The 576716-nt window shown below is 37.4% G+C and overlaps 7 protein-coding genes and 1 non-coding gene across 24 annotated transcripts; 5 read left to right on the top strand and 3 right to left on the bottom strand.

The window, feature by feature from the left end:
* The first annotated feature begins 198861 nt into the window (after positions 1–198861).
* SEL1L (SEL1L adaptor subunit of SYVN1 ubiquitin ligase) lies at positions 198862–227322 on the top strand. Of its 2 annotated transcripts, none has more exons than XM_085225441.1 (21): positions 198862–199024; positions 203736–203773; positions 204139–204361; positions 207017–207184; positions 207791–207896; positions 208997–209159; positions 210212–210265; positions 210354–210413; positions 210899–210980; positions 211277–211431; positions 212112–212168; positions 213014–213082; positions 214188–214265; positions 214984–215046; positions 216246–216333; positions 216585–216733; positions 217308–217473; positions 218199–218270; positions 219296–219468; positions 222267–222395; positions 223358–227322. In XM_085225441.1, the coding sequence occupies exons 1-21, from the start codon at positions 198952–198954 to the stop codon at positions 223562–223564; spliced, it is 2373 nt and encodes a 790-aa protein (XP_085081567.1). In that variant the 5' UTR covers positions 198862–198951; the 3' UTR covers positions 223565–227322. The 2 variants fall into 2 exon arrangements, with proteins under 2 accessions (XP_085081567.1, XP_085081566.1); XM_085225440.1 differs by having other exon boundaries at positions 198863–199024; positions 218196–218270.
* LOC146544330 (uncharacterized) lies at positions 218265–233614 on the bottom strand. Its single transcript, XM_085225446.1, has 2 exons — positions 233094–233614; positions 218265–218445 (listed from the first exon to the last, which is right to left on the bottom strand). Exons 1-2 carry the CDS (start codon positions 233456–233458, stop codon positions 218415–218417), a joined length of 396 nt encoding a protein of 131 aa, XP_085081572.1. The 5' UTR covers positions 233459–233614; the 3' UTR covers positions 218265–218414.
* STON2 (stonin 2) lies at positions 232856–303199 on the top strand. 2 transcript variants are annotated; one of them, XM_085225439.1, is made up of 7 exons: positions 232856–233024; positions 248127–248339; positions 248830–249084; positions 255122–255319; positions 290692–292527; positions 297344–297546; positions 298616–303199. In XM_085225439.1, the coding sequence occupies exons 2-7, from the start codon at positions 248252–248254 to the stop codon at positions 298697–298699; spliced, it is 2664 nt and encodes an 887-aa protein (XP_085081565.1). In that variant the 5' UTR covers positions 232856–233024; positions 248127–248251; the 3' UTR covers positions 298700–303199. The 2 variants fall into 2 exon arrangements, with proteins under 2 accessions (XP_085081565.1, XP_010710095.1); XM_010711793.4 differs by lacking the exon at positions 232856–233024 and adding an exon at positions 237488–237622.
* On the bottom strand, positions 295345–318288 carry LOC146544329 (uncharacterized). 6 transcript variants are annotated; one of them, XR_014883683.1, is made up of 5 exons: positions 318005–318237; positions 302357–304423; positions 297933–299147; positions 297280–297484; positions 295345–295547 (listed from the first exon to the last, which is right to left on the bottom strand). XR_014883683.1 is itself a non-coding variant. In XM_085225443.1 (2 exons), exons 1-2 carry the CDS (start codon positions 317928–317930, stop codon positions 317174–317176), a joined length of 681 nt encoding a protein of 226 aa, XP_085081569.1. In that variant the 5' UTR covers positions 317931–318288; the 3' UTR covers positions 311061–317173. The 6 variants fall into 6 exon arrangements, 2 of the variants coding, with proteins under 2 accessions (XP_085081569.1, XP_085081570.1); XR_014883682.1 differs by having other exon boundaries at positions 295348–295547; positions 297933–303529; positions 304014–304423; positions 318005–318231; XR_014883680.1 differs by having other exon boundaries at positions 295346–295547; positions 297933–304423; positions 318005–318236.
* Positions 317043–342702, top strand: GTF2A1 (general transcription factor IIA subunit 1). The gene is made up of 9 exons (XM_085225442.1): positions 317043–317190; positions 323677–323778; positions 324832–325039; positions 327483–327547; positions 329531–329606; positions 332869–333002; positions 333873–334193; positions 336606–336695; positions 338127–342702. The coding sequence occupies exons 1-9, from the start codon at positions 317161–317163 to the stop codon at positions 338232–338234; spliced, it is 1134 nt and encodes a 377-aa protein (XP_085081568.1). The 5' UTR covers positions 317043–317160; the 3' UTR covers positions 338235–342702.
* Positions 342703–348360: 5658 nt separating this feature from the next.
* TSHR (thyroid stimulating hormone receptor) lies at positions 348361–400391 on the bottom strand. The gene is made up of 10 exons (XM_003206650.5): positions 400075–400391; positions 386651–386722; positions 382589–382663; positions 373273–373347; positions 372897–372971; positions 369563–369640; positions 368965–369033; positions 360968–361045; positions 355110–355298; positions 348361–353264 (listed from the first exon to the last, which is right to left on the bottom strand). The coding sequence occupies exons 1-10, from the start codon at positions 400236–400238 to the stop codon at positions 351854–351856; spliced, it is 2286 nt and encodes a 761-aa protein (XP_003206698.1). The 5' UTR covers positions 400239–400391; the 3' UTR covers positions 348361–351853.
* A 6625-nt stretch (positions 400392–407016) lies between these two features.
* On the top strand, positions 407017–511181 carry CEP128 (centrosomal protein 128). 10 transcript variants are annotated; one of them, XM_085225434.1, is made up of 25 exons: positions 407017–407153; positions 411725–411888; positions 413591–413677; positions 415987–416113; positions 417038–417159; positions 417939–418030; positions 418729–418801; positions 422795–422911; positions 432109–432195; positions 433703–433777; positions 434408–434540; positions 436130–436290; positions 444273–444623; positions 445249–445899; positions 450581–450745; positions 453614–453790; positions 455127–455186; positions 457227–457419; positions 474262–474311; positions 479572–479595; positions 488906–488983; positions 492636–492749; positions 495960–496083; positions 496861–496927; positions 501460–511181. In XM_085225434.1, exons 2-24 carry the CDS (start codon positions 411739–411741, stop codon positions 496896–496898), a joined length of 3249 nt encoding a protein of 1082 aa, XP_085081560.1. In that variant the 5' UTR covers positions 407017–407153; positions 411725–411738; the 3' UTR covers positions 496899–496927; positions 501460–511181. The 10 variants fall into 10 exon arrangements, with proteins under 10 accessions (XP_085081560.1, XP_085081558.1, XP_085081554.1 ...); XM_085225431.1 differs by lacking the exon at positions 496861–496927 and adding an exon at positions 407698–407954 and having other exon boundaries at positions 407082–407153; XM_085225430.1 differs by lacking the exon at positions 496861–496927 and adding an exon at positions 407698–407954 and having other exon boundaries at positions 407143–407228.
* On the top strand, positions 441189–441259 carry TRNAG-CCC (transfer RNA glycine (anticodon CCC)). The gene has a single exon. It is a non-coding gene; the product is annotated as a tRNA-Gly (tRNA).
* Positions 511182–576716: the final 65535 nt, after the last annotated feature.

Here is a 576716-nt window from a genome sequence, read left to right as displayed (position 1 = left end):
TGTATACTGTTTATTTACAGACAAACTTGAGGTCTCTAAATAGCGCACTCGTAATCATTTTTCATTACTTTTCCCAAACCTCCCTTCAACTCTCAGAGCTAAACCTTTGCTAGAAACATACTCTTTAAAACTCCTGTATTTCCTTAACATGAGAAAACCAGCCCCATTTCAGCTTTCAAAGGAAGCTGAACTGGCATACCTGCTAATCATTAGTATTTTTCAATTACACCTGATCTTCTCTTGTTCTTAAAGAGCCTTAGCTACATCTAGTCTATTTAGAAAATAAAAAATAAAACAGCAATAAGTTTATTAGTGTAGCTAATAATGGCTACGAGGGAGATGTTAGTTAAAAATCTCAAAGAAAGTGGCTTTTATAAGTCTGCAAAGGATGCTATGTGGTTCAAGTATTATAGCTGCTGCTTTCTTATCCTGTTTGTCACTGGGAATTAAAAGCCTTATCAACACAAATGTAAGGAATTTAATAACAGGGATTTCAAAAGTGAGCATAAAAAAAGCAAAGGCTTATATGATGTGTGCCCAAATGTTCCCAGTTCTCAATATGTTAAACCTGCTGGCCTCACTCTCTGTCTTCCAAAGGATGTAAATTCTGAGTCAAATTGTAGAAATTCTTCTCTTGTCCAAGATACATTAAATTATCCACAGTGATTCTTAGAGGAAAAAACGATATTTCTGCTTTGCCAGCATCTGGAGAGCAGCCCGCTTGGCAAGACTGAAGAACAGTCTTTCTAATTGCATGTTCAAATACTTTAACACTGCCATTCCATATGGATTAATCATTTGGTTCAGAGCAAACTGCAAAAATACTCCACAATAAAGGCGTTGGAAAGAACACCCTTTAACAATGTCAGGATACTGAAGCTAAAAATGCCTTAAGTTTGAAAGCCTCTGGTGCTAAAAATCTTTCAGACCCAGACAGGTTGAGTTCAAACAAAAAGAAACAAATACATTGCAAAACTGAGCCAGTGATTTAATAAACTACGTGTGCTTACACTGATTATCTGAATAGACCGAGCAGTTCCAATACACATAATGTTATGCACTCAAGTATTCATACAAATAATTCATAGCCGCAAAACCTTTTAAAGCTTTTTCATTACAAGGGCATCCTGGGACAACTCCTAAGAGGGGAACGCAAGTGCAAGGCACTTTACTTTGCCAAGTACTGCAGAATTGTCATAGGAAATCAGGAGTTGTATAGCTTAAATATCCCTCAGCACACCCTGAACTCTGATTAGTAGGAAATGAATGGCAGCAGTGGAGCTACTCAGTTTAATTATCAGTTTTGCTGCATTTCTAATAAGCTCTTAAAGTGTAATTTTGGAAGAGGAAGCTTTGTCCTCTGTAGGGAAAGGTGACAGAAAAGAGCAAAATTCTGGTTTGTCAAGCCTGGACATTTCTCTAGAAGTTAACTTTGCAGTAAATTGATAGGAGGGCAGCAGAGCAGTATTTATGTAAATGCTAATGCATTTTACTACTAGTATTTTACACTTTTCTGAGGATGCAAACCATTTCCACATTGAATCACATCTCTGCCAATCCCAAGCCCCCTACTGAGGCTGGGGTATCAATAGTATGGATATCTATGATTCCATCTATGTCTATTAGGAAATAAGATCATCAATTAATTTCAGGCAGCCACTATGGTAACTGTTTTCAGCCAATGACTGTGTTGTAAAGATTGCAGCTTGACTTCACTACCAAATTAATGCTTCATTAAGTTACAGGAACCATTCAGTCACCATTTTAAATATGCATATGTAATTAGATTTGCTGTAGCAACAGGAACTAGGATTTTGTTTTCTCTCAGCTCTAGCTACCCTTCCCTCCGGCTCTACTTTATCACTGTGCAAGCAAGAAAAGGCACTAAAAGCCTTTCCTCTGACCAAAAGAATGTCTTGGGAAGATGTATCTGAGGACACAAACCAGTTAATGAATCCTGATACGGACTAATTTCTGAAAGATATTTGCAAAAGTAATTCCCTCGTAAAATTGGTAATTTATTAAAAAGAATCCTAGGATTCCATGACCAAAGACGAGGTCAGGTAGCTGGATCTTTCCAGTACACATCTGTTTTCCTTGTCTTATTTGAACATAGGAGATCAAAAAGCTGTTAAATTAATGTTTTGTGTTTGTTATTCAAATCCAAGTGCAACCAGGGCATGGGAGAAAGGGGAAGAGAGTAACTAAGTCTTAAAAATCTCCCCTTTGTTTTTCTCATTCCCTGCCTTGATTTCATAAAACTCAACATCCCATGAAGTACAGTTCTGAGATGGCAGCCCTGGTGTTAAGAAGGTACTGTTTACATTGATATATATGCTTCTCAAAAGAGATCACATTACAACTAGAGAATAAAGTCACTAGAATAAGTAAAACCAATGCATAACATTCACTAACTAACCTTTTTGTAGGCACTTGCCTCCTTTCATGGAAGAACTTTATTCAGTGTAACTGTGCAAGACAAGCTGCACCAGGTCGTTCTTGAGGTCTTACCATAAGTGGCATTTTTGGATGAAAGACTTAGCCATGCTGCAGAATTCTGATAAACTGAGTTTGTGTGTAAGTTACACTAAATATATTTCCTCATTTATGGGAGTAATTTCCCATATAATTAGAATTGAGTAGGGAGAGCAATTGCAACTCAGAAAAAAATGCTGAGATTACAAAATATTTTGTCTTCCAAAATATGTAATTTTGGTAACTTCAAATGACCCTTCTTTGTACTTCACAATAATTATACATTTAAATTTACAAATGGAATAAGCATTTAGAAAGTAAAATAAAAACCTTTTCATTTGAAAACACTATATAGGGTATACTCAAATTTTCTCTTATCTATTTCTAGAAACAAAGGAACAAGAACAGGCAATTTCCTCTTTTTAAATCTCAAATAATTGCCATTTTAAGACTGCCTTCATTCTTCAAGGGACAGGACAGAAGCAGAGACAGATAGCTGAAGAGTTCAAACTATCTCTAAAAAAAAAAAATTTCAAAGTTTGTCTTGGTAGATATTACATATCTCACTTGCTTTTGCACTGGAAGGCAAAGAGCATATAGAGATGTCTCTTTCCTTCCTTTAGCTCACTGCCATTTTGAGGTCAATATCAGATAAAGGGAGTTGCTACGGGATCAGCCTATCCAGTCTGTATCCTATATCTTTGTAGCCCTGAGGAGCTACATGACTACTTTCTCATTGTTCTTCTCTTCTATGTGGTGCAATGGAAGGAATGCATCTGATTCTGCCTCCCGGTGGGATTTAGTAGTCTGATGTCTCCAGTCTGTCAACAGTAGCAAGAGAGCTATATTAAAGACTCTTGGTGAAGAGGACTTGTTGTCTACGGAAAACATTTTTTTCATTTTATATACAAATCAATATTATAATTATCTTGTCTTATCATTCTGCCTTAAAAAAAAAAAAAAAAAAAAACACACACAAAAAAAAAGCGAATCAGATTTTTGGGTGCTTCCCCAAATTAAAGCTCCAAATCATCCAAGCTTCATCTTTAGCTAACTTCATTCTTTCACAACACTTTAGTATTATTTTGTGTTCTAAAGTTGCAGGAAGCCAAAGCATTGTGATGCTTTGATGTTTCTAAAGGCTTTGAAGTCCTTGTTTCCTATTTCTGCTGTCTTCCCTTCACTCTATACTCACAGCCAAACTATCTCTTGTACAGTTCCTTTTGAAATACAGCACAGGCACTCACTGACAGCTTATCTTACCAGGAACAGAAAGGGACAGAGAACCAGGGCAGAGGAGAAAGTGAAAATTAACTAGTTATTTTTCAGCTTGTTCTGAGCTTGCAGTATTCTATCATTTGCAAAAATAAAGCTGCATAGTTAAAATCAAAATCTGCCTACTACTTTTCTCCTGTTTTATAATCTTAGATTGGTTTGGACCAGAAGGAACGTTAAAAGATCATCTAGTCCAAACCTCCTGCCACTGGCAGGGACTAAATCATGTTGTTCAAGTTCCCATCCAACCTGACTTTGAATGCTTTCAGACATGGGGCTTCCAAAATTTCTATGTTCCACTGAATTAACACTGTCATTGTAGAATATTCCTTTCCTTATACTCAATCCAAATCTACTCAGTTTCAATTTAGAACTATTGCCCTTTGTCCTATCCAGACCCAGGAATACAGTCTTTCTCCATCTTTATTATAAGGTCCCTTAACATATTGAAAGGCTGTAATGAGGTCTCCCCAGAGTCTCCTCCAGGCTGAATAAGCTCAGCTCCCTCAGACTGTTTTTGTAGGAGAAATGCTTCAGCTTTCTGATCATCTTCATGGCCTTCTCTGGACCTGCTCCAACAGCTCTACATCATTCCTCTGCTAGGGGCCCTGGGCCTTGACAAAGTACTCCAGACAGCGCTTCACAAGGGCGGAGCGAAGGGGAATAATCACCTCCTTTGCCATGCTTGCTATGCTTCTTTTTATGCAGAACATTCCTACTTATGCAGCAATCATATACCTCATCTCAGAATTTTGAAGTATTATAGATGAACCACTTAAAAATCTAAACTAGGCTGTGAAATAACAGTTGAGAGCAGCACTAGAAAAAACAAAGTGACTGAATAACTTGGGAATCAGAAATTAAGAGAAGCTTAGTGAAATATGAAGATGAAAAACTATATTTACACTGTACTTTTTTGCATTAATTTGTTCTAGAAGATATTGACTAGTAGTTCAGATACGTATCTTAATTTTCTGTATTCTGAGGTCCAGTCATTCTTCTGAATGATCCAAAAAGAGGACAGTGGCATTCAAACTATTCTTCCTTTTTAATACCTATGTAAATCCAGGCATTACATTCAAAGCCCTGGGTAATGAGTCTGGTCAAGCTACAGAGCAGCCATCTCAAAAATCATATCCTATTTGACATGAAGGCAGTTTGTAACTGTTCACTGTTTACATTAAGCACATCTGAGAATGTCCACCAAAGCCAAAGATTAAAGTGATGCCTACTTCATGAAGTCACATTACACTTGGTGTTAATCTGCTCATTTCTCTCCTGACTACAGCACTTTTAGGCATGAAAAGGACAATATCAAATGCCTGAGGAACTGATAAGAAAAATATGTCTTGAATTTAAAGACTTCTTAAATTAAATGTCTGCAAAATATGATTTTTGAGATTGGAAGTTTTATATTATCTTTCATCTTGATGCCTCAGTCCTCTACTAGACATTCACACTTGCAAAATACTATTTATTATCCACTCTGTTGTGGATAAGGAAAAGATTTTATAAGGATGACAGCACTATGCTAGTAAATAGGAGAAGGACTAGAAGCAGTTATTCTGTCTTTGTTTAAAACCACTTCTGCCCCTGCAGCTGATTAATGTACTTCTCAGGTTAGCTGGAAGCAAGAAATGCATTCACCTGAACTGCAAATTAATCAGCACCACAACACAGTTCTCTACGCTACATAGATTAATTATGCTACATAATTAATGTAGATTTAATCTATCTGATTGATTTGGGTAGGATAGCAGTACTGAAATGTTCTGCTTTACAAAATTTAGGAACGTTCTACAGTCACTTAAATTGTCAAAAGATTCCACAGGATTCTTTCTCTTGAGGAAATTCTTCAATAATAATAATTAAAAAACCTGTGTGTCCTCACTGTGGTATTTTAAAACAGTATTTCAGTGGTCTTATTTAGGAGTTATCATCACAACTGATTAGCTTAAAAAAATAGTATGAGATACATACTATAAGAAAGGGCTTTCTGCTGTTGATCAAGCTATTCACTCTAACTCACTGTAAGTTTAATTTTATTTCAGATTGTTCCACAGAGAATATTTTTTTTCAATAAAAGCAACAAGAAATCTTTACATCTTCTTTTGTTGTTCCTTATTTGTTGTTTTTTGTTTGTTTTTTTATTTTGAACGGACATGCAGGCTTCTGTACAACACCTCATCTCAGGTACACCAAAACATTTATGCATTTTCTACATAAAATGTGGGTCCCCTACTGAACGAGATGGGTGCCTTTGTAACAGGGCATGCTGAGAAGACAGAGATTCCAAATGCCTTCTTTGTTTCAGTCTTTAATGCCCAGACTAGCCTCCCAGACCCTGGAGGTAAGAGAGTCTGGGTAGAGGAAGACTTCCCATTGGTTAAGGAAGATCTGGGCAGAGAGCATCTAGGCAAAAACCAATATGCACAAACCCATGGGCCTTGAAGGGATCCACCAACATGTGCAGAGAGAACTGGCAGAGGTGACTGCTGAACCACTCTCTATTATCCTTGAAATGTCCTGGCAAATGGAAGAGATGCCTGAAGACTGGAGGATAGCCAGTGTCACTCCAGTCCTCAAGAAGGGCAAGAAAGAGGATCCAGGAAACTACAGGCCAGTCAGACTCACTAGAACGGTGATGGAACAACTTATTCTGGGTACCCTCTCCAAGCAACTGGAAGAGAAGGTTCTCAACAGTAGTTAACATGGATTCACTGAGGGAAAATCATGCTTGACTAACCTGACAGAATTCTGTTCTGTCATCACTGGCTGAGTAGATATGGGGAGAATAGGGGATGTTGTGTGCCTTGACTTCAGCAATACATTTGACACAACATCCTTGTCATGAAACTTAAAAAGTGCTGGGTTCAGTCTTGTTCAACATTATCATCAGTGACCCGAATGAAGGGATAGAGTGCACCCTCAGCAAGTTTTCGGATGATACCAAGCTGGAAGGATTAGCTGACATGCTTGATAGTTGCACTACCACTCAACAAGATCTGGACAGAATGATGAATTGGGAAGGAAGGAACAAGCTGATGAGGTTTAGCAAGAGCAAGTGTAGAGTCCAGTACTGGGGAAGAATAACCACATGCATCAGTACAGGTTAGGGGATGATGGGCTGGAGATGAGCTCTGTGGAAAAGGGCCTGGGGGTCCTGGTGGACACGAGTCAGCAGTGTGCCCTTGTGGCCAAGAAAGCCAATGGTATCCTGGAATGCATTAAAAAGATTGAGGCCAATCAGCAGAGGGCAGTAATCTTCCCTCTACTCTGGGCTGGTGAGGCCACATTTGGACTACTGTGTCCAGTTCTGGGCTCCCCAGTTCGAAAAAAAGACAGGGATCTCCTAGAAGGAGTCCAGCAGTGGGCCACAAAGATGATGAAGGGCCTGGAGCATCTCCTGTACAAAAAAAGGCTGAATAGCCTGGGTCATCTCAGCCTGAGGAAAAGAAGACTGAGAGGGGATCTGATCAATGATTATAAATATCTAAAGAGAGGTGGGAGGCAAATGGATGAGACCAGGCTCTTCTCAGGGGTGTGTAGTGATAGGACAACAAGTAATGGCCTAAAACTTGAATGTAGGAAGTTTCATACTAACATATGGAAGAACTTCTTTATGGTAAGTGTGACAGAGCACTGGAACAGGTTGCCCAGAGAAGATGTGGAGTCTCCTTCGACAGAGACATTCAAGATCTGGATGGACACCTACCAGCACAACCTATTGCAGGGTACCTGTTTTAGCAGGGGGGAGGGTGGACTCTATGATCTCTTGAGGTCCGTCCCTTTTAATTCCCATGATTTTGTGATAAAATAAACTGACTTTAATATTAATTTTAGTTTCTCCTGCCATTAAATTAGTGTTTTTTCAGCCAGCACATCAAAATTAGTGCTGATTTTTTACTAAGGACTCTCCATTTGACCAGTCAGCAGTCTACAGTCTGCTCATTAATAAATTACAAGAAGGACTAAGATGAAAGGAAGGAAATGCAAATTGTGCTAGGGTCTTTGTTTAAATAAGATTTGCAATAGTGATTTTCTGACTAATATAAGCAAGACTATAAACAATCAAACAAAAAAGAACGGAGAGTTAAAAATCAGCAAAATAATGACCTGAATCTAAACTCCATTCAACTCTTAAGTAAGTCTGCCTGTAAAAAACGCTACATACTAAAAGGAATAGAAAAAATCCTTTTCTAGAGCTGCATGGTAGCTCTCACACCTTTTACTTGTTCTCCTTCCAGTCTAATTCCTGCTCTGTACTTCACTTTTTGACAGATGAGCCAAAGTTCTAGGTTAACAATCAAGAATTTATCACCTTTACAGATAGTTCCATTCTTGTCTCTTATATGCAAGAAATCTACAACTACCTTGTTAGTACTGAGTAGACCAGTAGTCATTTGTGGGTTCACAATGACAGTTCAGTTCCTCCTGTTTCAGGAAGCCAATTTCTGAAATTCTGCATTCTCTCTAACAGGGACTCGGGAAACACAAACCTTTTTTGATTAAATAAATAGTTATGCTGATGTACTTGCATTTGAATGTATATATTTAGGTGTACACATTCTCTCCAACTGTCTCTTAAGAAAATTCTTTCAGTAAAAAAGGAAATTTAGGATACCAGACACTTTCAAGAGAAATGAAAATTTGTAACTTCTTTGTTCAGACCTTTTTCAGTCTCTGCTGAGAAAGTGTCTTCCTATACCCTATACTTCTGAGTAATGAAAGAACCTTCATAACATTTCCTAAGCTACATTGTGAAGGTAGCAAACTGCAACAAATTTCACAAAATAGCTGAAAATGAGCCCCTAATCACTTGGAAATGTATTTTCCCATAGTAGACTCTCTATTTGCAATCATTGGGTAGTGACAGTTGTGGCAGCTGGAATGAAAAAAACAAGAATGCAGGAAAGAAAAGAATATGTATGCAGAAGTTTTTTTATTATAGATCAAGCAGTCAACAGCTTCCTTCTCTGCTGTTTTAGTGAAATCACATCAAGAGTATGGCATTTAGTTTTGGATTTCTTAGTAACACAAAAGAACTGAAAGAACAAAGGGAACCTAGGAAAAGATGAAAACAGATGAAGAGAGCAATTTAAAGACAAAGAATTGATGAATGGACTAATATCAGCATTAAAATTCTTGGAGCTACTTAATTATGTATCAGTCACAGGCAAAAATGCCTCAAAGAATATGCTGACTTGAACTCCTTTTCCCCCACTTCTGACTTGACAAGCAAATCATGATTTTGTTGAATTAATTTGCTATTCAAACTTATTTGCCAGATAAATTTAGTGGCTCATCTACAAGTACTTAGCACTTAGCTGTAAGGATTTGCTATTTGAAAATGCAGCTGTGCTGTTCACATTTGATAGGCTACAGAAAACACTTGGTGTGCATTTGTTCCCAAGAGGATGCATGTAACATCTTCACTGACAAACTGCCCGCTAAAATATTTTTGGAAAACATACACAAAAGGGACAAAAAGAGCCACAGAACATTTTTTTCAGAAACGCAAAGTACGTTTTCAAGGAATGATTCTATTTCCTAGACTCATCTTCAAGAAAAAAACATCTTTTAGGTCAGAGGATGTCAGATAGCCATCACAGTGAATAAAGGGATCTGAATTCTGACCTGCTAATAGAAGAAATATCCATATGGCTGCAATGAAAAGCATAACAGGTACTGATTATAGAGTTATCAGCCATATGGTAGCCCAAGTCAAAAGAAGACAGCATATGTAAAACAATAATAAGCATTAAATGTATAGAAATAAAAAGTGAAACTAAGCAAAGGAAAACTAAATGAAATAGCAGGAATAATTTACAAATCAGCTGTATAATAGGAAATACAATGGCATAAGCATTTTGAAGAAAAAAGGCAAAAGTGCCATCACTTCAGAAACTAAGACTGGAAAAGTATATGCAAAGATGTACTCCCATTTTTATCACTGTGAGAGAGACGACAAAATAATTCTGTTCCAAATTCGCATTCAGGTATGCAGATAAAATGATATTTACAGGTTTTGCTTCATCTCCACCCTTATTACTAAAAGAGAGGAATCTGCATGCAGGGAATACATCTAAAAGACTTGCTCCTCATTTCCATTTAGAATATTTGTTTAAATACTGCTTTGACCAATGGCTGTATTTGGTGTTGGGTAATACACTTAGAATTACTCCCCAAAATTGTGTCTGTGAAGCACAAGTTGAAAAAAAAATATCTGCTTCAATTTGTTGCCTGCTTGTTTTATTTTCTCCTTCAGGATAACTAAGAAAGGACATCATCAACTACAATGCTATGTTATGGAAAGTATAGCAGTAACAGCGAGGTGGCGCAATCCTAGGCTGCAACAACTGAGGACAAGCCCAAACACAGTATCTGCAGACATGGAAACAAAGGAAAAATACTTCTTACCTTTGAAAGACCACAAGTAGACAAAGATCTCCAGCAAAATACCCTTGCCTCCCATGCCAACCCTTAAAGGAGGTCTGGTGCATGCACCTGAGCTCCTCTGGGTTGGCCCTGCCTTCCCACCAGGTGCTCAATCACTGTTTCAGACCATGACTTAGCATTTTTGCTGCAGCAACAAAGGCAAAGAAGAACTGGAATATTTACAACAGAATAGTAGAGAAAATAAGGTTGGGTATTACTCATTTCATCATGTAAAAAAAGATTATTTTTTATAATTGTCCAGGAATGTGGAACTCTATTTGGTGCTTAGGTACCGTGCTGATGAACTGTTTCAAATATTTTGCTTGACTAAATAAATACATTGTTAAGTAGCTCAGATCTAAATTATAATTTATTACAGCTAAATGAGATGTGTTGTTTCTTTCTTAATTGTTTGTTGTAAAACCTTGGGAAAGATCTCTTGTTTTCCCTAATGTTGACTTCACTGCAATCCTGAAATCCATAACTCTGCAAGAGGAAATGATGGACAAGGAGCTGTGAGATATGGTTTAGTGCTTGTGATAGCAATGGTAATGGGAGGACGGTTGGACTGGATGACCTTGCAGGTCGTTTCCAACCTTACGATTCTATGATTCTATGAGTGATTATGCCCACATATAACAAATGAATTTTTGTGAGATGTTTACCTCATGCAAAATAAATAGTATCTTTTTTCTATGTATGTGCTTTCTTTTTAAACTCTCCCTAATTTATATTTCTCCATTATCAAGGTATTTGTAGCTATCTTGCTGTATGATGGTATATATGTGACAGTGTCTCTATGCTGCCCAGTGCTAAATACAGAACTGTGTAATATGGAGAAAAAAAAAAAAAAAAAAAAAAAAGCTTCTCACTTATGTTTAGGTTCAGAATTAATCAAGGGAATTTCTGCTTCTGATTTTGCAAACTACATAACTGAATTGTATAACCAAAAAAAACACACATTTAAGGGAAATTAATGTTCCAACCTCTTTAGACTCATACTTATCAGAATTTGTTGATGTAAAGATCCACAGGTACTAATTAGGGGTTTTAGTGAGTGGCTATCCAAAAGGAAAGGAGTTGAGCGTATCAGTGTATGTTCCACTTCAACAATATCCTCAGCAGATTGTTGATAAACTGCAATCTACCTCTGCTTTTAACATTTTTATCAGACAAGTGTCTCTACTCATACCAAAGGGGAATAAATCACTGTTGCACAATCCTACCTCTGTAAGTAAGGTGGAGTTTAATTTAGTAATACAGTAGCATACTGTTTATCACTGGGTTTTTTTGGTGTTTTTGTTTGTTTCTTTGTTTTTTGTGAAAGCTACAGAAAGAGAGTAAAAGTGCTGTTATATATTGAAGTCATAGTTCTTATGGAAGTTAAATATTTACATTTTCTAAGCAGAAGTGAAATTGATGTAGACGTACTCTTTTTGCATGTATAGATTGGAAGATAAATTAAAAGCACATATTCAAAATATTCTAAATGAGTGTGAGTGTCTCAGGCTTTACAATACTCCACTTACAAGCTTAGTTGAGTCATGAAGGTTCTATGCCTACAGGAATCAGCAACTTCATTCAGAAGTAGAACTTAATTGCAATTTTTCCTTTATGAGGGAAATCATTAATCTTTGCCAAATCACTATCTCCAGAGATAATTAACAGTGATCTTATAGGAGAACCAACTAACAAAGTAAGAACTTGAAAAATAATATGAAGAATAAATGTGGTTTACCTTCCAGCTCAGGGACACACATCCCCAGAGAAAGCAAGGTTCTATGGACTTAAGGAAAGGCAGGTGAAGCAATAGGGAATTATTTTGATCCAACAAACCATCAAGAATTGGTGATTCTAAAATCACCTGTGATGTTAGAGTCAATATTTAATCTTGATATAAAGTATACTCCAGGTTGTATTAATTAGACCATAATAGGATTCTGTTCCATTAGACAATAATTCAGTTTGACAATAAAACTTTTCACAAATGACTGAGTAACTAACCTGTCCTAAACCTGAAGAAATATGAATTTGCCCAGTTACAGAAGAAAATTAAAGTCCTAACATAAGAAGCTAATGCTTATGATAAATCTATTGACTTTAGCTTTCACTTCAATTACTTTCCTCTTTTACTCATCCCTAAAATATGTACAAAAAATATTGAAAATGTTTTGCAGGAAGATTGTGAAGATAGAAGAGTACAGCAGATTTAACATAGTTTATATTCTCTCTGAGGTCCTGGCAACTGAAGGTTTTTTATCAAGCTGCAGAAAATAACCATAACTCTATCACTCTGTGTAATCCTCTTTTACAGCATTTATAAGAATCTAGTAATATGTCATATTGATTCATGCTGTAAGCCCATAAATAATCAAGTAAAACAAAAAACTGTAAGTGAATCAGAACCAAGCAAATTAAAATCAATACTTATCAATATCACAACAGGTTAGGCAACTCATTTCTGAGAGTAGATGGGAAGACCTGGCTTCAAAACTTTCTCAACGCCCTGTTTCTTATAATAGTATTTTAGTATTTACTATAGTTTCAACTCAAGAAAATATCAAATTTGTAGTTTGACAGATTCTGGTGCTTGAGATTATTCATATGTGCAAGTTCTTTAAACTGGGGCTTACTGATTTGTTGACCAGCTAATTGTTCTGATGAACTATGTGAGACGTTTATTCCCAGACAGGATAAATACTTTTATCCTGGTACTTTTGGATCAAACATTTGTATTAAAAATTTTTTTCTAAATTTTATGTGTGTGATGCCACAGTACCTTCATACCAGTCAGCTAAATCTCTCAGGTACTCACAGAAAGCTATGTAAGAAGCACATAAGCAAGAGAAAAGTGAGTGTGTTTGAAATATGAGTAAATATTGGCAGAAATATCTTGCAGTATTTTGCTTTTATTTATACAGGGGAAAAATATGTAGTCAAGGGGAAAGATTGGTCTGAGGCATCACAAGAGAAAAGAAAATATAAAGTGCTGCAGAGCTACACTGATGGACAAGAAACAGAACATCCTGACCAAATAAGCCCAATGGTCAAAAGGGAGATGCATATTTATATTGAACACGTAAAGCTAGATAGAACAGACAGCAAATCTAAAAACCTAGGAGACCAGTGCTGAAAAAGTTCAGCTGATGGTAATCTTTAGAAGTGGCCTTGAAAGACACTGAATTTGCAAATTTGCAGTTGACCTGAATAACTTTTCACGTCCAGCCTCTCCCATTTTTAAGTATCCCCTCTCTATCTATCTGCCAAATTGCTTTGTTTTACTCCTAGAATTAGATTACCTACATCAGCAGGTAATAAGTATATAGTTAAGAGTTCAATTAGTGTCAACATTGAGATATATAAGGTCAGTAATGATAAAAAGCAGCTAATTATATGAATATGGAATTAGGATGGGAACTAATATCTTCAATAGGATTTAAGAGAGAATAGTAGAAAGGCTGGAAGGAAGCTGAAGGGGCTTCCTTGTCATGGTCACTATTAAACTTCCAATGAAAGGAAACTGTTTTCCCACTCACAAAATTATGTAAGAAATTTTCATCTGAACTTCTAATTTTATATTTATGATGACATCAGGATCCTCAAAATTCTCTCTCTGATGCAACCCAAGATTTGCTGAGCTGAAACAATTTCAGACATCCGCTAACGTTCGGATTATTTACTTAGATCATGTCCATCAACACCCCAACTCTGCATACGTTTAATTCCACTAACCTTTTGTAATTTGGGCTAGAATAGTCAAATTGTGGTACAGATTCAGCTGAGAAAATTTAGTTTGATATCAAGTCTGACTTGATGAAATGAAAGGTTTTTTTTCCAGTCCCTAATATTCAGGAGAAAAAACATCAGAGACTTAAAAGGGACTGTACACTTAATGCTTTGCAATGTCAGATAACCACAGGACAAAATCATTCCTCTAGCTGTTGATAGGATGTAAAATACATATTACTCCACCATCATCAATGTTCCAGAGCTAACAGCCAACATGAAAACTGTGTTGTACAAAGTACACAAACCATTGTCTCCACAGAACAACTTGTTCATTCTAAACATTGCAGACTTTTCTTGGGAAAAGTGCACAATGCACAACTAATCTAAAGATAATCCCTACCCATCAAGACCATTCCTTCAATAAATCATAATCCAAAAACCTTACCATGTACTACCTTACTCTGCGACATGTTTAGAAATTATTCCTGAAACTATAAACTGCTCTGGAAGAAGATCTTAAGTTGAATATCTTTTTTGTCCTCTTTAAATAAAGCTTTCTTTTTGAAACTGCACAGAAACTAATGTCTGTACACCCACTCGTGCTGTATAGAATCAGGCTATGCCTAAGTAGCAAATGCAACACCTTGCAATGCATTTCTCACACCCACAACAAAGTATGTTCACCTCGCCCCCATCTCAAAGCTCTCCCACAGTGTAACACTCTTTATTCAGTGCAGTACACGTCATCACAGAAGCTCTCTGATGGTAACAACTGCTTATATAGCAGAGTAAACTTTTCTCTGTGCAATCACTAAGTCAGAAATACCCACTTAACAGGAGGAAAACATTCCTTCAAGTTAGTCATTTCATCTCACCTTTCAGCCTAGATCTACCAAAAAACCTACAAAACTCTCTCAAAAGAAAAGACTGGCAACAAAAATTTACAATTACTGGTGCTTGTACACCATGTCTTTAAATCATGGTTTTAAACTCCGTACCTTGGTCGATTTCCAAAGGCAACTGTACATAGCGACAAGGTGAGCAGTTCAATCCCCATAATGGAATGTCACAGTGTAAAAATCTCTCAACAGAAATGTAGAGAGCTTCAAGGAAGACAAACAAAACTCCTCAGATTAAACTTCTGCTTTCTTTAACTTTTACTAGGTTCGTTGATTAAAGGCAAATAAATTTATCTATATGGATTTTTCCACAACACTTCTTTAGCACCGTAAGATATTGTAATGTTCTGTTTTCTAAGTCTCACTTTCAGAAGTAAACTTAACATTGTAACAAATTTAAGAAAAAAACATCCCAGGAAAGTTGGATTTGCCTTTAATACCTCTGAGAAAAAGAAATGCAAAAATACCCTTTGTGGAGACAACAGACAAACATGAAGAACCTCAACCAAAGCTCATTGATCAAGAATAATAAAGGGATTTTTTCTCTATTTGGAAGACAAAGCATTATATTCTTCATTTTCATTTCTTTCGCATTTTTTCAGGTGATATAGTCATTGATACAGTCACTGATATAGTTACCTCAGCATCGTTCTTTCTTTTTTTTTTAAAGAAAGTACAGTGTGGAAGATGTTCCTCAGAGGTACACAATAGAGACATTTGTTTCAGAGACATTCAGACTCCAGCTGTACAGCACACTATCATAATATATCCTTTGCATAGTATACAACTCAGGCAGGCTAGAATTCAGACTAGTAAGCTGCAATAAATGTTTTGTAGTAAAACTTCTAGAGAAGGAGATGGATAGCACTGTTGAGTGAGAAAGAAGTGACTAAAAAGCCACACTCATTCCATCAATAAGGAAGGTCACACAGGGGAGTTAAGCTGTGTCTCACCAGTGGTCTACCTACTTCAGTATCCTGTTTTGAGAAAAAGCCCACATTTACTACATCAAGAGAATGAAAAGCTATTGACTGAGTCCATCACTGTATGACAGAAAATTCTTTTTTGATCTGTACAAACAACACTCTTACAGATCTTGCCGTTCTCAGCATGAATGGAGGGCAAAGTTCAAAATATTTCAGGAGTCCCCTGTTCAGACTTAATGACATTGCTCTCTTTTATGCTTTCTGTTCTTATCATTTTTCAGATATCTATAAGCTCATTATATGAGGCATTGTAGCAAATGACGACAGTTCTTACTGAAAAAAAGTAGAAACTTTTAGCAATCAGAAATTTCTACAGGTTAGTTGATGTTCTCTGCTTTTAGCTATATTGCTCTTGGCATGCAAGTTAGCACACTCTAAAGTGCAAGCTTGCTCTTGTCAACATACAGAACTAGAGTGCTAATCATTAATAACTCATTTTTAGATAATATTGACAACTGCTTTGCTTTATTATCAATGCCATCTGCCCAGCTCCCCAACTTTTCCTTACTAATCATCCTAAGCTTGCACTGTGAATGTTTCACAGGCTGCAACAAGCAGAATGGAAATAACAGCTTGAGCTTCTTGAGAAATATCACCAGCCAACTCAGGGAGCCCAGAAGAGAAGGAATAATATGATTGTAGAATCCCACTGAGTTTTCAACATGTCAGCATTATGAATGACATACTGCCAGATGCTACTTCCTTGTAGTGATCACTTCCACTGTTATGAGAAACCAATGTAATACATGCAAAACAATGAACTGGTCTTACTCTATTTCAAGCAGCACTAAAGCCTCAGTAAGACTGATTAGCAGATAACAGTACCTGTGGCATATTAACACACAACAAGAAGCTGGGCTGACTGAAGGCTGAAGTGAACAAATGTTATTTAAAAAGTAGCTCTCAGCCATCTGATATGAAGACTTTCCATTTGTGAATTTTCAAGGTGTTTGCATTTCAATACAGCACTGATAATGAGAAAAACAATTGTCCTCACTAATTGAACTGCATTCCTGTGAACAAGCGAAAAAATTCAGTTGTCAAACAAAAATTTAGACTTGAGATTTGTTCTGTGTTAGTGTTTTTGGAAGAAGTGAAAACCAGGAAGATTTTCAAAATGAAAATTAAAAATATGGCTTTTTAAAGTACATGCACCTTTGATTTTTCAATAATTCTATATACAATAGACTTGGAAAAATCCTAAATGTCTACTGTTTCCTCTGGAGGAAAAAAACCCCAAACAATTACCTTGTTCCTAAATGAATTTGATCACTTGCAATTTTTAATTCAGGGGAACTGAAAACGATAAACTGTGATTTCTTCACATGAGCTCATCTGAATGCAAAAATTCAAATGCAAATTCTGTCCAAAGCAGAAAGGTCTGGAACAGATTGCAGAAAGTCTTCTGAATGTCAGTTGAAAAGAAGCTGACAGCAGCAGACAATGACATCTTCAGGAAATAATAAAGGGAAAGGAGAAATTTAGGTTGCTTGTTAAGAGTACTCGTCAGGAAAAGAAGGGAGTGCTTCATGGCCAAAGAAGATAAAGTTCTAACAATAAAGGAAGAGACCAGGAGCTCAGAAAGCTTGTCTGCTTTTCCCAAACACATCACTGATTTAAGACAGTATCATCACAAAACTTGCCTCTATTGTATTTCTAGACAATTATAGGTTCAGCAACCTCACTTCTACCATTAAAGAGATACAATTCAGCATAAGGCATACTTCAGAAGGATGATTAGAGGCTGTCACTTCAAGGCAAGCATTTTGCAGACCTTTGGTGTCCAGGCTGAAAACAATGATCTAGGACAGGAATTACTGCAAGTTCAATCTTTGCAATTATGTCACACAGATGACTGACCAGGGCTGATAACATTCTAGCAAATCCACCATGGAATTTTTTTTTTAGTGTGAATAGTGGAGGTTTGCAACAGTGGTATTCAGTTCTTACTGAGCAACCAAGCCTTCTATTTAGTTATTGTTCACTATGCTTCCTTAGCACACTTCACCCTTGACTGTACCCATTAACAGTGTGCAGAAAATAAGCCAATCAGAATAACTCTGACTGCTGAGGTATCACAGAATGAACCTCAAAAGAAGCAGGACCTGTTGGAGGGATATAATGCTTTGGAAACTGGATTTTGTGTCTCCACCCTTCTGTAATAAGACAGAATCCTGCAAAATCAATGTCTGCTTCATGTTACCCAGACTCTGTAGCCCAGAATAGGAGACGTAATGAAAAAAGAACACACAACAAGAAGCTGGGCTGACAAGAGCTAACACTGTAACAAGGCACAAAGCACGCTCAGGAGCTACTTCTCTCTGACCCTCATTTAGGACTCTGCATGAAACTGCAGATGCGTGCTAACAGTGTGAGATCTGACAGGTCTTCTTTGAAAACAGAAGAAAAGACGGGCTCTTTTTTTGTTTGGTCATTACTCAGTCTGTCTGTAAAACACTGCTTCTCTAGATCATGTTTTCAATACCACACACAAAGTCATCGATAGATCTTGTTAGTTTTTATAGGTTAAGAAGGGGGAATATTTGATTTTATCTCTCAATTCTCAATCTCCTTTTGCCATTCAGAGAACTAAGAAAATTAAAAGCCAGCTCAGTCTCTCCAGCAACTAGAAGCATGAAATATATAATTAATTGATGATTTTTTATAATGCTGAAAACACGAATAAGAATCTTTTTTTAAATAGAATTATAATTACAATATTTATTTACATGCTAACGATCAGGTAGAAATCTTTAGGAATGGTCTTTTTTATTGTTATCATTGCTTTGGTGTATTTTAAATAAAATGAGCTTTATTTATAAATTCTAGTAGCCTCTGACATGCATATTTACATTTTTACTTTACATTTCCACTAAGCAATCCCTCTATCCCTCTATTACATGACATTTGCAGTCCCGAGTATAATGATTATTTCCTCCCTTTAGGCACACTTTTAATTTAAAAAAGAAAGGCTTTAGCAATACTATACAAATCTTTAAACATATACCAAGGCATCTTAAATCATACTGGACGACATATGTAGAAAAGGAAGTGTTGACTACATCTTTATCTGGTCTAGCCCAAATGATGGCTTAAGGATATGTTTACTGCGCTTGGAATTTGCAAAGCACAGAGACTGACATAAAGTCCAAAACCAGATGTCAAATAGAACAACAAGCTGAACTGCAAAGATGGAAAAGTGGTATTTTTTTATTCTCATTTTAATAAAAAACCTAAAGCTTTTTAACATGATCAAACATTTATCTCTGAAACAGCAACTGAAAACACAGCCAGCTTTTGCCGAAGGATATCTGAAGAGGTCAGTGAAAGTCAGATTGCCTTGGTTAACAAAATACAAACCAGATATTGACTGAATCATCACCTCCAAGTCATTACAAGGAATCTTTTCCCTGTCTACAGAAAGGCTTTTAAATGTAAAGAAAAGCTGAATGTAGGCAAATTGACCTTGCATCAATACGCAATAGATCTGACATGTATAGACCTGACCCACTCCAGGGAAGCCCCCAAACCTGACATTTTTGTCTATAGAGTCTTGGAGGCAACTTAAACTTCGGCAGTGTTCAGAGTACTTAGAAACTCCTCCTATCCTTGTAGCTGCTTATGCTGAGGACTCTTCTAGGAAAGTACTCAGTACCATCTGGCCTGCTGGCTATTAGCCATCCGCTATGAGAGCAGATGGACTAGACGGAAGCTGCTCATCAAGACAGAGTCCTGGAGCTTATGTGTATAACAGCTAAGTGCACCCTCAAGCGGCATGCCCTCAGAGTTTGTTCTGGCTTTCTCCAGAGACAGCCCTGACAGTACATCCAGCAACAAATTCAGTAACAAATTACATGGATGGTCGATCGATATGAGCGTATGTTTCGCCTTGGGGCCAGGAAAGTGTCGATGCAAAGACTCAGACTGCAAATAAGTCACAGAAAATTCCTTAGTTCACCCAGCAGTTCTGCTAGATTCTTGCTAGAATCTCCTTGACTGTTTCACGTAAGTGAATGAAAAGAATATAATGGTAAAGGACAGATCTGGAAAAAACACCAAACAGGGATCTGTCCAAAGCAGGATCAACTCATGATTTCAATTATTAAAATTTCACAATTACTATTCCACTGCTTCATTTTCCTTAACTTTTAAAAATAGAAAGGCTCTCAGAAAATTAAATTTCTTATTATTTTTAATTTTCCCAAGTGAATTTTATCTCAGATTATAACCTTTTTTCAAGTGACTGAACAGGACTGGAAAAAGTAAATATACTCCACATCTAAGAACACTCAGTGGATCTTCTGAGGGACAAAGTGAATATCTGAAAGTCACAGTATTTTTTCTACCTCAGCTTTGATTTCTGTGGAATTTGATTTTGATTTCTGTGGAATTCTTCTGATTAGAACCATGCAACCACTTTACGCTGTACAAAACACTGTAGCAAACAACAATGCTAATACCTTTCTGTTTGCCTTCATTAGCTAGAGCACCTCTGATTTGCAACTCATATTATGATGTGGTTTGAAATTCCTTATCTATAAAAGGTTTTAGGATCATCTTTCCTCTAGTCTATGCTACCAATGCATCAAAAAATTGCCAATTAAAAAAAAAACCTGAGCAGAAATGCTCATATTCTCCATTGTCAAGATTCCATATTGTCAAGGTCGGTGTGGAAAATAAAAAAATAAAAAAGAGAGGCTAAAAGGACAGGATGCATGTTAAGTTATCAACTTACATGTTTTGGTATTTAAATCTTATATAACAACATATTTTTCTGACATATATATGTGCCTAAACACATACACCCAAGCTTTTAAGCTGTTTTTAATACAAAGACTTACAACTAGCGATGTCCACAATACTAAGCCGATTAAAATCTAAGAAACAATGAATGGCAAGCTTTGGTTTCTCTTTATTCTTTGGAAATGATAGAAGCCAATGTCACCTAAGGTTGAAAGCATCTGTTTTTTTCTCTCTCTTTTTTTTTTTTTTTTTTAACTTGCAAGTCAGCAAAATGTTTAAAAAAGGCTATTAGCACAGAGTAGTACATCTACGTAATAGGATTTCACTCACATTAACGAACACCACCTGATGTTTCAGTGGTGAATCCCCTACATCGTTTCTTGATCCTGACCTAATTCCACCCACTACCTGTGAATCTTGATGAATCTCTTACATTCATCTAATTGAAAATCAGTCTTGTCTGACTTCTCATTACTTATATACCAACCCTACCAATGCAACTCCACCTTGTAACAGTTCTATTACTAGTTTCAAAGGCAGTTAATTGCTGTCCATCACAAATCTGATATCACTGATGATTTTAAAGACTACAAAAAATGTGTAGTAAATGGTCTGATCTTCCAGCTACTCCCTTTATTCATTTTAAAGGCTGTAACAACTGAAATTTGATATATCATAATGCATCATCACTGAATATCCACCTCTCCCATGTGCTGGAGGAAAAGCACTCTTCAGAAGAGTTGTAATAACAAAATGTGTATCTGTGTCTCAGAGAGTCTAGTTCAGTCTGAGATAGTAGCTTATGCTATTAGAAAGATCCCTTGCTTTTCCTCATTAGCAATAGTAGTAAAATGTTCTGGAGGATTACGTTATGAAATATAATATTTAATGCAATACGTAGCACAACGCAGTTAGAGCTGACCAGTAGCTGAGGCAGCACACATTTCATTCCCATTACCTTCTTACAACTTCATCCTCCAGAGGCTACTATAACAGAGCAGTGAACTGACTAAAACAGAGATACGCATGCAGTCCCAATTCATATTCAAGTTTATGTTTAGCAGCTGGCATTGCTCAAGACTAGTTCTATATCAGCTGATACTCATATAAGAATAGTGGGTTCTAGTTATAATCTGACATAATGATGGGGACACTACTGCATACTGTGTCCTACTAACTACACTCATCTTTGCTAATGTTAGATTACTGCCTGATGGTAAAATAATGGACACTGCTGAGGCTGGATGCATTTAAGCAGGAAACTAGGAATATGTAACTCCAGGTATCAAGCATTTGCCTATCCAATATGTATCCACTTAGAGAAGTTGATCAATTCTCTGTGCTAAGACTTCAATCCAAAAAAATTTATGCATTTTGTGAAAGTAAATCCATCTCAAGTGAAAAAAAAAAAATACATCTTTATTGTGGAAATTTTAACAGAAAATACATAGAAAGATGAAAAAATGATTACATATTTCCATGCCAAAATTTTCCACTTATTTCCATTGGCATAATGTCCTTATTGGTCAGGATGCCAAATCTACTATAATCAGCAGATTTAAGGGCTCTCAGCATAAGTCTGGATCCTAATTGCTGCAAATTTAGTTAATGCAAAAGGGGGACCGGCAAGCATCAGGATTTGGGCCTTTGCCCCAGAAGAGCAGCACAAATAAAATCCATATTCATTAGATGGTTGACAGGAGAATACTGAGCACTGGACTGTACAGCAGAATGTCTGCAAATTTGATGAATTGAAAAAAAAAAAATAATAATAATGAGCTTAAGGTTCAAAAGGTTTCCTTTAATGTGCATGAAGTATTTGCATGAAATACACGTAACTACACAGATTTGCTATTTAGCAATAATGGGTCATGTCAGAGCTGAGTATCTCTTGATCTCCTATTGAGTTGACAGCATGCAGCATGAACCAGTCTTCTGCTGACATGAAATGAGTGTTAGCAGATTTACCCTTAATGAGCTCATCACACTGAAGTACCAGTTAAAGGGAGCAGGTCACATATTATGTTTGTTTAGTTGCCCTGATGTGTCTTGCTTGTTAATTCAGTGTGCAGATGTAGTGTTCTGGATAGGAAGCATCCTAATCCACTGTGCCTGATCAACCTCTGCACTGACACTTAGAAACTTTATCTTCGCTAGAACTAGGGTAAATCTATACAACTCCAGGGTCTGCAGTTGAATAGATTTGATCTGTGCCAGTTTGGGATATGGCCCTGCACATCCGCACTTCCTCCTCTCACTATCATTTCTGACCTCTTTTTATATTGAAAAAGTGCTAAGCTAAGCAAAGTTCTGGGCATGGGGGCAGTTTCTAGCCCTGTTATAATGGTATTTCCAAATCATGTTACTGTTTATGCATTTCCCCTTCTGCTACATGTTTGTATGTGACAGAAGTCACATCTGTGTAATCCTTATGGATCCAATGACGTTTAGAGCATAACAGGAAAAGCAGGAATAACTAGGAATAATATCATGCACTGATAGTACAAAAATCTGCTGAAAGATGCATATTATGTTCTTTTCAAGGTATTTGAGAAAACTGGGATCAGCCAGTGGGCATTACCACATCACATAATAGCATGCACACCACGCTATAGCAGATATTAAGATACAGGGAATCTTTATTTCCTTCGTCACAGGATGAATTCATGCTTACCTTTTGCTATAACATCTTCCGCACTGCAGAACATACTTTATGTGAATGTAAGTGACTTCCTAGACAAGAAAGCTCTTTAAGATCCGACAAGGAAGATCTTCAGGATCCTGAGGCTCTGCCACGTCTTCATATTCCATTGTATGGAAATTAGCTTGACTGTTTTCTCCATGACAATTAATCCTCTTTTGGAAAATACTTGAGATTTCATCTGAAGTCTTAATCTCTTTCTCCTGTATGTGAAGACAGTGTTCAGTACCATAATAAAAGACATAGGGTAAAAAAATAAATATTATATAAACCTTGTCTATACATACCATTAACATTTTTCCAAATTTATCTTCTCTGCTGTTATTCTTCTAACATCAAGATCACCTTAAATACTCCATCTTGGATTTCACAGAAGAAGCAGAATGTGATATAGCTGTATGAACATTTCACAGCAAATGTTATTTTCACTGAAATTCATTTAGGGTTATATCCTATATATTTCAAGGCAATGCATCATTTGGAAGTGTTTTAGTAAGGCATATAGATCACACAGTAGAATCTCCTCTTCTTAAAAATAATCTCAAGCTGTGACTTTGATGGTGAAGACAACTAAAAGGGCTCCTATTACTGTCTTCAGTTTTGTTCACAGAGCCGTTTGGGAAATCACATTATAAATCAATTATTTGAAATAATTCAGCTAAAAGATAACCCTTTCTCTTTTACATTAAGAGCAACTGAATCCTGAACACACAGATGTAACCATACTAACAGTTGAGCTGGTATAAAGAAAGGGTAACATAGTGCTGCATGAGAATACTAACAATCAATACATCAAAAGCTTCTTAAGCAATATTTACTTACTTAGTGTTTGAAGACTTTTTTCTTTTAACACCAAACTTACTTGAAAACTAGTTCAATTGATGACTAGTTTTTTTGAATTCAAAGTATATTCTGCCAAATAAGCTGCTTCCCTAGAGTTTGTCACTTGAGATTCTGAAAGGATATAGTGATTTTGCATCATCTTTAGACTAAATTATATTCCACAACCAGCAATTACTTGCAAAGCAGGTAAAACACAAGAAACATTTACAAAGTAATGGCGTCAAAGCTTGCTTCCTTCTGAAAGCAAGGAAGTGAAGACAAATGAATTGGACTTACTGATAAATGATAAACTTCACCCTAACAAAAAAAGCATCTGACTTATGGAAAAAGAGGCAACAGTCATCTAAGACACTTGCAGAACAGGTTATGTTGGCTACACAGGTTTCCACAAGACAGAGTTCAGTAATACTAAGAATAGACCAACAGGAATGCCAGCATCATGCAAGCTCTTAAGATAAAGGGTGTTAACACTCTCATCTGGAAGCACATATTGTACATAAAAGCTGTTTTGAGTATAAGGTTGTTGGGTTGGTTGTTTTGTTTGTTTGTTTTTGAGATGAGAAAGTTCTACAGGCAATATTACTTACCAACTCTCTTCTCTGTTTCAAATAAGATGGCTGGATCCAAGGCACCCCCTTGCAGTCTTCACTTTAGACATTGAAAGAGAATTCATTACTCACTTCCAGACACTTCATCATGGCTATCTCTACAATTGCTTACCTCCTCTCTTGCCCCAGAGTTAATTGGTTTGGCACTTGAAAGGTATCGCTCTTTTGCAGCTATCAGTATGCTCCCTTGTACCGTTGCTTCAAACACCGCAGAATAAGTCCACTACCTCACCTCTTCCCACCTGTCTTAGCTGTGTTTATATTTTTGTTTAATTTCAAGGACTGAATAAAAGCAAAAAAAAAAAAAAAAAAAAAAAAAAAAAAAAAAAAAGAAAGAAAAAGAAGCATCCACTGTTTCTTTCTCTCTTTCACTTAGCAGAAAGTACAAATATGGAGGTTAAGTATGTGTTTTAACAAATAACACTGACAAAATTCTAGGGATTTGTTCTGTTCTTACCCATACACAAACAAAAAGGAATTTGGCTAGAGTAGAGTAAAAACTGAGAATTAAATTCTGTTTCATTCACTGAGTTCCAATAGTTCAATTTATTCCGAGCTACTACTCAACAGTACAAGAGTACAGGACTTTGGATCCAAGCAAAAATGACAGAACTGGTTCACAGTGCAGGAAGTTCTGCTGAGATCCATGAGAAATGAACTCTAGGGAAGTACTAGATAGTATCTTGTCATTTATTTCATGAATTTAGCCACCCCGAATTGCCTCAGAATACATAGCTTTTGATGTAATTCTTTAAGGTAACAACCCTTAGAAGTATTTTTTCAAACATATCTTCCTTAGCTTCTGCATACTTGTTACCTAAATCAATATCCAAGTAATTAATCCTACAATCAAAGCCTTAGGCCTTCTTACTGTCTTTTATCTGTAAATTCATCTCCCAGTCCTCTCCTTTCTCTAATTGCTCCAAAGGTCTCCAGGGAGACATCATCCAACTTCTTTCAATGCCCTTAACTTCTACTAAAACTGAGTTAGTTGTAAAGTTATGCTGTTTCTCTTTACTAACTCAGTAATTAGCCCTATTCAGAATATGCCATCCTTTCTTCTCCTTTATTTCTTGTTTTTGGCAGCTCCTGTATTCTGCTTAAGCTCTTGATGCTTTCCAGGATTGTCTGTTATTCTATATGAATACGGTGTATATCTTCAAACTAGATAACCTCTTACTTCTACAGTTTTGTGCTACATTCATCAAGAATTTGTTTGGAATATCTCTACCTTGTACTTCAAAATCTAAGGGTATTGAATACAACCTTGAAAACTGACCACAAGAACCTAAAAACAAAAAGCAAATCTGTATAAGAGATGATCCAGACTAGGATTCAGAAGATCTGAGATTACTTCAGTGTTGTGACTGATTTTGTCCAACATCTTCATCAGCTACCTGGATGAAGAGGAAGAATGCACCCTCAGCAAATTTGCTGATGATACAAAGCTGGGAGGAGTGGCTGACACATCCGAAGGCTGTGCTGCCACTCAGTGAGACCTGGGCATGCTGGAAAATTGGGCAGAGAGGAACCTGATGAGGTTCAACAAGGTAAAGTACAGAATCCTACACCTATGGAGGAATAACCACTCCCTAATCACATCAATACAGGTGAGGGGCTGACCTGCTGGAGAGGAGCTCTATGGAGAAGGACTTTGGTGACCTGGTAGAAAAAAGGTTGACCAGGAGCCAGCAATGTGCTTTTGTGGCCGAGAAGGCCAATAGTATCCTGGAGTGCAATAAAAGGAGTGTGGCCCGTAGGTCAAGGGAGGTTATCCTCCCCCTCTACTCTGCCCTGGTGAGGCCATCTGGTAATACTGTGCCCAGTTTTAGGCTGCTCAGTTCAAGACAGAGATCTTCTAGAGACAGTCCAGCGGAGAATCATAAATATGATTAGGGGCCTGAAGCATTTCCGTTACAAGGAGAGGTTGAGAGTCTGGGACTGTTCAGCCTAGAAAAGACAGAGAGAGAAGACGTTCAGCCTAGAAAAGACTGAGAGAAGACCTTATCAATGCTTATTAATATGTAATGAACAGGATTCAAGTGAATGGTGCCAGGTTCTTTTCAACAGTGTCCAGCAACAGAACAAGTTACAATGGGCACAAAGAGGAACATAGGAATTTCCATATAAGCATAAGAAAAACTTCTTCACTTTGAAGGTAACAGAACACTGAAAAAAACTTGCCCAGAGAGATTGGGCAAGGAGAGTGGAGTCTCCTCTGGAGATATTTAAAACTTGCCTGTATGCTTTCATGTGCAACCTACTCTAGGGAACCTGCTTTAGCAGGGGAGTTGGACTAGATGATTGCCAGGGGTCCCTTCCAGTCCTTGTGATTCTGTGATTAACCGTTGAGAGAGTAATTTACTATAGGCACAAAATGCTTAGTGACTGTTACAATGTACATGCAAGTAACAGTAATTAAAGTTGTGCAAAGTCTTTGAACAAATGCCTTATGTTCTTCACAAATTTCAGTAAGAAAAAAAAATTACCTTTGCCTTTTAATATCTTCAGTACAAATTTAAAGCCTTTAATTTTAAGAAACCTTTTTGTTATGAAGATTCCTCACCTGTGTGTCAACAGAAGAACAAGGAAAACAGTTTCTAAGAAAATTTCTACAGTACTGGCATTATGCATTCCTAAAATGCTTTCAATTTACCTTACAAATAAAATGAATCTACAAAATTATAGATTTTATAATGTTCTTAGCTGACATCGGTCAACTGCTTAGGTTTTTTGCAGTCACTCTATGGCATACCTTAGTTTTCCTTAGATTTGTGCTGTGCATTGTTTGAATTTATTAAACATCCTTAGAGCTGCGCTGATGCCAAAAGGACCAGTTATAGAAGTATAAACACAAACAAATGCAGGCTGCTCTGGACAAGTCCTGGGGATCTTACCAGAACAGCAACACAGCAGGAGACACTAGTGATCTGTTGGAGATAATCATCAGTATTCAAAAGAAATAAAACCAGAGCCTCTTCAGCCATTTCCTGGTAGAGGAAACAGAAACTAAACAAGTCCCTTGAGGCACATTGGAGCTCGTGATTCCTCTGCAGTCCTCTGGCAATTAATGCAGTGGATCTGAGCCTTAGGATACTTTCTCTTGGTGCCCATCAGACAGTCACCACAAAATGCCCCAGCACCAAGGACTCAGAGTTAAGGCAGACAGGGGGATCTGAGTTACTGGAATTAATTTCACCAGTCATTGTAATTAAATTAAATTGATTGATTTAATTAATTGATTAGTTGAATTAATTTAAATGTCATTAATCACTTCATTTCTCCAATGACAGAATCCATGGGAGCCAAAGCATCACAAAGAAAACAAGCAATCTATCCATGCTAAATGCAAGGCAGTTAAAGATAAATTAATGGTGCAAACATGTCACATCACTATATTACAAGGTCAAGGCTACTCTGTCAGACCATGACTGCAGCCACCTTCACTGTTTCCAAAATTTTGTCAGGGATAAGCTTCCTGACATGGTCGGAATTTGGTAGACACGCATTATGACTGAATTTAACTGTTAAATTCAAAGCAAGAAACATTTTTTTTTTCAGCAGTGTTTACAGCTTTGTCTTAGAACGGACCAACTGATAGCTCCATAAGATGGCTTAGCATGCAGTCATCCTAACTGACCCTGGGCTTCCTGACTCTGCCCAGGATCTCATGTCAGCCCCAGGGCTGTCAGTCCTGATCCAAGGAGATTGTAAAAAGGCCAGGTTTCAGCTCCCCATAGTCCTGCCTAGTCAAGTTCAGTGACATCCTGGTCTGGTCCATCTTCATGGCCCTGTCTGGTCAGGCTAGGACTGTGTCTACCTTCTGTTTCCCTCATAGGGCCTGATTCCAATTTGCATTCCCAGCTTGACCCTGGACCATGAACTTCTCTGATGATCTGGACTCTGGGCTGATCCTGGCTACCATCCCCAGTGATACTGCCTGATGCTTTATGCTGCAGCTGAAGCATAGGAGGAAAGAAAGTTACCTACCTACAGCTACTGCCAGTGGCCCGTGAAGACAGCCTGAAAGTTTTAGGGTAGTTTTGTTTATTTATTTATTTATTTTTCTCTCAGACTTTCTAAAGCCTCGCCTTTATCTGAATAACACAGTTGCAATTCCACAATTATGATCTAGGTGCTACTGTTCTGTCACCTTATGAAGGATCACGGGCAACTGAGGATAAGTTGGGAGAATGTTCTATGCTGAATGTGTTAAAATCGATTGACACTAATTTTTCATCATATTCCAGCAAAGCTGCACATTCACATTGCCTATTTCAGCTTACTTCTGTGACTTGATCTTTGTCCCTCCGTTCTTTCCACCACTCTGTAAATCAAGCTGTTCATTTAGTTCTGCCATTATGTTCTTCATATGTTCTACTTCAATCTCAAGTCTATGAAATAAACTGCATTGATTTTCATGACACAAGTATGCCCATCTGAATTCAACAAAGTACAATTACAACTGTATTTTTAATACACAATACTCTTTTCTCTTATTCTCCCCAAATCTTTGCCTTGTCGTTGCCATTACCAAGTGAATCATATTATCTTAATTCCTTGTGCCCAGTAATAATTTGAATACATTCTATGTGCAGATATCTCAGGCTGGTGCCACATTTATTCAGAGTAGAGTCACACTTCAAAGCTTAGGACATAAATACAGGGATCTTTTTTTCTGTAGTGGATTGTAAGAAATGTCACACTTAATACTTACAGAGGACTATGTTTTCACACATAATTCATCATTTGTTTGAACTGAATTCCAAATATAGTTCAGGAACTACACTATGTTGAAAAGTGAACTAGGTGATTCCTGTGTGGCCTGTAACCTACAACCTCATATTAACTTTAATTATGAAAACAACTATGTGGTTGTTTTCAGCACTTCCGTAAAGCACACCTTATTACTTTATAATCTAATGCGACATTTTCACAGAAAATAAAAGCGGAAGTAATTTTTCTCTTCTCTTTCATCTTCTCCTTTTATTTTTGTCAAAACTATACTACCAGGTTTTAATTGAGGTTCTACCAGGGGACAACCAACTAGAAATACGTGTTTTGGATTTTCTCTAACTAGAACAAAGACTGAAAACTGTGTAGAGCTATACTTTGCAGAAGTAGAAATATATTCTAATTACTACAAAGTTAAAAGAAAGTTAAGGTTTGAGTATGAAAACAAAGGAATAATTTCAGCATCTGTCTAAGTCCTGGTCTCGGTTACTGCATGCTTCCATACCTAGCATTAGTGATATGATAGTAATATCTTACAACTCATTAAAAGGACAGTGAAATTGCATTTGACAAAGTACACAGGTGGCAGAAGTCTCAAGTTCAAGTTTGTTTAACAAAACTGATGTCAAAGGACTGAGATACTTCAGTTTGAAGATATCATGTTGTTCCATTCAGACACACAATTCTGAAAATTGCATCTTTCCAGAGGCTAAAATGACCTGTTTGAAGGAAGCAAGGAGCAATTCCAAGCTCTGTAAGAGTTTAAATCCTCCAGAACTGCAGAAAATTGGAAAATATTCAAACAGTTGTGTATTCTCTACCTTTAAGCAATGCATAAAATAATAAAAAGTAAATAAACTTAGTGCATATTCTGCTTGACAATCAGTAATCCTTGAATCATTTGATATGCTTCTAGTAGCTTTAAGTGAGCTCAAGCACAGGAAATCATGCAATTCTATCACAGAAATATGGATGGATTCCAGGTAAAATGAAACACAGAGACTACAAAAACTCATGAGAGTACAGGAGATTTTGCAACTTATAGGAAACTCAAGTTTGTTATTCTGGGGACTTAACACTAAGGAAAGATCAGCTCAATAGTGATTGCACACAGACACAATTCTGACTGAGGCACAATCCGCTACTGATGAAGAAATTGGAATTCACCCAGTACAAACAGTCACTTGGTTGATAATGTTTAAGATACAGTAGCATTCTGGCAATGTAAGCAAAATAACTTTACAACAGAGACCAAGCAAGAAAACAAGGAAGCTCGGCACAGTAAGATGCACACAATACTTGGAAAAGATACTTGGTCTTTTCATCAAAGAAAAGTACACTCCCCCACCCCCTCCCACCCCCTTTCCGGATCTGAAAAACTGTTTAATTGCTTGTCTCACTGGAAAATTAGAAATTCAGAGCAATTAAGAAAAAGTCTCAGGAAGTTTCCATAAAACATTAAGTAGCCTTATCAACCAGAGCCTTCATTAATAAATTAGTAATTTTTCAAGTTATTAAAATTAAAGTGCTTTTTAAAAATCTCCACTGAATTTCTCTAAGGCTTTAATAAATGGTATTTGTGAGGGAAGCACAGATGTACAAGAATAATAAAACATATTTTTATTATTATGCCCTGAAACATTTATCTAAATTCTCACAATAAATAAAGAACCTAGGAGTTAACCATATACATGTAGTGCCTTTAAGGAATCAGATGAAGAATCTATAAATACAGCTGAAAATGTGTGTGGCATGTTTCACCAGGGTAGTTCATGATCATTTATGTCACATACTTTGACTAACAAAAAAGGTCACCATCAAGCAGAAATCATGACTCAGATCCCACGAGCCCACTCAAAGCCTCAGGATGATTTTTCACCTTTTATACTGTTTACTTTGTACCTTTCAGTCATCTTGAAATACAACAGTGGGCCGATCTTGCCCTGCCCACAGTACAGATGGCAAGAATCAGCAGCTAAAATTCAAATTACATTTTGTAGACAATAGGATCTACTAGAGGTGATTTGGGCATCCTTTTGCTGCAATAATTATAATTCTGACTTCTTAGAGAAGTTTATCACTTTTTTATTTCTAAGGGAAAATTATTCCCAAACAATGATTTATTGATTTCTCAAAGATTTCCACCTTGACTCACTCCATTTTCTAGCATCCACCAATGAAGTCTATTTCTGTATATTGAGTATGGCACTGATTCTGAGTACTGAAGAGCTCAGAATATGTGTCATCGCTGAAAAGATGCTTGACAGGAATTACACTTTTGCAGTGACGCACAGTTGAACAGAATCAGGATGAGTAGATAGCAAGTCTGGAAATAACTTCACTGACATCAATGAAGAAAACAAAACATTTCCCTCTACCTCAGAAAAGATATTTTGGATCAGAGAAGTTGAAAACTTTAAGGATAGATTAACAGGACAGACACCAAACCTTACTGCTGTAGAAGGAGCAACGTAAGCACATTCCTGGATGGGTATGGGGAATCATTGGCTAAGCTTTTACTATAACTTCAATCAAAACCCTGCTTATGACAAAAGAAGACCAGTTGGTTTCTTTCATCTAATGAATAATTCAGTGTAAAGCTGCAGAAATATTCATTCAGATGATTATATGGAAACTGTTTTGATCAGGACAGCAAGAAAACACCAGCCAGTCTCCCATGCATGAGCTCTCTTACAGTGGTGTTTCATAAGTTGATAGCTGCTTCTTGCATTTCCATCCTCTGCTTTACCCTCTTCTGCAGTCCTTAAGAAAAAAAGGTTAGTTCCTCTCTTTCCCTTCTCCTTTTTATTACACTGATAAAGGTTAAGTAAAGATAAGAAAGACAATTAAAATGGATGTCACACAGTGGTTATTCGGACACCATAAGCTGACACTCTAAGACAGTAATTGAAATTTGTTGTCACAGACAGCTTGCAACTAGTTTGATGATTGTCATTATACATTCTTCTGAATAAAGCAAAGATGAATGCATATTAAACTAGAAAAACTGTTAGCAGGAGACACCACTGCTTTCTTCATTCAGCACTGCATGGCAACACTGTTCACTAGAATTTTAAAAAATAATGGGTCAAGTTTCAAATACGACCAAAGTAGCTGACATCTCTCCCAGACGCTTTCTAGTACCTCTGAACAATCTCTTTTTTAATTGTAGCACTTATTTTACCTCCTCCTGACAAAAAGATATTTTGTATCATTCAGCTTCCCCACTGGATAAGCCAATAAGCAAGTTCAAATTAAACCTACATCCATTCTAATTTCTCAACGCAATTTGAAAAGCCAAATTCAGGTGGAGACCAGGACATGAAGGGTAAATACATGCTTTACCACTATTGAAGCACTGCTGCACAAAGAGTAGAAGTTTAGTCAGGCATTCAGAACAATAAAAATAATCATTATAAAATAAAGATGATAAATGAGAGGGCAGGAACATCTCCCTTGGATGCTGCATCACATCTAAGTATTTTATGTATATAAGTGCTAGTGTTGTACATGCTGCATCTGTGTTTTCTTGACTGATGCATACAGAGGAGAGTGTTTATGATGGTAGTTGTTCCAGTGTGAGAGATTATGAAGAAAAAAAAACAATGTTCAGTCTTCGGGTTGCTCAGAATGGCAGTGTAGGAGCCTCCACTGTCACCTTCAAGAGCGATCATCCATGTGGCTCTTCTGAAAATCTGTACTGTACAGCTTTCTGCATATTACAGATCTCTGTAGAATCAGGGAAGGATCAAAAGAGAAAAAAAAAGCAGAATTATATGTTTAAAATTCAGTGTTGCTGTAATCTTCCTAAATTAAATAGCTTTTTTGGGAAAAATTTGAAAATTCAACATACAAAATGTGAATGCTGAAGTTCTTCATTTCTCACACTTCTTTTTTTTTTGTTTTTCCTAATAATAACATTGAAGAAACACAGCATTCTGTGAATCAGCTGTAGTGCCAAAAAAATATGGAACAACTGCTAACATTTTCACATTTCATTGATGTATAATTGTGTGAAATGAAATGACAAATGCTTTCACACAAAACTCCACAAAGGAGAGATTGTGTACAGCTATATCCAAGATTGTCTTCAAAGTTACCAAATGGCGCCACTGGTTCAAAGAATAGAGTCACAGAAAGAAATTGAGCGATTGGTTTGTTTGTTTGCTTGTTTTTGATAAGTGTTTTCTACTGTTTGCTAACTTGTTACAATTTCTTTGCCAAGACCCAGTTATGAAGAAAAGCAGCTGCTGAATGAACAGTGCAAAAGAACTTACACTGTAGGAAGAGCTTACAGAGAAGCACAAATCTGAGCCAAGTTTGTGCTCTAAACTACTTTTTACAGAGCTGTAAAAATACATTGGACAAGAGTGAGTTCCAGTCTCATTCTCCAGTGGACACACTCTAAAGACAATACCAGAAGTATCATTTTCAATTTTTTTTTATTTTTTTTTTTACTTATGAATGACTTAATTCCTTGGCTTAACAGCCCTAGAAAGAAACATCCTCTGTGTACTGTAGCGTGTGTGTACCAACAACACCAGGCAAATCTAATGAAGGGGAACTTCTGTCACATGAAAAGTTTCCTAACTGGTGGTATGATTTCAAGCCAATAAATAGAATAACCTCTTAGAGTCAGTCTCTACAATCCTTTCAGTCCATCCCAACATCATGTATCTGCACAGATAATCGAAAGATAAATGGCTGCATAAATCACAAAGATCTGTCTACTTTTCAGTCAAAAGCACTCTGACATACATACAGTCTTGGAGTTTTTTTCTGTATTTCGTGATCAAACATACGGTACCTTCTCCTGGCAAATGATGGCTTTTACCCATCTGGCAGAATATGAATCACAATCAATCAGAAGTATAGTCCAACTCTTATGAATTTAAGACAAGTCAAAGATATAGAATTAAATGAGGCTTTCATAATTCTCCAGGCAGATCTGGTCTGCTAGGGTGTAAGTTCAAGCTCACATTTACTACAAGTAAAATTTGGTTTATTTAGTACTCAGGGACAGTACTAATCAGAAACTAGGGTGCAGAACAACCAGGGGAAGTAACTTTAGTTACTTCTTTACTTACCCAAGGGGCTGGGCTCCTGCTGCCTTTTTAAGCATTTACTTCCTTTTCTGACTAACAACAGGATCAAGCTCATAGCATAATCATACTATCTCCGCAAATTTCTTTTTTTTTTTTCTCAGAAGATTGAGATGGACTTATGTGTGGATTTTCAATAATTAATACTTCAATTTTACCTTTTCCAATGAAACGGCTTATACTTTATCTGAATATATCATTGACATTGTTCATTGTTGCACAGTGACTCAGCTTTAGTTCTAAACTCATGTATTTCCCAGGAATTGAACAACCTTATTCTTCAAGCTTAGAGGCTGTATTTCCAAGTTTTAAAAGTCTGTTAAAAATATATAATAACTTAGTTATTTTTAATACAATGTGTGCGCAGATATAGCCTAGTACAGGGTGCAAATATCAAGGATCCATACAAAGAAAATAAAATATACAGATTGCTAAAATCCTTTTATTCCCTCCAAGGTTTTCAAAATAAAGCTTTTTAACTTTATCATAGTACATACAGCAACTAGCTGAACTTCCTTACTGTCTTGTTTGCAGATTATTATTTTTAAGCTACATTTTTGCTTTATGGGGTACCTTTTCCAGCTGCAAGCAATTGAAGGGCAGAAAAGATACCCAGAGGAGCAAGGAGGGCTCACTGAATAGAGTCATAGCAAAACTGAATCCTTTTAAAGGACTTGTCTTTAGCAAAGGAAGCCTGAAAGATGGATGGAAGCAAACAAAGTTGTTTTAATGTAAAGTGCTCCATTAAATGCTTGAATGGCCCTCACTAATGCATAAAGCTCTCCAGGATGGTGCTGTGAGTCAGTAAAGCAGGTGCTAGGCTGAGGGGCAGACACTGGAATGCAATTGCCAGTTAGGCTGCCTTTTTCTGCCTGTTCAAGATAATCACTTCAGTGCCCATAATGCATCTTTGTGAGAGTTATTGCCACAAATCAAGAGTTTAAAACCCTTTAGCAACAGCTAAAACTGTTCAATTTGAGACAGGATGGAGAACACTGAGGAAATACAAATAGCAGAACAGAAGCAATTCAGTTCTGCTGCAGCCTTTGTGAGAAATAAATGTACTGACCTGGATTAACGGGGCTAATAACACTACACAGTGCTTTGTCCTCTAGTAGTTTCCATCTGAGCCTCTCAACATTAGCTTGAGAGAGAGAAGTATTTATTTCTCTCCTCTGTTTGGGGAGCAGAAGAAATGAAAGAGATTTGTCCAAAGCTGCACAAGTTTTAAAATGAGCTAAAGTCATAACCCCAAAACCTGACTTCCCTTTTTTAAGCTCAGCAACACTTTCAAAAAGGCAGCATGAGATACAGAAGGTTTTCAGTACCACATAGACAGCTCAATTCAGGGAAAAAAAGAAAAAAAGAAAAAAAAAAGTGGTTGATTGTTTTAAGCAAAGCAAATAACCATAGAAATTTGCAAGAAAGGAAGTGACAAAGAATTTTACTTAATAAAAACTAAATAAAAGTTCTAACATAATGTAGACATTTATACTGTCTATATCATAGTTGAGGTTTATAATTGCAGCTGTTTTCACTGAAACAAAATGACAAGTAGATTTTAATTAAAACCATATCCAGTGCATAAAATTTCATTTGTTATTTCTTGCAACAACAAAAACTCAGTATCTCACAGAAACTGATGCCTCTGTCTGAAAAATTTTCAATTACATTTTTTTAAAATAAGTAAGTTTGCATCAGATAACTGAATGACTTGTACCATTTGTTCATTGTTCAGATCCATAATACAAGTAGCTTAATTTTCTACCAAAAGTGCTATAATAATCAAGTCCAGCAAAAACTCTCATGCACTTCAAAGAGTGCTGAAGAAAGAAATCAAAATGGAGACTCTTTGTCATATACCTAGTGATTTCCAGAAATAATTCACCTACCAAAAATCCCTCCAGAACAAGGCTTCCATTGAAACAAACTGCCCCTTGTCCTAACACTGGACCGAGCCTGTCCAAACTACATAAGAACAGTTAACAGTGAACTCAAAGCCACAGAGCTTGTCTGGTTTTCAAATACACAAATATACGGAATGTGTTTTCCACATACCTTGCTGAAGTCTTTAAAACTTCTGCTCTCCTCTGCAGTTTTCTTTTGAAAATAAAATTAATATGAATCCATGCAAATTAGAATGAAAGACTGTAGTCTCTGGTAATCCCTGGTAAGATTATCAAGCAGGATTTAAATACTGTCTGCAGGTTAGTCATTAATCATCTAGGAATCAGCTGATACTTTTTTGTTTTGTTTGTATTAGGAATGGTTCCATTGCAGCTCCTTGGGGAAACAACGAAAATTCAATTTCTCTAGTACAGTTCAAATGAAGACGTGTAGAACTCTCTAAGAATTTAGATACTATATCTGAACTCCTCCAATGATATGGGGTAAAATAATTTTACCGTGAATTTCCATTTATAAATCTCCAAAATGCAAACAATAATTTTGATTTTGTACCTTGCATGGAATTATCAGTTTCTAGAATTCTTTGGGGAAACTCACAGTAAGGATCTGTTACTAAAATACATGTCACTCTACTAAAACCTGTTGAGCACTAATTTTATAACTGCAGAATGGCTTGTACTCATTGGTCTAAATTACGTGATGTGCACAACCCTGCTGAGCCTGATCAGATCACTGTACCTATACACTATCTTCACGATATCAACAATTCAGTTAGACCAGATAGTTTCTTAAATGATCATTTTCTCATCAGCTGCTATTCCTCTCTTATCAAGCACCTTGCTTGTGCACTAATGATAGTTACTGGTCTTCTAAGTTGGCACCTCAATGCTCTTCAGACATGATAGAACAACGTGTGTCCCAGCTTTCTTTTCAAGCTCAAGGTGGCTATTTCATCTCAGCCAAAATCTTTGAATGTTCTTAAAAATAAATAATATCCTTGAAAATGAAGAAAGTACAGCAATAATCAGTGATTCACAGTGTGGGATTTTTAAACACTTCATTTTCATCTTACTTGAAGTATTTTATGTCTTTGAAATAAAGAAGATAACATGAGATGAACTGCCTTTCTGTCTAGCAGCAGTGTGTCTTGCATTAATGATCAATTACACCTACCTACATCCAAGAACAGATTTGTGTTAAGAAAAGTATTAGGGTTTGAACTTGAAATTATGATGAATAGAACTGTAGCACTTTCTCATCTCTTTTTACTTCTATGAGAAGATTCCAAGAGAAATATAATAATTCTATTTTTAACACAAAGTAACAGTTTTACAAGAAAATATACCAAATAGCATTTGCCAAACACACAAGAGGTTAATTCTTAGTGTGCATCAACTAGGGAACCAAAGAAACCAAGGCTGGCGGCTTCTGGGTTCACTTTTTCCTCTGTCTCACATCGACTTCCTAATGTCACTTTGTCTATGCCTCTTTTCTCCTCTGCAGAAAGGGGACACTACTTTATCTTTGTCAACACAGTGCTATAAAGCCTACTCAATAGTATCTGTAAATAACATTCAGTACCTTCAAGTACAAGACACTCAGAAACCTTTGGCCAGTAGTTTGCTGCTGCAGAGAAGAAAGGTACACTCCTTTAAGATCTACAGATTCTAGTGATTTTTCTCCCCCACTAAATCTCTAAGTATAATTCAGGCTTAAACATTTAGAACAGAGTGTCCGTATAAACACAATTGAAGTCTTTATTCCTATTTAATCCAACAATACTTGTCCTCTGTTTCACAATAATTTGAAGGAAAAAAAAATGCTAAGGATAGGCTTCTTTAAGAAGGTAAGGACACAGAGAAGAACTACAAAAGCAAGACTGGGGGAAAAAAGGGTTTGCAGTAATGTTTCTTCTATGAAACTAAACATATTAACCACTTTTATTACCAGAATAACACAAGTAATTTGATTTTTTTCATATGTATTTCTATAGAAAGATGGCCTTTTTGTACTATGGAAGTCTTAAAGTCTAATCAAAAGACAAAACAAGAAGCAAATGCTAGAAATTAAAGCCAAAATAAATGAACACAGTAAGAAGCCCTTTTAAATAGTGCAAATGGAAAATCTTCAAACAAACTACCCAAAGAAGCAGCAGATTGCCAATATCTTGATGAACAATTTTTAGAGAAGGTAAACTTCAGTCTAGTACAAGGTCTACCTTGTACTAGTCTGAATGAAATAAAAACTGTGAGTCTATTTGATCCATGCCATGCACAACGCTAGACTGAAAGATCTTTTCTGACAAGGAAATATGTGATTACTCCTTATCTCTAGCATTATGCACAGATTCAGGGCAACATCCTTCCTAAAAACTCTATCAGATCTGACTCCTTTGTATTTCAATGAAATTCTTAATCCAAAGAAAATTTCACAATGGCAGACCACTTGACAGTACTTTCACAATGACTGATCCATGATTCCACAGCTTCTGGACTTCCCCTTGAAAAAAGTCACCTCCTATTCCCATGCTGTCAAATTAATGATGGAATACTTTTTCAGGCAAACTCCAGCTTTTCTCATGGAATAAGGCTTGAATAGGGAAAATGACACATAGCCTTTCTGTGAACAAATTAATATCTACATTTTTTTTCTTGAAATAGCAGTCTGCACTATATAAACTAGATTAAATACAGGGGGAGCCAACAGTGCTGCCTACCATTACAATAAAAATCCTCAAGCAATCCTAGAGACCGCAATACCACATCACTTATGCAATCTGAATTTAGGTTTCCATGACAGGTACCTACAGGCTGCTAACCATTAATACTGTTTAACAAGGGAAAATAAATAGACAAAAGCCATTCAGCTCTATCTGAGAATACACTCAGAGAAAAGTACTTAGTTGCATTAAGACAGTATTGAGACATTCTTTTCTCTGAAATGTGTTATTGGCTTCTTGGTTTGAATCAATCACTGCAGTTTGGCAGGGAAATTCAGTGGTTTTTTGTAATCAGACATGTGGCCTCGTATTTTGAGAAAACTTCTCATTTGGTTAGTAAGTATCTGAAAAACTGCAGCTCTCAAGCTCAGCAGGGACATATTTTAGCTGTTTAAAAGCTCCAAAAGCCCCAGTTACGATGATAATTTTCCATGCACTTGGAAGTTTTCTTGCTGACATTCTGCACACACCACAACAGCATACTTAGTAAGTGGAGTCTGAAAAAAGACCGTTAGGCTACATACAAGCATTTTATGTACCTGATGAAGGTAGTTCTACGTGTCCATTCACTATTACTTTTGTAATCTTTCAGTGATGTGTTGCCATGCTTAGATCCCTCTCATTTTTCCACTATTCACAAGGAAAAGTAAGGTGGTATTTAATGTCAGAAATATGCAAGGTTCCCAAAAAATAGCTGTATTAGAACTGTTAGATCATGGCCTGAACCAGTAATTGAGCACCTGATGAAGAGGCAGAAATTTCTAAACTAGCCTCTACTACAATACAACTAGCATTAAGACAACAGATGTATGCAACTGTCATACACAGTGACAAAAGTCACTCATTAATTCAGTGAATAATGGTTGCTTATCGACTAACTTGGACCAAGAAACCAAATATATACATCCAAAATTGTTTGTGGGATTTCACAGAAGAGCTCCAAAATTATACATCATGGAGCTCAGCATGAGAGGCCATTTATGAGGACGCCTTTGAAAGTCTGGATTTAGTCAAATTTACTGCAGGGACGAGAGATTTAATACTTCAACAAGCTCCCCTCCATCAATATGGAACATTAATATAAATTCTAAATCCTTTGGATTCCAAGGCCACAATTCATCAGGCCACCCAATTAGTGGCTGATTTAGGAGAAGCTGAGCACCAAAGATCTAGATGCAGTATTCACACAGTACAGAAAAGGGAATTCCATCTTCAGGAATTCCAAGTCTGAAGACCCACTTGGAGGATTCCACAATCAGGACCTCTGACAGTTTCCCACAGGCACATGTGGAATGATCCGATACAGGCTGGGGTACAGTTTAATAAAACTGACAAACAACCAAATCATGTTCTCTTAAGTCTACGGAGATGGCTAAATGAAAAGCAACATTTTACACCATCCCCAATGAAGAAGAAAAGTATCAGAATTATAGGTAACATCCCTTCACAGGCATGAAGGCTAGAAGATGTATTGATAATGTCTAAAAAAAAAAAAATCAGCCACCCCCAGTGATCTGGGCAGCTATGGCTGGGCCTCTTGAGGAACAAGACTTGGGAATTTCTCAGCTTATGGTGTGAAGGGGAGCCCGAGGTTCCCGGAGGATTAGAGGTATCAGAGGGGACTGGAGGCATATATTTGTCCCAAGGAAATATTCAAAAAGTAATGGCCCTGATAGATACAGGTGTTGGGTGCCTACCTCCTCAGGAATACAATTGGTGCCCATTGCACCAATCCAAGAGTATATATTGGGCATGGACATACTGTGGGGACAAACTTTCCAAGCCAACATTAGAGCTCAGGTTACAAACTAGGAGTATTAGTGTTCAGGAGGTGCAATTGATTCTGCAGGGCTATACAAAGTATGAGTCCAACCGAGCGCCCCAGTTGTGCAAGATTATTAATATGAAACAGTATAGACTGCTGGGAGGTCAGGAGGAAAACACAACAATACAAGAAAGGGGAAAGGTATGGATCATAAGACCAACACATAGCCCTGTAACTCCCTTATGTGGCCAGTTGAATAGAGAATTAGAAACCTACCATTGTGTCCTAGACTTACCAATACATTCTTTAGCATTCCCATTGTTAATGAATCACAAGACCAATTTCCGTTCACACTGGAGTGTAGGCAGTGGACCTTTCAGGTTCTACCCTAAGGGTATGTACATTTACCAACCTTCTGTCACAATTTGTGGCCTGTAACTTGGTGGGGTGGAATAAACCAGATAACGTCAAATTATGCCATTATGCCAATGACTTAATTCTAACTTCTGCCTTTCTGGGAAAACTTGAAAAGGCAGAAGGCTTATTATGGACCTACCTATAAGAGAAAGGGTGGGCTATCAACCCATAAAATGTTCAAGGGCCCAGACTGTCAGCAAAATTTCTGGAAGGGAAAGATGAAAGTCAGACCTAATACCATTACTGATAAAATACAGGCATTTCCAATATCAACCATGGCAAAACAACTATAAGAATTTCTGGGCATTTTGGAATACTGGAGGGCATTTATATCTCACCTTCCACAGATCCTGAGGCCTCTATATAAACTACCTAAGAAAGGCCAATTATAGGATTGGGGACAAATGGAATAGGAAGCTTTCTAACAAAGATAGCTGTTAAACAAGCACAGATGCTTAACACATTTTATCCTACTCTCCCCACTGAGCTGCATCTACCTGTGATCAAGGAAGGATTTGGCTGTGGATTGTGGCAACATCAGAGTTCTGTTTGAACCCCAACTGAGTTCTGGTCTCAGGTTTAGTGTGGAGCAGAACAACAACATAGCATGATTGAAAAACAGATATTGGCTATATACTCTGCCTTGCAGACAGTAGTGACAATAACACAAACAGCAGTGGTAGTAGTAAAGACAACACTACCTATTCAAGGATGGGTAAAAAATCTCATGCATATTCCTAAGACAGAGGTGGCCCAGACCCAAACAGTGGCACACTGGGTTGTCTATCTGTGGCAGCACAGTCACTTGTCCGCCTCACCATTAAAAAAATTACAAAAAATACTAGACCCAGCAGTGTACCATAGTGATGCCCCTAGAGAAACTACTATTGATCCACTAAAGAGGAGGCCTGTACAGGAAGGAAAATACCCTTTTCCAGAAGATGTCTGGTACACAGATGTGTCCAGGAAGAGGAATCCAAGTAAGTGACAAGTAATTGCATACCATCCCTTACCTGAGATCATCTGATTTGAAGAAAGGGATGGGCAGTGTAGCTAGTGAGCTAGTTCAGCTAGGCTGAACTAAGAGCGGTGTGGATAGCCATAACCCAGGAATCAGGTGACAGTGCGCTGACATGGATAGCTGGGCAGCCTACCAAGGACTCACACTTCGGGTTGCACAGCGGGCTGCTCAGGATTGGACTATCCAGTCCCAATCAATCTGAGGCAGAGACATGTGGTTGGATATATGGAATGTGGTTAGGTACAGAACATTATATGCGTACCACATATCGGGACACCAGCCCATGCAGTCACTGGGGAATCATGAAGCTGACACATTAGCTCAGATAAGATGGCTGAAGATTCACCAGCAGAGAACACTGCCCAAAGGTTACACAAGAAGTTGTGACATGCTGGACAAAAGATAACATAGGCAGCAGAAAAAGCACGGGGGCTGCCTGTTCAGATGTCAGATCCTGTCCAGTCAGTCAAAGAAAGAGCAGAGCCATCTCGGTAATATTAGCTTCATAAGCAGTATTTTTTGTTTAGGGACAGTACATTTTAGATACAAATCCAGTTCCTGACTCAGGCTTAGATTTTAAAGAACCCCAAAGACACAGATTTTATTTTTATCTTTTTTTTTTTTTTTGTCCTGTCAGAGCCAACAAGTACAGTATACTAGGTAGCTAACTGCTTCTCTATACAATGAGAACTATACATTCCTTTTAAAAATAGCATTTTTAGTAGTCTAATTTCTCATCACTCTCTTCAACTACCAGAAAGGAGCTGCAGCCAGGACAGCATTGGTCCCTTTCTCAGGTGACAAGTGATAGAACATGAAGAAATGGTCTCAAGTTCTGCCAGGAGAGATTTGGACATTAGGAGAATTTCTTAATGGAGAGAATGATCAAGCATTGGAATGGGCTGCCCAAGTGTTCTGAACATTCAGACAAAAAAAAGCCTTCATATTTAGAGGTAGTGACAATGGTTGAGACCAACAATGGACTCTAGCTATATATGTTCCTGCTTGGTATTTTCTGTATGGTGAAACATCACCCAACAAATCTTAACAATGAGTACAATAAAGAGACTGCACAAACTCAGTTTGAGTATCACAGTAAGGTCATGGCCTTCAAAATTCTTAAAGGTCAGCTATTGGACCCTGAACTCAACTTAATAGGCTGTAAATGAATAAACATAGCATAGTGAATAGTAAGGAGATATAATACGGTTTTCTAAATCTAGCTAACTCTATTTTACATTAATCCCTTGCACAGAATTGCCAGAAAAGCCAAGTAGCAAAATTTTAATACTAGGAAGAATACATTGTGACTCGTCCACCCTCTGTTATTCAGCAGCGGCTAGTCAGCTACAACATAGATGGTGCATAAGACCTAGGATAGTGACTAAGAACAAACCCAATCAACAAACAAACAAACAAAGTGTCAGGAGCCAATACAACAAACTTGAAGGTAAAATCAAAAACTTAACAGAAACCTGTTAAAGAATATTTTCCTATAGACCACAGGATTGGTTTCAGTGTTGAAAGTCCTAATTTTTTTTTTTTTTGGTAAATAGAGGTTCTGTCATTTTCACAAAATGCTAATTTTACCTACTGCATTCTATATTTATTAAACAGATGATTTATTTTTAATAAATTTTCTGCTGCTGACACGAGGAGTGATGACATGAAGAATCGTTGAAACACAGACCATGTAAGTTCTTCATTTGTCTACACGTAAATTTTAGCCAGCGTTTTTGGAAAAGCTCACCCTTCTTATCTCCAACTAAAGGCACACCAAGAATATTACCACTGTTAATATTTAAAAAGTGGAGCTTGATCGTGAAGCTAGATTAAAAAAAAAAAAACATTTTTCTAAAACAAAAACTCTCATATGTGCATTTGCATGAGCAGATGGAATGTGCATCCACTTTAGTTCAATCATTGATCTCATTTTAAAGCAATTAAATATTCCTGCAAAGCATATGTGATGCAAGCAGTGGAACTACATGCAAGTGAATAAAAACTGGAAATTAAAAACAGTGATTAACTGACAAGCTCACTATCTCCATTGTCTAAGCTGAGAGATTTGAAAGATAGAAATGTTTACTAGAGAAAGGATTTCTTAACCCTATCCCATTACAAAAAAGAAGATACATTATAAATTCATAATAAGTAAATATAACTGTATAAGCAGGAATGAATCAACATAAACTTATAGAAATGTTTCCTAATGCATAACTGTCCTAAGATTATATGTAAAAATCTGAGCCTTAGTGGCACTCCCAAGACTACTATAAAATTCCAGTCCTCAGGGAAGAGCTAGATAGACAAAACTCTCATTCCTTTTCTCTAAGAGACATTCTCCACATACAGAAAGTGCTCAGGATCTGGATCTGATACAGTGCCATCTCTGGGATTATATAACTCTCTATAAAACAGAAGCACTGTCAGTCTGCCAAACGTTGACTAAACAAAGTTTGTAAAAGTGTGAGGTGAAATTTTGTTCTCTCTTAGTGCTTAGAAAGCAGGTAATGACAGTGTCAAAAAGGCACACAGGCTAGAAAGAGAGAACCACACAAGCAAATATAACCTAAAATCTCCATTTTTTCCTTAGTCTTGCTTTCCAGAACCATTTTCCCACAATTAACACCCCTTACCGCATCAAGAATTAGCAATTCTTATCTTTTTCTTATAATGACCATTATCTCTAAAACATTATCTCTGAAACAGACCATTATACAAATTTTTGATATATTTAGCAGAGTTTAATCCACCTCCTCAGATAATTAATAGTGCCAGAAGAGATCCTTGCAAACGCATGTCTGCTTCCTTTGGTGAATGTAGTTTTCCCTCAGCACACTCTTGCAAAGAGTATGTTGAACATTAAATGAGTTTCTGATCACTCAGGACAAGGTCAGTGAGACCATCGCTCCTGTCCAAAGCAGAATAATGGAGCTATCAATAACATTTAGGTCAGGGTTAATAAGAGGAAGATAATGAGTGAAATAGGAGGTCACATTGCAATGTACTGAAAACTATTTGGCTTATAAAGATGTTCTACAGTGAGTCTGGAGCTTTTTCTGCCTTATCCATAGAAAAAAAAAATGTTTTTTACTGTGCATTTTGACTGATTTTGTCTTCATCAGATGTTCATTTTCCTGTTGGTTTCAGCCAAATAAGAAGCAAATCCTGCTGTGTAACTGAGCTCCTGCAGTTCGGGGGAAAAAAAAAATAAGGTCAGAACTGAGTGAAGAGTATTGTTGTACAGAGATGGATAGCTTTGTCCCACAGTCCACTGATTAAGGACAATGAGATAAAAAATATCTAGCTTTTGTTGCTTAGTGCATTGCACAAGCACACTTGTTTCATCATCACAGCTTGGCAACGATTCTGATTCATGGGGTTAGCTTATTTTGCAGGTCATGATAGATTGTGGCAGAGGTATCACTCTATAGTCCTCTGATAGCTCAACATCTACCACTTTTTTCCCCTCCCTGAATATAGAGATGAATAAAACATCAGGTTTTAGAATATCTACATACTCTAAAAAGCAACCGCCTCTGTACAAGAAACAAATAAATTCCTGAGTCTTGTGCTCAAGAATATGGAGCATTTTCAGCTCAGCAGCCCAATCCAACTCACCCTAATAAAGCCCAGTGACAGCAGCGTGACTATCTCTGCTCTGCAGTTCCTTACACTCCAGGAACATAAGTGCTGCTCTGCAAGAGCACATGAGAGACTTGCACAGTACCTTGGGAGGCTTGTGCCTTACCCTAAGCTCAGGTCCAGCCTCCAAGCATTGCTGGCAAGCCCACTGGCTGCAACCTGAGCTGAAGCTAAAATGTTTATGTGGATGGACTGACACACAGTCTGTATATGCATTGAAACTTTCAATAAAATATTTATTTTCCAAGTGTTTCAACTGTTTAGCCTCTGAATGCTGAAATGCTTAATCTAATACCAACTACTGGGCTGACTAGGTTGAGCTTTGCTTGGTTAATTCAATCCTGCTAGCAATTTACCTGCAGAGTTTCTCCAACTTCTACCTTAGCCCTTTTAGGCCTTTAGATATGTCCTGTGCTTTACGCTCTACCTGTCCATGACATTTAAGACTGACTGGCTGACTCAGCAGCAGCTCTACTTCATGTGAGATCTCTCAGAATCGACACAAACCTTGTTAAAGCATCAGTCTGCTGTAGAGACCATTGACTCCTGAGTTCTAGGTCAGACCTGTAGTTGATGTGAAAAATTCCCTTCCTGCATTACTGGATGATGAAGGAGTCCAAAAGCATTATACAGACTGTGGGAATGGTCACAGCTGAGACAGAACTGTTGAGATGGCTTTTCCCATCTCTAATTTCTGAGAGTATCTGTCTTGTCAAAATCTACAAACTTTGTGAGCAATGTATGAAACTAAAAAGAAACAAACAAAAAAAATTGCATATTTTACGCCTATCAGCACTCAGTAAGTGTGCTTTACAACCAACACAGCATATCTGGACAGAATTCAAAAGTTGTTCCCTGCTCCACATGCTGTTCCCTACCTTGCTTTTATTTTGTTGCCTGGTGCAGCTAACCACACCTCTTTATTCTGAACAGTGTGATTATGCTGAGGTCTCAAAATATTGCTGAGGTTAATCAGAGTTATATGTTTGGAAAACAGTAAAAAGAGTTGCATGCCATAAAGATGCAGAGTGAAATAAACTGTTACAAGGTTGTTTTTCACCTAGGTAAAAAGAAAAAAGGCTTATAAAAAATGGTCAATCACGTCTCCTCTCATGAGGTACTATAAGACTCTCACGTGAATGAACATTTCATCACACTTAACAACTACTGAGCAGTTTTAATTTCTTATATGTCATTATTCATGGCAACTTCAGTCCAACTGAAGGATGGGACAAGGGCCTCTTCCCCCACTTCCACATCACCCCACATTTTTCTGCTACCAGTGTCACCGTCAGTATTGGCATTCCCTAAGATCTGCTCTTTGGAGTTGCATCTATCTCGATTCAGTGTATTCAGGCAATGAAACATCTGTTCTCAACAGGGAGCTGTTTTTTTTCAGCTTCCCCAATGTTGTATACTTGCATAAAGAACAGCAAGAACTTCACCAAAAAGTTATTTAGGCAGGTCAGACCCTGTTTACTGTACTCCTCAATCTCCCACAGACTTACATCTGCTGCTTGCCAGCCACTGCAGAGGCAACAGGAATCCAGAAATGAAAACAAATGTTGGCAGTTGATTTACTGGTGTGGTGGATGGAACAAAACCTAAGAAAATGATAAATACAAAAGAGATAGCACTCTCTTCCCCTTAGATATACATGCTTACTCGCACACATTCATAGGTAACACAAGGCTGCTATTCATATAAGTGCAAATCAGTAGTACCTTTGCAGAAATGTTTTAATGAACATGGGTAGCATTTAGCTTTGTAAAATTATCTATAGTTTTTATAAACATATATTTCCTGATGTCTTTAACTCAAACCAAATCTGCATGGTGAAGAGGCTGCTGGTGTTTTGCTCACTTGAGCGTTTGCTGGCTAGCTTTCCTGATTCTCCTGCATCTTGATAATTATTTATATTACTTACCGCATCCATCTGACAGCTAAAACTTATCCTCTCCTGTTTTTACACTATGTAACAACATGCTGTTTTTTTTTTGCTTGTTTGTTTTGTTTGGGGGGGGGGGAAGGGGAGGGGAACGTGGTCAGAAGCACCAGCAGCATTTTTCAGGATCTATCTTCAGTAAAATCCCCAGTCTTGGGAAAAAATGTACCTGGCTAACTAATTCTTTCAATAGCTACCAAATTAAATATTTCACAACTAAGCAAACCACAGAGAAGATACTCCATTATAATGAGGTAAGTTTCAGTGCAACAATGTAAATGTCAACAAAAATAAAAACAGAAACTGTATAGCCACCCCAGGCCTCACTGTCTTCATATTGGAAGCTAAGGTGCAAAGTAATATAGTAGAGGAGACTACACATAACTGTTTCCTAGAAGATTTGCAGTCCAGATACCACTGTAGAAAACACAACAAATAGTGAATAGTCCGAACTAGAAGGGTAACTAGATAGACTTCCTTCCTTCTCACTCTTTTTTTTTTTTTCCCTCCTTTTTTTTTTAAAGCAAGAGTCTTAGCTTTATTTAATCACTAAAAAAAAAATCCTCATAAAAATATAATAACGTTTGGTCATGTTGCATCTCCTTTCTCAAAAATGCTCTCTGAAAATATTGCACCACACATTTTAAAAGTCACAAGACTACTAATGGATTACACATAAGCAGATATTTGCACATACAGTCAAACATGCAGTCTCCAAAATATAATCCCACAATGAACATTGCATGTTTGTTTCTATGCTCTTTAATGTTTTGTTGTTGTTGTTAATCTTTGTTTTGCTGCTGTTAGTTTTTGCATGTCTTTGTGTGTTGTTTGTTGTTTTTTTTTTTAACACTTTGGTATTTTAGCATTGCCAGAGGATTATAACACCCTCTCCCCAATATCTCTCAATTCTGCTTTTCTTTTCCACTCAAAGAAAAGCTCTGTCTTCAATATGCTGCTTTCTTGGATTTCATTCTGAAAGTGATTTTCCCTCAAAAGCAAGTCTACTTGCCTCAGTTTGCATGGTTTTTGTACTGCATCATCTTTGGCCTTTCACCAGGCTTGTTCAGATAATCAATGGACCTTTCAATCATCCATCTCCTTCCTCCTTTCCACACTAGTCTCGCTGAGTTAGAGTGACAGCCTGCCTGCCCCCTGGGAAATTAAATTGTCAATCCTAATCCTGTAGAACTGTAAGAGGCCACTTCTCCACCAATCCTCACCCTGGTGCTGTCTACACAGCTGGAATCTCTGCTCAGAAGAGAAGGAAGAGCAATCAATAGCGTCTCTGAAGAAGATGCCACCAGCAGCACGGTAACACTTAACCGCTGCAGTGAACCACACGCTCCTGATTAAGATGCCCAGACAGGAGTCAATTGATTTGTCTGTCTGCACAGCATACTAACCGTGTGCCTTAAACTCAGCAGTTTCCCTGTACCATCCCTCCCTCCTTCCTTACTCTTCTCCTCAGAAAGAAGAGCGCGTGGTGCTGAACACCGTGCTTAAATCCACAGATTGGCAGGAGAAGCACTGTTTGCAGATAGCACCGAAGTAGTGAAACACATGGTTAGAACACATAAGGAGAAGAAGATTAAAAAAAAAAAAAAAAAAAAAAAAAAAAAAGGCCTGTTAGATTACACTTAGCTGTTTCCCTGGAGATGAGTACAAAATAGAATATTTTTTTAGGGCTATGTTCAATCCTCTTCAAAATGACTGAAGCAGTTCCTCAGGAGACAATTCCAGAACCTAGTAGACTTTGCTGCTGTTAATTGTGTTTTTTTTTTCCTCTCAGTACTATTCAATCCAATCTTTTCTGAGCTTTGTTCACATTATTCCATGTAAGATCCACTTCATTAGATCATTCAAAGCCTTTCCTCTCTTACAGTCCTTTCTGGTGTTTGCTGTTTCAGACGTTTGCCACAGGAACGATTCTTATTGCTATCAGCTATTATCAAACAATGCCACTATATCACAAATACCATGCAAATGTAACCTTTAAGATGCTCTCTAACACAGCAATTTCAAGAAGAAATAGGAATAGTAATAACATAGAAGGGTTGGAGATTTAATTTATTACACACTGTACAGCCGTACTGAAGAACAGAACCTGTTAAGGAATCTGGTTTGGGGAAGACACTTTTAAGTTCTGGGAGGACATTTCCTGTCTGTTACTAGCATAGAAAAATTTCTATAAGGGCTATCACTAATTACCATAACTCTGTATCAAGACTCTAATCCTTCTTATAAATGCAGTGCATGCAATTTAACTACAGTCTTTTGCAAGAACTAGGCAAAGTCAACTATGAGTAGTCAGCAAGCAGCCAAAAGATCAAAAAGGCATTCTGCTTACTTTGCCCAAGCAGGTTGCTGTTGCAGACACCATCAATTTCAAAAACTTAAGGATATAGAAACAGTTGTTCAGGAGCAGCAATCAATACAGGATTGATTCCCACCATCAACTACTCACAGGAACAGCAAACTCCCCCTTTTCCTCCCAATGACAGAAGTAGTTCGGCCACAACCTTCTCTCAACCACTCATCCTTCCCGGAATCACATCTTCCTGACAGCCAAAAGGAAACATTGTACCTCCTAGCATCATGTCTATGCCAAATCCACAGCAAACTCTCCCCATACAAACAGCCACTGTATCTACCTGAAAAGAACTGAAGTCCTTAGAGAATTGCTTAAACAAAACCTAGGTTATAAGTCTTTGGCCTGCTATCTTCTCTGTTCCTTGACAAGTAGTTTCACAGCATGTGTGTTTCCAAATCTTGTAACATCAGAATCAGATGCAATTTCAGATGCAACATACTACTAGGCATATTTTTTGACATTTCACTTTCACAAAGATTTGCATCTCTAGAAGAATGTGTTTGATCTTTTCCTACTATGTGCATAAGAATTTCCTTCTTCCTACAGGGTAACTGTGCTTTTTTCCACTCACATGTTGGCAGGATAGGAGTCTGAAAGTGATGGACTCTGTGAAGGCTCCTTCTAAATAGACCTGCTGTTTCATGCCTAGTAAATGATTTTATGCCTATTCATTGTACCTGTCTAGCAAATTTTCCTCTTGTAGGCCAACAAAGATAGCTGAACATGTATATGCTCCCTCTCTTCTTTTCCTTTAACACTTAAGATTTTCCTTTTTTGCCTTAGTATTCTCTCAAAAAATACAGGAGGATGGACTTTCTATCAATATCTGGGTATATTTTTAATATTCTGTTATTGGCAGCACTTACAAATTTCAATGAAAAGGTGCTTCATTCAGCTCATGTCTCATGTAAAACCAAGTTAGTGCAGCACTAAACACTTTACTCTTCACTTTTACCATTTCTGTTCTCTGCTCCTTCAACAAAACTTCTATCCAGAGCTCCATAACCCTGAGCTCATAAGTATGTCTAATTCATACTTGAAATTGGCTTTTCAGACCAACAGTTAGCAAAAATTCAAAGCAAAATAATGCCACTGATTTCTGTAAGCCATAATATTAACTAAATTCAGAGGTACATCTCTATAAGTAGTACCACTGGAATATTAAAAAGCAGCTTATATTATACCCTTGAGATCCATCTCACATCTCAACTACCAGGTGGAAATTTCAACCCATTATATGTTCCATTAAGTAGGCAATAGTCTAAATGGTGTGGAAAGATGAATGTATTTTCACTTGATGTAGCCTCTCAGACTAAAGAATTCCAGTGGCAGGCAGGAAGAATATCTTTCCATCAGGGAGGAGAGCTGATCTCATCACAAAGGTGGGATAGTTTTAATTCTTTTGCGTGCCTATGCTAGTGTTCACTCACAATTAGATAAAATTTCTAGCTTTTCTATCTAAGAACTACAAATTACATAAAACTTGGAATTGACATGTGAAGTCTTCATCTCACTGAAGGAATCTAATTTCCACTCCATCAAGATTTTTGTTCATAAGGACATGAAGAGAAAACTCTCAAGAAACAAAAGCCCCTTGTCAGCCACTTGCCAAACTGACTCTGTTGTATCACATTGGTTTTGAAATGATTACATAAATCTCCCCTGAACCTCAACATTTTCTTTGTAAACACCATATACCCTGAAGTTTCTGACACCTCTCTTCAATCCTGGTGATGCTTGTCTTCATCTCTGTTCTACAGCAGAACTCCGAGATCTGGCAGTGAGTAAGAGCGTATATCTTCTTTGACAAGCCACATGAAGGAGTGACTCCTTCTTCCTCTAAATCATTAATTCTTAAACTTCACACACAGCATAACAAAATAACTGAAGACAAGCTCCTTAGGGAAGCTTATATGGCAGCACTGAATTGTTCTATATTGCAGTGCCTTGTGTCCAGCTTTGCTTTGAGACCTTTTCCAATGACAGATGGATACTACAAGCTAAGAGTCCAATTTAGCTTTGCACTCTGCTCACTAGTGTTGATGAGTTAAGATGCTTAAGATTACAAAAAAAGAACAATTATTTCCCACTTGGTTTATATAGGGTACTGACAATCAATCTACTTCTGAATTCTCAGTGTTTCATATTCAAACTATATGTTTCAATATCACAAAGAAGAAGAAGTTAGATTTTTAAAATGCAAAGCAATATTCCTGTTTCCAAATATTCTAAATCATTGATACTTAAGTTAAAGCATTTACTTGACCTGTGCTCACCTTCCTACTTTAAATTCTCCAGCTGCCTGGAAGGAAATAATTAACATATCTATCCCACATCAGCATTTTTATTCAGCCTTACAGAAGTTGCATGAGTATAATAGCATTTACAGAACTCCTAGTCCTGGACTTCTTACTCTGATGCTACCCCTTTCTGTATAGGGCATATAGAGTGACATAGAGACCCTCCTCCCTGAACAGCTTCTTCTGTAAGAGTTTAGAAGAAGCCTCCAGAAGCCTCTAGACAAAGTAGTCAAGGGTCCTCCAGGGTTTGCTTATCTCATATGCTGAACAAAACTCAAAAATGACACATCCAAATGCAATTAAAAAAATACTACTGCTCTTATTTCATTGTAAAACCTTTATGATGTGATTTCTCTCTGCAGTTAAATCTATGGCAGTCCAAAACCTGGAGAACATTCTGATGGAAATTCCCTACACCTACACTTGGAAGGGTATAAGTAAGTTAATTTCTTTTCAATGCTATTTTTTGAACAGGAAAGAGAATATATTTGTGTAATGAGGGTATTTTCAACGTCTCAGCAATTACAGATGAATCATTCTGCATTTCCCAAAGTGTTCCAGATCAAGTTTGTCAAGCAAAAAATTTGTCTGAAAAGCTGTCCTGTGGTAGTGATAATCATTTTCTACTGATGCTGAAATATCAGGGACCCATGCTGGAGTGGTTTATTTTTCCCATGGGAAGGAACCACACACATCAGGAAGGACAGCATCCCATGGAAGGAACCTCACACAGGAACAGAGGTAGAGTATGAGGACTGACCACAATTCCCACTGTCCTTCCTGCTGCTGCTTGAGCTGGAGATAGAATAGTTGGGAATGCAGTGAAGTTATCTGAGCCTGGGAAGACAGGCATAATAAAGGAAAGTATTTTGAATTTTGACTATGTTTCTCATCATCTCAATTTACTCTTAACTGGCATTCAATTAAATAATTTTTTCTAATTGTTTAGCAGGATGTCAGCTACCATTGCAGAAGTTCCATCACACTGTCAGCAAACCAACAGAGCACTTATTAAGGCTGCTGCTCTGTTACAGCCACTACATCCCAGTCACCTAATTTGTGGCTAGTTTCCCTGTATAAATACTTCTGTGTGACATGTAGCTGAAGGATGGGTAGCAGCATGATTCTAGAAGAACATGCCAACCTGACAGCCCAGACACAACAGGAACATGGTGAAAATTAAACCACACACATTAAAGCACCTACTGTATAAATGAGGGATCTTGCTATTGGTCAGTGTCAACTGCAAATAATATTCTCTTTAGAAAATATGGAGAAGCTACAGGTGCCTCTTAAACAGAATCAAGGATTATGAAAGCATTTGGCAAAGAGGTCAGTAACTGGGATGATAATCTCAAGGCAGCTGCTTGAAACAGTTCTTAATAGATTCACCGAAATTATGCTTTTAGCATAAAATGTGTTATAAATGTATTCAACTTCAAACAGACTATATTAACTTTTTCACATCAGTGACAAATATGATCACATCAGTAGGGAACAACCATGTCAGTGCTTCCAGAAAGCTTGACACTGACAGCTGTACAAAAGAACTGATGCAGCAGGCACCAGGCTAATAAACAAAGGAAAGATCAGACTGTGTTCACTGATCAACAAGAGTTTGCCAAATAGTATATCACAATTGTCTCACCTGCTGATCAGAAGTGTACATTATTTACTTATTAAAATGAGAACTTTAAAGCACGTCACACTTCTCGATAACTTTATCAGTCTCTCCTTCATGTTGTCATGTATGAGGTTTTAAAAGCTAGTATAAGAAAATGCCTTTTGACAAATGGACTCTCACTTCAAACTTCACAGGCAGATTCTAATATGTAAGCCCTTTCTTCAAGAAGTTTTGATTCCTACTGACAATCTCCTTAGACCTCGGCTCTGCTCTCAGTAATCCTTTCTCTCAAAAGATTATGAAATCCTTATATAGGGACTTCTGTATTTCATCCTACTACAAAAAAATAATGCTGATGATCCTACTCATCAATGTATATACAATATACTATAGATGTAGGAAATCTATCTGCAGTAAGTACATAAACTGTATGTGCTTCATACGCTACATAGGTATATACTACAGAGAGAGTTTTTGACAGTCTGGGTAATTTCAAAATTTATTCCAACAAATCAAGTCATGCCTTTGCAAGATTATGATTACCACATTCCTTAGGGAAGAATTACCGCTGCTTAAGGAAAAATAGTTCTATCTTTAAATGCTCACAGAAATCCTCTATAACAATAGAGAACACACTAAGGGTACATAAGGAAGATTTATGTAAACAAGAAAATTGTTATACAAGTGTGAAGAACAACAAAATACAATTATTTTAACTAGTTTTCCTCCTTTAAGTTGTTAGAGAATTTAAGCATATAGTTGACATTCTAGTGTTTTAATACAATGCTCTCAGCACTGCTGCTAGTAGCACAAGATGAGCTCTTCAGTCAGATCACTGCTTTCATGCCAATACCTCCATGCTTCATAAAGGCACCATCATCATTATTTAGGTTATAATGGCACTGACTAAAGTCTGGAGGGCACAACGAACTAAATTGTGCATATTATAACCATTAGCAAGAGAACCCTGTATTATCTAGAGATAAAACACATCTGCTGGTGCGTCTTCTAGAATAGAGTTATTTTCCTATTTATTTTCACACAGTACAAGGCTCTCTGACTTAATAGGTAGGTACTGAAGATGTATGTATGTCTATTTTCCACCTGTTCTAGAGAAAACATATTGAATTTCCTTTTATCCATACAATTCTAACTCAAATGTCAGACATCTCTGCAGAACAAAGTAGCAAGTTGTTTTATCAAATTTTCTTAAATCTCTTAGAAAATAGCCTTCACTTCCAGAGTCTGGACCTGATCTGCTGGAGTTCTGTTTTCTCTCTTTGCAGGAAAAGCCCTTGACCTTTCTGACATCAGGACTCCAGGTCTGTTTTGTTTTTTGTATTCATTTTACTTCATTAAATTAAAACTGATAAGCAAAAAGTACAGCAAATTTTAGTGACAGTCTTTTTTAAAGCTCCCCTTCAGCTTCTTCATCAGCCATTACTTGAAAGAGCTTTCTATTCTTCAGAATTTTCTTGTTTTTTACCTCCTTTTAGGGACATCCAATTTTGCGTTCCATCAAATGAATGCTTCCTGTTAAGATATTCAAAGATCTTTCTCAAACGGTTGCTATTCAGTCAACTGAGAGCAAATTGAAGCTTCCTCTGTTAGGGAGAAAAGCCTGGTTGAGTTGTTTTAAGAATGGTATATTCCTCTTCACACAGCTGGACATGTTTTCCTTCAGTAGACTCAGGCTTTAAAAGTCTCTATTTCTATGCAATCATTTTATACTCAGCAGTTGCTTTTTTCAATACACAGACTACTGGCGAATGTGAAGGAAGAGCTCTTCTCCAGTCTACAAACTTCTGGCATTAAGGACATCTAAATCCAGCAGCAATTACAAAATGTTTTGAGGAATGTTTTTAAAATCTCCTAGAAGAACTAAATACTATCAAGCACATGTTTGTTTGTAGCTCTTATTTTCACCTTACCCCAGGAGTTTTTAAAAAATAAACATGTAGTTTGTGTTCAAGTTAATACTGAAAACTTCTTTATGTCTCTTTTTTTTTTTTTTTTCTCCTGAAGACAATGTTCTGAACTTCCCACCTGCTATCCAGTTTCCTGCGGTGTACATACTTGATAAAGATTTTCTCAGTTTCATTACCTTCATAACAGACTACAGCAAATCATTTACAATAACTCATATATTTTTCATGACTAGAGAATAACTGACTAATGAGAATGAAAGATAAACCCACTACAGTATTAATAAGAGCATAAAGAAAATCTTTATACAGAGGTTGCCAAGTGTTACACTATTACATTCTGCTCTATTCTCAGACCTAGTAATGTTCACTCAGCATTAGTCAGCACTCCTTTTTCATAAAATAACTTTCACCAAAGTTGGTTGTCCCTGAAAATTTATAGAAGAGGGATATTTCCAACATACACAGATTTCTAAAAGCCATCAGACTGTGATTTATCTTCTAGGTTTTAATTCTTTCATGAAGATTTCTGAGCTAAGGTTTTATACTAAGTTGTTTTTCTTTCTATAGCCTGTAGTATTCCTCTTAACATCAGACACCCACAGAGTCTCTTTAGCTTTTTTTTTTTTTTAAAAAAAAGTTTGATGCCCTTAACAGTTGCACCACAATTTAAGACTGGATAGTCCAGAACCACTAAAATTGTTCTTCCTCCATTCAGAGCAACCCCTCTGCCTTTTACACAATCCTTTCTTCCTGACATTTAACCATAATTTTTGGTCCTTAAAAATGCTATATGATGTGTTGATTTTCTGGGATCTCATTCCAGAAACTCTCATGGTGAGTTTCCTTAAATAATCACTCACTAGTTGGTTTCATTCTCTTTTGTGATTCATGAATGTTGAATCATCTGTCAAGGTACTGGCAATGATCTTATTTTTATATTAAAAAAAGGGCTAAGTGATTGTAAGCAGGGGTGAAATGGGCTATGAAAATGTTTTTATTACTAATGTATAACTGTCTTTGGCATGCTTCAAAGACAGACAAACCATTTCATCGTATCTACGGTTGCATAATGACCCTGGTAATTACTGGGAGGGAGAACAGTAAAAGCATTTACCAGGATCAAAGACAGTGCTGAAGAAGAAAAGGCTTATACTTCAGCCAAATTTACTACATGAAGAATTTTAGAACAATTTAGTAGTCTGGCATTTAGTAGGGCTCCCTGATTATTTTTTTTAAATTAAATTCATCTACCATTCTGATCATTCAAGTGGAAAGAGATGCTTCATATTTTAATGTTGTCAATTCCCAAAACAATTGATAGAAGAGAATATGTCACAGAATCACAGAATGGCCAGGGTTGGAAGGAATCTCAAGGATCATGAATCTCCAACCCCCCTGCCACATGCAGGGCCACCAACCTCCCCATTTAATACTAGACCAGGCTATGTCATAGCAAGTTTTGGGATATCCAATATAATATTGCTTGATTTTGCTTATAGAAAAAATGGTGTATCAAAACAACAGGAATAGAAGTCATCACTAGCTTAATATAATAAAATTACTCATTTTTTCAGATGGTACTAAGCGCACTAAGGGTTGTGACAGCAATGTGTTCTTTAGAGATAATCCCTAGTCTGCAATTCAAGTTCCAGCCATACCGTTCTTCTTTTGCTTCCAGAGCATCCTACTGGCACATTCTCATCTTCTGAGATTATTTGAATTTGTGGGTATCTCATAATAAGAAAAAGTATTACCTTACACCCCCTAAAAGTTTTCACTTCATTTTAGAGTCAGAGGAGACAGATACAGAAAATAAATAATATATATATATATGTATATATATATATATATATATATATTTCTTTATATATATATAAAGAAATGCTGTGAATTTCTTTTCCATTTATATCATGACCATCTCAAAAGGAGTCTCTTACAATTCCTCAACCTGAAATCCGTACTTCAGTATTTTCTTTGTCTTCAATGCACCATGGCCAATGGATAGAAGCCAATTAATACCTGTCTGCTATTTCTGATTTGAGAATAATCATTATGATGCTTTAAGAACATAAGGCTGTAAATAGCCATAAAGACAGATGCCTGGGATATGCACTGAAAAGAATTATTATATTATCTTACTAGCACAAATTTTTAGCTCCTTCTTCTTATAAGGAACTTGCATACTAAGACAGCTCTTTATGCAAGTCAGAAGTCTTATTCCAACACAGAAAAAATTCCACTTTTTCTCTCCAGAACATTGATGCCAATTCTTTAATAGCTCAGATTCTTCCCAAGCACTGACAGCACCTCCACAATAGCTTGGACTTGGTAAAGGATCAACCTAACACTGACTTTATTTACTTTTAAGTCATCCATCTACAGTACCACCCCATTTATCTCTGAAATCTCATCATAAAGGGAGCCTGCAAAGTTTCACACGTGGAATTCAGAGTTTCTAAACAAAGCACGTAGCAGCTCTGCTTCTTTGCATACCAGTTCTTCTGAGAGTTTCACACCTTTCAGCACCTTTCCAACAGTGAAGGAGCTAGGTGAGTTTTAATGCATGCAACATGAGAAAGTGTGCATCTCAGGAGCTCTGGGTTCAGAAAAGTTCTCGTAAAGGGCAAAACATGTTGCCTGTCTTCCACCTACAATTGAGTCATCAAGAATATTCCTTTACACTGAATTGTTTCAAATAATCTGTCCACACGAGTTATGACTGATCGTAACACTTCCCTTTGCAGCGATGGCTTCATAAGGAAAACGACAGGACTTCTAAGCTGCTTATCAGACACTTAAACTCATGTGCACGTGTATAACATAAATTAGTTACCCACAGGGTGTGGTGAAACAGACCTATGGTGCCTCCATGATCTATGCTCAAACAGATGGCTCTGGAACCTGCACATGCAGTTACAGTTACACAGTTGTATGTGTTTGACATGACTCTCACATTTTACTTCAAATAACTTTTTTCACATCCAGACCGTTATAGTTACAATTATCATTTATCTAGCTGGAACAAATCTTGGGCTATAAAAAACTCCCTTTTACAGAACCATGACAGCATTTCATCTGTTAATATTTTCTAAATGCAGCTATGTTGCTGACTGCATTTTCAGTCTGACTGCTCCAGTGTCCTGACTACTTCTGCAGTTTTTTTCCCCACTGCTGTTTTGCTGCTATTTTTGCATCTACCGGGACTCCAACAGAAAGAGATAGGACAGCACAAAAGACACAGGTCACTAAAAATGTTATTTAGATTTGCTATATGCTACCTTCTTTTGTGGATTAATGTCCTAGAGGGAATAAGATTTACAACTCTGCAGCCTCAACTACAAACAGATATAATTTTAGGCTGAGTTGAGTTCCTCTGTTCTTCTAAAGCAGCTTACTGATCCAATAGAAGAAATCAATGTCAAAAAATCCCTTTCATTTATTTTCAATAAAAGATCAGTCAACCTATCAAACAGTAAATAAGACTGCAGAAAATAACCTTGCAATCATACATTTCACTAACAAACTGGGAAACCATTTAGTCTAGGGCTTCAAAAGGAAGTTGGTTCAGTACGTCTCACACCAACAAAGCCATATATATCACAATATATCCTACCTCTTGCCCCAAACCACAATATGCTCACTTCCTACATGTTTTTCCATTCTTCACCAGTACTTGTGGTATGGCCACTCATCAACCTCACCAAAGCTTTTCTATAACTGCAAGGGGCTGGATTTCCTCTAGCCAAAAGAACCTCTCTGTATCTCTCCTCCTCACCCAGTTCTCTGCCTTCATTAGCAACAAGGGAGACGCAGTGAGGGATTTGCAGAGCATCCCCTCCTCAGCTTCCCTCAGAGCAAACTAACCTAATATATATACCTAATATGTCATCTTCAGAGCCCTTTCTAGTGTTTCATTGTGATACTATTGTTTGTCAGCAAATATCCCTTGGCTTTACTCTCCCTCGCAGTTAAAGCTCCTACTTCTTTATTCTTCCTAGAAAAGAGTTTGCCTCCTGAGGTCACCACCAACAGCATTTAGTCTGTTAAAAAGATGAAACAAATTTCAAACTGAAGTTTCTAGACTTGCTTGAGTTAAACAGGTTGGGTCACCCCATTCAGTTATTCCTACTCATTTTGCCTAAAATTTCTGTGTTCCTTTCTTGTCCTTTACCCCTACTTGTGCATATCTTTTACGCAAAGCACAAGCTGTACAGTCTACCTCACAGAGGCTTTGTTGCTACTATGAATATGATTTGATGACCCTGATCATATTTTTTTTTTTTTTCAAATTTTTAACAGAGTATGTCTCAACAAGTATTACAGCAAAAATCATGCTGTATACAACCTTTTATTTTGCAGCACCTGCTAAGCCAGGAGTGTTGGGGATTTTAATTACAGCCCTGAAATGTATGTATAGAAGCGTGAAATCCTGAAAAGCTTAACACACAAATGCAGAAATATCTACTATTTATCATGAAGTCCTGAAATATCTTAAAAAGAAAGCCTGAAATCAAGCACATCTAAAATAAATCTACTTCAGGTCTTTTGATTATTTGTCCACAAAAGTTGACACTTCTCCCTTTGTGATATCTCATTCTACTTTTCTTCTGAGCTTACTAGGGAGTTCTGATTTAACCAGAGCTGTTACTATTACACTTTTATTACAGAACTATAATAGACAAGTAAACAGTAAGATGTACAATATGGTAAGCATTTGTCTTGAATATTTATTGATTTTTATAATATTCAGTTAGGTGAGATACAATAGAGGATACAAACAAAAAAATGCAGTGTTAACAGACTCACAACCTCCACCAAAGGTTCTCCTGCAAGTGTTTAGCAATTTTATTTCCTACTCCAGTCCATTCCAGAAAAATGTCTGTGTTTCTTGATTAATGAGCAAATAAAATGCTAGTATGGAGTCATATATGAGAAATACAAAAAATGACACCAATACTTCTAAGCCACACACTTTCCCAGAGAAAAGTATTGCAAAATATTAATTGTAGCACTGCTGAGGGCAACTTTACCTTGCCTCATGAATTACTCAAGGATTCCTTTATTCTACCACTACAGAGAAAAGCCTTAAAGCAAGATATAAGAAATGATTAGTGAAGGAAGCTATACAGTATTTTTCTATCTGAACACATATAACCATAATTGTAAAAGTAGTTATAGCTCTCTTACTGCAGTAGTCATTTGAGGAGGAGATCTTCAAATAGAAAAATGTAGACAAATTTGAGGGAGGTGTTCTCCTATTTTAAAGTAAATCAAGTCACACTGCAAACAGTGTGAAAATGTGAGAAGTTCCCAGAATGTTTCGTGAACTATTATTAGATAGGGCCATTATCCCACCTCCCCAATGCAAGCAGATTTTACTATGAAACTTGCATTTTTTTTTTCCATCTTAGTAACAGCATATGCATTTCTCAAAAAATATACATTCCTATAATTAAAGGATGTGACTGTGTTACTCTTACAAAGAAAAATAACCCATACTTTTCTCTTCCAGCCAAGGACTATAAATGTAAATTTGTTAAATGAGAACAGAGGCTCAGAAAACCACAGGCTTCCAGAATTGAAGAAAATACCTTTGTCTCTATCTGAAATCTCACTATATTTGTGACAGAAGTAGGAATAGCTGATAGCTCCCTAATAATTACTATTCCTAGACAGAGGTAGCTGTTATCTCATGATTGTCAATGGTATACTTTGTACTTCTAACCTCACATCAGAGCATTGTTTTTTTCCTGTTCTTGACAAATCACATATCTGGATTTATATATATATTTTTAATCTTCTTTTGGCAAGGCCAGGACCCCCTCTGAGTGCACATTCCTGGCCTGGGCCGACAGACTTTATTTTATGAACTCTTAACAAACATAGTGTTTGAGACCTGCTCAAAATCTAATAAAACGACTGTCACTACAAATATTATCTGCATTCAGAGATGAGTCAAGTGCAAAGGGATAAGGTAATATGTTCTAGAAAGCTGTGAGGCAGACACTCGAAACCAAATCTCCTGAGTGATAGACTTTATCCGATTTCTTCTCATTGTTAAAAGCTTCACTGTCACACTGGAACCAACATCATCTCTGGCATGCAAAAACATCAGTAAGTTCACTCAGTCTGATAATCTAGATGTCTTCAGGGTAGTATGTATGAGCCACAAGTTTTAACATAAGCCTCCTCACAAGTTTTGGTGGTAGAAGTTCATAAAGTTCTCAGAGACCTTTACGTCCAAATATTGCATTTCTTCCTCAGGCATGTAATGATCTCAGACTTCAGGGCAGTCAATGGAACAAGCAGGGGAGAGCTGTTACAACTGCAACCACTCCTGAGCCTGCTGCAGCATCTCTTTCACCTGATTCTATGTAATTGAGACAAAGGTCATTCTCTCATGCTGAATTTTATATACATATACACACACACACACACATATATACATATATATATATATATTCAGTTAGTTCTCTTTAGAGACACGTCACTTCTGAGCAGAAAGTATCAGTGAAACAATGGCTTGCAAGCTCATGAGTATACAGTTCCATCTTGAGCCTTTTAACTGTCAGTCACACCTATGACACTCTTGAAACAGTAATTTGTTTGGAGAGTTCACTTGGGTGAGCTATCCATTGAAAAACAGCATCAAAAAAAGACAGACTCATTCCAATGACTCACAAAGGCTATGGATCTGACGCTGTTTACTGCATCTCTCCATTTCATTCTTCAAACTACCAATACTATTGCCACAAAACAGATAACGAATCAAAGTCCATGGTTGCTGTCTTCTACTTCTCTTTATCCAGTAAAAAAAAAGAAAAAAAAAAAAGGAGCTTTCCAGGTCTCTGTTATCATGATCAACTTATAAGCTGCAAAGAGAAGTCAGCTCAGTGCTGTATCCTAGCTATAGATCTCCTAGTCAGCCTCATCCCTGAGACACAAAAACAGTGCAGAAGCAACAGGAGGAAAACTTGCATGGAATGAAAAAAGGCATAAGAGGTTTGGGTTAAATTCCTTGACAAGACTGGACCTTCCCCATGTCCTACCTATCTAAAGTTAGCTGCTCCTCAATTCCCAGGCAAACTACTCTGATGTAGCACTCTTTAAAGGGTTGGCAAAGTGCAGCTCTCCCTTTATCCCTTGCTTGCAGTCACAGGTACTAATTCCTTCATCTGATTTCACTTCCCACTATGAGCACTGTGTCTCCTCACATACTGTCATACATTTAAAATATTTTTCTGGAGCTTATCTGCCAACCTGCCTCTCTCCCTGCTACCCTAGAGTCTTTCTGAACAAAAATGTTGTCAGGTGTCTTGCCTTATATTTGCCTTGCCTTATCTTAAAATTACCTGCTCCTTCGGGCAGGTAATATGTCTCTTTCTATGTGTCTAAAATGTGTGTGATTTGATCCCACTCTATAAATGTTTCAGTGTAACAATAGTACCGGAGGATGTTCACGTATCTCAAGTGTCAGGCCAAATAAAAGATGAACATTTCACATTCTAAATATTAGCTACCAGAGTTTCTCTTCCTTGTAACATAATTGAAAGACATTATTGTAATTGGTTAGCAAAGCCACCAAAGTTTCAGCACAGGACTTTACAAAATGAAAATGAATGAAGTAGCTAGGGAAATGACATCTTAATAAGAATAATGAAATTCAACCCCCCTAGGGCAAGTTCAGTGAATAATCCATTACATGGAGATCAAATGAGATACAAATACCTCAAGGATATAAGATTATTGGTCTGGCATCATCTGGTTTTGTGACCGCAGAACAGCAAACAACAGGCATCTAGATGATGTGCAGTACCTAACTAAGATTTTACATAGAGGGTAAGAAGAGAATGTAACCTGCATTGTCAGGCAAGATCTTATCCTAGTTTGGATGCAGTTTGGTTGTGATTGTTGTTTTTGGTTTATGTTATTCTTCCTGTTAACACAGAAATTACTGTTAACACAGAAAATACTGAATCGATTTTTAATTAATTCACTGGATCTGAAACTCAGTTCAGCTGGATGGTAGTTCAATTCCCAGTTCAGGCACAGCGTTAGCCTCTTTAAAACTCAGTTGATTGCTTCTGAGATCAAGTTAAAAGTTTCTCTTTACCACACATGCTGAGAAGGCATTTGTTAATCTTCATGATATGCTAAAACACAGTATCACTGCTGAGTATTGATATTTTCAGACAAAATATCAAAGATACAGGAAAAGAAAGCATCAAGGCTGGAGTCTAGAGGATGGGAGCTGAGGAAGGGTTGAATCCTGGAGGAGCCTACTCCTTCCAGGAAACATGGCTGAAAAGGCACAGAGTTTTCAGTAGATTGCCTCTTAGTTTTACAGAAATTCCCCATATCTTGCTGACTTTGAATTGAAAACTAACAGAATTAATAAGAGTCCTGATTCCTCTTTGTTAGCTAGTGAGAAACTCTCAGCCAAACTACCAATACTACTGCCACAAAACAGATAACGAATCAAAGTCCATGGTTGCTGTCTTCTACCTCTCTTTATCCCGTAAAAAAAAGAGGAGCTGAAGAGATTTCAGCTTTCCATGTCTCTAGTATCACAATCAACTTATATTCAAGGGAAATTATCTATCATGAAGACTGCATCATTCCAGTATCTTAACAGTATGAGCCGGTATCAAGCAGGGAGGCAGTGCAACACAAAGGCAACACAGGGAGCCAAGAATTCAAAGAGGGACAGAAGTCAGGGATTGCTTATCTTCTTTTATGGAAACTTCAGTGCTTCCCTAAAACACTAGTCAACACGCAACAGAACAGGATTTTGAACCCATGTGTCACACTGGACTGATTTTCTGGATTTCACCCAAACAATCCAGCAACCCCAAAGTGGACAGTAGAGAAGGTTGCTACTAGTAACGTGATGCTACTACTAAACATTTACCAAAACTGTATTTTAACCTATAGCAGACATGCTAATGGTACCTGTAACACATGCAGCAACACTGCATTTTGAGTGAAGTCCCTGTGTTTCTAGATAGTAAGCACAGCTGGGGAAAAAAGCTGCCCATATACACATGTAGCTTCATTATCAAAAATACGTGATTGGTCATTGTCAGTCTGAGCATGCCACTACATATCTTGGAAGATTTTGGTAGATTTCTGTCATCTGACCTTCATAACAAGTCAGACAAAGGCTCCTGAGCAGATAGGTCGTTGGTCACACACTGCAAAAGACTTCAGGACAGCCAAAATAATTAACTGAATGTGTATAACAGTGTACACGATACGCTTCAGATAAATACAAATGCAGAGTACTTAGCTGAAATAATCAGTAAGATAAACTCTGAAATCCACAGTCCCTCCCTTGCTCAGCAGTAGCTAAATCCCTTGGTGTCACAGTCCGAGCCTCCTTTACTCATAAAGACTTTAACAGCAGATTTTAACCATAGAGTAACTGCAGCAGCTAACCTGCTGCTCATGCAGGCTGTGCATTGCTGTCTTTCTCTGGCCAGCACAGACAACTTGCTACAGGAAACTACAGCCCTCCGCGTATTAACAAACGCTGCCAGAGAAAAATGTCTTTATCTAGGCAAGCTGTCAAGATATCCACAGTACATACACATGGGAATAATGAACAATATAGAGAGCACTGGGCATCTGTAATCCCATGTATTAATCTTTTTCAATAGGAAAAGTACCTTTAAATTAAGCTTTTTAAATACTGAAAAGAAAAAGGCAAGACCTGAAGAGAATTTGCTTAATTCTTTCACCAACTCATTGTGCAAACCTTGGTGAAAAGAGGAATATTATTCTTTCTATTTTACTTACTGTAACTGGTGGCACTGTTCACTTCTGAGCTAGGAGCTGACTGCAGAAGACCAAATCCAGAGCAGATCTGAAGTGATTTTGAGCCTTTCACCTCCTCTGCAACAAAATAATTACAGGCAATGAAAACTCAGGAAAGACTTGCTAGTCCAAGAGCAGTATTATGGCAGTTTCACAAATAGATACAAGGAAAATTGACTTTCTGAGGACCAAGAGTTTTGCTTTGAAGGGAATACTCATGAGTATTAGTTCTGTATGTGCTCTCTATTTAATGGCTCAGATATTTTCCTTTTCATGAAACAGGAGAGGGTTAGAGATGCTTTATAAAACATAGGAAAATCAATTTGTGGGAAAATTTGTACAAATTCACACAGGTTATACTTTAAAGGGAAGAAAGGGAAGTTTTTATTTTCCTGCAATATTTCTAACTTCAAGCCTCAACTGCTGCACAGTATTCTTCCACAATCACTGGAAAAGTGGTCAGCATTATGGCAGAAGCAGCCTGCTACATTCCTATCTGCTTTTAGGCAAAACCGCATCCTGAGGTTTCTGTTTGCCTGATCTACTGCCCTCCACCATGAATGTTACCCAGATGAGTCATCTCCATCTTCTGCAGAACCCTTCTTTATGTTGCGCATTTTAGTCAGTTCCCACTTAAGCCATGTGCCCTTCATATAGATTTCATTAATGTCTGAGTCATATTTGTTCAGCGGTTAATGGGAAACATTAAATGGATCGGAATAAATAAGACTAAGTGAAAGAGACTTTAACTTCACTTTAAGTAGCTTCTCTCATCCAGCCACAACCCCTCAACTTTCCGTATGTCTGCAGGTATTGCAGAAAACAAGCTGGAGAGAGGGAAATCTTGAACAGGAAGATAACAGGGGGAACCACTCCAAGGTATCCGGAGGCTCCCCCCAGCTGCCAGTGCAGGCAGCAGCAGTGCTATTTCCAGCCCTGCATGGGACTGCTCTGACCCCAAAGTGGCTGCAGGCTGCTATCTCTAACAAATACAACAGCTTAGAAACTACTTCTGTATTCTAAAGATTAAGAAGAAATTGTTAAACTTGGGTTCCATTTTTGGCTCTGTTATTGGGTTATCTCTGTGTCTTAAATATTTATACTTCCTTTTTAATATTATTTTAACCTCGCTACCCTTTTTTTCTTAGATTCTTAGATTGTTGCTACCTGAACCACTATCTGTAGCCTCTACATACCTGCAAGCTTCCTTAATGGGCATCCTTCTGGATGCAGTTAAGTGTTGTAAGGCATGAAATATGAGTATTCAAGTTTTGTAATATCTTTCAGGTTTAACCTGACTGAACACTGTACACTAGGAGCAGTCTCAGAAGAGCTACTTGCCAACTCCGCTCCTGTCTGCTCCAAAATTTACATTGCTACTGTATTACTCTGCACACTTGTATCTAACTAAGGTAATCTGAAGGAAGTGAGTCACTGAGGAAAAAAAAAATGAAGACTTCACAAAATGTAATTACCATCAGGAGAAAAATATTCCCTTGTGAATTCATCTTTTTCTTTCTGGCTTAAATACCACAGCATTCTCTTCTCATGCTCCCTACTGCTGCATCAGCTTACAACGCCTGGAAACTGTTCAGCATATGTCAACACAAAGCTATGCTGGATCCGTTTTTATACCTTTCACTTCCATGCTGTTGCTTTTTCTTTTTTTTTTTTCATTTTCTTTTTTCTGTTGTTTTATTTGATACTTCTAAATACCAGATTCAAATAGTGGGTAACAGTCAGAGTTGCTTGAGGGACTAAGCAGAGAAGCTGGTGTGCCCCTATGAATTCCAATCTCACTCCCTTTGACCATTTTCAGGGCCCTCCTCTGGACCCACTCCAACAGCTCAATGTCCTTCTTTTAATTAAAGCAGAATTAAAAGCATTATCCACCATTTTGTTTTGGTTGGTTTTTCAACCTGTTGTTGTTGTTGGCTTTTTTTTTGTTATTGGTGTGTTTTGTTGGTTTGTTTTTTTGCATCCAGCATTCTTGGTACAGATCCCCAGAGCATCAGCTTGCATACAAGTGCCTCAAAAATGACATCTGTATTTCTACTGTTAAATAAACATGGTTCATAACAAGACTCTCAAGGCTGGTCAGGCCTATCTCGCATACAGGCACATTGCCATATGCATCAAGCCACCAATATCACAACGCTGGTACCAGCATCTCAGCTCCTTGAGCCACTTGCCACTTATTTCTGCAAAACACGCTCAAAGTTACTACTATTCTGTAATGTCTCCACAACAGAGCGTTTTTTCTTATTACACTGTTAGTGATTACTTGCCAGCTTGAAAGAGAGAGAACTGATGTTGCTTTTAAATGTCGATTACAGATGAACAGGCATTCTGTAAGAATTTTCTCCTAGCAGCTCCAACCGCCGCATTTTCCTTCAAATATGGCTTTATCCCATTTCCAATTCCCTTATACATATTTAGTTACGCTTTTAGTTAATATTTTTACTCACAGGCTGCATATATCGTTCATACTGAATTTACTCCCTTTTTCATACTATTTCCAATCTTTCCTGGTCTTGGACCGAAACATAGGCTACAAGCCTTCAGCATATTTTCCTGCAGTACCTCAACCAAAGCATTTCATATTCTTGAGTTTTGTTATTAACTGACTACAATTTTTGCCATTTTCATCTCTATACCTCTACTAACATTTTCACGTACCCTTGCTTTCAACATTTATACAAAAAACTAAGCATGATGATCTGAGTTTTTTCTGTCTCATATCTTTCTCTAAATGTTTGAAGAATTCATTGTTGTCCTGTGCAATATCTAGCTCAGCTTGACTTGTCCAATTTCTGTTTTTCCCTATGCTTACCAGCTTGTTCTCCTGATTGACATTTTTTTTTCCACTCACTTCCAGAAACTCCAAGACATATTTATTTATATTCTTCTCATTTCTTCTCATCATAATCTACTCTCTCTTCCTTGACATAAAATATTGAAAATTCATGTCTAAAATCTCCAGATTGTCACAACTGACCAACATTATGGCCAATAACTATGTCTAAACCTTATTTTCCCTTCCTGAAAAATAGATCAGCTATTGTTATTAAGAAAGCCAGATCCTCTAGCAACAGAGATCCTTATTTTTTGTAAAGGAGAGAGTTATCTAAGAAAAGAAGGCTACTGTTTTATTTCTACAGTGGAAGTAGCTGTACAGATCTCAGAGATTTTCTCAATACAATTTTTGCTACCTAGGCAGACTTTATCTTTCATCTTCTTTCCAGATTCAGCTATCTTTTTGTCACATTCTTTTATACTTGTTTGTATTTATCATTTTCTAAAGGTTCCTCCTGGGACAGAACAATATAGTGCTGTCAAGTTTGTGTTATATATCTATAAACCAATCTCAGATACAACAAGGAAAGTTCCAGGCTTTTTTTTTCTTTGCATATTTTAAAACACTTCTTAACCCTTTTTTTCCCCTTTAAATTTCCATACAGCAAGAAAACTCAATACTAAGAATTGCTATTATTTTAATTATGTAAATGAGGAATTTTGTGGATGAATTGTCCGGACTAATTTCTTAGAATGGAAATAGCTATTGCTAGAGGGTTAATTTTATTCTTTACATTCAAGCTGATCAGTAAAATCTATGCAGATATTACTTTTACTTCTCACAGACTTCTTCAAAGTGTGTGTTAATAGATCTTATCTGTGAGAGATAGTTAGGGTAATGAAGATGTGTGGCTATTAATGGCGGCTGTCCAGCCATTGTGTTTAGAACAGTGAAGTTAGATTTGCTGATTATTCTGCCTTAAGGAACACTTTAGATTCCTTAATCTTTAATGTTACTTTCAAATCCCCTTCAAAGTTGTTTCTAATAATCCTTCTGGAAACTTTTAACTACAACCAGAATGCTTTATCACTTCGCAGTAGAATCACAGAATGGCTTGGGTTGGAAGGGAACTTTACAATCAACCTGTCTGCTACAGAGATACCTCCCTTTAGATCAGGTTGCTCAAAGCCCCATCCAGCCTGGCTATGAGAGAGCATCCAGTATCCCCGGTTAACCTGTTTCAGTGTCTCATCGCCATCACAATAGAGAATTTCTTCCTAATATCTACACAAAATCTACCCTCTTTCAGTTTAAAGCTATTTCCCCTCATCCTGTTGAAACATCCCCTTATAAAAAGTTGCTTCCCCACTTTCCTGTAGGACCTCTCCAGTTCAGAGCCTACTCTTCTCGAGGCTGAAGAGCACTAACTCTTTCACTCTGTTCCTCAAGAGAACGTGCACTAGCCCTTTGATCATCTTCAGAGACCTCCTCCAGACCCACTCCAACAGCTTAATATCTTTCTTGTGTTGGAGGCCCCAGAGCTGGATGAAATACTCCAGGTGGGGTCTCATGAGAACAGAATAGAAGGGCAGAATCACCTCTCTTGAAGCTGGCCAGGCTTCTCTTAATGTGAAAGCTGGCCTTCAGGGCTGCAAGCACACAATGCCAACTCATGTTGAATCTTTCATCAACTGATGCCCCCAAATCCTTCTCCTAAAGACTGATCTCTGCCATTCTCCACTCAACCTGTAGACGATAGATAAGTGTCTCCAACTACTGACCTGATACAAACAGTGTTAGAAACATACACCAAGCTGTGTATCTTTGTTCACTATAGTAAGCTTGGAGGGATCTGGACAGGCTGGAGAGCTGGGCTGAAGCCAACGAGATGAGGTTCAACAAGACCAAATGCCGGGTCCTGCACTTCAGCCACAACAACCCCAGGCGACGCTACAGGCTTGGGGCGGTGTGGCTGGAGGACTGCGTAGAGGAAATGGACCTGGGGGTATTGATTGATGCTCGGCTGAACATGAGCCGACAGTGTGCCCAGGTGGCCAAGAAGGCCAATGGCATCCTGGCTTGCATCGGAAACAGTGTTGCCAGCAGGAACAGAGAGGTGATTGTTCCCCTGTACTCAGCACTAGGGAGGCTGCACCTCGAGTACTGTGTCCAGTTTTGGGCCCCTCACTGCAAGAAAGACATTGAGGCCCTGGAACGTGTTCAAAGGAGAGCAACAAAGCTGGTGAGGGGTCTGGAACACAGGCCTTATGAGGAGAGGCTGAAGGAGCTGGGATTGTTCAGCCTGGAGAAGAGGAGGCTCAGGGGAGACCTCATTGCTCTCTATAACTTCCTGAAGGGAGACTATAGTGAGCTGGGGGTCAGCCTCTTCTCTCGTGTCATTAGTGATAAGACCAGAGGGAATGGTTTCAAGCTACGGCAGGGGAGATTCAAGCTGGACATTAGGAAGTATTACTTTTCAGAAAGGGTGGTCAGGCACTGAAATGGACTCCCCAGGGAGGTGGTGGAGTTGCCAACCCTGGGGGTGTTCAAGGAAAGACTGGATGTTGTGTTGAGGGACATGGTTTAGTGGGAGCTATTGGTAATAGGTGAACGGTTGGACTGGATGATCTTTTAGGTCTTTTCCAACCTTGGTGATTCTATGATTCTATGACAAGCTGTACACTCTCAGTTAATGGTAGCAGCTGAAGACCATAACTTCTAGTAAATTCAAAATCAATAGTAATGTACAAAGACTGAAAAGTTCCAGGTTCCTGTCAAACTTTGCAACCATTAGATGTAATCCAGAACAAATTTCATCATTTCTATTACCACCCCTGTGTCAGATACACATTTCATTTCAAGGAAAGAGAAAAGATCAAGGCAAACAATTCTAAGCATGGACATTAATTTCCTCATTTCTGGATCCCAGTTAAATCAATCTGTGAAAGGTGACTACTATCTTCTGAAAGTAACCTGTCCATGAAGTCAGACTTCCAACACTCAAGGTGGCAAAAATCCTACCAATTAATGTCACTGTAGATCACATATAAACTATAGTCTGAATTAAATTATGCATAGTTTGTTCTAGTTGTGCTTCACTATGTAAGCCAAGAAAAACTCAAGCCATCAAATCCTTTTGTCACCTAACAATTGGTTATAATCTCCAATCTTACTCCATCCAGTTCTTAGCAACACTTCTTATCTTTCATTCAACATGAGCCACAGAAATGACAAAACGATACTCAGCTTGCTCTTTCTTTTCCACATCACAGCTCAGCATTCAAATGTCTCCCAAGGCTGGCATGTAATTATCCTCCAGTGTCAAAAATAGTATTCTTTCTAATCATTAATAGGAGGAAAGGAAACATCATATATTGTTGTCACTGTTATTATCATTTAATTATCATTTTAATTGTTCTATCAGGGTCTGCATCTAACTTTGCTGCCTGTCTAAATTTAAGGTAGCCTGAGATGAACAGGTGAAAACAACAGGAGAAAACAGTACTTGAAAGATAATGATATGGCAGGTAGAAACACAGGGAATCGAAGTTCACAAACACACACACTTTCTATGACCAGAATAGGGAATCTTTTGTGCAGTTTATGAATTCTATGTGAAATAATGAACTCCCTGTCTTTGTCCTTGAAAAGCTAGAGACTCCATTTTCTATATGAAGTGTAGTCCTCTATCTCACTGCTTCTGTCTAAAACAAACATTTCTAAGGCTTAACAAGAAAGTGTCAGTAATTTACGTAGCTCTCTTTTTAGGCATATCATGCTCTAAATAGCAAGCTGGATTACACCCCAAAGAAGTTCTGTTTTTTTTTGTTTGTTTTTTCTAGAAAGAGGTCACTTTTTTTTTTTTTTTTTTTTTTTTTTTTTTTTTTACTACAGAGTCAGCTGCAAAGTTCTGTAACTATATGAGGCAAGTGATGCAGGAGTCACTGCCCGGAGAACAGAAACTCTCCTGCCTTAAGGAGTTGTTTTCACAAGCTAAATGCTCTGCAGTTGATAAGGGCAAGGGAATTAGTCCAGGATAACCCTACCTTCCCACTCAGAAGTAGGAGAATAAGAGTGGAGGGCCTTCCAGTTACTTTATTAAAGACTCTTCAGTTTTGTTTGGTGGGTTACATACTGCTACTTTCAAGACTTCTGGTCCCATATTCTGTGTCTACCACAGACTCACCGCAGCTGTTGCATACCCCTGACTTGAGAAGCTCTTTATCTACAGGTTGCTTTTGTGGAGATGTTAGCTGTGACAGAAGAGTGTGAACAAATTAGCACTTAACCTGGAAAAGAGGAGACACTGAGCTCCAGACCCATTGGGGCGAGTACCTCACACAACTCCCTGCTGGCCTGAACCCTGGAGCAAGGGCCAAACTAACTTCCCGAGGAAACATCCATTCAGAAGGTTCAAGGGCTGAATTCCTTCTCATTCACAAAGCAAACTTACCATACTTCTAAACCTATTAGCTTGAAAGATTATTAAAAGGACAACATTTTGTCCTTTGGGATTGTACATCCTGATATAAACAAATAAAATTATTTTTTCCTTTCATTATAAGCCACACTACTGAGATCGTAATTAAAACTAAAGGGATGTTCATAAGGAAGAAAAGCAGCTTCTCCGGGTTTCTCTGCTCCAATATAGAGCAGCAGTTTTAGAGGCATAAAAACCCAGGTATATGATTTACCTTCGTTTGTAAGTGAGTATGTGGGGAGTGACATGTTAGAGAAACCAAGAATAAATCTGAACGCTTTATTTTTCAAAGAAATTCTCTTCTTCCTTATGTTTTGAGAGGTAAGCAGCCAAAGCTTCTATTAATCACTCATGTGGAAGCATAACAGCAAACAAAATGAAAAGCCCTTCTGAATAGTTATTATAGAGCATGTAGGCGAACTGGGGAAAAAAAAAAAAAAAAAAAAAAAATCAGAACCAGAGGTGTGCTGGAAAAAAAAATAAAAAAGAAAAAAGGAAAAAAAGAAAGAAAAAGAAAATATGTTTAACATGTCAACCTCATGTGAGCCTCTCTGATTCCTATCGCTCTGGCTCCCACCATGGACTGCTGCTGCCACCTACTGTCATCTGCCCCACCAGAAGCCAAGCTTCCTCCCGATCCTGGCAAGGGGACAGAGTGGGAAGAGATGTCAGGATGTGAGATATTTTTTGTACAATGAAGGAAAGATGGCTCCACGAGAGAAAGGGATGAGAGAACCTATCACAACTAAGATTAAAAGCTCCAAAACAGCTTTGTCCATTGGACAATATAAAAAGGCCACACTCAGGATGGAGGCATAAATGAAAATGCTTTTTCTTTCAAAAGCAAAGTGAAACACACATTTGGATCCAGCTCTCTGCCATGCAGTGGCCTAAACCTATTCCCAAGGCCTTTAAAGTTACTGGTTTAAGTGATATGACCAATAGCTATGATAAGATCCCATTAGACAGTGAAATGACCTGCACAGGAGAAAATTTAAGGAATGAAAAGAAGCCTAAGTAATTCTGTTACATCTCATACAGGAATGAGAGCTTCAGAAACTGCTGATAGAAATCCTGCACCTGATCCCAGTTCTAAATTCACATGGGGAAAGGCTTGGAAAACAAAGGAGGCTTCAGTTATTGCAGATATTTCTAAAGAAAATCAGAAGAAAAATGTGTTTTTACAATGTGTACTAAAAGACAGACTATAGAAAGAAAAAAAAAAAAACTATTGACAGCAGAATGATAGCATGTCTGTTATAACCCAGCATGAGATACGCTGGATTTCATGACCTCTGAATTTCACACTCCTCATTGCAGGTGGCAGCAAAAGTAAGTCAGACCTAGATCTTCCTGATCTCAGCTCATATTTCTTCTCTGTTAATTGACATTAACAGATAGCTGTCTTCATTATCACTACCCATTTATACAACACTTGCAAAGGGCTGAGAAGCAATTATAAATTACCCTCTTCCCTCCTCTGTATAGCTCTTCACAAGACTGTTCTCAGTGTCTAAGCCAGCTTAGTTTAGTAGCCTCTGCTAACTACCTGTTCAGTAATGCATGGTTGGATAATTTTAAGTTGATTTAGCTAAGACAATGCTAAGGTCATTTTTTTTGTTCCTTATATCATCTACATAGCTACACTACACCACATGGACACTTTCTGTAAAGCTTCAAATACCAAGAGAAATGTGTTAATGATCGACAGTGGGCCAAACTCAGCCTCACTTGTGAACCACTCAGAATCTGAAGCCCAATCCAGTGCTTCCTTGCAGAAGGCAGGATAAATCCAGCATCAGAGAGACTGCATAAATAAGGATAGGAAAACTACTGTAAAAAGGGGCAAAGCCTCATTTTACAGGTAAGAAATAAACACAATTATGTCCTCTGCCATTCCTTAGAAACACCTGCACTGCATGACAGGTCACAATACACGCAATCCTAAAGAGCAATTGCAGATCATAGATTCATAGACTCACGCAGGTTGGAAAAGACCTTAAAGATCATTGAGTCCAACCACGACCTAACCTTACTACCCTAACTCTAACAACCCTCAGCTAAATCATGTCCCTGACCACCACACCCAAACAACACATCCAGGGATGGTGACTCAGCCACCTCCCTGAGGAGCCTATTCAGCCTATTCTAGTGCTTAACAACCCCTTTTGTAAAGAAATGTTTCCTAATATCCAAACTAAGCTTATCCTGGCGCAGCTTAAGGCCATGATATTCAATAGCAAACAAAAATATTACATTGCAATCAGCCAGCACACAAAATCAAACCATCCACACAAATAAAATCACCAACATAAATAGCCAGCTATTATAAATTACTCCTAGTTGTACTGATGAGCATTCATGGTGTTAATCAGCCTTTTCACTACGTTTTTCATCATCACAGAAGTATCTAAATTTCATTTTTTTACAGTTTGAGTTTCTGCGTTTGCTTGCATCTGAGAACTGAAATAAGTGCTAATCACTGTTTAAAAAAAAGAGAGAGGAAAAAAAAAGCTTTCCCTTCTCCCCATTCTAAATCTGACAGATACAGTTGCAATAAAAAAAACTGTTTACATGCCCTATACTACTACCCCACTGCATAACCACTAGACCATCACATGTGCCATGAAAAATGAAACAAATTAAGGGGCATTGAACACTGAAATGTAACAAAATAAAATAAAATAAAAATCAGCAGAGATGGTTTCTTGCAGGTGTTTCTAGAACTATAACACACAGGGCAAATCAGTGTGGTCAAAATCTCATGGCTACCAATTTTAAGCTGTGGTGAAAGAAAAAGTAAGTATGCTTGAACATAAACAAAATACTGAGGGCACTTCAGAATCTTCAGATCAACAGGATTTGTTCGCTCTGCTTCTGCTGTCAGCTTACGTTTTAGTGTGTCTTTTTCCCCCCCCGCTCCCCCCACTGCATTTACATAAAAGTGGATGTGCTTAGAAAAGAACAGAGGTAAAAAAGGAAGGCTGATGTCATATAGCATAGATCTACTTCTGCCTCTCTCCTGTTACTTAGTTTTGGCTTTTTCAAAGTCATCTCTCATACGAATTGGTTTCAGAAATAATGAATTTATGATTTTATACATTTGATAAAGGTCATATTCTTCCAAGTTACTAACAGTTGGATTATAAGGTGCACTCTGCTGCTAAGCTCTGATCACTCAGTGTTTCACAATGATGCTTTTCTTAGAAATAAAAGGCTATCTCCAATACATTAATTTGTTCTTTCTGCCACTCTGTTGCTTTTTCAAGAGCTTATGACAAGCTCTTGATCTTATCTCATGCTATTGCTTAGAATTGCTGTATTCAGAGAAGTACCTGCTGTGTTTCTCTCCAGAAATGGATGCAATTCATTGATGACTGAAATGATCCTTTAACACGTACAATAAATCAATATTTCTGTCTTTCAGTGTCAATAAAGACTGCCAAAACTTTGAACACTTTTTATGTAAGGTGCACAGTAAGTTCAAACGAATGCAAAAATGGAAACTAAAATGGAATAATGTTTCCCTTTCCCCAAAATTGATGCTTCCTCAGAGCTGAAGATGGTCATTGGCTATGTGATTATTTTGCCCCTGGAATGGAGCCACACGCAATTTATTTCTCAGCACCTACCTGAACTTTATTTCATTCTAAATATCATTCCAGAGTTCTCCAGTTCTGAGAGGTACTAGCTTTCCTATTTAGAAAACTTACTTACATTTTATATATCAGTCAGTTTTCCTCTGATCTGCAACAATGTAAAGGAGTGGGAAGAGGAAGTGGAAAGAAAATAAAAAGAAATAAAATGCAAAAGGCAGTCTAACTATTCTACATTCTACAAAGGAACAGATGTCTTAAAGGGCCAGAACTGGATCTGTTCCCCTGTAAGTGAGGTGCACTCTAGAACAAAAGTATTGTCTCCTTAAGCAAAAATGTACAGCAGTCCAGCACCATTACACTTCATTTCTAGCCTGATTATGGACTCAGAGGGAAAAGTATGCCGTTTCAAATAGGAGAAAGATTTCCTGGAGAACCCTCAGACTTCTTCACAGATTTGCACTTCCACTACTGACCAAATCCTATTCCTCAGATTGGACCTGTGTGTGAATCTATGTACTGAAAAAGAGTCCAGGCTGTTACACATCATGAACATCTGCACTACAAACATCAAACAAGCTTTTCACATGCAGAAGTCTAGGACAGATTCTCTGCTTTAAATGAAGACATCTCTATTCCATGAGCTGAAAGAGGAATCTCACAGGCTCTCAGGTATATATCTGGTTTGTTTTACAACAGCTCCAAGTTCATTGATTTTAAATGGATTCTCCTAACAATAGAGACAAACACATGTACTGGGAATTTATGGTTCAGATCCTTATCGATCATCTCTCTTTTCTGTTGGCAATTAACATTGTTCAGACCTTCTGTCATGTTTGGTTACAAGTAGATAGCTCTAAAGTTAAATAAATAAAAATATCAACATCTGAAACACAACCATGAAAAACATCAGTGACTCCTTTTTTGGTTGAGCTTTTCCTTATCTGTAGATAGCTCCCACAAGTCTGTTGCAACCAAGTAAACACTTATGTTTACACAAGTTTGTTAAGGTGTTTTTTGTTGCTGTCCATGCTATCTCATTATGCCCTGTGCAGCAGAGATTTGGGGGTTATCTTATTTGCCCAGTACCATGGGTGTTCAACCTTTTGGCTTGTCTGGGTCGCACAGAGTGAAAAAGAATTGTCATGGGCTGCATATTCATAGGTTACTCTAAAAGTAATAATTATTCCCATGGAAACTATAGCAGACACAAAGGGCAAAATAACACTGTTTGGTCAAGCAAATTCTCAGCTACACCACACTATTTTTCAACAGTCACTACCATTAGTGCCTGCATGCTGTGCTTGTGTTGGTCTCTACCAGGGGAGGTGAATCACCGTCACTGTTATCACTGCTAAAATTCACCACCCACCACCTTGTTGCGCACACATCCACTGGCTGGTCTCCATTTTGCCAGACTGCCTCTCTGCCACCATCTGTCACATGACAACAAATGTAATGAAATATTGATGGGAAAGTTCAACCTCCACTGCCATACCATCAACATTTGCCCCTGATGTCACAGGCCAACATCATAAAGTAGGATGCATTACTTTCAGAGAAGCCCTCTTAAAATATACATAATATAACTAATGAATATAAAGTAATAAAGTTTATTTTAATTTTTATGGTTTTTCATTAAAACATAAAATGAGAGCAAGAAAATCAAAACTAGTGGGATACGCAAAGTTGTTTTTGTGAAACTAACGCATCGGTCTGGTTCAATGGCAGTGTTTGCAATTCTTAGTGAGTTCAAGATATTCAATAGACATTTTGGATGAAATTTTACTCTTCCTGTACTTCATCCTTCAAAACAGTCATTCACAAACGTACATACTACCAAAAAGCAATGACACAAATAAGGCATGACTGTGAAGTAATGGTAAGATTTTATAAATGTCTGGTAAATGGGCATCATCAAATTTTGAATTGCAACTCTACACATTCCATTTGAAAATTCACAAGTAATGTTGACTGAAAAACAAGTTGCAAATAAAAAAATTTATTTTTTCAGCAATCTTGAAACCTACTCTCAAATTCCTGTGTCAAAATGGGAAGCACTACAGTGTATTTCTTGCTATTTACAGGACTGTGTTTAGCCAATGTGTCAAAATCCATAAACTTATTTACCACAACTTGAGACAGTACTCCACTGCTCCCTGTGCCCTGGTTTTAGCCCACATAGGGTTAATAGTGCACTGATGTTCTGTGGGCGCTGCAAGGCCAGGCTGTGCTGCTTGGTGGGCCAGAGCCACCACTAAGATAGTATGGGGCAGGGAGTGAGCTGCATTGGGAGTTGTGCCGGGATGTATGCAACCTGTAGGCTGCAGGTTGGACATGCCTGACCAGTACTGCAGACAACAAAAATTCTGATGTGACTACATTAGTGTAACATAGTCGTCCAATTTAATATGTATTTGATGTAACCACTCTCAAATACTGAGCTAACCGTACACAGTGCTTGGTTTTAAAGAAAGTCTGGAATGCTGAATCCCACTGTCATCTTATTTATACAGGCTAAGCTCTCTTACTCTGTTATTCATGTAAAGGAGCCTTCCAGAAATCATCACAGTAAGTTCAAAATTACTAAGAAGTGATGTTGAACAGAACACACTGTCTTGCTGTAAAGCCTGCCAATGCAACTTTTATTCTAAGATAAATGAAGACAGATACTGTATTCTATTTTCCATCATATCATGCCTTACAAAAGCAACCAAACATGAAAAAAGTGTATCACAACATAAATAGTCTATCTCCACTTGTCAACTTCCTCCTGCTGGCAAATCAATAAAAACACTTAAATTATTTTTTTTAAACAGTGGCACTGTCATGTTGAAACCTTACAATTATCTGCTGTGTGTACCAAAACCTATATTTACTTCAGTCAAGATGGGAAAATATTGTTAAGGTTAATATGTGGAAAGAAGAGAGCGCTGCCTCACCACATAGGATGCCCTAGTAGGTAGTCCTCAAAGGCTCTATTCCAAAAAAGACCAATAAAGGCTTCAGTTCTGACCACTGGTTTTTCCACAATCATATGAATTAACTCAAATATCAGTAACACACTACAGCCTACCTGAACAACAGGTTGGGAAGCAGGAGGGGAAAGCTATTGTCAATTCAGAATAAAATCCTAACATCGTTGCTATGAACAAACTAGCTACTGCAGTCCAAGTAAGGTATGTTTAAACCATACATATTTCTTTGTGCAGCCATCCCTGGAACTTCAAAGGCTTTCAAAAAGTCTTGAGATCATCCATTTCTTAAACGTTTTTAAAACAGCTATACTGATGAGAGAAATGCACATTTCTATCTTAGTGTTTCTTTATAGCCTATTCAGTTGGATACGATATTCATGAGACAGCAGCTGAAAAAAATTTAAAACTAATTTTATCACAAACCTTTTCAAAAGGTTTTCCCATTCTCTGGAGCATGCCACTGCTCTCCCTCAGACCTTTCTCTTATCAATGGGAAAAAAGTCACATTGCAAACGAATTGCTTTAAATTAGCTTCTAGTATGATAGCTTCTAGCACAGAAAAAGCCTACTGAGTACCACTATCACAATCATTAATCACAAGCAGTAATTAATGTGCAGTACAAAATGGGTAGAGAGATAGTAAGGTGGTGGTCTTGTAGCATCAATTCCCATCTTTCCTTATTTATTTTGCAGAAAGGTCACTTGAAAGCATAAAATCTTTCATTACCTCTGACTGTTACAAACTTCTGTTCAACATATATTGTTCCATACTACCTCATCTAGCCCTATGCTGCCCAAGATGTAGAATTTACCACAACTTTAACTAGGGACACAAATATCCACTTGCACTTAGATGAGAAAGGAATGTAAAGCCTTACGTTTATGGTCTGAGAGGCACAGAAAAATTTAACCTTCATTTCACATTTAACTGATTTAACTGTCGGTACTCACTGTGAGGTGGAGGGGAATCTGGTATTCTGAAGAATATGCAAGACAGACATCTTTCTGCAGTATGTCTAATAGCTGACCTTTTGAGATGGCACAGCACAGTGCTATTTTTATTTCATTTACAATTCAGCACATTTCCTTTCATGTTACAGTACATAAAATAGAGATCATATTTTTAATATTGTCCCTTCTCTCCAACGGAGCTTTTAATTAGATAGCCATGATTATACACAGGTGTAAAAAGTGTATTATATTTATGAAAACATCAGCATTTATCACAGGGAAGCAAATAGCTTTACAGCAAGATCCTCTCTATCAGACACAGAAAGACATTAAAGAGGTACAGAAAACACATATAAACCTTTTATGTATAGAATATAAAGATGATGTATTTTAAAGCTTTAATGCAGAGAAACACGAAAACCATCAGAACCTTACCCAGCTATTTGAGAGTCCAGCCACCACTGCCATTGACTGGCACCAGATGCCCCACATGAAGCCTCGCACAAAACGATTGTCTCAAATGTAAAGATTGTGGTGAAAGGCTGAAATCTCAAATTGTTCCAGGTTCTGAGAAGGCTTACATAGCATGTCACAGCAAGACAGGATGAGATAACATGCTTCTTTACTCAGGTCAGCCTTCATTTCAAGCTTTAACTGTTCAGGCCTTGAGGAAAAATTTTCAGGAATATTTCCCCTCTAAAAGAAGTGAGCCTGGTGGTACATATAAAAATGTTGTGTTACTTAGATTCTTTTCCCATTTGAGAAGCTATTGCCCCTCACCTGCCACAGCTATTTGCATAGTCTAATCACTAGTGTGAAAAACAATCACCTCGGCTTTGAATTTTGAATTTCTCAGCATACTTCCTTATGAACTTTCAGGTATATTTTACTCATGTAGAAAGATGCTAATATTAGTAAAATTGCAAACAAATGATTAACAAACAAGGAAAAAAAAATGTGTACTAAATAGGAACGCTTCTATAGGGTATATGCTTTTCCCAAAGGGATCATTCAACAGCCTTGAATTCTAGAAAGAGATGCAAAGATTCCTATATCTCTCCACCTGCTCATCTCTTACTCTATTACTTTTATCATCTTAACCTGTCTTAATCTCTGTTTACTCGTGCAAATAGTAAGATGAGCTTTATTTCTTGGAGTTGCCTCTCTTTTCATCAGGATGAAGGGTAAAGCTCATCTATATACATACAGAAATACAGATGAAAAGAGAGGCAATTCAAATTGCACAGGAGACCTATACTTGTACTCTCCCACCACAGAAATAAAAGACCAGGAAAGTAACTTTTCTTTTTTTTAATGGCGGAATGTTTAGCTTTATTTGATGTCAAATTAAAGATTTCTCATTATGTTAATGCTTGATAGCCAACTGCAGCACTTAGCACTGCAGTTGGTATTAGCTGCTTCTCATCTCAACACCAAAAAAAGCATCTGCAACAGAGCTTGATCTTTGAACGGTTCTCTACAAGGCAGAAAGGTTTCAGCTCCTTCTGATGTAGTTATATTTAAGCTACAAAGGAAAGAGAAGCAAATATCTTCATTTTAATCAGCTATGACATGAAGAAACTAAAAGAACAGATAAGATGTAGTGGAAATTGTTGCTTTATAGTCACTTCCGTGATTATTACGGTACTTAAGCTCCTTCTATAACATTTTAATGTTAATGCTAAAAATTACGAGAAACCTGTTTCACTCCAAGTTAAAAGACAGTAAGGTTTATATCAACAGTGAATAGAAAAATTGTAGTAGGTAACAGGCCTGGAAGATTACTCAAATGCATTCAAGCTAATAAATAGGAGTATTAAAATTTATAACAAAGATGAAATTCATTTCCTTACTGCAACATACGCCCACTTGTACACACATTATACACAGATACACACACAAGGTCACAACTGATTTTCCAAGATGTGAGACAAATGCATGGGCAGCATCTCCTCTGTCTGATCAGGGAGGGCCACTTCTCTCCTTCTGTAAATTCGCTGAAGACAGGCATATTACACCAGGGAGAAGCTCGACCCAGAATGTCAACAGTTTTGAGAAATAAGAGCTTTTATTTATTACACAATTATTCACACAGAGGGATTTGCTTTTCTCTTTCAAGAGGATGTGTCATGCAGTTTGACATCTACTGCTTCTTTTGCAGAAGCTGCTTTCTCAATTTGGGTGATGGCAGAACAAGCAGTGTCAGGGCCATACATATTTGATTTGCCTGTGTTTGCAGTAGGAAAATAAAGTTCTCAAGCAAGCCATATCAAGATACATTGCATATCCAGGGAACAGTGAGGAGATGGGATTCCTCCTAGCTGAATGAAAAAAGATTGAGATGAATTGTGATTATCTCCCTCTCACCTACCTGTTTCCTGGTCTTTTTAGATCTCATTCCTTCCTTTTCTTCCCATTTAATAATATTTCAATTCCATTGGCTAGCGCCAGCACATCTTCCTCAAAACTTCAAAGGCAGGTGAGAAGATTCACCTAAGCCAAGTCACCTCAGAACTGCATTATTTACAGAAGGTATCTATATTTTTCCTCTAACAACGCATATGACAAAATAATGCTATTTGAGCACACCAGCTGAAACCTAAAACTAAGAGAAAAAGCAGACCCAAGCAGAAATAACTCCCACCATGTCTCTCAAGTCTTAAGAGCAGATAGTGACTGATGCTCGATCTCTCCACTGGCAAATGCTTTCTTTGGAATCAAAATTCAGGCCTCATATAAAGTTCAAAAGCAAACTCTTCCCAAGTCTCCTGTAGAAAGTAGCTGCATAGAACCACCTCAGGTTCCCAATCTTCACTTAGTGTATTTATCACCCACCTGACAAATCAGACATTTAGATATAACTGCTAACTCTACAACCTCAAGAAACTGCCAAAAAAACACAAATTCACAGACTGAATACTGAGTGGGACCAAATCCCCCTGTAGGCACTCTCTTCCTTTACAGATGTCATCTTCCCATTTCTCCTTCAAAGAATGCAGTTACTTAAAAACAGCAAAAGACAGGACAAAAAACAGACCACAAACATAAGACAGAGATTCGTTGTGTCAATACTTCTGTGCCCCTCATTGATGGTCACAAAGCAAAGTATAACTCTAATTTAAACTACACTGATTTCCAATCTAAAGAGTTCGTATGGGGACCACACAAAAAAGAAATAATGAATGTAATGTTGTCGGGATTCAAGAAAAAGCAATACAGAACAGTCCCCAGGAAAATCTCATCTAGCTTCCACAAGAAAATTATATTGACTTGGAGTTAAATCAGTACCTTAGAAATTAAATCAAATTGACTGACTGCTGAATTCATAGTTATGTAAGTATTATGAGACTGTCTTCCCTGTGTAAACTCAGAAACAACAAAAAGATGATTTACAACTGGTCAATCAGTATATCAGCATATAGTGCATATAAGTGACTTTTTTTTTTTTTGGTTTTGTGTATGTGTGAGCTTTCTCCTACTATATGGGATACTTTTGTATGTGTCTGCCCATGTGCCAAAAAAAAAAAAAAAGGGCTTTTATCATTATGTAAGGGGAATCTGAAAATAGCACCTCGGTCTTAATGCACAAGCACTACAGTGTGCCAACAACCAGCTGAGGTTAGGAGGAAACTGTTTACAGAAGTGCTGGGATGAAGTGATTTTTCTCATATAGCGTAGAACACTCATGTAGTAGAACACAAACTGTTCACCTACATTGTCAGATTCTGGCTTTTAACACAATATCTTATATAATCCTTTGAATTGCATGGGACACAGATCAATCTGAACACAACACATAACAATCATTGTGATCACTGATGAAGTAAAGACAACAAAAATAACTGAAAGAAAAATAAAGTTCTCTACATGTAGTACTGGATCTATACAATGGCAATGTCTTAGAAAAACTTCCCATATAGATAATTATGTCTGACAGCAGACTATTTCTGTCAATTTAAATAAATACATAAATAAATAAATCTTGAAATGTATAAATACTCACTCCGATCAAATTCATTTAAAATTCATCTCGTAGTTAAAGTTTTTAAAAGAAAAAGATATGGATTTTGTCCAGTATAATATTAAAGCATAACAGGGTCCCTTAGGTCCCAATTAGGAAATTGATTAGAAAATGTTTGAGTTTTAAAAGCTACAGGTAAGGAGCTCTGCTCTCTGTTGCCTTGAATTAGCGTACCAATGGGACCCCAGCTTTAGCTTGATGGAAAGGCAAGACCCAGCATGTTTTTTGCCAGACAAATATAGGGTTTTTTTTGAGCTCTAGTGCTAGAAAGAATTATTTATGCAAGCAGGCATGACCAGCAACAGTGAAAAAAAGTTACAATACAGAAATGCATTGCATGAAATATTTCTTCGTAACAATGCTGGAAAAAAAGATACTGTGAATGGAGCAATGTGAAAAAGAACAAAAATCAGTGTCCGGTAGGTTTCTGACTTGGATACGGTAGGATCTTCATCTACAGCATTGATCCATAACAGAGCTATGGCCTCAGTTTCATCATATGACAACTTTCTGTTGCAAACTTAAAGTTGTATTAGAACAGCCCTAAAAATTTGGTTCATTTCCATCGTGTTGAAAAATGAGGACTACTGGTTGCAGCTGATTTTAAAATGGAGCACACAACACAGTTTTGGTTGGATATTTTGCTCAGAGCTTTTTAAATTTAAGCTGACACTGGTACAACACCTAACCACTTTGATCCTGAAAATAAGTTATCAGACCAGTCAGATATGTACTGAACCCTAAAGGTGTTTGTCACTTCTGCAGAACCTGCCAATGGGCTAAAAGGCATCTCCCACTTCCCCACTCATAGCCACCATGCCTGCCTCAGCTCACTGCTGCCTGCATGCCCATGTTCGCAAATCCTGCCTTTCCACCTACTGCCCCTGATCTAACACACCATCCTTCAGACAGGAGCAAAGGGAAAACCTATAGGATACGTTTATAGAAGCTACTAGGGAAATAGCTAAAATAAGATGCTTGGGAAATGCTGTATGAAGTGTGCTGTATGAAGTGCATGACTCTGAGGGATTGTGAAAAAAAGTACAGAAGCTTCCACAATGATGAACTTTACATGAAAAGAGGATGAAAGGGATTCATGTTTGGTGGCAATGGTGTATTTTGTGTCAAGTGTACTACTACTGTTCATTTGTCAGGAGACTAGAGAGTTTGCACATTATCAGGGATTACTACAGAGGATAAGGTTTAAGCAATCACACAACGGCACTGAGATTCCTGATGACAGAGGTAAGAGGAAAATAGTTGCTTTCTATGCCTTTTTAGTATCTTGCTCTACTGCTAATAAAAACAATAGCACTGAAGTAGAAATGTGGTTTGTTCATTTTGTTGTGTTTTTTTTTTTTTTTTTTAATCCTGGACAACTATGCAGTCTAGAGGCTCACAATGGCAGCCCACTGTAGAGACACATACTTAAAGGGGGAGAAAATCTTCCCTGTTTTTAATCTGAGGACTTCCTTGTCTCTGTAGCTTCTCAGATTATAATATTTCCCTTTCACACATGTGCTTTTCTTGCGAAAAGATTTTCCTCAGGTTCTGAAACAGCTCTTATCCCAAAATGTATGCATGAAGAAGAATGAAAATATAAAGAAAAAGCCAAAAAAGTCACAGTTATAGCTCCCACAACACACATCTCAGCTCTCCAGAGCGTGTAGAGTATTCTGTAATACTGAATTTGCTGCTAACCTTATGCTTTGGTTGCACTGTATGTACAATACATTACAGTGCTTTTGACTAGTCAGCTCGCTGTAGTCTGTAGGGAACAATTTTCCATCTGCTGTTTATCACACCATTAGTCTGGCCACTCTGGTCTCTTTCATGACCTATCAGAGGCTCTGGAGTAGCCTCTAATGGAAAAGAGCATTCTGATGACGGAAGGATGGAAGAACGGACAAATGTTTTCTCCGTAATTCCCTGCACAGAATTCTGCTGGGAATGGTTGTGTGAAAGAGAATACTTGCTCAAGAAAGAAGACATAATAAGTCATTCAGCTGTGAATACAGTGACCTCACACTGTGCAGCTAGTACTACTCTCTGGTCTGGTGTAGCATAGTCACAGGAACAGCAACAGTTGATACTTGTCTCATTAATTTCAAATCCTCACTGAAGGTTTTAGAACTTTTCCTCTTCTCTGAACCCCCTTTAGCGGATCTTTTGAGGAACCAATCAATGTTAAAACCACATTAGTACTTCCCACTTTCCAAAGCAAGGAGCAACATCTCATCTTCATGAAACACTAGGATGAGGTTGTGCAGCTAAGGAATACAACACCAGATTTGAGCTGAAACAAAGCACTTTCTGTAGTACCATGACTATGAATCACTAGGCTTGTCAACACATACCCAACAGCATACACAGGCTACCTAAAGCCAATGCCCATCATCACTTTCTTTGGAAACGTCACCTAAAAATATCAGGTAATGCCTGCAACCTAAACCCAAACTCTGAATGACTCTGTGTCTCAGCTGCCCTACATGCATGTAAGACACATAAGTGCCAGAATTCTTCTTGCACACATAGTTCTCCAAGGGCTACAAAAGAACTCACACCTTGTATAGCTGAGTGCGAGATAAAAAGACATAGCATTACCTACTTTGCCACAGATAGCAAATGTAACATGAGACTCCTCGTGCAGCAGTGAACGTTCAGGAAGATTCCCCACAGAGAAAAGCTTTGTGGAAATCCCTGAAGTATTGCTAATTTCTAAAATTGGATATACATTAAATGAAGACATACACAAACATAATATCCATTCTGGACAGACAAAAGGTTACTTAATTCAGTATTATCTCTCCTGGGATACAGTAAATGCATACGGAGCAGTATAAAATTAGGGCAAGCATATAGCAATACTTCCCTTAATTTTTGCTTATGTTCCAGATACTTGTAGCTTTAAAACTGTGCCTTTAAAATATGCAATCCATCCCTCAATGGGAATTCAGGTCATGAAAGGAGAACAACAAGAAAGCAGTTGCTAAGAGTGGATGCACACATTGCCACAGCAACATCAGTGAAGATCTTGAATTTATGCACAGGGGAGTAGTTGTTTTGCAGTTGGAGGAGAGGATGTGCTCTCACACTAACCTTGTACAGATCCTCATGTTTAGATAAGCCGACAGTAGTTCTTGCCTATCTTCTTTATACCTAAGAAAAGTTTACGGAATTAGGTGATCTCTTATGTAGATTGACCAGAGTGAGGCAAAGAACAGTTTTCTTCTCAAACGGCTTATATTCAGGTACAGTTTCTTATTTTGAATAAAATGCATTCATGTCTGAAGTGTAATACACATCTTTACTGTGCTGTGAACTAGGATTATGTTGACTTCTTAAAATCCCTACAATCCATGACATTGGTCAGAAGAGAAATTATCACAAAAATTTTGCTGTTTCACATTAATCTAAAATTTCTATAGCTTTTCTCTTTCTACTGCTTCAAAACATTTTGTTTAGTATTGCATCTTTTTTTCTGCTACAATTTTGTAATCAAACTTTAGACTCTAACCCAAACAGAAAACTATATTGAAATAGTTTGTATTTATGATGCAAATCATGCAGTTATCTTCTTTTTCAAAGTTTCAGTGAAAATAAATATATTTGGAGAATGGGAAAACAAAATCAAAATCAAAATGATTTGATTGTCTTTAAATGTCAGTACCTTCGATGTTTATAAATTGCAAGAATCAAGTGATAGCAACTATGTTTACATGAAGCTTATAATAAGGAAAGTAAAGGGATGCACATGCTTATGCAATTAAATAAGCCTTCAGATGTGTATCCATTTATTTTACCAAGTTTTGTAAAAAGCAAAAAAGAAAATACATTGAGGTCAATGGGGAAGCAAAAGAAATCAGAGCCTATTCAATCAGCTCTTCATAGCTGTTCAAAAACAGTTCTAGAGAACAAATCTCAGGGAAGCAAAATATGACCTTGCCTATGCTACCTCACTCAAATTTATATTTCATTTACCTTACATGGACTGAAATGTCCAGAGTGCAAAGTGGCATAGATAGTATCATCTGTATTACTGAAGAATTAGGACTCCAGTTAGTGATATTTTGAAGCTGAAACGCGGTTTGCACAAATCTCCTGCTTTTCTAGTAGTAAAGTGAGTCAGATAATGGTAATCTCACTTGCTACTATCATCATAAAGATGGCAGTTCTTCTAAAAATCACTTAAGAAGGCACACAGGAAACCATCGCCTCTGCAGTACTGTGCCTAAGCACTGCTGCAACGCTGACTCACAGGGAAGACCATCACAGATGTTGCTGAAATGTAGTGCTAACCCACATGGCACCTACGAGACGCATAACTGAAAGCAGAATTAATATGGTAAGTAGGACGTTAGAGAATTTTGAAAACCAAAGAACTACAAGTGAGGTTTTCCTGGGCTGATCTCTAAACAGTCTTATGATAAGCCCTATGTCACCCTATGAAATGCACTGAGGAGAGCTTCAGAAAAGGCAACTAATTGCTCTGCCTGAAAAAGTGCACAAAGGAAGAATACAGAAAAGCCTAGCTATCAGCTTATTCTTGTGTGAAGTAGAGACCCTTTCTTGGAAATAGTCCGTTTATATAAATCCACTATCATGGTTTATTTCCTACACATAAGCAGTGTTTATCTTGTAAGACTACCTGGGGAGGAACAATCAACTCTGCCCACAGACTTGTATTTTAACAGCATTTCCTAAGACTAAGGCCAGAACAGCAGATTCTGATAACTAATGTTACTCAACTGGACAGATCTACTCTCCTTATCTGCACTGACAGTCTCCTGCTTCAATGAAGACCTGCCCTCAATTATATGCAAAGATAGACAGAGGGAGCCTGGAGAATTGCCTTATCACTGCACTGTTCCCCTTCTCTTTCTCACAACTCTCTTCTTCGGTTGTTTTGCATTTTTTATGAGATCTTACACAATGCAATAACAAGTATTCTGTACCTTAGGAGTAGCATATTTGTTTCTCAGGCCACTGCTTCAAGCAACAATAAATTCATTTTTTTGCCAGCTTGTTCTGTTGCCCTCAATAGTCTACTTAAGATGCATATTCCCTCTGAGTCACATCCCCTGACACGAGAAGAACCTGATCCCTGTCCAGATGCAATAAACTCACTGCTACTGTCAAGTTATTCAAAATTTTGCAATGGCAGCATTGCTTCTAGCAGCTTGTTCTATTAGTTCCTAATTTATATTAATTCTATATGATGCAGTATATTAATATCTCTCTTCTCCCTTGCTTTTTGAAATTAAAAAAAAAAATGTGATTTATCAGTGGCAGTTTTATACTGCCAGTATGTAATTGCACATAGGTGAATTGTTAAGTTCTGAGGGAACTTTATGAAGGGATCAATCCTTTTATTGCTGTAGTAATGAGCTTCTAACGGCTGCTGAATAGATCTCCCAGCCTTCCCATGGAGACAAGTTTTAGCCACCCCCTTTCTATCTACCCATTAATCACTGGTCTTCAATGAATAAGTGCAACCAACAAAACTGCACTACTGAAAATAGCAAAAAATGAGAATCACTGTGTCTCATTAGCTCCACTACGAGGACTGCTGTGAAAGTAATGTCTCCTATTTAAGACGCTGGCCTATGACACAGGCAGATGTTGGTGGTATGGCAGAAGTTGAACCTTTCTGGCAATATTCCATTGCACATTTTTACCGTATGGCAGATGGCAGCAAAGGGGCAGTCTGACAGAATGGCATCTTACATGGAAGTACTTATGAAGCAAAGATGTGTCACAGAATTCCTCCACACAGGAAAAAAAAAAAGTGCGCCCACTGGCATTCATCAGTGCTTGCTGAAATGTTTGGAGACCTAACAGTGGATACGAGCACAGTGAGCGATGTGTCAGCAGTTGCAACAAAGACACCTCCACTGGTACAGATTTTTAAGGGCATCGCATGCAGGCTCTTATTGATCGGTGAAGAAAATGCAGAGCTGACAGTGGTGATAAAGCTGAACAGCATTTTGCAGCTGAGAATGCACTCTACTAAATGGCATTGTGGTGCTCTCTCTATTTGCTGTATTTTCCATGGTAACAAATAGGAGATATTACTTTCAAAGTGCACTAAGTATAAATATAATAACAGTATGCAATGCTATAACATGGTGAAAAGTACAGTGATTATAACAGGGTGGTAAAGCCTTGGGCTGCAGCAAATGAGAACATGCTACCAAATGCAGCAGCCATAGACACAAAAAACGAAGGGAAAAAGTGGCTGACCTTTGAAAGGCCTCAGGTAGGCAAGCATCTCCAGCAAGATCTCCTTGCCTCCACTGCCAATCCTTAAATGAGGTCTGTGAAAGGGTGGATCCTGACTCCACCCATTCCAGTCACTCAGGTGCACTACATTCACCTAAACTCACCTGGGTTGGCCCTGCCTTCCCACCAGGTGCTCAATCACTGTTTCAGTCTGTGACTTAGCATTTCTGCTACACAGTACAAAAAATTTCCTTACATAGCTTGAAAAGAAAACATGGACAACTCAGGCCACAATAAAGAGACATTAAGCTCATCTTCTCTATGTTGCTGACTCGCATCTTGGACAAAATAATAATGACCTACAGTCATGAAAAAAAAAGCACCAGCATGTTTAAAACCTTACTCCGGAGAACCAACTGGACTTTGCTGTTTACTGTAACTCCCACAGTTGGTCACTAGAGAGCAATTGCAAGTTCCTTCTGCCAGCCAGAGAGCAAACCTGCTGATTTAACTATGCTCCTAATCTTGGGGAAAAAAAAAAAAAAAAAAAAGAAATTTTATGCCAAAGAGTGTTTTGTGTTGAAAAAAAAACATCAAGACGAGAGAAGTAGCTGAGTGTGCTTTGTTCAGATGTAGGAGCTTAACATTTATTAACTGTGTTATCTGTAACAGAAAAATGATGGGTTTGTTGTCCAGTATGGTCTGTCCTGCCCTCTGTTACAACTCTGGTAAACTGAGAGATAAGCAGCAGATACCTCTTTTGGACTCCATTAGTATTACCAGTAAGACTTTGTGGTATCTTAAACATTCTAATACGCTTACTACACCTCCCACTGTAGTGACAGATATGGCACCACTAACTTAAACAGGCATAAATTGTTACAAGCCTGTGTTTCCTCATAAAGTCTTGTACATTTGGCATCAGAAAACTACCCAGATCCAGCTAGAAATCCAGTAGGCAACTGAGGAGCCATTCCCTCTCTACTATAATCCAGTGGCTCATGGAGAAAACTGACTTCAGGCATACAGCTGGAAGTGCTTGGCTATATTTGGTGAATATCTCACTTTTTTTACAGGATAAAGAGATGTATTTTTTCCTTTGGTATATTTTAGACCATATCTTTATAATAATACCTTTTTTCAGTTCCCGCCAGCAGGAGACTGCAAGAGGCTTCCCATACTGCCAAGAGAACAACTCATGGAGTTAGCAAAAAACAGTGATCAAGTGAGCTGCTCTTCTTGGGCTTCAGGGTGGACAGGAAATGAAGCAGATGGACACACACTGAAAAAAAAAAATCACCAGAGTGCATATTTGTGTTCCAAGGCAAGTGCACAGTATGGTCCAGCCAGGATGTTATCTACAAATTAAACAGGTCTGTTTTACCACTGAGCTATCAACTATGAGATGAGGAGTCTGTGATTCAGTTCCTGTTCAGGCAACATGTTTATTTTCTCTTTGCAAGAATCTGTATGCTATCTTGTAGGCAACAGCAGTACTAGATTAGTAGAAGGTTGCACACAATACTCACATGGTCATAACACCATAGGGCAGGCTAAATAACAGTAGGCCTACTGCACATAAAGTAAACGATACCATCAAGTCACAGATTATTTCTAACCAAGTGTGAAGATTTGGATTATAGTAACTGAGAAGTTCAGTGTATTGAGGACCTAAACTTGAGGGAAGCATGCAGAAATTTGGCTGTTCAATAAGCAGAAGCAACATCTCACTTCCTGGCAAAAAGTGATTGTTATAACCTGCATTTTCAGCACAAAATCTTATCAAAAGCAAAGAATGTTCTAACTACTGCAGAATAGGAAAGAATTGGATAATTAGTTATCAAATCAAATGATACCTTATTAAAAGGTCTACATTTAGAGAAACAAAAGAATAGAATTCCTACTCTTACATGCTTCAATTGATTTCTTGATGTCAGCTCCACAAATTTGCCTGACACATATTCCCCCCAAATTCTCAACAGTTTCCAATAGCCAAATGTCTAATACAAGAGAAGGAAGAATTCTTAGAAAAAAATTTTTTGAACATTGCATCTTGCATGTACCCCATTGCTCATGGAAACTTACACAGCTGCTCTTATCCCAGTTCCTAAGATCCTTCAAGCAGGGCACAGGTAAAAATGTTAGGCGATGTGCCATCAAAACAGTGATGGCACAGCAGTCCAGTCTGCCATTTCACTTTGCATGGGAAAGTGCAAGAAAAACCCTAAACATACGAGGAAGATAAAGGAACTTTGCAATCAGTCTCTCCATAAAATGAAGAGAGCAGATGACAGTTCTGAAATTACACATTTACTTTTAATTTCTGCATCAAGATTTTCAATTTCTTTGATGATGTACAAAACAGTTTTCTCTAATTTTGGGATGTAAAAAAAAAAGCAAATGATACATACGAGTAAACAAGAAAATGCAGTATTTGATTTTGCTTTCATTCACATATCTGGGAGCAGCCGTAGGCAAACAATTCTGCCAGCGTTACTATTTTGGACATTAGACTACTGCTTTTAGTAGTAACCCACTGCTTACCTATTCTTGCAACTGTCTGCTCGCTTTCCTTAGCAATGGCCACAGTATCTACACTAGACTCTGGATTTACTGTTCTTGTAATGAAGAGGCAGTCTATATAGGAGATACATGGTCTGTCTGATAGTATGCAGTTACTCCAGGATGCCTGAAACATGCGAGTGCACAGATCAGTGCTCCTACACATACTACTGCCTTCTTTAGTGGAAATACAGATTGTACCAACCAATTGCTACATATTCGGAAAAATATACATTTGACAACTTTCCACAGACGATATGTTGGGACTCCTATGCATTCCCTTGCATTCGTGGTAGAAGCAGTAATCATGATGACCTCAGTACTGACTTACCTTCAAGATAAGGTTTTTAAATAGATAGCCATTCAGGAGCTACACAGAGCAGCGCATAGAGAGTTTCTGTTGATTTCCCATTCATTTTTATTGTTTACCAGTCAGAAAAAAAAAGTTCAAACAGAAATGTAAGACTTTGACACTGGTAAACAAGATTAATAAACAATTTTTGCTTTAATCTTTCAATACACTTTATCATTCAAATTAGAATGAGAACTGGCAAATGCAAAATTTTCCTTTCTGTGCTTTGATTAACAGAAAGAGATCTCTTTGTAATGGCAAATCAAACAAACATCTGACAGGTTACTTCATATAGAGATTCTTCTGTTCTTATTTATACACTTCTTAATGTGCATACAGTTGTGCTCATGTCGCAGGACAGGTACAGAATCCACCACCCTCACACAGAGCTCAAGAATCTCTCTGTTAATGAGGCATACTTTGGAAATGGACACAGAGTTAACCTTGTCAGAATTAACCTTGACCTGACTCTAGTGTTCTGTCAGTGTCAATTACAAAAAGAGCATAAAAAGACAACTTACACCAGACAGGAAGTGATGTAATTTTTGCACTATTGCCACCAGTAATCAGAAAATTATGCTTTAATTTTTTAATTTGGTGGAATTTTATGGCCAATTTCACAAATTTAAGCAACTAAAGGAAAGGTAGCAAACAAGCAAAGCCCTGTCACCTAGAAAGTAATCTGTCTCTGGCAGGCAATTGTGTAAGGGCCACCCTGAATGTCTCTTGAAGGAGCCTGAGCAATAGTGTATTAAGGAGCCTGGGTGCTCTGACCATAATGGCAAGAACACTGATGTGAGCCTCTGCCAACCACCGCCACAGAGAGCAGAGTTTAAATGCAATGAAGCGCACTGCCAGTGGCATCTGAGTTGAATAAACAAGACTTGTTCCATCAATCTTTCCTTCTCAAGCATTTATTTATTGTCTAGCAAATTGGAAGGCAATGGGATTAACAAGCTTTGTGGGTCAGGCAATAGGAATAGCTGAACATTGAATGAAAAGAGATGTAGTTTAGAAAACAATATCAGAGTCCTTATTGCAGTGAGTAAATTAAAGACTTGGCCCACCTGCTTTCAAAGCACCCATTACCTGCTACTTTAGGACAACTCTCACTCTGCCCCTACTTCAAGTAGATAGTAATGTATTTTAAAACAATTAGCAATTAATATCGTTGGCATGCAGCTGAAGTGCCAGAAAATTAGAGTCATCAATCACTTTGCAATATCTGCTGCAATATCAAATAAAAATCTCATTTCTGTATTATGATGAAGCTAAAAAACTGAACCATGTTGCCATTAACTGAGATAAAACCTAATCTACAGGATTTCAACCCTCATTTGAAATTCAGTTTATTACAGCATCTTCCATTAAGCCAGTTTCATTATTTAAAGAATAATATGCAATAAAAATACCTCAAGGTTAAGCTCACAATTTAAGTGATTTAGCTGTAAGTCACAAGTGAAATGGTCTAGCATCTCTCTCTTCCAAACACAGATTAAAACACTGTTCCATGCTTTGGCATGATTTACACTCTCGAGAAGAGTCTGGTTCTCATATATTAGGGATACATTTCTAACTGGAATTGAGAATCCTTACATGGAAAATGCTCTGTTCTACTGTGTATTCTTCTTTTACATCTGGGTACAGATTTATTAGTGCTGCAGCCATTAAAGATGAGAACCTGGCACAGTTAGCATATAGAGCTCACAGGGAATTACAGGTGAGAAAGAAGTTGTACGGACAATAGGCTGACAGGCTTGGAAATGATGGAAATGTACATGGATACAGTGTTCACTCTTCCATACACAAGCAAAGAGCAAGTGAAAGGAAAACAGCTAGTTGCAGGTACAGAAGAACCAGGAGGAGATTCTTCCTCACATAGTTAAACTGTCAAACTCACAGTCATAAGACATGGCAGCTGCCTCATCTTTACAAGGGCTCAAAGGGCAATTGGACTAATTCCTAGAATAAATATTCATCATGATTAAATAAGTACAAAGATACTACCTTCAGCTCATGAAATCCTTGAGCTACATATTACTGGATACTGGAACAGTATTCCAATGAGTTGTTAGTCCAGGTTTAACTCAGTTCTTACATTCACAGCACCAGGAGCTGGTCAATACAGATATTTTAAGTCCTTATCCAAGTACCAAAGGGAGAGACACTGTATAAAAACTTCAGTAGACAGTAAGGGAAAACAAACAAATAGGGGAGGGGGAAAAATTGGATAGGAATAAAGTAAGTTACCAAAACTTTGTGCTAAGAACCCATGTGATGTGATACTATGTACCTGTGGTTACACACGAATCTCAAGTCTCTCCAAATACTGATAGACCCTTAATATTTCAGCAAATTCAGCTTCATACCTAGAATATGAATTTTAAATCAAAATTATGTATTAATAATTCCACTTTACAGTGGAGGAAGAACAAAAATATTTTCACTGGTAAGGAAAAAAAATTGTCCAAGCTTAGCATTTTTTTGACTAGGAAAAGACTGAGTGGATCTGCATTCAGAATGACTTAGCTTTCCTCTATGTAGTCTACTGCCAAGATAATGTTATAACTGAGAACAATAGCCATCAAGTTGCTTATGGGGCTTGAGAAATTTTACAGTAACCATTTTCAAAGAGTGAAGAAAAACCTTCACACAAACTAAAAAGACAGGCAAAGAGTCAGTTCTACAGGCATGTATGTTTTCACACCGTTTATTGTGCCAAGTCTTTAAGAAAATGATCCTTTACAAAATGTTACATCCCTATGAAATAAAACCGAACGTTCCTTTTGTATGCCTTAGAGTATGCTTTCCAAAGGCATTTTCCCACACAACGTGCAAAAAATTCTGGCCAGGTAACCTACCGAAATACAATGCAAACAGTTACAGGGGAAAAAAGTATTATAAGTAAAGCAATGTGACATTTTCTATCAGTGTTTTTTAACCACTTATTATTCTGTAACATCCCTGCAAAACAGAAAACAAGAGGTGATGTTACCCTTCAATAAACTGAGCTAAAAAGGGCTAATTCTGAAACATCCATCATAGGTTTCAGAGGCTCTCCAAAACAAATCTCAAATGCTTTGCCAGAGATCATTAAACCCACCAGAAATAGGGATAGTCCAGAAATACCTGCACTGTGAAATTGCATCTGCTCATGCACCATGCAAGGTCATGCATGGGATGAATCACACAATAGCCTGAGCAGCAAAATCCCCAGCTGCCACACAGTTACCTTCCCAAACCCTGGGGCCCAATGCTTGAGTCTCAACTAATTAGCAGTTTCCAGAGCATGCTGGCCAACTGTATCTTGTCAGTGGAATCTTGGAGCAGGTAAAGAAAAAAAAAAAAAAAAAAAAACACACACACACACCACACATCAAGGGAACAAGAGCAGAAAGTATAAGCAATCAACCTAAAGGATCTCATTCTGAATCGTGAGATCTAGTATGTCTGTGTGCCTGTGCCACAGGACTACATCTCTACTAGCAGTGATTTGCAAATGCCAATACAGTGCAAATCATAAAGTCATCACCATCAACCTGATACCTCACAGGAAGCCTTTGGTTTTAGGAGAATGCAGAAGTCAAACTTCACAATCTTGCTAGAGAACAAGATGAAAACAAACAGGCTAATATAACACAAAGACATATGCAGGAAATAAAATATGCAAATAAACAACAGGACCTTAAGACATTACTTACAAGCAACCATCCCATGAATATAATATTTAATTGCATGCACATTCTTCTGAACACTTACTCCTTTCACTGGGAAATGCAGGCCACTTTGAAGCAGGGAGGTTGGTACTAACAGCTTCAGACAGCTTTCATTTTTAATCCTAGATATATTCAGCCACTCACTGGCCTTCAGTGTTCTTAGCATTAGCAAGGTACAACATGCATGCACACATACAAAGAAAGCTAACTGCAAAGAGGAAGACCATTTGCTAATATTGAGTGGTTCACTAAAAAGAGAAGCAACAATACTGCATGTAAGAGAAAGGATCAGGGTAAGCACAGCATGAAGCCACACAACTTAAGCTACCTTTTTGCTTTAATTCTCTTCTAGTTGATACTGACTTACTAGGAAAAAAAAAAAAAAAAAGAAAATTAATAGCCAAGTCAAATCTGTTGGAACATCACTGTATTGAGTCCAGAGGAAGGAGAGAGGTTGTAGTAATTGACTTGCATTTTGCACTTTTTGGGTTTTTGTTTAATACAAAATGGGAAAAAAAATACACAAATATGTTTCCTTGTATTTTTGTTCAGTCAGTGCTGTAGTCTTGGTGTCCTTCTGTTGTCACCAGATACGACACTACAGAACACCACCAAATTATACTCTCAGTTCGTGGGGCATTTTTGCTAACACAATGGGAGACAATTGTTTTTGATGACATCTTTAAATATCACTGTCGAATTCATTTTATTCTGTGTTTCAGTCATATCTTTATCTCTCTCAGAAAAGACATCCACTGTCACAGTAGGCAGACCTTACATACTTACTGGACCACAGTTTGTAGATGCTTATCTTCAGCACTGAGTCCAGAATCTGGGGCATGACATTACTACTGATCACTAAGAGAACTTCTGGTTCTCTCCTGTTCTTTGGCTTCACAAATCTTCCCTGTCCCTTCCCAGCAGACTATAGGTTGATGTAGCACTCTATGACTCTCATCTTCTTTTGGATGAAAGTATGAGGTCAGAATTCAGCCACAGACAGAACAGTAAGAAATTAAAGCAACGGATGCCGGAAGGTAGATAATGGCAACGTGCACTGCAAAGGCAATGAGTTCAGAGATGTTTGGCAAAATATTACGATAGCAAAGCAATTTCAGAGATCAGCCTTCCCTACCAAGAGAAACGCGTCAGTTTTCATTTCTCTAACTCCTGTTTCATGCTTTTGGCAGAATCAACCAGGATAAAATTTATTTCTACTTGACTCACTTGTAGATGTGTAATTAATAAGTAATGGAAATATAATTGGATTAAGGTAATGTGATACTAAAAGCATAGACGTGTGACAAAAAAAAAGTAAGTTCTGTGGCTAAAGAACACAGGGCCATTATGCTAAATTAATTTACTCTTTAAGCAATCCTGTGGTAGGTCCTGCTTCCTCAGATGGAAAACTAGATTAAACAATGCTTAAAGAACAAAATTCCACCTTTTCCCTAAGAGGACTCAACCATTCTTTTTCAGACTTTCAGTGCTGTTTTGCCCTCTCTATTAGAGCTGACCACACTGCAGTCCTTCAGGACAGTGCATGCCCAGCTCAGATCTGTTTCCAGTCATGAAATCTTTTAACAGTAAAGATAAAGCTGGCAGGTCAACAGAGCAGACTGCTGAGGAGTAGCAGGCTCTGTTATTCATGTCAAAGAGCAACTTAAAACCACACTTAGCTTAGTCTAGCAGAAATCTTCCACACTGGGGAAAGTGCATAGGGCAGGGAGTATCAATGTCACAATGAGGCTTGGCCCTGCAGTCATTTATTACCACTCCACAGTCACAAATGAGGAGACTAGAATTGCAGACACAAGTTTTTCTGCTTTCCTCACAAACAGCAAATTTATGACAAAAATATTGGAAGGAGAGAAAATACATTATCTGTGAAGAGTATCAAAGGAATCTCTCTAGGAAATAAATACTATGTCTGCACCTTTTTGAATAGGAAGCATTTGTACCTTTACAGTTCATTCAGTAGAAAGAAAATCCAAGCCATTTTATGTGAACGACTGTATTTTACAGCTGAGACCTGGAATTACTGCTTAGCAAAGGAAGTCATCAACCTGCTTCCAAACTAGTACTAACAATTAGTCCTTAACAGTTGTTTTCCAAAAGTAAAGAAAAAACATCACTGATTTAAGCTAAGCTAATTTCTGTACCTGCCCCAGCACGAGACCTCTGCAATATCAGCAAAATATGTCAAGTGCTCAAGGAAAGGCTTGCTTGTGAATTGCAGCAGAGACACAAATAATGTATTTCAGAGATCAGCTATACAAATCATTACCTCCTTGATTTGCCTTTGTGCACTTAATCAAAGGCCTAAAATGAGGAAGTACTCTCTTGTAACTTAAATAAAGAACTGCCATTTTTCAGCCAAAGATCCTGTAACACTTGATTATGAAGGGTTAGACCACTGCAGTACACTGATGATGTGCTGACTGAAAAAGGCTAGCAGGAAGAATGCAGGAACACAACTTGAATTCCCCCCTACAGATGTTACACATGAACGTACACTGCGTGGACTCCTTCTAGAAGGGCATGAAAGAAGGTAGAGGCATAGAACTATATTGTGTGGGGCAATTCCAGCACTGGTCATAACAACAGACAGACACACCTTTGACATTAGTATATATGCTAAGAAAAAGAAAATCAAGCTACAGATTCGTGTTAAATTGAAGCCAGGGAATTTAATTACTCTTCTACATGCTTACTTGGTTTCACACCTTCATGAATGCTCCCCTTCCAGCATCCCCAAAATTCATGACAGCATCCAAGCAATTTAGTGCTGCTTCAACATATGTAGTTAGCACAGGCAGTCTATTATCACATTGCTCCTTTTTAACAAAGTATTTAATGGTTCAATTAACAACATTTCACAGAATCCCAGAATTGCAGGGGTTGAAAGGAACATCAAGACATCATCAGGTTCAAAGCCCTTGCTAAAGCAGGTATCCTGCAACAGGTTGCACAGGTGGGCATTCAAACAGATCTTGAAGTCAAGGTACACAACTTCAAGTCGTGTACCCTGAAGTTCAGAGTAGCAATTCTACTTATTATTCTACTTATTGCTTTGCTTCTTCCACACAAGATCTTGAACTCTACCATCTCATGATCACTACATCCCAAGCTTCCCAAAACCACAGTATTCCTGACAAGCACTTCCTTGTTAGTAAAAACAAGGTCCATTACCACACCTATCCTCATCAGCTCCTCCACACCACGAGTCAGAAAGTTATCATCAACATATTGCAGGAACCACCTGGACTTCATGCGTTTGGCTGTGTTGCTTATCCAACAAATATGAAGATGGTAGAACTCCCCCATGAGAACAGCGTTGGGGATCAAGAGACTACTTCCAGCAGTTCGTAGGCCTCATCTACTTCCTCCTGATCAAGTCACCTATAGTACACACCCACAACAGTATCATCTATTAGCCAGCCTCTTAATTCTTACCTACAAGCTTTCCACTTGTTCATCGTTTGCCTTAATACATTCCTGCTGCCCTCTCCCATAAAGAGCAACTCCACCACCTTCCCTCACCAGTCAATTTAACAATTGCTCTTCTGTGTAGTCAATGAATATACAGACATTATAATTAAGAAATATACAGGAAAGTTAGGCTAAACAGATTATTACACTAAAGAAGAATAGATGGAAAGCTTACCCTTGTCCTGGGCTCACTGAAAAGACTCCAAGAGGAATGATCTCCAAAAGAGATCCTTCCCCAGTGGTAGCCAGCTCTTAAATGGGGTGTAGGAGAAGTGGAGCTGGGCTCCACCCCTTCCAATAGCACAGAAGAATTGTCTTCACCTGTGCTCTCAGGGCTGACTCATTGCTTGCCTCAGGTGGTCAATCAGAGGTTCAGGTCATGATTCAGCAGTTCCCATACATCTTCCAATCTCCTCTTTTCACTGGTGTTTATTTCATTCTATTCATTCTCTCTTTTCTTGTCAAACAAATGTAACTAGAAGAGCTCTAATTAACTGAAGATACTGCTTTGTAAAAACTTTGCTAATGACTAATTCTTGCCTAGAAACACTGGGGTATCAGCTTCTCATGTGTCAACAGTTTTCTATGAAGCCTCATCATTTTGTATGTGAACTTTGATCCATATCAGAGAATTAAAGACTAACTCACAGAGCTTAATGTATTAAAAAGAGACAATTCAGACCAAGCTGAAGAAATCTACTCCTTTGTCTGTGCGTCTTCTTCTGTATTTGTCAGTAATATACATATGTCTTTATCATGTGACAAACATTTAATCAAAGTCACTGCCTAAATGAGGCTTTTTTATCTAGTTTAACTGCTATTAACCTACGTTGCTTTTCACTCTCTTAGCCTTAGGTTAGACTTTCAAAACGATGGACCTAGGGCAGCACATGTTCTCAGCTTTGCTACGTAAACATCTGTCTGAAGTGGACAACAGAGCTCACTACAAGCTCTAGGCACTCTCACCTCAAAAATCCACTCTTCTGATATATATTTGCCCTACAGCCCCTATACCCACTCTGAAACAATTCTGTATTCTCACCTCTTTTTCCACCACTACAAGCAGGGTGAAAATACTTCTCATTCAGTACTGTTGGTGTCACCTGGGTTCACTTAATATAGGTCTGTGCTGATGTTCAAAGGGACAATAATGCTACTTTCTTCTCACATTCCAAAGTATTTTAACCCGATGACTAGGCCTATTCTCAAGCATCTGACTGAACTTCCCTGATTGCAGACCTCAGCTAAGATCCGCCTTAGCCCCAGTGCAAGAATCCCGCCTGATATGCCATCTTTAACAGCAATTTCAGATCTCCTTTCTGATTATTTGGAAGACAACACTTCAATAGTCAAGGGAATGAGACAAAACTTGGCCCTCTTTCATAGACATCATCCTGGTACTGTGGACTGGAGGACTTGGCCTTGTTTGAATTACATCCTTCCATTCCACTTTCTTCACCATTGTCCTCCAAACCTTCTCACTCATTTGCTCACTTTGCATCACCTGGAGACTCCCAATAGTATCTACAACCCATAATGACTAACTTATTTAATCCCATACTTACTGATAGAAAATCATCTGGATTGCAAGTCTCTTTAGTCAAATACCTCATCTTTTGACCAGGCAGTCATAGACAATCACATTCAGCTATATTGGTGCTTCCAGTTATCTCTCAATCACACTTCCTATGCTTTTCCAAATCCCATGATTCACTTCTAACATTCACATCCTTTTTATAACTTTACATATAAAGACCTCAAAGTTCTCTGGAGAAGTTATTAGGCCCCCAAATAACCAGTAAGGGTGAAAAGCATCTGTCTTTAGTTTACAGATGGAAAACAAAATATTCAGAGGTTAAGGGATTTGCCTATGTTAGTGCAAAAGTTCAAAAGAAAACCAGGCCAAATCACTTCTTAATTTTCAGCTATGCAAACACATGGTATCTGTGTTGTGCTAGGTGTAGGTCAGAAATTATGTTCTGCATGGTTAGAATACGAGAACTACAAGCCTGAAAATCTATCATCTCATTTGAAAGAAGATCACTGCAAAACAGCTAATTCATGATTGAATTCACAACGCCTAAGAGGTGATTTTCTGTAATTGTACTAAATTGTGCCGTTGCTAATTTGCAGGTTTCATAAGAACAAGATAAGCTTCTGCTAACAGGGACAAGAGGCTGTTTCTGGGCAACAACTCTTCCTCAGATAGTTCCTCGGAAGTCATAGGAAAGAGAAGCAACTGAAAGTATCAAAGAGCACATAATATTAATATTGCCTCTGAAAACACATTGCTCCTCAGAAATGATAATAATTAAAAAAATACTTTCCACAACAATTAAAAATGCTATGGTATTTCACAATCTATCTGTTCTATGTGCTCTGCTTGTTGGAAGAAGGCAGGACTGACCAAGTATTCATTACCACAGAAAGCTGCTAGAACACAGGTAAAAAATCTTCACAGGAGATAACAGCCCAGTTAGAACCAGAACATTTGCATTTTCTATCAGACTGTGGTTTCACACTGTGGAGAATTATTATTCTGCGCATATAGCACCAGAATACCATATGGAAAGCTGCAGTTGCAGATGGAAGAGATCATATAAGGGCTCTTGTAAGATTTCAGTAATTCAGGAGTTATAAGCCGTTGTTTCTAACACCTACATATGGTTTTATCTCTAAGATTATATGAAAACCTAAGGAAGAATCTGACCAATGTGACTTGTCTTCTTATCTCTGATTGAAGTACGGCAAGCAAGAAATCTGGTTTGATATTCTCTTTTCAAAGCATCTATATTTTTTCCCCACTGCATTAGTAATCTTTGCACTATTCTCACTTAAGGAATAAATAAATAAACATAAAATACAAGAACGTGAATGCATTTATCCTTCTTTGTGAGGAGCTGCAGCCTCACCAGTAACAAGGGTAAAGCAAATGTCTCCATTACAAGGGCTACAGGCATGAAATCTGACACCCAAATTTTACCAGCATTTATATAATCTGTATTGACAGCAGCACATGGAGGCAAAGGCAATGATGCACTCTAAATAAAATGCTTGTTATACTTTTATCATCACAGACAATGGCTCAGTCAAGCTTTAAGGAGGGCACAAGTGGAAACTCTTAAAGATACGATACACTAGTGACATTTTAAAAGACAAACACAAAGTACTAACCAAAAGAAGCTAATTTAACAAAATAAGGGTTTGGCAATGAGTGTTTATTTGTCTGGAGAATTTTTTTTTTAATGAGCAACATTCATTATACTCATTTCCAGGCTTCGCTACATCCCTACTGGATAATTTTCCAGTTACTACCCTTATTAAAAAGTACTATGAATATTTCACAATAGTAGTTCAAACTCTGGAGCAATACAATACTATGTACTATGGTATTCTTCTACAAATTGTTCTATAAATATTAAGGAATAGAACACATTACTGCAATCTACCTTGAATAAAGGTAGACCACAGCTATCCCAGCCTAAGTACTTTATTCTGCATTCCCAATAACTGCAGCTTCCTGCTTGCATCCTTCTTTTCCTAAGGTGTTCAAAACAACTGGAAGTGTCATTTCCCTTGACTTTTTATTGCTTATTTGTCATCTAATTAATAAGCAAGCCTTCTTTTAAAATCTAAACATGATAGCGAATACCACACCTGTGAAAACCGGTCCTTCATTTTCCACGGTGCCTTTGATATTCAAGGAAGGACTGGACACCCAATAGAGTCTTCCTCTAGAAATGCATACACTAAAATGGTTTTCCTAAATTCAGAGAGAACAACAGTACACTACACTAAAAGCTTTAAAAATGGACCTCTGCAAAAATCATTGAAACATGGCCTTTAAAAAGCTTTTTAAAAATCATTTTCTAATATAGTATGTCTATTTATTAGCTTCAGAGGAAAGTTAAGAGGAAACACAGGCAAAAAAAGAAATCTAGGTTTTCCAATTTAAAGGTTGTTTCCAACATTATTATTTCAAGCCAGCAACGCTATTAAGAGGTTACTTTTCATGAATAACACTTTATATTATCTCCAGTACACTTCAGCTTGGTTCTCAGCTGCTGCATATCCAAGGCCTAGTGTAGGGGCTGGTTTGCATCCTTCTCCTATTTGCATTAGAATGATTTCCAGGTGGAGGAACCGAGAGAGAAATCGTGATGTTGTTCAAGTTGGATCTGTGTTTAGCATCAACCTGAAAAACTGGCTGTGACTACAAAACTGAATCTTTTCTGGATCACAGATGATAAAAAAGTAGTATACTGTGTTCTGGCTACTACAGGACATCTGGATCCTGTCAGTGAACTCGTGTTAAGTTAGAGAAATTCTACATCTGAGACAATGTAGTAATCCTATAAGCAGCAGCATTTCCATTACTTAATGCAACATTTTTATACACAGAATAGCAACACAAAAGAAGAACGAGCTGAAAGGACTGCCAAAACTTGATCTTAAACTTGTTCCTCCTCTCTATTTCCGTTCAGCCAGCTGATGTTTTGCACACTGTTTAATTCAAGAGGCCATACGCTGAACAGTCAACTATACTAAAAAAGGTACTGTTAACCATCTTTAAGCTGAAATTTAAAAGATTATCCTACTTGGATTCCAGAGGTGGGAGAAGAACTCAATGCATTTGCATAACTGTAATAGAACTACAGATTTCTGTTTAATAGCAAGCAACTTCTACATTTGAAAAATACAAACTTTTATTTAAATAACTCTGTACTATATATACTTTTTTACAAAATGTTTCTACTGAGGAGAATTACAGGTGAGGCACAACTCTGGCAGAAGTTTCTAAGATCTTAGTCCCAGGTGCTAGACCTCTTTTATACCCCCCTCAATGTCATATATTTCGAAACATTATTATGTACATCTCAAAGCATGAACAAAGCTGAACAACCTTAATAACATCATAAGAATACCAAATTTCTCTTTGTGACAGCATAGGGCTGTATTACAAGAAGTACTGTTATAAACTTTCTAAATAACTGTACAAAATATACATTATTTTGAACATAGTCACATCCTTTTTCTAGTATGGGAATTATTAAAAATATTTGGTGCAGAATACACTTCTTTTTCAGTTGTTTTTTTGCGTTTGTTTGTTTGTTTTACCCGCACTGTCTCTTTTCTGTAAGTCATAAGCCTCAAGTATGAAATACAGAGCCATGTTAGTTTAAGAGCTAGGTACTTGATAGGTAGCTGATGCCATAACTCCTACATTGTAGGTCATCTCCCATGTCAAATTGGGGCACATGATTTTTTTCTTCAATATTTCTGGAAGAGTCTGCCAAACGAACTAGGTTTGTGCACATTATTTTTAGATTATTTATTCTACCTTCAAGAATTAAAGGGAAGTACTCTCAGTATCAGCCTCCTAGTTTTATTCATTCATTTCTCTTCACAATATTATCCTTGCAGCACATACAATTATTTTGTATTCTTTCTTCACAGAATATACTTTTGATGTCTTCATTCTTCACTGTGCCAGTGGGAAACAAATACACTGATATACTGTATCTCTTTATTCTCTCTGCCTTTCACTGGCAGACACAACGAGTAACATGGTATTATATACCATAAATCAGTTTTTCTTATAATGCCTTCTCATCTTCCCACCACAGTAAACAGTTTAAATCTGAGATGTCCTCCATCTCACCATCTCAACACCTGCAAGACTTAAACGATCATGTAATTATATTTCAGTTGTTCCAAGACATTTTGGAAGACTTCTTTCAAGTTCAAACAGTTCCCAGGTTAAACTGCAGGTTTTCTCCAAAAGTAACACAAGCAATATGTTTCCTCTTCTAAGGACTGAATACCATAAAATTCCTTAAAACACTGGTTTACTTCATAGGCAATGTCCAATCTCAAGGCCTGGTACCTTCTATCATTCACGTCTCATGCTGTGTTAAAGAATGCACACAGTGAACAAGTGGACATAAAACCAGGAGAGACTTTCCCAAGACTCTTTCAGTAAACCCTCCAAAAATTACTTCCAGCAATAAAGAATAAAGCAGCAAGGCTATGCAGCTATCTGCGATTTTTAAGAGATCAGAGTACTTGAGCACTGTACTGCTGTCTTGGAGAAGACAAGCATTTATTCATGACAAGAAAACAACTTCTAATGTCATCTCACCTTCCCTACAGTATCATCAAGATGATCTCCTGGAAAAGTTAGCCAGAAACCCATAATGACTTCTCATTATTATGAAAGCTGTACATTCTGCTCATGGAGTGCCTCTATTCTACTGTCTTTACCTGTACTCTGAATTTTTGCTTACTTCTCCCACTTTCTCTGTCTCCCAACTCTGGTCAACAGCAAGGTTTCTGTTTTCATCACTTCTGAGGATCCTTTTGCTATAAGACTATCCTATTTTCCTGCCTTTTCATTGTTTCAGTTTCAGGATAGAAGCAGGGAAAAAAAAAAAAATTTCTTTAATTCTTTTTGTATGTAAGCAGACTTGAAAACTCAAGCTCTTAACTGAGCCTTCAGAGCCATTCACCCTTAGGAAATAATGCTTTTAGTTTGCCTGTTCTAAGACTGGACAGGGGAAAACAGTTTTAAACTATAAGAAGGGAGATTTAGGTTAGATGTTAGAAAGGAACTTCTTATTCAGAGGGTGGCAAGGCACTGGAACAGCTAGCCTGGAGGGGCTGTGGATGATCCACTTCTGGAAGCTTTCAAGGCCAGGTAGAATGGGATCATGGGCAGCCTGATCTAGTGGTTAGCAACCCTGCCACGGCAGGGGGTTGATTGGCACTATATGATCTTTAAGGTCCCCTCCAACCTAGTCACTCTGTGATTCTACAAAGACAAAATCAGAGAATCATACCTAAGGAAGTAAAAATGACTGCACAGAGCACCCCACAGTGCTTTTTTTTTTTTTTTTTTTCCCCTCCTGTTTGAACTCTACAGCTCAGAAATGCAAATGTGTAGGAAAACACTTCATTTATGGAAACTACCAAGGGGACCCAGTGCTTGGGATCAGGCTGTAGCCACCAACAAGGAAACAGACCAATGTCAACAGTGCACAAAAACAAGGTTGGAAACTCAGAAGCTAAGGTAGATATCAAGCTAAAAATCACATAAAAAACATTGTCTAAAGTCCAAAAAATGTGGTGTCAGATATGGCCATGAAGACTGCTTTGCAGAAGAATGGGAAGAAGTTGGGCTCCAAAAGAGAAGGAAGAGAATCACAGCAGAGAACAAAAAATGTAAGCGGATGCCAGAACAAAGGAGGAAGGAAGAAATAGATAGATAGTGACCCTGCTCACATATATAAACAATGATCAGCCCAAAGTAACTGATGGGTTAAATCTTGCATCCACTTGGACAGAGCACATCACCCAGCAGGCCAGTTCAATGGTGGCTGTGCTGCTCAGACACTTTGTTCACCAAGCTGGAACGCAGCTGATGACACAAGAGTTTGGTTCTCCAACTGAAATGCAACAGAGCAGTTGCAACCTTTAAGCAAACCACATGGGCTTTCAGAGTAGCTGGGCAAATGCAAGCGCCTGTGACTACATTTTACTGAAGCATACTGAACAAAAAATTTGTTCACTTCCCAATGGAGATATAACAAAGTCAGGATATAAAACAAAGTACTGAAAGTTGAAAGAAGTGTTGCTGTGGGATATAATATCCAAATAACAGCAAACAATGTTCAGGACCCTCCAGTAAGTAGCATGCAAATTACACATTTCACAGCCCCGAAAAAATGCAGTTGACAACAAACTTTTAATACTCCATCAACAAATGATAGTGATTTACAGCATCCTGTACAGCAAGCTTTAAAGTCCAAGTGTTTTACATTTCTCGTTTCAGTAATTGCAGAGCAAAGAAAAGTCAGAGTATAAGTATGCAGACTTTGATTATAGTGGGCAAAAGGATATTTCAGAACTGCTCCAGGGGTTTTATCTGGAGTGCTGGGAAGAACAGCACCTGACGCAGTGGGATGAGATGCAGTTCTGTTCTCTAGACATCAGGTAGCTATTTGTTCTGTTTGAGGTACTGCTATAGCTCTACACTCCCTGCTCTGTGAGGCCTGAATCTTTGCAGAAAGCATAAAGCACAGCTCTTTGGGCCGCCACAATGACTGTCTCAATGAAATTACTCCACTTAGAATCTCTAGTTCTCCAGGAAATGAGTACTGAGAGTACAGACTGCATGTAAGCATGACTACACCTACATTTATACTCATCACAGATTAAACCAGATAGATGAAATATAGGAAGTCAGAACTTTCTATAAACACAAATACCTCATACATAAATATTTAGTGGAGTGGCCACAAACACGGAGTAACCTCAATACTTATTTAGATAACTTTTCAGTCTAAAGCAGAAAAGGCAGGAGTCTGTAATTCGCCTGATAGTTCCTTACAACAGTGCAGAGGACAAAATTATCCCTGTATCACAGATTGACAACAGATAACACTAACGAAGAGTAAGGAGTTCATAACATTCTCCAAACATACACCTGGGACTGAAAAAAATAAGTCTTTTCAGTGGTGTTTTAAAATTGCATTCTCAGCTTCAATCAAGTATACCTTGATATAACAGAGGAACTCAAGCAACGAAGTGCTAAAAAATGTTTTACATAAGAGTCACAGCGTGAAGAGACTTGCTAGAACTCAGCTGGTAGGACATAAAATAGAGCTGAGTAACTTTAACGGCAAAAAAAAGAAAAAAAAAAAGTAAAGAAAAGAAAGGAGAACATAATGGAAACCTTGTCTGACTTCAAAAGCTGAAGAGATGAAAGGCAAAAGGAACTTAGTGCATTTTCCACCTTCTTGTTTTTGGTCTCAGATGCTCTGGTGTCTCTCTGCAAATGTCAGCAAGCCAGAAAGCAAATCAAAAGAAACTGTTCTGACCCCGGTCGGTGTGCTTTTGAGAAGAAATAAATTTACCAAGGGTGAAATACCACCATGACACACAGATAATGAGGGGCAGCAGATGAGAAGGAAGATTAATTTTATCAACTTTGAGATGAGAAAGCTGAAGGAAGAGATGGCTGTTTGCTGGAGCTCTCATTAACAATAATTCATATAGCAGCACTTTGGACCTCAGCTTTGACTTCATCTTTGCCATACAGAATGAGTGCTGTTGGATGTGAGATTTCAAGGAGCTAGTCTTAAAATGTGAGCTGCAGATTACCAAGATCTTTCCTCAAACCATTTCTAGAAAGACTGCTGTTTTCCCAGAGAAACAGAGAACATTGTGAAGTTAGAAAAAAAAAAACAACGCATAAGTGCTGCAACTTGTGAACTACACCTAAAAATACTGATTTATATTTTAAGATTATTGTTCAATAATTTTTTTTTAATATCCAAATTTTATCTTAAAATTTAAAAAGTAAGCAAGCTATATCCATTCATACACATAACAATAAATACTTTTGAAAAGTTTCTGGCTTTTATTTGGTTGATTTGATTTTGCGTTGCTCTTTGATGAGGTTAAAAAAGGGAAACTTAAATTGACAGAAGTATAAAGTAAGATTTTTGAGATTTTGACAATAGGCTTTAGATAGCATGTTTCTAAAGGAAGTTCTGGTAAGATGTAAACTAGTGTAATTAACCTGATGAATAAATACAGGACTGAAGAGTGCAATCTGAAAAAACAGGCGTCCCAATGAACAGCTATTATCTCTTTTTTATTTTTTTTAGCAACACACCTATTCAAAGCCTTCACTTTTAGTGTGAAATAAAAATAGGATGGATGTGTAAGCAAGAAAAATTTAACTTGTGAGAAAGACTGAATTAATCCTGGAATGCTCTTGCTTTTCCTTCTTGGACTTCGTGTTTTGCTTCCACAAATATTAATATATCTACATTTACTATGCAAAGTAGATTTCATAGCTGTGCACTGGTATTCAGAGAGCAAATGTTACATTTACTCATTTGAACAATACTCAAAATTCTGAAAGAATTGAAAAAGCATTATCCGGCTTATTTATGCTAATCAATGAAACTCTAATAGCTGAAGAGTGAAAACAATTTTTTTTTATTTTATTACAAATACATTTAGAATTCATTTAGAAACTGGACATTGCTATGCTTGTTACTGAAACAAGTTATCCGCTGGCTAATTATCACTTAGGAACACTGTGACAACAGGACACAAAAAAGATAACAAGCCCCAGCATTAAATGTCGGCTGGCCTTGGACTATGTATACTGTTAGTTTGTCTCCAAAAAATTACATTATTTTCTCTTGAAGTTTTGTATTATTTTGCTGCTCCATTTCATGCAAAGTCAAATGAAATACTGGAAAAACAAAACATGCTGGAAAACGAAAACCCACAAATGAAGGTCTTACTGTTCTGTGTCAAAGCCATTCAGAAATGCCAAAAAAGCTCAAAGTAAAGTCCATTCAAATGAGAATTCTCCTCCAAAGATCTTCAGATGCATGTGGACGAAGACTTGAACCATTCAGGGTTTCTCTGATCAGAAATGAATTGCTGGGCAATCCTTACTCTCAAGGGTTCAAGTCACAACCTGGAATGTCTTTCTGTGTTAGAAGTGGTAAAGCAACAAAAATAGTAGCTTTATCAAATTAAACTGAAACTGACTCAAGAGAAATTCAAGATCATTAATTGGAGCACAGTAAATTTTTCAGGATGCTCAGTATCATAACTCAAGTGTTATTTCAATGCACTTCCACCAGAGCAAAAGATACATTTTGCATGTGTAATGAATGAAGCTGCAATCTCTCTTTATCTGGGCACATCAGTGTTGACTTTCATTTGGGGATGCAAAATTGAGATGTCAGCAAAATGACAGAATTACCTCCATTCAAGTATTCTGGAGGCAGAGTAAATTGATGGAAATTTACAACACTTTTGCAGAAAGCACAGAGGACTTTCTGGCTGACAGCTTTTAAGCATAGATGTTTTCTGGGCACTAGGGAATCACACATTTTGCTGTCACTTCAGTATGTCACCATTTCAGTCATTTTAATCTCTCTCCAACACTGGAAACATTCGTGAATGAGATAGTGTAAGAATACACTGTCTGAATCCACTTTTCCCCTCTCAGACACGGAATAAGCTCCGACATGACTTCAATCTGCTAATCAATTTAAAGTCTCTGTAATATCACATAGACATGAGTCTTAAACATAACCCAAGAGCCTGCTCTTATTCTGACTTAGAAACTCAAGCTGAAAAGAACCATTGGAAACACTACAGTGTTTTCAGATGATGACTTAGGGAACTAATGCAGGTTGGCAGGTAGAGATGGGAAGAAAGCTTGAAGGGAACTAGACACAACTTCAGTTTTATGGGGTTAAAAGCACTCAAGCACAAGTTTGGCTAATAAACAAAGGTCACTAAGAATGAAAGAATTTCTGCATTACCTCTTTTCTTTTCTGAGTAACACCAGGGAATAGCCAAAAGCAGCAGAGAAACACAGAGCAGCATCCCTAAACTACAGGGACAGCTCAGCAGTTCTCATGAAGACAAGTAATGGTTACTTAGACACTGAAAGAGAAGGGTTCTTTCCCTTGTTGCATTAAAACTTTCAGTCACTGTACTGTACTGTCGATCTTCCTAGTCTTTTAGGAAGGCAACAATTCAAATCACTGTAATTCTGATCCTTAGAATTCCTTACCTCAGAGTAAGATGAAACAATGCTGAGAGCTGGGAAGACATTTAAGGGTAAAGAAATAGGTGGCTTAAGAGCAGACTGGAATATAGGCAGCACTGCCCAGAGTGTGCTGAGCAGTGGTTCAGCATCAGCTGCTGCCTGGTTGCACTTCCCATGAAGTGCTTTTAAGACTTCATTCCACCACTGCTCTCTCACTGAAATGAAAGGAGAGATACAAATAAGGGCAGAACTTGCTTCACTGTTTGCAAAGCCCAAGGGCTTTCTGCAAAGAAATGCAATGTTTCATCAAGCATAAAAAATGAAACACTCAGTACTGTTAGTCTCTTGCAACATCCTTGCTATGTACATGTACTTCTTTCTGCCCCTACAACAGCTCTTTCTATTATCACCAGCTTTATCTTACTGAGCAGCAGCCCGTGTTTTTTAAGCCAAAGACACTGTGTTTTCTCAGAAACATATTTCTGGAGCAAGTAAAGAAAAACATTTCTGGAGCAGACAGGGATTGGCAGCACGTGTTTAGATTTGTTTGGTCAAAGATCATCGTACGTGGCTTCAAAAAATACTAGTCTTCTTTTCCTCTCCCTTTCCATCAAGTTACTTGCCAAAATTTCTGAAAGTCGTTAGACAAGAGCAGATTTTAGTGGCTTCTCAAACATTGATTCATTATCTTCATGAATTAGAATCAGGCAAAACCAAACAAACAATAACAACAAAGATAGTCCAAACATACCAATCAGATTTTTACATCAATTCCTTTCCCCTGTGCTTAACATATTGAGATACTACCATGAATATGCTTCCTGTTAGATTTAGTCATGAAAACAGCTATTTCTAGAAAATATCATAGATTTCTTTGAATTAAAATTATAATTTACCATTCAAAAGAATTTGCACTGTAACTCAGTTTCTTCTACCAATATAAGAAATAAAACAGTCACATCTCAGGTGAACCAGCTGGGGTTCTGAATACAAGACATGAATCAACTGACGGAGGATGAGCTTCAGAACCAGAATTATTCAGAGAAATGAGCCATGAAGATTTCTTTGAATTAAAATTATAATTTACCATTTACCATTCACTAGAATTTGCACTGTAACTCTGTTTCTTCTACCAATATAAGGAATAAAACAATCACTCACATCTCAGGTGAACCAGCTGCGGTTCTGAATACAAGACATGAACCAACTGACGGTGGATGAGCTTCAGAACCAGAATTATTCAGAGAAATGAGCCATGAAGGAATCAGAAAAAACAATCAACTTCAGAAACTTTTAAACATAAAGAGTAATAGATTCTCTTCCTACTATATTCATTTTAACTGACTGTGCAGAGAAGAAAGACTTTGCAGAAGATCAGTTGAAGCCTGAGATCTTTAATCGTTTCAAAGGATTCCTCCAGAGAGATGAGTAAGGGCTAGAAGAATACTAGATGGAAGCAGGACTAAGGCCAGTGAGATAATTAGTATATGATAAACAAAGAACACTCAAACAGCTGCTGCATTTATTGGAAAGAAAAGCAACAAATGGAAGGAAAAAATGGCAAGATCTGATGCAGGGCATTAAGCTGATTACTGTGAACGGTAAGGAAAACAAAGGCACCATAAGCATGACTGCACACTGCACTGAATGGGATGGGCTGTTGAGAAAAGATAGAGATGTCACTAAAGTAAGAGAAAGCAATATTGATAAACAAATTCACTTATGTCGAATGAGTCACAGAAACAAGCAAGTCAGGAAGAAGAAAGTATCATTATTTGAAAAAGGGTAGAAGAATAGAGACAACTGCAAGGCCTGATCTCAATAAGGAAAAATATGAAGGAATGAGCTCTGGTAAAAATAGAGCATAGAGCAGGGTATGAAAGTATTCATTAAGGCAAGTAGTTTTCTAGGAAAATTACAGAAGATCAAATCCACTGGATTTAGGGAAAGCACTCAGTATGGTTTAAGATGGAAAAATGTTACTGGCATAAAGAAAGTACAGTGTACTTCTAAACAGAAAATCAAGATATCATGATGAGAGAATTGATGATTACATCTCCGTGGGTATCTTATGTAAATCAATTTCTAGTCACAAAAAAATGGAGAAGAATTGACAACATAAATTAGAAGTTTTTCTTTGGGGGAAGTTTTTGGAGAAGAAAGATTGCTTTGAGAGTTTTGCTTGTTTGCTTGCTTTTGCAAGACTCTGATGATGTTAACTTTCAAAAGCATTGAAAAAAAATGATGTCTCATAGTAAAAAGCTGTGCTTCTAGGCTTGTAAGCAGAACTGGAGTTCTGTCATTAAATGGGACAATTATCATTTTAAAAGAACTAAGCAAAGAAAAAAAAACAGTCTAGGAGTACCAGCTTACTACTTATCAAGAAGAGTGATGCTGAAAACGACAAACTCAATTCCAAGATATGTACAAAGCACATTTCCAGTGAAACAGAATGGTATTGTAATCCCATTGTACAAGGCAATATCACAATAATGTGATTCAGTTCTATTCACACATATTCAAGAAAAAAATAATTTAAGATATAACAAAAACAGAGCATTCCTGCAGGGAAAGGAGAAATTTGAGCATCTGTAAGGGTAAAATGAAGGAAAATTAATCATTTAGGCTAAAAAAAAGCCCTAACAGACTATCTGTTCAAACCAGCAGAAAATACAGATGGTGCAGAAATTTAAAAATAAATAAATAAATAAATAAGAAATACTAATCCTTAAAACAGTGAGGTTCTAGAACACGAAGAAATTGGTAGGAATGCAAAAAAATCTGATTTAACATGGAGCTAATATATAACAAACATTTTCTGAGAGGACTTCAAAGACTCAAGTAGATGATCTTTGCCATGGCTTGAGTGTGCCACATCTGTTTCATTACTCCAAGTTAGCTTCTCCACAGTTTACTGATTTACATACCATAGTCTGTGTAGGTGCTCTCCCATCTAGACCATGCCAATACAGTTACTGCTAATCTTGGCTCTGTCCTCAGGTTTTCTGATCAGGCGAATAACTTAATGCATTGAAAAGTAATTTAAAAATATGTACTGGGTTAATAAATAGATGTTGTATAAAAATCATTTTATAAAGAAAAATATATGTGTTCCTATTTTAAAGACTGTTTCTCATACTAAAAGATACTCTTTGTAAGTAGAAGGCCTAACTGGAATCAATGCTACATTTTCTGTGTTCTTCGTTAGAGATAGTAAAACCCAAGGTAGGACAAACACTTCCATCAGCCACCAAAGAATCATGAAACTTGAATGCTAGGCAGAACAAACTCATCTGCTCTGGAAGAACAGGCTCAGATATATAAGGGAAAGGGTACCTCTACAGCTGGAGGTCTCTGATAAGAAGCTGAGTACCTTGGGTCCCTCTCAAAAAAGAAAAAAAGACACAACGCTATAACACTAGTAATACGATGAAATTGAGACTGATGGCCATCTAACTCCAACGATTTGGTGACTGCACTCTTGAAATCTTTATTATTTGTTTTCTGGCACATTAACTGCATTTCCATAGTGGCCAGAGAAGTCCATGTGATCACCATTATAAACAGCTGCACTGAATTCTTGCTCATTATTTCTTGTAAAAGAAAACTACTACTTCTAGATTACTATAAATCCTTTTCTGTTAAAGCATCTCTGCATGACTTGTCTGTGACAGCAGAAATGCTGTAGCTCCCTGTGAAGTTCTTTTTAAAGCTTAGAGAAAAAGTTTCTTAGCATTGAGAAAAATGTGGTATAAAGAGCTCTGTTCCACATCCAGGCAAGCAATAGGTATCTTCAGGCAACAGTATGGGAGCTCTTTTTTTAGTAAATGGCAGTGAGCAAATAGGTCTCGGCATTGAGGTTTGCAGCAGCCCTCAGTGTTCAGGAGATGATGTAATCTGCAGAGAAGAAACAGAGATTGCAAACCCTCAAAGAAAAACAAATAAATTAAATGTAGATAGCATGAAAGCCCAGGCAGTACCATAAGAGCCTCCAAGAGTTTCCTTAGTCAGGATTAATTTCTTTCTGCAGCTGTCACTTGTAAATCTAAATATGGCACTGACGTGTGTAAGCTGCTTTACCACTGTATTGTGCACAAACATTACATTCAGATGTAAGATGTCAATGGACTTCTCTAGAAGCTGCATCCCAATTTTTTATTCCTGATACCCTGACCAAGAGCTTCAACTCTTCATTTCCTCCCTGTTCAATGCATTAATCTCATTTACAATGAGATCAAATTTAGAGAATGCATGCAACAGGTTACTGAGTCTCATTCTAAAGTTTGACAAAGTAGAAAAAAAATCATTTTTGTGAACTATAATCTATATACACATTTTGTCCTCACTTGTTTTTCCATAAAATACCCTGCAATGATTTCTAGAAATTGCTAGAAATCCAAATTTAGAAAGGTATGTTGTTACCAAATTCAAAAAAGGGAATATTCCCCTCAAAGTATTTTTAAATTTATCTGTGTCCTGACAAGATTAACTGGTAAAGCAGCTGGGAAAACTCTGTGCTTTGTACTTCGCTTAACAAAAAGGCCACTGGTTCAACAGATACATTCCATGAAATTCATTCTAATAGAATACCACCCACAGCTTCCTTGGTCCTTGCAAATACTTTAAAAAACTGTTTCCCGTTGTCACCTCAACTAAGCAATTTCATCCAGCATCAGCTGCAGTTGTGATTTCCTTAAGACTGCCAATATGTTTTTGTATTCCATTTGTAATAAGCATAGCAGAAACACCACTTAACATCACTAAATACAGTAAAATTCTTGTTTAGGTGAACAATTAATTTAATTAGATTGAAAGTTAATACAAAATCTCTGCTGGGAAATAAGCTGTGTTGTTATGTGGTGGTTCTTGATTCCACAATTCCCATCACACAAATTTTTTTTGATCAAATTCTTTCCAACATAACTGGTGAAGAAATATGTGAAAGTCATATTAATTGAATGGCATTTTCAAAGGCAGTTAATGCTAGTAAGTCCAAGAAGAAAAAACTACAGCCAGCTCTGGATGTGAAACAGCATGGCACTTAACCCTTCGCTAAGTATGGTAATTTGCAGGAATTAAGATGGCATTTTTGTTTCACTGAGTTGAACAAGGCTAGGCAAAAGAGAAACAATTAGTGGTTAAGCACATAGTTAGCTGTTAAGTACTATCAATGTCAAAATGAAGAGACAGATGCTAAATAGTTCACTCAGGAAATATTAAAGACAATACTATTACCAATGGAAACTTATAACACAGGGATACCACTGGGATCTTTAAAGATATAACTGATCCAATTGGCTAAATTTTGAGCTGATTATCTAAAGTCACTTGCACACTCTTAATTCCAAGCCTAAAATCTATTATTTTTCAGAAGCATGTAATGTATTTTACCTCAAGAGGTAAAATAATACAGGGAGTTCTTTCCTTCACCCAACGCAACCAGTAGACCAAAAACTTGCCACAGCACTTGAGCAATTCTTGATAGAGAATCACAGACTACCACCACTGGCCTTACAATATCTGTTCAGCATCTTCATCCAAGCAGTGACTTTATACTCATAAGAATAGCACTTTCTAAGCTATCTGTTCAATCTCTTGACTTTTTGGCAGACTCAAAAAATCCTTTGGAGAGAAAGGAAACATTATTAAAGCAAATCCTATAGAACAAGTCCTTTACAGTATCACAGGATATCTAGGATTGGAAGAGACCTTGAAAGATCATCTAGCCCAATCCCCCTGCTGGAGCAGGAATCCAGGCGGGTTTTAAATGTTTCCAGAGAAGGAGACTCCACAACCTCTCTGGGCAGCCTGTTCCAGAGTTCTGTCACTCTCACTGTAAAGAAGTTTTTTCTCATATTTATGTGGAACCTCCTGTGTTCCAGCTTGCAGCCATTGCCCCTTTTCCTATCATTGGATGTTACTGAGAAGAACCTGGCTCCATCCTCATGACACTCACCCTTTACATATTTATAAGCATTCATAAGGTCACCCCTCAGTCTCCTCTTCTCCAAACTGAAGACATCCAGCTGCCTCAGCTTCACCTCATAATGGAGATGTTCCACTCCTTTAATCACTTTTGTGGCTCTGCAGTGGACTCTCTCAAGCAGTTCCTTGTCCTTCTTGAACTGAGGGGCCCAGAAATGGACACAGTACTCCATATGTGGCCTCACCAGGGCAGAGTAGAGGGGCAAGAACCTCTCTTGACCTACTAACCACACCCCTTCTACTACACCTCAGGATGCCATTGGCCTTCTTGGCCACAAGGGCACAGTGCTGGCTCATGATCATCCTGTATCTACCGGGAGACCCACAGGTCCCTTTCCCCTGATCTGCTCTCCAACAGGTCAGTTCCCAACCTACACTGATAGCTGGGGTTGTTCTTGCCCAGATGCAAGACTCTACACTTGCCCTTGTTGTATTTCATTAAATTTTTCCCCGCCCAACTCTCTAGGTCTTGCTGGATATCTCCTCCTATTGCTCACTTCCCTAACTGGGTGGGAATACATTTTCAATATCTCTGGAGTGCTAGGTTATATTCACATTGCTCAGCATCTCCACAAAAGCAACTACATGACTTTAGCTAGCTGTGAGTTTAATTTTTCACATCCTACGTCACATTCTCTCTTCTCATTGAATCAGGAAATGTTGGGCTTGACTTTTCCTACTAAGAATATTTATGGCTGAGTGATGGTTAGGACAGTGGAGAGCATGGACTTCACTTCTCACTCCTCACCTTCTACAAGAGGGTGGAAGTATTTTTGCATATGGACTCCTACAGAGCAAGTAATGCAAGATACTACTTACAATCAGGACTGAAAATTCTCTCAGTTCTTTTAGTCCAAAAAAAAATGTACATGTCATTGTAAAGATTGATTACCGAAATCACTATAAAGATTAAGAAATGAGTTACGTCCAGACAAGACTCTCCATTAATGCAGATTAATGATCTAATATACAATTTGTTGACAGAAATAATTGACCAATTGTGAGAAAATTTGCTGTATGCCATGAATAATGTCAGGAAGGTGATATGCCCAGAAATCCGATAGCATTGCTATTCATATTTCTGCAATCTGCGGTAGTAGCTAAGTGGTACACGGTTGCTTCTAACGGTGAATTACTGTTGAAGTCTTTTACTCCAGGTAACAACAGAGAAGTACACTATAAATAAAAACAGCATCTCAAAGTAAAACAGATGTTCTTTCTACAACAACCTAGCCCTTTGATCCCCAGGGGTTAAAAGTTTAATATATTGATCTCCACTGCCTAGGAAATTTGCTACCTTGATAGAAGAGCTAGCATTTTCACATAGATGAGCAATTCCTACATACTAATGTAGAGCAGAAACAAGGCCTTTGAGGTTCAGTTCTGTTTTGCTGAATGCCCACAAAGGTTGAAACACAATATGAACTCCTAAATTATAAGGGGGGGATAACACTCAAGTATTTGTGTGAATAATTCTCCAATCATTCTCATACGCTTAAAAGATAAAATTCCCTTCTCAGCTTGCCATCAAAAAGTAACAAAATGTGCTCCAACAGAATTTGAGCTTCTACTCCTTTCCCATATTTTTGTTGTACTCATATTTGAAATTGAATTTGACTGATGAAATAATGTTCAAATTTTCTTTTGTTGCCTTCTTATCACTTCTCTATACTCTTTTATGACAGTGCAGCTTTTCAGAGGTTGAAGTCTTGAAATGCCGCTCAGAAGGAAAAAAGAAGGAATAAACCAAAAAGAAATGATTCTGTTGTTTGCTTCCACTAGCAAGAAGTAGAAGAAAGTGAGAATAAGGAGGAAGATGAAATAGTTGAATGTCACTAATACAACATCTCTAGTTTGAAAAACTAAATGAAAGGCAAGGATGGGAGAAAGAAGATAAGTGTTTGAGGAAAATTTTGCAAATATACATGAAAGACTAATCTCAACTGTTGATAATTACAGAGACAGCAGGGATGCTGGCTACTATTGAAAACAAGGTAGAATTCAAAAAAGGGGAAAATCAGATAGCTCTGACAGTAGCAACTGAAAGCAAAGGCCTCCATAACTTAAAAATGTTACCACATTTACCTAAGAGCATAACCATTCTTTTCGATATTAAGAAAACAAGTTTAGTATGATTCCCATTGTTACAGTGGGAATTAATTTCTCTATGGTACAGTATGAATTATTGTTCCGTATTTTTAATGAAATTTGATTATAAAAATCAATTTGAGGTTTTTTTGTTTTTTTTGTTTTTGTTTTTTTTACCTTACTGTTTGCAAACAGTCTGGAAATATAATTAGTCTTTCATAGACATTCATTTGATTCCAAGAAAGAATATGATATTTCTTTTAGAGTATGCTTATCAATAAATGTATAATGGTATGGTAATGGAAATATGTTAGAGTGAGACAGTCAAATTCATGTACAAAACCTACTCAACATAATTAAACCCTAAAAATAAACAAAGCAAAGATTCCAATTTAAGTTCTAAGAAGTATCAGTTTTAAACTAATTAATTTTGGAGACATTGCTAATAAATCTTAATATTTCTCAAGAAAGAACCAATAGTTTGTAATTTCGTTTTTATTAAGCTGTTACCAAGTTCTGTGCTAATTAAATCTGGGCATCAAAAGTAATTCCTCCAAAGATCCAAAAACGTAAACAATGCAATAAAATAAGTAACTTTGTGTTACCATGAAACAAGATGAGCCAGAAGCAAGGAGAGAGAACTGAGGAATTGAGAAATACAAAAAATTCTCTACAACTGTCTCTCATGCGGATTTATTCAATGTTTTACAATGCCTGCTGCATTTTGCATGTATTTCACACCAACAAATCTCTTGTTGCTGAGGAGGGTTAGGGGCTGGCAGCTGAGTTGCCTTCTCAATAGACTGATAACGTTATAAATAAATGTGAGGAAGAAAAGCCCTTAGAATCTTCCTCTGCTTTCCCTGCAATATATTAATGTCTTCCTACATCCACTGTATTAAGTATTTATAGTAAGAGAATCCTAGATCTCAGTTTAATAATACAAGGTTGGCCAAAAGTAAAGAAAAATTGTTTATTATGCTTGAAACAAAGACTTCAGAAAGATTTTTTTTTTAAATATGTTGCCTTTATTTTTCTTTGTAAAAGAACCACTTTAGAAAGCCTGTGTATATCTCTACTTTAATTTCTTATTATAACTCAATACAGCAGCAGCAAATGTAGGCCAAGGACATCAACAACACTGCAAAAGACCAGCCTTGTATCAGAATGAGAAGAGAGACATCTCTCAGTGAAACAGAGCTAAGTAAAGGACAGAAAACAGGCCAAAAGAATATGTTCTATTTATACGTATAGAAGTGACCGCAAATAACTAATCTCAGAAAAGGAGTGTTAAGAAATAACACAAAAAAGGTTAAGAGTTGGGACCAACAGTCACCTTCAGGCTGCAGTATCCCGTGAATTCTTGTGATGTGGACATAGAAGGTGGTCACAAGAAGACCCTTGCTTCTACGCTCCAAAGCAGCATGATGCATTATGCCTGTTCAGCCTCTATCCTTATCCAGATATCCAAGAAGAGTAGTGAGATGATCCTGAAGATCAAACAGCCTGGAGTCCTGTACTGGCTCATTACAAATTCCAACCACCTCATGTACTTCTGTCATTTAATTCTAGGTTTTAAGTTCTTCTCATATTATTACTCAGGTTAAAACTCTGGTGCTAGATAGATCTCTACTAATCAGTCAGTGGAAGTGCACAGGCCTCTGCATATTATGGAATGGATTGCAGTGAAAAACTATATATTTAAAGAAATTAATGCAATTGCACACTTAAAATAGGTGAAAGACTTTAGCAGGAAATATTGCCTCCCATAAATTACAAGCTCTAAGCATTTCAAGAAAATTCAGATTCTCATATTAACAAAACTTAGTGTTTAACTTTATCATAGGAACGGAGTCCTGCTTTTCAGAAGTATCTGGTGGTTTTAGTTTGCTTTCTAACTTTTAACTATAGATTCCCTTGGTCTTCCATTTTTAAAGTAAATTCCAAGAGCTTCAGCAATATTCTGTGCTTGAATTGTATTTTGCTTTGTTCTGAATGCCAATGCATTTTTAAGTATTAAACCTGCCACTTCATTCTGTGCACGTTTGTTCATTCAATTGGCTTGGCGTATAATGAGGCTGTTGGAGTTGAGGTTTTTGGGTGTTTTCTTAGCATCATTAGGTTTTATGACTTCTAAAAGTTCCACATAGCAAAACATTCACTTTGATACTAAAATGCAAAGAACAATATCTACCAATTAATAGTGGCTCCAGAAGTGACCATGCAGATAATACGGAGAAAGTTCAATGAAGGGAATGCATTTTCCCATTGTTGACCTGTCTATCATATTTGTCTTCCAAAAAAAAAAAAAAAGTTTCTGCCCCTCTGCCCCCTTCCAATGCCATGTTCCCTGCTTAAGCGCAGCAAGAATACATGAATGTACAACATTCACATGCTCACAAGCTCACAGAAAAAGTCAACTTTAAAAAATTAGCTTCGTCTCCAAACACCAGGAACATTCATCAAGAAAGAATCAGCTCAAGATTACAGTAACAGAAAGAGCAGTTATTAGCGTAAAAAACTGTTTGCAAAAAGCAGTCCTGTGACACAGTGTTTTTTATGCCTGTGTAGCGAAGACAAACCTTTGCAGGTATATAAGAAACCTCCCTGAACAGCTGAAGGGTAATGATCTCACATCATAGTCATCTCAAATAAGTTGCTACGTGGGGCTCTGCAGATTTGATCTGCTCCTGGCATGTAAAACTTCCTCCAAACATCTAGAATACATCTGTGATCTGTGTGTGGAGTCAGGCAAGGGTGAAGAGGACAGAGCCTTAAGCAGCAGCACAGAGTGCACTCTAGCAATTGCAAGGATAGAATTCTCACCCACAGCTGATGGAATGAAATATCAAAGCTTTCTTCCACAGCTGTTAATGTATCCGACTAGCATAGCACAGAGATAATTATCTGTTACATAGCATCAAAGACGAGGAACAAGAGAGGCCATAAGAGCTGTGCAGCAAATACTTAAGATTTGGAACACTCAGAACAAACAAAACATAAAGCTCACAGTGCATCCCACTGGTTGATCCAGATCTACGAAGTATGAAAAAGGTCAGCACACAAAGATGTAGGAAGGCTACAGGGAGAGTGCTACAGACAACTTACCCCCAAGAACATTGACATGGGAGCAAAGAGACCTCATTAAAAATATTTTTCAAGGATGTTAATGAATGCTTAGAAAGAAATGTGTACATTTTCAATAGGTCTTATTAAAAAAAAAAACTCGTGGTCAGCCTTCTTTTATTTATGAGGAAGAAACCAGTAATGAGTGGCACTGCTTATATTTATCTAAAAATGCAGAATACTCAGATATTGAGAGCCCATCAGGGTTAAAACTTATGATCCCCCTTGGATGTAGAGTTTATGCAGGTTGCTGTGAATTGTATTGGCTTCAGGTAGGTTTGCTCCCTAGACCTTTACAGACTAAAAGTCTATCAGAGTTGTGAAGCAATGAATTCACTGACCCTAGTGGCATATTCCTACACTGCCTTCAAGCACAGTTTCTGAAGTACAAATCGAACTTTTACAATGACTGTATAGACAAGAGCTTTGAAAAAACAGAAAAGGTATCTAAAAGTTGGACATTCAACTAAACATACTTATGCTAATTTATCTATATATCACCAGTACAGCTTCTTTCGTGTTTCTAACTATTCTGAGTTCCATAATCAAGGTCAGGGTTAATGCAAGGCAGACAGATGTAATATAAATCTTGAGATTCCTTTGGGTGCTTTTTTTTTTTTTTTAATGTCAGAATGCTCTATTTAATCCCCAAAAATCTCACAAAGTAATTGTATACACTGTAGTATACACCCCTAAAGGGAAATTCAGCTGTTATTAAAAAAAATTACCAAAAAAACACAACAACTCATGTTCAGAAAACCAATCTGTATACACTCTTTCCCTCCATAAAAATCTCTCCGGTACTTTCTAATTTATTTTAATTACAAAGTTCTCTCTATTCAGAGAAAAAAAATAGTTTTGTACATCATACAATACAAATAAAAATAGCCACACAAATCTCTTTTTCCCCCAGACTGAGCTTTTCAAATATTTGCCAGAAGGTTAAAAATGCTTGTTACAAAACCAGTTAAAAGTAATGCCACAAATAGTTATGAGTTCAGTTTTTGCATCATGAACATTTTTTGCTTGGACAAATATACTTTAAAATTTTCTTTTGCATTCTCTCTGTATTGCACTTCTGCAATATTCTATTCTTAATATGTTGTGCCAATTTGTTAAGCTATTACCAAAAAAAAAAAAAAAAAAGACGTATTTCTATGGAGGGCCAATCCATTAGGTCAGTATTTCCTTCTCTTCAGTGATTCTTCTTGCAGCTTTTGAAATGGCTCAGCCACTGCAGTTAGAAAATTACCCAAGTCCAAAGACCCTGAAAAGTGCTTCCAGTACACCACAACAGCAAAATATTAGAGGCTTAGTCTCCTCTCTGACAACTGCCAGGGCAGTCCTGAACCACATTTCTCTCCAGTTCACCTTCGTTAGCTCAGCACTAGATACAGGTTCTTCTACCAGACAGAGATACAAAACTGTGCCACATGGAAAACTCATTAACTATTTATTTTAAAGGAAAAATATAATAATTAAATAATTTAGTATTCAAGTGGATAGACTTCCCTTAGGTATAATCCAGCAATATAAACAACCAAAAATTAATCTTAAAAAGATGACCCATTAATGCCACTATCTCATCCTATCTCGCGTGTTCTTCACAATTTCCCCTCTACTGATCAGCAGAAGTTCTATTAACTAACTAAATTTAACTCTCATGTACTACTATTACGAAACAAGCACATACCATTATGTCAGGTTGCTAAACACAATTATAGCCAAGCTGAAGAAACCAAAGCACGGAAAAGAAATTCAACTTGTCACAATGCAGGATCTTACTGGAATGACTGGAATCTAGCTTATTTTGTCACTCCATCCTCCAGCATAACAAGGCAGAAGAAAACTACCACCAGTGTAAGAACAAGAAGAACGTAGTCTTGCTTCAGCCATGCCTTAAGAACTGTAGGAATGGAAAAGCATTACATTAGGAAGAGTGGAAAACTGTGTCTGATGAAATGAATGTCAAGTACTAGGCACTGCAAATCAAAACACTCTCAGATACCTAATTCTTCTATTAAAACTCACTGATTTATTGTTATAAAGTATATGTAATTAATTAACCTTCTAACTGTGCAGTCAACTCCAAAAATTCTACACTAGGATTCAAAACTGGAGGAAAACAAAAGTTTTTGTCAGTCATTTTTCCATACTGTGGAGACCCAATATGAGATTAGTGAGAGAGATTCACAGCTTCAAAAGCCAACCTTCCATGCACACAGAAAGAAAGAGAAAAAAAAGGAAGATCCTTTGATCACCCATGTTGGGTGATCATTTTCCACAGAGTACAGGTGGTAAAATTCTTGAGCTAATTATCACCCTGTGAGATCACAGCAGCCCTTTTCCTTTGAAAAACTAGTAAGTCTTCTGCTCCTAACATTATTCCTCTACCCTCCTGCTTTCTCATCAACATGAACAGCAAAGAGGTAAAAGCTTTTTACTTTACTACCAGGTAGATACCCATACTTCACATGAATTTAGTATTTATTACTTCATTTCTGGGAAAACGGTGTGTGATTTAGAGGCTGTGAAGCCTGACTTACCAAGTGCTGGGTGAATCCAGAGAACTTCTTGCAGAACTGACAAGTAGTCTGCTCTACAAACTAATAACAGTAACATAAACCTGTTCCATATACCCATCAAATACCCATAATGTCAGCTCTGTAATGGGACAGGAGTGTTGCCCATGTATCATCTTGAGCTCTCTCCTAGTTCTACTGTGTTGTGATTTCTATGACTTAACTAAAATTCATTTTTACACGAGGCTGATGAAATAACTTGTATGTGTATTAGTTTGTAGTCAAGCAAATGTTATTTCCTCACATAAACCTTAGGAGGTAGTCTATTGACTTCAGTGCTGAGTGTGGTATAAATGCCGAAGTGAAGCATGAGTAGATAGATAGTCCCTTTACACTTTGGGTAGTAGTATTAACTTATCCAGTCTTTATAGACTTTACCCTGAAAGCACCTACATTTAAGCTAATTGTTTCAACTCCCACTACAATCAGTGGAGATAATAGGACCTGTAATTCATCCAATGCATTTCAGATGTGTTTAAATAATGCTACCCCACTGAAAACCTTCAGGGGCTCTGATGCATGGAACAGAGAGAGGAATTTAATGATACTGAGATATCAACAAATCTACTGGAGGAGACGGAGAGCTAGTGCAGTAAAGCCCTCCACTATCACACAGTACGGTTACATCTGCCCACTTCTAAGACAGTCAAATTGGAGCCATATATATCCAGGAGAACCATAGAAAATATAATCAAAGCAACTGTAGACAGTGTTACAGCCCATAAGTAGCAGACTGCTACTTCTGACAGGCATCACTATCACCACCACCACCGCATTTGTCCTTAAGAACAGAGCAGAGACCATGTCTTTAAAATCAACAGAATATAACTGAAATCACCAAGCCACATACTAGTTTAGTTGTGGTAAGAGCAGACTTTTAAACATGACATTTGAAAGAAGATGCTTTAAGATCACTCGTTATAAAAAATGTACCACCTCAGGAATACATGTGAATACATTCCCCAGCTCACCCACAGCCAATAGTTCCCATTCTGTTAAAGAATAAAGCCCTTCTAAACCCATTAGTAAACAAGTAACTTTTTTGATCTGTTATTTTGATTCTAGAACAAAGAGTTTCTGAGCAGAATAACATATTAGTTTACTCTTATTAGACATACTGCTGCCTTGAATGTTTTTCATCTCCCAAATCTGTTTAAGATACCCAGCATCATTTACATACTTCTTGAACAATCGTATAAAGACCTGGAATGTGCAGAGGGGCCAGGAACAGACACAGAGAAACTAGGAATTAATGCAGTAAGGCTCATAATCTTCAGTCCAATGACTTCAAGCATATTTTCTATTTCATTTATCCTTAGTCTTAGCTGAGTGCATATTCCTCACTTTTTTTTTTTCCTTTTAAAGATTTCTTTGAATGCCTCATGTTTTCTCAAAAAATGTTCCTGTAGGTAGAATGCCTTAATCTATACACTAGAAACCAACAGACAACAAAAACTATTGAGCTCATAATGCATACAGCTCAGGAGTACTGGCATTAGTACAAGAACAGACTCCAGGAGCCACTGGATTCTAGCAGTAATCATTTCTAACTGCAGAAACATACTTAGCACTATAGCTCCCTACTTTAATCCTTTACACTAAGTATTATATCTACTACAGATAAAGGACGGCGTCCTACAATAACAGCCACAAGACAAAAAGCCCCTTACCTTCCCATTACTTTGAATAGTTGTATCACTAAGCTTAAGAGTCACTTAGAAAGCATTCAGTACCTTATTGTTGTAGTAATTCTGCTTATGGCAAGGAGGACACATTAGACACTTGCACTGTTATAAACTATCATTGCAGGAGAGTCATTGATTGACTGGGGAATGTTTTGCCTTCCCCCAACTCCCCAATCTTTTATCACATTCGTATACCTTAAGTGGATTAGCAGGATCCATAAAGCTTTCAAATGAAGTTTTCATTTTCTGAATAAAAGATATCTTTCTATCACAAACTGACATTTTTCAAGAATTTTTTTGCATTTAAGGAAATAAAATAAATAAATCAAACTTCAGGAAATTTACAATTCCTATTGCCATGGAAATCTGTTTCAAAATTGAAGATTTTGAGAGGAGGTAAACAGTGAAAGCAAAATGAAAACAAAAAATGAACAAACTTGAACTTTAATACATTTTACTGCATTCCTTGGCATAAAAAAAAATTGGAAGATAGAGAAGCATGAAATTTACCTCTCCCAACTCTGTAGAAAATGATGCTTTAGAATGTGTGTACGACATTTATTTTCTAGTCTTGCTCTATTTTCTGATAATGTCTTGAAGGGTTGATTCCTGTCTCCTGTTCCCTTTACTTGCATTGTGAAGCATTATACTTCATGATTACCTCTAATCACTGTCAGAGAAATTATTTTCAAAGTGATCATTAGCTTGATTACAGGTGGCAAAGCCCAGCCTCTAACATACCAAGGTCATTACAAATAAAAAAGGATCTGGGCAAATTATCTTTCTCCTTCTTTAAAAAGCAACAACAATACACTTGAGAAGTACAGAAACAAGTAGGGAAAGAAAATATATCTACTGTGCAAGCTCAACCAATCCACACTACATACTGCGTCCTGACTGCAATTGTCTGTCACTCACTATGACTAACCCAGAGGCTCCAATGAGCATTCCCTCTGCCCCTCATGATGTGGCCATTGTATGGATTAATGGTTTAGGCCACCCTATTCACGCTTTCTTACTTGAACTTTCATAGTTGTGACTGACCTGTTAGGAAGGAGTGACTGTACTGTGCAGTGTCTAACTGTGCATCCCTTGCCTCAAACGTTCCTCCTCCACCCTTGCAAACTATCCATGCTGCCTTAATACTCTAATAGGCCATTTTCACACATTATACGAACAATGCTGAAGAGCATAATGAAGCTTCAACAAAACACAGAACTGAATTCTGAGGCCCTAATAAAAGTTTATTTCATTATCAGTAGCAGGAATCACCATTATTTCAGCTGCCCAGTAAGGTCCAGGCTTCCTTAATCAATAGCTCTGAAATTAGACCAAGTCCTTTGAGTTCAGGCAGAGTAAGCGATAAACCGTTGAGTTCCTCAATGCTGTCATACTACACAATAGAATTCTACTCTTCTCACTCGGAGTAGCTTCCTTATTACTTGCTTCTGAGATGTTTTAGCCTCAGTTTTTACATACTTTATTCCTTTCCCATCAGCATTCCTTTTTCTAAATTATCTTTTCTTTTACAGCATATCATATTCACTGCTTTGGTATGCTTGGATGACAGGGAATGAAAATGCGATGTGCACTGGAAACATCAACAATGTCTTGCATATGTTGAAATTTTCTTTTCCCACCTAAGCACAATCTGAAATGAGAACAAATGGGCATCTAACATTTTAGCCCCCATCCCAGTTCACATTAGCTAAAGAAGTCCTGAAGCACTCTACATAAATGCAGGAGAATAGGAAGATGAAGAGGAGCACTGACTTGGGACTGAAAGAAGAGCAAGTCAAACCTGAAAAATATCAGAAGGAATTTAACATCACAGTTTACACACAGCAATACTTGGTTAGTAGGGAAAGGAAATTCTTCCATATTATATTTATTTAGATAGTTGGAAAAGTGTTCAAGAAAAGACAGTAAGCATGCAGGGGCAAATAACATGCAGCCAACAAACAGTAGAAGAGAATTCTCTTAAGTAATAGCTCCTCTCACGAGCCTGTTGAAGGGATATGAAAGTTCCCAGTCTGTTTTTCTACACTGTTATCTACTTTTATGACCCTGTCAAAGTCCAAGAATCACTCATTTTTTTAAAAAAAATTATAGCTATTGATTTCTCTCTTTTTCCTGTCCTTCTTGGAGAAATATGACTTAGGAAGTGTTTCTTTGGTTAGTCTGGGCTTCGTTATTTCTCAGACTTTTCATTCTTCTTTCCCATTCATTCCTCATTATTCCAGAGAGACCTGCACTGAAACCAGAAAAAGAAATACTGACATTCCTAGTCTTTAAAAGGTCAACCACTGCAGTAAAGAACATCCACTGTGGTTTCCTTAACCTAGTGGAGGTTGGCATGCTCTTTGCAGAAACAGTACACATGGCCGTCTCAGAGAAAGCTTATTTGGAAAGAAAGAGCCACATTATCCAGCTTAAGGGAACAAGGATCATTTGGGAATGAAATAAATCCAAACATCTCCCACACAACATAACAAATGACATCACCAGGTACAACCAACTTCATTACCTAACTACAGCTTCCACTACAGTTCCCAGCCTTCTCGTGGCTTACGTAAAGGACATACAATTTACAAATATTAATTCACCTCTCCGCTTAGTGCCAACAACTCACAGACTATGAACTCAAAGACTGGTTGCTGTCCATGATCAGAAATTGTCTTAGTAGGTTTTCTATTTTGTCTTCTCAGTTTAACTGACATTTCCTGATTTCAAACTTTTTTTCCACCACGTCAATTTTAAGGCACAGGGCAAACGCTTTTTCAAGAACATCATTCACCTAAATTACTTGTCATTACATTGTTTCCCAATGAGCCACAATAGACTCTACCAGAGAACTAAAATCTACAGTGGAATTCATTTAGACTGTCTTACTAGGGCTTGCTATAGAAGCCGTGCAATGTATCTTGACAATCACTCAAGCTATGACCTTTAAGCTTTAGGATTTCAAATAATTGTCCACAGTACTGGAAGGTCCTAGAATCAGAACTTCTGTTAAAATTAATAAAAGCTGGAAGCACTCTAATAGGATCAATGAAATCATTTTGCATTTACAATTGTATAATTGCGACCAAAGCCAAAGCTATGGTTGTTTTTTGGTTGTTGTTGTTGTTTCTGTTTTTTCTTTTTTTTTTTTTAATGCAATAAATGGAGGAATCTGGAAATGCCTAGATGGTCAAGTCACTGTCTCAAGTCTTTGTTGAACTGTTCTGATCATTAAATAGCAAGAATATCTTATTTTTCAAACTCAGACTCTCTTGTCAGTATAAAAGTGCCAACAGCAGCCCAGACTTCTTTCTTGCTTGCCTGATGATTACTGATTTTGACACATGCTGCTACTCTGGGTTGTGAATAATTCAGGGATGCTGAGTTGTTCAGTGACAGACTCAGAGGGTAAAATGAAATCTGACATCGCAGCCTACCTGTTTGTGCTTCAAAGCAGAATTAACAACTAGAATCTCTCTGTTAAGCCTCAGGAATAGCAAGAAAAGGCCAGAATCAAAATGTCTTCACAAATACTGCAGAGTACCCCACTTCAAATGAAAGGAACATGGCAAAGTAAGTTTCCCCAGCACTGTTCAATAACTTAGATTTATAATTACCTGATTACTCTAAATTAATAATTTAACTGAATTCTTGAACAATGCTGTTTGGCTCCAAGTGATCCAGTTGTGAAAAAGACAGATTTATTCTCTGAAAAATGAGGAACAGAAGATTACAACAGCTTTCTGCTGAATCCAGCTATGCCACAGTAGAAGAGGATGGTTATTGTGTTCCACTCTATCATTTGCTGAAGGCAAAAACATCTACAGATCTGCCAGTTGAGCCCTTCAATGCTTCTTTATTTGTTCAGACAAAATCCCTTATGTTACTACGATCCATGGTTTGAGTTAATCCAGATGATTTTACCTGAATTAGCAAATCAGAGAGTACTTTCAGAAACTATTCCAGGAGGCTGATAGAGCAAGATTGTGCTCCAAAATGAACATAGTCTCTTCAGTTTGACAGCCTTTGGAGAGGAGTTTCCATGTGATATTCTGTGTCTCTATATTGTATGCTGTTTCCATCTTTTGTTGTGCTCTTCTTTCACTAAGACTAAGGAAGTCCTAGAGTGTTTACTTTACAGTGTTTATTGACCTTACAAATACCAGCAGTTGTCCAAGGAGCATAGCTGAGGTCACTAACTTCCTCCATAAACATAGGTGAATTCCAAAAGCAATGTCTATGAAGGGTGTAGTGCCAAGAGCCTGTAGATCAGTCAAGAGAATCCTGTCAGGCTGCAGGTAGAGTTTTCCCAGGGCATAGCTACAACAATCTCAGGACTACAACAGAAAGGGCTTTGCAAAGATCAGGTTGACATGAACCAACAGATTCCTAGTTCAAGGAAGTATCTACAGCTACAGACTAATAACAGTGATCACACCACTGCGGGAAGTCTGGCTTTCTGCGTCTCCATCAGTAAGAGCTTTATCTCAGTGATATTTATGTTGACTTCACTTTTTTTTTTTTTTTTTGAGAGGGATTTGGGGACCGGAGTCATCAAAATATACCTGAATGAAAACAATGCAACTCCCTCTAGTGTGCTGGATTTTGGCTATACAAAACAATTATTTCCCCATCATTTACATAACAAAGACAATCAAGTCCCTCTTCTCTCAAAGCCTATGGGGAAGGTTTCTATGCACTGGAGGCACAGCAAATCCAGCCAGCCAGATTAAGAGACAGAGTGAAGAAGGCATTTACACTCCAACACTCTACAGCAATACAGAGTAGGTAGTGTAGCAGCAAGCAGTCAATGCCTTCAAAGGAAGATAGAAAGGGACACTACTAAAAAGCTTAAGCTTCACAAAATCAAAATGGAGTTCTGTAAACCTTGAAGTGCACCTGTGATTAGCAAGTAGTAGGAATGGCTTACTGTTAAAAATCACTAAAGCATTCCCTGAAGGGAATCAACTTATCTGCATGGAATCATTTCTCCACAACACTAAAAATATGGTATAATACAACACAAATCTTAAGCAAATCAAATACCAGTCATTAAGTTGACAACTCTGATTTTACTTCCTTAGAGGCAAACAGTTACACAGAAACACACAAAAAAAGCATAAATAATGAAAAATAAGATGTATAATCTGCATCCAGTTGCCTTTTCCTGGTTGACAAGTTGCAGTCTATTGTACCTGGGAATACCATTGTGTCTCAAAATGGGACAGATCAATTGAACTTAACAGTTACCAAGCTAACCTAGTCACTTACTTAATAAGAAAGGCATTTCTAGTAGTCTAAATGCATTTTCTTTAAAAATATGGTTAAAAAAGTTGTTTCATCCTCACTGCATATAGTTGCTGAATTAATTTTCATTTTTTCTCTTCTTATTACTTTTAGTATTATTCCATCTGAAATGGAGATGCTGTTATCATTAGTTGTTTCGAGACTTATACTGTTAGCGGGAATGACGCTGACCCTCCCATAACCTGAGAACGTCAGCTTTGCACTTCTTTCTCTCACTTACTAGATGCTACACACTGTCTTGCTCACATCTAGTTATGCAGGAGTCCTCAACTCAAAAAAAAAACACCCTAATAATAATAATAATCTATGGTTATAGAAGGGCTTCTAAGTGCAAGATGACTTGCTATTTTTCAATTTTATTTCTTTATAAACACTGAGTAGGACAGAAATCATTTTTCTTGGGGTTGATAAAGTGTCTAGAGCAAGCACATTAAGATTAAGTAAGCTTATTTATGAGCAAGTTCTGTAAGGAGGGTAAAAACTTATTTTTGGAAATTTCTGGCAAAAAGTAAGCACAACCTCATCCTATCTTCTCACACATACACACATTGTTCCTCACTTCATTTGTTTATTACTGTCTATCCCAAAACTGTAAAAACTTCAGGAAATGTCCCATGTAGTGATGTTGGTACTTAAAGCTGAAAGCTTTAAGCCAATAATTTGATACAGTAAATTTCAAAGGAGTTTTAGTCACTGATCAGGGCAGCCGAGCCGAGCAATGCAACTGAAACTTTGCAGGCCTGCTTGTTCCTCGTGAAGCCTCTGTCTCCAATTTATTTCTTTTCCAAATTTCCTATGAATAGTTCAAATGGATAAGAAAAAAATATAGCAACATATAGGTTAAAAGTTACCTGATCTGACCTCCTTTTAACTCTTCAGGTGATATGGTGTTAATTTTTCATGCCCAAGAGGGAAGCAGCACATTCTGTAATACATTTGGAGCCTTTTTCAGGTTGAGAAAAAGATGAATTTAGGTCTTTCTAAGAAATAAATATTTCATGACATACAAACAACACATGCAGAAAAGCTTCATACCATAGATTCAGCCAAGAGAATTTTAATTTTTCATGTTAAATGGAAAACAGTGTTTCCAGTTCTACTTTCAGTTCTGACATAGTAAAACTGGTGACCTAAAAGTCACCTTGGCTGTTTTTTTTTTCCTTCTGCTTTAGTTGTGTATTCCTGATATATCCATAAATGCCACTGGGACCACAATCTCACAAAATGTGAGAAAATCAAAGAGGTGCAACCAATGTTCATGTGGCTGCAGAACTGTTGAGTTGACAGAAGTCACTTCCAAAGTGAGCCTCTCATGATTGACTCTGCCCAGCCTCTGTCAGCTTCTGACAGCGTAGATTTGACAGAAGGACTCTGAGCACAATGGCAAAAAGACCCATACAGGGTTATTTTAGACACCAGAACACCAAGCAGCTTTTACAACGCTGCAACTAAATATGAAGTATTCATCTTCTCAAAATAACTGCTAATTGTTTTTTCTTGCCGATTTCATATCATAAGCAAATCACACTACGCAGATACAGTCTGTTGTGAAGAGAAGCAACCAAAAGAAATGCACAAGGCATTGACTTCAGTTTGAGGGGGACAGAAGATCCCTGGGAAGCAGTAGCAGTTGCCATGTACTGACTTTACCTCTTGGAAGGGAAGGCCCGTGCAGCCCCATGTAGGAAAGGCACAAAGGCAGAGGCTGGCAGGATCTGCCTGGAAGGGTAGGCGACAGTAAAGTCAATGGCAACTCAACTTCTGTATCTCTCTCCACTTAATTTCTTTGCTTTTATATACTAATTTTGTTTATCAAAATATGCATGCATGTTTCTTATTTGACTCAATACAGTATTAGCATCTTTTCTTTGGAAGTTCTACTTATGTTAATGTGGAAAATACAAGAGATTTTGAAAAATAGGGAAAAAAGCAGAAATATCAGCTTTCCATTGGTAAAAAACAAACAACAAAGAAAAATATAAACATACAGAAGCCACTGCTTATGTATTTCTGACATACAACCCACTCCAACACCTTTCAGATGTCTGCATCTTTTGTAAGATCTTACTGTTCCACTTCTCTGTCTGAAGTGAATACTCACTGAGATATTGAGTACTTGTCTACACAGCATTACACACATACAGATGTAATAATAAGTAGTATCTAAGATGGCCTGCATAAAGAACAGGACAATCCTCACAGTCCTAATCAATCTTACTTTAAATAGAAAGACACAACACATGAAGAGGAAGAACATACACTATATTTTTGGGTCTGTTCTGTCTACTGCACTGTGTTGCTTTTTCCCTACATGCCATCTCACAATTTGCAACTGAAATTTAAAGAACAATTTCTTCTAATGTAAAAATTTAGAGGAAACAGTCGAACCAAGAAAGTAAATGACTTGAACTTTGGACGTTTATCCTAATAGGAACTCCCCTAGGAAGGTTTGGTATCTTCTCACTCAAGGTACTGCTTTGGAATAGAATTTTTTTGATAATCAGTTTGCCTTCAGTTCTAGAGAAAAAAATAACCTTTACTGTTCTAAGTATTCTTTTACAGGTGGCTTCTGTGTAGAACATGCAGAAAATGTTTGTGAATCTCAAGTATTCTTACAAATGTGAACTGTAAAGAGGCGTGGCAAGAAAATAAAGGATGGCTGAGTGTAGGAAATGCAAGTAATTCCAGTATCCCCTATTGGTCTGAGGATGATGCTTCTCAGATTTCTTTACTTACTCTAATATACCCAGGTCAACAAGTATACTGTAAAGCTTCCACTTAGTCACGTTCCCTACCTCACATAAGAGATTCACAAGCCAATGCTTTCTGAGCAGCTCATCATGCTTGATTTAGCACAATGATGTAGGAACTAGTTCCTGTCAAAATATCCCACGAAAGAACTGTGCAATGTAATACCTCTCCTACACACTAAGGAGTGTGGGAGATGAAGGTACTGTTTAGGACAATTATAAAAGATAATTAACAATAGGTTATACTAGGTAATCTAACAAAATAAACTACATTTAACAAATAAACTACTACTCTGTCTTCCTTCTCCATGTTTTTTATCTCCTTTGATGCTGATTATTAATGGTTGTCTGATTATCAGTGGCTACACTTAAAGTGCGGTAGATCAAAAAGCTAGTAGAGTCCAAAGCTGTAAATGTTTATGTGGATATCGGGTTTAACTACTCTTACATTATTTACTTCACTTACACATAATGTTCTTAAGAGTGTTATACAAACGGATCAATGAACAAAACAAATGGTTGTCTTTAGCCAGCTGCTGCAGTGGTATATATTAGCACATAGCAACTGAGTGCAATACCTTGAGAGAAGTGAATTACAGCCTATTCAAATAATAGCACTTCACTGACCTATGGCAGTAACCGTCAGCCTAATATCAAAGCATTCTGCAGCTTCTCATGTGGCCTTGCCTGGGGCTATTCACAGGGCTACAAAGTCAGGCTAAGGTGTTATCATCAGATCTCACCAGCACTGCCGGGTTCTGGTCCTTTACCCTCTCAAACAAAATGGAAATACTCACTGAGACTCCCTGAAAGTGCACCATGGCAGCCACCCTTCCAAGAGCAGAAAGAGCGCAAGCCTTCTAGACAGCAAAAACTGATAGCTTTGGCTATTATTCAATCTCATAACTTTTCACTTCATGGTATAGCCTAACCATGAAGAACAACCACAGTAGTGGAAGTGGATTCAGTAAATAAAAAAAGTAATAATTGCTCAGCCTAGTACAGCTGATTACACACGTAACTGAGACAAAATAGATCACCAGCTATGCCCTACAGACTTGTGTCCTTTGGTTAGCATCTGCTTTGCCTTTTGCATTCAGCGGGCTCTGAGAAGAGTTTTATGTTCCCAGTATAAATACTTGACATGGACTATATTCAAGTTCACAGAAGTGCTGATACTAGAGACTCAACTATACTGTATATGTAGCTTGGTCTTTGCTGTCATCCAAGCATGCAGTTGACCTCTCTACTGATTATTGTCTTCAAATAAAATTAATACTCAGCCAGCTATAAATTGTCTTAGATTTTTTAAAAGTCATTTTCATGCTTGGTTGATAGTTCTAACTGGAGACTAAACACTTCTATCCACAGGCTAAGTAAAGTACAGCCAGGTGTAATGCAAAAGTGAAATTCTGTCTGTTCCAACAGACGGAACCAACTCTGAAAGTGACAGAGAAGTTCATACTACTTGGTTTCTTTCATCTTGTCTCTCAGCTGATCCATCAGGTGTCAGCCAGGGGACCAGCGCTGCTATGTACCCCTGCTTTCCAATAACTCAAAAAGAACTGAACAACTAGTACTAGTAACCCAGCCCATATTTGAACAAGAGTCCTATGCTGCACAGTCTCAGCTGCACACACTAACAACACAATCATTTCTATACAGAACCTTTCTATATTGGATGGGTGAAAGTGCAGTACTACAACATTAAGAACCTGCAGCAGTTACCTCCTACTAACAAACGCCTTGATCCTTAAAAAGAAAAAGGAAGACAAACAAGAACAGGCACATTACAAACTTAATCACTTAGAACTCCTCTTGTCAAGCAGCTTTATGAAAGAAATTACTTTGACTCCCCAGGTGCCTTGAAATTAGATGAGAGGGAATTTCAGCTCAGAAAGGTGCTGACCAGTGTCAGTGTCCTCAATGAGTTTTTTTTAATTTCTACATTCACCATCCTGTAGTTCACAGCCAATGACTGAAAGCAGAATGACAAAGTCAAATAGATAACTAAAGAATAGCTTTGATTTTGAAAGTCAGTGGTACAACGACAAGAGTCCTAGTCCAAGGTCAGGACAAGCTTAACATAGGATCTATCCAGAGTACAGAAAACACAGTATTTCAGTACCAGAAGATGACAAAGATACATGCAGTTTTATCTTATGATCGCTTAGGATACTGCTGAAATGAGATAGAACATTTAATTAAATATGTGCTTTTATGGACAATTTGTTCTGGTTAAATAATAAGTGTATGCTATTTTGAACAGAGACAAATATGTTTCTTCAATAATAGTGCTCTGCTGCTATTAAAACTTTTGAATGATAAATTACTGGCATGAACTTCAATGCAGAGAAGACACTGTTTAACAGAGAATATAATGCAGAGGAGAACAGTGGATTTAGTAAGTACTCTGAGTGCCAAAACAACACGTCCAGGACACTCTACTTGGACACTAAGTAGTCTGATAACTTCATTGCTAGCCAAAAGCTGCACAAACCCTTGGTTTTAGCTGCACTTGCAACTGTATGCAGGAACAGCAATGTTAGATGCACCTGCAGTGCTGCACAGTGTCCCAGTGCACCAGGCAACACTACTGCTGAGCACAGCAGTCACTAATGAAGGCAACTCCACTGTGCAGCAAGGCATTCCAGGTACTAGACTTTTCACCTACACAAACAATAGTTAGAGTCAATGACAACTGGATTTCTTTCACTCACGTTGAAGCAATACCTAGAAAATACTTTAACATCAGAAGTAAAAAGTCCTAGAAAAATCAACTATTATTTTAAAAAGAACATATTGAAAGAGAGACTGCTTTGGCACAATTCAGATATAGTCTCTTAATACAAAAAAGCAGTAGCAGATGAGGATATGGCCTACCCAGTTTTAATACTTTAATACATGCATTCTTTAAAAATAAATAATTGAACTGTCAGCTCTAACTGCTTCATTACTACTCATTCGTTTCTTGCCAGCATCACAAAAATAGTTCACAGAACGGTTTTGCATAAGGAAAGAGCTCTGAAGAGAAAGGGGGAGGGTGTTACGTGTCAAAGGGAGAGCACAGTAGACAGCTTAGAGATGGCTGCAGAGGGAATGGATCAGAGAGCCAGACAGTGCCAAGGTAAGAGATCAGACATTAGAGAAGTAAACTGTACCTGTGGCAATGTGGTATGGAAGGTGTTAGAGTGTAGGCAGCTGTTTAAGTAAATTAAAATTAAAGAGGAAAAAGGAAATTCATCTTTCTACAGAAAGAGGAATTTCACATCCCATGTCTCCCGATTGTGAAAAGACCCCAAACAAGCCAATTCTCAACTGATAGGCTATGCTAATGAATATTCTCCATCCCAATACTATTGCATCTAGGTATCTCCTCTGCCTGATCAATAGAAGAAAGTCTTACAGGCTTATTTCTAATAGGAGGGAGAAAGCAGTTACAACAGTCTAAAGCCCCACCTCCTACACATCTGCAGCTAGTAATGGCAGTCCTATGATCCCACTGGCAAGGACGCCAGTGCTGCACCTTCTAATTTTTGAGAAAGCAAACAGATGACACCAAAGTTACCTAAGGGTGTCAGGGCAAGAGCATGTCAGAGTTCACCACTTCTGCTTCTCCACCTGATGACAGGATGAAGGCTCCTGCCGAACCCCAGGCTGATGTTCACTGTTGCCGTGTGCCCAGAGAAAAGCTCAGGAGTGAGAATAGGTGATTGATAAACAAAAAGGGAATCTCCCAGAGTAACCAAGCTCTGTTTTGCCAATTCTTTCCTGGGTTACATCAAGAAAAGCATGACCAGCAGGTAAAGGGAAGTGATTCAGCCCCTCTACCCTGCTTTCTTGAAACCCCATCTAGAGCATTGCATCCAATTCTGAGGCCTACCACCACAAGAAAGTCACTGAGCTATTGGAGTGGGTCCAGAGGAGGGTCATGAAGATGATCAGAGGGCTGAAGCACCTCTTCTACAAGAATAGGCTGAGAGAGCAGGAGCTCCAGTACCTGAAGGGAGCCTACAGGAATGCTGAGGAGGGGCTTTTTATAAGGGTATGTAGCAACAGGATGAGGAGAAATGGCTTTAAACCACAGGAAGGTAGACTTAGACTAGATATTAGGAAGAAATTCTTTACTTTGAGGGTGGTGAGTCACTGGAGTAGGTTGCCAAGGGAGGCTATGGATGCCCCCTCCCTTCAGGTGCTTAAGACCAGGAAGGATGTGCAGCCTGGTTTAGTGGGTAGTGTCCCAGCCTACAGCAAGGGGTTGGAACTAGCAGATCTTGAAGGTCCCTTCCAATCCAAACCATCCTATGATTTTATGATTTTGCCTTCTAGCAAAGGGCATTTAACTTTCTCCTTTGCTCACAACAAATTCAGATTTCTCAATAAAGAAAAATAAAGATTATTTTCCATCCCTTCTGATCTCTATTATACAGTGAATTGTGATTCCTTCCGACATTAGGCACTGTTGCAACAGTTTTGACTTGTACTCAACAACTTCAATGAATTAAATTCTGCATATAACACGAGTAATTGCAGACCTTCAGACTCCAACTTTGGTCATATTATGTGAACGTTTATCAGGTTTATAAATACATACACAAATGAAACTGTCATAAAAATAGATGTCAAAATAAATGGCAGAAATAAAATTAATGCTACAGCTACAATAAATCTTTGCTTCTCTCCTCATAAGTGTTGACTACATTAGTAACTTTACTAAATCTGAACTGTCACTGTACCAGGTCTTAGCTCATTACTAGCACTCTATGCACCATAAAGCGTAAAAAGTGAATTACTTATTCAACTGTGTCTGACTATGGGACCATGGTCATAATTGCACCTAATAGGCATACTAGTAGCACTGTTCTTGGTCCAGAGAATTCAGCAACCAATAACTGACAAATCCACATTTTTTGCAGAAACATCATAGAGAAGTTTACATAAAGTCTATTCTAGACAGCTTGGTAAACAAAACCTGAAATCCAAGCAATTTGTTATCAAGTTGATAACAAATCTCCATACCACAAGATAGCATATGATTATTACATACAGCTATTGTACAGTCATATATAGCTTCTTTCTGTCTATATGGAAAAGAAGTAAAATTTAATAAACATCTACCATATTACTAGAGTGAATCAAACTGGTTTTCTAGGACCAGGTTTTTGAAAATGACAACTGCAAAACAGAGTAATGCTTACTGTCATTCTGCTATTCTCAAATTGTCATCACATCCCTCCACAGGCAAGGATCTGCAGGGAGTTTCAAGGTGCAACAGTATATCCAGATACACCAAAATCCAGGAAATATTCCTCTTCAGCATGACTTGCCCAGGAGATTTCTTGGGAAACATCTGTTCAAATAATCAGGAAAAAATTAACAGAAGGTGATGGAAAGCTTCAAATCACTGTGTTTAACATATAAGCACTTTCATTTTGGAATTTTGGACCTTCATTATTCTTTATCTTCTCTTTTAAACTGCATTTTAAGCTTTCAACAGAGCTGTATGAAGAAACATTGTTGTCTTATATGGTCCTTTCCCCTTCTCTACAAATTTTCATTTCCCTACAATAACATGAGGAGCTGGCTTTCTGTTAATTGCTCAGTAAAAGAGAGTGCCTCGGGGCTTTATTAAGAAAGATTTCTGAGAGACTGAACCATGTGTGACCTAAATTGGCTTTCTAAGTGGTTTCTGGAGGGCACTGAGAAGTGTTCACAAGCATAATCGCCTTTCACCTTGACATTAATTATATACTTTACCATTCAAAATAAGTCATGGTCATGAGCTGAAGCATTTATAAAGTAAACATGTCAGAGAAGCAAGATACTGTAAAACGAACAAAAATAGTCCATTCAGCACTATTAAAAATTCCTTCTCTTTTTTTTTTCTTTACCCTCAATTTCAATTGTGACCTGAATAGAAAACAGCCATTGGACTCTCCAGGAAGGCAGCAGATCTTCATCTCTTTAAGTTGTTTTGCTTAGAAATAAAATGAGTAATAGAAGGAAAAAATGACCTGCACAGTTCTTTTCCTCTGCATCTGAAAATAAAAAGGCCTACTAATTTGAAGAGCTAGTAGAGCCACAAGGTCTCATAAAAACATCCTACATTTCTTTCCCTTCCTAAATCAAGGATATTTGTACGAAAAGAGGATCTTTATTTCTGGAAAACAGAAAGCACAGCTGTGTATTTTCTGCTGTTTACAGGACTGCGTTTAGCCAATGTGTCAAAATCCATTAACTTATTTGCCATAATTTGAGATAGCACTTCACTGCAGCCCTTGCCCTGGTTTTTGCCCACATAAGATTAATAGTGCACTGATGTTCTATTTGTGCTGAGGCGCCAGGCTGGGCTTCTTGGTGGGGCAGAGCCACTGCCATAATCACGAGGGGCAGGGAGTGGGCTGCATTGTGAGCTGTGCTGGGCTGCATGAGGCCCATCAATTGTGGGGTGGACATGCTTCCTTTATACTTTCTCCTGGCCATGTCCTGACGGATCCTGTTTAAACAGGCTTGAGATAGATGATTCTTTGATTTAAGATGGCTGTTCTTACACACTGTCTGTATAATACATCCATTCTCTGTTAGCTCTTTTATGTTTCTTCACGTAAGTGAAAACTAAGCTTCTTGAAGAGCAATTTTGTTGATATCTGACATACTCAATAAACTAAGCAATATTTCATGAGCCTGGAACATCACTTCTTTGATTCACACTGATATTAGTCACAAGTATAATAGATTGCATTAATACTGGGGGTAATATTCTAAAGCTATTTCTTCAAAATGACAATAACAACATTTAAATAAAGAGTTTCTCAACTCCTTCAGAATACTACTGCAGACAGAAAATAATTATGATGACACTGACAACACATATAGAATAATAAATAACATTAAGGAAAATGATTAAGTCACGTGTAATATTTTTTCACAGATAAAGTTTTCTGTTACAGACTACAGTTTAAATCTTCACTTCAGTTAGACCTCCAGAAAGGCATCCTCACTGTCCAAAGTAGCCCTTCTCTAAAACAGTCACAGAGAATCTTGAAGATTTTGGTGCATTTTCAATACTTCAGCTTACTCACATGCTTGCTAATATACATTAACATCTGCTAATGCTAAAAATGTCCATGGACTAAGAAGGTGCAAGAATTCCCATTGCGGATTACTAGAAAAATTGTTGCATTTCACTTATTTTCTTTCAAATTTAACTGATTTCTAGTTCCTTTCTAGGAAAAAGAATGAATCTAGTTTATCAATATTTAGGCACTTTGGATATCTATCATATGCCTTATTCTTAAACTTCTTTTCTGAATTACAACCTTCTGCTTACACTGTATTCCTGCATTTTCAAATTGTTAAATAACAGCTAATGAGTCTCATATGCAAAAGCTGATTTAAATGCATTATGTTCAGCTGGCACTACTGTATGCGAGGGTATCACTGATTGCTCTGGAAGCCAAACCTTTCCATATCTAGCAATAAAAATTACTATCTTCCAGCAAGCAGTAAACATTCCAGAGATGACTAAGCCAATGTCCCTTTGTGATGTTTTAATGATATACATCAAACATTGTCACCAATAATAAAGATTCGTATCAGGTATCAGGTTTCTACAACAGTGATGCAGTTATTTAATTGCTCACTGTAACATGCAAAATAAGCAAAGCAGAGTTGAGATAAATAAGCTTAAACGTGTCATAATGAGGAGTGGTAGCTGGAAGAAATAGATTTATCCTGGTAATTAATTGAGACAAAGTGATCAGGCAGTATTAAAAGGCCACAGTGAGACAGAACTTCACATCATAGAGATGTGTTATCATTAAGTATTGGATATCACATATTGCAGGTGTCTTAAAATACCATGTCTTCTGCAGAAACATTTTTGAAGTAATGTACTGACCAAACTGTAAAAGGAACAGTGTAATTAATCACTTGGAAAATGCTTACGTCAATCCCAAACAGGTACAAGAATACCCTTTAAATTTCTTTCCATTGTTCTACTTGAGCTAAAGGCTCCCTGAACAATGCACAGGTCACAGTCTTAATGAAATATCCCAGCAACATTCATTATTAACATAAAGCAGTGCTTAGTTTCAGGGATTTACTGGTACTTCTAATATTCTTCATAAATTATTATATATCCTTTTCAATTCTGATCCTGTTAAATTCATGGGCTGCCTTAGGCCTGAATGAGATGCACAGACTCCACAATAAAGGAATTCAAGTCAAAACAGCATAAGTAAAAAGCTTTGTGCTGCAAATATATGAAAGATATAAAAACCAAAACAAGCTAATGTTAAGCATAAAAACCAAAACAAGCTAATGTTAAGCATAAAAACCAAAACAAGCTAATGTTAAGCATAAAAACCAAAACAAGCTAATGTTAAGCATAAAAACCAAAACAAGCTAATGTTAAGCATAAAAACCAAAACAAGCTAATGTTAAGCATGGGTATAAGTTTTGTCCTGCAAACTGGGGAAAATGAGAGGCATTTTGCAAAAATCAAGAGGCAGAACCCTTCCGTTCTTCCCAGCTGAAAAATCCAGCTCTCTAGGAAAGGTTTAATTTCCATGGGTCATTTTGTAACAGTTTTCCGGCTAAGAACATTAGCTGGTCAGCACATCAGAACAATGTTACCTATTACAAGGGTGCAGGTCCCACTGCAGCTACACCTGCAACTTCCCCAACTTGAGGAAATCATCAAGGCCTACTGGGACAGTTATATATTTGCTATTATCACTTATATTTGCTCAAGTGAGTCTTTTCCAACACCAGTTATATTAGTGCTTTTGATCTTTGTAAAACATGAAAGGAAAGCAACAACACTGCTCATATACTGTTACAGGTAGTGCTTCTAATGTATTCATATGTTATTAAAAAAAAAATTACTAATCCAATGCTCCTTTCACATATACCATTAAAAGCACATTCACTTGCAGATTTATCTAACTGATCCAAATCCAGATCTGTTGCCAGGTATTAAGAAACCATCACTTCCAATCATTGATTAAAAAAGATTTCAAAGTTTCGTATGAGCATTTCTGCCTTTCTTTATTTGCAAGAAAAATTACATACATCTACCAGTAACACTGTAGCTCCACGTTTAAGAAAGAAAATTCAGTATGCATACCAGGAATTATCTTACAAATTTTGAGAAACTATCAACTAACAAATAAGGAAAGGAAGAGAATTAGAATAAATACTGTTGGGAAGAGAACTCTCTCCACCATCCTTTTGATGATTCCATCCCCATTAAACTTTCTCTGTGTGTTCAGTTCACTGTAACAGACAGAATAGTATTTCTTTGTACTTATTTACCAGGAGGTCAAATTAATCAAAATTTAAAGAGCTTCAACTCTGATGAAGACTTTTACATATTCTACTTGAAACTTCTGCTCAATCATATCTGAAGCCATCTACCAAAAAAAGATGAGTTCATTTTGCAAGGAAAAATTTTCAAAGATCATAAATATCAACATGCAATATGTCACTAAACTGAAGCCAAAATAACATTTAAACAGCACACTCGTAGCAAACCTTAGAATGTGGAAGCCTGGTCTGCTGTTGAACCATTAAGTCACACTTGGGCACACTGGAGAAGGCACAGGAGTTCTGTGTGAGAAACTGAAAAAATCCTCGACTTATATTTTTGGATCAGACTGCAACTTAAAGTAGAGCTGATAATTGCTAGCAGCAACAAGGCTGTCTAACCATTCCTGTAAAATTCATATTTCAGTACAAAAACTCTGTCAAACTGAAAACTGTTTGGAATGAAGCTTTTCATAACAGGTATCCATTTTATAAACAGGTATCTGACTCAGACAGACTGCAGTTTCACCCATACTTGGGAATATACACTCGGTTTTACCTGCTCATAGAGTCCTTTGGCATTCCCTATTGATACTACTGGCAGGAATTTCATTATGTAGTAGAATGGGAAGGGGGGGAGGGGAACAAAAACAAAAAAATAGATCAAAGGGAAGAAACCTTTTCTTTTGCCTCAGAAATTACTATCGGTAAGAGAAAAATCTCAATGTAGGAAAGAAATATTTATTTCAATTGCACAGCAAAGATTTCTCATCTGACATACTGTAGCAGATGTAAAATTTCTGCAATGCTGATGGACTAGCCTCAATAGAGGCAGTGTATTTGTTTCAAATTTAGTGAGCTCAAAAGACAGCAAGGAACAAATGAGTTACAGAGAGGGAAGTTACTAGTTACTATTCAGTCTTCAGAGGACCCCGAAGGTGTGATGTAGATCGCAGTGCTGTACTGCTTTGCTGCACACAGGGAAGAAAAGCTGTCAAGGCTGAAGACTTTCACCAACACAAAATTCCCTTGCAGACTCGAGAGGAAAAAAAAAAGTATGACAGACGGGGGAGGGAGCAATCCAGAAGTGAAGATAATTGCTACGAATAAAGAATAGAGCTGTTTAGCATTTCAAACAGTGCCTTTGTTCACTGCCTTTCAAATCTATCAACAAAACCAGAGATCCTCAAGCTACAGTAGCAGCTGTTTTGGTTTTGTTTTTTTTTTTTTTCCCCAAAGGAGATCACCCTGATGGATTGTAATATGTTGAGCTGGTATGTCAATGCGGGCTCACCCGAAGCCACGAGGGAGAACTGTCAATTCTAACAAAGATAAATACAGCTTCTAACTCACAGTGTTTCATAGTGCCAGGTGCTGTCCGTTAGTTTCCCCAGCATGATGGATTTTATGGTCAGGTGTGGTGACATCTCATGACCTAAATAGCTTTCAGAAAAAGGCTGGTCTGTTTTGAATGATGATTGATTACATTCCAGAACTCTCTCTGCAAAATGACATTTCAAACTTGCAGTATTGCATGGATACAGGTAAGACCTAGTCAGTTCTTGGATTTCTACTTGGTAAACTTTCTTACTGCTTTATTGACTGCATCCAATTGTATTTTTTCACAACTTATAACTCAGTCCCTTATTTCTCAATCACCTAAACATAAACTGATTGCATCCTCATCTGTACCCTGTGGCAGGGTAACACACAAAAATGAGAACACTGAAGTCAGGAATACTGCTAAATGAAGCTACCAAGCATCACCAGATTTCAGCTACAGATCATGGATTCTGGTTAGCCAATTTGGCAGCAATGCCAAAGATACTAACAGTTGATAATCTGCTATAATGTGTGTTAATCTAACACAAACTTTAATGAGGTGCTAACTCCTTGGCAGAAAGTAATTAAATAAATATAAGACTTACTGGGGAAAAAAAAAAAATAAAAATTTTGCAAAGATAGCTCCTGATAGCTCCTTAACTTAATTAATCACTCAGTATAAGAAATTTAATCGCTTGAAGAAAAACTGTACAGTATTTCATTTGTCAAAAACATATTTCTGTAGGTCACTCTGAAAGTAATGCCTTCTATTTATTTCCATGGAAACTACAATAGCTACAAAGAGCACAAGAACACTGATGGAACAAATTCTCAGCTAGAAAACTGAGAATTTGTTCATCCCATCAGTTATGCATTTTCATCAGCAATCAACAAAACCCTGCAAGCATTAGGTTGTATCTTTAATTTCAGATTTATTTTTAATACAGTACTGCCCAAAGTTTCCCCTTGGGTCCTCTATAGCATTCAGAAGATACTGCAGATGAAGCAGCTACTGCCTATTTCAAAGTTTTAATCCTCTCCTAAACACCACTGATTTCCCCTTTACTTATAAACTGATAGACAAGCACTGGGTCTTGTTCCCTTTCCTAAAAGCTAAGACAGGAGATAAAGGAGAAGTTACAGGTACAGTTCTAAAATCCACACTGGACACCTGAAATTCTCCAAGTCCTTTTGAAAGGAAAAGTATTCTTTCTTCAGGAGAAAGAAAATACATAATCCATTACCAATCCATCAGTCAGGTGCAGACAGGTCTTTTAATGTTTCCTGTGTCCTTCTACTAACCCTGTGCTAACACCTGCACCAAATGCTAAGCGCTGAACATAAACAGTAATAAAAAGCAACTCTCAAAAATATGACTGACTACACTTATTCTAGGATTCAAGCACTACAAAGCAATTGCTCTTTCCCAGATAAGCCACAGTAATGAGCCAAAGGGCAAAGAGACTCAAAAAGATTTATATTTCTGTCACATTGATAGGTCTAAGCAATCTCCCAGCAATCTGTAAATGCAGCTCTATTTATTTTAAAAAGTGAAAATTTCTAAGTAAATTCATAAAACAGTGAATTTTCCTTTCTCCTTTGTTTATGTTCAGTGTACCCCCACCCTATTACAGATAAAGCTCCTAGATCTGTTTCCTAGATGTGCACACACAAACCTGCATTGAGAAGTACCATCACTGGTGTTGGTCACACACTCTCATACCATCAGAAGAAAATGCCAAAAGCAGAAGAGTGATAGGCAAAGGACCACAAGGAAGGAAACATCCACTAGTACTAACTCACAGAGGAGACATCCACCACCAATCCCAGGAGAATAAATTCCAGAGTATGTCTTCCACCTGCTTTCCTATACTGTTGAAAAGTCATTATTCAGTTTAAAAGGCAAAGGGAGCTTAAACATGCTTAAATACTAAAGGAATGCACTTCCATTAAAGTAGCTACTGTACCACAAGCACTGACCTCTTTCCTGCTTAAAATAATGCAGCTCTTTAGAAATTAAGTGACTGCTTGTAGGTCCAAGATTAATCCAGGCAAACATTATCCAAGCTTTTCTCACATAGTTTTTCTATCTATGCCTGCCTCTGACCTGCCACACTCAGACTATATTCCAGTTCTTCTTCAGTAGGATCTCATGTTTGCACCAAGGCCTTGATGTTGCTGCAGTACAGAATATTTGTTCAACACAGCATGAATCATGCCATGTTCTTTGCCACTGACACACATTGGGACCCAAACTGTGGTTTCCACAGAGAAAAGATCCGTGCAAGCAGGGCCAAATCAACCTCCCCAGTAAACTACTTCAAAAGCATACTTGAAACCCAATCCTATTATCCTTATACAGCAAAAGTATAATAGAAGACACTGAAAATACTGCCTAAGCGAGGACATCCTGAAATATTCTACAAAGATTGTCAGCATTTCAAGCCAATGTACACAACTGGCTCCTAGCATCCACTATTTGGCTATTTTAAGTTTGAGCATTTTACAGGACTGAAGTAGAGGCTCAAGATCAGCTGTTTTTTTGTTGGATATTAGTAACTCTGCAAACTACAGTCCTGTCTCTTGAATCAACTGCACCCCAATCCACCAGGCAACTCTTGCAATGCCAAAAGTACCAGAATCAGCACCAGGGGCATTTAAGATGACAGACAAATGCCCAAACCAAATCTTCATCTGAGAGGCAGTTCCTTTGAGATGACTCACATCAGTAATTTACATGCAAAGCAATATCAGACAGTACCACTTCATTCTCATTTATTTAAACAAATGTACTGCTGCCAACAGCTAAAAGATTTCACTGAGAGCTGAAGATAATAATCTCTTGTTCTTCTCTCACCTTAACAGCCAAAAACTTCTTCATATGCCTAATTCCCCTGTGCACTTCAAAGCTCTGTCTAAAGGATTCCCAAATCAGACCATGGGAGCATACACATGCCTAAGCAATTTTTCACAAGAAACAAATGTATTAAGACAAGTAAATTTATACATAGACCTAAGGACGTGCAGTTTTATGCTTCTGTTGGAACTCAACATTTAAAAATAGTTCCAGATATTCAAAATTTGTTTCTTTAAGGGATGGAGAACATTTTACAAATTCTTCTTTACTAGTTCATGAAAATTGCAAAGAAAAAAAGAAAAAAAATATTTGCTTTTATCTGTTACAAGCAGAACTTTCACTGCAGGGCATTTAATACAAGAGACATATACTTTCCTTCTTTTAATACATGAGACATATTTTCTTCCGTAAATAAAGAATAATGGAAACTTTTTTGAAAGAGTTTGATTAATTAAAAAGGGAGGGAAGAAGGAATAAAAATACTAAAACACAAACTTATTGGTACCTTCCTTTATGCTTGGTGACAGAAGAGGCAGAAGTCCAATTCTGCCTGCTTCAAAAAGTATTGGTTAACAATACCCAAGAGAAATTCCCTCATGCTATCACCACTCATGACATTTAGTAACCATTTATTGTTTTATTGACAATATTTACCCCTGCCTAGAACCTAAGTATGCAGCTATATCGATCTGAAATATTTGGCACATGGTTATTATGCCTTATGTTTTCTTAAACATGTTGTTCTCATCAGAGCTTTCTAACATTCAGTCTGTTACCAACCTATCAACTTCTGACACTTCAATATGAGATCTCCATATTGCTTCATAAATTCCATTGCATTAAAAAAAAAAAAAAAAAAAAAAAAGGAGCAGGAAGAAAGCTTTTAAAGATATTTGGATAATCTTCTAGCTGCTTCAATTCCCCAGATACAGTACGCTTTCTGATTTCTGGACCACGTGGAGATTTGGGAAAAAGGAAGATAAGCTGAAAAAAAAGCAAAAATCAGCATCAGAACTGCAAGCTAATGTCTAATGGGAAATGTGCCTTTCTGAAAGGGCAGTGAAAGTCCCATGAATGTTAAAAGTAAATCTAAGCAAAGATCAGCTTCAAGATTTAATTTATTTAATGCCACCTCTAATTCTGGCCCAAAAAGAAGGAAGAAGTACCTGTATCCATTTAATCTTAGCATTATTATGAGATACTGAGACACGATGACCAAAGATCTGAACATGATTCTGGGAGGTTTCAGGTAAATATTGACAACAAACAGGTGAGTAAAAATGTGACTATGATCCGCAAGGTGATGCTGTTACTGCATACGCCCTCTTATATTCACACCTCAGACAATGATACAATAGAAATAGACATTCATGGAAGGGCGATAAGAATGGTTAAGAACTTTGAAATGCTCATGTACAGTGACATGGAAATGGCTTCAATTGATGGCCTTAAAAAGGAGCTGCAAAGAATGGAATATGATAAAAGTACATCAAATAAGGAATAGTACAAGCAGAGGAAACAGGGAGCTTCCTTTCTTTGTGGCATAATCAACATAACAGAGATGCGCAGTGAAACTCTGAAAGGCGGAAATTGAAAACTAGCAAACTTCTTGGAGAGCCAGACTGCCCCAGCTGTCTGTTCATCTTAGATCAACCCCAGTTATGTTCCTCTAAGCTACACAAGCCTGCGCAGAAAGGTTCCCTGGTGCCTGTGCCGCACCTTGCAGCCTTGCCACCACTCAAATGGTGTAAACTACAGTATGAGAGCAGACACTGGTATTCAGCAGTGCAAAATAATCTCTTGGCTGAACAGTTTTCCTCTCACTCAGCAAACCATTGTCAGCTTTCACTACATAGACAATGCAGGCAACATCTTCCTCAAAAGTAGATAGCTAACAGATAGGGCAGACAGTCATTGGGAAAGGAGAGACCCCTACATGAAAGTCTGCTAGAGTTCTCTTTCTTGGAATTTCTTCACCTCCCATCAATTACAGTTCAAATTTTGCTATCAAATTTCCTTCAGAAACCACCTTCCTCTATTTCTCTTCCCTCCATCATCCTTCAAACCCAGTAAACTACAGTATCACAGGCACAAAATATGTCAGCAAAGAGCATGACTCCATCAAAGCTTAATAACTTCACTCCCAGAAAGGATAATGGAAGGAGGCTTTCTTTGGCCATATTCATCCATTTTTGTTTAGCATTTCCTTCAGAGCTGTCAGGCCACTCACTCCCCTGTCCAGCTAAAGAAAAACCCTGGTGTGGGGCACTGCTGAAAGGCCCTAGGAGAACGAGGGCCAACAATGTGACCATAATCACCAAAACTCAATCTCAACGAGGCTATTAAAGGATACATTGCTGATCGCTATGAGCCATTCAGACAGATAACCGCTCTGCAGACTTCAAAACACCTGGAGAGAATTAGATTTCTCTAAGCTGCAGATTGCACTTTTTCTCCATTTTCTTTTTTTTTTTTTTTTCCCCTCACAGGTTACTCTGTACATCACTCAAGTGATTTTACCTCTCGTGCGGCAGGCAGATGACAATGTGCTAAGCATATCAGAGGCCTGGCACCCAAAGGACTTTGGTATTATTTCAACAGGATTCTGATTTACGCAGAGCAGGGATGTCTGAAATATTCATTTGATGAGGATGAGTACAAAGCCAGCAGCTAACAATCAGAGTCAGTCCGAAGGGAAGGGATGGAAAGAATGCATTACTTCTTGTTTGTTTGAAATAGGTAGAGTCCCCTTTAGCCATCTAGGGGCTCTGAGATATGGCAGAGATTAAACTGACCTACTCCCTGATCTAATCTGGTGATTCCCATGCCCTCAGGAGATGCCAACAGTAGAAATAAACTAAGTCATACACTTTTCTAAGTTAAGAAACATATGCCAAAACTTTCCCTTTCAAAAATGCAGAACACTCACTAGAAGAGATTCAAACTGAGCCGTTCTAAATGTTTGTGAGGCAATGTTGAAACTGGTTGGCAGAGATGCCTTGTAGTTAAACAAAGTAGATAAAATAGAAAAAAAAAGCGAAAGCGGAGCTTTCTACCTCACCTGCCAAGTGACGCCCTATTCTTTGGATTATCTGGGTTCCTGAATGCCTATGCCAGCGACATTCAAGAGACACTTCAAGTCCAGCTAGACTGTTTTGTATCATCCTCTCTCCAATAATGGCACAGGTGAGTCAGGACTAACAAAACCTTCTAGCTTGATCTGGCACCATATTAGCTCTAGGAAGAACCATACACAGATGCCCCAGTGCTTTCCTAGGTTGTCAACCAAAGGGCAACTGCATTTCCTTGCCTTCGCCTTTTCTTCCACTCTCAAGCCCTAGGAACTGTGTATTTGTTCAGGCAGAGGACTGAGTCCAAGCTGTTATGTATAAACAGGGTTGTGCCAAAGCAGATAAGCCATCCTGGAACCCAGAGCACTGGGGAAAGCAATGACAAAGCCTGTCTCTGAATCTAGTACACCTCAGCATAATCAGCAGTGATCAAAGAGTAGGTTCCAAGCCCTGTTTATTATAAAAAGGATAAAGCTCTACACTAAATACTATGAGACATTCTACTTGGACTTCCATGTTCTCAGATATCCTGACCATCCAACACTGAGTAATGAAAAGCATTAAAAATATCTACAAGTATAACAAAAGTGACATCACATCTGTATCATCAGGGTCTTATCCCTAAAACGTGAATTATACTAGACACCTTGGAAGACTAATTTTATAGCAGTCAGTTGATTAATAGACTAACTCCATCACAGGCATAAGCGAGTTACACTCCTACTGAGTTACAGTACAGACAAGGTAAGTCCAGTTTCAAAGTTCATTAAATCCATAATAAAACTTGCTTAAGCTAATATTTTAACACACATGCTTACAATATAGATAGATGAGAAGAACTGTTTGTGACCTGTGTACTGAAATGATATGGAATCTTGTAGGAATAGCTATGTAAAAATCAACCTTCCCTCAGTAACATAAGAAATCCGGAAAATACTTCATGACTGATACGATTTACATTATTCTTTCCTCTCCAAATCCTCAACTATATTACAAATATATTACAAATTATGTCTTGGGAAGAATAGCTTTAGTGCTTGCTGAAAAAAAATTATAGCCAGCAGCAACCTTTTACAGAGCATACTCGATCATAACACAAGATTCTGGCTCCACTACAAATTATTACACCTAGATCACACCAAAAGTAACGCCTCATTTATTTCCATGGAAACTATAACATTTCAAAGAACACAAGAACACTACTCAATACAGCAAATTCTCAGCCACAAAACACTATTTTTCAATACAGTCACCACAATTAGCTATGCATTTTCACCAGTGATGAACAAGAGCCTGCATGCCATGCTCATAAAAATCAGTACCAGCAGATTTCAACTGTCGCCATTGTCACTGTTGAAATGTACCACACCACCTAACAGTGTGCTCATATACGCTGTTTTTTTCCTCTGTAAATATTCAGCAAGTGTCAATGAATGCCAATGAGTATCACGTTTTCCTGCATGGAGGAATTCAGTGACATCCCTTCGCTTCATATGCACTTCCATGTCAGACACCAATCTATCAAACAGCTCCTCTGCTGCCATCTTTCACACGGCAACAAAATGTAATGGAGTACTGGTAGAAAGGTTCAGCCTCTATTGCCATACCACCAACATCCACCTCTGATGTTGTAGACCAACATAATACAGTAGGAGGCATTACTTCCAGAGCAGACCTTGCACAAGGTCTGAGATTACCACAAGCAGCTGCATCAGGCTTCACAGAAGATGCTTTGGTTGCTTTGAAAATGAACTTATTTGGCAATATTGTCAGATCAAGATTCATACTCAAATCCAAACTTTACCCAAATTAAGCAGCGTTTGAATCCAAAATTTGCTCCTGCCCATTAGCTCATCATACAATTCAGAAAGCATTAGTTAAAGGTGCTTCCACAGGAGGCAACTCTATACTCCAAGCTCTACCATGAGCCTTACTAATTACTGCTTTATTCACGACCACATTTTTGAACCGAAGCGCACAAAGACATAATGTCAGAGAATTAAAAGAAGGCAGATTGAATCTCCAATGACAAAGCAAAATTATTCTTTTGGTTGTTAACATTCTACAAAAACTGTGAATGAAAAAATACATAGTCTCAATAGTACTCTGAACGTCCCAATATCTTGTGAACCATAAAATATTGTCCCAGTAAAAATCTTCAGGCCCTTGCAATGGCAATGGAGCAGATGCAAAAAGCACAAATGAGGAAAACTGAGGTGTAGAACAAAGAATTGAATTGCTTAGGACTGTACTAAGTTAGCGGGAGAACTAGAGACTGAGTGGTGTATACTCTGTACAAAGGAAATGAGCAAGCTCATGTACATGAACAGAAATTCTAACCACCTGCTACCCACCCACTTAGTAAGTACATTCCAGAATTTATGTCACTGAAGTGCTGTGGTTCTGTTCTTGTGGCTTCCCCACTCTAAACTGCACTGTGATGATCACAACAGACTACTGTCTTTCCATACTGTTACCGCTCATTTAGATGCATTTAGGCAGCATGGTGCTGAGATGAACCAAGAATCTGGCCCAAACACTAACCACAAGGTACAGCCAAAAGTCACTGATGACTGTTTCACAGCTTCACTAAATTTATCCTTTTCTAGCTGCGAGTTAGTTAAGTCTCAACTTTCCCACAGAAAGTCAAGTGAGAATGAATGGCTGCCTGTACAAAATTCCTTGCCTGAGGGCTGTGGTCACAGCTATTAGCACCATGATCTGGCAGATGAAAGGAGCTTTAATGAAAAGACACTGAACAGCATTTCAGACTCCCAGCTGTTTTGTGATGCAGGCAACGAAAAAGACTTGCTAAAAATATCTCATCAGAAATGTGATCCAACTAAATATAACTCTAGATTATTATTTTTTTTTATGTGACTTTAACAGCATACATGGAGATGAGACATTTTGGCATATGAGATCAAGGGCTGTGCTATGGTTTCCTCCTATTAAGTCTACTTGCAGCTATATGCTAAACAGAACAGCACTGAAGAAAGACCAAGAAAAGCCATTTTTGTCCTGAATCTAAGCTGAAATAACTGTAGCTGCAGCACTGTTTTTTTTTTGTTTTTTTTTTTTCAGTTTCTCAAATACATTTTCATGGATGTTATTATATTCTTCCACAACAAGAATTTCCTTCACTACACACTTAGCTGTCACTCTACTTAAAGAATACATCAGCTGCTAAGCAGCATACAGCAACAGCATGTAGGTCATTGAAGCAGGAGATGAAGGAGACATCCATGAGTAAAATGTTTTTTTCTTTTAAGAAACAAAAGACTCAATACAAGAACTGAAGAGTCCAACAACCTGAGGAACACCTTACTACATGCTTGACTGTAAATGTAATTGCTTTCTCTATCTATTCACTCCAAGTCAAAGAAACAAGAGTCAGCCATTTCCCCCTCTGATAAATGAGAAAGGAGAACTGATTAGAGGAGACATGAAAAAGGCAGAGGTACTCAATGAGTTCTCTGCCTTAGTCTTCACTGGCAGCCAGCACTCTTGCTTCTCTCATTACTGAAACTCTACGTGGGAACTGGGGATGCAAAATCCCCCTCGCTGTAAGAACAGAGCAAGTCCAAGACCACCTCATAAGACTGAATAAGTTTATTGGGCCAGATGACATGCACCCCATGGTCCTGAGGGAGCTGGCTGATGTGATGTGCCAAGCCACTTCCATCATACTTGAAAAGTCATGGCTATCAGACAAAGTAACTGGTGACTGGAAAAAGGGAAACATCACTCCCATTTTCAAGAAAGGGAGAAAGAAAGACCCAGGGAACTACGGGCCAGTGAGCCTCATCTCTGTGTCTGGGAAGATCATAGAACAGATCAGATCCTCCTGGGAGAGATGTTAAAGTACATGAGGGATGAACAGGTAATCTGAGACAGCCACCACATTTTCATCAAAGGCAGATTGTGGCTGATAGCCTATGAAGGAATGACAGCATCTGTGGACAAAAGGAAGGCTACCTAGACTTTTGCAAGGCTGTTAAATACATGGTGTGGGACCATGTCATCTCTAAATTGGAGAGATAGAGTTCAAAGGGTGGACTATTCAGCAGATAAGGAATTGGATGGATGGTTGCAACCAAAGGGTTGTGGTAAATAGCTCTATGTCCAGGTGGAGTCCAATCATGGGTGGTGTCCCACAGGAGGCCCTCTTGGGACCAGGGATGGGATTGAATGCACCCTCAGCAGGTTTGCAGACAATACCACGCTGAGTGGTACATTGAGATAACAGAAGGAAGGGATGTCATCCAAAGGGACCTTGACAAACTCAGAAGATAGGCCCACGTAAAGCTAAGAAGGTTCAACAAAGCCAAGTTCAAAGTGATGCACTTGGGTTGAGGCAACCCCAGATATGTATACAGACTGGGAGAAGAACTCCTTGAGAGTAGCCATTCTGAGAAGGACTTAGGGGTCCTGATAGAGGAAAGACTTAACGTGAGCCAACAGCGTGCATTTGCAGCACAGAACGCCAATAGTATTTTGGGCTGCATTAAAAGAGGCATGGCCAGCAGATCCTCTCCACACTGCTCTCGTAAGGCCCCACCTGGAATACTGCAAGCCAGATCTGGGGCCCCCAACAGGAAAGAAGTAGAGCTTTTTAATAGGGTCCAGAGGAGGGCCACAAAGATGATCAAAGAACTGGAGCACCTCTCTTATGAAGGCAGGCTGAAGGAGCTTGTCTTGTTCAGTCTGGAAGAAAGGCAGCTCCAGGGAAACCTGACAGCAGCTATCCAATAATTAAAGGAAGATAGTAAACAGTAGGGAAATCAACTTTTTACACAGGTAATAATAGGACAAAAGGAAATGTTTTCCAACTAAAGGAGGGGAGATTGAGATGAGATGTCAGGGGGAAATTTTTCACAGAGAAGGTGAAGAGGTGCTGGAACAGACTGCGCAGAGAGTTTGTGGATGCCCCAACCCTGCAGGTGTTCAAGGTTAGGTTAGATGGGGGCCTTAGGCAACCTGATCTTCTGCTTGATCTAGCAGTTGGCAAGCCTGCAGGGAAGGTTGGAACTAGATGATCTTTCAGGTCCCTTCCAACCCAAGTCATTCATGATTCATTACAATGTCTCTCCTATGAAGAAATGTATTTTTGCATGATCCCTAATGTACTGCTAGTTTTCTGAGCTAATAACATTAGTAATAAATAGAAACAAAGTAGCCAGCACATCTCCAAGTTAGAAGGAACAGCCAGGGCTGTATCACATACAGAGATTCCATAAAGTATTTGATAGTGGCAGCTCAAGCACAGTCCAGAGATATTTCAATCCTATTGCTCCCACAGGAGTAACTTCATTTGCTTCAATCCATCCTTATACTTCTGTAACGGCACATGTAAAGCAAGAATCCCTCAAGATAAAGCAGAGAAGTCAAGGCCCCCCAGCACAACACCAGAATATCTAGTTGTGTCTCTGGCAAGCGAGAAACACTAATCTAAAGATAAAATATGAGTTTCTGGTCTCCATGGGACACTAATACTGACAATGAAGAAAATAAAATTCCCAGCAACTATTAATTTTACTCATCCCTTTCAAATTGTACTGACTAATGCAGAACAAGATGCAAACACTAAGAAATTTATTAGAGAAGGAAAAAAAGCCTGCTGTGGGTGGACATCATCCCCAAAAAGTACAAGCATCAGGCAGTAATTAATACTTTTCATAGTTTGTTGAGAGATTCCCCCACACACCTTATGATAAACATCTCAGAATCATAAGCAAGATTATCTGCAGTCCTTGGAGACCCAGGAGAGAGGAGACACAGAGTAGGGAAATGGGCCACCTTCTAGGTGGTTGGTGATTGGGTGTTTTTTTTGTTTTTGTTTTTTTGTTTTGTTTTGTTTTTTAAGGTTTTTTATTATTATTATTTTGTAGTCTTTTTTTTTTTTTTTTGAGACAAGACAAATGTATATGTTCAGCATAGAAAGACTCTAATTCCAGGTTACTAGGCTTTCATAAAACTAGTTACAAATCTCACTTAACATCTACAAATAAACTTAATTGGTGACAGAAAAACATAAAATTCAGGCAAAGCCATCCAGTATTATACTGATCTGTTCCTTAGAAAGAACTAGAAATCAAAGGAAAAAATTGTTCCAACTCAGAAAAATGTCTCTTCCTTTTGAGCAGCAGCTGTTAGACTGAAGATTAAATTAAAATATTTTATATTTCTTTATCAAGTTCTTAAAAAAAAAAAGACTATTCAAATACGTATTTTCATTCTGTAGATATTTAGCAGTACAAACATGTTAATCAATTCACATCAGACCACTTTCACAAGCAGTACAGTAAGTCACATCCTAAGTGAAAATTCTCCAAGACGTTCATTCAATGCAGAACAACTGTAGCATTTCCTAAAAGCTTTTTGCTTTTTCATTTCCCAAGACATTCATAAGCCTATGATGCACACACCAGCATTGCAAACAAGAATGAATCCTAGATTCACAATAATCATTCAGGACTGAAGGGGCATTACTCTGAAAGCTCAGAGAATTCCATATAAAAAGAAAAGCTTTCTTCCTACTCAGATTACAGAAAGAATTCCAGAATTGCTGTTATGACAAAAAGTTGCAAAGTGCACGTTCTTCCTGCCATCTATCTCTTTTATGACAAGATTCCTTTAACCGTTTTTCACTTGCTTTCTATTAGTTATGTGCATATACCATGTGAACATGCTCAGGTTAAAACACATCAGTTTTACTTTCATTTCTTCCTCTACTGTTGATATGAGAAAAATCAACTCATTCATATGACCAAAGTTGGAGTCACGTTCAAAGAAGAAAAGACAAATTATAATTAAAATTATTGCTGAAATACAAAGTAAAAAAAAAAAAAAAAAAAATGAAGGTGGAAATGCAGCTTTGATAGCAATAAAAGGTGCAACAATATATTGCCATCACTGGCCCCACTGACAACAGCTTTGGCAACAGCTTTGGCGCTATTTCCACAACCGGGACACCCAGGTATCAGGTATATCAGCAATGCCTGCTCAGGTACTGAATGGAATCCAGACAGCAATCTGCCGAAATTACATGCAAAGTCAAGAAATTGACTTGAGTTTCTCTCCTTAATAAATATATTACTGGACTTGTTTATTGATCCATCAGTTAAGAAATACATTTGGTAATAACCATTTCCCAGAAAGGGTTGAAATTGACCTTCAGAAACCACCTAGCTCTATCTCCAGCTAAAAGAAAAAAAAAAAAACAAAAACAAATCAACAATCTTCTGTTTAACCACTGCCCAAATCACAAAGTTCTTCCATTGTATCTAGAAGTTATTTTAGTACATGCCGGAGAAAAATAGGTAAGATTAGAAATAAGATATTAAAAAATGAGATTTGGACACTGTTTCCTAGTTACACTGCAGAGAATGTATGATTAGCTATTCCACTAGCTGAAATAGCCTAGAGATTGACAAGCTGATGGGTTGATTAAGGATGGGTTTATAGGAATCTCAAAAGTTCAACAAGGGGAAGCACAAAGTCCTGCAACTGACAAGAATTCCAGACTGGAGGGACGGACACCCAGCTGGGAAGCAGCTCTGAAGAAAAGAACGTTGGTGTCCCAGCAGACTCTGAACTGAACACAAGCCAGAAACATGCCCTTGCAGCAAGGAAGGTTAAAGGTATCCTGGGCTGCAACAGGAGGAGAGTAAAAGCGATCCTTCCCTTGTATTCAGCACTGGTGAGGCCACATCTGAAGCTCTGTGTCCAGTCCACTTCTGTGCTGTGCAGGCGACAGAGCACTGATCCAGGTTGCCCAGAAAGGCTGTGAAGTCTCCTCCTTGGAGATTTTCAAAAGTTGCCTGGACATGGTACTGGACAGCCTGCGCTGGATGTCCTTGCTGGAGCAGGGGTTGGACCACATGGACCCAGTGGTCCCTGCCAGTCTCAACCATTCTGTGAGGTCACTTTGCTTGCCAGAAATTGATGAATGAGCCAAGTAAGATCTTAGGGAAGCACAGACATTTTGGTCAGATTTCCTCCTTGACAGGCAGCAATGCATCCCTTAGTTTCCTTACTGAAGAGTGTATTTAACAAGTATTACTGCCTTTTCAATTAAACAAAAACATTGATTATACATCATTTTTCTTTTCTGAAGGCATGATGTACATCAAAAAACAGGAAATGAGCACACTTTCTGTCTTCAAGAGTCTCTTCCTTTAGAACCAAAAATAAGGATTTTCCTATTGAAGGTAAATTCAGGTTTTCAAAGGATGCATAATTCAGATGCTTTTATTTTAAATTGTGAAATAGTTTTCATCTCCCTTTCAACCTGTTCAATAAGTAGTAAGGGAAGGAGATTACAATTTTTTTTTGCTCTTCAACAAGTGGGATCATTTCCTTCTGACCTTCTGATATGGTTTCTAACTTCGGCAAAAGCAGACAGCGCATATTTGAGCATTCTCATCTTCTTTCCGGCACAAGAGCTTAGAGCTTGTTGGAAGTTTCCTCCTCATTCTTAAGATTCATTCTCCTCCTCCAGTCCACCCCTAGTCAAATCCCAGTACCTTTCCCAAAATCTGGCTACAATAATAACTCTTCCAGATGCACTGTGAATTCTTTATTTCGTTTTCCTTCCAGAACATACCTATATTCTTTGGCACTGCTTACAACCAGATGTTAAGTTAAACAGGGCTCCATAGCCTACAACTTAAATCAAGTGCCATAAGAGCAAAGTTGACTTCTGAAGCAGTTTGCCAGTTACCAATTTTCACCTAGTATCATCTGGAGCAAGGAACAAGCTGCTGTATTATAGGCAATTTTTTGCCTAGACAACTTTGTGTGAGGAAGAAGAAAGCAAAGATATCATCAATGAACACTATTGTTAACTGGATGATTCCCATTCTTGAGTTCTAGAACACAGACATACAGTTCCCTCTGCCCTCTACGGAGTAAATAACGAGCCATTATTAATTCATTGAGGAAATCTATTTTCAGTGAAACTGAAACCTCCCTTCATTAATTTCCTCAACTCTCAGCTGCCAGTACCTAGAATATTCAAGGCTAACATGCAGTGAAGATACCTCAGGGCTTCCAAATACTCACTAAGGCTAATTTAAAGTCATCTATCAGAGCTTTGATTTTTTTTTTTTTTTTTTTTTTTTGCAATCTGTATTTGACATCGTGTGTGTTTCTATGCAGGTTGTTTTTAAGTGGTTATAAGCTAATAGTGATGAACAATTTTTCTCAAATTTTGCTTCTCCAACCCTTAGGCTAAACACTATCCCACTGACAAAAAGATTAGCTGAAAGGATGTTTAAAAAGAACACAGAGTTGGTCAAATTGCCAGCAGAAATGCATCACTCTGTTGGCATCTCTATGGACTGGATGATACCAAACTCCCACCAAGAGAGGGTGAGGTTGCAGTAGTTATCAGTACAAAACACAGTCTACAGACTACCTGCGAGCATATGGTTCGAGCAAGACTGATGCACATACACTGATATAGCCACATGTAAATGATATAAGTCACCTCTGAATTTCGCTCATACTGTTTTTTTCCCTTTAACACAAATTGGCTTCTACATATGGCAATTAAAACTAACCTAGCCAGTGGGAAAACACCTGTGTAAACCTCTCATTACCCTGACAGCTTATACTACTCATATCACATGTTAAGAATTCAACACGATGTCTGAGGTAGATGATTTTTGTGATGTTCTACAACCAATGGACTTTCACCAAATCACTTGTCTCTTTCCTTAATCCCAAATTTCAACGTTACTGATTAGCTTTGTGGAACAACCAGTTTCAAGACATAACAGCCAAGATGTATTTTACCTAAAGCTCCATTCACAACTGACCTGGAAATACCATTTATAATTTATAGCCACTGGCAGATCTACATGAGAGAGCTCCTTGGAAGCAATTATCTGTTATACTTGCTGAATGAAGTATACAGTATGTTCCCAAACCCTAAATTTTACAGAGTTTACTGATTCCTTAAGTTTGTTATTCAAACTAATGACTCTGATCACATTCATCAAGAGGACCACAGGCCTGGTATTCTGAGAATTTTAATCCTGAAACTAACTGCATTCACAGGTACTAATAGATACTTAAGATTTGACAAGGAACTGAGCTTCTCAAATTCTATCAAAGCAAAGTCCTTATAACAAAAGCAGCTATGAGGAATGAGAAATGGTGTTCCTGTACAACCTCTATTCTATTCTGCTAGAGATGAGTAATACTTCAAGCAGGCAGAAGATTGCATATATACAGAAAAGAACTCATATTAAGCCCAAGGCTGAAGCCACAAGATCCAGGTCTTATTCTCAGGGCTCTCAATAATTCATTAGTGACCTTTGAAAGGTACTGGAGTATTCTCCAAATAGAACTAATAAAATACTCATTAACAAGCTTGCTGAACTCATTAAAATTAGTAAACTGCTTCAAAGTTCAGAAATTTTAAAGTTTGCTTCCAGCAATAACCTTAACAGTTAAGTTTAATTAATCCAAAAATCTGCTCCTTATTAGTAATGGAGATAACCACAGCTAAATGAACACATGACTTAAGAGCAGAATAAATGTACCTATTTTGTTAAAAAGGTCCAAGAGAGGATAGGGGGAGGGAAGAAAAAAGACTCAGAAATAAGGATTTTAAAAAAGGTAAAAAGAACAAGATACCACAAAGAATTCTATATCCCCTATATGATCTTAAGATACATAGAGTATCTTAAAATGCATCGAGAAATAAACACATTTTAAATGGTCCCTGTTAGAGAACAGAAGAGCAAAAGGAAAGGAGAGTCGCAGTGCATGATGTTGCATTTCTTTATAGCAAAAAAATGATGCATGAGCCATAAGCAAGTGTATTATTAATCTCAACACAGCGAGAAGAAAAATAATCATAAATAGCAAATTTATTCATTATTTCTACTTTGACAGCTTCTTCATTCTGCTAAGATTAAACATCACATAAAAACAGCACTAGAAATTCAATCACTGATACATCTACTCTGGGTCAGTCTGCACAACAGAAACCAGCACAGGTCCCCCAGAATAAATCTCCAGTGTTTATGTTCCTATTAACCTTGAAACATTCAGTCTGGAGCTGGGCAGAGGGCAGCCATTCCAGTGTATACAAGTCTATGAAGACATTAGGATCTTCCCATCAACTTCACCCTTTACAATTCTTGACTGAAAATTTACAAGATACCATGCCTAATTTTAAATACCTACCTTCCTTTATTAATTTCCCTTCTATTTCATTTTTTGAAACTGCAATCCATGTGGAAAGACATGTCAAATTTCATATTTCTAAAGGTAGATTTCTAGTACTAGTAGTAAGGAAGAAAATTTCATAGAGATCACCTTACAAGTTTTGATTTGTCTTGTTTCCAAAACTGCAATTTGTCATTTTTTTTGTCCTGTTACTGATTTACTGATTAAAATTTCTGAAGCTGCTAGTAACAGCTTTGTGTTTTACTCAGTCCAGAAACAAAGTAAATTCCATCAAGTTTAACATGATAATGAAAACTATAAACAAACCTCTGTATCTTACTTAAACTTCAACTTGCATGTTTTAATCTAAGTTTAGCTCTGTGAAAGTGGAAAACGCTTTAGCTGTGACACTTGGATTTAGAATCCCCTTTTTTCCCCTCAAACACGTGTTGTTTTTTTTTTAAGGCTCAAACCCAGGTTTTCCAGTGCAGCCTGCTAGAGAAATAAGAGCTATCTAATAAACAGCTCTCAATCTTGACATTTTTTAACCCATGTGGTTTAAAATCCATTTGTTTATGAATATATCCTCAGGAGGCATTCCACTAGTGAGAGTCATCACACTTCCTCCAAGCAGTTGAATCTTCTCCTTTGTACCACCCTATCCACAAGCTGTGCATAACAAACAAAGCAGGAAGCAAGACCTCAGCATACGTAATAGCTTTTTGTTTTGTTTTGTTTTTTAAAAGAAAGTCATCCTCTTTTTCCTGAGATTTTATTGCCGAGTACAATTTCATACAGTATGGAACATCTGTTTGATCATTTTGGGTCTGCTGTTACATTTTGCCCCCTCCTAAACTCCTCCCCAGTCCCAGCCTACTCACATAGCAAGACTGGAAGAAGGAAGCCTTAATACAAGCACTTCTCAGCAGCAGTCAAAACACTATTATCAACAGTCTTAGCTCCAAACATGAAGGAGAGCACCACACTATATTTCTGCTGCAAATAAGGTCTGTAACTTCATCCCAGGTAAATGAAGTACAAATATACATGTCCAGGGTACTTGCCCCTAGGAATTACTTTTCTTTGTTTTTAAAATGGAACTGCAGGGATCCAACTGTACTCTTCCAGTGTCCATACTCTTCTTCTAAGGAGAAACACTTAGAGACATACCTTTGTTTTCAAATCCTTATCTGCCGAGTAAGTACAGCAGAGTATGGGTAGGATGGTTTCATAAAATGAAAGTGAAGGTGGGAAAAACCTTTCATTCTTGAAGGTTTGTCTTAGACTAATGTTTCCATTCCTTGGGAATCCTCACCCTAACGTTACTTCTCACTCAACCTACCTTCTTACCAAAACAAAAGCCCAATAAAGTTAAAGTGGCTTCTCCTATGCTCTGCACTTCTTTTTCTCTTACTTTTTCAGCCTCAGCTGCAAATGCCCTCCATCAGTGGTTCAAGGCCAGATTTAAGCCCAATTGCTTTAGAAGAGCGAAAGGAATGATTTAAGAGGTTCATCATTAAGCTTAACATAATTAGACTTCTTAACTCTTTGTCAAGGCCTGAAACCATCTTTCATTCTTCTAAGGCAGCTGTAGGACAAGTACTTATGAATATGCTCTACAGCCAGAATCATTTCTGACAAAAGCTTCAGAAGAAAGGTATCTGCTAGCATTTTTCATAGAGCCCAGATTTGTGTCTATAATTTCAGTCAATGTAGTCCTATTACCCATGCCAGAACAACTTCTTTTTTTTATTATTATTAACACCATGTGTATTAAGTTCAGAATTGCCTAGTGATCCACTGGAACAGAGAGCAGTATGTAAAGCGCTTTATTATTTACACAATATTTAGGGCTAGTTTTTAACTGAAACAATTAAATGGGAAGACAAACCCTCACAAATATGCACTTCAGCATTTGTCAGTATCAATTAAGCACACTAGATGAAAGCAACTGAAGAAACAGAGCAAGTCTGTTTTTAAATTGCATCAGATATCCTTACACTGAGTTGACAACTGAGTATGTGCCATCGAGCTTTGTCAAAACCAAAACTGATCCACTGTGGTCACTGACACAGCTTTAGTCTGCAGTTACTCTCTTAGATCTTGAGATTCGTTTTCTAGCTCTTTCTGAAATTTAAGTGGTGCCTTTAAGTGTTGTTGTGGAAACAATGCTTCCACAAATTAGTTGACACTAGAACACCTTAAAGAGTCTAGCTTGCTGTACAGAAGTAGTATTTCTACAAACATAAACAAATAGCTAAAACATTCATTTCTGGAAGATCAAGTTAATTAGCACAAGTACATTACTGAATTCTCACAGCAGGAGCCTTGTAGGTAGAACTTACAGGGATCTAGCCAGCTCAAACAATGTACATAGTTTAAGCAAGCAGTTGCCATAAAGGATATTTTTACAGTACTGATGAGGTGTAAGCCTTAAAACCAAGCTTTTCGGTACTCTCTATTTCCATGTGTGTTGTTGCACTGCCATCAAGTGGGGAACACGCAAAGAAGGATAAAGATGGTATGAAGATGTTCGGAGACTAAAATAAGCAAAACTTCTGAATTCCCAATTACAATGGTCATATTTCAGGAGCCAACTCCAAAGTAATATACAGAAATCTGTGCAATTGGAATATCATTTCTACCCATAAACAAACACCAGACTGAGTACCAGTGAGCAATGTGACAGGCATGAAAGGTCTGTGACCAGATTGCAAATTTAGCCATGCAAATAGATACAGACATATTAATCTGAGTTATCTGAAGGCCTATATGCATAGAATTTTTTCCAGAGGAAGAATTAGGTTAACTTCAACAAGTAAATTACCAACTGTGAAAGAAAAAGTGCTTCAAAGTACACAGTGTTCAAAAGGCACACAACTGCAGATGTATCCTCCCTGCCTTCTTTTGAGTTAGTCTAGTTCTAGCTATGTGCACTTTGCTGAAGGGCAAGAATTGGGCCATCAAGTAAATTAAAATTAGCGACTCATTTATGTCAGTAGTTTTAATTAACCTGAGAACGCAGTGCCCAGTGTAACTTACAACCTGTAAAAAGGGTTTTATTTACTCCATCTTCCCACTGTGAAGCCCAAAGTTTTTCTGAGAGAACTGCAAGTACAGCAAGAGGTATGTTGCTAAATTCTTGGCCATCTGCAGTCCTGAGCAATGTTCTACCTTAAGACAGTGCAAATGCTGCACAGCTGGCACTGAACAGGCAGCAGAAGGGAAATTCCTGGGTACACTTCAGTTCTCAGTATTCACACTGTCAAGCCTTCAGGGATGACAGGAAAGTTATGAGGTTTTGAGAGATTAATAACATAATATTTATTCCCCCAACTGTCTTCAGTCAATGAATTTCAGGCATGGACTTCAGATAAATGGCACAGAAATGAGACTGATTTATCCTTTTAAAAAGTACTTCACCATCAAATTGAGTTATCCATGTTTTATGAGTCCAAATGTGCATCGTATGTTATTGAGCGTGCTTCCTGTCAACTAAGGTTCAAAGGAAGATGGTCATATTTTGGCAGCTGGTTGCAGATTGCATGAAGCTATACAATAGGAAAAATGTTGTGTGTTGCATTCTTTTCAACAGTTGCTAACTGGCTGACCAGCAAACTTTCTCTTACAGTCTGTTTTAGAAGTCCAAAGTTCATCCCTTCTAAACACATCCTAGAAAGGCAGAATAGCATTTCAGACGTCAATGCTTTCATGACAGATGTTTTTGATATATTGACCTATGTCTAATGACTTACAATGACACAGAGAAAACTTTTCAGGAAACCAAAGATCCATCCTACAGATTTTGCATGACATCCTTTCTTTGATGGACTAACAAGAACTTCAAGCAGTTCACTCAACTTATCTAACATGCCATTAAACTGGTCAGAGATATGCAGGGTTGGGACTTGTCACAATCATTATTTGTCCCATATATTATATATGTTTATAATCCACTTAAGAGTTTGGTCCTAAGTACTTCAGAGACTTTATTTCATAAGTGGTTTTGCAATAGCCAAAAACGTGGCCAGAGTAGTACCTTTTCATTTAATAGGAGAGGTAGCTGATGAGCAAAAATCCATGCTATAGCAAATCTGCATCTATCAGCAAAGACTTGCTAAATTTGAGAAGGGAAGGTGTCAACACTCAATAGTAGGATCATATGTGACAATATATTACAATAGTGACAATGCTAAAAGCACCATCTGTCCTCTAAAAGCAGCAGTAACTGTCTATTGCCTGGGATCTTCACAGCCTAGGAAACAAACTGGCCTGAGATCAGACAGCAGATCAGCCTGCTTCTGAATTTGTTTAAATCTAAGTAACCTTATACCTTGTAGTTACGAAGTAGACAATGAAAAAAGCAGATCTGTATTTAATGCATGGACAAATACTCCCAGAAATTTCAGCTTTTCTTCTAAGAAATTCCAGCTGAGCAGAATCTGCTTATCAATGGCTTTCTGCAGTGAAAGCTCCTCCCTGTCTGTGCAGCCCAATCAACAGAAGGATGGATTAACCTTAAGTTTCTCTGACATTAAGTGCTCTCCATCCCTAAGCTACCTGAAGACTCTGACATCTGTCACTCTGAGCAGGGCATCCCACTCCAGCCCTTTAGACAGACCTCAATCCAAAAATCCTTCAGCTAGAGATCAAAGATAATGCAAGATGAAAGTTCCCTAATGCTCGCTTTTCATACAAGAATGTATACTAGTAATAAAAAGCACTGACAAGCCATCCATAATTCCACTGTGAAATTAATTAAACTGCTTATAATCAGACTGAAGTGATTTCCAGCTATTTTATGCTACTCATTTAACTCAAAATATTTCAACAGTAAGATTTGTTATTTTATACTAAAGGCACAGAGCCACTAAGTAAAGTTTCTTCCAGTTCTCCACCCACTAGATGGTTATTATTCTTAATAATGCATTCACAGGCAGAAAGCACTTTTCTTCCTATTACTTGATAGAGCATGCAGCCTTTTAGACTTCCCATTATAACCTGTCCCTAGTCATGAATCTAGCACATTTCTACACACCAAGTTCCTCCTCCATTCACTGAGCAACAACAATGCTTCTAAAATGGAACAAAATTAATTTCCAGGGAGGCTGCTGTAGCTGGATTTTTATTCTTGTGCTGTCTCACAAATCCAGAGCTATTTTAAGAGTATTAAAAATTTCTCTACAGAAATTACAAGGCTTCAAATGAAAAGATGACATAAATCGTGGGTACAGTTTTCCATTCTTACTTCTTGTTGCATATAAACTTTATTTGCAATCATGGCATAGTTGCACAAAGCACACAAGATGATTAAATACAGCTCAAACAATATGGTGGAACAGGATGAGCAAGCCTCACAATACAAAAAGCCTCAACAGCCAGCATCACATTTCCTCATTACTGCTGAACATTATTGCTGAGCAGTTCAGTTCTTAAGACAATTAAAGAGAACATCTGATCACAATGCTCATCATGTCACCACAAGATCCCAACTAGCAACTGCGTCAGATGACCGCAACCAATGATATGATACACCACTGTGACATCCTGCGAGATCAGTTATTGCAGCTTGGTAGTAGCACATTTGCGCCATAACAGTGTCTCATCACCAGGCTGCAGCACATGGGAGCACGAATATCCACAACATGTTCAGATACTGAAGGGTAGAGAGAGAGAGAGACACCAAAACCAGGTTTCCTGTAGCGTTCCACTTCAGAAATAAGCCACAGAAGTGACAGACATGTGTTACGATATAGGTTTCATATCATCTGATGTTAAATACCTAAATTAAAAGGTTAGTCACTTCACTGTGCAGAGATATGAACACAAGCATTGGTGAGTCAATTAAATGACATTGCTCTTGCTCCCCCTTGAAAGAGCCCAGGTTCTAAGAAATCTGGGGAAGCTAGTCTAAGAGAAGCTCACATTTAGAGTCCAGCATTTGACATGTTGCAATGATTTAAATAAACACTTGCGAGACAGTAACACATGGGGCACATGAGGAAACACTGAAAGCATGCAAGGCTTTGGCAGGTGTAAGTTAACACAAAACCAATGACATCAGGGAAGCTTTGCTGTTTTCAACCTGTCAAAGAACTACAGCAAAGCTAGTTTGATGCCTACTTCACTTTCTGCAACAGGCAGACTACCAGTAAGGGTCTATTCAAACAATAATTAACAATTAACATTCAAATGTAATAAAACAACTAAAGATAAGTTGGTGCTACAGTTGCTGGTATAGTACTTGCTTCATTTTGACACCCTCTCTTCACAACCAAATGTTAACAGTGATGGAATTTTCATAAAATGCATTTTTAACTGCATGCAGACACGCATCTCACCGACGTTAGTGAAAGACTGACTTCATTATCTTTCTATCCTCCTCCTAAAAGGAACTACACTAGGTTTACATGTTTTAAAAGTACATAAAACAAATGTGTTTTTTTTTTTTTTCTTCAATCAAATAGAAAATTTTTGGGGCAGTATTTTTCAAATACTATGTTCCTCTTTCCTTTAAGCTGCAGTTGAGAACTATCAACATCTCCCATAAGACTACATGAAAATGATGAACAGAAATAAAACCAAGCCAAGTCTTCCAGCTCTGCCAAGAATTAAACACACAGTTCTATCAGCAGGAGAGCTTGCTTTAGTAACATAATCTGTCTCAGTGTATACATAAAAGGTTTTCTGAGGCCCCAGATTAAAGTTTAAAGGCCACTGGAAAAACCTCAAGACAGGGACAGCTCCCACAGGAAAAAATGCCATACACAATTCTCAGGAAGAAAGAGGTAATCATTACTTTTAGTAACAGTTATAATAGCAATAGTACCTATTTTTAATGATTCTCCCTCCCTAGAGATCTCAGCATGCTTTGTAAATTATATAAGCACTAATTTAAGGCTCACTTAATACTGAAATTCAGCCATCTCTGAGACAGTCTTTCGCAGTTGTGCTATACTGAATTACATTATAATATGACAAAAAATATTAATTTAAAATCACAAGGGAAGTTTGGCAAAACATTTGGAGAGAACATGTGGGCTTAAAAAATTCTCCATTGAGAAATGCCATGGAATATTTAACAATCTGGAATGGTCAGGATTTCTTGCTTGTAAAATAGAAAAAGGCAGCATTTACAGCCACCTCCACTTATCATTAAAACAAACTAGGAAGGCAGTTAATCAGTGACTAAAAGGAAAGTGCTTATGTACTGTATGGGAATAGCAGCCACATAGAAGGTATGCAAAAGGTATGGGCACAACTTGCACTGGATGCAGATTTATCAGGAGGTGGATGGCTCAGCCCTTTAATGTCATTCAGCATCACATTTATGCAAAGCATCGACTGACTAAAAAAAAGTAGAGAGCATATACTTACGCTCAGGAAATACCAAGTAAAAATTGAAACTAGAAGTAAACAGAAGAAAAAAAATTAAAATCCCACGTTGCATTTTAATCAGCCTTATGTTCACCCCAGATCAGAAATTTGAGCCTAACATCTAAGTTTAGAAATACTGCCTGTTGTTTCCTCGCTTTTCCCGTCACCCTCTCCCATTCCATCTCAGCCCCATCCCCAACAAGAAAACACCCACACACCCACACCCACCCTCAGGGAAGAATATGTATTTGGATTCTATTTACACTGTAGCTAGAAGCAAATTACATCAGTGCCAGAACTGACAAGCTAGAACCGCCCCGCCCCTCCCTCCAAACATGATTTAAAAATGCTTTATTTATTTTAATAAAAAAATAGCTAAAGCAAGCAAGACAGAACTGTATTTTCCATTTAACCTTCTCTGATGGCTCAGACAGCCTCTGATCACATGAGGTTTGCAAGTCATCTGAACACATTAGCATGCAACTATTTAATAACAGTACAGTGATCAAGTGTCTGAAGTTATCTTATAGCCAGTTTAGTGAATGTCTAACACAAAATGAGCTAAATTAACAGTGGAGGCACAATGGCTCTATTATGGAAAGAATATTACAGCCATTTCTCTTAATAGTAATCTCCTGTCAAAGTGATGCCTATAGATATTATATAATTGCTTAACACTGAAAATTGGCCACATTGTTGTCATTCCCAGAAGACTTGACTGCAAAATGAATGGACCATGGAGAACTAACAGCCCGTCAAAGCTCATAAATAGTCATCTGGAGAAGGCACCGCCTGGAGAAGCAGGGAAAGGAGATTTTTGCTCCCCTGCTGCAGAAAAGATAGAAAGTAACACAAGTTCATAAACTTAATAAGAAAAACAGCCATAACTTGTAGCTTGAAAAGTTCAGTGAACATTAGGAACAGCTCCTTCACCAGAAAAGTGTAGAATAAGAGAGGCAATCCATAAAAACAGTCAACTCTGAGCTGCATCTAGACCAAACCACAGATGAGCCAGGCTAACACAGAAAGCAATCCTAATTCCAGTGGGAGGCTGGATATGATAAAATGTCAACTTACAGTCAGCTTTCCTACGATTTTTTATTTGCTACATGAACACAACCCAAGCCAGGATCTAAGTGCAATTGGAAATTGTTACAACTGTTCTTATATCACAACAAAGCCTTGTCATAAAGGCATGTCATATAAAGATCCAACAAGACCCTAGGCAGAGACTTTCATCAACAGCTGCTCTTTTCCCAGAATATGATTATAATTTTGTCCTTCACCAATCAGAAAATATTTTAAGTAGAATCTCAGTTCTTCACCCATCACACACCTTTACTACTATATAAAGGTATTTCAAACATTCAGATTAGAGGGAAAGTCTAGCACATTTCAATTTCTTCCAGAACAGCTAGCACCAGCTAGTAGTTGGTTACAAATACACAATGAATCTCAATAGACAAGGAGGGGTCGGTAGAAGAAAAAACTTTCCTCTTTCTCTATTAGAACCTTCATAGTTTAACTTTGGGGGGGAAAAAAAAAAATCTGATTCAAAAGCCTTTCATGCTCATGAATGCAATTTTCCCTGTCTTTTAACTTCAATTTTCTAACAAGCTTTTGTAGGTGGAAGAAATATCTGTTCAAGGATAAGTGACACATACAAACCGACAAAACCTTCTTGAAGGACTATGCAGCTGCAACCTTTCCACCCACTGATACAGAACATTCCACATCCTTAAAGAATTTTTCTGCATATACCAGGTATGCTATGTAAACACACTTATCAAATTCTCTTGTAGTCACTGTGCAATTTGCTCTGCTGACTAAGCATAGTTTTAATTAGCTAGTGAGAATCCTAAGAAATGAAAGGAATGGGTGGTTCTCTTTCAGTTTGCTTGTTTGATTTTTGTTTTCAAACCATGGCCAACCAGAGCCATGGTGTAAAAAGAATCTTGAAGAAAAAAAAAAAAGAGGAGATGCGTACTATTCAGGGATTAGTCTGGACTCCAAAACCTCCATTCAACTTTCTACATATTATATAATTCTTATTTCAATAGAAGAAAAAAAAAATACTAAGACAGTAAGCTGCCACAGATCTTCATGGGTTTTCCAGCTTGCAGGGTTCATCCAGCTTGATTGCTTTCAGATATCATAAAATGGCATGTGACCATGAAAAGGACCATAATGACCATCTAGTTTCAACCCTCCTGCTAGGTGCAGGATCACCAGCCACTAGACCAGGCTGCCCAGAGCCACATCCAGCCCAGCCTTGAATGCAAGGGATGGGGTATCCACAACCTCCTTGGGCAACACAGCTTTATAACACAGCTTTCTAGGAATTGTAACTCTATCTTGCTAAAGAGCATGCTTAAGTACAACATTAGAAATTTTTAAGTGATGACAAATCCACCACATTTGCTAATCAATTATTTGAAAGCATCTTCTCACTCAAATACTGCATTTTCTTTTTAATTAAACTTGCTTATTTCATTCTTTTCTTAGAAGACTGAAAAAAATCCCATACTAGGACTTATTTTTTTTCAAATTGAGTTATCTGTATATCTCAAGTCAACTTCCAGGCTTCCTTTCAGAAAAGGTGAAATATATCAAAGCTCTTAAGCCTATTTCTAGCTAAAGACCAGCCTTTTATAGAAGACTATTTCTGTATATCTACCTGTTATTTTCAAAGATCCAGTGTTTCTTCCTACCAGACACTTTTTGCACATCACTTGAATAAAGACTGACATTGAGATGGTTACTGACGTTAAATTTTTTGATACTTTATTCCTTTCCACGAGTTTTTTGGAAAGTTTGCTTAGGTATAGCCAGTATGTTCCACCCTCCACATACTGCGCTGTATTTGCCTTTATGAAGTTCTCAACTGTGATATTCAGTTGATTCAAATTATCCTGTAATAATGCAGTAGAATCCTATTTCTTCGTTATTAAGTAGACTAATCATATTGCTTGCTACTAAATAATTCTAATCTCAGAATGCTGTTAAAATGCTAATATAGAAGCAAAAAGATTCTTCAGATCTTTTCTTTCCCAAGAACCTTTTTAGAGCTGCCAAGACAACAGATTTTAAGCCATCTAGTACATAACCTCTTAGTTCCAAGGTTTTTTTTTTTCCCCCCAGTCAAGATGTTAGTGTGCTAAGACAAATGGCTTTGAAAAATTCAAGTACACTATAATTATTCTGCTGTCTTTATTAGCCAGAGATGTTATCTTGTCAAGAGATGACAGTTTTGTTTGACAGGACACATTTCCATAAAACCATTTTGACTGACAATAATATGCTCTTTGTCTCTAACCTTGCCTTGATGACATCCAAACTGTTCTGCTGCCAAGACTCATGTGACAGTAGCTGTTCTCCTGTGTTTGGGATAGTCTCTTACCATACTTTTAAACAGTGGGATTATGACAGCTATCCTGCACTGTTATAGAGCTTTCACATTCTGCAAAGTCCTTTAATATTGAGTTAGAGGCTCAAAGAACTTGCATGTTATTTAATAAATTTATTCTATCCATAATACCACAGAAGGGTTAAAAACCTTCCAGAGCAGAAACAGCTACTAAACACACCTCTCTCTTCTGTGTCACTATTTATAACTTCAGTACGAGTTCAGCAATAGATAAAATCATCACGGGCAAGGAGGTATTGTTCCTAACCCCAAAATGCCACCTTACTATTAATTCCACTAGCTTTTGCCATTCACCTTCTTTCTTTTGTCTTGCTTTAGTGCAGGGACAAAGTCTAAATTAAGTTAGACACAGAAATTCACTCATGAACTTTATCCTGAAAACGCAAAAAAGATACAGTAAATTGTCTAAACAACTATGTGCATGGAAGAAATTGAGCTTCCCTGAAAACGAATCAAATGAAACCGCAAACAAATTTAAGGAACAGTTTCTTCAATATTTTTCACTTGACTCACCCTTCAGTTTCTTTTTATATATATATATATATATATATATATAAGATATAGACAAATACATATAAGACCTATAAGTCAATCATTTGTTTTAAAATGTAAAAATAGAACTGATGCCTATGAGAAAAAGCCAAAGACACATTTAAGAGAAGCAAAAAATAGTTCATCTTAGATAACAACCTCCCTGATGCACTCCCCATTTTCTAGTTTTAAAACATGCAGGGCATACAGGGAGTTAAAATACCCTTTCCTAATACCCTAAATGAAATGAAAGGCATACTCCAAGCTGTAGCTCATTGAAAAGGACATTAATGCTAGTCAGAGATGGACATAGAGCTGTCCTGATTCTCACTTGATTAGATTCTTGCCTAAGGGTTGGTGACTTTCTACTGCCTAAAGCAAGAGTAGCTTTCTCCACGTTCCCTTGAGGAGTGGGAGGAGATGGTGGAGAGGCATCCACACCTCTCCCAGTATGCTCAGTGCTGTTCACGCTTAGCTGTGCATATGCCAGGGACGTGAAGCATATGGCCCGGGGGCTGACAGTGTCCCGCTTAGCAGATGTCTTCAATACATTCTGTCATAAAAAGTCTTCTGGAGGCTAGTTAGCTGTGTTTTATTAGACAATTCTTTGTATCTGGTTGATAAAGACTGCCTGATAAAGTTATTTTCTTTAACTGAAATACCACCAGGCAACTCAAGGGAACTTGTGCAGTTTTTAACATCCAGGAAGTGGAAAATAAGAGACTTCACTACTCTACGGAATTAAATCTGCATCTAGCAGATAGACTGCATGAAGGCAGATTAGTAGCTGTCACATGATGTGACAACTCTTCCAAAAGCAGCTATGCTGCTTTGGTTTTCTGAACTAAGGAAATTAGAAAGGAAGTACAGTCAGACTTAGAAGACAAAAACTCTACCCTGTATGACATTACTCCAAGCACCTTAAGATGAATACATCAGGATGAATGCATTCGTGCAAGCATTGCTTGTCAGCATACACATCCTAATGGTGTATCTTGTGACCTATCCAAAAATCCACTGCAAAATAAGCTTGCATCTTCGTCTAGGGAGGGCTTCTTGGATTACACCAGCAAGAACAATATCTTTTCAACCAAAGTAAACCAGGATTCCCCCCCCCGTTCCTCTGGAACAATTGGTGCCAGTTTCAGAATCACTTCCTTGTGTCTGCATTATAGAAGAATCTAAGTTTAAAAATTTTGATTTTTCAGCAATTCCACAATATAGTTTTAATTATCCCAGTGGACAAATCTTGTTCCCACCTCCTTGGGAAGCTATTCAATAGTCTAACACATTCCACCACCTATTTTGGATTCAGCACTCTGCAGATCAAATTTTGATCAGATTAAGAGCAAGTGTATAATTCTCCAGACACTTCACAGTAACCTTAATTTTTTTTTTTTACTCCCTTCTGAGAAATTAATCACTTCATTTCTCATACTTTCTCTACTGTGTTACCATTTAAATATAACTTATATGAGTGTAATAAGCAGATATGAAAAGATCCAAATTAACAAAACTATTTTTTTCTTCAGTTGCTGCTTAGTCTTTAGCAAGAATTTTATCGGGCCTGTTTCAGAAAGGTATACAAGAGCATGTTCTTCCTTAAGTTCATACCAGTGAACCACTAAAATAATCATGCTGCATGTTTTCCATTCAAGTCAATAGATAATATTACTACAAATAATGGGCACACTGATCTATTTCAACCAAATATGAGCCACACCTATCTAAGTATCTCAAATATTTGCTAACAACTACAGAGAGAACAGATACTTACACACTGTGGATTTTAGATATTTGCAATCCTCTGTTCAAACTCAGAAGTATAGATGGCCATGCCAAGAGATACATAAATCCTTACTCTCCTCGAGCCCTTGAGCACTTTATGGTCTACAAGAACAATCTTTGAAGAGCCCTTGTCTTCTGATCATTCAACTCTTCATGTTCACACAACCATATAATCATGGTGTGACAGTGCAGAGTGATTGCTTCAGGAGAACACAGCAATATGACACTTCCAGAAATTTAGTATGATTTTAAACATTCCTGTCATGGTTTTATGAGTAGCCTGTGAAATTTTCCTATCAAAAAAAAAAAAACAAACCCAAACCATGAAGAAAATAAGCTTCTACAATAACTGGGATTACTAAAGAAGAGGATAAAGTGGGTTTGTTTTTTTTTTTTTTTTTTTTCTGGATATAACTCTTAAAAAGAGGTCTGCAACTGATACATTTTTATTTATGCTAAAAAAATTGGGAAAAAAAGCATGATTGCTGGTGCATGGGTAGCTTTACTCAAACTGAGAGAAGGAAAAAGGATCTAATAATAAAGTAATGCTCATCCTTACATTTTCCAAGAAGGGAAAGATGCACGCTAGTGTTAAACTTGATAACACAAGAATGGAGGTGAGGCAACAGCATAGGATCAGACCACTTCATTTGACAAGGCACTGAACACTGACATACAAGATGACTTACTAGAAGAGATAGGAGAACAATTCACAATAAATAATTCAGTTCCCAGATGTAGCTCTTTCAATAATCAAGATCATGCCAGTTTTACAGATGTTTGTTACTTGCAATTATCCAGGCAAGCATTTCTAATCCAAACCAACTCAAGTGCTGGCTTAAGCACTCAAAATTCACTTTGATAACCCTAACTAATGGCAAGACAAGTCAGCTGTTGGTGCTGCTACTGCTTGGCTGCAGAAACTAACCTTCCTGCAGAACTACAAACTTCTGCAAGTACTGTCTTAGGATATATGGGTCTGAGATTATTTTTTCCATCCAAACCTTTGCACAAAAAGAACTGTTCTTTCTGTATGCTTCTGTATACTTGTGTATACTATACACAAATGATATGAACTTGTCACCTCAAGATTTTACTGTAAGGTTTTAGTCACCTTTTTTTTGGGGGGGGGGGGGGGGAGGAGAAAGGAAGGTGTGGAAAGAAGGGAGTTGTGTGGGGTTTTCTTGTTTCTTTGCATGTTTGCTACTTATTTATCCAGCTCTCCTTGAAAATACAGGAGATAAGTAGGCAGCGGTAGAAGATTTTAGGGGACAGATAAAACATATAGAATAGTCCTTTTTGTCCTATCTGCTTTATTTCCTCTATGCTTTGAAATACAATTACTCTTTTGCTGAAATAGCATCTAAAAAGCTTAACCCAGGCATGATGCAGGTAATTAGATGTATATTCAGCATAGCTCACAAGAATACACCATTCTACTCATATAAAACTGCAGCTTAGAAGGATTTATGCTATGCTTCAAAAAAGAAATGTTACTGAGGTCGTGTTTCAGAATTTTACAAAAAATGACTTAAATTGAGAAATACTGGAACTGATGTTTGTTTGTTTGTTTCCTCTCTCTATGGTCAGGTTCACCAATCCTCACTGGAAACAATGAGTAATGAAAGAGCTTGGCACTTTTTTCTCGAACCTCAAAAAGTCATGCCAAATCAACACAATTGCCTTTTCCAGAAGCAGATCGCAACATTTATGAAAGCAAATTGTTTGTTGCTAAAGACAACTTGTTTGTTGTCAGTGGCACACTTACTAAATACGGAAAGAAGAATCATGCAAAGCTATTGAAAACAGAGAAACTGAAAATAAGTTTTCTAAGATCGTGTTTCCAATGTGGCACTTTTTTGCTATGGTAGTTACTCAAAAGACCGGGCAGTTACTCGTTTTCAAAGTTCTGAACAAAATAACTTCACTTGGCTTCAACATTGATGTTGTGGTAAACTACCAGATGCACTTGAAGATGAGTAAAGACTAGCTTAGTCTGTCAGGAAATAGCAAACATAGCTACTTAATGCTTCATGCTGCTGCACTAACATAACGACCCTACTATAGTCAGCTAGTTGGGAGCTCTGCTAGACATACCTTGGTCTTCATGTATTCAAAAAAAGTCATAGCATCTCTGCTAAAGTTCAAGGCGCTTCTCTGTTAGACTAACAGGTAAACAAAGAAGCAGTTCACAGGCAATACAAAGTGCTTTGGACATTCTTCTTAATAAGATGAACGTTGAAATTCTGCAGATTAAATAAAGACAATTTGTTCTGACATTTCTGTGCTTGTAATTTCCTCAGCTAACAACTGGAAAAAGATACCTTTTTGCATCTTATTCCATCGGAAAGTGGGAACAATTGCCTAATTTAGCAGGGAGGAGGGACCACTGTCTCTGATTTATTCTTTCTACATTTCCCACACCTACAACACTTGTGCAATTACATTTTCTAATCCTGTCACAAAGCGCTCATTCTCATCAACACATGGACAATTAACGTGCCCTCCCCAACTTTCAGTTCACGTTAACCAAAAGGATCTAATACAAAATATAAGTAACATGTAATACATATAAATATATATATATATATATATATATACACACACATATATACACACCACACATCATTTTGTATCATCTAATGGAAAATAATTACCCATAGGGAATGAATGAAACTAATGGTTTCAGGTTAAAAAAGTAACCTGAAAATAGTGATGGAAGTTCTCTAAATGTTCTAAACATCCAGCATAGCAGTATAGATTAAGATAGCTGTGATCCAAAAATAAGTAATACCAATAAGCAACCTTAAATTCAGACTCAGAACAGGAAACAGCACATACAAGCCATTAGCACTAGATTTATCTATTCACGTATGCCACATTTCTGATTACATGGAAAATAAAAATGGGGTGATTGGTGGTAACCAACATGGTTTCACCAAGGGTAAGTCATGCCTGGCAAAACTGGTGGCCTTTTTATGATGGAGTTACAACATCAGTGGATAAAGGAAGAGCAACTGACATCATCAACCTGAACGCGTACAAAGCGTTTGACACTGTCCTACATGACATCGTGGTTGTCAAATTGGAAAAAAATGGATTTGATAGATGGATCACTCGCTGGATAAGGAGTTGGCTGGATGGTCATACTCAGAATTGCAGTCAACGGCTCAGTGGAGATCAATGATGAGTGGCGTTCCTCAGGGATCAGTATTGGGACCAGAATTTAACATCTTTGTAGGCAACATGGACAGTGGGATTGAGAGTACCCTCAGCAAGTTTGCAGACAACATCAAGCTGAGTGTGCAGTTGACACGCTAGAGTGAAGGGATGTTATCCAGAGCCACCTGGAAACTCATGAAGTTCAACAAGGCCAAATGCAAGGTCCTGCATCTGGGTCAGGGCAACCTCAAGCACGGATACAGGTTGGACAGAGAATGTCTTGAGAGCAGGCATGAGGAAAAGGATTTGTGGGTACCAGTTGATGAAATATTCAACATAAGCCAGCAATGTGCGCTTGCAGCCCAGGCCAACGATATCCTGTGTTGCATCAAGAGTGTGACCAGCAGTCAAGGGAGGCAATTCTGTCATTCCACTCTTGTGAGACCCCACCTGGAGTACTGCAATCAGTTCTGGAGCCCCCAACACAAGAAGGACATAGAGTTGTTGGAACAGGTCCAGAGGAGGACCACATAGATGACAAAGGGCTAGAGCACCTCTCCTACGAGGACAGATTGAGAGAGCTGGGGCTCTTCAGACTGAAGAAGAGATGGCACCAAGGAGACCTTATACCTGCCTTCCAATACCTGAAGGGAACCTCCAGGAAAGCTGGGGAGTGACTTTTTATAAGGGCAGGTAGCAAGAGGACAAGGAAAAATGGTTTTAAACTGGAAGAGGGTAGATTCAGACATTAGGAAGAAATTCTTTACTATGAGTGTGGTGAGACACTGGAACAGGTTGCCCAGCAAGATTATGAATGCCCCCTCCCTAGAAACATTCTAGGCCAGGCTGGATGGGACTTTGAGCAACCTGGTCTAGGGGGAGGTGTCCCTACCTGTAGCATGGGGGATGGAACTAGATGATTGTAAATGTCCCTTTCAACCTAAACCATTCTATGATTAGGTTAAAAACCTCACACAAATAACTAAGTGCAATAGGATTTGAAGTTTTCTCCCAAAATGTACCTCTAAAATGAGTCTCAATGGAAATACATAAGCGTCCCCAAAAGTAATGTCTCCTACTTCTTTCCACAGAAACTACAAAAGAACATTCAGTATAGCGTACAAATTAGACTGCTTCATAATGCCATAATTCTCTTTCCACAAGAAAATAAAATTAAAGATACAAAAAGTAAACAAGATGTAAACACTGTTCAGCTCCTAAATGCTGAAATAAAATGATTTGCTGTAATTCGGCCTTGGAGAAAAGAGGTGATAATGTTCCATCAAGTAGTAGGTTAAAAAATATTTTTCCCAAACTTTTTCTGTTTAGAGAAATTAAGAAAAATACTGCTGTTAATATGCATGCAGTTAAGGAAAATAGCAAAAATATCATTGGAGGTATTAAAAATACAGTAATGCTGATGTGAGTCTTGTTTCATGTAGGCCTCTTAAACCAAATGACGTTAAATGATTAAGTTGTCCTGAGCTAGACTTGTATTAGTGACCTCTAATTAAGAAGTGCTATATCCCATGAATAAAACTCCAAAGCAACTGCTTTCATTCTCACTACTCTCATTATCACTGTGCTTGGTGCTTTCCATTCTGCAAAATCTCTCTCACTATTTTCCCTTCCATGATTTTTAACAGCTCTAACAGGAATGAACAAGGCTATTCATCATTCACAAACATTCTATTTGGCAAACGCATTTATGTTGTTTCTTTTTTCTTGGCCAAAATGCAACATGAGTATGTTCATGTGTGCAACTATCCGCATGTACCTGAATGATACATATTACACATAGGAAATCTCTATAAAATTGGTTTTAGGTTATTCTTTCCTTTTCTGTTTGTTCAATTAAGATCACATTTTTGTATGAGGTAATAGTAAATCCATAATTTCACATACTAATCAATTTTGTTTTTCATTGTTCATCCGCATGCTTAATGCTGCAAGAAACTGGGAAAGATGTTTTACCTTCTCCATGAAAACAACCAACTATATTATACGGCTTTTTTCCCCCCAGTACTCTTCTCTCTGAAGCATCTATTATAGCAAAGTCTCAGTAATTCAAAATTCCACCCCAAGTGTGGCATGTGAGTTGAAAGCAGACTGCTGCAACTGGTGGCGTTAACTGCAGAATTGGTTCTTTGCAGCATCTAACTGTGCACATAGTATGACTGGAAAAAAAAACAAAAATGCATACACAATTCACTTAGTATGGAGCTCCAAATTGTTTTGCAAAAAAAGCAAAACATACAAACCTTTCAGTGTACACAGCTTCTTTTAAGGGGAAAAAATAAAAATAAAAAAAAAAAAATCAAGCTTTCCCTGGCAAGTACAGTGTAGGTTAGGTACTGATCCATTTGAACCCTCACAATATGCTCACTTCAGCTGTCATTAAGCAACTAAGAACGTAAGAAAACTTTACATAAAGAACTCTAATCATTACAAAATTAGTAAGATTAACTAGTAACATCAAGCCAGAGCTGCATCTCCAGTAATCTTGAAAGAACAATTTTAAATTAGCCAGTAAGCCTTAGCAACAGCTAGTCTGGAATGTGTTGCATTTTTCAATAAGTTCCGATAGAAGGTCAGTCTGACTGGATTTTTAAAAAGTCAAAGAAAAAGCACAGAACCACAAAAGAACAAATTCTGTTGTCTATGCCACAAATACTACCATGTTCCAGCAGTAAAACACAGGCACTTACATCATGCTTAGAGATAGGGATGTCTAAGACTGCATCATGCTTCCCTTCATTACAAGAAAACAGTTATTACTTTACAACTTTGTGGCAGACTATGCACAATGTTACATGTTTTTTTTACTGTACTGAAGCAGTTAATTTTGCCTTGTATTTGTTTCCATTGTGGTGTTTACCTAAAGAACCTTATTAAGGTACCTGAATATTATTCCACTAGCAAATTTTTGGTCACAGTTGGACATCTGAAGTTTACAAATTAAGACAGATTTCTCAAAAAGTGGACACTGCATCAGAAAAGTTTTGTCTTTTATTAAATTAATTACTTTACATAAGTGGAAGTACTCCTTCCTGAAATTTAAACAGTCTTTAAGACATCTCAAACACTACTAGAGACAGAGGCTGGCAGAAAAAAGATCCACAAGATCATTAAAATAGACAATGAAGACTCCTACTGCCCCCCCCCCCCCCAATCCCTCCAAAAACACCAGATCTTCAGAATTCAGAAATTGTGGCATAGTGCAGAACATTCCCTCTCCCTCTTCCAAGTAGATTTCTGATTCCACTGACTCTATTTGAATCCTGGTAAAACCATTGCCAAAACAATCTCACCTCAGGCATTATTTGCTCTCCGGACACAGCTAGGCGACTCAAAGCTAATGCCGCAGCACCATCTAGTGAGTGACAACTGCTTTTAACTATCTTAGGAGAAAAACGACAACTCATCTTTAGCAAGAAGGCATGCCATGTCGTAGTTCCAGTGAATGGTAAAGAATATATGCTAGAGATAAAAAAAATAATGGAAAGTGCCTTCAAGTTGTATTTGTGGTGGCCCATTCCCATAGCTTTTAAAGTTTCATGTCATCTGTAATTGGGTATTTTATGTCAAGAACTTAAAGCTAACACTCTTCAGTACAAATCTAATTTACAGCCCAATAAAGTTTATTTAAATTGCCAAGACTCTACTTCAATGTTTAGAACATGCACTGCTGAGAAAAGATCAATTACTTATCTTGTGGGGACATATGGCAGAAGCAACAGCAAAGGCAGCTTTCTGCTCAAGTGAAAATTCCTTTTAAACCTTGAACTTCCTCCTGTAGAACAAATGTATTCGGTTTATAGCTGTGCATATTAATGTTTATAATATGAACACTGAGTTCCATCAGAATGGTTTTACGCATTGTGGATTATTGAGCTTCACAGATAAAAACCAAAATCATGACCAAAGTAAACTGATCTCCACTGCAAATATCCTGAGAGAATACTATCTAGGAAAAAAAAAAAGCCTAATATAGTGAACATATAAAACACAGTCACACAGAGGGAAATAAACAAAGTGCAAAATTTACTCCAACTTATTTCCCCCATTATCTCTTACAAGCACAGCAACAAACACTTTTTTCAAGAAAATGAAATATCAACCACTTTTGAGCCAAAACCTATATCACCACATTAGAATGACCTCACTACAGGTTACGTTTACATGGTAGAACAGTCCTATAACAGTACAGTTAGGTATCTTCCAGACCTCAGCTGGCTGGAATTTGCTTCAGGAGAGACTATACATTATTAGGGGATAACTGAGCTCCTTAGAACACACAAGACAGAATATACAAGATAAAATGGATTCTGACATAATTCTGTCCTAGTCAGATGTAACATGACCATTACAGAAATTATGTCCTGTTAAAAAGGGACAGGCAACATGCACACATTAATATTTTCCAATCATTTTCTTGGTAGGGGGACACAATTGTGAATCTCCAGTAAGCAACAGAATCTGTTTATCTTATTTTGACACAGATGAAAGTCCATTCAGTGAACAAAATCTTTCTGTACTTTATCCCAGAGACAGTGTTTTTCTCTCCCTGAGGTATGAAAGCAATTTGTGGGGTGGCAGACAGGACACTTAGCTTTAGTTAACACTTTCTAGAATGATCTCTTTAGCTAACAAGATTGCATTAATATAAAGATGTAGGAGGAACAGTAGATATCTAAGAATAAGAAAAAAACCCTGCAGAGTGCTGTGGAAATCATGAGGACAGTTCCTTCAAGGCTTAATCAGGCAATTAACATTGCAAGAACTATTACTGATGACAGAGGAAGATTAATTCCACTTCCTCCAATTATTCTTTCCAGTTAGGATCACAATACATCTTCTATATGTACAGGAAGGACACCGTTATTACCAAGTACCAGTAACTTGGCACCTTTTCGTGACAAAAAAAATATGATCCAGATAATTTGGCTCAAGATTTTGTCCCTTTTTCACCAAAAGTTCAGATTCCCGATTCCAGTTCGTTCTTAAATGAGAATCTTAAGACATAAATTGGATATCATATGCAGCTGCTGGAGGCCTTTGATGGCAATAGGAAATTCTTTTTTTTTTTCCCTGAAGTTCCCAACCACAGCAGCTGCATAGCCAGTTTTGAAAACATCATTCCACAGAACCAACCAAAAAACAAGTAGTAAGGACACCATAATTATGTTTTTACAGTATCATTATTTTAAGCTGTGGTTGTACATTTATTGCAGCTGTCTCACCAAAAGCCAATTTGAGCATTTCATACAGGATCTGCAAAAAATCGTGCATATCTATATTCCAATGAATGGAAAAACTGAAGCATGCATACCCAGCTTGGTTGCATTGGGTTTGTTAAAAAAAATCATCTACTGCAATCTGAAGTTGAGGTTTTGTACCTGTGTCACTGCCCACAGCTTAGATTACCAGTTTGATTTTTTTCAAAAAAATTAAAAACCCACTTATTCCTTCAGCTTTTCTGCCCAAGAGGCAGTTACAACACTTATTTCAGCTTTCATCTGCAGATAGTGAAGCTCTGCCCATGCAATGTCAACCTGAAGGAAGTTACCAATTCATAGTCATGATTGTGAAGGCAAACACTTAACTGAGAAACACAGCTCTTTGAACACACAATATAAACAAACACTGCTGAAGTCCTTCATCATCAGGTTCTCAGTAATCAAGTTCTTCTGGATAGTTTATACCTTACCTGTGAGCACTTTCAGCCCCTTGCCTCTAACCTCACCTGATGTTTTAAGATATTTTACTGGTTTTATCTGTTGCTTCTAAGAACAGCATAGAATTAGTGGTATGTAAAACAGTAATCTCAAAATGTTGATGCATTTCAGTGTTGAAGTCACGTAGCCATGACAAACTTTCTTTTTAGCTAAATAACACCAAGCACACAGGATTCAAGGAAAACATATGAGAGAAATAAATTTAACACACTTATTTTTCTGCTTCTACCGCTTGCGAGTTGAAGATATTCTGCTCAGCTACAGATAGTTCACCTCATAACTGGCTGAAATAATCATGGAAAGCCTCACTTCTCTCGTCTCTTTAAAGTGGAGTTAAAGATTTCACATCCTTGCTGTATGCCTTTAGTTGAACTACCTAAGCTGTTTTCAGTCTCTGATTTACCACTGACCCTTAGATCCTGTGAGAAGCTAGGGGCAAGTAAAGAATCTTAAAAGATAGAACTAAGCAGGCTTAACTTCCTGATTTGACATAGATACCTTGAATTCCATATATCCCTATTTATTTGGATCTATTTGTCCAGCTTTATAGCATTGCAATATTTACTTACCAAGGAAAACATAAGTTAGAGCGACCAACACATTGAGAGTACAAGAACACGCCAAGAACTGTGCAAACTCAAGGAGGTCAACATCCTGTCCTCAGCAATGGCTTGCAGAAAAAAAAAAGTTTAAGGAATAGAATACTAGAAGGAAAGTTTCTTTTAGTCCTTGTCAGATTTCTAGAAACAGACAGGGACAATTGATGGCACAGACCAGATATATATTGTCAAGTTAAACAACCACAAACATGCTCTTTATGTGCTTTTTCATAATTTGTCATAAGAACATACAGAAGAATTTTCTACTAAACTTCATTCCACTTTGTGTGAAAAAGATATCCCCCATCTCCTTTTAAATCATCATTTCCTTTTGTGCCTGAGTTGCTGTGTTAGAAATAGTTAGCAATCAGTCTCTATACTTCTCCTTACTGCTTGCAATTTTATAAATCTTTACAAAACCTGTTTTCCAATAGCCTCTTTCCTGAGACAAAAAGGTCCAGTTCTCACATTGAAGTTGTTACATCTTTCTGAACATCCTCAAAATCTGCTTATCTTACATAAATGCTATTATGCCCTTCTCAAGATATGGTGAACAGAGCTCTGCAAAGAGTCATTTAGCCTTCTCTTTCTCTCCCATTAGATTTTTTTTGTTAAAAACAAATAAAAGTATGCAAAACTGTCTCTGAGCAGTATGCAGTGAGAATGAAGTCACTTATGTTTGTATCAGATTATATAAATTCATGAATGTAAAATAAGTATAAATTTAACCACAGTACACACACACTGTAGGGTGAAATGCTTTAAACTGTTTGCACAAACCTCTCACTTTATAGGTTACACTTCCACTTACAGATAAACTATAAACAAGAATGGCTAAACCATTAGAGAAAACACTCTTAACAAAATCAAATATTTAAAATAAAATGGGTTTTATACTCTTCCATTATCATTGTTAGATGTCTGATCACTAAATCATTCCTTTCAGACAGCAGTCCCACTTTCCTTCAAGCCTCAGATGTTTGATCACAGAAATGCCTGTTAAATGGCTTTTAGCAAATGGAACATTGATTTTCACAGCCCAAGTGGAGATTAAAAAAAGCATAATGTTCTGTCAGTGCTGTTTTTATTCCTGTGCTCTCTACCATGTGCTTTTTTCACAAGAATCATGTCTGAATACTGTAAGCAGGCCAACTTGGTAGTGCACTGGGATCTGACACAAGAGGAAGACAACTAATCTCATAATAGGATAATCTCAGTGTGAATCAGCGTATCAATATCACTTGGTGACTAGGTAAGAGCAGTACACTTTGCTGGAAACAGTGAAATAGGGCTGGACACCTAGCCAGCAAAAAGCAACCACACAATTTTAATTTTGCCTTCTTCAAAGGTAAGTGGCCCATTCCTCCCAATAAGTGTAAGTCTAGTTACAGTACTTCACTCCTGACAGCTACAAAGATGTGATTCTGGAATGGGGATGTTTCTCTTCAAAACTCTTCCCAACATCCCTTAGCAAAATACATGCTGCCACCCCATTCCAAGAAATGTAGCTCAACTCACATAGCTCAGTCCTAACCTCCTACAAGTTTCTCTTTCACAGCTTAACTTAGTTTTCTGCTGATGCACTTTATATAATCTTGGGTGGGCTGACATTTATTCTGAATATTGATTTCTTACTCTGAAGTCTTAGAGCGTTTCAGAAGCAGGCAAATTACTTTCACATGCTTTTCTAAATATATACAGCTGATCAGGGTTGATCATTTCTCACCCCCAAACTACCTCAGAAAAAAAAAACAATGCATCTCCATGTTCCTTACTTGCAGCATTTTTCCGAATACATTACACCCTGCATAAGTGCTAGGATTGTTTATTTATAATTGATAGTTTAAACCCTGTGATTCTTTTATGTACTTTCAGCTGAATGACTCAATTTTTCTAAGTAAAGAATTATGAACAATAAATAATTATGTTTACAAGCTAACAATGAAAATGCCCTAGAAATGAGAGCATTGCTGGAATACTTCTGTAAACACAAACTAGACACTCGAGAATTCACGGAATCCTAAGGGATAGCCAATATAACCAAAAACATTCTCAAATATCCATTTTTCTTCATCTGGTTTTACGTTTTCCCTATGTCTGGGGATATTTCCATAGATAATAGCCAACACTATTCCCAAAATGAATACTCTGAATACATCTTTGCTTGCTCATTCCCTGACCAGAGTTCTTCTTTGGTCCTGAGTCTGTAGTCAGCACAGAAAGTTTCAAGAATGGGATACTCAAGCTAGAAAGGAAAACATCAAGTCCAGGTTCCTTTTGTCACTAGGACATATCCCCACGCTGCACTTACGATTTTCTCCTATTTTATCTTGAAGGGTTTTAGTTCCTTTGATCTCTTCTTAAAGTAATTCAGGTTACTCTAGAGTTTGCCACTTTACTACACATTCTGTTGTATTAATGTGTAGTAAAGTGGAGCATATACAATATTTTTAGGTTGTAAGCTGTTTTAATAGGATGTTGGATATGTCACTGCAATAAATCACTTAATTTGAAATTGTTCATTTCCCCCAGCATCTGCACCACAACTTATGAGTCACCTCACAAAATCATTTCAGAGATACTTCAGTATATTTAAATCCACACATCTATGCAGAAGTACGGAAACAACTCCTGTTACTTTCAACTACAAATACTAAACCATTAGACTGCTTTTCTACTAAATTAAGTTGTTCTCCTTACTTTATTTAGTAGGATAAAAATCTAATGCTGCATTTCTTCAATAATTAAAACATTTTAAAAAGTACAAACACCATGCTTTCCCCAAACCAGGGACAAAGATGGGCCTGATGTCACAACACTTTTAGTCTCTGTAGAATAAGCAGGAGTTCATTATGCTATGTTTGTTATGCACTGTCATCTAAAGACAGGACCATGAGCACAAAGCCAATTGGATAACGTGGAAGTTGCCATGGCTAGGTGTAGAGCTGAGGCTCCTAGCACAATTCAGACATAAGAAATCTATACAAACAACTCATGCCCTGAGCCTGTAACATTACAGCTCTAGTAAGAGTGTAACACTCAGATTTCATTCAAACCTATAGGAAATTCCACTGAAGATAACCAAAGTTCCTCCCCTGAGAAAATAAGCAGTAAGGGGAAAAAAGCAACTGATAGCAGTAATTCAGTAGCAGAATTAAAACTAGAACAAATGCAAAAAGAAATATGATTCCAGAATCTTAAACATACAGTAGTATCTTTCTCATTGTAAGAGTATAAGGAGTGTAAGAGCATCTGGTTAATAAAATTACCAGGTTAAGTATTACTTAGTGTAATAGAAATAACAAGCAACAAGAAAAACAATAAAGCAAATAAATGCACAAATATCAGTGAGTAGGTATGAAATGAGACAATAACAAAGATGAGAAGCAAGCAGTCATTAACTGATAGGTTGTTAAAAGAAACTACTCAAGATAGCCTTGAGGGAGGCACCAGAAAACCAAAATTGTTGTATTGCAGAAGCAGGACTGTGATAGTGTATAAAAAATATGGAATACTAGAAAGAACTTGAGAAGTTACACAAACACTATAGAATGCTTCGGGGAGGGGACAAAGGCAGGGTAAGGGTGGACAGCTGTGAAACACAGGACACTTGTCCAACTAAGCCCTGTACCTGACCAGTCTATTAAACCTTTTTTGTAACCTCAGCACTACTCGAGGGTAGGAAGGCCCTGAGGGGATCCAGACAGCCTAGATAGATGGGCAGCACCTAATTGAATGGCATTCAAAGAAGTAAAGAGCCAAGTGCTGCACTTGAGTCAAAACAATCACATGCAGTGTGTCTGGAAAGTTGCCCAGCAAAAAAGGACCTGCAGATGCTACTCAATAGCTGGCTGAACGTGATGCAGCAGCATGCCCAGGACAAGAAGGCCAATGACATCCTGGCTTGCTTTAGAAATACTGTGGCCAGCAGGACCAGGGAAGAGACCATGTCCTTGTACTCATGCCCTGGTTGATCACACCTTGAATCCGGTATTACGGGCCCCTCGCAACCCTGATAATGGGACTTGATGGGTCAGGCAGATGGCTGAACTTAACAATAGCAAAGGGCTTTTCCAACCTAAATGATTCTTAACCTGTCATGGTTTCATGATTTTTCATTATCTGTATTCCACATCATAACATCATGCAATGTACTGGGGGTTTGACTGCTGATGCTCAAGTTCCGGGTGCCTGTCCAGCGGAGAAGAGCAGCTACGTTTCCCCAGGGGGCTTTGCGGTCAGCGAGGAGATATAACTCCCGGCAAGGTCACCTGATGCTCTCTTCTCTGCCTGCGCTGCTTCGCTTGCGCTTCTCTGCCTGCGCTGCTTCGCTTGCGCTTCTCTGCCTGCGCTTCTCGCCTGCGCTTCTCTGCCTGCGCTTCTCATCTCAGCGTTGTGGTAAGGCCGATCCACCATCAATTTCACATTCTCTCTCCTTATAAAATTCTGTTGATACCATATTTAGTAAATTACTTTGTTTTACCTCAGATTGTTGCCACTGTTTTCAATTATTTCGGGGTCCCTTATTTTCTTTTTTTTTTCCCGGGGGCGCGGATCCGCGGATCCCTCCGCCCTTCTAGTCACGGAACCGGGCCGAACCAGCCCGTAAACCGTTGACATTCTTGGTGGAGAATGCGGGCAACAGTTGCTTTTTAGCTTTTTGAACAAATCTCTCTCTCCGCTCTCAGACAGCTTCATTGGGAAAGTTTATCTGTTTCACCAGTACTGTCTGAAAGCGTGACCTTGAAAAGTCCAGGCGGACGGCCAATACTCTAGGATATTTGTAAACTTTGAGCCTTGCTATCTTGTTTCTGTAAAAGAAAAAAAAAAAAAAAAAAGAGAAAAAATGCTTTCTCTACTGAAACTGCCTTTTAAGGGGCTGCATGCCACTGTCTCTTCTTTCTTAATGCTAAAAACATACTGGGCCTTAATTAAGTTCACCACTTTGCTCTATGGAGCAATAGGTATATATAGCCAATTGAAAACATGGATGGAAATAACTATGTGGCATCTGCATATTATGTGGCATACCATTCCAGAGGGAGCTGCTAATTTTACAGGGTTGGGGATTTTTAAGCAGGTTTCCAGCCTCTCCTTTGAATTCTTTATGCGGATTTTCAATGCTCACCTGATCACGTTATTAATCTCCGTGAATGTACTGCTCACCATTTCACTTATTATTAGTATTTATTATATTTTGAGGAAGTCTGCCCCAAAACCAGTAAATACTGAGTGGCAGGGAATGTGGAGAGGCCTGGGTGAGACTTTAGAGAGATGGAAATCTTCGGTGTCATGGAACTTTACTCCAGAACACCTGAAAGACCCTGAAAATTTAAACAGATATTTGAGACAGGAATGTCGCGGCTCAGGAAGATCTGAGGAGGCCCAAATTATTTGGGGCCTGGCTAATGCTTACCGGGCCTTATTCAATACTATCCTGGAGAGGGAGAGAGTTTGTGAAATTGAAAAGGAGAGTCTCAGGGAAACAGTGCAAAATGAGCGAGAGAGTATCCTGGTCGAGAGAAACAGCCTCCAATCTGAGAGAGATGCCCTCCGAATTGAGAGAGACTCCCTGCAATCCAAACTCAACAGTCTTCAATCTCAACAAGACACCCTCCAATCTGAGCTAGATACTCTCATAATCGAACGAGACAGGCTCCGAGCTGAACTGGAGGATGAGAGCATTGGAACTGACCAACCTGATCAACTACAAGAAGCACCACAATTGATGTCACTTGCCCCTGTAAGAGGACGGAAAATGAAACGAATCTCGACTCAGTTAGAAGAGAAGAAAGAAGAGGAGAGAGGTCCAGAGGAGTGGCTCCAAGATCCACAAGAAGCACCCCTAAGTCCAGGGGAGGGGCCCTCAGTAAGACCACGGTCACCGGCGCCAATGAGGGCAACAAGAAGTCCCGAAAGAGTAAGAGGTGAGCAAGATATCGTTACTATTGTTGATCGATCTCTGAAAATGAATGAAATTCGAAGTCTGAGAAAAGACTTTTCACGTCACCCAAATGAGCCTATTGCCACTTGGTTACTTCGATGTTGGGACAATGGGGCCAACAGTGTGTGGCTGGATAGTAGAGAAGCTCGCCAACTGGGTGGCATTGCTAGGGACTCAGCCATTGACAGAGGTATTAGTACATGCCAGAACCAGGCCTTTACCCTCTGGAAGCGGATGTTGTTAGCTGTAAAAGAAAGATACCCCTTCAAAGATGATCTGATGCCTGAGAAAAAGAAATGGGCTGATATGGAAGAAGGCATCTGTTATTTAAGAGAATATGCTGTGGTGGAAATGCTACATAGCCCCGATTTCATTCCTGACGAGCCAGACCAAGAGCATGATCCCGAGAGAGTCAGGTGTACACCAAACATGTGGCGTACATTCACAAAGACCGCACCAGAAAGGTACGCCAGCACATTTGCAGCAATGTATGGCAGAGGGGAAAGAAGACCCCTTATAAGTGAATTGGTTAATAAACTTCAAGACTTTGAGTTACATTTAAGCCCTCTGCGAGCTTGTGTTTCAGCCATTACAAAGGTAGCTGAAAAGCTGGACAGAATGGAAAACAAACAAGAAGATATAATAGACAAACTATCAACCGTGCCTGAAGCTGATAAATCCATGGAGGTAACGGATACATCAAATGGGGACCAGAATTCCCAAAACAGCCTATTGGAGGGGCTCATCAACTTGATCTCCTCCCAGCCGGTGGCATCTAATGTCTCAGCCATCAAAAGAAGACGTTCTCCTGCTCGAGCAAGTGACAACAGTAAGACCACATCACGTTTTGCCTTGTGGCATTACCTACGTGACCATGGAGAAGATATGAAGGAGTGGCATAAACAACCTACTCCTGTACTTCAAGCACGGGTAAGAGAGTTACAAGACAAATCAACCACCAAGGTGAACTTCTCCAAAAAGGTGATTGCTCCAGTTGCTGCAGACAATGAAGGTAACAAATAGAGGGGCCCTGCCCCCAGCCAGGGGGGGGAAAGGGATAATAGAGTTTATTGGACTGTGTGGATTAGATGGCCTGGCACATCAGAATCACGAAAATATAAGGCCCTGGTGGATACTGGTGCACAGTGCACTCTAATGCCCTCGAGTCACCAAGGGACAAAATCAATTTATATTCATGGGGTGACTGGAGGTTCCCAAGAGCTAACTATGTTGGAGGCCGAAATCAGCCTCACTGGTAAAGACTGGCAAAAGCACCCTATTGTGACTGGCCCAGGGGCTCCATGCATACTTGGTATTGATTACCTCAGAAGGGGATATTTTAAGGATCCCAAAGGGTATCGATGGGCCTTTGGAATAGCTGCTGTAGACACAGAAGGTGTTAAGCAGTTGTCTATTTTGCCTGGCCTGTCAGAAGATCCATCTGCCGTGGGGTTGCTACGAGTGAAAGAGCAACAAGTACCGATTGCTACAAAAACGGTGCACAGACGGCAGTACCGCACCAACAGGGATTCCTTGCTCCCCATTCAGAAGCTGATTCACCAACTAGAGAATCAGGGAGTGATTAGCAAGACTCACTCACCTTTTAACAGCCCCATATGGCCAGTGCGTAAAGCCAGTGGAGAATGGAGGCTGACGGTGGACTACCGTGGCCTGAATGAAGTCACACCCCCATTGAGTGCTGCTGTGCCAGATATGTTAGAACTCCAATATGAATTGGAGTCAAAGGCAGCCAAATGGTACGCCACCATTGATATTGCTAACGCCTTTTTCTCCATTCCTTTGACCAAAGAATCTAGGCCACAGTTTGCTTTCACCTGGAGGGGCATTCAGTATACCTGGAATCGTTTGCCCCAGGGGTGGAAACATAGCCCAACCATTTGCCATGGGTTGATCCAAGCTGCACTGGAACAGGGAGGTGCTCCTGAGCACTTACAGTATATTGATGACATCATCGTGTGGGGCAACACAGCAAAGGAAGTTTTTGAGAAAGGAGAGCAAATAATCCAGATCCTTCTGCGTGCTGGTTTCGCTATTAAGCGAAGCAAAGTGAAAGGGCCTGCCCAGGAAATTCAGTTCCTAGGTATAAAGTGGCAAGATGGCCGTCGTCACATCCCAACAGATGTGATCAACAAAATCAGTGCCATGTCTCCACCCACTAATAAGAAAGAGACACAATCGTTCCTGGGTGTAGTGGGTTTTTGGAGAATGCATGTTCCAAACTACAGCCTCATTGTAAGCCCCCTTTATCAGGTGACACGGAAGAAGAATGATTTTATGTGGGGTCCTGAGCAGCAGCAGGCTTTTGAGCAGATTAAACAAGAGATAGCCCGTGCCGTGGCCCTGGGGCCAGTACGGATGGAACAGGATGCGAAGAACATCCTCTACACTGCTGCTGGAGAGAAAGGTCCCACTTGGAGTTTGTGGCAAAGAGCCTCAGGAGAGACCCGAGGCCGACCCCTGGGATTCTGGAGTCGGGCGTACAGAGGGTCTGAAGAGTGCTACACTCCAACTGAGAAGGAGATCTTAGCCGCGTATGAGGGGGTTCGGGCTGCTTCCGAAGTAATCGGTACAGAAACACAGCTCCTTCTGGCACCTCGACTGCCAGTGCTGAACTGGATGTTCAAGGGAAAGGGTCCCTCCACCCATCATGCTACTGATGCCACTTGGAGTAAGTGGATTGCGCTGATTACGCAGCGAGCGCGGATGGGGAATCTCAACCGTCCAGGAATCCTAGAGGTGATCATGGACTGGCCTGAAGGCAAAAAGTTTGGAACACCGCCAGCAGAAGAGATATCACGTGCTAAAGAGGCCCCACCATATAATGAACTACCCGAAAATGAGAAGACATATGCCCTATTCACAGATGGATCGTGTTGTATTGTGGGGAAACACCGCAGATGGAAAGCCGCTGTGTGGAGCCCCACACGACAAGTTGCAGAGGCCACTGAAGGAAAAGGAGAATCGAGCCAATTTGCAGAGGTAAAGGCTGTCCAACTGGCCTTGGATGTTGCTGAACGGGAGAGGTGGCCAATGCTTTATGTTTACACTGACTCGTGGATGGTGGCAAATGCTCTATGGGGGTGGTTACAGCAGTGGGAGCAAAACAACTGGCAAAGAAAGGGTAAACCTATTTGGGCTGCTGACCTGTGGAAAGATATTGCTGCCCGAATAAAGAATATGGTTATAAAGGTGCGTCACGTAGATGCCCATGTGCCCAAGAATAGGGCTACTGAAGAGCAGCAAAATAACCATCAGGTAGACAGAGCTGCCAGAATTGAGGTGGCCCAAATAGATCTGGACTGGCAGAACAAGGGTGAATTATTTCTAGCCCGATGGGCCCATGAGACCTCAGGCCATCAAGGGAGAGATGCGACATATAAGTGGGCTAGAGACCGAGGGGTGGATTTAACTATGGATGCTATTGCGCAAATCATTCACGACTGTGACACGTGTGCCACAATTAAACAAGCCAAGAGAATGAAACCTCTCTGGGAGGAAGGGCGATGGCAAAAGTACAAATATGGGGAGGCATGGCAGGTTGATTATATCACCTTGCCACGATCTCGTAATGGTAAGCGTTATGTGCTCACCATGGTGGAGGCAACAACTGGGTGGCTTGAAACCTATGCAGTACCCCACGCTACCGCCCGAAATACCATACTAGGTCTTGAGACACAAGTCCTGTGGCGACATGGTACCCCAGAAAGAATTGAGTCAGATAATGGGACTCATTTTAAAAATTCTCTTGTAGGTACCTGGGCTAAAGGTCATGGTATTGAGTGGATTTACCATATTCCCTACCATGCACCGGCCTCAGGTAAGATTGAACGATACAATGGGTTGTTAAAAACTATGCTGAAAGCAATGGGAGGCGGTACATTTAAGCACTGGGAGAAGCATTTGGCAGAAGCCACCTGGTTAGTCAATACCAGAGGATCTATCAATCGTGGTGGTCCAACCCAGTCCAGCTCCCTACATACCGTAGAGGGAGATAAAGTCCCTGTTGTACATGTAAAGAATATGTTGGGAAAGGCAGTTTGGGTTATTCCAGCCTCTGAGAAGGACAAACCCCTTCGTGGAACTGTTTTTGCCCAGGGACCTGGGTCCACTTGGTGGGTGATGCAGGAAAACGGGGATGTTCAATGTGTACCGCAAGGGAACTTGATGTTGAGGGAGTGCAGTCAGTAATTCCTAGTGCGTGTGTTTATATTTTGTTTGTCTATATTAAGCATGATGTAGTGATGTGGAATAAGGGGTGGAATGTCATGGTTTCATGATTTTTCATTATCTGTATTCCACATCATAACATCATGCAATGTACTGGGGGTTTGACTGCTGATGCTCAAGTTCCGGGTGCCTGTCCAGCGGAGAAGAGCAGCTACGTTTCCCCAGGGGGCTTTGCGGTCAGCGAGGAGATATAACTCCCGGCAAGGTCACCTGATGCTCTCTTCTCTGCCTGCGCTGCTTCGCTTGCGCTTCTCTGCCTGCGCTGCTTCGCTTGCGCTTCTCTGCCTGCGCTTCTCGCCTGCGCTTCTCTGCCTGCGCTTCTCATCTCAGCGTTGTGGTAAGGCCGATCCACCATCAATTTCACATTCTCTCTCCTTATAAAATTCTGTTGATACCATATTTAGTAAATTACTTTGTTTTACCTCAGATTGTTGCCACTGTTTTCAATTATTTCGGGGTCCCTTATTTTCTTTTTTTTTTCCCGGGGGCGCGGATCCGCGGATCCCTCCGCCCTTCTAGTCACGGAACCGGGCCGAACCAGCCCGTAAACCGTTGACATAACCTTACATGCATGCCACAGTAGCCAATAGCCAGTAACAAGAGCCCACACATTACCAGCTCTGTATACATCCAGGGGACTGCACTAGAGAACCAGGAGCGCAACAGATATAAGTGCCAGCAACACGGAATGGATCATAACCCACAGGGCTCATTGGACAGGCAGCCAGCACCAAGAGTGATGGGGTGCACGCTGCAAGGGGCTAAACAGAGACATACAAAGAGAGTAGTTCAGACATGGAATTCTGTATTCTTGTACGTTCCCAGTTAGCCATGCTAACTGGGAACTAAAAGACCTGCATCCGAAAAGGCTCCTGGATTCAAGTAGGCTACCAGGTAAAGTACACAGGGTCCATATGGAGGCATTAGGTCACCGGCTGGTACCGGCATTTAAGGGGTGCTTTATTTAGAACATAATTAAGGAGCTCAAGAAAAAAAAAAATCTTTCTTACCTCCATATATTTTTTCTCTCACTCCTACACTGCAATTAACCCTGTACACACGTTTGAAGCATGGAATAATTCAGAAGCGACCTCAGAAGGCGCAGACACAGCGCTTCACCTGCACCAAGATCTCCTCAGGCACGTACCACCACACGCTCGTGACCACCGCTCCACAACGCAGCGGCACCGAACAAACTAAGAAGCCACACGAGGCCCTTCTTTACAAGAGCTAATAAACAACGCCCCGCAGCACGTGCCTTTATTCCCGCCCTCCGCGTCAGCTCCGCCTTGTGAGCGTGCACACCTTCGCTGCCGCATGTGGCGCCGCGCGCCTCTGCCTGCCCGGGCGGAACACTGCTAGGAAGGAGGCCACGCGCTGCAGACGGATGAATTTGGTGCTGAGGGGGTTGTTAAGCGCAGTGGCTTTTGTGGGGTGATCTGTGAACGTAACGGAGCTGAGATCGGGCGTCACTTAAGCACACGGAGCGTCCTGGTGAAACCTCGTGTAATAAAATAGCAGTGATCCGAGGTTGCGGTACGGCTTGGTTTTGCACGCAGTGATGGATGCCGAGCGCCAGGCTAGCTGAGGGGCAACATGCGCCCAGCCTCCCCCACGCAATGGCTTTGCCGCTCCCGCCCCCTTCCCCAGACAGGGCTGCTCTGCGGCTCCTCGCGTATTTCGGCGCGGGGGACTATGGGTAATGTAGTCCTACTGCGTCGTGACGCCTCGCGCCCCGTAGTGACGGCAGCGCGTCGGGAATGACCTCTGCGAGGTATTGTGGGCCTTGTAGGAACGGGCGCGTGACCAATCAGAGGTGTCGCTTGGGCAGGGCGCTCTCGCGCGGCCGGGCACGGTTCCACCATTATTTTCTATTGCGATCCTATTGGCCAACGAGAGGGCGTGACAGCCTGTCAGCGCCTGATCTAGCCAATCGGCGTGGGCCATGTAGAGAAGAAAAGTCGTTTCCTGGTGGCTTGCGTACGCCGCGTTCAGCGGTCAGCTTTTACTCGTCAGTGCTGAGAGCTGATTGGTTGTGTCAGAGCGGTGGGTGGGGCGAAGGAGCCGGGCTCGGGGTCTGGCGACGGCGGCGGCGCAGCGGAGGCCAGCGGGATGGGGCGGCGGGCGCGTCTTGCGCTGCTGCTGTGTGTTGCGGTTCTGCGGGCCGCTGGGTTGGCGGCGGCCGGTGAGTGTGGAGCTGCCGCCTCTCTACGACGCGCCGGGCTGGGCCCTGTATGGTCTCGTTTTCAGGGGCCTGCTGCTGGGGCTGCCGGCTGGGCTCTGAGGTGTGGGGGAGCCGGGAGCCCTTGGGTGGTGGGTTAGGCTGGGAGCTGCTTCGGCCTCAGCAGGGTGATGTGCGAGCTGGGCATCTGGCAGCTGTGTGACTGCGGGGTGCGGAGCGGAGCTGGGCCGGGCCGGGCCGGGGCAGGCCTTTAGCGGGGCAGGCCTTTTTTCTTCTGAGGTCCCTCAGGGGCTGAAGAGTTAGTGCCTGGCGCGTCTCGTTCGTTCTAGCAGCACGGCAGGAGTCTGTTCAGTGCAACTTGGTGTATTTTGGTTTATTGCAAAATGCTTTTTTCTCCCTAATATGGATCTCATAGCTGATGTGCATATAGTGCTGATGTTGGTGTTACCAGATGAACTTTCTCCCACAGATAGATACGCAGCACTCCAGGAGCCTACACTGTGTCACTGTAATACCCTTTGCTGTTTCTGTTGGGATACTGCTTGCATTCGTGTGCTTTGTGTTTGTTGCCATCTTACTTCCCTTCCTGGGCTCCTGTTTCCCACTCCCTTCTTAGCACCAAATGAGCAAAGGAGAAGAAACATGCAGTGCCTTTATTTATATAGAGAATCTTTAAGGTCTTTGAGAACTTGAATGTACAGCTTTTGCTGCTGACAGTGTGCTTATAGACTGATATCTCAAGAAAGTTAACCTTTTCTCTAGAGATAAGCTCATTAGTCTGTGATTTATTTTCATATGTGTGATAGGAACCTAAAATTAAGTTCCGTTGTTGGAGCTCAGACTGAATATCAGCTGTAGTTATAGAGCTTAGTGCGTAATGTTATAAGCCAGCTCAACGCGTCCCATGGCATGGAAAAGGCATGTGCAAGGACTATGAAGCCAGAGGGGAGATGTACCATGACAGCGAATGCTGTGTTTGCACTGATATAAAAGATAAAGCTGAGATAATTCATGTTACATGGGCAACCTGTTGTGTATGTGGAAGTTCTGTCAAAATTAGGGGCTGTTTAATGGCACTTCTGTGGCTGTGCTAGCATGCAGAATGCAGGTCTTCTGACTGGACTGCTTTTGCACCATCCTATAGCTCTCATTGTGAATATGAAGTTCTTATGGCTTAAATCAACCTCAAAAAAAACCTGTATATTTACAGTCAATTGGATTAATAGGCCCAAGTCAAACCATGGTACGTTGCCTGACAGTTAGGGTGCTGTTGCCAAACTTAAATAATAAATAATGACATAAAATTTTTCACTAATATCCTGAATTAGTTAGGAAACTATATTGGATTACAACAGGGGGGAAAAATAATAATAATAATTTGTCTTGCTCCTACGTCCTCTATTTTCTGAAGGAGAAAGAAGTAATACTCACTTTATAGATGCTTTGCTTTCCTTCAGTAACAGTAAGTCTATGTCTTGTAGAGTCTGTTACACGCCTACCTACTGCGTTAAATGCTTCTTTAAATACTTGATTGTTCCCTGATGTCAGGAAACTTTTACCTGGAACCAGAGTATATTAGAGGGAGACTGAGCATCCACCACCTCTCTGGGCATCCTATTCCTGTGCTTTACTACTCTTTTTGTAAAAAACTTTTTTCTTATACTCAGTCTAAATATCCCCTCTTCTAGTTTGAAACCATTTCCCCTTGCTCTGTCATAACAGACCTTGCTGAAGAGTCTGTCCTTTTCATTCTTATAGCCCTCTTTTTAATACTGAAAGGCCACTATCAGATTCCCTGGAACCTTCTCTTCTCCAGGCTGAATAGCCCCAGCTCATTCAGCCTGTCCTCCTAGGGAGACCTTCCATCCCTTGGACCATTTTTGTGGCCCTTCTCTGGATGTGCTCCAACAGGTCCAAATTTGATAAGGAGCAGTCATGGGTAATTTTATTTTTAGGTTTCCTTTGTTCCTACAAAATTGGGATAATCAGGGCTTGCATTCTGTTTCATCACCTGGCTAGTCGCTGGCACAAAAAGAATGTTGAAAGTAAAAATACCACAGATGATCTCTAGAGCAGTAATCATGAAACTTCTGTTGATTGTGCATATTAAAAAGGATATCCATGCGCAATGTTTAACTTAAAGATAAATACACATGTATGTCCTACTCTGTTAATACATTATGTACACAAAATAGAAATGGAAAAAATGACAAAGATCAAGTAAATGCTATCTTATTTTATGCTTTATTAACGGTCCAAGAAATACTTTCTTCCTGCACCACAGAGATGTGTCTTGCACCCCTACTCGTGTACAAAGTGTAGAGCGTACTAAATCTCACTTGTTGCTTTGTTGTGGTAGTGTTTGAAACTTGAAAAGTGTAGCAAAAGCTGTAAGAGGACTGACTGTCAGTGATCAATTAGAATGTTTGTCAAAACTCTGGGAGATTGCCTACAGCTTCCAGTTACTGAATTTTGGTTTATTTCCCAAAGGTGAGTAAGCATTCTAATGTTAAAACAAATATTAGTTATCTGGTAGCAGCAGCTCTTTAGCTTTGTAGTTGATTTGTTCTTGAATACAGCAAAACTTTGGAACTGCTGGGCTTCTTCAACCTAATGATGTTCTTATCTGAACTGCACCATCTGATTCCCACTATTTCCACACCCTCTCCATAATACTATCCTGAAAATGGTAGTTCTCACAAAACTCACCTAGCACTACAGCTGGAATACTCCTGCTGTATTTAAATAAGTTAACTGAACAGACATTTGTCTACTTGGAGTAAAATAAATGCGGTTATTTGAAGCTGATCTTAACTATATATGAAGTAGTAGATAAGTGAAGCAGGTGCTTAGCTGTCCTAGAATCCTGGCTGGGCATGTGAACACCCAGCTGCGTCTGTAGCACTGCAAGGTTTGTGAGAAGCTTGTTGTGAATTTCACCAGCTGCCTGTTTCAGGCACAAATCCTTTTGAATACTCTTTCCTTTCAGTACTTCTTAGTATCTTTCTTATTTGTTTAAAAAATGGTAGGATTAATTTTCTTTTTTTTTTTTTTTCCAGAGGCTCTTTTTAGAGATAGGCACCTAAGAGACTCAACTTAAAAAAAAAATAATAATAAAAAAAAAATATATATATATATATTACCTTTTCTTAGCATTTGTGCATGGAAAAACAAATGAACCTATCAGCTTTAATCTCTGAAGCAGGTGCACAAATGTATCACCTGTGACTTTATTCAGGAGTTGAACCTTGACTAATAAGCTGTTCTTAGGTCAAACTGTGACCTGCCACTAATTGTGTCACAAGTTTTCTCAACTGCTTCTTGGGAGTAGACACTTCTGTGAATAGAGGGTGCGTGTTAGTCATCAGTCCTCTGGAATTAACGTTAATCTAAGTTATCTCTAGTCATATAACCAGTAATCTCTGCAACCTCATCTGCTTTGCCATGAGCCACAAACAGTTAAACAAGACTTGTAGTTTTAAACCAGTCTTAGAACCAATTATTCAGGTACAGGTTTTCAATAAGGAAGCTAGCTCCTTCAGAGAGAATTTCAGTGATGCAATAGCAATGAAACAGGGTGATTTATTTTCAGGGATGACGAGCAAAGATTTAATGAGCTCTAGCTTGTGTTGGTTGTGCTCGGATAGCATTACAAACTCCAAAATCATGGAGAGTGGAGTGGAATTCTTATTCTTATATGTAATAGGAGTTAGTGGCATGTTTGTTTAGATTTTAAGCTTTTTATTTTGATTTGAATTCTGTACGGGAGGGAGGGAAACCTATAGCATTTTCTTTCATTTCACCTAGGTGAGGTGGTGTCAGATGCTGACAATGTCAGATCTGATAAGAGTCACATTTCAGCTGTGATAATTTGAAGCTTTTGATCAAGGTGAATGGTAGTGCAAGTAAAGTTGTCTGAAGTACAATGAGTAGCCCTTTGAATCAGTTACACAGCTCTGCAAAACAGTGATGTCATAACAAATAAACTTTTGAAATGAGCTGCTCCCTTGTTTTCACCTCCATTCCTTTTGCATTTTAGTGGATCTCCACCTAATGACATTTCTTATCTTCAGCTTCTCTTCCCCATCTTTCTAACCAGTTAGCCTGTAATAACCCATTCAAGTGAGAAAGACGACAGTTAATCAAAGATGACAGCTCTTAAACAATATCTCATTTCTCGCAGTTCTGAAGAGAAACTTCTGCCTGAAGTTTGAATATGCTGGTCAGGCACAAGGATTTATCATTCTTCTATGCAAAGTACTGTTTAATTATCAGTGAGATGGTGCTAAGATCACTTTCTGGTTAATCTTGAAGCTATTTATGCTAAAGCTGATACGGTGACTAAAATCCTCTGATTACTTGAGTTATTTTCACTTTTTTTTCAAGCAGTTTAGCTGAACTGGAAGAATTCAGACTGTATGTTAATGTAGAGGATTAATTTGAGTTACAGTAATAATAAATCCTGTAGCTTTTCTAATGTTGGATACAGTTGTATTGGCATAATTTAAAGTTCAGATGTGAGACTTTTGTTTCCTCCTGACAGCACTTGATGACAGGGTCTATTTTGAAGTGTATTACTTGCATTACTCAACTTTATACACTAGAGTATTTCAAAACAATGGTAAAATACGACAAAATCAAAACAAAACTTTAGCTGTTCTTCAAAAATAGAACACTATGGAAAACATGTAATGACTTGTAACTTCTCTTCTAGATGAAGAGGGAAATCAAGATGAATCACTGGAGTCAGAGGTGAGAAAAGTTTCTAGTCATTCTGTTTTTTTTTCTCGTGGAGTAAGAACAAGGGTCTGAAATGCAGAACTATGATTCAGTTATTGTTTTCAAGAATTCTTTAGCTCTCACTGTTTCAGACTATTTCTGTGTGATGAAATAATTAATGTTCTGTATCTTGAAGAGTATTCTTTTCATGGAACTAGGAGGGAGTCAGTGAGAGCTAATAGCTCAATTTATTTCTGCTACTCCTCTTTAAATGTGCTATACTAATTGGAACCCAGATGAAAACCATGACAGCATATCTTTTTAATTTTTTTTTTTTTTTTTTGCAACTTCTTTCTTTGGTTTCTAATCTTCTGAATTATGTGGCTGCTTTCTTTCAGGCTTTACCTGCAGAGGACCAGGTAAAGGACCATTCTACAGGAACTCGAGTGGTAGCAGGTCAGATCTTTCTTGAATCAGGGAAGTCAGACTCTCAGCCCGAGGACGAAGAGAACTTCCACAGTCAAGAGGAAGAAAAAGAGAATTCTCTGGAAGAGTTGAACTCTCTAGACATGTCTGACCTATTAAATAAGGATTTGGAAGATGCAGAAATACAGAGTCCAGGTAACTGCTTGCAAGGTTATAAACAAGTGGCAAGAGAAAACACTCTGCATAACTGTGAGATGTAAATAAACACAAATAGTAATTTTTAACTTATCAGCTAACAAGTATCCTTACTTTTCCAGAGTTTACCAGAATTTAATGGTAATTGATGTCCTTTTATTTACAAGAAGCTTTTAGTGTGTATTTTTAGATTCATTTAAGTTTTCTTTAGTCTTATTACTACCATCTTTTTGAAAAGCTTGTAATGTCAAATCAATAAAGCACTGAATTCTTCATATAGGACTGAAGTACATGTATATTGTGTGTGTATAGTAACCATAGAAAGAGAAATTGCATCAGTGTTGCAGTCTGCTGACTCTGTCTGTAGAGTAGGTTGACAAAGAAGGAACAAACCTTGATATAAAAACAAGCTTCCTATAAGTGCCTTAGGGCAACACGTAAATTGCTTGTAAACGTCAGTAAATTTTCAAATACAAGTAAAACCTTGTGTCTAACGTGCCTAAATTCTAGTGTTCTGTGTCTTTTGGTTGGTTTTTTGCTAACAATAATATGAGTTTAATATTATTATATAAATTTATAAATATAAATAATATAAATATTATTATATAAAATTATTTGTTTACTTTCAGTTAGTAGTGAACGGTACCTATGTGGTACAGTTGAGTACTCTAGACTTTGTATAGCAAAGAATTTTCCTTTTCCCTTTGTCCATAAAAATTAAATCTTCAATTTTGCTAAAAAGAATAGCTACACGGTAATATTAATGGTGTCTATCTTCTCAGCTCCTGGTTTGAATATCAAAAGAAAACAGGAATAATGAATAGGGTCTCTATCAATATATTGAACTTCAAGTATTTTCTAATATACCTTCTTAATGCAGAACTAGTGTATGGTCTGAAAAAAAAAAAAGTTACTAATAGGATTGAATACTGCTTCTAAGAGATGTAGTGTTGTAAGGAGAAGTATATTAAAATCTACTTAATAGTTTTGTTGCACTAATGAGCTAAATACTTCATTTACTCAGTCTGCTTCAAAATGAGATACTTCCTACCTCAGAATTATGTGACTAGATGGCCTGTCCCTGGGTATTGCTTGCATCTAAGGTTTTTAACTGTTTGTGTTGAAGTACTGAACATGATTTAAAAACTATAAGTTTACACATCCTGCGCAGTTCTTTTTAACTTGTTATGAAATAAGTTAGCGATGTGGAATCTGCCTCAGACACATTACATCTCTTGAACGAGCTATCAGAGACAGGGCTGCATTACGAGAGATTAAAGCTTTTCTAAATATATATTCACTCATATGCATGGTGATGAGATTGCATGAAAAATACTTCTCAACTTTCCATGTGTATTTTGCAGGTCACTGAGCAGAGAAAAATTTTGTCTTTGGAATCTTAGAATTAGTGCTATTAAGACACTTCTTTTGAGAAAGAAGTTGGAATTCTCTTCCAGTCTGTGAAGAGAAAGAAGAATGTAGTATCTTTTGGTTATTTATCATCCTTTTTTGTGTGGTTTTGTTAGTACAGACCTTCATGGGTAGTTTTCCACCAACTGTAACTGTCAGTTTATATGGAGCTATCAATTCCTGCCACGTTTCCTTTCCAATTTGTAGGAATTTAGAGTAACGCAATGTATTTAAAATTCCTGAATACTTAGAAATCTGTATTTAGATTTCATGTGGTATAAAGTTTCTTCATAATGTCATGAGCTCTTTGCATAATGCACAACCTCATGCTATAGCTAACTGACATCTAAAATGTTTCAGACCTGTTTACATCAAGACACATTTAATGCATGTTTGATAACGCTTTTCCTTGTCTGTTGTTTAACTTGTCTAGGGGCATCTGCCAAGGAATCAAATTAGAAGAGCAAATTGAGCAAGTGATCTATTTCTGGGGATTTTTCCTATTAATAATAATAAACTAGTGTGATCTCTTGGCCTTGCAAGTGTAGTCTCTAGAGAGGGGGGAAAAAAGCACAAACTTCCCCTACAGCCACAGGGGCTAGAAACTTTACCTTTAAAAAACAGAGTATAGTTGGCATTATCAGTTGCAGGTCTTTGCAAATGTGTTCAAATGAAGCTCAAGCCAACTGCTGAATTCAGCATACTGAAACAGAACTTCATAAAAAGCTGACTGAAATAATTTCATGTTCAAAATATGAAGACAGTTCATAGCCTTCATAGGGGATTGACATGACCTAAAAATAGTGCAGTAGTAGAATTGCTAACCTTTGATAGTGTAGTGAGTACGTGAAAAATAACACTGCTAAAAGTAATTCTGAATGCAGCTTAAACTAGTGAAGTGAAAAAATGTTTTCAGTGTAAGTATTTACTTAAAAAGAAGTGCACGGTTTTCATGGAAATCTTTCCTTAGATTTGTATATTCTAAATGCATTTGCTGAGAAATTAAAAATAGGATACCTGCTGTTCCATTTCATAATTGAAAATAAGATTAATATTTTAAAGTGTTAATTGGGAAAGTAACTGTCTTTACATGCTTTTGTAAGTTAAAATCTTTGATTCAAAAATTAAGTACAATTTTAACTTCACAAAAGTTAATATGTAGGAATGCTGTCCTATGTTGGTATGATAGACAGCTGTTTCTCTTTATTCTATAAATTAAAGTTATTTCTGGTTATGTATTTTCAGTTTTGACAGCTATTGGAGGCACTGCAGATGGTGAACCTTGCCACTTCCCCTTTTTGTTTATGGAGAAGGAATATGCAGAGTGTACTGCAGATGGGAGGGAAGATGGCAGGCTTTGGTGTGCAACAACCTATGATTACAAGAAAGATCAAAAGTGGGGCTTCTGTGAAAGTAAGCAAGCTGGTATTTTTTATTTTTGTTCAAATAATACTTTCTTAATTCAGTGTTTTCATATGTCCTTATGCTCTTTACTACAAGATCTAGAAGTCATTGTTGTATTAATGGCCATTTGTGTAAGAAATGAGAAAGGCAAAGTTCTCGTGATGGGAAATACTGGGGAAGAATTATAGTGCAGATGCAATTTTTAAAGCTTTTGGGAAATCTTGCAGTGGGGGAATCTATAAAACTCACTTTCTGAGGCTGTAGAAGTATGGAGATTTGACAGTGTTCCCCATTCTACTTGCTGATTTTCTTGTATGCAAGCAAGCTTTTTCTCGAAAGCATCCTCCTGAATGAGGAACCTTTCTTCCATGCACAGCTTGCTTTGGAGCAAGGAAAGGAATACTTTAATAGCAAAGTCATGACAGATCACATGAGATGGTATCTTTGAAGATGCTCGATGTTTCCTTTACCCGGTAGTCACTCAGGGTCGTTTATTAGTCTTCAAAAGCACTCTTCAAGCTGTATTTACCTTAAAACAAGTAGGAATTTTGAGAGACTAGTCTTAAGATGTGTAATTGGAGATCTTAATGTTTTGGATTATTTTGCTTTTAAAAGCTGAAGAGCAGTCCAATAAGAGGAGGCAGATGCAAGAAGCTGAGGATATTTATCAGACTGGAATGAAAATCCTTAATGAAAGCACTAAAAAGGCTCAGAAGAAAGAGTAAGTCTGTATCTTCCATCCCTACAAGATAATGACTGTGTAGCTGGTCAGTCTGGCTTAACAATGAATTAACATAAATTAGATGCCTTGGCACTTTCCTGCTTAATGAGGTTTACCAACAAGTTAGGCAGTGATGGTACTGAAAATAAATAATTTCTGATGAATCAGTGTCTTCCAAGTGTTGTCTTAATGCAAGGTGGTGCTGCAGTTTTCTAGCTACAGTCTGAATGTGAGACCTGCCTGAGTGGAGACTGTGAGATACAAGTGGTTGATATGTCACTGTTACTAGATCCTTTTTCAAATGTTTCTTACTATGGTTTTCATTCATTTTCAAATACTAGGTTGGTAAAGAAGAGCTTTTCTTGTCCTGCTCTGTTCAGTCTGCAGGGGAATGTTAATCTTACTCAATTTAATAAAGCTCTAATAATTAGCTTTTTGTGAACTAGGGTAATGTTTGTAGAAGAAGCCAGAAATGAATAGAAAGAAATGTATTCTGTTCTTGTATTTTTACTTTCTACCCTGTAATACAAGCAATTGTTGGTGAAGTAGTTTTCAGTTTACTGTAATAATAGCTAAGTTAAGAAGTTAAGTTTAGAACTGCCTGATACTCGTTTTGACAACTTCATCAGGAAGTGGTGATTATTATGTGAGCATGATTACCGCGTTAAATTTCTCGGTGGAGATAAGGCAGCATATTCTGAGCTCAGGAAGCTGAGCTACACCTTGAGGTTGTCAATCACACCTTGGCAAAGATAAAGATAGCTAGTATCTGTTAGCATTGGATTAAACTGTATCAGATTTTAAAACAGAGAACTTTGTCACAGTTAGCATGACTGTTTTATCACATGACTTGTCATGTGTGCAGTTGTCTTGGACCAAATATTCGGTATTTTCATCTGAATAATTTTGTACTTATCAAATCAAAGACTCCAAAGTAGTTTTCAGGCTTCTTTTAATCTGCTATATTCTCTGAGGTTATTGGAGAAATGGTCTTGTAAATATTCAGCACATAAAATTGTTCATACAAAAATGTGAATTTTATAGGTTTAGGAATGGAATCTGTTTTGCTTTGAAGTAACTAAAATTGTTTTCTTTTTAAGAGCATATCAGTATCTTCTGAAGGCAGCTGACATGAATCATACCAAAGCAATGGAGAAAGTCTCTTACGCATTGTTGTTTGGGGATTACTTGAAGCAGAACATACAGTCATCTAAAGAGCTATTTGAAAAACTAACAGAAGAGGGTTCTCCTAAAGGCCAAATGGTATGTGAATTCTTAAATTCTGCAAAAATTTCTATAGGTTTATAAATCGTTTAGATTTATAGATCATACTTGTTTTAAATGGGTTTTATAGATTCTTTCCTCTAGAATGAGATGATAACGATGAATGTCATCTGTTACCTAAATTAAAAAAAGGTGGTAGGCACAGCGCTGCTTTTAAGCTGTTTGAAAATGTGATGTGAAACAACTTGTTCTGGTTGTTACCAGGAGCCACCTGATCTAGCTGTAGGTACCCCTGCTCATTGCAAGAGAGTTGGTCTAGATGACTTTAAGGGCTCCTTTTTCAGTGGAAACGACTCTGTGATAATTGTTCATTATGTTGAAAGTTGTGGCTATTGTCAATTTGAGTGCATCAGTGTTTGCATATACATATTTCATTCTCTGTTTCTGAAGCATCAGCCTCTTTTGGAGTTGACTAGTTTCTCTTGATTCTTTGTCTTTAAAATCCATATTCCCCATTCAGTGTTAGAGCACTGATTTACCTTAGAAAGTGTTTTTTTCTAGAGACTGGATTTCAATAGAGATCAGAACTTTTATCAGTCTAGAATTCAATGCTATCTGCATTAAGTGTTTCTCTATGCATTGAGAATTGCCTAGAATAGTTTATGTACACTGCATCTTCTATGCTACTGGTTTGTCTACTGAGTCACAGCTGTAACAGGTGTTAGAGTAGATACAGTAGTACTTAACTAAAAGAATAAAAGTAACTTGGAAAAATGTGGCCAAACAATTTTTTGTACTCTAACTGCTATTGTATCTATGTGCCATACATATGTGTAGCAATTCTGACCTTTTGTTTGTTATGTTAGGCTGAATTCTGATGAATTGCATTTATGGTAGTTCCTTAAACAACTGAACAACTTAGGAAGTTGATATTGTAAAATAAGAAAGGAAGGGCCTGAATAGAGGAAGTACCAAGTGAAGGTAGAGAACAACGTATTCTTTTCAATTTTGAGTTGTATGATTATTTATAATTATGTATTCCAGGAATTCAATTTCAAGGTATTTGCTGACTATCTTCATTTTATTTCTAGGCCCTTGGATTTCTGTATGCATCTGGTCTAGGAGTCAATTCTAGTCAAGCTAAGGTAACAGAAGAAAAAACTTTTGTGTGTGTGTTTTCTTTTTATCTTGGAGGGAGATATTGTATAATCAGTGATATTTTTATTTATTGAGGCCCTGGTCTACTACACATTTGGAGCTTTAGGAGGAAATCTGATAGCCCATATGATCTTGGTAAGTAAAATTTCCTGGTTTTTTATATGCATGCATTTCCTATTATTCCTCCTTCATGTAAGGAAAAATCTGCTCGCTATAAGCTTTGTGCTGCTGTGGGTTTAAATGAACCAAGAATATATCCCTTTTCATTTAAAGCAAAGTGGTATCTGCCTTAGTTGTTCTAAGCTGATAAAAATGGTGAAAGCCAAAGATCTTTGCAGAAGATGCTGTTTCAAATGATGTTGAGAAAACATAATATATTTAAGTGGAAAGATGTTTAGGTTTTCACCTGTAAGTTTGTCCTTTGAATAATACCTGCTGGTTATTGGATACACTTAACCTCTTGAATGGTATCAGTCAATTGCTTTTAATGTTTTTGGAATGGCCTCATGACTTTCTTTTAGCCTGTTGTCTTGTCAAAATTTGTTCAAGTAATGTGAAAACTGTTTGTAACTTGGCAGGTAGTGAGTTGTCAAATAAGTCCACCTTTGTTTTCTTCTTAGGGTTACCGTTACTGGGCTGGGATAGGAGTCCTACAAAGCTGTGAATCTGCTCTCACTCACTATCGACTTGTAGCAAATCATGGTAAAATCACTTTTTGTTCAGTTAATATTTTTGAATGATAGAAATATCTAGAAAGTCTCCTTTTGTCAGCATTAGAGAATTATATTTTTACACTTCTAAGTTATTGGTTTGATTCTGAATCATAAGGTTTTTTACTTCTATTTTGTAGAAATGAATTTAATTCTTAAACTGTGTCAGTAATTTATTCTCTGAAAAAAAAAAAAAAAAAAACTGGATCTCTAGTGGTTACTCAAAGTTGCAGTATAGTATTTGTATTGAGAAAAGCTGCCTGAAAGTTTTACAAATCTATTTTCTAGTTGCTAGTGATATTTCATTGACTGGTGGAACAGTGGTTCAGCGGATTCGCTTAGCAGATGAAGTAGAAAATCCAGGAATGGCAAGTGGAATGCTGGAAGAAGACTTGATTCAGTATTACCAGTTTGTAGCAGAGAAAGGAGATGTACAAGCACAGGTAAAACTTAAGTTCATTTAATATTTTGCAGGAGTTTTGGGAATTATATGAAGAGTTTTAAAAAGCTAAATCTCGAATATCTCTCTGTCTTTCTCAGCAGTCAGATTGATTGACATTTCCTAGCTATCTTTTATGAGAAGAGGCTTATATTTTAGCATGCTTAAGGTAGGACTTAGAGAAAAGCAAATATCTTAGGAAAAATAAATCCAAAATATCATCACTTCTGTATCTTAGAAAAAGATGGTATTGGAGTTCACTGGAAACCAATCAAACTAGTTTAAGAATAGTTTTAAATGTTGTAAGGGAAGTCTTGATCAAAAGAACTGGCCTTGTGAGAGCCTCAGTTTCTTACTGCTTTTCTTTTGCAAGATTTCTGCATGGTGCCAGCTGGATCTCTTCTATGTGTAACACAGGTTGAGGGGAGGACACTGCAGGCCAACTGTCATAATTTAACTCTCAGCTATGACTTAAGAATTGTGTAGAATTGAAATGAAGAGTGTATTTTTTTTGTATCTAGGACAGTCACTTTTTATTATTCTGGGATAATTTTCCACTTCTCTTAGCATAATGTGGAGGAAATAAGATTGTATTCTGTCCTTGCCTATGTTATCTGTGTTTCTAAGAAAGTAAATTTTCCTAAGGAGAAGTGATTTATTTGTATTTTACCCTTTTATTTTTAGGTTGGTCTTGGACAATTGCACTTGCATGGAGGAAGAGGAGTAGAGCAAAATCATCAGGTAGCTTTTCTGTGTATCTCCAATGTGTATTACAGTTATAGAGGAGGGGTGGAAATAGTGTAGCTAAGGACACAATAAAGCAGAACTCTTAAGTGCCATAAGGTATTTAATCTCTTCAGTAAAATTTAATTTTGTTTAATACAGTTAGCTTAATACTAGTCTTAGAAGTGAGGAAGTAAAAATACAAAGATGAATTTTTTCCACTAAATGCTGTCTGAAACTGGCTGAGTTTCTACATATGTAGTAGGATCTTCATAGTGGACTGTGTATACATTAGCAATTACATTCTAACTCACATGAATTTGAAGAGTAGAGCACTTCAATAGCCAAAATGATGTGACTAAAATACTACAGTTAATAAATCTGTTTAGAAAGTGAAACTTCTGCTGGCGTAAGCTAGCCCAGCTATTGCTCATAGAAATTTAAAATAACTGTCCTCTGAAAATATACACTGAAAAACTAGAGAGCTGGGTGTGCTGTTCTGAGGATTATTTCAGACTCTGCTACTGAACAGAAGTTATGTAACAGCAGCCACCTTAAAAATGGCTCATCTGTAAGAGTTTAAAGAATATGTTCAATGGTCAGAATGAGTATACCCAAGCTTATATACCTGTATAGCTTGTGTTTAGTAGCAGTTTTTTTTCTCTGCGTTTTGGAATACACCGAGTGGGATTGCTGCTCAGTATTGAGATTTTTATATAGGGAGCTCCATTAAATAAGGTGGGTTGATAAGCCTTATGCTCAGAAGAACCTGCAAGCTTGACAATTGCACTTGTGCTCTATTTTGCAAGAAAAGACTCAGATCATATATCAAGGTAACTAAATTCTTATTTTCCTTTCTACAGCGTGCATTTGAGTACTTCAATCAAGCAGCTAATGCTGGCAACTCACATGCCATGGCCTTTCTAGGAAAGGTAAATATTGAACACTCAAAAATAAGACAATTGTCTGTTTCAGTAGAATAATAGTATTTCCTATCTCCTGATTTTGCGTAGTCTCAAACTGGAATGCTAGAAGCTTCAACTTTGCTAGTGTTTTAAACTGAGAGTAGCAGTTTACTATATCTAGTCTGTTTTTTGTTTCCTCTTTCACTTTTGGAAGGTTTGTTGTTAGTGAACAGTGCTTGAACTAGACCTTTAAAAATAGGAAATGGGTGTCTAGATAGTTAACTGTGGTGTAACAAATGTTTATCCCAGGAAGGAAAAAAGAGTTCTTATTAGAAATTGAGGTATCTAAATGAGTTACCAGTAAGTTTGTATCAAAGCCTGAATCTGTCTGCAGAATGGAGCTTTATATCAGTTTTCTGAGACTTACTTCCTTCTTAAATTTAAATTGAACTGAGAAACTGGAATCTGTGGTGTGAATGCCTTTCTCCTTAGAAAGGTATTCAGGTCACTTGCCTGAGATCTAGATTGTCAGCTACCTTTACCCTGTGTGAGGAGCTAAATCCTAATTACTCAATATGAGTACCCTCTAAGATTAGGCAGCAGTGTACAGTAGCTCTGGCTTACCTTCCTGAGTTTCTCACTGCACTGGAGATTAAAAAATTCATGAAAAAAGAGTACACTGTGCTTATCAAGGCACCTGACATAAGAAATTTCAGTTTCCTGCTTTCTGGCTGTTTTAATACATATCTAATAAATGCTTGAATTGAATTAGCCTAGGAACAGGGCCTAGCAACCAATTCTTGTTTTCAAGCAGTATTTTACATGCTAGTATAGCTTTACTTCCACTGATCTCAGAGGACTTTTTTGCCTAATTGTGTTTCTCCACACTGGTTCAGAAGTGAAGGATATTATTACTCAAACCTTTTAACTTTATGGATAGTTCATTCTTCATTGGAATCTAAACCCTCTGAATCTGAAGTTATAGCTTACATACATGTATTCTGCTTTGGTATAAGTTCTTTATTTCATAATAAAATAAATAGAGTTGTCTAATGCTACAGCACTTCATGATCTCCACAGAAAATTGACTTATTTGAGTAGTCATCAGAAAGGATTTATTTTTTTCTTTCAGATGTACTCAGAAGGAAGTGATGTTGTACCTCAGAATAATGAAACAGCTCTTCAGTATTTCAAGAAAGCTGCTGATATGGTACGATTATCTGCTTACTAGAAATACAGCATCTGCACTGTAGAAGTTGAACAGCTCAGAAATACTACTAATGCCTTTTTGCACACTTATGTATGTGTACAGCTACTTCTGTCCTAGGCTACACTTTAACTAAATCCTGAATGTCAAGGATACTAGAGACTGTTCTGATCTTTGTCCTCTTGACTTGATAATTTGCTACATTCACTAAAAGTTTCTGATATGCCCCATTACCTTCCCTAATACTGAAGGATTACAATTCTACGTACTTCTGTAGGGATGCTGGTGATTAATGCAGAACAACCAGCAATCTGCCTCAATTTAAGACAGATTCTTAAGCTTTGCTAATTGTTTTGGGAGTTTTTAAGGTATTCAGAATGCTTCAAACTTGGAAAAACGAAAGTCGAATGATTTATTAATGCTCTAGCTTCCTATGAATTAGTGTTCTACATCTTGTTCAACATCTTGAAAATGCACTGTAGACTTTCATAACTAGCATTAAAAGTTTTTTTCCTGTTTTAGTCACCTATGTAGCTATTGAGTAAAATTTCCCAGATACAGTATTTTCTTCTTAAATAACTATTGCTTAATTAATTTGTTTTGCACATTTTCATCTATTTCAGCACTACTTGTTTTTTGTGTTGCTAAAGAGCTGCAAACTTTGAGAGATTTAGCTGTAGGCTTGATTTGCTTTACAGAATTTTTTTTTTTCTTGCTTCAGGGTAATCCAGTTGGGCAGAGTGGGTTAGGAATGGCTTACCTTTATGGAAGAGGTGTTCCAGTGGTAAGTTTTTGATGGTCATCTTTCTAGGTGTAGTGGAAATGCTAAGTCATGGCCTGAATCAGTGATTGAGCACCTGTTGGGAAGGCAGGGCCAATCCAGAGGAGCTCAGGTACAAGCAATGCACCTGAGTGACTGGAAGAGGTGGAACCAAGATCCACCCCTTCCCAGACTTCATTTAAGGGTTGGCAGTGAAGGTGAGGGTGTCTCTTGCTGGAGATCTCTGCTTACCTGAGGCCTTCCAAAGGTAAGCAGCTCTTTTCCTTCATTTCTGCATCTGTGGCTGCTGCGTTTGGGTTTGTTCTCATTTGCTGTGGCCAAAGACTTTGCCACCCTGCTATTATCATCCCAGTATAGCATTACACTAGTCATAGCAGGTTGTGCTGATTTTGTAACTTGTTTTCTTCAAGTTCTTGCTCTGGAGAGGAGTACTGTAGAACACTTATTGCTCTGAAAGCTTCATGGAGAAACTTGTAATATAAAAATAATAGTAATTCACTGAAGGGTTAACAACTCTTAAACATGTTCTAAGTTCCTTCTAACAATTTTGAAAATATTGCCAGGGCTGTTAGAGAAGTGGGGCAATGTGAAATTCTTGCTGGAGTTTTAAACTTAGCTTTAATTTTCTTGTGAAGCAAAGCAAGCCTTAACTGCCCCCAATTTTGTCTCTTGTGATAGTGGAGGAACGCCTTGAGGCTTTTAATTAGTTCATTGACCTCATTGCATTAGCAACACAGAGGTCTCTTTCTGTCGAGTTTTATTTTTAGTTATTCATAAAGTTGAATTTTCCAAGTTGAGGAAACAAGTTGCTTGCTTTTGAAACAGCACAAAACATCTCTTGTGCTATAACTATTTGTGGCAACGTTGTGTGATCTAGCTTTCATTTGGCCTCTAGAGGTTCCTGCCAAACTCAATCGTTCTATGTGATTCTGTAAGTTATGTGGTCCAACCCATATGCTGCAGTAGTGCTTTCTAGAGAGAGTTGCTCAGGATCATCTACAGCCAGCCATCTTTTGAATATCCTCCAAGGAGGGAGACACCACAGTCTCTCTTGGCAACCTGTTCACTTGTCAATCAGAATGTCTTGTACGTCTTATTTTTATATCTTAAGCCTGTAGCTGTTTCATTTTACACATGTTCTCTCTTTATTTAAATTGTGCTGTATTGCAAGGCTCTAATGACTGGACCCAATCTTCCTGCAGAACTATGAGCTAGCTCTGAAGTATTTCCAGAAGGCTGCAGAGCAGGGATGGGTTGATGGACAACTTCAGCTGGGTTCCATGTATTACAGTAAGTGGCATCAAAATGATTTGCCAGATACAAACAACTGCTGTTTCAGTATCTGTTCTCTAGGTGGCACTAAAGGTGTGGGTATACAGTCTAGTGTTAATAGACTGCATTTATGTTTTGTCCTATTTGTCTTTCTCCCCACACATTTATGTGACACTTTGCTGTAATGTTTGTTAGAGATTATGTACTGTATTTCATATGACTTTGCCTGTTATGAGGAATGAATAGCATTGACTTAATATTTCTTTTAGATGGTATTGGAGTCAAGAGAGACTATAAACAAGCTTTGAAATATTTTAATTTGGCCTCCCAGGGTGGCCATATTCTGGCTTTTTATAATCTGGCTCAGATGCATGCTACTGGCACTGGAGTGATGCGTTCTTGTCATACTGCTGTTGAGGTAAGTTCATCCATTTATAATGCAAGTCAAATAATGTTAACTTCCAAATGATTGGATATAACTGTCAGTTTACATAAGATATGTTGTAGTTAAAATCCATTGGTAACTGCAGAGCCAAGGCTATCGTAAGGGAAGGTGTTAAATTATTGAATTGCTTTGTATCTCATGAGAAAAACCTTTAATTTTTATGTCCTGTGATGTGACACTTATCTTTTGAAGAAAATCAGATGAACGTAATACAAAGCACACTTCAGTATTTAAGTACTAATTTTTTTTTTCATTTGGACATAGTTTCAAGTGTACAATTTAAGCTGAGAAGTAGGAAATTTTTTGAAAGCTCTTGTTCAGTATATTTCTGAGTAACCAGCTGAATTCTGGTGTGTATTTACTTAAGAATCTATATAATCTGTATCTTAAAGTAAGCCTGTCTTAAACAGTGAATTTATCAGTTGAGTTTTGCCTGTGAAATGCAAATGCTTTTAACAGGTGTTTGAATGTTCAAAGTTTACCTCCTGAAAAAAAATAAATTCTGAAGTTCCTCACAGATTTCTCCCTCTTCTCTATTCCTTTGCAGTTGTTTAAGAATGTTTGTGAACGAGGACGCTGGTCTGAAAGACTTATGACTGCATACAACAGCTATAAAGATGGCGATTCAAATTCTGCTGTTGTACAGTATCTTCTTTTGGCAGAACAAGGCTATGAAGTTGCACAGAGCAATGCTGCTTTCATACTTGATCAAAGTAAGGACTCCATCTCATACTCAGATGGTTTTTTGAGCTCACCTGTAATTGTCCTGTTAGTAGAACTTTAGAATTATTGAAAATCTATCTTGTTCAGTTAGCGCTTCAATGGAACTTTTGTCACCTTTCCTCCTTTTCACACTGGAAAATTGTTAGTCTTTTCACCTCTATAGCTTTCTAACCTTCAGGTTAAACTTAAAATTTGACTTCTGGGATTCAAGAATAGGATAGTGAGTGTTTTTCAAAGGAGCTTTAGTTACTCATCTTTATGTAAGCTAAAGCCGACACAGCAGTGGTATCAGTTGTGGCTGGGACCTAGCATCTTGCTCTGGGTTAAAATTCCAATTATTATTATATCTATAAATCTACATCTCAATTCAAGAATAATGTAAAACTGTTATATACACTTCATACAGAGAATCTTTAACTGTAAGGTAGCATGTCTGAAACCATATTCACACTCTAAGTGAAAAAAATTGAAACCTTTGAGGTAAAACCATACAGTTTGTTCATAACTTGTGTGTGGAGAGAGATGTGGAGAAAAAAAAACAAAACATAAAAATGAAAGTATTTCTTACTGATTTCAGACCTGCTGAATCATGTTTCGGCAATAGCACACTTAAATTTTTAATCCTTTTTTATGTACTGCATATAAGCATTTGAGGGCAGCTAGTTTGTGTGTGTACCAGGTTCTCACTTAACTGAATTCATTTCCTTTCTAGAAGAAGCTAGCATAGTAGGAGAAAATGAAACATATCCACGAGCATTGCTTCACTGGAATAGAGCAGCTTCTCAAGGTACGTTTTGTCAGATCTCAGATTCACTCTTTTTTTTCTCTTTATGAAGCAAGGAAGGGGAGAAAAGCTTATCTGTGTTGTTCAATGTTAGTCATATTCCACGAGAGCTTGTGGCTATTCTTTATTCTGTTGGTAGCCATAAAGTTATTGCTTCATGACATTGCACTCTGAAGTCCTGGAAAGTATAAGAAAAAAAAAATACAAATGTAGAATGCATTTCTCTTGCCATTCCACATGAAATTATAGAGCAGTATTAAACATTGAGAAATATGTATTTACTTGAATATTTAATTGATCCACTTTTTAATGTAGATACAAAATACCTTGAGAATTTTGGTACCTGTGATCATTTATAAGAAATGTAATTTCTTATTTAAAGCAAGAAAAGCCCAGTGATCAAGAATGCAGCCTTGTTCAACAAAGCAGAGTTTAAACTCTACTACTTGTGATCGTATAGTAAAGTACACAAATCTAAGTTTAATAATCTTATATCTCAGTGTGAGTTCTCTAGCCTTCACGCAGGTTCATCTACGTAAATGTCAGGCTATCAGCTTTCTACTTAAGGGCAGGGTAGGATTTAAATGGAGCGTAAGATTTTGTTTGAAAATACTTAGGCTGTTCTCTTCTACTAGAAATATTCAGTTATCAATTGATTATCAGAGACTTCAATTTGTTTTCATTGTTTCTGTTTTTAAAAACAATTCTGTAGTCCTTAATGACCATATAACAAATGAAAAGCTTTTTTCCTTAAGTGACTATGGAGATTACATAGCTTTTCAATTTGTAGTGGTAATAGAAATGTTGGTAGGGTTACTGGGAGAAGTACTTCCTAGAAAACAGAAGTTGGTTTGGGTTGTCTAAACCCAAGTATTCCTTTTAAAAATAAATCTGTTGTGAGAGAGGCAAAAAAGGGAAACTATTACTTTATACAGTTTGCATAAAGCCCATAGTGAAGCTTCATGAAATTGGAAGGCTTGCTTTGATTACTTGTTTTCTCTTTTATGATGCTTTTTGTTTCTTTATAGGATACACAGTTGCAAGAATTAAACTTGGAGATTACCATTTCTATGGATTTGGTACCGATGTTGATTATGAAACAGCATTTATTCACTATCGACTGGCATCAGAGCAACAGCACAGTGCCCAAGCCATGTTCAATCTGGGCTACATGCATGAGAAGGGATTGGGCATCAAGCAGGTGAGTGAGATGTAAGCTAATAGGCAGGTTCATTACAGTGCATTTACTGATATTAAAATCCCTAATCATAGTGGACTTCAGCCACTACATAGTCACTTAGCAGGAATTTGCATGCCTCAATACAATCTCCCGTAGCAATTACAGAGGTATATCACTTCATGCTTGTGTGTGTGAGGAAGTAAGGTATAGGCAGGGAAAAAATTGCCCTTAATTGTGAAGTTTGGCAAAAGAGTAACTCATATTTGCATCCACTTTTGTAATGTGTTCGAGACTTCAAAATATAATGAAAGAAATAAAAATCAGTTCCAGATTCAGACTATTTCTGCACAAGATTCTTTCTGTTATAACTTGGTGCTTGAAAGTATATGGAGCTCTTCTTTTCAAAGTGTCATGATATTGAACACATCCTCTGAAACGTCAGTTCATTTGTTAACAATGTAACTGTTAGATGTGGCTTTTCAAATTAGGCTAGACTGCAGTTTGCTTTACAAAATACTAAAAGTCGGCAGCGCATTTAGTTCCTATAGGAAATGTATCAGATCTTAGAATCTTCTGAATTGGAAGGGACTGTTAAAGGTCATCTAAACCAACTCCTCTGCAGTGAACATGTTTACAGCAAGATCAGTCTGTGTTTGGGGACAGGACTTCTGCTACATCTCTGGGCAACCTGTTCTGGTGTATTAAAAAAAAAAAAAAAAAAAAAAACCACTTCATCCTTATGCCCAGTCTTAATCTCCTCTCTTTTAGTTTGAAACCATTTCCCCATGCCCTATCTCAAGAGACCTTGCTAGAGAGTTTGTCCCCTTCTTTCTTCTAGCCCTTTTTTTAAATAATGAAAGCCACTATCATGTCACCCTAAGCCTTCTCTTCTCCAGACTGAACAGCCCCTAAATCAACTAAAACATACAGAATCCTTTACATACTCTTATATAAGTCAGAATAATGAAATTTGTATTCGCATGCTAATTCTGAGCATTAATTGATTAATTAACCTTAATTGAGACAGCTAATATAAATATGGAAAATGAGCACTGAGAATGTCTAGACAAGAAATATAGTCTATAAAACCAGTCTTGGAGATTCTGAATACCTAGCTACTCTTTGCTTACTGTGTCATAAAAGTTTAGACTCAAGATGAGAGAGAATGGAGTTTAGGATTGACAAAAAAGACTGGAACAGGGTTGGATTAGGATAGTCTGAAAAAAGACAGCCTGAATTTTGAGTCAAGAAATATTTTGTTATCCTCTACTGAATTTTGAATGCTCCTTCAAATAACTCAACTGAAGTCATGATGTTAGGATATGATGTCTGCCATTGAAGTCTGCTCTTTCACTGGAGGGCTGTGGATGGGTCCTATATTGACTTCAAGCATTGCAATATCTAACAAATTGGGATTTTTCACTATTGAATGAAGTGTTGTATAATTCTATTCTCTCTCTACCTATATTCATACCAGTAAGATTGCAATCAACTTAGAGCTGGAAAAAATGATCTAATAGCTGCACAACTTCAGCTCAGGTCATTGTTGATTCAGGATAGTCCTGAAAAAGTATGATACTTCTTCCAAAGAGCTTATGCATTATTCACCATTTACTTACTGAATAAATAGTGTTTCTTGCAGATAGGATTCTGTATCATATTTGCTCTATATGGATAGTTTTCAGGTTCATTCTAGTTCGAAGCCAATTATTAAACCCCTTCAGAAATTTCACACACATACTGCTATTCATGTATTCACTGATATTGTCCAATTTAAGTCTGCATATCAGCATGAAAACTATATTCTTACTCTTAACAGCATCGATGTCTCTTAAATTAACTTTTTCATGGTGCTCTTTAGGATTTGGCGTGATTTTAGTTCTTTACTTATATTAAGACACTTGAGCATTTGCAGTTCTTTCTCATCTATCAAGTAAGAGCGAAGAATGTATAAATACAACAAGTAACTTCCTAATTAGAAATACAAAGGATCCTAATCATGTATTATTTTCATGCTCATTTCCTTTGTACTATGTTAGTATAAGGAACCAAGGAAATTCAGACAGACTTCCCAGGCTTGAAGAGTACTTGAGTTGTTTTGGTGTTCATAGGTACACTGAAAAATCAACTTACTTCCATGTGTATCAAAAAACTTAGTTTTTTGTGTTGACATGTAGAAAGCAGTTGAGGGGGAGCTAAGGTATTTAGCTACATGTATCCTCTATTCATGCTACAGTCACCTTGTTCCAACTAGCTCAGTAGAGAACACTAATTGAAGCTTCTCTAAAATTGGCTGGCTGTTGATGTTCGTGGTTTTGCCACACTACTCTCACTTATGAGTGTTGGTTTACAATAATCTAATTTGGGAGTGTGTTCAGAAATGGTTAGAAGTTGCAGGCATTCTGCAGGAGGCATATGTACTATAGCTGGGAGGAGCTGTTGCTATGTACTCCTACATGGCTTCTGTTTTCTTACTCTTTACCATTTGGTATGGTGTTGCATACATAAAGTGTACTGAAGTTATTGTCTAAATATAGGCTTTATTTTACAGTGCATGGGTTGAATTTATTAATACTAATCTCTTTGTTAGCTTCAATTCCAGCATCAATTTATCCTTGGATGTAAGCTTCTACTTGTGTATTCAAAGATGACCATTCCTCAGGAAAAAAAAAAGAGAGGGTTGTACTTGAATGGTTTTTAACTCAACCAAGGAAAAAACGTATTTTCAAATGACATCATACATTTTCATATAGAAAAAGCTCTAGATCTTATAACTTTTTGAGTTCTTCAGAACTATTTTTATATCTTTTTAATTGTAGGATATTCATCTTGCGAAACGATTCTATGATATGGCTGCTGAAGCAAGCCCAGATGCCCAGGTTCCAGTCTTCCTAGCTCTTTGTAAGCTTGGAGTGATATACTCTGTGCAGTATATACGAGAAATCAACGTAAGTAGAATTAAGAAGAGAAATGTGTACAACTCAATCTTTTTTTAAAAAAAAGATATCTTACTTGAGCAGAAGTCTCATGTGAGCCTTAAAGTAAATTTTTCTTTTTTGATGTTGTCTTTTAAAGTTGTAGAAGCTACAGTTCTTATCTGTGCAATGGTGGGGAAACTGAGATGGGCCTAGACAGTGCTGTTCAGTGCTATTCTTCCCTTGAAGAGAATATACCAAACCTATTTGACAGCTCCTAGCCAAGCATCTGATGTTAAAACTGACCAACTGTTACAGTGACTGCTTAGGAGAAAAGAGATGTTCGGGTTTTTTTTTCTAGTCCCAATACTGTCAATAGGTTTACTAATAATGACTGTAGTACGAGCAATGTCACTGTAGGAAAACGATTATGTTGGCTACAGCTTATGCAAGTTGTAGTCTGATTAAAAAAAAAAAAAGGCAGTTCACATGACTAACAATGAAATGTTTTGGCTGATAACTTCCCTGTAAGTTATCTACATGAATCCCAGTGTCATATAACTTAATTATCCTTGAACTTAGTGTTCCACTGTTCGTGATAGTCTGCAGGTGCTTCCCTGTGTGGCTGGACTGAGTTCATTTCCTCTTTGTATGTAGCATTTATGCCCCCTCTCTTCAAGACAACTAATATAAGAATGGGGTACATAACAATTTAAATTTTTTGTACTTGCTGCATGGGTGAAAACCACAATGCTGTGTATCAGGAACAGTATCTTTAGAATACCTCCTTCTGCAGAGCATTCTTTTATTGGCATTTAACTCCTGAAAATTGAGAATGTCATTGTAATTATTCATTCTCAGAAATAATAGAGGAAAAGACTAGCAGTTCTGAAACTTCAGTAGCTTGTACATTAAAAATATTAGAAGTCAAATATAAAATAAAAATATCTTCCTATTTTTGTTCTCTGACATGATAATATGGACTTCTTTCTTAGTTAAGGGAAGTGTTCTCACATATTGATATGGACCAGCTGCTTGGGCCTGAGTGGGACCTTTACCTTATGACCATCATCACCTTGCTTCTGGGAACAATTATAGCTTATAGACAAAGGCAACATCAGGCAATTCCCAGACCAGCAGGACTACGACCAGCTGTGCCTCAACAAGAACCACCACCTCCAGAGCATCAACCACCGCAATAGCAACAAGAGCCTCAGTAAAAGAACTGGATTTTTCCAAGAAGAACAACTTTCATTGTGATTTAGGACTTCAGATTAATGGTCCCTTCCATAAAAGAGGCACAGAAAAGTTTATAAGGATTAAAGTATGAAAGCTGCTTAGAATGATGCCTTTTTTCAGGGATAAGAAATTTCTTCTGAAACTGATTTGAATGTTATTTCAGTGCCAATGGAATAACACTATGGCTTTTTTCATGGAAACACAAGTGTGCTACTACAAAAAACGTTGCCTGCTGTATCTAGTTCCTCTTTATTCGGAGTCCTTTTCATCTTAAAGAGGTTGAAGGCTAGCATTAGAAGATTTTTGCCTGCCTGATAGCAGCTGCCCTATAAAAATGAGTTTATGACCATTTCATTCCAAGAAGCTGAACTGTATTTGAAGTCCAAAACAGCTGGAGCTCTATGAATTCATATTCTGATCTCCACCCCAAGTATTTCTACAATCCTTATTTGATTTATTTCTTACACTTTGGTCTTTTATGCTGTTTTGAATGGCTTAATCTGGATTATTTATAAGTTCTGTAAAACTAAACCAGCAAACGTCATTGCATTTGTGCTTTTTTTTTTTGAGTATTTTTCCCTCATTACCATCAAAGTAGACAGTTGTCAACAGTTAGTATGTAGCCCAGGAAGAGAGTTGAAACAGATATGGTTTGTAAAACTAATTAGTTGAAAACTATGCAGGCAGTGCCCAGATCTCACATCCTAAAAAGTTTTTTGGAGCTTCTTAACTTGCAATCCTTAGTAATGTAAGGAAAAGTTAGTAGTGTCTTTAAATAGTGTAACCTTGCTGTTACAGAGATACTGAGTCTATTTACATTGCAGAAAACAGCAGTGTCAGTGTGGGCACTGAAGAAAGAACAGAGCCATAAAACTCTGAGTTAGCCTACGCCTTTCTGGTTTTAAGTAGAGGAAGCCTTGTATTTTATTTCCAACAGTACTGCATGTTATCTGCACTGTAAGAAGGTCCTCTCGCAGATGAAGTGTAGTATCTTATGTGCATCTCCTTAATGCATCTGCAACAAAAAAATAGAAGGGCCCCAAAGGCATGTACTTTCTTCAGAAAGGTGTGAACTTAAGCCAGTGATGCTACAAGTTCAGTTAACTGATTAAAATTCCTGTGTTAAATGACAGCAGTGGCCTACCCTTTTTGTACCGGACATATGTGAGAAAGTCAGCCAGTGTTTCTGAGTAGCTGTACAACCTGAGGATCCCCTGAGGATCTGAATACAGCTAATGTTATTGACTCTTGATACCACCGAGTTAGTGCTGGCCTTTTTCGGAGTATAGAGAGTATGTATGACCTGTGGGCATATGTTTTTAGACTGCAAGAAATAGTGACAGTTTGTCATTGAACTATGATTTCAGGGTATGAGGTTGGGAAACCATATCTTAGATGTAACAAATACAGATGTTTGTTTGTGCTCTTGGCAAGTCAGTTAAGTACTTGTTTCTGTGCTAGCGTTTAAACCCCTGAATATGCTGTCTTAAAGTAGAACAAAATACAAATGATAAGGCTTTAGCTTCTCTCTGACAAAATCTACTTCATTCAAAGGGTTAAGAGCTTTCTTTCATAAACTTTTTTCAGTGCATTGGCGGCTTCATTGCACTGGCATAGACTTTGATCTGTTTTATACTTAATGCAATTATTGCATAGTATAGCTGTAGTTTGGGAGAGGGAAAGAAAGATGCTATTCTGTGAACTGAAATGTCATGGATGACTTAGTATTAAAATATAGGTAGAGCTTCTCAGTACTTCAAAATGCTTCTTCCGGTTATGTGGAGACAAATCCATTGTTGTAGTTTGATGGAGGGTTGCAGCATGTGATAGAGGAATGTTTTTGTTTCAGTCTTTATCATCATTATCAGTTGGAACAGTATTGAACTGAAATGTAGAGTCTGGAATGTACAGCACTCCCCAGTTGCATTTCTAAGGTACCTGTGACTTCTGAGCACTTCTGAAGTATTTTTTTGCCTCTGTCACCTAATAGTTCTTTTCTAGCTCAGCATGAATAAATTAAAGATTATATGGAAAATGTTTTCCAGTTAACTATCACTGATTCATTGGTCTCTTAGGATGTTTAATAATTTTGTTACTGCTTTATTAAAGTGTTTTTGTTGTTTTTATCTGCTAGAACTAAATTCTAAAAGCTCTGTTTGCATGAGACTCTCTCATCATTGTTGCTATGTGACAGTCTTACAGCTAGCTTTTCACTGAACTGATGCATTTTTACAACTAAGAAATCAGCGGAAGAAAATGGCTGAAGATCAGCAAATTATTCCATGTTCAAGAACTGCTTTTTGAAGAAGCAATAACGAAGTCTTTTGGTTTTTTTTCCCCACTTTCTACCAAATTGCTACCACTAACTTTTTTCAGATGACATTCATTTGAGTGAAGTGGTAGTAGTAAAAAGGTACTTACCATGAGTAATAGCAGGTTAACTCAGGGATTAAAGAAACGAATACATTTTCTAAACCATTTGTCATACAACATCACTTCAGCTTCTGAGACAATCCCTTGCTACTCTACTCTGAAACTTGCATTTTGAGAGAGATATGTTTAACTCTTACTAGCAATATGTTTCTTGTGTGCTTGGTTTGTCAAACTGCTTTTTCCCCCTAAGGAATTGGATTGCTCAGTTGTTTGCAGTGAAGTGCTCTTCCCTTTTGGTAATAGATAGTCCTATAGCTTATATGCAGAATTATTTTAGAAGGGATACTTGAAATTAAGAGAAGCGTTTTTACTTATCTGAAGTGTTTTTTGAATGGGAAAAACTGTGTTCTTTGTGGTGACTTAGGCCAGAGCATGCCTATTTGACCTTCCCAGACATCTGAAGGGAGAATAACAGCTATAAAGAGCAGTAACTATTGTCAGTGGAAGTTCTGTATGCAAGAAAACAGTGGAAAGATGTGGTGGAAAATACTTTTCTACACCTGCATTGTTAATTAAACACATCAGCTGTTTCAGCTGTTCTTGCAGTCTGAAAATAACATGAAACTGTTGAGGAAACGAAGGTTCTACTTCTTCCCTTTGAGATTTGCCCCAGGACTTAATCTATCAAAATAATTTTCCTTGCTTTGTATGTCTGTTGTAGGAGAATCTAAGTGCAGGTAAGACCTTTGATATAAATATCCCAGTGAGACTCCTAAGCAAACTTTATTTACTACTTAGTCATCTTCCATGGAACATCAGCTGCTCTTATTAAACTTAAAAGTAAATAAATGAAGAACTATCAAATATTCTTCTTGGAGAAGAGCATTAAATTGTGGGTTGTGAAAGGACTTTTAAGACTATGCATTATTTAGTTTCCACCTACTTTATGCTAGTTTTGGCCTTTAAGGATTATATTACAGGGGGTCGCAGTCACCTTTGCAAGTTGCTTTATTTTTAGATAGGCAACAATAAACTGAAATTTTATTTTTCTTTCAGAGAATATTAAACTAAAAAAAACTTAGTTTGGTTTGAGAACTACTGGAAATGCATATGGCATAGGATTCCCCCCTCAAATAGTCCTTTGTTTTTATCGGCTGCAGTTCTTTAAAGAGTCTTGTAGGACTTTTGTAAATTTATTTTGTATTTAAAATCAGTATAAAGGCTGGTCAAATGTAATATAATTGTGTAAACAAATTCTGTTAATAGAAAGATGTACAGATTCATTTTGTACTGTATCTTTAATCTTGTGAAATAAAGATACCACTTGTGTGGTTACATTCAGTGTTTACATTGCTTATGGTAACAGAAGATGTCAACTGTAAATCATTTATATTTGCCACTACTGAATGCATACCTTCTTATAAGGATGCTCATTTCACTTTTATTTCTCTTTGAAAACAAAACGTTAGTTTAGGAAGGTGTAGAAAAGAGAAATGAATATTATGCATTGTATTTTCAGATGTGCTAGCTTGTCTTCTCTGTGTGATACTTTTTTTCTAGTGTATGCAGCATCTGGAATGTGTGTGGCAAGCAGGTATATGAATGTGTCTGGCGAGTGTGGAAAAAGGAGTTCTAAGCAGCTAAAGCTGCTGCCAGTAGCACTTGCTGCAGGTACCTAAGAAAATGTAACTGCTGGTACTAAAACCAACTTGAGCCTGATGTACAAAACAAAGTTCACTAAGCTTGAGCTACAAGTTGAGAAGCCTGTAGGCAAGAGATCACTGTTTTCTGTCATGGGAGAAGTAGAAGATTCTAATTCTTTTACTTGGGGGGGGGGGAGGGGGGGCAGCTTCCTCAAAAGCTAAGCTGGAGTTCTACTTATCCAGTTAGTGAATAGTTTGTCATCTTTACAAGGGGAAATGGTGTTAAGTTGAAACAGGGAAGATTTAGGTTGGATACTGGGAGAAGTTCTTCACTATGAGAGTGGTGAGGTGCTGGAAGAGGCTTCCCAGACAGGTTGTGGATGCACCATCCTTGGAGACGTTCAAGGCCAGGTTGGATGGGGCCCTAGGCAGGCTGGTTTAGGATTAAATATGTAGGTTGGTGGCCCTGCCTGAGGCAGGGGAATTGGAGGTTCATGATCCTTGAGATCCCTTCCAGCCCAAGCCATTCTATGATCTTTTCTTTACAGGAAAGAGAAGTATGTTGAATCGTAGAACCACTGTAGTTGTATTTCAGGTAGCAAGTGGTAAACACGGCTTAACTTCTGTAGCATAGTCATGGATTCTGTAGTACATCGGAGGGAATGCTTTTACTTTGAAATACATCATTGTTAGTTAGTCTGGTAAACTTAGGATTCTAAGCACAGTGATATTTCAAGCAGTTCACTTATGGAAGTAGTTGCTCATATTTTGATATCTTTGAAAGTGAAGTTTCTGCGTTTTTTACACTGAAAATAAAAGTTTAAGAACAACTTTTTAAAAGTTTAAAAATACTTAAATTTATTTTATTCTTCTGACGCTTTCCGTATTTCCTGTCCCGGGTTATTTCTTCTTGAAACTCATTTTCCTTTCCAATCACGGGTATAAGCTGGATATAAGTAGACTTTCTGGATTTCTTATGGCATGTTGTGTCATTTCTGTACAAGGCTCATACTAATATTGCTCTCTTTTTTTTTTTAATTGCTGCAGAATTGTTTCTACCTGTGATGTTTGCCTGCAGCCACTAGGGGGCATCAGATATTAAGCAGTGTCCCAGATGCATAAGAAATACTTCAGAAATCAAAAATGAGAAATTCCTGTACCTTCAGACACTGTGAAATCATGGATATATTGAGAGGAGTTAAGTACTTGTTGGCAGGTGCTTCAGAACTTGCATTACAAATCAAGAATTAAGTACTACTTAGTTCCAAACTACTGAGTTGTGATAAGTCAGAATTTAAAAGTTGCCCTCTTCTGTATCTGCTACATTTTTCTACTACAGGACTAAGTCAGAACGATGTGTTCTTATGTTGTACTTGAAGTGGAGAGGAAAAATAACTCCATTTTTATACTCTAAAAAAAAAAAAGTAAAAGGAAACCAGCCTGGAACAGTTGCCCAGAGAGGTTGTCATCTCCTTCTATGGAGATATTCAAGACCTGACTGTATGCCTACCTGTGCGATCTACTGTAGGATACCTGCTTTAGCAGGGAGGTTGGATTCTATTATTTCTTAAGATCCTTTCCAACCCCTGCAGTTCTGTGATTCTTTAAAATTAATTTATATGCTTGGTGGATTTTCCACTAGTTAATAGTCTTCACTGTTGTTGCTATGATATGGGGAGGACTTGGGTTAAATTTTCATGTAGTAATTAATTTTCTCTGGTTCTGATCAACTTGACTGTTGGACTGGATAATCCATCAGGAATAGTAGCTATGCAAAAATATGTATAAATCCTGCAGTCAATTCCAAGGTTGATTATTGGTGTACTACTAGATTTTTATGCAACTGGACTGATTTTCACAAATAGTTTTTCGTTTGCTTTGATTGTTTTTCTTTGAGAAACATTGCACAGACGGGAGGTGCCTATAGTAAGAGAATTCAAACCCAGTGAGATAAATGTAGTGATCTCACTATGCACAGCTGTGTTGGCTTTTTTCTGCTACTTTGCTAGACAAACAGCCTTCCTGAATGTCTTATTAGGAATATGAACTTCAGTAGAAGATAAAGGGTATAAGCAGGCAGGCATTTCTCAGAAGAAGAGGCTCTTAATTAATGCATGTCTCTGAATTAACCATTTTAGTGAATGTGACAGTATATTAACTGTTCTCCTGCTCTGATATCTTGCATGTTCAATGAAGAGCTCCGTTGAGATGCAAGAAAAAAGTTGCATATGTGAAGTTTCTACACTCGTTTGAGAGAGGCTAAATGTCATGTTGACTTTAAAAGCTCCTGGAACTTTGATCTTCACTACATTTGTCACTTTTAGTTCATAAAATCATATGAAATATTTTTAAATGTTTCTGGTGTATGTTTAGCCTCATAAAACATAGCTCTCATCTATTTATATTTTGGCTCAAAACTGAAAACTTCTATGGTAAATACTGAAAATGAATAGTTGGAAGAAAATGAATCACTTTACAAACTAAAAATAAACCACTTTTTTAAACTTTTCTAATGTAGCTTCTCATTAGTCCTGGAGAGCTCTCTGGCACTGCGAGGTTTTCCTGCAGCTACAGGAAGGAAGTTTTCAAATCATATGAATGAATTCCTTTGCAGTCTTTAACTATCCTTTTGCTTCTCACTTTTACAATAAAACATTTAATGCTTCCTAATTTTTACACTGACCATAGCACTTGTAGCCCTACTATTCTGCAATCTTCTCACTTACTCACATCACAGCTAACTCTGTGGCTACTGATTACAGTGGTTTACTCTTGCATGACAAAACAAGGATGCCTAGATACCTGAGCAACATCTTTCCTTCTGAAAATGCCCAGTCTAGGAATGGGAAATGAAGGTGATAGCTTGTCATAATGGGAACAGCACTTTTTTGCAGAGTTATTGGATTTAAACTAATCTCAGAACATGTGCTGTGTATATCCAGTCCATGTTATTCTCTCTTATGTTTGCCTGTGTTGGCTGAAGCAAAGACCTCTTATCCACAGCCATTTGTGTAGAACGCAAGGAAGTTAAGCAGATGATCTTGCATATTTTCTTACTGCTCTGTATAATCTCTCAGCCTCTGAGCTGAGGCGCATGCATGAATATTCCTATGTGGCTGTACTCCTTGGGATGTGGTGTAAACAGCTGTGTGAAGTACAGATTTATTTATTTGGAGGCAGATGCACATTGCTGTTTAAAACTCTGGCTGTGTTTCGGTACGTACAGTTCTGAGATTGGCTTCTTCTGGGGGTACCGCAAAGGGTTAAATCATTCACCAGAGGTTACAATGGCATTTCCTTGCTTAACTTAATGAAATGAAATATTTGACCCTGTGAACTGATGCAACTTAGTTAAATCTGCAGAGAAACTTGCTCGAGTATTGCTGTTTTGGATGGGAACAAAGGAGCTTAGTTAAGAAGTTCTTTAAAGTGCAATACAGTATCATCTTTAATATGAATATTTGGGATATTTAAAAAAAAAAACTCATTGCTGAGTAAAAATAAAAATAAAAATTAAGAAGTTAGAGTGTGTGTACTTAAATAGGATTCAGAATGATTCTAGCCTTTAGCTGATCAGTACTGCCATTTAGTGTTATGATCTCAAATGCTCTAACCCTGTAGTCTCATAGGCTAAATTTGCCTGCAACATAAATCGGAATACCAGGAGGCGAATACTGTATTTCGATGGCTAACATGCAACATTATGCTATATACCAGAAAACTGAAAGACACAACCTTTGTTCTTTAAATCCAAGCCTTCTGAAGTAGGTAAACAAGGCTCTTTGGAGTGTTTGAATTAAAAATTAAAAAATAAAAATTTTAAAATCTCCTTTGAGAAGAGAAAAAAAAGTCTGTTCTAACTTCTCTTTTTCTATTGTGTAAATAGCAGTTTTCAACTAGAAACTTAATGCATAATTGAGATGGTTTGATTTGAGGTTCCATGCTTTTAATCCTGTTTATGCTTAGAAAGAATCAGAACCTGTAGGATGTATTTTACTTGCTCTTCCTTGCATTCTGGATCCCAGAAGTAAAAGCATTTGGAGAACAAAAAGTATGGTATTAATGGTATTAAACAGTTGTCTGATGCTGTGGTAAAGGGGTAATAACTGTAACGGAGTAAATAACTAAGATAATCAAATATTCTAAACCATGTGCTTCCCTTTATTTTAAACTGCTGAATCCAGCAACATTGGTTTACTGAAAAAGTGATCAGTGCTTCAGAGAACTTCACCTGTTGTTCAATCAGAAGTGGAATGTTACATGCAAGCCTTTTTCTTTGGATAATTTTTTTAAGCTTAGAAATATACTTTCTGTCAACCTTTAAACCATCTAAAATCTGTCAGTAAACAATGTTGAGAGAGAAAAGGGCAGTGAAGATGAAAAATGGCTTCGGATGCTGAGCCTTCATTACAACCTGACTGATAAGCACAGCCTGGTGCTGCTGGCTTTGTAGCGTGAGATAGGGTGATCACTGCCACTAGGACTGCTCCTGCCGGAATGCTTACAGTCTCAGTGCTGCTGAGGAAAGTTATTCTGTAATGGCTAATTCTGATTCTGTTTGGAAAACAAAAAGAAAAAAGAAATGAGGCTCAAGGATTGACCAGAACCGGGAAGGGGCTGACAACCTTTCCAGTCCCTTAGAGCATGGATCTCTGCCAGCTGCCAACTGTGTCCACTTTGGGAACTCCTGAAGGGCAAGCACCTGAAGGGACGAGCTGAACGAGCGCTGCTTTACGGGGTGGCCCTGTGGTGGTGCTGCTCCTTTCGGAATTCCTGGTGTTCTGCAACAACGCTTCTCCTCAGGTGATCTGGTTTTAAACTTACGTAACTTTTTTTTTTTTTTTTTCTCTTCAGTGACTCTGGTACTAATTAAGGTTGTTAACATTTGCATGATTATAGTGTTTACGGTTATTAACGTTTTTCAGCTTGTAAGCTCCAATTTGCAAGGAAGCTGTCCGGTAAGTGGCGCTTCCTGAGTTCAGAGGAGCAATTCTCCCAATCAGTTGAGGGGTGCGGCGCGTGCACGAGCACCTGTGCACGTATTTGCCATGTCCGCAAGCTCCTTTCGTTAAAAGCCTTGGTACTGAGGTAGGGTTAAAAATTACAGCCCGCATACGCTCATTTACGACCGCCCCGGGGTTCCCCTCGCTGCAGGCCGGCACCCGCGCTGAACCGCGGTCGGGGATAGGCGGAGCTGCGGCGCCCGCGGCCAATGCGGAGGCGATGCCGCCGCCCTCGCGCCGCCGGGGAGCGCCCAATGGCGGCGGCCCCGCGCTGCCGGTGCCCCGGTGGGGCGGGCCGGGGGCCGCGCCGAGTGCGCCACCTCCTTCTCCTTCTCCTCCTCCCCCGGCCGTGCCGCGCTCGTGGCGGGCGGCAGCCTCGAGGAGCGGCTGCTGCACTCCCGCAGGTAGGTGAGCGGGGAGCGGCTGCCCGGCGCGGCAGGTTGAGGGAAGGTGGGGGCTGGAGCTGGACTCACCTCAGGTGGCCCCGGGCCGGGTGCTGGGGTGGCTGCCTCCCCCGAGCGTGTTCTCTGCTGGCTGAGCTTTCCTCGTCCACCGTTCTGCTCTCGTAGAGCTGAGACTCTCCCCCCTCTATTGCGGTGCGTTTTCGTGCTGGGTTCGTGGTACTGCTCCTCGGCACGGCCGTTCGGATCGTGTTGCAGCCGGCCTTCCTCGTTTCCCGCACCCGTCTGCATCGCTGCTGGTGGGGAGGAGTGTTGGCAGCGCTGCCCAGTGCCCCGCGGTGTTCCCTCCGTGGGAGCGCTCCCGTGCCTGTACCGCCCCGCGCTGTGTGCAGGAGGGTTAACGAGCGCTGGAAGCAACGCGGGGAAGCCGTCCGCATCCACCTGCCTCTCCGCTGCTCCGAGTAATTACTCTGGGTTGGGTTTTTCCTTTCTTCATTCTACGGATCTGTGCTGCGTTGTCAGTGGCTTTCTCAGGTTGAGATAGTAAGAAGGAAACAACTTGCAGATCATCTTTCCATGGTTTATTTCAAATACTGTCGGTAAATAATAGGCCATAGTGGCACAAAGTACGTATTTCCATGTCAGGTGAATTCTTACGCTAATATGTGATCAGAACCAGCTTTTAGCCACTCGCTGGTTTGTTCTGTGAGCTGCACCTCTGTCTGCTGGAGCTCCACTCTATTGATCCTCGTTTGTTCTGTTGATTCTTGTGCTGTAACTGGGCACAGCTTCTCACCTTCAGGCCCATGATATCACTTTTTTTTTTTTTTAGACCATAGTTTTTCAATGAAAAACAGATTTAAAAAACAAACAAACAAAAAAAAACACTGAAGCAGATGTTGCTTTACAGCTGCCTTCTGCAGTACCTCCTGGACCATTCAGTGAGAACTGTCTTACAGTCAGTTTACAGGATTGGTTGGAGGGCAGGACTGGACTGTGAGCTTCCTTATCTAGCTGTAGGTGTCTCTGCTTATTGCAAGGGAGTTGGACTAGATAGCTTCGAAGGGTCCTTTCAGACAGTTCTGTGCGTCTATATGATTTCTAGTTTTGTCAAGGCAAAAATCTGGCAAACATGAGCATTTCTTTGCTTGTGAATCATCTGGTTAATTCCTGCCTTCTGTGAATTTGCATCTTGTACATTTACCAGTTTGGGCACACAAACTTCAAACTGCTGGCTGCTCATGTTCCCCAGTCAGAACCAAGATGCAGTGCAATATGTGAGATGATCTTAGAGGTCGTTTCCAACCTTAATGTTTCTAGGGATCTAACTGATTATATTATAAAGTTATATTTGTTATGAATTAGATTGGAGCTGTTGTATCATGCTTTGGTCAGGTAATAATCTTTGCCTTTTTCTGTATAGCATTACAATTATTTCATGATACTCCTATAAAAATCTTAAGCCGAAAGCAAGTCACAGTAGTTCCCCAGGACATAATACTTCATTTTGCATGCACCTAGGAACACAGCTGGCCGCTTCAGTGATGAGTGGTCTTTTATAGTCCTGGCTTTTAAATTATCTTTAAAATGTGAAAACCATCAAGAACTGACCATTAAATGGCTGAGAAGAAAAATGGGCTGAATTTTTTCTTCTCACATATTGCACTGTATCTTGGTTCTGACTGGCTGTAGCACTTACAACTCACATTCTCAGTTCTAATTAATAACTTCCCAGCGCACCTTATTAACTGCAGATCTCCTTCCTATGAGTTCCTTGGATCTACAGTTATGTCAGTGGCATAATTCATGCTCTGTTGTGTGTTTGGTTTGGATAAAGGTCCAAGGGTTGCAATGTAAGGAAGTGGCAGCTGCATCTTCCCAGGGCTGGTTTTGACTCCTCAGCACCCACCAGTGCTCTTTGCAGCACTCAAGAAGGTAGTTCAGCTATTGGTGCTGTTCACTGCTGAGAAATCCAGACTGTGTGTGGGTTAAACCATATTGTACGTGGGCTAAATACGTTGTGTTTAGAGTGCTTCATTTTCAGCTATCTCAAGTCTGGCATCTGCAAATGAGGATGAGAAATAGCATTGAAATCTGTTACAAACCTCTCAAGATGTTCTGCTCTCTGAGGCTTCTGTCACCTGTTGTAGCAGTGGCTTTTCCCGTCAGCACAGTGCTTACCAAGGCAGATCCAACCACTACATGATCGTGGTGCTTCAGTTCTCCTGCCTTGGTGCTGTTCCTTGCAGCACTGTGGCCTCAGGCAGCTTCTGGTCTCTATGTTGCACCGAGGCTTTCTGCAAAGCAATGGTGGGTCTGCACCTCAAGTACTGTGTTCAGGTTTGAGCCCCTCGCTGCAAAAAACACATTGAAGCCTTTGAGCATAACCAGAGAAGGGCAATGAAGAAGGGACTGGTGCACCAGTCTTATGAGGAGTGGCTGAGGGAACTGGGGTTGTTCAGTTTGGAGAAGATGAGATTCAGGGGAGACTTTATTGCTCTGTACAACTTCCTGAAAAGAGGCTGTGGTGAGGTGAGGGCTAGTCTCTTCACCTCTTGTCCTATCACTATGATCTTGGAGATGGCCTTAAGTTGCAACAGGCTTTGCAGCAGTGTCAACCTTGTCTTTGAAAATGGAAGAATTTAAATAGTAATTAAAACAAACAAACAACAATCAGGAGAGAAGTTATACAAGTTATACACCTGTAAGGTTTCACGTGGTGGCAACAATCTTGTAATGTAACCTTGCTATGTGGAAGTTGAATGTATGTGAGCTAATCTCCTAAGAGTGCTCTGCTGTCAGCTAGGAAAGGAGAGCCCTTAAAAGGAAATTCTTGGGCATTTTTTCTGAATTGCTTGCATTATTAAAAAAAAAAAAGAATCATAAAATCCCCAATGACAAAATTAGATGGTTCTTGTTTTCTGATTTCTTAGTATGTTTTCTTTGCAGTCCAACCATGCTGGGTAGTACTGTAAAGGACAGCAAGTTCTGCTAATGTGTATAACAACTGAAGTTTATATAATAACTTTATATAACTAACCTCAAGGGAGGAATGCATTATGATGAGTGTATTTGTCTCCAGGCTCTGTCTGTGACCAGGTGCATTTGGATCCTGGGCAGCACATCTGGGAACTTGCCTGGATCAGTGTGTAAATATTCAAAAATTTTATCGGATTCTCAAAGTGTGCTGCAATTCCATCCCACCATGTCTATACAGATAAGATTGCTGCCCCAAAATTATGAATTCCCTATGTGCTGCTGCTGTCCATTTTTTTTTTTCACTGTTCATCTTTTAAATGTGCAGATAAGATAAACTGTACGTATGATCCCTCACTCTCAAAATGTGAGGGTATGAAAATTCTGATAGAAATTGGGAGAAAAAAAAACTGAGGAAGTGCAATGCTGTGGGAGTAAGAACCAGAGTTGCAGGCTTCCCTCCTTTTCTGAAGAACCATGGATACACATCCATTAGTGTGTTAGAACAGGAATGCACTGCTGCAGTAAACATCCTGTAATCCACTCTTGCTGCACTTTTCACATCAGAGTGCATCAACAGGTTTGATTCCAAATGAAACCAAGCCAGAGGACAAATCACTCCAGGCACTCACATGATGTTCCCCAAGTGCTAATTTCTTCCACAGGATCTGATTGAAGATAACCTGAAGTAGAAGACTCTAAAAAGTAATGTGGAAGCTCCCTCTTAATGCCAAGTATTTCACCCTACAGCTCTGCCTCCAATGATAGGCTAGCATAAACTTATATGTAATATAATATATGTTATTTATATTATATATATATAATCATGTTTCTGTTTTTTTGGTTTTTTTTTTGTTTTTTTAATTTAACATAATCTTTGATTGTATTTACACAAAATCATGAGAGAAAGCAAACACCAAAACATAAAGTTTAAAAAGAAAATGTTAAAGTAAGAGATAACATATGCATATGCTCCTTGGATAGCAACAGAGACAAATGGTGCTTCATTAATAGAAAATAATCTTATAGCAAGTAGGTTACTGAAATATGGGTGTTTCTTAAGCGTGAGCTCTACATGGTTGGTGGAAGGGAGCCACGAATGAAAGAGTTTTTGCTGCCAGCCATGCCCAAAATTCTTCAGTGTGTGCTTTGCTCGATGCAAAGTATTTCCTAAAATGCTGAAAAAAAAAAGTGGAAATTGTGAATTGGCACAATGTTATTTGTGACTGAGATTCAGGTGCCCTGGTTTAGGTGTGCAAAAGACTTGCAAACCTAAGTGAGTTGTCATGGGTCATCACATGGGGAGGATTCACCTTGTTCTAAAATAGACCAGACGAAGGGTTCTCTGGAGGTGTCATCTTCCATCCACTGACTATAAACAGAGCATCGGATGACTATCTTAAGTGTTGAACCCTGGTGTCCAGAGTTGAGTGAAATGTGATTCATCTCCATTTATTAAGGTAACTGAAGTCAGTGTCTCAGCACAATTCCTTTGACTTGAAGCTGAAGATAGAATTGACCAATAGGCTTCAAGATTTGGTGAGGGTGCTGTAGCCATCCACAGCTGTCTCATCCCCAAAAGCAGTGGTGTGCTCTGGAGCTGAGGTCCCCATCAGACCTATCTGGTGAGTTGGAGAACACAGATCTAGTTTTTTATGATTGTTTCTTGTTTTGTTATGCTCTTTTGGGCCAAGATCTAGCTGACCTAAAATATAGATGTGAATATTTATAGAAGCTAATTCTCTCTGTAGGATCTTGAGGTTGCCAACTGTGAGATGAAATGAAAGCCTTACCTCTAATTTACTCTTGAAAATGGGGAGAGTAAATAATACAGCAATTTTTCTTCTCCCGCTGTCTAGAGCAGGGGCTTCTTGTGAACAGAAAGTACCATTTTGCAGAACTGCACAGTGGTTTGGTGGTCATGTGGGTGACTGAAATGCATGGAAAAAACAGTGCTAAATGTTTTCAAAGAGAATCAGTATTACTAGCTGTATAACTGAAACCTGAGCTGGTCAAACTCCATTGCACAAGGCTGGTTTGTTTTTTCTCAGCTACAGGGAGGAATTTGGACTATGAAGTTTAATGATTAGTTGCTTTTTAATTACCAGCTACTCCTTAGGAAGGGAACTTGCTACCAGAAATGTTCCTTCCTCTCTGATTCTAGCCATATTGTTTCTAGGTCACTGAAGTTCATGTATTTACCTGGCTAAAAGTTATATCCCATGTTCAAAAACTGTATATGATGAAAGCATCAGATCTATACTCTAAATGTCATTCCAGGTACATGTGTTCAGTGTGAGGGATAAGGGCTCAGAGAGTATCTGGGCGCATGTTTTATTGGTTATTCACTGCCAGAATCTCAAATGTCATTGAAGGAAAAGGCTGTGGAAGAATAGATGGGGCAGATCTGAACATTTCCCCTCCTAACAATTAACTCATCTCCGTGACTTTTGTAAATTTAATTTAACTGACTCAATGAGATTGATCTGAATTGATTTACCATGCTTTATGTGCACTCAGAATCTGACACTGACGTATTAGTATTCATATTTTTTCCCCCAAGAAAAGATTACAAATATTCCTCATGCTCAATCCAAGCTATTGACACAAAGATGCTTGGGGGTAAGACTGACTGAGAATGACCGCAGTCCTCTGGTAGCTACAGCTCCAAACAGAGGGATGAAGGTTTTCTGTGACACTGAAATGAGAGCTGACTTAAAAGTTTTAATTTCCCCTACCCCCTTTCTTTTATCAGAAACTTGGTCTTAAAAAAATATTTTTTAATTCTGCTAATTTCTAGTTATTCACAATGGGCTTTTGCTTGTTTGTTTGTTTGTTTTGTTTGTTGGTTGGTTTTTCTGTTTGTTTGTTTTTCTTGGGTAAATTTAGATGAAATTGGATTTAAAACTGCTGAAGTGTGGCACTGTCCACTCAGGTAACAAACTGAGGGTCTCGGTCCCTTTGGATCTGTGCCTCTGTGGAAGAGGGACATAGATATCTCAGATATTTTACAACTGCTTGTCTGTATCCCACTTTCAAAACTGGTACATTGGGTAGACATTCTTTGCCAAAAGTTACTGGAGTTGAGTCCCAAGAGCTGGAAAGAGAATTTTAACGCTGCTGTCATGTTACTGTAAACTGTTAATGCTGTGCAACTGAGGCTTCAGCTTGTGGGCTGAGGAGCAGAATAGCTCTGTTGGCTCATGGCTGCACTAGGTTGGAGGTGGACCATAAAGTCCCACCTATTTTGTACTGTACATTAGTTTGACTGGTCAAGATCTTTGTTTGAGTCCCTTTACTCAAGCATATTTTCCTTTCAGAGGTGCTTTCCATTCCCCTGAATGTAGGGGCAGTCATGTTAAGTAATCAGCACCATTGAGTGTAATGGACCTATATTTAGAGCATCTAAAATAAAGGGTGACAACAAACATGGTGTGTGTGGGTTGCTCTGGAGTGCTGCTGTGTCCTGGCCTGACACTAAGTTGCATAATTGCAATTGGCTCTCCAGAGGCTGGAAATGAGGAAAGACCAGTTGGATCATCCCAGGAATTTTCTGCCAGGGCAAGCTTGTTCCCCTGATACCTCTTCCAGAGTTGCTGTATTTTGTCTGGCTTTAAATAATTAAGCAGCACCTCCTCAGGCTAGAAGACTACCTCACGTTTTAAGATTGCCTGTGTGCATAGCCCTCAGATAGTATCTCCCTCACAGCGCAATCCTTTTTTAATCTTGATCCCTTTGAAATGTACTGCAGATTCAGCTTTGAAGTTATCAAAGATGTCATAGAAAAGTATAGGTACATAGAAGTTATATATAGATGTGGTTGTTACTGACATGGAAATACAGAGAAAATATGAACAGGACTTTCTGCCTCAGTGTTCCCAATCTCTCTTTCTAACCAACATTCAACACAGACAAACTGCTTTCTTTCAAGGCTGCATCGCTTCCTCAATGCTCCTTGTTTTTTCTCTGCTTTCACAGTTGGATTCTGTGTTTTCCAGTCACTCAGAATCTGTTCTCCCGTCCTGTTCATACTGCTCAGCCAGATGAATGCCCATCCGCTCTATAGGCATTCAGCCTCCAGTGAAGCATCTCTGTCTGAATGATCCACTTCTTGCCTTGTCTTGAATGTGACTAGTGTTTGAGGGAGGGCCTGACTTCTTTTTCGTGTTCTCTTAGTCCAAAATGAGTTTAACTAAAGCTCATTGATGGCAACTGATTATACCCACCGTTTTCAACAAAAGGTTTTCACCAAATTTCTAGCATGAACAATAGGATTGAACTTGGCTGTAAACCAGAAGGTAAAGTCTTGATGTCATTTGTGCAACAAAAATCAGTCCTGAGGTAGTGGAGGAGTTATGCTGGCTCTCCTTTCACTGATGGAGGCAATATTGGTTTTGCACTGGATTCTGGTAAAGGAGTAGTCTGTGGCAAGATATACAGACACTGCTGGAATTTTAGTATTTGGCAGAGTAGGATGACATTTCATGCAAGCCAGGCTGTGTGCTTACTACAACAGTGTGTATCATCCAGCACTGTATTTCAGTAAATGTACGATCACTTTCTTTTGTCACTAGCTTCAGTTTAGAAGAAGAATGTGTGCTTTGTGATCTGTGCTTACCTGTGGACAGCTGTTCTGGGTGATGGCACACTGAAGTGACAGTTTTTTTGGAGTGGTTAATTGTACAACACCGTGCTTTTTATTTCACTGAGATAGCTTGAAGATTTAGAAAGAAAACCACACCTTGATGACCATCACAACAGTGAATAAGGTACAATGGTTTTTAGAGGATTGAGTGAATGGAGTATATCTGCGTAGCTCAATTGCATGATTTAGATTGGACCAGCCTATGAAAATACCCTGTGCAAAGCAGGGTGCTCAGGGGATTCTCTCTTTTGATAAATATATTCCTTATATGATTCACTTTTGGGGGTTTGACAGAATAAACCAATTTTTAAGCTCAGTTTCCCCCCTCTCCCCCTATATTGTGGATTGGGATGTCAGTTACTGTAGCGAAATAAATCAACCTTTTGTGAATTAAAGTGAATGTGGGTCAGAGAGAGTTTGTGATGTGCATAGTAATAATGTATGGAAGTCTGGGATCAGTATTTGCTCTCAATTTGTGCAGTAGTGATGGGGAAGAAAATCCACAGATTTTAAATATGCTAGGTAAATTAGCATCTTGCCTGTTTTTTTGTGATTTCCCCCCCCCCCCCCCCCCCCCCCAGTTCAGTTTTAAAGCACTGCTGCTCTATATGGTAAGAGAAACCATAAAGATTTGACAAAGGCTGGTCTTTGCTTCAAATTCTGGTTTGAGCTTGAAGGCTGCAGTTTGGGAAATTATCCTTCTGGTTATAATGCACTTACATGGCCAGAGGCTTCAGTCGTGCTTTGAATGCATACTGCACACAATGTGAGCCATATTTAAAGAGTCCTGAAATGTAGAGTTGCTGACGTGACTGAGAATTTGAATGATCATTGCCAAACATTTTTGTCTAGCATTTTCCCTTAGTTTCTGCCTGTTAAGCCTTACTTGTAATCATTGAGGAAGAAATAAGTAAATTTGATTCTTTCTTTTTCTGTATTTCTTCCCTTCTACACTACCTTTCTATGTTACTCAAGTGCTTGAGACTACAAAGAATAAAGGAAGAGGTTGATGTTTTTCTTCCAGTATCAGATTTTGAAGCCTATTAAATAGTATCATGTCTCATTGAATCTGGTTATGTGTATTTCTAAAGGAAAAAAAAGCAAAAAGAGAAAGACTATTGCCTTCTGAATATCCTGGTCTGAATATCCTGGTGTTGTCTGCAGGAGAGAATCTAAGATGCTCTTTCTGAAAAATAGAGGAGCTTCTGTGTCAGATAAATTGTGAAGTACAGAAAACGACAGCTATTGACTTTTCAGATATTAGACTTGATGCAGATATTCTTGAGGGAGATGCTTATGACTTCCTTACCCACACACATCACCTACAGACTCTCTTACTGTCAGTGGATATGAGTATCCAGCTCAGTAAAACTGAGCTGTGTCTTTGTGGGGCATGGTTTTATGTTCCATTGGATTTTTGTGGTCTGGAGAAAATAAGGGCATTTCAGGTCACCTCAGCTTTAAGACTGGTTCTGTCACTGATTGCAGTGCAAGTTTAGACAGAGCACCTAGTCTGTTAAAGTAAGCAAGCTGTTAATTAGAGTGGTTGCACTTGGCCCTGTGCTCAGGGAAACCCACACCAATTCTCTGTCACCCAGTGTGCCAGATGGCTCTGGTTATCATCAGTAGCACACTCTTCCTCACTTCATCTCTGTCTAAAATATCCATCTGTGCCATCAATCCATGGGATAGTGGAAATGACCTATCTGGTAATGGCATAAAGTAAATGGCCATATTCTGAACAGAGTTCTGGTTGCTGTTTCTTAAGAGTAATCTGCAGTAGGCAAGGGAGTTCCTGCTTCCAGAGGCTCTGGAACTCCACAAGTGAGTCAGTTTGGCTCCCTTAGAGGCCAAGTTGGTCCTTATCTATTGAGAGCTCTCACATGAGTGTTATATGCACAGATAGTGGCTGAACTTCTTCAGCTGAATCTGAAATCACAGAACTCATGTAACAGCACATGTAAATTGGAGTAATTGGGGAACTGGGATGGGTTCAAAAACCTGGCAGAAACTTTCTTAGAGCAATTTATAAGCTAGGGGACTGAATACATGGAGAAAATGTGATATCAGGAAATATGTACAATAATCAAATAAGACTTTACTCCTCTCATCATCTATGCCATTCGTAAGATAATCTTATGTGAGGTATTCAGGCAGTTATTTTTCTGTCATAATAAAATTTGAATTCCCTTACTTCTTTGATTTATTTCAAACATCTTTTTTTTCTGTGTCATTTGTCACTGGGTTTTGTTCTTGCTGTGGCTTCCTAACATACCTAGGATTTATTTTGATGCTTGAGAACAAATTTCCAGTTTGGAGTTTGCTTATTATTCAGGCCGCAATGTGCTGATGGTCACTGCCTATTGCACGCCAACTTGAGAGGAAAAATCCATGAGCTCTCGCTCACTTGGAGATTCGCCCAAGGAAACAATCACTCTGCAGTTCATTCTGTTAGAATTGTTTTGTCTATAGAGGTTTGCCAAACAGACGTGGTCAAAATAAAATTACGTATTTTTCCTTGAGACCTTCCTGGAATCCATAGAACTTCATTGTTACAAAAGCCATGGTCAGTCATGGCTTCTTTGCTGCTCTTTTGACTTAGTTTCTTTTTCAGCTATGCGTAACAGAACGTGTTAACTTATTCCTCTTCCTTGTCATCTTTGACTCCTGCAGTAGCCAAATGAGAACTAGAGTAACCAATTACATTTAGGTCCTTGGGGTTATATGGGAAAGTGTAAGCAAGAAAACAGTATTCCTGTATGGATCACAGGAATTTTTCATGCTATGTAAGATTATATAATTAGTCTATAGCAAGTTTCTTCCAAATTTATATGGATATTACATTTGAAAAGCAAAACTTGAATTTGATTATCTCATTTTTAATTCTTCTTCTATTTTTTTTCCCCTGTTTTCTCTTGTAACTGTAATCTAGCCTCTCTGAGTAGTGGTGATAAGGCCTCCTGCAGCATGCATCTTTCATATGTAACTTGAAGCAGTTGAAGAAATGATCCATAGTCCTTACAGCAATGAGCTGTACTAAGCTGTTTCTGTTGAAGTTAGTTGAAATTTACTGAAGATCAATATCAGAATTTGCTGTCTCACTATGTGAGTAGTTAAATAGTTTGAACAGTGTTTTTGTAAATGTTTCAGTGGTGCCATGCGCTGTTACTACTGTTGGGGTTTGTATACACGTAGTGCCTAATGGTTCTGCCTGAAATGAAGGCTCAACGTACACAGTGCTGGGTGTGAGACCCCTGGCAAGAAGTCATTATGTGACTTGCTCAGATATATCTTACTGGCTTAGCAATAGCAAAGGAGGAGGATATTTCCTCTGTTGCTAGAGCAGAAGTATACAAAAGGAGAGACAAGTAACTGTGTCACGAGAGGAAATGGCTAGAAACTGTGAATTTACATAGATTTGGAATGAGAGAAGGTTTCTAGTTAATGAAGTAGTCTATCATTTTAAAGTGAACATTCATCAATTTTAAAAAGGGATTAAGTAATGTAATCTCATTAATAAAAACATCAGGAGGACTAAATGGCCAAGGAATTTTGTTCCAGCTCAGTGATCTTTTATGAACTGGAAATAACTGTCACCCATTTGTCACATCGATTCACATTCTCCACTGTGAAACTATAATGTAAAAAAGGGAAACTTGAAGCAGAAATTTAGGCCTCTTAGAACTTTGTGACCTTGTGATCAAAGCACTATGCTGGAATTCATAATAGGGATCTTTAGGATCAACACGTATAATATTTAGCTTTGTATTATAGTTATAGTGTAGTAGTAGTCACACACATTCACCAATTTTGAATCACTTTTTTTGATAAAAATCAAATAAATGAGTCCCCTTTTTTCTTCTTTGCCAATTCTGTACCAAAACCTTAATCCACATAATGCAAATCCAGAAATAACAAAATCTAAACTGACATGAATTCCATTTCTGTAATGCTGGCCTGGGAACACTTTGATACATGAAGTGTGTTTTCGCCTCCTTTTGCTTAAGACGTATAGGATAAACTTTTGCTTTAACTGTAGCTCACTTGGAGTAAAGAAGGATCTATCTGTTCCCTTAGCCCTTGTGGGCTCCAAAATTTATTGCTCTAGGAGTAGCTGTGGATGTTTGGAAGGTCTTAAAGGATAGGGAGAAAAACTCCAAAACTCACTTGCAAAGTGTCCTCTACATTGTTAAAGTAATGAGTGTCATTTGTTTTGCTAAGAAATTCAGGTTTATCTGCATTGTCAAATGGATCCCGAAGAGGTAGGCCCCACTGCAGATCGCAGCATCATTTTGTTAATGGAATGTGCAGTCACACTGGTGTCATGCTGGCTAACGCTCCTTGTTTCATAATGCCTTGGCTTGGGATTCTTTTTCCTTTGGGTGATTTTTGGAAAGCCAAAAGAAGTAAAAATGATTTGAGGTGAAGTTATATTTTTTCCACATAGTCTAAGCAGAAGTTAGCTGTACGTTACTCATAATTCTGTTACACGCATTTTGGTCCGGTGATGGGATTAGAGGTTTCTTGTGAAAGCTGAGAGAATCCATACTTTTTTTTTCATCCTATTTCATTCTCAAAATGCCTCTGCTCTGGAAATCTTTGACACTGCAATCTACTCAGGCTACTTAGCAGTTTCAGGCTGCTTATCTAAAAGCTGTGATAACTTTGGTACATCAGCACAACTGCCTTCAGATACCAGACTGGGAAGTCTGTAGAAAATTCCAGCGGTGGGGAAGCTGTATAGCTGCAATATTCATGTAATGATGGACTTAATAGTCTGTTGGGTGTGAAGACCTAAAGGCACATCCGTCAGCTTGGTCTGGATCTTAAGCTGGGGGACCTCATTTCTTCTGCTGTAATCGGAGGGTTCTGTGGTGCTGACATAACAGGGCACCTTGAAAAAACCCGGCAGTGAAGCTAGAGCAGACCAAACAGAACAAATCTAGCTTCTGCCTGATATTATACTGTGAAGTACCTTTGAGTGGATTTAGACAGAATGCTTGTCCCAGGGCAGTAGGATAAAAGAGCTAACTTGTACTAAAATAATGGTGTAATTCTCTCACATACATACATAGCTGAAAGAGTTTGCTTTCTTGCCTTCTTTCACCGCTATTTTCATATGACATTTAAAAAAAAAAAAAAAAAAAAAAGAGTTCTATTGGCGTCTCTGTGTATTAAGAACAAAATAAACTGTTTTCCTGTTTCATTTCCTGTCATTTCATGCTTCTGTCCAGGATTTTCCAGGAGAAAGGAGTATTCAGTTGGTTAGGAAAAGATATCTTTTTACAGTGAGTTAAACAAGCTAAAACCAAAACAAACAAAAGAAAAACAGCCTAAATAGTAACTTGAGAAAAAACAAGTTAGGAAGGTCATCTACTCCTTCCCTCATATGGAGTCCCTGGGACTCAAAATATCAGATCGTACGTTTTCTCTTTGTTTACTTCTATGTTTAGCTTTGCAGTTTCTATTAATAGCACCCAAAATCATTTCTGTGCAAGGCAGGCAAATACATCTGCCCACACCACATGAATGAACCTCAGGCCCCTTGGCATCCTGGGTGCCACACAACTCAGAATCAACTCTGCAGTAAAGCATCTGGGAGTCCTTGTGGACACCACATTGAACAGGAGCCAGCAACGTGCCTCTGCTGCTTGGAAGGCTAATGGTGTTTTTGGCTGCATTAGGTAAAGTGTTACAAGACGGTCAAGAGATTTGAGGAGGTGATCCTTCTGCTTTGCTCAGCACTGTTGAGGCTGCATTTGAAGTACTGTGTCCAGTTCTGGGCCCTTGTACAAGAAATATGGACATACTGGAAAGAGCTATTATGTGAGGAGAGGCTGAGAGAACTGGGACTGCTCAGTCTAGAGAAGGTCAGGATTGGGACCAGATGAACCCACTGCCAACCACAACCATTTTGTGAATCTGTGAATGCAGAGCTCCTGCCATGGGAGCGGATGAGAACTAGGCTGGGGCTTACGTACAGGCTGTTTTCCCAGCATTAGGGAATGATGGGGGGTTGGCCATAAGGTCTGGAATGTTTGTAATGAAAGGAGACCTACCTTCTATCAAATTGCCTTTAACCATCAGCATTCCATCTTGAGGAACTCTTCTTTGTGTTTATAGGAAACTGTCCTTGATGTTCAATTTCTGCTTTAGAAGGTCAAGTTTTCAGTTTAAGACAATGAACAATAACCCATGAAATCTCTCTGTCAGGTGTCAGACTATTTTGTGACTTTCAGACTTCAGAATTCTTCAGCTATTTGAGCAACTCTTATGTGCTGATGGATCTTTACCAGTATGATAACTTTGAGGCCCTAAATAGAATAATCATGGAATGGCCTACTTCCTGTAGAAAATCCTGTAAGAGTCAATGTATTTAACTACTGTTCTGTTTTTTGGACCTAGACACTGTTCAGAGTAAGAAAAAAATCTCAGTGTTTGTTCTTGTACAACAACATGAAGTTTCACCAAAATAAAATAAGTTAGGTGAGAGACAGCAGGCAAAGAGATGCCTCTTAAAGCCCTTTAAAATAGCCAAGTCTGAGTTTTAGTATTCTGAACCACTCGCATACCATAGCAACAAGAGCTTCAGTACTTGAGATGATTAAGGGCAGAACTCGCAGTCTTTCCTAGATACAGTCACTAGTCTTCTGAATTTTGAAGTAACCTGCATATCTGAAGCAGTCATGCATGTTTGTAAAAGGAGAATTTCACTCCCCAGCTCTGAGTTTCCCACCTATTAGCCAAAAGTCAAGCACCCTTGGCAGTGCCCTATCCACTCTGGAAGATTCTCAGATCTGTGTGGGGTACATCCCATTGGAGTACATCCTAATTAATGTTGCCACTTCTGTAGAAGTATTTGCTGGGTTGCAGCAAAATCATGCTTAACTCCAGGCATGATTTAAGACACTGTGTTTTAAACTTAAAAGATAACTTTCCAGTCAAGCAGGAGAATTGGAAGTGCAGCTAAAGAAGTGAACATCCTTTCATGCCTTGACTGCAAAGACGGTCATGAGCAACCCATCCCAGTTCCAGAACTGGCTACATAAATGTTATCAAAAATGAGACTTGTGGATTATTGCCAGTTCTTGAGAAGGATCAGATTTTGTACAACAAGATGAACAAGAATGTGGCAATATGTTGGGACGGGGATTAAGTTGCATCATAATGAAAATCTGCCAGACTAGGGCGAATTCCCTTGTAACATCTCTTACTGGGTTTAAATGAGGCAGTTCCCTGAGTTTTTATGATGGGCTGTTTTAACATGAGGATGTTTGAAGATGCTCAGATGCTTTAATCAGGGAGTTGCTCAAGTATAGCCCTCCTCTTGACAGAAGTGACATTCCTCTGTCAAGGATTGCAGCATTCTGGTATTACTGTGCCTGAGGTAAATAATGTGTCTTAATAGTCTGTATTATTAAAATAGTAGCAATTGTTTTTGAATTTAATCGTCTAAAAGTTATGATTTAATCTTTTCTTAACAGCATTTGAAAAGAAAAGAAAGCACAAAACAAGTGTTTTCCTCTACTGGTTCATCTTCACTGTGCCTCTCTCCCCTTCTGCTTCCTTCTTATAACAACTGAGTGAAGATGAGTAGCCTGCTGTTAATATGACGTCTCTGACTAGTGTCATTGCCTCCCACCAGTCTGAGTGGGTGTCCTTCACCGATGAGCTGCTCCTTCCTGTTAAGCCACAAGGTAAGAGAACTCTGATTTCCTTTGAACCCTTTAAGTCTTTTTGTTTTGAATTATACTGTCATATATGCAGCGCCACGGAACATAACATTGTACCGTATGGTGCTGTAGATCCTGCCTGCTAAGTGGAAGTGGTATGTGCAAAGGTTGAATTGTGCCTTATTACCCCAGTATAATAGGAGAACTTGGGCCAAAAATGTTGGGCCAAAAAAGCTGTGCTTTTCCCAGCTCTCAGCACAGATCCATTACAAGGTTTGAATCCATTCTTGGATGTGCAAGACAATATCCAGCTGACCACAAAAGAAGTCTTACCTACTACACTTAAGTACAAAACTAAGCCCTGTGTTAGGCTAAAAATTTTTGTTAGGTTAAAAATTTTATTAAGTGAAGGAAAAAAATCTGTGTATGTTTAATAGCAAATTTTAGCGATTTCAGTAAAAATAGTGAAGCAATTGTAGTTCTTACCAGTCTTTCTCTTTTGTGTCTATTTCAGGTAGCACTGAGGAACCTCTGGAAAAATGTTTTTCTTCCTCAGATACTTCCTCAGAAGAGAATCGCAATGTGGATGGAGAATTACAGGACATCTTGCGCACAGAGCCAGACAATTCAGGAGACAAGCCAAAGGAAGATTCTACAGTGCTTGAGAACCACATGTGTCCCAAACCTGATTTACTGTCATCTATCAGAGCTTGGGTTCAGTTTGAGGATGCACCATGGGCCAATGCTCCACCAACTCACCCACAGGCAGGTGAGGCAAATGCATGAAAAAATCCACTCCAGTAATTTAACAAAATACAGTGAGACTTGCCAAATATTTTCCTTGTTGTTTGGTTCCTCAAAGGCTTAATTTTGATTAGTTTGTACTGTATTTTAACTCAATTCATGTCATCAGAGTTACCAAAAGGGTTTACAGTATTGTTCTGGATTGACCTAGCAGCATAGTCTTAATGTCTCCACTGAAAGAAAGCGAAAAGCTTCTTGTGATTCATTCAATCTTGGAGAATACCAACATATATTCATGGAGAAACAACGTAGTGGGGTTTATAGTAGTCAAGTTTCTTAGGTACAAGTACGAACAGCCATCTGAAAGGAAACTGTGCTATATTTGCCCCTGTAGACTGGAACTGGAAGCGTGGTGATTGCATGTTGTCTTTATCCTCTCATAATCTCCACATCGCTTTTGCCAGAAGCTTGGAATTACCAATAGCTAGCATGCAGTTCTTTTTGCTTCCTTTTGATGCTTGAGCAGCTTGAAATTTACAGACTAGAGAAACTGATCCTCACTCCAGGACTGCATGTGATTTTGCTCCAGTGCAAAAGTTCTTTCTGACACACTTCAAACATGCGTGCAAAGCCTCTGGGTTACCTACTCAGCTTGTGCTAACTGATACAGCTGTATGAGATTCCAGCTTTTCTGTATAAACACACTTCTGTCCCTTCTTAGACGAGACTATTGAGTAATTGCCCAAGGAAAACATTAGTTGACTACTTGTTTAAGGTGAGATATTCTCTTAATAACTGCACTTGTGTACTTCTAGTTACAAAAGTAGTTTAAAAGTTATGGTTTTCTGTTCACTGAATCCACTAAATGCTCTCTGCAACATAAATAGCACTTCTGTCAGAATACTTGGACTGGCAACTTTATGTTGGGATTTGAGTTTTTTGTTTTCCATCTGTTCTTTGTATGGGTCTTGTCAGCTAGTCCACTTGAGACAGCAGTCCCACCTTTGTGCAGGAGATGTGGGGGAATATTCAGGCAATGATTTTCCTCGTAAAGTCCGCATAAGACCTTTCTATGTTTATTTCTTGATTGGTCTTAATTGTAAATATTCATAGATCCAGATGACAAAGAAACAGTAACACCCGTAACTGTAAAACTGAGTTGCTTTACCTCTGTTAGCTAACTTCATGATAACGTAAAATAGTTTATTGTGAAAGAAATACAAACTCTCCTACTTTCTCTTATTCTTATTCATACAGATACATACAGATGCATACTTTTTTGAATGGATCTGTTGGTTGCTATTAAACCACATTTCCTTCCTCCTGTGGCATCCTTGTTGACTGGAAAACCTTAAGCTCACCTTCTTATTAAACAACAGAAAACCTTTGCTCAGTCTAAATAAAGCTTGCCATTAACAACAACAACAACAACAAAAAAACTTCCCTAAAACTAATTTAATGATTTGTTACTTGTTTTCCTGTACTTACAGGAACGTGGCCCGGTTTCAAGGTCTGTGCTTAGCAAGAGCAGTGCCTCATGGTTTGTACTGAAGTCACAGTACACTGATCATAGGCAAAGCCCTTGGAAACCTAAAAGAGGTGGTCAGGGAAGACTGTAAAAAAACACAGCTGTTTTTGAAGAAGGAACACACCCGTTGTTGCCCTTCTAGTGCTTGGCCTAAGTAAAGGAATATTAATACACTCCAACACTGAGCATCAAACTGAGATTAATGGGGGAGGATGGTTCCCCTGACAGGCATAGCAGGAGCCTTGCTTTGTTACTCCCTGTAGTCACTGTGTGGGAGGCAGTGTTTCATTATTAACTGCATGGGAAGCCTAGGGAGACTTTCTCTAAGAAGGGGTGATGTGCATAACCTTATTTTAAAATCCATATTTATCAGCTAATTCCACTCCTGCTCTGGACCTCATCTTTTAAGAGGCCCAACCAGCACAGCTGACAGCCAGCAAAGAGAGGTCACACCGCAGAGGAGATGACAGCTCTTTGTCTCTGGCTGTCTGCTCTGAGGGGGCCTTGACAGCAAGATGTACGATAAGCTTCAGCTTTGTTCCCAATTAATTTGCAGGTCACATCTTTTTTTCAGTGGGTGGCAGCAAGGCCAGAATCTTTCTGTTACAAGCACGGCACACTGACATGCTCTTTGGAAAGCTGGTGGCAGTGACAGCAATTGTTCATTTCCAGCAGCAAACAGCCCACATGAATACAATAGCCAATAGCCAGTCTAGGAGGGGGGTGGGGATAAACGCCAACTATTAACAGACAGATTGCTGTGAGGAGGACGGAGGTGTTTGAAACCTGTTTCCTGTGTTGGCAGCTGTGAAGTGCCTTGTCCTGAAGCCTCAGCATCCCCAGCTCTGCTCCTGTCAGGGCTCCAGCACTGGGAAAATCATCTGTTTGTCTCTCCACACTGAAGCATCTGCTCAGCTGATTGGACAGTTAACCAGAGAAACAGCCAGGCTGCATAGAAACACATTTTGAAAATGGCTTACAAAATGAGTGCCCTGAGAACAGAGGGCAGGTCCTGGGGGGAGGAGCGTGCTACTTCCTGACCTCAGTGCCATCGTATTGCTATACACGTTCCTCAGAAAGAGAACCTTTGTCCCAAGGTGCTCACCATCCAAAAAGCCACTAATTTAAAAGACAGCTGCCAAATGGTGATTATCCTGTACGTAGTATGTTTAAAAGAAAAGCAAGCTATAATGCTGGATCCTTGTTTTGGCAAAAGTGACAATATTATCAAGGGAGCAGAAACTAGGGATAAGAAACAGCACTGAAAGCATGGACAGAGAATATAGAAAGTAGAAGAAGGGTTAAAATGTGAGGTGCAAAAATGATAAGACCATTATTTCCACTGTAAGGCTCACACTCTATTCATTTATGACATTTCTGTAAACCTTTCAACCGTGTTCAGGCAGAGTAAATGCTTAGCAAAATCTTTCTTTCAGTGTATATCTGCCTTTCAGGTTCATGCGTAGACAAATGGCAGCTGCAAAATCATGTGGCTTTCTCCCTGGGAAACAGTAGCTCTTGAGTGAGGCCATAGAAATATTTAGTCTCAGAAATGATGCACTGTGCTTTTCTTTCTTCCACATCTCCCTTTTGCTGGAAAAAAAAGAAATCTGATTTTTCTCATAATTATTGTCTAGCTAGTCAGGCTCGACAAACTCACACAGCAAAAATGAAAACTGGGATTCTAGAATCACCCAAATACTCCTATCACAAACATTACATAATCAGCAAATGATCACAGCCAGCTGGTGACAAACATTTGCATTTGTTCTACAGCAGGCCTTCAGCTGCAATCTCATATTCTATTGGTGTTAGCTGCATTCTTGAATTCAATTAGGAATTTGGCAAAGCACCAAAATTAGAGCAAGGCAAGATCTGTCAATCATCTTCTCCATCCCCCCACTCCTTCTTCCCAAGAGCTTTGTCTCCATGGTTTTAAATTGCTCAAGCTGGACTTGCAGAATGTCCCTTGTGAGACTGTCCCTCAGTAAGGCACATCTCAATTTAATCATTTTGTGCTGTTCTGTCTGAAAATGGAAAGTACACACAACACAAGATCAACTGAAAACTAGACAAACTGTTGCTGAGATCCTGTGTAGAATGGATAGGAAGGGAAACAGCACTGATGCTAACAATTTTTATTGGAATACAGTGCAAGAGTCAAGGAGTACGTTCTCAAAGCATCAAAAAGGAACTAATGCTTAAAAGTAAATCTACTGATTAGTAGATTAGTACTGAAAGCCAAGCCAATGTATTAGGAACAAATGGATCAAGAAAAGTAAAATGCAAACAGAAGGAAATATTTATCACTTTAGGAAACAATGATGTGATTTTTCATGTGCTGTGGGATTTGTAATTTAGTGACAATTTTGGCACTGATCTTAATAACAGATCTGCTAACTGATCTGCAATAATAGATTTCTGAGAATTGCTGTAATTGGATGGTGTTACCTCTGCATCGACTAACATCGACTGAATTCCAAATTAATAGGAAAAACAACTACACCATTTAGGAATTGTTTCAGCAATTCAAGAGGCTGGAGAGTAGCAGGAGCATTGAAGAGAAGCCTAAACATGTGGATATTTACTTCAGCTTATCTCACTTTCTGAGATTGATAGTTGTTTGATTCAGCATGGGGAAAATTTTTCCAAGGTTGGGAACCCAGGACAACGGTAGGTGGAATTTGGCTGTTATAAGGCTCTAAAGAATGCCTATTACGGTAAAATCTCTCTGATTGCTATTTCCCAAAATAAAATACACTTTCTTGGAAGAAAAAAAAAAAAAGGTCTTCTTCCAAAGTGGTACAAATTACCTGGAGTGAAATTAATATATCAAAGCTTTCTGCAATGATGTTCCAGTTAGTCTCCTTCATTAGGCAACACTTGTTTTTAGAAAACAAATTAACAAAAAGATTGTTATTATTACATAAGTATATGAATTATCATGTATCTTGTATGTTAAAAAAAAAAAAAGTAAAAATTAAGTATCACTGCAAATTTACATCTAAGATCCTTTTTATAAAACTCACTTTAAAAAAATAAGATGACCGTTGCTACTGGTTTGCATATTGAGATCAGAATTTAAGCTTGTCTTTTGTGTCCACATGAAGCATTCTGTCCATCAAAGCCACTTCAGGTGAAGTTTTGGGGTTGATTCATCAGATACCTCAAAGAATATTTAACAGAAGGGCTGCGTCTTCGCAGACATCAGCACAGTGCAGGACTGCTGGATGGAGAAGTGGGGATTTTTTGGTTGTGTTGCTGTAACATAACTGTCAATGTCTGTGATAAGGAGACATCTCCTAACTCTCGGCTCCTCTTCTGCTACTCCGAAGCAGCTCAGCACGTAGCATCACAAATAGATTACTGCTTGCTTTCCTAAGCATAATAGCACAGCTACATAAAATAAATTTGCACTTCTGAGCTGGTAAGCCTACAAGCTCTGTTTGCATAGTCTCTCAATGCCCACAGAAAATGTATGCTTCCATAAGAAGGTGGTGTCCCATCACACTGTTTTTATAGAGCAGAGAGAGAAATCCTCTGGAACATTAATTTGCCATTTTCTTCCAAAGTGTTTCTCAGCCTCATAAATGTTGGTTATGTATTACATGCTGAAATGTGAACGTATGTATCACTTAGTTCTATAAATGCTGTTTTTGAATGCATTTTCATCTTGTTAATTTAAAAGATAAACATAAATTTACTAAATTAGAGAACAGTTACTATGCTGAGATTAAAATAGAATTTGTCACTATCAATGCACTTTTCCTAAGTATAGGAAGAATTTTTAATGCTCTTTTTTTTTCCTCCTCCCTGGAGTCATCCATTGTTCCTAACATCTGAGTGATATGGTGGGCAGATAGTTTACAAAACACATTCGTAGTATTGGACATATATGCCTGTTTAATCAACATGAGATGATGGTTAAGCATAGCTTACTGTTTGAAGTGTAACTTCTGGCAAGTGAGTAGAATGAGATTTTGGCCTAAACTGAACAGAAATATTATGAAGTTAATTCAGATTCAGAAAACAAAAGCCATTTCTATTTCACATCAATAGGTATGTGCTACTCCCACATGGGACTTTCTTAAGTCATCTTTCTTAAGATGACTGCTACGTTTGTGCATGTGTCACTGATGCAGATGCTTAACTAAATATAATAAAATAACTTTTTGATACTCTAAGAACTCCACTCTGTTGCACAACACAGGTACTCAAATCTTTTCAGCAGTGAGAGAAACATGAAATCTAACTGCTCAGTAACACTGCTGCTTCTACAATGCTTGAACAACAGGAAAGCCAGCAGCTGCCAGCAGTATGGAGTGCAAGGCACACAATGGAAAGTAACAGTGCCAGGCGCTAGTTAAGTTGCTGTGTGTTGTTAAAAAATAACCGTGTTGCTGTGGTTGGTGGAATTTATATTTACAGAGTCTCAACAGGGTCCTGTACTGTACTTTTGGAATAGCTGTGATCATCTGCTTCTGAGTGATTGCCTTGCAAATCTCACTGGTGCCTGTTTGTTTCCTGTGCCCAGTGTCTCCACCAAAGGCACCCAGCTGGACTTCCCCCTCCTCCAGCTCTTTGGAGAGGCGAGCCCATGCATCAGAAAGCAGCTGGACGACCAACTCGGAGGACACCAGCAGCCCCAGCATTGCTCCCTCCTACACAGATCTGCAATCAATTAATACTGAGGACCTGACGAGTGGTGGAACATCTGCAGCAGATTCAGCTGGTAAGAGGAAAGTCTTCAAGTTTTTCTATCTCAGTATTTTTGATGTTACTCAAACACTGTTCTCAGAAGTAAGATGCAGGGAATAGATCCAAAGCAGAAGAAGCTCAAGGGTTAGGCAGACTAATACCTTTTGCTGGTTCAGTTCCCAAGTAAGCACACCTGGAATGACACACCCATGCTTTGTGCAGACTCCCAAGGCAATTCTTGGAGCTTCTACAAGCACCTGCAGTACCTTGGAAGGTATCCAGCCCACTCTGAGGAAGGTAGTGGCTTCCCAGTCTGATGAAAACCAATTTGCTTCTACCATAATAGCTCAGACATGTCAGCTATTTAATAAAGTATATTTCTCTCAGGTGGTGAATGTAACAATGTGTTGGGAGAATGGATTTCCTGAACCTCACTGAGGGTGTATGTCCCCTTCGTAAGATGCACAGGATCACCTGAATATGAAATTATTCGACGGTTCAGTGAAACAGGACTGGACATTGAGGCAGGTGTATTTGCTGATAAAAGCATACAAAATGCTTAAGCATCAGCTGCAAGTCAAAGTTCAGGGCACAGGTCTTTGTATGGGGACAGATAAAAGCCTGAGTTAAGTCTAAATGCAGACATACATGGAACTGAATCCCATCAGTGACAATGTGCCTCATAGTGCCCATTGTTTATGTTAGTCTCTAAGTGGGTAAGACTGGCTGACAGTCAACTTTCTCACAAATTGCACAAAATTTAAGAGTAAAACAGCCCCATAGGCTTTATCTAAAGTGTGCCTTTATGTAAAGTGTTAACTCAAAGATACCTGAGGAAGATGGAAGAGACCTGAGCAATCCTGAACTGAGAGTTTACCCTCACTGGGGGCAGGGTGGCGGGGGGGTGCAAAAAGCCTCCCAACAGATGGAGTGAGGATAAGATTAGTGATATCCTGTAAAGACAATGGATTTTACAGCAGCAAAGGTAAATACTGCATGAGCAGAGCTGGAAGCAAGGATTTGCTGTTCAGTCACAGTGCATCTGGCACTTTATTGTCTGTTCTAGTTTGATCTTAGGCACCGAGAAGCCTTTACAGTGTCTTTGTCAGTCTGAAGGGCCATTCCAGCCTGCAGCAGCTAGCCAATAAATTTGGATCAAGTGATAGCAGACTGTCCATATAACATGGACATGTTTATACGATTCTAACAACAAGCACTTTACAACCCCACGCAGCTGGGGTTTCACAGTGTTGGGAAGCTGTATTTGGTGCTGGTAAAGGGGTCTATTGCTTCAGAACTTTCTACCATGCACTGCTACGTTGCTCAGCTTGGATCAAAAAGCATTGAAAGGAGCAGGAACTTGTGGTATTTGTGCTGTGCTCTGTGAGATAAGTAACACAGGACATCTCTGTTACTGATACAATTGAAGTATTTATTCATTCTGAAATGGATGCCTGCCTCCATTTTCAAAAAAGGCCAAATGTCTACATGTAAGCAGAGCAAAGGGGAGGCTGTCTTGTAGCTATGATTTGAGATCTGAAAGCCTTGAGATCTGTTCTGAAGTTCTGAGGTGAGGTGCATAAATATCTCACCAATAAATGTTCTGCATTAAAACAGTGTCTCCCTGACTCAGCTTGCCTTGGATTTCTGTGTGTCAGTGTACTTCTCTAAAATAATTTTAATTATATATCTTAAATGTTGACTTAACTATAAGATAAATCTTATATATAAGGTATATACATATTTAACAAAATAGATAAGATCAGTTATATATTTTTTTGTATTTAATAGAACAATAGTCTGTATTACATATAACTAAATTAAAAAGTTTATATATAGTTACATAATCATAACAGTACATGATAAATATGTATATGATGTCTATCTACATGTCTAAATTTCTATAAATACACATGCATAGAATTATCATAGAAATATAGATATAGGATATATATATATGATATAGACAGATATAAACATTACATATTTATCTATCTACCTGTAGGTGAATAGATATAGATGTATGCATGCACAGCCTTGTTGATGTATGATATATATCTTAGGTGCTTTGTTGTCAGTTCTGTAATAGTTTCTGTTCTGATTTGTATCTAAGGAGAGCTGCAAACAGCAGGTTTGTTGTTGACAGTTCAGCTTGCTGACCACTTGCACTGTTTGGCACTCTCTTAAAACTGAAGGACTATTGGGATTATGAGGGAGTCACTGTGTTGTTGTTTTCTAAAAACATCTGCATGTTTAGAGGTAGAAGGTTGCATGTGTGACCCGTAGCTGCTCGAAATTCAGGAAATTAATAAATAACACAAGGAATTAACTTTTAGAGTTTTGTTATTTCCAAAATATACTGTATATTTTGAGGGGATTCCACTGCTTTGTTTTTAAAACTTGGAGAAGATGATTCTGGAAAGCTCAGCTCCAGCTGTTTCTTGAATGTAAGGGAGAGTAAGAACTAACTGCAGCACTAACTTTTCAAACCTTGCCCTTTGTCTTTTATGTGTTAGTTCTCGTACAAATATTGTTTCTGTGACAGCTAAATACAGAGTCCTGATATGATAATTGCAAGGAATGGTGTTCTGTAAGTTTCAAACCAGCAAATTTGAATAGATTATACAGCTGTGCAATGTTTTTGCACTGGATGCCAGAAAAAGGCCTTAAGCATTGTTACAAGCTCTGAAGATAATGAACATTAATAACCAGAGCAAAGGGGAAAATAGAGTATTCTGACAGTTACTGACTTCTGCCCAGAAATGTACTTCAGCAATGCTGTGTAACTATTAACCATCATGTTTTGGTGTCCAAATTGCAAACACAGAACAAATTTTGTAAGGGAGAGCCTGCCAGAGCCTCCTGCGGGGACTGTATGGAGCAGTATCAAACTCTGCCTTCAGGGAGGAGGGGACTCAACACGAAGAGCAGATGGAACCCAAAACATGTTCTTGTCCTTATTCAGTGCCAGAAGCAGAGTTTTTTTCTTCCAACCATCAGCCACCAGCTAGCAATTTAGAAGTTCTATCATCCAGTTTTAGTCCACTATCTTTTTCAAGACATTTCTAACTTATTTAATGTATATGTGAGGTAGAAGTAGAAAGCTGGGTCTGGATAATTCGAGGCAGAAAGTAGCTGTGATCCCAATCAGACCCGTGTACTGGAAATCAGTTCTTTAACCTTTAATGACTTCTTTAAAGAACCCAAATATCTCTGTGTCATCTACAAAGGTGTTGAATACTCATCCCTGTTTTGCACTGGAGTAACCAGAGGCTCAGTTGTGCAGGCTGGCCCACTGTGAGTTCTTCATCTTACAGTCATATGGCAGTCTTGTCTGTGAAGCAGGCTGAAGACTGCAAATGTAAGCAGTAGACCAGCAAGAGAAATAGAATCATTGCCTTAGTCCCTACTTATGGCAAGAATGAAAAGTATAGGAAATCCATTGGCAGAAGGCAGAAATTTTAGAATGAAAAATGAACAGTTACCACAATAAGCCAAAGCATACTTGTATCTATTCAATAGAGAGAATTATAAAACTGGCTTGGTCTGCAGCCATCTGGCTTTAAGGTCAGAAGAGAGGACTGTGATATCATTATCTTCATCTAATCCTACCTCCTGCATATTTCAGGCCAAGGAACCTCACCCACTTTTTTCTGCACCCAACCCATAACCACAGCAAGTGTCTCTAATATTTTTCTGATTAACATCTGCTACAGCAAAACTTGGAGATGTTCAGTTATCCTTCATGTTTTTAACATGCAATTCTTTAAGTTTAAAAAAAAAAAAAGATTGTCCTACTGATAAAACTTATAACAGTATGGAGATGTCAGTGAGCTCAGATCTGCCAATTCTTGTGACCTCAGCTGAGGCTAAATGCTGTCCCCTAATCTAAAAGGTTCAGTATCTGCCTCTTCTCTGCCCTGTAAAATAACTCTGATTAGTTATCTTCTCTGTTTCCCTGCCTCTCCAAGAGGAATGCTTTCAGCTGCTGTAGGACTATCAGCTTCTTGCTTTTTCTTCAGGAATGATGGGGATGGAGGAGGAGAGGATAAAGCATTGCTCTCATAAGAAGAAAAGAGTTAGAAGAAAGCTCAAAAGAATCTGTTCCTACTAACTCCTACTAGGCTGTGTTTTATCCTGCCTGATCCTATGAATTAGTCTGTCGTCTTTTGCATCCCCAAAAACATCAGGTCTCAGGCAGGAAAGAGGCAAAAATACAAAAGGAGTAAGTGATGGTTATAAAGAACCGGGTCTGATTTTCATTACTGTGTAGGAATGTTTAAATTAAAAACATTTTTTTCTAAAAATAAATAAAAAATATATGTATGAACATAAACCTATTTAGAGAGAGTTATTCTTCTGTCTAATTGAATGTTTTGTTGCATTTACACCAGTGCAGTTTCAGTTCTGATTTTATCCGTGTTGGTGGCCCTGGGCTGCAAACAGCGAATCTATTAGATGAGGTGCTGGGCATCAGAGTTTTTCCTCATGGCAATTCTGAAGTGCAGACCACAGTGACTGTGGATTTGTGACAGGGTTACACTTCGTTAAAAAAGAGCTTACGGCTGACCCTACATGGTGTTCTGTATGAATGTTGCAATTTCCATGATTAGTAACTTATGTTTTTATATAGTTGGAGCAAGCGGAAGGAAAGCAGACAGAATTCTGGCCCCAGTCATGGGTCTGAATTACTGATCCCCCTCTATATGTAGGCAATATTCCAGGAGAATAGATGTGAGTAATTACTCTGTAGTAAATCTCATGCCAGTGAGGCGAGCTAAGTGGCAAAGCCCTGTGTTTGTGTTCGCAATGCTGTGATTCCTCAACCACTGTATTTATGTTGCCTCCAATTGCTCCCTAAAGTGCAGAAAGCCACGTGTCAGTGTGATAAGGCAGAGGAGTTCAGATGGATTTTGCAGCTGGGCAGAATGTTTCAGTTTGAAACATAATTGGAGATGGAATACTTGCATTCAATGGCCATCTATGATTGAGTGTTGGGAGAAGAAAAACTGTGTTTGTTTGGTGCAATCCTAAATTGCTTCTGAACTTACAGCCACTCAGAGTGAAGAACGCTGAGGGATCTCCCAGCATCAGACTCTTTGGTGCAATACGGATGTGGAAAGCGTCGGTGTCAGTCTTCAACAGCATGTCTCAGGAATAATTTAAAACATCGACCTTTCATGTTAACAACTTATTCTTCTGTGCCCGCTTGGAAACTGATCTTGATTATTTTTTATGTTTAATTTTATCAGACCTCTGCCTCCCTTACTCTTTTATTTTGCCTCCATCTTAGGGAAAAGGTGTGACACTTTCAAGAGAGAACATGACCACAGTTATATAGGAGCACTGTAGGAAGACTGTTGATGTGTACCTCTTTTTGAACACTTCCACTTTTAAGCTGGTCTAGGCTCAGTCAAACTAAATAATGTTGGATAACAGATGTGACATGAATCTTGAAGAATAATCTTCTTCATTTGTTGGTGTAAGCAATTTGGGATTAATTGTCCTTATTTTTGGCAGATGAGACCAAAATCCTCTTACCTAATCTTAAAATAAATAAATAAAATAATAATAAAATGTAAATAGTAAATAAATTTGCTTTTTCTAATGCAGATGGGTCTATTTTTGGTCTAGAAAATCAGTCGTCGGAGAAGTTTCTTAGGTTTAGCTGCAACAAACTAACTCCTAAAACTATATTCCATCCCTTTTTCATCTTTTCACTTTTTCATTACAAAGCCTTGTACACTATTGTAGTCTGATTTTCAGCCTTATTATTTTTCAGTATCATTTTTAGACCTTACAAATATAGTCACCATGTGTGCTGTTCTCCAGTTCTGTGGCACCATTCCCACCTGAACTGATTCTTTTAAAATCCTTGGGAACAAAGCCGTAATTGCATTTGTCAGTTCTGTTAGAGTTTAGGGATGGGGCTGATCATCCCTCCTGATCTGAGGGAGTAATCTCTTAAAAGTATTTTCTCACCTCATTAATGTTAATTTTCATTTCCACTCCCTCGTTCTAATTATCTATCTTGCCTCTTGTGCTCTTATCACTACATTCTGCATCATCATTTGCATTAAAGAATAGTGGCCAAGTATTCATTACCTTTGGTGCAACGTCTTTTAGCTGGCTTTGTGTATGCATGCACAAGGAAGAGTGCAGGCACCTGAAAGAGGAGTAACTTGTTGCACTCACTGTGAGACCCCGTGGGTGCAGCCACCTGTAGTAATCTTCTTGCTGGTGGAAATCTTTGTGTAGGTAGGATTTGAGAAGGTAAGTGGCTGTAATAGACACCTTTTGGCTCTAGCATGAGGGTCTGTTGATCATTTTCAAAAATGTAGTAATGGAATGGCAATTACAAAGCGCGCTGTTTTCTGAAACACCCTAAGCCAGGTTTTGGGGCTGTGGAATAATTTAGTGTATTAGCATTTGGTACAAAGCATCAGTGCTCTGTACCAAAGTAAGAAGTGAGGTGTAGGACAAAGAGGCTAATGGTTCCTAACAAAGGGTCTCATCATATGAAATAGGTGTTTAGCAAGTAGCTCTTTTGATTGTTATCTGAGATGCTTAGACTTGTCACTTTCCTGGGTTTCACATTATGTTAAAGTGGGTCTTTGAAAGTCCTGATTTTCTGGCTCGCTCTGCAAAGAGGATGGCTCTACACAGCAATGCTGACATGGGCAGAGGGAATACAGTAGTTTTGAGTCTGTTTTCAGGCTAATCTGATAGATCTGAGCCTTTTGAAAAAGTGGGATACATGTTGTATGGTCATTAATTGTGGAGGCCTGTTAGTGTTTAAAATAATCTCTATCCATACATCTCTGTCTCTAAAGAATAGGTACAAAGCACATGCAGTTGCCCAGCTTTAGTCCATTGCACATACACTTTTTTTCAGTATGTTCCCAGATCTGAATCTTCTTTTTTAAATTTCTTTTTTATGCAGTTGCATAAAGGTGAGTTTGGTGCTTAGATGTACGTGTTCTTAACGGGAAATACGTGGTAAGACTGTCAGTTTTGAATGAAAGGAAATAAATTCATGTTCTTGCATAAGCACCAACAACATTCTTGATTCCCTTCAGCTAAAGATGCAGCCAGGTCCTTCTCCAGAAAAACCCAGCAGAAACGTGCAGAGAGTACGAAGATTTCCATATGGTTGTGCCCATTATATGCTGCCTCCACTTAACCATGTGTTTGTATACTTTATGGCAGGAATGAGTCTCTGAGAGGGATCTGAACAGAACAGAGCGTGGCATGCAGGGCCCAGAGAGTGCTCTGGGTGCGGGGTCTGGCCAGTGGGACAGACAACTGAAGGGCATTTGCTGATTTGAGGCGGCAGCTGGCATGCCAGTTTCATTGCCTCACTGCCCTTTGGGGCTGTGGGCCTTTGCCTGCAGCACAGTGAGCTGGCTCCGAAAGTGGGACATGAGCTCCACCCAGGGTGCTGTGCTGCACTTCTCTGTTGGCAGGCCCTTCACTAGTCAAGCAGAATTGGGATCTGGGTGGGAAAGTTTACATAAAAGAAACAGAGGGGCTTTACTGGAGACTTTGCTTTCATGAACCCATCACTCCTCCTGCCTCAGATTGATTTGTTTGTTCAGGCTTGGTTGCCTCCAGCAACACATTATTAGTGTGAACTATGGGGTATCCTGGGAGACCTGCAAGATTCTCTGCAAACCTTTTGAATTCTTAGTCTCCAAGGAGGGGGAAACAAAAAGGGCATTTCACTCCATTGACGCAGTTGCGCATACATTGTTTCGCTTTTTTGAATGCTGAAGTGTCTCTCCAGCAAATGCTGTAACTGGACTCTACAATCTTCATTGTGTTTCTTCAACTCAGTCAGCACAATATCCGTTTCTTGGTAAAGCCACCAACATGCGCTGTATTAAAGACTGTATTTGTGATGAGGCAATCTGCTATGATTAGGTGGGAAGGCTTAAGCAGGGCTGTGCAGTTGTTATCTCTGTTCACACAGGTCAGCCATTGTTGATGGTAAACTCCAGGCTTGGTGGGTATGTCTGACCCTAAAACAAATACAGATTGCGTTAATTGTGAGCAGCTTTCTGTTTGAGTTAGCATGGCTACAAAAGCAGTGAAGACACAGGGACAGGGGTCTGCAGCACAGGTATGTACTCAGAGCACTGTTAAGGTTACACATCTATGCTTAAACCTGTGTAAATTCTTCAGATATAAACAAGTGCTATGAGAGCCTCCCCATTATGTTGTCAAATCCCATAGGTACACTTTCCAACTTTACTCAGTTTGAAATTACAGGATCCAATGACTTTTCTCAGAAATCTGCTTGAGCTCTTTTGGCTGCTTTGTGTTCTGTACTTGCACGGACCAGCCTGTCTGTCACAAGATAGTTCAGACATCATGAAAAGTATTTGATTTCCCAATTACTCACATATGTGTTGAGAGACAAACAGTGTCAGGTGAACTGAGCTGCCACAAAAGTCAAAGTGGGTTAGCTAAGGGGGATCCGTGCTCCATCAGTTAAGGCATTGACACTGGGTGGCATCTCAGTAACAGTACAGAGTCAGATGACAGTGGTGTAGTGGTGAGGGTCTTTTAGGAAAGGCAAGAGTGTTGTGAAAATGCAGAGAAAGTATCTTCAGTATCATCTACTTTCACCAGGCAGTTCACTTAGCAAGAGACCTAAGTGCTGAAGAGCTGTGCAGTTTCTTCTTTGTTCTCACATTAAGGTTTTGTGCATTTTACAAGAGCTACAGTGAGGGACACGGCACAGCAGGTTTGCAGAAGCTGTCCTGAAGAGCTGTGTCCTGCTGTGTCCACAGACCAAAACCAGTTTGTCTCATGCCTCTGAGCAGCCCAGTGGCTGAACTAGTGGACCAAACAGGTGAGAAGAGAGACTGAGTTTTGCCTGAACCAGCAGCTCCATGTCTGCTAGATGAAAAGAAAATCAAGTCAGTAGGAGGAACTCATCCCATCTGATGAGCTGCTCTTCAGTGAGGGAAGACTCTCAACATTAACTCATTATTGCTGGGACTTGCTCCTGAGGAGATTTGAAGCCAAACAGCATGTGACCAGGCTCTTCCAGGTTTCTTCTTTAGTGCCTGGAAACTCAGCTGCCACCCTTCTTGATTTATTTTTCCAGGAAGAAATGAGAAGCAGGAACATATGAGGACAGATCTGTATAGGCCATAGCTTTTTGTCTTCATTTGAGTTCTTTTTTACTGTGTTATGAATGAAATGACCTTAATCCACATCAGCCCTTCCACTGTCTGATCAAGAAGTTTCAGAATAACTCTCAAGCCTCATGGCTCTTTTCTGAAGGGAAAAGGGAGCCAGCAAAGACTTCCTGATGAAAGACAGTTCTGTTTCAGGTACTATCATTGCAAATGATACTGCCTCCTTACATGTTCTTAGAATTTTAAGGAGAAAAATTTCCAATTTTCACCTGTTGGTCTTTGTACGTTTTTAGAAAGATTGTATATTGTTTCCCAGAAGTGACTCTTATTTCAGGATAGAAGGTTCATTCTTCAGTTAGTAAAGTCAATTTTTGTTGGAAACTGCAGTATTTCTGTAGATAAGATCATAGGTGAGGTCATTCTTTTCCTCCAGAATTGCCAGCATTACGCATTTCCGACATTTTAGTAAATCACTCAAAGGCATTTTCTGCACATCTCAACAGACTGACTGTTGTACCAACCGCATTGAAACACCTGCTTACAAAAATCAGGCAAAACTTCTACCTGTGTAACCTTTGTCTGAATTCCTAGTGTTGTCCAGGATTTATTTTTTGTGTGTGTTGTTTTAGTTCTATACATCTATGAAGCAGAGATATTACGGGTAGATATAAAACTTTAGTTGCCGAAATCTCTGAAATCCATCACCTAGCTCTAAGAATTGTTCTTTTACCCACACAGTCTGTTTTTCCCTTCCTCCTCCTCAAGATATTCTCTTCTTCTGTCTGCTTTTTCACTTCTGGGTGTTGCATTAGTACTTTTGCACTTAGAAATGCTGTAATGCAGTTTACTTCAGCCTCTTCCTAGCAAGTGAACCTGCTGCATTTTGCCATCTCTCAGTGAAAGAAAAATGAACAAAGGTACTATCTCCCCCCTTTCTTGGCTGAGGATCTTTCGTCACGAAGAAGAATTTCTTCAAAATCTGCTTAAGAATTTAAACTCTTCTTCATTTATTGGATAATCACAGTAGCACTATTGCAAGGTAATGAATTAATGGTAGCCTCTGAAAAAATAAACACCAACCACAGTAGTAGTTAATGCTTATTCAAATGCACTACAGTAAAATTTAAATTTATTCAGCGATAATTTATTCAGCAGTAAATTCTGCACCTATCACAGAAATCTGCAGAAATCTGAAGCTGTAATGTTTGTCTGTGTATGGGAAATGTTGAGTCAGAGCCTGAGCCACTGATTGAGCACCTGAGTAAAAGACTGAGTCAGCTGTGGGAGCATAGGTGAAGGCAATTCACCTGTGTGACTGGAAGGAATGGAGCCTGCCTGCACCTCTCTTAGACCTCATTTAAGGGCTGACTGCTACTGGGGAAGATTCTCTTTCTGGGGATCCCTCATCTGTGGAATCTTTTGCAAACCTATATCTTTGGATACAGGTGAGTATTCCTTCCTTGTTTGTTTCTTTTTCCCATTTTCACCACAATAATCTTTTCGGCTGTTGTACCAACTGTAACAGTATGTATCTCTATTTCTGCATAAGAAAATATGTGTTAACTTTAAAATTCAAATTTCTGGGGGAAAATTTTCAGGGTATTTTCATTATTTCAAAATTCATTCAATCTTCCTGCTCTCAAAAACAAATAAAAATACTCTATGTTCCTTATAATCTAGCATTTTGACTCCAATTCCATTAAATTCACGTAATTTGGGAAAGTTCCCCTCAAGTCAGTGAATGTCTTTTTAAGACAAATGATCATCATGTTTTATAGGGCAATCACCTACAGTGTTCTATGCAACTTACAAGAAAAGTACTGAATAGAGGCAAATTTGCTGAACTTGCACCAAACTGCTATAGCCAAAACTAAATTGTAAAACAATTTATCCTGCTATTTTAAAAGTAATAGCATTGTAATTATTGGAGGCAAATATTCTTCACCATTTTCCCCCCAAAAATTAAAAACATAGTGCTTCCTCTGTATTCCTTGTTTTGTTTGTTTTAAAAGCTTTCAACTCAGAAAACCACAGCTGTATCTGGAAAATGCAACATTCTGTATTTGTTCTTGTTAATGGAATTGGATTTGTGACTTTGTGGATTTGCTCTTAACAAAGTTGATTTCCGCTCCACTATGTGCAACCAAATGAGAATATATTTGAAGAGATGAAAATGTTATAGTGAACATATAGAAATGTTTAAGAAGATTACTAAACTGTGCGTCAAATCTGTGCATCAGATCTGCAGGCATACTTTATTTTAAAATAAATTTCAAATTGATACCTCTACAAAATGGTGGCTATACCAATTTTGGTGCAGATCAGGGAAAGAAAAGAATCATTAAGACAATGAAGTGGGACTCAAACAGCCACAGCATGTTTTTTGCTTTCTCATTGTCCTCTGATGAATGGCAGGACAGAGAATAATTCACTTTGTTACTAGCACAATTAGGGATAAAGTCACTTTTAATTCCTGTGAAGAGGAAAGATGGGTGCGGTGAAGATACTCCAACATAATGTTCTGTTCTATGGTTTGTCCCATTTGAACGCAAAGGCTGCCTTCATCAGCTGCATGTTGATTTTCTCAGCTTGTCATACTTTATGAATATTAAGGAGCATCAAGTGGAGCAGATATTAAAAATTAGCACCCTTTGTGTCCTATTGAAAGCAGAACAGCCCTTCCATCTTAGGCACTGCAATTCTTTGCTAATAAGACTGACTGAACAAGTCTTCATTAAACTTCATTTTACTGGGCTGGAGAATTTATTTGGCCTCATCATCTGTTCAGACCGTGACCTGGACAAATCAACCGTAATGCCTCAGATTTCAAAAGCCTTTGTTTGGCTTCTCACATTCTTAGCACAATTAGTGGCTCTGCAGCCTGTCTGCTAGGGCAAGGTTATGTCACGCGGTCTCAGTGTAACTACCATTTTTTGTAACTTGCCAGGATCATCTCTCACGTGAGTTACTTGCACGTGATTTTAGCCATGCTGCACTTGGTCCCATGGCATTACACGGGTAAAGCCAATAGCACCTAGTTGCCACAGTGTCTGTGCCTGCTGCCTGATCAGAAACATCATAGCCAACGTTTCCTCTAAATTAAAGAAACTTAGTTATGCAATATGCCTGTCCTTAGAGTGGCTGAGGCTTCTCTCTTCCAGGCACTGTGGGGCAGATATTTACCATCTTTTTTTTTTTTTTTTTTTAATCAGAAGTAAGTTACAACAGATATGACTTCTATGTAATGTGACAGACTATCCACAAGTCTTTGATGAAAAAGCATCTTCCACTTGAAGCTAAAGCTATTACGGGCAACACCAAATAAAACAGCTTTTTGTAATAGTCATTAAAGCCTTAGGAGTTGTTTCACAGATATGTAACTCCCTGAGCATGTCAGAGTTTGCTTTTCTCCAGAAGAATGAAAGGATGGGGATTTAAGTTGTATTTCTTCATCATAAATCCTGGGGATGATGCATTTACTTTGGCACTGGTTTTGCTGCTTCTTCAAATGAGATCTCTGTTCCCTTCAGCATTACTGCTCTGGAGGGAGTGGTATGATCTCCATTTATTATGGTCAGGAGTTAAAATTTCAGGTTTATTCCTCCAGGCACTGGCTTATGCAGCAATGAGGCTTTTGCCTTTTCTGTGCCTTAAAGTCACAATACAGAGTTAGCACACAGCAGGAAAAACAGGACGCTCCCTCTTTGTTGAAGCATATACATATGTGTATGCATATAACTATACAGTATATACAAGTAGTAGTATGCATAGTGTTATTTGTTTCTATATATGTGTGTATGTGCATTTATACAAATAATGTGTGCACAATACAAGTAAAATCTTTGGTTTCTGGCTCACCTTCCTACAACTTACACACAAATTCAATACTCTTTGGTGTGAATCACAGGCTGCTTTGCAGCACCAGGTAAATAATTTTATATTTAGGTGTCATCCAAAGAGTTTGTGAGGAAAAGACATTTTCAGACACTCTTTATAGACCTTAAGGGATTACTGGCAAAACACTGTTTCAACCATGTGGAAACAAGTAGCAAGCAGAGACTCATCTGATATTACTGGATTCAGCTTTTCATTCTTACAGTTATGAGAAGCCATATTTTGCTTTAATGAGTGCCTGCATTGAGCCATCTATTACATAGCTGAGGTTATCTGGCTTTTGGTTAATCTTTCCTCCCTTTGTATCTTGGTACCTTTCTTTACTTATAGCTTTGTTTCTCCCATGTTTTGATGTGTGTGGTTTTTATTTAATTATTGAATATATTTTGATCTGAACCATCACTGCCATCTTTCCAGGACAGTACTCCAGAAATGCATTTTGGGCCACTGGGCTTTAATTTTGCCATTTTTCCTCCCAAGAAAAGGGCCCTGGGATGGCTCCTGTTGGTTGCAGGGGAAGTTATAAATCTAAGCCAAATGCAGCTGATATGGGATTGTGTTCAGCTGAGTTGTGCAGACTGGATTTGATTTGTTCTCTCAGCTGCTGCAGGATGAACACAGGCCAGCAGAGACAAGATACTGTTTAAGGACAAAACTTTGTCTGTTTTCTATATTTCAAATGTGTCAGGAAAGTGAGTTGAAACAGACTTTGATTCAGGTTTCATCTTTTGTAAGGAAGAATATGAATAAAACCTGGTGAGCTGTGATGAAACATAGACCTGTTAATCATGAGTAGCCAGGAGAGCTTGTGGAGTCCAGAGATTTGTTCAGCAATTAGGCTAACAAACAGGCCGCATCACTGATTATTTATATATGATGATAACATCTGACAAATTGAAATACATCATAAGGGAAATCATGTATTGCCACAGAGGGGTGGACTGGACTCAACATCCAATATTGATAAGCTGTTTTTAATTTTTCTGTGAGGACAGTTGGAAAAATTTTGTGGTTATATTGGCTTTGCCAGAACTTCCCTCATGGTTCACTGGGAATTTTTGAAAGGCTGAACTTGAGCTGGCAATAGCATGGTGTGTAGAGTCCTTCTCTACAATGAAGGATGTGAAGCTCAAACTTTATTCTTGTTCAACAAGACAGGAGTTAGACCTGGGTTTCCTAGAACCAAACAGAATCCCCTAGCCACCAGCCTAACAGATACTCTAGACTGAATTCTGATTTTTCACAAAGGCTGTCTTCAAGATGTTCAGTTTAGAGGAAACAACAACTTTTTAAGCCATGAGGTTTTTTTGGAAAGAAAAAATTTCTTTCTAAAAATCTGATTGTGACCTACTTTGAGGTCACTGCACCTTTTTAAAAGTTTTTATCAGACAACAAGTCAAGGGACTAATACCATGTGAGGGAAAAACCTCTCTTTCCTGAGGATCAAGTTTATTTCACTATGTCCATGACATACCAGCACCTCATGTAGTGCTCGGTCCTGGTCGCCAGATTAATTATGGATTTAATTGGGAACAAGAAACAAAGGAGAGCATCTAGGAGAAGATTACTTCATCTCCCTGCTTCTCTTACTTTCCTGTTTCACACAAAGACAAATCAGCAGACAAAATTATCTACAGAAAGGTTTCACTTGGCTGAAAGGAAGAAGGATAACGTGAGAAAAGGATCACTGTTCACTTGGAAAGTCATGAGAGCAGGTTCATGTTTTCACTCTTTCTAGATGTGGTGTTTGTTTAAGCTCCGCACCTTTACAAGTTTTTATTTAAGCAATTTGTCCTTGGGCTAATTTCTCCATCTCATTCTGCCTTAGCCTCAACTTGCTATAGGCCAGGGAGTTTTCAGCCTCTGAAACAAAAGATGCCTTTTTTGTACTGATAGAGAAAGCCCTGTCTGCTGTATAAAGCTCTTGCAAGGTGTAGGAGAAAAGTGAGCAGCAATGCTGTTGCGCAAGGAGTGGCTTCATGGTTGGCAGAGTTAGGGTCATTAGAAGATGATAAAACTCTGCCATTAATTACCTAATTTCTGGCTCAAATTTGCTAAGACCTAGATGGAGAAGCTGGCAAAAGAAGGCACGTTTTGTGGCCATTCTTCATTTGTATTTCTTCTCAGAGAGGGGCATCTAACCACTGACTTCCCCCTCGCAGACCAGCACCAGTGCATCCTGTCATTAAGATAGTCGTGTCTTTTCTGCAGGTTGGCAGCTAAAAGTTTTACTGCATGCTCTTCTATGCCTTTCCCAGCTAGAAGACAACACACTTGTCCCTACAGTACCTATTCGTATCAGTCATTCCAGCATCTAGTCCCCCTTTCATCGTTTAATTAGGCTCATTGTTAGACCAAAACCTCTAAATCGTAGCTTGTTGATTCCACTCACTGTCATGCTCCACCACTCAAACTGTAAAGCCATTTACCTTCTTCAGTGAATTCAGTGTATTTAAAATGATTTCTATACTGATTTATTTAAGTGTTTGAATGTCAAATCAGTAATTTATTGGTAAGCCAGATTTCTGCCACGATTTCCAAATTATCCAGATAACATTGCCTTCAAATAATCTGTTTTCCTCAATGTGTCAAATTTTGCTTCTCCACAACAACCATTAAGGGAAAATGGAAGAAACCTGAGTAACCCTGAAATGTCACAATGGAGAAAAAGAATGCTGGCTGTTCCCCATGGGCACTGACAGCTTGTCTCTGATGTTTTCAGTTGTACATTCAAACTGCTTGGTACAGAGAGAAGAGTAATGATAGGGGTGATGGAGGCTATGTTCTGAGGGTTGGTAAGATCTACTAGGGTATTTGGCAGATGGGGCATTCTGTTTTGATAAATCAGGCTGTTTGGTGTATGGGTTATATTTTCATCTTTATTTTGGCTTCTATGGCAAGAACTGAAATAAACTTCCTGGATCATGAAGTCTAATCCTGTGCTATCACAAACAGATACATCCTGTTATCTCTGCCATAAATCTATTCTTGGTCTTCAAAAAAGTATTTTCATGTCTTTCATATTCCCTTTGTAAGACTGTATGTATTACTTTTAATGTTCAGAAACATTTTCTTAATTTCTGTCCTTTAGTTTGAAAGGAGCATAGGAGGTACAAAAGTAGAAATTGAAATAGATTGTCTTTAAAATTTAAGTGCTTCCCACTTAAATGTTGTCTCTGTATTTTACCCAATCTGGAACAAATCCAAAACAGTTCACCTGAGATCAAAAAAAGAAAATTCAAGCCCTAAAATCAGCTGGAATCTGAAAGATTTACTGGAGAAAGTGATTCAGCTGCTGACACAGGGAGCAGGCTACCAGGTTTCTTGCAGGTGATGAGCTGAAATGTTTGGAGGTTTGGTTTTGTTGTTTTTTTTTTTTTTTAAAAAACTCAGCTTTTCTGTAAAAGGAAGGAGGGGAAAAAAAGCTTAGTTTCTTTGGCAGGGCTTCACATGAAGTTTTTCTCACCCACTCAGCCTGTTGCTTTCTCCACCTCTTGCTTTTCTGGGTGCGGCAGATCTGGAAGTAACCTGCACATTTTTCCATCTCTGCCCTGCCCACACAGGCAGGACGGGCTGATTGGCAGGCGGGGAGCCGCGGGTCCTGCCGCAGCACGCCGAGTGCATACCTCCCTGCTCGGCTCCCGCAGCGGGCAGCCGGCCGGGTGACGCGCCAGGGCTGGCACTGCAGAGCTGAAGTGAAGCAGTTAGGGGAGAATCCATTCATTGGAGCAATCTGAATTTTTTGTTTGTTTGTTTTCTTTTTGTTGTGTGATTTTTTTTTTTATTATTATTATTATTTTTTTCTTCCATCGGCAGGAGGGGAGCGTAACAATTTAAGAAGAAAGGTACGGTAAGAGCGGTTCGTGACTGGATGGTGGGTGGGTTGGCGGAAGGACGGTGACGGAACTACGGGTGGGGAAGATTGAAAGAAAGAAATCTCAGCCGATGGAGTCTTAGGGAACCTGTAGCAGTGTCGCTGACTTGGGAAAGTTTTGTTTCCCTCGGGACTTTGGTGCAGTGAAACTGGTAGGATAAGGCAGAGGACTGACTTTTGGTTCTCCAGGAACAAGTGATTAAAAAGAGGCTGTAAGTTACATGCATGCAGTTCAATCAGCACGCAACGTGCTGTGCTCACAGTGCTGGCTGCATGGGAGGATATGGAGGAGGAGGGCTGTTTGGTTCATGAACTTTTGTGAGAGGTTATTACTTTTCTGATCAGGCGGAGGAAAAGCAGGCTGTTTCCTTGTTGATAAAAGATTCCCTGTGGTATTAAAAGATAATCGGAAGCATAGAAAAAGGGCTATAATAATTTTCTCCAAATATTGTTGAAGGGATGATAGAAAATCTGTATCTACTGATGTTCAAAAAAGGGAAGGTTTGAAACGTTTGGAAGCAGGTTTTGCTGCAAGATTAACAGCTTTGAGCTGCTCTGTATAGAATTTCAGTGGGTGAGCGAGCAATTCACATTAGTCAAGTGCTGCATTGTTAGGGGACTTCAGTGTTCCAGTGTTTGTCGAAAACACAAGAAACGCATTACCCTCGTGTATGCAGGAAACAGCAGCTGGAATGACAAAGCTTGCGTTTGCAAATGAGTTCAGAAATGCAAAAAGGAAAGTTCAGCTAAACGTTCTGTGATCTATATGAAAAGATAATTTGATGCAGTTCTTTCTTTCTTATGTTATTTCTGAACAGTACTTGTACTGCAGCATCATTATATGTAAGAGCTTGGGTGTCTGAGCATTTTGAGATCAGGTTGTGTGAGGACATCCTCACAGATACAATTATCATGGGCCTCCTGAATAATATCCTGGTTTTCGTTGAAACTTTTACTTTCCAGTCAATTTCAAAAAATTCAGCTCTCCATCCTTAACCTAGTTACATCAGTGTTTTTCTGTAAAGGAGCACCACTAATATTCATTCAGCTATTTCTAAATTCCTAAGCACAAGGGGAGTGAGATGGAACTGCCTGTACCTAAACAACTGTTGCCATTATTTTTCCCATGCACAGTCATGAGAACAGCTGTTTAGAAATTAACTCACCATTTCACAGATTAAAAGGTCAAAAATCATTAAAGTGATCGCGTTGCAGAAGCTGCTGCATATCGCGAACTGCAGCATGTCTCTGGTTGAGCTCCCGTGAGAAGTAGAATAATTCTTTAAAACAACTCCTAACCTACCTAAAGCACTCCGGTGATTTAGAAACTTCACAGAGTTTTTGGTAGATCAGTTTAATGGTTAGTTGCTTTTGATGTTAAAAATCTGCATATGATTTCTAATCTTAGTTTCTCCACATTGCCTTCCAACTATCCATATCACTTATCAGGTCAAAGTGAGTTTCTTTCATAATTTCCTGTGTAGGTGCTCACAGACTGACTATTCCCAAATCTCCTTTGAGCTTTTATCTTTTCCTGGGTGATAGGATTTCTATTCCTTTATAGTTCTTGTGGATCTTTTCTGAGCCCTCCTCAATTTTTCTGCATCCTTGTATTCTGTATGAAAGACTGGCTTATAGTGTTTCTCCAGGAACTATGTGGACAAAGTGAATTGTTTTCCCTCCTGCTTCATGTTTCTGTTCCTAAATCCTACTATTTCATCAGTTCTTTTAGACTTAGGGTTGCACCAGAGGTGATAATGATCCAAATCTTTTTTCAGAATCACTGCTTTCAAATGTGTCTTCCATCGCATAAGGTTGTCCTACTTACCTCTGTCCATCCTTACGTGAGTGAAATCCATGTGCATTATCCCGAAGTGTTGAATACACCATTGAATGACACACATTTGCAGACAAGAGTAAATGAGATTTACGAAGAGTCTGGATCACAAGTCTCATGAAGAGTGGCTGAGGGAATGGGATTGTCTAGTATGGAGAGGAGGAGGCTTGGAGGAGACATTGATTTCTACAACTGCCTGAAATGAGACTGTGGTGATGTGGGGATCGACCTCTTCTCCCAAGCAACAAGTGATAGGGTGAGAGGTAATGGCCTGAAGTTGCACCAGGGGAAGCTCGGATTGGGTATTAAGAAAAGATTCTTCTCAGAAAGAGTGGTTGAGTTATTGGAATAGGCTGCCCAGGGAAGTAGTGGAGTCATTGTCCCTGGTTGTGTTCGAGAAATATGTAGATGTGGCACTGAGGGACATGGTTCAGTGGGCATAATGGTGATGGATTGGTGGTTGGGCTAGATAATCTTAGTGGTCTTTTTCCACCTTCATGATTCCATGATTTCCATCTGTAAGTGGCTCCTACTGGCTCAGCATAGTAAGCAAGGCTCCTTTTTGTCTTTTTATGGAATGTGCTGCTGCTCGTATTATATAAGCATTCTGGTTTGCATCTCGCCTGTTGCAGTGTGCAAGGCCCACAGAGCCTGACCCACTGAGGAGTCTTTTACCAAACTGTGAGATGTTCTTGGCATGGCCATCCGTGGCAGCCCACTTTCCAGGCTGTCCATTGCTAGGAAATGAATTGAATAATACAGACAGAAAAAATCAACCTGGACTTGTTTCTTCCCAAATTTAAACTGAACTCCAAAGTTTTTTCAGAAGCTGGAAAATGTTCAGGTGTACAGAGTTTGTTGTCTGCAATACAGCTGCCTCTGCATGTATAGGTTCCATCTGGGATCGAAGGAGAATTGTTGAAACACTGTCAGGAATGCCAATCCTGGAGACTCTCTGTCCTGGCCTGAAGTTCATAAGCTCTCAGGAGAGCTCCTGTTCTCAGAAGACTTTCATTCTGCTTTGCAGGCCAAAAAGATGATGAGGGAACATCCTGCCTTCAGTGTACTTGTATGAACTTAGTTTGCAAACTGTTGAAGGAGACAGCTGTTGCAGCCAGAGATCTTGTTCCTCTCACTGGCTGGGAAGGGAATTGCTTTGTCTCTGCTGGAGGGTGTTCTCCCTGTTTCTGTATCTGGGTATTATGATATCTAATAAGGGAAATAATAAGAATTGATTTCTTTTTTTTCATCAAATATAATCTAAAAGTGACTTAACTATCACAAAAGCAACCAGAAGTTTTCAGTTTGTTCAAAGAATCTTCAGTAATGGAGTCTGTAAATCTGCATGCTCTGGAGCTGCCCATACATACAGGCAAATACTGAGAGGCAAAAGTTAGTTAAAGCCTATGCAACTGCCCTCTTCTAGCCCTAAATTTACAGAGGATAATACTGTCAATGCTATTTATATTTGTTCTTTTCTGCTTGTATTAATGACTTGTTAATTGCTGGCACTGTAGTACTCTGTGTAGGAAGAAGAGATAAAATGTGCAGGTTTGGTTGTTGTGTCTTAAAGCTGCAATACCGTATCTAGCATTCCTGATCCATGAGCATTCTGAAAAATGACTGTAACCCAGGACATTGCTGTGCATTTCTGGACACAGAAGTGGGCATGTTTCACGTGTGCTGTATTCATGACCTTTTTTGTGCTCATTATTTTGATCAAACTATTACATATTCTGTAATGGGCGCCAAGGCTTGTCTGTACAAGCAACTAATCCTGAATGTTTCACAAATAGTTTTGCGACAGCTAACTTGCTCCAACTCAGTCCTTGAAATCTGCATCTGCCACTCCCCTCTCCCCCCCTTCCCACCAAGAGGAGTCCCTGCTTACCAAATCCTGCCTCGTCCGCTTAGTGGGTGAAGGACACACAGGGGTTAACATCTTTTCCCCTCATTAAGTGCATTGCTTGTGGGCCGCGGGGACAGTGGTGGCCCTGCCACAAGCCCGAGTGCACTGCCTCCACTCTCACCCCGCTGCTATAGCAACAGGTCGAAATTCTTCTGTCTGCCCATCGCTATGCCATTCACCAATGTCTGCTCTGCAGACAGCAGCATTGTCTGCCCGATGTTGTCTTCCCACAGCTCCCAGCCAGGCTATCCCTTCCCCAGGACAAAAGGCCCAGCACAAAGAGAGGACTGAACAGGGCTAAAAGTTGAAAGGAAAAAAAAAAATCCCATAATTTGTGTTTTAACTGTAGGGGAGAGAGAGGAGAATAGTAATTCTGACTTCTCTTAAATGATAGTTCATGATGGAGGAGAAGGGGCATAATTAGGTTTTGCTGGGATTTGGTAATTGCTTCCTGATCCCTCAGAAAGATTTACAGGGAGTCTGGCTTGCCTACAGGGCCATGTAGTGCAGTGTGGCCCCATAAGGTCAGGCTGCTGACAGCTGCAGATTCTATGGTAAAAGAGCTGGTGTTTGGTCTGCTTCGAGGGAATCCAATTCTTATAACCGAAGTCATTGGTGACCTTGATGCTAAGACACAGTTACGTTTGTATCCAGCTCAGAGCGTTCTGCCACAGGTTTAGCCACATGCCAAGCAGATGTCTTGTTTTCTAAGCTGGCGCTTATGTTGTGGTGCACAGATGATGGGGAAACTTAGTGCAGAGGATACCGCTGAGTTAGTAAATACAGGATTTAATCTTCCAAGCTGTCAGCATTTCTAAGCAACTAAAATTCTGGTTCAAGTAAACACATTCCCTTCTAGTACAGCCTCTTTCCCTGTCTCATACATAAACATACTTTCATTAAGCCATGACAAGAGCAGAGTTCTTCGTGATTTTCAGTGGTCAGACTTGTGTTCCTTAACAAATCCTTTAAGCAATACCATGTCACGTGAGAGGTTAAATTCAGAGCCTTTCACAAGGTGTATCTCCTGGTCTTCAGGATGTGCCTTTTTTGTTTCCACTGTTTGATGTTGGCATGGCATGAACCTGTGACCTGCAGTCCCTGAGGAAGTACAACACTGAGGAGGTTGCATCATTTCCCTGAGCCCAGAACATATCTTTTTGAAACTTCATAACCTAGGGGAGATCAGCTGAGGGTCAGTATTCCAACTGACCTTTATCTTGACACTTTGCTCCCACCATATCTGAGTAAGCCAGTGGGATAAAGAAAGTCCCCTTTCCTCATTGCAATTTTGCAATACTATCTTCATAAAGAAAAATCCCATTTTCCCTGGCAGTGCTCAGTTTATTTCTTGGGACATTAGAACATAACTCACTAGTGAACTGAGGCAGTTGTTCTTATCCATAGCCGCGTTGCTCTTTTCAGGCTACTCCTCTTCTGCACCTGTCAGTGCCAAAGTACAATAAAACGCTTCTTTAGGGTGCTTTGATCATCTATTAAATGTTTGCTGCCCATTGCCAACGTTGCCATTCAAGTGTCTATTTGATCTTTTTATAGGAATAAATTACTAATTACTTTTCAGTTTACAGTGTACCTTTCTTTTCACGCTTAGTAGTCAAAGTCGTCTTATCATTTTGTTATCCCACACTCCTCATTTCTCTGATCACTGCTCTTTCCTTTTGGCAGATCTCAGACCTTCCAGGCTCTTCTGCAAAATCTCACATGGACTCAGAAAGCTGTGCTTTGTTTACAGGGCACAGCAGCTATGGGGCCCCTTTTGTTTTCCTTTCCATCAGTCACATTCTGTGCTCAGCCCTTGTCTCTCAGCAGCCACCAAAGCTACGCAAGCCTGGAGGGACTGCCTGATAAAGGCAGAGTTTTTCATCACCTTGTCCATTTCATACTGACCTTATCCTTAAGACTTAGTAGGTCTCTTCCGTATTTTCTTTCCCTCTGCACCCCATCAAAAGAATGCAGAATTTCATTTGAGTAAGAACGAGGATGCACAGCTGAGGCTGCATGGTGGTAGGGGGAGCTGAGACTTAACAGCAGGAAAAAAAATCAGCATAGCTGGTAAGTTGTGTAGGACCAGCATAAGGGAGTTTGTGTCCTGTATAGTCTATGTGATACCAATGGAAAGAGCTGTAGCTTGGAGGGAAGATGCCTGGAGGGAAGAAATGTAAAGTTAAAATTAATGCAAAGAAAAAGGAAGCATGGGTTTTCTTTTCACTTCTCACTGCAGAGCAGGGCAGTAGCATTATGGGTCATTTCTTTCTCTTCTGCTTGCATGTTTCTCTTTTGGTCAGATGCTTTCATTTAGCAGTAAGGCCCAGGCATTTCTCTTCTGGGACAGGCTTGTTGCTTCACTTCTTTGGCTACTTCTATGGACTGACCCTAAGTAATCCTGTGTTCTGTGGTGGTGACTCCACATGCACAGGCAGAAGGGAAAAACATGACTTCAGATGACATAAAAAAAGATAATAGCCCAGTATTTGGTTCTCTTCATTTCCTGTAATTGTGAATAGCTGTAACAGCTGGGACTTGATGGTGGGAGCCTGGCCTGAAGGAAAAGGCTGTGCTAAAAGAGTCACAGACCTGGAGTAGGTGAGTGTGAATGAGGGGAATGGCCTCACCAGTCTGAACAGTGCATCATAAAAACATCCGTTCCCTCACAATAGCCCCAGAGTCATCAACAGTTGCCTTGAGGTTGGAGCTGAGGCACTGATGGTATTGCATAATGATAATAGGACTCAAAAACTGAGTCCTTCCTTACAACAAGAGCAGTTAACTGACATTGATTTAGATGAGCACACTGACAAATTTTCTGTGTCTTCTATCATCCTGGGGAATTCTTCTGTTATGCCTGTATGAAGCTAGATTTGCTCCATTCGTTTCAGCAGTTTTGGCTACTATTGTCTCAGTGTGGTTGTGGAGTTGGTCTAGTGAGGCTACTGTGAGCTGTGGTTGCTGATGCAGCCGTGCTGTTGAAAACAGTTTCTATGACAGCCCTTCTGACACCACTGTAGTTTTTATGGATGGACAAAAACTGAGAGGAGTCACTTTGTAGAAGAGTAATGTTGGGTTACCACAAATGGGAATATTTCTTCTTTTATCCTGTCACTATTAAAAATTTTTGCTCAGCATACATCCAAAACATATCTATAAAACCTCACGAAGTGAAAACGAGCTATGCAGAACCTTGCCAGCCCTGCAACTGCTTCAGCCAGAGCTTAATAAAAATTCTAAAAGTGAAGCTGAGGTTTTTGTCTGAAATAAGCTTGCACTGATCTAACCATAAAAAGTGCACTGCAGTATCTTTGAGATAGGGCAGGATCTCTGTGCTGTTTGGAAACCTAAGGGTTTCTCTCTATATTTTCAACGGAAACTTTTCTTCTTTGGGATCAAGCTCTGTAGGCCATATATTACTCTTCCCAATTTGTCCCTCAGCAAATATTTAGGTCTTTCAGCACAATTTAGAAGAGCATGTAACAACAGTCTTTATACCTTTACAGCCACAGAATGAGGAGCAGTCCCATGCTCATCTCACAGACTTGTAAAAGCTCCCAAATCTCTTCTTTTTTTATCCAGTTTTCTCCCACTGTCTTACCATTTCATCTCAGTGTCTCAGGTCTTTCTTTGTCCCGTTCCTTGCTGTCTACTTGAAGCAAAATGAGACATGAAATAGTTTGGTGTTTTTTTCTAACATAATTGTAGGGATGTTTTAAGTATTATGTTTCTGTATAATAACATCTCTTCCAGATAATAATTTTTAGCGTTCCAACATTTTTCAAGGCAGATGCATTTAAAAATGACTATATTTTAAATCACTAATTCATATGATAATTTCCGAACTATCAGCATCAAAACCTGATAGAAGATATGCTGTCTAACTAGGATCAATTTTTCCCTAGTTAATACTAGGTCAGTCTTGGCAGAGGGAACCATTCGTATACTCTTTCACTTTCAAGATAATAGTATTGTCGTGCTGAGATCTCAGGAAATAGATTATTGCTGATTGGTAATAGAGGCTGTTTTGGCTTACCTCCCATATTTTTGGTGGAATGCTTCTTGCTTATAAATACTGTGGATAGTGCTCTGCTTCTCAGCCTAGAGGAGGAAAAAAAAGTAGGAAGCAAATTCGTGGCATTTCTCTTTTCAGTTCACAGACAGTCCTGTAATTAGGCATCCAGTCTTGATTTCATAGCCATATATTTACTGCAGTTTCACCTTTCTGTTTGCTCCCATACTTGCAAGCAGCCAGTGCACAAGGAAATGTCTTGGCAAGCATGAGTTAAGTTTTACTCGGCCAAGGACCACACCTTCTACTGTTTCCAGTTATTTTATTCCCTAAAAGAGCTCTCTTGTGTATTTCATTTATCCTGCAAGATGCCTAGAAAGCTCACAAACTTGAATGTGATTTATAATCTATTCATCAACACTTGACAATAGCCATTAACACTTTCCATTATACCAGTATTTTTACTTTACTACAGAGAGTAAACTTGCAGAACAGAGGACATAGATTTCTTAGTTGAATGTCACTTGGACAGTCATGTTGTTCGGATTAACATCTAGGCCTTTTGCAGTCCATTATTGTATCATATCCTTTGCATCATGCTGCTTCTCAAACACCTGTAGTTATCATCACTTGTTGAGGGTAGAGGTGTGACTTTGATAGATTCATCCTCAGTGACACCTATGTGGATATTTCCAGCTAGTCTCCTTCAGTCCTTTTTGTTAAGTGCCAAAAATCCCTCTATGAATTAAATGCATATATACATTTACCTACCTATGACTTTGTTATAGCATTTCTCACCTTAGCGTTGAGAACCTCACTTGTTAATTCATAAAGCTCCACTGCAGCCTGGAGCTCCCAGATGCTCTCAGTCAGGAAGGACTGGCAAAACTGGCTGCCCTCAGTTGCGTGTCTTTCCCTGCACTTTAAAACAAAACAAAACAAAAATGTTTACATAACAAGTTACAAGGGGAAGAAATGCTAGCATCAGCTTCAGGAAGAAGTGGAGCACTGATAACTTCAGCTCTCTAACGTAGTTTCAGCTATGTTGTCTATGGGTATGGATGAGACCAGAGTGTGTTGCTTTGCAGCCAGCAGTCATGTTGCTTAATGGGACCCCCATTTATGGAACAAATCTGTCTTCACAGTTAATCAGGTAACTAAACTATTAAAATATGCAGTTGAAGTTTAAGTTTACACTGAGCCTTGCATTAGAAATTAGGAAACGAGTCTTTGTGTTTTTGTTGTTCTTTCTTTCTTTTGTAAGGTACAGAAATGGCATATCTTGTACAAATCATTTTGGTATTGCTCAGGGTAACAGTGGTGTATAAATATGGGTTTACCTCTTGCCCAGATAACTTGAGATATGCAGACAAATCTGGCAGACAGAATCTGAGCTGCTGACTTGATATGATATAAAACTTGATCCTGGGAAATGCCTTGGGGGCAGGAATCAGGAAGTTAGTGCTACTATTTTTAAGCATTGGGGGGAGCCAGAAGAGTTAGGCAATAATATGTTGTGAAGATGTAAAATACAAATGTCTGTTTTTTTCCTCTTCTTTTTCCCTTTATTTTTTTCCCATGCAGTAAAGAGATTTAAATCTTTGTATTTCACTCTAAGTTTTACTTTTATATATTTTTATACCAGTCATTAGACAAAACACATCCCTTTTCTCTCTGATTTACCTTGTCCTGCCTCCTCCAAAATTACACGCAGATATAAACATCGCTGTTCATTTTTGTAACTAGTGAATTGAGCACCCATGTATTTGACATCCCTGTGACTTTTTTTGGTACAGAATCCGTACAAGCTGAGGCACAATGTTGGGGTGCTGTTGGCTTCAGTGATGCAGAAAGTGCCCAGCTAAAAATCAGAGATCAGGCAGCTATTTCACACTGACAACCAAATTGTCCTCAACTGGTGTTACTATGTGTGGCTGCTACCAGTACAGTTTCTAAACTGGTGAAACTGTTTCAGATATCCAATGCATGTAGTAGTCTCTTGACTCCAATTTTCCTATGTGTATGGAAACATTTCTTGTGTTTATTTAACAGAGCCAGCCACCTATGCTTTTGCAATAGTCAGCTGCTTTTTGGACTCTATGAATAAGAGCACAATGTGTTGCTTTGCAGTCAGAGGTTATGTTGCTTAGTGGGACCCGAAACTCTGTGAGGATTCATTAGCGGCCAAATTTCTGCTTGCAGACTGCCACTGCAAATGTCAAGCTTATCCCACATGGTACTATCTCAAGCACTGAGAATGAAACCAAAGAAGGTTTACAAATGTCTGTGGCTTGTTTCTAGTCCATCGCATATTGCTTATTAAATTAAACTATGACAGATTGACATACCTTATTTGCCTACATATCAAATACATATGTAGCTGCTCTTTATAAAAGAGAGCATGCTGCTGTTGACTCCTCAGAAATGGAGTGGGACTGTCTTTGCAATTTTAGTGCTGGCTTTAGATTTGTTCAGCTTACCAAATGCCACAAACTTCCTGAAACATTATCCCAAGAACTAATGTACTTTAATTTGTCAGACTATCTCTCTGTGAGTTCTACCATCTCATCTCAGCAGCAGTTGTACTACTGACGTATATTCTCATGTGCTGCTGAGGTTAAACTCAGAGACGGAAGTAGTCCTCTGGATAGATGAAAAGTCCAAAGTACATTCAGAGGCAAACTGTTGTCACTTATCATAGCTAACATACTTTGGTGTGAACTGCTTTTAAAAAATGTAATGAGTATCTCTTCCTCTGTTCTCATTTCTTTTTTACTCCTTTTGGATGAAAGATGGCATAGAAGAATTTATTCTTCTCCAGATAACCTGACATTCTCATATTGATCTGTCTGCTGGAACAGGTTTGGCTTTGTATTTCCCAGCTCTATTCTACGCCTTCTCATACATATTAGCCATATTAGGAGCTTAAGTATTCCACTGGTAGTAATAATGGCTAAGGCTGGTGTGTAGTCATAGTCTCAGTATCCTCTGAACAGAGCACACCTTGCTGAGAGTGAAGTTAGATGACCTGGTGGTAAAAATATGTGTCGTATCTATGCTGTATATTCAAGGGTGGATATGAAGTTGCTTTGTGATAGTTTATGAATCATGCATGTATGCTTAGTTGCTGTTTGCTTTATGAGTGTATTGTGTTGGCTTAATAGAAATAACTTCTATGAAAAAACAAGCTTTTTTTTTCCCCAAAATGTTTTCTCCACCACTTACCTGAGATCTGATCACAACTTGACTCACATGATGCCCAGTTATACACCAATAATCTTATGCCACATATGTACTGTGAACTCTTCAAATAGGCATCGTGTCTTTCCCAAATCTTGTAAAAATCTTGAAGACTTCAAGTTATATTAGTCTCAATGTACCACCTTCTGGCCAGCTAATGGAAACACAGGAACTGAGCTAAAGGAAATGAATGTGTTTTCTAGATCTGTGTCTCTCAGAAGGACTTAAATGTTAAAGCTTCTGTTTCTGTAAAAACTTTTGGGATCATTCCCTACCATTGTTTCACATGTAAGAGAAGAACTCTACTTTCTGTCTATAAGGTAATCTTCTTTACTTTGAAAACAAACAAACAAAACACAAAGGAAGCTGCCTTCAAGGGATAAATAATGCTTTTTTGTGGAGTACGTAATGTCTCCTATTATCTCTAGAAAAGTTTTGTTCTCCTTTAAAAGTTAAAGTTTTAAAATACTTTATTTTTGCTATCTAGTTTGAGATAGCCAATAGTCATATGCAATTTTATGTAAAGACTTTAAATCTTTTGGAGAGCACCTCTCTAAATGCGGTTGTCTGTGTGATTTTGGTTAAGGAGACAGAGAACAATGGAAAACAAGGAAAAATGTTCAGAGAAGTTGGATGCTGGCTTGAAATAAATTCAGCTCATGCACCAAGGCAGAAAAACTGTATACTATTCATTTTATTTCTTGAAAGTGTTAGACCCTTCCACCACCTTTGTCTTCCACCTTCTAATGAATCCAAAAAGTTTAAGCTAATAAAAATCTATATTAGTAAATACTCCTATTGTTAATGTAAATGCTTATAGTTAGTATTTTTAGCTACTTTTTTATTCTGCTGTAGGAAGAAATTGACCTGGAACCTTGTTTAAGGAAATGCTGATATATCTTTAAGATCAGGGTTAACATTTAAGTGTTTCACTTTAAAAAGTTTCTCAGTGTTTCTAAGTGTTTGACACAGTTTCTCAGAACATTTCGCATAAACCCCAGTTTGAGAAACTAGCTCCAAACTTTAAAATGTCATCATATGATTCCTACCTGACAGGAAGCTCTATCAATTTCCTCAAAACACTAACTCTTCTGTGACTTGCAGATTATCTCACACAGCGTGTGCAGGACAACCAGGGGATCAGGCTTAGCCAGCCTGGGTTCATGAAAGGCAGGTCCTCCATGACCAACCTGATCTCCTGTGATGAGTCACATACCTGGTAGATGAGGAAAAGACTTCAGCAAAGTCTTTGTCACTGGTCCTATGATCTATGTCTAATTTGGAATTTGCTGTTGAAGTGATAAATGTATTAATTGGAGACTCCACCTGTCTTGTTTGCTGTGGCCCCAGGCACACAGGCACTTTTATTTCAAAACAATATGAGTTATCTTTGCAACATTGTTTAGGTGATTTCCAGATAGACTATCATTTCATTCTTCACTGTAATTTTTTCTAAGCATTTTCTTAGTGTTTTCTAATTGAATTCACAAATTCTAAGTGTTTTCAGATTAAAACCTGAACAATATATTTGGAAAATACGTTTTCTAACTATAGATACATCTGCTGTAGATACCTAATATACCAATTTTGTGCACTAGGTTTATTACAGATTTGATTTTGTTTCAAGGCTAGACAGGTCCATTCTGATTACCTACAGGCTGCAGGATGTGAATGAAGGTCGTACAAAGCTACAGAAATATCTGAGAGCACGTAACACAGCAAAGACATCTGTACAAGGAAAAGGGGAGCTACCTTGTGTGTAGGTTTTGAGTTGCTGAAATACTGTTTCATTATTTCATACCACATCTGAAATGTTTAACTACTCAGTAAATATATTGCAAATTAAATAGTGAATATTTTTAAATTAAATTATGCAGGAATATTCTAAGTTGTAAATTCATTTTGTTACCTTGAGCATTTTCTTTACTCAGGACATAATGAAAGGACTCACTTGAATTGATTGAATTCCAGGCTCAATGAATTTCTTCAATTGTGTAAAGACAAAGAGGAAAGAAAAACAAGTTCAGTAAAAAAGGCCCTCAAGTAGTAACATATATGGCTGGTTGCAATGAAACTTCCAGCTACAACTACCACTGTTCCACTAGGCTTTTATCTGGTACCTGTACACCTCATAGTTAGTTCAGGCTCAGTTGCTAGGAAGATGTTCTCTTCCCTGTCCAGTTGCAAGAGTCAGTATCAGTGAAGGAGACACAGGGCAAATAATTGAAAACAAGGAAGCAGAGTAGGAACCAATGCCTGTAATATGGTAGTTTTACCTCCCACAAATCTGTAAGTTTCTACAGGTGTAGAACAATAAGAAAATGTCAAAACATCAACAAAGTTTGCAAAAACGATGCTGACTTCTAGAGTCCCTTAGGATGGAGTATGGAAGACAGTTCTTTTCAACAACTTGCTTGCAGTATTAGGTCTGCTTCAATCTAGCCGTGAGAGGCTGACACAGAATTTGCTTCTATTTCTTCTTCAGTATAGCGTCTGCACGATGGCTTACATTTAAAATGAAAAATAGCAATTTTCATAAAGATTAGAGATTCATAGAGCTAAATTAATTGAGCATAGATGCAATTAATTGTGTTTTAAATAGTACTGGAATACTATGTATGGCATAACGTCTTTGAAACTTCAGATAATTAAACTTCTTTTAATGATTAAACTTATTTTGGGAGTTGTGATGAATTTGCAATAGTTAGCCAAGCAACAGGAATCATATTTAAGTAGTCACTAACCCACTGCTGGGAACAAGCTCTTTTGTATTTTGTATTAGAACTACTGCAGATTTGGGACAGAACTACACTAGGTTAAATCACCTGTTTACATAGCCTATATTTAGATACCCAAGTTCAGACAGATATCTCAATAGGATGTGACAAAACATGGTGAAAATACAGTGATTAATCCATTCAACATAATCTGAGAAGCCTTTTAAGTGGAAGGAGTAGGAATAGAAAGGGAAACACAGCAAGCAAAGGTCAGCGACTTTACCTTGTGTCTGCCAGTTATGTAGCCAGTGATTATTATTCTGAAATACCTCTTAGTTGTGCTGTAAATCATGAAGTTAAAAACATTACTTCTTTAACTGACAGTTCAGCAAGATGGAGAACCAGATTATTGGCCAGCATAATAAAATAGGAGGCACCACTTTTGGAGCCATCGTACCTTCCAGCCTGCTGGGTGTTTGTGCTCAAAGGGTTCAGGGCTTTCTGCCCCTCATTGCCCTAACTTGAGAAGAGGCAATTGCCTCTTCTTCTATCTCCAAAATCTGTTCTGAATCTCATGGAAAGAAAATGTCCTGCAGGTAGAGAGTATTTCTAAGTACCCCCTAAATGCTACCGACACTGATTGATAGTAGAGCTACACAGGAAGCATATGGAGGTAATAACTGTTATCCTCTCAGGGACATTCTCTGTGCAAATAAACAACATTAACTTCCCATTGGCAAGACAGCTGTGGTTCTTCAAGCTGCAGACTTTCATAGATAAATTCCATAGTACTTTTTTACTGTAGCCTTGTTCAGCAAAATTGTTAGAAAAATTTAGACTGATGTCTGCAGCAGTAACATGATTCTCCACCATTAACAGAGCTGTGATAAACAGGAAAGCTTGCAGAAGCTGGCTTTCATAGCATGTAGCAAACCTGGAACTCTTCGCAAGTGCAATGAAAGAGCAGAAGTATTTAATGAACAAGTTTATAGGTTTCTGTCCAGCTTATGTGATATTTGCACACTTACACTGTGTTCTTTGTGAAATAAGCATAATCATTTCAGATAAAGTTCAGCATTAGTGACAGAATCTTTATTTAGATTATTTAGATTTGCTTCAAGCTAGTTACTATCAAGAGGTAAAATAGACAAGTACTCGGTGATTTAAAAATCTGGCTTTTGCTCAGATATATTTTTTAACATAGTAATTTTATCCAGCTTTCTTTTCAATAGATCTGCCACACCTTCAAATCTTCCTACTTGCGGGACACAGTTTCTATCATAAACAGTTTGCAGGGTATCAACGTCCTTTAACAGCTGGATGTGTGCCTTCTCTTTGGGCATAAGTGAGGTGATAACGCATGGTCATTTGGTCCAAAAGAGATTAAATGGAAAAATGAAAAGACAAAACAATTAAGAGGACCAGAGCCTTCTTTGTTTTCAGTGAGCTATATAGCAAAATGTTCTATGTCCATCATATCATAGTACAGTTTTTCAGTTTATCATATAGAAATAATTGAGCGTTTTGCTAAACATTTGTAAAGCCAACAAAACGTTAGGAGGGCTTTGGATGAAAAAAAAAAAAAAAGTGCAATTCTACATGGCACATTTTGTTGTTCACCAGGAATTATAAGTTTCCATATTATTTAATGGTTTGGTAATGATGTACACATGTGCATGTAGTAAAGTACAGCCAGTGCTAGCTGGAGACGCTACTTAGGTGACAGAATGAGAGCAGAGATGTATAGAAGATTCATATAGAGCTACTGTCCTCTTTTCCTTCCTGATAAACATTCTGCTGTGTTGTGTAGATGGGTTGGAGAAACCTTCAGATTAGAATCTGAAAAGGTAGACAAATTAGAAATGTTTTAATTCTACTAAATAAACACTTATCAAAGTCATTTGCTTAGGAAAGAAATGATGGTCAGTCAAGAAGGGAAAAACATATCCTCCATGTTGTTGATCACTTCCTCCTTTTTTTTTTTTTTTTTTTTTTTTAATTCAGATTGAATCTTTCTCAGTCAGGAACCACTCTCTGGGTGCAAGACTGTTCATCAAGTCATCTTCTTGATTTTATTTTCTAGGAAGGAATTTTAAAAACACTTACGGAAGCAAAGTAGTAAACCAGTTAGCTTAGCTGTTCATCAAGGAATTGTTTTCTTAAATGACCTCTCCCAGAACTATTAGGGTATTTCCGGATTAAAGGACATTTGCATTTTAGACATTATCATCTATGTTGAGGAACTCACCAAAAGTGAAGATGAGAAAAAACTTAAAATTTACTGTCTAAGCTATCCCCTAGAAACGTCCAGATTTTTCACCATGAGATATTTTTCTTTCCACAGAAGTTACAGTATTTCTCTTGAGATATACATGCTATTTCATCTAGTTCTCAGAAAGTTTCTTTGAATACTTAGCTGCATTATCATACTGTTATTTTTATTCTCCCTGCTATTAGTCATACTCTCACAGACAAAGCTGAAAAACTGTCTTTCTAGAACTACCCTTGTAATCTTCAAATATTTGTGAATTCACCATATGGTACTTTGGCAAGAGAAGAATGTACTTTGAGAAAGAAAGGTTATTTCTCTTTCCAAATTTGGCACTTTCATGTATCAATTCAAATAACGGTTTATTGATTTTTCTATAGAATGAAGTTACACAAATGCTTACATTTACAAAACTATTCTTATTTCATGCTTCAGTGGTATTTCTAAGTATCTCAGTTAAAACAAACACACACACAAAAAAAGAAAATGGTTTCTTTTATAAAATGTCTTCAGTTTAGAAAGAAAATTTGGAGGGTGAATTCTGTCTAGTTTTTATACAAACTAAAGGAGTTTGGCTCATCTTCCCCTCTAAAATTTGCATTAATGTTAATACTTCACTTTTGGAGTTACGTTTGGTTTCTGCAATTCAAAAGCTAAAATACAGAAAAAGAAAAAATTATAACTGCAAGCAGAGAAGAGTTGTGTTCTTGAGAAACTCTGATGTTCTTATCACAGGACTATTAGAAATCCTAGAAGGAATGAATAATGTTTTTCCAGAAATACCATAAAAACAGAGTTTCTTATTACATCCTTCCATTTCTTTTGCTTTTTTCTGGGAATTACATGCTTACTGACCAAAATACTGGGAAAACATGAGACAGCATAGAAGGTGTTAGTAGGGACTTGAGGATCGGGTTTGTCTTGGTGTTTTGTTTTCTTTTTTTTAATTGTTTGTTAAGGATGTGGTTGTGGATGATAATCTGTTTGGGTTTTTTTAATCCACAGATCTATTTGTAGTCTTGTGGCAAAACTAATGTATAAAGGACCCATGGCTATACCCAGTAGTGCAACCAGTAGTAGGGACAGCAGGCAGACATTGTGCAGTGGTAGAAGTGAAACGACAGGATAGAGATGAAAATCTGAGAAACTGAGGTAGTAAAACTTCTTTTCCAAGAAGTGGAACACTTTCTAATGAATGAGTAGTCTGTAAAAGATGCGTTTTCTTTGTATTACTTTGTTATTGCAGCGGCTTAAAAAATAAACTGGTTTTATTCCACTTAATATAAAATTCTCAATTACAATGACCTATAGAACTTACATAATGTGTTTTATCCTTAGATCAAAGAGTTGGGTGAGCTTGATACAGCTGAGATGAGAGGCGCAGAAAATCAAGTAATCCAAAGCATTATAACATGCTAATGTCAGGACTTTGGCTAAGATGAATATTTCTTATTTCATATTCTGAATTGAGCTGAAATGAAAATTCAGACTATTATAGTTTATGCAGAATGAGAATCAAGCTCATCTATTTTGGTAACTGGTAAAATTTGAATATGGACTTAAATATTTTGCTTTTGTTGTTATTGTAAAATAAGTTCACATCAGAGATGTACAGCCATAGTGAAGTGCTACATTTTACAGTCACTTTTCTGCTTTTTGCTGAAGAACTGTGTGTTGTGTAAAACCTGATCTGTATATTTATCAGAAGTAAAAGGCACAAATGCTAGCCCTTCTGTGTGCTATGCAGGGCAAACCTGTGGTGCAACCACAGATTTTAATTTAATACTTTAATTCATCAGCACAGTGGGAAGAAAACTGGAAGAAAACCCTGTAATCTCTGCGTGCTGAAAAAATGATGCACATTTTGGGGAACACCTTATTACTGCTGCATCTATCTCCTCCAGAAGGAGCTGGGATTGAAATAGCACAGTAAAATGCTGGCTTCTGGGGAGATGTCTTGGCAGAGTCTGAGACAAGGAGAGTGGTCAAGGGAGCCTTGTTCTGGCAGAGGTTTGAGGACAGCTCCCATAATGCAAACCAAAAATACATTTTTCTTTATCCAAATGTACATTCCTAGACCATAGATTCTCCACAAGATTTTCAGAGACATCTCTGGATTGGCAGACGATTTCCCACTGGGTAAGCTACAGAGAACATCTTCTGAAAATATCTAGGCTAAAAGTGCCACCTAAGCACCTTTTATGGTGCCTTTTTTTCTTAGGTCATTATGTTGGAATGAGAGCTAAGAAATACGATCACTATTATCATTCCTTCTGTACTTCTTCCTGCTTTCCTTTTCTATGTTCAACTGTCTATTTAAAAATGAATCTATTTCTTTATTAATTCTTGCCATATTCTACAGAATATTATCCAAGTTTCTTCTATCTTTCTCACGCAGCATGCTATTATGCAGACAGTGCTTTTCATTTAGTGCAGAGAACTAGATAATTTCAGAATAATTAGCTGAAATTTCCTCCCCTCCCCTTTTTTTTTTTAAAGACAGTTCCTCATCTTTCCAAGAAGATGAAGAGGTAGATATGGAGGCTGTCAACTGGCAGCTGAACAACACCTCCATGAATGGGCATTCTGCTGCACCAACCACAGTTCGCTTTCCCAGCTGGGTGACTTTTGATGACAATGAAATCAGTTGTTCACCACAGAATCTTTCTCCTTTGAAAATAGACACCTCACCTCCAGAAACACAGGCTCCAGATGTTAACTTTAACCTCACTGCATCATTTAAGAAAAGAGAACGTCCCAAAAGCACATTGGGTGAGCTCTCTAAAATTCAAAAACTGGATCTCTCTTCTTTAACCAAGTTGCCTTCTCTTGAAATGCCACCATGGAGTGCTACTAATCCCTTTTTGGATGAGTCTCTTCGAGATGTCCAACCCTCACCCATCAATCCATTCAGCTCATTCTTTGAGGAGCGAGACAGGCGTTCCAAAAGCTCTTCTGTCTCCACTGTTCCAGGCAAAAGCCAAAGAGACTCCCTCATTATCCTCCATCATGAACCCGATACCATCAGTTTCCAAGAGGCAAACAAAAGTGTAACTCATGCAGATGCTGTGGAGCAGCTGAAGCAACTCCAGATTGGAGACCCAGATTATGTGAGCAGCCCTACCTTGCCTGATGATGACCCCACAATGCCATATGATCCAAATGCCACTTTATTTAACCTGACACCATCTCAGCCAAAGGATGGATGGCCAATGATGCTCAGAATCCCAGAGAAGAAGAATATTATGTCATCCAGGCACTGGGGACCAATATACGTGAAGCTGACTGACAGTGGATACATTCAGCTTTTCTATGAGAAAGGACTGGAGAAACCTTTCCGTGAATTCAAACTTGAAATCAATCATGAGATTTCAGAGCGCAAACTCCAGAACTATGATGAGAATGGAAGGATACACAGTGTGAGGTTGGATCGCACAACCTACAAGGAGAAAAAGAAGTATCAGCCTAAACCAGCCATTGCTCATACAGCAGAGAGAGAGCAAATCATCAAGCTTGGTACTACAGACTATCAGGATTTCCTAAGCTTCATCAATGCTGTGCAAGACACTTTGATGAACTTGCCAGCCTCATCAACAGATCTGAGCACAGTGGGACTAAACTATCAAGAAGAAGAAATCACTGTTGATGTCAGGGATGAGTTTCATGGCATTTTGGCCAAAGGAGACAGTGTGATTCTCCAGCACAGTGTGCTGACCCATATATATGTTCTCAGCTTCCTTTCGGGCCTGGCAGAATGCAGACTGGGCCTTAACGATATCCTAATCAAAGGGAATGAAATAGTTGCAAGGCAAGACATTATGCCCACTACTACCACAAAGTGGATTAAATTATACAGCTGTCGGTTCCATTCATGTGTGGATGAGGACATGTTTAATAACTCTCGTATTATCCTGTTTAACCCCTTGGATGCTTGCCGATTTGAACTGATGCGATTCAGAACTGTTTTTGCTGAGAAAACTTTGCCTTTCACACTGAGGACAGCAGCCAGCATCAATGGTGCTGAGGTGGAGGTACAGAGCTGGCTTATGATGTCCACTGCATTCTCTTCTAATCGTGACCCTTTAACTCAGGTTCCTTGTGAAAATGTTATGATCCGCTACCCAGTACCAAATGAGTGGGTGAAGAACTTCCGCCGGGAAAGTGTCCTGGGGGAAAAATCTTTGAAAGCCAAGGTGAACAAGGGGGCTACTTTTGGATCAACCAGTCTGTCTGGTTCTGAGCCAGTCATGAGAGTTACTTTGGGAACTGCCAAATATGAGCATGCCTTTAATTCCATTGTATGGAGAATAAACCGACTGCCTGACAAAAACTCAGGTGAGTTGTGCATACCATCTCTACAGGAGTAAACTTAAGGAAGTTATGTGTTTTGGAAGACAGGGAATACTGTGTTTACTTGGTGAGAGATAAATCATTCTTTTCAATGTACTGAAGGACATCAGATAGTTACACACTGCATTTATCTGACTCTTCATTGCAGTAGTTTTAATTATCCTGCCAACACTGCTAATGATAAAAACTGATGGGGTTTTCCAGATGCAAAAATATGCTTTCTTTCTCAGCTTTTATGAGTACACTATGGAATTTCTGCATCAAACATCTCTGTATGTTTAGCACTGTTATTGGAAGCAAGGCTTTTTGTTTGACATCCAAAAGCAAGATACTATGCTACATGACTAAATAACAAGTCATGTGCTGTAGTTCTAACACATGTGATTTGTATTTCATTCATTTCCATTCGTCACCATTGCCATGCAAACACGCTGGCCAGTGCTAGTACTTTGACACATACACTGTAATTAATCCTTATGTTTGGAGTGGGAGGTTGTAAGAGGGCAGAAGGTATAGTGCAACTATTACAATGAATGTTTTGCAATTACTAGTCATGGTTATGCTTCTGTGATCAGTGCAGACAGGTTAATGCAGCTTAATCTCAAAGAGAAAATACCAACATAAAATCCACAAGTCTTTGCATTTCTCCTAAATTGTTAATAATTAAACATTCAAATAATATGTGCAAGCTACTGTTCACTTTGGCCATTGCTGCTATTTGTTCCACTTCCAACTCTTCATCCTGGGCAATAATACCAAGATAAATTAGGTTTGTTTTTTATGTACAGTGAACTCTAGTTCTTGATTTTTTTCATCTAGACTTTTTAAAATGTAGGCGTATTTTTTAGTATTGATGCTGGAGTAATGCAGCTGTATGACTGAATGGGTTTCTGTGTTTGGTGTTTCCTGAAAAAAGTTCAGTGTTGGATCAGATCTAAGTACAGTTGTTTATCCCAAGTTTAGGCTGCAGTTTTAGCAAAACATTGATCCAGATCTTCCAAGCTTTTGAATCACATTTCAGCCCAGAGACACCAGGTTACACTATAGGTTACAAATTTGGAGGGATATCACGGACAAAAGTGAGGATTCCATGTTTTCTGTAGTGCAGGACATAAGAAGAGAGAGAGCTTGGGAACTCACAAAATATTGCAATGAAAAATTAACCTCAGGCTGTGTATGAGCAACAACTTGCTTGTGAGGAAAATCTCACTATGCCATCTGTATAAGCTCTGGGAATGAGATGCTGTGAAACTGGGCCTTCTGTGGCATCTCCTCTCCAATGATCCCATTAGAACATACTGATGTTTCAGTTGGGAAAATGTAAGCCCCCAGACTTTAACGCAATCACAGAAGAAACCTGTAGCAAACAAGGAGAAGAGGCAGAAGTCCTGGCTCTGTTCAGTCTACTGCAAGGCAATGCTCTCTTACCCACTGCAGCTGCAAGGGAGATGTTTATCTATGGCTCTTGCTTCCTTTATCTTGTCCCTCCCAGTGTGAGGCTTCATTACACATGCCCTGTGTCAGGGGGAAATGAATCACACTCGGCACTGCTGCTGGCACCCTGCCACAGAGCACCTATCCATCAGTGTCACAGTGCAGTATGCAGGGCTGTAGTATTTGTTTACATTCTGAAAGGAAGAGAGCGTCCTCACCTCACCAGTCAGGCCAGATGTAATTTCAGGGAAAGGAAGGGCCTTGTAAGCACTGCCTTGGCAAGGACGCTTGAGGTATATGAGAGGGAAGGAATCTCAAAGTGATGACAGGATAGGTTAAGTGTAGCTCAATTCTAACCTTGTCTCTCAAGGGCTATTTACATTTCTCGACAGTAGTCATTCCATGGCTTTCCTTACTCAGAGTATGAGGCAAACAAAGAGGGGTGTACATGGAACCATCAAGAGCATTGATTTATGAGGGTGAACTAGGGAAGTTTATTCCTGTTCCTTCTTAGATTTGGCTGATGGACCACATACACTTCTGATCACATAATAAGAAAGCATAGTCTGCTCCTAGCCTTGTGCATTCTTGGTAGTATCCAGCCCTACCCATAGGTTTACACAATAGCTCACCTCCTCCCCGTTATAGCAGTCTCTATAAATGACGGTGTTTTCAACATCGAAGTATAAGAATATTCCTTGAACTCGCACTCAATGCTCTCTTACAACCGCACCTACAGCTCATCCCTCACAACACTTTGGGTCCCTCTAGGTGTCTGGTCCACTGATGAACTGCCTTGGTGCCTGGGACTCCAGATATTGAGTGAGGCAGTGGAGGGAGAAGGGGAACAGCCACACTGCCCATTTCCAGCCTGTGTGCAAGTGTGAGGCTGGTAGGACCCCCAGTGCCCTGCCCTGAGTGCCAGCTCTGCAGAGCTGTGGGTGCAGAGTGGCATCTTTCCTATGCTCACTGCCTGTACACTGACTGCAAATGGCTTGGTAAGGATTATCTCAGTGGTTTCTTCACTGTCTTACCTAAATGTTTTCTCTTTGTGCATCCCCATGGGATTGGGCCCCTTGCACTCTCACTATAGGAACTTGTTATCAACACTGTCTGTATTATTCTGTAGACAAAGTGTTTGCTTCTGATTATAGATCAGAAAGCGTATGACAAATGAAGTACTGTGTGTACTCTGACTATAATTTGACCTAGAAAACTAGTGTGGATTGCATTTTAATGAGCATACTGCTGAAATCATTTATGAAATAACTTGGTAAATGCTACTGCCTTTCTCTTATTCACAACTAAGGCAATCACAGCATTTGACAAAGAAAGGCCCTGCAGAGTTTCACATGCAGCAGTCTGGGCTCCAGGTGTTTCTGTTTTTTATTAATCCACCAGCAGAATTATAGGAAAACATCCACCAGCCACCAGTCATGGGTAAACACTCCTGGAATGAGGCAGGACTGCAGCCTCTAAGTGGGTCCTGGATCTGGATGTTGAAATTGGGCTCAGTTTGGTTGAGGGTTCCCAACATGCTGCCTGCTGCACCCTCTGCAGTAAATTAAATCCTGTAATGCAAACATATTAGGACATCAGAGGGCTTTGGAACAGATTCCCTCCAATCACAGTAAGCCACATCAAGCCAAGTGTCTCTATGAAATCCATGATAGTCAGAATGGAATGCTAGTAGCTCAAGGAGGTAGGAGGCTTAGAAGAAAATCAGTCTAATGATTTCCTCCTGATTTTATTAGAAAAGTGCATTTGTCTGTTGCAGAGGGAGCTCTGAATGAGCCTGCTGAGCACACACAAGGTGCACAGAAGTTGTCCATTGTGTGCCTCAGGTTACTAATGAATGCTGAGGTACTCAGTATTTCTTTTGGTGGAGGAATTGCTCTCATAATGTTTATTTGGTTGTCTACTATGCTGATCTGGTTTACATTAATAACTTCTGTATTTGTTTGAGCATTGTGCATGGTCTTTTCTGGTAGTTGGTATTCCTACTGGAAGAAATTAAATTATTGAAAAATTCCATTGCAAAGTAAATTTAAATAAATTCAGATACTTCTTACTATTTGAATTTATTCAGTAAAGCTAAATATTTCATGGGATCAGGTTGTTTCTAACTCTAAACTACAACTGTTGGCTTTTCTGAAGGCTCTCAACCTTGATCAGCTTTCTTGTGATGTAAGTAGGACAGGTAGGGAGCCCTCTTATTAAGGTGTCTGGACATTCCGCAATTCAGAGCCTTGTGTGTTCTGCTACAGGTTAGCAGTGTAGGCTGAAGTATTATATGCTAAGTTTGGGGAAATTTTTAAATTGAATTGCTGCCTAAATTGTTCAGTCATTCCAGAAAATGAAGGTAAGAGAAAATGCAGTCTAGGCCATATCCAGCAGTTATCAGAACTAGAGCTGCTGTGCTTTGCACTGGGAGGGGAATATTATTTATTTTTTTTATTGAGCTTGGGATTGCTTTTCTTTGTTCAGTTTGTTTTGTTTTTACAAAACAAATTTATAATCCCCTCAGTCAGAAATCCCAAAGTGGCTGTGAGTGTTCTCATCCTCATTCTGCAGATAGAGAAACTGAGGCACAGAACCTGAATGGCTTTCTCAAGAGCTTAGGGAGTTGACAGCAGTAAAAAATATAACAAATGTAACTTAACTAGCAGTTCCTACTTCATTTTTTTAAACATGTCTGCTGTCCAGCAAAACAAAGGGAAGAATATATAATAGCAAAAAGTTTTCAGGTACTGATGACAGAACTAAACATGGTTGGTTTCTCACCTTTCCATCTTTAATGACTAGCCGTCTTGTGGAGGGTTGGAATGACGAATAAATTGTTACTTCCAAGATGTGTCCAAATATGCTTTTTGAACCCAGGAAAGTTTAATGTTATCCAGTATGTTTGCTTTCACAACATATGGGGATAGCCATTTCAAAAATAACTATGAGATATCTGTCAAATCTACCTTTACTTACTATCAATACATGATATTTTAGAAGGATATGCCACAGTGTTCTTAACATGTTAAATAGACTGAGGGAATAAGAAGAGGGAAAATATCTTTACCTACAGTGGTTGATTTACATCTTGAATTTTCACCCACTGAAAGCAAATTGGACTGATTGACAGTCATTTTTTTGCAGTTCATTTAATTCTGACTCTGACTAACTGAACTGAACTGAAACTCCAGCGTATGGAGTTTCAATGCCATTAAAACAGATAAGATCCTGACACTTGATTCAGAGTAGTTCACCCAGGCAGATTCTCAGTTTCTTGCTGTTTCATGATGTTGTTTTTACCTAGATGCAATCTTCTCTCAGCAAAGCAAGACAACTTTCATGTCTGTTTGGTCTATTTTTCCAGCTTCTGGCCATCCACACTGCTTCTTCTGTCACCTAGAGCTTGGCTCTGACCGGGAAGTGCCTTCCAGTTTTGTCCGCCACGTAGATGTGGAATTTGACATGCCCACTACTTCTGCATCCAAAGCCACTGTTCGGTCCATCTCTGTTCAGGACAAGACTGGTGTGAGAAAGTGGGTCAACTATTCAGCACATTACAGTTACAAGGTAAAAATGAGCATTTGTCACCATGGTTACTTCGCATTCTTCATTGTCTTGAAAAGTTTAGGCAAACCAATGGGAATTTGATATGTCAGGCTCTGTGCAGTGGCTGCTCATGTGCAGCCTGCAGATTCATGGCAGACAAGCTGTGGATTATGGCTCAGTGAAAATGGATAACACTGCTTACAGTGGCTTTGTGAAAGAGCATGCATACACCAGTTCCTGGGGAAAAGCTGATAAAGTAGGAGTGTGAACAGAGACTTTTGCTACAGTGGGAGTTTTACAGTGGGAGTACTACAGCACACAGAAGGATCACATTGCTTCTGTGCTTATTATTTTCTTCTGCCTGCCCTAAGGAGACAAACAGATGGGAAAATACACAATATGTATACCTGCCAAGAATCTCAGTATGCCAGATTTGCATGGTAGATGATCACTCAGCAGACAAATGGGCATTCTATCTGCCTTCTGTAAGAACAATGATGAGAGATACTGAAAAGATTCTCATGGCAAATATTTTTAATGTGAAATGTCATTACATTTTTAGTAGTATCTGAAATTCCCCAGAGATTGTATTTGATCTTCCTAAATATCCCTTCTAAGAATTAAACACTCAATTGTCCCTGAATTTTTGGAGGTATCAAAATTTAGAAAAAAGATATAGGTGTGCCTTTTGCAAATAAATCTCTGCTTTCATCAGTTGCTTTGCAGAGTTTAAAACTGAGACTAGTCTTCTGCTGCCATGTAGAAAGCCACCTATACTCTGTAGGTTTGGTTCTTGGTTTGGATTCAAAATATAGGTGGGACTGGGAATGAATAAAAAATGAGATCAATTCTCTTCATGATATTTTTTCTTCCAGAAATTGTTATGACACTGTTGAATTATAAAATTGTTTGGATTTGACTTAAAACCCTTATAGAAAATGAAATCCATCTTTCCCTCCTCAATCTGTTACTCTTTACAGTCCTCTCATTTTTACCAAAACTTGCATCATCTGAGCAGTGACCACTAAGGATTTTTCAATTTATTTATTTATTTATTTTCTCATTATCAATGTTGTTTTTCCTCTGCCAGGTAGAAATAGAGCAGAAGAAAATCTTGAGTGAGGATCCAAAGGGAGAAGATACTGCAAATCTCAGTGAATGTGCCATACAGTGAAGGAATATCAGTGTTCAAGTCCCAAGAGGTGTAGTCAAACTAACAGACTTGGAAGAAAGGACTTGCAGATTTTGGTATTTTTCTTTTAAAAGTATGGAGTATTACTTTTAAAATAATGCTTTGAAGAGTTTTATTTTTCCTGTAATTATCTGTATCTTGAGAAGAAAGTCATCAGTAATTTGTTTGGAATGGACCCATGGGCTGGAACAATTAAAGTACTTATTACCAATATGTTTGATGTATTGACAGAATGAGTTGCTTTACAGTCAAGGCTGCCTTTTGTGCTTCTTCACCATCTGGGTTCTGCACTGAACATGCCACCATCACAGCCAAATCTGAAAGCAGTCTTCATCTCACAATCTTAACCTCCTGCAATAGGCATTTTTCCGGTATTTTGCTTGGTTTCATCATCAGCAGATTCACTTCCTTCTGAACTGCCAAATAAAACCTAGGGAACATCAAGTGAAGCAGTGATATGAAGTTTCATTTTTGAAGTCATCAACAGATTGAAAACCCCGGAGCATCATCATGGAGAATCAACAAACTCTACATGTTAAATGTAGTAAACATCAAGCAAACAAGCTATTGGCAGTACAGCTAATCATGTAACTGTACTACTTATCCTTTCCTGCCTTGTTCTCTGAACCATGCTGTCGTGCACATTTTCATGGGGTTTGGACAGGCTGCAAGAAACCTGATATTTCTTAGAATTTTCATGTGCTACTCAGGGCTGTCCTGTTATTTTGACTGAACAGGGTTACAGCTGCTAGTAACAGGGAATGTGTTATAGTAGAGATGATTCTGAAGGGACTTTTCTAAAATTAGATCATTCCTAAATAGAAAGATATTTAAGGGAAATACATTGTTGGTTTTTTTTGTTTGTTTGTTTTATTTTATGCTTTCTTGAAAGGATAAGACGGATGGTTATCGAAAATGTCAGAACAGTATTACTTTAACAAGGTTTTTTGCCTTCCCCAAACTCCTTGGAAGTCTGTCCTTGTTTGCCGCACAATATTGCTTTCATATTTTATCTTTAACCTACAATATAAATAACTTTTCTGCAGCTATCTTTATAAAATGCCAGGTAACTGAGACCCAAAACACTTTTTCAAAAATTAAAAACAAGCTTCCGTCATGGAGAATTCTAGATCTCCACTTAACTGAAAGTAGAAGCAAGTTTCAAACCTTCTTTCTGAAAAAAGAAAAAAAGAAAAAAAAAAAAAAGCAGAAGGCAGAAATCACTCATTCATATATTTTTTCAGAAAAGAAAACAGTGTTCAGAACACTTTTTATATCTGTTTCCATGACTTCCATAATATTTTGTCTGAAGGTAATTTTTAATGTAAAAAAAAAAAAAAGTAATTTATTAAATCATTTATCTTTTGAAAGATTTCTACTGACTTTAAAATCACAGATTTGGAAAGCCTTGGAAATGTATTAATTAAAATGAAAGCTTGTTTATAATTTTATAGGTTTATTTTATTTTACATTTCATATAACAGAAAACTAATATTCAATCCTGGTTTACTACTTTCACTGTGACTCCTATAAAAATCACTGCAGTCCAGAATAAAGCATGAGATTAATTATACTGAGTCTGTAACCGGCAGTGATAGAATTTAAAACAAACTGTAGGGAACTTATAAATGTTTTTATGCCTTTTTTTTTTTTTTTTAATGCCTAGTGATAAATATTTACACAGCCATGTTACTACACAACCTCTGGCAGATGTACACTGCCGTAAATATATAAAGTCTCAGTCCTACTAGGACTTCTCAATAATAAGTGTGTAATCTTACTGAAGCCCAGAGAGCTTCTCTGAGTACACCAGCAAATACTGAATTTTGCATCATCTCACTTTAAAGGGAAGAATGGTATTAACTTTCACAAAGCGTATTGAGATCCATGGATGAAAATTAGTGATATACTGTCAAGAATTATTTATTAAATAACAATGTATATAAGTTGTGAAATATCTGAAAGCGTGGAGCTGAATTCATGACTGATCTCAGCTCTGTTACTGCTTTATGTTTCAAAGGCCTTTGAAGAACTTGTAGGTATTTTTCCTGTTTTTTTGTACTGTAGCCCCCAGTGTACAATTCCTGAAAATGATCAGCAAGAAATCCAGCAAGTCAAAACTGAATGTGTTCTGAGATGTTGCTGAGAAAATGTGAGATGTTTTGTGGACAAACCGCATTCAGACACTCAGTGTCTGAATTTCTGCATTTTTTCCCTCATCCCTTGAAAATACAAACACATAATAGCAAATAAGAAAAAATATGTTGTATTCCTTAATGAAGGGGAAAAAAAAAATCAAAGGAATTTCACTTTCCATCTCAGTTGAATTCCAAAATGTTCAGTCTCTATCATTGCCTCCACCATAAAATATTTCAGTTCCCGAAAACTGAAAGATTAACATACTGGAGTTTTCTGGATTTTACTTCATTTCTCTACTTCTTCATCACTGATTACTTATTTTCTTTAAATTAAAAGTTAACGGATTAAAACAAGAATATGGGCCTGAAGCTAATCTCTCTTACGTAGTTATTTGAATGATAGAAGAATCTCTTCCAAGACTGCAGAAGTTTATGCGGCCAAAACTGATGGAGTGTTAAGGTTTATAAAAAAAATGATTTTAACCCATTTTGATCTCTGGGGGACATCTTTGTGATGTTCTTGTCACTGAATTTCCAAAAGTATGAATTTTTGAGATATGAAATCCTCACACAGAGTTTGAAAAGATCGTATTTGTGAACACAGTTCCCATTGAATCACTAGTGTAAGTAGTGCAATTTTTCAAAAGAGCACTAACATCCAAAATGTTCAGAAAATATAATGTTCATATAATCAAGTGTCACCACTCAAAGATCTTTCCAGTCTGAACCCATGATAAGTACTGAGCATTTGAACACTGAGCTCCTAAGTGCCATTGTTGAGGCTGTCACCGTTCTTGCTTAATTAAGCTGCGCCAGTTCTTCAACATATGAACCTCATCTATGTGAACTGTAGGGGTAGAGCAGTAATTTAGACCGTTGTTCGAGGTGTGGGGAAAAGAACTGAGGGCTTTATCCATTTTAGACTAGCAGAAATTACTAAATATAAGATAGGCCTTTAGAGCAATTTTATTTTTTTAAACTTGGGGAAGAATTTCTTTAAATAGTTTCAGTGTAACACTCCTTTTGATGAAGATATAATCACTGTCTTTGTTTTATTTGAAAGCTTTGTAGTACTAAAATATTCCATGCAGGAAATGTGCCTTCAAGGTAAGCATACATTTACTCCCTGAAGCTATTCCCACTTTGAACTTTTTATTTTTCATTATGACTTTGCTTCATTTTGTGCTGTGGTACTTGAGGTATTGCAGGGAATTTTGCCTAGAAAAATTAGCTGAATCAGTCTTTGGTCACAGGGGGTAAAGACGAAGATCATCTCCGGGAAGCTGAGTTAATTTTAGTGAAATCCTCTATTTATTAACTATATGCATACTCTGTTAGCAAAGGAAAATGGGTGAAGTCAGCTGAGAAATACTGTAACTAATCAATGATATTTTTGTCCTTTGATTTTATTTAGACTCAAATTTAGTCATCTTCTGAAGGAGACAGATTGTAGTTTCATCATTGCAACGGTATCGTAAGAAACATCACAGAAACAATCTACCTTTCCAGGTGGGTTGCTGGCTGACATATTTACTTGGCAAGACACCCAAGTCCTGTTGGTCTACCAAGTCCTGTTGGATCTTCCTGTGATCAGAATACATTTCTGCAAAACAAGAATAAGAATAATGTCAGAACAATTTACAGAATCCTCTGATAATTTACAGAATCCACATGATTCAGTAGCTTCTAAAACTCTTTTCTTTTGGTCATTCAACCTCAAGAACTGAGAGCAATTTCTTGCAAAAGAGCAACAAGGTGTACAAAGTTCAGCCTGAGGTAATTATTCTGTCTGTTGCTTGTATGAAACTCAGTAATTTCCCTCTGCCCTTGAATAATCAAGGCCCTCATAGGTCACCTCTGCTCAAGAGGTTGAAAAAATCTTTTCTTGTTTTTATCACTGTACTCATCTCCAGAACTGGTCAGTGCAGAATGCATATCACTTATTGATGAAGTACTTACCCTCTTCTGCCATTGAAATTATTTCTATATCATGAGTTGTCTGAGATAGGAAATCTTCTCTGATAATGGGCATCATGGTTCCTAGCCTTGTTTTGTTCAGCCATCTACCCATCCATCCAACCATCCGTCCTTCTCTCTTTCCTTCTTTCCCTCTACTTGCAGTCCATTCTTTGCACTATTGACATTGATCGGTTTGATAATTATTTGATAACACGTTCCCATCTTTTTGTTCTGTAAAATGAGAAAGTCTATACACTGGTTAACTTTATAGAAGTGGTGGGTATTGTGTTTTTTTTTTCCTTTTGATTTTATGGGTTGAAATGAGATGTAATGTTTTGTTTAAAATATGAGAAAGCTTAAATAAATGTTAAGATGAAACACCATATCCACATTTTCACTGTGAAATTGAAATTGTATGTTGCATGTGCTGTATGTCCTGATAACTCAATACCAATCTTCTTAAATTTGGAGGAGGAAAATGAAGTGTTTTGAATGGATTTGATCACCTAGACTGAAAGATAGACTGCAAACAAAATGAATCAGGTCTAGAGCTTGAACCTTTCAACCGATCATAGTAGAGAATCCAACATTTTCCATGAAGCTGTCCTGAAGCAAAGTAATTGAGAATTAAAACTTCTGCTTAGCAGATCTCTTAAGCTTTCACACTCTAACAGTAAAGCTATGAATGGGATCTTCCTGTGATCAGAATACATTTCTGCAAAACAAGAATAAGGATAATGTCAGAACAATTTAATGTCAGAATCCTCTGATATAATTCTTCATTTTCTTTCAAATTTAAATAAGCTATATATCATTTAATACATTTTTCCACTTCTCTTATAGTCACTTTCTCAAAAGCACTCCCTATGTCAGACTGAAGAGCTGGACAGTCTCTTTGAGCAAAGAAAATCAGATACCCATTGTAAGGGCTGCTTAGATTTTTTCTGAGCCCACAGTACAACTCACAGTTAGCATGTCAGTTGTTTTATAGTATAAGAAAATGGAGGCACACATGGAATGATCCTTCATGTTCATTATTCAAGTGTAGATTATGTCAGCCATAAGAAAGGAGGAAAGTTAAGTAGGAAAGTTCTGGGATTGCTATAGCAATAGCAATAACACTTTATTTACTGTTACTCAGATACTCATCGTCATTAGGAAATGATAGTATTATATTGGGAGTGCAGGATTAGACTTACCATCGTAGCTGCACAATCTGCAAAATGGATTAGAAATGGGAGAGTTATACAAAAATCAGAAAGTTTGAAAACATGCAGCTTAAAGTTCCTCAGCAATAATGCAGTCCTTCAAGACAAGCCAAAATATTTCCCTGCAAGAGACGGAGATGTCAGAGTGCCAGCACAAAGTGTACCCAAACAAAAGACATCATTAGAGTGAGACAGCACAATTTGGAGGGAAAAGACATCCCAGTTCTCTCCCAGTGCTCACAGTTGCCATGGCTGCTCTTACCATCTAATTCAGATATGCTGACAACTTAGGAGTAGTCAAAAAACTGCTGAAGGTTAGCTGAGGTAAAGCGAAAGAGAAGGAGACCGTTGTTTCTCATCCAGAATCTTGCTGCAGCAGTTGTGTGCCACAGCACACGCATCTGAAACATGAAACACATAAGTCTCAGAAAAAAACTTCAGTGCTTTTTGTCACTGGATTAGAAGCCTGGTACAAACAGCCATTAAAAACAAACAAACAAAAAAAGTTGGAATTGTGTTTCAAACACCAGCTATGAAAGGTTTCTTTTTCAATCCTGACTGATGGAACAGCACAACCTGATGGAAAGGAGTGGCTGCAGCAGTTCCAGCAGCTGCACTGGGGAACCACAATGTAACCCCAATGGCAGACATGTGCTGCAGTGCAGGGTCAGGGCAGGCTGGTCCTTCTGTGGTGCAGAAAGCTGCTGCTGCTCACAGGATCCCAGCTGCTGCCTCCCCAGGGGCTATAGATAAACCTGGAGCAAGTAATGTAGCCTAAAGAGTTTCTGAAGGCATAGGATGAATTTATTGTGAATACAGCTCTCTCCTAAGGGAGAGAACCTCCTTTGTAAGGGTTTCTCTTATGCAGAACTGAAAAAAAGAAAGATCTACTTCTCTGTGTGGAGTCTGAGAAACATGTTAGGGTGCAGCCAGTTCAGAGCACTTAGATTGAAAGAGAATACACTGGGCAAGCTCCAAAAGCTCACAGATGCAGGCAGAACTGTAGGGGAGTTCCGTCTTTTGGTCAAGAGAAACAAAACCAAAATTGCAGACGGTTTTCAACCAAGAGATGATTAGAGACATCTTTTTCCATCCCCTCCTTTAGTTGAATCAAAATCTTGTTTGAACTGCATCAGTCGGCAGGATTGTTTTATTTTCTTTGCAAGCTGTTCTACCTATCCTTTGCACAGGAGCAGTGAATGTCCCTGGCATTCAGGAAGCGACAGCTGGCATGAGAGGAACGACCAGGGGAGTGTGGGTGGCAAAACAGAATGTGCTGAAGTTATCATCTCATCAGAGAAAAATACGTTAATATCTCATGAAGTCCTGGGACTAGCCTGGATCTACAAAAAAAAAAAAAAGTGACTTGAAGAATCCCAGTCTGCAAATGCTGACCATAGGAACAAAAGGAAAAAAAATAGGCCACAATAACAATAATAATAACAATAATAATAATAATAATAGCAACAACATGAATTTTATGAAATACTAGATGGCTTGTGGGTCGGGATAATTTGATTTTGAACTGAACCACAAAAAAGCTGTTGTCTTTGACTGTTCTGCAAAGCACTGATAGTAGGACTCAGACCTATCTAAAGACTGAATTTAATTTTGTGTTCATAAGGCACTTCAAATATCTCCAATATCCCTTGATCTGTTCAGCCCAGAGCAGAGCAGGTTGAGGGGAGGCCTCATGGACTCACGGGGAGTGGAGGCATAGCACTGAGCTCTGCTTCCCTGGGCCCAAGGGAACGGTGTGAAGCATCAGATGATGGTCAGGCTGAATGGTAGGGAAAGATTCTTCACCAAAGGGCAGTAGGCATGGAACAGGCTTCTCTGGACGGTGGGCAGAGCCCTGTGCTGCCGGAGTTCAAGAAGCACTTGGACGACACTCTCAAAGGGTTTGAATTTGCATGTCTCGATCTACCTTACACAGTTAAATAGCCAAACACAATTTCAAGCCAAGCATTCTCCTGCATTCTCTCTCCTGAGGAGTCTCATCTGCTGTTGTGTCCAGAATATGCAGTGTGCTTCATAAACTTGCACAATGGTTAGGGCACTGCGCCAGAAATAGGTGTAAGATTTTTGGTTCCCTTTTCCTCCTTGTCTGAAACAAGCTGGCAGGACAGGACTGACAGCCAGAGGTGAAAACAGTTCAAGACAAAATAAGAGTGAGCAAAGATTTCAAGTGTTCAGGGTACTGGCTGGGTTTGTCAATCTTTCATTGCAATTTCTGTAGCTGTTAAGAAGTTTAGAGGAGGGTCACAAAAATGATTCAAGGGATGGAACATCTCCCCTATCAGAACAGGCAGAGAGTTCTGGGGCTGTTCAGTCTGGAACAAAGAGAAGGCTCAGGGGAGACCTGAGGGTGGCCATCCACGGGAAAATCAGTTTCAGCTTGTTACATAGTAATTTCTTAGCTATTTTTTAAGGTTTAATTAAAGGATGTATTATTTTCAGTATACACTGATCATTTAACATATTAAGCATTATGAACCTGCTTCTACAGAATTTACAGCTAACAGTCATTGCTCTCAATAAGAGTGTTACTGGGTGATTTTAGCATGAAGAGATGTATTTTGAAAACACATTTCTCTGATTTATTTCTGTGTTCTGCCAGTTACTATGCTGTCATTTAAGTACTCCTGCCTCCCTCTTGTGGCTGCACTTTTACATTCAACTTGGAACAATTGCAGTGTAACCAACAGAGCTTGTAATAGCTACCTTCTTGATACAAGCACCCTCCTTAATTTTGCTAGAAAAGCCCCATTATGTTCACAATATCCCATACAAAAATTTTCTGCCTAAGGGAGAGATTTTTCATCACTTTCACGTGGGAGCAATTGAACACGTGTGATAAAATCACTCATGCTGGTTACATATTGTAATTGATTCTGAATGTTCAGATTCAAGTAGCCAAATGTACGATCCATATTTAGTAGCCATTATGGTATATACACATAGGTGGTGTGATATTTTCACGTAGAGCTGGAAAGTCTAGGCAGTTAATTTTGTAGTCAACTGTTTTGATGAAGTGAAGCTGCAAAATCTCATAGCCTATACATTTTAGGATACCAGTTTGCCCTTTCCAATCACCTGCCATTTAAGAAATAGCCTTTTCCAAACATTAAGAAATTCAACTAAAAAAAACCTAACTGAAATAAAAGACAATTATTGTCTCTCTCTGATATTTATAATAAAAGCTATGATAGTATTAAATTGGTATCTTGGAATGATAGGGCCCCAGTTGAACACAGTTCAGTCCCTCCATTATTTCCTTAATCCACAAGAACAGCTTCTCCCTTCAAGGTCCTTAGCAGATTACACCATATGTAGTGTTATTTACCTTGAATGTCTCTTCTCTGTGCCCTGATATTCTTCATTCTTTAGCAATTTGCACTGATATCAATATAGTACATTGCCTACGGCAACATTCACGTGAATTGTTTCTTGAAAGCCACAGATGGAAACGAGGCAAGAGGGACCTAGAAATTTGTTACAGGGAGTGGAAAGAGAATGAGCTGTACAGCTGAAAGATGACTGCTGTGCTTCTTGGTTTGTTAGATCTAAAAGAAAATGAGTCTGAAGTTCTGCACCACTGCTACTTAGTCACATTCTCCAGCTTCATCTCCAGTTTCAGCTGACTTTGGCATGAGGGAAAGGGACTTACTTTGACCACTCACACACTTATGCCAGTGATATGGATAGAGATATTATCACTGGCTTTGAACGTGCTCTCATCTGCTCCATGTTAAATGATAGCCATCAGCACCTCCTTGGCTGCTGGCCAGTAAAAACATTCATGGGAGTCGAGCCCAGTACCGTGCAGACTCTGCCAGGAGCTGCTGCAGCAACAGCTACAAATTCTTGAAGAAAAATCATTCCCGGTGCCTACAGACCACATCCAACACAGGCAGTGTTGAGCCCTTTGTATCCATTAACGCTGACTGCATCTGTACCTGTCCTGCTTGCTTGGCATAACAAATTCAGCCAGACCTGGGCACAGCTGCATCTCTGTTGGATCAGCCAGAGCACACTCCACAACGTATGGGGTGGCAAGCACCATGTCACCTGGTTTCCCACCCTACAATGTGTCTGGGCATCTGCTCACCTGCTCTTTGAGAGCATTGGATAGGATGGGTTGCGGAAAGCCATTTTCAGGGGCAAACCTCTTGGCCTGGGGATAAATCTGCCCACAGAGAAACCCCCAGGCAATTTCCCTGGGAGCTGTTAGGCCACAACTGCACCCTTCTCACAAGCTTACAAGTTGTTCCTCAGATACCACATCATCAGTGCCTCATCCCTTCAGGAACCATACTGAGCCATACTGAGCAGTAGCATGGATAAGAGCATTGTTACAGTTCTTAGAGAAAAAAATTAAGTTGCCTGAAAGCTCCCTACTGGAAAAATTTTTTCTGCTCATCATGTGCTTTGCCTATATGAAAAACCAGCAACCAACACTGCAGGTGTAGTTGATGTGATGGGATGCCCTGCTACATATGTTTGAGAAAAGGGAAATAGAGACACAGACTTGCTGACTGTGACTCTGTTTAGAGTCTGCCTTTGGGGAAAAATGAGATGGCTGATGTCAGTAAGTCGTAATGCAAATAGAGGAAGATTTGTATTTGAAGATGTTTCAGACAGAAAAACAATCTTTCATTTAGAGCAGCAAGGCGGGAGTAGGAAGAAGCAGCTGAGGAAAAATATGATCTCAGATCTGTAAGAGCAGCTTCATGGTTTTGCTTTTGTTTTTGTTTTTTGTATGTTTGCAGCTGTCAAAATCTTTGTATGCCCAAGACTCCCGGGTTACACACCATTTAGCATGAAGACTCAAGCGGAAAGAAGCTCTGGAAATAGGTCACAGGTTAGAAGTGGCAATAAATGCCTAGGTTTCTGTAACTCCATTACAGGATGAGTTGGGCTGGCTTGTTCCTGCTGTTTTCCTTTCTCTCAAAGCCAGGGTCTTTGATTGCCCAGCAGTCACACTAGTACAGCTTTGCCAGTAAGATAATTAGCCCAGCATGGGAACTCCGTACTAACTGCTCATAAGCCATGGAATGGCCACAACCAAGTTCACGCTCACTGTTCCTTGCTAGGAAGGCTGAACACAGCCAAAACTGAACTGGATTTGTTTTCTACAAAGTTCCATCCAGTCTTGTGAAAAATAATCCTACAACTCATACAGAGAAAAAAAAAAGAAAAAGAAAAAAAAAAAAAAGGATTTGTCATGTCTGCATGATGCCTTGCATGCTGACTCCTGGAGAGAACATAGGATCACCTCCAAATAATCTGTGAAGTGTAGGATACACCCCTATTTTTCCAGGAAACGCGCAGCCTGCTTGCCCCTAAAGCAGCTCTGAATGATCCTCAGCAATTCAGGGGACTTGCTAGGCCACTCATCTAGGTACAGAAGAACTGACTTCCTACCTGGGAGGCAGTGAGTATCCAAAGAAGAGCAAACCTGCCTTGCAGAATTAATTTTTAGTTTATTGACGCAAAAAATGTGTTAGCATGGGACAAACTAATCCCACGTGCAGCCTCTCACCTGCAAGCAATGACTAGCCCACACTGTACATATGCACTCCCAGATTAATGGGTTATGATATACACAGTCCAGCACCCTGTCACAGTTACATGCTGTCTGTTTGTATTCTGGCATACTTCATGGCAATTATTTTATCATAAGACATCACGTGGAGTAAGAGGTAAGCAAGGCTCCTGAAGTCACTCTGTAGATCACTGTGCAAAATTTTCACTATTAATCTTTCATCCTCCAGTGCCTGCACAAATCAGGAATAACTTTGCTGAAGTGAATTCAATTTTGCTGTGGACCTCCACACATTGGAGCCAGAATACATGGCAGTAATTAGTGAAAATATTTATCAGTACGCTGGGTAATGCTTTACTTTAGAATCAGTAACGTAGGATGTTGTACGCAGGAAGAATCTAATTGGTATTTGAAACACAGATTTTCTGCTACCTGAGTTCTTTGTTGCTAGGCTTCCTGGCTCAGAGCCAGCACTACTTTGGCTGTTGTTGGAACCTCATCACAGTTGAGTAGCTGTGATTCACAACAGTTGCAGTCCAAGTGATTAATCTTACTCCTTAAAAAGTGCTTAGGCAAGGTAGCACTGACATAATATGTAACTCGAATGGGCTCCTTTAGCTCACACCTCTGCAGAAGTACTTCAGCCTTCAGAATTTTAGGGGCTTTTTTAGCTCTTTAAATAACTTAATGCTCTATATTCTCATTATGAATCATTTATTCTGTAGAAATCTAAACAGTAGGCTGAACCTGAACACACATGCAAAACAAGGAAGCAATCTCTACTATAAAACCGGTAACCTTCCTATTACAAGCATTATTACTTGCTTACAGCAAATGGAGTGTGCACTTCAGCAAAGACTGATTCTTTTTCAACATTAAGGAATCCTGGAGGCTTTTCTGACAAAGCGTTTGGCAAACAATGCTATTTTGAAACATTTCCTCCACTGATCACTTATTTCTACTCCTGTCAGCTCCTGCTGTTGTACTAACGTCTTTTGTGGGGTTGCCCTATGAACTAGATCAGGAAACTGATCCGGGTTAAAAATTAGCCTGCAGAGAACAAAAATAAATGGCACAGCAAGGAACTGGCACAGCTGCAAAAGCAGAGAACAGTGGCACGGGTATGAAATAAGCACAGGGTACGGAAAGGAAGTATGGATGCAAAAAATCCACATTATCACTGAATGCACTGGGGCTGGGGGAAAAACAGCATCAATATCTCAATTATTTTGTCTTTTCAAACTTAGTATAATTTTGTCAATCAGAGGCATAAAAGAAAGCATGTATTTCTGATCTATAAGTATACCAGCAGAAACTTCCCCTGAGGTGTAAATAAATGTATCCTGTGGCAACACCCTAGAAAAAGCCTGTTGCCTCCTCCAGCTGTAACTGATTGAGCCACTAGAAACAGCTGCTATAAAGACCATGGGGTGAGACATTGTTTTTTTTTTTTTTTTGAGGGTTAAGCTGAGGGAGGCTAAGGAAAGTGAGAGTCTAAAGCTGAGGAGGTAAGAGAATTCCTAGAAAATGAAGAGTTTTGCGAAGTTTGATGTGAAATTTGTACTAAAATTGTGATAGGAATTGTGATGTTGAGGTTTAACTGTTAGTAGTAGTAGCTTTACAAGAATGACTTTGGGTTGGCCCCTGGATTTTATGATATCGACCCTTACCTTCTAAAGGCCTGAGACCGCTTCTGTGGGTACACAGGGACAGGAGTAAGTGTAACAAAGAGACAACAATAGGTGGTCATCTTCCAGCAAGGGCCTCAGCAAAGGTGAAAGTTGTATATGTTGTATGAAGGAGAAAGATAGCTTTTTAAAGTAGCTAGGTAGCTATGTGGCATTGCATGTGTAACTAAGTGCATAGTTTTATCATCCTGTTATGTCATGCTCTAATGAGCAAGATGCTTATTAGTTGTTTTCAAACAAATGTACATACTCAAATGATAAATAGTCTCAAAGTGTATTAAAGCTAAATTCTCCATGCTTCCTACTTTGAGTAAGCACTTTGTAAAAACAAGAAAAGCCTGAGGCTCTAACAGCCTAATCATGATAGAAAGACTTAATGTGCAGTAAGATCCTTGCCAGCCCTTGCCTGGTCTAGCACATCATGTTGTGTACTCCAACCTTCTAAGACGTTAGTAGAATAAACCATGTTATTCTAGAGCAAGTTTTGGCTCTCTGTGGGTTTTGATGAGGACAATTGGTGTTCAGTTTGGTGTTGGTGTGCTTTGGTGGAGTGCACTGTCAGGCTTCAAATTCTAGATACAAGAGCAAATCCATCACAAAAACTGAAATATCTCTGAATAAGACTCAGAGAACCTATTAAATTCAATTTCTGCCTTACTTAAAATTTTTTGGGGGGTAAATCTAGAGCTGGAGGCAAACGGGATGTGAGCTTATAGACTTTTGTTTCCAACTATTAGACTCTGTAGAGCAGGCTGTTAGAAGGAAAATTTCATTCAGTATATTCTTATTAAATTCTATTTAAAGGATTTTTATGCAACACCTCAACTCTGATGGAAGAAATGCTGGCACATAATGAAGTTTATGTAATAAGTAGCTTCTAAGTCTTGAGGGCTAGTTGTATCTAAAACAGCTTCAATATTGTGTATACTGCTATTTTCTGCCTGTGTCCAAAATGTTGAATTGTGGTTTGGACCACCTACAATTCTTTCAGCACTGTAGGAACACATCAATAAAAAAATCTCGCTTTTTATTTAAAGTTGCATTCTTTTTGGTATAGTGTGTGGAAGTAATGAGAGTGAGTTCAGTGTAGAGAACTGTCAACACTTTTCTGGGCCAGTTCAGCCCAGTTTCATAACTAATTGGGGCAGAGGGACCCATGGACCCGTGCCCTGGGAGAGGGGGAAGAGGGTTAGGGAAAAGGTGAGGAGATGGGCCTAAAAACAAAATGGCATCAGTGAGCTAAGGGAAAATGGTAAGTTACTAAATATGATAGTGGAATGCAAGATAACAAAATATAGTAAAATATAATTGGAATTGAAGCTAATTAAAAAAGAGAGAGAGAGAGAATGTCCCAAACCAAAAGCCTTACTCTCATGCTGAAGGTGAGATGGCTAGGAGTACACATTGCAGAGACAAGCAGCAAAAGAAGGAGCAAATCTCATGACTTGTATACCGTTTTATCTTGGCCTCTAAATGGAACAGTAAAGTTATTTGGGAGGTGTAATTCATCTCTTCTGAGAACCCAGGACCCAGAAGTATCAACAATCCATGGAACTGGAGCATTAACTCTTTAAATTGCAGTGCACAGCATGATGTTAAGATGTGGAATACCTGAACCAAAAATCATAAAACCATGACAAGGACATACGTTCTAAACTCACATTGTACAACCATAACTTCAAGCAGCTTTTTCTTCAACTCCTTTTCTAGACTGGATTTGTTCTGTTTTATCATTTTAGGATGTGCTACTGCAATTTAAAACCATATGTGTAGCTCATTCTACTGTGAAACTGTTCTTTCAGAGTCTGGGATAAAAAGTTTACTTCCTTGACTGATGACACCCTCAGAAACTTTTGAGAAGCATTCATTGACTTACCTTGCTTTTAAGGAAACAATGTAATACAGTAGCTCTAAATTGTAAGATGCCTTTATACGTGTTGTGGGAGACTGCCAGGAAAGCTACAGTAGTAGATTAGTACAATGGACAAGACCTAAATATGGAAAAACCAAAATGCATGCTGCTAGTAAATCTCAGCTCATGACATTTACATCACAGGTTTGTGCTCCTTTACTATGGTTGAAATGAATTCTTGTTTCCTTGCTTAACACTCTCTCTGCCCAGGACAGAGAGGAATGAGCTGACACAGCTGCACTTAATGAGCTTTTCTGAAAGATGTAGTTTTGAGAGCTAAGAAGTTGTAAAAACACTCTTAGACTATCTAACATGAGGTGTTGCTATTCTTCACTACGTGATCAGTAATGTTTTCGCAGAAAAAAATGAGGGCACTCTGATGATTGAATATTGGTTCCTCCAAGAGAATGAGATTAGGTTCATTCACTGCCTGCTCTTGGGAGACAGAATGGTAGCTTTCGTTCTTTTTTATTATTATTTTCAGAACAACAACAAAGACAAGAAATAAATGAAGATGATAACTTAAATGTAATCTATTTTGATTTAGAATCAAAATTTTGTGGTTTCTATTTGCAACCTTGTGGCTTTCAGTGGAAATCACAGGTACTTAGCAACTTCAGGTCTTTAGACTTAAGTGTGTCCCACCCTAGCTCCTCAGATTAGCAAATACTTGCACATCAGTTCTGCTTTTGCAAAATATGGGAGATATCTAAGAAGAACAATACATTACAGCTTGCAAATAAATTTAGAGTAGATTTGTAATCAATACAATGCATATAAATGAAGAAAACTGTTTTATTTTCATTCTCTTCCCTCATCTCCAGATTCCTTCTATCAACTTAAAGGAAAAAATCTCTTTTAAAAGACTTAGGTCCTCTGACAAAGGAGATGCATTAAGAACATAGCCGTAGTTTGTTCCCTTTGTGCTGTCTTGGCAAGCTAATGTCACAACAGTAGGTCACCTTCTTTCACTGCTGAGAAGAAATGAGGGATGCTTTTTGTATCAACAGGTATTCCTACGTGGTTGGTATCAGCTATAAAAGATGGTTTGTGGATTTCAGTGGAAAGAGAGGTGATTACACCTAGGATTGAGTCTGAACTTTGTTTATTCCTCAGAAAAGGATCAGCTTTTGATTTTTGGACAGAAGTTTTTCCTTCGTATTATCTACTCTTTGGAACTATTTGCTTGCAAAGGAAGGGGTGTACCCAAATATCAACACCCTTGCTTTGGGCATGAAGTGTAATAATACATCACGGCACAATTCAACCTTAGTGCAATGGCCAAAATGTATAACTGGCCATACCTGGTGAAGCTATCCTGCGTTGGCAATGGTAAGAAAACTTAGAGAGAAAGAAGACAGGATAACGAGCAGGCTTAACGTGATCCATGACTAGCAAACAAAGAATAGTTAGCTATAGTAGTAATACTGCATGTAATTTATGCTAATGATGCTAAGTCATCAGTGTTGCTACTGAGGTATATATAAGCATGCATGTTAATCCTGACAATGCTGAAGTGAATGCATTAACAGCAATACAGTAGGGCAGCTGAGGTGCTGGGGTAGCATGGAGTGAACAGATTTCAGAAAGTGCCTAATTCACTTGTTTTCCCTCAGCTGAATTGCTGTTGATTAGGCGGACCACTGACTTGACTCAATAGGGGGAATTCTCATGAGGGTCTTGATTTGATTCATGGCAATGCTCGTTAAAGGAGCTTGTGGGTTACAGTGCCACACAGTAACTTGATTCTGGTATCTGTTGAAACCATGACTGGATCTGCCCACCGATCTGACCTTCTGGGGGATCTGAAAGGAATGTGATACCCTACTGAGCTACTACTGCTGTAGTGTCCATGTTGGTTTTTGAATTACGGTGAGTCACTCTGGAAAACAGTGGGGTTTCTGATCTATCTAGAGAAAGGAATTGTAGCTATCCAGTGCTTAATGTTGAAAAGAGGAAGGGTATCAAGTGCAATCCGATTAATTCGTGGTGGAGTGCCAGTCACTTCAGTGGCTAAAACTATTTGTAAACTCTGGCTGTGAATGCCCTCACTGATACCTCTTTTTCAAGTTTTACATGATCATTTGTGCAATTACTTAAAGTGTAGAAAATGGAAGGCCAAGAGTGTTGAACAATTTACAGATTCACTTCACAAATCCTCTGTGAGAGATTACTGCCTTTTTATTGGAGACATCAGGGTGAAATAACACTAGCACCTCAATTCCTGCTGCTTATTCAGTACAGCTTAGGTTAGATCATGAGTTACAGCTGCTGAGGTGGCAGACTCTCATCACTCCTGTTGGTTATGCTGTGGGAGTGGAAAATTCCAAGAAAAAAAAAAGAAGTAGAATTGACAGCAGAGGATGGTAAAAATTTGTCCCATGTAATTTCTGTTGGAGCTCCAGCAGTATGTGCCATAAACAGCGGAGTTGGTTCATCAGTCACATGCCTATACAAGGTCTGCCCTTCAGAAGGGAAAGGAGGTACTTACTACCACAGGACTAAAGCATCTAGAAGGATGGAATATGAAGGTCATCTGTATCCGCTAACAAATTAATTTTGGTCATAGGCTACCAGACAGGAGTTACTAAACACGTTGCTTGGGCTAGCTAGTAGGTGGGACTTCAGACTGAAGGTAACATGCCAAATATGGTCTGTAGTGCAAGTTTTTTGTTTTTGTTTTTTGCTGAGGAGATGGATGTAACATGATTCCTTGAGCGCAGGGCTGGAATTCAGTGTTGCTTTCAATTTGTGCTTGAGCATGTCTTACACAGGTGGGTTACTGTTAGAGCTCTAAGCTGTGTTCAGAAGTTATCCTAAAGATTGGGTAAAGGTGGCAGCGGGAAAGTTAGCTGATGTAAAGACCCTCGTGGCTGAGAACACTTTCCTGTATTACATATGTCTTGCAAGTTGCCATAGAGAAAGGGGATAAGCAAAGGGAATGGAAAAGGAAGAAAAGGCAATAAAGAGGGCAAAAATGGAAGCCAAGCCAAATGGCAGAGTTCTGATAGCAAGCCAGGAGTTCTCACTGCCACAGATTGTGAGGAACTGCTAAAGAAGCAATTCTGCAAGTGATTGAGGGCCCATGGGTCACAGCACGACCTGGATGCAAGCAAGGTATAGGTGATTTGACTTCTGCTGCCTGCCTCTTCCTGCACTCTCTATGCTTTTTGTCACCAGCGTAGGCAAGGAGCGACTGAGCACCCTGGGCCCTGGCTCTCGTAGCAGGGCCAGTTCAAGGCTTGGGACCAGAGGCACCAGCGCCTGCTGGGCCGGGCAGGGCTCCTGCGTACCTGGAACTGCACAGTGAGGGGCTGACACCGAGGAGTAAACCACTCCTATAGACCGAGCGGAGGCGACGTGAATTCCCGTGTCCCGCCCTGGCCTTCGGCTCGCTCCGGGCCGTTATTAGCTGCCACCTCGCGGTGGGCAGCGTCCCGCCGAAATCCAGTCCGTCGGGCGCATCGCAGCCAGCCGGGCCGCAGAGCGGAGGCGGGCTGCCCACGGCAGCCCCGTGACGGCAAGCGTCGCGCGCGGGGCGGGACTGAGACGCGGAGCCCGCCGGGGCAGCACGCGAAGACTTCCGCCTCGGTACGCAGGGCGGCGCGGCAAGCAGACGAGCGACCTCGCTTGGAGACTTCCGCCTCAGTAGGTGTCATGGCGGCGGGGCGGGCTCCTCACGTGACGGCGCCCCGCGCTCTCGCGTGCTACTCTCGCGGTATCTGCCGCCCCCCCGCGCGCGTCCCCCGCTCGCTCTGGCCGCTCGCGCAGCTGCTCGGCTCTCGCTATATAAAGGGGCGAAGCGGGCAGAGCGGGCGGCTGGCGGCGGCGGCTGCAGCCCCAGGGCCGGCGAACGAGGCCGGGCCAGGCCGCGGGGCTGCCCGTGAGCCGGGGCGGGACGTGCGGGCTTAGGGGGGACGCATCCGGGCAGGTTTATTGTTTTAGGGGCGACTCCCCCCGCGGTTGGGGGCGTCCCGGGGGGCTCGGGACATGGCGAGCTCGACTAACACAAACCCCGTGGTAAGGACCGGGCCGGGGGGCGAGGGGGGCCCCGCGGGCGGCGCGGGCGGAGGGGGCCGGCGGGGCTCGCCGCCCCCTCCCCCGCACCCCCGTCCCTCGGGCCGCCCCGGCTCCCTCCCCCCCCGGCCCGCGGCGGGAAGGGGCGGCGGGGTCCGGGCCGCTCCCCGCGCGGCGGCGGCAGACAACTTGTGGCGCCCGACGCCGTGGCGGGGAGAGCGCAGCCGGGGGCGGCGGGAGTGGGGCGGCGGGAGCGGAGCGGGGGGCGCGGGGCGGCGGCCCGGGGGCGGGCGGCGGACGGAGCCCCGCGGGGGAGAGGCCGGGGCCGCCCGCCGCGGGCCGGGGTCCGGCGGGAAGGGGCGGGCGGGTTGAGAGGGGGGTTGGGGGGAGCCGCCCGGGGAAGGAGCGAGCGCCGCCGGCCCCGCGCCCGTCCGGGGGCGAGCCAGGTGTCGGGGTGGCGGTGGCCGCGGTGGTGGCGGCAGCCCGGGCTCCGCTGGAGCCATTTTATGTTGCTTGATCGGAAGGAGACGATGGTTGAAAAGCACTTGTCCCAGCCCCGCGGCAGCGGTCCGCCGGACCCGGCCCGGAACTTTTCTGCAGCGAGCGAGGCAGTATTTATTTTACAAAGAAAACTCTCGCCCCCCTGTGTCCCTTCTCGTGCTTTCTGCACCTTGGCGGGCGGCTCGCTGCGGGACGGCTCGCTCCGGTTTGCAATAAGCAGTCACACGCACGGCCGATCCCATCGCCCCTCGGTCGCCGCTCCGTCCCCGGCGCGCCCCCGGCCCCGACCCCCGCCCCGAGCGCCGGCAGCACAAACCCGGCGTCCGGCGGCAGGCGCGGCCCTGCTTGTGGCGCTCGGATCCATCATGGCTTCCCCTGCCTTTCTGCCTGCCCGCTCCTTGTGTTCCTCCTCCCTGTGGCCGCCCTGTTTATATAGAGCCATTGCCGCTCTCTAATATAGACTCTGCTAGGATGGGAAGGTGCTTTCCAGCCCCACGTCACCGCCTCTCCATTTAAACACCACATCAGCCTTTAAATAGGGAGAGAGCCGCCGAGAGCGGGCTGGGAGGTGCGTGCATCGCGGCGGAGGCTGCCGGCCGCGCTTTTTGTCGCTCTGGGTTTCGCCGGGTTTGTGCTCCTGCCTCGCTCCGCGCTCGGGGAGCGGCGGCGCTGCCCGCGGCTCTCGGTGCCGGGTGGCTGTGCACTGCACGAAGAGGGCACCGCCATCCTCCCAGCCTTCTGAAAACGCTTATCCTCCCTAACTCTGACTCCCCCTCCCACCCCCCCCTTTTTTTTTTTTAAATTTTTCTTTTATTTAATTAATTATTAGTGTATGTGTCTTTTTGTTCATAGCGTGCAGCCCTGTGTACCCTTATGGTCGTCCAAGGAGTTTTGCTGCTGGGTGGGGAAAGGAGAACTTAGGTGTTCTTACCCAGTGTGGCAAGGAGAGATGCAGGACTTGTTTCATGGTGTTTCACCAGTGTCTGGTACAGATCTTGCACCAAAAGCAGCATTAATATTGAAGTTCTGCTTATTGGTCCTGGGCACAGATTGTGTGAATGATTGTTGTGTGCTTCTGGTAACTGAAGGTGATGGGGCATACTGATATTTTGGAAGATTTTGGAATTTTCTCTATTATTTGAAGTAATTAGAATGTTTTTAGTACTATAGAGCAGTATATAAAAGCAAACGATACAGGGCTTCCTTTTTAAATCCAAAATCTTACCCGTAACCCACACTCGTGATTGCAAGGAAGTAGCATTGCTTTGCTATTTTATCAACTGTTCTGAAACAAAACATGGGACAGCAGTGAGCCATTGCATGCAGGTCAGCGTCTAGTAGGATAGTTACTGAATGTGCGTGATACAAATCTGCTAGCTGTTCTACACACAAACTTCTGGCTTTCTTCTCTAACTGATAGCAAGGGCTCTTTGTCTCTACAGTAAATTAGCAGTTTCATGTCTCTTTTTCTACCAAGTTATTACCTAATAGGTAACTACATCTCTGTATTGAATAATCTTCACAGCACTTATAAATGTCTTTGTTTCAACAACTTGCTTATCAGTGCTGCATCTCTGTGTTAGCGTAGCATAAATTCTGCAAAATGCTGCTGGAAGATGCCTGTGTGTGATCACAGTGTTCAGAATAATAGGAACTTAAAATGAGCCCAACTTCTGTTGAGGTTGAATCCCAAGGAAACAGTACAATTTTGCAGCACTCTGTAAAAATCAATTCTATTCTGTAGTAATGATAACCATATGTACCTCAGAGTTGCAGAAGATGAGCAAGAATGTGTGGAAGTACTGCAGCCAGCTGATAACTTCAGCAGGGCAGATTTTGGGCCTGGTGTGTCATAGTGTCACATCAGCGTCTGATCAAATCTGTCCTTCCTAGGAAGGGATGCATATAACATGGTAACGGTTTTATGTGGTATAAGGTTTTGCAGGTGACAAAGATAATTACCTTGTAAAGGTGTGACAGGTGTCACATGTAATTGCTTACAGTATAGCTTTTATATGCTACTTCTTTTGCACTCTTCTTCAGTGTAGTTGTGACTAAAAGTAGTTACCTTTGCAATGTGGTGTTCCCGTGTCACACAGCTCCCAGCTGTATTTCCACAGACAGGAGAAACAGATGGGTAACATTTCAGGGATAACTGCAGAAGTAACTAGGAGAAAACTGCTGTCAGATGCATAAGGCGTGCAGTGTGTATTCCTTTATAATGTGTTGGTTATTGGAAACCCAAACTGCCCAAATCCCAAGAGTTATAACAGTAATTAGGGAGAGGTGCAGGTTTTTTTACCCTTGGAACTGATGGAATGTAGGAAGTGCAGCCCCCAAAGGCATGTGGCATTGCTTAAAATAGCTCCCTGCTTGCTCTTCTGATTTGGAGTGCGTCTGCGTGTAGCAGTCTCACCATGCTCAGAGTTTTCTTTACAAGATGTACAGAGAAAGTGAAATATAATCATTTCCGTATGTTCCCAGAGGGGGACATATGAGATTTCAAATCTTTTCTATGTGTTTGTGGTTGCATCTAATAAATCAGGAATTTTAATTGTTGTCTTTAATCTATAGTAAGTGTTTGGAGTAGTGTTTATTGAAGAGTGATTTGAGTGTGTTTGCTCTTAAAAGGGCCTGAAGTTTACAGTAATGTGCTCTTTATGAGGGAGGCACTTTAATACAAACCAGATGAAAGCACGATTATTTTAATAGCAATCTTTTAAGTTTCCGTTATGTTCTCGTTGCTTACTTTGATTGAGTGTGAAAATTTATAACAAAATGGAAGTCGCAGACCCACTGGGGGCTCATTTAGTAACTGCGTGCCCATGTTCAGCTTTTGAGTAAGCAGTGCATGAAATAAATGATGGTCGTTCAGCTCCAGGGATGTAGGTAGTTTGTATAAACAACTTGAGCATCGCATAAATAATACTTAGAGCCAACAATTAGTGCCTATCTAAAAAAATACAATGCACTTCCTTTTTAAAGGTTGAGATTTAAGTTCTTAAATTCTATAATTTTATGTCTAGTTTTACATCTGTAGAAGTAGCATTTTATGCTGTTTTTCACCATTCTGCCATGGATTGCTCTTGAGAAAAGCACCGCTGCTCTATTCGTGGGTGTTCAGTACAGCTGTGCACAGCCAGGGTTTATCTGAGCGTGATGGAAATATTGTATGTGAAATCAGGAAGCACAGGGGCTCAGCCACTATTTCATTATAAAGTATAGATATTTTCTTTGCTCCTTCTCCCACTAATCATCTAACCGTGAGGGTATTGTATCTTGTGATACTGTGTGACCACAGCAGTGCAGACTGCTGAGCTGTGAGGCCAATTTGCTGCACCTGAATGTCAGTGTTTCTCCTCAGGGCTTTATATTCTGAGTGATACTTGTAAATACACCTCATGGAAACACCTGGCAGGAGGTGGTGACTCCTAGTGGAAATAAGGGCCTGTTTGTGCTGAGTCTGCTTTATTAATGAAACAGTAGATGTCTGAAGGAGAAAATGCCATCTCTATTCTCCGGGAATTTTGTTTGTAATTTCAGTTGTAAGGACGCTCCATTGACTTAAGTGAAGCAACTCATGTACCTAAGGATAAGTGTATTTATTTGAGAAATGGTTGGGGCTTTGAGAAACAGATGCCTTTAATACAATAAGAAACAATATGAACAGTAGGTCAAGTAGCATTTCTATTCTAGTTGAATTGTGTAAGCCATATGCAATTTGTTTAATTATAGGAATAATAGGACTTAATGACATTAAATAGACTGTCTTTTTGCATCTGCAATGAATTAAGTCTAAGTGGAAAAATAATCCTGTTAATGATGCTTAGTATTTCTCACAGCACAGAGCTGAAGTACCAGTGCTCAGGAGAAGCCAGGATTTGAAAGGTTGCTTCAGATGTCTCTATAAGCACCAATAATGCTGTACCTAGCAGCTTATATCTAAGTCTACCATACAGTTTTGAAAGAAAAAGAATCTGTGGATTATTGAGTTTATTTTCTTTTTGAAAAATTGAGTTTTGGATGTAGCAGCTGTAAAGGTAGTTTTTAAGTATGGCAAATATCCACTGTTACTTGAGGCCAGAAAGTTTCTGAAGAGATGAGTAAAAGAAAGGACGAATTCTGACATTTCAGCTCCTTGATTTTCCTTGGCGTGGAAAAGTGACAAACTGAGAAAATCTAAAATTAAGAAAAAAAGGAGTTGGCATGCCATTTGCCAAAATGCTGAACTGTGAATTTTCTGACCAGAGCAGTATCTTTTTGGTGCCTTTTTTATTTTTCCTTTTTTTTTTTTCCTTTAAGAAAAACTACTGAAGCATGCATCACAGACATTATTTAAAACACTATGTGTGTAATGCACTAAGCAGCTTTCAGGAAACAGTATCCTGGTTCCAGGCTTCCAAGTAGGCTATAATACCAATGCACTTTAAGTTCCTACTTATTGGCTGCTCAGCTTTGTTCTGGACTGGTAAGCCATGTGCATAACAGAGGCATAACCGTTCTGTTTCATAATGTGTGCAATGTAATCTTTAGCATATCTGTAACGAATTCAGCACTTTGGGGATGCATTAAGCAACTGTGTATGCATAAAGTAAATGCTTTAAGTGCAAGCAGTAAATCTGTGCAGTCCCAGCTGTGTGTGTCTTGCTGTGTGTGCTTGGTGCAGGCTTTCTGCTGATGCACCTGAAGGGCAGTTCCAGAGCACTGAGCTCACTGTGCCAGGACAGGGAGATTGCTTTGCATGCATACAAAGTATCTGATGCAAGTGGCATCATTTCTGATGGGAGTAGAGTAGGGGAAGATGTCATCTAAAATAATTGTGTAGTTAGTTGCAGTTTAGTTTAGGAACAGTCAGCACTCAGCCCAAGGAACAGCCTCCATCAGTGAAGTATGTATAGTTCACAGGCTGCAGGTTGGCTGTAACTCAGAGCTCACGATTCTACCTTGCAATTAGATAGCACACACATTACACTCAATCAGAATACCACTGAGACTTACACATGTACAGAGGTTCAAGCAGTGGTGTTTGGTTATAAAGTACACCTGAATAATACAGTTATCCTGTGGCTTTTGAATTAAATGTCGCTCACAAATCGCTAAAGTTAAACATTTCTACTCTTTTTAAAATCGTACTTGTGTTTTAAAATTCACAGAGTGACAGGTTGGCAGGAACAACTGGGCCAACCCAGAGCAGGGTTCCCGGGCCTCTGTCCAGGTGACTTTTGGGCATCTCCAAGGGTAGAGAGTTCACTACTTCTCTGGGCAGCCTGAAGTGAACTGACAGTTAGCTTTGCCAATGGCAGTCTAGACATGAGATGAGTGTAATAGTATGTGTGTAGTTTCGCCCCCTGAAAAATGTGTAATGTAGAAACATAAGTACTGACTGCAAACAGAAGTCTGTCTCTCTTGATATCCTGTCTTCAGTAGGTTCTGCAATAAAGTGTGTTAAGCAAGAACGTTTGTGTATGGATACTTGTAGTTCCGAGGCTTCAATGATTTTCAGCTCAGTAACATCCTGAGCTGTATTTGATTCCTGTTCTAGTAGCAAGAGAGCTACTGAGGTTCCTTTTTTGTTAAAAAAAAAAAAAAAAAACAACCAAAAAACCAAAAACTACTAATGTTCTTTGACATAAATATTTTGCACTGGTGCAAATATTTTTACATATTCAGCATATACACTAGCAAATGGGAAATAAATTTTCCAAATGGTAAACAATCTCATTTTCCTTGTTTTGAACTACCTCCTTATGGCTTGAAGTTTCTTTTGACACAAAAGATAGAAAATTCTCCCTTCCCTTTTCATCTTGTTAGAGCTGTTTGTGCTAATTTATACTTTCTTGGATGTTTTAAATCACTCAGAAACATACAGTGTATAGCAACTGTAAGAGGTTACTGTTTTGGAGGGTGGGAGGAAGGGAGGATCTAATGTTAGAATGCTAAATTTCTTAAAAAATAAAAATAATACTAACTTTTTTTTTTTTTTTTAAGCCTAAACTGTACAGGTCTGTAATCGAAGATGTCATTAATGATGTCAGAGAGGTTTTTCTGGATGAAGGAGTGGATGAACAAGTTCTTATGGAACTCAAAACAGTAAGCTGAAAGTTTTTTTTTAATAGACCAATATATCAAATGTTTCTTGGTCCTGCCTACTGTTGTACGCAGTAAAAATGCTGATTTTTATTTAGTGAAGCACTATATTCTCTTTGTGTTTGTAGTCCCATATCATTTGGATTATACTGCTCTACAGAAATATCTGCCTACCTTGTTTACTTCCCCTAATTTGACGTGACAAAACTTGACATAAACTAACAGTAGACATCTAAATCAACAGTGTAACCACTTCAGTCCCTGAAAAATTATATCCTAAAAAAAAGAAAAAGATGTGTTTATTTTAGAGGTAAACAATTCCAAAGGTTTCTGTGCTGGAAAAATAAGTATGTCTACTCCATTTGATGTTTTTGTCTTAGTGAAGGAGTGTGTCACAGATGTATTCTGCAGGTCACGTCAGAAAAGATTCAATGAAGAAAGAGGCAAAGAAGGAAAATAAAAGAAGGCTTAGGGAATTCTTAGCAGGGCCCAGTAGTCCTGGGTACCCTTACTTACTGAATACTTATGCCTCTCTGTTTTTGCGTTTTTGTGATTGTGGCTTTTCTTGGGAGAGTTCAGCTGACATCAGGAGCTACAGGGCTGGAGAGACTGAGTTTGATATTGTGGCAAAAACTGTCAGTTCTCGTGCAGCTTAATATTATCTTGGGTATACTAATAGTTTCTATTGATATGTTTTCAAGCAACTATTATTGAGGAGTTTTATGAAGAAATAGCTTTGGGAAAGGCTCTAATAAAGAATAGATTTTTTTGATTCATGCTTCTGTTAGAGTTATTATGGTTCCTTCACAAATGGAAGAAAAAATGAATGTTAAAGCTTAGACTGATTATTTTTAGCTGACTATTTAGTCCTTCTTATTAAAACATTACCTATGTGGAGTTTTCTCCTCGGTCTGTATTTGCCCAGGGGCTTTTTGGCTAAATAGACTGCATAAGATAAATAGTGAAAACAAATATAATTTTTTAGTACTGGCTGTATTTTTACAGATCCTGTAAAGTAAAAATCTTCAGAGATTTCTCTTTCCTTTCTCAAACTAGCTGTGGGAGAACAAGCTGATGCAGTCCAAGGCTGTAGATGGCTTCCATTCAGAAGAGCAGCAACTTCTGTTGCAGGTGCAACAGCAGCAGCAGCAACAGCAGCAACAACAGCATCATCACCACCACCATCACACACAACCTCAGCCACAGCAGACTGTGCAGCAGCAGACTCAGCCACAACAGGTTCTTATTCCAGCATCTCAGCAAGGTCAGGCTTACACTCTAACCTCTCTGGTGAAAGATTCAAATTAGACCAACTCCTTACTTAGCATATTCTAGATTTATGGGAAGAATGTTGATTTTGCAGGTAACCTTAGGTCTTGATGTGAAACTTTGCCCCTACTTGACTATATAATGGATCAAGCGAGCTGTTTAGATGAAAAAGTATCTTGATGTTTCTTTTAGTCTTGAATATGCTTAAGATTTTGAAAAAGATGAATTCTTTCTGCGTCACTTATTTTTTCATAATACATGACTTTCAGATTGTGACAAAAATCCATGAATTGCTTTTTGATTTCAAGACAATATACATCAGCAGTTGACAATTTATTCAGGAGTTGGTAATGCCACTAAGAGCAAATAAAGTTTAAAAACAAAAGAGTTCATTAAGCAAAAATGGTTGCTAGGATATGAAAAACACTCAAAATACATATAGGATATGTTTTTCATATTAGAACAGGTTTTCAGTGAAAAGCATAATGGCTGTTTTTCTTGCAGCTTTAGCAGTTTGCACAGTGGAAGTTCAAGATACACTTTGGTTAGCTGTAAGAGTAGTATTTCTTGTAGTAATTGTTTTACATGTTCTCAATGAAACATGTAGGAAAACATTTTCAAATTTCAATTGCAGAATTGTAAATACTACTAGATTTCACTGCTTGCTTACTGCATGAAAAAATCTCATGGAATGTTTGAGTTATCGTATGCTATTACATTCATTGCATAAAAATATTTATCTGTGATACTCAATCAGGGACTTCAATTTTTATTTCATAAATTTTTTATTTTTATTTCATAGATCAGAGCCTGTGTTGACATAAGCACAAGAGGAAACTATAACTGATTTTCTTCTCCCTCCCCCAAAAAGTTTATGTTTAAAACAGAGGGGAGCTAGTGTGAAAGGAACCTGTTATTGGTCTTTGGTTTTTTTTTCTTATTTTACTTTATTTTTCTTTTTTTTTCTTCTGGATATAAATCAGTTGCGACTTGGAATAAAATTTGTTTTGGTATTTAAGACCTCTAAAAACAAGCATCTTGAAATGAGCTAGTTACAGTTGGCAGACTCTGCAGATGTTTTTACTTGGACCTCTAGTGGTTGCTTAGATGAATAGCTATGACTCTGTTGACCACTACTAATATGGAAATCCCTATCCCCTGATTCTGTCTTAGAATCATAGAATAGCCTGGGTTCAAAAGGACCACAGTGATCATCTAGTTTCAACCGCCCACTATGTGCAGGGTTGCCAATCATTAGACCAGGCTGCCCAGAGCTGCATCCAGCCTGGCCTTGAATGATCCTGAATACAGTAATATATTTTAAACTGATTTATTGTTGCCCTGCACTGTGGCTTAAGACCAAATGACAGTGAGGAAGATAAATGAACTTGGATATCAAATCACTTCAGTCACAGGTACTTCCAGTTTTACTAATTGCATGACTTCCCTTTTCCATGGGGGAGGTGATGTAGTGTAAGAATTGGGTGAGTTGGTGTAGTATGTCTTTTCATGGGTTGGTGCAGCCACAGAGTGAAATTGGGACAACAGTAAGTGGTTCCTGCCATGTGGTGTGTGATTCTGGCATGTGGTCATGATTTTGTGAAAGTTGGAGAGATGACTTTGGTTCTTGGTACAGAACTGTGGGGCTTCTCTCCCCACAATTGAATCTTTCAAGAAGAGTTGTACTTCATTGTCCTTTGTTACAGAATTGGATTGAGAATACTATGTTGATGATTAGTTCATATTGCTTTGACATGTTCTAATTTCCTGTCAGTGGTTTTGGAGATTTTTGGACACTTTTTTGTGATCAACAGATTACTCACATAGCTTAGCTGTCTATTTCCTTTGTCACACCAAAACAATTCTGAGGCACGTGGTTGATAATATTTCATCTGCTGCGCTAAAAAGTCAGTGAAGATCACAAGTTTAACAGCTATGCTAAGAAGATCTAACTGAAGCTAACTGCTGTGTCCTGTTAACTTGCTCTTTCTCTTGCAACAGTCCTCATAATATTTTTTGGTTTTGTGTGTATGTGTTTTCTTTTGGTAGTTTTTTTGAGAGTTGATCACTAGTAGTTGATGTTTTGTTTCAGATTCAACTCTGATGCTGAATCAAGTCAGCAAGTTTATTAAAAAAAAATACTGTAATAGCTTTCAGAAATACGTTTTAAATTTTACTTTACATAGGGTCAGATTAGATAATTGAAGCCATTGAAGTAAAATCTGTAAAAGGTGGAATAGCCATACTGCATCTCAGAGCTGCTGTTGTATATTGTCTTGACAGTAAAACTTGTAAGATCGAAGATGGCTCAGTAGCTGTTTTTACTGTGAAGATCAGCTGATATTTGTGTGATGTTTTTTCAGAGTTATTTTGGTTTGGATATTATTTTTGTCAGACTGTGTAATATTCATGAAGTGCTGTATTTTTCTGGTTTATAGCACCTCAGCAGCAGGTTATTGTGCCAGATTCCAAGCTGATACCACACATGAATGCATCGGGCATGGTAAGAAAAGCTGAGGCTTGTACATCTATATATCTATATGCTGTCATTATATAAGTTGTTTTGACTGAATAGTGAACACAAATCTGGTATTAGTCACCAGATGCTTAAAAGCAGGAAACGATAAAACTGTCTGTCTGCTTTCTGAGTTCTGCTGCTGAAATGACAATCTAGAAGTAACCAAGGACTTAGTTTTAGTAACAAAGCTTAGGGCTTACCTGGATCCTCTGCTTTAAGTGGATGGTTGGACTGGATTGTCTCGGAGGTCTTTTCCAACCTTGATGATTATATGATCCTATGATTCCAAGAGTGGTAAGCCTAAACTTTATTTAAATTGGAAATTGGAGTACTCTTGGTGTAAATCTGCATGATGTACTTGTTGCATACTAATGCAACACTATTAAATGACACAAACGTTGTATTTGCTAGATACAGGAAACAGCATCAACTGTTCTGAAGTCTAGGCTTATAGCAAATGAGAGTTTATTTAGTAATTCAGATCCACTTTTTCTGGTCATGTTATTTAGATTCATTAATTTATAGGAGAATATATAGCAGCCTGGTCATTTATCCATTTCTCAGTTTTTATCTCAAGAGGCTCATTTTGGTTGGTTGTTTTTATTTTTAAATGCCCTGGTTTAATAAAATAAATACATACAGATATACTTTGTTCTTGAAAACAACAGCTAATAATAATTAAGCATATTAAAACTAGAATTTATTACATTTTTACAGCTTCTCTGGGAAAAACATGTGAAGCAATGTTTCATGATTAGTCAAGGCATTGGTAACTTGCGTAACCTTCAGTCCTCCATTACCTGCTGACGTTATTATAGAAAAGAATCTGAACTTCATTACTCAAATAGAAACATGTACTCAGAAGCTGAGAGCGTGCTAATATTTAGCTTTTCTTAAAGCATTTTACGACTATTTCAATGTAATTTGTAACTTCTGTAGAACAACAATTAAACATTTTTTTTTCTCTTATTTAGTTAAATCTTGTTGATGGATATTGCAAAAATGAGGTTGTGAGGATTTTAAAACTCAGGTGCTGTCAAAATACGAAAACTGTAAACTGCAGAAGACTGCTATTCAATAAATATTCTTTTATAGAACTAAGTCGGAATACTTACGTGTTTCTAATAAGCTTTTAAGTTGGTATTAAATAATGTATCTGACCTTGAATGTCTTGGAGAACTGACTAATGAGAATTTATTTATATGCCTTTGGATATGTGAATGCAGAAAACCACTTTTAAGTTTTGCTTGTTTTTCTGTTATTTTGGAAGTGGTATTACTACTATATGGATCAGTCAGTAAAGGGAGATCATACTTCTTATAATCTGGATTTTATGTACTCTACCCAGTGATGAAATTTAAATCCTTTCAGTAGCAGAGGGTAATTTCTCATGGTTCTTCTGTGGTGAGGAAAGGGAGGATTTTCAAAAGATAACTGCAGTTAGACACTTGAAGTAGAAAAACCTCTGGAGTAATCCATCTCCCTATATGAGTCAAGGACTTAATGCAGATTTTTGTGTTTGGAACTATGTGAATTGCATTAAAATTTAATTTCCATAAGATAGAATCATTACCCATTGAGAGTTCTTGGATTTCTCTTCTAACCAGCTGTCTTGAGAGGAAAAAATAAGTCATTCTGTGAGCAATCAGTATGCTGTGTGCATATATTCACTTGAAAGAATTGTGTTATTTGGAACTTGAAATGTAGATCATTTGTAGAATGAAGAAAAGTGCAAAACTGATTGCTGCTCCTTGTGAAAACAAGACAAGTGAACATGATCACTGCTTAAGTACCTTATTTTCAGATTTGTAGACTCATGTCTTTAGCCGCTTTGGAAATGTAAAACTGCCACTTAAGCTATGTGGTATTCTTTATTAGTAGGTCAGGAGAGGTACATATTTTCAGGCAGTATGTTGTACACGAAACACTGGCAGTAACACTTATTAAAAAGCTTTTCTTATATTTCAGAGTGCTGCAGCCACTGCAGCTACACTGGCTCTCCCTGCTGGTGTTACTCCTGTTCAGCAGATACTTACAAATTCAGGTAACTGTCTTAACACTGAGGTCATGTGGTGGTTTTGTGGGTGCTTGCTGGGAGGGAGAAATTGTGGATTTTACTTGCTGTCATATATTGTTCATATTATCAAAATCAGGGAATCTTCTCTGGACTCTTGGACTGTTGCTCACCAGTCTTATGAACCTAACAGATTCTGTGCGAGTCTTCCCTGCTTTTTAGACGTGTGCATGAAGACAGACATTGCTGTCACTTCCCTTTGCATATTTCTGAGTACTGTGAGGCATGATATGAACCGTATTGACAAGCAGGTGACAAAAGTGCAGGATAGTTTCATCTGTAACTGCAGATCAGATGTGCCTTAACGATTGTAGTTCCCGCTGTGCTCATACAATGGAACTCCTAATTTTGTTGGCAATGCCAGTTTTATTTTAGATTTATCACATATATATACTGTTACACTTTATTCTTAGAATATAATATAATTGTGACTTTCATGAACAGCTTCATTAGCAGATGCTTTATTTGAGGCCATTCCCTCTAGTCCTGTCACTAGTTACACAAGATAAGAGGCTGATCCTACCTCACTTAAAACCTCCTTTCAGGTAATCCTAGAGAACAATAAGGTCTCACCAAGCATTCCCAGTTCCCTCAGCCACTCCTCATAAGGCCTGTGCTTCAGACCCCTCACCAGCTTCATTGCCTTTCTCTGACTGTGCGCCAGGGCCTCAATGTCTTTCTTGTAGTGGAAAGCCCACAACTGAACAGAGCACTCAAGGTGCAGCCTCACCAGTGCTGAGTACAGAGGGGCGATCACTTCCCTGCTCCTGCTGGTAACACTATTTCTGGTAGAAGCTATGGTGCCATTGGCATTCTTGGCCTCCTGGGCACACTGCTGGCTCCTGTTAAGCTAAGTGTTGACTAACACCCCCAGATCCGTTTCTTAATGCAGTCTTCCAGCCACTGTGCCTCAAACCTGTAGCATTGCCTGAGGTAGTAAAGAAAGATCTGAGAAAGTTTGTTTCCTAGAATCAGTTGCTTTTCTTCCCAGAGTAATTCACTTAGTCTGCTCAGAATCGTCTGGGACTTAACCTCCCTGCTTTATGCATTTGAATGTTTAATGGGTACATGGTGGAAATGAAATTTAAACGTGTAGCTGTTCTAGAAATCTAAGATCTTCTAATTCCTAAGGAAGAACATCTGTGCTTTAGAAAAGTATTATATTGTTACTTCTATTATACTTACTGTTTTCTTTTACAGTTGCAAATGTTTGTAGTATGTTGTCTTTAAGGAGGGGGTAGGATAGCCTGCAGAACTGTATTTCCTTCCTTCTTTCAGATTTACTTACCTGTTAAAGAGACTTTTGTAGTTTGATAGGAGAACAGAAAATAAAATCAATCTTTAGGGAAATATTTAAAGTTAAGGATTGTCTAATTTCATTTTTTCTCCTTCATTTGAATAGAAATGTAAAGAGTATGTTGGAATATATCTTAGCTCCCCCTTTTCAGAGTTGGAGGCCAGCTGTACAGGCATGCAAGCCTTCAACACATTTTGTGAAGAATAGGTATGAAATAATAAAGCTATAGGTTAGTTAAAGAAATAGAGATCAGAATATAGATATTGTGGAGAAAGGAAGGAGAAATAGATAATGAATATAAGAGTAGACTTTACAGAAAGACAGCTACATATTAAATTTGTAAAGACAGTTACGTACAGAAGGATTTCCCTTAATGTGGTTATCAAAGGGACAAAAGTCCCAGAAGGGGGGATGCCATCTGGCTAGATCTTGGAAATGCCACAGCATTGGATAAAACTAAAGCGATGTGACTACCTGTGCTTCTTGTTTTGGTATGTATCCATGTGGATATTGTGTACCTTGACTTCAGAAAGGCTTTTAACGTGTTCTCCTGTAACGTCCTCGTAGTTAAGCTTTGGAAGTGGGAGATAGATAGGTGCACCGTGAGGTGAATTGAGAACTGGCTGACTGGAAGAGCTCAGAGGATTGTGGTCAGTGATGTAGGGTCTATCTGCAACCCTGTAGTTTGCAGTGTTCCCCAGAGGTTGGTACTGGCCTAGTACAGCATCATCGTCAGTGACTTGGATGAAGGGATAGAGTGCACCCTCAGCAAGTTTGCTGATAATAATACAAAGCTGGGGGGAGTGGCTGACACCAGAAGGTTGTGCTGCTATTCAGTGAGATCTGGAGAGGCTGAGGAATTGGGTGGAAAGGAATATTAGGAGATTCAACGAGGGCAAGTGCAGAGTCCTACACCTGGGGAGGAGTAACAACACACACCAGTGAAGGGTAAGGGCTGGCTATCTGGAAATGATCTCTGCTGAGATCATGAGAGGGACCTGGGTGTCTGTTGGACAACAGGTTGACCATGAGCCAGCAGATATCAGTGGTATTCTGGGGTGCAATAAAAAGTGTGGACAGCTGCTCAAGGGGAGGGTGTTCTTCCCCTCTACTCTATCATGGTGAAGCCACATCTAGAGTACTGTGTCCAGTTCTGGGGCTTTTCAGTTCAAGAAAGGGAACTTGTGTAGAGAGTCTAGCAGAGAGCCACAAAGGTGATGAGGGGCCTTGAGCATCTCTCATATGAGGAAAGGCTGAGTAATCTGCAGCTGTTCAGCCCGGAGAAGAGAAGACTGAGAGGGGAATCTTATCAATTCTTAAAAGTAACTAATGGGTAGGAGTGAAGTGGATGATGCCAGACTCTTTTCAGTGGTGCTCAGCAACAGGAAAAGGGTTGATGGGCACCGACTGGGATGCAGTTCAATTTGAGTATGAAAAAATCTTTGTTTTATGTGAGGGTGACAGGGCACTGGAACAAGCTGCCTAGAGAGGTTGTGGAATCTCCTTCTCTGCAGATATTCAAAATCTGCCTGGACGCTTTCCTGTGCAACCTACTTTAGCAGGGACGATTGGACTAGTTGATCTCCAGAGGTCCTTTCCAACCCCTACAATTCTGTGATTCATTTGTACTCTGCCTGTATAGTTTATCTTAGAAAACATGAGGCATGTTTGGAAGTAGGAACTAATATTTGAAATACTGTCTTGCTTTAGAGATTTAGTCTTGGTTTGCATACTTCACAATGATAAACAGCCTTATTAATGCTTCCTTTCTGGCACAGCTGCTGTAGCACGGTATCTTTTCATGGGTGAAAACAGAATACAATGCTCTTTAATTGTTATCAGTGTTCTTTCAGGAAACGGCTTTCTAAACTAAGGTAGTTTTAAATGGAGATATCTGTTCTTTGATTAATTTGGTGTTTGTTTATTTTACTGCAGGCCAGATCCTCCAAGTAGTTAGAACTGCAAATGGAGCTCAGTATATCATTCAGCCACAGCAGCCAGTTGTTCTACAGCAGCAGGTCATACCACAAATGCAGCCTGGTGGCGTACAGGCACCTGTTATACAGCAGGTAAAGAAAATAAATTAATACGTACACTTGAAAGTAAAAACCTGATAGTAATTATTAAGTGGGCTTGCATTTTTTGCTGTCAAATTTAAACATTATACAGAGATGGAAGTAGTATATTTAAAAAAGGATTGTGTTAAGGATGTTTTCAAAGATGAAATATTTTGGAATATTGTTTCAAATGTCGTTTTTATTCTTGCAAGATTCAGACTAGCATTGGTTTAAAACTGCATTTGTATGGGTCCAGTGACAATTACATTACTTGCACAATTTTAGTCACTATGTATTTAGTCACAAATGTATTGATCGGTTAAATGATTTTGTGTTGCAGAGCATGTAGAGGAAAATGCCTTTAAGCAAACCCAAACAAATAAACAAAAACCCAAACCGTAAAAACAACCCTGCACCAAACCTGAACATTTCATTACTGAACACAGTATGTTTTTTTGTCAGGGTTTTTGTTCAGTTACAGGGTCAACTGTGCATCCAGATTGTGTAGGCATTGAATTTATTATTGTGTCACAGTTCTGCAGCTTAGACATGAATAACGATCTGTAGCGAATTTCAGGTTAAGTGTTCTGTAAAGAAATTTTAAAAATAATCTCCTATTTGAGTTTAAACGTTATTGCACTGTGCTTGGAATTTGAGTGCCGAAAAGTACCAAGTAATTATAGAAGTTACGCTATTGAAGATTTAATTACCTGTCTGATATAGATGGAGTATCTATATTTCTTTATCTATGTTTCTCTAAGTAGTTGAAGTCAGATTGGTGTGCTGTCACAGGGTTATCACTAGATATAAGTCCACCACAGCATATGCTTCGTTGTCTTCTGGTAGTTTGGTGTGTTACCAACCACTATACTATTCCATCAGGTTTTGGCTCCAATTCCTGGAGGGATTCCCCAGCAGACAGGAGTGATTATTCAGCCTCAGCAGATCCTTTTTACAGGAAATAAAACTCAAGTTATACCTACAACAGTGGCTGCCCCTACACCAGCTCAAGCACAGATTCCTGCAGCTGGTCAGCAGCAGCCACAGCAACAACAGGCACAACCACAAGCACCACTTGTTCTCCAAGTTGATGGAGCAGGAGACACATCATCTGAAGAAGAAGAAGATGAGGAAGAAGACTATGATGATGATGAAGAGGAGGACAAAGAAAAAGATGGAGGTGAAGATGGCCAGGTTGAAGAGGTAAAATTAACATCATTTCAGAAGATTGCAGAATGCCTGTATTTCATTTTGAATTTTTTCACCACAGTACTTAAAGGAATACTGTAATCCTCAGAGCATGTTACCTTTCCATAATCTTGAAAATATCAGTGCTATCTGTGCATTGTAGTTTCTTTATATCCCATACTGATGTGGTGGAAACTGTGTATTATCAAAGCACCTTGAAATGCAACTGGTGTGGCAAGGGATAACAGAAAAAAACTGTTAATTATGATGAGTGCCTTTTTAAAGACTTCAGTATTATTTTTGATGGTATGGAAAGGTCAGCCCTGATATTATGAATTCTTCATAAGCAAATGGAAATAATCAACTCCATTTGGGACAGAGTGTATTCCAAAACCAGGTGGTAGGAGGAATGACAAAAGGTGAGTGTATTTCTAATACACTGAGAGAACAAATAGGTGTGGTGGTGTGGCCTGCATCTTACTCACTGGTAGGTTGCCTTATATCATACTTGAAGGGGCCTGAGAATGAAATTCGATTATAAAACATTTTTAGGAACACATCTGACCTTGATATAGTTAAGTCTGGAGTTAGGATTAGGAGCAAATGTTCTTAGTGACTTGCTTAATAATACTGTGTGTTTAGTTTAGATTTTCCATTTACTTGGTTTTGGACTTCAGTGGTTCTAACTGAGTTTTGTTCTGTTGCACCAAAAAACATCAGAGAAAAAGCTAATAAGCTAAAAGTAGTTTTATTTCAGTTTCTGACAGGAAACTTTGTAGTCCCTAAGTCTATCTGTAAGATGCATTTTGAACTGTTGAATCACTTACACAGTTCTCTGCAGATTTTTCTAGTTATCTTAAGATTTCATTTAAAATCCCAGTATGAGGAGCATTTGTAGCATTTCACCATCTGTATCACCCATGCATTATATATGCTGGTAAAACCTAAAATTTTTGTCAAGGAGTTAAAAACTGGATTTTCTGTAATACATCTACAGTTGTGTCAAACAATATTTTTCTGTTAGAAGTTTTGTCCACAACACCCTTTCCATTATACTGATGGGTACCGATGTCAGTCTTGGATATGTTAGTAGCTGCTTTAGTAAGTATGGGTCATCATGCTTCAATATTGTATTCTTTAGTGTAGATTTTTTTTAGTATGCTAAGGCTTCATTATCAGTATGCCAGAGACTTCCCCGTGACTTTTGCTTCTAGCATTCATCAGCAGGTAGATAATGAGTTGAGTAATTCTTTAAAACTTAATTATAACAATAATTGATATCAGGAACTCTGGCACACCTTTTTCTTCTCTCACTTCCATTTTCATAGTATAGCTTATACTTTTTGAGGCAGGTGGCAGGTGGGAAGATAATGATTAAGCAGAAGGTCTAAGAAAAAACATTTTGCATTTATTAGTAGTTGTTTTAAGCTTTTGAAGTACTTGCTGTTTAGATGAGGTAGAGAAAGAAGAAGGAAAAAGGAAACTTGCAGAAGCATTCTCACCATATTGCATAGAATGCAGTACATCAGAATTCTATTTTGACAAACACTAGAGGTTAGCTGCTTGAAGAAAGGAGTGAGAATGATTTAGAAGAGGTATCCAATTTAGATATGAGATTTAAGACAATCCTCTTAAGTGCAAGTGGGAAGGTCATGCAGGGAAGGAGAAATGAGACTTGCAGTTCAATAGCGCTTGTTAATACCCTTGTGGCATCATTTTGTAATCTTGCAAGACATGCACAGGTCTAAAGAAATAGTAAAGAGTAGAGGAAATAACACAACTTGGAAGACTTCTGAGGAGGAAAGGCCACTTGTAGAAAGACAAAAAGTTGAAAATTATTTTTAAGGAAAAATACTTGTATCTGGAGAAGTTATTTTTACCTATCTCTGCATCATCTTGAAATATCTTTTTTCCTCCTCTGCAAACTTCCTGCTTGTGTTGAGATCTGTTTCCATTTGTAGTACATAAGACAAAGATAAGTAAGTCTTGGAATTTCTATTTTAATGGAATGTAGAGAGAGATGTGAATAATGTTTTATTTGCATTGCTTAGATGCTTTAGAAAAAAAGAAAATACACATAAGTTTTTGTGAAGAGACATTGCAAGTGCTAGAATTTTTAGAATAAAAGAATGAAAGTGATTATGGTGTGTCGCGATTTCATGTGATGTGATGATGAAAGACTGCTGTGCTCATAATCTGTCCTGAACATTGAAATTGGACACTGAAATTGGTAAGGACATCCCCCTTGTATCATGGATGGCAGAAAGGAGGTGTATATGAGCCCTCTGCTGGAAAGCTGAATACTTTGCACCTCCAATGCTTATGTAGGTCTGTGCCAACAGACTGTAGCCTGATCTGGAATGAAAAATCTAAATAACTGCTGTAACTTTACTAAACATTGCAACTTTTGCCACATATTTCTTTCAGGAGCCTCTTAACAGTGAAGATGATGTGAGTGATGAGGAAGGACAAGAACTGTTTGATACAGAAAATGTTGTTGTGTGTCAGTATGATAAGGTAAAATATAAAACGCGTGCAAGCAATCTAATTTCTCTTATTCCTTCAAGACATAATTTTTAAGTGATGAAGTATCCTTTTGTGACTGTGTAGAACAGGTAGATGTGTAGAGGTTATAATGTGAATGTTAATGCAAGAACTACCTGTCATTTATATGAAAGGTGGGGTTTTTGTCTGTTTGATACTTTTTAGCTAGACTTGGAGGTATTGAGTAAAGCCTAGAAAAATTTGGTTGAATTTTTTTCTTCATCATACCTATCTGTGATCTTTAACAAAAGGTCAGTCATCTGTGTCTGGAGAAGTGAACTATCATAAGTAAGCTTTGTAGTTTACTGTAGCCATAAATTAAAGTAGTAGCCATCAAGGTTTAGACTTAGTAGAAAATTACTTACTGATCACTAAAAATTCCTCTTTTTGATAACTATAGTTTTCAGAGGAGAGTGTTCTTTCTGTGCTATTCATTTTTTTTATTATTTTCAGAAAAGGCAATGTGGAATGCTTTTGCTTATTTTGCTTTAAGTTCTACTGAACTCTCCAGTCTTCTCTTGAGTTACTACTTTATTTCTGTATGTTTGCCCCAAAATACTTGGGTCTATGTGCATTCATCCCCATCTGGAGATCTTACTTTTCTCACCTGACACTTAAGATAGAACACGAATGTAAATCATATAAAATGACTTACCATTGAGAACAAATTATAGAATATAAGATTAACAGATATATGCATTATCAGCTATGCCATCTTATGCATTTTTTTTAACATAGAGATTTTCAGACTGAAGTCTTTTAAACAATCCATTTGCCTTTCAACCAGTTCTTAATATCCCAAATCCTAGCATCAAACTCTAATAATTTAGGTAGAAAGTTAAATACATTTACTGTCTATCTGTATATGAAGTAGTCAAACTAGTTTGCAGGTAGAACGGAATTTAGATAGCACAAGCAAAGAATAAACTTAGTGTTGGACTCCTTCAGGGCTAAGTTTAAAACATCAGTCTTTGTTTCAGTGTTTGAAATAGAAATATCTGTCTTTCAAGTGGAGTTTCATGGTGTGTTGTAATCAAAATAATTTATTAAAGCAGTAGAAGTTGATATATATTTCTCATGTTTCCTTTCCAACCATCTCTAAAAACTTTTAAATGCTTTTTATTTTACAATGTCTTTGAATTTGCATGGTTTCTTGACAGTTCCTGTGAGATTTTTTAATCTGGTTTGAAAAATATATCTGAAACTGCTAGATCTATCATTAGGATTTGTTCTCTATGGCTAAATGCAGAATTGATTTTCATTATGTTTATTGTAATTTGGTAATGTATGTTTAATTGTTATTTTCGTTTTTCTTGCTGATGTAATTTATTATGTAGTTTACTTTATGCATTACTGCCTATTTCTGATGCAGAGTAAGACTTGAACTTTTTTCCCTATTTTTAGATCCATAGAAGTAAAAACAAATGGAAATTTCATCTCAAGGATGGCATCATGAATCTTAATGGAAGAGATTATGTATTTTCCAAAGCCATTGGGGATGCAGAATGGTGAAGTTTTTAAGACAAACAAAACAAAAACTCCCTGTAAAAGGAAAAAATGTTCAAAAGCAGGAAAGGTTGAGACTTGGACATATTCTCCAACCAAAATGTGTTTCTGCACATGAAGCATAAACAAAAGTATTGGAACAAAGGTAAAATGTGGCAACAAAGACACTACTTCAGATGAGCAAGCCATGGACTGTAGCAGCTATAGCATTGTCTGGGAGCTGGTTTTGTGTGTTAGGAATACCTTAATTATCAATTCTACATACAGGTACCTACAGCTGGTATTTAGCATGTAAGGCTTTGTTCCCCCCCCCCTCCCCTTCTTCCCATGGTTTAAGATTTTAAAATACTTCCAATGATTGAAGGAACTCTTCCCTGTGATAGATTATTAATCTGAAAATGCTTATTGTGTGTACAAATCTTTGCTTTGAACACTTCCTTTTGGTAGTGAGGATGGTCAGAATGTTACTTCGACTGTGTGCAAGCTTTGTACAGAAGGGTGAGAATTAAGGTGTTAAATTTTAAATAACTTGTATAGGGAAAATATTTTTAATTCTGATATGCTCATTAATTATAATATCTATTTGTGGTTTTCAGTTCAGTTCCCCGTAAGCAAGTTGTTGTTCCTAGCAGTTATAAAATGTTAAAATGATCATTTATATTTCAAAGTTATTTTAATTTCATATAAGTGATACTTTTCATTTAGGACTGTTTTTTTTTTTTGTTGTTTTGTTTTGTTTTTTTTTAAATACTAAGCACCTGTAGCTCTGGGCTCCCCCTGCCCCCAAAGTCAGACTGCTTAACTTTTTAATTATATTCTTGCTGTATGGTGGTGGTTTCAGCATCGTTGAATTGAAACAAATAATATAGCTTCCACTGACTTTTTCAAAGGCTTTTTGGAGGGCTTCTGAATCAAATGTGTAGGTAATCACACAACAGATGCATTCCTTCACCTACTTACTACATCCGTAGTACAGACATCCACTAAATTTTTAATATAGAAAGTAACTTTAAAACTATTAAAATCCTGGCTGCAGCTCTCTTAATCAAAGATGTGCTTTACTAAGAAGTGTAGCCATAAGTTATGTGTAGTAGTTAATCTCTTTGAAGTTTCCAGGTGGCATGTAATTTCATGAGGAGAGCTGCACAGCTTTGAGAACACAATTTTTTTTTTAAAGTGTCTGTAGACTGACTTGTTAACAGAAAATTATAGTTAGATCTTGTGTAGCCACTTTCTCATATGCCTTTTCAAGAGGTGTGGTTTTGTGTTAATTTTTCTTTCAAGCAACAAGGTTGTTTCCCTCTGCTTCCCCTTCTCTCCTGAGAACTGAACATTTTTCTTCACACATTGGGTATTCTTGCAAATTCTGCTTTCAGAAATGCAGTTACTTTTGAATGAGGAGGGGAAATGGGCATTATACCTGAGAAACTGTTGAGGAGAGAATGTCCACATGGCTCACCATTTCAAATACTTTTCTTTACCTGAGTCCTTGGAAAGGCAATGAGAAGAGCACAGCAGACATTATTTTAGTTACCTTGAGAAAGACTTGCGGAAGCAGACAGTTGACCCATAAGTTCTGCCCTTTTTCTGTCACTCTAGAGAATGAAACTTACTAAGCATTATTTAATGAAGTCACAGGTATATTTTAGCAGTATATAAGCACTGCCCTAATTTTCATTCTCTCTGATTTACTTGCCTTCAAGTGTATTCTTAGTTTCAGTAGTATTCTAAAAAACAAACAAAATACTCCAAAATACTCCTCCAAAGAGGGTTTCTTTACTGTGATTTTGTATGTCTGTGCTCTCGTTGATAAAGAATAAATCTGCCTCTAAGTCATGCCTCGAGCCATATGATTGTTGTAAGCTATTTACATACATAAGCTTTATGAAAAGTTAATTGTGTTTTTTTTCTAATTCATTCTTCTGTGATGTCATTATTTAGAGTACATTTTTGGCTCGGGGTGTCAAGGTCTCAGACTGATTGGTGTTTGTTTTCTTCTGAACAAAGCAGATATTTTAGTTATTATTATTTGTACCACTGTTGACACTTCTATGTACAAGTGAGATGAAGTCAATATTGTACCCATTAATTCCTTCCTTCTCCTTTTCCAAATCTATTACCAGTGAGTCTTAAGTAGTGGACTTAAGAAAAACTCCCTTAACAGCACAACTAAACCAACAAAAGGAAAAAATCCCTTTAGCTATAGATTCCTGATGAGACTATTGGAACCCAGATTACTTGGACAACACTTGGTTTTCATATGTCTTAGAATTTTTTTTTCCCACATGCATACTAGAAGCTACACAGCCTTTTTATTTATTTTTAAGGGATAGCAGAATTTTAAAGGTAACTCAAGTTTAGGCTGTTCTGAAGGATGTCTGAGGCTATCTGAACTTGCATTCTTTTGCAAGCTAATTGTATGATATGCTTTTCAAATAAGTTTTGTTACTTTCAAATACAAGTACCTGTGAAGTTTTCTGTAAGCCAGTCAAACACAAATATACCAAACTGTGCTCTTATTTCTACATCAAGTGTTCCTTTTTTAAATCAAAAAGCATGTTTTAATTTTATTTTATTGTAGCAGCTTGCTGTAAGAATGTAGTTTGCTTAATTTTACTATTGTACTTGAACTTTAATCATGGTTTTAACAATGTAACTGAACAGACCATTTCACTAGGTTCCACAGAAACCATTCCTTCAGAGGGCAAGGGATTCCCATGTTCATAGTTCATAAATGATTTTTTTTTCCCTTGGAAATAGTTTTTAATGCTGTTTTATTTTTGTTTATTTTTTTTTTAAATAGTTCAGTATTACAGAAACAAATAATGATTTCAAGAGGACTTATTTAAAATTTGCACAGATAATGGAGCACCTTTTAATGACAGAAAAAATGGGGAAAGAAACTTCATAATTGTAACCGTGATGACTGATGGAAACTTGCAGAGCAACAGGGCAAAATTGGTACTCTTATGCTTTTTTGGTTTGTAGAATGCCTGTTTTGCCAGTATGACAGATTTTTTTTTTCTGTTGGTTTCCTGAAAGAGTAAATTTCCTGTAGTGCTTCAATCATAAAAGCAACTTTTTTGCTCTAATTCTGTTGGGTTCTAGTGTGTGCAATCATTTAAAAACATCTAAGTTGAAAACATGTTCAAATATGTTTTCTTTTAAAGAAATAATAGAAAATTTAGTCACATAAGGAACTTTATATTGGACTATTTAAATAAAATATGATTTTATCCCCCCTGAGTTGCTGGTTAGTGACAAGATTTCTTTGAGGCTTTGTTCTCCTTGTTCCTACATTGGAATTACAAGTTGCATTTGAATTTCATTCAGCTTCCTTAATGCAATTTAAAGTAGCAATTGTGGTCTGAGTTATTTCCAAGATTATGATACCTGATTCTGTAGCACAGTTTCTAGAAAAGAGTAAAGAACATGTTGTCATGTAATAGAATTTTTTACAAATGGTTTTCTATTTCTGCTGCAGAATAGAAGTGCTAATGTAAATTTCACTGAGTCTGTGAAAATAATTCCACCATTTGACAGTTAGCAGTAATTATGTCACCATAAAGCTTTGCCAGGGAAAAAATTCTCAATTCCAATGAAGCAGTTGGAGACCTTGTTAAGTAAAGTGCATTTTGATTCAGTCTCCTCAGTTTTTTTTAAAACAAAAACAAACAGAAAAATCCTTTTAAAACAAAATGGTCAAAAATTCTTCCCAAAGCAAAAGCTTCCCATCATGCAATAAGATGTTCAGGAGGTGAAGAGTAATCTTAGGATAATGCACACTGATATTGGGCTGCTTTCACAGCACCGTGGGGTTTGTTGCGTGCCACCCCCTTCCCTGCTCCACACACAACTGAAATCAGAATTATTTTCAGACTTTGAGAGAGAGTAATGACTATAAAAGATGAAGAAACTTGCACATCATTTTGTATTGATGTCTAGCATTTAAAGTCTTGTTTTCCCATTGCTGTGATTGGTTGGGAAATGTGTAAAAAACAGTCCATTGGTTTCCCTGTTGTTTACTTTTTTTAGGGAGTTCATGCAATGTGTCTTTTAATTATTATTTGGCGGATTTGACATTGTGGAACAAAAGGAGGTTTTTTAACAGGATGAACTACCTTGAGTTAGCTAAATGTACAGTCATTCAATGAGACATGTTCCAGAGTGCATAGGGTACCAATAGAATATGGAGTGGGGGAATATCCTTTTTTGCTGTTCTGAGCTACTATTGTCAACTGCTGTTGTACATATACTGTTATGTGTAAGGGGGTAAATATATTTATTATGTTTGTAAAATTCATTCTGTACAATTGCAGATCAAGGTTGCTCCTCTGTGATATACAGGATATTATGTTTCAAAGGCCATGCTTGGAATACAATTAGAGAACTTAGTATTTTGATGTACTAAGACCTATTTTAAGTTTAATATTTTGCCTTTGCAAAAACTTTAATTAAAGATGTTATTTAAAAATGTTTGCCACTTCATTTACTATCTTGCATGTGTGCATTTGTTTAATATCTGATGTTTAATGATTTTACTGAAGAGTCTGAATTAATTTTCGTAACACGAGTAACCTCTGTCACCTACGTGTTGAGTTTGCTTTGTAGGCTTTCCATTTAACGTAATCAGAATGACATGACATGAAAACTCACATTTTGATTTTGATTCCAGACACCTGTAATTATTTAAGAATTATTGTCCTGTGGTAACATGAGACTTAGGTCTTGAGAAGAGATTTTCCAAACAACTTGGTGTGCAATCTGGAGTACCAGTTCTGTAAATGGAAATGCAGGATAATACTGGGAATGAAATACACAGTTGTTGGAGGAGAACAGGCTGATAGTAAGGATTTTGACAGTGAAACTGATTTGACAGAATTGCTTTCTAATGCAAACAACTGACATCTCTTCTGGCTATCAATAGTTTATTGAGACATCATTCGTGCTTTGTGTTTAAATCTGACTTTTGAACTTGAAATCATTTTCAAAAGGATTCAGAATGATTCTGAATAAGCATCAGTAATTTTGATGTTCTACCACTGCTGTCTAAGTTGAGCAAAAAAAAAAAAAAAAAAGAAAAAAAAGAAAAGAAAAAGGCTTGTTGGTTTGGCAAAAAAAAAAAGAAAAAAAATCAGAAGGAAAAGCAGAACAGTGACAAATCAGTAGCAAACTCAAGTTGTGTGAATTTTTTTTTCTTGTTTGTTTTTTTACTTCATTATTCATTATATGTGCTTTTGCAGCTGGCAGGAGCAAAGCATTTCAAGGTTATGTTTTGACAAAATCAAGTACTTACACTGATTGGAAAAATGGTATTTTGATTTCTTAATGGATTTATTCTTTAACTGCAGAAGTATGAGGATAAAAATATTAGAATGTTAGCATAGCCTTTAACGTATCTCCTTTTAACTTCAGCTAGGCATCATTCCTTGCAACTTGTCTTAAATCTGTTAAATTCAGAGTTTGTGTTTTGTGTAGGGTGGTTTTTGTTTGTTTGTTTGTTTGTTTTTGCTAGGTCTTCTGTCTGTTAGAAGTTCAGTTAAAGGCTGTAGGTGTTGCTGCTTACAGTCAGAGCAGGTTATGTCAGTTTTCCCTCAGAGTACTTTTTTTCTCAGTAATGAGATTATGCCAAAACTATTCTAATCCTTTCAGGGGTGATGACATCTGGTTATCTGCAGTTTGACTTTTTTTTTTTTTAAATCTTTATTATGGCTATATAACAATCAGAAAAGTAGTTTTATGGCAAACTTTTCCACTTACTTTTGTGTGACATGCCTGTGCAATTAAATCTTTTTATGTGGTATAAATTGCCTGTCCTTGCTTGACTTGAAAAAGGATAATCTGGAGGTAATACAGGGAGAATAAACACTGAAAAATACACTTTGCTTTCCAGAGGATTGCAAGTTGCCTGTTTGTTTCTGGAGTTCAAAATCCCCTCTCTAAAGATAGATACTGGTGTTTTAAAATGCCTTTTAGCAATAATTATTTTTTTAAAAATGCAGCTGGGTGCATTTGGTTTACGCATTTTTGTTCTTGGTTCATTTTTGTACAGAAAGTTACTGAAATTGAATACAGATGATACCTAGTTCAATAAAGTGTATTTCAGTGACAAGTGAAACAAATCCTACTGTTGCATTATAGACAAAACCTTTAACCACAAAATTTCTTCAGTGTAGATGCCTGATTCTGTCTAGTTAGAAATGCTTTTAGTTTGCTAGAGGTGCCGTACAAAGCAAATGCGCTGCAGACAAGTTCTTCTGAACACCTGGAAGAGGAGGCACATTTGGAATCCAGGAGAGCTGGGGTTCTACTTCTCAAGGTGCAGGAGTCCGTGCAGTACTAGGCAGGATTTAAAGCCAAGGTGACATAAGTAAATCCTACCTAGCAGACGTAAGTTGATGATGGAGGAAATTATTTGGACTAAAAAAAGGTGATCTTTTCTACTAAACCACCTTGCTTCCTCAATTTTCCAAAGGCGTGTTCCCATTTCTCCTAGGAATCATGCCATGAGGTCCCTGCAGACAGGGCTTTGTGTCCTGCCTGAGCAGCACCTGAAGATCTTGCACAGAGTTTTCCCTTCAGAAGAGCTGCCTGACTCCTTGTGATCTGCTCAGATTCTACAGGTAATGTTTTCTGAGAAACTGTTCTAGGGAGCAGAGCATTTCTTACAGTGTTATATTGCACTTTTCATCTTGTGGAGCTTCTTGTAGATTTTGCTCTATCTTGGGTTTCCCATTAGAAAAGTCAGATTTTGGAGGTTCTTCTTCCCCAGGCTTGCCTTGTTGGAGCTTTTAGCAAGATTAAAAAAAAATAAATACTTGGTGCTGGGAGTAATATTTCTGGCGAACTGTTCTCCATGAACATTAAAGCAGCATCTAGTAAATTTTCCTGTGTGTTCACAGAGTTAAGAAATTGCTTAATAAGGGTGATGATGAAATGCTAATGCTGAAAGCTGTTTGGTTAAAGAAAAAATGTATTCCTGTTGCAGCCAATTCTGCATGCATCAGGAATTACTTTTGGAGGGGCTCAGAGAGGAAGCAGGACACTTGTTAATTTCTGATCAAGTTGCTCTAATGTCATACCTTTAAACAGATCTCTAAAGTCTCCCTGAGGTGTCTATGGGTATGCTGCCATGCAGCTTAGAAAAACAAGGTATTAGATATGTTTAAAATGTAAAGAGGTTCTTACAGAGCACAGGATTTCTTCGATGGTTGGGGAAGGAGACCTAAAGAACTTCTGGAAAAAGGAAACGGAGAACACAGAATAAAGTAGCCAGACCTCTTATAAAAACTGAGAGCGCAAAGAGAAGTATATATAAAGAACAAAAAACTTTATCCAGTGCCTTTTAATAGGAAAATGCATCAGCCAGTGTGTTGGCCGCCCCTTCTAATTTTTTTAGCAAAATATACATAACTGCTGGATTTCACTGGAAGTCAATAGCTAGCTAAAAAGAACTGATCTGTTGTTTCCACAGTTCCCTCTAGGCAGCAGCAGTAGTCTGTGTATGACTTAGGGAATTCTTTGCAGTCAAACTACAAACAGCGTTGTATATACAGCACAAACACAACCATCAAGCTGCTTGGTATTTCACTGCTATCCTATATGTACCAGCCAGCAACAGGTCATGGAGAGGGCAGACATTTAGACAGCACCTCAGAATTTTGAGTGATAGATTTTTTGTTTACGTAACTGTGTTCCTGCTTGGGTTTTCAGCTTTGTTTCCACAAAGTGCTGTCATTTTTCTTCACTATTAGCTTTCCAAGGAAAAGCTGCTGTCTTTTCAGCTTTCAAAGAACCAGCATGAGTTTTGCAGTCCAGCCACTTATCAGCCTCAGAGTTTGGAACAGGGAGGCTCTTCTTAGCAGTAAAGTTGTTCTTTACTAGAAAAGTATCACTGTCTCTGTCTCTATGTATAAACATATACACAAGTAAATGTCCCGTTGTAGCAACTGGTTATTGAGCTCTTCGATATATGTATATAATAAATGAAGTTGATATTCATAGCAAATCTCATTTTTTAGAAAAGAAATAAAAGCAGAGAACCCAAAGGTTCTCCATTTGTCCTCATCACAGCTGCATAGTGAATATCTGAAAACCAAAATGAGTGTGCTCCAAGTCTTTATCTAACAAATTAAGAAGCTAGATGAGCTTCAGATGAACCACACAAGTGTACAGCAGTAAAGATGTGGATTCAGGTGGCACTTAAAAGGTTTGGCACTCTACATAATCAGAACAACATGGAATGCTCCTGCCCAAGAAGCAGAGTAAGTTTGAAGGTGACTTAATCCTGTAGAAGATGGGCTCTTGGAAGGATCAAGTTTAGGATGGCCCAAATGAGTTCCAGATTCTCTGCTGTATTTGATGAGACTTTTTTTTTTTTTTTTAAATATGTAAATAGATATTATTCTTAAAGTGGAAAATAAGACTGAAAGTTATAAAAACTAAAGCTTTCCACAGGATTAATATCCTGTTGAACCTGAGGGCCTGAGATAATTCAAACTGCTGTAGCAATTCCTATGAATGTGTGTACTTGGTGTGTGCAGAATGGGAAAAGGAAGTTAAAACTGATGGGTTTTATTGGAAAAAATGCTCTATGTATTGACTTCAGAGAGCCTCCATTTTGTTGACTTTCATATCACTATAGTCATAAAAAGTAAGTTGGGCCCAATAGAAGTAAGTAAACAGGCAAAAAGTATTTCAGTTTTGATGTGGATGCATTATTGGACCAGTATGAATTAGAAGTCTACAATAATGTCAGAATATCTTGGTGTGCGTCACTGAGACTTCTTAATCACCTTCTGTTCCAGGGCATGATAATGGCCCTTCACATCTTGTGCCTTAGCCCACAAACCCTACATCAAAGTGCAGTACGGCATAGGTTTTCAAAATCACTACCAAGAAAGGAGTGCTCCACAAAGAGGCGTGGTTAGATGTCCAACTAATTTTGGGCCTTACCCAATTTTAACTATTAGCCAGAAGCCATACGATTATCGAGTGATTTTAAATCAAAAATACCAGGCATCTGCTAGGGGAGAAAAAAATAATACAAACAAACGGAAAATCAACCCAAGAGATTGTACTGCTACTAACAAGCAACCTGGAAGGTTTTGTTAATTTTAAAATGTAACCATAGGTCTGATCAAATCAAGCTCCATTTTTCAAGATTTTCCAAAGACTGCTGTGTACATTAAGTATATCAATTATCCAGCAAGAAAGGAAATGAAAGTGCATTTCATTTATGTTAATAAGCTAAAATACGGTGGTAGTGCATTGAAATTTACTTTTTATTACTTGTATTACTTTCAGATTCCAAGATTCTGCAGCAGATTGTGCTTTACCTTGATTGTATCTGACACACAGTGGGTGGCATCTTGTCTGCTTATTGAGGAAAATGCATCTGTCTTCAGATGGAGAGAAAGAAGAGCAGTACAGGTCAGCTATAGACAGTTTAAACTGCTCAGAGAAGGTTCAACATTCTCACAACCAAGGCCGCAGCTCAGCTTTGCAGCTTTTTTCCTCACTTTGTGAATGAAGAAATCTTTCCTAGTGCCTGCAAATAGAATCATAGAAGTTTATGCAGAGAAAATAAAAGCATTCTCTGCCAGAAAATGGATTTTTACATTCTGTTCTTCCATCTGAAATCCTAGGCAAGCCCAGAAGACCGTGACTCTTGCCATTACTATATGGGGCTTTGAGAGAGAACATCCAGGCCCTTACAGCAGGTGCTCTTACACCTGAGCTGTGAGGTCAGATCCATTGAGGTGGTGGTGTGAGCTGGTGCTGCTCTCCACTCAGCTGAATTTTAAATTACAGGGGCACTATGATCAGGCCTGATGAAGAAAGGTACAGTCAAAGATGACTTTGCAGTCTGAATTGGGGATCTGCTTGAACACAACGGCAAGTGGCTGTAATGGAACAGTCTAAAAGTCTGTCTGTGCCAAAATCCTGATTGTGATCTGCTAACAAGGTGTGGTGAGAGAAGCATAGAAGATCAGGCAGGCATCTGTCTTATCCCAAGCACACCCATCCATCATGCAATTGCCAAGCAGAACAGTGAGGCTAAGTTCAGGAGAAATATTCTTTACTTTTGTAGAAAAAATTGCTTAAGATTTTCAGAAAAGCTCTCTGGGCCTTTTACAATTTCAAACAAAAAATTTTATTCCAATACTCTGAGTTATTCCTGAAGTATTCTAGAGGGAAAAAGGAAGTACTTCATACCAGAAATAGTACTTCTTGCTGAGACATTTTAAATAGAAAGTATTACATCAGGATATAAGCAGAACCAGAATGGCTGAAGGAGCTGACCAGAGCAGAAATGTGAGAAAATTTCTATAGGATACAACTATTTACAGGTAAAAATCTGGCAAATAAATTATTCAAAGTCTACTGTCTGGATGTTTCCCATAGATTTTAAAATAAAATATTTTTCATCAGCTTTAACACAATAAAGACTATACAAGACAAAAAATACCTAACTTTGTTCATAAAGGCAATATTACAGAATCCTTTCAATTGACAAAAAATAGATATGCAGAGATAGGAGGTTAAAAAAGTTCAACAATGTATCTTTCAAAGGTAACAGCAAATGACTGCATTAATTCAAAAGCATTCTGCAATCAGTCCAACACACCACATCTTTCCAATGTCTTAGTAATTCCATGAAATAAACCTTCTGATTTAGCTTAAGGTAAAAAAAAAAAAAAAAAAAAAAAAAAAAAAAAAAAAAAAAAAGTTTAAGAAGTTCGAAATAAGTGATCTGTGGTAGTTTTAAAAATATTTTTTAAATTAATACTAATTTAGTCTTTTCTCTTCTTCTGAAAAAAAAAAAGACCATAATTCAAGCTGGGAATTTTTTCCTGCTGGTACCCTTGCAGATATGAAATGTATAGCATGAATATACAGTATATTCATTGGAACTTATTGTCTTAGCTGTTGAAGTGATAAAGGCACTCATCAAAGTATGGATGGGTAACTTTTTCTCCCTGTAATGATTACTCCAGAATCAGAAGTACAATACAACTTGAGGGCAGGGAGTTGCATCTTATAACTTGCTTCGTATACTCTTGGACAGGGCCATGTGTTCTGAAAACAACAGTTCCAGGGGTGTTTGCCCTAGGAGATTAGAAGAATTAATGCACTAAGGAACTACATTTGCATTTCTGATTATCACCTGCTGAGTCCAGGCCACAGAGTGGTACCTGTTTCCAAGTCAGCTGAAAGTAAAATGAAAATGGAAGCACGCTCCTCCCCAAAATAGGCAGGTAAATTAATCAGTAATGCAATTTTTTTAAATGGATTTAACAATGACGTAATATTTTTTTTATGAGACCATGTCACATTGTTGGTGAATCTAAGTGCTTGTTTCCGCACATGGAAGCAGCTTGTATTTATAATCAGGAATATGGAATCAAATTGTTTTTGAACTGAAATAGTACATGGTATTCACAATTGTGCAGTTACTGGCTGTAGTAGCTCACTTTTGAAAGGACTCTGCCATTATGTTTGTCTGAATATTACTAACTCTCACTATAGAAGATCCGACTGCTGTCTGTTCAGTTTAATCACTGTTCCCCAAAGCCTGTAATTCCATGAAAATAGTATTGATAGTGTAGATGTTACAAATGGAACTTTAAAATACCTACCTGAAGGTGGAGATTCATTGAGTATTCTCTGTTCTCATGATAGGCCTTCAAAATTGATGGGTGAAATGATCAATTGCTATCTTGTAATAGTCCAGAGACATATAGAGACATAGACTCCCATACCACAGTATGTTTGCTTACTGCATGCAGATGAACTGAGCACGGCCAAGCTTCATCTGTGATCTGACCCTTTTTAGCAGCAAGTGTGACAGCAGAATGGTTTAGTGCTTCACAGTAGCAAGAGTCTGCGTGATGTACCTAGTATCTGAGTTTGCATTTCCTTCAGTACAGTGTGGAGAGTGTGCACCTAAGCTGCAGGAACACAGCGGCCACCCATAAACTAGCCATGTCCTGGATGTAGCTGAACTGCAAATGATGTGAAGTTCAGATATAAGTCTCCCCTCAGAGCAGAGAGATGTTCTTAAGACATGTTGCAGGAGCTAGCAGTTGGCCTTCAATTCAGTACCTGAAGGGCATGAAGTAGCCTGAAAGCAGGATACACTTTTTTTTTTTTTTTTTTAAGTGTAGATGCAAGCTCAGCACAGCAAGTGCTAGAAGGAAAGTTATTCTAGCCATGTAAGGGGGAGGTAAGTATGGATAGCAGTAGAGTGTTTAGTGTAATACCTTGAGTCAATTGGATGGCGCCAGGTTTCTTTTTCCAGTGATGCCCAGACAGGACAAGGTACAATGGTCATAGAGAGTTCCATATAAACATGAAAAAAAACTTCATTACTTTGAGGGTGACAGAACACTGGAACAGGTTACCTGGAAAGATTGTGGAGCCTCCTTCTTTGAAGATTTCAAAACACACCTGAGTGATTTCCTTTGCAACCTACTATAGGGAACCTGCCTTAGCAGGGGGGGTTGGACTAGATGATCTCCAGAGATCCAACCCCTGCAATTCTGTGATGATAAATGTGGACAGATTCATGGAATCTCAAAATGGTTGAGGCTGGAAGGGACCTGTGGGTCCGTCTGCTCCAACCACTTCTCAAGAAGGGTCAACCAGAGCAGGCTGCCCAGCACCATGTCCAGGAGACTTTTGGAGATCTCCAAGGAGATTTCACACCTCTATGGGCAGCCTGTGCCAGTGCTCAGCCACACACAGAGTGAAGAAGTGCTTCTTGATGTTCAGACAAAACAGGACTGGGGTTAGGTAAAGAATGAGGTGGTGTAAAAATTTAGTACAATCTTAGGTTTTAGAAAGAAAAAATATGAAAATCATTAACTTGACTGGGTAGACTGATCTTCAAAAGAAATTCAGACTAAACCATTTCCTATTTAGGTTCATGAAATAGTGAGAGAAACTGATAGGAAGAGTGCACACGAGGGCAAATGCCCACGTTTATCATCAGTTATGGATAGCAGTAGAGTCAATGATATTAGCCTTTAATCACTATAAATGTAATATGAAGAGGCTTCTTCTTGCAATTCACCCAACTAAACCAAAAACTGATAAATTGCATGTCAGGGTGGTAGAAGCAGAAGTAATCTGTTCCATTTTACCTTAGGTGGAGGTTTTAGGAATTTGCTCTTAAAAGAAAAAACTTAACCATTTGACAAATAGCCAATTGGCATTTGAGATCTCCAACTAATAGCTTAAAATATAACTTTATCTATAAAACTACATTCTTTTTCAGTCATAAAAGTTCCCTGATATTTTATGCTTGGTCTCCTTCTTTATTTTCTTTAGATAAGGGTACTTTTAATAGTTGCTGTCTTTTTCTATATGTTAATTTTCCTACACATATATATAACTTTCCCATCCATTTCCAGCAGTATAATTGTAACAGTATCTTGTGACCTGTATTGGTATGAATGTGAGACAAGAAGTTTCAAGAGAAAGAATTGTCTTTCTGATGGTACATCATCCACCACAAGGGTAGGGTAGGGGAAAATAGGGAGAAAATGTGCACTTCTCACTCAATCTACTGTGTACACAACAACATGTTGACAAAATTTTGACTGTGTGACTTTGAGACATCATAGCTCAGTTTGCTTGCATTCTTCCACAAGAATTTGGTTTTGCATTGTCATAGCAGGAAGGTAATCGTTGACTGGGTCTTGGATGCTTGTAAGAATCTGACCTAACCCTCGGCTGATTCTCTGCCCATAAGAGCCACTGCTGTTTTTGACTGAGATTGTCTGACCTCTGTAGACTTGAGCCTGATGCTCACATATACCAAACTTGCTCAGCAGGATAAACACATCTCTTCGGAAAGCTTTGGTGAAAATAGCATATAGAAATGGGTTGGCGCAAGAATTGAGTGGATAGAAAAGTACCAACAAAATCTTGGAATTAGTGACTGTTATCAATGGTTTGTTCATGATAGCAGATAGGGCATGGAAAGAGATAGGAGCCATGCACAGAAAGTCAGTGAAAATCAACACAGCCATCCTCTTGGCAATTTTGGTGTCTTTGTCTCCTGACTTGTACTGAGGGTTTCGCACAGTGATATAGATTTTTATGTAGCAGGCACAAATGATGACAAAAGCAATAATGTTACATATTAAAACAAAGACAACATAGGCTTCAGCCACTGGCGTTTCAGTGTCCATAGGTAAGCAGATGCTGACTTTGCTGTAGCTGCTGACTCCAACCAGTGGCAAAAGGGCAAGAAGAAAGCATGAAAGCCAACCTCCCAGCATGATAACCAAAGCATGCCGGAGGCGAATCTTTCGATTGGGACTCATGGCAAAGGTGATGGCATACCAGCGCTCCAGGGTGATCACAGTGAGTGTGTATACAGAAAGCTCACTAGCAAAGACTGTGAAGAAACCTGCTGTGTTGCAACCAGGCCCTGTCTGCCATTCTATAGCATGATTATAGTACTCTGATCTGGTGTAGAGGTCCACTGAAGCAATCAGGAGAAGATATAACCCCATACAAAAATCAGCAAAGGCTAAGTTGCACATAAGAAAGCGTGGTACAGTCAGTTTGTAATGGCTGGTTAGGAGGATAAAAAGGACAAAAACATTACCTACAATGGCCAGCAAGTTCACAAACCATACCACAATCCTCAGAAACTGGTATCCCATTATGTCCTCACAGGGATTAAACTCATCAGGCTCTGGAGTGCATATTACATCCTCATTGCCTCCACAGACAAGATAGTCATAATGACTGTCAAAGGCCTGCATGTCTTCAGTTTGAGGGTTTTTGAGCTCTTGGCCAAACCCAACATTTTCTTCCCCGTGTTCTTCCAAAAATATATAATATTGGGAATTTTCATGGAAATTCCTGAACTTGGTGTTTTTGTCATAAACAGAATCAGTGCGGTCTGTGTATTCTTCTGTATGATCTTTGTAAAACGGTTCTCTGATAGCTCTGAGCGATCTTCTATTTCGAAAACTGTGACTGCCAGTCTGGTTACACATCAAGTACTCCAGAATTCTGAAAGAGGACAGAGGGAAATCACCACTGGCATTTACATTTGAGGTGAACAAAGGGAGCACTTCAAAAAAAAATTACCAAAGGAAAATGTAGCTATAATAATGCAATCAATTACGTATTTGTTAGCAGAACATAAAGTAAATGAAAAACTTGAGAATTTCTGAGATCAAACAGAAAATTCGTTATCAGAATAGCTGCTGTTTTTTAACCTACATCTTTATTTTCTTGGTGCCTATCAGATATCCCCAAAAGAAAGTTGGTCTGCCAACTTCTATAATCCCTCTTATTTCTTGGAATCCACATTCTTAGTCGTTCACAAGCCTCCTTATAACTTTCTAGATAACACACAGTATTGTATTCCTCTTTTATTTTTACTCACAACTCAGTTTTTCACAGAACTTTAATAATTATCATTTCTGTTCTGTGCATTTTCTCCACCTTCCTTACAGCTAACTACCAACATAGTATCACAGAATGGCCAGGGTTGGAAGGGACCTCCAGGATCGTGACTCTCCAACTCCCCTGCCACATGCAGGGCCACCAACCTCCCAGTTTATTACTAGACCAGGCTGCCCAGGGCCCCATCCAATCTGGCTTTGAAACCTCCAGGGATGGGGCATCCACAGCCTCTCTGGGCAGTACCTCACCACTCTCTCTGTAAAGAACTTCCCCCTGGCATCCAACCTAAATCTTCCCTCCCTCAACTTAAAACCATTTCCCCTTGTCCTGCAGATATCTACCCTTTCAAAGAGTTGGTAGTATCTAAGAATACTGTACATCATGGTGTCATGCATCTGCATTTGTTATAAAAAATATGTTTTTTACTAGAAAAAAAGTTGCAATTAGGTATCTTTTTTTTTTTTTTTTTTTTTACCTCTGCTATCCATTGTCAAATAAGCTTTAGCATTTTTCATTTCCAGTTGCTTAGAATTTGAAGTTGCTTACAATTTGAGATTGCCTACAATTAAATCTGAGAAATATTGGTGTCTGCTAACGGACAAGCATATCTCTGTTTCATTTTAGCATCTGATTGTGCTGAGCTCTCTCTGCGCATTCTACTTGTCTAGGTTTTGAATCTCTCTCCTCCTCTGTTTTGTTTGATCTCATTTTCCCATTCCATTGTAATTGTGAATAGTATTGGTATATGAGTTTATTCTTGAATAATTCATAAATTTATCATAGCATATTTTAGTATAGTATAAATTCAAACTACAAATACTGCATTACTGAAGATTGAGGCTGTCTTCTTAAAACAGAGAATGGCCAGAATAACAATTCATAGCTCTTAAAACTTATTCAGCTTTAGAGAAAATTATAATGGATTTGAATTCTGCATTCTAGAGTTGTCCTGCTAACCACAGCACAGTGTTCCTCCCCATGTGCATTCCCCCAGGAGATGAGCTGCTGGGTTCCACTAGGACATCTATAAATGCTTTTTTTTTTCCCCCCCCACTCCAAAAGCTCTCAGCACCTGTTCTGATGAAAGGCTAGAAATCCTTACAAAATAGTTATTTCAGAATCATATATTCTCATATATTTTCAGTTAGAAAGTATCTGAAACATGAGGTTGCAAACCCCCCAAAACTTATTTTTGCAGCCCTTGATATAGCACTTTGTTTGTTTGTTTGTTTTTTCTTCTGGGCTTAGCAATAGGAAGAGCTTTGCAAAAGGTCTTACTGATCCTGTGATGTATCAAAAATTATTTCCTTTTTGAGTTTGAAACTGTATCCCTTTGTTTCAAAGAATGTACTCAAGAACTAGAGAAAATGTTCATAAAAGTGCTGATTATGTACTTTTGTATTAATATTTAAAAATTGTCTTTACTTCTATCTTTTAAAAACTCACCCACTGTTCTTTTTCCAGTTCTTGAAAGCACAGCAGTGACTTGGATAGGACAGATCAGCTCGAATTAGCTGAAGAAATATCTTTACAGCTGGTAATTTCTTTAACGTCCATGTGTTTTGGGCCATTAGTTCTTTAAGGCTTTCCAATCCTTTGACAGGAAGATTAACAATGACTGTTCTGGAGACATCCCTTTGTAAAGGAAGAAACAGACAAAACTGAGAATAGTAAGTGATTGGATCTGAAATGTTTCAGATTCTCATAGTGGTTTATGAGTTTCATAGAATTCTATAGCAGAAATAAAATCCAGGGTAGGTGGGGATTTAGGAAGCTACGTAAGTATATTCCATTTCCAAAAAAACAAAAAACATATATACAGCATATTCTTATGAACTAAATAAACCTTAACTTTATACCATAGAGTAATTAAATCACTTAATCTTCAGATTCTGATACTTTTACTAATATACAATTATATATATAATTCTATGTACATGAGCATAACCTTCTTTAGGAATACTATGTATAATTTGTAGGTATGTATGTGTTTTAAAGTTCATCTTTAATGTCTCATAGATGAGAGTAGAGATGATAAATACCAGGACTTTAAATTTACAATTTCAGAGACGATGTACAAAAATAAAGTTCTCAAAATTCTTTAACAAAACTGCATCTTCCATTGGAAGAACTATTTTCCTTCAGGCTTCTTTAGACTCATTTTAATATGTTCAGGCAGCTTATAATTGCTAAAACAATGTCCTTTATAATCTGAAATTAAAATGCTCTATCTCAGGCTATCCTGAAATGCTCACAAAAAAATTAATATTTGCTGCTTTCTGTTTTCTGGAACTGAATCTGACGTTGCACTGTTTATGGATTTCCTTAAGCCACTTGAATATCATCAGATCCTGCTAGTCTTTGGCTCTCGTTTATTTGCATTATATCAAACTTCTTCTAATGATGCTGGAGATCAAGGTCTTTTCTCGGAGTTAGCTCTATAAAGAAGTAAACCAGTAAAAAAGTTTCTGTTGTGGGAGCATTAGCACTTTCATCATGAAACATCATGCTAATAAATAGTTCTTCTTTTTCCTACTCATTGTTTTCCAAAAGTGCTGTTGTTATCCCTCTAAGTCTCACCCACTCTGACTGGTTTCCTGCATCTAAAAGAAAATAATTACTAATTTTATTCTTTGAAAAAAATTGCTTCTAAATCTCTTGTTATTACATTGCCTTATTTTTCCTTTTGATTCGCTAGTGTTAGTAAGTTAGAAATTGCTCCCACTGTCTGAAGGAGGGCTTTTTACATCTAATAGCTTCTTTGCTATTATATGTATTTGAATATGTCACAACTAGTTGATTTCAGTGACATCAGCTTCCTTTTTGTTCGTCTAGATCTTTTTCAGTAGGCTGTACATGTTTATGCTAAGCTCCTGAAATGGGTCTTACGACAGTCTGAATGCTCCCTCCTGTCATTTTGTCTTTTATAGAGTCTCAGAGTAAGTCGAATCCAGAGGTCATCCAGTTTGACCTCCCTCCTCAAAGCAGCCACTTGGAGCCAGTTGGTCAAAGCTGTGTCTTGTTCAGTTCTCAGTACCTCAAGGAATGGATACCCTACAACCTGATTAGTCAGCTTGTTCAGCATTTGACTACCCACACAGTAAAGAAGATTAATCTTACAGTGAACTAAACTTTTCTGTATTTCATTTTGTGCTTGCCTCTTGTTCTGTTGCTACCAATGAGATCTGGCTGCATTTTGCCAGCTCCAACCCCATCCAATTTGAAATACTTATATACACTGGTAAGTGTCTCTTGAGCCTTCCCTTGTCCAGGCTAATCCCTCAATTAACTTAGTTGCCTTTACCTGTGGTTTTTTATTTTTCACTATTTTCTCCATTTGCTTAGACCTCCTTCTAAGCAAAACATCTTGGTAAAGTAGATCTTGGAGCAGATCTTACCAAGATAAAGCTGGCCTTTTGGCAACCCCCATGGGTCTCCATCAAGTCCTCATGGTGGTGGTAGCTACCTGCAGGAAGGGAACATGGTTAAATGCTGTGTGATGGGAGTTGCTAAGGCTTTTTGGGAGGGAAAAGTGGCGCATCACAAATTCTTGGGCACTCTTTGAAGATGTTCTCATATAACCATATGGAAAAAGATGATGCAGTTTGCACAATGAAGTTTTTATTTTTGAAAAGCCTTGAAAAAGTCAGATATCAAGGGCAGTTGCAATAACTAAGAGGTTATGTAACAAGAAGAATAGCTCTCGTGGATTAATAAACAAGTAAAAATAGTGGGGAAAAAGCCTGCAAATTTAGCATAAGTTGTCATAGTAGAGAAAGAATGGAAGATGATATCAGAATATACACATCATAGCAGCAAAAGTTCACAGGGCCTAGGCTAGTGCTGGTACTATTGAAATATTCATAAATAATCTGAAAAGCCAATGAGACTGGAAGCAATGAAGTTTCTTTCTGACAAAAAATAATATAGTGTATTGAAAGCTAAGGATGTCTGAGAAAAGAAGCTGAAGAATCCTGCAATACTAAGTGACTGAGCGGTAGATGCGATTCAATATTGATGCAAAGTGCATTTAGGAAAAGCTATCTTAACAGTAGGTAGAATTACAATGATGTTTAATTTACCTAGCACTCTGGGTAGATCTTGAAGTCCTCCCTGCAAATCTCGGCACATTGTTATGCAATAATGTTGAAGGGAAATAGAATGCTTAGTATTTTTAGGAAAGAAGTAGAAAATCTTCACTCCGTAAATCTAAGATGACTACATTTTAAATACTATATGCAGTTCTGTAAATACTACATGCCGTTTACAATGGGTAAATAAGGTAGAAAAGTATAGAAAGTTGCATCAAGGATGATCGTGGAATTATCAAATATTTTTATAGAAAGTAATAAGGACTTACTGGTTTGCCAGACTATTGTATCTTAGTCTACATTAACATACATATAGAACACAAATTTTCCTGAATGATGCTTTATCTTGTTTCATTGTATGATCAGTTCTGATTCTGGACTACTAAGAAAAATACAGTTATGTCAGCCTTATTAATATCTAATTATATACATAACTAAGACATTTTTAAAACACAGCTGTATTTACAGTGCACAGACTATCCTGCTACTACTGTGAAGCTGTAGCTGGCTCACTTTTAAAAACAAGAAGTCTGATAGTCTTGACTATAAAAGAGACAGGAAACTGATAAAACGAATAATGAGTAAGCAGGACTGGATGGTTTTCACTGAAAAGTTTTGAAGGAGCTTAAGGAGGAAAGAATTGAATTAGGAGAGGAGGTGTGCATCCTCCAACTTAGCCCCATTTAGTCCCAGAACACAAAGGCAGCAAATGAACCAACAGTTTTTGGAACATTGGGAAGCATGTGCCTATCAGGCTCTGATGTCTGCACTAGACTTTTTTTGGAAATCTAACAAGAACAACAATTAATTAAAGGTATAGACTAAGATGATATGTCTGATAGAATCAGCAAGTAAAGGTCTTTGGTAAAGTCTTGCTTTAGAAACGAATCTCTCTGAGCATTGTGATAAAAACCTGCTCTTGTAGTCTCCTAGGACTTCCAAAAGTACTTCGGCAAACCTCCACTAAAGCTTGCACCTGGAAACCAGGCAACCACACTCCTTGTGGAAGACACCAAGTGTTCAGGGATGTGGTAAAATGCTGGAAAAGTTCACTTCTAGCCCAGATCCAGCATTCGTGTTGCTGGCGGTTAGAGCTCGTTCAGCTCTTGGAAGTGATTGATTTGCAATAGCAGATGTATATGCTTTGGAGTGTGCAGCTAACACAAATGCCCTCGCCCATGTTTAAAGTTTTTTGTTTTTCCATATGGTTTCTTATAAATCCTATGACGTTTTTCTGCTGTTTCTTACCTTACAGGAAATTGGAATTTATATGAAACTGAATATTACATAAGCCATAGGTAAGCTTCAGATGAATACATAAATAAAGCATAGCTTATGATTTAATAAGCTGAGTGATCTGTATATATGATACAGGTGTTAAATATTTTACTGCTCAGATTTGATATATTTTTAAGGATTATTATTTTTGGTCTTTATTTTTTAAAATGAAATTCAAAACTAGAGGTAACTGGTATGTTTTTTCAAACTTTTTTCACAGTCAGAGACATGCAGCTGTAATATGAAATCAAATGATAATGAAAATTTAAAAGACAGATTAATTGAGAAAATGAGAGTGAATGTATAGCAGCACAATTAAGGAATTTTTATCTAATCATACCCAGTCTTCATAGTATTGTACTAGTATAGTAGTTACAAAAGCTATTCTAAGCTGGGCTTACGATACACATTATTTTCATTTAAGCAGAGTCTTTACATCTACAAATTCTTACTGTTTGCTTAACAGAATGCAGACTGTTCCCATTGCTTGAATAACTGTTTTTGCCCAGTGGCATGAACGGGGTGGATCTTCCTAAGGTAGGACTGATTCCCAGTAGGGGAAGCAATGTTTTAAAAAATATCTCTGCTTTCTACAGATAATTAATTGTTCACATATATCTTATACAAGAATTAATAATATTTTGAATTCAGACTGTATATTTTGCAAAATCTAACTATACTGTAAGCCTGATTATATTTTCATTGTACTCTGCTGAACTTGTATTCTAGGTGTCAGCTCTTGTTCATACATTTTGTAAACCAGGTTCTCTGAATCCTAGTCAAGAATTCATTTTGAGGGTAAGAGCAGTGCACTGTCATTATGCTGCTAAAATAGTTTTCCATAGGGAGCAGTCCATACATCTGTATATACAGCAATGAGAGGAATCAGAATTACTGGCATTTTTTCTCCTCTCTTCAGTGATCCAACTCCCCTCTTTCTTTGCTATTACAAACTGCAAATTTATAAACAGAAATATACCTCGATTTTTAATATCTTTCTAAACATACCACCTAACCTATGTATACCACCTAGAGTATGCCCAAACTCGTGTAATATATCTAGGATAATTCTTTTTAAGTTAGATATTTTCCACTGGCTTTCTTTAAAGTAGAAATGGAAGAAAATTATCCTCTTGGGGTGGACCCAAGGTAATTATTTTATTTTTTAAGTTGCTGTTGCTGCTGAAGTCCTGATCAGAAAAAGAGTAGTAAACTATATATCTGTGGAATAGAAGTTCTATCAACCATAACTTCAAGAGTGTATAAAAGAATCTCAAGATGATAAGTTCTGGCAGCTTGATAGGGTGGCAAGGCAGAAAGAGTCTCATTTGTTGAGATCATTTTGACTATTGTAGGCAATAACATTCATTTCCTCAGGGAATGGAATATTTATCTTTCGGCAATCTTTTTCCACAGAAAGAGTATTTTAAATGGAACTTTCTTCTTGAAGAAGATCCAATGTCCACAGATTCCCATGCCAGCTAATGAAGCTAACAACAGCTAGATGCCTGAACCAAAAATGACATAATTATATATTAAAATCCTTGAGATGACAATGAGGCTGGAAGCCAGGTTACATGAGAAAGAAGATAAGGCAGCACGACAAGTAAATTTATTCTGACTAAAATTCAATTTTCATCTCTGTTTCCATTTCCTTTACTGGTATGATACAACAGTCCCATGTTTTACAGTTGTACTCCCATTTCATGGTCATGAGACAGATTGTAGCATAGAATCTTTCAGAAGAAAAAATTGGAGAAAAACTAATTCTAAGAGTAAATTGGTCTCCTGTAGAAAAACTTTTGTTGCTGATCATCTTTTTGTTAACTTGCAATTCCCACCCCTCTGTTCTACTATTTATGACAGTTGAAAAGAAAGTGTAAACAAAATTATATTATTTTTAAGGCTTTCTTTACATCACTTTCTCCTACTCACAGTAGAGTTGGTCCACTATGCACTCCTAGAAATGCATCTTCATTGATAACTTTCAGGTATTTGTTCTTGTGCAGATAGCTGCAGAAACAGACAAAACACAGGCATTTGGAAACAGTCATCCATAGGTGAAAGATAATCAAGTTGACTTGTCTAAATAGATTGACAAAAATAATATGTGAAGGACCACTCCATAGCAGAGTCAAGTTAAAGGTACATGGTTAAAGGCAGGCAATGCAATGCTACTGAACGCTGAAAAAAAAGTAATACAACCCAACTGAAACACTCAATTTTAAGTTCATTTTTTGCATTTCTAGGTTACATTAATAGTGACTAATCTAGAATGAATCTTGATCATTTTTAAGATGAATTCTTGTTTACCGTGGTTTGAAATGATAATGTGAGAAATGTAAAAATACATAGGCTGCTCCAAAAGTAATGCCTCTTATTTATTTCCATGGATACCACAACAGATACAAAGAGCACAATACACTATTTGATAGAGCAAATTCTCAGCTGCAAAACCCTACTTTTCAACATAGTCACCACCACTGGCTATTCATTTTTACCAGCGATGAACAAGAGCCTGCATGCTCATAAAAATCTGTACCAGCAGAGGTGACCCACTGTTTCGCAGCTGTTTGGATGACCCTTGCAGTCCATCTTACACTGTCCTGAACAGCTGGAAGTCAGAAGACACCAAATCTGGATTATGCAGTGGCTATGGTAGGACAGTACAGCCAAGATCAGAAATGTGCTCCATGATCTTCAAACTGGTATGGAGCCTGGTGTTAATGTGCAAGAGAAAGGCTGTATTCTCAGGACTGACTCTGGAAAATAAGAGCCTTCAGCTTAGTGTTGTGATGTAGTTTTGTCTGGGTTCCTGGAAATCCTGAGGGATCACCCCATTCTTAGCCCAAACAACGCTGCACATCACTTTACCCCCTCAATGTTGTGTTCTTGATGGGAAATTCACATGTTATCACTGCCTTTTTTTTCCCAGTTCAGTGATGTCATCACATCTTGTCTCATTAACAGTAATGATGCAATCCAGGAAACCGTCACTTTCAACCTCATATTGCTTCAATAGATCCTGACAAACTTGCATACAGTGTTCTTTCTGTTACTGTGTTACTTGTGGGACCTACTTGGAACAAAACTTTGCTATATTAGAACATTGCCACCACAATTTCCAGTGAATTGAAGCCAGCATTCAGCTCTATATACAGTTCTTTTTTCATAATCTGCCAATTTCCATTGATTAGCTGATCAAGACACTCTTCGTTGTGTAGCATGGCAGTGGTGCATCTGGAATATGGCTTGTATTCCAACTCACTCCTGCCATTACTGAAACATACCACACACTGCCTCGTTGTGCTCACGTCCACTATTTGGTCTCCATCAATGTTCAACAAGTGCCAGTGACTGTCAGTGGGTGCCATTTTTCTGAATGGAGGAATTAAATGACACGCATTTGCTCCATCTGGATTTCCGTGTCAGACACCATTCTGTCAGACTGCCCCCCTTCTGCCATCAGAACAACGGAAGGAAAGTTCGACCTCTACTGCCCTACCATCCACATCCACCTCCAACGTTGTGGGCCAACATAGTAAAATAGGGTATTACTTTTGAAGCAGCCCTTGTATATACGGATTGCAGATAATTTAGTCAAGATGCAAACTGCAATTGAAAGGCTATGCATTTATTTCTGAGACTTTTGTTCTCAATGGGCCAAGACAGTTTATGGAGTTTTTGTGGAAGAAACTGGGAGAAATAATTGGTTTTGGTAATTCCACAGTAGCCGGTCTACAAAGAGAAAACATAAATTCAGTAAACAGTAGAAGCACAGGCGTCCTGCTTTTGTGCTGGAGGCACAGTCAATGTAGAGCACTGAACACTTCTACGAAATTTCTGCAAAGAGCAGATATACACAGAACATGGTGAAATGGAAAAACAAGCGTTATTTTTATGTTCATCATGTATTTTATGATGCCAAGTTCTGTGTGAGTTGGGTACATTTGACATAGGGTTAGAATAAAAATGTGGTTTTGGAGTAAATGTTCAGCTAAAATGTACTCCACAAAATATCAAAGCACATTAATTTCCTTGATGAGGTTGTACTTCATGCCATCCCCTTGGTTAGCTAAGACTATAAGCATCCAGATCTTTTAAACATAGGCAGGACACGCTGAATTTGCTGAGCAATAAAAAGAGACTGAAGATTAGGTTGTGATATATATATATATATATATATATACATATAGATTTGTATGTGTTTATATGTACATACACACTGCACACATACACAGGGATGTGGATAGGACTTCACTGTGATGATTCTTTCCCTCAGCAAGCAGTTAAGACCTGTGTTATTTTTACTTGGTTCAGTCAAATTCTATCTCAAAGTTTACAAGTGAAGTATCTTGCAGACATCAAATCAAGTCATGTTTGTTAACTTAGTTTCATTGGAAACTAGAGTCCTGTGATGGCAGTGAGAGTAATTTACCAGATATGGTTGTTCCTGAGGAGGAAGGAACAAGTATGCAGTTCTCTTGGCTGAGGGGCACTATATAAGCAGTGATACCCAACACTTCAAGCATCTTGTTTCTGTGCTGTGCTAAGGCAAGACCTTTGAGGGAAGTTTGAACTAAGACAGCAGTGTAGATGGTAAAATGCTGCAGGACTGAGCTTCAGGGCAGAAATTCAATATGACTCATTAAGGAGAAGAACGTAGAGAATTGCTAAGGAAAGTTGTCAGGGGGGAATGAATGATCCCCTTGATGAAGGAAGGCAAAATGATCAATGCTGTAAAGGCCCTGAAGGAACATGGTGCCTAAGGCAACTAACTCTCCCCTTTATATCCAAAATAGGTTTCCTTTTTATCAATTTTCTGTATAAAGGGAAAAGTAAAGGCACGAGTAGCAAAACATAGATTAAAACATGAGATGGCAGTCTAGGAGCAACAAAACAGCCCCAGAACACATTATTACAGACAGCTTGGGTTAGCAACAACAGTGGGTCACTCAGGATGAATAAGTAAAAGCATCAGGATTCCTTGACATATTGCCAACAAAGGCTGAAGGAGGTCTTGCAGTGCAAGAATGATGAAGAATAATATGACATGATGTGATGACTGTAAAACATCGTTCCTCTTAAAGCCAAGTGAAAGAACAGAAACCTTGCAAGGACAGCAAACAATCTGCCTTGTGGAGGTCATGTGTAAAAGGACAGATAAAAGCAGACAAAATTGCCAATGATGCAGTTGATGTCAGGATGTTGAGTACTGTAACTACTATGAACTTTTTAAAGTTAGCTTGTGATGTATCTAGGAAAGTAAAAAAATATAAAAGAAAGATTGTAACCCCTGCTCTCAGAGGATGTCAATGAAAATGCTAAGCCCATTGTGCCAGATAGCGGAGGAGGTATATGACCTGTCAAACCTCTCTTAACTCTAACCTCTGTAATAAAAACACCATTTGAAATTAGTCAGTGAACTCAGAGAAGTGCAGAAGGATCACCATTTTACCTCTGTGCTGGGAGAATCTTCTAAATCGAGATAGGTGAACTGGGGGTTAAGCTGTAAAAGTAATAAAGTCAGTGCAATTGTTCTTTGTTTTGGAGAAAAAAAAAATTAGAAAAAAAACAAGTAAAGCTTTTAATCCCATCCTGGTTGAAGTCAGTGGCAATTTTTCCACAACATTTGTTGTATACAAGCTCACACTGATCACCATAGTGAGAAATGAGCAGAAGTAAATGCTCTTCAGCTGGGCTATTCAAAATAGAGTCTTAGGGAACCGTGCCAGAAAAAAATTTCTGGCATGTTATTCACTGGACAATGCCAATGCCTAAAGCCTTGCTTCTTACACAGAAAAATAGCTTATTCTTTCTCGTCATCTATTGCTGTTTGAAATAAGCTTTGTTTCTTTAAAAATATGAAGTATTATAGTATCACCTTACATGTGTAGTTTTTGAGAAGAACTCAAATTCTGTAAATGACAATCTTTGTTTCGAGCTGTTGCTTCATTTTGCAAATTTCAAGATTTTATCTTGTTAATACAAAAAGTTAATAATAAAAAGTTAATACAAAAACCTAAAACAGAGCAAGAGCTAAGAATAATCCAATGGTTCTGAAGGACACAAAATCCTGCCTGATCTAATTAAACTGACTGAATTGATAACTACATATTATTACCCAGCCAGATAAATTATTTGTCCAGTTGTGAAGTATTTTCCCCTGACACTTGAATAACATAGTGATAAACCTGAAATTTTATAGTTCACATATGTGATAAAAACCTTCAAATTGACAAACAGAAATGGTTCAGTGGAGACTTATGGGAAGTTCATAACCATACGTTAACAAGGAGAGGCTGTAGCGTTATTTGCCAGTTTTCACACAGATGTCTCAGGCTCATCAGAATATATAATTTCCTGATGATAATTGATTTCAGTTGTTTAATCTTTTACTCTGATAGGTACTTCTTATAAATGGAAAAAAAAAATAAGACTGTGATAAACAGTCATTTGACAAAAAAAGATTATGTATAACTAACATAACTCCTTACAAGAGCACCCTTAATCTCACTTTTATGCATGTCTTAATGGTATTGAATGTTATTTAAATGCAGTGCAGAAAAGGAAAGCACAATAGTGGCACATGTCAAATAGTGATACATGTCTAAACAAAGGTTGAAAGACCGAGAATATCTGTCCTCAGTGGGGACACTAGAATAATAATCAATTTGGAGAGTTAATGGGAGGCAATCAGAAAAACATTAACATCACAGTGCAAAGTGTGCAGGAAGTATAGAGTAGGATAAGGTGACGGTTTAATTGTTCTATAAATGAAATGACAAATATATGAATATTCAGACATTATCAATGGATGCTTCATAAAGCAACAAATTAGATAGTCCACTTGAGGAAAAGCTACTCTTGATTTTAGCTTTAGAAGCTCGCAGAATCATATAATTATAGAATCATTTGAGTTGAAAGGGACAATTGAAGATCATTTAGTCCAGCTCCCTGCAGGGAGCAGGGACACCTACAGCTCAATCATGTTGCTCAGAGTCTTGTCCGGCCTGACCTTGAATATCTCCAGAGACAGGACATACGCCATCTCTCTGGACAATCTGTTACAGTGTTTTGCCATCCCTATTGTAAAAACTACTTCTTATATCCACCATTAAACAGGCTCTGGACATGTAATACATTAGTCTAATTACATATCCTGTTTGTTTATTAATTGGAAGTTGAAGAAATGGAGAGTCTGCAAAAGATGTGAGCAATGTTAAGGATTCATCATGTGCTTCTACTACACTGTTGTTTATCTTCTCTCTGAGCTTGACCAAGCATTAAAAATTATCCCTGGGAGCGTATACCAAAATAAATATATTCTTTTGGAGTTATTTTTGTAATTAGATTTTGAAATTGCACACTCACCATTTCAGTAATTTAGCTCTGTAAAAGCTCATCTCATGCATTTTGCCCTTCACTGGAACTATGTTCTTAAGAAACTTCTTTCCTCATCAATTTCCTTACAGAAATAAACATAGTTGCAGGAGCAACACTTTGCAGAATTCTGCAGAATTGTCAGGATTTAATGTTTTTAATGGGGAGATTCAACTTTCAGATGGACACTGTTCAGTAAAAGTACAGTTCACCTCTTCATTCATGTTCTTTTACTTCCCTACCGTTATAAAACCTGTATGGAGACATCATGGTTTGCTATAAACACAGATTCTTGTTGAATGAGAAGACTTAATAGGTAGCACCATTGCTTAACACAGCAATCATTTATGCACAACTCCACACTTACGTCTGTGTAGTTTTCAACCTCCCTGAATTATGTCATTCAGTACTGCAAGACTGGTTGAAAGGCATACCACATGGTAGAAGGTATCCTCTTGGATTCCCAATATTTCTTCTATTTATAGATAACATGTGGAATCTTTGAACGATTCATCAAAAATGAAATTTTGTTTTTTATTGTTATCCTTTTTTTGCTTGTTTTATTCTTTGAAGTAATCATTCGAAACCCACGAAAATCTTTCCCTCACTGTTTTTCTCTTCTTTTATTTTTGCTTCTAGTTTCATCTAGTCCAAAGGGCCCTGGATCAGAGAAAAACAGGTCCTTTCTTTGCTGTGCATTGCTAGATAAATGAGAGTTCAAATTAAAAGTCTCAGAATAAAGAAAATGAAATATTAACCTTTTGCATTAACTTAATGCTGCTACTAGAAACAACAAATCTCCACCCTTGCACTTAACAGAATTATACTTTATCTTAGCACATGGTAATCAAACTACTTAAGAAAATTAGTTTAGAAATTTCAATATAGTTTATCAAACAGATAAAGACTTCACCACTGATGTTCTGCTCCATAGTTTGCCTTGTAAATCTGGAGCTGTGCTTTGCTCCAGGTAAATCTTCTATGATTTAATTAGGAGAAAACTGTTGTTATGAACAATTTTTACTTCTGGTAGGCAAAGCCCTGAAGGTAAGCCTGCTTTTATTTTCTATTTATTTATTTAAATGATTTTAACTACTACATAATAAACAGCCTCTGGAAAAATTCACTTAAATAGTATTGATTATAAACTTTTTCTGAAAGATAATAAGCAGTATTTGCAGAAACTTATACATGTTTCCTCCTTTTCATATCCAGTGAAATAAAGCAGAATGCCACGGACTCTGAATCATGTAGAACTACATTCCACTTAATTAATAAAATAATTAACTAATTCTTTAATAATTAGAAAAATTCCAGTGAGGCAAGAAGCAATAGCATTTGCACAGTATCAGAGAAGAAAAAAAACAAACTCCTATAGAGTCTCATTTAAAATGTGTTTCATCAGTATATGAGAAGGTGAAGGACTACACAGTTTTTCAGTTGGCTAGCAGAAAAGTATTAAGAATTGCATATAAAGCTTGGATTTAGTTGAGATGCCATGTTCATTTAGATGTATTTTACTTCTTGTGATTTCTGTGGACATTAGTATCAAACATAATGTCATCAAGAAAAGATTTTCTTTTTCATACAGAAGTTGAATGACTGAATTCATAAGATCTACTCCAATTCTTTAGGTTTCAAGAAGTCCAGATAAGTGTCAAGGGAGAATGAGGCAGTTTGCAGAGATTCAGCCCATGTGAAAGATGGTATTTCAGAATTTTTATACAACTCAAGACCTATTTAAAATAAAGAAGTAGGAAAATTTTCTGTATCCTCGTGCCTCTATGGTTAACTTAAGAGTTCACAATGAAGAAATTTCTTTAACTTGTGAAATATTTTGATAACCAGACTCCACCTGAGTAAGCTCTGCCAAAGCAAATGGAGATTCCAAAATCTTTCTAGATTTGTTCCATGTGAACAGTGAAAAGTATATTCAGTAAGTAGTAGTTTTCCAGAAACTACAGTAAGAAGATGAAGAGAAAGCTGAAATAATTGTTTCTTGGTTTGGACAGGCACATGTCTCATTTTTAGGTCATGTGCCTGGTTCCTCCCAATTGCCCCTCTCCCCCCCTTTTTTTTTTTTTCTGGTAAGAAATTTCTGTGAAATGTCGCTGCTATCATTACTAGTATTACACTTATTAAAATAAACTGCCTTGTAAGATTTCAATTGTCTTTGAAATCTTTTTGACCAAAAGATATTTCATTATAGCTTCAGGTCAGAAATAAAAAAAATTCACACTAGAATCACCTGCTATGATTTTATTTCTGACCTATAAATACATGTATATAAAATCCAAGTACTCTGCAAAAGACATCAAAATACCTATATTTTTATTGCTGGCTGAAATTAATATCCTCTCTTTGATCCTTAAAAACATTTAGAACAAGATATTTATTTAAGAACCTCCAATAGGTAGGGAGTATTCATTCTAGGTTGGTGTATTTTGCTTTATTTTTCCTTGCATGTGTTGTTTTTGTTGGTTTTTGTGTTGTGTGTTGCTTTTTTGTTTTTGTTTGTTTTTTAAAAGAAGAGATTATCTGGTACTTACATAGCATCCAGATTTGTCCCATTAAAAGCATGGCTGTGGATGCTGGTAAAACCATTATTGTAGAGTTTCCTGCAAAGAAAGATAAATAAATTGGTGTATTTTGTGATGCTTTGGTAATGAAATACCTATTATCTTATTTATCATTTTTATTTGCAACTGCGTGTTTATGAGTTAATTTCAATGTTTTGAAGAAGTAACAATTGTAGTGCAAAGTTGAGCAGATGCCACCAGCTTTCCTAAATGTAGCCAAATTAAGAATAACATGTGGCAGATATGCTATCTTTTACTTCTTTTTGCAGTAAATATAGAACTAGACTAAAACATTTTGCCATAACTTTCCTGCTTCCAAGCTAAAAACAAGGAAATAAAATTCTGCAAGGTCAAATTAGGAAAATAATAAATTGCAGTATGGGTACCATTTTACAATAATGCCTGTCTGAACTTCTTGAAGTACGGATACTACATATAAAGCCAATGATGTTTCTCCACCATAAACTACTGGAGAGTAGATCTGAGTTGTTTTTTTTAATGTAGTACCATATGCTTGAGGGATTAAGGCAAGGTGATTGCCTTTTTGGCTTAAGCTGGAAGAACTTACAAAGTTAGAGATTCATTACAGAGCCCATGGAAAGCATTTGCAGGCACTGAAGTCATGAAAGGATTGTCTGCAATTTCACTGAAAAAGGAGAAAAAACATCACAGTCAAATATTTGCCTAAAAGAGCTTCTCCAGAACAGTTTTATTATTCATTTTTCTCTGCCGTGATCATAAATAGAAGTATAGAATAATTGTTTAACCTACAGCCACAAGAGGCAAGCTGGGATGATTAAGAATCAGGGATGTTTCAGCATCCAAGAAGTGGGCTTGCAAAGTCAATGGAATTTATAGGCCTGGTGAGATGTGCCAGCCTGCATGATTTCTGTGGCAAACAGCAAAGACAGATTCATCCTCTCAAAACCCAGATAATTTGCAAACTGAATCATGCTGCAATGTCAACTGAGTTAGCTCAAATGACTTTAGAGATGAGATCTTGCTGTTTAGCTATGCTTAGGTAAAATATCAGAGAATGCATTATAATAGACAGAAGCATTTTCCCTTATAGAACTGCTTCTAAAGAAAGTGAAATGAAATTTTACTATCTGATCTAACTTAATGAATTTTCTCAACTGTTGTCCAAATGAGTGTTTCAATATCTGTTATTTCTTGAACACTTAATTCCAACTCTCCAGCCTTAAGAAATACACACAGCACCACATAACGATTTGCTCTCTCCCTGCCATGGGATGGGGAACAGAATCAAAATGAGAAAAGTGAGAGAACTCATTGTTTGAAATAAGGGTAATTTATAAAGAAAAGAAAAAAAGAAGAAGGAAAGAAAAAAAAGGAAAAATGAACACACAAAACCCAAGAAAACAGTAAAATACTTTAAGCGATGCACAACACAACTGATCACCAGTTGGTGCCCAGCCAGTCCCAGAGGAATGTAACCCCCCCACCCACACACACACAGTTTTATAGTTCAGCATATCACTATAATGGTATGGGACATTCCTTTGTCCAGTTTGTGCCAGCTGTCCAGGTTCTGTCCCAGCTTCTTGTGCACCCCCAGCCTCTCACTAACAGTGTGAGAAGGTGAAATTTCCTTGGCTCCATGCAAACACTGCTCAGCAGTAAACTAAAACTTTGGTGTGCTATCAATATCATTTTCATTCTAAACCCACAACAAAGTACCACACCAGTTAATAAGAAGAAAATTAACTAGCTTTGCTGAAACCAGGACAATCACAAAGGTGAATAGAAATATAACGAGTAGTTATACTACTAGTGCTAGTGCTCAGCCACCCACAAAATGAAATGTTTTCTGATTTTCAGTTAGAAAATACTGTGTTCCAGTTTGTGTATATGGCCTCTTATCCTAGCACTAGACACCACTGAAAAGAAGCTAGCTTCATCTTCTTTGCATCCCCAGTTCAGGTACTTATACACATTGATAACATTTCCCCCCTCCTTCCCCAGCCTCCTCTTTCCCAGTTCCACTGAACAGTTCCTTTCTCCTTATAAGAGAGGTGTTTCAGTCCTCTAATCATCTTGGTAGCCCTGTGTTTCACTCTTTCCAGCTTGATTAGGAACAACATTTATCAGTATTGAATCAACATCTAGGTCAGACCATTAATCAAGCCTTTGTAAATTACTTTCCAGAATAATACATCAGGGTCTTAACTTTTACTTCGTCCATCCAACAGTCAAGCCTATTCCAGCTGAATGCAGACTACAATCACTAAATAGTGACTGAGATACTTTTTGTCAGCCTACAAGTCTTTGTCTTAGCTGCTCTTCTTCCTTAGCTTGATTGCAATCCTGATTTTGGATTTGGGCTTTAATTGTAAGTTAGTGTACAGAGACAGATGTAGATTTTGCTTTTTTTGAAAGCAAAGAAACACCTGTTGTTTTCACAGCAATAGTGTTTGTTTCTGAAATAGCTTTAAGGATAATAAAGGTGAGAGACACAAAACCTTCACGACATTTGTGTTCCCTTTCTTTGTCTCCATGCTGTTCTGCAGTTTGTTCTAAGAGAAAAAGGAAAGAAGAAAAAAAGAAAAGAGGGGGTCCTTTAAATCAGCTAAAGTAAACCTTTTTTAATAAGTTGTAGGAAAAGGAGGAGGATTTACTGTGACATAGAAATGCATCATGTAAGCAAACTCAACTAAATTAGCAAAGCTGCTAAGAGGGCAATTCTTTCCAGCTGAGGACAGTTGTTAATGAGGGCTCACCCAGGAAGTCTTGCTTAAAAATAGGTAATTCCTGCTGCTTGGTTTCTTTAATGGGATAGTAGAGTTGTGCACAAAGTGTGACTGCACAAGTAAATTTAGGCAAAGTATATGTTCATCCAGAGTTGTGTCATGATTCTAAAAGATGGCATCTCAATCAGCTGTTGGGAAATAAGGTGAGTGACAGAAGAGAAATAAGCAGTTCTCTCTCTTAAGAGTACCTACTTATAATGTAGCCAAATAGTAGTTTTCAGGAAAGATATGGTTCTTTGCTTATGGATTTTTAGGTGCAAGGCTTTTCTACATTAGCTTGGTATTGGCAGGCTGTTTTAGTAACAAATAGAAGACTTGTTTTCCTCCACAGTGAGAAGTATGCAAAAGTGACACAAGTACTTAATAAGTGGAGGGAAAGTGCCTGGACAGAGAAAAGAAAGGAATTCAGAGTACTTATGCTAGTTAGAGGCATGGATGATGGTGGCGCTATGCCAATCACCATCTTGGAGACTTCTGCAGCTGCTTGTGCTGGACATCCACCAGCAATTCTCTCAGTGTGCTACAGCCATGTAAAAATGAAAAGGTGATGGACTCTGAAGTAACACTGTAATGTTAGGAAGGGGAGAAGTGCGCTTGCTATAGTTCTGAAACAAGGCTATGACGTTTAGGACTAATGGAGCCCATAAGCTGAGGGTGGGAGTTTATGAATGGGATCACTGCCACGCGGGAGCTACTACTACCACCTTCCAAAGATATCCAGTGCTTTTACGCCCTGTCATTAGCAACTCATTAACGACCAACCACCACCTGATGCCTGGTAATAAAATAAGAGTCCCGTAGTACTAAGATGCAACAGTCTAAATTACGGCAGTGCAGGCAGGCTCTCAGGATGAAGAGTGGATGTGCTGGACTGTAAACATTCTGTATTTTGGGATTTAGCTAATTGAAGAGAAATGCAATTATGTGTATGTCTCATCCAATTCAAATACACAGTGCAGGATGACCTGACATTTTCCAAATTTGATACTAAGAATAACTGAACTACAGTTTGAGGAACAGTATTTTGACATACTTATTTTCTAATATTCTCTAAAATAGAAGTCTTCACTATAGGTTTTCTTGGGATCTAGGATGGCAGTATTCTATTTGTCTGTGAGAGTAGGTACTTACAGTAAAAAGTTCACATCAGATGAAGAAATTTTAGTGAGGTCAGGAAATACTTTGAGTCCAGTGTTGAAAATACCACTAAAACAGAGAAGATGGAGAGAGAGTTACATGTAGTGGATCACAGTAAACACTTGTGTGTTACAGACATTTAATGGATCAGAAGAATAGCAAAGTTAGCAATGAGTTTCTAGAAGATTTCCTTGCAAATGTAGTCAAAGTCCCAGCCCCTATTCTAGCTGATTTTTTTTGTCCTTAAAATAAAGCAGTAGGGAAAAATGTTGTAACCAGTTCCAAAATGAAACGCAAAGAAACCACTATTGTGTAAAGAATTTAGAGACATGTCTGTGAGGCCAACTACTTGCAGGTGGCAAATACTTACAGGTATTTCAACAGTGGAAGGTTCTTAAAGGCATCTGGATCTATGTAATCCAAGTTTCTAAGATTTCGAATTTCACTGCAAGGAAAAAAAAAAAAAAAAAGAGGGATGAGGGAATGTTACCATAACATGTATTTATTATAACAGAAACCAGCAACATTGACATTAAATTTCAGGGAACTACTTTCAGAAAATTTGACATTTGCTTATAGATCTTCAGACATTTCCCTACGGTTAGGGCTCTGAGAGAATATAGGAATGGTACTTCATTTGTAAATTTTAGTAGAAAGAAGAAAATTTAATTTGAAAGGAGAAAAATTAAAAACAGTAAAAAATTCTGCATAAAGCTACATCAGTGCCACTGTTACTATTGCTGAGTAAACCTTCTACCTGGTAACTTAATTTGAGTGTGTGCGTGATTAATACAAGTCAACACAGATTTTAAATTTTTAAAACACATTAAATAAATATGAAGGCAGTAACTTCCCTAGGGAAGTAGGAGTGGGATTTCCATGTGTGAATTTATATATAATTTATGTAATATTGCAGCACCCAGAACTGCAGCTGGAGGTAAAGGCACCTTTGGAATGCTATGACTGTTCAAAATATAATTTAAACTAGCTTCTCTTTTTCTCCTTAAGTTGGTCTGGATCACAGATGCTTTTCTTCTCTACGTATCAGAGCCATGTATCCCATGAATGACCATCTCAGGACAGCTCTTAGACTCTCAGGAAATCTTGTTACTTACGTAGAGAAATTTTACGGAAGACAAGTATGTGTGCATGATATTCTAGTCTTACATCAGTCCAAAAAGTGGTGCTACTCAGTATAGACACAGTAGAAACTGGTAGTATTTACTTTGCCATGTCCTCACATCAAGTAACCCAAGCACAAAATAAAGCTAGCCAAATATTCTGAGAAATAAAAGTAGGAAAAGAAACATCAGACAATTGTTATAGCAACATGTGGAAGACTTCAGCTTGTCTATACTCTGCTCTACAGAGAGAGTTTCTGCTCCATCTTCCAAGCATTCTGTTCTAACTGCATCTACTTTATGAGGAAACAAGGATTTACATTCTACTTGCATGTTGAACTGATATAGTTAATAGTTATGCTACTGCTATTATAGTGCTGAGTATTCTTCACGTCTGTTAGCTTCTTTAACAGTATTGTTTTTGTTATAAGAAATCTATGTCAGTCTCTTGCTTCTCTCAAATTACTTTAATAGTTATGTAGCAATCTTACTCCCAACAGTGGAATTTTCTCCATAAACTTTGGCATGTTTTTTTCCATCACTGCTACATTTAAAAAGCTGAAGTCAGGAGCTTCATGGCTACATATTCCTTTGTTGTGGACCAAACATATTGCAGGGAGAGATCAATATTCAGTCTGGAAATGGATAATACATTGTAATGCCACAGAGTCATCAGGTTTTGCTATTCATAGTACTCTGCATAAATGATTTGGATGAGGGTATTAAAAGTAAGAATTTGAAATCTGCAGATGGTACTAAAATTGGGAGCACAAAATAATTAAATGAGATTCAATCGGATTTTATTAACTAGGCCAAGAGAGAGTAAGTGCTGATTGACAAAGGGAAATGAAAAATGAGAATAAAAGATTCAGAATTGCCAGATGAGACAGTTGTCCCCATAATCAGAGAAAAGCTTAAAGAACTCAAGTAAATCATTACATACAATGAAGAATGGGAAAAGGTTTATGCCCTTGCTGTTCCAGTTTCTTGAATTGGTGATGCTGAGATTAGGAAAGAAATGTGCTTTAAAATATAATGTATTTATACTTCCATTTCATCCTATACTTTGTATTCAGGAGTTTCTTGTGGTCGAAAAAGGGAGGAAGGAAAAGGCCTATTGTGGCAAGTGCTACATAAATAAAGAGCAGGCAACAAGTTGCCTAGAAGTCTCTTTTTAAAGTTGATGAGAAAGTGGATGAGAGAGGTAAAAGAAAAAAAAAGGTGATTTGACAAATTGATTGTTAATCTTAAGAAAAAGCTAGGAGAGAAATTCAGTTTTCTCTACTCCTAGTCCAGGCAAATGTGACTGACTAAATATATGGACTCTCACTTCATATACTATATTCATATTCTATATTCATAGAATCACAAGGTTGGAAAGGATCCAGAAGATCATCTAATCCAATCGTACTCCCATTATCATTGCTACCACAAGCTACTAAACCATATCTCGTAGCTCTTCATCCACACGCCTCTTGAACACTGTCAGGGATGAAATGAAAAAGAGACAACTTTAAAGTCAGATCCATCCATGACACTGACGTCACACATCTCAGCACTGGATAGAATCCTCCCTAAAATCTCAGATTTAAAGAATATCTGTAGCTCCACCAGGAACCTATGAAGTGAGCTTGAAAGGAGGAAAGGTATTTTAATAGTTCTAATTACATCAGCTAACAACACAACGATACACAAGATGGATTTTGATTTATTTTACATGTCAGTCATGAGTAGTATATTCAGAGGTGCCAAACTTTTATAAGACAGCAGTATTCAAATTGTAATCAAAAGACTGTTTTGGCTTAAATATTACTTATAAAGTATTAAAAAAAAAAAAAAAAAGTAAGCTGAGAGGTGCAGCTGATATGATGGAAGGGTTGCCATACAAAGGGACCTGAACAAGCTTGAGAAGGGAACCAAATAATGTTCAATAACATTATTGAGTCTAAGATGTCGTTGCTCTTAGATTGAGGCAACCTCTGACGTGTACAGAATGGGAGAAGAACTTCTTGAGAGAAGCCCTGAGGAGAAGGACTTGGAGATCCTGGTGGACAAAAAGCTGGATATGAGCCAGCAATGTGCTATTGAAGCCCAGAAGGTCAGAAGTACCCTGGGCTGCATTAGAAGAGGGAGAAGGAGGAGATTGTCACTCTCTGTTCTGTTCTTGTAAAGCCCCATTTGGAGTACTGCATCCAGGCCTGGGGCTGCCATTACAGGAAGGATGCAGAGTTGTTGGATCGGGTTCAGAGGAGGGCCATGAAAATGATCAGAGGGCTGGAGCACCCCTCTTACGAAGACAGGCTGAGGGAGCTCGGATCATTCAGCCTGGAAATGACAAGGCTCTGGGCCTTCCAGTACTTAAAAGGAGCCTATAAATTGGAAGGAGACGGACTTTTTACATGGGCAGATAGTGACAGGACCAGGGAAATTGTTTTAAGCTAAAAGAGGGGAGATTTAGACAAGATGTCGTGGAGAAACTGTTTATTCAGAAGGTGATGAGACACTGGCATAATTTGCCCAGAAAAGTTGTGGATGTCCCATTCCTGGAGTCATTTAAGGCCAGATTTGGATAATCCCTGAGGAACTCAATCTATTGAGCTGCATCAAATTCAGTAGTTTGCAACCCTGTTCATGACATGGGGGCTGCAACTAGATGGTCTTTGAAGTCCATTTCAACCCAAGAAGTTCTATAATTCAGTAGATTCATTAGATGGGTTTGCAGGTTTATCAGTAAACTGTGCTGAATCAGTGAATTGAAAAGACTGAATCTCACAGATTTAGAAACTTTAGGTGACTTATGAAATAGAGATTTGGCATGCTATATAAATACATCTTAATCTTAGCATGCTCTGCTTAAATTCTGTACAAGCTGCAACGTGGAAATTTTGACTGCTTCTGGGAACAAAACATTTAAAGGCATAGAAATCTAAGATGTTTTATAGGCAACTTGCTGAAAATTTATGCAGAAAGGTGCCTTGAAAAACCATTTAACTGCACAATCCGAACTAAAATTACTTAAAGATGCTAATAGGAAAGAATGCTGCTGCGACCTGCTGCTCCCTACCCTGAAGATAACATTATTATTAGTGGAACACTTACAAAAGTACTCAAAGTTACTTTACAAAATATTCATCTTCTGCTTTATTTTTATTTTTTGAAGTATGGAAAACCTTTTAAAATTGGCTTATGTATGTATTTTTAAAATTATATTCTGTCACTCATACTAATAATTAAAAATGTTCTAGGTTCACAATCAAAACAAAAATTTTACTGTGTGTGAATTGCGCCTGAGTTTTGCTTTTTAAAGAAATTACTTTAAAACTTTAGAGTAGCAGGAACAAATGTGAAGAGAAAATTACTTAATGATACACTTAAAATCCTTTGTCGATATTTATAAATAACTATAAATAATACTTTTGTGTTTAGGGACATACGGGAATATTTAGTTCCAAATCAAAATGAGTCTTAAAATGAAACTAATAATTACTCAAATGTTACTGTGATGAATTAACATAATGAGCCATACATTTGCAAAGCAAACTCTTGAAAGGTCAGTCAGCTACTTCTTACATTATATATATTTAGTAATATTAAAAAAGCAAAAATATTAATGTAAGCAACTTCTAAAATTTGTTTACCAGACATGTCTTTCATATGTGCCTTGAAGTATTGACACATCCCTGAGTTTTGCTCGAGACCAGAACCCAGATATTCTAAATCTGACCAGAATGTCAATATAATCCCACTATGTTTGATATGTATGAATAGTAAGGATATCTAGCTCAGCAATTCTAAAACATTTTAAATCAACTGCTTTTTTTTTTTTTCTTGTAATAACCTGTGAGTCCTCCCTGCTTCCTTCCTTAAGGAAGGAATTGCTTATGAATTCCATGGCCTCCCTCACTTGTCCATGTTTCCTCCTTTCCTCCCCCCCCACCCCCGCAGTCAAGACGCAGTCCCACTAAGAGCAGCTCTCCATGGCTTTCCACCTGTCAAGTTTTGGCACTGCTAACAGTAGAAAATTGGTTCAGGCTCTAGCCAGTCTATCCTCTACCTGCAGACATCAGCTTTTAAGATTTTTCTACGCAACGCTTTTTCCAGTGTCCTAAAATTCACTGCAGCTATATAACACTTCCCTTCATTCAGTTTCCTATTAGGGCCAGCCCTTCCCTCCTCCTCTCCAGTTATCCCTCAGACGTTGTCATAAAACCACCTCTCCTTTCTGCAGCCCCATATCCCAAGACCTGGCTCCGTGACTGTCCATGTGCAGAAGTGCCCCTGCACCCACTCTGCACAGAGATGTGGAGTAGTCTCTCCAGCTCTTGAAGTGATGTTGCTTGTACAAAGGTAAGCCACTTTATCCACAATCTTTGGCTGTATTCCCACACCCTCAAAGGGCTTCTCACACAGTTGTTCAAGAGGAGAGAGTGCTTGGAGCATGGAGGAGTGGGGAGAAATGAGGGAGAGAGGATTGTGAGCAGAGACACAGAGGGGTTGAAAAGAAAAAGTGAATATTCCTTATCTAAGAGTTTTTTTCTGGGAAATGAAGACCTAATTACAAAAGCTCCTTAGTCTAATGCCATCAAGTTACAGCTTGCTAGTAAGATTACACAGCAACATAGACTCTTTTGCATTTGCATCTAGAAAGTACAGTTTTATCACTGTATGTGAAAGGCAGTCCTGAATTGTTAAACATGATAAATTTGTCTCACAACCATACTTAGAAACAGTAGTGACAAAAACAACAAGCAAGAATATGTTGTGAGATCAACTTAATGTAATTGGGGAAAATATCAACACAAAGTCTTAGCCCTGATTTTAATCTTAGTATAATGTGAATTTTACCAAGACTTACATTTGAAATGAGATCCAGCTCATAAAATTGCAGGTGATCTGTACCCTTAGTTTGCAAAATTTGCTCAGCGCAGAAGAAGTTTAGGCTTGTATAGATACAAAATATGCTCAGAGGTTTCTCTTAGGGTAACAAGGGACCTAAGAGATGCATACATGCAGAAAGTCAGGATAGAGACTGTCATGGTTTTATGATTTTTAGTTATCAGTATTCCACATCATAACATCATGTAGTGCACTGGGAGTTAAACTGTAAATGCTCCAGTTCGAGGCACCTGTCTGGAAGAGAAGAACTACATTCCCCAGGGGGCTTTGCAGTCAGAGAGGAGATATAACCCTTGGCAAGGTCATCTGATGCACTCTTCTTCATAGGCTCTCCTCCCTGCTGCTCAACCAGACTGCGCATCTCACCTCAGTGTCATGGTGAGGCCTTTCCACCTTTTGGACACTCTCTCAATTATATTTGATTTATTAGCTTCAATTCTAATTATGTTGTATTATAGTGTGTTGTCTTGCATTCTGATACTATATTTAGTAAATTAGTTTGTTTCTCTTCAGATCATTGCCGTTGTTTTTAATTATTTTGGGGTCCCCTGTTTTCTAGAGGTGTGGATTTTGCGAAATCCCTCTGCCCCGCCAGTCATGGAACTAAGCCAAACCAGCCCGTAAACCATTGACACAGGCACATAGGAAGAACTGAATGTGGACCAGAAAAAAACAGAGTGCTGAAGTTCAAAACTGAGGCACACCAGCAGGCTTGGCAGACAGAATGGTGATGAACACAGGATGCCTATTCATATGACATTTGACTCAAGCCAAAGTGATTAGTGCTTTCCTTCCATAAACACTAAATTTTCTTATAAGAAGTTTTGTAGAAAAACAAATCTTTTTAAAATTAAATGGTATGTATAAGCGTACATTGGGGTAAAAAAGATTATTTACATAAAACTGCACTCTATGAAAAACTCCATGAAAAATTGATCCTGTGAAGGCTAAGCTCTGTGAAATGACTTATTTTCAAAACTGTTAGTTACTTCAAACTTCTTTAAAACAATCTATGATAATCTTTATCCGGCAATAATACTTTCAAAATAACTATGTAAGTGGAGAACATTAAACAAATGTACAGCATAACATAACATTTATCCCCGAATTATCTTGTTGTTTGGAAAGTAAATTAAACCCATCAACAAAAAGGGTTAACAAATCAGACTATGATTTGTTATAGAAACAATTCAGAAAAACAGTGAAATCTATAAATAGCTTTTTCTTCTAGCTTATATGCAACTGCCTAGTTTTCCAGATGTCTAGGTATCCTCTGATTAAATAATGTGCGTGCCTTACATCCAAACAGATTTGTAAAAGTGCTTGCTTTTGAGTAGTATAGATGGACTAGTGAATATTTGGGCTTTGCCTATAGCTTTTGTGAGTAAAGAGTTCCAGTGTCTTGTCTTGAGAAGTTGCTCTGATTCTTTCCTAGGAAAAAACAAAAAATGTATCTTGTCTAGTTGTATTTTCTGTGTGGTATTTCCCTGTGAGAAATATGAGGAGTCCTCCATTAAACCAAAATAACCAAAGCAAAAACCTCTCCCCACCATGCCCTCCTGAAGAACCTGTATCATATGTGCAGTAGGTGTAGATGCCACTGAGCTCCACTGACTCCTAGGCAGGCTACAGAATGGTACATGCAGGCTGTGGGTTTGAGCTAGATGTGATAATGTGGTGGTATCAAGCCTTGCTGGTGTGCTCTGGCCTGACTTTTGGTAGAGAGGAAGGAGCTGTGACATAGAAGCATGCAGATTGCATGACACAGCATGATGTACCAAGACAACATAATGGGTCTCTCAAGTGTATGAATATGATTACGCATGCTTAGAAGGCCTATATGGCAGGTGTGGATATAATGCCTTATAGTTTCTAGAAGAGCCTTCATGTGCTGTAGAAGGCACTGACAACACCATAGCTCCATCCACCAGTCCTTTAAAATAGTCACACACTTCAAAATGCACAATTTATGGAAACATAGTTTATATCCAAAAGCTTATGCTACATTACCCTTGGAAGGAGAGCATCTTTGTGTTATTAATTCATATCCTGAGAGAGATTTTTCTAGTCCAGTCTTTACTTCGATTCTAACGTAAAAACTGAAGATCATAAAATGCTCTTGGGTCATCTAACTTCACTGCAGAACCTTCTATTGCTTCTAAAAAGGTGAACCACAAGATAACTACCACATGAGTAATATGTGGTGTGTAGTGCCAAAAACTTAATTCACTGTTTATGAAATGTGATGCCAGAAAATGTTTCATTAAAAGTTTGTTTTTGTTGAAAAAGAAATCCTAAAGACACAACAACTGTGAATCAGAAAGGGAAAATATGAGGTAGACAGCCCTGGAAAATGTACCTACAGAAGGGACTGCATTTAAAGCAAAGATAAATACTACTATTAGATCAAAGACTTCCAGTGGAGCCATTTCAGCAATAATATAGGACCACTTTATTGGAATAAAGTAAGTCTCAGGATCCTAGACTTTGCTCCTAGTTCTATTTATCAGGTATTCTTAGGGGAAGCACTTCAATTTTATGGTATTAGTTGCTCCCTATATACAACAACAGTAATGATATTTTCTCTTTTATTTTTATTAATCTTTCCATTTCATGGTCTACAAAATAAATGAGAAAAAAAGTATAGAAAATAGAGCAGTGTTAAGAGATCATTTAGTTCAATTTCTTTCTCTGAGTAAAGATTAAATAGACCTATATATTTTCTGATTACACAGCCTTAAAGGAGGCAACTTTCCTATGAAAGCAAATATAGTGTTTACTTGTGCCAACCATAAGAAAGTTTTCTTAAACTTTAATCTGATTTTATTATAAATATTGCTTTGTCAAACAACAATGAAAAATGGATTGTAGTTTCATCCCTCAAAACACATCTATATACGTTTAAGATATATCTTCCTCTGCCACGTTTTCTTCTTGAACACAAAAGTCTTTCAAAATTTTCTGTGCTCATGATCTCCCATGGAATCTTTACATACAAAAAGCTTCTCTGAAATATGCTGAACTATAACTCATCTGAACTTATTGATACTGGCATGTTTTCCATACCCTGATTTGAATCAGTAACGGAAACATGGAAGAGTGCCAGATGCAAGATAGATCCCATGAAACCCTCTTCAATTAATTACGTTCTTAATATACAGAGTAATGCTGAATGACTATAACTCTCTAAATGCAGCTATTCTACCAATTTGTTTATCTGCCCTAGTACCATTCTAGCTAGGTCTTGTTCTGTCAGCCTTCTTATAGTTACTATCACAAGATGCATTTCCAAAAGCATTAGTACTGTAATTTTGACACCTTCCTGTTGCACAGGAAATTAGATGGCCTGACGTTGTTTGTTCTTAAATCCATGTAGTTTTAATATTTTGTTTTATAATATTCTAGGTGCTTACATACAATTGGTTTGATTACTAGTTCCGGATTTTTTTCAGGTATTGAAGATAAGCTTCTGAGCTACCAGTTTATTTAAACTTGGTATTGAATGAGAGCTTGCATGTTACAGAGAAAGGAAATAATAAGAAGAATATTTAGATATAAAGTAGAAAGCAATAACAATTTATACATCAACATACATGTTCCTCCACACAACCTCAAATGCAGTGATAAAATACATTCATTTATTTACTTTTATTTAATTACAGTACTTACATGTGAGTGACTTTACTCAAACTGTTGAAGGAGTGGGCCTCCAGACTCCTAAGTGTTTCGTCTATGGAGATATAACTAAAAACCAGCAAATGGAAAAAGAAACAAGTCACAGACCTTGGCAAACCATGGCCAGTGCCCAGCAAGCCACTTTTTCTCTTCATCCTGTGCCAACTGCCATGGGAGGCAGCAGTGATGGTGTCAAACAGAGGAACTTTTAACAGATTTAAATTTGCTGTACTACCACTAAATCACAACTGCATAACAATGCTATTAAGCAGCAAATAGAAAGATTTCACATTTCAGAATTCTTTTTCTTTCCTTTTCCAATTAAAATCACTTTGGTGTTCGCCAAGAAGTCTTAGCTGTCATGTAAATTGGCAGATTTATGTATATCTAAGAAAAAAAAAGACACAAATTTGGATTTTGGATCATCATTGCAACAACTGTCACAGATTCTTTGTCATAGAGCAAATAATACTTAGTTGTTGTTGAGGGGAAAAAAAAAAATGCTGTGACATGAATTTGGAAAAAATCTTTAGCCACAAAGAGAATGTCATAAAGAGAATAAAGAGCAATGTGGTAGCAAAGCAAAGCAAAACAAAAAAACAAAAAAATACCCCAAGCTTAAGAAATATTTACATACGGTTAAACTGAGTAGCATTTACGCTGCTAGTGAGCCACTGAATATGAGAAACTAGCCCTACAGAGTCTCCCCATCACCACTAGGAAGGTGATAGTGAAATTAGTCTTTTAAAGGTTTTGAAGTGTGAGAAAAGTTGCAATGCAACTAGAAAATGCAAATTTTCAAAGTCACACTGACATTAATTATTTGGGTTACATCACCTAATTATGTCGTTCAAAATATCTCTTAGTTTGAAAATTGATCAGTCCTGGAATAACATTTACATGCTGTATTCCTGTGCTTGGTTTACTTTTTCTAGTTACATTAAATATATTTCTAATCTATAGATCTTTTAAATTAATAAGCAATTAAAATATTGACAATATTATCAGTAGTAATAGTAAATAGGAAATACAAATACAATCTTTTAAATCAGAAGGACTTTGTCATGCAAGGAATTACAGATCAGATTCTTTTTTTTTGTTGTTGAAATGACATAGAAGTTAAATTTCAACTTCTTTCAATGGATATTTTAAAAATAACTAAAATGTTTTAAAAAATTGAAACAATACTTTGTGATCAGATTGTGCTCTGACCACCAGAAGATGACTAATACCATTAATTGTTCCAATGGAATTTATGTCATCTCTGGAGCAAGGCAGAACTAATTTCAACTTTCCTAACAGGAGATCTTCTTTTTATTGGTAATTGAAAATGCATTCTGCAGTATTTGAAAAGATATCAGAAAAGTAACTGGTAAAGGTTGTACAACCAGCAGACTCTCTTTTCTCAGTAATAGTATTTCCAAAAAGCCATTTGGCTCTTTGAAAATGAAGGAAGAAAATAAAAGAAGAATATAATAAAGAAAGTATTTCCAGGCTGTAGCTCTGTGATTGAATACTGCGGAATTAGATGTTTACTTGAGATGCTTTAATTTTATCCTTCTATAAGCACTAAATATCTACCACTCAAGAAACTGTATTTCCACTGTTCGCAGAAAATGAATTATTTAATTTTAGCAGAGCCTACATTTTAACATACCAAAAGATAGGTAGTGTGTAGCAAACAGCTATATATAAATCAGCTTGACATAAAATTAAATTAAAAACAGAACAAGCAAACATAAAATCCTCATGCCAAGTATCTGGTTCTGGGAATTAGAAAGCACTTTTTTTGTGTGCCCCACAGTACTGATGGCAGTACCAGGCAGGCAAGGGCCTATCTGTCATGTATGAGAGGAGACAGAAGAGAAACAGGGGCTGTTCTTCCTCTCTTCTTTAATCCCTCCAGCCACCACTTCCCACCTGTCCACATGTCCCATCTGTACTGCGCTGGTTGGCTTGGAGCTGCCTGAGTTACAGTTTTACATCTCAAATCTGCAGGGTGAAGTTGGGAAGGAAATGGCATATTTTCTTGGAATGTTGACCTCTGCTTTTCTGCTTTGCAATTGTTTACATTAATTAGATGACATAATCACTGATTGTATAGGTAGTCACTAGGATCAATGCTCAACAAACATGCGCAAACATATTTAATCTGTTCTGAGAAAGAGGTGTTAATGGTGCTTAAATATTTACTTGCAACTGTTCAGAGTCCTTCTGCACTAGCCAGTGCCTTGGTTGATGAACACATCATACAACACATTTGAATATAAAAAATAAAAATCACAACAATCGTAATCAGAAGATGTTACACTGGGAAGAGACAGAAAGTACGTTTAAATTCCCATTTTGAAGGCATAACTCAGCAGTGCCTCCCTGTGCCAGCTGTGTTTCACTTGCAGGTTTCCATAATGCCTCTGACATCCACCATGAATTTAATGCCAACCTAAACACCAAATTCACAACTTCTCTTTTGGAGAAGGTCTTTTTACAGATTCCTTTTATCACCATCGCCCATTCCAAAAAAACCTGAGAATTCAGGACTTCAAACAGACTCATGTGGCAGTAAAAACAAGGAACTCTCACTGTTCTTCATTCTCCTTTTCTCCACCTTTCTTTGCTTTTTCTAGCTTCAACACCCCCTGTCTTGTGCTGCACAGAATCAGTTTGCACACAATGTGAAAACACACTGTGTTGCAAGGAGAGATACAGAGCACAAGGGAAATGTTATGCTCTGCATAGGGCTGCTACCTTGTATGGAGAAGCTGTGGAGAAAACTGCTCAGAAAGCTACATATCAGGTGTCCATGAGGTACTCACAGATGTGATGCAAAGCATCACCAATATCCTCTTCAGCTCCTCAGAGCACAGGAAAAATTCTCTATCTTTGACCTTAAAAGTACTATACGTTCAACCTGTTTGAAGTCAGAAGGGACAAAGTATTTCTGCCAAAGTTTTTCAACTTTAATAAATTTCTATTACATCTGAATAATTTATAAAACATTTTTAAAAATGTTGTTATTGCCAGAATGAAGCATATGCACCTGAGTGCACTGATGCATTTCTGATAGGAGTTAGGCTTACATTTGAGCATTTCACTGAAATGCTTTTTGTTTCATTCCTGTGGCAAAGCAGCAAAGGGAAACAAATCCCTACTTCTATCGAGAATACACAGATACGCATGAACTTAAGAACATACTAGCTCTAAAATTCTTGTTTAAATAAGGTTCATAAGGAGGCTAACCTCGTTTCTTTCAGTATAGAGGTGGAAAAAAAAGGTTTATTCATGCAAACTATATAGTAGAAATCATATAGCAAAAGAAAGAAGTATATTTGGAGTAGTAAATACTGTCTCTATTATCTTATTGAAACTTCAGAACACCAGGCTGGATAAAGAGCTGAGCGACTTGGTTTGACTTCATATTTGGCAGAACTTTGAGCCAGGTGGTTGGACTAGAGGCTTCCTGAGGTCCCTTCCAAATTGCTAACTGTGTGTTTCTAGGGAGTGAACTGGGTGATATCAGAGAAGTTCCCTGCCTCAACTAGCCATGTGTGGGATTACAGGCAAGCCACAGGGAGGAACTAAAAAACTCGGTACACCTTTGTCTCAGAACTGCTGATGTCATCAACCAGGGCACACTGAGAGCAAGTGGCCACTTGCAACAAAAGTGAATGTGGGGCAAGTATATAGATGCTGCTGCCTCCACATTTATGGATTGTATCCATGTATGTGTTTTATATACAAAAGACACGGAACAACAGAAGTCCCTCTTGCACCACATAAGTATTATTATTTTTGTGGAAAACAATTCCTATTCTAGAAAAGCTACAGGGTCTCAAGTGAAATGAGTTATAAATCATGCAAGAAAAAAAGAAACAAACAAACAAAAAATAGTAATTAGTCTGAACCAGTAATATAATATGTCATTTGAACTAAAAAACAACAACAAAACCTTGTATGCCTTGCTACAGACTGTTTAATTTATAAACAATTGGATGATTACTCACAGATCTAAATTTTTGATAAAGTGGTAAAAAAAATATCAGAAATAGAACTTACATTCTAGAGATGTTTGGGAGATTGGAAAATGCTTCACCTGGAATTGTTCTTAGATGAGTCTCCATAAACCTCCTATAGAAATAAAAATTTGCCAGTTAATATTCTCTGCTAAGTACAGCTTAACATTAAATAGTCATATAACTCCATAATTCTGTTCTTTTCTTTTCCCAGCTTTTCCATCCTCACATTATTCCTAGTCCTGTTTTGTTATGCATCTTGGTTTGCTCGGTGTGCTCACCAGACAAAATTCAAGTAAAAGTAATTGCATGTTATCTCATGCTTTGTAATATATACAACATCTTTTCAAAAACATCTGATGTGTGGATGGTAGGTATGCTGTTATTTCTTAAGTCCAGATAAGGCTGTACTTTAGGAGAGAATAGAAATACATATCTCACTCGTCTGCAGAAGGTTTCAGAAAAACGGGTAATATTTAGGGGAGACATATACCAACAGCCAACTTTTTAACAGAATGAATACCCAACAGACTGACTGTTCCAATAAAGAGGAGGAAATGCTTTAGAAAATTAGCATAGAATATCTTTAGATTTACAGTTACAAATGATCATTGCTGAATGAGGTCATTTTTTGTTTTCCAGTACATCTGGGAATATAGTTACATAACACACAGTCAACTAACAGTTTGAAGAGTAACCAAGAAAAAAATACAGTCATTTCTCACATATTCTCCTAAGAACAATTTTGTATTAAAAAATGAACAAACATTAAGAATGTTTTCTGTTTTCTTCTCATATATGTAACGTGTACATATATACATGTTACATGCGTAAGCACAGAGAACCTAAAGGTTATTTATCCAAAGTGGATTGATATTTCTCCTAAATTTAATACCTCAGTTTCCTTCTCCCTCCTCCACTTTGTAAAACTGGTTCCTCTTTGGATCACAATCCTGGGCAAAATATTTGCAAAGAATAACCAGCTACAGCATGCTGACCTTGCTGTTGTGTTTCAACATCTGTCTGTATTTACAGTCCTTTCAGGAAATTGAAAATGATGACTGAGAAATTTCTGTTTCAGATAGATTTTAAGTATTAAAGTAGAACAGTGTGGACAGATCTTGGCAGGCTGGAGAAATGAGCTGACAGAAACACAAATGTCAATAAGGTGAAGCATAAAGTCCTGCCCCTAGAGGAGAAAAACTCAGGCACCAGTATGTGCTGGGACTACCCAGCTTGAAAGCAGTGCTGGAGAACAAGATCTAGGGCTCCTGGTGAACACTGAGTTGAGCATGAGCCAGCAGCATGCTCCATAAATAGTGCTAATGGTATCATGATCTGCATTGGGAGGCTGTCCTCAGACTTCTCCTGGAGACTGCTAGAATCCAGAAGCCAAGAAAAATATAGGTTAAGCCATTTGCAACTATCTAGGCTTGCTTTTAACCTGTCTTATATCCCTCTGGTCCTCTTCATCTAGGAGATGTTGGCTCACAACTTCATACTTACCTCTCACACCAATCATCACGGAGATTAGTACTTAACCTGCAATCCCATATCCCAGAAAAGAATTTAAACACTACTGTAAGTCTCCTCTCAATCTCCTGCTTTTAAGTCAAACATTCAACCTCCATCTTTGCCACATGACGAAGTGAGCTACATATAGGCTAAGTGAGTTCACATTAATCTTTTATTGACATGCCTGAAATTTACACCCTGTCAGAAAAGAATGGATATTCTGGATAACATACATGAATCCATTGCTATCAAAGTTGCTGTAGTATGAAATAGACCTACACTTATGACTTCCTAAATAAGGCTTCTGTTATCTCAAAAATAGCACAATGAAGTAACTTAGCCATGTATTTTAACTAAACAGCTCATATATTTATTTATAGCTTGGAACGGGGAGTATCATGTTTCTTCTTATCTATTTGCTGGAGTTTAAAAATATACCAATTCAGCAAATATGACAAGAAACCATAGGTGGCACAAGATGTGTGAAGTGTAAGGACAACGAAGTATTAAGAGAAAGAAATCTTAGGCTGATGAGATCAAAAATAGTACACTTCATGACAATAACTTGGTTGTGAAGTGAAATAGTTTCAGAGAATGTCAACAAATCTAAAACAGCACTAGTTATGGATTATACCTACTACATAAATGATTTGCTAAATAATAGCATATAGAGCACATAGTGTCCAAGTAATTGGTGTTACCTAACTGCAATTCTTCACCTACTTGCAGAGTTAACAGATAGCAGACAGTTCACGGTCAATGCTTATGCAAACCATGAAATGGAGTCAGTGCAATGGCCATAGAGTTAGGTGCAAATTTTTAAGCCAACCTTTGTGTATAGCCATCTGCAAAGCCTCAGTTCTTGCTGAAGAACCTGTGCACTGATACATTAAAGCAAATTGTAACCCACCTCCTAAAGCAGTTTAAAAATTTGCAGAAAAACAGTCCCTGTTTCCTAGCTATGAATCTGTGGATTATTGCTGGAGGAGTAACACTAACCAGTGGTATGTAGAAAGCTGTGAGATGGGTAGTTATTCCAAGACTGAAAAGAAGAGAAGCTGAGAAAACTCTCAACCAGAGCAGTCTGTGTTGGATCAAAAATGACAGCAATTATATATAATAGCTTTAGTTTAGTTTTTAGCCCAATCTAACTGCATAAAATGATGATCACAAGCTTATCCAGCTGTGCTAATACGATCCTAACCGTGGAATGACCAGACAGTTTGGAATTTAAAGCCCAGAGCTAGAAAAGGAAGGCAGGTCAGGGCTTCCAGCTCCCCAGCCTTCCAGCTTCTTATGTCAGCTCCTGTCTTGACATACAGTGTGAGCAGATTATAAGTAATTGAGAATTCATTATATTAATTGCCTATGATTCTTCCTATCTTGCATGCATTAGAAATTTTCTTTAAACATGCATATTTTAATTTGCAGTTTAGCAAGTGAGTCCAGTATCCAACAATCTGCAGAGTCTTCACTAAGAAAGTAATATTTTTATTTTTATTTTTTAATATTTTTTTAAGAATAAATGAAAAAAGTTTATCAGGAAAATATACATTACTTTTCCATGTGAGCAAAAGAGTAAAAGTAATAAATTACATATTTAATAGCTCACTTAATATCCTTTTTATATTAAGGAAAAGATGACACTAACTTGAGAACTTCCTTTCATTTTACTTTTATTTTCTCATTCAGATTGAAAGCTTCAGTAGGTAATAAATCTGGAAAAAGGCTTGAGTTTACATTCCATAAAATCTTTCAAAAACAAGAATCAAAAGTCTGAGGTCATTTTCATTATTAATATGCTATCAAGATTTGAAAAGTTGCAGAAGTAAACAAATCATGTTTTTACTAATTGAGTTGTTTTTAAAATAGCAATAAAATATTTCAGTAAAACATTTTAAGTTATGATGGCATTTAGTTTGCATTTCTTCTTTTCACAGGTCTTTGATTTCTAATTTAGTTGAAGCTTTAAAATTTTCTTTCTCCTTTGATATTTGCAGCTAAGTTTATTCTGCATGTCCCTGAAAGGCTTTACATTGCATCTATTAGGAAAACGGAACCTGAACAAAACTCATAAGACATTAGGCTACTTGTTCAGAATGCTGTGCTTTTGCTTTTCTCTGCACAAAACATCTGCCAGCCTAGAATGCAGTTTCTTAGTAAAAAATCAAGTGCTTCAAATATCCAACTAATGACTGAAACACCTCCCTCTTTGATTCCTTTGACGTTCCAAAACAATCTTCAGCAAAAATTGTTTCTCACAGTTAGCCTAGTTACTCCTCAGTGCGGAAAAAAACAATTTCATTTGATGTTTGTTTGTTTGTTTGTTTGTTTTCTTGTTGTTTTGGTTTGTAAAGCGTATAGACTTTAAAATATTTTGTACCTGCACAGGAACCACCCTGCTTCTGACTAATAGGAATTCAGGTTCAAGGACTGTGAAGAATTCAGGCTTACGCATATTTGCTTAATTTTAACAATTCATTTTTAACAATTCATATTTGCTTCATTCTAGCAATTTTAACTATTCATTTTAACGATATTTCTTTTTATTTTTCTGAAATAAATTAATAGTAGTCTCCCAGTGGAGCAAAAACAATGATGAAAAGGCAAGTCACAACGTGAAATGCACTTAGCTGACCAGAAGATGATTACCACCTACTAGGGTGGTACCCTAGTATTACGTACGACGTGGTAGAACTGTCAAAAAGACTCAAAGCAAAGTAATGCTAGAAGTAGGAAACCACTCAGGAATTCAGTAGAGGACTGCATAGCTGCTTTCCCACAGTTAAGCAGAAGTCCAAAGGAATGTCATAAACTGTATGTCAAAACTGACACAACTCTAAAAAATTAAAGAAATGCTAGAGCCAGAAGTGTTCTGGTCAGAGTTTGGTTAGCATTCTGTGAGAAAAATAAGTTCTTATAACTTATATAACTTCTTCTTATACACCAAGGTGCATAGGGGTGCTGTCAGAGAGACAAGAATTGATTTCAGGTTCCTTACTTACTAATATTTAGCAAGCAGAAAATACCAGTCAATAATTAATGAACTTGTTCTTGCTCAGTTTGTGATCACTGATTTTTTTCTTGCTGGATGTAAGTAAAAAATGAAGACTTCGCAAGAAGTGCTGACTCTGCTAAATGTTATTTGCCACTTGCCAGCAAACAAAATGAAATACAATAGATTTCAGAACTGTCAGTGTTGAAAAAATAATGTGATATAAATGTCTACAAGACAGATGTTGAGTTCCAGTTGAGATACTGAAACTACCCAAAAAAGTGGTAAGGAAGAATTCTGTGAGGAACTACACTCACAGAGAAATCTAAAGAAGGATGTTAACTGAGGAAAAAACTTCTAAAATATGAAGAAAACAAACAAACAGGAACCTATATAATTGCTTAATGTTTTGTTTTGTGTGCTTTTCAGTGCTACACAATGGTGGCTGGACGAGATGTAAATTAGAATTATTCTTTCATAGTAAGATGAAGTGAAGATAACATAGTGAAGATAATGCTTCCATATACATATATATAAACCAGTAAAAGCTAATAAAATTTGAAGAACTTAAAGGAAAATTTAAATGGGATATAAATGAGATTATAAATGGTGACTAATGATGGCTAGTTGCACTTTAATTTATGCCAAATTGAAACTGGTCACTACAAAAATCATGCACAACTGCTCTGCCCAGTTCTAAGGTCTTTATAAGGCCTTTGTGTTTGGCTTTATGTATAGACACTAAGACTGTCAATCAACTGTACTCATTATGAAGATGTTTTAAGTCTTTTCTCCTTATTCAAAGCAAAGTTGAACAGAGAGTAAGTTGGAAATACAATGTATCAGTACGGAAAATATTAAGATAAAAAAACCTCCAAACTTCTAAAAATAATCTAAGCACTTGTTTTGCAGAGGAAGTTTTTTCCAAGCCTACAAACATGCTCATAAAATGAGTTCTGATCAAAACTGGGAGTCAACTTTGAAACTATCAGCTTATTTCAGTTTATGATATCATGTAATATTACTCAAAGGAAATTGTCAATGAACTCCATGGTACACCAGGTACTCATAAACCCAGTATATAACTGCTGTTTCTGCATCAAATAAAGAAAGAAGTCAAGTTAAGTACATGATGGGATATCCCATCTGAATATAAAACACAACAAAGACATGGAATTTATTCACTGGCTGTATTTCTCACAAGATTTTTGCTTAACCTTTTGCGGTATCTGGATATTCTGTATGTACTACTTTAAAACTCTACTCTTTTTGAAAACAATGTTTTAGTTGAAGTTTGTTTATTTTTCAAATAACACTAAGCTTTCATGTGTAAAAGTATTTAACTATATCTGAAGTAAGCCGGACACAAGCTTTCTTAAAGTAATTGATTATACTTTTATACCAAATATTGTTAATCACACCAAATTCATTAAAATATCAGTTGTCTTCCAAGTTCTCATTTAATAAATTTTATGTGCCTGGTACAACATAACATGCTTCCAAAATACTGCAGTTTACATAAATGTGCTTTTAAATTTTTCTCTCAAATCTCATTCATGTTATTAAATTTAGCTACGTATTTTTCTTTAAAAGGCATAGCATTCTGTAATCTCACTACTTTAATGGAAGTAAGTAAATATAGTAACTTTGCACTTGACAAAAATAAGTCATAAAAAAAAAAATGGTCTCGGGGTTCTTGAAATTGTTTTCAAACTATGTACTGCTTTGCAACACATACACATCTCAACTACCAAATGAAGGATAGGAATGAGTGAGAGTAGGTGACAAGAAATACTAGAATAGTCTAGACTTGAAATAAATACATTTCACCCCCCCCATTTCTTATATTTCCTCTCATCACTCTGACTTCCTTTGTAATGGCATGGAACCACAGCCAGTGCTAGGAACTGTTCAAGTGCAAAAAAAGAAACATTCCTATTCTGAGTAGAAATAATCATTATCTCAGTATGCTTTAATTACATATTTAGTTTGCTTAACACAAAAAAAACCAGAGAGATTACAAATGATTATTTTGTAGATGTTAAGAAGAGGCTTATTTAAATGACAGTACTTCACGTGATCACAAAAGACAAGGGTAATTTGGCAGGTAGAAACTAATTTTTGTCTTTTCTTTGTCTAAAATGAAAATTAGTTGTGATCATCTCACTAGGTTTTTACACCTTGGCTTGAAAACTCTAACTTCAGAAAATATTTCAGATGTTTAACGGTTTGATTCTGTAAGTGATACAGTTCACTGAATCTTGAATTGCTGCTGCAGTCAGTTTTCATTACACTGTTTTCTTTTAACATTTAATTTCCAACCCACTCCTCTTCAGAAGCACACAAGCGCACAACAGCTTTCTCCTGGATGAGAAGCAGTTTATTGATATAAATCTAAAAGGAAAGAAAAAGCTTAAAGATTAGAAAATGCTCTAACTATTTTGGAGTTGTTTACAGAGTATTTTGCTAACAGCTAAGAATAGTATGTTTTCTGTTGGTATCAGTTAAGAAAGCAACTTTTCACAAATCTGACTCACACAGATGTTTTACGTTTTTGCAAAATCAATAAATGTTTGGTATATACCATAACATGCATTTACAGAATCTAAACACAGTGTTTAAAAAATAAGTGACTGTGTTTTGAAAACAGGATCATTTCAGGAAATGTTATAAAGAAATCTAAATGCCTATAATGGAATAATTTCACATGTACTGCAGACAGGCTACTGTCAAGTGCTGATTTACCAAAACAGGAATGAGAAGTACAGCGTACAATTTCAGTTCCTCAAAATCTTAACTTTAAACATGTGTTTTTGTGTTCTCCTGGACTCTGCCCTCACACATCCTCAATATTTACAGGATTTATATCAAAGAATAACAACAAAAAAAAAGCCCTAACAAATTAAGTTGGAGACTTCTAATAGCACAGCAACATGTCAGCTACATTTATGTGCCTCTTAATTTGTACCCAACATTTTAAAGAGTACAAAAAATATTTTACTTAAGAAATAAAAATGTTCATATATGTAAAAATCCCACTTTACACCAGCAGATTTTATTCTACTAAAGATTCTGCACTCCTTCTAGGGCCCTACTACCTTAACCAAGACAATGAGAAGAAATAATATTTGGGATTCTGGAAAATCCAGTGCTTCTGACTGAAATAAGCAAGTGATAGCACCTAGAGTGAATTTGTTGCAATTTAAATTTCAGCATGGATAATGAGCTGCTGACATATGCTAAAATTGTACTAGTTCTCTCTTGATCTCAAAGCAGTGTGTGATCTGCCTGGATCTAAAGAGGGTGTCAATGATTACTTTTACAGAATTCTTTTGAGTTTGTTTGTAACAAATGTAACAAAATATACAACATTTACCTTTAGTATATCCCCATTTAATGAAAACTGATGTTTTGAATGGCAATCTGTAAGAAAGGTTGTGTCACAGCATAAAAGTCTAAGCTATTTTTTCTAATGGATAATGAGATACTTAAACATAAAGACTGAATAATGGTTTCCTAAAAGTCCTGGCATAAGCTTAGTAACATCTGTTCAGAAAGCTTTTTTTTGGTCAGCTCACACCTAAATGCTTTGTAAAGACCAGGATGATTTATTCTGGCCCGCTCTGGAGCAGCTCTACCTGGCATGTGTGCCCCTCTGCAGCCCACTGCTCAAAAAGGCCCCCTGCCTCACTCTGGCTGCACAGGATAGAGGACGCACTCCAAATGCATTTCTGAAGTATAAAGTTGAGAGTCTATTAACAGCCTTAAAAAAAAGTTCAAATGGGAATATGAAATTTCAGAAAACCTCAGATGAGGTTTATCTCCTAGAAGAACAGACTGTAATTGCTGGCTACCATTGTTTCTAATTAGAGGACCACTAAGTGCCTATAATTGCTGCCAGCTGCTCAGCAGAGGTCAAAAAGGCAAAATGAATGTTGAGGATTATTAAGATAGAAGTAAAGAACAAAACAGATATAATTGTTTTGCCACTTCATAGATCCTAACTGAAGATGTAGCATATATAACACCTGAAAAAGGATGTTCAAGAGTACATACATATATACGAGCCACCAGTTTTATTTCCCTGGATCCTCCTGTTAGTCTTAATGGTATGCATGATATTTGCCTTTTTCAGACATCATGAACTTCCCTTGCTCACACGACCTTTGAAAGGTAATAAAAGAGTGGGCTCATAATGTCATTCCTATATCCACTGTAAAATAATTCTAAAATTGTTATATTCTAGGACACTCCAAAGAGTCAGTACAGACAATTTCCCTCAGGAATGAATGAAGTAAACTACTTTCAAATCAGACCTGCTTATTAGAAAGGAAATATTTACTGAAACATTATCAAAAGACTCCACATATCAAAAGACTCATGTTAAATATGCAGTTGTATCTTTACACATTTAATTAGGGAATTTGCACGGTGATAATGCAAACTACACAAAATATAATGTTCCTGCATAACCTCTGCAATGGTGAAAATCCTTTTCCTTCCTCCGTCAGAAAAGATGCAATCTGGGAAAAGTGGAAGTGTCTGTCACAGCAAGAGAATGAACAAAGGCTAAAACAGGAAATAATTTTATTTCTTCTTTATGGGTAAAGACAATTACAAAGAAAATATTATTCAAAGATATCTTCAGAGGCTATCTCCATTGCAATATTTTATCATACTTGCACATGGCTCCATCAGTGCAGCTGAGGCTGAGACAATCCTGATGACAATTTTGGAATCTGTGTAGTTCAGAACAAGATTTTTGTTCCTGATATAATTTTGAATAAGTAAATCCGTATTGACTGGAAAATCACAACTATGATCTACAGCATTACCTTTTCGGTACAGATTCACAGAAAGAGAAAATATTCTTCTTCTCCACCAAAAATTATGTCTTCTTTTCTAGCTAGTCCTACTTCCTAACCATTTGCATATGCTACAGCTTTTATTTTTCAGCTTTTTTCTTGTTCATTTCATTTTCTTTTCAGAGGTATGAGTTAAAAAGTAGATACAGTAAGCTGTATTTCCAGTAAAGACCAGTTTTCACTGTAGGTTTATTTGGGAATAAGGACTGGAATCTAACCAGCTGAGTAAAGATTACAGAATAGCATGTTTTAGTTAATAATTATATTTCAAATGTCATTTAAGGGTTTTCCTGCAGTTCTATACGAACTAAAAAGTGACATCTGGCTTTGTGAGATGAAGAAAACCTCTGTGCTGAGATCATACGTACAGAAATGAAACAAGCCTAAAAAATCTTAGAGGCATTTGTAAATGACCAGAAACATTTTAAAATTCAGAAAGACCTCTGAACCCCATTTTTTTTTCTTTAAACATACGTCAAACATTATGAACACATAGAAAAATGTAAAAAAAAGTCAATTACAATACTATTAAGATTTACTAGAGGACTCTTAGAAAAAAATTACACAGGAAGTTACTTCAAAACTGCTTGAATTTCTACTGAAAACAAATACAAATACCCTAGTTGCTCTAGGGTAATTCTGGCACTGTCCTTATGTGCAGTTCAGAGCATCAAAATTAGAAGCCTGAGTTTCTTGGAGTCAATACGGAGAGGTTGGCACCATAATAGTGGCAATTGAAAGTGAGAAATTCAATACCTAAGTGCAATTCTTCGTGCCACACAACAGTAGCCAAAATAGAAAAAATCATGGATTCTCAACCATTTGAACAATTTGTCAAGAGTTGTATGTGACTATTGTTAATATTATTTTAAAATCAGCAGATGATTTTTCTAAACAAAGAAGCAAACAAAGGAGCAAGAGCTCTAATTATCTGTAGCTATTGGGATGTTTTATGATCTTTTTCATGCAGAATGCAAGAACCAATGACCAAAAAGCATTCTCTTGGCTTTAAAATCTATGCCTCCATAGCATATTTAATAGGAAATGAAAAAAAATCAAACAGTATTCTATAGGTTTCAGTCTCCCTACAATTGATCTATGTAATTCCTACTTTAAGGGCATCAGGCTCTCTCAGGGTGAATAGTAAGATTTCTCTTTTCAGCTACCTGTAATTGCTGGTGGTAGACTATTAAGGAGAAATAAATATAAAATAGAATTTATAGAATATAAAAATGGCATGAATTTATGGCATCTTGTTCATCATGACTATAGGATATCTACATGTACCTTACTAGAAAAATCGGAGAAGGAACTAGGAGCAACCTGAAGCAGGGAAGAGGTGATACTAATAGTAAGTGCTCTGCCCTAGCTCTGTGCTAGTGAAAGAGAAAAGCACTGCCAGTTGTGAGGTTGGGACAGGGATCTCGTCATTACTATATACATCCTGCCATGGTGTAAAGGAGGAGTAGAGCCAAGAATGGACATAGGTGGAAGAAAATGAGAGCCAGAAAGGGGTAATGTGAGGCCAGACAAGGCCAGCTGCCAGTTGTGCGGAGATGTGAAAATACACCTACCACGAAAGTACTGATACCTAATTTCATATTATTTAGCAGAATATTTCAATGCTACTTAGACCTGCTTTCCGACAATAGCATGGTATGGATATATAATCTTCAACATCAACCAATGAAGCAAGGTCTGTCTATACTGCACAGACAGATGAAAAGGAAAGAGGAAAGGGGAAAGAGGAAAATCTTGAAATCTTGTACAGAAAAAAAAAAAGCAACTCCAAGAAAAATATCTGTGCATTCAGACACTCTGGATATGCAATCACATCAACTATATTTAGACAAATAAATTAAAATAAATTTAAAACCAACACTCTTTCCTGGCTGAAGTTCACAACAGTTTTTCACTAGCTGAATTTGGAAATATACAATTTTTGTTATTTCTTGTAAGCACAACTTGTTTAAAAATAAAAACAACTCACACCACTCATCTAAAGTAGGACCGAGAAATGAGAACAGCCTCAACTGAATAATTGGAATGAAACTTTAATTGGAGTTTCAAGATCCCATGCACTGAAAAGAGTTATCGTCTCGAAAACTGGCAAAGCATTCCTAGATTCACTAGAGTCTCCCAGCTACAGAGTCTCCAAATTCTACAAAACTGAATAGCCACATAAGAAAATTTTAAAATAAGCTGTCTTGAGATTTCACACACACAGAAGCAAAGTTACAAGAGACAACAGAATATACATCAGACTTCTGTCATTCGGATAATAGAGAGAAAATGTACACACTTGATCCAGAGAGAAAACTACAAACCAAATTCTTTGAAAAGAGCTGTGTTTTCCTTATTTTCTTGGAGAATTTTCTTATCTATTTTCAAATCAGGCTGTACATTCCATGTTCTACCTTACTGCACACCGTAAAAATACAATTGTTGTTAGCAGAATTGTTTTTCTTTTCATGGAAATAAGATTTTCACTGTGTGTTCTTGTTTTATTTTGTTTTTAAACAGCAGCATATGATCTTAGTGTTCCTTAGTGTTTAAACTGGTGATTATATCCCTAGAACTGCAACAGCCCACTGAGGCTGTGTACAGAGAGATACTTCTCAGTCCTCAAACCAGCATTTCCAGAGAAAGCATCCAATTCCATTACGTGATCTCATTGTTACTATCAACTATTTTAAAAGCCTATGCGAAAGCATATTTCTCTTGTAAACTGAAGCTGCTTTATTTTCTACCTTGTCATGGTAGATTTCAGGGAACATACTATATGTTACATACGGTAACCTTACTACATGTTGAAGATAAATAAACTGCATATACAAAAGTAAAATGTCTAACATAAAAAATATTTAATCTAAAATTTTATCAATCGCAATACTTGCATAATTGCATTGTACTATCCAGAAAGGGGGGAAAAAAAAGAAAAATAAAGACACCAAACAGCAACAACACAACAAAACAAAAAACAATCCAAAAAGTCATACATAAGCAATGTACACATCACAAATCAGTTATTCTCTGTCTTTTCAGATAAGTGATTAATTTGCTAAGCCTTTACTGTTAGGTGTTAAAAGAACTTGAGAAGCCCATTCAAATACCTTCAAATACATTAATGGCTCATATTTTAAAATAAAGTCCCAAGAATCTTTATCTAGACATAAAATAATCAACTTCTAATGGTTTTATCTCATAGTTAAATGAGTCAGAGTTTATTTATTTGTTTGGAAAGTAATTTGCTAATAAATGAATTTCCTCTTGGAGACTAGAAACTTTTTGTGACTTACAAAGTAAAAGACAGACAGTCATTCAGCTGCTTTGCTAAAGATGACTTCTGTCATTTCCATTTCCCCACAGTTTCTGTCCCATACGCAGATACAGAGCTGACAGATAGGGCACATGACATTCTTTGGACTGTTAGCAGGAATCCAGATGTGATACCTTAAGGTAACAGGAATAGAACTAAACACTACTGCTGGGTACCTGAATTGCTCTGAAATGTCTATCACTTTTGCAAGTCCCAAACTCGTTGCATATTACATGCTCCACACTTCTGTATTTCTGAAGTACTTTATTTTCCACTCAGTGTACTGGGATTACTGGCTCCCATGGATTCTTTTTGTCAGGCTTTGACAAAGATGCTGAAAGTGCTCAGAAGCTTACAGAAAACTGTTTGCAAGGTGGTACATACAAGTCCTATTCTTTTTGCATTGTAAAACTGTTTGATCTACCCTTTCTCCTCCCCCATACATGGGATATACAAAATCCAGTCTTCCCCTCTTAGCTCACACACAGTCCAGCCATTAATTTTACCATCTCACACCCAGAACTGTTGAAGTCCAGCAATCAAGAATCTTTTCACAACTCTGTAAGGCTTGAGGGGCATTTTTCTTAGGTCTGCCAGGCATACACAGATCCTCTTCACTGCTGTTTCCCACTGTGTTTCACTGCCCAGGTGAGTTACACCACTTTCCCACTTGACACCTCTCACAGAGCATTTTCTCAGAGTATCTCATGCTTGCAAAATAAGAATATTTGCAACAAGCTCGTACCCCTCCTAACCCACCACAGCTTACTCACAGGGTCTGAGTGTCCTCTGGAAGGCTGGGAATGAAGTGGATGTCCCTGCAAGTAATTTTGTAGTCATCCCAGTCGGAGCACTCGCAGAAGGCTGACGGGCACCTTTCCGTGCCCTGGCTGCACAGCACCAGCACCAACTGGAAGGCGACAGGCAGCCACAGCATCTTTCACCACTCTTTCCCACTCTGTCCCTCGCTTCCCGAGGAGATAAGAGGGCACAGCCCACCGAGAGCAGCAGCTCGGGAGAGGCGGCACCTCTGCTGGACAACCCGCCCCTTCCCGCAGCGGGACCAGAGGACGGCTCTCAGAACCCTGCTCGCCAGCTGTATGGAGAAGGCTCCGTCTACCCCGCCCGGCCCCCGGTGCCTACCCCGTCCCTCCCCGCAGGGTCGCTGCTCCCCGGCCCCCTCCCGCCGCTCTCCGGTACAGCAGAGCCTCCCGCAGCCGCGGGGCTCCGGGGCCACCTGCCGAGGGCGGCCGGTGCTGCCCGGCGCGGCAGTGCCCGGCACCGGGCGGCCTGGCCGCTTCGCCTTTGCGGTCGGCTGCGGGACGAACTCGTGGAGCTGCCTTCTAACGCGGTGGAGTGACTTGCGGACGCCGCACCCGTTTTCCAGCACCTCTGCCGCAGAGAGGAGGGACGGGGCTGTTCAGAGCAATACCGAGTCGCTTGGAACAGCAGCTCGAGCTTGAACGGGTGATTTTAGGGGCGTAGTTACTGGGCGTAGTGCTGATGGGTCGACGGTTGGACTTAGGCGATTGGATCTTAGAAGGCTACCTTAGTAATTAAATGATTATATGACCTTTAAGGGTCCCTTCCAACCTTAACCATTTAACTATTCAATGCTTTTCACCAAATAAAAATTCCCTATCTGTAAAGTAAATATGTAAATAAATATGGTAAAGTAGATAAAAACAGCATTAAAAATTTGAAAAAAAAGTGATTTTGAAAGCTACACGAAAAAAGAGAGCAAAATGGAAAGAGAAACCTTTTTATCAAATTACCAAAAAAGATAAAATCCTTTCACATAAGATGAGAAAGAAAATATCCAACCTTTATATAAACAAGGTGGAACCACTGTCATTTTGAGTGGTCACTGGTAGGGACACTGATTTACAAAGTGCACAGACATCACAGCAGTCAGATCTGCATCTGACAGACATAATGAAAGCTGAAAAGACCTGGTTAATACTAAACTAATTCTAGCTTTCTTCATACACATGTGATGCTACCTAAAAACAAACATTTTTAAAAATATAAATATATAACTGTTGAATTCAATGAGGTAGCACAAAGAAAATTCATTAATACTTTGCCTCAATACTTTTTACTCTTTTAGTCAAAATGCCAGTCATTTCTCCTTCATGCACATATTGTGCACAAAACAAGAATAATGTCAACCAAATGTCAAAAAAAGTGTTTGTAACTCTCTAGGCAGGAGGAAATTGAGAGAAGTAACCTGCTCACAGTAAGAAATTAGACATGGTCATAAGTAAAAAAAATGCAATATAGATACAACAAAAACGAAACAAGAATAAAATTTTAGTGAAGTAGAGTTAGGCTCAGCTTGCATCCTTTATCCAAAGACAGTAATCAACCACTTAGTCAACTTCTTCTAACATACCATGTGTTGTAATATTTAGCATGCTTCAGCTGCCTTCAGGATTTTTCTAGAATATCAAACTTCTCTGCTGATTTTCTTGTTCTTACTCCAAAATAGCCAGCTTGTCCCAGGGATACTGCATTCTGTATTAGCAACAGGACATGAAAATCTCAGTTCCTCAGTTCCTTTTGACTTGGGGAAATAAATGATTGACACAGGCAAAATGAATAGATCACCTGAGAAATCTCTATCTTCTCTGGATCAATGCTTTTAGCTGCCATGAGTCTATTCTACACTTGATTTCTAGGCAGTGTCTAAGAGCCATAGTTGAAAGTCATAGTTTTTTACACAGAAAATACTGCACTGACACTGTCCGGCAGCAGCTTGTCAACTTCGAGCTGTAGCATTAAATTCCACTTCCAGCTCAATCTCTGTCTTCTCTTAACTTTGTTGATGATCCAATGCAGACTAAGAGTACTATGGAAGAGTCTGTTTTTCACAGCAAGCAAGAGCGAGTGAGTTCAAGGGACTGGAGACCTGTACTCCCTCTTTAAAGGTAGCACTGATGGAGTGATATTTTGTAACCTATTGTGCGTGCTCTCTTGAAAACTCTCTCTCCCTTCCTCTCATTCTGCATCCAGTGTTACTTTTTATGTACTACTTTTTGTGGACTAAGCAAAAGAATACTAATTTTTTTTTTTGGTGGAGAATAAGCAGTCCCTTGATTTGAGTCATTTCAGTAGGTTTGCATAAACCCAATCATACTTACTCATTTTGTGTACAAAAGATATCCTTATGTTACTTACCTTTACTAATAAGCTACCTCCTATTAGCTATCCATAGTAATTCTGCTGCAGGCTCTTAAACTAGAGGATGACTACATCGTTTAATTCCTCAGTCACTGAGGCACAGTTACATTTTATTTAGTGGGGAGAAAAGTAAGAGCACAAGAACTGGTAATAGAAGCCTTGGTATGTCAGCTGCTCCATGGCAACCACAGTAGTCCAGGAAGTGTTAATGGAAGGAATAAATATCTTCCCAGCTATTAATAATAGGTAAAAAATATCAACAATGAATGGCTTTAGGCCAAAGAAATGTCAAGGATGAGGTGGCGAGAAGCCAGCATGGATGGACAAGGATCTCATGGATAAACTGAAAGGAAAAAAAGTCCGTGAAATGTGGAAAAGGGGACCTGTCCACCTGGGAAGAATAAAGGAGTGTTGTCAGGCCCCGTAGGGATACAACAAGGAAGGGTAAGGCCCTCTTAGAATTAAACCTTGTAAAGGAGGTAAAGGATAGCAAAAAAGGTTTTTTCAGGTATGCGACGTAAAAGGAAGACTAGGGAAAATGTGAGTCCCCTACTAAATGAAGTGGATGCCTTGGTAACAGGGGACACTGGGAAGGCTGAAATTTTGAATGTCTTCTTTGCTTCAGTCTTTATTGCTCAGACTAGCCCTCAGGAATCCCAGACCCTGGAGATAAGAGAGAGAGTCTGGGTAGAGGAAGACTTTCCATTGTTTGAGGTATATCTGGTCAGAGAGCATCTAGCTAAAATCAATGCACATATAACCATGGGCCCCAATGGGATGCACCAATGTTTGCTGAGAGAACTGGCTGAATTGTTTTCTAACATCTTTGAAAGATCCTGGCAAATGGGAGAGGTACCTGAAGACTAGAGGATAGCCAGTGTCACCCCAGTCTTCAAAAACAGCAAGGTGAATATGGGAAACTACAGGCCAGTCAACCTCACCTCCTCTCTAGAAAGGTGATGAAACAATTTGTTCTGGATGCCATCTCCAAGCAATGGGAAGAGAAGGAGGTTATCAGAAGTAGTCAACATGGATTCACCAAGGGGAAATCATGCTTGACCAACCTGCTAGCCTTCTGTGATGTTGTCACCAGCTGGTAGATATGAGGAGAACAGGGAATGTTGTGTATCTTAATTGCAGCAAGGTGTTTGATACTGTCTCCCAGAACATCCTTGTTATGAAACTTAGAATATGTGAGATAGATAAGAGGATGGTGGATTGAGAACTGGCTAACTGGAAATGCTCAGAGGGTTGTCATCAGCTGTGCAGAGTCTGATTGGAGGCCTGTAACTAGCGGTGCTCTCCAGGGGTTTGTTCTGGATCCAATCTTTTTCAATATCTTCATCCGTGATCTGGATGACGGGACAGAGTCCACCCTCAGTAAGCCTGCTGATGATACAAAGCAGGGAGGAGTAGCTGGCACAACTGAGGACTGTGATACCATGGACAGACTGGAGAGTTGTGCACGAAGGAACCTGATGAGGTTTAACAAGAGCAAGTGTAGAGTCTTGCACAGGAGGAGGAATAACCACATATACAGGTTAGGGGGTGGCCTGTTGGTGATGAGCTCTGAGGAGAAGAACTTGGGGGTCCTGGTGGAAAACAGGTTGGCCATTAGCCAGTAGTGTGCTCTTGTGGTCAAGAAGGCCAATGGTATCCTGGGGTGCATTAAAAAGAGTGTGGCCAGTTGGCTGAGGGCGGTGATCTTCCCCCTCTACTTTGCCCTGTTATTGTCCAGCTCTGCTGCCCTGATACCCAGCCCAGGGGGATACATCCTGCTAGCCATGCTCTGTCTTCCCCTAGACATGTTCTGTTCTCTCTGGACAGTGTTTTCCTTAACAAGCTGGTGGATGATGAAACCAAAAGTATGTTTGCAAAGCTACATATGGCCCCAGGCTAGAGAGGTCTGTAAACTCTAGATCACATTATCATATTTTTAAAATGACTTTGATAGCTTAACAGGAAGAGGAAAATGCAAGTCACTACATGCAAGAAGACACCTTCTGGATGTCAGGAAAAAATAGAATATTATGCAGTTATTCCACTTTGCATTTATTGAGTTGTCTGAAGTACTGTATCTGGTTCTGGTCATTAATTGCCAAGACAGAAACAGAAAAACTGAGGATTATTCTGTGGATAGTGAAGAAAATAGAAGATTTTAGAAGCATGACCATTAAAGGAATGATGGAAAAGTACTGTTTAGCTTAGGGAAGACTGCAAGTATTTTAGAATGTAGAAAGGAATCAGTAGTTCTGACCACACCAGTCCTGAAAAGTGATGGCATTTAGCACTTCAAATTGAGCGGCAACTTGTCATCCCATGTAAAATATAAACAAATGTTCATTTCCTTTATACTAAAATAATGTATTATAACTATCACCAACATTTTACATATGTACATGTTCAATGATATATATATATATTAAATGCATATACATAGATATATATACTGTTATATATAGAACTCTAGAAACAGACATTCAAAATCCTGTATGCCCTCACTATAAGGAAATGAAGAGGTTTTCAACAATGAATATTGTTCCAAGAACAATAGAGCATTGTTCCAATCCTAATAAATCAACAAGACAGAAAAATCTCTTGAAAAACTACTGCATAGTGCAATTTCTTTTTTTCCTGGTGCTTTTTCAGCTCTCCCTTTCCCAGTTCCTATTACTTTAACCATGACAAGCGGTGACAAAGTACATTTTTCCACTGTTACAGATGCTCCCTCTAGTGACAGGAATGGTGGTTCATCCTGTGCGTATCTCAATACTTCAAGGCTTATAATTCCATTGTTTTGGCAGTGAGTTTATTTAGAAATAACATTACTCTTTCCTGCCAGATCTCATAAGATATCTTGGACATCTTTACACTCATTATATGGCTTATATGCAAATCTGACAAACCACAACAGGTGCTTCCAAAGAAGCAATTAGTTCTAATTGCTATCCTACATAAGCTCCCAAAGGGATTACAAGATATCAACAATTAAATCTTGTAATATATATATGATGAAGTGTTCAAAATAGGGAGATTATTAAGTGAAGAGTAGAATAAATATTTTTCTTCTTATTCATCTACACATTCTAGACACATGCAAGGTGTGCCATCTACTACCTATTTCTAGTTTTAGTAACTAAAATAATTTTTGTTCGGTCAGTAAAAAAGAAATTATATTGAAGATGCTGCTTTGGCACAGCACCACTCACTAGACCAAATGTCAAATAGGTACATGAAAGAGTGTGGTACTAGGTTATTGAAGATTCATGACTGTATAACCAATTTATCTCCAACTTCAAGAACAAGTAGTCATGAAACTTTATGGTTGTGGGATTTAAGAAAATCTTGTGCTTCTCCTGTTTGTTTATTTCATGGGGAAAAAAAAATAGGAAAAAAATAAAGCTCCTAGTTGCTGAAGACTAACTAGGAGGTACTGCTGGGTAAAGCTTGAGGTTTGTCAGTTTTAAATACACTCAAGTAGAATATTGATATTGAGCTATCTCTCACACTTGAGCAATTAGGAGGGAAGAACTATGAAAGTGGTGTCTGCATTCAGAAAGGACTGCAAAATCACTAAGAACAACTAAGGTTTGAAGGGATGTCTGGAGGTCACCTGGTCCTACCCACTTGCTCAAGCAGAAAACAAGAGTACTAAAAAACCAGCATGAACCTTAAGGAGAAAAAGACCACACTGGCCTCTCTAAAAGCAATCACTATAAAGTGACTCTTGCAACACAGTACTTCAAATAACAGAAATACTGAGATACATATGATTTCATATAACAATATAAAAATGTTTTGTGCTTGAAAAGTTAAACAGCTTCTTAAGCTTCGTATGCACATTTAAATCATTGATTTCTTACATATCATCCTCCCAAACTGAAAAGATCTTCTGTATCAATTCTATGCAGTTGCATTTAACATCCACGTTATTTCATTTCTCTCTTTGAGGCTTTGCAACACAGCAGTTTGTAACATTTTGCCCCTTTTTACTGCACACAGGTAGCAGATGCAGCATTTGTGAACAGTGAAGTGCCTGGCTCAAAAACGCAAGTCTGAAAAAGTTGAGGGAGAAGGAAGGAGTTGCCTTCCCGGTCGGACACACAGCCTGCTGGTAGCTCACACACTCATTTTTTCAGTGGATCAGCCAGGCTTCCAGCCTCCTCCTCTGTATAAAGTACGGAGCATGCATCTGTGTCAGCAGAGCCACAGCTTCTGTTTGTTCTCTTTCTGTTTATTTACATTATGTTTAGAAAATGTAAATGTTTGTAAACATTAATGCTTATTTTGTAAAACTGTATATTTTACACACATTTATAAAGACTGCTGTACGTCACGGACTGCGCTCTATCGTAGCGGCTGCCGCGAGAAGTGGGAAGTGACCTCCAGTTCTCCGCCCCGCAGCCGCGGCCTCAGAATAGTCAACGGCTCCTGGAGGGGCGGGGCCTGGCCTCCAGTTATTCCTCCTGCGGGTGTCCGCTGCTCGCCTGGTCCGGCTGCCTCGCAAGGCTTCTTGGGAGTTGAAGTTCTCCGTGCTTCCTTCCCCAAGGCCGAACTGCAAGTCGAGGACTACGTTTCCCATAGTAGCCTCGCGGGCTGCTCAGGCTCCCGGAAGGTGGCTCTGCCCGCCGGTATCAAGGCGGCTAGTTCAAGTTGCCATAGCGGCGAGGTGAGGAGGGTGGGAAGCGTGTGTGGGGAAGGGGCAGGCAGTGCCCCGAAGAGGAGGGACTCAGGTGGCGGCGCGGTGAGGGCTGGGGGCTGCGCCTTGCGCTGCTAGTGGCGCGTGGGGAGGCGCGGTGACGGCGGCGGGTTGCTCCTGCGGGACCAATGCGGGGCCTCGGGAGCAGGCGGGCGGGCGGCCCGCGGGATTGCAGGGGCACGAGCGGCGGCGTGCCCGGCGCTGTCCTGCGGTGCGTGCGCGGGGTGAGGAGCTAAGGCGGCCGGGGATCCTCAGGGGTTGGATCGGGTGTCGCTAAAGCTAGGTTACGTGAGTGTGTTTGGTGCGAACGGTATGAAAGAATCGTTTGCTGTGCCGTGGTATTGAAAAGCTCAGGGGATACGGTGTCACGTGTTGATGATAAATGTAGTTCTGGTGCCTGGATGCACGGTGCTGGAGTGTCTCCTTGTGGTATCGGGTGCCTGAAATTTTTAGGCACAAACAGAAGCACTGCGGGTCTGGAACCGCTCTCAGTCCTTATCTGGTTCACCCTTAGGCTTCACTCACGACTTTACACTCAGTTACCTAGTGATGGATTAGCGTATGTGTGGATAAACAAATAGAAGCGCTTGGGAAGCCGTCAGGCTGTGTGTGCTTAACTCATCTGCTCGCTTGAGGCTGCGCGTCGTGCTGCTGTGCCCTGCGGGTCTGCAGGAACGTCCCCCGCGGAATGGGCGCACTGTGTGTTAACAGGGACGGCATCTGAGAGAGCTGGCGTGTTTCTTACTGCAAGAAACGTTACGGCTTGTCTAGGTAAACTAACTGTACATTAAAAGATCAAAATAAAATGGAAAACTGACCACAAATGTTTCTTACTGTCACGTAGGTTATATGGTTGTGAGCTGCCATCAGCGAAGGTTTTTGAAAGAAGTGGTGATACTCTTTTCTGGTTTAAATTAATACAACCAATGTCTACAATATTTGTACAAATCTCTACTCTGTATGATTTTGGTGGCTTTTTTTTTTTTAAACGTAAAACAAAACTTGTAATTCCTTTAAAAATGAGGATGTTGCTTTATATGGAACAATCCTTCTCCAGCTTAAAAGTGCCTGCAGTTTCTCTATGGTTGCTTATGATAATAAGGAGGACTGCTACATAGCTATAAACGGGAACTTTTCTTCAAGTCTGTGTAGTGTTTTCTTTAAGGTTTCTGTCATTTACTGCCCTTTCTTCAGTACTGTAGCCACTTAGGATGCTAACGAGCTAATTTTGGCTAGCTGAAAACACTATCGGTTGTATTACTGTAAATCTTCATTTCCCTTTTGTTTTCTTCAGTGATGTAACTGTTCTGATTTTGGCTCTTATTGAGGCACTTCTCAGAATTATAGTTTCAGCACATTATTACTTTTCATTGTATTTTATCAATACCTTTCTCTTTTCTGCCATGAATTCCCATATTAATCTAACTAGAGGTGTACACGTAGAACTATGTGCAGAGACCCAGTTGCTTTGAATTTGGGAAAATTTAAAGAATTTTGTTCCTGTCAGCTGAGATTCAATAACTAACCTTTCACTAATGTGAAACTGGTGATGTTGTAAAAGATGTTATTTTGGGATTCTTTGGTTTAGAAAGAGATGTGACCTCATGGAAGTCAGAATTAAGCGTAATCTTGGAGCTGTTGAGCTCGCAGACAAGCTGTATGAATTGCAAAAAGTAAGGTTAGTTTTCTTGAACTCAGAATATACTTCTGTGCGATATTCTACCTACAGATTAAGTGTAACATGCTTTTCTGCATATTTAGAGAATAAAATAATTTGTTTTCCATGAACTGCACTTCTGAAGAATCTAATTTTGTCGAAACAACACTTAATATGACTTTGAGATAAAATGTTGCAGGTACCGATCATCAGCCGTTTGCTATGATTATTAAAAATGAATGAGCTCCAAATCTAAGAATGATAAGTGAAAATATAGTGGTACAAAGGCCTGTGGATAAATAATTATTAGATTCCCTTGGATTAATGACTCAGGACTGGGTTTCTGATCTCTCATAGGGCTGATCTTGTGCTTTATTTTTAGTTTGGCCATTAATAGCATCTCTTTGTTGCTTGGGGTCTTAAAAATGTTTTCACAAAGTGCATTGAAGCTGAAAATGTTTGTTAATTTGAGGAAAGTGGTTGTTGAATCCATTGTTTACTGGGTTTTGAGTGATTGTACCGCTGCTTGTGTGTAGTGGGCAAGAGCAAAAAAAAAAAAAAAAAAAAAAAAAGTCCCAGAGACTGACAGACGGTGGAATTAGAGAGGAATTAGCAGGTGATAAGATTTCTTTTTTTTTTTTTTTTTTTGAGAGAAGTTTCTTTTTATGCTTATCAGTGATGTGGGTGGTTTGTGTGCTAGAATATAGATTGTGCTGGTGCCTGTGTGAGTTTCCAGTAAAGATTGATAGGGAAAACACAGCTTAATATAGTGATTAGCAAGACCTTATGGTAAAAATTAAAATTATTCCACACCGTTATTACTATCTATGCTTTATTTCTTTTCTTCTTCTCTCTTTGAAAATATCCAGTATTCCCTTTTTTTCCCCAGTACTCAATGTTCATGCTTGCTTAGCCTCATTTAGACTTCATTTCATCTGACTAGAGTGAGACATACTGGAATAGTGATTACTGATACTGGCAGCCAGAGTGTGCTTTAGTGAGATAAGGGGAGCAAAGATGAGATAAATTCCTCACTTCGGAAAACAGCTGTGGGGAATATTGGTGTACTTGAGCAGAAACTGATTATATTGATTTACTCTCCTTTCATATTCGAAAAGTTTCTATCCAAGTCTAGCAGACAGAAATTTATATCTTTTTAATAAGACTCTGGAAAAGCATCAATTGGCATGTATATAAAATACAGTGTAAGAATTAAATCTCATCCATGGTTTCTTTGGGGAACTTCAGTTTTAGTGACTAGAAGAATAATATCTTTACTTTTCTTGTATCTACTACAGGACCAAAAGGAATTCAAAAATTTGTCATTTTTTTATGTTTTCCCCCAAAATACTTAGATTCAGACTGTTTCTCCACAAAGATACTGTTAGCATAAATCTCAATGATAGTAACTCCATGAACTCTAGGCAGACTGCTGCATTGTTTGATAATTTAAGAAAAAAAATTCTATCTTAACCTAGTTCTACAGGGTTGTAATTTTAATCTGTTACTAGTTGACTTTACTACAGCAGTCATCACTGATCCCAGCTTCTAACAATTTCTTCCGATTCTCTCTCCATTACTCTGCCTTTCTTAATCCCCATTCTTTCCTCACAAGCCTCACTTTTCTACCTCAAATTATTTTTGAGTTTGACTCAAGCAGATTTCTTTAACCTCAACACAGCAATAGGGTTATGTTGAATGCAAGGTAGGTAAAAGTAGTAGTATTTCACTGTTAATGAAAGTAGCTCTTTTCCCCCCACCTTCTAAGGTATTAAATTTTTTCTTTCTAGAACATTACATTGTCAGTGCATATTGAACTTTGATTAATGTCCTCCAAATATTTTATGTCTTCCTCTGATTCTTCTGCCAGCGTCTATAAGGTTCTGCAAATGTAATAAACATATTCCATTCTATTATCAGTTAATTTAAAGAAAATATATAATAGATTTACTGTAGATTCTCACTTGATATTTCTTTATTTGACACAACTTCTCCGTGAGTTCTGATGTTCAACTTCAGTTTTTTTAAAGCTTAATTTGGTTCATGTTTCTTTAGCTTAATTTTGTATATGTCGTGAGTATTTAATGCTTTGTTTGTTCAAAAGTAACCTCTACTGCCACTTTCTTGCTTAACAAACTCTAGTTACCCATTGTTGGCTCAATTGATTTGATATCAACTCATACATTGCTTTTCTTTTTTTGAGAAAAGCTATTTTTACTAAAAACTTAAAATAGCCTATTTTATTTTTTTTCCGTGTATTAAAATTAAGCTGATTAGTGTGTCATTTTGGCCCCGATTTCTTTCCTTTCTCTTCTTTTAAAGACTCTGCATTTGCCTTCTATCATAATGTCTCAAATTCTTCTTGAGTCACTAAAGACACCGCTTCTTAATCTTACTTCACACAATCAGTGATATTAGTTGAGCACAGTCAACTTAAATTTAGCTTAGAAATGAGGGTGAGGCAAAGGGAGAATGATTCTGATAGGGTAGTTTGGTTGGATGGAAAAGATTGCAGTGCCCTACTGCCTGGTCACATGAGGACTTCATCAATTGTTCTGCTCTCCTGATGTCTCTATTGTATATTTTACAGAGAAAATTTGTTTTCAGCTATGATCTTTACCTGTGTACAGAAAACCTAGTAGTGTTGAGAATATGTCTATTGGTTTAATTCTATCCAAAAGAGGTCTCCTTTCATGTTGGCCTCTACTTCATGATATGAACAAGCATAATAACTGAGGAACAGATGGTAGATGTGCCTCTGAGATACATCCCGCTAATGTAGCGGTCTGAATAGTGTACAAAGTTGCTTTGGGAATGTTGCATGGCTTGGATTTGTTCAGTTACAATAAGGATTTAATGTTTGTTTTGTGATCTTTCAACCTAGGTTTCAAAAGACCGATGGCAGATTCATCCAGTGATTCAGACAACTTTTTTAGGGCTCAAATAGGAAGATGGCCACCTTCGAGGAGGGCATCCCACAACAGAGCTTGGAACTATGGTGCTGAAGAAGTTACAGAGAAGATTCATACATTAGCAAGCACTTTACAGGTTGCTTACGAAATACTGTTTTAAAGTATATAAATAGTTTGTAAAGAAAAGTCAGATTTTCACTTCTGAAGTTGTGCAATGTATTGTAGTGATGGGAGACATTGCTTTCTGTGTAAGCCAAAATATTTTATGTAACTGATCGTATTGCCTCAGGGGTGAAATTAGGTGGCTTGATGCTATATGGAATAACAACTGTATGAAAGCATAATAGAATATTGTTAGAAACAACGTGTTTAGCAAAACTATTAATAAAATTAATGAACTGAATAACGCCAAAAACCTTTTTGCATCATTACAAGTGATGTTGAATTTTATAGTGGAAACTTCCAGCCTCATCTTTTACAGTACATCTGTACTGTACACCTTTTCAAGTTCTAAATAATGAAAATAGGTAGGCAGTCCAGTCTATTTCTCACAATAGAGGAATAGTAACTTCGATAATTCGTAGATGTGGAACAGCACAGTGAGAAGCAGTACTTGTAAATTTAGAATGGATCCATACCTGAGCAAGAAAAAGTTTTCATCTGATTCCTGCTTCTTCAGTGGAGGCAGGAGAGCAGGTTTATGAATCTATTTTGCATGTAGGAGGAGATGTTTAACTGTCTTGATGTCATTTATCACTTGAAGCTATTCATATTCATCAGTATGGAAGAAATAATCTTGTGGTGAGAATCCCTGTTCTAGCTAACAGTTCTAAGAACTTGGAAGAAGCAGACTTGTGCATTATTGCTTGTGCTTAATTATTTTTTGACCTACAGTAAATAAATATATATACACATATACAGATATTTAATATGTGAGGAGAGAAAATCTGCATTCAGTACTGAATTTAAACTTCAGAACTTCTTGGCTGAAAAGTGATCATCAAGCTAGAAGGTTGAGTTGATAAGAATATGACAGTGTTTTAAAAAAAAACAATCTTTGGGGTTTTTGTGTTCCAATCTAACCTCTTTCTGGCTGCTCTTCTGAGAATCTGATTTTAAGCTAATGGTTTCTCAGCAGACCTGCCACCCTATCCTCCCATTCTTTACCTGGTTACAAGCTTTGTTGTGTAGAAAAATTGTGCTGAAGAGAAGGGTAGGACTGCAACAGCTGCCATGAAACTGTTATATAAACTAAATGATGGGATTTTGGTCAAGTTGCCCCACGATAAAGAATGCAATATGTACGTCTTGACACAATCATCTTTAAGTTGGTATTCCTTCCCATTATTGTATAATTTTATGTAAGCTGTGATAAATGCTGTCTGTGCCATAGATAAATGATAAATAAATTGAGGGCTGTATAATCTTGCCATAAACTTTAAGAAAGTATATTTATGTTGACAGTTTTGCCTTTTAAATAGGGTGCTGATTTCCTGCTATAAAAAAAAAAATGTCACCGAAGAGCCTTAGTAACAGTTTCTTTAATTTCTTCATAGAAGTTTTAAAGTATGGCTTTAGAGTATCTGCTGTATCTCTAGTTTCCCTTGTCTGCTTGATGAACTTCCTTACTTTAAATAAATATGCTGATCTTCAGGAATTTATTTCTCTATTTTGCCAGCAAAATAGAAGTAAGTTACTTTAAGATCTCTGTATAAAAATATTTTTTCTGATGAGTGGCTGAAAATTTACACTTTTTTTGTCTGAAGTTAAGACAACAGTGATGTTAGAGTTTTGGAGATTTCTATTTGATTTTTCTTCCTCAAACGTTTTTTTTTAAGGATACCAACAGAAACCTGAGACACGTTGACCATTTACTGGGGCAATACAGAGAATACAACAAGGAACAAACAGAAGCAATAGCAACTGTGAGCAACTTTCAGTTTATCTTTTCTTAAATCTTTTATTTTCCTAGCAGCATTCACAGTTGAAAACTTGGCAGCAATGGGTAGAATATATCAAGAGTTAAATAGATGTTGTTAACTTTTCATAGTTACTTGAGCAGCCTAAGCCAAACTTTACTTTTCTGTTATATAATGAAACTGTAACAGTTTTTGAAGCTTTATTACTTTTCTGGTTTATAGATTCCAAGTAGATTATGTTGTAGTACGATAGTCTGGGAGGTACAATGTGCAAATAGGACACGTACCTTTTGTTTCTGTGGTTTTTTCTGTGATTCTGCAATAGCTTCTGAACCTACCCAGCAGTTTTCTCTAAATTTCAGATGAATAGAAGTTCTCTTACACACTAGGGTTCTGTGAGTTTGAAAGCAGATGTCTGAACAGAGATTATAAAATAAATTAATGCCTATAGGACAAGAGCAGTTTATAACTTTGTTTCAAACAAATTGCTACTGGTGCTTCCTTGAAACTTAGATACAAAGCAGTATTATTTTATACGTGGAAGTGGAGGGAATAGGAGAAGAAATCCTAAATCTATAGGAAAGAAAGAAAGAAGGCCTCTCTAGCAGTTTGTTTCTTGGTCAGCATAGACAAGACTTTCATGGACTTTCTCAGTCGAACTCTGTATCTTTATAAGCTTTTCGTAGTTATTGAATTTGTAGAATTTCTGATGGGGACTGAACCCATTTAACATTGTTTTTAATAAATGCTGATCTAAATGTAGTTCATTATTCTGGAAGTGTTTTCTATTAGCAGACATCACAGTGAAACATCGCTCAAACATTTTTAGTTTTATAACTCATTCTTTTCTGTTAGGTGGCTTTTGATTATGACGAAGAGAAATCTAGGGACTAACTATCTACCTGTGTTTTAAATAGTAAAGAAAATACCATCTGATTAGTTAAAAAAAAAAAAAAAAAAAAAAGCTTCTGATTTTTCTCTTCCCTTTTTGAAACAGAGTTTTCTAATGTGGTACATATCTGGAAATGTAGCTGGGATCAGGAAGTACTGCATCTCTTTTTTCTACTATAGCTGTTTAAGAAAAAACCTTAATGAATTTCTCATTTAAATGGTGATATGATAGATAAGGGAGTATCAAGGAATGGAGTTCTGATTGGTGATTATAAAGGCTATTTTGTTCAAACACATCCCTTTTAATATCTCTTTTCTACTAGCCTCTCTTTATTATGTTAATAACTTTTTTTTAAAGTAACACAAGCACCTTGAAATGTGTTTATAGCAACAAACACCTAATTTTTTTACCAAAGACTGTTAATTCTTGACACTGTCACTACTTTTTTATTTTTGTTTTTTTGTATCTCATTTCATATTGAGGGAATGAGAATTAGTGCTGACAGAGTAAAGCATGCAAATTAAGCACTTGTAGCTTGATTCAGAGTTTATGTTCCCTTGTTAGAGATCCAAGATTAGTCAGTTTCAGGGTTAGGTTAGATCTGAAGACTGAGTTATTGCTGTTCTTGTTTTGATCCTCTGGCATCCTCATAGGGTGTTTTGTTTTTGTTTTTTTTTTAATTATTGAGTGCAGAGGTGATCTTTTTTTATGTACTTGCATTGTCTTAATTTTTTCTTCAAGTAACTTATCTTTCTAAGGAAGCTTTAGGAGATCCTATCTCTGGCTTCAGCTTTTCTTAGTGATTATGGAGTTCTGATAAAATAATATAATGAAAACACTTTAGAAAGAACCTAAGCAAACTTGAAAAGATTCAGTGAAGATTTAAAATAGTGTTTTAAGCTTTAGAAAAAAAGTGCCACCCAGAAGGAGATTGAACTCTCTTAATTTCTGCAAGAATAAAGTAGTAACTTAAGTACTGTTCATATATTTCTCTTAGGGGAGGAGAGCTGATCCTCTAGAAATAGAGGTCTTTTGGACTTTCAAATAAAGGTGTGCTAAAAGTAAGAGGCTTAAAACCAGAGTTGGCTTACAGTAGCCATACTTGTTTTTTTTTCTTTTCAGTATTCCTGCTGCATTACATCTGTATCTGAACTAATATCTGAACTAATATCTGAACTAATATCTGAACTAATATCTGAACTAATATCTGAACTAATAAATATCTGAAACTGCCAGTGCTGGAAACTTGTTTTACTACAGCTAGGAGAATATTATGTGTATGAGAGATAACCAAGAAAAGATGCTAGTAGTTCCTGGTGAAACTTGACTTAAAAACAGCTCTCATTATCTTAATGACTTAAGATTACTTGCATGCTATTGTATATGTCTTTGTTTATATTTCAGTAAACTGATTTCTTTGCAGTTAAAAGAAACATTGGAACAGTCTATAGATCAGTTAAAGAGTCAACGATTAACCCGAAATTCTGGAATGAGAAGTGCTTCTCTCTCAAGTTTATACCCTAGTGATTTGGATGGAGAAACTGTGTCAGGTAAAATACTTAAGGTGCTTGAATGTACTTAAGTTATGTCATATTATTATTGTATGAAATGAGGAAATTGAAATAAAACTGTATAAAGATATTGACATGAAGAGCTATCATTGGTTTCTTCAAAGAAATTCAGTGTAGAAATTTGGGTAACCTGTATTAAGTTTAGCAGTTGTTTATTTGGTAAATGGTAATTTTTTTCTGGTATCGCAAGAAATCTAAATCAACTGTTGATAGTTTCCATGGAGAAAACTGCCTTATCTGCTGCATGAGTTGTAGGTACATGTAAGTTAAAGTTAGTCCAAAATGTTGTACCTTTTGAAGCTTACTTCGCAGCAAAAAGAAAATGTACTTTTAAATACAGAAGACTATGGACATGTACATAAAATTATACTCTGTGGAAAAGGAAAAAATAAAATTATGTACTTTTCCATTTTTTTTTTTCTTGCACGTCTCTTGGAAAAATTATTATTTTTAGGAAAATATGTACTTGGGAGGAATATTCATTTCAGGAATAGCATTAAATGCATTTTAGGAGAAACATTAAAATGTTCTTTTTTTTTTTTTTTCCTAATGTAAGCTCTAAAGGTTCTAGTTTGAAGCTTTATTATATCCAGACAGAAGAGAGGCCACTGGTTGGACAAATAAAATTTGAGAAAATAATTTACTTCCCTTACCCTTCCTGTGTATGTGTATATACGTATAAATGAATATAAATATGTATAACAAAAATATTTCAACTGTAGAAGAATCCTGGGGAGAGCTAAACAAGTATGCCTGTGAATTTTATATAACTCCAGTAATCTACCTGTAATGTGATCCATATTTGCAAGATGAAGCACGAGTTTTTCCCAAAGCAAAATTAAACATTTTCTGTTTTAAAAAAAAAAGTCTTTTCTTTTTTTCCTCATCTTTTATCACATAAAGGGATCCACCACTTTGTGCCTACTTCTCCTCTCAGGGATTATGGAGACTCACACGGCAATAGACATCGAAGGTCTAAATCTGCAAGCGTTCGATTTGTCAACGAGACTGATAATTTGAATCAGGTATTCATGAGAGTTGCTAATGAGAGTTCTTTCCCTAAGCAGACAGTATGCGGCTATCAAGGTCTTCAATTTTACATCAAATAAAGTTATTTTGATGGTGAAGCTAAGGAACCTAAGTTTCAGCAATGAAATATTCTTTCAATGTTCTGTGCAATTTTTTATTAGATGGTAACCTTGTAACTCTTAATGTAATAAGTTTCATAAAATTCTGAATTCATAGATTTAAAAAAAAAGTGGATGGTGTGATATCAAAAGTGATGAAAATTTCTGTAAATTCTAGTTTCTGAAAACATCACTGTATTTTGCTTGGTCACTTGCAGTTTTACATGCTATCTTTCTTTAATAGTACATATAGCTGGCCTGAACTTTTTCTCTTTTATGCTAGCATTTATGAACAGGAAATGTTTGTCCTGACTTGAACTGTTCAGATCTTTCAATTTGCCTTGCATTAAGTTAAAAAGATGATGCAATGTCAGGTAATTAAGATGAAAGCATAGAAAAAACCATGGTTGGGAGCCTTTGTTTAGCAAATAATGACTGAAAATCAAATGTGAATGAGCAAGTGTTGTGAAGGCTTGATAGAAACAGAAGCACAATAGCTTCATCCAGGCTGATCTGCAGTTCATGTAAACTTGGTTCAGACGTTATTTTTATCTGCTGCTTTCTATTTAATATTTTCTTTTTAAAAGTTTGTATAGATGTACTTTTGAAATATTATAGGTAAAAGCATTCTTAAGCCTTGGCTTAATTTGGCTTAATTTATGTACTTTAATTTACAGCTGCATTCTTTCCACCAGTCTCTTCGTGATATTAGTAGTGAACAAGTTCGTCTCGGAGATGACATCAGTCGGGAGCTTTCAAGAAGAGATAGGTATAGACCATATAACTTGCATGTGAAAAACAATGGAGAAAATAGTTTATATGCTTCTAAATAATAAACTACTCATCTGTACACTGCACCAGTACATCTGCACAACTGTACTATGAATGGCTTGTTACATATCCTTACTATTTACACTTAGAAATACTGCACAAGTTCTGATTTGCATAAAATATGTGGCTTCATTTCCTTTTTCATATGTAGACAAAAGGAAAAGAGTTTGGGAATTTCTGTTAGTAAAACATTCCTTTTATGCTCTTGATACTGGAATTTCATGAGGACAAGCTCTCATTCAGGCCATGTTTTGGTTATTTCAGTACATGCTGTCTCAACGTATGATGCTTTTTCTAATAACAATAACAGGAATTAGTACTTTTCTTCTCAGGAAGAACTAGTCCTGTTCAAAAGGACTGTATTGACGTATTCATAATTTTGTACTTGTTGACCTGATATCTAGCATTTCCAACGAGATAACCTAATAATGATTCTATCTTCACTAGAGAAATGGGAATTCTTTCTATTAAAGATTTTCCACTTGAGGCTGGTCTCCAATTATGCTAGGAATTTAGAAGCTGTAGAATGAATTCAAGTAGCCTAAAAATAAGATTATTGCTGCTTAAAATTAACCCAGTTGATCCTTAGTTTTTGCGCTGCAAAATATTAAGGCTTATCTGTATTTTTCTGTGAAGGGCTGATGCAGAAATGAGAGAGACTCTAGCGGCGTTGTCTGAAAAGCTCTCGGAGTCCAAAAAACAAGAAATGGTGAGTGTGCCTAACAAGAAAAGATCATGTAAATTTAATGTTCTAAGCAAGATATGGGCTACTGTTTGCTTTGGTACTCAGCAACATGTATTAGTATGTATATCTGAACAGGATCCTTTCCAGGCCAGGCAAGATTGTTGTAATATCCTTCCTTAATAAAATCAGCAGAACAAGTGCTTTTATCTGGACTACTTGTGTAAAGTAAAAGTGAATGTTTTACAGGTGGGTGTGCAGTGAATTTTTTTAAAAATTCGGTTTTGGCGAAAGCTGCTGTTTGAACATTGTTTTGAACATTTCTATAAATGCAATAGATACCTTTTGAGAGATAGAAATTAGATTTTTCCATGTTAAAGAAGCTCGTATTACAACCATGAAATCTGAGGTTTCTTTTTCCTCTTCCTTCTTCTCTCCCTATCCTTTTCAATTCTTATCATCTGTGCAGTCTTCCGAAATGAATGAATCTTTTGGGAGTATGATCTTCTCTGAAGGCATTGTGGCAAATGTAGCAAAGGAGACAGTGCAGCTGTGATTGTCTCTTCTTTTTTGCTTCTTGTATCTGCTGGAAGGAGACTAATTCTAATCTTTTGAGTTGGAAGTCAAATCAGAGTATTGCTGCAGGCGCGAGAGAAGATGAGAACACCACTAGTTAGGAAAAGGTAGTTCCAGACTCAGACTTGAATCTGTGTTTTTTTGTGCATGCTAATGCGATATCAGAAGCAATACTAACTTTTTGGAGTGTACTTATTTTCTTCTAGATGGCTGATCTTGCTCTAAAATTGCGTGAATTAGTACTAAATGATCTGGCAAGGTCTTTAGTTATGCATTTGTCATTGATATCAATATTGTAGGCAACAACAACTTCTTGGCATCAACAAGCTTAATGATTGTACTTGTGCAGATGAAAAGGGCAGAGATTCAAGAGACTATAATCTATCAATATCACTTAATATGATGGAATTAATCAGCAGAGGAAGACTTACCTCTTCAGCCTTCCTACAAGAATTTAGCAGGGTGTCCTTGTTAGAATGTTAGCTCTGTTTATCTGGTAGGGAATTCTTAGATGCTTCCAAGACTGTTTTTGCTGTGGTCTGCTTCTTAGTATACTATTTTTCCCCTCTCTAATGTCACAGGAAATTAACAAGCTCTAAAGTTTTAAGCAGGACAGTTTGCAAGAAAATGGCTGCTGCAGGTGACCAGAGTACAGCTGATCTGTGCCTTTGAATGAGAGAAACTAACCTTCCTCTTCAATCTTCTGGAATTCTGGCAGCCACTGTCTTTTCATTTTTGAAAGAAATACATTCTTTTTTGTCTGGACCTACTATAGCAAGTTTTCAAGACTAGAAATCAGATGTCACAGATTTTATCTGAGCGAAGCAAAAAGTGAGAGATGTACAGTATAACAAGGAAGCTCTCTTTAGTTTTTTTTAATTATAAGGGGAATAGAAAAAGAAGAGTAATTCTTTTTAAGGATGATAGTTTCTCTCCCAAATAAAGCTTTGAAAGCTGTAACATTTAATGATGCACTTCTAATGAAAACAGTAATGCCGCGGTTGGCTGCAGAGACATCATTGTCTTGGACTGGTATTGCCACCCTGCTTTTTAAAAGGGACGTCCTTTACCTTTACTTTGTGCTTGATTGGCGATGGTAGAGGAGGCTTCTTAGTAGTCAAATCCATTTTTTAGAGATATTTGCTGCTAAATGAAAGCCTAACACAGAGATGGAGCACTTAGCATCATGAGTATTGTTCAGTTAGTCTGTGGTGCTGAAAAGGCATCTTTAAATAAGATCTTTAAATCTTATATATGGTGAATATAATAATTTAGTTTAGCATTTCATGTTGTTATGTAGAAGTTCCATGTTCCTTGTACTGTTATTCAGTGAATCACTTGTCTACTCTAAGGCTTTTGATCTAGAAGACAAGATACATACTGTTATGGTAGGAATGTTGTCTTGAATTAGGGTCATCTGGGATAAAGGAAGATAATTGAATTTTAGTCTTTTCTTTGTGTGCTGCTTACTGCTTGCTTACTTAATGGCTCTAATCTTTCTTCTGTCTTTAGTCCTATTATTGCATGTCACGTGTTCTGTGATAAACTGAGGAAGATCAGGAAGGCTACAAAACCAGGAAACACAATTCTTATGTGTACACCAGTGTAGATTGGATAACTGTCATTTTGGAGGAAGTACGTTTTTAGCTGGTGTAATGTGTACTTTGTGTGGTCAATAAACAAAAACTGTACCAGAAGAGAGGACATTTATTATAAATCAAGTCCCATGCATGGCTTTTAATATGTGAAATACTCAAATGGGCAATGAATAAAGTAAAAGACTTCCAGACAGCATGGGTTCATGATTGGACTATAGTGAAAAATGGTGATTTTGCTCTATCAAATAGTGTTATTATTGTGGTGTTTCTATCTGTTGTCATTTCCATGGCGGTAAATAAGAGGCATTACTTTTAGAGCAACCTACCTAGTTGGAATAGCTTGTGATATTGCAAATTTTATATTTATGAAATAACATAATGTGCAGAAAAAGCTCCAATGTATAGAGGAAATATCCAAAAGTAGTGTATGCAAATTATCTTAAAAAAAAAACAACAACAACAAAAAACACAAAATATAGGAAGTGCAGGAGTATACTTATAATAAGAAGCTCTCAATTTACTTAAGGCAGAAAGTAAAAACTAAAATATTTTTAAACAACCTCACACAGATCAGCTGAGATACTTAGCTGTCTGAAGTGATCTTAAAGTTGCTGCTGAAGTTTCTTCTTTGGTCTTACATATTTACCAATCAATTTCTGGAAAAATAATCAGTCTATTTTCTCAATTTTCAATATTTTCTCCTTTGAATATTCCTAGAACAGTTTAAGTTCTCTCTTACAGTTGTATATGAATACTCTAAAATTGCCATTAATTGTGAACTGATTGCACAACTTGCTGTGCAAACAAGGAACCATCTCTGACACATTTCTTTTGTAAAGATATAAGGACTGAATTATTTTTTATAGTACTCATGAAGATCAGAGCATAAGCATGTCATTAATTTTTACTTTTGCTACATAACTGTTCTTAAATTTTTCTATCCATACACACGCATAATGCTTGTAGAAGCATGCTTAGTCAGAATTTGTTCTCTCCTTATATGTGTGTATAAGAAACTTGCAGTTGAATGATGTGTTAAATCTTTTTTTTATTTGAATATCATTTGGTAATTGAACTGCTTTCTAGTGACTCTTAAAAACCATTAGATTTGAAATAGGGAGGAAACATAATTATTTTCCTTGCGAATCTTTAACTTAAATGATATAAATCTAATTTGCTGCCCACAAGAGGGTGCTGTCTGCTAGCAGCTTGAAAAGCAAAAATAATGTTAAGTAAGGATTGCAGCTTGAGTTTGAATTACTGCGTTAGTACAGATTGCTTTAACAGATGACAGACTTTTATTTGTATTCGTCTGTATGTGAATTGATAAAATACTGGGAAAAATTCTTAAAGTTATGTAAATATTTTGTGCTATTGCACAATTATTCTCCTGTACTTATATCTTGTTTACTGCTTGTCACTCATGGGTTTCTGAAAATAAAGCAATTTTTTTGGTTTGTTTTATATACAGGGGATGTGAAGGAGTTGACTCTCTAGAGATTAGGCCTGTGGCAACAGAGAAGCTAAAATTTATGTATTGTGGCCTCAGCTTAGGTGGTACCAAGCTTGGTACTGATATATTTAGTGCTTTATTTGAACTACCACTTTGCAGAAAAGTAATGTAAATGAACAAGGAGGGTATTTCTAGCAAGACAGCAATCTTGAGTACTCAGTGCTGTAACTCTGGTTATTCGCTATACTGTTCTAAATCTTGCTTGATAAAATAAGTTATTTCATTTCCCTTTCCTTCTGCCCCATATCTTCTTTACCATTTTCTCTATTGTTATCTCAGTATGTGGTTAAATACACCCTAATTTCCTGCATTTTTTTTTTTTTCCTTTTGAAGGTATCAGCACGTGTAGAGAGAAGACTTCAGGAGATAGAACAAGAAATGCGTGCTGAAAGACAGCTTATAGAAAGGCGCCAGGACCAACTGGGACAGATGTCTGTTCAATTACAAGAGGTATACAAATGAAAACTTACTCCATACTCAAGATCAAATGAAAACTCCTGACGCTCAGGATCAAATTGAGATCTTGCTGTCTTTATGACCCCGTGTCTATCAAACTGGTGAAAGTGCTCATATTTGACGTATTCTCTTAACTGTATTGAGTCTGCTTCCTCTTGATTTGGTGATCAGTTGTTAATAAGTACAGTCTGTGTTACTCATGGTACTGCATTGCCTAGATTTAGACCTTTTTTGGTGGCTTGTACAAGCATTCATTAGAAGAAAAGCAACCTTCCCCACAGTATTCTCCCTTTAACCCCCCCCAAAGTCAAACCATCTGACTGTTTTCAATTAGAATGTTTTGTGTTCTAAAATGCAAATGTTGCTTGTAGTGAGTGGTTTATTTTATTTCAACAAGCAATCAAATACTGGCTTTTCAGTGCTTTTCAAACAGTTTAGGTCAAAGCAAATATCTGATGAAGTATAAAACATTGTTTAATAGACAAATAAAAATGTTAATACTTTTCTGTAATTTTAATTTGTAATATAATGTTCTTTTGTGCTTACTTTAAGAAATGTAAGACAAGAATACCTCTGTTTCTGCTCATAGTACTATTTGGAAAATGTGTGAATCTCAACATACTATAATTATTTAATGTTCATAGAATCATTGGCTGGCTTAGGTTGAAAGAGACCTTTAAGATCATCTTGTTCCAACCCTTAAGATATTATTTACAGTGTCATCTCTGACAATGTAATAGAAAGGTGTATTTGAGAAGAAATCCATAATTCTGATGTTTTTATTTTTAATGATGGTATATGTGCTTTTTTTGGAAGGCAGTTTTATGCTATACCATGATATCGAGGAGCCTTAAGGTAGACCTGTGCTTTATATTTCATATGAGGCTAGAGACTCTTCAAAGAGGTCATATTTAAGAAGATAACGTACTTTTTAAAATATGAATTAAAAATACTAATAAAGATGTTTTTAGTATTTCTACTAATGTTTCAGAATCAGTGCATCATTTTTTTTCCCTATTGATATATTAGTGGGTGAAACGAACTTTTATATGAACAAGTGTGCTTTATTACAGTTTTCAGAGGATGCAATATTTCATAGGGATTTTAATCTTCAATATGCCTATGTCTATTACTTGATTTTTTATTTTTTTTTTTTGATTGGGCCTTCAATCTGGTAGCAGCATGCATTATGAGATGAGTTGCTGTTACCTGATAGTGTTATCTGTTAACTGGAAAAATATTCCTTTGTGCTTTTAAAGGAGTAATGACTTTTATCTATAAAGATACATTGATACTGTGATTATTTCCTTGCAAGGAAATTCTGTTTTCAAGTGAATGAATTCAAATGTATTTCAAAGAGTTTCACGTGATTGGCAGTGTGAATCATAAGCCTTCAAGCTAGATACATTTCTTTCAAATAGTTCATCTTTTGTGTTCTATGCAAAATGAATATTAAATGCTAAGTGGTTGCCCTAACCTTCCATTCCCTTAAGCTTTTCAGCTGCATGTGAAAATGTTTTAATCTTTTCTGCAAATTCTATTTTGTACTATGCATATTTTTTTATAAATTGTTTTTCCCAAGGAGCCCCTTCCTGTTTAAACAAGATTTTCTGATACAATTGCTCAAAAATTCAGTATTCAGACCCTAACATTTGTGAAGCTAAAAGGAAAGTTCAGCACCTATTAGTTTGCTTGGTAAACTTTCACCATTAAAGGTTAGCCCAACCCAAGATTCAGAGCCAGTCCTGACTGGAACAGACTTATTCCACACCCAGTATTTCATAATTGCAACTCTTCTGAGGTGAGTCTCATTCTTTGTGAATGTCTTCACTCTCTCAGGAAGGGGCTTGTATCTCTGTATCTTCCTTCTGGGTGGTTTTTTTTTTTTTTTTTTTTTTTTCCATCATGGCTTCTGGATTTCTTTGACTGGGCTTACTGTTTGGGAATCCTAGTGAAAATTAGATTACTGATGTTGCAATGAATGGAGGATTTTTTTTATTTTTTTTTTTCAGGCTCTTCTAACCTTTAGTATGAGAAATAAGATCTGGTGACAAGTATGAAAGGGAGACTCTTTAATCTCTGATGGATTGCAGAAGAAAATGGAGGCAGTTTAGACTTTGAAACAAAGACTTCCATTACACTCCCAGTAGAACAGCATGTCCTCTTCCTGCTGCTTATATGAAGGCTGTTATGTTCAACCTCCAAGTAGAAAATTATCTCAATTCTGGATAGTGTTATATTTCTTAGGAACAGTTAAACAGTTTTGGCTGAACTCTTCAGCTCACACACTGGCAAATTGGACCGGGTTGAGGTTGGACCTTAACTTTGGAACTGTTCTCTTTTTAAGAACAAAATAATATTAACTCTGTACATGTTGTAGTACTCTGTACAATACAATCCTCAGTGTAATACTAACCTGAGAAGCTGTTGTATGAGAAAACTTTCTGAGGAAAAATATTTTCTATCTTATAGAATATACATTATACAGGAAATAGGAATATAAAAATTTCTAAGGAGGTAAAATGTCTAGAATGATGTTGTCTTGAATTGAAAACAAGGAGAGGAAAAAATGCCAGCACCAAAACAATCTAAGAATTTGAGTTCTTGAACTGGTATTTTTTCACTTTGTTTTTCTCTTATATGGGGTGATAGAGATAAATAGACTTTTTATTGGGTAAACCAAATAAAATGAATAATTAAACCTTTGACTGTGAAGCACAGTCTTACATGATTGTCGTTTCAACAGTGTATGTGTAAGCTGAGTACTAGTTGTCTTTTTGTTCATTTTTTCATTACTTGCACTGATGTATTTTGCTAAGGTATTTATTTTTCTACAATAGAGAAAAATTATGTTTGTCACTCATTTAAGTCTTTGAGCAAAGTTCTTAGAGGAATTTTTCAGTTTGCGCAGTTCCTCATGAATTCTTTTACATCCTATATTTGAAGTAGGCAGTCTTTGCAAAACTCCAGTCTTGTGGTGACCATTGCATGGATTTAATGTTCTGAAGTCTCTTTTTATCTTTTTTTCTTTCTCCAACGTGCTTTACAAGTAACACTACAGGAAGGGGATAAGGTTTGGACTGCGATCTAAAATCCAATCATTCAATATGATATGGATAATTCACAAATAAATACTATTTAAAGCATTTGTGGCAATTTGGTGAAACAGTTTTCTTCATTATTTTGCTCGCTGTGCATCTCAAACTGAACAAAATCGAATTTAACTTTTGGATTTGATCAGCAGTACTTTTAATTAAAAATTCTGATGGGGCTTAAATGTTAGAAGTGATCTGTAAGGGAAAGTGCAATGCCCGTAACTGACCACTGCTTGTCAGTATTTTACCATCTTAAGATGGACATCTTCCTAAATCTAAATTATTTAATTACATATTTTCAGAGCTTAACTGAACATGATGACACTTTGCTATTTCTTTTTCTCCATTTGACTTCTTTGTCTGCATTTTTCATGATCATCAAACTTTATTTGTATTTCATTGTTAACACCATGAACTGATTATTAATGAATAATATATCTGGTTATGTGCTGGCTACAAAGAAAACTTCAAATATAACATTTTACATCTTTAAGTTTGCATTTTTTTTGACTCTGTGCTTGGTAATATTTCTTGAGTTGGTGTGTATTCGAGGTCTGCTTAAGCAGTGTTTATAAAGAAAACCTGAAATTAGTGTGAGTCATCCATCTTCACTTTCTTCTATCTGTGATACAAACTTGTTTCAAATTAGCAACGATATCAAGTGTGTTCATTTTGTCATGCATATGACACATGTCCTGGCATGCATATAGGTTACTTTACCAAAATGCATTTTTGTCTAAATTAAAATTATTTTGAGATTCTTTATTGCTTTATTTTGAATGTGAAAGCACCATCCACTTAATAACACTCGTTTGCATATATACCTCCATTTTTCTAAAGCAAGATCAAATATTCTTCTTAAAAATAGCCTTAAAACACCTTTTATATGTAATAGCTATCCTGGATGACTTTGCTAATTTTTCTGCCTATCTTTATGAATTTTGATGAAATGAGAATCATTTTGATGAAATTCATAGAATCATAGAATGGCTAAGGTTGGAAGAGACCTTAACGATCATCTGGTTCCACACCTTCTACCTTGGGCAAGGTTGCTACCCACTAGATCAGGCTGACCAATTCAACCTGGCCTTGACTTCCTTCAGGGATGGGGCATCCACATCTTCTCTACAACCTATTCCACCCTCTGAGAAGAGAATTTTCTTCTAACATCTAACCTAAATCTCCCCACATTTAGTTTAAAAACATTCCTCTTTGCCTGTGTAAAAAGTCAGTCTCCCTCCTGCTTATAAGCTCTCGTCAAGTAGTGGAAGTTAGCAATGAAGTCTCCCCAGAGCTTTCTCTTCTCCAAGCTGAACAAGCCCAGCTCCCACATCCTGTTTTGCAGGAGAGATTCTTCAATCCTCTGATCATTTTTACGGACCTCCTTTTGACCTGCTCCAACAGCTCCACATCTTTCTTGTGTTGGTGGTTGTAGTAGTACTCCACATGGGGCTTCGTGAGGGCAGACCAGAGTGGGGATAATCCCCTCCCTCTACCTGTTGGTCACCAACTTTTTGATACAGCCCAGGATACAGTTGGCATGCTGCTGGCTTGTTGTCCAGCTTTTTGTCCACCAGGGCCACCAAGTCTCTCTACAGGGCCGTTCTCAAAATAAATAAATAAATAAAAAATCAGTGATTGCCTCCACCCAAGTGCAACAGCTTACACTAGGCCTTGTTGAACCTCATTAGGTTCCCATAGGCTCACTTTTCAAGTCTGTCCAGATCCTTCTGGATGGCATCCCTTGCTTCTATTGTCTCTCTTCCTTCTATTGTGTCTCCCTTTCTTATGAATGAAAATGTTTCCGTTTTTCCATTTACCAGGGACTTTTCCTGATGACCAAAACTTTTAAATGTGATGGAGGGTGGCTTGGCAACTGCATAAGCCAATTCCTTCAGGACCTAAGGAGTGTGCATTGTTCACTTTAGGTGTACAGAATCATCTTAATAGAATGTTTTGAATGCACTGATTGTATTAAAGTAATGACTATGGGTACATCTTACTGCACATACTGTGAAGTGTAGGAGGCTGGTGGACTGTAAATAGAGGATGGGTGGAGTGATGGTCAAAAATGTTGAAAGTTCTGTTTTTATATGTCCTTCTCTATGATCCTTTTAGACAAACATTATCTTTATTTGTACTTTGATGCATCTGGATGTTTTAATGTATCATTGATATTTGCCCCTTGGCTCTGTAGTGTGCCACTTGTGGCTAGTAATTTCTGCACTGATTGCAGTTTGAGTCTGACTCGCTTCTCTGCCTTGGAACGTGATTAGGTCTCATACAAATGTCACTGAAATAGCTAGGCAAGATGTTTAAAGAAATAGTAAAATACTTGGACCAGTGCTAGCTCCTAATGTGGCAGGTTAGAGAAAAAAATTCATTCAGATTAAGTATATTTTTTTTTTTTAATAAAGCATGAAGCTGATCTGCTTGCATATTTTGTCCAATATGACTTTATTTCACTGTTCAGTTTCACTTTGGAAGAGCCAATTTCAATTTGTGGTCTGTGTGCTACTTTCAAATCTATTTTTATTTGGAAGGAAAAGTTTTTTTAAAAAAAAAAAGAGACTTTAAAAGTCATATCTTGAAGATATTCTTCTAAGTTGGAGAAGACTGCTGAGACCTCTGTAACCACAGTTCTTATACTTTTCCCCTATATACTATATACTTATAGTAGCAAGTAAAGGATTTTCATATTAATATGTGGATTTTAGTGCACTATAGATGAAGTACAGTGAGTGGAGCTATATAATGTAAGTTAGTATTCTTGTACTATCTCATGACAGTAAGGTCTATTTAAAAAAAAAAAAAAAAACCCTATAAGAATTGCTCCCTTGAGTTAATTCAAAAGTTCATCTAGCCTGTCAGAGATGATAGCCTGTTTCTGACTGAGCAGACTGCAGAACATATAAATGGTCCATCCTGAAACCATGTTATAAAGATGTCTTTACACACAAATTCTCTGCTTCCTTGTGTCTCCCTCCAGGGCCTAACAAGTTTACACAACCTCCTTGCTAGCTATCTACTGGCCAGCCTAGACATTAATCCCTTTGAAAAAAGGATGTTGCGGGGGGACTTCTGATGACTGCAGACTTATTTCCATTCCTTGGGGCTTCAGTGCTGCTTTGCTAAGTTCCCTGGACCATGCTTGCCTATTTTTAGGAAACTATCAGGAAGGAGTGTATTGGAATTGCTGTACTCAGCATCCCCTTCCTACTTGTTATTTTTGACCCTTTCATTCTCCCATTTCCTTCTTTGGAGACAACAAAGAAGGAGAAAAGGAGGTTCAGAGGAGACCTTATTTGCTCTCTACAACTACCTGAAAGTAAATTGTGGAGAGAGGGGGTAGACCTTTTCTCTCAGGTAACTAGTGATAGGACAAGAAGTAAGTTGTGACAGAGAACATTCAGTTTGGATGTTATGAATAATTTATTCTCTGAGAGAGTTGTCGAGTATTGGAATAGACTATCCTGGGAGGTGGTAAGGTTACTGTCCCTGGCGATGTTCAAGAAAAGTGTAGACATGGTACTGAGGCACATGGCATAGTGGGGATGGATTGGTGGTTGGAATAGATGGTCTTAGAGGTCTTTTCCAATGTTAATGATACTGTGAAATGAAATAATAATAAAAAAAAGTTGTTGGCTCTTTATACTGTGTTTTTTATATTTTTATGTAAGCCTTCATTTCCCAAGTTAAACCTTTTGCAGAGAAATTTTCAATGGAGGAGAACAAGAGTGGCATAAGCCGGTAAAAGATAATTAGGAAGGAGGGCAATAGATAGCGTAAAGCTATCTTTTACCTACATAGTTTCTGAGTCATTAGTAAGAGCTACTGGTTGTGGATGACCAAATATTTCTGTTTCTTAATGGCATTCTAATTGCTTAACTCATGGTTTGTCTGGTACCTACTGGAGAAACCTGTGTTTCACAGTTGAAGCAGTGCATGTGAGGAGTGTTTTACTTTATTGTACTATCACATTCTTTGTATGGTATTTCAACTTTGATATATTTGAAGTGTTTCTACTTAATAATAAAATGATTATGGGTAGTTTTTTTTTAGAAAACAATATATAGAAAATAAAAGGAAACATATTTGTAATATCAGTGGTATGAAAGACTGCCTTTTTGTTTGACGTTATTGCTGTTTAATAGTCAAAATATCATACAGTGATTCTGGTAAGTTGAAATGACATATTGATTTCTGTGGTTCTTCTGTGAATTTGGATGTACTAGTGATGCAGAAATATACTTTTGCCTTTTACAGGGGCATTTTTGAAAGTTTTCCTAGGATTTCTAATTCCAGCTCAGCTTTTATTGAGCTACAATTTAGTTTTCCTTAAACTGAATTTCATTATTTTTGTATGCTGACTTTCCTAGCAAAATCAGCACATGAAGAAATGTATTTTTTTTACAATTAATTACTGCAAGAAATAAGATTGGCAGACAGTTGGCTGTATATAGCAGTGCTTTAATTTTGCTAGAAAAATGAAACAGAATTGCAGCTAGTACGTATCACTTAAAAATAAAACAACCATCACCTTACGTACAGTAATAACATTAGCTGAAGTGTTGATCTTAAGCTTGTTTTTTTTCCCTGTACTATAGCTTTTGGTGAGTTCTTCCCAGAATCCTTTTGACCAAAGTGGGAAAGTGTCAGATTTGAATGCAACTTTGAGTTATATTGGTAACTCATAAGGACTAATTTCAATATGTACTGAATAGTTAGAAAAATACCTTAGAGACTGCAACATTGTGATGTATCTGATTATGAATCAGTAAAATGAATTCCTAATTCTTTATGTAGCATAATATTTTCAGTGACATAATAAATAGCTTCCACAATTTTTTTAGTATAATCTGTTCAAGCAGGAGACGAAGCCAAAATATACTGAAACCCATATATTTTATGACATGAGGATATAAGGTTAAGAAAAATATAGACATCCATTTATTTCTCTACCAAGCTACTTATAAAAATAAAGCTTCTACAGTTGAATTTTTAATGAAGTGCGAACTCTCCCAAGTATACAGCAAGTAGAAAATGTTCAAAATTGCATGCAATTGCACTCTGACAGGAATCAGTTTTAGGGATATTTGTTTAAGGAGATATTCCTTTACGATGTAAAATAAATATTTAGAAAGAACAGACTGGAAAAAAAGCTTTTTGTTCTGGGCACAGGCTATAGGTGTATTTACATTTTCTTATATTGGATCAAAATAAAAGGTGTGTGCTAAGATCTGCAATGAATTGATTTTGTGACTAGCCTGGAAACTGCTTGGTCATGTTTTATAGCAAAGAAATGAGTTTTTGATGCGATTAGTCAAATTCACAGTAAATGAAGTAGATGAGTTTGTTATGGCATGCAATACTCAAGTTTGGGTTTTTTTGTGTTACAAATCTCTTGTGATGTCTGCTGCATTTCTTTGCCAGTAGTTAGCTACATTTTGTAAATAGTGTTGGTTTATAGACGGACAATATTTCAAAATTGGTAGTCAAAGCAGTTTTATTTTCATAAGATGCTTTATAAAATGTATGTTGGCAGTTTTAGACACTCAGTTTGGAGCAGGACAGGAAAAGTCTATATTTATTTTTGAAGTAAAGCATAACGAGCTTTAGATCAGGAATGATTCAGTTAATTCTGCTTTAACACTACAATTCTAAACATCTGTCAGAATTCAAACAACTTTATAGAAGGGTTTTCCTCATTGCAATACATCATATGTTGTGTAGTCGCATATTCTGTACTGGAGAATATATTCTCCTCATCTGATATTTTTACAGCTTATCTATAGGGGCTCTCTTCAACTTCTTAGTCCTTCATTTCATAGTGTTTGGGGTCAGTCTTGGGCATCTGCAGATCTATAGATCAGAAGGATGTTAATGCTAGTCATAACATTGTATGTTTATGTATGCATTTTTTGTTATTTTTCATGACAATAGGCATTGACTTCACCTGAAATTTTAGACACAGTCAGAAAACACTCATTTAGCACTTTTCTTAAATGTAAGGCAGATTGCTTCATTTTAATATACTTAAAAGGAAGGCTTCTAACTTTTTAAATGAAGTTCACAGTAAGTTTTTCAATTTTTAAGGCTTTAAAGAAGCAGGATGCTAAAGCAGTGGAAACAGAAGAACTTGTGAAAAATAAAGTTGTGAAATATGAAAGTGAAAAGAAACAAGTAAGCCTTGCTTTTATTCTTCTTTGGTTTAAGTGACTGCATAATGTCATATGTTGTGGTATATTCTTCTCCTTCAGAGAAACCAGCAGGATAAACCTTTCTTTACTCTTTAAGATAACACAGTGGGATTTTTCTTGTTTGCTTTTTTATATCAGACACACAGAATGCAACTACACTAAACTAATGTCTTTCTTACTAAACTCTTTAGTTACAGTCTGTTTCTTTTACAACTTCTCCATCTTGCCAGACAGACAAGCTTGCAGATTATCCTTGATTTCTTTTTTTGATTCGTCTCTGAATAGAGTCAAATAGATGTAGTTACCTCTCAGATATTTTCAGCAGCTCTACGATGTGACTTTTCTTCATCTCAGCAATTAATGCTTGTTTCATTATTTTGCAAACTAGTGATTATTAATATTTTTTTTTCTGAACTATTTTTTTTTTGTTTTGTTTTACCGTCTATAGAAAACAAAATTGCTTATTTCCTTTTTTTGCAGGTTGCAAGGGCTGTATTATATTATTGCTGGCTTTTTCCCCCTCTTATATCAACTTTAAACTTCTTGTCAATAATTTCCATGTCTATGCTAAACCTTTACACAAGACAATCGATGTAGCATTTTATATTGTTATTCTTTTCATTTCATTAATACTCGTCCTGTTTACTTTGCCCATTTGCCAGCCTCCTTAGCATTCACAAAAGGGATATTATGTCTGCAATAACAATTCCTGCTTTGAAAAACTGTTTTTATTTCCACATGCATCTTTACAATCTTTGAATTATTTTTGACAAGAGTTGACAAAATATTTCATAGTTTTTGTTTTCTGGTTTTGGAATGATGATCAGTTTGCTGACTACCTCTGATTACACATTCTTACATTCCCTTGATGCAGTATTTTAGGGAAAATTCTAATTGTATGGAAGTCCAGGCTCTTCAGTTTTTCAGTCATCTCGTTTCCAGAAAAACTGAAATACAACTTTGAACACATTGCAGAGGAGCGCAGAATTTACAAATTGCCAGTTGTACAAATTGTCATCTTTAACATTTTTATGAATAAATTATGAGGCAAAGATTCAAATGTTATCTTATTTTCTGAGATTGAAAATATGCCACAAATCCTGGCATGTTTTTCAAACTTATTTTAATAGTAGTTTTTTTCTTTTTAGTTGTAGCCCTGTGAAAGGTAGCTTTTATGCTTCTTTGTTTATTTTGTTTCTTTTTTTTGTTTGTTTTGGAGTTTATATACCATCTTCATGTTATGTAGATAAGTATGCAAAAAAACCATAGACTATAAGTTAAACATTCTTTTAATGATTTAAATATATCTGGGATTTAATACAAATGAAAATTTGTGTTAAGGATTTGGATAAATAAAAATATGGTATATATTATACTTTATTTTAAATTATAGTTTGTACCAATTAATTTGTGCCAGAATTAACTAGTTAAATAGCACTTTTATACTGTGATGCACACATACCTTTTCTTTCTTCATCATTTTCTGTAAGCTTGAGCAAGAATTGGAGCAGTCCCAGAAAAAGCTGAATCGATCAGAAAGCAATAGAGAAGCTCTTTTGCATCAGGTAACTGCTTTGGTGTGATGGAAATACTGAACTTTTCATATTTGGCTATTTCAGTCTTTTTGATTAATCTTCCTATCTCATATTCTGATAATGTCCTTTTGGAAAGGAGGGAAGGAGATTCAGAAAGAATACAGGTATACACCTTTTTGAATGTATGTTCATATATTAATAAGAACAGTAATAGCAGTCATGGTTTTTTTCAAGTACGTAAACACATTATTTGTAACTGCCCTTCACTGTATGCTCTAGAACAACTTTTATATTAGTGATTATTGTTATTGTTATGCAAAGTGCATGACTTCATGTACATCAGTGGCATAGCAGTATTTGCTGTATTGTGCACTACCATACGAGGAAAAAAATTTAAAAAGAAGGCAAACCATCTTGAAAATGATCCAAAGTGTGTTCTGTATGATGCCTACTGATGCAGATAAGATAGAATCTTAAGGATGCAGGAAGCTGGATGATTATAACATTAGAAAAAAAAATCCTTTTACCTAAACATTTGTAATTGTATTTAAGAGAAAGAGTAAAAAATGTAAAAGGCTAGTATGTTTCTTAAGAATTGGCATATTGTATATTTAATGAGTAGAATCTGTCAAATGTCTGATACTTCAATACGTGTTTTAGATTGAAGATCTTCGTTCCCAACTTTTGAGAGCAGAAGAAGATCGTGCAGACTTGCAGCGTCAAATTTCAAGTGTGGTTATGCACCATCAGAGCTCCCAGGATGTGCGAGAAGATGAAAGGAGAATTAGAGCAGGTACAACTCTCAAGTTTGGTGCTAACTGCCTGCAAATTAGTCAACCTGGATGTTAATTCTGTCTTTGAGGTTCCTCTGCTGTTTCAACTAAAACAGCTGATAAAATCATCACTTTCAAGTTAATAAATACTCTAACAAATAAATATCAATTTAGAATATAATACCTTGATCTCCATGGTTAAAACAAATGAAGATTATTAGAGAGAATTAAATTGGATAGTGTTTTTATGCTATTTCTAAATACTCCTTTTTTTCTTCTTTTTTGAAATTTCACATTTCATTACATTTGCAGTTTAAAACCTGTCACCTTGAAAATCATAGCAGATGTCCATTTTGCAGCTGGCTATTAAGGCTGCTGAGCTTTTGATAGAAGCTCTTAAGAAGTACCATCATATTACAGAGTATTTAGGAATATTATCCTTATAATCCAGTATCATTCAGTCGTGACTGAAATTGCAGTTTTTTTAGAATTTTAAGGATGGAATCATGATATTTAGAAGAAAAATATTTTAAACAATTTCAACATGTAATAGTGTATTAAATTATATCTTTAGTGAAGCCTTCACTGTTTTGTTAGATAACTGTCTGTATTTAAACTTTTCAAATGTAATCAAAATGCATTGGAGAATGTCTTTTATCTTTCTCCTCATTAACAAAGATATGTGGTACTCAGTGTTATAGAAGAACAGCTACTGTAACTCCAGTGTTTTGGAAATGTTAAATTAATTTGATTAATGACTTTTTATGTTTTCATATCTCAGCTATTGAATTATCTTGATCACGGAAATATAAATCAAGTAGTCAGATTCCTAACTCTCATACAGGATACTACAAAATGATTAATTGTGTACATGGTTTAGGTTCAGAAGTAGCACAGGATTGTCATTTTAGTGGTTTTTATTGAGTTACTTCACTGTTAGTGTATAAGCTTAAAAGAGAACTTATTACTATGCTTTTCATGTTCAAGAAATCACTTTCTTTCTTTTGCACTTGTTTTATAATTATAACAAATGCTGTGAAAATGTAGGGAAATGTAATGGATGTATAAGACAGGCAGAGAGGGAGAAGAAATTAAAAATTAAGCAATTATTTCTGTTTACTGAATTATTTCTTTTTCTTGGAAGGCATATGCAAACTGAAATTTTCTTTGCCTCTGAAGACTTTTGAAATTTTGGACTAGGATATTTACAGCTTATTTTTGTCAAGAACTTCTCCTGTAGTTGTAGTATTGAGACATAATTCACAGTAAGCAATACCGTCTTGGAACTCACACTCAGGTTGTTTAAAATTTTTGCCTTGAAACTCGTGGGAGATTTTTTTTATTTTACTTGTTTTTTGTTTTATTTTCCCCTCTCCAAGGGTTAGAGAGTGGGGGGACACCCTAAAAAATGATTAGATAACAATAAGCCCTGAAATACTGTTATTATTCAATGGAAGGTTATCATATAATTATAGCCATTTTTCACAGATTCATCAATAACCTTGTAATAGTCACATATAGAAAATTGCCAGAAGTAAAATGAGAAAAATAATTTTCCATGAGTCCATGTTTCTACTGGGCATATTATTCTGTTCCCACTGTTTTATAGTAGCTGAAAGATATGAGAGAGAAAAGCAAGAACTGGAGAAACATATTTTGGAGCTTAAAGCAAAACTGACTCATAACACAGCAATGTCAGAGGTAGAAGAGCTAAAGAGACGCATAGAGCATAAGGACAAGGAGAAAGCACAGCTTGTATTGCACATAGAGGTAAGTTTTCTTTGTAAATCATTTCCCATATGCTTAAGGTATGTTATAAGCCAGATCAGAGTGTAATTGAGTGACTGTCATACTCTACAGAGTTTATTCTATGAGTAAGTTTGAAAGGTGATCTGAGCTTGCAGAAGTTTTTCTCTCCTTTCTTTTTAATAAACCAAAGAATTTACTGTTGCGCATGAATTCATGATTTGTATCACTTGCCTTCTTCTCATGTCCAAATAAAAGATGATCTGATTTTTATCTGCTGTTACTATGAATAGCAGTTCATGGAGTTACTTCTATAAGTTTAATTTCAATCTAACTGAAATACCTTGTTTATGAGATAGTGAAGTACATTAACAAAAATTGTAACTTCTCCTTTCTTCACTAATAGATGCAGGGTAATAATGATGATAAATAAGCCTGCTAATAATAATAATAATACTGATAAATCCACATGATCTATGACGATGGAAAGATATTAGAACTGATTGCCAATAGATGATATAGATGTCCCATCCCTGGAAGTACTTGAGGTCAGGTTGAATAGGAGCCTAACAACCTGATCTAGTGGAAGATGATCTTGCCTTTGACAGAAGGTTGGAACTAGGTGATCTTTAAAAGTCCCTTTCAACTCAAACCATTTTATGATTTGACAGTCCTATAAAACATCCTTTCATCTAAATTAGAGGAACATGGGTTTGAAGAATGGGCTACTTGGTGGATAAAGAATTGTCTGGTTGGCCACATTCAAAGAGTTGTGACCTATGATTCAGTGTCTGAGTGGAGACCACTGATGAGCATTGTCCCTCAGGTGTCTATGTTAGTGCTGAGACTGTTTAATATCTTCACTGATGTCATGGATTAAATGCAGCATTCCTTCAGAAGTGTGCAGAAGGCACCAAGCTGAATAGTGCAGTTGACAGTCCAGAGGGTCCTTGACAGACATTTCAGAAAGGTCCTCCTCTTTGACTGGGGCAGTGTCACATGTGAATATAGTCTGAGTGATTTATAGATTGAGAGCAGCCTGCAATAAGATACTGGAGGTATTCATGGATGGAAAAATGCAACACGAGCCAGCAACATGCAGTTGCAGCCTGAAAATCCAATTGTATCCTGGGCTGCATCAAATGAAGTGTGGACAACAAGCTGAAGGAGGAAACTCTTTCTCTCTAGCATGTTCTCATGAAACATCACCTGAAGTACTGCATGTAGTTCTTGGGCCCCTAGCACAAAAGAGAGACAGACCTGTTGGACTGAGTCTAGAGAATGATCGGGAGCTAGCACACCGCTTCTGTGAAGCCAGACTGAGACAGTTGAAGTTGTTTATCCTGTAGAGGGTTTTGAGGAGCCTTTTTTGCAGCCTTCCAAAACTTAAAGAACAATTACTCTTGTAAGGTGTGGAGAGACTCTTTATGTTTGCTGTATTCTTACCATTCTATTGTCAGCTTCTCCGCTGGTTTAAATTAAATGTAATACCTGAAGTTGCACTGGGAAAAATTGAAGTCTCAAAATAAGTTCCAAGATGCTGTTTGAAAATTGCCTATTGAGCAGGTTTTAAAAAACCTAGGCTGCTTCTGTAAAGGAGAAGGCAAGCAAAATGCGTTTCCTACTGCCCATAAAATCACAGAATTGCTCGGGTTGGAAAAGATCTTCAAGATCATCAAGTACAACCACAACCTAACCAAACTATCCAAACTCTAACAACCCTCCACTAAATCATGTCCCTGGGCACCACGTCCAAACAGATTTTAAACATAATCAGAGACGGTTACTCCACCACCTCCCTGGAGAGCCCATCAGCCTTAGTGTTCTGACTGGGCAATAGATTATTTGAAGCACACTGTTTCTTTTGTTTGTTTGTTTGTTTGTTTTGTAGTGCCTGAGAAATTCCAGTTACTTGGGTGGCAGGAGTTAATGGGATACAAACACATGGAAAAATATCTCTTAAAACTTCTTCTCATAGAACATGCCATTTGAATGTCAGAATGATGTTCTAGTACTAATTTCCTGCTCTGTGAAAATACGGATTGAAGAGGACTCAGATAGAGGTCACTGTCATTTCTGCAAGTTAGAAATCTGATTTTTCTGATTAGCTTAACAGAAAACACTTTGTACTTCTTATCTGCTTTCCACTGCCATTCACCTACAGAAGCAGCAACAGGAAAATAGAGGTTTTTTTTCTTTTTTGTATTATTTTAATGAGACATTTAGAAAACAAGGATGTGAATTTCTAAACTTATGTACTAACAAAGCATTTGTCAAGCCTGTTCCAACAGCTGCTCTTATCAGATAGTCTGATTCTCAGTTGGAAGTTAGCAGTCCTGTTTAAATTGAGTTAAACTTATCTTTGATTAGTGGAGAGGATGTAACTGTTTGCTTCTGGTGTACATGTGATATAAGAAGTTTTTTGTCATTTATTTAAATGTCATTGTTTTCAAGAATTTGAGTTGTGCCGTACGTTTAGTCCCTGTTACCATAAACACACAATGTGATGTAAAACAGAGAGGATGAGAAAGATTATATTCATGTTCTTAAGCTCATGATTAGAAGTGAGTTCTATCTTTAATTTTTAAATTTTATAGAGAATTTTAATTTTAATTGCTTTGGTTTACCTGATCTTGAAAATATATGTAATTATTATTTTAAACATGTTTTTCTTTATGAAACTAAATAGAAATTGATTCAACCTTACTATTAGGTTTAAGGAGTAAACAAAGTACGCAAATTATAAAAGTACAATAAGCTAGTTTCTCCATAACCATATACAAATCTTAAGCTTCTGAAATAATTTAATTTACTCAAGATTTCTCTAATTCTAAGTAGATTCTAATTAGGTCTGTGGCATCTTATAATATTGTTTATTAGAGTGTAACAGCAGACAGTTTGTTTAACATATTTCAAGTTTCCTGAGAAAGGCATTGATTTGCTTATTTAAGATTAGAATTCATTAGTAATCAAAATCTTTCAGTCTTAGGAAGATTGAGTGACGTTTTTAGCCTTGTTAAAATCTATTTTATGGCTTTTCTTCCATTAAAGATGATGGTGTTAGCCATTATTTTAATTATGCAGGACAACTAGGATATCTGAAAATCAATCAATACAACTTTTATACATTTAAAGTTATTCTTACAAAATATCCATGCCTTTTCTGTAGTCCAGCCTGTATCTGTATTATATCAGTGATTTGTAAACACCGAAGTAATGCTTCAGAATCTTTATGAAAGTGACTAACATATGCACATTTTAAAATGTATCTGAAATTGCATATCTGACTTAAATTTTAAGGTGTTTCAGCTGTGTCTTTACATTTACATATACCACTACATATCAGTGCCACTAGCACTTCATGCTTGAGGAAAATATTGAGAAGACACCTGTTTAATTGATTTCGTGCAATATACCTTTTAACAAATGAATATGTTTATTGACAGATTGAGTGTAGGTATCTTTAGTTTTTCAATTAACAGAACTTGTGATTGTATGAAGGATTGAAACCTTCTGGATCAATGATTCTTCGTTGTTAGATAGAGTACGAGTCATAAGGTTCAGATTGTGACGAAATATTTGCAGCATGTATTCAGTAAAAATTACATTGGTCACTCTGAAAGCAATGCCTCCTATTTATTTCCATGAAAACTACATCGCATACAAAGAGCACAGTAACACTATTTCATAGTGCAAATTCTCAGCTACGGAATACTTTTTTTTCAATACTGTCACCACCGTTAGCTCTGCATTTTTGCCGGTGATGAAAAGGAGCCTGTATGCTGCACTTGTAAAATTTTGCAGAAGTGGAGATGACCTGCTGTCACCACTGCTGAAATGTACCATGCACTGCCTCATTTTGTTCACATCCACTGTTTGGTCTCCATAATTGTTCAGCAAGTGCTAATGAATGTCAGTGGATGCAATTTTGTTCTGTGTAGAGAAATTCAAAGGCACACTTTTGCTTCATGCCACTTCCATGTTAGATGGCATTCTATCAGACTGCTCTTCTGCTGCAGTCTGTGGCATGGAAATAAAATGTAACGGAATATTGGTGGGAAAGTTCAACCTCTACTGCCATACCACCAATATCCACCTCTGATGCTATGGGCTAACATCATAAAATAGAAGGCATTAATTTCAAAGCAACTCTTGTACTTTAGGTGACTAACATAGTAAGTGTGGCTGAAGTGAAATACGACTTACTTAGTTCTTATTATAGATTGTTTGCACATAACTGATTTAAAGCAAGTCATTGTACGAAATGAGTTATCTTCGCTTTCATTTTAAATGTTCATAAATGTTTTAAGGATTGTTGCACTGAATACACGATGTGGTTTATTTTCTGTTCCTAGAATGGAATTTGGTTTGCTGTTTGTGGTGATTAGTTTTAAATGATGTTGAAAATGCAGGTCAAATATACAATTATTAGTCAAGCTAAGGGACTGTAAATCTGAACTAATCACATGTTTAAGGCCTATGATGATTAGTTTCTTTTCCAGGTAAATAACGACCTCTAAGTAGAAAATGTTGATCTTTGCCTACAATTTCTTTTGAAAGTTGGAAGATAAGTCTTATATTGGAATGCTGGATATGTAGTGGACTAGAACTGTTAAATACACAACTGTTTTACGTGGAGTTAATGTTGCACCAGTCTTTCAGTTTGTTAATCACCTTTCCTTTGCATCATCTCTAGATGGAGTCTGTTCACTGAAGTATTACTGGTGTTGCATTCTGAGGGCTGATACAAACTTCAATCAGTTTTGAAAATAACACTTGTGTTCAAATCTCTTGAGCATTAAATTGTTGTAGTCCAGGATCAACTAACTAAATTTAATGAATTTTTAAGAATTGCAAGAAAATTAATTATCTTTAGAAAAAATCCCTAGATATTAATGCCAGGAGGAGCATTATTGTCAACTGCGCCGCTGGTGTAGTGGTATCATGCAAGATTCCCATTCTTGCGACCCGGGTTCGATTCCCGGGCGGCGCAGAAAGTTTTGATGATCAGAGGGCTGGAGCATCTCTCCAATGAAGAAAAACTGAAGCAGGTTCTAAGGCTCTAATAGTAAGATTATAACTAAGACATTAATGATATGTGGTTATGGCATCTCCTTTGAACCATTCAGGGTATTGATCCGGACCTGCTTCTTATACAAGCAAGTCGTTTCTGAGCATATAGCCGAACATATAGATAAGTGATTAAGTCAAAGTCTACTTTAGAACTTCTAGCTTTTCTTTGTTGTAGACAAATCAAACACAATGTTGAGGTGCTCAGACGGATAATAGAAAGTGGCAAAGAGGTAACTGTAAGTGTTAGCTTAGAAGTGTTAACTAAATGTATTTACCATGAATTCTCCTCCATTTTTCAATGAATGTCTAGAAATTGAGAATATGTTAAAATTTTCCAAGGAACCAAAAGACAGGATCATAACCTGCACTTTTTATAGACACTTAAGTATGGAAGTGGTGTGTGAGGTGTACTACTATAGATATAAACATCTCCACTTGATACTTGTATATGTCAATTCCTGTAAAGTGAAGATATGCATGTGCCACATGCGGAAAGAGGTTTTGGACAATTATCAGTAACCAATCTCTCTATGTATATAGATAATAAATATCTTTTCATACAAGATTTTTTACTAAAAGAATTTTTACGTATCTTACAGCAGTGCATATCTGAAAAGTTGCTTGTTTAATGTTTTAAAAGCTAGTAGGGAAAACTTCTACAGATTGGGTAGAATTTTGACATCAACATGAATGTTAACATACAGATAAACATATGGGCCTTGTACATCACAATAGGAATGCAGAAGTACAGATCAGTACATTTGGGAGTTCTGCTATATAAATATGAAAATAAAGGCTGTGGAGAGCTAATCTTTTTCTATTCACCTTGTTTTACATGAAGAGCTACATGAAAAGTTGAAATGCTGCAATTTTCCAGCTTATATCCTCTTTGAAAAGTTTTATTTCCTTAATAGTAAATTCACATTTATATTAGTATATCTTTGTCAAAGTTTATTTCCTCCCATGCAAATTAGCTAGTATTGATAAATTAGTTGTTTTAACATAAGCATAGAATACAAATATTTCTGATTTTTTTTCATTTTACCTGAAATCAATAAAATAAAAACTAAGACTTCTGTTAAATGAATGTTTACTATTAATTTAGCATTGCTTTCTGTGTTTAATCTTAGTCTCGTATTCCATTAAAATGTCTGTGGGAATTGTAGTGTATTAATGAAATGTGTTCTTTGAGAGAATTCTGGTTAAATATATATTTTTATAATGATGCAAATAATTGAATAGTACATTGTTTTAGGCAGATGTTTTCTGTAGTGTCTCCAGAAAGACATGAACTGTGATAATCTGGTTGTTTTTTTCTTATGAGTCAGTAGTGAAACAAATCATGTACGTCTTTTTCTGATGTATAGAATTGTAAATCTAGGAGATTTTCCTGTTTTCTTTTTGCCACTTGCATAATATTTACTTACTTTATTACCTAGATAATATGATGTTAACATATTTATTATTTATATCTCAGCTGTATCTAGAGTGAGCATGTTCATCCTACAAGTGAATAACTGATAGGCAAGTGGATCATCCCACTCCAGTTTTACATCATGGGTCAAATTGAAAGCTGAACTGACTTTCTTGCCTGTAGTGGCAATACACTCCAGTCTGTGGTGTATTATGGCAGTCCACAGTCTGTCACCTGCTAGTCATCTTGTCAAGACAGTAAATGCTATCCTGAAAAGACTGATCCAGTGTATTGTCTCTCTGGAGGCAATGGTCGGCTGGAGGTGGGGAAAAAAAAAAATAACAGAAAAACTTTGACCTTTGACTAAACAGTCATTCTATGTGGATTTGTAAAGACAGTTATCAATTCCTAGGCAAAATAGTTTTCCTTTGTCCATTCTGAATTGCTCTGTTCAGTTCAGAGGACAGTTCCAATTTGTTTGTTGTTCTGAAATCTAATTCTCTAAAGTTCTTCCATCCTTTAAAGCTTGATGATATCTTTGAATGGAGTAGGCCTAATAAATCCATTTAAGTCATTAATAAAAATATGCTGAATAGCATAAAAGTGGTCTAAATAGACCCGAAATATGGAATACTAATCTTATTGACAACCTTAATAAAATTCATTCTTAATAAAATTCTTACTTGACAATCTGAATTTTAATTCAGTTTGGGATAGTGAAGCTTCAGTAACTGATTTCTGAATGTGCCCTTGCAGAATGCTTATGAAAAACATTTTTACTGACTTATGAGACTGTCTTGGGAAATATCACTAGACTCAAGATAAGCTGCAGTTATTATTTTTATTTTTTCCTACTTCATTCTATCTGTCAAATTTAATTCAGTATTGAAACTAAATGATGTCTCCAGAATGCTTGCTAATGTTATGCTGAAATGAAGTGCATACTAAGAGTTGTTTTATTTATTCTAGAAACATCCAGCAAGCTGCTGTATTTTCTTTGTATTTTTCTCTTCCTTCTGTAAGACTGTTACTCTGTTGCTCCAATAAAATTGGGTACTATCTAGCTTGTATATAGATTACTTCTGTTGTGATGACTGGTGTTGTTTCCTGGCTAGTTTTCTTTTTCCTCTCAATATATTTATGTCCATTTCCTTATATCTTACTTTTTGATATATTCTGTTTGTTTAGTGCATATTATACTAGGGTCATGGTCACCAATTCTGTCTCAAACTTGAAATACAAGTAACAACATGAACAACAAGAAGAAGAAGAATAGCCAAAAGTAAAATATAGGATTAAATGGCCGTGTATTTTATATCGAGTGTTCAAATTATTTACTATTTGAGGGAGATTCTGTGAGCTAATTGCCTTATTGCCTAATCAGAGAGATCTTTTAAACAATTCTTATTTTAGATAGAAATGTGTTTTGAGCATTGCTATATGTTTGTTGTTTTTTATAAGGTTTCATACTATATATATTCAGTGTTGAAATTTTTGTATTTTACTGTGGTGATTTTAGGCATTAACATCTGACCTGGAAAACAGGAAGAAGCAGCAGCAAAAAATGCTAGACCAGCTAAAAGAGATACAGAGTTGCTATAAGGCTAGTGAGAATGGACGTAGGCAAACAGAACTCCACTCTGCTGAGTTAGCTCATCAAGTTGAAGAGAGTACCAAGGAAGCAGAACGGTACCTTACTGAATTCAAGCATTCAGAGGCACTCAGGCTGGAAACTGAGAAAAGAAGAGAAGATTTGAAGGTGAGAGCACAGGAAGCCATCCGACAATGGAAACTGAAGTGTAAGAAACTGGATCGTGAGGTGGAAAAACAAAATGAAGCTATAAGTGAACTGATGGATAAAAATAATCAGGTACGATAGTCTTTATTTGTAACATCACATTTACTTTCAGAAATGAATATAAGTTTATTTATGCAAGTTGTAACTTTAAACCATCCACCTTCTTACATTCTGGACTAAATTTTCTAATGAACTACAAAATAGCAAAAAGAAGGCAATATTTTTTTAAATATTACAGAGTTCCAAATTCTGTTCTTTAGCCAGTATTGTAGCTCCTTAATCAAAGCTTTTTTCTTGTAAAGAAGAAAGTTGTAAAGAAGAATGTTGCTTTTTTTTTCCTTTTCACGTTGCTGTTAATGTAGCTTATTTTTGTAAGTGTTTAAATGATAAAGTTGTATATTGTTTAATGTAGTATGCTCAGGTCACATCTTTGAATATAGTATTTGTTTTTCCCGTGTATGTCAAATTGCTAGTACATCATAGTGTTATATGGATTTTGACACTCTGGGCATATTTTTAATTCCATTGCATTTTTAAAGCTTTTCTCAAACTCTAGGCTTACAGTGATACCTTTTATTGTCAAAATCTACAGGTTCTGAAATTTTTGCAGAACAAAGCACTCTACTTAGGTGTTAGCTTCCAATGATTTTCTTTAAGTACTTTAGGTGGCACTGAATTTCTTTTTTATATTTCCTAGGTCCTCAAGGAAAAAGATGACCTCAGAAATCAACTACTCTCTGCTATACACCAAATAGAAAACCTTCAGAAAGAGCTGGATGATGTACTTACAAAAAGAGCCCAGCAAGAAGAACAACTTCACTGCAAAGAGGTAAAACTAAACGAAATGAAATCTCAACAAATATCTTTGGAAGAAGAGATAAAAGAAGTTCAAGGTACTGTAAATAAATTAGAGAATGAGTTGAAAAAGCAAATCTTTCTACAAAATCAGATGCGAGCTGAAAAGGAACATTTGGAGCAAGAACTTGCAAGTAGTAACTCAATTCATGAAAAAGACCGGGAAAGACTCTTAGAAATGCAAGCAGATGTAAAAAATCTGAGTGCTGTGCGTGTGGAGCTTACAAACAGAATAGCAGAAGAAGAAAAAATCAAAAAGGAATTACATAAGAGCCTCTCAGAACTCCAGAAACATCAGGAATCTAAGCATGAAGAGATGACTTCAGCTAATAAACAGTTGAAGATGGAAAGAGAAGTTCACCACCAGGAGTTAGCAGATCTTCGATTAGAGTTACATAATGCTAAAATCAAACACGAACGAAACATTCAAGACCTTACAAAAATCCTTAAACAGGAAAAGGATGATGCAGACTCTCAGATCAGAATGCTAAAGGTATTCTGTATAATTCCAAAAGAAAACTGTTTTATTTCTTTTGAGGGATTAAAGTAGTAAAACATGTGTTGTAAAACATTTAACACACATTATTGCAAGTCTTCATAAAAACAGTATCCTTATAGTAGTTTTAGAACAAAAGTTTTTGTTAGTTCAGAAGTAATGACCTAGCTATACCTGTGGTCAGAACAGGAGGAGATGTGTGAGGCTGTAGTGCTTTAACATCATTTGATCCTTCTTCAATTACTATTTTAATAAGTTATCATCATGGCTCTATTAGATTACTTGCTTTATTTCAGAGATGGTGCATTTTTCTAAGGATATAAATTGCACAATGTTGGAGTACCGTCACTGTATTTAGAAACACTTTCAGAATGTAAATAGTGATTAAATAATACTTAAGATCAATTTTGATAGATTCTTTTTTGATGAGTTCTTAGAATTTCTAATTTCTGTACAATTTCTCAAGGAAGTGACACTACATGTGTAGTAATTTATGAAGTACAGTGTTTTATTCAGTAAGAAAGTTAATGTCTTGGGGTCACATTCTTTGGTCCTGATTCAAGGCTTATGCATTGGAAAGAAAGCAAGTATTTTAGTGGCTTACATGTTCAATTCTAGATCATGTTCAATTCTTGACCAAGTTGAAATGGATGGTCTAAACTGCCATTAATTATGACATTTGTATGAGAACTTCTATATGAGCTATACATTGCACTGTTATTTAAGCAATTTGATTATATGTTTGAATATATATGTAAGATAGTATTTTCTGTGTTCTATTTGTGTCTTCATGTCAGTGGAGGCAGAGGTTTTCAGGTTAGGTGGTAGGTTATCAACATAATTTGAGTGTGCTTCAGAAGCACTATAAATATATTTTTTTCCTCTGTTCCATCAGATATTTTTAATTAAAAATTTGCCATATAAAAATTAAACTCATTTAACCACAGGAAGCTATAAAATCCTTAATCAAAACTGTAGTGATTGCTGGTGTACTTCATCATAGGTAATATAAGGAAATTAATTTCTTTTCTCACAACACACAGAGTAGGTTAAAATGCATGGTTTCCACATCTTGGCAGTTACGAACTGATGTTTCTTAGAAAAGCTTGGTTAGTTATAATTCATGGCAGAACTGGCAATATGTTAAGCACTGTATAACGTAGCATTTAATGAGGATAGCAATAAAAAAAAATAAACCAAACACTGGGTAGCTGTTAGTAGAAGGCTCATTAGAAAATATTTTGACAGGAAATGCTTAATGTTTTGGGAACCTAATTTATAATGTGTCTAGCATTGTTATGTAAGTGATCTGCCCAAATAAGATTTTTTTGCATGAAATTGCAATTGATGTCAAAGGAAATGTATTCTGGGTGGTGGTATTCAAAACCTGAGCTGATTGTGTCTATTTTTCCCTTGTATGGAAAGGTCAGTGTTATAGTAAAGGCTTTGATATTGATCCTGACAGTTGTGATTTAGCAGAATATTAAGAGAATTCACTTCCTTTTTTTCATTTACAGAGCTATGACTTTATCCTAGACTTTTTAATCTACATACAGTTTTTTACAGCTTCAGCACAGATGAGTGGAGAGCTTGAGGGAAATGAATCTTGTAAGATACTTGGGTAGGCAACTGTTTTTATGAGCACACAATGATGTTTCAAACATCAAACATTGTGAGAGCAACAAAATAGCTAATCACATTAATTTGTGAGAAGATCTGATAAGGTTGTGGTGGTACAGATGGTATAGTTCTTTACCTTTAGGTTGCATTTGGGTTTCACTTTTACAGATAGATGTTTCTTCCAAGTTAAGTTAAAAGCGTGATTTTTAAATTCTTTTTTTGTGTGCTGTTGTTCTTGTTTTTGTTTCTCCTCATTGCACTAAGTTTTTATGCCCAATAACCAACAGTCTTTTCCTACCACCTGGATAGTCTTGTCTTTATTTATAATCTTTTTTCAACCTTTGTTGTAAGTAATTGCAAGTATTTCTGTGAAAAACAGTACAACATAACCCTGCTCAAAAGTTGATCATAGTAAAGTCTGAAATATGAAAGTCAGTTGAGAAGGGTGTAGTAGCGGTAAAGGCAAATTTAATGCATTTCTTAAGACCAAAAGCCTAATCTGAGGAGGATTTCTGATGTGAAAAGTTCTTTTATCCTTGACAGTTCTTTCCTCTCTTATATCTTCTGCATGATACTTATTGCATCATTCTCGTCTGATTTGCTGCATCGCTGTTGCTGCATTGGACTGAGAAGTTACAAAGTAGTTAAGAATTTTTGTTTTAATGAGGCATTAGCATAAGGGGGCAGTATGAAACGTTATGTGCTTCTACAGACTACTGCAACATACAAAACGTCAGTGTTGAGAAGGATTTTACTGTCTCAGTACTGAGATTCTGGTACTTTAAGATTTTACTTCTGTTTCTTCTAGAATCTCTTAAAGGAGGCCCAGCCAATGTCTCTCTTATTTTTAAACGGTAGATAAATGAAGCAGAGGAAATGAAGTAGTTTACTTTGCTGTTTCCAACTGTTATGTGTGATCAGAAGCCCTAAATCTGTCCCCTAATTTTGCTACCTGCCCTCATTTGCTTTTCAAAAGCATTATTGCAACTTTAGAAAAAGGAAATACAAAATTTTCTTGTGACAGGAGTTTCAAATATTAATCTTTAAGATTATAAAAAGATATATATGTATACATAAATATTTCTGTATATTTCTTTGTTTATAAATTAACTTCTACGTGCATTCAACAAATGGGTGTGTTTTTTCCTTCCTGAAAATAATCAGAGGCAGAAAATGGATTCAATCCAGGTCAGTGAAATTATGAACATATCTGCCACAAGTGTACTAGAAATTAATAAAAATTAATGTTCTCAATTTTGACTCAAAGGTAATATGATTGAGGAACCTGTTTCTTGAATTGTTTGTTTTCATATACTTTATTATACACTTGCCTTTAGTAAGAACTGAAAAGAGAATTGTATAAACATATTAACTGGAAGTATTCTAGGTGTTGCAGGCTTGTCTTTGTGTCTAAATTAAATTGTAAAAAACATTTTTCTTAATCTTCTTCCCAACATAATACATGAGGGCTGCTCAGAAAGTAATGCCTCCTATTTTAATATATTGGCCCATGGTGTCAGAGGCAGATGTTGGTGGTGTGGCAGTAGAGGTTGAACCTTCCCAGCAACATTCTGTTATGTGTTATTTCTGTTTGACACATGGCAGCAGAGGGGCAGTCTGACAAAATGGTGTCTGACATGGGTGTGTGTTTGAAACAAAGATGTGTCATTGAATTCCTCCTGCAGAAAAAAATTGCATGCAACACCTATTGATATTCACTGACACTTGTTGAAAATTTGTGGAGACCAAACGGTGGATGTGAGCAAAGTGAAGCGGTGGATGGTACATTTCAGCAGTGGTGACAGTGGGTCACCTCGGCTGCTGCAGATTTTTACGAGTGCTGCATGCTGGCTCTTCTTCGTCATTGGCAAAGATGCACAGTTAATGATTGTGACTATGCTGATAACTAGAGTTCTGTAACTGCTCATTTGCTCTATGAAATAATGTTATTGTGCTGTTCGTATCTGATGTAGTTTTCAAGAAAATAAATAAGAGATATTATTTTCAGAGCAAGCAATGGGTATTTATAGTCCTGATTCTCCTCAGGAATTTACTCTACAGGTGTGTTTTTGTGTATAACTGCATCTTGCAATTCATCTATTTTAAATCTGGTTTTGGATAATGATATGTTTGTGTAATTTTCTTTGTTTTGTTGTTGTTGTTTTTTTTTATTTACTATTTTATAGATCTTCTGGAGAATTTCTCAAATTAGTCAGCTGAATGAGAAGCAAATATCTAATTGAGGAAAAGCATGTCTCATCTTTTCCACTGGAAACTGATATATTTTATTCACTCAACAACTTTGGGTCCCTTAGATGTTTTTTTCTCCTAGTTTTCCTCTAACATCTTTACGAATAGTGTTAAGAACACACAGTTCTAGAAATGGAAAAGCAACCAAGCCTTTGAAGTTATTTCCCTGCAGATATAAATTTAGTATTCTTACAATGAAATGAGTTTTGGAATTTCTGATTCCAAATGATTGCAGTAATGGAAAATTTGCATAAACACTGAGCTTCTTTAAGTGATGTCAGCTGATGAGTGTAACAGACTTGCAATGCAGAGTCTGAGACTTCTACTTACTGTTTTAAAGAGACTGTATGGTGCTACGGCGTCTTACAGAAATTTACAGTGTACTTAGCTTAGAAGAATGTCAGTGCTATGTGACCTGGTTTTGCAGATATATTTGCATTATTGGTAAAGTTCAGGACAACTCTAAATTGTAAAGAAAAAATCTGTATCATTAACTTTTTTTTTTGGCAGCACTAATAAATCATAATAATAACAACTAAGTCATATTAAGTCATTGTATACAATAATTTTACTTTCACTGTATGGGTTCCTTAATTGATTATTATTTTTGTGATATATTTGCCATATTCAGATAACTGATTGAATTTAATATAATTTAATATAACTTAAATGTAAAAAAAAAAAAAAAAAAAAAAAAGTAAATTACCATTCTGTGATTATGTTCCATAGTCTTGAAACTCAACTGTCTGAGAACGATGGAAAGTAGTTCATATAGTGACTTTGTCATCTATTTATCTTTTACCTCCAGATGGAACTTGGAGAACAGAAGAGCATAGTCAAGACTCAGAGTCAACAACTGGAGAAGATAAAAATAGAATGTGATAAATTGACAAAAGAATTAACCCAGTGTGAAGAAGAAAATACAGAACTCAGGCGAAAATTTGAGTTTGTAAAAGAAGAACTAGAGAAAAAAGTAAACATAATTAGTCTCATCTTTTTTTAAACTTCAGATATATGTTCTGCATATACAGTTATGAAAAATTCAGAGCAAATTTGAAGTAAATAAGGAATGTAATTGTGGGAAAAGAAATTCTAAATAACTTGTTTAAAACATTCAAGTAGGAAATATTTTTAGCACAAACTTTTAGAGAAATTTACATCCTTTTCGTACATTGGTATTGCATTTCTAGAGATGTGTGCTCTCTGCCAGCCATTCGTATTGCTGAATGTTCTTACTAATATTTTCTATCAAATATCAATTCATATTCTCACATCCTACAAGTATTTTAAAAAATCTAGTGGTAAATCTGGAGGTGCTGAATAAAATTTTAGTTTGTAAATTCATTTTCTGTTTACTTGAGGTTTTTTTGTTTCCATGATTGGTGCCACAGCATTACTTTTTAATATTTTCCTTAATATTTTACATGGTCCTGTTTTTATCTTAATTTCTTTTTGCAACTTTGTGATTTCAGTTGAGTATTTCTGTACAAGAATGAAGATTACCTTTTCCAGTGCAGAAAGCCTTTCTGTCCATTTTTTTGATTGATTCATATTAAGAATAATATTAAGAATATGAAATTAAGAGCACCTCCCCTACGAAGACAGGTTGAGGGAGCTCGGCTTGTTCAGCCTGGAGAAAAGAAGGCTGTGGAGTGACCTGATTGCAGCCTTTCAGTATGTAAAGGGAGCCTATGAATAGGAGGGGAGTCAACTCTTTGAAATGATAGATAACAGCAGAACAAGGGGAAATAGCTTTAAGTTGTAGTAGGGAAGATTTAGGTTGGATGTCAGCAACAAGTTCTTTACTAGGAGAGTGGTGAGGTGCTGGAAGAAGCTGCCCAGAGAGGTTGTGGATCTTTAGAGGTGTTTAAGACCAGATTGGATGGGGCCCTGGGCAGCCTGGTCTAGTATTAAATGTGGAGGTTGGTAGCCCTACTTGTGGCAGAGGGGTTGGAGATTCATGATCCTTGAGGTCCCTTCCAACCCTGGCCATTCTGTGATTCTGTAATATACTGAAAATGATTGTTGACAGATTTAAATTGAGTTTCTAAATTAAAATTCCAGTAAACAAACAGGAAACTGTTTTTCTTCCTACAGGAAATCACTTATAATTTTTTCACAGTATCTTCATTTTTTTTAAAAAGTGGATATTTGTGCTGCTACTTGCAAAGTTCTTACACTCGTATGTAAATTCAGTAATTTCTTATCATTGTGAACTTAAATTCTGTGTTTTAAGTGTTTATCTTAGCATGATGCAGGAGATTTATTCATTCATTGCACAGGAAACACTGAATTCTTGTCAGATGCTTTAGCTCAGTAGTTTATTTAGATCTGTTAAAAGATGCCTGTTGATGCTGTAGATTCCTTTTGTCTTTTCCATTTTTTCAATTTAAATTTCAACTCATATTTTGTTAGGATAAATGAAATATGCAGTCACTGCATAAATGTTGAGTTTAAAATCTAACGAGCTCATTTTGAATGAAGATAAGGTAAAGGGATTGTTTGGAAATTCCATTAGTTCCTTTTGTCATATTACTTCTGTCTTCAGCCTATGCTGACTCTTTGCTGTGAATACCAGCCCTAAGTGAAGAACAGGCATTTTTTTTCCTTTCTGAAAGTATGCATTGAAAAAATCTTGACATAATTTTGTTTGCTCCTTGCCTCTTTTTTTTTCCTCCTTGTCTCCAAAAGGAATATGAGACTTTTAATATTTATCAGTAACCTGCCAAATTAAACACAGTTTGATTCTATTGATGTATATGCTGAAGTAATATTTAAAAACTTTAAAAAATAGAAAGGAAAACTGCTGGTAGATGCAGTTCATTAGCTGCATCTACTTTTTGGTTGTGACTAGTTTGTTTACAAAATTAATGTAATTTGTTTTAGGGATACAATTTCTGTTGTATGTGACAGCATTTTTATAGTTACTAGTGAAATATCTATGGATTAAAAAAATGGGGGCAGAAGTTTAATTGAATGTAGATTTTTAGGATTAGTGTTGAATAAAAATGGCTTTCAATTTCTATCTTTCTGTGAGAAGTTTTATTAATGTTATTTTTCATTATTACAATGATTACATTCATTTCCAAGGTAATCTTAGACTTGCAGGCCATGAACTTGGAAACTGAACTTTGTTTTAGCTTGCTCCCATTGTTCTAAAAATAAGTGCTTTAAAAGCTCAACTCCGTCAGGCTAGTACAAATGAGTACTTCAAATGAAAATTCAATTTTTTTTTTTCTTGGTTGAGATTTTAATCATATGTCTACTGTTCAGGAAATGTGGCTGTAGAAGGGTATGTAGTCTTCTGCAGTGAGTTGAAAGCTAGCTCCAACTTTATGTAGTATTAAGAAGATGCAGTTTTTAGACAGAGATGATTGCTCATCTTTAAAATGTTTTCCTCAATGCCAGTCACTAATAGAGATTAGAGGACATGCAGACTGTCAATTCAAGTTTCATTTGGGATCCTGTGTTTTTGACGAGATGCCTGTCTGAGCTCCAGGATAAAATATTAGAAGTTAATAAATAAATATTTTATTAGCTTTATTATTATTATTTTTAAATAAAAATAGATTAACGATAGAATGTATTGTTTTGTCTATGAAATCAGGCTCGATGATTGCTGGGGTTGGATTTAATGCAGTTTGTTCACAACTGATTTCCATGAGAATATGGAGGATCAGCTGAGAATTTTGAGCTATATGAAAAGATGTAATATTCCATGGCAAGGAACTGTACTTGGTGCTTGGGTGTAGAGTGATTATAATACTGGAAGATAGTTATATTGCTGTTTATGCAAGTTACATTATTAATGCAATAATTTGTTGTTGTTCTTTAACTGCAGGATAAACAGATCAGCGATGAAGAAGATCATTTGAGAAGGATGAACAAGGCAAGACTGCAATTTAAGGTTCAGCTGCATCATTTAGAAATGGAAAAGGAATCCATTCTCACCATGATAGGAACTGAAATTGATGCTGCTTGTGAGATTTTTTCTCGGGATTCCATGGAGAAATTCAAAGTAATTCTAAGTTTTTCAGTATGCTGTATTTCTCATTGTTTTCTTAATGGGTGATTGTAGTGAAATCTGCTGAGGCAACATACCACTCATTTGGTATAGATAATTTAGGGATAGTAGGACTAGGGATATTTAGCTGATATAGATACAGCTGCTGGGTACTGGATATTAGAATGAGATATTATGCAGATATCAAGAGGTAACTTTGAATTCATCAGAACTTGTTTTACTTTGTCTCCTTAAAGCAAACCATTTACTGGCAAAAGGCTTTCAAAAGTACCATCAAAGTTGCTTTTTCTTCCACCCTAACAGCCCAGTAAGTCTCTGTTGAAGGCAGTGTGATCAGCAAGAGACTGCTAGTGTCATGAAATTTAGGAGGTGGCATGGTGAAGTTCAGACTGCTCAGGTTAACCTCATGGCTGTTCTGTGTGCATGCTACGAGGCACAATGCAACATAGAAACCCTATTTATCCTAGTCTTTACCTTCTGGATCAGCCAAATCCCATATTTTTCCAAGGATAATATCAGAAGACCAGATTTCTTAAAAAACAACGCAGCTTTGCTTGCCCCGACTCTCCCCATGTATGTTGGATCTACCTGTTTGTAATAAGCTTCATACAGTGGAATCCCAGCATAAAACTGCTGGCTAGGGTGAGTGCCACAGTCTTCTTCCCACTGATTCCACAGAGGCAACAAGGCTGGTGAAGGGGTTGTAGAATATGCCCTGTGAGGAGTGACTGGAGAAGTTTAGTCTGGAGAAGAGGAGGCAGAGAAGAGACCTTACTGCTCTCTTCAAATATCAAATATCTGAAAGGTGATTGCAGAGACAGTGGGATTGGTCTCTTCTCACTGGTGACAGGTGACGGGACGAGGGGAAATGGCCTTAAGTTGCAACAGGATAAGTTTAGGTTAGATATCAGGAAATACTTTACAGAAGAGGAGCTTAAGCACTGGAATAGGCTTGTTGGGGAGGTGGTTGAGTCTCCATCCCTGAATGTGTGTTTAAAATGCATTTGGATGTGGTGCTCAGGGACATGATGTAGCAGAGGGTTGATAGAGGTAGGGTACTATGGTTAGGTTGTGGTTGGATTTGATGAGCTTGAAGGTCTTTTCCAACCTGAGCAATTCTATGATTCAGTGAGTTTGCATAATTTACGTTTAAATCTGGCTTGCTTATAGATAAACAGTTCTATTGAACCATATACAGATATGACTTCCCAGGTGGACTTCATATCAAGGAATATTTATTTGATGGTTTTTCAGTAAGCTGGAAAGAATATTCTCTCTTTTTCTAGTACCCTTTCTAATGCATACTTCTTTCTCTCTCCCTACTCTACAGGCAATATCACTTACACCGACAGTGCTGAACGATCCTCATCGTTGGTTAGCAGAGACAAAGGTAATGGTCAAGTTGTCTGAATTGTTGCTGAGCAATCTAATATCTAGCCTTCATAATCATTTAGTAGAAAGTGTGTTTGAGAAGACAGTTAAAAGGGGAAAAAATGCAAAAGCTTTCCTTTGTCAGCAGTTATGATATTCCCAGACTGTTATTTCAGCTGATAAAATAATTTTACGGAGTTACGATCGACAAGAAGCACTACAGCCAAATAAATAACAATTTACAAAAAAAAAAAAGTACCTACAGTGATTTCAGTGATCCGTGTTTCCCACTATATAAATTATTTTGAGACAATCAGTAGATTATTCTGCAAGGTTATATTTGATGAGACAAGAAATAATATGAAATAAGGCTCTTCTTTATTAAATCTAAATGTTATTTGATGGGATTCCTGGAATTTCCTTTCCACCTTCCTTTAAAGTTTCTGAATTCTATAATGTAATTGCATTCATGCTTCAAAACTGTATTGAGGTGATGACTGGTGAATTACGACTATTTGGCAGCTTCCCTCCTGCTCCCCCAAGATATACTTCTTATCCATTATCTTTTAAAAGGATTCAGCTTTTAATGATCAAAGCAGATCATAAAGAAATTGTGGAGTACATAAAGATTTCTGCTCTGTGTAAGGTGTACATGTAAGATAATTTCAGGTTATTGCTGATATATGGTTTAAGTAATACTTGTAGATTAGGAGAGACTATCACTATAAATAATAAAGATAAAATCAAAGAAGAGATGTTATGTTTAAAAAGTGATATTGTCATACTGAATAGGCTTTTCAGAGTGTACCTAATAATCATTTGCATACATTTCTCTTGTAAGTATCTTCAGCTAGTAGGGAGCAGTCTAGAATGAATAAGAACTTGAGATGTTGTCCCTCTCTTTTTCCTTTTTTTTTATAAAATAAGTGATAAAAGATTCGTTAAAAGCAAAATTAAAAAAAAGATAATATACATCTGGGACTATCATGCCATAATAGTTATCCACATTTCCATTTCTGCATCATTGCAACTGCTGATGAGTATTCAAAACTTGAAGTCTTCTGATTTTTTTTTTCCTAAAATTTTCCTAAATTTCTGAATGACATTGTTTATACTGAGTCCAAGGAGTGGCAAAATTTGTTTGTAATAATAATGGCCTTGGAACTGATATTTTTGGTAGTATAATTAAATATTGTAATCACTTTTTCAACTACTTCTGCCAAACTGCCCCTTTTTGAGAATTAATTTTGTTTTTCTCTTCTGAATGCTGATTTTTCTCCAGATTGCTACAGTCTCTAGAAGGTACAAATTTTCTTCGATACAAATACTTTTGAACATGATTTCTGAACTTTAATGTTAAATATGGAGTTTGTTTCCTGCATTTTTCTTAACATTTCCTGTTTGTAGGTAAAATTGTTTAAAAACATAGCTTTGAATGTATTAGGAACATTTATTTTAACTTTTTTTTTAAATATATATGCACTCTCTAAGTGCTGTGTGTATTTCTGGTGTTCCATACTTCAACTGAGGAAAATTTTATGGGAATGAATAGCAAAGTACATTAATAGTACTGTGGAAATCTCACAAGACTAGATAGAAATGAGGTAGATTTTGTGTGGAGGCAGAAAGGTGTCTGTGAAGCTCTACCTATTGTGGCTGACCTCCTGGAAGAAGGATGATTTAACAATGTTTGGAAGAGCATTTTGTACTAACTGAGAAATGAAATGCGCATTATTAATGTTAAGCTCAGGAACAGCTCTTGGTGTCTGTATAAAGCTCTAAATAAATGTGAATTTCCTTACTTAAGTACAGCAGCAAAAAAAAAAATTAAAAAAAAATAAATTGTGTATTGCTTTTGTGCATACAGTTATCAACCTAAATATATCTCTGTTGAGATTCCTTGAGGGTCCTTTTAATATATGAGTGTTTCCTTCTATTATAGTTATGCAGTAATAGCTACAAATGAGTAAGCTGTGATTCCAAAGATAATTTGTTCAGTTAAACTTTGTCCTAGTAGTTTTATTGGAATTCTGTTTATTGTCCCCATTTTTCAATGTAGACTAAGCTGCAGTGGCTGTGTGAGGAGGTGAAGGAGAGAGAAAGTAAAGAAAAAAAGCTGCGACACTATTTGCTGCAGAGCCAACAACATCTCAAGCACTTTACACAGCTGAAGGAGTCTGAACATCAGTCTCTCTTCAAAAAGATAAAAAAGCAAGAACAACTTTTGGAAGAAGTTCACAGAGAGAGGAGAGGTACGCTGCTAGTTGTCTTTTTTGTTAAAAGGAAGAAAGATTTAAGAAAGGTACTAGTTATTATTCCTGTGCATTCAGATATAATAACTAGTTGATAAAATACAAATCCTTCTGTATTGCTGAGTGGAGTAAGACAGGCTTTGATTCTAATCGAATGACATTATATATAGAATACTACATATACATAGTTTTCCCCCTCTTTTGACTTGTAAGTTTTACTCTGGAGCATGACAGGATTGGTGGTAGCATCCGCACCATCTGTGTTTGTTGTGAAAGGAAAACAATAATCTAATTTTACTGATCATTGCAAATTTCTGATGAGGATGGACCTCGCTATTTCAAGCCAAGTGCCAGTTATAAATCTCAATTCCTGTACTTGTAGCTTTCTATTTTATAGTTTTCTTGGAGATTGACTCTGAGCCATATGCTTTTAGGAGTAGATAAACATACTTTCAGCATGAGCTCCTTTCTTGAGGTGTGCACTTCATGAAAATAAGGAGATCTTATTCTTTCATCATACCTGCAAGCTCACTTACACTTACTTCTAAGTTAATGAAACATATTTATTCAATGAACAGTATTTTGATAATAAAACCAGAATATCATAGCAAACTCAGAACATAAACTTTTATTTTCATCTTCAAAAACAGTTTATTTCACTGTCAGAATACTTTGGTAGTTATGAAGAATGTAAGAGTCGATCTTTGTTATAGCAAAACTTAGGTGAAATGGAAAATTCTGAAAAGCAGTCTTGCTTTTCAGCATCACTCTCTACAACCACATGACAGAAAGTTATAGCAAGGTGGAATTCAGCCACTCCTCCCAGGTGACTAGTGATAAAATGAGAGATAATGGCCTTAAGCTGTTCTAGGGCAGATTCACATTGGATATTAGGATGTGGCATTCAGGGACTTGGTTTAGCAGTGATGAATTGATGATTGGACTAGATAATATTAGTGGTCTTTTCCAACCTTAGTGATTCTATGATTCCAGTAGTAACTGGTGATAATTGTCTGCTCCTAGGTACCATTGTATAAAGCATAATGGTCAAGTAAAAAGTGTAATGTAACTGGTGCTGAGAATAAGGTAACTAAGGAATTGGAGCAAGATGTTTTGTATGGGAAGAAGACAGGAAGTACTTTTATTATGAAAAAATTAATTCCAACCATTAAGGCTTAATGTTATCACAAAATTACCAAGGTTAGTAAAGATCACTGAGATCATCAAGTCCAACCATCCACCTATGACCAATATTTTCTGACCTAACCCATGTCCCTCAACGCAACATCTAAACATTTCTTGAACACTCTCAGGAATGGTGACTCAACTAACTTCCTGGGGAGCCCATTCCAGTGCCAGACCACCCTTTCAAAGAAGTTTTTCCTAAGATCCAATCTGAATCTCTCCTGTCACAGCTTGAGGCCATTCCCTCTAGTCTACTTGCAATTTACACAAGAGAAGAGTCCAAACCCCACCTTGCCACAACCTCCTTTCAGGTAGTTGTGGAGAACAGTAAGGTCTCCCCTAGGCCTCCTCTTCTCTAGACTAAACAATTCCAGTTCCCTTAGCTGCTCCTCATAAGGCTTGTGCTACAGAACTCTCACCAGCTTTGTTGCCTTTGTTATCTCAAGGCCTGTGCTGAACATTTAGAGAATACTAATTATCTCGTGTGTGCGTGTGTATAGTCTCTCTCTCTTTCTAAGGTACTATCCCAGCAGGGGAGCAAGTCTCATAAGGCATCAGAAAAATGTGGATAGTTTGGAGCTGGGAGGAAAATGATTAAAGAAAAAAAGAGGTGGTCTCCATAAAGAAAAAAAAATGCAAACAGCGAACCTAATGCCCGAGAAAACAAGCTAATTGATACAGGTTTCTGGGATCAGAATTTCCATATTGGAAAAGATTCTTTTCTTCATGTTTTCTCTTAAAACTTTGTTCTGGCCTTTATTCAGAACTCAGTACTGATAATGACGAGCCAATATTTTGTCAAAATACTACATTTTGGGTTTTTTTAGTCATTTTGTATTTAGATTTGGAGTAGATTCACATCAGAGCGAGCTTTTAAGTAAGTTTATTCACAGCTTCTGGTGGCTATCTTAATTATTGTTGAAAACGTTTTGTGAAATATTGAAACAAAAATAAAACATAGCAAAACAAGAGTAACATTAACAAATAAAAGCAAAGCATTTTTGTAAATATTTTGTAGAATGATACAGATTATTTTCTTTACAGGAGCAGTAAGATCCTGCCAGCATTTTCCACCTCCGCTTATGGAGAACATTGATAGAGAACATGCTTTGATCTTTCAGGCTTGAATGTTTCCATTGTTGTCTTTCATTTCATTATAGTGTTATTTCCAAGACCCTGATATAATATTAATACTGTTTTAGTGTTCTTTGAATAATTATCTGCTAAGATAATCTCCCTCAGGCCTTATCATAATTTTTAATGTAAGTGCATAGTAATATAAAGCAAATCTTATTTAGTTTTTAGTTTTCTTGTATATATTTTCTTCAGATTTTCTCAAAAATTGATATCCTGTATTTTAATTTTAAGCTATAAGCAAAGCTATAAGTAAATACTAAGCTGACAAGAACGGTCAAAATTAGTGATATTCAATAAGCAGAAAAGATAGTACGTAATCTTGTGCTTTCCATTTAGAGAGAGCATTCATTTGTTCATTGCAATTGCACAATCCAAACTGAGAGATCAAGTGAGCTAACTTGCTTTGGCTGCTTTGATAGATTTTGGCTGCTTATGGGGAAATAACCAACATGCTTGTAGGTAAATTGAAACTACTTTATCAATTCATTACTCTTGTTTTCTTGATATAATTTGATTCCAGATTGTCTAAGATGTTTCTGAAACTCTGAAACTTTGGTTTTGTGGTTTATTGGTATTGAGGTTTGTTTGTTTCTGTTTTGTTATGTAGTTTTTGGACAATGCCACAAAATCTGTGTTGCAGGATTGAAAAAGGGAAGCAGGAATTTCCATTTACAAAGCCAATTTCACTTTAAGCATAGTCTTCATGAGTGCAAATTTGATTTATTTAATCGTACTCTAATTTAATTGGGTCTCATAGGCAGTGAACTTCATAAATACAGTTTAAGTTATGATTTTGCCTAATAGCAATGTATTTATGTAGTTTTAGATGCTGTAGTGACACAAGTGTTCCAGTAAAGAAGGTCTTCCACTTTTAATAGTATTCAGTGCTTTAGAACAAGCATATAGAGTGAATAATTAGAAACATGGAATTAAAATACAACAGAGGTTTATTACAGGTAATCTGAAACCACCTTCGTGGTATTTCTTTCATTTCATGAGGCAGCTGGTGGTTACTAGCTAACCAATAATTTGATGGCAGCCTTTATTACATTCACCTATGCAGGAAATTATTAAATAAAAGAAATATTAATTAGGGAATGTGCTACTTTGAGGGACAGATGGATAGTTGATGAAAGGGATGGTTAGTCAGACCTCCTTCATAGATATTGGTCTGTGGGCCAACCATTTTTTATCATCAATGAGTTTAGTAAGAAGAGTTAATAATAGGATATCAAAATTTGGAGCCTTAGTAAATTTGTTGATACATAGAGGAAGTGGATCATGAGATCACTATGTTTCTTTTACCTAGTGCCCCAGAACAGACATTGCATTTATTGCTTTTTTGTACCATTATTTACATCAATTTTGAATTTGAATCACTGTGCCATTGATTTTTAATAACAGTGCATGTGATAGTGTATGCAAGATTAATGGACTTACCATCTCATGTGAATTTAATTTGCCTGCTTCAAAGTCTTGTAAGCATAGCCTTCTTTTTTTTAATTTGGGTGACTGACTTTCATTCAACAAATCAATTACTTTAAGTTGGTAGAAGATGAATAACAGAATTCACGTCAGTTAGTGCAAGATCCAAGAGCATGATTTATGAAGTGGTACATTTAAATGTTTAGAAAGTGTTTTTTCCTTTAACTATGTTCCAAGACAAAGTATGGCTATTTAAAATTCAAATGCTCTTACAAAAAGCCCAGTTTTTAACTGTGATGCAGCTAATAGAGTGTAAACTTGTAGATATAAGTGACTTGGAAAAGAAAACTGGAAAAGCTATTTTCCCAAAGGAAAAGGAGAACACTACTAATACCATAGAAAAGATGTTAAAGAGAAAGCAATGGTTAAAGAATCCAAATGAAGGAGAGATGTTGGTTGCCTTTTGTTACTTAAAATAATGGAAGGAGTAGCTCACAAGGAGTACAAAGACAATCAGTAGTGACATTATGGGTAAAGCCCAGATGCAGGAGTAATGCAAATGAATGAAGAATGAATTTACTCCAATTATTAAGAAGGTTCTCTGTTCTTTTTTGTTAGAACAGTTTTGAATACATAGTCTCTTGTCTTTTGCCTTCTTCACTAAAGCATTTGTGAAGTGAGAGGGAGCAGAGAGGCAGACACTGATTTCTCTGGTGACCAACGACAGAACTTGAGGGAATGGCATGAAACTGTGACAGAGGATGTTCAAGTCGGTTATCAGGAAAAGTTTGTCACCAAGAGAGTGGTCAGGCACTAAAACATCCTCCCCAGCTAAGTGATCATGGCACTAAGTTTGCCAAAGTTAAAGAAGCATCTGAACTAAGCTTTCAGACATATGGTGTGATTTTTTTGAGTGGACTTGTGTAGAGCCAGGAGTTGGACTTGATGATCCTACTGGGTCCTGTCCAATTTGGGATATTCTATGATCTCCTTAATAACTAGGAGTTTTCTTGATTTTGGGCTTTTGGCTCTGCTTTATGAATTTCTGTAGAAGTATCAAATTAGTGAAAGTTAATATTTGAGCCTGGGAGCACTAATTGATCTTACAGACTTAGATCTCTTTAAATTAGTAGTTGATTTAATGAAAAGTAAACATCAGCTGTGTCTGTACATCAAAAGGATAATGGCAATATTTTGGAAAATGTACCCAAGCCTTTTAAATCTTTTGCCATATTCATTCATTCCTTCTAAAGCATACCTAATGCATAAACAATAGTAATTTACATTTGTGTGTTTTAACTTCTTAATTTCTGATTATGAATGTTTTACTGATGTATTTTGCTAGCCTTAGCTCATATGAATAGCTTCAACTGTTTGGGAGCTATCATCTTAGAAAATATTCTGTTTCTTTTAAAAATTGTATATGTATATTTACTAGGCAAATAGAATTGACAGTAGATTTCAGGCCTTGGTGCTCTCTGTCCTCTTGTGATTTTTTTCCATCTTATCTTTTCTGAGATTTCACTAGTTTTGGTCAAATTTGTCAGTGTGCTGGAGTACTTATAATCTTGAATTTGTTTCTGAAGGCAGCAAATTCTGTAGATGTCATGTTGTTAAATTAGGTGATTAAAAGAAAAGGCAATCTTTTTCTGGAACATAAGCCTTCCAAGAAAATCTTTCTTGGCATATGTTGAAATGTGTAGAAGTTGGAATTCCCAGGAAACTCTTTAATATATGATGGATGCTTGTTTAATTAAATACTGTGCTGTATTCCAGGAAATAAAGCTGAGCCAAGGGCTCAATGATCCTCCCACCTGTTGTAATTGTCAAAGTTGTTTTCATCTAAAATACATGCATGTTGAAATTTGAGCAGAAATCATGACCTTGACCTTCTAAAAGCTTCAGTATAGCAAAGCTTCTGTTTTTTATGACATTTTAAACCTTGCATATACGGTACATTATATTAAATACATTTTTTTAAGTTAGAACTAATGCTATGTGTGTGCCTCAGATTTGTCAAGCTATGTTAGAATATACATTTCAGTGAAGCCTGTTGATTTGTTCAACATCTTTTGTATCCTTTCAGCTGACATTCTCTTTAAAACTCTTTATTCCCTAAAGTTAATGTTAATGATATTGCATATTTGGAGAACTGAAGTTTCAGTTCTATTTCAATATGAATAATTTCTCTTTGAATAGAGCTTTGGTCACCAGTTCTTACTCTTAATGTTGACTGTAAACAAGAAAATCATTTTAATTAGAAAATAGATGTTTTAAGTGAATCCTTAAAAAAAAAAAAGGGAGAACAAGCAGGTTGTTTTTTGTAACATATATATATATAAATATTAAATAGTTAACTAATTTGAATTGTTTTCTAGCTGGTGTTTTAAATATGACAAAATATTATGCTGTAATCAGCTTAATGAATGTATCACTCTGATTAGTATCTTCAAAGTAATACCTGGATGTATCTGAAATTCAGCAAATTCTGCTTTTATTTTTGTTATTGCTTTCACTGAGTCTGCTTGTTTTTATTTTTCATAAAATAGGAGCTCTACTTTACAAAATCTGTAAGACACTTAAACTTTTAAGTAAAACAATTTTATGGATTTTGACTTTTGAGCCAAGCAAGGCAAACAAATTAACTGCGTAGTTCATACGCTACCAATGAGATAAAAGTAGTCTATGAAGTGTTTCTTTCCAAGTAACTCTGTTATTCTGTAACAGATACATCTGAGTTATAAAAATAACATGCTTGCTCTTGGCTAAATAAGAAAAAAAAAAATAAGGATAAAGTTGTCACCTATTTCTCAGTCTAATTTCTTTATATTAGACATTCTTTCTACTTAAGGGAGTGTTTAAAGAAGAACTTCTATATTGCAGATCAGACACTGTGGTCAACACTACATAATGCCAATTTGTAAATTTCTGTTCAATAGAAAACACTTAGCGTTAAAAATTATTAATCATACTAATCAAGGTTTCACAATTCTAATACTTCTAAGTATGAATCTTATGTATGTGTGTTTGTTTTAAGTATGGCTATTAAATTGAGATACAGAAAGATTTTTTTTTTAAAAATGAAAAGATAGACTCTGGAAGATTTATGTACTTCACGCGTATCTTTGTCAGTGTATGTATTGTACATACTTCATCAAACCAAACAAAAATTTTTCTCTCTGATTTTAATTGGACTCCTTGCCAATTAAATACCATGTCTTTGTTGTTTTGAAGCACTCAAAATAGTGTCTTCGAAAAAGAATGGTTAGGTGTACTGAGGGAGAAACATTTCCACTTGCTAAGTACAATAGCAGTTTATTGAAGGCCTGGGTGAAAACGTTTTATTTGAGTGCAATGTCCTTGGAATCCACAGCACATGTTTTTCATTGGAGAAGATCTGATAGGACAGAATTAATTTACATAATCTTGAGTTTAATAGATTATAAAATCACCACTTTTAAAAGTAATTTCAGAATCAGAAACTGAAAATATTACTCTTTTTAAAAATGCAGCGGAAATTTTCTCGTCTGCACAAACCTTTGTCCCTCATTAGTAATGCGTTAAGAGTAGCAGCATTTCTTCTTCAGTACTTTTTGTTATGCCTTTGAAACACTTTCTTCAGCATTCTATTTTGCATCCCACTACTAGGTTAAGAGATACTGTGTCTTTCAAGGAAGATGAGTTTAGAATGTTTTTCTTATCTCCATTTTGACACAGGATAGTGTCAAGGAGGTGGTATCAAGGACAGTCAACTATACTATTTAGAAGCAACAGAAGCTGAATTTTGGTTCATTTAACTGTAAGGACAATAAAAGTATTTTAAAATGTATTATGTTTATCCTATACTGCAACAGGAACTCCTATTCTGACCTGTTCTTAAGACATTTTGGATTGTGATTACTGAAATACCTTGATTACCTTAAAATAATTTTTTGCAATCTTGCTGTGATCAACAGATTATGCTTGTTGCAGAGAATGAGTTATGATTTTCAAAGAATCATTTATAATAGAGCCACTTTTATTACTATGTAATAGTGAACATTTTTCATCCTAGTGGTAACTGAGAATCAATGGCATATCTGAACAGCATTTACCAATGTGATTGTACAATTTCCACGTTCTAAACTGATATAATAAGATTTGGAGCTAATGTAAAATATTTTTAGTTCACAAAATTGTGATTTCTTATTTCCACAAATGGTAAACTGTGGAACTAAATATGATTTGGTGCATGTTTTAATTATTGCTAAACATCTAGTTTTTGAAAATTTGTTTTCTTTTTATAGGAATTAGTGCAAATTGATTATAATTTGCTGGCTTCTAATAACCTAACTTACATGAGTTGTACTACTAACTGTTGGACAGATCCAAGAACCACTCATGCTGCATCTTGTATTGAAAGAAAGATCAGCAATAATGATATCAGTTCACTGATATAGGAACCATCTGTAACTAGAGCACACTCATAAGCTCTGACCTTCAGAAGCTGTGTAGCTTCTTCCTTTATCTGAATCACCAATGTGACTGTAGAGTTTTAAGTCTCCGGGTCAAGATCATGTTGTGTCAGGTCTTTGTGCTATAAATTTGGTTGCGTATATTCAGTACTTTTCTGGTGTAGTGCATATGTGGACCAGCTTTGAGTTGCATATCTCACATTATTTTTTCTTCCAAAACCTTATTCTTGATATGGGGCCTGTAACAGACAATTCTATCTGTTTTGGATTAAGTAAATGGCTTTAAAGGCATCTTTGCACTGTCTCAGCAAAGTCAATAAGACACAAGAAAAAGGGATTTTATTCCAGAAGAAGTTATAATACTATTGTCTTTTGGACTAAATTTCCTAAACTACTAAGAAAGATGGCTGTAAGACAGACATTTACAATGTCAAGCAGTTCTTATTTAGTGGGAAAGATCTCAATAATTGAGTTAGTTAGTTAGTAAAGAACAGAGCTGGAGAAGGTGCTGTCAGATAATGTGTTAGAGTTAGATAAACATAGCAGGATTAACTTTCAAGATTATTTTGAAACTGAAATTTGTCTGTGTTCATTTGTACATTATTTTTATTGTTTATTGTGTAGATTGTAGAGGAAAAAAAACAAAAACAAAATCCTGCTCCTTATGTTGCATGAAATATATTTTGAAATAAATTGCTGGCAGTGAAAATGTCACGTAACATGAAATTATGCTAGACAAAGGGGAGAGAAATTATGGAATCCACGGAAAAGGATATAATCTCTCAATTAGAAGCACAAAACAGTTTCTAAAAAGCAAAAGCAACTTTACATTTTCCCTTCTTCCTTGTTTTTTGAAAAAAGTTTAGAACCATATTTTTTCTCAATTTTTATTATTTTATTAAATGCTTTTCTCTGAAAAGTTTACTAAAATTTTGTGGTATAGCCTTTTTCTTGTGATTGCATGGAGAGAATAATACGTTACTGCATTTACAATTTTCAAAATAGGCTTTTAGATAAAAAGTGAATTGTCACCAGTTGAAAATTAAAATATTTGTTGAGTTGGTAAGTCTCATCAGTTTCCAAGTAGCAGTGTAACAACAGGATTATCTAAGCAAGGAAAGGCATTGAAGTCAAGCTAAAGCTTAGAATTTAGGAATTACTGAGGATTACTGTTAAGGTTTTCTTTCTAATTGCTAGTTTACAGCTTCTTTCTCTAAAACACATTGGGAGATAAGGTGCAATGTAACTGCGAGATGCATTAACTGTGTTTGCTAATGGCTATTTAATTATGAAGAAAGAACTTCTAAGAATTTTGGAAAGTTCTCTGTGATGGTGGAGTATAATGACTTCTATGTGTGTTAGCTGTAGTAAATGCTTTCTTAGAAGGTTTTTGGGATGTAGTGTTAACAGTGGTCTACCAAGTAGAATTAACAGCTTTGTTTCAGTATTTATTAAGGACAACGTGTCATAAAGCTATAACTTTTTGTTTGTGCACTTTTTATCCTGACTATTTATTAAATTGCCTAGCCAGCTAAAATGTCTCTTTTTCTAAAATGAGTGGGGAAATTTAATGTTAGGATCAATACTTGGGCTTCGTATCTTACCTGCTGTCCTTCACTGAAAACGTTGTGAAGGACTTATTTGATCTTCAAATGGCTCACTGAAGAAATACCTTTCTAAGCTCCAATCATTTACTAACCTCAAGTAGTAAGTGTCCTCAGCTAGAAAACCTTTCTGTGTTGCAGCTGTTTGCCTTCCTCAAGCGAATTGTGCTAGCTGCTTCAGAAAACTGTTTACCTTTATTTGATTTGCCCTTAGCTGTTATATCCAACATCAGTTCTCTGTATTTTTGGGTATTAAAATATGCAACTGCCTTTCAAACATAGCCAAAAGGAAATTTGTGGATATGCATAAATATGTTTGGGATAATAAACATCAGAAAAAGAAAAACCTAGGATATTAAGTCAGAGAACTCACTCAAGAAAGTAGCATCCAATTTCCTGTTTTGTCATTTATATATGCCATACCATAATTTTTATGTAGCTGCTGTGCCCATAAACATATCAGCATAATTTTCTAAAACAAGAATTGACAAATTATCTTTTCATACTTGCACTTGGTGAATGAAAACAAATTAAGTTTCTGTTTCTTCCTATGTACTTCAGGGAGGTTTTATTCATCATCAGAAAGGAAATATTTCTGCGTTAAGGAGAGAATTGTAAAAAATTGTTTTGTATGCAATGAAGAAAACTTTCAGTTGTATTTTCTGTTTAAAAGAGCAGCAATTCTGATGACATGACTTTGAGAATATTTCTTATTATATTTTGTTTTATGTAATGCTGATTTATTTTCTGTTTAATATGTTTTCTAATAAAAAATACGCAGAAAAAAGGCTACTGATCAGTCAGTCTGGATAGCTCTGCACTGTATGCAAAGGCACGATTGCAGCTCATACTGAAATCTAAAATAATCATAAGTTAGAATCATAGAATGGCTCAGGTTGAGAGAGACCTTAAAAATCATCTAGTTCCAATCCCACTGCCATGGGCAGGGGCATCCTTCACTAGATCAGGAGTTAGTGGGTTAGACTACAGTTTCACATTCAGCTAGGCCATTTAATGTCTTGATGCAGACAAAAAGCTAAATTATTCCCTGCCACTCCAACTGATATTTCTTACTCCTTCCCTTATTTTGTGTTGGCTTATTATTGAGCTCCTTTGCAGCTGTGTTTTTCTCACTATTAACCATTTGTTAACCATTTTCTTTCCTCAGTGTAGATTGTTCCCATTGTAATAAACTCAATTGTCCTATATGGGTGTCCAGCGAATATTGCAGCTGGGGTGAAGTAGTAAGAGAAATGCAGGACCAGAAGCACAGAGCACAGAGTCCTTTATGCTTTTTGGCAAATGCAGTTTATGATGGGATCTGGCTTCATCTTGTGGAATTGGGGCACTTAGTACCAGCAGCACTTCAGCTGAGTTTACAGCTTCTATTCTACACAGTAGAATCAAGTCATTAATGAACCACTGTGGCATTAATGCCTTAGAAGCATTGATAATATTCACAAAATGCTTAGTGGTAGTAATTTGGCAAGGAAATGGTATCTGCCTTTACTTAAAATTGAATGATTCACAGGTCAGCAAGAAGTTGGTGAATGGAAAGGCAAAACCTAATACATTTATTCACATCCCTTTTGCTAGCACTTTTTGTTATGTATGGGAGATCACACTTAACTCATCATTAACATTTTTATTTCAGCTTCTTCTGGAGATTTTGCTTCTCAGGTTGTTAACAGTGTTAACGCTCCTCCAAATCTGTAGAAGAAAAAGAGCTATTCCTCAGTCTTTTATAGAGACGAATATATCAATGTGGTTTCTAACAACTGTTTACTAACTTAATTTACAGTATCTTCACCTAACACATTTTAGAAGCAATGAAAATATCCTTTTTTAAACCTCTGCAGAGACAGAATAGTTGTGTGAGACCAGTCTTATATGAAGGAGGTCTTGCCCAAATTAAAAAAAAAAAAAAAAAAAAGACCAGTAACTGCTTCAGTTCACATTACTATTATTCTTTCCTTCACAATAAACATGGTAGAACAGTATCAAAGGGATCTCTTCTACTTCTTTTTTACTGTGATGTGTCATATTTGACGTTTTCTTTGATTCCTTCAGCCACTAATTTGTGTATTTTAACAATTTAACTGCAAATAACTGAATAGATAGTTGGAAATAATCAATTATGGAGGATATTTCCTATTTACTTAGACATTTTCAGTGTGACGTATGTTGTCTTGAAGTTTTTTGAATGTCGAAGTAATTCTAAATTCAGTTGACCTTAATGTCCTCCTTTGTTTTTCTCAGTTACCTTTCTTTTTAGTGTTCTTCATCTTTTTTTTTTTTCTCCAATGAGAAGCTCTGCATAGTTTTAAGTGAGAAGACACTGCAGTTATTGCAGTGGTGGTATCTGAATTATAATATTTAAAGACTGCTAATGTGACCAATGTTAATATAACCATTTGCTCATGTGTTAGAAAACTGTAACAAGTATTAAAATTCATTGAGACTTTTTAGAGTTAGCAGAGCTACAGGTGAAAAAAAAAACAAAACCCAATCAAATACAGTGACCATTGAGTTTGGCCATGACTACTACTAACCTTCTGAATATAATTCCAAAGAAAATATAAGTTTTTCTTCCTGCTTTATCTTCATTCACAAGTTAAAAAATATATCACCATAATTGTTTTGTTCTTCAATTCAGTGTTTTTAAAAATGTGCAATAATTAAATGAAATAAGGATTTTTTGCATTAAAAAACCCTCTATGTTCATGAACAGTGCGCTGTTGGAAAGGCTGTTAAAAAATCACTTAAATTTTAAGAAATTTTTTTAATTTATTATTACTGTAATATGTACTGTAGATGTGCTAAAATAATTTATGATCTGAAGACTGCACAGGCTAAATACTGAGAAAAGGGGAAAGTATGATAGGTGAAATACTGTAGTTCAGAGATGTGGAGAATCTAGTAGGAGCATGATATTTCATTTTCATTCTGTCTACCTTTTATTTGTACTTATAGGTTTAATATAAATCTAAATAATAAATATGAATATGATGGGGATGAACTAGCAGAATGGCAATACTTTATATTTTAGAGGTACTCTTTTATATTCAAGTGATACAGTTTCCCATTTAAAAGGATATCTCAGGATTATACAAGCACATTAGGGAATGCTTTAAATTTATGGGCCTTGTTCTTTACTAGCAAAAATTAAGTTTCTAATAAAAATGTATTTCTGTATAGTTCTTTTAAGATGATGTTTTTATATAGAAATTCCCTTAGTGGCTTACATGCACTATTTCAATTAGTCATGTGAAGCGAGTCTCAATACTGTTTTATGTCTCAGGTGTAATTAGTGCCAGGATGATTTGTAGTGTTCAGCTTGGCTGCACGAATGTCCAGACTTGCTGAAACAACTTCTATTATCCAGTGTTCCTGGACCTGCGTCAGGATACTGTGAAGCCATTCACCAGAACCATGCTAACACAGGTACAGGGCAAAACTGCAGATCTGTCTGGACAAGTGATAAGCAAAATTTTTCACAATACATACATTTAAAGTAATTCACCTAGAAATAGCTTAATTCACCCCCTCCAAAAATAGTGCCTTAATGTCAGAATCATTATGTGAAGACCTTGTAAGTGGCATAATATATGATTAAACTTTGATGTGTAAGTATAGTCAAGATAAGTAAATTCTTAGTTGAGGAAAAACTGGTTTATGCAGGTGCTTGAAAATTCCCTCACGCTTGATGGAAATCTGCTTGGCTGCCTTGTGCACCTGCAGGAATGTTGCAGTATCTGTTCAGCAGCTCTCTGAGCAATGTATCTGAATGATGATTGAAAACCACAGTTTGTGTATTTGAAGTAAAAATGATTAGAAGGGTGTGAAATAAATCTACTGCAAATTCTGATAAAAGCAATTTTAAAAGATATCCAATTAAGTGATTTCTCAAGAGCTTGTCCATAAGTCTGTGAAACATGAAGTACAAATTGTCAAGGTTGCAAACCTGGAGAGATCAAAAATAATTTCTTTACTAATGTATAACAAATTCCTGAGGTGTTTTATGGAAGAGCTCATTTTAGCTTGATGGAACAAAAATATGTGTTGGCACTATTCTCTAAACTGCTGTTATTTTCTTACAATAACCTAGATTCCTTGTTCTAGTGCCACAGCATAGAAGTATTGAGATTACCCTTTGAGTAACATAATTATGCAAGGCTTGCGTAATGGCCTTCCTCACTGACTGACCCACTAATGTTGAAGTCTGTTTTTTTAAAACATGCAGTTATATTCTTTTAAATATGGAGCTTTTTAAAAATGCTTAACGTTATATTTGGAAAGTTTTTATTTTTCAAATAAAATTATAGTTTAATTAGGTAGCTAATTACATACTTTCCATTTCACAGGTGGTAGAACTAATGCAGAGAATCAAATTCCCAATATACAATATATATGTTCCTATTATTATTACATCAGAGATAAATTTTATTCAGGGAAATTAGTGGTGAGATTCATTTTGAAATTGCTATCTAAACAGAGATGGCTACATTTAAGCTACTTGGCTGAACTCCCATTACAGTCAGTCAAAATCTAGTGGGACTTAGGAAGCTATTCTGCCAACCACAGTGTCTCATGGACAGATGTTTTTTAGTGCTGTATGAATTTCCGTACAGCTTTCTGTGTTATCTGTAGCTTTTTCAGAGGGCTGAGACTATCTTACTTAGCTTACAGTATCTTAGCTATGTATCAGAAACTGAACTGAAGTGCAAATGTCAGCTTCAGAGTAAACAAGTCTTACACATTTGAGAGTCCTTTGTTTCTACAGCTATATGCTTGTGACTATGAGAAGAACTCATTTTGTGTTCATGTCGGTATTTGCGCCTTCTTTTTTGATGACAGAGATTGTGAATTGGCAGATACCAAATTATGATTTATTCAGTGTCTTTCTGAAATAAACCTCTGATTTTTAATTCAAATTGTCCAGTTCTTATAGATTCAATATCTTGTTTCCCAGCTTACTGCTCCCAGTGTAAGGGAGTTAAACTTCATTTTCTTTTTACGTTTTAGTCTAAGTTCTGAATAACAGCAAATCCTAACTTACTATAGAATATATTTAATAGCTTCTAGTTTAATATTTGCAAAATTTTGCAACGTGTTATGTTTCTATATCAGACTGTGAAAGGAGGTCATTGGTATGGAATATTTTAAATCGTAACTTTTGTATTTCCTGGAATTTTGATTGGATAAATCTGTGGTATAATGTCAGGGAACTAATCCTGTGTTCACTGATGCACCAGCTAAATGAGATATGAACTTTAGAAGATTTGTCATTTAACCATTGTTAATTCTGTAGAACTATACAAAAATATGATCCTTAAATTTCACACAGTATTCTGACAAGCTCTTGATTTTGAGTATTAATAATGCAACTAATATATATGTGATTTTTTGAATGATTTTAGCTTATAACTGATCATAGGATTTTGTGCTTCTTATTGAGCTAGAAATAAAAAATAGGAAACACGTTGATTAATATATTTATTTGTAAAAACCATTTCTCTCTTCTTTTTCCATTTTTGGGAAGAAATATTGATGCCTGAGGTAGCCTCTGTAATGCTTTTCCCTTACTGCTGATTATTCCAGACAATCTATAAATTGATGTTTGCTGTGCTCCATGAAAATGAAGATGTATTACTTAGAAACCTGTGGTTACCTTAGACCTCAAAGGGTAGTTATAACAGGATTGCTGAGAAATGTAGAAACTCATGGCGCAGAGCCACTGCCTTTAAGAAAGGAAGGTGTCATTAGAGAAACTGAGAGAGTGTTCACTGGATGAATTTAAGGAGCCTTCACTAGGGATAGTGATCATCTTTGTTATGTTATCTTTTTCTTATGGCACAACTCTTCTCTATCTTTTCACTCTAATGTTATTTTCTGAAATTGAATATCTAAAGCTTTTTTTTTTTTTGCATAAAAATTTAAATATGGGAAATATTTTGCAATTTGTAAAAAACTGAACTTTTGAGGTCAAGTAGGCAAAAATATTTTGTTCTTAAGAGTAGGCATATTTAAAAGAACGTTGAAGTATGCCACATTTTTAAGAGACTCTTTTGCAAAGCTGCTTAATATATGTTGCTTTAATTTAATCTATTCTTTGCTTTATCTTTGTTTTTTTTTTTTAGATGAAGCATTAAATGGAATCATGAGTTTTTATAGGAAACTTGTTTCTAAAATATATGGTCATAAATGGGAATTTTATAATGTAGGAATATATTATTAGTTAAATTACATCACCTTAAACCCATCTGCCCTTCTTGTGCAGAGTTTTATGAAGTATTCTGCAGGTCTGACAGTTTAGGCAGTGGTACAGTATAGGAAGTTCATTCTGAAGATAAATAATTTCAGATAAAGACCTTTCAAGTCTAGAAACTAGCAGAAGTTTCTTCAGTTTACCTTTTATAAAACTTATTTGAACCTATTTGAACCTATTTGAAAAGTAATATTCTTTTTGCTTAGACCAATAATGTCATTATGATGGAATGTCAAATGGTGCATTATAATTCAAATAAAGCTAAGCTGAGTATATGAATCTTTTTTGGTCAAGTGGAGAAATCTTCTATTTCACACACCCTTTACACATATGTGTTCCTCTTTTTTTTTTTTTTTTTTTTAGCTAGTATATGACATTAATTTTTACCAACTCAATTACAATACTGAAATATACTCAAGGAAATCATGCAAGGCTACCACTTTCCAAACCCACATTCAGAATTTGAAATTCTGCAGAGTGAATTTCTTCACTTTTAAAATTCAAATCTATATACTAAAAGATTGATTTAACTGTAGGGAAGTAAGTCTTGTAATTACTTAAACTATCATCTTTTGAGTGTTTATTAGTGCTCCCAACAGCTCATGCTTAAAAATAACTGTATCACTCATACATTTCATCAGTTAGTATAATCAGTTTAAAAGAGATGTTACACAAAACAAAACACCTCAGTGACTATTTTACGTGGTACCTTTTCTGTCAGGCTATAAGAAAGAAGGGGAATTTATGAGTTTCGTTTTTTATTTTACAGATCTACGAGAGAAGTTGCTCAGAAGAGAGGAAGAAATGGGAGCACTCCAGGTATACCTTTTATCTAATTAAAGAGCTACATTTTTTATTGCCCTTGAAATTAATAAGCTGTGTCTGGTATCTTAAATTCAGCATGGGAAATGCATGTGACCAAACAAAGATCTGATAGCTAATAAAACTCACAATTTAGTTTTTCCACATATTTAAATTGCACATTAGAAAAGATTAACGTTCTTAGCACTCTCCGATTAATAAATCTAGTCTTTCTGTGAAAAGAACGGTTCTTTTATGTCACAGCGTATGCTGAAGTTGTTCTGTTCTTACTGTCGGCTTCACTGAAACTACATGGAAATAGTTGTGGTACAACTCCACATACAGAATTGCAGAAATGCTTTAAATTCTACTTCATTGGTTGAGTTAGATTCTCTATGTATGTTGTTTTCTTCTGTATCTCCAGATAAAACTGTAAGTAAAATATTTGAGGTGTTTCAAACCTCTGAAACATTCAGTGTTCGTCATTACTTTTGTGAGAAAGAAAAGATTAGTTGAGGTTGATACAATATATTAAATTCTCATTGTATAGTAATACAATATATGAAATTCTCATTGTATAGCACCTATAACATTTACTTTACATTTGTGCTTTCACAGTGAGAGCCTAGTGTCAGCTTTGGAATAGTATTAAAGCATTACAGTCAAAGAAAACATATACTCCTTTGAAATGAAAATGTCTAGGAACGCAAAACCAAACTGGAATGTCTCAGTAGTGAGACTTGGGAAGTTATAAGGATAATACATGTTTTGTTCAGAATGCAGAGGGGAAAAAAAAAATTAACAAAAAATTAGAGCAAGCAATGCCCAGTGTAAGAAAGCTTATATACAGCGTGAAGAATATATCAGTGGAAAAGGATCCTGTAAGGTTAGTGGGAACAGAAATGTTATGAGGAAGCTAAATGACTGTTAAGGAAAATGAAATTATTTATTGACCTGAGTTTTGACCGTAGGAGTTTGAAGGTATGCTGACTCTGCTCATATAATAAATATAATGTGTTTTGAGGGCTAGAAATATCAAAAACTTAGTGTAGAAACAGCTTGATCCAGTAAAAAGAGACAAATTGCAAGACCCAAAAATTACACAACACACCAATCCAGCTGTTTCCTGCTCAAACAAAAAATTTGGCTTAGCTTTCTGGCAGCTCAAGTTCAACAGGGCTGAGAGCTTGTCTGCGCAAGCAGTTTACACAGGTGCATATCTAGTTACATCAATGTAAAACGATCGCCTTTCATGTGAAGCAATTCTGTATCTACTTTTCTGTGAAGCACTATAGTTGACAAATTGTTCTAATTATGTTCCTTCCAACTGAATAAGGAGTAACGTTATATTGGAGAAATGTTGCATCAAATGAATGTCTTGTGTGCATGTGTGTATTTCTGATAGTCTGTCAACTATGCCCTTCACTAACTGGCTATTCTGTTAAGGCGTGTCACTTGTACTGCTCTGCCTGCTCTATTTGTACTTGAGTGCTTCATAGCAGTTTTTAATTCTTCAAATGCACATACTTTCACAATCAACGTACTTAGCAAGAGCATCAATTATTTTTCTAGATAATAATTTGTCCAGAACCTTTAATATGTTTCAAAATGGTTCCAATCTGCTATGCTCCATTCTTTTATATTCTAATTTTATAGCAGTGGAATATTTACAGCTTTGCTAGGAAACAACTAAACATTCTGGGGCCCCCAACACAAGGAGGATGTAGAGCTGTTGGGGTAAGTCGAGAGGAGGTGATCAAAGGGCTTGAGCACCTCTCCTATGAAGAAAGGCTGAAGGAGTTTAGTTTGTTTAGCTTGCAGAAGAGTAGGCTCTGGGGAGACCTCATTGTGGCCTTCCAGTGCTTAAAGGGAGTGTATAGAAAAAAAAAAAATTTTTAATAGAAAAAATTTATTTTTTTTACCCAGGCATACAGTGGGAAGTGGAAATGATTTAAAACGAAGAGGAGATTTAGATTCAATAATAAGAGGAAAGTTTTTATCTGGGTTGGGGAGGTGCTGGAGCAGACTGCCCAGAGAAGCTGTGAATACCTTATACCTGAAAGGTGTTCAAGGCCAGACTGGATGGGACTCTGGCAGCCTGATGTAGTCTGTTGCAACCTGGCTCATGGCAGGCATTTGGAACTAGACGTTTTTTAAGATTCAGCCCAAACCATTATATGATCCAATTCTATAATCCCTATGCTATTGCACCTCAGTATATGAAGCATAGGAAGTGGAGGTGGGAGTTCCTCTAACTGTAGCGTTTCCTAAAGCTGAAACTTGCACTCTTGTAGACCAGATGGCATGGCTCCTTTTTTTTTTTCCCCTGAGTCCCAGTTCAGCAAAGCATATGTTTAGTCGGTAATGTATGAAAGCTTTAATTGAAGTAGACTGCTAGAAGGTAATTATTTCACATATTAATGACCACTAGTGTATAAAGAATACTCTTGCCCCAGAGGCTTACAGCCTTCTTGAATAAGATTCCTCAGATATTATGGCCTGACCAGTTCATTGCTGGAGATTGCTGATATCTTTTTGTATACGATTTCTAGGATCCCGTCTTAATAAGCATCTTACATATACAGAGAATTGTATGAAGAATATGAATTCTTTACTCTTTTTTTTTTTTTTTTTTTTTTTTTTTTTTCTTTGCAATCTAAATAGTCTCTATGTAAAACATATGTTCAGGAAACAGGTAGGCAGAAAGATTATCATTTATACTATGGACAAACAATTGCGAGTAGTCAGGTTATCGTGACTGAGAGTTATTTCTTCATACTTGAACCTTGAACACTGTCTGTAGTCATAGAAAAGCTAAAGGTGTAAGGAAAACTGAGAAATCAGTGCATAGCTGTGGGCAAATTATGATCAAGGATACCTTTAGGTTCTTTGCAATATCTCTGCATCAGTTACCTAGAATATTACCCAGAGTTAGAGATGTGGTTTTCATTGTATTTTTAATTTACTCATTTTTGAGGGGATTTTAATGAAGCTTAACAGGTTCTAAATAAATAGAATTCATTTTGCTCCCAGTGAAGATTTCCTTTTGAGGAAGCAATATATTTACAGTTACCTAAGGATCCAGAAAATAACCAATATTTCTCATTCAAATACAGAGAAGTAAAATTAGTGCTTCTGCAATGCCCTCAGCTGACAGTGAGAAAGGAACACTTTTATGAAGATTCTTAGGCGTGCAGTTTTCGCGTTGTCTTTTACTTAGGGAATATGTTGGATTGAAACTTAGCATGGCAAAGGCAAAATAATACTTCATAAAGTGGAATATATGAATCTTTATATATTTCAATACAAACTACACTATGGTCTTGTATTATGTGGTGAGGATTGAGTGTTTCTGTAAATATATGCTGTTCTTTGATATGAGGGTTATGAGGTCAGAGGCTGATGCAAGAATACATCACTGTATTCTTGGTTTTGCGTCTTGAAGTGATTTCATATTTTTTATTAGAGTTTCTGCATTATATGCAAATTTGGGTGAGTTTATGTAATTAGATATGAAAATATCAATGCTCTCATTACACGTTGCTCACTCTGTTGTTACATGTACTCTCATATTCATAATTTTTTTTTTCTGAGGAGGAGTCTGGAACATTTTCAATATTCTCACTTTCAAATAACCTCACTTCTTTTATTATCTCATTCGAGGTTAAGGCCTCCGATTTTAAAGTTTTCACCTTCCTTTTTGTGCAAGTTGTTCCATGGTACAAACTAAGGCTTTTTTGAAAATATTGTAATATGCATGATTGCAATATTCAACTACATGCATGTTCTCCGTGAAAACAATTGCAAGCCATTTTAATTTGCTTGGAATTAGTGACGCACAAATATAAAAAATTTGAAAACAAAATAATCTTAATTTGCACATATAAATATATTGATAATGCATAAATAATCTGTGGTAGATTTCCAAATACATTACATGGTGGTTTAGAAAATGTGCTGAGATTCTAAGGATTTACTCAGTTTTTAGAATTTTGGCAGCCTTGAGTCATTTTGAAATCTAAATTTATTCTATCACTTGAATCATCCTAATTATGCCATGCTGATTCTAAGACTTTATTATTCAGCTAGTCCTTCTTAACTGAAAACATTTGTATCTGATCTGCTGTTTACTGTCACCACAAATTTGAGATCTGTAAATGCCAGTTTTTTTTTTACAGTAATTAGTTTGTTTCTTTTTCCCCCAGAATCTTTAAATAAATGTTTGCAATGCCCAGTGTGTTTTTATGAAGAAACGGACATCTCAAAATAAGTTATATTTAGTTTTTTGTATAATATTTTATCATAATTTTTTGTCTGTCTTGAGATGTCTTGGGAATAAATCCAGGTTATTGTAATAATTTTCACTTGTTAGGAGGAAAATAACAGGAAAATTGTAAGAATTCTTAACTTAATCCACGCAGAAAGTTTAAAAAAAAAAAAAGTCTCCTATACTTTCATAAGGTAATATTTTTAAAAAGTTTGGATTCTTGTGATGTTTTAATGGTCACATTTTCAACTGAATTGTCAGGTGAGCTCAACTAAACACCTAAATGTATTTATTCTCAAATTCCTTAAAATACAATATTTAGTCAGGACATAATGACAGAATGCATTATCTTGATTTTAATAGCTTAATATCTCTCAAAGATATTTTTCAATGGGAAACAATGTTAAAATATACATAAGTTCTATCTTCTGCATATTTTGTGCTAAAGCTGACACAAACTCATTTTACTTTTGTTTTTGTCTGATATTAGGCTTTATTTAATCAGTAACAAGATGTTGTTAGTTGTTCTTCAAAGCAATTTCTGGTAATGGAATAATGCTCTGGAATTTATATTTTACTTTTCTAAATAAATACTTTAAAGAAAACTAAAGAAAATTAAAATAGATGCTACTGTGGCATAAACTCCAAAGCATTCTAGATTTACAGCCACACATGATCAGAAAGGAAAGCCAAACTCTGGGATGTGTAAGTAAAATCTACAATATTGAAAATCTAGCTGTTTTTTTAAACTCTACAATTTGAAAAAATATATATTGGTGTAAATTAATTTTGTTCAAATTCTTCTTTTCTGGGAAAGTTGCTTATTAATTTCCTTTAGTGCAGAGTTTTAAGTGAGATAGTTTGATAAATGGGTCAGAGGTTGAGTTAGATATAGCAGTTTCTCTATAAGTGACAATTTCATGAAAAATAAAAGAAGCATTTCATTCTTGTTCAACTTATATTTCATTTATATTCTTAGCTTTCTAACTTCCTGTTCTACTTTATTTGTAGGAACGAATTATGTCCTTAGAAAAGGTAAGTTTCTTAAATTTATTTTCAGACCAATCGTAACGAGACTACTTGATGATTCAAAATCTAATTTTTATGTATTTTTTTAAAAAAGGTTGCCATTTGGGTTTTTTATTGCCATTGAAGACACATATTTTTGCACTGCACTTTTCTATTTAGGTTTTCATTACAGTATTTGAGCACCAGTTATATAAAATTTAATGTAGTATACTTTTCTGTATAGTTCATTTCACATTTGTCAGGAGTTAATGCTCAAAGTGAGAGTCCTGATGCTTCACATAATGCTGTGTGAATTAATTCTATTCAGGAGAGTTTCTTAATCATGGTTTACTTTCATGACAATTAGGCGAGCTTGTATACTTTGCCATGAGTGTACAAACAATTTGTCATGAACTGAGGTAAGCTGCCTGGTGAACTATGTCACAGTCTTTGTCAGTTCCCTCCACCTTGGTAGAGACTGAGAAATTTTATTGGAAATCAACCAGTTATTCCAGTGAATACATGCCTTATATATGCTTTGATAGTAAGAAAACTCGTTGTTTTCAGTAGAGAACCCAAAAAAGAGGGTATCACCTGCATAGATTATTTGGATTGGACTTTTCTGGGTGTTATTTGGCTTTTTGTTGTAATGTCATAAATTCAGAATAACTCCATTAATGTTGTAAGTATTCTGCAAGATTGTTTTTTTGACTGAAATTTCCTTTCCAGTATGAACATCTACGTGTTTCAATTTAAGTCATATTTTATGTTAATGAAAGGCTTTGAATAACAGTAGAACAAATTTCTGTTTGCACACACTAGGCAATGTGAAAGCTCCTAGATTCCTTTACTGTAGTAGCAGGCTCAAAGTTGCATCAGTTTTCTGATTTTTCACCCATTTTAGATGAAGAATTGAAAGTGTGACAGTGCCCAATGCAGAGAGATTACATGACTACCTGACACTGTCCACGTTCAGGCTCTTTTTCTTTCTTTCTGTGTGGCTTCTATCAATAAGCAAACTCTGCAAGTTGCTCTTGTGATTATTTCATGGCTGTCCCACTTTGCATGCATGAATATTTAGTAATTTTTAAAATCTAAGGGTTAATACTTCTGTCCTTGGTTTGCTTCTGTAGTGTCTTGCCAAGACTACCATTACATCAAAGGCCTTCTGATCCTCCCAGAACACAGCAGCTCTTTGATCTTATACAAATGCTTGGGAGAGGAGCTGCATCATCCTGCCTGCCTCTCCCTTTCCTTTCCTTTCATCAGTGAGCCAGTGTGTCACTTCCTTTCACTGGGGGTACAGAACTTTCCCAAGGGTCTCCAGTTCCTTCTGCTCACTCCCACCAGTAACTTTTGCTGCTCATAGCCAGGTGCATCTTTTCTCCTGATGCTCTCCTTACCTTCTTCCTTGCTGCTGTCTGCTCTCCTCTGATGTGGCTGTTCCACTTACTACTTAGCCATTCTCTGCTCCCGCTCTTTGATGTTTTACTTATTCTTTTCTTTTTTTTTTTTCCATTAAAATCGCCACCTTTAATTTTTCTTCACTAGCATTGGAATCAAAAATAGTGGAATTCACATCTTTCTAACTTACATATTCCAATTAGTCTGCACAAATTCCACAAACTAAAGATGTATGTGTATATTTCTAACATTACCTTCTTATCACTCTTCCCTCAGAAACTGATATAATTATTTTTAAAATGACTCTTTACTAAAACTGTTTTTCACTATTTTGAAAAAAATGAGTTACTAAATTAATTTAAGGCATAATGTTGGAAAGAATATACTTGTGTTGAGACTGAATACAAAAATTGCATATAAGCACGATCAGAATATCTTAATGTATATTTTTAAACAAATGTTTGAAATATTGGTTTATGTATTAATTGCTAAAGTTCCTTAAAGAAAGAAACACTGCAAAATGTGGATAATTCTGTAAACTTTATTAAACTGCTCTGTTCTTGGAAGTCAGGATGAGTTGTTTCATATTTACTGACCCTCTCCTGTTTCATATTTACTTATAAATAGCTATTGTGCGTGGTTTGCAATTTGATCTAATAACTTTATAGTCTGCCGTGGTATTAATAATATAATACTTCACAGAATCATGAAACAGTTGAGGTTGGAAGAGGTCTCTGGAGGTCACTTTGCCCAGCCATTGGTCAAGGGACTTTTGAAAATCTCCCAGGAGAAAGCTCTACAACTCTTTTCTCTTGGAAATCTGTGCCAGTGCTTAGCCACCCATAAAGTACAGAATTGCTTCTTGATGGTCAGACAATTTCTGGTGTTCCAATTTGTACCCATTACCTCTTGTCTTGTAACTGGGCACTACTGAAAAGAACCTCACTCCATCTTCTTTACACCCTTCCTGTAGATATTTGTACACATTGATGATATCCCTCCTGAGCTTTCCCTTTCCTGGGCTGAACAGTCCCAACTCTCTCAGCCTTTCTTCATAGGAGAGATGCTTCAGTCTAGTCCCTTAAACAATGTTATTTGCTCTTTGCTGGACTCTTTATGGTATGTCCATGTCTCTGATGTAGAACTGGACTCAGCACTCTAGATGTGTCTCATCAGTGCTGAGTGTAGGGGATGGATCATGTCATTTATTTAAGAGATGCATGGACATGACACTAAGATTAACGATGGAACTCAGTAGGTCAGATTGACAGTGGACTTGATGAGCTTGAAGGTCTTCTCCAACATAAATTTTCTATTTCTACTCTTATCCCTATTCTTATTTTTATTCCTCTTCAATTATTCCTATTCTTTTATTCCTATTCCTATTCTGACTAACCTGCTCGCAACACTTTTCCTAAAATAGCCCTTAGAATCTCTGGACAGAGAGCTCCTTTTGGTATTGTGAAGTTACTGTAACATTTTCTACATATGAAAAATATTGAATAGTTTTGCCATATTTAGGTAAAACAAAATAAGCTTGATTTTCTATTGGAGAAAATAAAAATCTTTATTATGAGACACTAATTTTTTTAGATATTGGAAGTTATTTCTTTTAGTTTACCGATGAGTGTTGATATGCAGTGGTTGTCACTAAAGATATTTTTAACATAGTGCAAATATATATGCAAGTAGGTATAATTTTAAAGAGAGACTTGTGTATTCTATTTTAAAATGTTGACCTTTCACGATGAATTCTTCTTCAGAATATATGATCTTTATTATGTGATAAGATAGAAATTAGGTGGAATAGCATGCATTCTCTCATCTGATATATGACAAAACAAATTGAAATTATGATTGACTACAGACTGTTGAATAGAATGTTTCTAATATTCTGCTAATTCCTTCACTTTAGATTTGAATTTTTTAATATTCTGTCAAATTGTAACCTTAGGAATATAGGCATTAATTAGAACTGCCTGTGTTACCATAGTTGATGTGTGTTTTTTTTCTGTCATTGTCGTTCAACTTTTGATTAAAATGAGGAAATCTGTAAGCCAAATTCCTATTTTTCCTATTCTGACACTAATTTGGTTAAAACACTTCTTTGTAATTCATTTTTTCTCAGCTGTAAGAGAGAACGCTATTTCTTCTTTCCTATGAGGGCTGTGTGATTTAATTTTTTGTAATGCATTCAGAAAGGCTTAATGAAATAATATTAGTGACAAAAAAATTAAATTACATGTAAATTTACATGTCTAGCCTGCAAAGCTTCAGAAAATTGAAGTTACCATTTCGAATGACAAGGAAGCCTTTTTACCTTTTAAGAATTTGTACCTACTAACATTACGTTACACCTACTGCCTCTTGAGCTATATTTTTTTTAATTTCCTGTAATGATTCCTGGGTGTCTTTTGATAAAATCTTAATAAATGATAAGGAAGTGATTCTCAGAAACGTTTTTTGTTTACCCCTGGTAGTACTTAGAATGCTGGTTGATGATTCACAGAGATCTGGCATGCCAAAAGGTTTCACTCACTACCTCCTCCAGATTTCCAGCTGCTAGTATGCATCAAACAACTGAAAATTCATGAAATACTTTCCTAATACTTTTCCATGTAAACAATTCCTGTAGTTACCATAGGGATGATGAGTGATCATGAATGTGAAAAGTCATGGTCCTTGTTCCTGTGAATGGGAAAGGAAACATCCATGAAGCTGTCTTAATTAAAATGTTGCCCACCCTCTGCAAAAACATCTGGAGTCTGAATTGAAAGTTCAGTTAGTTTGACATTTGCAATGCTTTCTTAATAAAGATATGCTGGTTTTGATTAGTATAAGTACAGTTTTTGCTTAGAAAATCTTAGGACTTTGAACCTCAATGAAACAATGTGGTTTAATGAAAACCAATTGAACTTGCATGTTGTATAACCGGGTTTTATGTTTATCTTTATAAAGGTAAATTTATTTCTTAATGTGCTGAAATCACCAAAACAATGGAATAGTTAAGAAGTAATAAAATGCTACAAAATATATATTTTCCTCTGTATGGAAGATATTCTAGGTCACAGAATGTCCCAGTTAGAGTGAAATTTTCCTGGCATATAGAGGTCAACAATGAATCTAGGAGCTCTTAAAGAAAACAACACTTTGCGTTAAAAGATCATAGGATGTATGATCAGTATACTGCTGGAGATGGAAGCTGACAATACACAGTTTTGTAGATCAACAAGAAATCAAAAGATATCTTTAAGCATGCTGGAAACATTCTACTCTTGCTATTTAGGTATTCAATTTGCAAAGTTGATTTAAGAATAAGATATCATAGGTCACCTTCAACATTCTTCATAGGTCATCTTCAACTTTCATCTGAATTGCATGTAATTCTCTGTTGAAATACATTACAGTCAGTTAAAATTACAGTTGCAGTTAATCTTTTTATGGATATTCTTTGGGGACTGGCTAAATGTTACTGAAGTCAGATCTAATATTCAAAATTATCTGTGTTATACAAATAGACATTTATTTTTACCTCAGAAAAGAAACTGACACTAACGTGAAAGTCAGTGAAGTTTGGTTTCTGGTTTGTGCTTGTGTTTTCAATATATGGACTATAAAGCTAAACTTTATAAGAACTATGCACAAATCTGCTTTGATTTATTTGAGTTTAGCATTGCAGCTTTGAGACTAAAAATAATACGTGTATCTGATCTTGATTTAGATCTGTCTCTTGAGACACTGTGCGACATTTGCATCAGTATAGGAGGAGGATTAGCTGTTCACATGCAGTTTAAATATAAAAGTGTTTGTATGGTGTCATGGAAAATGAGTAATTTGTTTTATTCTTCTTTAAGAATATAAAATGCTCCCTTTCAAAGCAAATAGCCTTTATTTTAAAAACACAAAGATAAATAGCACGCACTCTATGGTGGAGTCTGCTGTTGAATAAAATATGAATACAGCTTCACTCAGTACAATTGGTGTTCCTCTTATCAGTACAATCAGTGCACTATATCAGTACCTTCTGTTCCCCTTTAAATAATGAGCAGACAGATGCATTTGCTTTCTTTAGGATTGTTTGTATGTATTAGGGCATATAGCTTTCCAGTTTCTTGGAAAAAAGTTAACAATGCTTAATTGCCTTCTGTGTCAGGTGCATCCAATATCCTTTTTTACATTTTATCTTGTGTGGCTAAATCCATCTCTCTTAATAGAATAGAGTGTAGTCATTAATGATACAAGTGTGGCATTTAATCCACGCTGAAGAGATTGCTGTGTTTCACTAAATTGCTGGACAAATTTCTGTGGGCCAGCTAACAGCTGTTTCATTACCTCTCCCTCTCATTTTTCAACATGTTATTTTGTTGCCACCTTCTTCATCCAAGTTCCCCTAAAAAATATTGATCTTTTTTCTGTTTTTGTTTGTTCATTGCCACAGTTCTGTTCATTAGTTTTATGAAAAAGGAACATATTTCTACCTCAGAATGCACTATTGTATGTTATTCTGATCATAGAATTGCTCAGGTTGGAAAAGACCCTCAAGATCATCAAGTATTTTAGAATGTAAATGTAGGCAAAGTACTACAATGACCAAAATATAATGCTTAGGGAATTGTGTATGTACAGGAGCAGCATGTATTTTATTTTCAGTCATTTGGTCAGATTGCAGCCATTCAAAGGTCAGCGAGGCTTCTTAGTCATGAACAGACACAAATTCTTTCAAAACTGATATAAACGTTTCTATCAGGTGATTTGTGATTTTAAGCAAATTGGTCATTTCTCCCTTCAGATATCTACCTTCTTTGTTGAAGAATCCTGCTCTATGAATGTTTCTATTTATTTGCTCCTTGCATGGAAAACGTATTCAATAATTTTGGTCATCCTTGTTGCTCTTCTCTAAGCTTTCTCCTTATCTGTTTCTCTTCTGACACAAATTCCCACTTGCTGTAGGCAGGATGTTGCAAGCACACTGTGAATTAATAATTTGCAATCATTATGTTCTCTGGCTTTTTTATTTCTTATTTTTTTCTTTTTAATTATGATCAGTGTTGATTTATCTTTTCTGATAGTTATTAAGCACTGAATTAGCAAATTATTGTAACTGTGTATCATTTTCCTTATGATCTGGATCATGATCAGTAGCGGTTAGCTCAAAGCCAATTATTTTATAGGAATCCAAAAAAACTATCAGAAATTCAAGCTGCATTTATTGTCCCTTATCCACTATTGATAAGACCCAGAAACTAAGCACCGAGTATGCACATAACACAAAGGTTGATCTTCTTCTGCTTTCCAGATGAGAATTAATAAAGTAACAATAGTTTCACATTTCTAATGGGAGCAAGCTGAGGCACAACTAAATTTTTTCACAAGTAGTATGTGAAATAGAGGGGATGTACTTAGGAGGTACTTAGAAAGAACAAATGATGAGCATCCTCCTTCACTTAATGGCAGTGTTGACACTGGGTCTTGGCACAGAAATTTTGAGAAGGAGCTGAATATTGAATGGCTTAAGGCATGGACTTACGCTTATGGCCTGAGTTCCTTTCATGATATGAGTAGATCGCAGCTTAAAATAAAAATATTCTGGTTGGAAAAGGAATATTCTATAAATTGAAAGTATTTCATTGGATCCTGAGGCACCACTACATTAAATGTGTCCTGTGTCCCCTACAGTTTTATTTCAACTTTGTATCACATACCTAATGTTTGTTTTCCTACAGTTCACAAGTAAAATCTTTCAGCAAAATTATTTACGATTTAATTTGGTGCTGGACCAAGAAAAGATGCGGAGTTCTATTATAGTTTTGTTGTTGTTTCCCTGTGAGGAAGAAGCGTGTTTCTGAAGGACTAGGGGAATTGCTGTTTGAATCAAAAACTTCACAGACTGTCTGTCAGATCTGTGTGATACCAGGAATAACTGCTGAATGCTGTGAATCAGTATTTTAATTCACTTATATTTAAGATTATATTTCATGAGAGCAGGCAGAGATTTTTATTGCTTCAAGTCTGTTGTCTCTCCTGTATTTCCCAGCCTTAAAAGTGCACATGCAGGCCAGTACCAGGGGCTGCTTGGGGAAGAAGCAGCATTACAGTTCATCATAAGTTAATGGAGTTGAAAACCAATGCTTTGATGAACATAAGTAAATGAATCATGAAATATGAATTATAACTTCCTTTCTGTTGTAGAAGTCATACTTACAAGAGGAAAACATTAGAGTGATAGATACCTCTAGGCAACTTTACTTTGAAGTGGAGAGGTATAGTAACATTTGAGAAAAAGGTATTTTACAACTATAAAAATAATTATGTGCTATAATCTGTGAAAACACATCAATGCTCTATTTAGTCCTCCGGTCTGATTGCACCATTTTAAACACTCATTGTTTATACATATGTGAAAGTTCTGTAATTCCTTTCCAGTAAAGAACAAGGTATGTTACAGGAAACACAATATTATTCTCCTTAAGATCTCTCTAGATTAGTTTTGTAAGCTATGGAAAAAAAAAAAGAAAAAAGAAAAAAAAAACAAACCTAGCTGATTGCAAATTGTCACATATTAAAATACAGAATTTCTTATGAAGATTAAAAAAAATATGGTTTTCATCTAAGTACAGCTAGCCAAATGGAAAATCTACTAATCAATTCATGTGAGAAAGAAGGGTGTACTATTTTCTTGTTACAAGTAATAACCTTTATTAGTTCTGACTTTAAAATTTTGTGGATTTGAATTGCCCTGCTTTCTTCACTAGAGATTGGCACAAGTATGCACTTTCCTGTCCCTACAGGGTTTTTTCATCATTTGTCAAAATCAGATGTCAGCTTTGCAAATAAAGACTTACACTGGATTTTCTCAGTGCTGCCTATGTCGGGAAGTGGTTTACTTATCTTCCAGGCGTGTCTTCATATATTCATTCTTACATAATTCCTGTACAGTTTTTTAAAAACTAAGATGTTAAATTATTGCTTTAGTATAAATGAAAAAGTCATTATGTTCATACCTAGATAATTTCTACCTTACTTTCCCTCTCATTTGTATTTTCTTGTTCTGACGAAATGTATAAGGCTTCTTTGCTTTACTCTGTTTCACTTCTGACAATTCTTCCTGTGATTCTTAAAATCTTAAAAATCCTTTCTGGTCAATCCTTTTTTTTTTCCCATTTGGTAGACTCCTTTTTTACTCTTTATATTATTCTTGAAGAAGCTATTTGTCCAGCCCTTGCAAAACTTGTTCTTCTTAGCTATGATAACCGAGTTCTTTGACTCTAGTGTATTCTTATTCTGTTATACGTTGTGTAAAGAATAAAATCTAATCTGAAACAAGAGACAGATTCTAGACTTCATCTTCTTGATAAGCCAGGTGTACATCTTTGTTTTTTCTCCTACTGAGTCTTCCATTCCTGGTTCAGAATTTAACAATGGGGTGAGAACCCTTTTTTAGCTAAGCATGCAGTGGAAGGATAAAAAATATTTCCTGGAAGGTGAGAAGCCCCATTAGTCTCATAAATAAAAAGAACCCAGATTTCTGTAGAACTGATTTAGCCAGGTGATTATTTAATAGAAATAAATCCTAATATCTTTTTCCAGTATCACTTTTGGTCTAATTAAGCTAAATAATTAGTAAAACAGAGAAATCTCTGTCTTATATCAACAGTCTAATATAGTTTATATTAAGACTGTGTATTGGCTTCAGGTTCAGTTTTGTGAAACATTGCAGAGAGAAGATGAAAAGAGACTGATTATTCATTCTTATGTGTACAAGCCAGCATGTAATTAAGCTAACAAGTACTACACTTTTCATGTACTATTTTATAGTAATTTGAAAAATTGCTTATAAATTATGGTAGCAATGGCATGTTTAGTTCGTTAGTTAGTTAGTGTTGATTATTTATTTATTTATTTTTAATGTTTTCTCTTGTGTTCTTTTCTTTAGAGTACTCGAGTAGCTTTAGACCATCTGGAGTCTGTTCCTGAGAAACTGAGCCTCTTAGAAGATTTCAAAGATATTGGGGTGAGAAGGACTTAACTTGACTCTTTTAGTAGTTCTAAATTACTTCAATTAACTAACGTTAACCCCATATGTATAGATAAATCAGTTAATAAGATACATAAAATTACATATGACAAAAACGTACAGTAAGCCATTTTTCTGTTATGTTAATGTAGCTTTACTCAGGCCATGAATTTAGTACTAAGTAGTAATACAGCTGAGGTGTTCCATAATGCAAGCAACTACTGACTATGTGTAGGTTGCTCAGAAAGTAATGCTAATTATTTCCATGGAAACTGCAACAGATACAAAGAGCACAATAACACTGTTTGATAGAGCAGATTCTCGGCTACAAAGCAGTATTTTTCAATGTAGTCACCACCACTAGATGTGCATTTTTGCCAGCAATAAACAAGAGCCTGCACGCAGTGCTCATCAGGGGAAGTGACCCACTATTTCACAGTTGCCATGATGGGCTGTTGCTAGGAAAATACTGTCCATGCAATATTTCATGTTTCACCTACCCAAACATATGGAAGTCAGAATATGCCAAATCCAGAGTGTACAGTGATCATGGTAGGACTCTCCAGACAAGAACGTGCTGTATGGTCTTCAAACTGATATAGAGCCTGTTCTTTTCATGTTGCAAGAAAAAGGTTGTCACTTTCACAGAATCACAGAATCATGGAATTGTAGGGGTTGGAAGGGACCTCTAGAGATTATCGAGACCAACCCCCCTGCCAAAGCAGGTTCCCTACACCAGGTCGCACAGGTAGGCATCCAGGCGAGACTTGAATATCTCCAGAGAAGGAGACTCCACAACCTCCCTGGGCAGCCTGTTCCAGTGCTCCGTCACCCTCACCGTGAAGAAGTTCTTACGCACATTCGTGCGAAACTTCCTATGCTGCAGCTTATGTCTGTTTCCCCTCGTCCTGTCTCCACGTACCACTGAAAAGAGACTGGCCTCACCACTATGGCCGCCACACCTCAGATATTTATAAACCTGGATCAGGTCCCCTCTCAGTCGTCTTTTCTCAAGGCTAAACAGACCCAGTTCACTTAGCCTTTCTTCACAGGGGAGATGCTCCAGGCCCTTCACCATCTTTGTGGCCCTCCGCTGGACTCTTTCCAAGAGATCCCTGTCTTTTTTGTACTGGGGAGCCCAGAACTGGACACAGTACTCCAGATGAGGCCTTACCAGGGCAGAGTAGAGGGGGAAGATCACCTCCCTCGACCTGCTGGCCACGCTCTTGTTAATGCACCCCAGAATGCCATTGGCCTTTTTGGCCACGAGGGCACACTGCTGGCTCATGGCCAACCTGTCGTCCACCAGGACGCCCAGATCCCTCTCTGCAGAGCTCCTCTCCAGCAGCTCATCCCCCAGCCTGTATTGGTGCATGCAATTATTCCTCCCTAGGTGTAAGACCCTACACTTGCTTTTGTTGAACCTCATCTGGTTTCTTACTGCCCAGCTCTCCAGCCTGTCCAGGTCTCGCTGAATGGCAGCACAGCCTTCAGGCGTGTCTGCCAATCCTCCCAACTTCGTATCATCAGCAAACTTGCTGAGGGTGGCCACTATCCCCTCATCAAGGTCACTGATGAAGATGTTGAGCAAGACCGGACCCAGCACAGACCCCTGGGGGACACCACTGGTTACAGGTCTCCAGCCAGACTCTGCACCACCAACGACGACCCTCTGTGCTCTGCCAGTCAGCCAGTTCTCAACCCACCTCACTGTCCACTTGTCTATCCCACAGTTCCTCAGCTTTGTTATAAGGATGTCGTGGAGACAGTATCAAATGCCTTTCTAAAATCAAGGTAGACTACATCTACTGCTCTTCCCCCATTCACCCAGCATGTGACAGCATCATAGAAGGCCACCAGGTTGGTCGAGCACGACCTCCCCTTGGTGAACCCATGCTGACTACTCCTGATAACCTCCTTTTCTCCCAGTTGTCTGGAGATGGTATCCAGCACAAGCTGTTCCATCACCTTTCCAGGGACGGAGGTGAGGCTGACAGGCCTATAATTATCCGGGTCTTCCTTCTTGCCCTTTTTGAAGACCGGAGTGACATTGGCTATCCTTCAGTCTGCAGGGACCTCCCCTGTTATCCAAAACCTCTCAAAAATGATGGAGAGCGGTTCGGCAATGACCTCCGCCAGCTCCCTCAGCACACGTGGATGCACCCCATCAGGTCCCATGGATTTGTGGACCTTAGTGCTACCTAGGCGCTCATGCACATCCTCTTTCCTGACTAAAGGGAAGTCTCCCATTCCCCAGACTCTCTCCCTAACCTCCAGGGTGTGGGAAACCTGAGGGAGTGCCTTTTCACTGGAGACGGAAGTAAAGAATACATTCAGTATCTCTGCCTTCTCAGAATAATTTCTCAGCATTTCTCTGGCCTAACTCTGGAAATTTGAGCTTCGTAGTGCAGTAGGAAGTTGATGGTTTGTCTGAATTCCAGGAAATCCAGAAGGATCACCCCTTTCTTATTGCAAAAGACAGTGCACATCACTTCACACCCTTACAGCTGCATCTTGAACTTTTCTTCTATGGGAAATTCACATGTTGCCCCTCCATGGACTGCTTTTTTGTCTCCAGCTAATAGTGGTGACACCGCATCTCATCACTGATAATAACGTGATTCAGGAAACTGTCACCTTTAGCTTCATGTCAATTCAATAGGTTGTGACAAACTTGCATACAATGTTTTTTCTGTTCCTCTGTGAGCATTTGTGTAACCCACTTGGCACAAACTTTGTGATATTCCAACATTAGCGCTATCATTTCCAAAAGACTGAAGACAATATTCAGCTCCATACACAGTTCTCTGATCAAATAAGCTAATTTCTGCTGAGATGCTGATTGACATGCTCTTTATTTCATGGTTTGGCAGCCGTGCATAGCTGTCTGGAATGAGGTTTGTCTTTCACTTCATTGTTGCCACTGCTGAAACACATCACCCATTGCCTCAGCTGTGTTCATACCCACTGTATGATCTCTAGACTTTCAGGAAGCATCCACAAATGTGAGCAGATGTAGTTTTCTTTCCTCATGAAGGAATTCCATGACACCCCTGTGCTTCACCTGCACTTCCATGTCATATGCCATTCTATCAGACTGCCCCTCTGCTGCCATCTGTTGCAGAGCAACAACATGTAATGGAATATTGGTGGGAAGATTCGACCTCTGTTGCCGTACCACCAACATCCACCTCTGACACTGTGGGCCAACATAATAAAATAAAAATCATTACTTTCAGAGCAAACTTCGAAATAGGTCAAAACCTAATTAGCAACTCAGAATATGTGTAGAGAGTGTTGCATTATGATATTCGTTAGAAGAGTTATTACTTAAAACATTTTTCTAAAAACCTGTAATTAATTTTTATACATTGCAAAATTCCTTTGTTAGAAGCTATGAAATTTTGAAAAGAGTTACCAGACAATCAATCACCAATTAAGGATTACTTTTTAATATTTAATATTAGTCTTTTATATGTAACATTGTACTTTCATATGGCCCTTGTATTTCAGCTTCTGAAAGTTAGTGATTTGCTAACCTGAACTGCCTGGAAAATCTGGATGATACCCATATATGCAGTAGTCAGCCAACTTTTACTAACTGATTTTCAAATTACAATATCATTTAGATATTTCAATGCATTTCTAGGAGTCCCATTGCAGAAGGGAGATGATTGAGGAGAGGTATACAAAGTATAAAGAAATAGTGACTTCTCTGCAGCAGCAGCTGGAAGGCTCAAAACAAAGAGTCCAACAATTCAAGGTAAGTGTACTATGCTTTGGTTTTGTGGTTGCTTTCAGTCAGCAACATAAGGTTATTTAACATATATTAACTCATGATGCAAACACAGACTAAAAATGTATGTGAATGTTGCTGTTTCTGTCCTGGAATAGTTAAGTTTTATGTAAATGCTTTAGTAATTGTAAAATTTGGTGACATTTTGTTATCTTTGTTATAAACTGAAATATTCCAAAAAATCTTAAAAATTCCATGGAAAAGCAAATCTGAATTTTACTGTTCTCAAGTTTTAGCTTGCCAAATTGTGTCCGCAGTTTTTTGATTGGTATGTTTGCTTTTCCCTTGTCCTTTTAGCTTGAAGAAGGCTATTGAATTTTTTTTTTTAAATTAATTTGTAGACTGCATATAGTGGTTTGTTGTTTTTTTTTTAGTACTTCATCTCTGTATTCTTTACAATCATGTCTATTTCATACATAAACAAAATTGAGGCAAACAGAGAAGTGATTTGCTAAAGGTAATGTTGAAATCCAAGTAGTGTAAGAAAGTAAGAAATAATGTTGTTCAAGTAGTGCTGAAATAAGTGTTCAGAATTGAGAACTGAGAATTTTCTGCTATTGCAATCAGGATTCATTGACAGTGTTAGGTGTGTCTCTTGGTAGTTGAGATCCCAATGTAGGATCATGCCCCATGTTACAAAGAAACTTCAAGCTGTTTGTGTTGCCACTTCCTCCACAGTGGTCTTCTTCTAAAATATGAACCTACCTAACAGTAGGTTTTCTAACAAGAGGAAAAGATAAAATATTTTAGCTGAACAAGTCGCTAAGACAACAGTGTGAAGCTACCTGAGCCATGTTCTTTTGTATGAAAAGAACAGCGCAGATTCACTTTCAGACTATTGCTAGTAATAGTCTGCAATTTCTGGAATTTCTATTGCCTTCACACAAGAGTTACTAATTCAGTGGCCATTGAAATCTGGAAAATATTGGAAAATCTAAGTGGAATGCAATCAACTTAGAACAGAATATAGTATTGCCCTAAACTGACTGAGCTTACTGATGCGATGTGTTCAAAATAAAAGGCTGATTCCAAAATGAGGTTTCCTCTTTCTTTAGACAAGAAGGAGCATTTAATGACTTCCTTTTAGTCAGTCCTAATTGTTTTTTTGCATGACGTACAGTCTTCTTTGCTGTCACAGCTGTTACAAATAGAACAGAATGTTCAAAAACAAGTAACAGACGGGCACTAATCTGATTGCAGTGATCAGGCTGGCTTAGTCTAAAAAATCCGTTTTTAATGCTTGCCTTTCTTACCCTCCCTTGGAACTGACTCAAATGCATTGTTGTTTCATTTTTTAAAAGTGTTTACTGTTAGTAGGGAGTCTCTAAAATTGATTGGTGAAAGAGTGTAGTCTGGAAGACATCAAAGTTCATTGTTTGTGATGGTTTTGATTCATACTCTATACATAGTGTTGTGTTTCTTCTGTGTAATGTTGACAGATATTTGGTAGATAATGTTGCTTGAGGACACTAATCTGAGAGAAGTATTAGCTAATCCCGTATCTAGCCTCTTTTCAATTTAAGGACCAAAAAAGGAAAACTATGTGAAAGTTGCCCTAAAAGCAGTTATTCTTCCATCTTTATGGTTACCTTTGTCCCCACTCCATCTTTCTACTTCTCAGTAGTCTTTTCAGGTGGCTGTGAAATACCTGTTTGCTTAGAATGCCAGCAAAATCATAATTCTCATTCCTATAGGTTAAAGTGTAATGTTTCAGCTAATAAAGGACGTCAGATGTTGAGGGTGATTTTTCAACTAATGAGCTAATCGTTAGTAGCTAAAGAAGAAATTAGGGAAAAAGGAAGTAAATATAACCAGTAATAATAAAATAAGGAGTAAAGAATACCAACTAATGCAAAAACAAAAGAAAAAGCTAGAAGAAACCTAAAGATTGTTATTTTGAACAGATTAAAATATTCTAGGACTGCTTCCCTGCTAAAAACAACTGACCACTTAATTAAATGCATATAAGTATAAAAAAAAAAGCATGTGAGAAAGATTCATTATGTAAAGGCAAATTTCTGTAAAGAAAAAGCAGTTTCTGGTGTACATGGTTTGCTTTTTTTTTTTAAAGCTCTACTCTAACAAAGCATTTCTGGAAGCAGAATGGAAAGACTAAATTTTTATTTTCTTTTAAAGTTGTTGTGCTGTGTACATTTTGTGTACTAAGTCTCTCATCAGCACATAGGGGGATTAATATGTGTAATTCCTATTTGTCATAATAGGAGTAAATATCTCTTCACTGATGGGACAAAAGCTTATTGTATCTCTAAATTAACATTAAAATTTATTTTGTTTCCTGTTCAGTTTTCAAATCTTAACATCAGTATTAACAGTAATTTGAAATCTGTTTTAATAAAATTCCCTTGGGGTGTTTATCATAAGAATTCAGAAGCAAAATTGTGTGGTTTATATAATGACGCATTTGTGCATTATTAACTTTTGTCATTTCAAGAAACTGAGTAATTAAGATACCAAAGCAAGCTTTCAATCTTATATTAGAAGCTATTGATTACAACTGTGGACTACCTGTTGCATTGGTAATAAAGATTTAAGTAGGTTTTTAAAAAATACCTTCTTTTCATAGCTTGCAAACCAAATGACTTTTCTCACTAAAAAGCTATGTTGTACAGGTCTAGCCATAGATATTAACATTGGACTTCAAACTTTATTAAATGGTTAAAAGAAAAAAAAATGAAAAAAAAACATCTTCAGGTACTTCGATATGAAAAATCAGTGAAGTTGGAGTTTCCTCAGAGGCACGGGAAAAGGATTTAAATTTTATTAGTAGTAAATTGTTGAACTTCAGTAAATTGATGTAGACCATTCATTGGTGGAAACTTCATTATTTGTAGATGTCTGTCTTGGCAATATGCTTTGCCTTGCACTGTGGATGTGAGGTAGATGGATAAAAGAACATTATTGCAACTGATGATAGTAACAACAACAGTCCTCAGTGGTTTTCTCAGCTGAAGATTTTCAAAGATTTTGCAGTGATAAAGCCTATTCTCTGCCTACAGAATTCATAAGCAAATATCTATTATAACACGTAGTTTGAGAATTCAAATCAGTATTCTCCAGAATGTGTGAAATCAGAGCATATATATGTGTAACTGCATGTATTTTATAAAATTTTACAGCTTAATGATATGAAATAGTGTTTTGTTTAATTGGTCATAGGATAGATGTAGCAGCCATGTGGAAATGGATGCTGAAATTTCTGGTATACAAGTGGCTGCTGCTTCTTCTAGTTGGCAAACTCAGAACAACTTTTCGTCCAGCTCACTGCTCTCAGATTCTAGTTGTAAGTATTGTTTCATGGGGAAAAAAAAAAAAATCCACAACAGGTAATATATTTTCCTCTTTTAAAGCTGTTTTACTTGAAAGAGTAAAAGTATTAACAAAAAGTGCTAGAACTTTCTGAAGAGTTCTTCTATATTTCAGCATTAGGTATCAGATGGAATATGAATAACTTTGTAACATCATAATTATACCTTTATTTTTAACTGGAAAATAAAATATGTATGTTTGTCAGCCAGATCTCTGCCAAAGAATTCGGTTTTACAATCTCTACGTGAGCAATCATGCATGTGTAAGCTGTGCATCTTCTCAGAGGCTAAAGATATGTTCTAAGTCTCATGACTGTGCAGCAGCTTACTAATTCACTAATTTTGAATTCACTAATTTTGCCTTTACTTCAAAAGTTTTTAACAATTCTTTCTAGTGCATGTGTACAACTTGTGGTCATTAGAGGTTACCTGATCTCTGATACAGATGGGAACTGCACAATAAAAGATAGGATATATTAGATCTTTATCTGGTGCAAGAATACCTTTCCATGAGTGTCAGAACTGATTTAGAAAAAAATAAGTATACATAGAGAAAAGAAAACACTTATATGTATATATATACACATATATACCTATATGTGTATATATACAATTCTTAGCATACCAGATATCAACACAAGGATGTCAAAAACTTTTATCCTGAAGGATACTACCTTCCATTTCTTTTCAATATAACCAGTTTGTGCTTTGGCAACCTAGTGCATTCTGTGTAATGGAAAGTCCTATTTCAGGCTTCACTGCACTTCCAAACGTCTTTGTCATGGAATGAATACTGCAGTAAATCACTGCTCACCAACAGTAAGTCCTGAGTTGATCTGGTAAGGTTGAAGACAGTTGCTTTCTTTTTCTCTCAAGTTCTGTAGCTTGTGATTAAATATCTTTTTGCAGAACTTACTGAGTAACAACAAGGGAAACAAAGCATATGGGTGAAAGCATCGATCTCATCTGTACGTCAGGAAGAATTTCCCCTGACTCAAAGTTGTTCTCCCATTTTTCTTTCATACCTGTCAATGTCTTTCCAAGTTAAAGTACAGCTCAATTGTTAAGGGTATATTTAAAAAAAAAAAGGACAACCCATACCTTGCAGGCATGTTGAACTAGTTCATCTCCAAAAGATCTACCTCAGCAGCTTCCTGATTCTGCAATTCCACTGCAAAAACTTGTTGAAATTTAAAGATGCAATGTAAATGCTCACAAAATACTAGAAATATATTTATATTGCTTAATCTGAATGAAACTTGATGGGATGTCAGTACTTTTAAATTTATTTTGGGCTGGATCTCAGTTTTTGCTCTTCTACTTCTGAGAGAAAGAAGAATGCAGAACATCTGGAGAAACTCCAGTTGTTGCAATTGGGGTGCACTAAGTGAGAACATGGTGGGTGAAGGAGCATTGTTGTAAAAGTGCAATTTATAAGAACAGAGGAGCTGGATGAGATGCAGTAAGCTCCATGCAATATATTTCTAACATGGTCAAATTAGTCAATTAAGGAATAGTGTTGTTAGAAAAGTAGACTTAATTTTTTATATAGCTGATCGCTTAAAGGAATGAATTGAATAAGGAAAAATAATTTGCATTTCAACTAAGGTTGTTCTGTTCTACTCTGTTCTACTATATTCTATTTCAATTTTCTTCTAGCAAAGAGCATTATATTTGATAGAATTAATGCCAGTGACTTACAAATGCTAAAGAATTTCTGCCTCACAAAGGAGTGGCATGGTGGTGGGTTACAGTTTTGAAACTGAAAGAGGGATTGTATTTGGATAAAACATAGATTATCTTTCTCAGGAATTTTCTTAACACAGGAGACAGTCATGCTGCTATGGGTTGAATGCTGTAGTGTATGCAGTCAATTATTATTTTGTTTAAATATTATTTTCTTTCAAATTTTAAAAGTAATCACAATTACCCACATTGCCTTTATAGCTTTAATGAGACTTAATGCTTTAATGAGACTTAATAGTGAGGCCTGGTAGTAGGATTAAAACTTTTTTCTATCTTATTCTATAGATAAGATGCTCCTACCAAACTCTTAAAGTTGCTGTATTGCTGAGCATTCTTGGCTAAGACATAAATTGAAAAAGTTGTGGAAGGCTTCTTCTGAAACCCTGTTAAGATGTAATTAACTGTTGTATTTTTTCTCCTGGAAGGTGTTTTCTAAATCATAAATTATTCAGATCTTCATATTTCATATATTCCAAGTCTCACAATGGTGCTGGAAAGGTTTTAGTGTTTTGTTTTTTGATTGGGCTTTTTTTTCTTAGGTGTTAAAAACTATTAAAAAAAAAAAAGTAAAAATTAAGAGCAAATGTGTTTTACCTTTTTCTATTAATTTTTAAGGGAAAGAAATTTGTTATGAAAATACTTGGTGTTTTATTTCCTTATTTGCATTCTATTATAAATCCATTTGTCAGATTTTCTGGAGCTAAAACCAGGCAGTAGTCTAAAGATATTTCTTTTCTATCCCTGATTTTATTTGATTCTGATAGAATGAAAGTGTTTTTAATTTCTCTCTTCGAAAATTCTTTTCACATAAGTGCTATTATATATTTCTTATGCTTAATTACTAAGTATTACTAAGTACTATGGAGAGCAAGTCAGATGCCTGTTTAAGATTTCTCATGTCATTTGATATGTCCTCGTGTATGCTTCCACCTGCCATTGCAGGAAGGCAGAGGTTTCCCATAGGTTTCACTACATACTTTGCATCCCTTTGTGATGCCTCAGTGCACTAATGCATTTGAGTTACTCCCTGAACACTTTTTAGTGACTGAATGTTTTATGCTGAACCACTTCTCCACCATTCAAATTTTGAAGTGTATTTTAAAGTTGTTGATGTAGTTTCAAGTGAAAATTCAGAAGTGGTTCTAACATTTGGGAGCTTTTCTTGTAATTCCTAGTAAGCGTTAAATGATAAACTACTTCACTCATCTTAGTCACATAAACTCCATGAACTTTTAATTTCAGTAACGATATTAATTAATTATAACTTGAGGCTTTGACAGTGAAGACTAGATCGAAGTCTTTTGCTCCCAACCTCCTGTAGCTTTTAATAAAATCTACCTGTAAGTGTCATCACCTATTTGCTATGACTAATTCATCTTATTTCAGAAATAGAAGACCTTTCTTTTTAATTCATTTTCCCGAACAATTTGCAAGCCTTTGTGTTATCCCTACTCTCTTACACACATGAAAACTTAGATTATAGTCAATATCTGGTACAAAAAAGTTAGTTCCTAACATGGGATTTGTGTGACATTTAAAGAGCATCAGGGTAGAGAGCAGATGCATCGAACATACTTTAATTTATCTGTGTAGAGAAACCCGGAATTTAGGTTTAAAATTGGTTGAAGAAAGGATAAAAATATGAAAGAGTAAGTAAGGAAAAAACAATCTGCATCTCTCTCTATGTATGTAACATAGTGTTGCCAATTCAGCATGCAGGTGAAAGGAAAAGTAATTAGCATTCTGTTTTCTTTGGTCTATATCTTTCTACCTGAAGAATTTCTACAACTATAATGATTTTTCTTTAAAAATGAAAGAAGCTATTTTAAAAATGTTGTGAAAATTTAAGCTTTTATTTCTATACTCATGGTCTTAAAAAGGAAGATGTATAACCTACAACATAATTTATACAAGGAACTGTTCATTAGATACAGCTTGCAGTCTGCAATATTATCAGACCGAACAGTTGGTCTAAAAACTCAGTACTGGTTGTTATCTAAAGAATAATCCTCAGAAACTGTTTTTCATGACCACTGTAATTTTCTATAATTTTATATTATGAAGGTCCCAGGAGTTGCAGATGCTTTATATTAGCTTTGAAAGTTGGATCTTGCCTTTCTCTTTGTACAGTTCATCACTTCAAGGCTTTAGCCTGGATAGTTTCCCAGCAGCCACATGTCTTTATAGCTGTTTGTTGTTTTTGGGAATTCATTTTCCAGGGTTTCATTAGCTATGACTTTATGGAGAATAAAATAGCCACCAGTTTTCCCAATCTGTAACTAGGATCACAGTCTTCTCTGACTCTTTGGATCTGGTGATAAACAATACTCTTGTTTTGACATGGTCAATAGTACAATTGATATCATGGTTGAATAAAAGCAATTTGTCCTAAATGTTGATTTTTATTGCCATGACAATTAACTCCTGCAATGTATTCTGATGCCTCTCTTTATCCCTCTATGTATACTTTTTCGTAAGCTTTTAAGACAATTTGAATTGAGATTTATAAATAAATAGCTTAATTAAAATTAAAAAGGCATTATAATTTCATGATGCTGTAAGACTGTGTTATAGAGCAAAACCTTGTGTTGCTCAGTGGTAAGAAGCAGGGATGGTTGGAAACTGTAACATGAAAATTCATTTAGTATAGCAATTCTGTGTATGATTTTTCGTTTTTTTCTTAATTTGAAAAATCATACAGTAGTATAATTCTGGACAAATGCTGAAGGTTCTGTGCTCAAAAGTGGCTACTCACTGTTTTACTGATGTCACAAACACAGTGATTTTATTTTCCATCTGGACATGAAAACATCTCGCTTCTCTTCATTAAAGTATGAGGACGTGATCCCTACTAAGTGGTTATATATGTCTACAATTTTACTGCACTCTTCAAAAATGGTCCTTTGGTATTTGTAATAAACAATCAAGAAGTACCACTATTCTTATGTTCACATGATAGAGGAGAGGCCATTGAAGAAAAGTGTATTGTATATAACATCTACTTTGTTCCCCTTCATTTCTGCCTTTGTCAAATAATTGCCAGTTGTCTGGATTTTTGGATTTTTTTCATCCAGCACTTTATTATAAGATGGTTTTCCAATTTATATTTTCTAGATTTTGATACAATATAATGTATTTAGCATTTTATATGTGGCCAGTTGCAAAAGAATATACATGTATGGCATCCTGTGAGTGTTCAGTGTCACTTGCTGACTTTATGATATTGAATATGGCATTTCCTCAAGAATTTTCTGAGTGGTTTGTATTGTTTCATATAAATGAAAGTATTGTAAAATTAGATGGAAATGGAATATTATTAAGTTCTAAATTTCAGAAAATGCGGAAGCTTACTTTTTTTTTAATAAGAAAGATATATTTTCTGCATCCATATTAAACAGCTTTGGATTGCATTCTTCTGAAAAAATGAGTCTGTTTTGTCAATTTTAGCATTACTAATGTTGAATACTTATTAATAACATGTATTCTGCTCTGTAAAATATACTACTGCATTATGAAACATAGTCATGCTCTGCAAAATATGTCTTTTTCTGAAGGTGTTTAATTGTTGTGATTTTTTTTGTTTCTATTTTTGTATGATTTTTTAGCACATATGCAGAGAATAGTCCCTTTTGATGCAAATGCTACCAAGGAAGATTCTGTTAATGTTGCCATCAGTGAAATGAAGCTGCAAGCAGGAAGAGGGAAGCAGTAGGACATTTTACAAAAACTCAGAAGACTTTTATTGAACTGGTAATTCCATCCGCTGTAGGACGAATCGTCCGTAATGATTCAGTGATTGCCAAACACTTCAATGAAGAGTCCCAAAAGAGACTCTGATCAGCTCCTGTAACCTGTACACCAAAGGTTTTCTGGGACTATGATATTCTTTTGCATTTTGCTCTGCAGTTCTAAACTAAATTTATTGTATCTCTGAAATATTATGAATTTAAAGAACTGTGACATTAATCTTTGATATGAGCTTATTTACCCATGTACAGGACTTGTGCTGACGTGTTATTTAAAAAGATTTAATAATATTATTAATAATCAAAACTATTCATAAAAAATGTTTGTCCTAATATTTATTGAGTTATTATACAGTGTTATACAAGTGCATTTATGAATCTAAGTCCTTCACTTTGCAGCAATTATTTATGAAAGAAGGTATAAATATTAAAGCCTAATTTCCTCAAAATCATATCATGTTTTCAAGCTCAGCATATATCACTTATAAGCTTAGAATTAAGCTTATAAGTTTAGAATTATTCTTCTGAATAGTTTTATCAGATGTTGTAGCGAATTTGTTCTTGTGGGACCTCTGGTAAAGCACTCAATAGCACCTGAATCTCAACTCATCTGTATTAAGTATACAGAAGGGCATTGCTAAGTGGCTGTGAAAGTTTAATAGCAGGGCTTAATGATCACTTATTTATTCTGTTTTCTTCTCAGTTAGAAAAGACATGTCATGCTGAATATAAAATGCTATGGAAATACAGTATTGCATGGTTGTATTTGTTTGGATGATTCTATTTTAAACAGTAATGGTACAATTCTGCATTACTGTGATCTCAAGCAGCACATCACAGAAGAATTTGCTGTCAAAAGAAATAGCAGTTCTTCTGATGGTCCTGATTTTATTTTCCATTTTTTTAGTGCTTCTGATTGAATCACTACTGATGTGCCTTAAAAATTTGCCAAATCTATTAGAGTACTGTAGTAACATGAATACCATTGCAATAATTATTTTGGACTCTTCTTTCATGCTTAGGAAGTGTTTCTCTAGAACACTGTTTTTTAGCACCATAGGCATCTCGGTCATTATGTGCTCATTATGTGCCGCCTGAAAACAGGACTTTTTTTTTTTTTTTTTTTTTCAAAGTTTCTGAAGTTTTCTGCCATCCGAGTGAACTCCATAGCCTTTACAGAGTCCATATGGATTCTGTTTGTTTCAAACAGAACTTCTTGCTGAGAATATCAAAATTGTAGAAGGAAATGAGGAGGAAAAAAAAAGAAAAAAAAAAGAACTTTGCTTTCATTTTCTATGGACTTGATTTCTTTCTTATTTATTTTGCAAAGTTTTCTTTACCTTTCATGTGTGTATAACGCTATGCATTGTAGTGTTGTCACTGGCTTTTTATACATCTGTTAATTCAAAAGGTTCGGAAAACAAAGCAGTCATGTCCATCTCTTCTCATTTCAACAGCAATGGAAGGGCAGGACAAACACATAGCCAAATAATCTCTTCTGGAGAAGGCAGGACAAACAGAATCCAATTTCTGTCATTGTCTACAAAGACTATGGACGTAATGAAGTTGTGCTTAACTCAGGCCACAGAACCATAAACTAAACCAAGTGTATGCTATATCCAACATTCGTAATTTACTTTTTTAATTAGATCAGAGCACAGTTAGAAATGTTTAAAGTGTTGGTTTTTTTTTTTTCCTTTTAAACATTAGAAAACTGCAAGAAAGTCTCCAGCCTGCAGATTTTATAGTACTTAAAACTTATGACAAAAAAGTCATTTTAAAATATAAATATTTATATAAAATATAAACAGTAAATTACGCTCTGTTAAGTCTGAGGGATGGTTTGAAAGTAATGCCTCCTGTTTTATTATGTTGGCCCATAACGTCAGAAGTAGATGTTGGTGGTATGGCAGTAGATGTTGAACCTGTTCATCAATATTCCATTCCATGTTGTTGCTGAGGGACAGTCTGACAGAGTGGTGTCTGACATGGAAGTATGGATGAAGTAAAGGAGTGTCACAGAATTCCTCCATGGAATCCATTCATATTCATATTCATGGATGCTTCCTGAAAGTTCACAGAGACCAAAACAGTGGGTATGAGCACAGGGAGGCAGTGGGTGTTGTGTGTCAGCAGTAGTGACAGTGACTGTGGGTCACCTACACTGGTGCAGGTTTTGATATGCAGGCTCATGTTCATTGCTGATGAAAATGTATGACTGATGGTGGTGACCGTGTTGAAGAATAGTGTTTTACAGCTGAGAATTTGCTCTATGAAATAGTGTCATTGTGATCTTTGTTGTAGTTTCCATGAAAATAAACAGGAGGCATTACTTTTGGAGGAAGCTATATGTATCATTTTGGAAAGAGTCTGCTGCTGATGGATAAAAATGTGTGCTCTACTCACTTTACTGAAGCTGAAATGTTTTTTGAAGTAAATCACTTGCTGGAAAATCAGTGGAACTTAAATGTCTCAGCTGAGAAGCAATATGTTGAGAAATAACATCCTCTCTTTTTCCTAAGGTATTTGTAAAAAATCTAGATATTCATTGCTTTTACCATTTGATGTATTTGTACATTGTTCATCACTTGTAACTCAGAAATCAGTTGTCTTTCCTTAGAGCAGCATCACTTCTGCTTTATAGTGTTTAACAATGATAGATAAGCAGTCTAATCTCCCTTGCTATTACATAAAATTCTGGATTATTTTTTAAAAGTGCAGGTGAATAAATTTAGTAAGTTTAGAGCCCAGTAAGTTCATTTGCCTTTGACTGTGTGATTGGGTTTACAGTAGAGTTCTTTTTCCTTTTTTAACATTTTCTAAAAGGGCTGAGGGAACAGAAGAAAAGAAATCAAACCACACGCACACATTAATGAGAGGGTTTATTGTTTCCAAAGCCAGGAAATTGTTTCTTAAATTTACCCTCTTGGCATGGCAGTTCAGATAGCATGTAATATTTGTCTCTCTTCCACCTTTGATAGAAGTTCATATTACAAAGTGAAAAGGCTAAAGTTCTTTTAATGACATTATGTGAAACTGTCCCTTTGTGGTTTAAGCAACAATATTTTTTCCATATTGGCCTGAAATAATATTCCTTTGACCAGTTTTATTTTTTAAAGTAGAAAACCAGATTATTTTTGTATAAAGCATACTGTATATGTCATATCTTAAAAATTACTGTCCTTTCTGGTTATCAGAATGGATTTTAACCCTTTGGTGACTCATTCCTACATTCTTTCCTAAAACAGCAGTTTTCAATAATGAAAAAAATGTCCTATCCCACCTAAATTTGTTTTATTTCTTTGTTCTGTTTAGTATTTGGTAAATCAGGTAACTTTGTATGTATATATTAAATAATGGCTATAATCAGCTAAGACCAGTATCTGTGTTTATAAAGCTGTTCTGAAATACAGGGCTTCAATATAGGGCTTTCAGAAATGCACTGGGCCTTTATTTTGGCATCAACTAATTTTCACTTAACCTTCACATTTTGTAATGTCCTTCAGTTTTTTAATAACTTACAGGAAGCATAAGAGTATTTATCTTAATTACTTTTGAGAAGGTAATTACTAAATATTCAAGAGAGTAGATTTGTATTATGTACACTTCAGATTAAAAATAGATCTCAGTGTAACAAGGAGTATCCATCCCTTTATGGAATGGAGTAGAGCAGAACTGAATCACGAAGCAAAACAAAGCAATTTTCTTACTTTTCTCAAAATTTTCGTGAAAGCCATGTTTCGGTGATGGTGAAAGTATTCCTTGAATATTCAGAGCTCAGTCACATTATTAGTCTTTCTTTTCAGCTGTCTCACTGACAGCTGAAGATGAAATTCCATAGAACAATGAGAATACTATTCTTATATTCTCCAAAATCCATTTGTGAGCTAAGAAATCTACTTATCAGTTCATTTCTGATTTAGAGGCATAGTGGCTGCACCAAGGAGCACTGAATATATTTTTCATGAATGAAAATGCCAGTATTACCATTAGATAAAGAACTAGCTATTATTGTAACACTGATACCATTTGTTTATTACAGTCAAATGTTACCATGGTTCGCTAAATCTCTCATTCAGACTGCATACCTAGTATATCTGTGCCTCTTTAAGGCCTGTATTCCCAGTACTCACGTCAGTTGCAGGCCAGTTATCTGGAAATGCAGGAGAATGCAACAGAGATTCCTGAGGTGTTTGTTTTTTTATTTTTTTCATCTAACTGTAAAATTTAGAAATAGATGTAGAAAAAATCTGGCAGGTTTTTCCTAGAAGGAATAGGAGGAACAGCTACTTTTGGTGTTTTTCAGAACAGCTTATTTTTGGTGTTTTAATTTCAAAATGTTGATATTTCCATCTAAATCAAAGCAATCCCTAAATAAAAGCCCATCTTGGATTTTATTGATTCATTTGTTTATTGCATATAAAAATATTTTTCACTCCAGCAAAAGTCATTGCAGCCCTTTACTGGAAGTATAATTGGGCTGCTAGGAGTATGTTGCTTTTCTGTGTAAAGAACTAAGAGAGATTTTAAATCTGAAATGCGTATTAGTATACAGAGGTACAGCAGAACAGAATGTGATAACCTCAGTCTTTCAAAAATCTGTAATCTAATGTCTCTGGGAATGCTGACAACAAAAATGACAGAGGTTACTGTGGTTGAACTAAAGCAACATTCAGCATTTATCATTTGTACTAACAACAATAGCAACCGTGTTTCCAAAGCTAAAGTTGCAAATCTGCCCTTACTCAGCTTGTAAGAAGTAGATATGTGTTTTCTTGCCTTAATACCATAAGAATTTTTGATATCATATGATGTGAGAAAATACGTGATGATTTCTTTTAGTGTCAAGGAGGCACCTTCTTATTACTATTTAGAGCTAAATATTCTTGGAAATCAATTATTAATGTGTTTTCATTAAGGTACTGTATTTAAATACAGGAGTTGCATAAATAAACCTGTTTTAGGTTTAGTTCTGCTATCTTTATTTAGGCAAATGGCTGTTCTGTATGTGTTTTTCTTCAGTAGGCACAGTGATTCTTCTTTTGTCGTCTGTTGTTTTCATCTCTCTTCAGATCAGAATTGTTTTTATCTTAGACTGCTTTTCTCATCTGTCATCTACATTGCACTAAGGTGTCAAAAAGCATTTCTACACTTACTCCACAGTAATAATTTTGGTAGTTGATATGCCCAGTGAATGACAGTAATTATGAAGGCAGTTGTTCCCACTAACATAATCTCTTTTAATGTGAATTCTGCCACTCTTACTTGTTTATTAGAATAAAGCCTATTTGCTAAGCTACCCTCAGATCACATGGTGCCTAATTGTAATGATTATTCCTCCTGCAAAAGCAAATTTATCTAACTAAGTTTGTTGGGATGTTTTAATTGCTATTACTCAATCTACTATGAGTCTGTAATGGAAAGTAATAAAGGATAAATACTGTTGCAGTAATGCTGAAATATTATTAATTTCAGGTAGAAGAAAAGGCTAGAAACTGATTTAGGAGATCTGCTGAAGTATGCAGTGGAACAAAAAAATCAAGTATTATAAACTGTATTTCTTCAAATTAACTTCAGTAGAAACAGTTGCTGATATCTAAAATATTTCTGAGAAGTAATACTGAAATTTGCTAAAGATGGTCACATGGAATCATTCTGATAACATGGATTTCTGTGTCACTCACCTTGTTAAGTAAGCACTGAACTGGGAAGTCAGCACAAATTACGTCCTGGCACTAGGATTTTCACAGAAACCACCAGTAACCCACTTTTGGACTTACTGTGGAAAAAAATCAGCATCAGCTATGCTTTACTGTTGGCCAAGAGAACAGTTTGCATCTTTGGCATAAGCTATTTCATCTATGCAACTCAATATGTGCACCATTTTTAAAGAGGCCTTCTGTGCTAGGTCCAGCACAGACAACACAATCTCATCCAAACAGCTGTGACTATGAAGTTTGCAGATTTTTTGTCATGTATTTTGACTATCAGAGTATCAGTAAGTCCATCAGAAACCATGGAGTTTTTTGTTTTGTCTTCACCAGAAAGATAGATAAAAAAATATCTGTGAAAACAGAACAATCAAGTATCCAAGTCAAGAAACTCTTAATTTTTCCAGAATGAGAGTCATTTCTGAAACTTCACCAGAGTGGCTGCCTTATATAAACTGTCTTTGAAGCCCCTGAAAAAATCTACCTATCCCATTTCAAGTCACCTCTTATTGTGAGATACTTGCTTAGTTTTCTCCTGTACTCTGGAAATTCTCTTATCTGCAATATAGACTGAATATCAGACTTGAAAAAATTTCATGTATATTGCTGGCTGGTATGATGCATTTTAATAAATGCATCAGATGTTCAAATTTCAACCTTTCTATTACCTTAGTGGAAGAAAGTAACAAATAGGCATTTAGCCTGTACGTAATAGAAGGGCTTCCATTCTGTGTAACGCTGTTTTTGAAGGTGAATCTCTTCTGAAGCTGAAATTTCTGTATGTGCTTACTAGCAAATGCTGGGTGTTTTTTTGTTTTTGTTTTGTTTTCCCCTGGGAGTGTGAGAAAAAAATCAGTTACTGGAGTTCTGTTTTATCATTTCATGCCGCCAGTTCCTGCTAAATTCAGGGATAACTAAAAGACTAGCTAATCCCAGTACCTCATTAAAAGCACTCCTAAGTTAATTACTGCATGAGTCATTTTCATCCAGATATTTTATTTTTTTAATCCCAGATATTTTATATTATTTAATTCAAATAAAATACAGTGCCTTTCCCATTTAGCATTCTAAAACTGAAACAAAGTGGGTCTTGTGATGTAACATTTTGATTGGGAAATTCTCAAACTCAGGTTGCCTTGGCATCTGATACATGTGTCAGTGGACATATTGCATCATATTTCCCAGTCCACAGTTGCTGCTGCAGTTCACTGTAAAATGACTTTACAAAAATCTCAGGCTTCCAATGAATTGAATGTGTGCAAGATACTCCGTACTGGTTTAAAGTCAGAAAGGTCAGTTTGATACCTCTAAACCTCCTACCTGCAAATGAAATGGAGACTGGTATACTGGAATGAAATTCCTCAGCATGTGATTATTTCCAGACATTAAATCTTGAAAGACCTTTTCCAGCAGTTCAGCAAGAAGTCCATCCTCTGATTTAATGTAAAAGGCTCACTGACTACGTTCCCGTATAAATTCAACTTTCAGCAGAGAAAAGTAACGTTTATGTGAAAAAATGTTTATCTGTCTTTTCTTAATTTTTCTGCCTTATATGTTTTATTTTTTGTGTCCGTATAAACATATTGCTATTTTTTATTCCTCTAAAATGTGCCAGAGAGGTAGCTTGCTGAATCTGATATTGCTGAAGTAACCAGAGATATCGTGGGTTCCTCCTAATTTGATTACCAAATGGTAAAGGTGTGTTCAGACTTTTAATGGCTGTACAGACGTTATGTGAATTGTCCCATTCACATAATTACGTACATGTCTTACAGTCATAGACATGCATAAACACGTACGAGCATATACTGTAAGACTTTACTGATCTAAGAGAAAATTAACCCTTTGTGTTTTGAAATCCAGATGACTGAAGCTAGCAGAGGCATCTCTAATATCAATGAAGTTAGCATTTAATGATGAGTTTGAGGAAAGGATGAAGGAATATTTTTTCAAGGTATAGTTTCATTACATTTTGTAGATCTCCAAGTCTACTATATGCATTGATCTAGTGAGCAGACAAATACATACTAACAAATACGTATTTTATTAAAATATTTCCTTAGCAGACTAAATGTTTGCAATACTTCAGCTCTATCTCATTTATTTTTTTTTCTAAACTAGAATTTTCCTAAAAAATTCTCAGAATTAGGATTTGAGGTTTATTTGGCCTCATGTATATATATACTGTAATCTTCAGTTTGTACTGGTTCAATAGGTCCTGACAAACTTACACATGGTGTTCTTTCTGTTCCTATGTGAGCATTTGTCCCATCTGGAACAAATTTTGCATTATTCCAATGTTGCCACCATCATTTCCAACACGTTGAAGATGATATTCACCTCCATACACTGTTCCCTGGTTGTAATTTAACACTTCTCACAGAATGAGCTGATAGAGACACTCTTCATTCCATGGTGTTAGAGCTATGCATGGCTGTCCAGAATGTGTTTTGTCTTCCACATTGCTGTGTCCACAGCTGAAACACACCACCCATCACCTCACTGTGCTCACATCCACTGTTTGGCCACCATAAATATTCAGCAAGCACCTATGCACTTCCATGTCAGATGCCATTTTGGCAGACTGTCCCTATAGGAGTCATTACTTTCGGAGTAGCTTGCATATAATGAAAAGTATTGAACTTAAAATAGCTTTTGTAGAAAATTATGAAATTTGTGATATTCAGAGTTATTTCACCTCTTTGGCCCACTCTAACTTTGGCCACTATGGTGTTTTCAAATAATGGTTCACCTGTTAAAGTGTATCAGCTGTATTTCACACTCACTGCTAAATGTTTTGTTTCACATTAGTTTTTCAATAAAATCAATAAAATCATGTACTTAATAAAGTACCAGAAGTGAGAATTTTCACATGTAGGCAGAAACTTGTTGTATCTTTCATTTCAATAATATGATTTATTTTATTCTTAAAAAAAATATATCGAGACTTACCGTTTTGACTACTTGTCAGGTATTCTCTAACTTCTGCAGCAAGTCCTTTAGCTTTTTTATTGTATGACAGTTTCATTCCAAGATAACTTACCAAGATTTTATTCCTTTTTCTTTTTTTTTTTTTAAATTAGCAGCCATCTTTCATGATCTTTCATGATGAAAAAACACATTGTTTTGAGAACTACATAGTGAATTACGCTTAGCTGTTACTTTTGTAAATTGCGTGGGTACACATATAACTAAGCCTACAATTTGCATTTTCAGAATGCCTCTCACACATTTAGGAACAAAGTTTTATGATGTATAGAAATTTCTTACCGTGATATTCCAGAGCATGGAACCTTGTCAATCTGTGAAGTTTGTGTTGCCGTAACATGCATGAGGTTTGATTCACATCACACCAGCATACCGATCTCATTGTGTGTGGCTGTACTGAGTTTAGCATGCCTATGTCTAATTTATACCAATGTGAAGTAAGAATCAACTCTCGCTTTGAATACCAGTCAGAATATTAAACGCTGAGATAGCTAGATTACAAAGTATATGAAAGCAATGTATTGTGCTTTGAGTACATTGCTGTAAAGTGATGCCTTGACATCAAGTCTGGAGGTATGTTTATAACTTCGGTTAAGGCTCTGCCTGGGATAGTTCATATGTTAATTCAGTGTCAACATTTATACTTACTTTCTCCAATCAGAATACAAAATGTTAAGTACGAATGAAGTACTAAAAATATCAATCATTACTTTTTGCGGACTTGGGATGTATTCCAAGCTACTCATGAAAGTAAGATCTCAAGTTTATCATATCTCAGGAGATAGTTTCTTTGCAGGTTCAAAGTTGCTACTGTTACTCATAGTTTAGTGTAACATAAAATGTAAATTTTGTAAGCTAAATAAATTATTTTTCTAAGCAGCACGTAGCATTTGTATTCATTTGTGAGACACTGCCATTTTTTTTGTAAAGTCCTGTTTGATGTAACAGATCTTTTTTGTTTTGTGTGAAGACTATGTGATTGATATGATTTTTTTTTTGTCTGAAACATTGAAAACAAAGTTATTAGTTCATTGTGTCCTTTAGTGATGTTCACTGAAATTATGAATTTACAAGTTTCCATTCATATGAGCTGTACAACAGTAGGAGTAGTCACAGAAACAGCATAGCAGACACATTATGCTGTGAATGTTTTGGAATATGTTTCAGCAGATAGATGCTATTTTACCAGAATGTATTTTAAAAACATTCTTGCATTAAAAGCATGTTTCAAAGGAACATTTAGCAACTGACTTTAACTAATGGTATCTTTTAATTGAATACAAAAAGTGACTTCTGGCTGCTGCTATTCACTGCTAATCCCATTTTATGGGGCCCTAGAGGTGGGTTGTGCCTAGATGGTGAGTTGGAAAGTCTCTCAACTGAGCTTATTGAAAAAATAATAATAATAAATCCCTTTTATTTACAGGTTTCTTAGAGGTTTCACCAGTTTCTAAGATTTAACCTGTAAGTTCTGGATGAATTCTGGTTTAATTTACTGCATATGTTCTGTCTACCCTCTGGCATTTTTCTGGGATAAGGAATTCTTTGTTCTTATCTATGTCATGTTTTTTGCGCTATTGTTTTTTGCGGGAGAAAAAATAGCTTAAAGGCGATCAGGGCAGGAAAATACAACAGAAAATCTGAGTGATGTGAACTTAGAGCTGTCCTATGCCCTAACTACCTGACAGAAGTATATAATTTTTAATCACATTACTTATATATAAATTATATGGTCCTACAGAAGTAGCAATGTGGAGAAGAAGATGAAGGTGTTGCATTTCAACTGTAAAGCATAGAGCTGTAGGAAACCTGATTTTATTAATTCCAGAACTGCCTGGATTTTTTTAGAATATTTTCTCTAATATTAGATTGTAGTTGATAATGAACATGTGAGCATGAACCTGTTTTCATGTGGCTGTAAAGAAGAGAGGAAAAAACTCTGCTCAAATAATTATTTTCAAAATCTTCCAATGTTTCTGAAAGTCAGATTTCAAGTGCAAAGCTGTTTTGTTTTTATTTTATGTAATGTGTGTTGTCTGGTATTTTTACTTTGCAATAGAGCAAAACGCAGCTTCATACTTGATTTTTCCAGGTATTTTTAAAGAGATAAAAAATTAAAAGATGTTATTGTTACATGTTCCCTCCGTATATGCTGTAACTTCTTAAATGTTTTATATTTCCCATATGTTAATATATGTATTTCTTAGTGGTACATAATTTCAGTGGATGTTTCACGCATGTGCAAATCAGCTGGAGCGTTCCCAATTTCCTATATCTGCAGCTTCTACCATTCATGTTAAGAGCAAAGCGGCTACATTACATTTTAAAATGCTGTTTAAGATCAGTACTTAGTTGAATCCACAGGTACTTCAGAGAGCATGATGAAATTTTACTGGCACTTTATAAGAAGAAATGGTTACAAAATGAATAATAAATAATTTAAGAGGCCACAATGGGAAGGAACAAAAAAGAAAAAGAAATAAAAAACTAGGAGCATCTCATTATGTAGTGTTTACGCTATTAAATCACTTAGTTAGGAGCTGGACTCACATTGTTTTAAAACCACAAAAAGAAGAAAGCTTACAATAGCTGTCTTTAAAAAGCTTTCAAAAGTAGAAATGTATTTCCAAACTTTGTATTAATTTGTTTCAGCTCATCTTTCTTAAAGAATAGGATTCTCCCAGTTGTCAATAGTATGGAAGAAACGTTGTCAGAACTACTGGCAATTTTTTTATTTTTGCATTAATTGGGGCAGCCTTGCGTGACTGCTCTGTAGCATTGTGGAGTGGCCTCGTGTATTGTCCTGAAGTAATGAGATGTCTTTTCTTTGCCTCTGAAGTGATGACTTCCAAAAAGGCGATGATACGAGTTAGCACTACAGCTATCACAGACTGCTGCAACCAAATTCAGCAATACTCACAGTAAAGCCAGTCTTAGTTTTTTGTAAGATATGGTTCAAAAAGATCACCCCACTTCTATTCCTCTTAGTCTAATGTAAACTCTGTTTTTTGGTAAAAATTGCTGAATAACAACCATTCCACTAAATAAAGATGTAACAAAATTTGCCAGCATTAATCAAGTTAGGAGAAGAGTTTTTCAGATTTTATATCTAGGCTTTTAATCATCTTTTCAGAGTTCCTGAGTGTTGCTCATTTGCATTTCTTGATCTTACCTCCGGGCACACGCAACTTTCCATTACCGAAATCTTTTTGTCTTGTAATTCTTGTGCAATGGATCATATTTGCTTTATTTGTTTGAGGTTATATGTCATGCTTCTTTAAAAAGAAACTGATGAGGTCAGGAACCTTTGAGAAAGGCAGGAATGCTTCTCCCTAAGGAGTAACTGAATGTGCATAGGGAGAGCTTTCAGAATGTGGGGTGGGGCTTTCAGAGAGGGAGAGCTCAGCAAGAGGAGAAGCCAAGACATTGTGGAGAGAAGGAGGGAACAGGCCAAGCTGAAGTTTTGGGGACTTGGAGGGAACTGTTCGGCATTTGCTGCAACTCAGAAATCCACCATGTTGCTGGTAGTATTAGACCAGCTCTGGAAGAAAGAACTCATTTGAAGGCAGGAGTAAATTTGTTTATAGATAATTTTAATCTCCCTATGATTTACTTAAAGATCTCCTTTTTTTTTTTTTTTTTTTTCCCCCAAGAGAGAATTCATCTAACTTATGCTTTGTTAAATCTTTTTTTCCTGCTTAAAACCTTTGTAGCCCTTGCGGGGGAATTAGCTCTGACTTGAGGGTTCACGGTTAAGGCCCCATCGTGCTGTCTCTTCAAAATATTTTTCAAATTTCTGTCTCCTGTAGAACAGTTGAAATCCTAATCCTATACTGCTTATTACCCTTTAACTCAGCACCTCAGTACACAAGTCTCCTGCTCAACATCATTATCTGCTTGCACCTGTCCCAGCACACTCATTTGCTTTTTCCTGTTTCTTATCTGTCAGCCATTCTAATTTGTTCCCTAATTCTTTTCCCTGCCCCTTGTTATTAGCTGCAGCTTCTGCCCTTGGAGAAGCCAGGTACTCTCTTTTATGAGCAGTCAATCAACTAATCACAAGTCAATTAGAGATTTTTTTTTCTTTCACATCATTACTTAATGTTCACATTCTCTCACTGGCAGGGAAATTACTTGTTAATCCAGGGAAATTTGCATATCCCTGCTCTTTTTGAATACTTTCTGGTTAGACTCATGAAGATTTCTTGCCCAGTTCCAGCTATCTCATATGTTTGATCACTGCCTGTTCATACCTTCCTGGTATGACTGCAGTTGGCACTGGTTGGCAGTAACCTCTGATCAATCCAAATTTCATCATACATTCATTGGCATGCACTGACCTCAGAGAAAACTAGTCAAGGATCAAACAGTTATAAAGAAAAAGAAACTTACTGCAAAGCAAGGCAATATACTTTCAGGAAAGTAAACAGCAAGAAAGGTAGTATAGTTCTATGCAAAGACTTCATCTACTCTAGAATCCTGTCTCAGAAAATGAACTACTGAGAACTGTGCAGATTTTTCATCATGTTTTTTTCCTAGCATCCAACACTTTTTGTTTCATGGATGTCCTGCACCTGTGGTAATAGCTTTGTATTTAATAATGTTCTCAGGGTTTCTTCTTTCTTCCATGAAATTGTGCTGATATATTTTGAATTTATATCAATACATCCATAAGAATTCTGCTACATGACCGTCCTTGTATGCATATAGTTACTATTCTGAATGTGCCTTCTTCAAGTTAATGATTCCAATGATCTAATTCTTAATGGAATAAAAGATAATTTGGATTCAGATGACCCTTCTTTCATCCTAAAATGTGTTTATTTAAAATTAATGTAGGTAGTACACTATATAAGTTTCCTGGTCAACCTCTATTGTGGCTGTTCAGTGTTATAAATGCATCAGCAGCAAGGATCCCATCTGGATGGGGATTTTTTAACAAGTACATTTTTCTTAGAAGAAGTAGTAGTTAGGTGGTTTTTTTTGTGTTTTTTCCCCACTTAGGCTGCTCTGGTGAAAGATAAGTTCAGAAAATAAAACAAATGAGTCTGGCTGATTTAGAAGCTGAAAGGGAATGAATGGACTGAATCCTAGCAAAACCATTTTCTTCAAAGTGAATTTTCGGAATGAAGATGGGAAGAAAAGGCTCAGTCTGGTCAGCTGTGTAACTGTGTCCTTTCATGCATCAATAGAAGACTGCTGATTTCTGTTCAGTTGTTTTACACTGAGATTCAAAGCCCATGTAATTTTTGTTGAATCTCAAAAGACTGTTGTAATGTAAAAGGAGTTTCCTTCTGTGAGATATTACTTTGCAGGTAAACCTACAATACCTCCACACTTTTGTTCAAGCATATACAAACGTAATCTGCAAAACACTTGCCACTGCTGCAGGTAACTGGGCTCTTAAATCAGCTTTGTCTGGAAGTGTTTTCCTTCTTGTCTGACCCTGAGAAGTCCAAATTTTTTAAAAGCTTCGTAATTCTGGGGGAAGTCCATTGTTTTAAGGGATACAGGAGTGTTTTTCCTTAACAATTGCTATGACCACCAGAGTCTTGGCCTGCAGCTAGCAGTATCTATGCTACAGGCAGAAGAGAGGGTGTTGCAGGGAGGAGCTGTACTTCTCTAAAGCCAGTGCTGACAGCAGGATCCTATGTGGTGCCAGACGGACTGATGTGGGTGACTCAACAGCAGTTGCTCTTCCATCCGTGTCGGTACTGAAACAATGTCCCAGCATGAGGCTGGAAGCTATACAGGGGTTGAGATGTAAAAGCCTGTTTTTCAATGCTCCATTCCTCTGTTTAGTATTTGCTTGCCTTCCCTATTGTGTCTTTGATGAAATTTTAATTATTATTTATTATACTTTTAATGCTGCATGCCAAATACTGAGCATGCATGAAGATGGTTGATAAATAACAGAGTTAGTATTATGCAAAAGAAGAGTTTACTGAAAATTGGACTCTCTCAGAATAAGTAACTTCAGTGAGCAGGTACTTTTCTAAAATATTTTACTATTCACACTTTTTCTGCAGCTTTTTTTTCCTACATGCCAGAACTGTAATTAAATCTGCCCTCTCGTATCTCATGTGGTAGGTAGACAGTGATATCCACTTTTGGCTTAATTTCCAGGGAAATTAAGTGCCTTGGCCAAAATAAAGCTACAAGCTTGTGGCTAAATCAGGAAAAATCCTGGTCCCAAGTCTCCTTGCTCTAGCTGTAAAATTCTATAGTAATCTACTTACAGTGTTTATGGGTAAAGTTCTTTAGCTGCACTAAAAATGACATTAACTAATATAACAAGTTGCCATTGTTAGTAGGCTAAGCAGAGAGAAAGTTTGCAGTGGCACACTTTCACCAGAAAATGTAAGATATCTTTCTACTGTTCAATTTTCATTTTTCTTTTTAAGAAAAGAAAATGGCAAGATGCTTGCAGTACCTCCATAGAATTTGCACTGCTAATTTTGAATCCATGTAATTGAACAGTAGTGGAGCACAGCCATGCCAAGCATAGAGGAAAATTAGATACGAGTTAGGGGAACAAAGGAGTAAATCAGCACAGGAAGATTCTGAAAGAAAATGTACAAATCATGGCAGGAAAACAGTACTTCAAAAGGCACATGCTTGAGATTTGTTATGGCTATCAGGAAACATCAGTTCTGCTCCTAATTTCGTCTCTATTTAAAGAAAGAAAAGAAATCTGAATAATTTAATTTTAATTATGTAAAATAACATGCCAGGGAAGCTGAGCATGCCAAAGCCTACCCTGTATCTAATATTTAACAGAACTTGCCTGCTGCCCTGGCTGCGAACTTCTATACATGCCTGTCATGTGAGTTGCTGTTCCTCAAGGCTTTGGGATTATTTTCTTTTTGTGCCATAACATTCTGTTCTTGTTGCTTTAAACCTGATTAATGGTAATGAATTGGAAGTTGAGTTGAGGTACCAAAATAAAATTAATAGTTGTACAGCTTTCTCAGATCCTAGTGCCTTACTCTTCCTGTTATCTTCAAAGAAAGGAGAGGAATAGTGGGTTGAGTTTTCATCTAACTTTGTTTCATTAAGTCCTAGATCAGATGCGAACAGGGGTAACAGAAATAGAGTGAAGTGTTCAGGTAGTGTCAGAGTAGGTACATAGCTGCTGCAAAGACATCCAAAATTGTTTCTGTATTTTGTTTGCCTTTCAGCTAGGAAAGCATTCTTTCCCCCTTTAACAACAACATAAAATATCAAAGGTCTCCCCAAGAAAGAGCAAATACCTTCCTTATCCTCCTTGGTGCTGCCTGGCATGAGTGTAGTTGGGTGTCTCGCTACTCTGGAGGGAGTTCAGAGCACAGCACAGCCTGGGAACAGGAAGTGGGCCTGGGGACGCAGAGCGCTCCTGTTGCTATGCCAAATTGTCACAGAGGACTACTGTGTTCTCCGTGCCCCTAGCTTAAAGGGAAAGTTTTGTTCCATCTCTTCTGGCAACTTCACAGTTCCCCTTCTGAAACTGAAGTCTGATTGAGTCAAAGGAGATATGCTGTGCTAGGAAAACTGGACAAAAATCCCAAAACATGAGCGAAGCTAAAGGCTATCACACGCTTATATGTTGCCCATTGCATAGGAACAGCAGATAAAATAAGTGATCATGGAAAAAAAAGCTGCACTGAAAGCACCAAAAGTGTGCAGTTGTGATAGATTTCTAGAACTCATAAAAGGAGATCTGTTCGTGCCCAAACATACCCTACAACAACATTTACAAAGACAAGAAAGTACTGTTTCTTCCTCCTCTGGGAATCAAACATAGTTTTATTTTCTAACTGTTTCCACTCCTGACATTCAGTGCTAATAAAAGCTAAAGACAGCAGAGAGTGTAAAGTCCATTGTGGTGCTAACTGATAAACTGGCTCTGTATGTTACTGGTCCTGAATCTGTTTTGAATTTTCAATAAATGGCACTGAATTTTAAAATGTGTCTCAGGTTATTGACAGCACAGTATTAGTATGTTCCAAATTTCGAGTTTGTCATACAGATATAGTACATCTACTGAATGAAAATCATATGAACTAAACAAACCCAAGTAAAGCCAGGGGCTTATGGAGGACTCTATCTCAACTTCAGATGTTTCAAACTTTGTGTGTTCATTTCCTTTAATGCAAGTCTCCAAACTTCTGTAGTTTAAGGAGGGAAGAAAGCAGAGCATTTGTGCTTAAGTAACACTGTGTACTGTTTATGCTATTTGTGATGGCACTTGTATCATTCTTTATATCAGACTTTGAAACTTGGATATCTACCATTGGATTGGCCGTTAGTTACAAAAGACCGTTGCTTCAGTTATTGCTTGAAACACTGGAAAAAAACCTGAGCTTCCTGAACATTTTAAGTAGCTGGTTTATTTGTCTTTCCAAAGCAGTTTATCTAAATAGGCCAACATGATCAAATAACATGGGATTCTAAATATTGCCTAGTCTGATATCTTAATTAGAACTCTTAAAAAATAATGGTATTATTTTTCAGCTCCCAAAATGTCACAGATGTTTCTTAAAAATTGGCCAGTGAACATCAGCAGCAGCCACACAAAGCTATTTGTTTTTCAAAGCTGAACAGACTTTCCATTGGCACATATCCTGTCAAAAAAACCACAAGGAGAAATACAATTTACGCTGGTTTGAAAACACCAAGAGCAAAAGATCACTGATAGTTCTAGTTATGATATTTATTCTTCACTAAGACTTTCTTATCCACCTTTGTCTTTAAAATACTGCTTTATAAAAACATTTTTCTTCAAATGAATCGTAACCTAATTGGGTTACACAATGTTGTGAGTAATCTAAAATACCATGATGATTACATTGCCTTTTCCACAGTGCTTCCAGCTGAACTTTGTTTCCACCGAGAATGTAGAAGTGGAGCAGTTGCTTTTTTCTACTTTGGCATTTTCTATTTTCACACAGAGATTGCCAGATGTGCTTCAGAGTAGGATATCATTTGTGAATGAATGAGAAGAAATATTCCATGTTACTAGGGCTGATTAAAGTTAAACTAAAAAATTTTAGACACCTTAACAGTATTACAGATGCACAGCCAGCTGTTTTGCACTAATTTTTAAAAATATAAATCTCAGAATTTCAGGGTACTTTACAGAGTTGTAAATAGTTCTTTCAATATTTAATTCCAGTTGTGCATGTTCGAGGATCTAGATACTAGGCTTGAAATAGGAGGGACATTTTCTTTTAAAACAGCTATATCTTGCCATGATCTTATATCAAAAATCTGTTGGTCAAGATAAGGTCAATTTAATTCTCTAGAGCTTAAAACTTGTTAAATACTAGAACAGTTAGCAGGTTCTGGGTTTTTTTGTTGTTGTTGTCTGGATTAGGTTTTTCTTTTTTTTTTTTTTTCTCTCATAAGAAAACAAGCCTCATTTAGTGAAAACTAAATGAGAAATTTCATTCTAGCATACCAAACCCACACCAAAACCTTACCAGGGGCAAGATTAGAACAAGTAGGTTACTTCCCAAATAAGCCAACATAAAGCTTGTCTGATTTTCCTTTTTGGATAGGCTTACCCACAGCTATTGAGCAATTTAATCAGTAAGAGTTGCAGATGTTTTACTAGCAACTGAAATGGCATGCATTAAAGAAAAATGAGGCTGGATCAAAACTCCAAGAACAATGAAAGCACACCAGTTTACACAGTTGAAACAGAAGAAAACAGAATTCTTCCAAGCATTAATGATTTTTTAAAAATCATTTTCTTTGGGAATACCAAATATCTTCGGAAGTTTGTCAGCTTACTCTAACTAACCGATGGATGCTTGCACAGGTACTGAACAAACAACGTGCTGGAGAAATCTGTACATTACGTTCAGATACCAGTAAACACAGAGAGTTGCCAAGCTGAGCAAATGTTAGCTTTCCAGTTGAGTGAACAAAAAAAAAAAACCTGATGTGCTTAATTCAAACTGATTAGGCTGTGCTTGAATTTGTACTTTTATGTAACTTCTTTATTAAGGCAGTTATGTTGGCCAATGTTTTTAACCCCTGGTAGTTTGTTACTTAAATGATTGAAGATAATTGATATCTGTAAAGGAAGAAGATTCTAAAAAATCTAGATAAAAAGTGGAACTTGTCTGCAAAATTGGTTAGAAAAGACATCACTTATGTTACCTCTCTGCAGTTAAAAAAAAAAAAAAAAAAAAAAAAAAAGCAGGACATAGGACATAAAGGAATCAAAGTTCAGTTTCTGGAGGTTGTATATAGACCATGAGTGAAATTACATTCCGGTCAAGTACATTGCCGTGTTTCCATGAATGTCAGGAAGAAAAAAATCAACTAGGATTCACCTTTGTCTTGACTCTATCCCCTCTTCTTGTGACTTTAAAGAGCCTTGCAATCTCCAGTCTTGATTCTTGTAAGTCAATAGGAATAAATTCACTGACAGTGCCCATGTATAGGATCTGTATACAGAGTTCTGTCTTTGAATTTTAGATGTCTCAGAGCAGTAACATGAAATTCAAGTAATATTTAATGCTACTGCCTGGAAGATATCACTGGTTTACAAGACTCCTAGCTCTTTGCAAGTTTTGGCCATACTAAAAATTTAAGACTTAAATCTTCTGTAATTCAGATATATCTGAGTTTGAGTTCAAGTTCTTACAAGTTACTCAGTAATATTACTCTTCTCATTATTTTTATATTTTTATATAAATAAAGCCCTGTAAAAACAACTTCACTGCTCTGAGGAGCTTATATCTATAATGAAGTGGATAACTATTTGGTGATATAGTGGAAATGCTAAGACATGGCTTGAAACAGTGATTGAGCACCTGGTGGAAAGACAGGGCCAACCCAGGGGAGCTCAGCTGTGTACAATGCACTTGACTGACCAGAAGGGATGGAATCAGGATTCACCCCTTCCCAGATCTCATTTAAGGGTTGGCAGTGGAGGTAAAGGTATTTTACTGGAGATCCCTACCTATGTAAAGTCTTCTGAGAGTAAGTAGAGCTTTTTTCTTTGTTTCTGTGTCCGGTGCTGCTGTGTTTGGGTTTATCCTTGCTTGCTGCAGTCTAGGATCTTACTGCCCTGCAATTATTCCTGTGCTTTCTATTGCATTATAACATTATGGGTGATTGATTCAAAATACGTAACTCAGTTTGTGGAATTGGTTATTGGTTTTTAGTTGGCCTTCACGTGAAGCTAGTAAAACTTTAATGCTATATAGATCTTGAAGTATCATAAATATTGTTATCAATTGTGTTTTACATTTGTACTGTAACACAAATAATCTTGAGTCCCATCCCATGGTATGTACAAGACAACCAAGTGATCTAGTGCAGTCAGAATGCCTTTATGAAAGGCAGGTCCTGCTTGACTAACCTGATCTCCTTTTATGATAAGATGACCCAACTAAGGGCCAAAGGGAATGCTGTAGATATTGTTTTTCTTGTAGTTTAGCAAGGCATTCAATACTGTTTCTCACAGCCTTCTCCTGGAGAAACTAATCGCTCATGTCTTAGACAGAATATACTGTTTACTGGGTAAAAGACTGCCTGGATGTTTGTGCGTATAGTATCATTATGAAGAGAGTTAAATTCAGTTTATGTCCTGTCATAAGTGATGTTCCCCAGGGTTCAGAATTGGAGGCAGCTTGAAGGTAGGAAGGCTTTGTAGGTGGAACTAGATAGACTGGATTAATAGCCCACATCCGATTGCATGGCATTCAACAGGGCTGAATGCTGTGTGCTGCACTTGGGTTGTAATGACCTTGTGCAGTTGTTAAAGGCTTGGGGAAGAGTAGCTCAAAAGCTACCTGGCAGAAAAGGACCTGGAGGTGCTAATTGAGGCTGTGTGTGAGACAGTGTGCCTAGGTGTCTGAGAATGCTAATGCATCTTGGCTTGTACCAGAAATAGTGTGGTCAGTAGGACTAGGGAAATGACTATCCCTCTGTATTCAACACTGGTGAGATCATACCTTGAGTACTGTGGGTTTTTTTGGGCCCCTCACTACAAGGAAATTGAGATGCTTGAGTATGTGCAAAGCGGAGAAAGAAAGCTAGTGAAAGGACTACAAAACAAGACACATGAGGGAAATGGAGCTGTTTATTCTGAGGAGAGAAATTGTAACTCTCTACAACCACCTGAGTGAAGGTTGCAGTGAAAACGATAATAGAATCCTTAGAGCTGGAAGAGATCCTTAAAGGTCATTAAGTCTAACCCTCCTGCAATAAACAGGGACATGCACTGCTAATCAAGATTGCTCATAGCCTGGTCTAGCCTGGCCTTGAATATCTTCAGGGACAAGGCTTCCTCAACATCTCTGGGAAACCTGTTCCTGTGTCTTACCACTCACTGTAAAAGACATTTCCCTTATCCAACTTAAATCTATTCTCTTTCAATTTGAAACTATTTCTCCTCATTCATCACCACAGGCTCTGCTAAAGAGTCTATCCCCTTCTTTCCCATAGTTCCCCTTCAGATACTGAAAGGCCACTATCAGGTCACCTTGGAGCCTTCTCTTCTCCAAGTTGAAGAGCCCCAGCTCTCTCAACCTGTCCACACAAGAGATACATTCCCTCACATGGATAATTTTTGTGGCCTTCCTCTGGATGTTCTCCAACAGGTCTGTCTTGAGGACACCATATCTGGATAGAGTACTCTAGGTGAGGCCTTGCAATTGCAGAGTAGAAGAGCTGTGAGAGCACATTGTTGGCTCATGTCCAGCTTCTTATCCACCACTACTGCCAGGGCAGTGCTCAATACTTTCATCCCCCAGCTGGCACTGATTAGTGGGGCTTGCTTTGACACAGGTGCAAGACCTTGCACTTGGCTTTGTTGAATCTTATGAGGTTCACCTGGGTGCACTGATTGTGCCTGTCTAGATCTCTGAATGGCATCCCATCCCTTGGATGTGTTGACTGAATCACTTAGCTTGACATCATCTGCAAACTTGCTGAGGGTGCACTCAACTCCACTGTCAGTGTTATTGATGAAGATATTAAAGAGTATCGGTTCCAGCTCTGACCCATGTGGGATGCCATTTGTCACTGATCTCTACTGAGGCATTGACCACCACTCTCTGGTTTAAGTTCTGCAGCCAGTTCTTCATCCAATAGTCCGCCCATCGAATCCACATCTTTCCAATCTGTAGAGAAAGATGTTGTGGGGGACCATGTCAAGGGCCTCACTGAAGTCCAGATAGATGACATTAGTGGTTCTTTCTTTGCCACTGATGTAGTGATATCGTTGTAGAAGGCCACTATGTTGGACAAGAAGTAGCTTACAGAAGGATCTGCTCTGTAATCTTTCCTGGCACAGGGGTGTGAAATGTCAGTGACATCCTTGGTGGCAAAAAATAGGACACGAAGAAACAATTTCAAGTTGTGATATGGTAAGTTTAAATGGGATGTCAGGATGTCACTGAGAAGTTGGACAAGTATAGGAACAGGCTGCCTAGGGAAGTGGTGGAGTCTCCATACCTGGAGATATTCAAGAGAAGTCACTGGAGGACATGGTTTAGTGATGTGTCTTGGTAGGTCAGTTTAATGGTTGGATTTATGATACTGAAAGTCTTTTTGAACATAAATGATTCTATAATTCTATAAACTACAGGCCTGTGGTTTTTTTTTTCCTGTTATGGAGTCATTAGTTTTAAGGAGGAATATGAAGGTGGATAAAATATTTCTACATATGGTTTAAATCAGAAAGTAATCCAAAGTGAGAAGTAATGAGCAAGTTGGTTAGCCAGATTTAAAAAAAAAAAAAAAAAAAAAAAAAAAAAAAAATTCCTGCTAGGTCTTTGGCACAGAGGCGACCTTACAATGCCCTAAAGCATCTGGGAAATGAATATGATATTCAGAATCTGACAGATAGTTAAAGTATCCTGACTGCTGTATTCTTGCAAACAGGGGATACCTGGTCTTAATGGTTGGAATTAAACATAAATTTAAAAACCTTTTAAGCATCTCAAAGTGAACCATCTAGATGAGTAGGAATTTGGGCAAATATACTTTTGCTCTAATACCAAAACCATTCTGTTTCTCATCAGAACACCAGAGTCTTCAGAGTGAAAATCTGTATTCTTTCCAGATCCATGCTCTTACATAAATCACTGTGGATCAGAAATTGTGTTACTGAGATATTAATTCATTCCCAGGCAGGTTCTCCTAGTCCTGTACTTTGTGGAGAACAAACCAGTGCCCCCTTGACGTAGATGGCTTTTAAGTGATGCTCCAAGTTTGGCTCCACAGGCAACAGTTGAAGAGAGTAAAAGATACATGTCTGCACCAAGCAGCCAAGCAGCATTTCAGACTGCTGACTTTTGAACAAGTGAGTAAAGGGATATGTATTGTCCCTAGAATTTGATCTGTAACAGGCAAGATGCCCAGTGTTAGTTCAGCTTTGCTCCACCCTTTGTTAGAATTTGAGAAGCAAAAGAAATAATTGTATTTCCAAAATATGTCTCTTGAAGTGGATTTTTACTTCTTAGGAAAGTTTTGTGAGTTTTGCAGAGAATTCAGAAGGCTTACCACTTCCTCCTACAAATAAAATACATTGCATCTACAAACACTCGTGAACAGGAGAAAAGAGTAAGTAAACTGAGGAATTGAAATGGATGGGGTTTTGCCTGAGAGGTAGAGAACATGCCCAATTGACATTATTTTTTAACTAGCAGGAGCCAAGATGTCCTGCCTCTTTGAGGGGTGTATTGATATATTTTTCAAGTCATTTAGTATGTCATTTGAGAGGGAGGAGCATGGAGAATTTCCTTGACCTTGCTCATATTGTACTGCCTCAAACTGTGTTACGTAACTGTAGATAATTCCGAGTATTGAATATTGAAAGAATATTCAGCCGGTTGGTTTTGATAGCAGTTTCATTCATTATCTCATACCTGTGTGGAGACATGAGCTGGTAGGCTTTCCCAGTCTGAAAAGCCACTGAGTGCTATAAATAATGTTAGTATTACTGTGTTTCACTGCTGTTTACTTTATTTTTTTGCCATGAAATAGGGTGGTGATCATGAAAAAGAATATTTATATTGAAATCATGTGATTCACAAGGAAAAACACTTTTTCTTTGTAACTAGTCTTCTGTCTGCAGTCTGAAGTGACAGTATCTCTGTAATCTCCTGACAGTTTTGTGGATCAGTTGTTGCTGCTGAGGAAGCAGCTGACGTTTTTACTTCTTTCAAAGAGATGAACTGTCATTTACAGTTCGTAAGTTATGCCAGTTAGTGCTTAAGGAAAACATAAAAAGCTTTACTTTGTAGGCACAGAAATGAAAGACTTCTAGTACTTCTTCCACCTTGAACAATTCTTTTCATTGAAAATGAGTAATCTATTCTAATGTCACTGCTGATATCCAACATCAAGTATGATTTAGCTCATGAAATTTGTAAATGCTTTCTCAAGTATGAGGTTAATGAAAATTGAAATGAGGATATGTGACTCTGTGTGTATACATATATATTTAGAAGATCAATTGGTCAGCTTTTCTTGCTAGGGAAAGAGAAAACTTGATGAAGCTGTCTTCTTTTAGAGTTTTGAACTGGAGTTTAGGTTTGTGGTTGAGGGGGAAAAAAAGATGAAAACACTGTTGGTTTTTTTTTTTTGTTTGTGTTTTTTTTTTTTTTTTTTTTTGGTGAGGATTTATATTTCCCTGTTTCATCCACCCTTTGGAAGCTAGATCACTCTGCCAGCTTTGTTATTAAGATGATTTCAACAGCAATCCATAGAAAGTCTTCTGGGGGGAAAAAAAAGCTGAATATGAAGAATATTGTCTTTTGACATATACTTTTCCTGTAGTCTTGGTTCCTATCAGTTAAAATATGGATTTGCTTCTAGTATTTTTACTTTTTCTTTTTTAATTGTATTTTCTTTCTATATTTCTAAGTCTCATAAAAGTTCAAGGAATTGTCAGGGCTTCTATTTGTGGATTAAAAACATATTTTCAGTACAAAGTTGGGAACCAGAGCAGATCTTGTGGCCAGTGGCCACACCTAAGCAAATTATACTGAAAGACTGCAAGATTATATCTGTAGAGCAACTAACAAATTTGAGAATTATTACTGATTTCTTTGCCTCTCCCATAATTAAATCTGTAGGCTGAATGAAACAATAAAATAATTGTTTCATAGAATGAAAAACCGTAGGTGATACCTTGCAAATTAAGATGGACAGTAACTGACAGGATTTGAAAACATTTGTTGTTTTATATTCCATACAGATCTTTTCCTAAGTACATTAGGTAGTATTAAAACTGTACAATCTACTTCAGGACAGGAAAAAAGAAAACTTTAACTGTAAACCAGAGAAACTGAAAAATTGGGTGTCTCTAGATTAGCATCAGTGCAGCAGGATCTGGATACATTTGTTTGAAAGCTACAGAAGAAATTAGTATTATGGCTTTTGGTATTCAGCTATACATATTTTATTTATTTATTTATTTATTTTTCAAGAAAGAGTCTAGAGAACAATCTCTAGATTTTCATCACAATCACAATCACTTTTCATAGTGATTTTTTTTTTTTTCATATTTGGAGAAGACTTAATGAAATTACTTCTTAGTTTTCCGAATGTGTAAGCCAGCTCCTTAGGTAACACCATACAGTATTAGCTTAGCACATAACTAAAACAATGGAACTATGAAGCTGAAAATAGCTTTTGTAGCATAGCTGGTAGAGTAGATCTTGCTTATGAGCATTGTGTTTAATTTGCATTGTTTTTCACCCTGTAATTGAAAAGAGTCCATAAGATGCTGGAATTCAGACCACACTCTCTGTTTCTATTGTTGCAGAATTCAGTCCTGTGAAGGCAAATGCAGTTGTCATCTTTGCTTTAGTATTAACCAGTGCTCCATAGTGACATTTCAGAGCTGCAGGCGCAGTTTTGAGCTGTGACTGCAAATTGTTTCTTGGTTGGTTTTTAAAAAAAAATAAAAAATAAAAAAATCATGTGGGAGGTGTTAGAACCATTGTCTGAAGTTTGTTTTTGAATGCGTTCCATCTAAAAGGCAAGATAGCAATTTCATCGGCGTTTTTTTTTTATCTGGGTTTCCATAATGGAGAGCCATCTTCTGATGATGACAAAAATCTCTAGCTTTTCCCAGATGAGAAGATTTCTCTCTCAGTTTAGGCATGATATGCAGTTACAGTGCATATCAAGTTACATATACACAATTACGTAGCCTTCAAGGAGAGGTCAGATTGTACTCAGTGATGAACTCTGATCTAGAGAAGAAGAATCTATGCTGAACCTCCTGGACTTATCAGATACCTTTAATATTGCTTATCTAAGGTGCTTTTGATGCTTATCAAGACCTCAACAGGAGTGATTAGAGTCCACTCTTTGTTCCTGAATATTCACTGTGTGCAGGAGTGCACAGCTGCCCTAGCAGGAATAATTGACTATTTAAATTTGATGTTCACAAAAATACTTTATCTGGCTGCTTCACTGCCTTCTCATCTTTTGTACACTCTGTGCTTTCCTAGGCCATAACCTTTGTAGGGCAGTACTGTCATTTTAAAGATCTTTGCAACATTCATGCTGTGAATACAGTGAATCTTGGTACTGCCAGAGACCTTAGGAGGGTATTCCAGTCCAAGTGCTAATTATTAATATACTAGTATATTAATAGATATTATTTTTCCCAATATGTAGCTAAAGTTAAAAAAAAATTAGTGCGTTTTTAAATGTTAGAAGAAAAATTGTGGATAATGTGTGCAGATTTTGAACTTTTGGGTCTTTTAAATAGGAAAGAGCTTTAATTACTAATGCATTCAGAGTAGTTGCTGAAGTAATCTTACGTTCTTTGCTTGCAGGCAGGTTCAGTATGAATCTGCTCACATATCTGTTCTGTCTGCTAGAAGTGCCCAGTTTAATAAACATTAATGACTGACATTTACAATGGCATCCATCTCAAACTGTGTTCTACCAAAGGTTACATTACTAGCCAGTCCATCCTTCACTTCCTTTCCCCATTGAAATGCTATTAGACATCAGTCAATTACAGAAATGTCAGTATAAGAATATGCGAAAAGCTCTTTCTTGTCTAACTGGTGATCCATCCACTTGCCTGGATACTGATACTGTTCAGCAGAAGATTTTTAGAGTGGAATATACTTGAGTGAAGTAGCAAGGTTCTTTTGTGCTAACTGTGGTGTAGACTTCTGAGAGAGAGTGTGATGTTTTTTAAAAAAACAACAACAACAAAAAACCCCCCACCAATCTGATAGACTAAACTGAAGTATCTGTCAAAGGTGGGAGTACTGAAAAAACAGAAGTCTGATGCTAGACGTGTCTTTGGAGAAAGACAGAAAGTCACTATGACTGAGTCTAAAACTTTAACAAGCACAGTGGTCAAGAAATATTTCCTGCAGTTACTTTTGAACTTAGCTCTGATCATTTTGCTTGCTCTTGTCTAGTTATTATATTGAAAGAGATACTGAAAAATATTTTCCATTTTATTCTGTATAATTTAAACTGGTATTGTGGATTAAATGTTTTCTGCTCCAAATTGGAGCAGAGATTCTTATTCAGTTAGGACAACAGAATGTGGTCAGACATTGGAACAAGCTCCCCAGGAAAGTGATCATGGCAACATGTCCATCAGTACTCAAGCAGCATTTGGGCAATCATCTTAGGTATATGGTTTGATGTGTGATTGATTCATTGGGTCTTCTGAATTCTCTGGAATTTTTGAAAAAATACTGATGATATGTTGGTCTTCTGGTACCAAAACAATTTTATGCAGGAAGATCTGTTCCACAGTTAGCACTTCTCTATTTCATCTTGAGTTCCTTTAGAACTTTAGGGTGAAAAGCAGTTGCTGATGGCTTATTTGTTTCCTAGAACATTTGCAAGTTTCTTCCCATTAATATTATTATTTTGTCTTGTCTTATTGAGCTTCTTTTACTTAAAATGCCGCGCTTGTTTTCTGATGAGCATTTTCTTGTTTCAGAAGCTGACTCTGTCCTGCTTTTTAGTCATGGTGGTGTTCTTCTGGTCCTTTTTCAGTCTTACTCTGTGTAGCAGTAGTTTGTACTAAGAATCTAGTAAATAGTGGCCATTCCAAGCTATTGGAGGAAGTTGATGATATAAATGGTAGCTGTAGAACAGAACATAGCAAGTAGAAAGAGAAGATTCAGAAGAATAGAGTCTACTTCTTGTGATGGAGCTATTTGATTTGGCTGTATAAGACAGTGAGAAAGCATTACCTATACTTCACCAATACGGAACAGATCATAATACTTTGCTAGAAGGCATACAGGATGTTTGCTGTAGAGCAGAAAATTGAACTCAGATCTTTAGAGTTCAGGGCTGCCACACAGCCAAAGCACCAGGTGCATCTCTCTTGCTCTTATGATAAATGCTAATGTTAGGATGATCATAGGCCCTTTAGCAAGTCAGCGTTTTTACTAGCACATTGGCTTCTCTTCTCCAGGCTGAACAGCACCAACTCTTTCAGCCTGTCCTCATAGACAAGGTGCTCCATTCCATGGATCACTTCTGTGAGCTCCAGTGGATCTATGTCTCTTTTGTACTGAGGACTCCATATCTGGACACAGTACTCCAGGAGAGGCCTTGCTGGCACAGACTAGAGGGGCAGGATCACCTCTCTCAACCTGCTGGCCACATTTCTTTTGATGCAGCCCAGGATATGGTTGACTTTCTGGGCTGTGAGGTACCACTGCTGGTTCGTGTACAGCTTCCTATCCACCAGTACCCCCAATTTTTCTTAGCAGGGCTGTGCTCAGTCTTTTAATCCCCCAACTCATACCTACTCACCTAATGTGTGACTTTTTTTAATGGAACTGAAGAACATTGCATTGATATGTTGTATGATGGTGCATTTTAAGGAGATAGAAAATGAGAATTTTTTTATCTGGAAATGTATTACTGCAGACTTGTTTCATATTTATGACTATGCAATCTAATGATTAAAAGGAGGGACAGAAATGAAGATTATTGCTTTCTCTGAAAGAGTAGTCAGGCACTGGAATGGGCTGCTCGGGGAGGTGGTGGAGTCACCCTGGAGGTGTTCAAGGGACACTTGGACATTGCTGTGAGGGACATGATTTAGTGAGAACTATTGCTGATGGATGGATAGTTGGACTGTATGATCTCATAGGGCTTTTCCAACCTTGGTGATCCTGTGATTGTGGGTTGGTTTTTTTTTTTTTTTCTTTTTTTTTTTTCTATTCTTAGCTTAGGCATTGATTTCTTTGTAACATCTGACAGGTTAGTCCATATGGGCTGTCTGTAGAAATAATCAGAAATAATAATACAACATGAAACGCTGTTACAGTGAGTGCAATATGTCAACCTTTAGATTATTGTTGTCATTGATTATAAGTGTATTTGGCTTTCAGGCCTTGTTTCTTTTTATGTTCAGCCTCTTTCCTTTCTTTTTAAAAGAAGCTATCGAGTTACTTTGACTTTTATGTTCTACCTTTCCAGGAAGTAGAAATCACCATTTTTTTTTTAATTGACAGTTGTTTCTTATGTACGTTTCTGTTCATTTCACAAAGCTCTTTCTTTTATTTTTGCAATTAAAATTTGTTCCTGGATTTGTAGATTTCTAACAGAATTTTATGTGCTACCAACCTTAGTATTCTGCCTTTGTAGCCTTACTAACCCTTCTAAGTCGCTCATCTTTGAGCCATCAGAGGTACAGAAGATAATTTACTGCACCTAGCAACATAGCATTACATAATCAGTACTTTTCCCTTAATTTCCTTGTCCTGAGATTTACCATTATCTTTCTCTACTGCCTATCTACGATGATTTCATACTATACCCCAAGTTCGTTAGACATGGCCCTGGCCTCCTAAAAGGGATAAATGAGTACTGTGAAATTTTGGGATGTTCCAGCTTTTTCCAGATAAAAGATAAGACCTTCACCTCTTTCAGTGTTCAGAATACATGTTTCTTTTGAATCTATTCCAGTAATGTAAATATAAATTAAAAAAAAAAACAACAATACTACCTGGAATCGAATTTTGGAAGTGCAGTGGAGATAAGATAAGCTTTCCGTGTGTGAGATCTTTTTACCTTTGCAAATTTTTTCTCTTGTTGTGAATTTCCAATGAACAGATTAACAGGAACTGATGTAACATTCCAAATGAAATTGAGTGGACTTCTTCCCTGTTCTTATTTCATGTGCTGTGTTATTGGCTTTGCTATTCTGCATACTAAAGTCCATTGGTAATATGGGAGCTGGAAGTGGGTGAGGCATTGTTTTGCATTCTTATGTCTATAGATTTATGAGAATGACCTAATTGCTTCTAAAGTGAAAAACATTAGGGTTTTTTTCTCTGTATCTTCTGACAGCAGTCTCCTGAATTAGGTAGTTAAGAGATGGCTATGATATAGCAATGGAATAGCAAAGGAAGGAAGGAGATACTGATGAAAAAAAATGAAGTACAAAATAAAATATCTAACATAATTACCATGAGTTGGAAGGGATTTTTTTTTTTTTTTTTTTTTGGATGAGCTCCCAAGAGAAAGGACTAATATTTAGATTGTCTATGGCTGTTTATCAGGAAAATGTGTTGCATCATTTGTCTGCTGCTTCCAGGTGCTTAAAAAAGCTCAGTGGTTGCTCCCACTGAAATTTGAGTGCTGTCCAAATGTTAAAATAAGTCTCTAAAAAGCTCAGTTCATTACTGAAGGCCATGTCCTATCGGACAAGAACCAAAGCACCCACTGCCCTAGTTCGTCACTATCATTGGCACTTCTCTCTCAGTTTTCCTGGCACAAAACTTTGTGGGACTATGTGGTGAACTGGATCAAGGGCTGAAAACACTCGTCTTTTCTGCTGAGTTATTTTGAAACTAGATTTCTTCCTCATTTCAAAGTGTGATACCACAAGTAGTTGTGCCAGCACTGGTAAAATTATACTACACATGTCTAGAAATGAGTGGCAGAAATGGGAATATCTGAAGCTGTATTATTGATGAATGTGAAGTTTCTCATTTAGCTAACCAGATTCGCCCTTAGATAAAGCTGTTGTAGTACAGAAAAACCCCAGAGGGCATATAGGCATCGACATTTTATATTTATTGAAGTTCAGAGCCTAGAAAACTTCCCCAGAGAAAGGACACACTATGAAGTCTTTCAAAAAGCTATGCATGATTATGAATAATTTGATTTTATTCTATTTCTTTTAGCTTCTATTTTTCTCCCATACGAAAAGGGTCTTGTAATTCCCTTCCTAATGTCAATTAATCAGAATTTTCTTAATTATTGTACAAAAAAAAAAAAGGCAACTGATTAAATTTTGAAAAAGTGAAATTTATAAAAATATATATTCTAAATATGACAAGCTGTAAATACTATATGGTCATCTGTATAATGGTCCCTTCTCTGAAGACTTTACAGAACAATTTGAAAGAAAAATGATTGCAACATTCAGAAGAAAGAGTGCAAAGGAATGATAGTTTTGGGATCAGATTCTGGTAAATTTTATTCCATAATCATATGTATAGTCCATCAGGGAAGTGATTTCAAATGAAAGAGTTCCTTGGAGCTACGTACTGTATAAGTGACTGTGAACTTAACAAGTCATTCTCATCTGTGTCTTGGTTGTGACTGGACACAAGTTTAACCATCATATGCCACTGCTGGGAAATGAATTGGAGACTTTTGTGGATTCCTGGTCAGTAGTGATCTGTCCTTTGAGATCACACCCAGTTACAGCTGGGACAGCAAACTCAAAAGACAGGCCATAGATCTGCTCCATGCAATATAGTATCCTGTCTTAAAGAAGTGAAGGAACACTGATACTCTGAAAAGAAGGTTCAAACACCAGCCATTGTTATATGTATGGAGGATGATGATTCTATCTCAATTTTGAGAGGTGATGATGATATATCCTGATGTTTCTAGTAAGACTGTGCTTGTTCTTATTTTTCAAAGCATCCAACATTCTTCTAGGGCAAGGAGTAGGCCTACTGGTAAGAGATGATGTAAAGAGCTTTCATCTCAGCTTTCTTCACGATACTATGCATGTTCTGTGAATAAATACGACTTCAGTTCCTTATATCAACAGCTTTCACTGAGTGAATTTACTTGAGACTTTTTTTTTTTTTTAAAGATTCGTAGAGCAGAATATTTTCAAGAAAGCCTTATGAAGCAGAATCTGTAGTCAGTTTTTGAGGGTTGGTATCTACCAATTCATCCTTGCTTCTAATTAGTACAGCTAAGCTGTGGCACTTTGCAGATAATCCCTCCCCTTCTGGCAGTACAGCTGAATTCCCTTAGTCTTTCAAGCTGTGTTGCCTTATCCTCATTCCTTTGTTTTGCATAAACTACATTAGAAAATGTAGTATGTCAGTAGTGGAAGAGTGGGTTTTCTTTTCTCAGCTAAGAGAATTGGTCCTGGAGAAGAATGAGAAGTTGTGATGACATTGATTCTTGTACCAGCTGAGGTATGAAATACAGAAACCTTGCTGGAATGCTTTTTTTTTTTTTTTTTTTTTTTTCTCCTTAGTAACCATTTAAAAATATCAAGGCCAGCTGAAATGGTGGCTTAAGAATACTCAGTGTCAGTGTGGTAAATCTTTATCTAGGGTTTGTTTTTGTCTTGGCTGTTTCTACATGTGTATTAAGTAGGAGGAGGAACCAGAAGAGTGAACCAGAAGAATTTCCCTTGCATGTGGGCACACAAGAAAATAGCTCTAAACACTTAAGCATAGAGTACTTGTAATGAAATATAAGCCACTTCACAGCATTTTTCATTCTTGTTCATCTTTGGCCCTTCACTTTACATGTGAAGCATTGTTCCTCTCTATCTTTCGTGAATCATGTATTCATTTTGTGCCAAATTTAAAGATCACAAAGTACTTTGAAATATATCAGCATTGATGGTATGTTCAGAAGTGTATCCTTGAACTTTAAATGCATCCTGTTCTTGCAATGTGTAAGCCAGAGGAGTTCAGTTCTGACAGGTTTCTGGATGTACTATAAGGACTAGTTATTCTTATAACACATACTGATTCTACGTACGCTGAATTATTTTCTTTGGGTTCTCTTTTTCTTATTTCTTTTGTTTTCTGTATTCTACTCAACTCCATCTAAGTTCAGAGAGGCGGATTTGCCAGATGTTAAAATGGGATTTTAGGATGGAAAAAATAAGACTCTTAGAAATTTCCCAGATCTGAAGTCTTTACTACAACCATTCTGCAAATCTTGCATCTGATTGTCCTGTGTGTATATATGTATGTGTGTATATGTATGTGTGTGTGTGTGTGTGTATATATATATGTTATATGTAAGTTTTATGATACTAAATGTAAACAAATTTATATTCTTCTCTGTAGTCTCATACTCTTGAGTAACATGATTAGCCTTAGACCAAATGAAAGTTAAGTCCTTTATTTTTTGAGTATAGACTATGAGGCTAGGATAACATTAAAATATTCACTGAAAACGGAAGCAAGAGTAAAAAATAATACAGAAGAAAATGTAACTAACCTTTCCATTGGAATTTCCTGATTTTTGAAAGTGGCTTAACAGAGTAGGATCAGACTTTGAAGCATTTGTGCCTCTCTATAACTTTGTTTATAGATGATTAAAATAGTCATTAGATAAATGTCCGAAGGCACAGAATACATTCACTCTAGTTTTGAATTCATTTTTCTAGATTATTTTTTCTTAATGTACTTGAAATTTCTCATTCAAGTTCTCACAAAAATGATCACAGCATTAGTGACAAGGTTGAGAGAAATCAATAGGTTGGATGTTCTGAGACCTGTTAATCATGAAGTATCATGAACTGATGGTACCTGACTTTTCTTCTCTTTTGCCCCTTAGTCAGAATTTCTTGTTAAGCATTAAGAGTAGTGTAAGATTAAGGGTCCTCCAAAAGAATGCTGTGAGGAAATACCGAAAGTGAATGTGAAGTGAAATGGTTTTTTTCCTCAGCTTGGTGGCTGTGAGGTCTGACCTTAAACACATACTGTGCATTTTTTAAGCTAGCGCACTACTGCCTAATCTGCAGTAGATGTTAAAACAAAACACACTTATGAATATCTGTTAGAGATTCTGGACCTCAAGGTGCTTGTTATTAATAGAGGTACTTGGAAATGGTTTCTTTTGAGCAGAATTCATGCAGCTCTGTTACTAAGAACTGCTAAAAGATCCTTTCATCTGAAGGAAAGCTGGAGGTAGTTCTAAAGTCCATCTATTGGGAGGGGAAAAAACACCCAACTAACAAAATGTTCTCAGCTGTAATAAGGTAAAGTTTGAAACAAGTGAAGCTTGACATTTCTTCAAGTAATATGGTTAAGTACTTTGTTTCCTTTAACACTTTCGATGATCTTCCATTCTTGCATCTCTGAAGTACTAAGTTGCTGAATATCAACTTGATGCTCACAACTTAAAGTTCAGCATGGAAAACTGACAAGTTTGTTCTATAGTAACTGGGAGATTTGGATTCCTTGGGGAAAATATACTTTTCATTCTTGTACTGAGGACAACAAAATTCAAGCACATTTTCTCAAATGGGCTTTTTATTTAAATTAAAAATAAATTAAACCCTTTAGCGTTCCTGCTAAGAGTAAACATTGGGTAATAAGCCATAGTCCTCCTATCTCCACAAAAGAATACCTCTGGCAAAGATGGGACCATTTTAAGAAGCTGACTAAGAATAAAATATTTTACAGTTATATTCTTAATGTATAGCAAAACACATTGAAGGCCTGATTTTCTAGTTCTGGATGTGGTATTTGATGACGTTCTCTTGTCTCTAAACTTAATCTTTAAGAAATTTATTCTATGTATTGGAAGATCTCTTCACCCCTTGCAGCAAGAATAGCAAAGGAAATTCTATCCGTCTTCCTTTATTACTGTTGATACAAGAAAAATGGCTTTGTTCTTTGCTGTAGGATCCTCAGATGTCAGAGTGAGTCTGACATTGGAACAATTAATAGCAGGTGTTAATTAGAACAGTCTTTTGTCTGCTTTGATATACTCTGGAACAACAGAATCTTAAAGCCATATGTACATATCCACTCCAGTTCCCCTTCCTGAGGATTACAAGATGCTTTTTGGCAAAAACCCAAGTTCCAGATCTGAATAATTAAAGCAGAAATCTTGGCATTTCACATTTCAGTCTTTCTATCATTCTCTTGCCCTTGCTCTGATTTTTGAATATTTTTAAATGAATGGAGTTTGTGTTAACAGTTAGGGATTTCACCCAGGAGTCATGGTATTTGTCTGCTTCAAGGTATTGCTAATAAAGAACAAGGAATGTCTTATCTATGTCCTTTAACTAAGTTTCTTTAAGGCTGCTCACAAGATAAAGCCATCGTCATACATTTCCAACCAATATGTACTTGTATCTTTTCTGTGTAGTTTGGAGAATATTAATGAAAGAAATATTAAGTGGGATTCATTTGGGCATTTTTTTTCAAAAAGCTGTGACTTACTCTTAAGTCATTGTAGTTGCCTCGGTAGTTAGCACGTGGATAGTTAAAACAACATTTCCTTCTAATTTTGGTCTATTTCCTCATGTTTTCAGTAACTCCCTGTTTAATTCCTCTCTAAATTCTCAGATAATCAAAATTTTGTGTCTGCATTTTGGTCATCTTGTTTTGTATTTTTGCTTTCTTACAGAGATAAAAGAGATTTGTCTTGTACTCAATCCTATAAGGATTGGTAATTGACATATTCTGGACTTTAGCAGATCTTCTGATAGAAAGAACAGTGTTTAGATACAAAAGTATGTGTTTGTCTTTTCTACCTCTGAGCTGAACCTTTTAGAAGAAATGTCAATGTGGACTTCAACCTTTTATGTGGTCCATAAAACAACACATGCTAGGTACTCTTATCCCACTAGGATTACAGAATATCGGCCTAAGAATCAATTAAGAATCTGTTACTGAACTAAGGAACAATTGCATACACAGACAACAGTAATGGATGACTTCCCTTTGTGACCCACCCCAGAAAACACCCTAACATAGCTCATCAGTGGCAATGCATTGCAATTCTAATCAGGAAAAAAAAAAAGCCATTTCTTTGACCCAATCAAATGCTTATCAAATTCTGTGCAAGCTTTTCAGAGTGTTAAGATAAAGGTAAGGAATCATTTTTCAATTACTGTCTCATATTTTGTCTTGCATGTAATGGAACTATAAATGCTTCTGTTTAATTTGAAACCACCTGGCAGAGAGTCTGCAAATGTAATTTCAGGAATGCCGTTGCATTTTTGTAGCCAAGGCTCTGGGAATAATATACCACAGAGAAGTATTTAGTCAAAGTTACATTAGTGATGCTCTAGCAACAAAGCAAGAAACATCTTCATGTTGTATTCCAAATGCACCAGAAACAGTAATGCAAATGCTTTGCAATAACGGACAGCTGCTGTGTGCCCATAGTGTCTGTTTCTGATCCGGGAACTAGTGTGCAAAGATCCTCACACCATTCTGCAGTGTTGCCAGTGTGTTTTCTGACATCACTGAAAACACAGAACTCACTGATGCACTGTTTGACTCGGGAAACTGTGGAACAGCTTGTGAATATATTTCAAAAAGGAGATTCCACTTAAATATTTCACTTAAATGCCATTGCTGCTGTGGAATAAATGTCACCGAAGAAAAATTGAGCTAAGATAGCCTACTTTAATTTCCATCCATTTACCTAGGCTAGAAGACATCCATAAAAACATGTAATTAAGATTCAGATTTAGTATAAATTAACTTCTTCTCCTTGCATCAGGGAGAGCAGCTGGGCATGGAGCTTCTTATTCCAACTCTACTACAAACTTAACACAGCAATAATAAGAGTGTTCAATATCCCTGCGTTTCAGTTTTTCACTCTGTATAAATGGAGGTGGAAGGAAGGCTATCTGCCTTTAAGGGAGCTTATGAGCAGATAATTCCACAAAAATAATTCTAAAACAATGCTGCTTTTTTTTTTTTTTTTTTTTTTTAGCATCAAATCTAAAGAAACTAGAGAAGTTGAGTTTGAATTTTAAAAATATTTTGCCCAATTCTTAAAGGTTTGATGAACAACTTTTCACAAAAAACACACAAAATGATGACGTTAGAGATACTACTTGTGAAAACCTAATGTCAGTGGAAAAACAATTTTATAAATTAAAAATACTTTTTTTAAATTGGGGTTTGCTGTGAGGATATATTCACTACTTCAGAATTTTCTTTTTCCACAGATGTAAGGTATTAAGAGAGAATGTTTTCTTCTAGCCTACAGCATTTGGGACTTTCCTACTTTTTAAAAAAACAACATTCTTCTATTACATAGCTCAATAAAAGGAGATGAGGTTGTACTTGAAACCCAAAGCTGTATCATGTACAGCAGTGATCAACAGAAAAGCAGTAAGCATCCAGAGCTGTTGAAGGACTTCAGTCTTAACCCTTCCACCATGGATGCAATTTTCTGGTAGATCTTATCTTAATAAATACTCTAAAGAATGTTTTGGAATGAGCCCCCAAATCTCCCTCTGAGGCTGGTAATACATACAACTTATGATCATTTCCTGGGAGAAACAGCTGTGACCAGCAGATGATAAATCATGTATGCAAGGATCCACTCTACCTAGCTTCCACTCAAAGTGCATTTCATCTCCAGAAAGGTTTTACACAGAAGTATTTCTCTTTTATTAAAAAGCCAGTACCCATGGTGTAACTTTTTCTTTTTCACTTAATATGTGTACTACTAAGATGATGTTACAGATTGTAGGGATTCTGAGGCAAAAATTCTGTATGCTATATTGATTTGCAAATTTGCTCTGCTGAGGTACTGATAGCTGTCACTAGCTTCTGAAAACCTTAATAACAGCCTAATGGGGAAAGACTTTGCAATTTTCTCTTTGCCCTCTTTGTCTCCCTCCCTCTTCAGTTCCAAGTGGATCTTTGATTTGCAGAACTGGGGTATCTCATAGTCACAGATCAAAAACATCTTTGAAATACATTTGGATGCTTATACTTGCTAAGCTAATGCCTGGTCTTAGATTTTTGTCATATTCATGACTTGTGAGCCCTGAGATCCTCAACAGATCAAATCCCTACAGAATTGTAGTGTCCAAAAGATTTACAATGGTTTTTCATGGGACATGTTCTCAACAGCCCTGAGGGGGTCATTCGTGCAGACTTCTGAGGAAGAATGCTGTGAGCTGGAGCCATTGGTAACAATAAATACATCTGATATATGCAGTGGCTTGTCGGACTTGGGGCTGGTATCCCTTTCATTCTTTCACTGCTGCTTTGTTAGGAAGAGGGCGGGAAATGGTCAGATTTCTTTGGCAGAGAGATCTTTTCAGTGCATGGCTCCCTATTACATATAATCTTCATACATTATGCATTCCTGTTGCCTTACATGTGGAGCTTACAGCAGGAGGGAGAAGAGAACCTGGCTGAACTGTGCTACAGCAATTCCCACCTGATGCTGGGCTTTGGCAAAGCAGCTGGTATAGATTAGAGCAACTCTTGCAGTCCTTTCATCTATGGAAGGACTGTGCTGGCGGAGAACTGGTCTCAGGATAAGAGAAATGTATTAGCTGTTTATGGACCTCATCCTCAGCCTCCTCCTTAGTTACATCTAATGAACAATGGCACAGCTGAGAATGAGGCCACACACAGTCTGGAGAGTTTCTAGCTAGATCTTGGGAAAGATTTCCTTCCAGTACAGAATTTAATGGATTTCCTTTGTGCAAGTTGTGAAAATAAACTAATAAACCTAGTCTTGCAGCTGGAATTTCTCTGACACTGAAATAAATTTGATTTCCTGCTGAAGTGATATCCCAGAGGCAGTGTTCCTTTTAGAGAGCCTTATACCAGACACCCTTGTGATCTCTGAGCATTTCTGGGTGTGGTTCTTCCAGTCAAGCATCAAATATCTGGAATGAATGTATACACTGAAGGTGAGATCATTTGTTGTTGGATGAATAAGATGTTGGCCCCCAGAGCTGCCTCAGCGAGCCAGTCTGTGGGATTGGTTGTCAGCCTTGCGTCAATACCATTCAGCTTTATACGTTATAGTTATCCCACTGCTGAACTGGCATTGGAGTTTTATATAATGTGCTATAACCAGTAGTAGGATTATGGAGCAGAAAGTATTGGAGAAAATCATAGAATGGGTGAATATTGTGCAAAGGAAGAGGTGAGATTTCATGAAAAGCACCTCAAGCAGAAGGAAAGTGAGGGGGGAAAAAAGGTTGTACATATATATATATATGGATCATCTCTGCAAAACATCAACAAACCATCAGAGATGACACAAGGGGGAAAGGGACTTAGTTACTAAAAGTTGCTTCTTTCAGCACCAGGGCTCCATTAGGTTAGTTTAAATAACCTCTGAAATCTCAAAAAAGACCATGTAAATGTATTACATATAACTGACTGCTAGTAGAGCTCTATTCTTTTTTCCTATGCATGTATACCCAGGTCTGATCACATCTCTTTTCAGAGTGGAAAAAACAGCCAGCAACTACAACATTTAGTCATGTAATGCCTTTGCCGGATGTCTGAAAGAATTTCCATCTAAGGTAGCTGTGATTTGACCTTCATCTGTTTTCCATGTCTTGGTAAAAGCCATCATTTTCCAATACTTTCTCATTTTTATTTGTGGTCAATCCAGCAAAAGAGATTGCACCTTCAACTTCCTGTTTTAAAGTTATTATTTTAAAATGTTTGAAAGGTGATGTAATGTGAGGAACTGAAGCAGAGAATGTTTCTCAAAAACTTGAAAACTGTACTGAATACAAAGAATACAATTTGTAAATGAAATACTCATTTGAGAAGCCAGTGGGAGTATCCAGACAATTAAAGAGGATTAGTTTATTCATTTTTAAATGCGCATATAAACTAGCTCAAAGCGTGAACTTCTATGAAACAACTCATTCTGGATCTCAATTTCCTTCTACTTTCCTTCTACGCTTTGCTGTTATCTGGTCTCAAAACTTTTGCTGGAAAAGTCATATCAGTGCTGTGATTTAAAATACTTATACATGTGCTTAAAACGGATCTTATGCTAATAGCTAATAAATAAGTCACTTGTCATCATTCATTCGTTCTGTTACTGGTATTCTAGCTGCTAGTTGCCTGTTTCTGAATGGCTGAGCTGTTTCTCTCTCATATTTTTTTATATGACACGATAGGGACAGCAGATTCTCCTGGGCACATTCACTGCCTGTTAGGACTTCATTAAAGCTTTTTTAGAATGTTTTTAAAGCTGGTGCTCAGGAAAAAGAAGGTCTGAGGCCCTTGATGAGGCCTTCAATAAAGAGGAAGTGTGACTGTGTTGTTGTTTCAGACATTAATGTCACACCTGAGTGAAAGATGGAAATGGGGAGACCCTCATGAAGCTGTTTTCTCTTGCGGTTCTTATTCCTCATCAGTGCCATCCTTCTGATCACTACAGAGTGCATCATCAATATAAAGGAATAAAACCTTCCAATATCTTCAGAAAATCCAGTACTGCTGCATCCATGTTTCTGATGGAGACAGAAACACAGAAGTGAATGTCTTCCTAAATAATGTGCAGGATACAGACACTCTTCTATTTTTCCTTCTGTGATCTAACCGTCTGACCTGCAACTATTTTGCCAGTGTGATAGATATTAAAGGTTTGAGGCAAATCCCATTAAAATCAGCATGAATCCTTCTTCTGGCTCTTATCAGGCTCTCTGTTCTTTGGTGTTATGGAAACAGTGTGACCCACAGTTGACTTGTAATTATACGCTTGACGGGCAAAGGGAGATAAAATGAAGTTGATATTTTATTCCAGTAATAATCTGACTGAATAGGGTAGGATTTACTGCAGCTGGCCAGGACTAATGACTGTGAGTATTGTGGTGGCTGCGAGTTCACTCTGTTGTCTGAGTGGAAACTCTGAGGAAAATCTGACTCCACCAAGAACCAAAACAGTCTTACTAGTGGGAATAAAAGGATCACGTGGTATGGGAATGTCTGTCTCAAGGCTGGGAATGCTTCCAGGCAAGAGATGAGGAGCCAGCACATGGGAAGTTTGGAATAGGACACACAAGCTGCTGCTGAAAGGGCCTGTCTGCAGTCGTCTTCTGCACATCTAAACAGGGAAACTCAATTCAGGGATAGGGTTTTTTTTCCCATTCTGGTCTTCTACTGCTGGTTTTCTTCCAATTCTCTGATTGAGCGGGCAAAAAGTGGTCTTAGTTGCATGCTATGGTTGCTCTACTGGTTTTTAGATAGCAAGGTTCCCTGTGAAAGCTCTGTCAATCCTTACCGAGCATGCTAGGATACAGGGTAGCTGACAGCAAGTGTGCACACTGCACTTAGCAAGGACAGAAAATTAAACTGAACCATTTCTACCAAGAGTAGTGAAGTTCTGCTGGGGATGGATCATGTTTTTCTCAACATCAAAGCTGTCCTTGTCTTTACACTGGGTGAAGTTCCTTTGTACTGAAGGCTTCAGTAACTTAAAAGCTTAATAAAACATCAATAAATGCATAAGCCTCTGGTTTTCACCTTCATTCATTGCACTTTCTCCATAACCAACAATAATTATACAGTAATAATTTGAATTTCTAATGCTCTTTTTTTTCCATCTTTGTTGATAAAATTGTCTAAGGTTGCAGATTTTGCTTATAGATTTTCAGATAAATCTGTGTTTTTTGACATGTCAATTCACTTCTAACATTTCTGAGTAGTCGTGCCAAGTATTCCTACTAAATAAGAATCTTACAGTATCACCTAGTATGTAGGTTATCAACACAAAAGAGAAAGTCTCATTGCCAGCAAGTTTACAGACCTCTTAACTATTTATATGCTTACAGAATTTTTTTCTTGCATTCTGGCTCAAATGAAAAAAAAGTAACTTAGTAGTATTCTAGAAGTATTGTGCTATTAGTTTTTTGGGTGAAGGAGACAGAAAATCATATTTTGTCGCTTATACACACATACAAGGGTCCGAATACATGTACCTTAATAGATCCATACAATGTATGGAAGCATAGTTTAGTTTAAGAGCAACAAATAAATGTTTCTGTTCTCCATGCAGCACTATCTCAGAGGCACATGAATACCTGAAGGACAGAAAACTCTGGGTTACTTGTTGGTCCTGTGGTAATTTTACAGAAACAAACAGCCTAGTAAACTTGTGTGTGTGTGTGTGTGTCCTTCATGATGAAAAGAAATAAACTTTTCAACTACCTGAATTAAAGAATAAGGAATATTTGGATGAGAACAGTTTGTATGATTCAGATAACATTCTGAAATCCCACTTTGATTTTGACTGATGTCAGTTTTCATTTAAATAGTATTTTGTAATAGTTCTTTCCCATCATCTGAATTCCCTATCAATAAGAATTCTGCGTAAAGCCAAATTCAAAACTCCAGAGATAAATTTGGCTCATCATAGTATTGCATTACTTCTGGTATAAATTTTTAATCTTCTTTCCTCTTCTACATTTTTTTCTGGTTGGGCTTTGTTCTCAGATACATTCTGCTTTATTATTTTATGGTTAAAATTCAACCCGTTACACTCTCAGAACTGCATTTGTTTGTTATTCTCTTGAACTAAATTCAGAAGAAATAAAAAGAAAAAAAGGTGTTTTTTTTTTTTAAATAAAAAGAGCTTTGGTGTATTATGATTACTTTTGTTGCTAGGTTTATTAGCTATTACTTGCCACAAAATAATAATAATAAAAAAAATCATCATATGCAATATCAAAATTGACTTCATTAAATAAAAAATGATCTCTGTAGTCAAATAACCCAAGATATTTATTCCCCTAGAAAGCTCAGTAAGAAATCTGGCTTTAATTTTTATTTAAGTCTCTTGTTAGCTCTTTATAACTTTATTCGTCTTTCTTTTTATCCATGCAGTACTTCATCATTTTCATATTTAACATTAATATTTCAGTTTCCAGTAGCCAAATGAAAAGTAGCCACTGCAGTATGAGAATTCCAGTTAGGAATTCTTTTTTGTGTAGTAATTTATTCATATTTAACATGAAATAAATATGCATATGTGTGTTTGTATGTGTGTATATATTTGTATATATTATAAATACATATTTACACATTTCCCAAGGTCTCAGCAAGGTCATTCTTCTCTCTATGAAGCACCTCTTTCAAATTCATCCTTTAGGTGTTCCATCTTCCTAAGTCCTTGCTATCTCTTGTGAGGAAAAGTCATTAAGATAGATATTAATGGCATTCATTTTATTAGAATACAATTTGCTGGACGGAGAAACAATTATGACGAACATTTTGTCATCCCAGTGCACAGTCTTTTACATTGTCTAATCTTTATAATGTTACTTCAGTTTTCCATAGAATACTCCTAAAAATTCTGAGTAACTGCTGTTGCCCATTTTGCTGCCTGCTAAGTTGCAGAATGGACACATTCTATACTTGCCCACAGGAACAATTTACTTTTCATTGTCATTGACTCTAACTGGACAAAAATGTCTCTTTTTACTCTAAGAGTGAATGGAAACTTTATCAGGTTAAAAAAACCAACATACTGTTTTATGATAGTTACCTTTTGATTAGTTCATTTCCATGTAATTTCTGCCCCTTCCCTCCCCCCCCCATATTCTCAGCACAAAACATAGGCTTCAACATTAAAGATTTCCCTTTAGACTTGCCCATATTTTCAACTTCCTTTAATTTTGTTGTGATATATACTTCCCACTGAATGAGGACATCTATGCCATAAATGTAACTTGGATGGGAGCGCAAAATTTTTCTCTTAGGGTATAAGTGAACAAAGTTTTCCTGCTTAGATATCAATAATTTTTGAAGTAGCATAGTCTAAATATATTTTCATGACTTTGCCATTCCTTTGGATAAAATCTTCCAAAGGTAGAAAAAAATCTCAAATTAGGAAAGCTGATTTGCTGGAGTGGCTATCCTCTGACAGATACAGGCTTGTGCTTTTTTTGCTTCTGCACCAGGAGACTGGAAGTCCCTGATGTGGAAATCCAGATGGAGGATAGACTGGAGGACTGCTAAGGAAGGAGAAAGAAAAAAGAGCTTTCCACCCAGAATGCCAATTCACTGTGCTCCTTATATGGGAAATTCCTGACTGATTCCCAACTCATAAGAAAGAAAGTGAAGCTAGAATTTCCACTGAAAATTTCCACTGAATTTATGGAAAGAAGGACCTTCTGGACTCCTAGAAAGTTTACAGCCACCATATTAATGTAACTTAAATCAATACATCTGATCATGCAAATGGTAATGGCTCTGCAATCACATAGCTTTTTTTTCCTTTCTTGCTTTTTATTTTGCAGTGGTACTTACTGTTGTTTTATATCTTCAAAGATATTTTCTTTCAGTTTTAACCATTATGTGGTTTAATGTCCTTATAGTACTTAGTAGTTCATAACAATCTAAATTAGAACGATTTTCTGGAAATGCATAGGGCTGAACAACGAACACAGTTTTCAAACAATACCATCAAATGTTCTTCTAGTCTCTCCTTTGGATTCTCTTAATACTACATGAGTTCAGTTAATTGCTTCTCAGTAAGTAGATTGCACTCAATGTATCAATATAAGCTCACAGTATACTGATATTCCCAGGTGTACAGAGACTATGTTAATGTGGTGCAGAACTCAAGCCCCTAATTAGGGCTTTGTTTGGTTTAGAAATAATAGGTCAGAAATGTGCACCTAAGTAGGAGATGTATATTTTTGTACTGGACACAGTGAAGTGAGGAAAGAGAAGAGCATACATCAATTTAAATCTCCCTAGAATTGCAAAGAACTTCTTGATAAAAGCAAATTCAGTTTTCCAGAGTGTATTCCACGTAACTAAAACCATGTAAGTAAAATTTCACTAGACTTACAGGATTGTACTTAAGGACAGAAACTGGGTTGTTACCACTGAGAATGATGTTCTGAGACACAGTATGTGAGTCTCTTACCTGCAGTACTCCCCAAACACAAGTTATAAAGAGTAAAGGATTTTAATGATGAAACATCATCTTTATTTTTTATTATATTCTTCTGTCTTGGTTCATTGTGTTTGCACCTGATATGCTTTCACAGTGTGATACAGAAGGTAAAATTGTCCTAAAGTATTTACAGAGCATAAAAAGATGAAAATAACAATTGTGGTAGTTCTGCAGTTCCTTATGTTCTGTCTTTTCCAGGTCAGCATATGCTTTGCAGTTCAGAATCACTGTCTTTTTAATGCAGTCCCACTACAGAATTGTTGCATAGTATTACTTTCTCATAAAGAAAATATGTTTATTTGATACTGAAATTTTCAGAATAAAATTCTACTGTTTATCCTTTTTTCAAAACGTGTAACTAGATCCTCCCTGCCTTATGTGCTAAAGATGATGCAAGAACAAGTGCCAGAAGTTATCCTACAGCAGACAGTTACTGAAATATTTACAGGGCATATTCTAAATATGTGGACAAGTTTGCAGCAGTATGTGAGGATAGTACATACATCAGGTTTGCCTAAACAACATGTAAAAATTTCTGTAGTCTGTTAGAGCTGGAAGACGTCTCGCTCATTAAGGAAATCCTGTAGCGGCCTCGTATGGTCTGCACTGGTTTTCTGTCATTCACATTCTGTCCCACAAATACACCTCCACTTCTCCTCAGTAAGGCTCTGGTACCTACTACTTTAGATCTGTCCCCAAGTTTGGCCTTTTCTATCTCCCTGCATGTGGTTAAATAACATGTGTGTTTTGAGGCAGGGGGAGATGAGCTGTGCAGTTGTCACTGCTGACCCCAAGGTGAGAACCTAAGAGTTTTATGGGAAAAACTAGTGCTAATTCATTTTTGCAGTGTTGCCCAAAGAGCCCTGGCAAGTACCGAGAAAGGCTTAGCATGAAAAAGAGAACTCCCAAACATCCTGCTGCACGTCTTTATTCGCCTGGGAAAAAAAAACAAAAACAAACAAACAAAAAACCAAGGATTTCAACCTTAAACATGAATTGGACCTTGCTAGAAGTGCCTGTTTAGTCTGGAGAAGAGGAGACTCAGAGGAGACCTCATTGCTCTCTTCAACTTTCTGAAGGGAGGTTGTGATGAGGAGGGGTTTGGCCTCTTCTCCCAGGCAACAAACAAGACCCAAGGAAACCAAGTTGTACCAGAGGAGGTTTAGGTTAGACATAAGGAAGAACTTTGTCTCTCAGAGAGTGGTCAGACACTGGAATGGCTGCCCAGGGAGGTCGAGGAGTTGTCGTCCCTGGCAGTGTTCAAGATGCGCCTGGATGAGGAGCTGCAAGATATGGTTTAGTGCTTGTGGTAGCAGTGGTAATGATAAGACGGTTGGACTAGATAATCTTGAATGTCGTTTCCAACTCTGTGATTCTATGATTCTCTAGTAAGACTTAGACAGTTGAACTGTAATTAGACAAAGTTATATATCAACATCTGTTCCTACTGTGTCTGCTGTTCCCACAAGCATCTTTCCATGCTATAAATTTTCCTTCTCTTTCATTTCTTCCTTTTTTTTTTTTTTTTTTTTTTTTTTTTTTTTTTTTTTTTTAAATCACACCTCATTTTCCCTCTGGCCTTCTCTCATTCAGGAGTGTGAAGATGAGAAGGAAGCTAATTGTATGTTCTGTTTTGTCCCCCAGTTTCTCAGTCTCTTACAGTTTAACTAGCTACTTTTTTTCAGGAAGGGACTTCCTTTGAATGTTGGAGCAGAAAGTATTGTTTTAAATGTGTTCCTCATAGAAGCAAGTCAGGGAAGGACTTAGATGCCGCCAGTATGTTGGCTAGGGAAACATTAACACACCATTGAGAATGACTAAACTGTAAGTAGAAAGTAGCATGCCAAATTCAAGTCAGAAATTTGGTTCTTTTTCCCGCATTATCTCCCCTAATCTATTTCTTTAGTTTATTCTTCTTTCCAGTAGCTGTTTCCCTTGGAAAATATTGTGCTTGCAAATGTTCTCTGTGTAAAAAATTTTCATTTGAGCTGTTATTTCTCCAATAGATCTCTGGGATATAAAATCCTCAAAGTTAAACATACCATGTAGAATACAAGCATAGTAGGTATATTTTGAAACCAAGTCTTAGAAGCATTCATGGCAAATACTGTAACTGATGTTGAATTATAGTATCATTGTTACTGTTCATGATGATCTAAAATCTATGCCTTTAAGAGGTATCTATGTGCTGTGGCACTTCCACAAAACTGTTTTCTCTGAAGATGATTTCTACTTTGTTGCCATCTTTATGCATTTTTTCTTCTTGCAGGCAAGCTCCTTTTTCTATTACAATGTGAGGGCCTGTATAGCCTCTGTTTTGGCAATATCATTTACTGTTCTAGAATCTACCCTACGCTCATGGCAAATGTTTGAATTTGGTGCTAGGAAGGCAGGAGAGAGATATTTCGTATAAGAATCAGAACTGCTTTTTGCAGTTAATAACAGTAGGCAGGGACAGTGCTTGTGTACAGACAGTTGCTTCTTGTCTCTCCTGGACAATGGCTGTTCATCTGCTTGTATAGTGTACAGTACAATAAAGCCTCAAGTTTAAGAGAAATTTTTTTGGCTGTGATATAAGATGAGCAGTTAATGGTAAATCTGCCATGGAGAATGACAGTCTTGGTAAGATAAACAGACGGAAAAACATAGGTCTCTTCTGTCTCAGATTTAAATACACTGCAGATTCTAAGCAGAATTCCATCCTGAAGTATGACGTGTAAGTGAGAAAATTTAATGAGATCAAAAGATTCATGAATTACAAACAAGCTTTGTGAAACAGAAGTTGTTATTTAGAAAAACAACTTCCTACGTGATATAGACATATCATAGAGTCATAAAATGGTTTGGGTAGGAAGAGACTTTAAAGATCATGTAGCTTCAGCTGCCTGCTATAGGCAGGGACATCTCTCACTCGACCAGGTTGCTCAAAGCCCCCTTCAACCTGGCCTTAAATGCTTCCAGGGAGGAGGCATTCACAACCTCACTGGAGAGGACATAGACAAATGTAACTTATCTATAAAGTAATTCAAAAGAAAATGCATTTATGATACTTTCAGCTAAGAAAATTGATCTGTTAAGGGCTACTTGATAGGTCTGCTGACAGTTGGGAGCACAGAAAATACTATGTGACTGTGAGATGTACAGGAAGTGGGATCCCAGTGCGGACACCAACTGAGAAAGCATGAGAGCTCTGCTCTTAAATCTCAAGGTGAATTTATTAACTACTAGTTTCTGGTAGCCTTTAGGTTGGCTCTTCCTGATGCTGTTAAGAAAAGGTTACAAGCATTTTGGAAATTATGTTGTATAAAAGTAACTTTGTGAAATTTTTGCTTACTTCCAAGAGTATACAGTAGACAGCACAAAGAGGTGGTAAGGGTAAACTCTCTCTCTGAAGTTTTCTGTTGGCAGAAGCAGAGAAGAAACATGGTACAGACTGGCTTCATCCTCACAGATCTCTTGTACTTCAGGAAAATGTGCATGTGTAGTGAGAAGAGCTGAGCACAGACCTCTAAATGGACATTTATTTCAAGTTGAATGATCATCAGGAAGGGCAAACAAATTGATCTATTTTAGCCTTTTTCACACACATTTCCAAGACTGTATCATCTAACCTGATGGTTTCTTGAAACTAGTTCCGTTCACCCCACCCCCTGCCTAGGCTTTTGCCCACAGAGAGAGAACGTGGCTGAGCAGCTATGAGGAGGTAGCAATCTCAGCATGACAAGGTGCTGACATTGCACTCTTATTCTCACAAAGGCAGAAATGCCATGTCTTTCTATTCAAAAGGCTGTAAAAGAAAAACTGCTTAATGTAAATGTAGCAGTGTTAGTAACATTCGCGGTGTTCTTATTAACATATGTACTCCTACTTTTGGCAGAGACTAGGCAGCATTTAAAAACTGCTTGCAGATCTTTATTTTGCAGGGTTTTGTTTTTTTTTTCTTTTTGGATCTCCATTTAACTGTGATGTTTTGGTGTCTTATTAGTTTATTTTGAACCTGCAGCAGGATATTTTAATCATGCTGCAGATTTCACACTTGAGTGTGAAATCGCAGAATCTCTTGTCCTCATTCTGCTGAACTGCTTTGCTTGTCTGGTGTGAGGGAATGTATAGAGCATTGCAATGCAAACGTACATTGGATTGAAGAGGAAATTCACATCTAAGGAGGAATTGAAGAGAATTTTAGTTTTAATTTACTCTTTTCTAAATTTCTCTCTCTTGGGTGGGATTTTGAAAATGAGGGATTAGAAGGGAGCTTTTTCACTTTTCAGTTTCTCTTTTGTAAGATCATATCAGAGTCCATGATGAGCTTTTAGGACAATGAAATCCCTAAAGTTAGAGAAACAAAAGTAGTGCTGATGTCTATATTTTTGAGTTGTTAGTTGTGCTTTTTACCAAGGGCTTAGAACTAAATCAGAACAGTTCATTTTTTCTCTTTTGAATGAACAGTGATTCAGAAATTTATAGAGTACATTTACCTTTCTCATAAGGTCAGTACCATTTTTCCATTTTTTTTTCTTTCTATATGTCCACTCGTCTGTAGAAAAGACAAGAAAAAAAGAATAAATTCTATCTCTTCCCTCTCACCCCTCCAGTACAGTTCTGCATTTTACTCAATACCAGCAATTGCAAAATTTCAAATGATGATCCATCAAATTCATTCTGAATGCCTGAGGCTTCAGAGAAAGGCAACACCCATGTCACATCTCTATGCCTTTGGTCCACTGTTCATTGATGTGGCTTCTTTGGAAAACAGAACTGGATTTCATCCCTGATCTTTGGTGATTCGCTGAAACAACAGTTTATGAGCAGTTATTAACCCTCTCTTAGAGGGCAGAATTACAGAAGTTGGTGGCAGGAGTGTTTTCTTTCTGATTTTCAGTAATCTGTCTCAGGTACTTTTGAGCATACCTGAAACAAGATATGGAACAACTGACTGTGTTATAAGTTGGGAGAAATTTTTCCTTTGTCCCCTTCATTTAGTATTTCACATGTTTTTCAGAAAGGAAGTTTATACTTGAACACGTTTACATAGAGAAAGTAGTAAAAAGGACCGAGAGGTAAGAGCAGTTTTCATTTAGATTTCCTAGTATGTCACTTGTAAAACACACATTCACAGAGTAGCACTATTGCACTTGTCCAATTTCATCTCCACATGCGTCAGATTTGGGGGTAGAAGAAGACAAAGATGGGTCATAGAAAGGTTTTGCAAATACCAGTGATTGCAGTGCTCAGGAAGAGGTGTGAAAGGAGGCAGGATCTGACCAGATGACCCTCTGTTCACTCCATCTGCACTAGAGACTTGTTCCATCAGGGATCTAACCTGGAGGCCAATCTCATGGTCCGCTTAGATTCCTGAAAGAGGTCCAGTAAAAATCCTAACCCTCTTCCTAACCCTGTTTCAGATTTATAACTCTTCTCCAATAGTTTTCTCCTTTTTCTGTAAATGAGGATGTCATCTATAACCACATATGCATTTTCACCCTGTTCTAAATCCTGTCTCATAGTACTTTATAGGTACTACTTAAATTGAGACAGCTAGTAAAAAAAAATCTTTTCATGCTCTGAGTTTATAAGATCTGAAATTGCACACTCCAGAAACATACTTATGAGGGAAGTATCTTCTTCAATTTGCACTAAATTTCTTTAATTCTATTCCATTAAAATTATTTTTGGTGCAAAACAGCACAGGAATGAGAATCAATACACATTACCTTTATCCTTAGAAATTGGAATGTTAATGAGGCTACACATTTGAAAGTTTTCCTGGAAATTTCTGTCCCTCAGATATTTTATCTCTTCCTGTTTGCCAAACCCTGTCACAATTTAAGAGAGTGACTGCATATAATTGTTTTTTAAATTAACCACGTGACTCAGCAAGAATTGTTAACCTGAAGTTCAGATAAAGGGTGTTAAAACATGTTTAGAAATATGTAAGTGTAGCCAATCAGTATTTTGGACATATTCTGTGGCTCCCCTGATTTTCTGTTGATTGCACAAGTACACTAAGAGGGAATAACAAAGCCAATGAGAAGGCAATAATAGAAAACAATGGCATGTTTAATGAAACTGCTTCATATTTCTGTTCTTATTTCTTTTGTTACATATCTATTGCACTGTTCCAGAAGAATGCACTTTTCTTTTTTCTTTTGCAGGAAAGTTTACTTTGATTCTTCCTCCCAATCATTTCTTTTAATGTGTTTAGAGAATGTTCATGAGATATTCTCTGATGTCAATATCTCCTCTGTATGTCTGTCTAAATGTGGGGTATAACTAGCTTTCACAGGCTGTAAAATGCTGTGAGAACTAAAGCTGGGGCTGGGAGAAAGTTCAATATTTATGTGACATCAATATGCAAAAGTAGTCAGTAATGCAGAAAGGGTGATTGCGAAGTTGCTTGCTGAAGTCTGAACTGCAGGCCTAGGAAACCACTGGTCAGCTCCTAAATCCAGTCACATGCAGAGCAAGAATCTAGTGTACACCAGCCAGCTGCCGGCTTTGGCAAAGGAGGCTTGGATGCACATAGGTTAAAGCTGTTGAGGGGTACTGTAAGGCCCCATGTTATACCCAGACATAGGCAGCCTAAAATAACAAAAGTATAGCTGCATTGTTATTACAATATTATGAGGTCTGTCCCCAGACCTGAGGATGCTTGCTGTCAGAAGAAAACATCTCATCTATCCTCATATCTATGCCTAAATGTACTTTTCTGTGGATGTAGTGGTTTATGCTTTTTTATGCTTTCTGTAGAGATGGTGTTTTATGTCTGTTCTCTTCAAAATTACTTTTAATTCAATAGTGGGGATGTAAATTGATCTAGTGGTAATTTCAGTAGAGACTGTTGAATTACAGCAAAGAACAAAGTATTTTTAAGGTAGCTGAAGAAATGCAGCATGCTGTTCTCACATGATGTGAACATGGAGAGACTCCAGCTGATGTCAATGGAGCTGTGGTGATCTGCATCAGCTGAGAGTCTGGGTCACTCTTTATGAAGACTGTTTCATGCTCTTTTGGTTGAAAATTGACATACTAGGCCGGTGTCTCTGGCTGTCCTCTTATTGCTGGCTGTGAGCTCAGTCCTTTCAGCACAAGCTCTCCCTGCCAGAAGCACCCTGTTTTACAAATGACAAGTGGGATGCTGAGATTATTAAAACCCAGTGCAGCCAGAAGTCTGGCGTCTGTGAAGCTCTACTTTTGCAGACCTTCCAGCCAGTTTGTAATAGCGTTTCAGGACTGGTGCACTAACAGGTTTAAATGTGCCTTAATCCGCTTATGTAATTTAAGTGCCTCTGGGAGTAGTGGGCATTCATTAAATTATTTTTTATTGTGGGAGTTCTATCATATTGAGCCAGTTGCTGCTTTCCGTGAGATATACTATTGTGCCTAGCCCAAACTAAGCTGAATAGCTCCATCAAATGCGATTAGATTATAAAATAGGTCTCTGCTATGTATTAGAACACATCAGAACACTTCCTTGGCTCTTCTAAGCACCTGAAAAGGTTTCCTGAATGTAACTTTATCAGCTATGCTACAGCTGATGGTTTTTCCTCTTCTTTCAATATTACTTTTTACTTTTTCTACATCATTACCCATCATACAGACAAATGCTCATAGCAGCTGATTTAGTTGAAGAGAAATACATTGTTCTGCAATGGCTCAGGGATCTCCTTTTTTGCTGAATATTGCAGAAAGGTATCTAAATTACTGCAAACTTCATTCTGAGGGGAGCAAAGGGAAAGTGATTCAAGACCATGTTCTGCAATATTTGGTCACTCACCATGTAGGGAAATGATACACTTCACAGCAACATACTCCTGCATATTTTGCAAAAGTGGATCCAGTCCTGTGTTTCTGTCATGCCAGGACCTCTCTTTACCTTGCAGAAGTTTGGAATTTACCAGGAATGGGAGGGCAAACAGTCATATAAGTGCTCTCTTGACATGAATTACAGCTGAGATAAGGCTAGATGTATATATGGTATACATCATTTAGATGTATCATTTAGATTGTAGCCAGTACATGGCAATCTTTATCTTTTTGCTGCCCAGACTTCCAGGACTTGCCTGATGTTTGGCTTCCTGCCATGTTTCCCAAGTGCTGCATCACCTCTCACAGTCACTGAGCAGACAGGACTGCACCTTGTACTCTGCCTCTCAGCCTGAGACACTGATATCTTTGTCCTCTGTGTTAGCGGGCGCCTATCCACATCCCTAGTGCTGCTTCCCATATTCCTTACACTTCCATTTATTTAAAAAATAAAATACACAAAAGACAGAATGTCCATGTCAGGTCATGCAATGCAATTTCTGTCAGATAGTGTGCCCTACAAGAGCTATATATGGATTTCTTTAGGAATCAGCAGCTTCAAGAAATGTTGGGTTCAAGTCCTATAGATCCACTCTTAAATAGATTCATGCCTAAGCACAAGCCAGAGCCATATTCTGAGTCAAAGAACAAAAGCAAGTTCCAACTTGAAGGTATTTGGGCATCTTTTGGAACATGAAATAATAAAATATTTTTATGGAGTGGGGAGGAAAACAAAAACCCACAAGAAACCTGGAAACTATATTATCTTTGCAATAAGTTGAAAAGTAACAAATGGTTTCACTGGAAATTTGGAACTTCAGTGTAGTCATCAGGCTGGACTACTGAGTCTCATGAAGTGCAGTGTAGGTCCAGACAGGGTTAGCAAAAACCACTGGGATATTGTTTCCCACATCTCTCCTCACAGGCCTTGCAGCCAGGCCTCATTTGATGAGGAGATCTGGAGCGCAGCCTTGGCATAGTTTAGCTCTGTGCTGTCATCCTCTGGTTGAGCATGGGGAAGTCAGCTCTTGCCATTGGTGTTTCATTAGCTTTAGTTTAAAATGAATTGGGTGCCTGCTGCTTGGAAGCATTTGCTTGGAAGGTTGGTCTCATTTGGACCATTCCTCAGTAATGTCCAAATGTACAATATGGGAGAAAAAACACTCCTGAAAGGAACCCAAGGTCCCTGGCACAGTGTCCTGGACGGTGAGAGAGTGAGCTCTGTGTTCCCTTCTTGACCTTTTTCAAATCATGACTGCTGCCTGTACAAACAGGAATGTGTTCTTAGTTCAGCACTGATCTTGTGCTGCTCCTGAAACTTGTCTTGACTATGCACAGCAGCACTCTTATCATTTATACAGCTGGAATGCAGACAAATGCTAAAAAGGGAATCAAAGAGTGGTGCATAGAAGAATCTGCAAGGAACTTACGATTGACCTGGCATTCAACTTCAGTGAGTACCTAAATGTAATGGCTTTATCCATTAGAATATTTTCCTCCTAAATCTGTATAAATTCACAATTCTTGTGAAGTGAGAGGGTCCCATACCACTTTGTGGCCTATGGATGACAATTAAAGCAGTTACCTAGGGTAACCACTGTGCTGAATTAATGTTCTCAGAGTCAAATCTTTAACATTTTCACAAGTTAAATAAAAATGTTTATATACACATGAAGTTCTACCATAAGCATCTGGAGCAAATCAAACACTTTCCTAATTAAATGTATAATGGTAAGCCAAGTACAAGCTTTACAAATACACATTTTAGGGAATATCTATGATGCAAAGTCAGTTTTCCAGCCACTGGAGAGTGACAAACTTTATATTGTTCTCAATGATGGCATATAATATAATAAGTGATTTTAAAGAGAGTTCCTAAATTCTGAAGGAAGTATTACCAGCAGTTTTACAAAATTTAATAAGGGTAGAAGGAAGGGCTGTTCCTGAAATGCCTAACTCATTTACAGCTAAAAACAGTTAATGAGCTCCTGACATGGGAAGTCTTCTTCCAAGAAATTCCTCCAAATTCCTGGAGTGTATTAGCCCTTTTTTCATGGGAGTTGATGGGAATGCTACCACTGTTCTGTGTGGAAGCAGGACTGATCTGTTCTTAGCTACTTTATGCAGCCAACAAAGATATGATATTTTGGGTTTCTTGTGTATAGTTTGAGATTGCAGATGAAATGTTATGGGCTTTGTTTCTATTTTGCCATTTTTCCTTATCTGTATCAAAATGTAAACATAGGCAAAATGTAACATCCAGGATTCTATTTCTTAAATCTAACCATAGAGAACTCCTTACAGATGCATTTGCCCCATTTAAAAGGAGAAGAAATTGGAGTGTTTTTCTTTTATTTTTTTAAGGTATTAATCATGAAAACTGGTGTGATTTCTAAACAACACTTTCTACTTATAGGCTACTCATATGGAAGATGTTTATTTCAGAAATTTTACTTACCTATTACTGGGTGGAGTAAATTTATTTTATCCCACGTATCAGGTACCTTGGGCAACCTTGAAAAAATTTGGCTGTAACTAGATAAAGGGAATTGTGAAAACACTATAATAGGCCTTAGGGTAAATATTGTTTCTTGAAAGATATTTTCTTCTATTAGCACTTCTCACAGTGAACTTAGGGTAGTTACCAGCCCCAGTTTGATTTCTCCTCAAGATAAATCCTTTGAAATGAAGATCGAGCATGGTGGCAGTAAAAGTAGATACTACTTTCTGTCCAGCTGTTGAATGTAACAGCAGTTTCCATGAACCCTTTGAAATTTATGCAATCTGTTGCATAGTTCCTATCCTGGAACATATTCAAAGAAACATTATTTTGGGAAAGCTGAATTGCTGTTCCTCTGATAACCTAAACCAATGTAAACGTGTCTTTCAAACACCACCCAAATATTATCACTAGTGTTTACAGGTCAGTTCATCCTGTTGTTAAGAAAGCAACTCTGAGAAACAAGTGATAGAAAAATCAATTATGAACTCTCTTCTTCTAGTCAGTAGACAACTGTTTTTCCCAATGTATTACTAAAAATTCAAATATGAAATAAGAGACCTATTGCAGATTCTGATGTGTGGCTGGGTAGTAGAACAGGCAAGAAGATACTGAGAAAGTGATGTGTGCCATTACGGAGTCTGATACCTGGAGGGAAAATACTAAAATGTAGAATTGCTTGCTCAAGCACTACATGGTAGGAACATATTTTTATGAAGAAAATCTCAAAATTATTTACAGACTTTATTACTAATGAAAGTCATGTTGTAAAAAAGTTTTAATGATGGAGTAGAAGGGTACAAATTCTCTGAGACAACACAGTTCTAGTATAGAAAAAAAATGGGGTCATTTATGAGTAGTCCTAACATCAAAGCTGCTTGAAGAATTGAAAGAACAGCTCAAAGGGACCAGAATAGTCATAGATGATGAAGTCTGAATGGCAGACACAATTACTGACATTTTTACATCTGACAATTTTCTATAACCTTATAAACAACCAGCAGCTGGGACAAAAATCACAATTTCTTACTTTAAACACCCACAGAAAAAGTTATTCTGTAGGAAGATCTGAGACGTAAAAAGCTTTGTGGTTCTGCTGAGACTGAAATACAAAACTACTATCTATTACCTAAATTTTAATATACATGCAGAGAACCTCAGAATTACGCTGCTCCAAAAGTAATGCCTCCTATTTTATTATGTTGGTTCATGACATCAGAGGCAGATGTCAGTAATATGGCAGTAGAGGCTGAACCTTCCCACCAATATGCTCTTATATATTGTTGCTGAGTGACAAATGGCAACAGAGAGACAGTCTGATAGAGTGCTGTCTGGTACAGGAGCATGGATGAATCACAGAATCATAGAATCACAGAATCACAAGGTTGGAAACGACCTGTAAGATCATCTAGTCCAACCATCTTCTCATTACCATTGCTACCACAAGCTGCTAAAGCATATCTCACAGCTCCTCATCCAGATGCCTCTTGAACACTGCCAGGGACGGCAACTCCACAACCTCCCTTGGCAGGCCATTCCAGTGCCTGACCACTCTCTGAGAGAAAAAGTTTTTCCTCATGTCTAACCTAAACCTCCTCTGATACAACTTCCAGCCATTTCCCCGGGTTTGTTTGTTACCTGGGAGAAGAGGCCAAACCCCTCTTCACTCCAATATCCCTTCTGGAAGTTGTAGAGTACAAAGAAGAAATGAAGAAATTGTATGTCACTGAATTACTCCATACGGAAAAAATTGCACCCATTGACCCTCACTGGTGCTTCCTGAATGTTTATGGAGACCAAACAGTAGATGTCAGCACAGTGAGTGGTGGGTGGTGCATTTCAGCAGTGGTAACAGTGGGTCACCTCCTCTAGCACAGATTTTTACAAGCAGAGCATGTGGGCTTTTATTCATAGATGGTGAAAAGGCACAGCTAATGGTAGTGACTGTGTTGAAAAAATAGTGTTTTGCAGCTGAGAATTTGCTCTATGAAATAATGTTGTTGTGCTCTTTGTATCTGTTGTAATTCCCGTGTAAATAAGTAGGAGGCATTACCATCGGAGTGACCTATGTGTATTGCATCCTTAATTCATGCAGACTATGTAGCTCCTTGTATCCCTTTCAATGTTAAAAAGCCCAGTACACCTCTAGAAGGGTATTCTGATGTATATACTTACTTGAAGAGAATAGAAAAGGAAAAATGAAATGGAAATTTGGACTGGAATCCCAGTTCCATTTGTGTTAGCAGCGAAGAATCCTGTGAATTAAATAATTTAGGATATTGCCTTAATTGCTTCTGGATACACAGTCTTCTGTTAATGTCTTTCCTCCCACAGTTTCTCTGAAGGAATGTGCTCTAATGAGAGAATGTTCTGTCTATTTTTTAAGGACTGAGTGTTAGCCATGAAGACAGTTCCCATAAAAATCACTATGCAGAGGTGGATTAAATCATGAACACCAGAGCCAAGGGCCCCAGCTGCTGGAGACATGTGATTATCACAGAATTCAAGCTTCTGTCTTCTGTTTTGGCGGGATGGGGTGGGGGGAATGAAATTTTAAAAACATAACTATGTAACTGAGGAAGCAGTATTTAAGAACACAGAAAGCCCTGAGAGGTACAAACTATATCTTAGTACAAAACCATTCTCAGATTCATTGGATAGCCCAACAAAACAAACCTCTTCATTTGAAAATGCCTTAAAACTATTTGTATGGAAAAAACTAATCTCAGAACTTAACTGAAATGCTTCAGCTGAGGCAACCTATGGATATTGACCCAGAGGTCAGGAACAAAGTCCTCACGCTCCATTCTGTTCTGTGGACAAAATAAACAATCTCTTTTTTTTTTTTTTTTTTTTAATTTTATTTTCTCCTGACTAAGGGTGCCTCCAGATCATGCTTTGTACACCTGGGCGTCAGGCAGGCACGTGGCAGCTGTCACTGCCTGTCCTAGACCAAGAATTAGACTGCCTGCAGAGATCCCTTGCAGTGAGGTCTCCCTTCTCCCTTCCTCCACACCCTAGAGAAAGTAATTGCAGCCGGAAGCTCTGCAGGGCAGCAACCCAATTCAAGAGGCTTGCTTTTTTTTTTTTTTTTTTTTTTTTTTTTTTAAGGGATTTGTTACTTTAGGATGTCTTCTTTACATTTAGTCTCTTCTTGCAAAAGGGCATCAGGAAGTCATGTCATCAATTCACTGTGAAGAGAGAAGGGACAGGGAAATGGTTACAGATAGTTGTCACTGGTGGCTCAGGCAGTTTAGGACACAGTAAAATAGAAAGATTAATCAAAATTTTGTGTTGCATCATATTACAACCTTGTTGCATCATTTATTGACTTGTCTATGGGAAGAGCCTGACTTGGGTGCTGATAGGAAAGGTAAAATGCAGAAGCTAGACAGTAAGTAATATTGGGATGAGGGTATGGGTAGGAAAAATTCCTATGCAGGTAGGAGTGAGCGTTTAAGTGGTCTTTGCTGTTATACCTCACTAGGAAAAGATGACCATGCTGATTTGGGAGGAGTAGTGATCCCTTTGTCAGTGTGATTCAGAGAAGAGAGTCTTCACTGGCCTTCCTAGGGCACTAGGCTTCCCTTTCCCAGCCCTGCACTATAGATCAGCAGTTCTGTATTCCTATCTATGAGCATGCTTATTTGCCCAAAAGGAGGGTGAATAACTGTATCCATTTCTTTATCAGAAATGTGTTTTTGTCCTCTGTGTACACCTGTGTTCTTGTGTTGTATAGCATGGGTGAAATTTTGCTGTAGAAATTAAAGGTTAACAGCCCGTACAGAATTTTAGGGTACCTGTTTTTGTCCAAGCACTACTACCACTTCTGCAAATGCTGCCTATAGGAGATTATTGTTAGGTGAGCTTTCAGCATAAATAATAATTTCAGCAACTTCCTTCAGCAAAATGTAGCACTTGCATCTGCTTATGGATTATTGATTATTAGGGTCCTTGAGGTCTCTCTGCAGCCTATCTTTGCTGTTTCTTGGGACACATTGTCTATGATCAGCATATCAGCACATATAGCCATGTTATACATGTGAACAAAGATGCTTTTATGTCACTCACACACATATGTTTTTCCTAATAAGAACTATAAAGGCATGGATGACCTTGTGTTTCTCCATTAGAGCAATAGGTATATTCTTTTGAACACTTCAGAAAGTGTAGATGGTTCTCTAGTACTGCCACTTGAAAAGTGGACATCAGATCAAACACTTGTATGTAAAACTCAAAATTTTAGCTGATACCTGACTTCCTGAGAACAGACAGTGAAGTTTTGCTTTGCACTGCTTAAAAATGTGAAGCTGCTTAGTTTACAGTGAAGGCTGATTCTGCTTTAAATTTTCTAATTTTCTGTTCTCTTGCTCAGGAGGACTCTTAGTTTTGAATATGCTTTTGTGAGAAGCTAGGAGGAGTTCTGGATTCCCCAGCATTTTCCTGAGCCTGAAGTTCAGTGTGTTGAGTCTTGCAGCTCAGCAGCGATTTTCCAATTTGATGTTTTTGTCTGAAGTGACCATGTGAAGTGAGCTGTGGTACTGCACTGAAGAGATGCCATGTGGGATCCTTTGCTAGGGATATGTAAATGTTTTCCCCGCATTCAGACTTTCTGTGATTGAGTTTTTTTGTATAAACACAGTGAAAGAATGAATGGTCAGTAGCACAGAGCAGAACTTTGATATTGATTAGTGTCACCGTTGCATAATATTTAGGGACCCTGTAAGAAGCAGGGTCAAATCAATCTTAGTGTGTTTAAATACTCAGAAATAAAGTAGTGGGAAATTTTTTTGGAAAAAAAAGGTGCAATCTTAAGAGAACATCGTGTTCATTCAGCACAGAGCCAGACCAAACTCTCCTCATCTTCAGCAAAGCCATGATTTCACCAGATGCTTTAACTCAGGCAGCGACAACAGACAGTAATGAATTCAGCGGAAATGCATGGTGTTATACATGTCAAAATATGCTTTGCAAATTCATGTCTTCATTTACCAAAATGAATAATGTGCACTGGTAAAAATATACATGCTTATGACTTTTTGGTGTGAAAATACGTGGAACTCCATCATTTATGTGTTGAATGTGCACATAGGAATGTGAAGTATGGATTATAAATTATTTTCTTTGTTCACCTGGCAATTTCACCAGGAAAGTAAGTTAAACTTAACTTACCTTCATTCCGCATCTCTAGAACTAAGGGCAGCCATGATGGGCAGATAGCAGAATGTGAGGCCCTTCTGTCTCATCCTTTTTTTAGAAAATTTTAATTACCACATTACTACCCCTTCCACTATGAAGTTCTTAGTCAAAAATGCTGTCTCACCCTACAAAGTAACCTCCTTGATACATATTTTTTTTAAGCCAACTTTGCATGTGGAAATATAGATTCTACACAAGACTATCCTAGATTGACAGCTAATAAAGCTTTTATGTGTACTGTCAATATGCATGTTACCGATAGCTGGATCAATTAATCTAGACTTGGGAAGGGGGGAGGTAAAACTTACTTAAGTTCATACAGGAAGTAAGATAATGTAAGTTCCAGTTCTATATCAAAGTATTCTCAATACTAAGTTAGGTCAGTATATAACATTCTGGCTTCAGATTTGTCTCATCAGATTTTTCATGATTCTTGCTATGTTCCTCAGTACTTTGTTGTTGTCTTTGAAAATGAAAATTCTTTTTAATCATGTCTACTAGCACATGAAGCATTCAGTTTTCTAAGAGAAATAAAGTATTTCTTAAATAGCTGAAGTAATGCTGTTTTAAAATCAGCTTTCAGTCTGGAAAAATATCTGTTTTGTGAGGTTTCCAGAAGTTCCTGCCAAAATGCCATGAGACCATTATTTCACATTTGTTTCCAGATTTATCTGGAATCCAGAAGTGTAGACACAACACAGAAAAGCTGGAAGAAACAAGAGTTCACCAGCTATTCCTGAACTTTTAAAATGAATTATTTCTGGTTCAGTTTGAGAAAAACATAGAACTTCGGGCCGGGAGGAAGTTGACATAATTTCCCAATACTTTTCTATTCTAAAGCAAATCCTCTTCAGATTAAAGGTTAGTCTGATTTATTAGAAGATAATTATCCATTTGCTGACTAAACAATAGTTTCTTCTGTTGAACCAAAACAATAGTTTCCTCTGATGAAGTCTATGCTTGAAATGGTACTATTCAGAGAAATGACAAAATAATTGCCATTGAAAGTTCCTATATTTATTTCTCGCCAATATCAGAAAAATATGTTCAATTTTAGACAAAACAAGAATAGAAGACAATACTCATAAAATGACTGGTATTCCGGCAAAAAGGACAACAACAAGCATGGGTGTCAGGGCAATGTTCAAGTGTCTGACCAGAGTCAGACACAAAAAGGACTAACTTCAAATCTCTAACTGCATAAAAGCACTGCTTATCAGCCAGATACCTATATTGGGAATACACACTCTCTGGTTTTGATCACAGTTTCAAACCTGGAGGGAAGCTTTTGTTGAAATCCTAGTTTTAAGAAGAATTCCAGTTTCAACAAGCAGAGATTTTCACATGAAGCCCTGTTTAACTGGGAATTTCCTAACAAGCTGTACTTGATTAAATGATTGCCTTTAGAGAACTGATTTATATTTTTTTCCTTCCTTACTATTATCCTCCATTAGTGTGGAAAAAAGAAACAAAACCACAAAAAAAGTTCTGTTTCTTGGGTCAAACCTTCACAAAATTAAACCTATTCATACTTCAACTGGTCAGACTTTAAATTAGCTTCCCACCTTCCAAGGTGCACAGCACTAGCCATAGATATGCTTGAACTCCAGGGGATCCTTTTGAAGATAATTACTCCTTCCTTCCTTCCTTCCTTCCTGCCTTCCTTCCTGCCTTCCTGCCTTCCTTCCTTCCTGCCTTCCTTCCTTCCTTCTTTCCTTCCTTCCTTCCTTCCTTCCTCCTCTCCTCTCCTCTCCTCTCCTCTCCTCTCCTCTCCTCTCCTCTCCTCTCCTCTCCTCTCCTCTCCTCTCCTCTCCTCTCCTCTCCTCTCCTCTCCTCTCCTCTCCTCTCCTCTCCTCTCCTCTCCTCTCCTCTCCTCTCCTCTCCTCTCCTCTCCTCTCCTTCTTTCCTTCACTGTGAAATTGCTTGGGATCTGGAAAAGGGATTCTGACAAAATGTTGCTATTCATCTGTGTAAGTTTCCATTCAATATGCATATGTGAGTACGTGATACAGAAACAACATTTTCTGCCAGTAACTCACAAATCATCTCTCACATATTGGCAACAGATCTTACATGCATACTGAAGTAGAGGTTGACAAGTTAGGTCTCTGTGGGAATGTGTGTGTGTGGAGAAAAACACACTCGAGTCTTACTGGAGAGAAGTGATTGTAATGCTGTGCACATTCCTTCAGGTATGTGCAAGTCAAATGCCTACTGACCTGAAGCAGTCATGTTTCAGGCAGCCCAGCATGGATGGCTTCCTGCCTGCTGTGAGCTGGCAGAGCCTAGGGAAGCACAAGGTTCCTGGTGAGTTGCTGGCAGCTCCTCTTCCCAGAAAAGGGAACTCAAAGGCTGGCATTAATAGGCAAGAAAGTTAAGAGTTAGATTTCTGAAGTCATGAATTAGGTTCTTTTTTTTTTTTTCAAATTAATGCTTTCAGGTAGTGATCATTTTTCCCTTTCTTCTGTTTGTGAGTCAGGAGCTCTTTCTTAAGCTGAGATCCAGATTTCAGTACTTCTCTAAATGCTGAGCAAAGACCATCCACTCAGTGATACTAGTGCAAAGGAGATAACAGGATGCCACAGAAGAGATATTTGCTTTGATCTGCCTCCTTTGGATCATCTCTGAAGTCTCTCACTGAGAGACTTCAGTGTGATTTATTCTAAGAAAACTGATTTGTGCAAGTACATTTTAATTTCTGGAAGGGAAGTTAGTTCATACATATCTTCATTTTTCTCCATATAAATTAACATTTTGTTAGTAGCGCAGCAGTAGACAAACTTCAAGGAAATATGCTGTGATTTTTGGTAAAGCAGAACACAATAGCTTCGGTGCTTTTCCAAAAAGCTTGATGCTCTTAAAATTAAGTATTTGGGTATAGCCAAATATACTACAAAGAAAGCATTTCCTCTAGTGTTTTTGTGCTCCTCTTTGGCTCCAGTTGGAACCAAGCAATGTAGAAACCATTGCAGACATGAGAAATAGCTGCAATAGTTTGCACTTGTGAAGTGGTCCATCTCCTACAATAATGGGCTGTAGTTTCAGTGAGCCTGGTAAAATGGCTCTTTTACAAGCACATGCCTTCAAGTGAAGTGGTGAAGAGAAAAGACGTTAATTATATTAGGGTTAGGTTACTTTGATCAAAGGTATATATGCCTACAAAACTGAAACAAATGCTAATATAACATCTGACATTATTTAACACAAAATAATGAAAGTGTGGCAATTTTTAAATAAAAGCTTTATTTACCTAAAACTTAGACTTACTTAGGACTGCAGAAAAGAAGGACAGATGTCATGCCTTATCCTGTCTCACTCTACTTTATGCACAGGCACAATCAAAGGCAAGTAAAAGATTTAGATAGGCATAATCAAAGGCAAGCAAAAGTTCTAGCTATGCACATTTAATTCATTTCTTTTCATAATTTAAGAGCTCCTACTGTGCATATTTCACCCTCAACTACAAAATGGTGTAAATTTTCTTTAGTGACCACTATTGTTATTAATGGAAGAGGAACAGAGGAGGCCTGGAGTTGACTGGCATGATTTTCTCTTGAAAATAATACAGTCCTGAATGTTTATGGAGAGAAGCAGATGCTTTTACTTTCATTGATAATTTGGTAGTTACTGAATTTGACAGTATCTTAGCCCAAACATATTGTTGGTCTGTATGCTCAGTCAGATAAAGCTTGGACTACATATGTCAATTTGTTGTGTCAAATCTACAAACATTGGTCACTTGCCCATTCAAAACATCTGATAATTAGATAATTAATGGAGTGACTCCAGTTACAGTATCAAAAATACAGTATCAGAAATACAAATTTCTGATAATGGCAAGTATGATCTCATTCTAGTAAATTTTATTGCATAAAAACCTATTTAAGACAGCTGAGCTTTGGTGCTATTTATTGTATTAGATGTTAAAGCATACCCAGAGACATAGTTTGTGACTTAAAAACTATTGCAGGTTCAGTCAAAAGTATAAGTTGGTGTTGACTTTTTAATGGCAATATTATTATAGTTGTATCCCAGGAAAATCAAACAACAAATCACATTCATGCAGTACTCATAAATCAGTAAAACACAAAGCTGAACTGAACGACATTTATATGACATGAATCACAAACTGTAAAACGCCCAATAAAATTTCACAACATACCTGTGGAACAAGTTTTGCAATGTGCAAATAACACAGATTCCCCATTACCAGGAAGGAAAAAAAAAAAAACAAACTTGCAGCGTACACAATACAGATTCTACAGCATACATGAAAAACAAGTTCTACCATACATACGAAAAATAAATAGAATATCCCAATATTCATTTAAACCTGAAGTGACCCATTGTCTAATGTTGAGTTGTTTTCTTCGTTGTTTCTTGTTTGTTTATTTTGTTTTGTTTTTGTGGTCTTCTGTTGCCTCAGTTCTTCATTTGTGAAGAGGAATTAATGTGAGAACTGATCTTTTAAATTAATTTTCATATCTGTGATCTGAAATATCAAGAAAAAAATAGAGCTAGTCTTTAATTGATCCCATAAGCTGGCACTGATGGATGCATGAAAGCTTCTGAAAAGCAGAAATGCAAATAGAAAGAAATAAGATCACCTTAAGCAAAGATACAAAATTCTGTGCTGTGCACATTTGAAATATACACGCTGCAAACTCATAGCTGAACTCCATGGCAGCCAAGGGAACATGGCAGCAGGAGGAACATCAAGGTGCACTATATATATTTACAAAACAAACAATGCAATGAATTGCATGTATACCCTTGGGCTTGACTCACATAATTTTAAGCACCTAAATGAGATGCATCGGGTTCTTTTCAGTTTTTACTCCTTCCATCCTAAGAGAATATGTGAGATAGCAGTCTGCTTTTTTTGGCTGTCAGCTCCTGCCATACATGCCATTTTCCCTTCTCTCCCAACCTATCAAGTTATTGCACACTACCCTCTTTGAAGAGTAAGCAAGAGACAGCATCTTCTGAGGCTGCTTTGAAGATACACATGTGCAGATCAACTTCTTGTGTGGGTTGGCTACTTATGTGGTTTGTCTAACTTTGTGGGCAAGCTATCTTTATGGCCTGGGCAGCTGCGCTGTTTGGTTAGCCATGCTGGTCAGCTATTGTGTGGAGTGGCTAGCTCTGTAGATTGGTGTGCCAGCATGGCACACAGAACTGATAGATGTGATGTATGCAGAGTAATATTTTGTTCAGGAAGCCTTTAACTTGTGTCTTCCATCTCTTCAACTGCTGGGTTTTCACAAAATTCATGGATTCTATTCTTCTATTTTAGAGAGTTCTGATCTGCAGTTGGTTTTGGCCATGATAGGTAGACACTGCAGAAGTTAGAATAACAGAGTCCTGATAAGAGCAGGAGCGTGCAAGAGCTCAAATTGAAGAAAGGAAATGTATATTTCTCTGCTTGTAAGTGAAGCGCAAAGGTGTGATAGAAAATAAGGTTGGAAAGAAATGCATGGATATGAAGAGAGAAATAGAAAAGAAAATTGCAGAAATAAAAAAAGATTTACCAACCCCAGGAAGTCTCTTAGAATGAACATTACAACATGAAGAACTTGAACAGAACACATGCACAGTGGAGATACATCTATTCTGTCTACAGCTGTAGGAAGAGACACCCATGCTATTCTGTCTCAAGCAGTTTCCTTGTAACAAATTATTTGTACACATACTGTGTAATGAGGAAATGCATGAGCCCATATGGTATCCAAACGAGTAGTTAGGCTCATTAGGCTGTATCAGCTCAGCAACCCAAAACAGTCTTACCTGAGATGTCCTGTTGTAGCTGTTACAGTGATGATGATACTCCTTTGCATACCAGAATTCCTCTATACAAAATATAACTTCTACTGGAAAAGGGCGAGTATTAATCAAAGAATGATAGACTTTGTTGTGTTTCTGTGAAGTCTTGTCCAACTACATCTAGCAGCCAATAAAAAATTATTAGGTATACATTATCTTTTCAGTTCTGCTTATTAGCAACATTAGCTTATTAGACATTAGAAAAACTGATAATGATTGAATATTCATGCTATTAGGAGTCAGAGTCTTGTATCTTATTCCTGCCTGATCTTTCAGTTTACCTGTGTGGCCTTAAAGCATATTCTCATCTATACCTGTTTATTCCAAACAACAAAGGAGACTCATATGCTTAAAGTAGGGCACCTACTTAAGTGTTTAGTTGGATTAGAGTCCTTCAGAGGATTTCCGCATCCCTGGAAAAAGAAAAAAAAAGAAAAGAAGATTGTTTAAGCATTAGACCTTCTAAGGCTAGTCCTCCAAGAAATTTAGCTCTGGGCCAGTCTGACAGAATTCTTTTATGGTGGCCAGACATTGAACTGTGCAGGTTTTTATCTTCTGAGTGTTGGAGGGGAGTACTGAAGAAGTAAAGCGATATTTAGCGAATGAAAGAAAGAGTAGAAGAGAAAGCATGCTATATCGATAATTTAAGACTTTTTTTAAAACTTTCTCAGGACATAGTCATGGAAGAAAAGACACTACCAGATTTCTCCTTTTCATTCAGTTTCATCAGATCAGCATTCAAGATGAGAAAAATCAAAGATTTGTGATTATACTATATGATGATACAGCATTCAAGAATGTTGTGCCTTGCAAGGTAGTTATAAAGTTAGCTTAGGAAAATTAATTAAGTAATGTTTGGAAGAACAGTCAATAGTATGATAATTAGCAAATATCTATTTTATCCTCATTTGAAAAGTGTCCTTGTTAAATGTGATCTATAACCTGATTAGAAGGCATGGAAATAAACATTCCTGTAGTTACCTTAAATCCTCGAAAACCTTTTTACTCCTCTTATACATTGCACAATGCTAAAATTACTTTCCTGCTACCATGCACATACCACATACTTTGGATAATTTCAGGTAGCAATTGGTTTCCTCATAACCTAGTCCCTTGAAGTGTCTTTTGTTCAGAGTTTGAGAAAAGGTTTAGTAGAAATGTTATTTATTACAAGTCTTTCCTCTTTTTGTTCTGACTAAGCCCTCCTGAAACCTATCTGTTCAGCAGAGCATTCTTTCTGCAGTAACCACATGCCACTGTGTTTGCTCCCTGCTTATCGAGCCACACAGTACTTGTGCACGCCCCTCAACTGTTTTTTCGAGGGACAGTTTCTGTTCTGTCCTGTATTTTCTCCGTTATGATTAGATTATAGCACTCTATGACAAAAAAGCTCATAACAATCTTGAACAAGAGGAGATTGTCCAAGTAAAAAACTGAATATTACAGCATTTGTCAAGTGATTATATAAACTGGAATGATGGTATGAAGCAAGTCAATGCATCATCTTGCAGTGCACTTCAAACATTTCTCTTTTGACACCATGAGTAAACATATTTGCTGAGATAGGTCAGATCTGGGATAACATAGGGTTTTTCTAAGAACTCAGGTTTTCCCAGGTACGCAGAAGTACTTTGTAAGTTTAACCTCTTAATCTTCCTTCAACCTTACCACCTATTTACCCCAATGCTTCACCTTTTAAATGCATTCTATCATGTATTTATGGAAATATTAGAATGAAGATTGGAGAGCTCTAAAATTTCATCTGAGGAGAAACTGCCAAACTGGAAGAAATGCTTTTCAAAAAGAAAATATAAAGGATAGTCTTCATTTCTATCTAGAATGGCAAAAATCAATATGTGCCTACTCTGAGTCACAGTTCTGTGACACAATGCATTGCTTTGGGAGCAGTCTTCAGATACAGTGTGGAGCAAGTCAAGACTTTTCTTGTTTCTGAGAGCTCCCTGTCCTTGCTATGGAATTGCATTAAGTATAGCTGTGGTTGCTGGCATAAATGAGTCTTGTCCTGCAAATGATGGGAATTAAGCCCAAGTGTATGAGGGAGATAGAAAGAGCTTTGTAAACAGTTGTAATTAGGTCTGACTTTTAAAAAATCATTAATGGTACTCTTTCTTTTAGACTCCTAAATGTGCCCTCACACCCTAGCTCACTTTCTGCGTTGTGTGCTTATTTTTACCCGCATGTATGTGGGAGGCATAGAAGAGATAGGTTAGATTCTTGCTCTTTTTTCATGCTTTTTTTCCCACTTCCCTCTCGTATGACAGAGAGAAATGCTGCCAGAAGTCAGAAAGGTTAAAGGTTTCTATTTCCCAGTGGTGCAGCCTCCAATGTGTCATAGCGAAACCATTGCAAGTCCCCTCTCCTATCATCACTGCAGTTGTATGTTACCCAGCTGACAACCAGGTTCTTCAAGTGCTCTGTCACCTGAGTGAGCTTTCAATAAATACCTGAATTGGTCTCTGCAGAATCTAAAGGAGACATAGAGTTGTAGAGAGTCAATATTCCAAAAGAAAATCAGATAATAGTCTGATATGTCAGATGTAATATGTCAGATAATAGTATTTCTGTTGTAAAAGAATTTAGTGGAAGAACAGCTGAGTGGGTGGGAAAACAGTTAACTATTAGGAAAAGAATTGGAACTTTGGTGTCTCTTTCAGTAAGACAGGAAAAAAACAATGTGCATATCCATATGCCTTAAATAAATTTTTGGTCTATGAGAAAATATGATAAGCAAGGCTCATAAATTTTCTCATGAGAGACTCCTTGGCCAGGGCAGTGAAAAGTAGTTCTTAGAGCAAGGATATTGCCATCCCATTCAGTACCTGAATTTATGTGGCATTGGGCAGATTGACTCATTTGCCTTTCCATGTTTCTCCAGATCTAAGGTAAAGAAGTGACATTTGCCATATTTTCATTTTTTGGCCCAGAAGGATGGCAGCTGTAGAATACCGAATGATTTTCCTGAAACATCTTTTTTTGCCTGCAAGAAGTAACTGAGATCAAGTCCTTGATGTGAAAGAGACAAAAGAAAAGCTTGAAGAATGGCTGTTGTAGATGAAAGCATATCTGCTAGTTGGTCTGATGAAATATATTGGCTTTGTCTAGAAGCTTTGTTCCAGATAGAGGTATGGTGTAAAATCTAATGTCAAGACAGAATTTTCTTCATGTGAAAAACACTGGCAAAAATGAAGTGCAAGAGCCAGAGTGTAACTGTGCACCATCTGTGCTGGCACCGAAGGCACATTCTGCTGGTGCAATTTAACTAACACATTTATATTTGGCTTGGTGTGTGGTATATCTGACGATCAGGAAAGAGTAATTGGGATTCTCTCCCTGTGGGTGTGTACCTGGACACGGAAAGAGCCGTATTTTTCAGAAGTCCATATTATTACTCAGCTTTCACAAAATGTGTACTCATTAAAACTGACACTCTTTTCTAACTAGTGGCAAAAACCAATGGAGCTGGGAAATTGCTGAAATCATGTAATGCTGTTAAAGACATCTCCGTCTGTATTTAGGAGACAAAATACAGTAGAAACAATGCAATCTGAAAATTATTTTGTATATAACCTCAACTTAAGTTCTCATCCTAAAGGTCAGGCATGGACCTGTCTAGGTTTCCACTTTTTTCAGCCTTATCTCAGAAGCATCTGAGTGTTTTATGGTCTTAGGAACCTTCATTATGCCTCATGTAGGAAAAATATACTTGTTTTCATTTTTGGTTGAAGAAAGAAAAGAAAGATGTGAATTACCAAAGGGCATGCTAATATTTGTGCCAGAAACAGAAATCAGCTGCAAGTTTTCAGAGTACCTACCCAGATCCTGAACCAGCAGACTTTTTCATTCATATTTAATTACGCACCATACCAGTGAGTAGACACACAGTGTAAAAACGTCATGCTATATATTTGCTCAGAGCATTTTACGCAATTTTATGACACTGACGTGGCATTATTTTGCATTCCTTGGTCAAACACACACCAAACTCATATTCTTGATGACCATTTTAGTGCTTCGATGCACAAATAGAAGTTGCTCTAATATCTTCCACCTTCTTGGCCCTAATTCAGGGTCAAGGGGATATTTCCAACTGTTATTTTTTTTTAACAAAGAATGTTCTGAATCTCCAGGCTGTGTGAGCTGAATAAATGTTCAGAGCACACACTTCTATAAGAAGCTTGCTTGCCTACTAAGCAATTCTCAGCAATGTTTTTGGCTGCTAGCTATTGTTATTTGTTTGGACTGTGCAATGCCTAGAGGCTCCAGTTGTGAATGAGGGCCCCATTGTGCTAGGTATTGTAGAGACACAACAAAAAGGTCTTTGTCATACTCTTAAGACAAATCTGAGGTGGGTCTGGGAAAAGAACTTTCCTGAATCCAAAGTCTCAAGGCCAACTTCTAAGCAGTTTACTGTACTTCAGGATTTGCTTTTATCCTTCGTTTTCTCATCTATACTGTTCACTCAAAACAGATAATAAATAAATTCTGAAACCACAATGAAAAATACAAAAAAACTGATATAATTATGTATTTTTTGTTGCCTTTTAAAATGAATATCCAATTAGTGACTAACAGATGAGCCTCGGGGACTCTGGTGCTGTTGAAGTCACTCATATCTAGCACATTGCACCCCTCAAGGTGTTTTATTGTGGTGACTATAGCATATCCTGAGGCAGACATGACACTTCTTGAAACTAGGCTTTTTCTTTGCATGTGTCAGATGTGCATATTGCACTTGCCTCATGCATGAACTATTGCTGGGGGTATATACACGGTATGCATGACAACAGAATTTTTATTTCTCAGTCATTCATCACCTGCTGACACTTGAAGTCACATTTCTTTCAGTATCACATCACATTTAGTTGCTCTGGATACTGCTGTGATGTCACAGACAGACTTGAGGGCTTGTAGCGTTCCGCTTCCTCTCCTACAGCAAAAGATTCTGTTTCTGTTGTATCTGCAGTACATCCAAGTAGTGATGGTTGCTCTAGAAGGATGGTGCTGAAGCTCCATAAAATCCCACACCCGACACAGCAGCAGCGATGTGTGTCTGTCTCCAGAGAGACTTGGGCAAATAAAATAAATTTATGTTGAAACTATAAATGTGCAGGTACTTACGAAGTTATATCCTATCTCTGTTCTATTCAAAGTCTTACAAATGTATTACTGGTTCAGCACTTAGGAGTCATCTTTTTCCCCTTCTGTAAGTCGTCTTTACCTCTGCCCATAAGCTAATAATAGGAATAATTTTTTCCAGATATTGAGTATACTACTTACATGGGGCGTGGGATAGTTGAAGCTGCAATCACAGAATATGGGTCTGGAAAGTCCCTTGGGAAGATTCTTTATTCACAAGGGAAATATTATGTAATGCAAGAAAAGAGAAGAGGTCTGAGAATGTAGTAGTTTATACATTTCTGACCCTCAAAAGTTGCTCTGTAGGAAGTGATCCCATTTCAAAATCCCCATTCAGATAATGTAAATGAACACAAAAGATCTGCCAAAATAGTAATATTAAGTATCATGTAAATTCTTAGAATAATTCAGTATTTAACACTGATAGATCTTATTTATTTATATGCTGATCAATTAAAAACATTTACAGCTCAGTTTTGGGTGAATTTGGTTGGAATATATTTGTCCCTAAAATAAAAATGGAACTAAAAGATTTAGTTACTGTTGGGCATGTTTCTTTATCCTTCTCTCTGATGGATTCAAAACTTGAGAGAACAAACATTTATCAGCAGGAATCAAGACTTTTTTGGTTTCCTTTTTTTGTCTTTTAATATATATTCCAAACTTTCAAAGAAGCCACAACAAAACTTTTGTTATCCATATATAGGCTCATACATTATTTTCATTTGTGCATCTATGATCAGATAGACATCCTGCAAATTCACATAGAAGTATAATTACTTTGTTCTTCACTTGGAATTGTGACTCCTAACTAAATATGTGCTGCTGAAAGATGAAAATGTGAAGTTGAAACTGTACTGCTGCTGTACAGGGCAAAAAGGGAGGAAATAGAGATTCTGAAGGCAACTTTCCTGGTAGGAATGGAGACTTCAAATATAAGGTTCACATTCTGGTGCCTTGTGCTGACTCTGTAAGTTACAGCTGGTGTTTTATTCTTGGGCTTTCAAATTGGGTTACAAAGGACCTTGCGGGAAATCATATCTACAGTCGCTAAGAAGTTCAGATAATGTGATAGCATTCACAAAAGTATCAGAAGAAAGAAGCTTAACTAAAATCACATTAGATAGTGATATTCTGGTTAAAAAGTGCAATAGAGTATTAAAGGCAGCCAAAATTCAACCCTTTGTTGTTTACATAATAAGGTAACTTGCAAGTTAAAGTAAATAAATACCAACTTATAGTTAGTCCTTTCTATAACTATAACTTTCTATAACTTGACTCACTGTGTCTCTGTAGCATACTGCACTACTAAGAAAAAAGAAGTGTTTTTACAAGACACAGCACAAGCAAGGTGATCTGCCTTTGCATGCAACTTATAGTTAGTATTTATTGTGAATTACACAGTGAAAGAATTTCATTTTAAAATGCCTTTTTGTTGAGTCTTGTATGTCTTGTCCAAAATATCTCAGATTTAACAAACTTTCAGAGAATGTGAACCTGACCTGGATTCTGAACCTGGCCAGATGTAACACTGCCAGGCAGTCTGGCTCCAGCCTCCAGCAGATTCCAGCGTCTGCAGTTCTTGCTGCAGGAACCTTTCCAGATTAGGGCTGCATGCTCCAGGACTGGAGTTCACCACCCTTCTGGAAGGGGTCTCAGGCTCCTGCTGTGGAGCCAAGACTGATAACAGCGGTAGTTTTGGAAAAGGCTTTTTTAGATCTGCTGTGCCACTACTCAAGCGTGGGTTGTTGTAGGCATTATATCCTCTGTCCCGTGGCAGTGTCTCTTCATGACTTCTAGTTGTTGTGCATTTTTATATCTTAAGCAACATAAAATCATTACAGTTTGGGTTGTAATAATTTGTATTTTTATTATTAATTTGGGTTTTGGCGTTTGTCTTCAGATATAGGATAGACAATTTCCCCAAGTTCTTTGAAATCTTTCTACTAAACTCTCATTTGTTCACATGGTAATTTTCCATGTCAAGCTTCAATTTTATTATGGAAGAAACTTTCTATAACTTGACTCACTGTGTCTCTGTAGCACACTGCACTACTAAGAAAAAAGAAGTGTTTTTACAAGACACAGCACAAGCAAGGTGATCTGCCTTTGCATGCAACTCCTGCAAATGTAGTGCTACCACTTCTATAAAATATGACATCTTGAAATAGCTATATCTTTGAGATATATTGTGGGTGTTAGGAAATGAAACTCTTAGCCAAAGTATAGGTAGATTCTTAAAATAGCTTGTAACATTTATGGTTTATGTAACATTTTTGATGTGGAAGATCTGCTTAGAGTATAGTAAATAACCTATCAAGAGCAAAGCATGTTTGCTCTGATATTGAAATGCAGGTAATTTTTCAGATAGTTCACTTTCAGTAATCTTAAAATTTGCCTGTTTTACAGGCAGTTTTCATTAAAATTAATCATGATAGGTCAACACTTTATTTCAGTTACCCAGTAAGCATATAGGCAGAAGACTGTAGGACTACTGGCTCTAGCAGTGTTCCAATGACTTCCAGATATCCTCTCATGGGGCATACCTGAAGGAAGTTTCTATGTTACCAGAATTAGGAGCATTCTATCCATCTTGATCACTCTGTGCCAGCTGATGGCACTGCTCAGAATATCAATTTCAGCAGCAACAAGTCCAGGAAAGATACTTTTGGAGGCAACACAGAAAATGTGCATCCCAAAAATCTTAAGCAAACGTTCCAATGTCTTAAGCAAAATCTATATGTATAAAGTAATTATATAAAATATATAACTATAATGTTTATCTTATTTCCTGTATTTCTTCAAAATTAAGAGAAAATCTTTGAGCAGCCTACACTGGTAAGCTGATCTCTGTTGTGAGCGGAATCGGAATCTTGCTGGCTTTGCTCAAGGAGAAATTTCATATTTTGGCCCTAGTTTGCACAGTTAAAGACGTCTGGACATTTCCTAGAAATCTGAAGTTTTTTGGCTACTTGAAACACTAGAGATTTCTCCATCCTGAGAAAAACCACAGGGTTCTCCTATTGCAAATATAATTGAAATCTGCCATTAGAAGTTAGATTAAAATAACATTTCCTGAAGATCACTGTTCCCAAAGGCCAGTTTAAACTTGCAATCATTATTTGGAGAGGGGGAGGATGGGACTGAATTATGACCAGTACCAGTTTTGTGGATTATGCACTGCCATAAGAGAAAAGACTTTATGCCCAGCTTGAGCATACTCTTGAAATGTGAATATAGTATTTGGAATAAGAAAGCATTTCTCAAATGAATTTTTCATTTTCTCCATCGTTCAGTCCTGAACTGTTCTAGACGCATTGTCAACTGTCAGATTTAACAGAGAAAGGAAAGCATTATTCAATTCTTGAAATATTTCAGTGCCCACACATCTTTAGTTCTCATGACATTTTTTTTTTGTTAAGCCATTTGTGTCAACGATATTATCTATTCAGAGAAGTATGAGGCAATCCTATAGAATGTTAAGTTCTATAATGTCTTTCATTCCATGTACTGTCTCAAACAAACACTTTACTAAGTTAAATAACATAGCTACAGAATTAAAAGTCCAGAGGGAGGAAGAGGCAAGAGAAAAAAACCAGAGTTTTTAGCTGAAAGTGAAAAGCTAATTGCAACTTCTTAGAGCTGTTCTCTGATGAAAAAGGGGATACAAGAGGTTATTGTAGTCTCATTTTCTGCATTTCAGGAAATTTTTTAAGGGCAGGCTGCTCAAGTAGAATTTGGAAGCAGATATTTCCAAGGCAGGAAAAGGAGGCAATGGTATTTTAGTTCTAACTTAATCGGTTGAGATCCAATTTACTTTCATATATTTGTTTCTGTGTTAATTCGATGGTGTAACTTTATCAGTGAACAAGGGAAGAGCCACTTAAATATGGCCTTTGACATGATCCTTACAACATTCTTCTCTCCAAATTGGAAAGATATGGATTTGATGGGTGGACTGTATGATGAATGAGGAACTGATAACAAGATCATACCCAAAGGATAGTGGTCAATGACTCAATGTCTGTATGGAAATCAGTGATGAG

This window comes from Meleagris gallopavo, chromosome 5 (assembly GCF_905368555.1).
Source record: "Meleagris gallopavo chromosome 5, MGAL_WU_HG_1.1, whole genome shotgun sequence".
NCBI classification, from domain to species: domain Eukaryota; kingdom Metazoa; phylum Chordata; class Aves; order Galliformes; family Phasianidae; genus Meleagris; species Meleagris gallopavo.
Note: the sequence above shows the minus strand (reverse complement) of the source record. Positions and strands in the feature narration are given on the sequence as shown.

Coding starts and splice junctions, on each gene's coding strand:
- SEL1L (XM_085225440.1), top strand. CDS start 198,952: ATGGGGCGGCGGGCGCGTCTTGCGCTGCTGCTGTGTGTTGCGGTTCTG. Junction 215,047..216,245: donor ATGGAAGAGGTGTTCCAGTG/GTAAGTTTTTGA, acceptor ATCTTCCTGCAG/AACTATGAGCTAGCTCTGAA. Junction 216,734..217,307: donor CTTGTCATACTGCTGTTGAG/GTAAGTTCATCC, acceptor ATTCCTTTGCAG/TTGTTTAAGAATGTTTGTGA.
- LOC146544330 (XM_085225446.1), bottom strand. CDS start 233,458: ATGCGGACGGCTTCCCCGCGTTGCTTCCAGCGCTCGTTAACCCTCCTG. Junction 218,446..233,093: donor CCGGCCCGGGGCCACCTGAG/GTGAGTCCAGCT, acceptor TATACTTTCCAG/GACTTCAGAGTGCAATGTCA.
- STON2 (XM_085225439.1), top strand. CDS start 248,252: ATGACGTCTCTGACTAGTGTCATTGCCTCCCACCAGTCTGAGTGGGTG. Junction 249,085..255,121: donor ACCAACTCACCCACAGGCAG/GTGAGGCAAATG, acceptor TCCTGTGCCCAG/TGTCTCCACCAAAGGCACCC. Junction 255,320..290,691: donor ATCTGCAGCAGATTCAGCTG/GTAAGAGGAAAG, acceptor TTTTTTTTAAAG/ACAGTTCCTCATCTTTCCAA.
- GTF2A1 (XM_085225442.1), top strand. CDS start 317,161: ATGGCGAGCTCGACTAACACAAACCCCGTG. Junction 325,040..327,482: donor TATTCCAGCATCTCAGCAAG/GTCAGGCTTACA, acceptor TCTGGTTTATAG/CACCTCAGCAGCAGGTTATT. Junction 336,696..338,126: donor TTGTGTGTCAGTATGATAAG/GTAAAATATAAA, acceptor CCCTATTTTTAG/ATCCATAGAAGTAAAAACAA.
- LOC146544329 (XM_085225443.1), bottom strand. CDS start 317,930: ATGGGATCGGCCGTGCGTGTGACTGCTTATTGCAAACCGGAGCGAGCC. Junction 317,782..317,857: donor GCAGCGAGCCGCCCGCCAAG/GTGCAGAAAGCA, acceptor CGCTCGCTGCAG/AAAAGTTCCGGGCCGGGTCC.
- TSHR (XM_003206650.5), bottom strand. CDS start 400,238: ATGCTGTGGCTGCCTGTCGCCTTCCAGTTGGTGCTGGTGCTGTGCAGC. Junction 382,664..386,650: donor CTCCCAAACATCTCTAGAAT/GTAAGTTCTATT, acceptor GCTGGTTTTTAG/TTATATCTCCATAGACGAAA. Junction 355,299..360,967: donor CATAGTGGACCAACTCTACT/GTGAGTAGGAGA, acceptor TCCTTTACAAAG/GGATGTCTCCAGAACAGTCA.
- CEP128 (XM_085225428.1), top strand. CDS start 411,739: ATGGCAGATTCATCCAGTGATTCAGACAACTTTTTTAGGGCTCAAATA. Junction 432,196..433,702: donor ATGAAAGTGAAAAGAAACAA/GTAAGCCTTGCT, acceptor ATTTTCTGTAAG/CTTGAGCAAGAATTGGAGCA. Junction 453,791..455,126: donor ATTCCATGGAGAAATTCAAA/GTAATTCTAAGT, acceptor CCTACTCTACAG/GCAATATCACTTACACCGAC.